Here is a 542,309-nt window from a genome sequence, read left to right on the forward strand (position 1 = left end):
ACCACGGCAGAGGCAGTCATTAAGGTTCTACGGCGACTTTTCGCCACCCATGGCCTGCCCGACCTCCTGGTCTCCAATAACGGGCCCCAGTTCACGGTCATGCAATTTGAGACATATCTAGCAGGTCAGGGAATTCGGCACGCCCTGGTCGCGCCATTCCATCCGGCATCAAATGGACAGGCGGAGAGAATGGTGCGATTCGCAAAAGAGGCCCTCGCTAGGATGGGTCCAGGTGATTGGCAAACACGCATTGACCATTACCTCTTAATTCAGCATATTACCCCTAGTGCAACGACGGGTAGGAGCCCCGCTGAACTACTCATGGGCCGCCGTTTACGGTCTCACCTGGACCGTCTTCACCCAAATTACTCTGCCACAGCTCCCCCAGACTCCACAAGCAAAATTCGGTCTTTTAGCATAGGGGATTCCGTATACGCCCACAACTATGCAGGGGGAACATTGTGGATGCCGGCAAAGATCATTGGCATCACGGGTCCACGATCGTATCTGCTGGAGCTGGAAGATGGGCGGAACTGGAAAAGGCACATCGATCAACTTCGGGGTCGCCTAGCGCACTCAGACCTTCGAAACGAAGACGAGATTTTCCTGCCTACAGAAAGTCAGCCACGCGAGAGCCCCATCATAGAAAACTACGACACCTGCGAACCAAGCTCGGAACAAGAAAGCAAGCACGAAGCAAAGCAACCCCCAGACAACGCAACCGAGCAGACTCCGGAACGCCCCAGCTACGAGGGCACGAAACCTTCAGAACGTGGAACAGGAAAAGCATCCGATCCTGCAACCATTTCTGACCAACCAGAACTACGACGCTCCTCCCGAGTAAGGCAACCCCCAACATACCTAAAAGACTATGTTACCTACCGCAACGTTCCGTCTAGGAGGGGAGGGGTGTTAGATATTAGCATATATCGAGGCAAGTCTCCTCTCTGGTCCGCTGCTACAGCGGGAAACAGGTATCGTTCTGATTGGTCGAGGGGCGTACCCGATCCCTATAAAAGGGGAACCCTCCGACCACAGAGCAAGCTGGATCACTACTACTATTAATAAAGAGCTGATAAGTCACTCCGTGTCCGTAGTCTGTTCTCTCGTTGCCCCGATCTAACAGTGTTCACTAAAATCCACTACACTTAGAACCGCTTTAGTTTGGGCTGCAAAAAATAAGTATTTGATTAAACACTTAGATGTAGAAACAGCTTATCTACATGCACCTTTACAACACACAAATCTATATGAAAAAACCAGCAGGAATCAAAGACAATGACACATCTGAATGTTGGCTTCTGAAGAAGAGTCTTTATGGGTTAAAACAGTCTGGTTATGAGTGGAACCAGTGTGTAGTCAACGCTTTAACTAGCATTGGATTTAAAGCTGGTTTAGCTGATCCATGTCTGTTTAGGATGGAAAGGGATGGAGAAGTTTCATTACTTCTTTTATTTACCGACAATATAGCATTGTTAACTAAGACAGAACAAGAGACTATTCATATAATTGAACAGTTAAAGAAACATTTCACTATAAAAGATCTGGCTGAAATATGTCAGTATTTAGGATTAAGGATTGATATTAAGGATTGATAAAACCAGGGGAGGGTTTAAAATATCCCAGACAGATAAAATAAACAATTTACTGAAACAATTCAAGATGGAACTATGTAAACCCTCAAATACTCCTATGAGTCAGGATTTCAACAATAGCAATGAACAGAGTGCTATGTTTGATAAGGGGTTGTACCAATCACTAATCGGAAGTCTGTCATATTTAAGCAACTGGTCAAGGCCTGATATTGCATGCAGCACAAACCAATTAGCTAGGTATAATTCAGACCCAACTGGGAGGCATTGGCAGGCTGTAAAAAGGATTTTAAGGTATTTGAAGCAAACGATGCACTATGCGTTGTACCTTGAACCTAATGAGGAGCTAAAGCTGACCAAATTTTGCAACAGATATAGACACAAGAAAGTCAATGTCTGGAATAGCTGTATTTTGGGTAAGGCATTGATTGGATGGAGATCCATTAGGCAGAAACATCTGACTCTGTCTACTATGGAAGCAGAATTGTCATGTCTATCACTACTATGTACTAATATAATATGTTACAAACAGTTACTGATAGATCTAGGAATAGAAGTAAATGATTCTATTACCGTGTACGAGCACAACCAGGCAGCTATTCAAATAGCTACTAATTTGGCCGTTAAAACTAGAATGAAACATACAGATCTGCGTTATTTGAATGTACGGGAGAGTATTAAAAATAAGCTAGTAGAATTAACATACTGTATGTCAGAAGATAATATAGCCGACCATTTCGCAAAGGCTCAGGGTGCTATTAAACATAAAGAAAATTGTGAATGATATGGACTGAAATTGTGAATATATATTGGCTACCCAAAGGGGAGAATGTTGGGAGTATACTCCTAATGTTGGGTAGGCAACATATATCTATATACAATAACAAATGGTCGTTGTTGCTTTAAATGGGTGAATGTACATATCAGCTGTAATTAACTTTATAATAAGAGGGAGTCAGAAGAGCTCTCTCTGCTTGTCCTATGTTCTATAACTACTTGCTCGCTTGATGACTGGAACGTGAACTGCGACTGTAAGCAATTGTTTGTTCTTTGAATTGTGTTTGGACATATATCTACTATCACTGCTTGTGAAGCAATTATTAGTAGTAAAGCTACTTGTTTTTTACTAGCAGTGTCTGAAACTCTATTCGTGTGTTTTTCTACTAGCAACATTCTTTCTCTCTAGCTGTACATTCTGCTGCGCTGTTTTCTGTCTCCCAATGGAGATACCCCTAACAAACCCAATGTTTTTTGGTTTTCCTTCTCACAGCTGAACTTTAAAAAAAAATATTACTCAGGTCATTAATTTGTCTATTTTGGTTCATGCAACCAAAACATTTCTTATTGTATTGACTAAATCCAATAGCACTTTCCACTGGGGCCACTTTTACCATGTGAAAAGCAGGGCTTGATCCATTGTGCCTCACCAGACAGCAGCTAATCTGCAGGAATGTAGAGTGAGTTGGTTCAAATCAGGAAAACAAGTGATGGATAGGGTTGCCTGTTAGATACTTGCATTAACTACAGTTGTTTCCACCAAGGTCCTCTGTTCTGGCGGGAACAGAGGTTTAATCATATTGGTCAAAGGGTCTGACCGCTCCCTATAAAAGGACCTTCGCTGGATTGTTCTCACTTGTTGTACTTAATAAAGAGCTGTCGTTACCGTTAAGCCTGTGTGTGCCTATCCATTACCCAATCTAACATTGCCCACATAGGATACTGGAGTACTATGCGGTCTTAAGCCAATCTGTTCGGTAAGGTTTATGCACATCTACTCCTGTATAATTCCTGATCTTCAAAGGCACAGGTAAATGGACTCTGTCTAGTAAAGCTAGAGCTTTTGTTCATTTACAGAGAAGCCACCAAACATTTTAAAGATCAGATGGTTAAATCCCCTGTATATGAGCTTCCTTACATTTTACCTGATATCATCTTCTTCTTTGTCCTACCAACTTCTCAGGTTTTTTTTCCCCTGTATAGAAATATGCTTTCTAGCCCGGTGACTGAACCACAACCACTAAACCAAACTGGCTAGTGAGTGAATAATTTGTTTTCATTCATGCTAGCCATCTCAATGATGACTATATCATTCTTTATTCCAGTGATGAAATTCAAAAAAATTTACTACCGGTTCTGTGGGCGTGGCTTGGGGCACGCAGGGGAAGGGGAAGGATAGTGCAAAATCCCCATTCCAACCCCACTCTGGGGCCAGCCAGAGGTGGTATTTGCTGGTTCCCCAAACTATTCAAAATTTCCACTACCGGTTCTCCAGAACTTGTCAGAACCTGCTGAATTTCACCCCTGCTTTATTCTTTCCATCCTTGGTTATCAAAGAGGCTTCTCAGAATAATGCTGTCTTCTTTCATTTTTATGCTGTTGCTTCTTCTGTAGTTTAGAAACTTCTGAAATACAAAAAGCTTGCTTTGAACTTTTTTATCTTTTTGTCACATTTCTTTAATCCCTCTCATTGGTCCCTATTAATTCCAAAGCTCTTTTTCTTAGCCATAGATCTAAATTTAGCAAAACTTTAAAAAAAAACCTGATAAAGGAAAACACCACCTATCTGAAATAGAAAAAGCTGTTTGTAAGCATGGTTTGCATAAATGAAGCATTTAAATCTTTCAGGGAAATGCTTAGAAAATACTTTGTGGCAAAGCAATTATTTCAGGATCATAAATATCTGTTGATGTCTCTAGAAGAAAAATCCTTTTGGGGATAGAGATACTTCAAAGTGTATCTGACACATGCATACAGGCATGAAATAACACAGCATGCGTCCAAGATGATAACATTTTGTGCATTTCAAAAAGCTAAACCTTTTCTAAAGGGTATAAATTTCTAAAGCTAACAACTAAGAAATTTGTGAATGTTGAAAGAAATGTCTCTTGGGGTTTTTTTTTTTTAACCTATAATTAACCACATAAAGCTGCTAGGACAAGATCATACCAGTCTTTCAGCTTGAATGTAATCAATATGCTCCTGGCACCAGGCTCCATGTTTTCACAATTACAAGCAAGAGTCTAGGCACTGCAGCTCATATTAGCTATCCAGACCATCATGAAATCAATAGAAAGAGAGAAAGTAATGGGGAAGAGGTAACTTGATTTGAGAAACATGAAGGCAGTCTATTGATATTGGTGGGAATATAGATTGATTCGGATTCTAGACTAAAAGCATAATAAAATGTCAATAGAGGATCCTACTCCGAGACAGTCTTTCACATCGTAATAGTCACTAGTTATAAAGCTTGTTATTTTCTAGGAACTCTTTCCATCAAATTGTGTCTGTAAAGGCACAGTGTGAATATCTGCAACAGAATCTTTACATGCATATTGTTGAAGATATTGTGACATCTTATAGAATGCAACAGGACATTGGATCCCTTCTCCAAACTTCCCCCAAATACATCATACTCTTCGAGGGCTACCCATATTTCCTAAGCACTCCATTTCATGCTTTACTTAATCCCAAATCATTCTTATTACATTCTGCAAGCAATCATTGATACCATGTTTGCACTAAACAGTCCATAGTTAAAACATCACAGGTTTCCTCCAAATCAACAAATGTACTATGAACCGACTTTCTCATAACCGTACCTTGCTCAATCAATTGCTAAAGCCCTAAAACCGGTCTGAATACACTCTGACTATAAATGCTCTACAACGTCCCCATTTTTGTTCATCGTCACTTCACACGTGTTCATCCAGAATTCTGTCATGCAGAATTCTTCCCAGGCACACTTAACAAAGGAATCCACCCATGCTTTTTGTATCCCCTGTTGCAATCTTTCATTTAGTACAGGAGAGCATTCACACGAGATCCTTCCAATTCTCAGGCACAGATGCTTTACATGACACCCACACCCTGAACCACAAAATACCTCTCCCTTTTAGAGTAATCAGGAATGATTTAGGTTAAACTAGCACAATCCAGACTTGGTACTAATCTTTAAAGACTGAAATGGCTTTGGGTCAAGTGTATACATTTATTGCTACCAGTTGAGATTTGCTTCTAAAACATGAAGATTTTATCTAGTTCTCAGTGATGATTAGAGTGACAAGAGACATGACTGGACACTTCACATTACTCTTTTCAGTGTATTTTTTAAAAACTCTTTTCATTTAACTTCATTCCTCTGACTTCCTGTCCCCCCTTCTACCTTCTGCTATTTGCCAATTCTCATTATTCTTCAGATATTGGCAGTTAATTTTATTTTGCTTGATTAATTATGTTAATTAACATTTTTTGATTTCCTGTGCAATGGCGTGGAGTTGTTTAGCCAAAAACAATGTATAATAAAGCATACTGTTTCATTTTCTGAGTCTTCGGATATTATCATACCGTTGTTTGCTTTCTTTTGTTAATGCTGTACTTGGGGGGGGGGGTTGGACCCCTTTTAAGATGACTGCTGTGAATGCAATTATAACTTATGTCAAATTGTGCTGGTTCAAAACCCAGCAATTTCTTAAATTAATCATGTTTCTATATATTAAGCTATGCTTTCACCAGTGGTATCTTCTTCATCAGTGTTGGGTTTCAGGCTATGCAGACCGCAGACAGTTAACTGAACAGGTACTGACTTTGCTCCTGCTTTTATAGTTAGGTTCCTGCCTTTTGATTGGTCTTCAGTCAAACTGGCTTTGGTGCAGGATGGTGATACCACCTTGCTTCTGAAGATGCCAGCCACAATTGCTATGAAACATCACAAAATCTGTTGTCTTGGCCACATTCTCTAAACACCCAAAGTCCAACCCTGCACTCTTCTTTTCAAGAATTTATTTTTACCTGACGATATTTTTTAATAAGTACATTTCCACCTATTCACTATTTTTCCAGTCACTTGAGATAGAGGGGTTTCCCATTGTTATCAATATTTTAGATATACTTTCAGCAAAATTGAAACCAGCAGGGTTTTATTGGATGCAGAAAGGGCTTTTGTTATAAATTTTTAGAACTTTGGTCAGATATGACATTTTAAAACTAATCTGATTTTATGTGGCTCTCTAATCCTTTTCCCAGGATTATTATAAATGAAATTACTTCTTCATCTTTAAAAATACCTCCCGGGACTCATCAAGACTATTTTTTATCTTCTCTTATTCTTAGTTTGGTACTGGAGCTATCAGCCGGCTTATTAGAATAACTCCACTGCCTGAAATTGAACATACATATTGTATGTGCTACACTAAATTATATTGCTTTTGTGCAAGAGCTTAATAAATTATTAATTATATATGGTTTCTATATTATATGAAATTAATAATTTACAAACTGTTGCAAAATATATTTTATTATTGAAAATATAACATAAAATAATTTCTATTAAAATTTTGAATATTGAAATTATTTGAATGAAACTTCCTTTCTGACACGCATACACACACATATTTGCTTATCATGTGTTTAAATGTTGTAAAAATAAATATCACATCAAGATTGATATATTTATTCAGAGACATTCAGGTCTTTTAGCTGAAAAATAAAACATTATTATTTTGGTCTGTTGCACAGTCAGCCAGATGTTTAGACTGGACTTGGCATTTTTATGCAGCTGTTGAGTATTTCCCAAGGCAGTAATTGCTTGATGGTATTAAATATAATGTCACAGCATATAAGCTGTTCCAAGTAAAGCTGCCTTTTGCAATTGACTGATGGTGATCTTTTTTTCAGCTCCTTCAGGGAATACAAAGCATAAATAATAATGATGATGATTAAGGAGAAAATCAAAAAGGATTCTGTGATTTCTCTGATGTTGTGGCATGGGATTTGACTCCATTGATAGTAACAATTCTATTGCATTTCTCACATTAAGAATTTCAAAGCATAATTAAAAGTTGTTTGAGCCTGAGTATGAAAACCTTCCCAATTCTAAGAGAATATGCAGCCTCCTGTCCCAAAATTCCTCAAGATAGTCATTGCTGAGAATTCTGGGAATGTATGACCAGAACTGGAGAACATAAAGATTGAGAGAGGCTGCTCTTGTTCATGTTTCCACTTGTGATCATTTGGAAGCATCTTGGAAGCTCATCAAAAGCATCATTCTCATCTGTTTTGGCTCCAGTATTCAGCATTTAGAAGTATGCTGCTTTGGAAAGTAAGCATGGTTTGGAAAGTAAGTATTGATATGATTGGCTCAATTACTGAAATTAATTCTTTTTGATCTTAGGGAATGTTACACTATGTGTTGAATGAGGAAGTGCTTTAGTTTGACTTTAACAGAATCTATGCCAAATAGAAATTGAAAACCAGTGCTGGCAATATTTTAATTTAATATTTTAATACATGCTTTAGTATTTGCAGTTTAAGTTGTTGTAGTTTCCGAATGGTGAACCCTATGAAATGATCAACCTTCAAATCACATTGGAACCAAAGGACCTCCTTTTTATATCAAAGAGCTTGCTTATTGATCTCAAATTACACTATTGCAATTTCATTCCCATTATTGTCTTGATTGCAAAACAAGTTCCCCCTATGATTGTGTAAGATCAAAACCTTGGAGAGACTGGATGCAATCTCTGAACAGTTGATTTCAATGCTCATTTTTCCCAGTCTCTCATCCTTCTGTTGATTAAACACGGACATTTCTTTCACAACACAAACATTATCCTTTTGCTGCTGGTCGCCAGAAATCCAAACTTCTCCATTCAGTACAATTCATAAGACTGATCTGTAATAGACTCCCTTGAATGAAGCTTATTCATGCTTATTCTTGCATGTTTTTTCAACTTTCTGGTTTACTATACATCTGGGATCTCCTAGTGCAGTGATGGTGAACCTATGGCACGCATGCCAGAGGTGGCACGCAGAGCCCTCTTTGTGGGCATATGTGCCATCACCCCAGCTCTGCTTCGGGTCGCTGCTGCGCATGCACGGGGTACATGCACCTATACCTTTCCATTTGGGTGGGGTGTAGGCACATGCATGGGGTGCACACGCATGTGTGGGGTGGGTGCATGCATGCACCCGTACTTTGCAGTTTGCACACGCGCACTTTGGGCATGGTGCCTAAATGTCTTGCCATCACTGTTCTATAGTATATGGAAGATTCTGTGATTGCACCATGGTAAATGTTAATTACTCTCCCATTCTACCAAGTCATGAGATGTCTCTGGGTTGCATCATAGGAATTTGAAAACTGCGTAAGGTTTAAGGCAGTAAATCTGAAGGATATTTTAAAGCCTAATATTTTATTAATAGTATGAAACAAAGAACATCATATTGATTCAAACCACTGATTTTCTATATGTGGAAAATAATATCTTAGGAAATAATGAAATTAAAAAGATGCCTTGGTGGAAGAAAATATGTTATACAAAAGATTTATCTTTAAGATGTTGCAGCAGGGATGGGTTCCTGCCAGTTATAACCTCTTCTATAGAAGAGGTTCCACAAATCTACAGTGCCATTTAGAACCAGTTCCAGCTCCCTCCCCCCGCCCATCCGCACATCATCAAGATGAAGAGTGATAGGAGGAATTCTAGGAGTTGAAGTCCACAAGTCTTAAAGCTGTCAAGTTTGAACACCCCTGGAGTTTTTTTTTTCTAAAGGGATAGGGGTGCAAAGGTCTTGTAACTTGACAGCTTTAAGACTTGCGTGCTTCAAATGCCAGAGTTTCTGAGACAACATTTTGGTTGCTAAGCAAGAGCGTTGTTAAGTGAGTTTCACAAAGTTGGCCACGCCCACCAGGTCACATGGCTGGCAAGCCACTCCCACCCAGTCACATGGTCGGCAAGCCACTCCCATAAAGCAGACCACACCTACCGAAGAGGTTCTAAAAAAATTTGAAATCCACCACTGTGTTAGAGGATCTTAGATAGCAAATCTGGAAGGTGAATAGCCTGCATGAGATCCTGAAGGGCTGCTGCCAATCAGATTAGAAAGCCCACATTTGTAAATGGGCCAAAGGCAGGGTTGGCCCTATCATAGAGTAGAATGTGGCTGCCTCAGACAACATATGCAAAGGTAGAGGAGCCATAGCAAGATGCTGAGAACAAAATTATATGTGCCCAAACCACCTGCCATGGGTCTCTTTGCTCAGCCTAAATGTCTATGGATATTCTCAGTCATCCACGTGATGTTTCGCTTCTTCAGCTCTGAAGAAATATCTGGGATGAAAAGAGAAACATCTTTTTTTTTAAATCAGAAAGTCAAGTTGGCTCTTGAAAAAGGACCTTTGGGGCTTTGCTCAGCCTGTTGCCCTAGAATTGCAATTACAGCATTTGATTTGTATTTACAGTAAGATAGTAAATACGATGTGTGTGTGTGTGTGTGTGTGTGTTTGTTTGTGTGTGTTTTATTATCAGCCTCAATGAATCAACAGCAGAATTGAGGCATTTTCATTGAAGATTATGGACCATAATATATCATATTGGCCTAGATTAGTACATAGATGTTTTTCAACATAGTATAGGTATGAAAGAAAATGACTGACCCAAAATCATCCAGCCGACTTCTCTGTCCAAGGGAGGACTAAAATCATTGAAGGATGGGATTCTTACTTTAAGCATTCTACTTCTACTGGAAAAAATAACTTTACAAAATTTTAGGAGATTATCAGGCATTACCATTTTTAAAAAAAGAATCATTGTAATTCTGCTTTTCAAATGCACTTTTGATCATTAGAAAACTCAGAATTTAGCTTTGTGTCAGAAAACTACCTAGAAGGAATGTACTTATTAATAAACGGTATAAATGTCCATTCCACCCCAGCCAATAGCTCTGGATGGCTTACAAGAAGAAAGATAAAATTAGAAAATCATTTGCAGTCCTAAAACAACATTAAGACTAACACCAACAACTTAAAACCTGAAAAAATCCTGGATAGTGAGGAGAGATAAGCTTTAAGCTGCCTCCTAAATTGTTATTTGAAGGACTTCAGACTCAATGCTACTTTGTCCCTTGGTATGAGCTCAACCACAGAAAAAGCAGATTTACATGTTAATGTAAAATGTATATGGGGAGACCTTTAAAGCTGCTCTATGGAAGACCTAATTTATGTTGAAGAAATGGGAACAGGGATGCAAGAAAAGGAATGATCATTTCAGTGCACTAATCTAAATCTCCAAACTGTGTCACAGTGATTGGGTCAGGGACAGTAAGTTTCTAATTGCAGGGAGTTCAAAGTTGGTTTTATTCAGGGACTTCTCCCTGGAGAACTATATCTTATCCTCTGATTTTATGAACAGGCTGCTTCAAAGCCTATAATTCTTTTTGCTCTCTGATGTAAAAGAAGATCTTTTCCAAGGCTTACACTGAATAAGGTCATGAACAGCCTCACAAGAAAATAGAACTTATGGACATTTAAGTTACAAGACATTCAGAATACACGGGCTTTTAAAATCAAATCAAGGAAGAAGCAAAAAACACATTCAACCTATGCCAGAGTACATTGCATTTTTTTGGAGGCCAAGGCTGACAAATCGTGCTCAGGCTATTTTTGTGTCCTCGGTTTCAAGGAAAATAAAACGTTAAGGAACAAAACAATAAGGAGCAAAACAAAATCCGGTCAATTTGGGGAGCTGCTTTCCTTTGTTTTAGCTCTTTCTTTCCTAATATTATTATTGTGAGGTTTGGAGCTTGCCTTGAAATTATAGTGATTTTATTTTTAGATCTACGTATATGCAAACATTGTATCTTATAGAATAATAATACAAAGAAAAGCCATTCAACTCCTCAATTTGGTTTAAATACCAGAATTATTGGGGTCACACAAGAAGCCAGGCTCATTTTTCCCCTCAAGCTTTCCTCCATTTCAGTAATGTGCTGTAGAGAATGGGGGAAATTGTTATACTGCCTGTGTTAAATCCCTGACAATCAGAACTTCTTTGTGATGTGCAGCAAAACTACTAGTAAATCCTTAACTATTTTTTTGCCCAGCTGTGAAATAGAAGGGAGTTCCAGGCAAGGCATGTTTGTTCTTGCAATACCCAATTAAGAAATATTGTTATTCTTACTCATTTGCAGCTGGGTAAGAGAGTGGTCTTCACTGGCATAAATTTAGAGAAAGAATACAGAACACATAATAACAGAGTTGGAAGTGGTCTTCTAATCCAACCCCTTGCTGAAGCAGGAAACTCCATTCTATTCTGGACTGACGGCTGTCCAATCTTTTCTTTAAAACTTCCAGTGTTGGAGCTCCACACAACTTCTGGAAGCAAGTCATTTTATTGATTGGTTATTCTCACTGTCAGGAAATTTCTTCTTAGTTCTAGATTGGATGTCTCCTTGATAAGTTTCCAACCATTACTTCTTGTTTTGCTTTAAAGAATAGGTTGTCCCAAAACAATTGATTCCAGAGATGCAGTGGCCCTTCCCAAACCCCTTTGCCATTTATTATTTTCTCCATGCATTCAACAAATGGGATAGGGTCATCAGACAAAGACTGCAGACCTCTGAACAAATGCTAGATGGCAACAAAGAGGATGTTCTATCTATATAACTATGGCTAGTGGTCATCCAGATTTTTGCAGCCCAGATATTGGTGCCCAAAGGCAGGATTCCATGGCAGTTTTGCTGGCAGGGAGCTGTGAAACACTATCTTGTGCTCTACTGCCATTTTTCTGCTAGTCATTGTTCAAGCAGCAACCCTGGATACGGAGCTTTTAGAGGCTCTCTCAGCAACAATTGTTGTTTCCTTTGCTTCAACTTTCTATTGTGAAGGGATCAGGAAAGGGAACAGGCATACTGAATCAAGGCTGCAAAAAACCAGACCAGATGGTAACAAAGAAGGGCAGAAAACTGCATGTGTAATTGTTCAGCGGTAAAACCCTGCTCATGAGATCCCCATAGTCTTCCAGAAACTTGAACTGGAAATTCTGATGAGCTGCAAGTCAGTCTGCATGAGCCATTCTCAAATGGATGAGTCTCCATAAGTGCTAGAAATCATGAAAGGAGTTGTAAACTAACTCATCTAAAGAGCACCAGATTGCAGAATATTAGTCTAGAAACTAGTATAGATTTTATCAAAACTGCTTTTCATGACTTGAACAAATGTCTCAGTGCCTCTAGCCTGTCTCTTAACAACAGAAAACCACAGATGCAGATATTCCTGTTTGCCAGTATGACATATTTCAAAATGTTCACTATCTGTATGACAAAATGTGAGCTGGGACAAGAGAGTCTCTAATCATGGATGTGCCAAGATTTTAAAAAATGTAACTAAACTCTTTCTCCTTTTTCATAATAATTTAATGAACTCTGTGATATATATAAAGGCTATTGAGCACCACAGCCATAATTAGTTTTAAATCAGAGATAGGCAATGACTCTACTCTATGAAGGATTTTGAGATGACACATAGATCACATTGTACTGTGAAAGTATTCTCAGAGAAATTGCCATGACTTGTGCATCAAAAAGCTGCCTCATGCTCTGCATTAAAACTGTGATACAGCAGAAAATACTTTCTGACTTGTATTGAATTGTAGCTCGTTTTTGTTCTCTGAATGATTTGGGAGGATACAATGAAGGAGAACAGGGGACCATATGATATTTAGAGTGACATTAATGTATGATTTAATATTATTTTACAATTGCCATTTCTTCTTTGTCTACTTATGCTTTTCCTATGAAGCTCCTAGTAGGCTGGAGAAGGAACAGTACCTTGGGTGCTGATACATTTATTCATAATAGAGGGATTTGGATCGGAATGTCAGTGTCCCATCCATGTCCTTATTTCATGTTTTGTGCATTTGTTCATATTTTTAAAAAAAATCTGATCAGTTGAACAGTTCAGCTGCAAAATTATCCAGCTACCCTTTTCTTTCAAGGACTTGTTAGAATGGAGAGAGTTCTGTACAGGAGTCAAGAAATGAGGAGAGACAGATGGTCTCACCAACTGTGAACAGGACCATGGTTAGCTCCATTGCTTTGAACTTCAATGTGGCATAGCTTTGCTGTGGCTTCAATCTTGCATGATAGTTGAGCCAGAAACAAATAAGCTGTTTTCAAACTGGCACAAAGAGCTTGTGCATACAGGGCCAACAAGTAATATCTCCTTATCCATATTCTACTATTACCTTGATGTACAGCTGATTTCTATGGGGGAAAAGAGATATGGAAATACCAATCGTAGAACTTCATAGAATACCTTGTTTGGTCATAGTTTAGAAATAAAGACGAGTTGGTCAAGATTGCTGTTAATTTTTTTTACAAAAATATCTGGAATTATAAGAAGTGGAGGCCCTGAGCCACTATTAATAGAAATATTAAACTGTGTTACCAGTCCTCTTCCTTCTATACAAGTAGGGAAATGAATGAGATAAATGAGAAAATGGCATGGAGACCACCATGAACTGAATTCAGAACTTGAGGCATGCTGATGACTTCTCAGAGTTGCCAAGAACATCAAAGAAATTATTGGTGCAAAATTTATTTAGAAATTTTATTTATTTATTTAGAAAATGTATATAGTTGTCTACTCACTCACAGCGACAAGCAGCTTAACAATGTTTTACAGATAGTATACAACTCTATCAATAATTTCCACAAAGCTAACAGCATAAATCCATATTAAAAGTTAACCAAATAGAAACAACACAAAACAGCAAGGCAAACATGTATATATGGCTTTTAAGGGAGTCTATCTAAAAATGTTTATAAACACTAAAAATAACCTGGAAACTAATTTATGATGAGAATAATGAAAGACTTTGTTAAGTTCTTGGCTAATTGTCTGAAGCAAAAGAAATATAGGACAATGATTCCAAATATCAGAGATGAAATGAATGAAATGTATAAAACCTCAAAGGATATAATTTTTTAAAAAATTATTCAGAGTTATACAGCACATTAGAGAATATATCAAGTCAAGATATAAAGGCCTTTTTAAATAAAGCAAACCTACTGAAGTTAGATGATAGAGGTAGTCCTCAACTTATGACCACAATTGAGCCCAACATTTCTGTTGCTAAGCAACTCATTTGTTAAGTTAGCTTTGCCCAATGGTGGGATACGACCGGTATACCCCGGTACGGACATAACGGTACCTGCTGGGAGCACCAGGTACCGTTCTGGTACAGTGCTCTGGAGGTCCCATCCCCCCGCCCATCCTCCTTACCTGCATTTGAGCCGATCGGGGCTTTTGCGCATGCACACGGAGTGTATGGCGCCTATGCGATGCTCCAAGCAGCTGGAACGTCACAGGCGATAAGAACGCATGCGCACACTGCGTGTGAACTGTGTGCCTGCACGCCCGCCCCCATTGCAGCGTACTGGTTTTGCCCCATTTTATGATATTTCTTGCCACAGTTGTTAATGAATCACTGCTGTTGTTAATTTAATAATACAGTTGTTAGGTGAATCTGATTATTAAAAATGACTAAGCAGGGTTTATACAAACTAGGCAAGCATTGGACAATTTAGTTGTAGATGTAATAGATTTGAATAAAGATCAATTTATAATGTTATCATTAGATGCTGAAAAGGACTTTGAGTCACCTATAGCTAAAATAAAGGTCAATGCATGCCTTCTTCTACTTTTCCACTATTCAGAGGAATAAGACAAATATGTCCATTTTCACCTTTGCTTTTTAATATTTGAATGGAACCCTTGGCATGTGTTATTGGACAACGTACAGAGATTTATGCAGTAGTACACAAGTTGGTTGAATTCAAATTGTTTGGAACTGCAGCATTTTAACTTCTGAGACAGCCGAGATATTGGGATTAGGACTGTTAAATCTTTTAAAATTAAAAAGACTTGCTATTAGTTTTTATAGATATTTGTTATCAAGAAATCAATTTGATATGCTAAGAAATAAATGAAATAAAGAATCAGAGGTTCCTATATTGCCTACAGTAGACAATGGGAGAATGATTTAGCTTCTATAGCAAGAGTGCTAATACTGTAGATCTAAAAATTATGATTTACATAACAAAATATTTAGAAGTCATTAAAGTCTGTTATATTTGTATAGAAAAGGACTGTCTAAAACAGAATTTTGTTGGACATGTAATAAAGATTATGCTTCTTTAAAACACAATTTTATAATGTTTTATACTTAATAGGTTTTTGGGGAAAGTGCTGAATTACATAAATGTAATTGTGTGACAAAAGCTAAATTTTTCAGACAATATTCTCTTGAACCACATACCTAGTTCTTGGAATTTAACAACTGAACAATGTAAATAGTTTCTCAGCTTTATTATGGCCAAATATGCCAATATTGCAGCATTGGAAAGATAAATTCCTTTCACTCAATGGATTGAACACCAGATTGCCCTTGCCACCTATGAGAGGATTGCTTGAAGACATAGGCTTCATATGGACAAATATAATGAATATTAAAAATGAGTGCTATACAAAACAGGCTAAAACATAATTATATAAATGTATGTATCAATTTATTAGATAATTGTGCAAGATAACTATTTACTGCTAAAATCAAATCTTTCAAGGTTTATTTAAATGTGTTAACAATTTCTAGTTTTCTTTGTATAAATACCATTGTATTCAACCATTTGTATCTAGAATGCATTATTTGCATGTTATAAAGTCAAAGAACCACCAATTTGAAAAACATACGCTTCTGAAATGTTTTTCAAAATAGAAGCCACTGATGACAACTGAAGTAATGGAGGAGATGTCTACAGAGGAAAGATAAGAAATATTTCAAAACAAATATTTCCATCTGAAGGATGGTTAGAAGTATCAATACCATCTGCCACAGACCAATGATTGGTAAAATACATTCTATGCCTTTGTGGATAAAAATCTTGCTCTTCATTGTTGTCACTGTCTTGTTTCTGGCTTTCTTGTTTTATATAAAAAGTTATATTAAAAATATTTTTACATTTTAAGCAATCTAGTTTTCCTTCAAAGTTGCTCTTGCAAATTGGGCAGCTATATGACAGGGAGGGGAGGGGAGGGAGGAAAGAAGGAAATGCCCACCACTGTTACAATTCTCAATATATTTTTTATTACTGAATATATTTCTCTCCTTTTTTCTTTTTTGGTAGTGTGGGGGATGGAGGAGGAGATAAAGGGTGCACAAAAGGACTAGGCCAAAGTCACCTTCCATTTTACTTTCCCAAAAAACCCAACCCATGGCACTGCTTAAGGTCTTGAGAAGCATTCTTGCCCTTGATGCAAAAGGTTGGCAATTTCTTCTGCAGCATGCCTTCCTCCACTCCATTAAAAAAATCTCTTTAAAAATAGGCAGGGGTTTTGGCAGGGATCCAAGTTTAGACAATGCAGTATTCTACTTTAATTCGTCGGTTATTTCTGGCACTCTCAAAGAACAACATGACACGTGCAGGAGAAGTCCGTGTGCCGCGCTGGAAAGCGACTCGAGTCAAAAGAAGCCGCCACAGTAATCCCGTGGCTCGAAGGACGCCATCTCTTGTCAAACGTAACTAAATCTCGGCTCTTCCGATTGGCACCTTGAATCTTCGGACGGGTGCGATGAGCCTCACGGCATACTTCGGGCCGTCTTATTAAAATGAATTCCATTTATCCTGGGCGGGAGGTGTGTCAAAAGATGTCTCCTTAGATGTCTTCGCACAGAAACTGAGAGAAACTGCCAAGCGGGCGTTAGGAAAGTGAGGGAAGGAAGAGAGCCGGCGACTTTCCAGGCGGGAGTTAGGAAAAGAGCGCGCGCTAGAGTAGTTGCGACGGTTACCATGGCGATAACACACAACACACCACTATTCATCCCCCATCCTCCACTCGCACGCAACTCCCCGTTGCTATGACAGCAGCACCGCCAATGGAAAGTCTCATTAGAAGGCCGCCTTGCGGGCCCACGAGCTGACAAGGGAAGGGTTTCCCTGTGCACTAGAGACGGAAGTGGGTCCCGTTGAGCTTGGGCCGCGCCCGGAAGTGAGGGTGGGAAGGTAGAAAAAGGAGGCATCGACTGAGAGGCTCGCCGGCTGGTAGTCAAGCACCTGCCTGCCTGGCTCCACGCGAGTCAGGGGAGGCGACAGCCACCTTCAACGTGGAGGCGGGGCAGGTCGCCCGGCTCTCGCGAGAATTCCTTTCCCCCAGTCAGGAGGCGGAGAGCGGAACTGTTCCTCCTCCCCTCGCTGCTACCTCTTCCCCCTCCTCCCGCCTCCCGCCTCCTCCCTCTCCAGGAAGAGCCTGGGCCCGACACGGGAAGATGGCGGCGGCCGGAGGCGGCAGCAGCAGCAGCGGCGGCTGCGGCTTCCAGGCTGCAGAAGGGCCCGAGCTGTAGACCCCGACGCGGGGCCGGCGTGGACTGGCGGGCAGCGAGAGGCGGCGGCGGAGGATGAGCCTGCTTTGCGCTCAGTATCTCCGGTGAGGAGGATGGGGGAATCCTATTGAGGATGGGGAGCACGTTAAAGAGAGAAAGGGGGGGAGAGAAAGTGTGTGTGTGTGTGTGTGTGTGTGTGTGTGTGTGTTGGGGAGGCGGGAGTGCGGATAGATTAAATACCATTTGGGAAAGCTGTGTGGACTGGAGGAGCCGCTAACCCAACAGGAAACCAGGAATGATCAAAACTCAACTGTACAAAATCTGGAAGAGACTCCAGTGTGTGTGAGTGGGATGGTGTGCTGCTTTTTGGAAAGGAAGGTTTCCTGGTGAAGAAGATGAAGGAGAGAGAGTGACAGGAGGAAGAGAAACATATGTTTTTTTTTAAAAAACACCCCTCAATTCTAGCATTCATAGTATTAGTTACCTGACGCTTATTCAGCAACTGTGTATCCTGAGCATGTATGTGTATGAGAAAATCTATCTCCCCCACCCAATTGGTCTTTTATTTAACGTAAGACATTACAATAATATCGGTCTGGGATTTGTCTGATGTGTGTTGATGATTGGTTTATTTCGAGCAACACCATTGCACCTGAAAAAAGTAAGTGAATAGACTAAGGGGATAAAATGGAACATGGATTCCTCACCATCTCATCAGCCTTTCCGTGCTCCGTACACACCTTCTGAAATAGAGTAGCATTGCAAGGAGCGCAAGCAATTTTAAGGCTGGGTGTAGGTGATACAAATAAAGCGACATGTGTGTGCACACGCAAGAGATGATAAAGAAGGCAAAATTAGAGGGTTGTTCTACAGAGGAGGGGTTGCTCTAGTGCTGTACCGAGAGGGAGATATAGTGGAAAATGTGCAGAAGGGCAGTGACGTTTCATGGCTGATGGGTGAGACAATGGTTGGCTGAGCAAATGAGAAGACTGCATGGCAGAGAGGAACAGGCTATTAGGGAACTGAAGTGATGAGCTCTTGTTCATTTAAAGATGCAAGCGCTGCCCTAGATATACCATGTTAATTCACTTATCTCTCAGCCTGAATTGTAGTTGCAGTAATTGAAAGCTGTTCTATAAATTCACCTATGCAGTTATGATTTGCGTTGTTAAATAGTACAAGAATTTACCCCCGTTTAAAGTTAATCAGTAACTCCTGTAAAATATTTCTGGGAGTTCTATCTTTAAGGTGCTTTATAATTAATTTCCAAATTATGATAACTTGGTTATTGCAAGTCTCTTCTTCTAAGCCTGCAGTGTCAACTAATTCTAAATCAAATTATTTGTCTGGAAAGAAAAGACAAGTGGTTAAAGCACCAGGCTAGAAAGTGGGAGACTCTGAGTTCTATTCCCTCTTTAACCATGGAAGCCAGCTGAATGACCTTGGGCCAGTAAATTGTTCTTAGCCCAACTTGCCTCACAGGGTTGTTGTTCTGGGGAAAATAAAAAAGTGTGTTGGATATGTTTGTCACTTTGAGTTATTTGTAAAAAAAAAAGTGGGTTAGAAAGAAGATTAAAAATGAAAAGATGTTTGTTGTTGGATGATGCCTTTACTGCACATAGTTTTTGGCCATATAATATATCATGAATAAGGAAATAACACATTTCAATTTTAGCATGTTATACCCCAGATATTTCTGTGCATTATTCTATAATTTTAAATAAGACTATTATAAATTATGTTTCTAGATTATTTCAGTGCTATAAAGTTGTATATATGTCATTGTTATTATTTACGCAGTTCATAGAATAATATAGATAGCATACCCATGGAGTTATTTTTGTTTTATCAACATAAATTTAAGTCTTAGTAAAATGATTTTTAAAATTTTTTGATGTATGACCCAGGAGCTCATACTGACAACTGTAAAGTGTTAAGCTATATGAAAATGCAAAAAAAGAATAATAATTCCTACCTTTTAAAGCAATATGTCAAAATAAAGATTTAGCCAGTTTTAGGCTTTCCCAGTGAAAAACCGCCATGTGTTCTTGGATAATGGACTTTCTCAATTTGTAAATGTATGTATATATGTATACTTGGAAGCTCTAAAGACTTGCAATTGGATATAAATTTGGGAAACACAACACCTGATTATTTTGGGGAGGCTGTCTTAAACCTCAGTGATTATTCTCTGTCACCTTTAGTTGTTTTAGCTTGCTCTTTGGTGCCTTCATTTCTTTCTGTCAAAGCATAAATTTAGTTTTATGGGAACTGAAATGTTCTACAATACTCTTACTGTATACTTTATTCTGCAGTTTTGAATTCAGGTATCATCACTACACCAAAGATGTTCAATCCTGTATCCTATGTTCTCCTTTTTCTATTTTCAAAAGAGAAAAGAGTTTGGAAGGATAACATTAAATAAAACGATCCTGTAATCCCTTAAATTCAGCGTAGAATCGGGGATTGGATGAATCTGGGCATTATTTACTGGTTATCAGATACTCTTCCTGATGCCACAGGAGTCCACATCAGATATTTTTTCTTTGCATCCTACTATGCTGCTACCTAGGATTGAACTCTCAACATTTGGAGGGAGAGGGAGAGGGTCTTCAACACTAGGCCACCACACCACTCTTGGAAGGATAAAGTTAAATAAATATATTAAATGTAGATAAAGAAAGGTGATACTGGTGAAAAATATTTATGCTTTTAGGGCATTCAATAGTTTGGCAGTAGATTGGGTATGATTACAATGTTAATGCAAGTTTTCCACATTGAGCTAGACTGACTTCTGAATTTAAGATACTAACTAATTTGAAAAGTTACACTTTTGAACTAACTTTCATTAGGATCATGCTTTGTTTTTAGATCAACTTCTACCACCACCTTTACTAAATTAGGCATGCCTTAGGTTTCACCTATTCCAGTAAAATGAATAACTTCTGCTGGTAGCAGTGTCTCTGTAGTTGTAGACCTAGCTTCTATTTCTTCATCGAATGTAGCAGTTTCTTTTCTTCATTTTTGTTCCAGAGAAGCTGTGACATTTTTGTTTTATCAGTTAGTGCCTTTTGAACTGAAATTAGAAGTGAGGAAAGAAAGGTAAAGGTTCCCCTTGCACATATGTGCTAATTGTTCCCAACTTTAGGGGGTGGTGCTCATCTCTGTTTCAAAACCGAAGAGCCAACACTGCCCGATAACGTCTCTGTGGTCATGTGGCTGGCATGACTAAACACCAAATGCACATGGAACACTGTTACCTTCCCACCAAAGGTGGTCCCTATTTTTCCATGCTTTCAAACTGCTAGGTTGGCAGAAGCTGGGGCAAGTAACAGGAGCTCACTCCGTTATGCGGCACTAGGGATTCGAACCTCCGAACTGCCAATGTTTCTGATTGACAAGCTTAGCATCTTAGCCACTGAGCCACCCCGTCCCATGTAGGTAGACTAATTCAGCTTATTGTGCTCTTACACTATTAGAAAATGAAATAAATAGTTCTATATTTGTACATGTTCCGAACAATCATTAATGGTAGAGTGTAATGAAATTATATATAAAAAAATTTTCATTAACAGTCTATATTTTCTGCCTTTACATTTGCTTACTTTTCTTTTATCAGAATAACTATGTAATTTGATTGCTCTTGAAATAATAATTCTATTGCGACCATACTGACAAATCTTGGATTTGTTTATGTAACCCTTTCCCAAAGCTTTGGTTTTATAACTAACTAGGTAACTTGTGTTCTGTTAGGTCATTGTTTCAGATATTTCTTACAAGATTCTTCAATCTTTTCTACAATGATAGAACCTCTAATGCAGCGGTTCTCAACCTGTGGGTCGCAACCCCTTTGGGGGTCGAACAACCTTTTCACAGGGGTCGCTAAGACCATTGGAACTCTAAACTTTAAACTTCACCTTGCGTTCCTCGAAACCCGCCGTGTATGGGTTCCGGAGTCATCGCCAGCCACACAGAGCGTCGCCTCGGCTCCATGCCATAGAAAACATAGGTGCGCGCGCACACCACGTACAGTTACAGCCTTGGAGACTTCGTAATGGCAGGAAAGTGTTCTCTGACAAAGCGCTGCCTTGTCTTTCACAGCCACTTTGTTTCCAATTGGGAGGGGGGAGAAATCCTCTGCATGGATCCCCCCAATTGGAAATGAGGTGGCTGTGAAAGATGTGTGGGGTCTGGAGCCCATCCGTGCTGCCGAGGACGGGCACTGGATGGGATGTTGGTGGTCTGGGAGCTGGGCTGCGCGTGGAGGAACCGGCGGCCGGGGCACCCTGAAGCAGCGCCAGCCAGCATGTCCCGCAAGAAGAGCCCCAGAGGCAAGGACGGCAATGCCGTGCCCTCCTCTGTCCTGCCCATTGCCCAGCAATGTGTTGCCACCACCATTTCATCAGGCAGGCCTGGCAGGGGGCCGGCGCGGCCTTGTTTCCAATTGGGGGGGAGAAATCCTCTGCATGGATCCCCCCAATTGGAAACGAGACAGCTGTGAAAGATGTGTGGGGTCCAGAGTCCATCCGCAGGGGGAGGACTCCCCCTCACGCTCCTCATCTTCCCAGATGGGCTCCGGAGTCATCCCCAGCCGCGCAGAGCCTTGCCGTGGCTCCACACCATTGAAAACATAGGCCGTAAATTACAGCCTTGGAGACTTTCCCCCAGGGAAAAACGCCGCTGCTAGGTACTTTTAACTTGTGATTAAAGGTGACCACCGTATGTATGTCTGTGTGTGTGAGTGAGAGAGAGACACACACACAGATTGACAGAGATAGGGGAAGGAGGGAGAGACAGAAAGACAGAGAGACACACACATACACACACACAGTGATTAAGTGAGTGAGAGACAGACAGACACACATACACAGTGATAGAGATGGGGGAGGGAGGGGAGAGACAGAGATACAGAGAGAATGACAGAGAGACAGAGGGGGGGGAGGGGGACAAAGAGCCACACACACAGAGACAGACAGACAGACAGACACACAGAGACAGAGAGACAGCAAGAGAGAGAAAGAGAAAGATATATTCTCTTAATATATAGATATATTAAGAAATATTACACAATATATAATTACATATTGTTTTTGTGATTTATCACTATGCTTTAATTATGTTCAATTTATAACAATAAAAATACATCCTGCATATCAGATATTTACATTACGATTCATAACAGTAGCAAAATTACAGTTATAAAGTAGCAATGAAAATATTTTTTTGGTTGGGGGTCACCACAACATGAGGAACTATATTAAAGGATCACAGCATTAGGAAGGTTGAGAACCACTGCTCTAATGCATTGCCTTACTGGAACGCGGCCTTCTTTTGAGGCCATTTTTTGCCTTCCGGAGGTGGAGGTTGAAAAACCGGCCCTAGGGGCAAACCGGAAGTTTAGGAATGTACTTCTGGTTTGTTCGTAGGGCCGATTTTAGCCCTCCGGAGCCTTCAGGGAAGCCCCCTGAAGGCCCCAGAAGGCTTCGTAGGCTAAAACTGGCCCTAAGAGCAAACTGGAAGTCCATTCTTGAACTTCCAGTTTGCCCGTAGGACCGGTTTTTCGTGCTTCGGAGGTTTCAGGGAAGCTCCTGAAGTTTCCAGGGGGGGCAGGGGAGGCTGTTTTCACCCTCCCCAGGCTCCTATAAAGCCTCTGGAGGCTGGGGAGGTTGAAAAAAGCACCCCCAAAATGGGGGGGAGCGCTGGTCGTGCGCATAGCATGGGTGTGGCACGCCCATGCATGACCCCGCTGTGCTCCCTCCGCTTTTGGCATGCGAGCTAAAAAAGTTCGCTATCACTGTGGTAGTGCAATTAGGTATAACTTTAAGGTATAACAGCAAATTTGGTGGTGGTGGGGTTTTCCTTAAAGTATTAATTATGCTGTGCTTAGCACAAAATTGTGGCAGTTTTTTTTTTTTAGTGATTGAGATGTAAAAAAGAGCATAGGTTTGACATATTCTTAAACCAAATCCTTGCAGATATATTGTGTTTACAGTTATTCACAAACTTACTATCACATTAGGGAGGGAGGGTGTATTAGTATTTTAGCATACAGATTTTTAAAGTAATTCATTTTGACTCTGTTCCACTTTGATATTTTTTTTCTGGTATATCCGCTATTTATTTTTATATCACAAATTGGATATAAGCACACTCTTATAGACAGCCCTTTCATGTATTGTGGTAAATATTAATTCTTTGCAGCGTATCATGTTGCCTACCGTCCGTTACCAGATTCAACCAGTATGTGCAGTCATTGACATTCTCTATTTTTTTGTCATTTATATAAAACTTGCAGTTGTTCATGTCTTCTTTCTCATCAAACATAACTATCTGGATTTTTGCAACATTAAGATCCATACTACTTGATGCATCCTAGAATCTATCCAGATTTCTCAGCAAACTATTCATGTTCTCAGACAATAACGTGGCATTATATGCCTAGAATAATACACACATATCCTTATTTTTCATCAATATAACTTTTGCTGTCACCACAGTATTTTTTATGTGTTTATCTATTAATATATTAATCATCTTACAGTATTACAGTGTAATAAATATTCTCTCAACATTTCAATTTTTTCATGTGTTCTTTTCTATCATCATAGACTGTTTATCACATTTAGTAACGAACCTTCAGCTCTATATTTATGGAAACCTTTTAATAATTGAAGCCTACTTGTTATATCTTACGTTTTTTGTAAACTACAACCTTGAATAAACTCCCCCCCCCCACATTCGTATATTTTCAATGACTTGCTAAAGAGCAAAAATCTGCATTTATATGCCATACCCAGCATTTTCACAGACTTGATATATTCTTTATTTTGTTTATTAATGTTTTTTACCATTTGCTCCTTATAGACTCCAACTTGCCGTTAATCTTATCCATGCCACATGTAATGTCCCCTACTAATGGTAACAGCAGTTCTGATTTGTCAGTATGCCACAGGTGTATGCCAATTTTTATCCCAAATATTCTCACACTATTCTATACAGTCTTAATTTCTCTTATTTACAAACTTGTTATGTGCATTTCACCAATTGAATGTGAACCATGCAATAACTTCCTATCATTCTGAGACTATGTTTCACGTCTCTTTCTTTGTAATGTTCTATATTCTTAAAATATTTTCTAGAACATTAGGAGTTAATCTTGTTAAACTCTATGAAAAACTCTATGCATAAAATTAGCTATGCAAATGTTAGAAAAAGCATATTTGGGACAGGAAATCACTTGCAGCAATGCTAACTTTTTTTTAAAGAGTTGTAAGTAATATAGAATAGTGAGCTGTCACCTGTTTATAGTTTTTCCATTAACAGTTCATGAAAGTTTCTGCTATGATAAAGATGATTAGTGCTAAAGTCATTGTTTTGTTGCCACATGTTAATATGGCTCTTCCCATAATCTTTATTATGAAGAGATTTCCAAATTTCTATCTATAGGGAAGTCATTCTACATTACAGAGAATGACTATATGTTGTATAGGCAACAGTCCCCAACCTTTGCAGCTTGGTGGCCCATCTAGGGGAAGAGAGGGGAACTAGGCCGTGTGAGCGGTGGGTTGGTGCACATGCAGGTGTGCACAGCTTGACACGTGTGTGGCAGACGGGTGCTCATGCACATGCAAACACAGCTCAACTACAAGTGGAGCTGTGCGTGCATGTGCGCCAGCCTGCTGTGCATGTGTATGTGTGCACCAGTTCACGCGAGCTGGCCTGGTTGCGAATAAGTCATGGCCTGGTAGTGGACACAGCCTGGGGGTTGGGAACCATGATAGAGAGGCTTATTCTGGGCCACTAATAGTTTGACTTTTTGAATTATTGAGGTGTGGTGGACTTCACAATTTCCTGTACAAACTGAAAGAACATTTAGAATTTCAGTATCCCATAAATGATATTTTGATTTATTTTGAATGCCTTACATGCTGCAATGAAAAAGTTGCTTATAGCTTGTGTGTGTGTGTCTCTGTGTGTGTGTGTGTTTGCTTGTTTGTTTGTTATCTGTGTTTATTAAGTTTTTAATATAAGTCATCTTGAATTGAGTTTTTCCAATCTGGCAAACCATGTGAGTTGTAGTATATGTATGTAATCTACAATTAAATTCAGTCTAAGACTGATGGAAACTTAACAATTCAAGTCCTAACCAAGCACCTAAGAATTATTAAGGTAGCATCTAAGAATATAGGCAGTTCTATGTAGGTTGGGGTATTTGTTTGATAAAACTAGGTATTAAGGTCTGATAAATTAAATATTTCCAGATATTGAGGAGCTCCTGTTTGGTATCATTCAAGTGCCCCAAACACATTGGTATAACAACAGATTTCTTTTTCTATAAGCATTCAACGTGCAAGTCCCAGTGTTTTGTAATGTTTCCAATTGTTTTTCCTCAAGCATCATGGATGCTATAGCAACATCCGTGAAGCAGACTCCCCCCCCCCCTGCCAATAATTGTTAAATTGGGTATATTATGAACAATATGTTATGAACAGCTGTAATATATGCATGTCCATTTGATTTTCTAAAAATCTTCTCAACTTGCTGATCAATTTTTTTGCATTCAAAAACCAAACCTCTCGCAAAATTTCCAATGAATAATTCTGGCACTCCTAACACTCCTTGTAGTCGGTTTGTAAAATTTTGCTTTAGGCACTGGTCAATTATCTCATCCTTTTACTACAGAGGCAACATCTGCTTTTGTTTGTTACATGTTGAATTGGTAAAGCTTCTTCTTGAGCCACTAAAATAAATCCTTCAATTTCTTTAACTCTCCTAATATTAATCAACTTCATGTGGAGTTTTTAATCAGCTTTTTCTTCTATATCCTTCAAGTATTGACCATACATTGGCTTGTTCTTCCAATTAGCAAACCATTTTCAATTGTCTATTTAGCATTCATCTGTGGGGTTGTTTTTTTCAAGCGCTTTCCTTCTTTGAGTTCCTTCAGGATTTTCCTTATTGGTTTTTTAAAAATGTAATCATTCAGGCCATGCTTTTCTTCCTTCATAATTTGTTTCACCTGTAGGAGTCCTCCAACACCTTCAGCTCTTAGCAAATACAGCCACTCAGTATCATTTTTGGGGTACAAAACATGGTACATTGTCATTAGTTTTCTTGTCTTCTGATCCAAGTTATTAAGTTTTATCCAGTCAGTTGTTTCTGCTGTACATCAAATAATAGGGACTGCCAAGGTATATGATATTTCCATCACTTAGCTTTGATTTCAAAATTTTACAAACTCATTTGATATGTTTAGTAGAAGTATGATTCTGTAATAAATCAGAAGTATCCAAATTTCCCACATATTTGTAGCCTTTTTCTGGTGCTACTGCCTTTATTAAATCTTCATTGTTAAGCTGTATCCATCAGATTCAACTTTTTAGCTATCTTTATGCCAACAATATACAATTGTCAATGCCAAATCATATTTCAATATATTTACTGAATTATTTTGTATTTTTGAAGTAAGGAATCTAGTTTGGCTTTTTTTCAAATGATTTAAAATCGTCCAAATGGAGTAAATGCAAAAAAAATATTCTTTTTTTGGTCAGTTCATATTCCACAGTTTGTCTTGTTCAAAATGTTGTCAGAGGGGCCATAAATAACTAGGTGATATTGAGTCACCTTGGAAAATTCTACGTTTAATTTGCACTTCTTCCCCATTAGCCATCAGCTTTAATCACCCAAACTTCATTAAAGTATTCATAAATTGCTGAATGTTTCTGCTGATTCCAAAAATGTTGTGACATTTCTCAATCTAGCTATGTGAAAGATGGAGCCGCTCAGATGGAGCTCATCTGATATAGGAGCACTCAAATTTTTATCATTCTCTGATTGCTTTTGTACTATTTCCTTAGTTAATCTAATTTCTTCCATACCAAGTACTTTCATTATGTTTTCAACTTGCTTGATTCATGTTGCATGCCTATTGTGACTCCAGTTATTTTCCCACAAACTTTTCCAAAATTTTAGGATCTTTCTTTGCCAGGCTTTACATTATTTGTGACCAGTTCTTTCATATTTTCAAGCGTTTTGTAAAATTGGTGCTGATTTGCTCTCAAGTGCAAGTTTTGCTGGAGCCGATTTTCGCACCATTTTTGAGCTTGGCGAAAGCACCAGCCTAATTTGACCAATCTCAGGCAGGTCGGCTTCTTCTGAGTCTACAGTCTGCTGCTGCAGTTTCAACTTGGTCATCGACGGGATCGTCCTTCAAAGAACCCAGCACCAAGGTTAAAAGGTTCCTGCTTATCATGAGAGTGCTTGCAAACTGTGTTGCCGGTTTTGCCCCATTTTTTATTGTTTCAGTGGCTGGCTTGCACTGTAAATATTTCTCTGCAGTCCCTTCATGGCATGAAGGTGCAAGTAGAATGGAATTTTGCTTATTGGCTATAGCTGCATTAGAGGAATTCCTTCTCAGGCTTGGGATTTGCCCCAATTTGGAGTGGCCATTAGTGTGGGAGTAAGGATTCAAACCTCTAATGGTCCTTCTTCAAAATGGTGGACCCCTCCCTGCCTGCAAGCAGCAGCCCGACAGAACCTTCCCCCAGACAGAAGACTTCTAGAGGCACCTCACACAAGTCCCAGGCCCCAGAATCAAGGAAGGTCTCATCAGCTGCTGACAAAGCTGCAAAAAGGCTACAAAAGGCACTTTAAAAACAGTTTTCCAAGACCCAGAAACAGGCAGAAGCAGAAAGGGCTTCCAGGATTCCAGTGAGCAGGCCTGAGATTTCTCACCCTTTGGAAACAGAACTGCCATCACAGATTCTGGAAGAGTCAACTAGAATAGTCACCCAATACCAGTGAGATGCATCCCTTTCAGGCAGTGCCTTATGAGGAGGATTTTGTTCCTCTCTCTTGTCTGTCACGTACATCCTTCGGATCTGCTGTGGCAGATACCAGGCTCTCTGTTCCCTCAGCTACCTTTACTCCCGCAGCATCGGGCCTCCACTCTGGGGAGGATCCAGTCCCTAGTCTTTCTCAGGAATGGTGTGCCATTATCACTGAGACATTTACACAGGGCATAGAATCAGCTCTGATCCAGAGGGATATCTCGTTCCATCCTCTGACAGGGCTTCCTAGCTTATCTAGTCTGCAATTGCAACCTCCAATTGGTTTACCTCTTAGGCAGGATGCTCATTCCCTTTCTCCTTCCATTTGTAGTGAGGTCTCGATCATGGGTGATGAGGAACCAGTGGAGCAGGATTTATCGGAGGATGAGGGTCTCATCCCCGAAAGGCCTTCTTTTACAGGGCTGGTTTCGTCCCTCCCTATTTAAGACCCTATTCTTTAAGGCCAAAACAACAGCCAATGTGGGGGTAGTAGATAGACCCACAGATTCGGCTCCAGTTCCGCATGATCCCAATACCCTCCTATTCACAGACCGGTGATGGAACAAGAGGTCATTCCTTCCCCTAAGTTATTTATAGATGTTATCCAGTGACAGTGGCACCAGTCAGGTGCCATTGCTGCCCCTAGTGGGATCAATAGAAAGATGTATGGAGTAGATCAGGAACTCAAGGAGCTCCTTAAAGTTCCAACTGTGGATGCTCTTATTGCTACCTTAGCCTCCTTGTCCAGCCTGCCTTCTGACACAGCAGAAGACTTGAAGGCAGAGGATAAGGCGGAGTTGTCTTCTCACAAGACACACCAGGCGGCCGCCTGGGCAATTAGATCAGCTACGTCAGCTTCCTTCTTTACTAGAGCTTCATTATTCTGGCTCCATCAAATGCGGGCCAGGGCCTATCGACACAACACCAGGTTACAGCAGGACATCCACAAGTTGATAGCAGTCGCTGAGTATTCAGCAGATGCCACCCTCAATGCAGCCAAGTTCGCTTCCAGGGCCATGGCATCTAACGTGACCTCTCATCACCTCCTGTGGCTCTGCCACTGGCAGGCAGACATGAAGTCTAAGTGGAAGCTAGCTTCCGCCCCCTTTAAGGATGATAATCTCTTTGAGGAGGCACTAGACCCTATTTTAATAGAGGGTAAGGATAAGAGAAAGACTCTTCCACATGTACAGGAGGGCGAAATGAAGACCCATTTGGATACTCTTGTCACGTTCCGGTGTTCACGTTGAAAATAAACAGAGAGTTTGGTGAAAAACTTTATCTCTATCTAAGAAACTACATGACAACCAGCACTAAATGACTATGATACAAAGGTAAGCAAATCCAAGTCAGTTCTAACAAAGTTAATCCTATCACCGTATATATATACCATTACCCCGCCCAGTTCCACTCACAAATCCACCCAATTACCCAAATGATACCCCTAATCACCAGCACCAATCACTGTGACCCTCAGCCACCCCCCTACTCAGTGTCATCATTGCCTCCTTCCATATCGGCTGCATCCAAGTAGAAGAGTTACTTCAAAGTAGCAGCGACACCCGAGTAGAAGAGTTGCTTCAGAGTACGCTCTGAAGTGCAGCTGCTGTCCAGGAGGTTCTAACAGGCTCCGCCGACATCAGAGAGATGAGGGGAAGGGCTTCGGCAGCAGCCGCAATGGTGTTAGTGACAGCATTGGCGTTGATGGTGTGTAAGCATGGCCGAGCGGCAGCGTTGGCAGTGTGTAAGCATGGCTGAGTGGGTGTGGCATTGGTGGCGTTGGTGATGGCACCATGGAAGCCCTCACCGAGGTCGGGAGGTAGCGCTGCCGTGGAAAAGCTGCTACCCCGTGAATGTCAGCACAAGGGCAGGACAGGATCTCCCTCATCCAGGGGGCTCTGGAGCACCCAGAGCCTCAGTGGCTTCAGTTGACCATCTGACACTTGAGAGGGAGATCCTGAGAGCAGATCATCTATCCAACAGGGTGATCTGAATTATACTAGCCTCCAGACGATCTATACTATATGATCATCAGGCCAAGCCCTTATGGCTCATTCAACCAGAAGTGCTGCCACCACCAGGCATCAATCGAGGAGATTTGCAGGGTGGTGACCTGGGCCTTTCCGACGCCCTTTGTCAGGAATTACAGACTATACATGTTTGCTTCAGCTGAGGCTTCCTTTGGGAGATGAGTGCTACAATGGGTTCATATTAATGAAAGGACCCTGGACCAACCTGTTTCCCTCCCTTGAGACATTGCTTGGGTAAGTCCCATGCTTGGACTCTCCAAGCAGGGAACAGGAGAAAGACCATTGTCTTGTTTGAACGGTTGTTTTATGTGTGCTGCAGGAGAGTCCAACTCCACCCCAGGGCGTTCTGGTCCAGCGTCAGGAAATGGCCAATTCATCGGAGACGACGTTTCTTCTAGATCCACGCCTTTGTCAAAAAACCCGAAGATTGATCCAAAGGAAGAGGCATTGTGAAAGCTTTTAACTTCTCAGTCTCTGGCCAAACAGAAAGAAGATAACCCAGTGCTTGGACTCTCCCGCAGCGCACCTAGAATGACCGTTCAGCTAAGACAATGGTCTCTTTCCTCTATTTTTTCCTTTTGTTTCTGGAAATGTAGTTATTTGATTCTTATGAAGACCTTTCCAAGGACTAGCAATAAATGAGGGGTCCTTGGTGCTCTCTGGCTTGCTTGTTTTCTTGTATATGTTTCGTTACCCAAATTAGGTAACATTATCAGTGCTAGTTTGGGTAATGAAATGTCTGCAAGAAAACAACCAAGTCAGAGAGCACAAAGGACCCACATTTCAACTCTTGAGTTACAAATATTCTCCTTTCTTGGTGCTGACATTAAAACGTACGGCCCAGTTGTTTTTGAATTGCTGTCATCTTTTTTCAAAGTAAAGATTATAATATTTTGTTTCCATATCGTGGAGACTTTCTGTGAATGCCAAATTAACTATAAATGTAGTCACTTAATGAAATGGTCACTAGCTCTGGCTCCATCCATCTGTTCTACCATTTTTGTTACCTTTACGCTTCTGTTGTGGGCACAGTGTTTCACTCCTGATTTTTGGGGGGCATTTGGATAAGTACAGTAGTGGATCTGCTAGTGACATCTGTGGCTCTTCATGGTTGTAGAGTTGTTGGAAAAGTTCCCTCCATCTCCAAAGCTCTTCATTTGAAGATGCTACAAATGTTCCATTAGTTTTGTAGACATTACTGTTTGTTGATTTAATCCTTCTTATTAGGTGTCAGAGCAGTTTAAAAAAGAGTGTAATACTTACATTTTGCAGAGCCTCTTCCAATTTCAGGACCATGGTATTCCAGTGGATCTCATGCTCCACTTTGCAGAGGAATTGTGGCTAAAAAAACCCCTCTCACAGAATGACGGGGGCATTAATGCAAGTAAATAGTTCCCTATTGCAGCAGAAAAGTAATAGATCTTTTAGAGTTATCATGGCCAAACATGGGTATTCCATTGGACCAAGATGTGTGAAAGTCTGTGTACACCTGCTACTTTGCTCTTTGTTAGTGTTTGCTTGCCTACTCACAGGTATTGGATATGTATAATGATGAAAAGTAGTATGATGGTGAATTGTTACAAGAAAAAGAAGCCCATTAATGTACAGCAATTGTGAAAAATGTGTTAAAACTGTGTTCTGCACTATCAGAATTAAATACCTGTATTTTTACGAGCAAATAAAATATATTATAAAACACTGAATCAGTAATAATGATACGGTGAATTTGTTGAACCTTGTTCTTTGTATTCTCATCTGCACAGTTGCTGTTAATTTGTTTGTATACCACCTGTATTATTTTTACAAGTAACTCAAGGCAACAAACGTATCTAGTGTCAAACTCAATTTCATTGAGGGCCACATCATGGTTGTGTCTGATCTTTTGGGGATGGGGTGGGCGTGGCCAACTCAACATCATGTGTTGGGGGCGCCTGAGGTGGCCTGAGCACTCTGCCAGCAAAAACAGCTCCTCCAACACACTGCCAGTGAAAACAGAGCTCGGAAGGACTGCATACAGCCCTCCTGAACTCCATTTTCGCTGCCAGAGGCACCTTGGGCTGGTCCTTTGCTGTTTCCAGGCTGGTCCCGCGGGCCAGATCTAAGCACCCTGTGGGCTGGATCCAGTGGTGGGTTTCAAAAATGTTTGGAACCTACTCTGCGGGTGTGGCCTGCTTTGTGGGAGTGGCTTGCCGGCCATATGACTGGGTGGGAGTGACTTGCTGGCCATGTGACTGGGTGGGACTGGCTTGCCAGCCATGTGACTGGATGGGAGTGGCCAAGATGATGTCAGCATTCCCAGTCAAGATAGAGGTATAAATTACACAGAAAAGAAAGAGGCATCCATACACCTGAATTTAACTTCAAAGCAGTGGCAACAACTTAAATTCATTAAATAATGTTTGTTAGGGCTATGCACTGTTTTTGAATATATAGGAATGTAAAGCCCACAGCATTTACTTGGTACTTTTTAAAACAGCGGCACCTTTTTCCTGGATTCATGAAATATCTACTTTAAAGAGTTGTGGGTGGGGTACTATATTTACAGTCTTGTATTCTCTTCAGTACTTTGTTTGGAACAGAATCCAAAGTACCATTTATTTATTTTATTTATTTATTTATTAGATTTATAGACCGCCCCCTCTCCCCGAAGGGACTCGGGGCGGTGTACAGACAACGATAAAAACAGTATATAAAATTAGATAGTCTTAAATACCCCTAAAATCAAATTAAATATTAGGCTGTGCAGTATAATAAAAATTAAAAACAACTAAAAAACCTACCCCTAAAAATTTTAAATGCAGGCTAGAAGGATTAAAACTACATGCAGTCCTAGCATTTGTACTAAAGCTAGGCAAGTTATTTTACAGGACTCTTGAGAACACCTCCAGATCTGGTCAATGAAGCAGATGTTCCAAAGTACTCCCACAACTTTCCATTGCTTTGAAATCCCACCAAATGATTTATACAGGCCTATTTCATACATTCTTCTATATGGCAATCAGGGTGGTTTTACATATGGTTCACAGGTGGTCTATTTTCCAAGTACTTAGAGGACCAAGAACTGCCTTTCCTAGATTTCAGCTTTAGTTTCCTTGAATGTTAACACACCTTCAGGCCATTCAAATATAGACTAGCTCTGATCCTGAAACCATATCACATGCTTTATATATTGATATCATATTCAATGTAATCATTATTGCTAAAAAAACAGGCAGCAGTTAGAGTAGTTTGTAACAAAACATGGGCAATAAACAAGAAATTGATTCACCACCACCACCCCTATTTTAGCTTGTTTCTGTCTTATCTAATATTTTCCTGCAATTCTTCCATAATCCAGACTACTAAAAAGAGTTCTACATAATGATACTTTTAAAATAAGTTTGATGTCCAACAGATTTCCTACTTATTAATATAAACAGGTTCTGGCCTGTTGCTTAAAAAAATAAATTCATAAATATATCCCCAATAAAAAAGAATAGTATGTTGGAGTACTGAAAAAGTCAGCCACATGGGAAAATCCAAAGAAAAAAATATTGGACTTTCTGCTAAGAAGTAACAATTTATATATAGTATGCACAATCCACGCTCTTCTTGGCTCCTCACGACTGCAATAGATGTCCAGAATCAACTTTTGGGGCTAGGGTTTCTAGCCCACGCCACTTCTGGATGTCTATTGCCGTCGCGAGGAGCCGAGGAGAGCGTGGAGAAGAGTGCGAAGGTTCTTGGCGCTCCGGGAAGCCGCGAAAGTGGCTGGGAGAGGCGCGCGGCTTGGTTTAGCCTTCCTGGACATCAAAGCAGCAGCCCCAAGTGCGCCGATCTCGCCATTTTTTGCATCAAGGCATGCTGCAAGAGGGGGGGAGCAATAGATGTCCAGAATTGACTTTTGGGACTAGGGTTTCCAGCCCCCAGCGCTTCTGGACGTCTATTGCCTTTGCGAGGAACCGAGGAGAGTGTGGAGAAGAGCGTGAAAGTTCTTGGTGCTCCGGGAAGCCGTGAAAGTGGCTGAGAGAGGCGCGCGGCTTGGTTTAGCCTCCCTGGACATCGCAGCAGCAGCCCCAAGTGCTCCGATCTCGCCATTTTTTGCATCGGGGCATGCTGCAAGAGGGGGGGAGTGAAGACCTTTTCTAGCTGGCGCAAACGACTTCCCTGGACTTGCTTTAGTGAGCATGGGCCCACACCTCCACCGCCAACAATCCGGAAAAGGTCTTTACTCCCTCTCTCTTACAGCACGGCCCAATGCAAAAAACGCAGAGGCCTTGCAAGGTCCCGGAACTTGGGCCAGCCGCACAGCGCAAGCTCCCACCGCCATTCCCACCCCCGCACTTTGTGGCGGCCCTGCGCTATAAGTGAGCCAGGGATCCTTGCAAGGCCGCAAAAGGTCACCGGACTCACTTATAGTTCAGGGCCACAGCACCCTGCCCCATGCTCAGTTGTAGCTTACTTATCTCCCCGGAGTCGGCAGGCAGCAATAGAGAGCCAAATAGGAAAAAAGATAAGTGGGTTTAGATAGGGTTCTTAGAGGCAGGCGGAGCGATTGGTGAGGTAGCCAATCAGTGAGTGGTAGGCAGGGCTAGGATAGTGCAGGCGGGTGGGGGAGCGAGCAATGGAGCGGCTTCTGGATGGACGGGGGCAAGTGAGCAACAGGGCTGGGGGGCAGGAACCTACTTCCGGGTCCATTGACCAACCGGTTCGCCTGATCCGGTGCGAACCGGCTGAAACTCACCACTGGCCGGATCCAACTCCGGGCCTTGAGTTTGACACCCCGGTAGTATACCTTCCTCTTCCTGTTTTCCTATAAGAACAGTCCTCTGAGGTGGGCTGGGCTGAGAGAGAGTGACAAGTGTACTGCTCTTGTTATAGTGCTAAATAAAAGTGGTTGATTTCATATGGCAAATGTAGTTAAATAGGTTAGGCTTTAACTCTGGTCAGTTCCTTGTTTCAGCTTGTTTTTTTGTATATACTAAAATAGATATTAATGGAAACAGACAAACAATACACACACACACACACACACACACACACACCCCTATAGGCCATATCAATGTGCAGGTTCAAACACATATTACCAATAAAATTCTAAACAATTTAAAATGAGAGTAGGGGAAAATACAATACTTATAGGAAAAAATACAATAATTTGACACATAAATATATAAAATAGAATAAAATGACATAAAATTATATTTCTTTATCACCCCTTTTTTATATACCAGCAGAATGCCAATGTTTATGAGTGCAAATGACAGACCTCTGGGAAAGGGAATAATGTGCCTTTACTACAACTGAAATATTGCATCATAGAATCATGAGGACATATTCTCTTTTCAATCCTGTGTGTCTTATTCTTTTGGGAAATACTGGTAGTTCTTTCAAAATAATATTAATGTGGAAATAAAAGAGCTAAATGAAACATCAGGATTTGGAAGATATATTTTGAGACTGAAAATACCAGCTGACAGGAAATTGGTGTGGAACTTTGATAGCAGGTCCTCAGTTTCAGGGTTAAGTCTGTTTTTAGAGGAAAATGAACAAACATAGCAGTGAGTGTGTGTATTGTATTTGCACAAGGCATAGGCAAAGGAAATACAGCATATATTGAGACATTTTAAAAAAATAATTCTTCCAGCTAAAATATTTTATGTTCTCATAAATAATTAGAAAAAATGATTATATTTGAATAAAATTACTCTGGAACACAAGCATTTAGGACTTCAGTGTTTAGGATTTCTACAATTGAAATTACTTTATTTTTAACATTTTGGAAATACGTTTTTAATTTTTTAGCTGTTGAAGGAAACATGAAAAATCAGGTTTTATATCTTATTATTGCTTTTAAAAAAACAAATTATTAATATTTCTAAAGAGGGATGTGGGTAGATGACTAAATTGAAAGAAACTGAAATAGGAAACAAAATTTTAGTGTTTGTGTGTCAGATAGATGATGATAGATAGATGATAGATAGATAGATAGATAGATAGATGATAGATAGATAGATAGATAGATAGATAGATAGATAGATAGATAGATGATAGATAGATGATAGATAGATAGATAGATAGATAGATAGATAGATAATAATAATAATAATAATAATAATAATAATAATAATAATAATAATAATAATAATAAATTTGGATTTATTAGCCGCTCCCTTTCCAAGTAGGACTCGGGGCGGCGTACAATGGAGCATATAACATAAAATACATAACACCAAACGTACATACATACACAACACATATACATATACACGGAGGAGGAAACAAATTACATCAATAGACAGTTAAAAATCTACTTTAAAATACCCCAATTGTAAAAACCCAATAAAATTAATATTTAAGAACAATTTAAAAAACAGTTTGGAGGAATGGGAAAATTACGATTGCGATTGAGCCAGGCCGGATAATTGAAAGAGGTGGGTCTTCAGCTGTACACGGAAGGAGCGGAGATCGGAAGTAATCCTGATGTCACGGGGGAGGTCATTCCATAGGGCTGGGCCCATCACAGAGAAGGCTCTGCTCCTGGGTGTCGCCCCCCGACACTGTTTGGCGGACGGCACCCGGAGAAGTCCCTCTCCGTGTGAGCGAATTGGTCGTAGGGATGTGTGGGGCAGGATGCGATCCTGCATATAACTAGGCCCTGTGCCATGGAGCGCTTTAAAGATCATAATCAAAACCTTGAAACGCACTCGGTAGACCACAGGCAGCCAGTGCAGCTCGCGCAGGAGAGGTGTTACAGGGGAGTATCTGGTCCTCCCCATAATCACCCGCGCGGCCGCGTTCTGGACCAACTGTAGTCTCCGAGTGCATCTCAAGGGAAGCCCCATGTAGAGAGCATTGCAGTAATCCAGGCGAGACGTCACTAGCGCATGGGTGACTGTGCGTAGGGCATCCCGGTCCAATAAGGGGCGCAATTGGCGCATCAGGCGAACCTGATGGAACGCCCCCCTTGCCACGGCTGTTACATGGTTATCCATGGACAGCCGGGTATCCAGGAGGACGCCCAAATTGCGCACCTGTTCCATGGGGGCTAGTTGGACGCCCCCGATGGCCAGAGATGGAAGCACCTGGTTGAACCGGGAGGCCGGAAGCCACAGCCACTCCGTCTTGGAAGGGTTGAGTTTTAGTCGGTTGCCATCCATCCAGACCCGTACGGCCTCCAGGCACCGGGACATCATTTCGACGGCCTCATTGGGGTGGTTCGGAGTGGAAATGTATAGCTGAGTATCATCAGCATACAGATGATATCCCACTCCAAAACCACGGATGATCTCGCCCAGCGGTTTCATATATGTGTTGAACAGGAGGGGCGAGAGCACCGATCCCTGTGGCACTCCACATGTGAGTGGCCTCCGGGTCGAACTCTGCTCCCCTGTCAACACACGTTGCGTCCGACCAGAGAGGTAGGAGCCAAACCACCGTAAAACGGTGCCTCTGACTCCCAGCCCCTCTAGCCGGTGCAACAGGATACCATGGTCGATGGTATCGAACGCCGCCGAGAGATCTAATAGGACCAGGATAGAGGAACAACCCCTATCTCTGGCCCTCCAGAGATCATCGACCAATGCGACCAAGGCCGTCTCCGTGCTGTGCCCGGGTCGGAAGCCGGACTGGCGCGGGTCTAGATAATCATTTTCCTCCAGGTGACGTGGGAACTGCTGTGCTACCACACTCTCTACAACCTTCGCTAAAAAAGGAAGGTTGGAGACTGGACGATAATTGACTAGGTCCGTTGGGTCCAGGGAAGGCTTCTTGAGCAGGGGCCTCACCACCGCCTCTTTCAAGGCGGCCGGTAGAGACCCCTCACCCAACGAGGCGTTCACCAGGCCCAGGAGCCAGTCGCGCGTAACCTCCCAGGATGCCAGTACAAGCCAGGAGGGACACGGGTCCAATAAACATGTGGTGGGTCGCAGACGTCCACGCAACCTGTCCAAATCCTCGATGGCAACCGAGTCAAACTCCTCCCAAAGCGGTCCCTCAAGACTCGCAACGGGCGTCTCTACTGAACCACTGAAAGGGGTCCATCCCATCCGGATTTGAGCGACTTTGTCCTGTAGATAATTCCCAAACTCCTCTGCTCTGCCCTGTAGAGGGGCTTCCCGTGGTCTCTCAAACAAGAGGGAACGGGTCACCCGAAACAGGGCGGCAGGGCGGTTATCTGCAGACGCAATAAGAGCGGCGCAATGTTGACGTTTGGCCGCTCTTAGTGCCACAAGGTACGTCTTCAAATAGGCTCGTGCCTGTGCTCGGTCAAATTCGGAACGGGAGGATCTCCAACGACTCTCTAGGCGTCTCTTGTGGCGTTTCATCACCCTTAGCTCCTCGGTAAACCAAGGTGCCAGGGTGGTTCTTCGCCGCAGGAGAGGCCGCAAAGGCGCCACCCGGTCTAGGGCCCCGGTAGCCGCACTATTCCATGCGACTACCAGGTCCTCTACTCGGGGGCGGGTCAGGTCCACAGGAGGTGGCCCAAGTTCCGTCTGGAACCTATCCGGTTCCATCAGGCGCTTGGGGCGGAACCATCTAATACCTTCCAGTTCCGCCTCCTCGCGGCGGGGGGTAGCACCAGGGAAGTCCAGCCGGAGAAGTGAGTGATCCGACCATGACAGGGGAATAGTGTCTAGATCCCCTATTCCCAGATCACTCGTCCACTGGCCAGAGACAAAAACAAGGTCCAGGGTGTGGCCTCCCTCATGAGTAGGGCCCTGAATTAACTGGGTCAGGTCCATGGCTGTCATGGAAGCCATGAACTCCCGAACCCCCTCAGGCGCTTCTCCCATCGACGGCAGATTAAAATCCCCCATCACTAAAAGTTTGGGGGTCTCAACCGCCACCGATGAGATCAGCTCAAGGAGTTCGGGCAGGGCCGCTGAAGTATAGCGAGGAGCCAGGTATACTATCAGCAGCCCAACTGCCTCCCTGGGCCCCATCTCACGACGAGGGACTCACACCCGGATGTCTGCGGCACAGTGAACTCTCTCGGCAGATGATAGATAGATAGATAGATAGATAGATGATAGATAGATGATGGATGGATGGATGGATGGATGATAGGTATTTTTCAGACATCTAAGATCTAAGTTTATTATTAAATACTTGAAATATGTTTAGTTATTTAATATGTTCATATACTGTTTCTTATTTTGCAAACCAATCTCAAAATGGTTTACAAAACTACAGTAAAATGCATATTAAGCATTACATTAAAATAATATTCAATAAGCAATAAAGCAATAGCTATTATCCAAGTACTTTTACACTTAATCCCTTGATAAAGTGATATATTGGTATTATCCTGTCCAGTTATGTGGAAAAAAACCACTCTCATTTTCTTAGGTTTCGGACTTTATGCAAAAGTGTGATAAGACTTTAGGTAGGAAGAGCTGTTAATCTGGCAAGTGGCTGAATGTGAAAAAGCTCCACTTAATACATGGTTGATTATATATATGAGGGTAACAGATGTTCCCTAAATGAGATTTTAATGTCAGAAACTAATCCAGTAATTATTGTGCTTAAATATCTTGCTACATATTTAAGTTTTAACTAGTGTATCTGTGTTCCATTTTAAAGATTGCCTATTATTTGGTGTTTATACACATCATCACCATTGCCATGCTAGCTAAAAGTGTCAGCCCTGGAGGCCATTTTTTTTCTTTGGATCTTCAGGGCTACCACATTTGGTGGATGGGCATGCTGTGGAAACAGGGAGGGGGGTTGGATCAGGGACGTGAGGTCAAGGGGAGGCAGAGCCTCACGGCTCTCATCATGAAAAAAAGGGGAAAGGGAAAAGGTGCTGAGGAGCCTCAGGGTATGGGACTGCGCGAGCCGCAGTCCCCTTCATGTTGACTCAGGAAGGCGGGGAATGGGACCACGTGGGCAGGACAGAGGGAGGTGCAGGAGGCTCCTCTAGCCTCAGCCTCCCTCCTGCACACGTCCCATTCCCCACCTTCTGTTGGGTTCTGATGCCAGAGCTCAGGTTCCAGGGCAAATGTGCATGCGCGAGCGGCTCCCTTCCTTGCACTGAGCAATGGCAGGTTTACGGGAAGTTGCTTGCGAAAGCAGAAAGTGCGATGGACTTTTTGGACCGTCGGCTACCGTTTCGCTGCCAGCTCGCTCGCGAAAGGACCCTGGAAACCGAGTTGTGGCCGGCGTCTTGTTAAGAATTCCCCGCCTTCCTGATGACGTCACTAGCCTCACCAGCCATAAACCTCACCGCACGTCCCTGGGTTGGATGGCAACAGGATGAGGTAGTATAGCCATAACAACATTCTTTCACTGGGAGTCAAGGACATTCAGCCTGTACCTGGAGAGACGTGACTGGAAAACTACTCCATTTAGGATGCTGACCTGATTGGACCATGTGATGGACATGTGGGTGCAGGGGAAGGGATTTTAACTTTCCTTTGGGTGGGGAAAACGTGGGAGACTTCAGATTCGGGTTTTCCCAGATGTGCCAATATGACATCTCTAATAAAATGGAACTTTGAGGAAATGCTTGCCTTACTTTGTTGGGGGTGTTACTTGGAACCCTGACACTAAGATTTATAAATAAGCTATAATACTCCTTCCTATAAAATGCTGTTGAATTCCCCTTGTGGTAATTGTCTTCTACATAACAACTGTTTAGTACATACATTTAAATTTTAAATTCCTAAAAATCCCAGTGTTGGACATATTCCAAATAGGTTCTTATGATACCTTGAATATGAAAAATGATCTTGTAAAAACAAGTGAGCTATACATAAAACTGCTACAAGTGTGCATATTTATGAATACCTTACTCCATATCAGAGCTGTGTGACTGTGCTATAGCAATTTTTTCTTTGAACAAAGTTATATGAAGCAGTTGTCTTAGTAGTTGCATCTAAATTTACTCTCTTCTGTTCTTAATAGTCAGTTAAGTAAAGGAATAAGTTGGGGTGGTAGAAAGCATTCTTGAATTGGAACTGAAACAAAAGATACTTCAAAAGAAAAATTTCAAACAATGTCAAGATCTGGACACTTAAGTTCAGAGCAAGTTATTTTTCTTCTAATTTTTCCAATTTTCTTCTAGAAATGAATATTTTATGATGTTGCAGCCGTTCTGTGCAATAGCCAAATCCATACATTTCAACAATGGCTCTAAAATGACCTAAACACATGCATGGAATAGTTTTGTTAATGTGTTATGTAACAACTACAACTTAAAGTACCAATTGAAGTTGCTGAGAAGGATGGCATTTATGTATAATAACAGTAAAATATGTTAGTAGCTATACCTCAGAGAAATTGAAAACAAAAATATCTGCTAATCTAATGCATTGGGTACAAATTCATATATCAATTCCTAAATTTGATGCAATCCCCAGTATCCCACTTTTTTATTCCTTTCTTCCGCTGTGTGAAAAATATATAACTTAGCAATCTGTTTTTGCTTTATATTTTGGCAGCACATCTATATATATTGCGAACTGGGTAAAAATGTTATTCTTAATATATTATAATGAAAGCTAAAGCTTAGAACATGAGCTGAGATTGTATTGCAGATTGCATTTTAGATAAATTGCACAAACCCATAAGACCTGAATATTCTTGCATTTTAATTTATTTAAAATATTGATATTTATTGATTATCTTAACAAGTATTATATATATTTTATATACAGGCAGGCAGAAGTCCTGAAGGCTGACATGACAGGTAATGTTTTCATCATCTAAATCTGCCAAATTTAGGGGTTTTCATTGAAAGTTGTTATTGCAATTCACAAACAGGCTTTAATTAATTTTGGGGTCTAGTGAGTGAGTTACTAAAATCAATAGATGTGATTGAGGAGCCATCCTTCCTACTAGCTTGGAGTAAGAAGATACAAAGTATCAACCTCAAATACAGGGTGGCAGCAGGAATGAGGAAAGGGGAGGACCAGCATTACTACCCCAAGATTTTAGATACTTTGGGGTCAATAGGATCACAACTAGTCTTCAGTACTCTTCCAGAGCAGATGATAATCTTGTTCTTTCCACTAACTTCCATGTGTCACTGTTCCAAATTTCTTGTTTTGAATCCTGCAAAAACAAAAGAGAAATTAACTATGTGCATGCTAGTTCAGAGCTAAGACAGTGCTATATCAGTGGTGGGTTGTAGGCAGTATGCCCCAGTACAGGCGTACCGGAGCACCAGATACAGTTCCGGTATGGGATGGCGCGTACAGTGCCTGCGCGATGCTCCGCTGAGCAGATGGAGCATCGCGGAGGCTCGAGGTGGTAAGTTGTGCGTGCGCGCGCTGAAGCGTCCATGTGGATGCCACTGGGCCCGTTCCAACCGTACCGGTTGGAATGGGATCCGGAACCCACCATTGGTCCACATGGCTGTTTACACTTATGATTATAATGCAATTGTAAAATATCCGTGCCTTTGTTTTGTTTAAAGGAGAGAAATCTATGCCAAGGTATTATATAAAACATTTGTTAATGGGATCCATACATTTTTTCACACTGAGAAATGTTTTCCAGATAACTCAAAAGTTTGAGGACATTGGTCTAGGGGAAGTGTACATAGAGGCAGACACATACATATAGACAGATATGCAAACACATACACACACACACACACACACACACACACACATATCTATGTATTTTTCAGATTCGAAGCTGGGACCAGCCGAAGCCTGGACATCTCGACAAGCTTTACAGGACTTATACCAGAAAATGTTAGTAACAGATTTGGAGTATGCATTGGATAAAAAAGTGGAACAGGATCTGTAAGTATAACTTAGTTTGGCCTACATTAATTTGTAAAAGATGCTACTAGTCCTTGACTTAACAACCATTCACTTAACAAAGTTACAATGGCCTGGGATTTATAATCTCTATTATCACACCAACCCCACAGTCCTATGGTTGCGATTCAGGCGCCTAACAGCTGGCTTGCATTTATGACCAGTTTCAGCATCCTGTAGTCATGTAATCACAATTTGTAATCTTTTTTGCCAGTTTCATAATTTGTGTTCGGAATTCTCTATTGGCCTATATTGATTCCCAATTAAAAAAGAGTTAAGTTTTGTCATTAAACTTTTAAAAAGAAACATTCAAGGAAAGAGGAGAAGAAGAAGAAAAAGTTGGGAAACCATTCATTCAAACCAAAGCTTGGATGAATTTATATCCAATTCAACCTTGGCTGATTGGCATTTCCTATGGGTACTAAATATTAGCTGGCAGTTCTTGATATCCCTCTCTGGTCCCCATGTCCAGAATGCATAGCCTTTCAATTCCAAGGCATTTGCTGCATCACAAGCAATAGTGTTCTACTTTTCAGAGAAGGGTGAAAGAAACTCCCTGCAGCTGCTCTATCACTGCTTGTTGTAGACAGCCAGCTTCATCTCCCCCCCCCCCCCTTGTTGCAATGTGCTCTTTGAGAGAGAACTCATCCTTCCACTGGGCCTTTTTATACTGAACAATCTGGGGGACGTGGTGGTGGTGGTGGTGGTGGTGGTTGGTCCATACTGTAAAGAGAAAAAAGGGTAATACACACTCCCAATTCTTACTATAGGCAGGCTTTCTGACAATCCTCATTGCCATGAATCTTTTTGTTCAATACTGATGTTTGATAAAGTGTCAACAAGTGAAGAGAAGGGTTAGGTAGATATGTGATCATAACATGAAGATAATATTTGTGGTACTCTAGAAGCTTCATTGAAACAGCACTCCACTATATTTCCTTCTCCTTCAAGCAGGTATATTCGGTATATCAGCTTTTTTGTGTAACAGAACGATGAAAGCTTCTCCTGCTTTTTAGGTGGAATCATGCCTTTAAGAATCAGATCACAACTCTACAGGGTCAAGCAAAAAACAGAGGAAATCCAAACCGGAGTGAAGTTCAAGCAAACCTCTCTCTATTTCTAGAAGCAGCTAGTGGCTTCTATACGCAGGTGAGTCAAGGGATAGCATTATGACCATGGTGTGGAAATTGCATTGTTGCTCAAGGATATGAAATTTTATTTATTTAAATGTATTGGCTGCTCAATTACTGTGGACTGGGCTGTGCACAAAACTAAAAATGAGATTAAAAAACAGCTAAAGGTGTTAAATGAACAGGCAGCCTGAATTAAAATATTCTAATAACAAAATCCACAAAACAAGACAGAGGTCATTAAACAAATAACAGACATCAACTCCAGGCCTGGAGGACTCTAGGAGAAAGGGCACAATACGTATTGCAAATTTATTTTCCCACTAGAAAAGGCAAGAGATGTCTCCATGACATTTAACCATAAAGACTTTCAGAAAGTATATGGATATTGCAGATAACTATTCTGTCTTCCCCTCCTTTCCCCTTTGTCTAATTCTAATTTACATTCTATAACAGCTTAGCCATTGCAGCTGATGAAGTGAGCTGTAGCTTGCAAAAACTTTAAGTAAAATGTGTTAGTTGGAAAACGAGTGTTGATTTGGAATATTTAAACTGTAGAGTAGTATTTAGAAGAGAAGAGTTTTCATAATATATCTCTCATATTTTCTTTATTCCTGTTTGCTTGCACCTATGTTAATATTGATGAAATTGTCTTCCCCCAAAACCACCAAAAATTGTAGGGATTCTGAAATAACAAAGAATTGCAAATCAGTTAGAAATATACTTAGTTTTGATTTTTTTAAAAAGTATAAGATAACAGTTATAACATTATAGAAACATGTTCTTAAGGTCACATAATGGACTCAATCATTCTTTAGTCTGAAGAATCTGATTTTACATATTATGTTTTTGCAGCTTCATACAAGAGGCTTAAATAGAGTAATAAACAATGCAATCATTAGGCTGGTTCAAATAATGTAATAAACCACAATGCAATCTGTTTGAGTTGTGTAGAACCCAGCTATGCATTTCAGGCTCATCTATAAAATTCTTATCTCTCTCTATTCATTTTCAAACAGAATCAAAAAGGTTAGATAGTTTTATGAAGAAGTTCTATATATAGCAGCATGTAGGAAATCTGCCATATGTCAGTCTCATAGTTCCAAGCTTGAATGTCTCTCCATATTTTCAGTTACCAGATTTTGGGTTGTGCTTTTCTTGGTCTCAGAGTTCTTTGCTATCTTTTTATGATAGCTTTTTCTGTATGAGAATCAGGCTGTCATTCATCCACGCTTAAAATGTGATGTGTAAGCCATGAATGGTTTTTCTTCTTAGTGTTCCATGCTAACCAGGCCTTTAAGGTTTAATTAAAAAAAATATTAAAATAAGAATGGCCAGAAATGATAGATAGATAGATAGATAGATAGATAGATAGATAGATAGATAGATGATAGATAGATAGATAGATAGATAGATAGATAGATAGATAGATAGATAGATGATAGATGATAGATAGATAGATAGATAGATGATAGATAGATAGATAGATAGATAGATAGATAGATAGATAGATAGATAGATGATAGATAGATAGATGATAGATAGATAGATAGATAGATGATAGATAGATAGATGATAGAAGCAACAGCGAAAACCCAACATGGTGGCTGTATGTCAAGATAAGATTATGTGTCTGAAATAAGAATATGTGTGTCTGAAATACTAATTATTAGAAAATTATAAAAAGGAGATAGCAATTCTGTTTTGAGATTTTTCTTTGGTATTAATTTGCTGCTTTGGAAAAAGGAATGCTGAACTCGAACTATCTACCTACTTATCTACCAAAACTAGTTTGGTATAGTGGTTATAGACACCAGGTTAGAAACCTAGGGAATCATGAATCCTAGTCCTGCTTTTGTCCTGAAGCCAGCTTGGACTAATCACTCTCGTCTATGTTATAATGTTTTTATGACCATTGAATATTGTGATTTTTTTTTAACCAATGAGTTCAAGACTTCCAATCTTAAGAAGAAATAAAGCAAGAATGGTGAAAAGATTTATTGTTCTATCAAATCTTCTTGAATAACTTCAAGACAAAGTGATTATGATGGAGAATAACAAAGAGAAATGTTTAACTAAGCTTCAGTAGAGAATCTGAGATTTAGATATAACTGATCATTTCTAATTTCAGCTACTGCAGGAGCTGTGCACAGTATTTAATGTGGATTTGCCCTGCCGTGTGAAGTCCTCTCAGTTGGGAATTATCAGCAATAAACAGACGCACACCAGCGCCATAGTGAAACCACAATCTAGCTCCTGCTCATATATATGCCAGCACTGCCTTGTCCACCTTGGAGACATCGGTAAGTATAAGAAGTAGGAAAAGTTCTTTTTTAAGCTTATCTTCAGAGGGCAAAAATATATATATAAATGGTAGAGTTCGAAGGAGGGGTTTAAAAAGTAGACAAATCAATTTATGAAGACAGTACAAGATTGAATATTCTATAGTGTCTTGAAGATGCTACATTTAAGTGACATCGTAGTCTTGTGAAATTGCAGTACAAACAGAACATTTGGATTGTAGATTGTAGAAATCTTTAAAGTGATGCACTTGATCCCCTGTGCAGTTTTGTAACTCTGGTTACTAATTAGTTTTTCAGTCTCTCTGAGACAACCAAATATTTAGACTTCCCCTCCAGCATCTAACAGAGGGACATGTCAAAGGGTAGCTATGTCATGAGGATGAAGAATGAGAACATGAACAAGACTTAAGTGCAGACCAAAGACAACAGTGTGTCCCTTACTGTAGCCAGCCAGATTCCTTTTGCTACTCTTAAGCAGGGGAAAGTAATAATAATCCAGGTTCGGGCCGTGATCGATATTTGTCCTATCTTATCAATTTTGTCACAGTCAAAACTCAAAACCATATATTTGGAAGGTCACAAATCTTACATGAACCGCTAGGTATTATGCACAAAACAAGTTATTTTAGAAATTGGGTATATGTAAACTAGTATTGTGTTTAAAATGAAATCATCTCTTCCCAGCTCGCTACAGAAATCAGACCAGCCAGGCTGAATCCTATTATAGGCATGCAGCTCAGCTTGTCCCCTCCAATGGTGAGTGTTGAAAGTGTAATACACATGGTTGAATAACTTCTGTAACAGCAGTTAAGGCTTATTTGTATTTAAGATACCAGTTTTAAGTACTTATATTTCACAGTCTTGCAAGGAAAAAAGGAAGACAGGGCAGTCTTTCTAAGACCAACTTAATCACTCCTGAGGATTTTATATCAAGTAGCCCTGTTTTAACAGAACCTCATAGCAGGAATCTCCAATCTTTGGGTTGAAAATGGGCTGCATGTGGACCTTAAGTTGTGTGAGCGGTAGGCCAGCATATGCATACATGTGTACATGCTCACGCAACTCAACTTGCACAAATTTAGCCATATGTGTGTGTGCGCTGGTCCGCCACTTCGGAAGTCAAGCTGCGCACACATGCGCATGCAAGCCGGCCTGCTGCTCATGTGGCCGGTTTCCCTCCCCCCAGGCGGGCCGCCAAGCTGCAAAGGTTGGGGACCACTGCCTTACAGGATGCTTACTAAGCATTACCCTGAAATGTTTTTTTCTATTGCATATCTGATTGGAACAGCTTTTTCATACCTATCTTGTATTTTTTAAATGTACATACTTTTTGACTTATAAAAGGAATTCTGTAAATGAATGATTATGCTGTAAATTGAAGTCATTCATATTTTTCAGCATTTAATTCAGAAAATTCTTCACCTTCACATCAGGCCACATATCGATAGTGGTCCGTGGACTGGGGATTCAGATCCCTGGTTTAGAATATAACAAGGACATTGGATTGTGCTTACAAAACAAAACAGAAACTCAGTAACAAACCTTTTATTTATCCTATTTAGGTCAGCCTTATAATCAGCTGGCTATTTTAGCATCCTCCAAAGGAGATCACCTGACCACAATTTTCTACTACTGCAGAAGCATTGCTGTGAAATTCCCTTTCCCAGCTGCTTCTACTAACCTACAAAAAGCACTTTCTAAAGCACTGGAAAGGTAAGGCTGATTGGATGAATTTCAGAAGTGAATGTATTGATGTATCATTGAATGTCTCTGTACAAATACCATTTTAGTTCAGTAACATCTGGGAATCATAAGTTCATGGGTGCAAAGTATTAACCATGTGTAAGGTTTAAAGTGTGTATAAAGTCACATTATAGATTGTTTGTCCAAACTGCAGCATCAGTATGTTCTCAAAAAAGTTGCAAGCAAATAATTTTCTTTCCCATGTCTTTTTGTCCAGTATTGATCTGGTTGTAAATGAATTCTTAATTGTAAATACTGCATATAAATTAGATTATAATTTTATTTATGAGATGGAGCATCCTTGAATCAGTGGCTGGATGGATAAGTTGATTTTCCTAACAGCTGGCTATATCAAAACTGTACATGAGTGCAGTCTTAAGCTTCTATTATTAACATGGGTCTTTGGTTTGTTTTGGTTAATTGCTTTTTAGTGGAGGATATGGTTTCCAAAGCAATTCTGTCTAGCTTCTGATTCTTTTACTAAATATTATTTCTCCAGATCAACCCGTAATAATTTCCTTAAATAAAGTCCAGTAATAAATATTCATTTTATTCAGTAAATGTTTACAAAGTGCATGTATAATATAGAAGTTTAATATGTGTGCTTCCAAGATTGAAATACAATTTTTGTCTTATAATTGCAGTCGTGATGAGGTGAAAACTCAGTGGGGAATATCTGATTTCATTAAGGCATTTATAAAATTCCATGGCCATGTATATCTGAGTAAGAATTTGGAGAAATTGAATCCTCTTCGTGAGAAATTAGAAGAGCAATTCAAGGTTAGTTTATGGAATACTCCCAGCTTTTCCTGCTGAACTAACGTCTATATAAAATTGATTTAATTGATTTATAGATGTAAAAATTCTTGGAAGCGTCTTCTAATCCCTTTAAACATGTACAGGTAGTTCTTGACTTACAACAGTTCATTTAGTGACCATTTGAAGTTACAGCGGCACTTAAAAAAGTGATTTATGACCATTTTTCACGCTTATAGCCGTTGCAGCAACCCCATGGTCATGTGATTTACATTTGGATGCTTGCCCACTGGTTCATATTTATGATGGTTACAGAGTCCTGGGGTCATATGATCCTCTTTTGCGACCTGACAAATCAATGGGGAAGCTAGATTCACTTAACAAATGTGTCACTAATTTAACTGCAGAGATTTAACTGCAGTGATAACAAGTGCACTTAACAAATGTGGCAAGAAAAGTTGTATGGGGGCAAAACTCACTTAACAAATTTCTCAGCAACATAAATTCTGGGTTCAGTTGTGATCGTAAATTGAGGACTACCTGTAGTAGGAATGCTGCTTTTCTGTTCTTTATTGGCTTAAGAAAGAAGACAACCATTATATCATGCATCTTACAAAAAGATCCTTTTCTTGCCAGACGCCCCAATAATAATGTGGTGTAGTACTTGCATCCTTACACATCTGCATTAAAATCATTATGTTTCCATCTATAACCCCTACTTGAAATCCTGGGTCTTAAAAGGCATAGTTGCAATTCATTTTGCTGCTTTATGATTTCTGCTCTTTACACTTCAAGCAGCAGGCTAATAGCACGGTGATCTTAATATGGAGGAAGAGATTAAATGTATATAGATTGATGGGGTGTGTGTGAGGGACAGATAGACAGAATTGTTTTTGCAAAGAATTTTTGTTGAAAAGTTCTTTGAGTCTGTCATTTGATTCTCTACCTAGACTGCTTAGATACGTGTAGTACTCTTTGTGTATTCCTATCAGTGATTCTGTGTATTCCTATCCAGCAACAATTGATAGACAGAAGGCATTAATGCAATGGTTTCTCCAGCCATAGCACTTTCACCTACATACGTGAATTGTCTTTCAGCGATAAAATAAAGAATTAAAAGAATTGAAGAATCTGTATATACCGGTGTAATATAATAGTGTATGTATATATGTATGTATGAGGATATGTGTGTTAGTTTAGTACTTATTGAGTTTAGGAATTTCTTTTTACTTATTGATTTATTGAAATGTATTCTGTGTTCTTGGGTGGGCTGCACCAAGGGAGGGAGGCTCAATCAATTTCATTGTACACATGCTGTGCATTGACAATAAAGGTTTGATTGATTGATTGATTGATTGATTGATTGATTAAGGGGGATTTAACTAAATCTGAGACAATATCTATTTGTATATGCACAGTTTCATATGATTCTATATACATTGCTACGCTGGAGGTAATTGAGTATTAAATGGTCTACAGCAGTATATTAGATGCTCTGTAATAGCTGCCAGTCAGATTGAGCAATTTGACATAATATATTTTTGAAAGGTTAGATTATGTGTTTTTTATTATTGCAGAGGTTGCTGTTCCAAAAAATCTTCAATTCTCAACAGCTTGTCCATATTACTGTCATCAACCTGTTTCAGTTGCACCATTTACGGGACTTTAGCAATGAGACTGAACAGCATAGTTACAGTCAGGATGAACAGCTATGCTGGACACAATTACTGGCACTCTTCAGTAAGTTATACAGTTGAGAGAGTATTTTTGCACAGCTATTCGCTATCTTGCTTTTTAACCAAGTGTCTTGGATCCTGGAATGACATTATAAGGCTGGAGTGGGTTCACCATTGCACAGACTGATTGTGCAGTGAGAAGAAATAGTTGCTTGTGATGCTAATGCTGTTCTTGAATTGCATTACTCTGGCGTGATCTTATAGCTAAATGTCATAGTTACTGTTTTTAGAGGAGAAATTGTGACTCAACTGAGTTCTTATAGATTGTGAATAAATTATTTAAGTTTGCTAAACCTTATGAGTCCTTATTTCCATTTAATCATTGATTTACTCCCTGCTTTCCTATTATATCCACATATTTCTTTTGGCATATTGGAAAGGGAATATCTGCATTTGGGAATCTGTTTTAAGGTGTAGGCTGTCTGTACCACATAGAATCCTGACATTAAAAGAGCCTAAACTATATAATTTTCTCCTATATTTTTTTTAGCACATAAAAAGATTGTAAGGTTGTGGTAGAGCCACGGTGACCATATTCACATATTACTATTTCATTTTTTGCACAGGTTTAAATGCTAAAACAGAGATAATATAGATAGGCCCTGACTTAGAATTGGTTGCTTAATGACCATTCAAAGTTACATTGCACTCAAAGTCATAATCTGTCTTCAAAGTTATGACTACTCTACTGCACTATCATGATTACGTTTTGGGCGCTTGGCAACTACCTTGCATTTACAACTGGTTGCAGCATCCCATGATCACTTGGAGGCATATTGTGGTTCGTTTGGTTTTTTTGCTGTTTGCCATTAAAAAAACACCTTTTGGATTAGCTGGATTCAGACTTATGACCACGTGGTTTGCTTAACAACAATGGTGACTTGCTTAACGACCGTTATAAAATTGAGTCTGGTTACTTTCTGACTTGACTTAAAACACCAATGACATACTACCAAAATTCTGGGCTCAGTTGTGGTCTATTACTCGAATATCACAGTTTGCTGTGTTGATAAGATTCTGTGCTCAACCTTTGCAATCATATAAACAACTTTAGCATTTTTTAAGACTCAGTAAAGAATAAACTTTGTAAAACAAGTTATTTCTCATGTTTTATAGCAATAGACTTACTGTATTTTTTGGAATATAAGATGCACCTTTTTCCCTCCAAAAAGAGACTGAAAATCTGGGTGCGTCTTATACACTGAATGCAGCATTTTTTGCCTCCTGAAACCCCGCCCCTTCACCAAAATGGCCGTGCAGAGCCTGTAGAAGGCTTTCAGACAGCTCCTGGGACTGAGGAGGACAGAAATGAGTGAAAAACGGACTGTTTTTTGCTCCGTTTTGCCCCCCCCCAACCCCCAGGAGCACTCTATAAGCCTCCTACAGGCTATGCATGCAATTTTTTTGACAAAAACGGGCCCGTTTTCTGCTCATTTTTTGGGGGGGGCAACCCCACAGGAGCACTCTGCAAACCGCCTAAAGGCTATTCATGCCTTTTTTGGGGAGGGGGAATGGGCCGTTTTTTGCAAAAAAACGGACCATTTTTGGAAGGTCTGCAGAGTACAAAAACTTTTTTTTCAATTTGCGTCTTCGAAACCTTGGTGCGTCTTGTACTCCGGTGCGTCTTATACTCTGAAAAATACGGTATATACCACTTTACAGTGCTTTACAGCCCTCTCTAAGTGGTTTACAGAGTCAGCATATTGCCCCCAACAATTTGGGTCCTCATTTTATCCACCTCATAAGGATGGAAGGATTTTATATTAATAATTTTATAAAAATATTAGATATTGTGAATATCTGTTACATACACTTTTTTCTTTTTTCCCTTTTATCCAATATTGTTAGTTTATTGTTTATAGTTTTTTGTTATTTTTTGTTCCTGTTTTTTAACACCGATGATCAGCAAGAATTTTTTGTTTGAATTGTTAACCATTCTTATATGAGTATAGTGCTCAAAGTAATTGACTGAAAAACACACACTGCACTTTTGTTTTTCTCAGTGTCTTTTCTTGGAATTTTGTGCAAGTGCCCACTTCAGAATGATTACCAAGAAGAATCTTGGGGTTCTTATCCCCTTCCTGCACTCAAAGTCTCAATGGACTGGCTGAAACTCAGACCCAGTGTTTTTCAGGAGGCTGTGGTTGATGAAAGGCAATAGTAAGTCTTGTCTGTCTCTATTTTTTTTTCATTTTTCCGTAATTTAGATGAAGTACATTTGTAATGAATAATATAAATTTATCCTGATATAAATGTAATGAACTTGATTGTGGTTCAAATCTTTATTAGTTTATCCAGGTGTAAAATGCTACCGGTTTGGACCGGTTCACCCGAACCGGTAGTAAAAAATGCTACCGGGCGAACCAGTATTTCCGATGATCAACTGGGCGACGATCAGCTGTGATACATGATTTATATTAGCTAGAATCATTGGATTTCCTGCTTTCTAGCCAATTTGAATTGTGTGGCACAGCGGATCCCTCCCCCCCACCCCGGCTATTCTATTTACCTTTGCGGACTCTGAAGGCTTCAAAATGTTCCTTATTTAGCGCTGCGTGGGTGCTCCTCAGGCACACATGCGCGCACTTGGTAGCAGACTCACCCAACTGGTAGCAGACTTCACCATTGAATTTATCAGAATATAACATACAAAGGAAAATGAAAATAATGGGAAATTAGAGGAGGCGAAAAGGATAAAGAGAAAGTGTGGGATTGAAGGATAAAAATAAAAAATAGCATTGACTTCTAATTCTTTTTAGCACAGTAGAAGGTAAGAACATTACAGACTCAACTTTTTTACTTTTACACAGTAGCATATACTGTATAAAAGTATTTCTATAATATTTCTATAATAACAAATCAGCAAAACAAAATCAAATTTCATTTTTTCCCATCACAAGCACAAAATTCAGAAGCGGTTTCCAAATAGGAACAAAATTAGAATATATTCTTTTCTTTAAATAAAGCAATCAATTTAAACATCTCTGCTTTTTCTTTTCTTTCCTACAATGACTTTGAACTGAAAATCCCTAGATTTAATCTTGTTTTTTCTATGAATTCTCTAGTGGTAGTCAATCAAGTAAATGAAATGTGTTATGCTATTTGCACTCCATCTTCGGTAGCCACTTGTTTCTTCTCTAACTTTGTTCACAATTTGAAAAGGAAGAAATTGCTAACTTTCTGAAAGTCCTATTAGCAATTCCTTGGTTTGACCCCAGATTGGAAAATGAATAGCTTCAAACTAAATTAACATAATTATCAGTCACAAATGTGTTATGATTTAATGAATGAAATATGTTGTCACTTTTGCGCAAACGTTTATTTTCTTTCATTTATATCCCAGTTTTCCATGTTAATAGGATTCCAAGTTTTATAAATGGAATTTCTTAGCAATTTTCCATTCAGGCATTTAGCAATCCCACATCTATTAAGAGGTATCTAGAGGGGATGGCACCAGATTGTTCTGCAAACCTATATATGATGAGGAAGCAGGATAAATCTTGTGAATGCCCTATTTACAAGCTCAGGCAAAGAACATGGTTCTTTGAGAAAGAACATGGTTTATACCTATTAAATTAGCTCCAGTAGATGCAAAGACAAATATTTACAATGAGAGGGGCACCAATGAGGTAGGTAATATGGCCTTCCCTGTACTTGATTATAATGATAGTTTATATAAATCATATGACAGTATGGGAGACCTGCCTTCATTAATACTAATGTGTCACTTTGCTTACAACGATTCCAAGGGAGGCATGACAAACATAAATATAATACTGCTACATCCAATCATAAAGTTAAAACAAAAAGACACATATAACACTCAAAGTTTCAAATGATAGAAGTCGATAATCAGGTTCCATTTGATGAGGTTGATAGTGATGATGATGAATAAATGTTTTTACTTGAAATCTAAACTCTTCTCTCATTTGAGCTAACTGCATTTCCCCAGGGAGCAAACTCCACAGTCAGAATTCCATCATATAAAAAATTGTGGATAGTTATGCTATCAGCTATTTCCACTTGTGAAATCAGTTATTTCCATGGCTTATCTTTAAAGCATATATCAGTCCTAAGTATACATGTGTTTGTATTGTAATAATGTCATTGTAGCTGGATTTCAATTACTTAGCCTCTCAAAGCTATCTAGTCTGGCTGTACCTCATGACCTATTGCCAGATACTGAAATAGATACAAATAAAGCAAATTAATAAAGATCAGATGATAGTACTCAGTCATAATTACCATTTAATTCTAAAACTTGAGCTGAAGATGATGCATCCCTCTAAGTGGCATTTTGCAGTAGAGTTAAGTTGAGATCTACATAGAGCACAAATTCCATGCTTTGATTATTCAGTGAATGTTTCCTAATACATGATTCAACAATTATAATGTGGACAGCTGGAAGCTATAATTATTTCTAAAGTAATCTCTCCTTTCCTTTGAATAAATATACTTTCTAAGTATTTAGTCTGTCAATGCTAAATGTTACAGAGGACTGGATTTGTGGAGAAAAATAACTTCAAATTAAAATAGAAAGATAATGGACGGATGGCACTGCTTTTCAAGCATGGGTTGGCTGTTTATGCCACTTCAGACACTACATTTAAAGTACTGGGGTATTATAGTATATCATATCATATATATTGAATCATTTTTAATGTTTTTGAATCTTGTTCGTTTGGGTTCTCTATCTAGTTTGAAAAACTGGAGCTGATCTCGTTTTAGCTTATATTTATGCAAAAATAATCAAAATTCAAATGAGTTCATAAATGTTTAAGTACCACTGTAGATGGCTGCATTATCCTCAGATAAAACAAGAATGAATTCCCTTGTTGACCCATCAAAAGGTTATTTTAATTTCAAGGTCAAGAATAGATCCTTGATCTCCTATACATAATCTCCTTCATCGTTTTCCTGTAATTCCTGTACTCAAACCTCTTGATACTGAAACTGCTTCCAATGCTAATTTAGGTGTAATTTGCAAACAGGTATCTTTTGATATAAAAATTCAATTACCTTCCAGAAGAGTCAGAAAATCTTTCTATTTTAAGATTCTTTGCCACCTACTTATGCAAGTTGGCAGTAATTGCTGTCAACTCTGTGGGAGTCTGCTTCAGACTAGAAGCAGTGGTATTCCTTTTCAATTTCAGAAAAGTAGCATTTCCCCTACTCCAGATTGCACACAAGGGCCTTTTTAGTTTTTTGACAGTGTTTCCACTTCAGTGTTACCTTCAAATACATGAAGTTTTGTTTTTAGAACAGCTGAATAAAACAAGAGACACAGAGATTTGCATAAGGTATTCCTTGTGTCTACTAAGTGAATCCCTGACTTTTTCACCAGTCACTCAGTTGCACTGCTCTGCTTTTGAACTCCCTGACATTTGGATCGTCTAGCTTGAATAAGCAAGGTTTTTAAATTAGAAACTGAATGTGAGTTCTTGTTAGCAGATATCATATTATGATATATTATATGATATTATACTATAATATTTTTCACTCAATAGTTGTTCAAATTGTTTTGCAATATAGTCTGTAAATCTGAGAAATCTAGGGTCTAAATCTAAGAATCTACTTAAAACAAATACCTAGCCAACAGCAAAATCTGTGAAAAGGGTGGCCCAGCTTATCTATCTATCTATCTATCTATCTATCTATCTATCTATCTATCTATCTATCTATCTATCTATCTATCATCTATCTATCTTCTATCTATCTATCTATCTATCTATCTATCTATCTATCTATCTATCTATATCCTTATCTATCAAATATTTGCTGGAATAAAATGGCGTTCATAGCCTTCCAGAAACTAAAGAGTTGGAGATTCTGAATACCTTGGGGCATATTCTTCTTCAGAATGGGGCAGCCACCAAGAAATTTTACCTTTTTGTTCCACTCTCTTCATTTAACATGGAATGGGGAGTCTCCGCATCCACATTTGAAAAAGTGCACAAGGCTGGTTGAATCAAAACAAGAGAGAAAATGGGAGCTAAAGCCATGTAAGACTAGCCTAGATGTGTTAGGTTAGTTAAAGGTAATGGAAAAAATGATGTGAAAGGTAAAAGCCTCCCCTGGATCATAAATATATTGCAGCATGCTGTGTCCACAAAGATGGACCAAATATTTGTGAGAAAGCTTTGGGTTAGACATGAAGTCAAGAACTGTGCATCTGAGCTTTCTAGGTCTGAATGATAGTGCCCAGTAGTGAAAAAGTCAGAGCTTCTGTCAGTATTCCTTAGAAACTGACTTAAAAGAGTCTAGAGAAAGGATCAACTAAGAAATTTCCCCAAATGGGATGCACAAGCATCCTCCAATTCTTCATCCATTTGTGTTGTATAGAGGAAAAACCAAATAGCTACTTCAGGATTGAAATAAAATACGATTATAAGACATTGTTTTATTAAGCAATGCCTGTGTGTTTGAACCAATGGGATAATGTGTGGCTGCGTTGTTTAAATGATACTGTAGACATACTAGTTGAAAATTGTTCTGACGTACAGCAAGACAGTTACTGGAATTTTCAGAAAAGGATCGGATAGAAATATTTTTTATAGATTATATCAGAAGAGATCTGATAAGAAATGGGCATTTGATGCAGTAAGGACAAGATATGCAACGGAACAGGCAATAGTGAGTGTGCAGTGTGTTATGTAAGTAAAACTCTTCTTGCTTTGCAGTGTTTGGCCTTGGCTGATTTCTCTTCTAAACAGTTTTCAGCCTCATGAAGAAGACCTCTCCTGCCCTAATGGTAAGAACACTCCCTTATGACATAGTCCAAGGAAGGCAAGAGCAGAGTGAAATCAAGAACAATGTAGTAGGAAGACACTGATGAACTTGTGTATAAGTTTAAGTTGAATAAGGACTATTTAGCTCATCTTGACATCATTGATTCTGAGAAGCATCTTCCAATGACCCATTAAATTATGTAGATACTATTCTATGCCCTCAGCCTGCATCATTTTATTTGCCCAAGCTCCTCTTCGGTGCCATTAATGTTAGTTTGTTTATAGTTTTATATTTGCCCTTCACTACTATCATCACTTGTAAAAATCATATGGGTTTCAACAGTCAATCAAATTATTGGTAAGTGCATAGAAATAAGACACCTCCCCCCAAAAAAAATTAGCAGATGAAAATAATGATAATATGAATATTTATAGATGTGAAAATATAGAATTTCTCAGAATGGTTATTGAAGCTGGAGAATATTCTATGCAATCTTAATTACAATTTTTCCTTATTTGCTTTTAGGCAGAATTACCATACATCCATTGTCTTTTGGATTAAAATTTTAATACATTTTAACTACAGGTAGTTCTCGATTTATGACTGGCCATTTTGCACCATTCAAAATTAAAATGGCCTTGGGACAGAGTCTGCACAGGCACCATGTAATGTCACAGTTACCTGTAGTCACCTGGCTGCCATTCGGGCTCTTAGCTACTGGCTCATCTTTATGACTGACTACAGCAGGCACATGGTTGTAATTTGCAATGTTTTATGTTCTAGCAAACCCTGCCCATTCGGAAGAATGGTTTTGCTTAACAATTTCGTGATTTGCTTTAACCACTATGGTGATTCATTTAATGATCACTGCAAAAAATTTTTAAAAAATGGCCCCTACCCTATGGGTTCCTTGACTTACAATCACACCAACTTATGACTGGATTTCTAGTTCCAGTTTTTAGTTATTAGTTGAGGACTACTTTACCACCACAGCTGGGACAGGAACATCTAGTGCTAAGTTATTCAGTTGTAAAGGTCAAGGTGATATGACTGCTTCACTTAGCAAGGGCATTCCCTGTTGTCATCATTAAACAAATTCCACCAGTTGTTAGCCAAGGGCCTACCCTAAGCTATGCCATTCCAGGCTTGGTCCCTCCCAGCCCAGAGCAGTAAGGGATTCTTCAATTCCCCCTTCCTTCCTATCCCTACCCCTATCTCTTCTCTTTTGCCAGTGCTGCACTCTGACTGGCGAGGTGGCAAGCAACCCTACATGACTCTGGGTCTGCTTTCCTCTATAAGAAGCCCTTCAAAAATCCCCAGGAAGCCCCATCAGCATAGTGTGCAGTCTCAGTGTGGCACAAAGCTACAACTGTCCTGGGAAGCTCCAGCTGCCCATGGAAGCTCTAAAAGCATGGCATTGCAGTTGAATAGCATGGCATGAAGCCACAGTCCAGTTGCATGGTGCAAAGCCTTAATCGCCCCATGAAGTTCCAGATGCCTCAGTCCAGCCACATTCACTGCTCTGTATACTCCCAGACCTATGTTGCCCTCAACATGGTCAACCATCCCAGTTGATCTTCACTGCCATCTTGCTCCCATTGCTATGAGGTGTGCCCATCCTAGCCTTTTGCAAGGCAGCTGCTGACCACGTGAGGCCATCATCTTTTGATGAATCTTCCATGTGCAATCTGAGGAAAAACGTTTTACACAGCCATCATTTGCCTCAAGAGCCATGTTAGGCATGTTTGATCAGCACCGGGAGCAAGAAGATGACAGTCAACTAAGGCCACAGGAACCACAGAGTACAGGGTGTCTAAAAGGCGTGTATAAGGGGAAAATAAATAAAGGGAGAGTTGAAACATTCCTGCAGTCGTAAGTGTGGGCAGACTGCCAAGTGCCCAGATTTTGATTATGAGAGAGGACTGCAATGGCTGTAACTTCAGAGACAAGTTGTAATCCATTCAGTACTACTGTAACTTCACATAGTAACTGCACATATGAATATAAATTCAGGACTACCTGTAACTTAAAAAGCACTTGATATTTATTGGATCAGATCCTTGCTTACTAATGAGAAGTAGACTTGAATACAGATGTGCATATTCCTTTGTTTCATTCACTAGCCACCCCTCTTCCAGAAGAATTTGAGCTGCAGGGATTCTTAGCTCTGAGACCCTCGTTCAGGTGAGTGATTATTATAGATAGATAATACTCATCAGTTATTCAAACAATATTAATATCCACCGTTTTCTAAGCTCTTTGTAATTATCGCCACACTACAAAATTTTGTACCTCTTCATTATTTTCTGTCGTACATTGTTACAGAATTATTGGGATTAAAATTCTAATTCTGGTTTCTTTAAATTTCAGTTTAATTTTTGTATATTTAAAGTTTAATCTCATTGGAAACCTTTAGGGGAATTGGTGTTAGTGAAAAAATGGATAATCTATTCTTATTTTCACTGAAAAGGATTTCTGCTTTTTAACCTGATAGATCTTTTGGTCTAATACTGACTGGTTATTTTAAATTGGGGTATTTTAATTTGGTTTTAATCATTAATTAATCTAGGCATTATTGTACAGACTTATGTTTAATTTGTTTTTATGGGGTTTTGTAATTTGCTGTATATAATGTTTTTATAATGTTTTTATTCTGTCTGTACACCGCCCCGAGTCCCCTAGGGGAGAGGGAGCAGTTAACAAATCTAATTAAAGTTTAAAAAGTTAATACTGTACAAGATACCTGTTACTGCTATAAATTAACTTCCTTAGGTAAATCGGGGGGGAGGGGGGACCTTGGCAGATTGGAGCCTATAAACATATGCACAGTACTTTTCTACTGGGAAATTGATTCTGCTACTATTTGCTTTTATATTTGAGTGTTAAGGTAGAAAATTACTTGAAGAACAATTGCAGCAAGGATGATAAAGCTTGATACAAAATACATAAACATTGTGCAAGTATTTATCTGAAACAGAATATTAAAACTATCTTAAAATGGGACTCTTTCTATCCCTATCATCTGCAAATTCTGTGTAATTACTTTCTCACTTAAAGGGAAACTTTAGATAACTAATCAGACCACTACATGTTAGACCTGCATGTACCCCTCTTGTTTCTGATTCATAATCCGAATGTCCGATTTTTATTTTTGTCACAATCAGGAACTTGGATTTCTCTAAAGGCCATCAGGGGATTACTGGAGACAAAGAAGGGCAGCATCGCCGTATACGGCAACAACGCCTGGTCTTCACAGGAAAATGGATTGCTGACAATCAGCCAAGGTATCTGTATAGCTGCTACTGTCATCCTATACCTTTCACCCATGATGGTACTCTTAATGACAGGTGTTAAAACTTGAAATGAAGGTATAATTGTGGACACTAATAATTTCATTTAACACTTAACACAAGGCGGTAATACGGGAATGGTAGATGCTTAAAATGTGCATAATAAGTATGTGTTTTTCAGGGCTTAGAGACCTTTTTTAGGAACTTAAAGCTATAATTTAGTTTAATATAACAGGTAGTCCTCATTTAATTTAAGTTCCTTAATTCCCATAATAAGGACCAACAAATTCATTCCTAATCAAAGCAATGTTTCATAACTGCCCCACAGTAGTTTTGGCAGTTCCTTTGGCTATAAATCCTGCTTGGTCATTCCATAAGGACTCAACACTATCCGAGCTGTTCCTGGCACTGTCCTTCCCATTCCTGAGCCTCGGTCCTTCCAAGGCAGGGAACTATTTCAGTTCCCCCCATCTTCCTATCTCCCTCTCATTTCTGCCCTTTTGGCCACCTGCTACCCACTGCCACTTCTGTCCACCATGCACCACTCCCAGCTAGGGATAGTCCTTCATGCTGCGCCTGACTGAATGCCCCTTCTGGTTGGGACAATCCTTAGTATGAAAGATCAACAAAGAAGGATCACTGAGAGACAATCCATAATTTGAAGGCTCATCCCCACTGACAAGGGCATGCAGCAAGGCACACATTTTCCCACCTGCATACCCTAACTCACACCTGCAGCACTTGCTTGCCTGCCCCTACTTCCTGGCACGTGCCTGGAGCACCTGCTGCCCCAACTAACCTTTACTGTCATTTTGCCTCCCACCTTTCTACTGGGCCACACAGGAAAGTATTATGGGAAGGTGGATATGTGCCGCTAACCTTCTGACTAAGCCAAACTTTCATGCTACGACTTGCCATAACACACCACTGCCAAACCGGGATGATCCTTAGTGCAAAGGGTAAAGATTGCTGCAGGACAATATGCAACGCAACCCTTTAGGATTATCTTGGTCCACAGGGGAACATGGCACAATTTGGCGCAGGACATAAAAGGTCATCCTGGCCAGACCAGAATATTTTTCCAGCATGATTTGAAAATGATGGGACTTAAAAGCCTATGCATAACTGCTTTAAGAATGACATTTGTAGTTCATTGGAGAGAAACCCAGATTTAAAATCCTTCTTCAGACATGAAGCTGGCTGGGTAAATGTGTGCAGACCGCTTCCTTTCTTATTATAATCTAATCCTTCCAGGATTCATCAGAATAAATTGGTGTGTCAGTGTAGTAACCCAGTGAATTGAGCTCTGCTGAGGATATCTGTATAACTTTAAAAGAAGCAGCCATCCTTTTGCTTGGACATGTACTCCTTTTTTTAAAGAAGCAGAAAACCACAACTGTAAGTTGAGAACTAGTTGCAACTCCATTTTTTCAGCACTGTTGTAACTTTGAATAATTGCAAAACAAATGGATGTTAAGTACAGACTAGCTGTAGCAACATACTGTATTTTTCGAAGACGCACCAAGATTTTGAAGAGGCAATTTAAAAAAAAAATTGCACTTTGCAGACCTCCCCAAAATGGTGCGTTTTTCACAAAAACGGGCCTGTTTTTTGTCAAAAAAAGGCAATGAATAGCTTTTAGGAGGCTTGTAGAGTGTTCCTGGGAGCTGTGGGCCCCCAAAACGAGCAAAGAATGGACTGTTTTTCGTTCATTTTTGCCCTCCCCAGCCCCCAGGAGGACTCTGGAAGCCTTCTAAAGGCTATGCATGGCCATTTTTTGCAAACGGGGCGGGGTTTCGGGAGGCCAAAAATGCTGTATTTGGTTTATAAGACACACCCAGATTTTCACCCTCTTTTTTGAGGGAAAAAGGTGTGTCTTACACTCTGAAAAATATGGTAATTTGTAAGGCTACACACCAGATTGAGTGGTATAAAAGTGTCCAGCGTATTGGGGGTGGGGGTAAATAAATGCTTTACCTGCAACCCTAGAAAAAGGAGCAGCTGCTTTAAGAAGTTGCAGATAGGCGCCACGTTTGCATCTCCTCTATGCCAAAGCATCTTTTTGACTTTGAATTTGAAACATTGCCTAACCCTAATAGTAGACTGGCTAGACAGATTGAAAGAAATTAGTTGTCTTTTGGTAAATCTGATCACTGACCTAGTTTGATTGCAGTTTTGTAATAACTCAGGCTCCCAGCCCCGACCGCTTCACAGCTTTAAATAGGAGCTGCTGCAGACTGAATCGGAACCTTGTGCACTTAAAGCATATGAATGAATGTAGTGGGGTTTGCTGCAGAACTCTCTATATCAAAAATGTTTTCCTGCAGTGTTTCAATTACCTCAGCATGTAAAAGTTGTGTTGCATGCAATGCATGGGGCCAGAGCTAGGAATATGTAGGGCTGCCCGTTCTCTGTCCCCTTTCTCTCTTTTACTTTCTGAAGCTCTTTTTCTTCCAAGACAGCAGAAAGAGAGATTTTTCTAGAGATCTGAGGTGATCACTTGCATTGGCCTTTTGAAATTAGATTGGAGATCTTGGGTATCGAAAGCTGCACGTAATCACTCCCTACCTAGCTTAATCTACTGGAGTTGGTGGGAGGGGGAGAATGAAGTCCTTGCTGAGGGAGAATGAAAAACAATTGCTTTGGTAAATGCAAGGTTATTATTTGCACTTTAGTATTCTCGTTATCTCTGTAATCAAATTCTCAAACATTGATCCCAGGTTTTAGTCAAAGTAACTTAAAATACGGTTGTGGTGTCCATTCTTAGTGAGATATTATGGCAAAGATGGCTTTACTGTCAGTTGTAATGGCCCGCTATATAAGCTCTAGCATTGTGCAGCATGTTCCAATCAACTGAGTTATGATAGTGTGGTGCAATTTTCTTAGCAGACTCTTCAGCTGCTGGTTTGAAAGAAGCATGGTGAGTTTTTAGGTCAAATGCTACTACCCAACCAAAGAAGTTACAGAATCTTTTTATCTTAAAAAGCCTTTGCCTATTAAAGCATCAGAGGAGAGCAGATGATAATCCCTGATTGCTTTAAAACTTCATCAGGATTACCCATTCTCAATTGGCATAAGGCAGGGCTGTCCAAACTTGGGAACTTTTAAGACTTGTGGACTTCAACTCCCAGAATTCCCCAGCCAGCCATGCTGGCTGGGGAATTCTGGGAGTTGAAGTCCACAAGTCTTAAAGTTCCCAAGTTTGGACACCCCTGGCATAAGTAAAGGTTGCTTTCTCTTTGATCCCTTCTATATCAGTTTTACTTTACTTTCAATTTTGTGGACTTTAAAAAAAAAACAATGTATCCCCCCCCCCACCCCCACTCAAGGTTTATGATTTTGATTATCCTTGAAAATGTATTGGTAACATACAGTTAATTGTTTTTTTTTTTTTGTTAAAGGTTGATCCAATGTGAAAATGAGGTTGGAAAGCTCATGTTTTTGACAGAGATCCCAGAACTGTTACTGGAGGAACATCATGAATCCAGACAGAGTCATGTTCTGCAGGAAGCATCAGAGCCACAGTTTGTAGATGGGAGCCCAGGACTTAAGTCCGTGCTATCTACAAGTCGAAACCTGAGCAGCAACTCTGATACAGGAGATAAGCCAATGGTGACATTCAAAGAAAACATTAAACCGCGAGAAATAAACAGAGAGCAAGGCCGAAACTATCTGACCAAGGAAATAGGAAGGGAAAGAAGAGATTATAACAAAGGGCTAACAGCCAATAAAAATGATGGAAAGAAGGACATCAACAACAAAAGGAAGAATGAGATTAAGAAATGTGGCATGGACAAGAGTCAAGAAACAGGGAAGCAGAATGTAGCAGTACAGGTATAATTCTTTATATGTTATCATACCTCTGAATGTTTTTATGCCGCCACCTAATTTAGTTGCAATGTTATAAAGTTGCCTGAAGCTACCTTTAAGCTTTTAGAATGATGCAGCATAGTGAGACAGCTATGACAGACAAATGCAGCTGGAGCTTCCATGTCTTCACTTCACTCCTTCTTCCATACCTTCGTTTTTCTTACTAGTGGCGTATGTTTCTCTATTTCATTGCATATGTATGGTCTTATTTTCCTTTCCCTCCTTTGTCCACCTGCTAGTTCTGTTCTTCTTGGGTACCTCTCTTTGGGATCTTATGACTCACCTTCCTAATCAGAGTATGTCCAGTTTACTCTTTACTTACCATAGTAGAGTGGGACTCACTCACTCACTCACTCACTCACTCACTCATCCATTCAATTGATTTGTGGCTGCCTTCTCATTCAGGTGTTCAGGATGCCATACATAACATTCTCCCTCTTAGCAACAGCCCTGTGATATAGATAGACTGAGAGAGAGTGACTCACCTAGGTCACACTTTGAAGCTTCAGACTGGACTTGAACCTCAAACCTCCCCAATGCTAGTGCCACCTCTTAATGACTACATGACACTATCAATTAATCACAGGGTTTAAATAAGCTTAATAATACCATTATGTTTTCTGAAATTAAGCATTCTAATGTTTTTTTAAAGTGCAAGAGTTATTTGCTAGCATTTGATGTAATATGGCAAATGTTTGCCAATTTCTAGTAATTGGGAACTGCTCTAAGTGAATCTGATTTGGGATACAGGCTGTTCTAGCATAACATGAATTCAGTACAAAGATCTTCTTGATTAGATTCTTAAGTTGAAAAATGTTCTGTATTAATATACAATTCAGTGGGGACAGATTGTACCTGATAAATTTTCAAAACAGACTATTTTGCTATTTGTTCACATTTAGGGGTTCATACTTTTTTGGGGTTGAACTACGGTTCTTTTGAGAGCTTTCCCTTATAAGCTGTTGCTTCTAAATAAAGTATAAAATTATCTCACAATGGGTATTATTTATTGTGCTTTCTTTTTCTCTAAATTTCAGCTTTTTTCATTATATAGGTTTATTAACATATTCATTTTTTCTGGAATAAGTGTGTTAGTGTATTAGCACATCTATGGTATATGAATTGCTGGAACTTTGAAGTTGCAACTGAAATTGAATAAAATAAAGCTGACATTGATACAAAGAAATAAGGACCAGGCTTAATTTCATTAAAACCTACATCTTATACTCTTGTGCCTGTAAAAGCTGTGGGAGTTTTGGAAACAAGGTTTCTAGACAGAGATATCTAGTATCATAAGTCCGGTAGCCCGGATAAGTATTAAAAAATCTCAAGTAATTTGTTTATCAATGTTTATATTTTAATATTCCAATGTGCATTTCAGAATCCTTGGCCCAACTGCTGGGAGTTCTTACCAGTCTCTCTATTAGGTTTCTTTTGAAGCTATGACTTTGAGTTCCACCTAGAAATTGTGAAGCCAAAGACAGGTTTGAGCTACCTCCTCTAGTCCACTGTGGAGATAATGGCTCTCCTAAATTCCAAACATGATCTTCAGTCTGAGCTCTTTTCTGAAAAAGCTAGTAGTATTTGTTTTTAACCTTGTGGGTCAGAGGAAAATAGTACATGATCAGTCTAAAATGTTCTGAGAACTGCAAATGTGGAGCTGGCCAAGGCCAAGGCCACATTCTTTGTTCCTGTAGAACAAATCCCTGGAAAGAATTGATATGTCTTATACTAACTTTTTAATTTTTACATTCTAAAAAAGGCATGGACAAGTGAATAAGGGCAAATATTTAGAATTATTGCTTTTACTGGCTTATCCCTTTAGGTAAAATCCCAGACCGAGTTGAGGAAGACTCCGGTGTCTGAAGTCAGAAAAACACCAGTAACTCAATCTCCAAACCAGGCCAGCAACTCCCAGTTCATCCCCATCCATCACCCAGGAGCTTTCCCTCCTCTTCCTAGCCGGCCAGGTAAAAACGCTGTTTCTCTAAATTAACCTTGGTATAAACTGATGGAACAGACAATTAGTGTCTTCCACATACTTCCCTCTCTTAATTCGAAGGAGAAAGGGGCAAAAGGCAGAGGATGGACGTATGTGTGTGTATGTGATTAAGTACTGTAAGTGCATTGTTAAATGGAATGTTCGCATTATTTCTAGAAAGTAGGCATAATCATTCAATGTGTTTACATTAAAAACTTTAGATGGCATTTACCAGGCATCAGTCTTTCCCCATTGTCTTCTTTGTCAAGATGCAGCATGAGAAGGCTTCTTGCTTATATTTCATAGTTTATATATGTGTGTGCGTGTGTGTGCGTACACACCCACATCCATACACAGGGTATGCGACAAAGAAGAAAATGTACCGATCTTTTCAAACATAAAGGTAGATTTTGAAGTAGAAAACATAATAAATGCAAAGCATCCCTGTATTGCTAGAACTAATTTACTTGGGTATAACATTTTTTTAAAGAAGCCTAAAGTCCTCTGAAAGTCACAGTGAAGCATCCCCTAGGATGTTAGAGCTTTCCTAGAATTTTCTTCCAGCAAAGTGAGGGTGTACACTTGCAGGCTTATGGCACAAACTTCTTCCTGGAAATATTTCTTCAGCACAGACAAATAGACTGAATTAATCCATTCCTATAATTGAATGCTGACAGATAGGAGAGCTTTGCTTTACAAAGATTCTCTTTAGCTAGTAGGATCTGCAAGGTAAAGAAATGACCGGTCATAATCTGTCTCAGTGGTTAATCTTGAAGAGGGGGCAGGCAGCATTATCCGATGTTTCCGTTATTAAAATGTGTGTTTTCTTTCTTTCAAGGCTTCCCACCTCCTGCCTACGTTATTCCTCCTCCTGTGGCTTTCTCTATGAGCTCAGGATATACTTTCCCAGGTGGTGTTTCTGTCCCAGGAACCTTTCTTCAGCCTGCAGCTCATTCACCTGCAGGAAATCAGGTGCAAGCTGGGAAGCAATCCCACATTCCTTACAGCCAGCAGCGGCCCTCTGGACCAGGCCCAATGAACCAGGGACCTCAACAGACTCTCTCCCCTTCTCAGCAGCCCCTTGCATCCATACCAGCTCAGGCAACAACCCCGTCTGCAAGCCAGCTACAGGTCCAGGCTCTCGCACAGCAGCAGCAGCAGCAGCAGCAGCAACAGTCCCCAACAAAAGCTGTGCAGTCATTAGGGAAGAGTCCTCCACATCACTCTGGGTTCCAGCAGGTGAGACTCTGCTAACTTTGAGAGACGAGAGTGTGTTAGAGCTCCAAACCTTTATACGTTTTGTACTCACATAATACAATACAAATAATACAAAGACTCCAACTTAGATTGCAATATTGGTCTTCCTTTAAATGTTATAAAGACAAATACAATCACTAAAGGAGAAAAGGAATCCACAAGGTAATGGGAAAGAGACAGACAAAATATGCTGCTAGGAAACAAACTAGGAATGTAGTTGAAGGTTAAGAACAGAGGAATATCAAAATGGACATTTATTAATGTCTCTTTTCTAGGCGAGAGGAATCAGAATGGTTCAGATTATATATTTTAAAACCTTTCCTACTGCTTCTTCTCAAATATAGCCTGCCCAGCCTTATAAATGATGAATTGGTATTATTGAAAGATTGATTAAACATATTTGAAGGATTACAACTTAATAGGCACTGTTGTACTTGCAGAGCTGCAGCATTGGGTCTTGATTGAAAGATGAGAAAATATTAACGGGTGAATCTTAATGTCAAAATGCTAGTCTTGTAGTCTGTCTCTGCTAAAAGTTTCTTTAGCTTTTCCCTGCTTGTGAGGTCTGAAAACTTTAATCTCAAAACCGTAAACTCTGGAAGTTCGCTTTGTAGAATTAAACGTGCAGTTCTGCCTAACATGCTGGCATTGAACATATTTTTATAATAAGGTAAATACAGTGTGCAGGGTATGCGCAAAGAGAAAAGGGTTGTTGTTGTTTTTTTTCCTATAATGCTTGAGATATCCAACCCTGTTATTTAATTGTGAGTCAGAGCATACTTGGCATCCATATCACATTCAGTTTATTCTATGGTTATTTGCTGGATCCTAAAATCAATCTCTTACCCAGAGGATCTGTATTACTGATAATGCTGAATGCTGGCATATTTATTCTTAGTATCCCCAGGGTGACTCCTCCAAGCAGCTCTGGAACCCTTCTCAGGTTCAAGGCCCATTGGGGAAGATCATGCCTATGAAGCAGCCGTACTATCTTCAGGGCCAGGATCCCGTGAAACTCTTCGAACACTCCTTGCAGCCTCCCCTTCTGCAACAACAGCAGCCTCTGGAGAAGAAAATGAAGCCTTTCCCTATGGAGCCATATAACCAGAATCCCTCAGAGGTCAAGATGCCAGAATTTTACTGGGACTCCTATGGTATGGCTGATAACCGTGTTGTGATGGCACAACAACAAGCCAACCTGGACCGCAGAGGGAAACGTCAGCAAGGAGTCTTCCGCCCAGAGCAGGACCCAATGCCGAGGATGGGTTTTGAGGTAAAGTAAGAGTTGACCATATAATATAGGCAGTAGTTTCCTTTATGCCACAAACGGACAGTTTCTGATGACTTACCAGACTGGATGTGTAGGCCAGTCATGTCTTCCTACAGTGTTTGCTTGGCATTCATTGTATGAATCTGTGATTCTGGCTCAATGGTTCCACAGTCCTACTGTTCTTATGAAGAGTTAACTGGCAGAGTGTTCGTGAAACCAGAATAAACCCTGGTTGTTTTGTTTTAAGCTCAAAACAAAACAATCTCACTTAGAATACTTCTCTGGAATATTTCAGGCATACCGTGTTCCAGTCAAGCAAACATAATGTTTCTTGTATTCTGTTGTTCATAATTATTCCCCTGCATGAAGAAACAGCACATAACAAAAAAACAAACCCATCAGGATAACTTCAGAACAATAAAATCAGTTCGGAACACAAACAAATATTTATATTAAAATGATTTAGGATAGGATATATATGTAATGGTATGTGGGAATAATTTTGGGAGACAGGGTGAAGAGACACAGTCAAGGGAACAATCAGAAGAAAGGCAACTTAGCTTCCTGTAGAAATGTGGGTGGTTCCAGTGGCTCAGAAGAGACCCTCCCTAGTTTCTTGGCTGTAAAGCAATAGGGGGTGAAATGTACTTTCAGACATGCAAGATTCTGTTTACTTAACTTACAATAAAGTAGAATTACCAGGGATGTAGTGGCTAAGACGCTGAGCTTGTCGATCAAAAGGTCGACACTTCAAATCCCTAATGCCACGTAATGGAGTGAGCTCCCATTACTTGTCTCAGCTTCTGCCAACCTAGCAGTTCAAAAGCACATAAAAAATGCTTGTAGAAAAATAGGGACCACCTTTGGTGGGAAGGTAACAGTGTTCTGTGCGTCTTTGGCGTTTAGTCATGCCAGCCACATGACCACAGAGATGTCTTTGGACAGCGCTGGCTCTTTGGCTTTGAAACGGAGATAAGCACCAGCCCCTGGAGTTGGGAACGACTAGCACATGTGTGCGAGGGGAACTTTTACCTTTTAAAGTAGAATTAGTTTATCTGTCCAATGTTCCCTGTCTGGTCTGCCTCACCCGGCTGACAATATACTATACTTCCATGATAATTTAAAATACAGGTAACCTCGACTAACGACCACAATTGAGCCCAAAATTTCTGTTGTTAAGTGACACATTTGTTAAGTGAGTTTTGCCCCATTTTATGACCTTTCTTGCCACAGCCATTAAGTGAATCACTGCAATTGATTAGTGAGTCACGCAGTTGAATCCAGCTGCCCCATTGACTTTGCTTGTCAAAAGGTTGCAGAAGCGGGTCACATGACCTTAGGACACAGCCATGGTCATAAGTATGAACCAGTTGATCACACGAGCATGGGTGCGCTACAAAGGTCATAAGTATGAAAAACGATCATAATTCACTTTGAACAATCACTAAATGAACTGCTGTAAATCGAGGACTACCCGTATATGTTAACTAAATAAAAGTGGAATGGAACAATCGGACTCTATAGTCGTAATCAAATGATATATAATGATGTAAAAAGCTGTGTGGTTTCCACAAAGATAAAGGGAGTTGAATGGAATCCTTTAGACACACAAACTTGGAGATTATAATCCTGCACTGAATATCCAAAATAAGGTTTTGCTCAAAGAATGTCAAGAGCAGTCAGGATTGTATTAAGAAATAAGGCCAGGCAGATATTGAGGGGTTTGTGATGAAAGGATCCTAAATAGGGGCACCAGTAGTTTGTTCTGGACTCTGGTTTAGGTGCCCAGAGGAGCTTACTAATTATCAAGTCAGCAAACAGGAAATATCAATAGGTTTACTTCTACACGGTCTACCAGCAACAGCAATAATACACTTTTGTGCTGTTTGTGAGTTTTCCTAAATACACATGCATGTGTTTATACATTTGGCAACACTCCTCTAAAAGTCATACATACCTAAGTATCTAGCTGTTACACAGTTCCCTTTTAGTTAGCAACATTATGCAAAGAAGAGAAAGTAAAGTAACCACAAATACACACTATTTTTACCACTCTCTTTTGTTCTTTAAACTTAACTTGCTTTTGAGGATCTTATCCATTCTATCCAGCCACAAACTCTTGGTTTTTCCCTTCCTTTTGACCTATTCACTTTTCATATATTTGTTCTGCAACTCCGTCCTCATTCATTCTCATTGTCACCAAGCCAGTTCAATTTGCTTCTTTCTACTGGTCTTTTACTTTTATACTCATCACTCATTAATTTAGCATCCATTCAGACAACACTCACCCACACTGTGCCTACTACATTCAGTGCTGATGTTCCTGCTGACATACCCAACTCTTACTTTCATAGAAAAAAGTGGACAAAAGAAGCACTCTGAACCATTTCTGCTGCTTTTCGACAAATATTAATTGCTTTTGACAGAAACCTGCTGAGATGGGTAGCTATAGAAATCAAATTAATAAATATTTAGTAGCTGTCTACTTGCATTTACATACCTTGACATTTCTTCATCCATTCTCACCTCTCACATGTATTCAGTAGTACCCATAAATCAGTTTGTTTGCTCTAGTTTTTTTTTGCCATTTAAGTAAACGACATTTTTCACTCATGTTTTTCCTGTGAGATTTGAATATTTGGCACATTAACATTCAGATCTATACTCCTCAATTCTCAGCAAGTCATTAGTGTTCTCTTCTAAAGCATTGCATTCTCTGCATACAAAAGTACTTAAGTAGCCACATCCTTAATCCACATACCTCTGATGGCGCATTTCTTATACATTTACATCCATAACTATGTTAAATAAGCAAGGGGATGCCACACATTTTTCTTCTTACTCCCTGTTCAGTGTTGAACCGTTCTCATGAATGCTTTACTTTAATCCTACACAGCTCGTATCACATTCAGCATCCAATCTGCAACTTTACACTTGTGCCAGACATTTCATAACTCAAGACTTCTTCACTTCATGATACACGCTTTGCAAGTCAAAATGCAGAAAAGAATCTTTCTTATATTTTTCCCGGAGAAATGCACTACAAAGCTAAACAAATAAAAGGATAAATCCTGAAAATTCAACTTTGCAGGGTTGTATGCAGTGTACAGGCACATTAAACATCTATCTGTCTTTCTGTCCATCTATCTAACAACTTGCCTGAAATAGATAAACAACAGTGAAGTGATGATATAGATATGGAGGAAGCAAGATGGTTTGCAAAGATTGTAATATATAAAGAGATAGGGTGGTATAAAGTAGTTTTAGCTATATTTTCTCCTCTTACAATTCTTTCACTTTTTCCAGCTTATGATTTTTTGCTACTTTTTTGGTACTCTGGGTAATATTGAATATGCCACAAGGGAATTGTGTGATAGCTATATATGTGTGGAAGAAAATGTGTAACATATCCTGTTTCCCCCAAAATAAGACCTCCCCGGATAATAAGCCTAATCGGGCTTTTGAGTGCATGCACTAAAATAAGCCCTCCCCAAAATATTGCAACACAGCAGCAGCCATGAGGTGACCATGCTCGCCGCCTCCTGCACCTCAAAAATAATAAGACCTCCCCAAAAATAAGGCCAAGCGCTTATTTTGGGGATCAAAAGAAAATAAGACCCTGTCTTATTTTCGGGGGGAAATGGTATTGCATTGTATAACCCATTGATCTAATTTTCCCATAGCAAAGATTTTAAGAAATGATGACCAACCTTTCTGCCAAACAGCAGCAGCATATAGACTTTCCCCTCCCTCCCCTTCATTAGGACCAGCCAATAGCTGCAGGGATGGTACTTTGCCTCTTGTCTTAGTGGCTGATGGAGAATACTTCCTGCCAGTTCCAATAATTCTGGGAGAAGGCAGGCAGAACAAAAGCTCTCTTCATTGTATTGAACAGAATAATAAATCTAAGAGTTGGAAAGCAACGTACTGTAGTTACCAGAATAAGGGATAGTTGGTCAGTACAGTAGCTTAGAGAGGCTTTGCTTCATTTCCCACTCTCTCCAGCATCTTTTGCCAGGGTGTAATAAATACATATGTATACATTACAATATATAAAGAAATAATTAGCAACATCATAAGATACTGCTTGCTTGTAGTGTAATGTTGATGTCCAACATAAGATTTTTAAAACGTAAAATGTCACAAGAGGAGAGGAATGGATCATTATCTGGTGGCAAATTCTAAAGTCCAAGCTGGGCATGGATTTTTCTCCCCAAAACTTTCCGGTTAAAACTTAATTTATTTATTCCCAAGCTTTATCATTGTTAAGATTGTATAAATCAATTGTATAAACCAATATAGGGGACACAAACACAAACCTCCTTTCTGTCAGTTGTTTCTCGACTTTGTCAGAGAAATTTTAAATAGAACTCCCCAAATGAAACTAAATATGAGTTGGCACTCTGATAGTGTAGTAGATGTAAAACTCTAAAAAATAGATTATAACCAGTTAAGAGTATTTTGAAAACTTTGGATAAAAGTTCGTACCTGCTTGTCCACACCTCCACATTAATGATTCATTGCAGGTTAAACTTGCTTAAAACCAAGGAAACAAGGTCGGCTAATTCCCCCTGCCTGTATAATTATTTATTTATCTATCAGTCGGTCAATGAATCAAATCCGACATTAGAATAACCACCGATCTCCGCTCCTTCCGCAAGAAACTTAAGACCCACCTGTTCAATTCAGCTGGCCTGGCCTAACCGCAGTTTTAATTCTTCTAGCCTGCATTTTAAATTTTTAGGGGTAGGTTTTTTAGGTTGTTTTTAATTTTTATTCTACTGTACAGCCTAATATTTAATTTGATTTTAGGGGTATTTAAGATTATTTAATTCTATATACTGTTTTTATCTTGTTGTCTGTACACCGCCCCGAGTCCCTTCGGGGACAGGGGGCGGTCTATAAATCAAATAATTAATTAATTAATTAATTAATAAATAAATAAATAAATAAATAAATTTATAGATTGGCAAAAGCAACTCTGGATAGTTCACAACAACCAGATAATAAATAAATAAATAAATAAATACGTTCATATATACATACATACATACATACATACATACATACATACATACACTTTATTATCATGAAAGTGAAAAATGCAAACATGAGAGAAAGATAAAAATGGCCACCTCTAGAAAGGAGCCATCTGAGCAAGGCTTTGGGAGCCCAGGCCTGGCAACATAGCCTTGTCTTGAGGACTTATCAAAAGGGATGGAGCTAACCTAATTTCAGAGGGATATTATTGAGAACAGTGTGTGCAGGAAAATAATCAAGGCACATAATCACTTCTAAAAAAGTAATTAACTGCAGCAGTCCATCAAAGTCATATTAAGACAACATTCCTAAGTATATAACTATGTTTTTCCTGACAGAGATAGCCACACATGCCTACAGGTGGTAGCCCTGATAAGAGATAAACTTAATACTGTTAAAGCTCCTTATTCCTATATAATATCACCTTTTTAAAAATAAAAGCAAGGAGCAAATTGCTTCCTGTTAGTAGTTGCAAATATGTTAAAGTTTTATATTTTTTCTACATTCCTGTGAGAGTGTGCTAGAATTATTATTAAAAGAATATCATAAAGATCTATAATTTATGTTTCAGATTTACTTCTGTCTACTTAGATTAATTTCAATAACCTTAAGACTTGATTTTATCCCAGCTGTAACAGTTTTGAAGTATTTGTCCTAGGATACTATATATTTCAGGCATGAACTACCTTGTTGTTGGCAATAGGTGAAAAAGACAGATCATGTTTTCTAGACCAAGAGGGAAGCTGTGATATTCAAGATCAAAAAAGGGCTTTGTTTTGCTCACAAGTAGCATTCTGAAAACTTTCTACCAATTTCCAGTGGTTTTTTTAAAAGTCCAATTTCTATGTTATAGAAGGTTCTGAAAATATGAGTTTTATCCCTTAGGAATTTGCAAGCAACATAGAGGGAACCACAAATATTTTAGAAGTGCATGCAAAGTAGGAATATTCTAAATCTTGTTCCAGCTTTTCCTGGGCAAGCCTAAGATGGATTTGCCTAGAAAAAACAGGGAAAAACTTGCCCCAAGCTTTGAGAGTGTTTCTACTTTGCATGTGGCAATCATAAGGACACTCAAAACTTCCTCCCACTTTGATCTGCAACAAAATAAGGAAGACGGAAGGAATAATAAAGCTAAGGGTATCTTTTTATTTTTGAGAGATAGTTAAATCTTAGATTTAGTCATCTGCAAAATACATCAGTTTTATATATCATTTGTTTATTTTGCATTATTCATGACATGGACTGCAAAAATTCATTTATTATTTGGGGGGATCACAGTATTGCCTTATTTGAGAATTCTGCCATATTGTATATATGCCTATATCTTCCAGTTTTGATCAATAAGGTGGTATAAATATATCTTGCATTAAGGGCAAAATTACTGTCTACGCTTTACAGAACTACTAAGATACTGGATAAATAACACACATATATATACTTTGCACACATTTGCTAAGTCAGGCAGTAGGGACTACATTTTCCTCAAATGTCAGTCCCAATGTTTGGTTTATCTATACATTCAAACATGAAGGGAAGGGAAGAGATTCCTCCTAAAGCTCCATACAGTGACAGAAGATTATATTACCACTGCTTTTCTCCCTTGAATCTTGTCATCTTCTCTTCTTTAGCTCTTTGACTAGCTTTTGCATGCTGGCTTAGATATCTTCGCATTCTCTCCCCTTTCTCCTTGCCTTGCGCCTCTTTGAGCCTTTAAACTTTTTGCTTGTCTGCTGCTATTCTTGCTTCCTTGTCTTTCCATGCTGCATCTCACTGTGCTCCTTTCTGTCACTAGGACCCCAAGAGCTCCCCTCTGCTTCCTCCGGACCTGTTAAAGAGTTTGGCTGCCTTGGAGGAGGAGGAAGAGCTGATTTTCTCTAATCCTCCTGATCTTTACCCAGCACTGCTGGGGCCTCTCGCCTCTCTTCCTGGACGAAGCCTCTTTGTATGTATTTGACTTAATTCTGCTGCTTCTTGCTCTAATTTTGCCCTCTTTTTTGTTTGTTTGTTTTCACTGCAAGTCAGTTGGAGGTTTGAAATCTATATTCCTTGCTGAAATTGTCTTTATGGGGGAAATAAAGATCTTATAGGAGAAAGCATCTGTTAAACAGATGTAATGTTCTATCAGGGTTGCTCCTTTCTGGCCCAAGGCACAATATATTTGTAAATACAGGAAAGGGGGCCCATTTTGAACTGTACCCCACCCAATTCTGTTTTTTACAAAAATGGATCACCTTGGCTTTCCCAAGTCTATTCAATTGGGGGTAATGAAAGTGTGCTTGCCTACTACAACCTGCTAAAGGTGGTGTTCTACCTGACCGCATTATTGCTCCAGAATTCTTATTCAAGCAGTGTAAGAAAGCTGCAATCTTACATGATCCAAATTCTGGTTTCTTCTTGACTTGCGGGGAACTTTCTGGTTAGGTTTTCCATCTGTGTTAGTACAAAAATATACTTTTACATTCTGTAATGTGAATAAAATAGGTATTAAGTGACTAAAACTATGAACTTAAGACCCAGCAAGCACGCCTCAGCCATTTAATTAATTTTAATGAAATGAGACATTCTACTTTAAAGAAGTGTAGAAAATATACTACTGTCAGCATGTGGTCCGTTGATCTCCTTTTTTAAGGGCTATCCAATCTGTTTTGACATTTATCAGGCAGAGAAATACGGTCCTTCAAGTAAGATTGAGATGAAAAATATTCATATTTGTTAATATAACCAATAAGGACTGGTTTAGGCCATGCAAATTTCATTAGTCAACCAGATGTGGAACATGAAAATAGCAGCTTTCCCTCTTATTGTTCACAGCTTTTGCTGATAGAAATATTGTTCTCTAGTATTGGAAAAGGAATAACCCTTGATAGATTCATCTTTCTAAAATCTAGTTTGAGGCTATCATAGATTAGCATAAAGGCCATATGTATTTCAAGTATATGTGACATTTATGTACCTGTATCCTGTCATGAGTGCAGAAGAGCCTTAATTAAGGAGATGCTATGTATTTTACCACAAAAAGGTAGAGAAATCCTGTATCTTAATACATGTTCAACCTAGTGAAAATTCAAAGCCTTTCTAATTAAATTCTAATTTCTAATTAAAATGCTACCATTGAGAAAGAGAGATTCTATTGTCATAAAATCACTAGGATTGCTTTCTTCCTGTTAATTGTATATTTGCCTAGGATGCTTGATGGAAAGGTAAGAAAAATGAAGACCTGTACATTTTAGATCCTAGACCTGGAGGTTGAATTTCTATATGGTCATTTCACATATATACATATGAAATATACCTTTATTTATATACTATAGTTCCCATGTGGAGTTGGCTAAAAATTACTTCTCTTAAAATGATGGCCCAACTCCATGGAACTGTTTATGTCAACATCAGTGATGCATGGTTAGATGAGCAGTTGCAAAGAACTCAAGAGCACCAGTCTCTTACACAAAGCATAGTTAATAAGAAGTGTTATACTTCAGCTTTGTAGGGTCTTGATTATCTTTTATAAATTTACTTTCAGTGATAGGTTTTTAGAAATGTCACTATTTCTCAAACAGTTCCTACTTTGTAAACACAGTAACTTGGCATATTTATTGAATGGAAGGTTATTAAAGGTCTAAATATTTAGAAATATGTCTTGGATTCATTGACAAATGAAGGAATTCCTTTCATTATCATGGGAAGCTTGGTTCCCTGAGAACCCCTTTGCTGAAGGGGAGAATAGGAATGGGAAGGAAGAGATGCCGTTTCTTATTTTCCTTTGCAAATCCCAATAATGTAGTATGTGATAAAATTTTCCAGTATTCCAGAACAGATTCTTTTTGATATAGGAGGCTGCAAAGAGAAGGAAATTGGTTAAAATTTCAGGAAAGTCATTGAGTTTATGGAGTTGCAGTTCTGGATTGAGCTTGTTGATTGCGTGCGTGCATGCGTGTATGTGTGTTAATTTTTAAGTTCAGTCAAAGAAAATGCTTGATTTGTATTAAAACGTAGTAGGATTATGCATTCATAATCCTTCTGGGATTTTTATTCCAGTGAAATTGTGAAAGACGTTGGTCTTCAGTTATCAGACATAATAAAATTCCCGCAAGGTTTTTTGTTTTTGTTTTACCTTAGCAGAATATTTTTGACTCCATATAATTTTGAGTTGATTTTTATGTAACTTCTGACAGTTACCCTTCAACTATCTTTCCAGTTCTATAAAGCAATTTAAAGTAATTATTTCCATCAACCCAAAATAATATCTTTTTCTGAAGAAAGAGATGGAGGAAGAATATGAAATCTTTAGAAAAAACACATGAAATGTATTAGTCATTAGCTAGTCATTCTTTAGACTGAATGCTACTCTTGCTCATCTCCCCAGTATCATTTGAGTTTAATGATTTGAATTATGCAGCTGTCATTGATTGCATCCCTTCCAATCAAATCTTAATGACATGTCAGGTCAGGGCCTCCATTATAAGAGAGTTGAAAGTATGTCACTTTTTATCTACAGATATGTGTCCATTTGACATCAATTAATGCCAAAATATGATACTAACCCTGAGCTTATCTGATCACCTTTTTTAAAAAAATTGCTTTAAACATAAATTGTCGCACCAACCAATCAGAAATTTTAATCCCCCCCAAGATTATGCAAATTGAACAGTTTTGCATAATTGTTATACAATGTTGTGCAATTTATTCTGATTTTCTTTTCACAGAGAAATCCAGCAACTCTATAGGATTGATCTCATACTTCCATGCTTTCCTCTGGAGATAAATTATATAGGACCTTGTTTCTGCTGTATGAAATTGGAGTTTCTAATGAAACTGTAGTCTTCATTCAAATGATAATCCTCTTTTTTTTCTACATTCAAGAACAGGCTTGCAAAGCAAATATAGCTCTGCATATTAGTCAGTTTTAATTATTTTAATCAGAGTGTATTTAACACGATATCTTCATTTTGGCTAATGTTACTCTATTAATTGCATTAACAAGTTATTTGCAACATCAATATTTTTCTTTTAAATAAAACCCTAAATACTACTAGGTTTGTGGTTATGGAAATACTAATTCAGATATTAAGCCTTCATATTTCAGCAGAAACCAATTACTTTGTTTACATCATACATTCATACCTAATGAATATTTTGATGAACTGCAATTTTATGGCTCCGCAACCATATAAGGTGTAGCCTATTGTTTTAATATGAAATTTCCCAAATGAATTGTTATTTTTTGAGAGCTACATATGCAACTGACTGCACTGTTTGCTATCATTTGCAATTTCATCAAATTATTCATATTTATTTTAAGCGCCTCTATCATATAGTTAAAGAAGTAATACAATACAAGGATCTTTAATATGATTCTTGTACTCATGCATGCTATATGAACCCCCAGGATACTTTCCACTCTGTTATTTTTATATTAGCTGACTTGTAAGTCAATAACAAGCTTTATTACTCTCTTTCCCTTATCCTGAAGAAATCACTGTTGGAGAAACCATCAGATCTGATGTCACAGTCACCATCTTTCCTATCGCTCACAGGCTTCTCTCTTAATCAGGTAACTAATAACTTTCTCGGTTTTCCTTCTAGACAGCTTTGGGCACATGTGTTGCTTTGAAGAAATTGCTTAGCAGAGCTTTGAACAAAGCACCATGTCCAAGCTGCTTTGAAAACAATAGAGATCTTCTCGCTTCTAAGACCAGGAGCTGGGATAGCCAGCACCAGAGAGATGCAGTCAGGCAGCACGATCAGTTCCCTTCTTCAGGATGCATTGCCCACAATCTTTACTCAGGCAGGTGGCAAGTGATACCTAGGCTGATTCTACACCCATATGCTGGAAGGCATCCAGATTGGCTGGCTGGCTTCAACAATTACCATACAGTTGTCTAATAGAAAATGTGGCAAAGTTAGCCAGTCTCTTCAATAAGTGGGCTTCCAGGCTGGCTTCCTGCTGTGGACAATCCTGTGGTGCTTACTAAAGCTACCCAGGTTGAAAGACCTTGAGAGCAGGCACAGGTAAGCTACATGCTGCTAGAGTTCAGCCAGTGCTATGGGAATGGACCTATAGAGTAAGTGAGTATGTGTACTTATTGATGCCACTTACCCTACAACTTTATCTTGTGTTACTTAGCTATTTATTTATTTATTTATACATACGTACATACTTATGTACGGAGCTTATACCTCCTAACAATAAACCTTTTTTTAAAAAAAGAAAAATATTACAGCATGCATTCAGACTAAATCTGTATGTCCCATGAGCAATTGCCTATAATTAAGTAACATCTTTACCCCAAAGTCTCTTGATTGTGATCAAAAGAGCCATCATAGCCTCATGGGGTAGGCCATTCCAGAGCAGAAGGGCTACTGCAAACAACTTCCCCTTGGACACCCTTTATATTAAGTTTCGGGTAGGAATTCTTATCCTGTCTTCTCAACCAAGCAGAGGACTCTCCCTGAATCAGCTGGCCCGGCAGATAACAAGGACATGCGCCATAAATTATTGCAAATTGTTTATAGTGATAGCAGTTAACTCCATTAGTCTGAACCATTTTGGATGAAAGGAAGCTCTCATGTTGGAATATTCCTCCGTACAGTATATTAATACCATAAAGTGCAAGTAATTTTAGGCTGTAACTTTCCTTGTAGCATGCAAGTTCTCTGTGGCTGGAGTTTCATGGCATGTTCATAATACAGAACATTTTATAGCACAGAACATTTTATCCTGGCAAGTTGTACATCCTACCTGGTGACCAGACTCCTAAAACAGCTTGAAGGTGCCCTACCAATACAAACTTATGTAAAAACTAGGCACAATGCCATGGCATCATAGTGGTGTGTTCAGTTGCCAGATCTAAACAATTCAATACAATATGTGTTGTCAGTCAAACAGAACTAAATATATACTATCCTAGCACATTTCATTCTATTTACTTACTTACTAACTAACTAATACCAAAAGAACTGACTGTTTCCCTCACAGTTTTAATATATGTTAGGAATAAATGTTTACCTATTGATTGTATGACAATCTGATTTTTTTTAGTTTCAACCTAGTATATAGAATAGTACTGTTACATGGTTCTATTTCTTACTTTTTATTTTTCATTTAAGAGCCAAGAATAGTGCATAGCAGTAAAAGCAGTAATCCTTCTTATAGCTAGGTTATATCTAATCCCTCATATCATATCATTTAAAAGAGATAAACGCAATACACAAAAAGACCCCTGGGTTTTAATATTAATTACTGTCATTCTTAAGCTAAATTATTTTGGACACCTTTTACTATGAACTCTGCAGGGATCTGAAGTAAACCTTTTATACTTCAGAAATATTGGATAAAGGCAACATTGACATACCTCACTAATACTACTGTACTGTACTAATGTGTTGAATTGGTCTGGTGTGATCCCTTTCTTATCCCTGTGCTCTTTCAATTTTATAGGAAAGATATCCAAACAGCATGTTCAATGAAGTTTATGGGAAAAACCTCAATGCCAGCTCAAAAGCCGAGGTTACACCATCAGTAACTCACCAGGAGACTTCACTTTATTCTCTTTTTGAAGGTACTCCATGGTCTCCATCTCTTCCAGCCAGCTCAGGTGAGGCTCCAACATTCCCTTCATCACCTATAGCATACAACCTGAGGATAATGTGTGTACCACTTGCTAAGCAACTCCCTTCCATCACTATTGTAGGAACATCATAGAACATCAAGTTTCCTTTGAATTATTCAGCAAATACTATACTACTTCCTTTCCTTTTCTAAGTACATTTCCTTTCAATGTCTGCACACACCTGCTCGTTATATTTCTACATCTGTCTGTATATACGTATATGGCAGTGGTGGGTTGCAAATATTTTTACTACCGATTTGGGTGCACTCCCGCATGCGCGCGCAAAGCTTCTGCATGCTTTCCCACTGTCGCTACTACTGGTTCAGCCGAACCGGGAGCAACCCACCACTGGTATATGGGCTCTTTGTATATACATGAGAAAGAAAGAGAGCGAGAGCTGAAAACTGATTTGCAGTCTTCGTGATATTCTTAGAACAAAGAAAACTTAGTAACTATAATGCTCATAAAGTCCAAAACCATGTATGTTTTTGTTTATTAATGAATAAAAGTTATTAATAGAATAAATAAAAATTAATGATTTTTTTCTAAATTCCATAGATCATTCAACACCAGCCAGCCAGTCTCCTCACTCCTCCAACCCAAGCAGCTTGCCAAGCTCTCCTCCAACTCACAACCATAATTCGGTTCCATTCTCCAACTTTGGGCCCATTGGGACTCCAGACAACAGGGATCGAAGGATAACAGATCGGTGGAAGACAGATAAGCCAGGTGAATAGAAGGTCTTAGCATCAATTTAATTTCAGTGGTTTTCAGGGACATTTACCTGTTACTCTTGCTCTCGTTTAGCAATGGGAGGCTTTGGCCTGGACTATCTCCCAGCAACATCATCCTCTTCAGAGAGTAGCTGGCACCCAACCAGCACCCACAGCGGTCCCTGGTCAGCCCATGGCCCATCCATAGAGGATTCGTCAGCTGTGCTTATGGAAAGTCTAAAGGTGGGTTGCACATTGATTCTGTACTTTATTGTCAAGTTATGCATTAGATAATAGATATGGCAAAATTCTGAAAGGATAATGATGTGTCCTTTGTGATATTTTTCTGATTCTTGCTATTTGGCAATGATATTGTGAACCATTTGTCTGTGACGTATGTACAATTAAGATGTATCTATAGGTAGTCCTTTCGTTACAGCCCCAGTTATGACCGCAACTTCCATCGCTAAGCAGCATGAGTCACCACATGGCCATGCTTGATTTCACCACCTTTTGTTTCTATAATTGTTCAGCAAATCAGGATTCCCCCATTGACTTGGCTTGTCAGAAGCCAACTTAGAAGGTCACAAATGGTGATCACATGGACCTAGCATGCTGCAACTATCATAAATACATGGCTGTTCTGACCACCACCACCACCACCCCACCTGTGAATAAACCAGAACACAGGCTTGGCTGTTTGCCACTGTTTAATTGCTGAGATAACATATCCTTTGGCTGAGGGCCCACGTTCAATAGAGCAACCCAGATAATTCAAATGAACAGACACGGCTAGAATACACAGATAGATTTTCTTAACTACTAATTTGAACGGTTGTTTCCTGCAAATGTCCTCTCCCAACGCCTCACCTATAATCTCTCGTGGGAGGGGCCAATCCACAACCACCTGTGCTTAATCGTCTTCTGTGAGTCTGCCTACGGAGTTGCTGCTTCCGTTTCTCAGCTCTTCTCAATCTAGCATCAGGGACAAACTGCCTTTGATCCTCCCCACTGTTCCATGCCTCAGGCGCCTCCTGGTGGCCAACCAGCCTCTCTGGTCCCTGCTCTGAGTCTGAACCCTGCACAGGGTCCTCCACATCGTCCAGAGCAGACTCTCATGGTTCCTCGCTATCCGAGTCCATCAGCAGCTCAACCGGATCCTGCTGGGCCACAACATATGGCCAAGTGTTTGAATTGTGCTAATGTGACTGTGGGGATGCCGCTATGGTCATAAGTGTGAACAAGCCATAAGTCACTTTTTCCAGCACAGACATAAATTCCAGTAGTTGTGAAACAGATAAGTCAAGGAGCACCTTATAAGAGTACCTTCAATACCCAACATGTTTATTGCATTTATCACTTGTGTATGGGTAAACTCTGGTGGCAAAGCATTTAAATTCTTACTGATGTATTTTACAGTGCTTCAAAGGTAGGTTCAGCCATACTGTGCCAGGAAGAACAGCAAGTCAGAGATAGGAAAAGCTAGAGAATTTAGTGAGGAACTAAGCGGTGCCTTGAGATGTTTTTAGCATGCTCATTTTATGCATCAGATTCTAACTTCCATCTTATGGGATGTTTGTTTCTTTGCTTAGTCTATCTGGTCCAGTTCTATGATGCATCCTGGACCTTCCGCTCTGGAGCAACTGTTGATGCAGCAGAAGCAAAAGCAGCAACGTGGGCAAGGTGCCATGAATCCACCACACTGAGAACAAAAGAGCTGGCAACCTTTGCAATCGAAAGCTCCATACATCATGGCATGTTGGGTTTACAGGACTGTCCCACACAGTTCTGTGCGCGTGGCAGCCTCTCTTCTGTTCCTTGATGTCAGGAGGGCGTAAGTGCTCCACCAACCCACTGAGTATGCACGAAAATGAATGCAGTGCAATGGAAAACCAACACCAGGAACTCTCCCATCCCACCAGGGCCTTCTGGAGGGAGAGAGGGACTGCTGTTTATCTTCACGGTAACCTGATATCACCGCCTCTCACCTTCTCCATCGTGCATGTGCCCAGCCATGTGGGAAAATAAAGAGATGGGAAAGAAGAGCAGATGGGAGAAGCCACTGAGAACTTCTCGATCCTCTTCCTCAGTATTGGGGAGCCTAATAGGAATCTATTACCTATAGCTTTGCTGACTGAGAATGTAGTTGAAATTTATTCCTCAACGTCTAAATTTCGAATTATTGCTGTCTCAGTAGTAAGATCACACTGAATTCTTCCATACACAAATGTGCTTTGTAGTCAGTGTGTAGCACCCCTCGAGTCACTGGTCCACCCAGCCAGAGTTGGGTAAGTGGTAAATTGACGGGAAGGGCGAGTGTCTGGTCTCCTGGGTTAGGTAAGGCGTTTCATGAAGGAGAATTTGGTCCCTCCGGCGTCATTTCCACCTCTTCTTCAAAGGTTGAGTCTGGACGATTGTGAATGGGTTAAGGATTCCAGCAGTACTAAAGTGCAGTGGCCACTGCCAGCCCTCAGTTCAGGGCAGCGCACTGCTGCTATGGGGTTTTTAAGTTAAATGGTTCAGATTCCTGTACATTTTATGATAGCGTAGTGACCAGTCTGATGAAATGGCAAAGCTGGCCTGTGCATTCACAGCCTGACTCCTTTATGTAGGTAGGTAGAAGCTTTCTGTGGCTTTCTTTCCCCCCCCCCCCCAGCCCCTCCCAGCCCCCTTTTCTAGTCTCCCACGCCCCCAACCCTGCTTGGTTGCTTGTAGTTCTGTTCTTCATATGCAGCATCCCACCAAATTCTAGCAGGATAACAGGGAGCAAAGGAATTAGACAGGACAATATAGGCAGTCTCCCCTGCCAGTAAGTATATGTCCGCAGGTTCGCACACAGCGCAGAGTTCCAGTTTCAGAATGGAAGTTCAAGCAACAAGATCCCTATGAGGGGACCCATGCGGAGAAGCTGTCAGTCCCACTTGCTCCTATAAGGATGCCGAAAGGGGGAAAAGGTTGAACTTGATATTTATTGAGCAGATGGAAGGCTGCAACTCTACATAGGAAACAAGGACACTTCTTTCTTCTCCCCCCCCTTCCCTTTTTTTAAACAAGAAAAATTGTTTCCCAGGGTATCTATGGAAACAGTCTAAATGTTTTAAACCGTTGCAAATGCAGGAGTATGTATGTGTACGTGTATCAGTTCAGGATCTGTGAGCCACAAAAAAACAGCTGCAGAGCAAAGCACATCCGGGGTCCACGAGTGACACTGGAGTCGGGGAACAGCCCCATATAGACTATATATGAAAAAGAAGCTGAATGAGGTGATGTTCTCTCTAGGATAGGAATTGAACTCCCTGTGCAAGCAGTGTTGCTGCTCTGGGTTATATTGCTTAAAAACACTTTCTTTAGAAAACTTAAAAAAAAAAAACCCTAAGCCCTCATGGATGAAGTTCTTGCCCTAGTTGTGCTTCTTTGGCCCCCCCTGCCCCCTCCCAAGCCGGCTTCTGTCCCTTTCCCTAAGTTTGCGTACTTGAGCTGTGCACCCCAGCAGCTGCAACATTCCAGTGTTTGAACAGCCACTGATTCTTGCACTCTAGACAACCTAACCAGACTCATGATCTCACACTCTCCACTGTGCCAGAATCCTGACCCATAGGTTCCCATTTCTGCATGAGAAATCTGGCGTTTGGAATGTTCTCTCTCTCTCTTTTTTTCTGAATCTTTAAGGCAGGGCTCCCTTCCCCATCCACCCTTTACACACACACACGCCCTGCCGTGGCTAGAACCTCAAGGGAAGGGGGGAACCCTCCCCCAGCAGAGAAAACTGGTTTGTGTCGTAAGCTTCTTTTGTGTTTTCGTCTGTCTGTGCGAGACCTGCAGCTGCTGAATTCAGCTTTGCCTTTAATTAAACCATGTTCTCTACAGCCAGTCTCGTGTAGTAACATTTTCTTTAACCAATTATTTCTTGTTAATGAAACTCCATTGATTTTGTTTGGTGGCAGAGGATATCTCTATTAACAAGTAGAAGGGATTTATACAGTGATGCATACGGCAAGTGAAGTTGAATATGACAAAGCACAGTTAACAAGGTTGCATCTTCTACACCAAGAAAAAAGCTATTTGCAAGCTGTGTTGTATCATTTCAATTACTGAGAGTGACAGAAGAGTTGGCAATGTTTGAGAGAGACACACACAAAGTACTAAATGGATTTCTAGAGTTACATAGCCAAGGTTTGACAGACTAAACTTTGGAATTGCCCTACCGGTAAGTTTTTTTAATTAAAGAGTTGGTTTTTGTGTTAATAGTAGTTGGAAAAAACACACTAGTTGCGTTTTATAGAGAAAATAACAAAACTACAGCTTTTGAAGAAGTACTGGCAAAAATCAAACACTTGAACATGGTACTGCTTTTCAACAACTTATTTTTTTATTGCAGTAAAACACTATACAGAAGCAATTGAGCTAATTAGCGAATTATTATCACTTGCTAGAGATGGAATTACCTTCAGATTATGTTTTTCCGCCATGCCAGCCTCTCATCTAAGATTCAGAGGTTCAATTTTAGATTTGCACATGTGCCTTTGAAAGTTTCTACAGTAGGAATTGAAACAGCTGTAGCTTCTGCCCATTTTTTCTTCACGGCCCATTATTTGCTTCTGCTATGCAGGACTTAACATTATTTGCCCTAACAAGGTAGCAAAACATTTTGAGATCTGAAAGATACATTTTTCCTGTGTTTGGACATGATAACTCTACTGAAAGCAAATAACGTTGCCAGAGATGGAAACTAAAATACTGCTATTAAACATGAATCCAGTTGCAAATAGCTGGCACTTTAGGTAACGTATAATATGGGAAAGTTATAAATGATAAGCATTTAAGCAGAATACATTGAACCACAATAATAGCAAGAAAAAAATAAGGGCTTCAATTAGCAAAGGCAACCTTTGATATAATGAATGAGTTGCTTTGGGAAAAAAATCAATGATTTATTCAATTCTTTGTGGGCTTTCAACTTATCCTTCAGAGTTATTTTCCAGATCTTGGCTGTATTCAATGAATGCTTTGGGGAAAATGCCCACTTTCCCATTGCACATGCCTTCTAACCACTCTTCATTCACTGTAAGATAAAATAAGATTGAATCATAAGCATCAGTGATTAAGGGTGAATGGGGAAATGAAATTGAAAGATGGGTGCCTCACAGAGAATTCTGCAAAAAGTTATGTGAGAAGTGTTTGGGATTTGGTAATGTTACAAATGGCTTAGTTATGGAACCCTCTGCTTGAAGTTTTCTGTGAGGGAGAATATGGCTATTAAAGGATGGGGGTGTGAGCTTGAATAAGATTACGGTCAGAAGTTAGAAGCCTAATTTGCTAAACAATACTGTATTTGGTAAAAAATATGAATGCATTTGGTGGTAGAGTGAGTGAATGCTTGATTGCAAAATGCAGATGAATTGGGAAATGGGGGGTGGGATGTAAATTCTCCAATAGAAGCATGCAGTTGTAGGATTGCAAGACATTTGATACCGGAGCTGTGCAGTGTTTTGTATTGAAAGAGGAAAAAAAATTGATTCAGAGCACATGAAGCTGCTCACGTTGTACCTATTTGCATTTTTTTTAGCAGCTGCATCTTTCCCTGGGGTTGCGTTGCACACTTGCCTAATGTAGATGCAAAACAATCCTGAGAAAAAGTTGTGTTTGGTTTTAGTAGTCGTATATTTATGCTATTTGTGTGCCCCAGTGTGTTCCAGGGCATCTTTTTGCCTTCCAATACAAAGTCTAAGCCATACTCAGTATGATTTTGAGCCAAGAAGCTTCTCAGTTGAGTTGCCATGCTACTGTCTAGCTATCTATCCTGTCCATCCCTTTTAATAGAACTGAGCATGAACTTCACATTGCCACTGAAGTATGTAAGGGAGATGACGAGGAAGTTGAAAAAGGCAACAGAAATCAGGAACTGCATTAGGCCCAGAGCCAATATTTCAAGGCAATTAACACTGAGGAAGAGAACTGGTTGGAAAATGAACCTGTAAATCTGGTAAGTCATAAGAAAAGAGATCAATACCACAGCACTGTATTTATTTTCCAAGAAAGAAGAGTTGCATCTGAGCTCCAAAAAGAATGTCTGTGTATGCTGCTAAAACTTGGAAACTTTTATCACACTAGTATGATCTACCAACACTTAATTAACACATTCCGAATGAAATTCATTGAACTTAAAAAAAAAAGTGGGTTGAAGTAAATGTGTACACTTCAGCTTCCTGTAGGTGGAGCTATTTAGTTCATGCAATTAATGATTGCTATGATGAAAAATTGGAGTTAAGGTTTAAGATAGAGGAACTACAGAAGGAGAAAGATAATGTCTCAAATGACTTTTAAGTTTCTATAGTTAGATAAATTTACCTTTGGCCAGAACAACAATTGTGTCCCCTTTCTGAAACTCCAGGTCTTCTTCCTGAGTGGCTTCATAAGTATAACGTGCTATAACTCGATTTGATTCAGTCTCTGTTAGTATTTTCTGCTGTGCCTCCTCACCGTTTTCCATTCTTAAATTATCTTTGCTGATCTAATGTGAGAAAAATTACCTTTAAGTATCTTTCGATGCTTTCATAATTAGCAGTTTGATTTTTTTTTCTCAAAAGCACATTCGTTATAGCTGCCCGAATTGCTGTTACTTATGCACAGGTGTGTACTAAGCTTTTCAAAAAACAAAATGCAAAACTTGCCAGAAAAAAATGAAAAATAAGTAATTAATAGAAGCCCTGTTTAGCTATCTAAATGCTGATACAGCATTCTTCCAGTTGTATTTTTCATATTGGTAAATGCTAAACATCTACTCCTATTCCTAAACATCTTACATTGCTGGGATGGGGGGAGGGGAGTGTGGAAAAATTATAAATGCCATTTCAGAATAATATCAGTAGCATTTTTCACTTTTACAATTAAAAGGTTTATGTGGTTTAGATGAAATATTCAGAGATTATTGATCTAATTTTTAAAAAAAATATCATCATGCAATTCAATGTGGTGCTCCCCAACAAGGTATGTTGCCTAATCTAGTCTGTTTTACCTCTTTAACGGTGCACCACAATGTCAAGCAGTTGTCCTTTGCATGGTTCCATAAGGTGGTCATTCCATCTTCATTCAGGACCTGATCCTTGCCATCTATTGTCTGGTAGCTAAGCAACAAAAGACTTGGTGAGGACCAAAAAAGGCTTCATCCCACTCATTAGGAGCGAAGTGCTGCTGAGTGGTCTTGCTTACCTCAGTGTTGTATGTTCAGGAGAGAGTTCCAGTTTCTTACACACCTTCTCTAAAAGGCTGCTGTAAGACACGTTGGGATTCACAAGCAGGGCTATTGTGAATTTGTAATGCACTTTGATGATATAGGGTGTTGGAGATGCATCAAACTGTTAAGAGAAAATACAAGTCCCCGATCAGTTCGTTATTTCAGTGCATGAAAAGGCATGCTAAAGCTCTGCTGTGTGCTTCAGGCATTACAGCGGTTAAAATTGGTGAAAAATAGCCGGTAAAGCTGTGATGCTGTGACCAATATTTTTTAGTTCTGCTTTTTGAACAGAATTAAAATGAAAGGTATAAGGTATGCAGAGGCAGCAGTATGTTCTTTATTTTTTTATTTGCATGCTGTCCAATAAATATTTCTTGAATGGTTTGTTAAAACATTTAAAAAATGTGTTATAATAGTACAAAACATTTCAGGTTCCAAGGACCAAACACCAGACTGTGGGCAGACTTAGCCTGCAATACTGCATTCTAACCAGTGCACCATCAGGGCTGTAAAATGGTTCATGTCACGACAGCCTCCATCAGTAACCAAGAAAGAAAACACTTAACTCCATGTTTCAGAATTAAGAGTACTTTTACTGGTTATGAAAAGATAGCAGCTAAGCAAAGCAAGATCTGAGGCAAAAGTGCGCGTAATCATATATATCAATATGTAACCCAACCCGCTCCCCCTGGTAACCCCATCCCCTGTCCAAGGTGTAAATCCCTCAGGTGCCATGTGGGATCCATCTTCAAAAGACATCATCAGGTTGGTACGCAGGACAGTTGGCCTTGGCGGGCTCGTCCACTATCTCCAGCATGCGCAGAAGATGGTGAGAACAAAACTCCCTCCTGTACTTAAAACTTCCCTTCCCAAATGCCATGTCCCCCGTCCCCCCCCCTTTTCAATGGCAGCCGAAAGCAATAGCGATACAGAGGATGACAGGTTCGTATTGAGCAAGGAGTTAATATTTTTGTGAGAGGCATAATTTGAGGTGACGGCCCTGTTTATATTATTATTTTTAAATATAAGATGATGTGTCCTCTCTGGAAGTAGGAACTCTATTAGCTCTTTAATTAATAGCAATTAGTATTGCAGTTTTGCCTGTCCAAAAGCTCACAATGAAAGGAAATCATGTACCTTCAATTCTCTTCTGTGACCTGCAGAAAACAGAACAATTGTTACATAAACAATATTTCTTTAAAAATAGCACAGTCCTTAGACTATGCATTTGCTTGATTTAAATCATGATTTGCTAAATGACTCCTATGGTCTCTTCGTAAATTGGTATTCATAAATATGATATAACATGAAACTGAGCATTATAATGCTGAAGAGAGTTTGTTATCATTAATCAGAAATACATTTTATGCCTCTGTTAATATTTCCTGCTCATAATTCGTAAAGACAGACAATTTAGACAGAACAGGTACCTGCTTCAGCTTGGGTGGTGGTGGTTGGAATAAATTTGCCGGTAGCTTTTGTAATAGCCCGAAACATTAGGATTATTTGCTGTATGTGGTTTTTTACTCACTTGAAGGAAGGTTGGGAAATTCTGGAGCAGCAATGCTTGGTGGAGCAGGGATATCCCTATCTTCATTGTTTTCTTCCTGGAGAGAATGGAAATAGCTTGTCAGAGTCCTGAGGGTAGTATATGCAATGACTGAACTGTTCTAAGTTGCAAAACATACAACACAAAACAGGTAAGGTGATCTCAGCCCGGGAGTAGTAGTCCAGGCTTGAATTTATCATATACAGCTCCATAAAAATAGATGCACTCCTTGAAAAGAGCATTGTCTCGGTCTGATGTGGACCTTTCCCACTTTCCCACTAGCTAATCTTTCCAGAAGTTGTCATTAACTCCTCCCTATTAGGCTTTGCAGAAACGAATTCTATGGATAAGACACAATTTGTATTCAAACCATCCCTTTAAAATGTATGTCAGCATATGACAGGTTCATAGGGTCCTATCGGCGGGGAGGAGGCTTGAACAATACTTTATTCCCCAACCTTAATTTTGTATCTAAGAAATGAAAGTAGTTTTATAAATCTCCAGGCTACCATGAGCTAACCAGGGATGGACTGGTGATAAATCAATAGGTAACTAGTTGAATAAAAACTTACTGGAATAAATCTTAACTCCTAATAAACCTGGAATGATTATTTTATTGATATAGTGTGTGTTCTCCTAAAGAAGCCCAACTGAAGGAAGCAGGGAAATTCAAATTTCTTTCCAAGTGACTCACCTTGTGACCAATCTAATTGTTGACTGACAGGGTAATGTTTCCCATTTCCAGGTATCGTTTTACTGTTTACTGCTGGCTAGCTAGAAAGAGGTAGTTGAACTGAGAAATCCTAAATAATATGGAAGGGAAACATGGAGATACTATGCAGCTTCATTTTTTGGTAGGCAAATCCAGTCCATTTTTTTTACGTTTAGTTCTTACCAACAAAATCACCGGGGTCTCACCTGAAATGTAGGCTGGCTGTGCAGTTCCATTGGCTGCAAGTAGTTACAAGGCACAATCCCTTTCTACACAGAAGTCAAAGCAAGAATTTTTTACGTGTTAGAATGCATCCAGATTTTTATGAGAATGAAAAAAATAACCATTCTTTATTTCTAATCTCTGTATGACAACACTTTTATTTGGCTGGTTACTTCTTCTTTCTTTTTTTTTGAGCCATGTAGTTCCTCTACATCAGGGGTGTCAAACTCGCAGCCTGTGGACTGGGTGCTTCATGCGCTGGTCACCTCCACCCCATTTTAGCGAAAGGGGGGGAGAATTGCGATACGTCACGTAACGCCAATGTGACGCCATGAGTTTGACACCCCTGCTCTACATGAAAAACTGAAAGTTCAAAATCACAAAACAGCTTCCTTACATTCACGCATGGGTTCCATTTATCTTTCACTTGTGTTTCATCACCAATGTCAGAAAGAATACTGCATTTTACTACCCGGATGGTTATGGTGTTCACCATGGGGAAAAAAGAACAAATTCTAATTGTTTTTAATATCAACTTAGGTATAAACAAAACAAAACAAAACCTGACTGCTTTAACTTGATAATCTTGTCTCTAGAGGCATGTTTCCTTTGCAAAGGGACTTAGAGCATAATTAGAGAAGCAAAGTTATTGCCCTAAGGAGCATGTATTGCTTTTTAGGTAAACAGTAATTCCAGGGCACAGGACATCCTGAATGAAAAAAAGAGCTTGAACTCGGGAGGTCAACAGAAATCTTCAGCAGCACAGCAAGGGAAGGGGTTATCGTGTAATATTAGATGTGCGTATGAAAGTTTTGAAGCCAAGTTGCTAAACAGTAAATGAACTGACCTACAGCTGAATGACTATAGGGGGTGCTGCTATGAAAGCACCAGTGCAGCATTTGTGTGACTGGAAGTTGAATTTCTCAAAAGAGTGGGCTTCTATTGAAATAATATATTGGTTTATTTATTTACTTATTTATGTTATTAGGTTTATATGGCAAATTTATATGGCTGCCTATATGATACACTCAATAATTCTAGGACACTTTACAACAAAACATATAAAACAGCAAACCAAACAATTGTATCTCCCTTACAAAAGTTCACACTTCCTTACCGTGGTGCTGTAGCATCCCATCTACTTTATATCCACTGACTCATCTCCATTTTGGCCTATGGCTTCAGCGAAGATCCAGGTCTTCATGGCCTTCCAGAACGCTAAAAGATATCTAAGCTAAACTACTGGCATGAGGTGGGAGTCTGTTCCAAAGGCCAGAGCAGCTATGGGGAAGGCATGATTCAGAAGAGCCAGTGAATGACAATATGTATGGGAAGGGGCTTGGAGCATGCCCACCTTGGCTGACCTGGTGATGGACATGCCCTCAAGGAGAGGTGGTTCGGCAACTAACCTGGCTGCCTGTTATTTAGATCTTTAATCAGTTGTACCCAAAAGGGGATTAGGAGACAGTACAGCTCATACAACTGCGGTGTGGCATGGGAAACAGCAGGGTGCCAGAACTAAATACACCACTGCATTCTGGACCATTCATAGATTCCAAGTGGTCTTCAATGGCAGCCCCATGTAGAGCACATTGCAGTAGTCCAGTCAGGAAATGATTTAAGGTGTGAGTGACTGTGACCAAAGCCTCCCAGTTCAAGAATGGGCAAAGCTGGGAAACATAATGAGTTTGTGCAAAGGATCCCTTTGCCACAGCTGACACTTGTTCCTTGAGCAGGAACAACAAAACCAAAAGGACCCTCAAATTTTGTCTTGAGAAGTAGTATCCAATCAAAGTCAAAGATGATCACTTACCAGACTAGGGACAAGGGAGGAGGTGGTGGCAAACCACTCTGCCTTGCTAGGGTGGCTCACATTTTGTCCTCCCTATTCAGGCTCTCACAACTTCCAGGAACTGAGTAAAAATCACCTGCCCAGCATAGAGCAGGGTTGCATAGCTCAGTATCATCCTAATACTAATGATACCATGCTCCATACTGCCAAATGACCTCACTCAGTGGTTCCATGTAGGTATTAAATCATATTAAGAGACCCAGGCCCTGAGGTTCCCCATATAGATCTCCCCCTTTCCCCCAACAAACACTGATTGCAACTGGCCATAGAAGAAGGAAGACAAGCACTATGAGACAGTGCCTCCATTCTCAATTCTAAAATTTTAAAGGGACGCCATCCCTTTCCCAAGCCCTTCAAAGATCATAAATACAAGTGATGCTGTCTTCGTACTATAACCCAGCCTGAACTACAACTGAAAATGGTCTAGGTAACCTGCTTTGCATCCACAGCTGGTTTCCTAGTCTCAACAGTCTTACCAAAAAAGATAAAGTTGGAGACTGGACAAAAGTTATCCAATTTTCTCCAATATCATGGAATCCAAGGATGGCTTCCTGAGAATGGAGTGAAACACTACCACCTCCTTCACAGATAGACAGACAAGAGATTTACTTTTCCAAATCTGTGACCCCTGGCACAAATTGGAGTCTGATAGAAATTACTAATTTCCTGGGAATGAACTAAGGATTACCAGTAATTAATGAATACCATTGGCTTTAATGGAAAAATCGTAAAGCAGCCTTCCCAAGCTAGTACCTTCTATGTATTGGAATTTCCCTAATTCTAGTGACTACCAAATCTGGGCTGCAAAAATCCAAACAATTACAACATGCCAGCAAAAAAAATATATCTGTTTTTAATGCATCAGGTAGATAGTTGGAGGCAGATTTCTGGTGCTTAATCATTGCCAAATAGGAAAGCCAGTATATCCATACTAATGGAATCAACATTTATAAAATACATAAATAAAAATAAATAAATTTGTGTGGCACCAAGATAGAAAAGCTATTGAGCATTTTATTTACTGTATACTTCATCACCAAGCTTCAAGTGTTGCAATGTTGGGTAAATCCCTCATTCATTTCTCTCAACCTAAAAAGTTCATTTTTGTGGTGAGATGATATAGGCTCATCCTTCGCAACATGACTCTCAGTTCTTTGAGTTGAGATACTAATGTGATAATGAATTACAGGAAATAATACAGACTGGTAACCTACAACTGATAATCAGTTCAGTGCACTTAGAATGAAGGTCCAAAATGACACCAATAGTTAATGTAAATAAGGCAGCAGTGGTTGGAAGTGGTTCTCAGACTTTTTATAGAGGAGACCCCTTTATCTTTTGTGCTATTAATCAAAGCTCAAAGGGCCACTTTGAAAATATTTTTCATTGGTATCATTGTCTAAACCACACCATATTATGAAAATTGTTTGTCCACAATATTAGTTTCACAGTCAGATAATCTGGCCCAAGCCAAATGTCTCATGAGTTTTGAAAAATCCATGACAGACAAATTCAATTATTTCACACTCTTTCTGTAGCCCACTTGTAAATTACAGCTTTTATTACCTTTCCATTAAACACAACAGTTGCCCAGTTGTCTCTCTCCTTTTTCAAAACAAAAACAATGTTTCCGGGAACGACTTGAAGCTCTTCTGAAGTTTCAGGAATTAATTCATACAAGACTCTGTGAGGTTCTCCTTGCAGTGCCCTACATAGGTAAGCAAGAATATACATTATTAGATCATCCTCTGATTCCTTCTCTGTATATTCCAATTTCCTAGGTAGAAAAAAAATCAACCAGAAGAATGGAAATGAGACTTCTAAACAAGGAATTGGTCATCAATAGCATTTCATTCAGTGCATAATATTTTCCATAATGTTTAATTCTTAAGATGCAAAAAGTGGGAGCTTCATGACGAAAAGACCTCAAATAGATCATTCTGCATTTTACAATATCTACACATTTATGTGTTTGGAATGTTTTTTTCTGTTTTGTTTAGAAAATAATGCTCCTGCCTATTATAACAAGCTTTTATTTTACATTAATTAGATATAGCTAATGATGCATGTGCATATATGTTGTGTATCTACATGAATTCTGAATTTATTGTAACTATGTAGTCTTGGGAGAGATTGGCTGGAGAAACAACTAATGAATGTTTGTATTCTCTGGACTTTATTGATCTTACCTGAGGACTTCTGGTGTTTTAGGTCTGGAAGGTGGATCTGATGTCTGTAAGCACATCATAGATATTAGCTTATTCCTATCCATCAATAGCAGACATTTAATCTTTTCCAATAGAAAGCCTGAATTCACTTGGGCTGAAGGGAAAGTAGTTTTCTTTTTCCTTCCCATATCCCATCTAGGAAGCAAATTGGTAACTCTCTTTGTTTTTCAAGTGTAAGGAAAGGTTAACCCATATTTATAAAGGTAAGATTCCCCTTACCTTTATACATCACCTTACCAGTGATGTCCGATTCTAGGGGGCAGTGCTCATTTCTGTTTCCTAGCCGAGGGAGCCAACATTGTCTGAAGATACTTCCCTGGTCATGTGGCCGACATGACTATACACCAAGGTGCATGGAACACTGTTACCTTCCCATTGAAAGTGGTACCTGTTTATCTACCTACATTTGCCATGCTTTTGAATTGCTAGATTGGCAGGAGTTGGGGCAAGAACAGGAGCTCCCCCTTTCATGCAGTACTTGAATTTCAAACTGCCAACTTTTCGGTCGACAAACCAGCATGCTAGCTGCTAGGCCACTCTGTCCCCTTAACCCAGTGGTTCTCAACCTTCCCCATTCCGCGACTCTTTAATACTGTTCCTCATGTTGTGGTGACTCCCAACCATAAAATTGGTGCCTCAGTTCCTAAGACCATCGAAAATATGTGTTTTCCGATGGTCTTAGGCAACCCCTGTGAAAGGGTCGTTCGACCCCAAAAGGGGCCCCCGACCCACAGGTTGAGAACCACTGCCTTAACCCATGTTTAGTTTCTGAAATAGAAAACTATAGGAAAAGGTTTCTAATCTCCCAGCTCCCTTAAAAAAAATCCTCCATATAAAAATCAATGTCTTGGGCAATTAAATATGTTGGTAAGTATGTACTTGTTACCAAAAAGTTTATTTTAAACTTCCATCTTATCATCATAAGAACAAAATATTTCTGTTGCCTCTTGCACAGGATGGAATACCCTGTGCCCTGCATGCTTACAAGTTTTGGAACGTCTTGTGTTCTACCAAAAATGAAAATAATTACTCAATTTAATTAAATTGAATTATATATGGCTAAAATTAAGAGCTCAAAGCGTTAATTATTGCAAATGATGCTGTCATAGTCAGACAGGGTTCTAGAGGACCCACTCTAAACCTCACTTCTTTAAAACAGGAGGCATCTTGATAAGTGACTTATCACTTCAATTTTATTCATCTTGTGAAATAATTTAAATTTTCAGCCGTTGGACGTAGTAGCAGATAAGACTTTGAAAGTGTGATGGCTAGAACAGCAAACAGCAAACACAAAAGTAAAAATTAACAAAAAAAGCTTCTTCCAACATGTTAAAAACAAGAAAAAAGTTAAGGAAACAATTGGTCCATTGCTAGGAGAAAGTGGCAAGAAGGTGACAAGCAACAGGGAGAAAGCAGAACTATTTAACTCATGTTTTGCATCTGTCTTTACACAAAGGGATAAAACAGTCCAACCTATCAAAAGCAGCACCACAAAATTAGGAACACAAATTGAAATAGGGAAGAAAATGGTAAGTGAGCACCTGTCTACCCTAGACGAGTTCAAATCACCAGGACCGGATGGATTACACCCCAGAGTTCTGAAGGAACTAGCAGACGAGATCTCAGAACCACTGAATTATATCTTTCAGAGATCCTGGAACACCGGGGAACTACCAGAGGACTGGAAAAGAGCTGATGTGGTTCCCATCTTCAAAAAAGGGAAAAAATTAGATCCAGGAAACTACAGACCTATCAGCCTAACCTCAATACCAGGAAAGATTCTGGAAAAAATAATCAAGCAACGAATTTGCGAACACCTAGAAGCAAACAAAGTAATAGCCAAAAGCCAACATGGATTTGTCAAAAACAGATCATGCCAGACTAATCTTATTGCATTCTTTGATAATGTGACAAAATTAGTGGACCAGAGGAATGCCGTTGATATAGTTTACTTGGACTTCAGTAAGGCTTTTGATAAGGTAGACCATAACCTACTACTAGATAAAGTAGAAGAATGTGGGTTAGACAGCATCACCACCAGATGGATTGGTAACTGGCTGACCAACCGCACTCAACGTGTAGTTCTCAATGGAACTGCATCTACATGGAGGGAAGTATGCAGTGGAGTACCCCAAGGCTCTGTTTTAGGCCCAGTACTCTTCAACTTCTTCATCAATGATTTGGATGAGGGAATAAATGGGGAACTCATCAAATTTGCAGATGATACCAAGCTGGCAGGAATAGCCAACACTCCAGAAGATAGGCTTAAGATACAGAAGGATCTTGACAAACTTGAACATTGGGCACTATCTAATAAAATGAAATTCAATGGTGAAAAGAGTAAGGTTCTACATTTAGGCAACAAAAACGGAATGCACAGGTACAGTATAGGTGATACCTTACTCAGTAGTAGTAACTGTGAAAGGGATCTTGGAGTCCTAGTGGACAACCATTTAAATATGAGCCAGCAGTGTGCAGCAGCTGCCAAAAAAGCCAACACAGTTCTAGGCTGCATCAACAGAGGGATAGAATCAAGATCACGTGAAGTGTTAATACCACTTTATAATGCCTTGGTAAGGCCACACTTGGAATACTGCATTCAGTTCTGGTCGCCACGATGTAAAAAAGATGTGGAGACTCTAGAAAGAGTGCAGAGAAGAGCAACAAAGATGATTAGGGGACTGGAGACTAAAACATGTGAAGAACGGTTGCAGGAACTGGGTATGTTTAGCTTAAGAGAAAGAAGGACTAGGGGAGACATGATAGCATTATTCCAATATCTCAGAGGTTGCCACAAAGAAGAGGGAGTCAAACTATTCTCCAAAGCACCTGAGGGTAGAACAAGAAGCAATGGGTGGAAACTAATCAAGGAGAGAAGCAACTTAGAACTGAGGAGAAATTTCCTGACAGTGAGAACAATTAATCAGTGGAACAGCTTGCCTCCAGAAGTTGTGAATGCCCCAACACTGGAAGTCTTTAAGAAGATGTTGGATAGCTATTTGTCTGAAACGGTATAGGGTTTCCTGCCTAGGCAGGGGGTTGGACTAGAAGACCTCCAAGGTCCCTTCCAACTCTACTATTGTATTGTATTGTATTGCATTGTAAATTGAGGCAGATCATATTCTGAGACTATGGCTGCAAATGGAGCCCAAGGGAAAAACCAAATCATGATTCATGATCAAAGCAGGAGAACATGGGACTCAGCAAAATAATGATCCTGTCTTACCTGAGGCTGAAGAGGAGCAAAACCTGAAAAGTCATCATTGTCAATCACAGATGCCACAACCTAGAATGGGAAGCAAGGCTTGTTTTTAACCTATTTTATTCACCCCCAAAAGTCAGAACTTTTAAGCATTCTAACTGTCATTTCCCCATCCTGTCCACTTAGCATCCTGAAATTAAAACACTAGCATGGGATAAAAATAGTTATTTGCATTTGAAGACAGTCACCTGTTCTATGCAGTGGCGGGATTCAATTTTTTTTACTGGTTCTGTGGGTGTGGCTTGGTGGGCGTGGCAGAGGAAGGATACTGTAAAATCTCCATTCCCTGCCCACTCCAGGGGAAAGTTATTACATGAGGAAATCCTCATTTTCCTCCTGATCAGCTGGGACTCGGGAGGCAGAGAATAGATGGGGGAGGGGCCAGTCAGAGGGGGTATTTACCAGTTCTCTGAACTACTCAAAATTTCTGCTACCGATTTTCCAGAACTGATCAGAACCTGTTGAATACCACCTCTGGTTCTATGCCTCTTCTTTCGATCCTTGAAAATAAGCTGAATTGAGTTATAGATTCTCTGTTTCAGCATTGATGAAGAATAAACCTGCATTTCTTACCTAATTCTAACTCTAATGTTGGGAAATCCTGAACAATCTTACAAGAATACCTACAAAACACAGGACATTCTATTGGGTTTACAGAAATGCCTGCATGATATGGGACATTTGAAAACTATTTAAAAATTATATTGAAATGAAATGCGTTTTTTTAATTAAAAAGACCTGTTTAAGTGTATTTAAGACTCCCCCCCCCCAAAGAGTATCAAGGACAGGTAGTCTCAAAAGGAACAACAATTTGATGCAGAATATGGGCCCTGCCATGGGAAAAAAGAATTTGCTCATGACTTTAAAAGTATTCATGGTGTGATACCATGTCTTAAGACTTCCTTCAGCTAAGACATCCTTCTAGAGCTCTCACCATTATTAAAACGTTTCCCAGGGTTATGGGCTCTGGGTACTGGCTTAGAATATGAGGGGTACAATTATAAGGGAAGCTCCACCATATGAATGGAGGGACAATGAAGGATTGATTCCATAATATACTAGTAGGATGGTTCATATTTTCATTTATCATTTTCATTTTCTTTTTGGTTATTCGTTGCTAGATGGATGGTGGAACATTGCCTTGTCTGCAAATGTTAAGGCCTCGATGATAAAATGGTGTGTTTCAATGAACTCTTCAATGAACAAATTAATCTTTCATGTGGTACAGAGTTAAAACATAAGCATCTTTGACTGCATGTTTACTATTTATACTCAATGATTTACAGAGCCAAACTAAAATAATGGCATTTGAAAATAGCATTTACATTTTTTTTCACTTAAGGAACTATAGAAACATATAATTCAATCAGGGTACAATATAAATGTAATAGCAACCCTTGTCTGCAAGTGTTTTATCATTCCTTTTACTTGGCTTTTTTGTACCCTTTAAATTGTGTACTTTATTTGCAATGCTAATCTTTACCCTAACCATGAAAGGAAATTATCATTGATTCTAGGCACATTCTCTTTCCACTTAATTCTTCACTCTGTTTGCTTTATGTATGTATTTATTTATTTACTTACTTGTTTGTTTGTTTGTTTATAAATATTGATATCAGTTTTTGACCAGCAGATGAGAATGATAAAAACTCTGTGCTACACAAAGTATCACTTTCTGCTTACTAGATTTAGAAATGTTAGTGATGCAATGGCAATTGAGGACAGTGATTTCCAATCATCTGGTAGAACTATTATAATATGACCTGAATAGCCTTTCCAGAAAAACACCAGGAACAAAATTATCTGAATAGTTCTATATTTGTGACAGATTAAATTCATACCATGGCTTTCCCTAAATAATCTTTCTTCTCCAGCTGTGCCACTTGCTTTTCATTTGGTCGAAATAGCTTTCCTTGAGGGATCACTATGGGTTCAAACAATCTTTGCTTCTGCACATATAAAAAACAAAAATAAAGAACAAAAATCAGCCAGTTTTCTTGACCCAATGAGTGAAAACATAGTTTCTTCCAACATCCTTTATTCCATGCTTTTAATAATAAATCAGGTAAGGAGAATCTGCAGTGCACCACCTAAATTTCATAATGAGATAGCAGACACAGAAGTGGAGAGAAGGCCAGAGAATCCAGCAAGGCAGCGGCATCAAAGACCCCCTTCTTTTGTATTGCATCAATGTCACATACATGTACAAAAGGTCATGGTTGCCAAGGTGACCATCTTGATTTTTTTAAACTCTCCCTGAAGACCACTAGTACACCCCCATAATAGGTTACTCCTGATAGAATCTGATTTTCCACACAAAAAATAAAAAAACAATTCTGTCATCTTGCTCCAAATTCTTAATTGAGAACTTCATAACAGACAGCTCTACGACCTCCTCCTCCCTCTCTTCCTCCCTCTCCCTCCCTCTCTCTCTCTCTCTCCTGCACACACCACCTGGACATTAAACATCTATATATTTTTAATGTTTATATTAAACATCTGGCCATCTAGACATTTTTCTCTTTTAAGTTGAAAGAACTTCCTTATTCTTAGTAACAAAGTCTCTTAATTAGACTGTGGAGTAAATTAGGTCCTAAAAACTATGCCACTGCTGAGATTCCTCATGTTAAACCTAGAGAGAATCCTGGTTTCTCTTGAAATAAGCTTGACAGTATTGAATTCTAGCAACCAGAAGCAGTGAAACTGAAGTCTCCGAGTGTACACTAAAGATTGCATGGCAAAGAGAACAACAAAATGCACCCTTGGCTGCTCAGCTCTTGATAGAACTATTTATTGGACTCTTCAGAGCAAAGAGTTGGAGTCAAAGAAAGAGAACATTTTGTTTTTTATATGATCTATTCAAGCTGCTGCTCCTCAGTGCCAAGTTTTGAAGAGACATTTCTCATCTTTTGTTAGAGTTTTAATCCTCTGTGCAGGTAAGTCACGTACTATAAATCTGCAAGAATTCATGATGATACCAAATTTGCAACTATGAGGGTAGCACCCAGCATGCATAATATTTTCTTACCAAGATGGATTCCATAGCTCTATCTATCTTGTTGTGCCTGGAGCCCATCCTCTGTTTTATTGCTCTTGTCAAATGCTCCTCAGCCTTTTTCCAGTCTTTCAGCCTAGCGTAGGCAAGAGCAATGTTGTATAATAGCTGCAAGTAAAGAGTAGGGATGTCAGAAATATGCCTGGATCTAATTCTAATTATTTAGACGTCTCATGGATTTGGAGTATCAGGATAAGATAATGTAGCCTTTCCCAACTTGATGCCTTCCAGGGGCACTGGATTACAATGCAGCCTTGAATTCTCGGAATTTTAGTCCAATATCAAATGAAGGAAAACTGAACTGCATTGTCCACCCCAACCTTGTTAAAACAGATGTCTTCTGTTCCTCTCTGCCCCAATTTGCAGCCCTTCTCTTGAGGTTATTTCAGATCTCTTCCCTGGTTTTTCTCTTTCTAGGTGCTTTTCTTTCTGGAGGGCACCTGATATAATCTATCAGGATGATAGATTTTTTAAGGTGCCTGTCATCAATGTGTGAGTTGGGTGGCTATATAAATTTGTTTAATAAATAAAATAACTAATAAGCAGATCTGCAGCAAACAGACACCCCCCTCCCCGATTCAATGCTGATTGTGGGTTCAACTTGCTCCTTTAGCTTACCTACTTCACAGAACTGTTGTAAGAGCAAATTTTATTTATTTATCATATGCATCTACACCGATCATGCCAGTGACGTGCGGTGAGGTTTATGGCTGGTGAGGCTGGTGACGTCATCAGGAAGGCGGGGAATGGGACCACGTGTGCAGGAGGCTGAGGCAGCCTCAGCCTTCTGCACACCTGGTCCCATTCCCCGCCTTCCTGAGTCAACATGAAGGGGACCGCGGAGCGCGAGCCACGGGACCGCGGAGCGCACTCCTCCTGAACACGTCTCATTCCCCGCCTTCCTGAGTCAACATGAAGGGGACCGCGAAGTGCAAGCCGGCGGAGCGTGCTCTGCGGTCCCCTTCATGTTGACTCAGGAAGGCAGGGAATCGGACCACGTGTGCCTTTTCCATTTCCCCCTTTTTTTCTTTTCATGATGAGAGCAGTGAGGCTCTGCCTCCCCTGACCGCACATCCCTGGATCATGCAATAACTGATACACAAATATAAGTTTAAATAAAGCATCAAATAGCAGCAATTAGATTGCAACAGTAAGAGAAAATGGGACAGTTCTGTATGTCACTTTGAGTTCATTGAAATAAATCAATTAGAGCTGGAAGGGACCTTGGAGGACTTCTATGATGAACTTCAAATACAAAAGGGAACCATAAACACAGTAAGGATTGAAGAGTGCAGTTAAACATGTGGAATGTTTGCAGAGTGTCCAGTTATACCTCTTTGGAAATATTGTCTGCCTGCCTGATTTTTAGATTTTTTTTAAAAAATGAACTTGGCATACTAGAAAGCAAATTCTGAACAAGTGATTGCATCTCCACCAGACTGCTGCCCTCCTTCTACCTCCTTCTGACACCAAAAGCATGCTTACACAGAAGGAGATAATGGGTGTTTTCCAGTGTTCCTTGAAAGTTTGGCTCCGACTCAGAAAAAAAAGCTGAGCTAAAATTTTGGAGGAGTTGAGATGGTAGTCCTGAGATAAGTCTCCACCCATTCCTTACTTTTTTTGCCATATGGAGCGCTCCGCTGAGGAAACATCTCCGTTCCCAGCCGAGCTGGTGGAGCGCAGGCAGGCGTCGTTGCTTCGCCAGGGGCGGGGCAAGACTGTACTTCCGGTTTCAGCGCCGGAAGGGAGCGCGAGAGCCAGGTGGAGCACTGAAAGGGAGCGCGCAAGCCAGGTGGAGCGCTGAAAGGGAGCGCGCAAGCCAGGTGGAGCGCTGAAAGGGAGCGCGCAAGCCAGGTGGAGCGCTGAAAGGGAGCGCGCGCGATCCGGTGCGATCCAGCAGGAACCCACCACTGCATATACCAAATGGAGACTTTTGGCAACCATTTTATGTATAAGCAAGTCCTCTCCTGTTGCCCTTATTTAATGAGAATACAGTATGTCCTCAAAAATCCAAATCTCTAATAGTTCCCCAAAACATGGTTTCTCCCTGGTATAACGGAGTACAGTATTATGCATTGAACTGAATCCCTGTCCAATACTCCATTCCTGAAACAACTATCTTGAATTTAAACGTCAATCTTCCTAGTAGGCTGCAATTGCCAATAAAGACTTACCTCACAAGCAAGCAACTTAAACTGCAGGCCTAGAATCTTGTAATCTATAAGGTCGTTCCCCCGTAGTTGAGCCAAAGCCTCTTTTAAGTCAGTAATAGCTAATTCATAACTTAAAGCAAAAAAGGGGGGAAAAAGAATGGTTAATATGTGATTCTGGAACCAGGGAAATGTGAAAATGCCAGATTTCCTCAAGCTGATTCCCTCCAGGTAGAGATGTTGGCTGGACATTGCAGGTATAATAATCTAACATATCTAAAGAGGTAGCAGGTTAGGGAAACACTGAGAACTGGATTGGCAAGCCTATCAATCCCCAAAGTCCGACTGGGAAATAAATTTCACAGGAAGACTAAAATTACTTTTATTGGGACTGGCTATAATAACAGAATTTTATATATCTGATTGTGCTGCATTTTTACTTAGAGTTCAGTGAATTAGGGAGTCATCTCCCTCAATCATTTTCAAATATTATCTCATTCTGGATTTACAAAATGATTCAGCCCCTTTCGCCAAGGCAATGGATTCTGCATAATATTTCCATCCAGATTATCTTCCTTACTCCTTACAAGTTGCGAGATGAGCCTCCATTCATTCACAAGAATCTACAGAACATTGATTTCCCTGAATAGCATACCAACATTGATTCCTTTTTATTAGCCAGCTTCCCGGATTAAAAAGAGAAATGCTATGCATTTTCAACATGATAATTTTACATGATGGCAGCTTGTGGTTCATCAATGTTATTTAAAAACCAGGCGTTTAATCTGCATGCTGCTGGATACTAAATGCTACAGAATCTGATCAAACAAGTTTTATTATTTGGGTTCCATATTATCCTATTTACAGGGCATGGATTAAAATTGTTTTATTCTGGTGTAAGTGTGTGTATATACACACATACTAACACAATTACACCACTATAAAGCAATATAAATTCAAGTCCTATAAATATGGTCATATATTTGCATAGACTTCTCTTCCTCAGAACTATTTAGAGAACAGATTCTATCTGAGCATATCTGTTTTAGGGGTTGTAGCAAGCATCTCTACAGAAGAACAGGCAGGACTTTGAAGAGGCAGAGGAACTGGAAATCAAATTGTCAACATAAGCTGGATCATGGAGAAAGCTAGGGAGTTCCAGAAAAACATCTACTTCTGCTTCATTGACTATGCTAAAGCTTTTGATTGTGTTGATCACAACAAATTGTGGTGAGTTCTTAAAGAGATAAGAGTACTAGACCATCTTATTTGTCTCTTGAGAAACCTGTATGTGGGTCAAGAAGCAACAGTGAGAACAGGACATGGACCCACTGATTGGTTCAAAATTGGGAAAGGAATCCAACAAGGCTGTATACTGTCGCCCTGCCTATTTAACTTATATGCAGAGCACATCATGAGAAAGGCAGGGCTAGATGAATCAAAAGTTGGAATTAAGATTGCCGGGAGAAATATCAACAACCTCAGATATGCAGATGATACCACTCTAATGGCAGAAAGTGAAGAGGAACTTAAGAACCTCTTGATGCAAGTGAAGAAGGACAATGCAGAAGTTGGCTTGAAACTCAACATTAAGAAAACTAAGATCGTGGCATCCGGTCCTCTCAATTCCTGGCAAATACATAGGGAAGAAATGGAGATATTGACAGTTTTTATTTTCCTGGGCTCCAAGATCACTGCAGATGGGGACTGCAGCCAGGAAATTAAAAGAAACTTGCTCCTGGGGAGGAAAGCTATGCAAATCTAAACAGCATACTAAAAAGCAGAGACATCACCCTGCCAGCAAAAGTGCATATAGTCAAGGCTGTGGTTTTCTCAGTTGCAATGTATGGCTGTAAAAGTTGGACCATAAGAAAGGCTGAGTGCCAAAGAATTGAGGCCTTTGAACTATGGTGCTGGAGAACCCTCCTGCAAGTCTCTTGGACTGCAAGGCGATCAAACCGGTCAGTCCTAGAGGATATCAAACCTGACTGCTCTTCAGAAGGCCAGATCCTGAAGATGAAACTCAAATACTTTGGCCACCTAATCAGAAGGAAGGACTCACTGGAGAAGAGCCTAATGCTGGGAAAGACTGAGGGCAAAAGAAGAATGGAAAGACAGAGAATGAGGTGGCTGGATGAGGTCACTGAAGCAGTCGGCGTGAGCTTAAATGGGCTCCAGAGGTTGGTAGAGGACAGGAAGGCCTGGAGGAACATTGTCCATGGGGTCACGATGGGTCGGAAACGACTTTGCAACTAACAACAACAAAGCAAGCATCTTTAAGGACAGACGGAGGCCCTATCCAATTTTTTCCCTTTGCTAGAGGAGAAATAGCATATTTCAGGGACCTGTCCTGTAGTCCTTGACCTTGGCTGCTGCTTTCACTGACAAAAAGTAGAAGCTGATCATGAATGATGACCAGAGATTCAACTATCTGTGTGGCTAGCATGGGAAGAAATTGCTGACTTGGTATTTTCTCTTGGGAAACAAAGTATATTCTGTTGATTTTGCTCAAGCCACCCACAGAAAGCGGCAGCCTTGCTGGAACTATTTGCAGGAAGGGGATATAGTGAAACCTCATGGAAATAAGGATTGTTATCCTCCTTCTGGGCAACTGCGAAAAACCAGATATTGGATGAAGATGGGCCTTGGCCAGAACCAGCTGGATTTTAAAATAATATTACTTTTTAAAAACCCAACAAGTTTTTGGTTCCCACAAATAAAAAGATAAGTTGGATGTGCCTAAGCCAGATTTCATCTCCCACAATTCCCCAACCAGCAGGCAGGTGAGGTCCACACATCTCAAGCTGCCCAGATTGAGAAACTCCGGTCTAAGCAATATCCTTTGAATTTATTGTAACTAAATTACCGTATTAAACATTGAAAGCATTTCTTCTTCTTTGTACCCTTGTTTCTATCTCTTGCATCCTTCCTTTGTGAATTGCTAGGTCCTCCAATTGTTAGGTCTTAAACATTTCCTGTGTAATTTTTTTCACTAATGCAAAATAACTAAGTGCCATGTGATTATCACTGCTGTTATTATAATTAGGGGCAGGAGAGGAAATTCCATTGTCTACTTTTTCTTTCTACTGGCGCATTATTCCAAGACCTCTTTTCACTTTTAAACTAAAAATGAATTTGTATGCCCAAATCACACAAAGATTGGGCAAGCAGGAAACTGCAGAACTGATTACTGTAATAAACCAGCTAACAGCCCATCATTTTTAGAAGATACCATAATGCTCTAGCTCACTTTTCCATCTGGTAAGCCACAGCTCCTCGCTGAAAATAGGCCACCGCTAAGTGCTTGTCATGGTCTGTGCTTCTGATAAAGGCCTGGAGGAGACAAACATAATACATAGACATAATTGCTGTCATGTAAGTGCATCCAGAACATCTATTATACATTTTTAGCTTATGCTTTCTGGACTGCAAATTTATTATCAACATATTTACGAGGCAACCAACAAGTCTTGTCATATATTTAGTTCAGGCCTGCGCCACACAATGTATAAATTTATTATTTTGACTCCTCTTACACTTGGTTGCCCAACAAAGATTCACCTACCCTGTTTTCCCCAAAATAAGACCTCCACAGATAATAAGCCCAATCGGGCTTTTGAGCGCATGGGCTAAAATAAGCCCTCCCTGAAAATAAGACCTCCCTGAAAATATTGCAACACAGCCGCAGCCATGAGGTGGCCACTCTCACCACCTCCTGCACTTCAAAAATAATAAGACCTTCTCGAAAATAAGGCCGAGGGCTTATTTCGGGGGTCAAAAGAAAATGAGACCCTTTCTTATTTTGGGGAAAACATGGTCATTTTTTTAATGTTTGTCTGGAGTTATCAAATAATGGAAAAAGGATTCAGAGATACCTGGTAGTTCTTAATACTGGGCTGCCAACTTATTATTTTACATGACTGGTTTTTTTTTTAAGTGATCAGTTGTGCAACCAGTATTGGGAGTGGCAAAGTTAGTACTTTCCAACTTCTGGAAGACAATATTTCCAATTTTCTGAGTTTTCTTTTTGTTCCCCTCCCCCTTGGATAATCAGATTTCATCTGACATCCACTAGAAGAGGGACGGTATTTTTGAAAACAGAAGTTGGCAATTTTATCTGATGGGTAGCCAAGATTGCTTCATTCAGTCACGGACACTGACCACTTTACAATCCAGCAACTCACCTTTTGTGCCTCTTCCAAATTCCTCATGATCAGGTGGATGCAGCCAATGTTAAAGCAGATTTTGGAAGAAGGATTCTGAACAGTCATGAAGGCTTCAAGGGCTGCCTCCCAGTCCTTGCGATCGGCAGCAGATACACCTTCACTCCAAAGCCGGATGGTCTCTACAAGCGACATGGCAAGACAGAAATCCCGAGGTGATTCAGGACAGCCTTGGCTTTATCACGCTTCTCCCCTTCACTCCTCACTTAGTCAGTCTTTTTCAGATTCAACCGGAACAGTCACTATGCCTCCAGTTTTGATATTTTTTCAGAAAGCTTTACATGTCGCAAACATATCAGGAAGTGTCTTCAGTCCTCACTGAAATAGCAACTGCAGCAGGCGAGCTCTTAGGGGGAAGTAAAATCACCAAAAATGATTCAAGTGAAACTGTTTTCTAAACAGTAGATTCTTTGTCTAATTGTTTCAAACAGGATACTATATCTGTAGGTAACGCCCCTTTATGCAGGTACAGTTATTTCTTTCTTTTCTAAAAAAAAAACCTGACTTAGCAGAATTATTCATGTTCTGGGTAATATTAAATCCGTGGTTGTTGATTTTGAAAATGGATGGACAAGACAATTTAAAAATTGCCTTCTGGAAAATAACTGTCAAGATTAGAAAGCTGCATTGACTGACTGACTATATCTTGATCCTGTCTAATTTGTTAATCTATTTTAATAATTAAAATAAAAAGGTAAAGGTTTCCCCTGTCCACTCATGTGTGACTCAAGGCCCGTGGGCCGGATCCAACCAGTGGGGTGCTTAGATCTGGCGGGGTTGCCCTGGAAACAGTGAAGGACTGGGTCACAGTGCCTCTGCCAGCAAAAACGGGACTCCGCTGAGCCATAGGTACCCCCAACATGAGTGTTATCAAGCTGGCCATGCCCATCCTGGCTATGCCCACCCTGGCCCCCTGAGGTCAAACAAAATCCTGATGCGTCCCTCAAAGGAATCAAGTTTGACACCCCTGCATTTTTTTAGCCAAGGAAGGCAGCATTTTCCAAAGACATTTCCATGGTCATGTCATGTGGCCAGCATGACTATGTACCAAGGAACATGAAGCATTGTTACCTTCCCACCAAAGTGGTACCTAATTATCTATTTTCATTGGCATGTTTTCAAGCTGCTAGGTTGGCAGGAGCTGGGGGGAGAATGGAAACTCCCCTGTCATGCAGTGCTCAGGTCTCTAATTGCTGACCTTCTGATTGACAAGCCCAACATTTTAACTGCGAGGCCATCCTGCTCCATCCTCAATAGTTACCTCCTAGCAAATAGAATTCCTTAATTGTTATTGGTTTTCCTCTGGAAGATTAAGGACCAGAAATGTCTTCCTCTGATCCTTAGCACTGATGTCATCGTAAATCTATTTTGTAATGGGTGGATGGGTGTATTTCCTTTTTTAAAAAACAGGAAAAAATGAATCAAGGGTGGAGAATGGAGAATGATAAAATTATTTTGGGGAAAATGTAGACTCCTCCACAACAGACTGGATTTAAAAGAAAGCTGTGTATCTGATACACAGCCTTTAAAAAGTATTGCTCTGTCATGGACAGGCTAGTGAAATACTGCCATTTCAGCAATCTGGTAAGGTATATTGCATATTTTTGAAAGCATTTGTTCTATTCATTGTCTGGAAAAACTCCAAGAGCTGTAGAGACTTACTCATCTGTAAGAATGACTTACAGATCAATTAAAGATGAGACAGTCCTTCCCTTTAGATTTTCACAAATAGGCAAATGGGGGCAATAACATTAAAGAAAACCCATGCAATATTCCTACATTCAGGAAATTCTTACACAGTAATGAGTATTGGGGTGGAAAGAAGTCCCATGATGTGCTGGATTTATTATTGCCATCATGCCAAAAAGTATCTTTTCTGTGCCCTTCCTAGTTCTTCTAACTAGAACCATTTGCTATTCAGCTCCAGCAAGAAGAAGCATTGAGCAGGGATGTACTGTCGAAGGTCTCGCCTATTCAATACTTGACTACTATTGGGGGAGGGGATATTATGTGGTGTCACTTTGGAGCAAATTGTTCTGTAAATCTTCTATTTAATGAACATGTGGCAATGCTTTCTGAACAGGTGTCAGCCCCACTAGATAGACTAGTCCAGTAGTCCTTCCAACTCTACTGGAAGGCTAACACTAATTTTATTGATGTTGGCTATAATAATAAAAACTTGCAAGTTCTGTACTTCCTCGTCCTTCTTATACAGATAGACTTCAACTTACAACTATTCATTTAGTGACCTTTCAAAGTTACAGCAACGCTGAATAACATTATTTATCCTCACACTTAAAATTTTTGCAGCATCCCCATTGTCCATCGTCAAAATTTGATCTCTTGGCAACCAGCATATACTTAGGATGGTTGCAGAATCCCAGGGTCATATGATTGCTGTTTGCAATTTTCCCCATTGGCTTCTGATAAGCAAAGTTGATGAGGGAAGGCAGATTAATTTAATGAACACATAATTCATTTAACAATCATGGCAAAAAAAGGATTCTACTTCCTGTTTGTGTGGACGACGGACATACTGTCCGCCGCTCGCCGTCCCGGTGGCCCCCCCTGGTCAAGGGGGGGCACAAGATGCCCTGTAGGAGCGTCTTGCCGAGGGGGCGGCTTGCTGGAGCCCCCTGGAGCAGCGGCGGTTGCAGGGGGGCTGCTGGCTTTGCCCTAGGCACTGGGAGGCTTTTGGGTGGGTGTGCTTGCCAAGCGCACTTTCGTCCGGAGGAGATCGGAAGAAAATGCTTTATTTGAAGGCAACAGCAGAAATGCGGTGAGGAGGGACCCCCCCCCCCGGGTCTTTTTTTACTCCCTTTGAACAATTAGCTAAATGGATTAGCAGTATTCTTAAGACTCTTTGATCTCCACGAAGTGCTAAGATTGGAGAGGGGGGGTTCTCCCCCCCTTCTTGGAAAAGTGGCTTTAAAATATCTCTTACAAAGAGAGAATTGGGGGGGGGGAAACCCTTTGATATTCACTTCTTTCAAGCAATGGGTTAATGATCTTTTCTAACAATTGCGGAAAAAAGAAAGTGTGTCGACCTTAAAAGTTACGAATAAACTTTCTAAATGACTGTTCTCCGTTCCCTGGGGAAGGCTGAGCCAAAATGGCGTTTCATCCCGCGCTCATATTGTTGTTACAAATGAACTGCCATCATTGAAAAATCTTTTGGGCTGGAATTATAAAACCTGGGTGAATCCTAGAGGAATCTCTTTATACAATCCCTTGGATTGGGGAAAATTGAATATAATCAGAGGGGGCTGTTTTGAAGATCGATATTCCACACTAGACTTTGCCTGTCTCCTGGTCCCACCCGGCGGTGCATCCCTATAGACGCCATTTTTTTCCTGCCTTGAATTACAACTTTTCCTGAATTTTGAAATGCCCCCAAAAAAGCCCCCACCCAAGCCAGCGTCGGCTCCATCGTCTGCCGCTTCAAGTCCGGTTCTCCCACAAACGCAATTAACTTCCTTTTTGCAACCAAAAGCCCCTGAGAAGGAACAACCGTCTCAAGATATATTTCACCAAATGTTTCAGACACTCTTAAAGGGACAGGACGAAATAAAAAAGCAGCTGGCGGACTTAAAGGAAGAACTCAGACAAAATCAACAACAGACTGTACAAAATAGTTAAAAAATAAATGCTTTGGAGGAGAATGCTGTAGGGATGGGAGAAGAGATGAAGGCTTTACAAAAAAAAGTGTTGGGTTTGAGAGCTATTTGGAAAAAATGGAATTTGAAAGGATGTCTCTTTTTCTTAGGTTTCAAAATATATCTGAAACAGAGGGTGAGGACCTAAGAGAGATTATGATAACAATGTTAGCAGACTATACCAAAAGGGATAGGCAACAGCTGGGGCGGGATATTGACCTGATATATAGAATCAATTCAGCATATGCCAGAATACACAATGTCCCAAGGGAGGTTCATGTTAAATTTTTCAGAAAAACTACAAGAGATGAGATTCTAGGAGTTCAAAGGGGGGAACCTCTAAGATATAAGGACAAAGAAATAACCATTCTGAAACAGATACCAAAAAGAATAAGAGATAAGAGGAAGAAATTCCTCTTTATAACTAAAAAGCTATATGAAAAAAATATATGGTTTCAGTGGTTAATTCCAGAAGGCCTGTTGATCTTTTGGGAGGGGGCCAGAGTGAGAATTAATACAGTGGTGGAGGCAGAAGCCTTCATGGAAAAACACAAAGACCTCCTAGGTGAAACAAGAGACGGCGCACAAGACACGAAAGGGGGGGGGAACCTTGGCTCAGCCAACAGACAGGGGAGAGGAGACAGTAATGAAACTTAGGTCACAGAAATGAATTAAAAACATATTGCAATTGCTAATATAATGAAATGTAGAAGTGATATAAAATATGGTTGAAGATGTTAAATAATTGAGTAAAATAACTGCTAATATAAATGTAACAATGATATTATGATATATATAAAATATGAAAGAGATGTAAGATTCCGGGGAAGTACCACCTTCTGTATGATGTAGCTGTCAAAAAATTTTCTCCCACATTTATGTACCCTTTTCCCCAAAATACTTGAAAAAAACCCAATAAAACTTTTGTTTGAAAAAAAAAAACAATCATGGCAAAAAAAGGTGGTGAAACTGGGTATGGCTAACTTTACAAGTGCCTTGCTTAACAATGGAAATTCTGGTCCCAGTTGTGGTCATAAGGCAAGGACTACTTGTTGATCAATGAATTAAGGAGGCATCTGTCTGATCCACTTCTGAATATTACCTCTTTTGGGACTTTAACAATATTTCAGCCCCTTTTGCCAAGGCAATGAATCATGCATATCTCTATCAAGCTCATCTTCCTTATTCTCTACAACAGGCAATATTCTGAGTTCTGAGGCCACAATATTTGGTTTGTGGTGTGTGCCTGTGTCTGTGCAAGTGTGAATGAGAAAACAAATATTAATTCTCTACGTACAAATGAAGAGAAGGACGCTGATAGCATTCCCACTGTGGCAGGAAAGAACTGAGATTTAATTTTGCACGTGGAACAGAGTTTCCATTTGGCAGTTAGTTATGAATAAAATAAGCATCCACAAATGTCCACTATATTTCAGCCAAAATAAAACTAAAATCTATAGCTTCTCACTTCTCTGGGAAATAATGAATTTTTCTAACTTAAAGGTACTTTCATATGGAAATAAAGTCACTTTACAAGAGTCTAACTAGATTGCAAATAAAGTCTTTGGTAGATTTGGGCTGATAAACCTAGTCTTTTCAGTTCGTAGGTAATACTTCATGGCTTCAGACAAAAATATCCTTCAGAAAATAACCAGAATAATAAAGGAACTCAAGCACCCTGCAGTGGAAAAAAATGATTTCCATCCCTGATAATTGGATCCTGGTCACCTTTTCAACTAACTTGAGGCTGAATTGAAGCTAGGTTACCAACAGTGGCTTCCATATTTATCACAGTTCCTGCAGCTCTGTATACTCTGATTCCCTCACCTACTCCAAAATTATGTTTGTACCACAGCTTTCATCTAAGAAGCACAATATGTCTTTCAAAGTTTGGTCCCTTCTTTTTTTTTTGCCTCAAATCAACTAAGTGAGATAGGGTAAGTCAGACAAGTGAGCTTTAGATCAGAGAAGGAATATGAACCTAATCTACTTTACAGCATCATGCTGTCTCTTAAATTACCTTACCTCATTAATCCTTAAACAACCCTTTCATGCAGGCCAATATTGCCATCCTAGTGAGTTCACAGCAAATTTGAATTGGGTGGGGGGATGGGCTTCTCTATTTACAGCTTAAATTCATCGCCTCTGTTCTATATCAATACAAACATATCTACAACTTGTGGTTTTGACAGTAAGGACTGAAACATGCACTAAATGCAGAACTCTAAAGCTGCTCAATTTCAAGCAATCTTTTCTCATAAAGTAATAATTCTGCGTTCTCTTTTCTTCCTTTATTGATTGCTTCTATAAGCAGCACAAAACCCGTGTGACTGATGCCAGCTAAGTGACACATTTCCCTCCCAAAAGCTGTGGGCTACTGAAAAGAGGGAAATCTGTCATGGAATTATCAAAGGAGGTTTCCATGCCGAAGCTACTTAGGGAGGATCCAACTGTTCATTTTCAATTTAGAAAGATGAAACTAAATGAAATTAGTATGTATTAATATAGTTAGGACTTTGTCTCTTCTGTGAAGCAAAGTTTCTGACATTTTAGTTGCGTAAACCTCCAACACATTTAAGAAATAGTGGGTCGTCTCCCTATATAGCATGGTTGCAAAGCAGAGATATTTTGAGGTGGATGTTATTGCCACTCTATTTGAAAAAAATAAGGCCATGCTAGTATTCAGATAATAAGAGATAAAGGCCAACATCTGTCATTACCTGCATGGAATAGAAATGCCAAACATCTTGTCCTTCAGATGTTAAAATTCTACAAAATAGCCATGCAGGTAGTCCTTGACCTACGACCACAACTGAGCCCAGCAAAGTAGGGTTGTATGTAGATTCAGTTGTACTACCCATCAAATCTACCTATACAAACTCATGTAGAACTTTGAGAAGCATAATTGCTAGAACACCGTTGACAAAATTACATCAGTGAATTGTAAAATTCTTGGAACTGCTTACATCCTGTGACAATACAGGTAATCCTCAACGTAGGACCATAATTGAGTCCAAAATTTATATTGCTAGGTGACAAATGTGTTAAGTGAGCTTTGTCCCATTTTACAACTTTTCTTGCCACAATTGTTAAGTGAATCACTGCAGTTGTTAAGTTAGTAACCTGGTTGTTAAGTGAATCTGGCGACCCCGTTGACCTTGCTTGTCAGAAGGTTGCAAAAGGGGATCACGTGACCCTGGGTTACCGCAACCTTCATAACTATGACTCAGTTGTCAAACATCTGAATGTAAATCATATGACCATGAGGATGCTGCAACGGTCATAAGTGTGAGAAATGGTCATAAGTCACTTTGTTCAGTGCCGTTGAAACTTCGAATGGTCACTAAGTGAACTGTTGTAAGTCAAGGAGTACCTGTACCTTTAACATGACGAAACATTTGCCCATCCCAGGTCCTTGAGAAGAACTTGCTAGGTGGATAAGAATGCCAAATCCAGTCTAAACATCTGGCTAATTTTATCACCAACCATAATAATTCTGTGATGATATCTTTAACACCATGGAACAACAATATCCCAGGTATTGGGAAGGACTCAATAAGTAGATAAAAATGCCAAATCCAGTCTAAACATCTGGCTGACTGTGCCACCACCAATAATAATAGTCCTTGGGAAGGGCTCAATAGTCGGATAAAAATCAAAATCCAGAACTAAAGACCTGGGTGATTGTGCAATTAACCATACATAAGCCAGACATGACTGTAGAAAAAATAAATGTGGATAACTGATACTGGAAAGTGAGAAAGAACATACAGAACCTCAAATAAAGATAGAGTGAATGTGCAAAAAGAAAGTAACAGTAGTGCAAATAGTGGAAGATGCATTTGGTGCCATACCAAAATGTTTAAAAAAGCATTTGACCGCTATAGGAATTGGTAGAATCTCAACTCATCAATTACAAAATGTTGCATTACTTAGAATAGCACATAAGATGATGAGATCTTTAGCCATCCTAGATCTTTAGGAAGGAACCAATAATTAAAGTTCCCTTTAGAAGTAGCTGATGGTGATAACAACGATACTTCCATCTTCCTTTTCTCTCTGACTAAAGTAAGGCTAGTCCTTCTGGGAGAATGAATATTCCTATTTTAAAAACAGAAATTTTTGGAAGACACCATAAACTAAACATATTATTTTATGGATGGTTCAAGGGTGGGCAAATCCTTAACCATCGTTCTCTCACTTTATTTTTCAAGAAAAAAGGATGGTAACCTCTTGCCCACAAGACACATACATCCTTACGACCCCCCCTCCCTCCCCCAAACCAGAAGTTCTTTATTTAGAAAAATACTGGATCTGTATAGTGTTTTTTTCTCTGCAATGGAGAAGATGAAGAATTATGACTCATATTCCGCTGAACAGAGACAAATGCTCTTTTATCTGTGCAGAGAAAACCTAAAATGAAGCAATGATTTCTTCCTTCCTTCCTCATTCTGAGTTATGTAGGGTCACAGGGTAAAGCTTTTGGCTAGAGTAAGGAACTTTGGCTTAAAGTACAGACAACTCCGATGTACAAACCCCTTTTTTTTCCTGTGATGCAAAGCTTTTTTTTTCTTTACGAAAAAGCGTAATGCATCATTACCACCACCACCTTCCCAGCAAGATGCAATTTCCCATGCGTTCTGTCAGTCTCTCGTTATAAACAATCGGTTCTGAGTCTATCTAGCAAATGAGTCAGAGGCTTTCTTCTCCAAGATTGCTACAGCAGCTTTGAGCAACTCAAAGGGAACTGCAGGTTTGCACACTCATGTGGTTGTTGCAAATGCAACACTGAGTATGAATGGAGCAACTGAAGGAAGAGGGGCACTAAAGGAAAATCATATGAATATGACCATTGATTCACAGAGCTCTGCTGTCATGTGTATGGTACAAATATACGGATAGTCCTCAAATTATGGCCAGTCGTTTAGTGACCATTCAAAGTTACAAGGCCCACCCTAATAGTAATTACAACTCAATTCCAGTGGTTGGACTCCTGCACAACAGTCATGTGACCACATTTCAGGTGCTCAGCAGCTGATCTGTATTTATATTCATTTGCTGCATCCTTCAGTTAATGACTGTATTTTATGATGTTTTTACTGAAAACTGGAGTTTGCTTTCAATTTTTGGCAAAAGTGCCCTGTAGCAAGCAATGGGTTCTCTTGTTAACTGTGCCATTCTCTTAACAACCATGAATTCACTTAATCACCATGGGAATCCGCTTAACAACCATGCAAAAAGAGTCTTAAAATCAGTCACATGATAATGCACTTTAGGACTGTCACGGCTTATCACCATATTGGGCAGGCACCATTACATTCATTAAGTTGAGGACTTCCTGTATATGTTCTTGTTACTTCACTATAAAATTTGAAAGTTAATCCTTTCCAATTTCAAATCTAGAATGCTTCAAGACATTTGTTTTGCTACTATGTTCTCTCTTTCTGCCCAGCATATCAATAATAGTAATAGTAATAATAACAACAACAACCCAAACAACTCAAGCACCACTTGAACACCATTGGCATTGACAAATTCACCATCAGTCAATTGCGAAATGTAGCTTTACTTAGAACAGCTTACATCCTGCAATGATACCTATTACACTATTAAACATCCACATCTACCTATCCCAGGTCATTGGGAAGGACTCGATAGCTGGACAAAATAGCCAAATCCAGTCTTAACATCTGGCTGACTATGCGATGACCCATAAAATGTTATAATCTCCCACTGATTAAGCTGTGCAATGTTTCTCTCCTTGTCTTCTGTAGGTATGAAGCAAAAGCACTAAGGACCCTTACATCCTACTGTAACGAGGAACACTTAATTATTAACTATGCTAAATCCAAAGTTTTATCATATCATATCATCAGTTTTCCAACAAATGACAAAGGCACAAGTGGAAAATTGATTCCTGTGAAACAGAGCAAATCCAATGATTTAAATCTTGGCTATCATTATTTCAGGTTTGGGGGAATTAACAGCCCATAAATTATGTCACTTCTACTTCCCAAAAGAGTACACTAGCAATAACTAAATTTTATAGGCAACTTAGTTTAGAAGAACACCTGATGGCTGTGACCAGGGAGGCCTTTTACCAGGTTTGCCTGGTACGCCAGTTGCGCCCCTTCCTGGATCGGGATGCCCTGTGCACAGTCACTCACGCCCTCGTCCTTTCTCACCTGGACTACGGTAACACTCTCTACATGGGGCTGCCCTTGAAGAGCACTCGGAGGCTTCAGCTGGTCCAGAATGCGGCTGCGCGGGTTGTCATGGGGGTATCTAGGTGCTCCCATGTTACACCCCTTTTAGGCGGCCTGCACTGGTTACTGGTTGTTTTCCGGGTGCGATTCAAGGTGTTAATTATGATTTTTAAAGCACTCCATGGCTTAGGCCCAGGGTACTTGCAAGACCACCTACTGCCACCAGTAGCCTCCCACCATCCAGTACCATCCCACAGAGTTGGCCTCCTCAGGGTGCCGTCGACCAGGCAGTGTCGGCTGGCGACCCCCAGGGGGAGAGCCTTCTCTGTGGGATCGCCTTCCCTCTGGAATGAGCTGCCCATGGAGCTTCGCATAATTCCCGACCTCCAGTCCTTCCAGTGCGCTCTAAAAAGTTGGCTTTTCCAGCAAGCCAGCCTGGCCTGAATAAAATTTATTTTATTTATTTTATTTATTTTATTAGATTTGTAAAACCTCTCCCTCTCCCCTAAGGGACTCGGGACGGTGTACAATCAAAAATCAAAACGTAGACATATTACATGTTACAGGGAGGAGATATAAAAACTTACAAACCAATTGCATAAAATCAACATAATAGAATTAAAATAACATTAAAAACCCTAAAATTTAAAATAATTGCCAGGAGGATTAGAAGATAGAACTATAATTGAGCCAGGCCGGCTAGTTGGAACAGGTGGGTCTTGAGTTTCTTGCGGAAGGAGCAGAGATCAGTGGTGGTCCTAATATCGGGGGGGAGGTCATTCCAGAGGGCTGGGCCCATCACAGAGAAGGCCCTACTCCTGGGCGCTGCCCGCTGGCATTGCTTAGTGGACGGCACCCGGAGAAGTCCCTCTCTGTGAGAGCGAATTGGTCGCAGGGATGTATGGGGCAGGATGCGATCCCGCAGGTAGCTAGGTCCTGTGCCATGGAGCGCTTTAAAGATGGTAATCAACACCTTGAAACGCACCCGGTAGACCACAGGGAGCCAGTGCAGCTCGCGCAGGAGAGGTGTTATATGGGAGTATCTAGTACTCCCCATAATTGCCCGCGCGGCCGCATTCTGGACTAGCTGTAGTCTCCGGGTGCATCTCAAGGGGAGCCCCATGTAGAGAGCGTTGCAGTAGTCCAGACGGGACGTCACCAGCGCATGAGTGACTGTGCGAAGGGCATCCCGGTCCAATAGGGGGCGCAATTGGCGCACCAGGCGAACCTGGTGGAACGCCCCCCTCGCCACGGCTGCCACATGGTCATCCATCGACAGCCGGGCATCTAGGAGGACGCCCAAATTGCACGCCCGCTCCACGGGGGGCAGTTGCTCGCCCCCAATGGCCAGTGATGGAGTCCACTGGTTGAACCGGGGTGCCGGTAGCCACAGCCACTCCGTCTTGGAGGGGTTGAGTTTGAGTCTGTTGCCTCCCATCCAGACCCGTACGGCCTCCAAGCACCGGGACATCATTTCGACGGCCTCGTTGGGGTGGTTTGGGGTGGAGATGTACAGCTGGGTATCGTCAGCGTACAGATGGTATCCAACCCCAAAACCACGAATGATCTCACCCAGCGGCTTCATATATGTGTTGAACAGGAGAGGCGAGAGGACCGACCCCTGCGGCACCCAAGTGAGCGGCCTCAGGGTCGACCTCTGCTCCCCTGCCAACACGCATTGCGTCCGGTCGGAGAGGTAGGAGCAGAACCACCGCAAAACGGTGCCTCTCACCCCCAACCCCTCCAGCCAGCGCAATAGGATACCATGGTCGATGGTATCAAAAGCCGCTGAGAGATCTAATAGGACCAGGATAGAGGAACAACCCCTATCTCTGGCCCTCCAGAGATCATCCACCAACGCGACCAAGGCCGTCTCTGTGCTGTGACCGGGCCAGAAGCCGGACTGGCGCGGGTCTAGATAATCGATTTCCTCCAGGTGACGTGGGAACTGTTGCGCCACCACACTCTCAACAACCTTCGCTAAAAAGGGAAGGTTGGAGACGGGACGATAGTTAGCTAGCTCAGTTGGGTCCAGGGAAGGCTTCTTGAGTAAGGGCCTCACAACCGCCTCTTTCAAGGCAGCTGGTAAGGACCCCTCACTCAATGAAGCATTCATTAGCCCCAGGAGCCAGCCTCGTGTGACCTCCCAGGATGCCAGTATAAGCCAGGAGGGACACGGGTCCAATAAACATCTAGTGGCTCGCAGTCGCCCACGTAACCTGTCCATATCCTCGGCGGCAACAGAGTCAAACTCCTCCCAGAATGGTCCCTCAAGACTCGCCTCCGACGTCCCCCCTAGCCCACTGAGGGGGACCCATTCACTCCGGATTTGAGCGATTTTGTCCTGCAGATATTCCCCTAATTCCTCTGCCCTGCCCTGTAAGGGGGCTTCCCGCGGCCTCTGTGACAAGAGGGAGTGGGTCACCCGAAACAGGGTGGCAGGGCGGTTGTCTGCGGATGCAATAAGAGTGGCACAATGTCGGTGCTTGGCCACTCTTAATGCCACAAGGTAGGTCCATAAATAGGCTCTTACCTGTGTTCGGTCAAATTCGGAGCGTGTGGATCTCCATCTGCTCTCTAGGTGTCTCTTGTGGCGTTTCATCACCCTTAGCTCCTCGGTAAACCAAGGGGCCAGGGTGTTTTGTTGCCGCAGGAGAGGCCGCAAAGGCGCAACCCGGTCTAAGGCCCTGGCAGCCGCACTATTCCATGCAGCCACCAGGTCCTCCATCCGGGAGCGGGTCAGGGCTACAGGAAGTGGCCCAAGCTCCGTCTGGAACCTATCCGGTTCCATCAGGCGCCTGGGGCGGAACCATCTAGGACGTTCTGGTTCCGCCTCCCCGCGGTGGGGGGTAGCGCCAGGGAAGTCAAGCCGGAGAGATGAGTGATCTGACGATGACAGGGGTGTTATAACTAAGTCCCCTATTCCCAGATCACTCGTCCACTGGCCAGAGACGAAAACAAGGTCCAGCGTGCGACCTCCCTCATGTGTGGGGCCTTGAATTATTTGAGTCAGGTCCATGTCTGTCATGGAAGCCATGAACTCCCGAGCTACCTCGGATGCTTCACCCATCAACGGCAGGTTGAAATCCCCCATGACCAAAAGTTTGGGGGTCTCAACCGCTATCTCTGCGATCAGCTCGAGGAGTTCGGGCAGGGCTGCTGATGCATAGCAAGGAGCCAAGTATACAATCAGCAGGCCCAACTGTCTCCCTGAGCCCCATCTCACGCCAAGAGACTCGCACCCGGATATCTGTGGCACAGTGAACTCTCTCGGTTCCAGACCCTCCCGTATAATTACCGCTACCCCACCACCCCTACCCAGGGCCCGCGGCTGATGGAATGCTCGGTAGCCTGGTGGGCATATTAATAAATTAATAAATTATTAATTTTAATTGTTAAAATTAAATTAAATTAAAATTAAATTAAATTAAATTAAAATTAAATTAAATTAAATTAAAATTAAATTAATAAATTATTAATTTTAATTGTTAATTTTAATTTAATTTCTAAATCTCATTGTAAATGTCTATTGGGTATTTTTAGATATTATATTTAATCTTTCTTTTAACTTTTGCAATATGTGTTTTTATGTTGTACGCCGCCCTGAGTCCTTTGGGAGAAGGGCGGCATATAAGTCCAATAAACCTAAACCTAAACATGGGGTTAATTACATTCCAGTGGCAATCAAGTAGTTTATGACTAAAACAGTTGTCCAACTATTATAAGGATGCCATACTTGGACCATACAAAAGGCTAAGGGCTTAGGAAATCATTTTCTTAGGACTTTATTTAGCATCCTAAATTGCACCTCTAATACAATCTTGAGGTTTGAAGTGAGTGTGCCAAGCATTAAGGCTCAGGCCTGAACCAGGATGCTAATCTCAGGATGCAGAATCATTTCTGACACGACTGGTCTCTGCTGTTGTCAGACAGCTTCCAATCTCCCTGGTACCATACCTACGAAAAGAGTTTTGCAGTCTTGGCCTTTCTCCAGAATATTTAAGACAGGTTAATTCTTGGGAGAGCCAAATCAATAGCATAGAAAGAATGAGGGGCATTTATTGCCAAAAGTTATCACTAGTGTTCCTGAACTCTATTGCCAAAGGTTAGAGAGCTGTAAACTCTCTTCTGCAGGGTCACTATACAATCTAAGCAAATATAGATGGGCCTTTTTCAGAGTCCACTTTGATGGAGTGCACTGCTGGCAGGAAGCTTTCATGGGATTCCTTATATACAGGGACTTTGCCCATGAGGATCCAGGGAGATAGAAGAACCACTTGACCATATATGGTGTCCTTTTTATGATGCCCCAAGAAGTGCTCTGATCTCAGTCATCTTTACATTTTATATATAATCATTTATGTTCCTTACTTCTTAACCGCCCATCTCCCTCAGAGAGGAGCTCCGATCATACTGATATTCATACTGATAAATTGTCTATTATTTTTTAAGGGATGTTAGTTCTATACTCACATGCTTACAAATATGTTTGTAAGCTCATGCAACTGATTGCATATGATGTATGATTGATTGTCTTATTGTTTTCCTTCCTCCCAGCCTGATAATGAATTCCTGTGCCAAATCTTTTCCTATCATAAAGGCTGCTCAAAGTCCATAATAAAAATATTTGGCTTGATTTGAAAGTTGCAATACCAGAAAAGGGCTGTTATGCCATTTTAATATGAAACTTTAGACCAAACATCAGCAATCCAGGTAGTCCTAGACTTATCGCCACAACGTAGCCTAAAATTTATGCTGCTAAGCGAGACATTTGTTAAGTGAGTTTTGCCCCATTTTGTGACTTTTTTTGCCACCGTTATTAAGTGAACGACTGCAGTTGCTAAATCAGTAACATGGTTGTTAAATGAAAGTGGCTTCCCCATTGATTTTGCTTGTCAGAATGTTGCAAAATATGATCACATGACCCTAGGTCTAGGACATTGCAATCATCATAAATACAACCAGTGGACAAGCGTCTGAATTTGGATCACATGACCATGTGGATGCTGCAACAGTCGTGTGAAAAATGGTCACAAGTTACTTTTTCAGTGCCGTTGTAACTTTTAATGGTTCCTAAATAAATGATTGTAAGTCAAGGACTACCAGTACTGTCTGAAAGCTACATGTAGAAACACAAGAAGCATGCATTTATTTTCAGGCTTCTTCGTTGGATCCCAGTATACCTCTACGCCCAATTCAAGGTGTAGATTTCAATCTTTAAAGCTCTGCATAGTTTGGCACTCATGTACCTCTGTGATCATCTCTCCCAACTAAAATCACCTATGCAGCAGATTCATCCCATGAAGAGTTCTTGAGGGCCTCCACTGCCCAGGGAGACTCAAGGAAGCCCTTTCTCACTGTTGGCCCTATGCTATGGAGGGCAACCCTATCTTATTTGCCTTTTGACAAAGCTGTGAAAACCACCCTATTGTAGCAGTTTCAATGTGAGGGGTGGATTTGGCTAGTTTGTGATTTCTTGGGGTATCTATGGTGGAGTGATTGATGGATTATTGTAATGGTCTGTGAGAATAAACTTGAGATAGAGGAGGAAGAACCACAGTCTAGACAATGGACCGAAAAGAGGAATCTGAATCTAAATAAGAATGGAGGTGGAGAAAGCATCTCAGAAAGGAACCCTCCTAATTCTTCAGACTTGCAAGATTCTGTTACTGTAAACTTACAAGAAAAGTAGTAGTGTTGGTATTCATGGTTCTGGTTTCCTGTCTGCGTTATCTCAAGGAGCTAACATTAATCTGGTTGAAATATAGTGGCGTTGAGATGTTGTAATAAATACACATATACATACTGTACATGTGTTGTCAGTTCACATAAAAAATAGTATCAACATCTGCTAGTCATAATCTGGAGCACATAAATGAGTTTTTCCCCGAATACCATCACTCTGCTAAATAACTAATTTCCATAACACTGTCATATTACCTACTAAGACTGCATTACTATTATTCTTCTCTTCCTTTCTAGTACCTATCTCTTCCCACTTATGACTATAACCATGTTGCTTGTATCTTTAAAATTTATGTTTTGTTTCCTAGTATAATTTGATTGCTTATTAGTAACCTATGACTATCTCTAAGTGTTGTGCCTTATGATTCTTGATGAATGTATTCTATTTTATTTTTCTTTATGTACATTGAGAGCATATGCGCCAAAGGCAAATTCCTTGTGGTTCCAATCACACTTGGCCAATAAAGAATTCTATTCTATTCTATTCTATTCTATTCTATTCTATGCTACACTATTTTACTTCGGCATCAGAGGTTCCAATTAGCTATTATGGTAAATAATACTGCTGGATATTTAACTTTAATATTAAAGTTAAAATCAGATTGTAAAATCAGTGGTAATTTATCCATACAACCGTAGGGAAGTTAGACAACAAATCCGTTCTTTTAAAAAATCCAAAATTCAAAGTTTATTATATGTTAAAAGAAATATTAAAACTGAAAGCTTACTTGTAAAGTTGTGCTTTTTTATCTAACAAGGTGCTTTCCATATAGGCTTCTTTATCCTTGCATAAGTTATTGACTGTTATATGTAAAATCGTATTAATACAATTTGGATGTTGTTCATCTTTCTGCTTTCTCATGAAGAAAAAAAATATCCATGGGTAACAGGTGTAGTATAGAGTGACAAGATCTTGTCTCTGTTCTGAAAAAGGTAGCATGGAGTAGAAATAACTCTTTGATATTTGTAGACCTTATGAAACTGAATATACAGTTGCTCTTTCTTGACAGAAAGAAAATGTAGGTTTTCCCAGATAAATATATTGACTAAGAAAAGGGGAAAGGTAAACCTTGCCTTTATCTTTTTATAAAGCTATTTCATATTTGCAAGACTGTTCATCTGTTGATGGCAAAGATATATAGCTTTGTGACATTTTCCAATAGCTATTTCAACCCACCAACCTCATGGGGTAGGCCATTCCCCATAAGAGTCGTGGTGGCGCAGTGGTTAGAATACAGTACTGCAAACTACTCCTGCTGCCTGCCTGTAATTTGGCAGATCGAATCTCACGAGGCTAAAGGTTGACTCAGACTTCCATCTGAGGTCAGTAAAATGAGGACCCAGATTGTCGGGGACAATATGCTGACTCTGTAAACCGCTTAGAGGGCTGTAAAAGCACTGTGAAGCAGTATATAATTTAAGTGCTATTGCTATTGCTATCTCATCCTCTGCCGTCCCCTTCTCCTTTTGTCTTCAGTCGTTTCCAACATCGGGGTCTTTTCCAGTGAGTCCTCTCTTCTCGTTTGGTGGCCAAAGTATTTTTACATACATTGTTACTATTTACAGTAATTTTGAATGATGTAATTTCACTGACTTACTTTTATCTCAGATAGACTATTTCCAAGTCTAACCTGTGGTCCAGTGTATGCACATCACTTAGAATGATTGTATTTTACATTAATTTCTTCCATACCATAAAATTAGGGATCAACTTGCCAATTTGTCATTGCTGCCAAATCCCCTCCCAAAGTTGCACTGATATTGTAATTTTTAACATGTAAGAAGAAAAAAGTTGTTAACACCTGGGAAATAATTGTACGAACAGTACTAATTACATTTAATTTAAATGTAAATTAAATGTAGAGATTGTGATAGGTTCATCCACCTTTGGGAATGAAAGGCAAAGTGCAGTCTCCCACCTGCCAAACGAAGCATATTAAGCACAATGAAGCCTAATCAGTCTTTCAAATTAGAACTTCTACTTCAACAAGTATTTTAAGCCAATGGACGCAACCTATTTGGATGCCAGAATAATACATCCATATTATATCCAACTTGTAATCTGCCATGATTTATACATTCTGCATATTCTCCTCTTTCAAAGCAGTGATAAAATAATACCAGAATTACATAGTGGTACTTTTCTCATACAGACCACTATTAAATCTTGTCATTTTTTTAGAGTTGCTGAAAAGTGCTTTGTGAAGATTAGAAGGGCTGTTTCCCAGGGATGTAAAAAACTTGTCTCAATTCTGTAGGAATTCTATAGGAGAAAGAAGCATCTATTAACAAGTCAGGACGTAACAGACTTCAGCTTACAAGAGTTCCTGACAATAAAAATCATCACAACTTAAGAAAGAATTCTGTGGCAGGTCATTCAATAGTTTAGGGTCACCACAGAAGGGACAGAACTGTTAAAAGAAAAACTTACCCGTGGCATTTTAAAAAAATATTCAAAAGAATTCAAAATTCTGAGAAACGGAGTATGTTCAATTTGTTTAAATCTTATTTTGTAAAGCAATAGAATAGGTTTTTCTCATTACACAAAGCTGTATAACTGCAGCATGGTATTCATGGGAATCAATATTCTTCCAGATACTTTGACTAATGCATATCTGGCTCTGCGTTCTACTTCTGTTGGACAATTTGATTTAAACATTTTTAATGGGAATCTAGCATAGTGCAAAGTATCAGCATCCATCCTTATTTTTAGTTCCTAAAATACAACTGGACCCTCAAATGCCTTAAAAGCATTATTAGAAAATAAAGAATAGTTAAGTGGTGCAGCAGCCTAATACTTTCTTCAGATACGGCACCTCAAGGGAACTCTCTGATAAAGTTCTGAAGATTGCAGACAATATAACAATTACAGGCCTCATTTGAGACATTGATGAGTCTGCATAGAGATGGGAGGTTAAACAAAACTGGCCCTACGGTACATACATAATAGTCTGGAGCTGACTATGCTTAAAACTGTAGAGGAGAGTGGACTTTAGAAGACCACCTTCTATTTTACTGCCGCTTACTATATTTGACAGCAACAGTATCAGAGTTTTTGCATTGTATAATCTCCCAGGACTTGAAATAGATGGTCAACATTAGAACCTTAATTTAAAAGGTACAATAATGTTCTTCCTGCAGGAAGTTCAGAGTGCCCCAGGATCTATTTACAGAGGAATTATTGAGCCTGTTATTTGTACTTCTATAACTGTCTGGTTTGGTACAGGTATAGACACCAACAGTTAATGACGGCAGAAACAAATGCAACCAGGCTGTCTTCCATAGAAGACCTGTACATTGTGCGAGTTGGAAGGAGAGCTGAGTAGATATCCACAGTGTAAACTTTATTGAAGACAGTTGGACAAACACACATTTGACCAACGTGCTCAGACTTGTCTGCAATGGCAGATTTTTCATTCATATCTGCACAAGGAAAACCTTCTCCTTTTGTGGTTTACACTTTGAAAGACCTTTACTGTCTTTCCTTGAAAGTTCATTGAATAGAGCTTTGCAGCAATCTGTATTCACGCAGCATACAGATATACAAATACAATATTTGATCTGCAGGGTACGTGAGCAGACACCAAGCATATGTGGAGAACATTTTAAAACATTGGCATTTTCTGACTCTGTCCCTGGAAGGAAGCATGTTAAGGTGTCCCTTATAAGTGCCAGACATTGACAACCCACACTGAATCTTATTTTGCTCTCTGAATCTGGATTACTGCATGTTCCTATCACTTATTAGTTTTTCATGATTCGTATTACTCTCTTCATTACCCCCTCTCTCTTTCTCTTAAGTATACATTAGTAACAGGCAACAAAACCACACTTTGAAAATTAATATTTAACAGTGACCATTTTATTATTTTTCATTTTACAAAAAAAGCAGATATAAAAATGAGCAAAATCTTCCTAATTCCATTAAATGTAAATGGAATACACTAGCAAGCTTTGCTCCAAAGTCACATTCAAGCTGCTTTCATTCTGGAATGCTCTACATCTTTTAGGAAACTCATGCCTTACTGTGTTATAGGTGATTTTTTTTCCTACTTGATCAACATCATCTTACTTAATACAATTTGGAACAGAACCAACCATAAGAGCAAAATTCAAGATCCTCTAGGCCACAGTACCTGAATACTGATCAAGGAATACCTGCATTTTCAGATACTATACATTAAATTGCTAGGGGGACAATGCCAACTTAGCATCCCTGTGTGACATTTCTCTCGTTGCTCCAGTATAATGTATAGAATCTGTGGTCCCACATTCTGGTATCATGACTAATTTTTATGTTAATTGCACATTTTATGAGTTATGTACACAGGAAAACAGTATCAGAGAGTGGTGCAAGAGGTAACTGGAAGTTAGAAATTAAGGAAAAATGTCATCCCAAAGAAAGGTTCTTTGCCAGCAGCCCCAGTCAAATGCAATGTGTAGTTTTTGCCCTAATCCTTCTTAACACATATTACATTATCAAGAAGCAACTGTTAAACTGAATTCCCCCAAATGATTTGTTCCTTTCCTTAAATAATTCATTGCAACAGAAAGCGATTGTAATGAATTCATTACAAATAGTTGCATTCAATTGTTATAAAAACATTTACACCACAATGCATAAACCTTTCCATAAACCTTTGCCAGGTGGCATAGGTTTTACCGTTTGATTTTTAAAAAATGCATCCTGCCCCCCCCCCCCATTTTAAAAAGCGATCCCACCTGCGACAGATTACATAGAATGCTGCCTGACTAGCTAAAGGAATTTAAAATATTGATGTCAATCCCTGCTTCAGGAGATCTATCTGAAGAGGGAAAGGCAGTGTCTTGTCATGATTTTCTGAAAATGTAGCTCCAATGCAAAAATTTGCATTTGTTATTAAAATCCTCTGTAGGTATCTTCTTAAAAACAAATTTTCATTTTTTTTTACGTTTTTCCAACATTTCACAAAAAGTTTGATATGTCTATTAAGCCACAGATTATGAAAAAGCAAAAAGGCAAGCTGAGACAGAGAGATGCTACCCACAGGGCAGTGATGGCAATTGGCTTTTTTGGTCTTGTAACCAGCATTTCCCACACCATGGCAGAAGGGATTTTTTGCTGGACTTAAACTGTTTTCCTGGCAGTTAAGACGCGAACAATGGAACCTACACCTCCAGCAGCAAGAGCCTGCAAGAGAGAAAAACAACCATACAGACAGAATGAACTTAATTATGGACGTTTAAAACAAAGAGGTTTAGTAAATTAGAAATACCAGAATTCCACACAAGAAATTTATTATCATATTGGGGTGGAGGTGGGGGATATGGCTACACAAACAGCTTGCATTACAATACAAATCACTGGCAGAATTATGTTCCCTTTGTTTATATTTGCAGCTAAATCTCTTGCTGTAATGTATACTGCCTTTGTTCACTGCATAAATTGCTAGTTGGAAATATGCCAGCAAAATTTAAAGAGCACAGAATATACTCTATGGCTTAATTGAAAAGTTTATTTTACTTTCTTTAGATAACAGTTCCTGTCACTTTTATTTAAAACAGTCTTAATGTCTTACAAATGAACATGATAATATTTAACAACCGGGGGAAGCATTTCCATTCTCCTTGAATTCCCCCTCTCCTTCATTTTCTAAAAGCTGAAAATTAATTATCTGTAATAAATGTACATTATTTTACATTTCTTTTCATTGGTAATCTAGGACTGTTCCTGATTGGACATTATTTTCCAGCCTATTTATTTTTTACAGCTCTCTAAATCTTACATGTATTTTCTTTTTGAAGTTCTGGGCACCTGTCTTTCTAGTTCTTCTATGTGACTTGTGTGTGTATGTGCGCGCGCGCATATGTGTGTGTGCATGTGTGTGTGTAGGGGATGGCAGCTCCGATCATGCTTTAAGCCCAAAACCCAGCCTGAAGATAGTGAGTGGGACCTCGCCGAAACGTTGCCAAGACAATCTCAATCTTACACGGGAAAAGACCTGAATACCACAAGACCAGCATATATCTATCTATCTATCTTTCTATCTATCTATCTATCATCTATCTATCTATCTATCATCTATCTATCTATCATCTATCTATCTATCTATCTATCATCTATCTATCTATCTATCATCTATCTATCATCTATCATCTTTTGCTTAACATTGGAAAAAATAGAATTTGAATATGTGAGTTTGGAAATGAGGTTTTCATCTCATTGTTGTCATGTCTTAGTTCTGTTGCTTCAGATTTCCCTAAAGAGTGTGTGTGTGTGTGCAATGTCCGTTTATCCAATGTTGAGCAGAAGTCTTTCTGAATACGAAGAAGCTGAAAATGTATATTACACTTACCAACTAAAAAGAGCAGTTTAGGGAGCTTATTAATAATAATAAAGAAATCTGTCATGTGTGTTAACATACCTTTTCATGCCACTGCAGCAAGACAGCGCTGCTGTTGTCAGAGGGATTCTCAAAACCTTTGTAGATATATTTCATTAATAGATCAACTCCATTTTTATCCAAAGATTGCACAGCTTTTTCAATATCATTGGCTTTGAAAGAGATGAGTACTTTCAGGACAATGCTCTCTGCACGATCCTGGAGACAGACAGAAAGAGTTATATAGAAGATATCAAAAACCAAAACTGACTCTGTCTGGAGATGTAGATTACAAACCAGTACACATTTATTTTAAATTAAGATATACTGAGCTCAAACACAGAAATCCATTAAGATATACTATTAATGTTTATCCTAAAATGTGAAATGTATTCAATAAGCAACAAGCAAAAATATGGTTTATTAGTGCAGAAATAATTAATATTTAGGAATCATTCAAGAACATATATTGCTAGATTTCTGATTATGATATGTGGATGGCAGAAAAAGAAATAGGGGAATTCCATGGTCTATTAAACCACAACCCAAATTAGACCATTGCAATAATTTAATATAAAAATATGATTAATATTCTCTTTCTGTCTTTCAAGCAACACTTTGTACTAGGTATTACTTTTGTGTTAGATATCATTATTTAATTTTATGTACTAATTTCATTTTTAGTGCCATTCTGGCGGAATATGTCCTTGAATCTGTCATTTGCTCTGATTTAGGAGTATGGCCTATAAGTCCCATTGAAATCAATAATACAGACTTTAACTAAGTACATATAGGATTGCAGAATGAAATATCATATTCATAGATTGCATACAGGCCAGAGAGGCCCTTCCTTTTTTAAGATAGGCCCTGCAGCAAGAATTGGAAAGCAGTTATTTCCTACTTCCTGAGAAGAAAAGGCAATGAATAGTGCAATAACATTTATATTTCCAAACTGGAAGCATATATTTATCATGCAACACATTCACTGCACTTAGTTATGGCACTTTTATTTTTAATGTGCTATTAGTATAAATTAATTATAATGCTAAAAACGTTCACATCCCCACTGAAAGTATTGACAGCATCATCACCCTTTCTTGTGTAATTCAATTCAAAATTCATATCAGTGCCATTTATATCAGCAAGACATATCAGTATCAACTCACAAAGCTGAAAGATATTTTTATATCTTTCAAAGCAAAACAAGCTTAGATTATCTAAAGAATACAGACTAATTTAAAGCTATTTAAATATATTTGAATTTAATAAAGATATTTAAAGATAAAAATACAGAACCTCAACACACAATTAAGGAACAGACAAATGAGAAACTATACTTGTTCTCTGCTCATGCTAAAATATTTTTTTAAATGTTCATGTAAGATTAAGTCAGATTCAAGTAGACTTAATACAAGTGGTCCACTTACAATCATTCTTTTAGCAACCATTTAGAGTTACAACGGTGCCAAAAGGGACTTACAACTGGTCCTCACACTTACAACTGCAACAGCATCCCTGCAGTCCGTATGGTTTATATTTTATATAAAACTATGATCTGCATATTCAGCAACCATTGTGAATTTACAAAAGTTGCAAGCATCCCACGATCGCCATTCCCAACCTTCCCAGCCAGCTTCTAACAAGCAAAGTCAATGGGGAAGGTGGAAAGGAAGACTGCAACCTCAAGGTGTGGGTTGCATGATGTCTCATTAATGTAAAAGGTCATATAATTGGCTGTGGTAATGTGATGCTTCACTTAATGATCATACTGTTCAACAACTCATTTTCTAGTTACTATTGTGCTTTTAAATCAAGGATTACTTCATTAAATCTGCTTGTTATTCGGTTTCTTCTTAAAATTCAGGCTGTAAAACCACAAGTCAACCATGTTTTCTTTAAATGCTTTATGAAAAATATTCTGAACTGCAGAATTTGTTTGCCAATGGCTATTTTTGTAGTTTGAAAAATATCCAGTTGCCATACCTTTACAGCTTGACTCTTTGTATTAATTGGAGGATTCTTCAGAGCTGCCTGTAAGGCTGCCATCATATTTCCTGTGAAGAGCAGTTAAGGCAAACTTGCCAGTCTTTAGAAACAACGTTATTGCTAATAATATATCATATTTCAAGTATTAGAAGTGCTTCAGACATATTAATTGGAATTTTTGTAAGAACCATGTCAGGTGAGTGATTACAAGTGTTTTCTAGAAAATGTAAATCCTGTTCCAATTCCTGCACAAATTATATTAATTTTCTAAAAAATATTATCATTTCACATTAAAGTCAAGCCAATATTACTTGTCAGCAATCATTAATTGCATTTTTCTTTATTGGAAAGGCAGAAGATAAATATAATACATTATCTTATATTTATTATTTAAAAACTTCATGCTACAGAAGAAACAAAAATTAATAGAAAAGCATCTTGCCAAATGCTTTTTTGTGAATTTGTGGCTTCTGGTTCAAATCTCAAGTTGATATATTTTGAAAAATGTCCCAATATCCATTCTAAAAGCAACATTAATTTACCATCATACCTTTAGGCAAGTGTCTCTGAACAATTAAACAATCAACAGTATATTACTGAGATGTCAAAACAAAATTTGACAACTTATCAGTTTTCAACTGAAAATCCACAGTGCAACAAGATCCATAGATCTGAACTAGCAAAATACCACTAAACTGCAACTCAGCTATTAAACAATAAAACATGATGATACAAGAATACATTTTTCCAATACCTTTTGTTACCTAGACTTGTGAAACCATATAATATGTACAAACATAATAAGTTACTAGTATGATTAAAAACTAGCCTTAATGAGCAAAGAAAATAGCAGAACAAGAGACACAAAATGAGAACCATTCATTTCAAATAACATGTCAATGGGTTCTATTCCTACATATACTTGTAACTTTTCTTATAAAGTAGCACTGTAAATGTAACTGTTTCTATGTTTTAAAAAAAAAACCTGCAGAAGCCATATACTTCCTTTTCTGAGAAGAGGAAATGGGAAGACTATAATCAAGACTCCTCTCAATTTTATTACCTTAAATCTATTAAATGTGTGCAAAAGCAACCTCCAAAAAACCCAAAGGTAATAATTTGAGATCAGATTTGAAAATTCATGTCATATTAAGCAATTAATTTTTTCTCAAGCAGTAGTGAAACTTATTAGAAAACGGAAAGCAAAATTCCACACGAATATTTATGCAAACATCTACATTATTTAAAAATGGTGATACTTCCAAATAACAGCATGGTTTTTCATTTTAAAAAGTCAAGAATCAGAAATTACTTCAGTATTTCTTGGGAGAATATTAGAAACAACCCACATCTATTTTGAATTACTGTAACCTTATTTACACTAAACCTGTAGTTAAAATTATATGGTGTAGTAGTATAAAACACAGTTAACAGCTTTTTTGACTTTCTAATCATAGCTTTCTTTTCTTCTTTGAAAAACCTATGATGATGAACCAAAACATTTGCAGGCGATTGAAGTTGGGTTAAATAACGCACTGCTCTAACCCAGGGGCAGCATCTCCAGAGCAATAATAGGCAGAGTATCCAAAAGATTTTGCACTCCAAGCGTCAATCCTTGCTCGGTTAATTCATAGGCCCCGTTCACATTACAATTCAGATGGGGCGAGGCAAGGACTGAAAGAACTTTTCAAGTCCGTTTTGAGAGTTCGGACTTCAGAAACAAAACCGAAATATATTAAATAAGGAACTCTTTAAAAAAAACCACTCCAACTATCATAGTGACACTATTGGGACCTCAACCGGGCTGCAAAAATCCGGACGATCCCTGGAGTGCAGCAAAGACCCATTTCTGCGCTTCTTTGCTGCTCTCCGGAGGTCCTCCACATGGGTCGGTAGATGTGGTCGCCGTAACCCAAGACGCTATTGCCCATGTTGGGGAGGGTCTGCACTCGCAGTCCGTGATCGCCCTCCTGCTCCTTCGCGGGGACCCCGCCGAGAACGACGTGCCCCGCCTGCCCGCCCAGGCAGCAGAAGGATATTGCCTTAGGCACGAGTCCACTTCGCCCTCGTCCGGCCCCACCTGCCCATCCCCGCCGTCCTCCTCATCCACGAACTTGTTCTCGTCGTACTCGTCCACATCGACGCGGCGGAAGCGCGCGGAGGAGACCGTGTGCTTCGCCATCGCCGTGTCCACCTCCGTCCGGCAAAGAAGCGGCACCAGCACCCTCCCACCCAAAGCGGAAAAAGGAAGTAGTGGAACCGCGGAGGCCGGTAACGCGCATGCGCAACGCCCGCCTGGGCCCTTCTTGCCTTGTACGGCAAGCGGAGGACGCGATTTAAGGAGGGTTGGTTTTTATTTTTTTGGGCCGTCTTATTGGTTACTCCATTTTTTTTGCTTCGTTTACTATTTTTTTCCTTTGTTAGGATAGCAGTTGCGCACGCGTAGTACCGCTTTGGGTTGTGGCGGAGGGAACAGTACTGGGCGCGCCTTGAGAGCAGCCATTTCAACCCCGCCCTGATAGGGTCCCCGTGGCTCATGCGCAAAGCTCTTGGGCGAGGTCGTGGGCGCGCGTGTCTTCGTACCGTGGCGCGATGGAAGGGGTGGGAGGAAGTTGGTCGGTTTCCATAGAAACTGGGTCCGAGGGTGGGGAACGATTCAGGCCCGCCGTGGTTAAATGGAGTAGAATTGTAGCTGGGGGATGTTCTTGTCGGTACTTGAAGAAATGTCAAAAAGAGGAAAAACCTTCCCCCTCCCACTTCTGACGAAATTTGAAGTGAGTGGTCCAGCTACAGGGCCTGCTATAAAGATAGACTTTTTAGATATCATCGCTCTTCAATGCAAACCTCAGATTATAATTCCTGGAATATCTCCCCCCCCCCCCCCAATATTCGTAAAGAACTATAGCTCTTCCTATTGCTAGGGTACACATGCTACCTGTCATAGTTATAGTTCAGTGAAAGATGGTGAAAATCTAATTTTATTATAAGGACAACAAGGCTGCCACAGTTGTAATAGGAAAACTAACAGCCTCCTTGAGTGATGAAAGTTTGCAGCATGTCTTATTTCTTTTGTAACAGCATCCTTTCATGTTATAAATGGGGGGGGGAGAAGTTACCCCCCCTTACTTGTCAAATGTATACTGCTGTCTCAAAGATGCATAATTATCAATACTGGTTACAAAAATTAAAATATTACATATTTTTAAAAGCTGTACTGTTGCACAAGTGAAAAACAATCCTACAGTCCTCAATTTACATCATTGGCAGCAGTTGGTGGATGATCTCTGGAGGGCCAGAGATAGGGGTTGTTCCTCTATCCTGGTCCTATTAGACCTCTCGGCGGCTTTTGATACCATCGACCATGGTATCCTGTTGCACCGACTGGAGGGGTTGGGGGTCCGGGGCACCGTTTTGCGGTGGTTTGGCTCCTACCTCTCTGGCCGGACGCAACATGTGTTGGCAGGGGAGCAGACCCTAAGCCCTCTTACTTGTGGGGTGCCACAGGGGTCGGTCCTCTCGCCACTCCTGTTCAACACATACATGAAGCCGCTGGGTGAGATCATCCGTGGTTTCGGGGTGGGATATCATCTGTACGCTGATGATACTCAGCTGTACATTTCCACCCCGAACCACCCCAACGAGGCCGTCGAAGTGATGTCCCGGTGTGTGGAAGCCGTACGGGTCTGGATGGATGACAACCGACTCAAGCTCAACCCTTCCAAGACGGAGTGGCTGTGGGTTCCGGCCCCCCGCCTCAACCAGTTAATCCCATCTCTAGCCATTGGGGGCATTCAACTCGCCCCCGTGGAGCGGGCGCGCAATTTGGGCGTCCTCCTGGATGCCAGGCTGTCCATGGATGACCATGTGACAGCCGTGGCCAGGGGGGCGTTCCACCAGGTTCGCCTGGTGCGCCAATTGCGCCCCCTATTGGACCAGGACGCCCTACGCACAGTCACCCATGCGCTGGTGACGTCTCGCCTGGACTACTGTAACGCTCTCTACATGGGGCTTCCCTTGAAATGCACTCGGAGACTGCAGTTGGTCCAGAATGCGGCCGCGCGGGTGATTATGGGGAGTACTAAGTACTCCCATGTGACACCTCTCCTGCGCGAGCTGCACTGGCTTCCTGTGGTCTATCGGGTGCGTTTCAAGGTCTTGATTACGATCTTTAAAGCGCTCCATGGCTCAGGACCTAGTTACCTGCGGGATCGTATTCTGCCCCATACATCCCTACGACCCATCCGCTCGCACAGAGAGGGACTTCTCCAGGTGCCGTCCACCAGACAGTGCCATGGGGCGGCGCCTAGGAGCAGAGCCTTCTCTGTGGCGGGCCCAGCCCTGTGGAATGACCTCCCCCCGGATATTAGGACCACTACTGACCTCCGCTCCTTCCGTGTAAAGCTCAAGACCCACCTATTCCAAATAGCCGGCCTGGCTCAATCATAACTACATAACTATAATCATAACTACATAACCCATCATAGCTCCTGATGGGTTTTTAATTCAGTAATTTTATTTAATGGGATTTTAAATTGTGTTTTTTAATTGTCTTTCACTTATGAGTCTACCTCCTCCATGCACATGTATATGTCTTTGTTCTTTATGTATGTATGTGTGTCTTTATCTGTATTTTATCTGTTTTGATTGTACGCCGCCCCGAGTCCTTCGGGAGAGGGTTGCGGCTAATCAAATAAAATTATTAATTATTAATTAATTAATTTGAAGTTATAATGGCACTGAAAAAAGTGATTTGTAACTAGTCCTTACACTTCTAATCGCCACAGCATCCCCAATGTCACATATTCAGAATTCAGGCACTTAGCAACCAACATTTATTAACAATGGTTGTAGCATCCCAGGTTTGTTATTTGCCACCTTCCTAGCCGCCTTCCGAGAAGCAAAATCAATGAGATAAATCAGATTTGCTTAACAACTGCATTATTCATTTTAACAGGTGTAGTGTGAGTAGCTTAACAACCTTGGCAAAAAAGATAATAAAATAGGGCATGATTTACTTAACTGCCCTGCTTAGCAATGGAAATTCTGGTACCAATTATGTTTGTATGTCAAGGATTACCTGTTTTCTGGGAACTGAGGACTCTTCCCTCAGTAAAACCTGGGTTGTATCTGAGGGAAGCAGCAGATCTTTGCTTGCCACAAAAGTTTTCCTTGGCATAGATTAACTACTTGGCCACATCTTTCCTAAGCATCTAGTGACCTGTATCCTAGGAAGCTGGGGAACAAGCCAGTTTTTTCACAAGTCTTCAACAAAAACATTGAAGTCATCCAAACTCTGCAGGAGGTCATTCACCAATGTTCAGTGTGGGGAAAATCCTAAAGAAATACTGTTGAATCTCTTGAGCTGTAATAATAGGTTTTTTCACATATTTTTCATGGTTGGCCATCTTAGTTCAATGGCAGAGGATCCTGATGAAGTGTTCCTTCACGACGGTTTGTTATTGCTATTAAAAATGTACACATGTATGTCTTTTTCACCAAATCATTCTGGTTGTAATCTGCCATTTAAAAAAGAAAAGCAAAAATATATAGTGATTTAAGGGGATAACAAACGAATTAAATTTAAGTGAACATATAAATAAATAGAGGGTGTAGTATTTTGTATGATTTAAGAGCAGAGACATTCCCTCTATTTAAATTATGGTTCATCCCTTCCTAAATTAAGATAATTTGAATGATTTAGCAAATTAAAAATATTGTAACATCTTAAAAAGATAATTTTCCTCCAACTGTTTGTTGGAGTAGAGGTTTTTATGTATTGGATTAAACTTAACTAAACTTAAATTGGCCTATTTTCTAAAGTTCAATGCATTTATGAAAAGACACTAATTTAAGACAAGCCTGATTGCTAGCTTCACTGAAATTTTATTTAATCCATTTGTCAGTTGTCTTTCATTATGATCAAGATTAGTTCACAGCACAATGATGGAACAGTCTACCAGAGCAAAGAATAACTTATAAAAATGAAAAGGGAAAAGAAAAGCTATCATTATGCTTTAATTCATATGGTTTGTGGATCAGTCTCATGAAACTTGATGGGCTTTTCTGCTGCTTGCAGAGCAGCCATCTCTTCTGTTGCCAAAATTTGTTTCAAGCAGGACCTTCCCCTCATTTTGTTTATTTCTGACCTAGAGCATTTGTATGGATTTCAGTTTTACAGGAACTTTCACAAGCCATTTTATAAGTTAACACTGATTAACAGAAGCTAGAAAGCCATTTTACTGTAGCATTCTTGATCATCCAAAAATGCATTTTGAAAAATAATTACTGTATATACTTGAGTATAAGCCAACTCGAGTATAAGCCGAGACCCCTAATTTTACCCCAAAAAACTGGAAAAAGTTATTGACTCGAGTATAAGCCGAGGCTGGGAAATGCAGCAGCTCACGGTAAATTTCAAAAATAAAAATACAGGTAGATAACAATAAAATTGCTAAAAGTGTGTGTGTGTGTGAGTGAGACAGACAGACAGAGGAACAGAGAGAGGGAGAGAGAGAGGGAATCAGAGAGAGACTGACAGAGACGAATCAGAGACGTACTTTTAACTACCTGGCAGCGGCGTTTTGCCTTGGGGGGCTCCTCAGAACATCCCAAGACTTCGGAGGGAAGTTTACAGCCCTCCCTCGGAACGCTTCGGAGGGAAGCTTCTGCAAAGGCGAGTGACAACAAGTATCCCAGGCTTTAATTTGCCGAGCTGTGCGCACGCGCCTGTTTTCCACGGCGTGGAGCAGCGGCGAGATTCTGCGCGGTGAGCGATGATTCCAGGGGCCATCCGGGAAGATGAGGAACGCGAGGGGGGACCCTGCCCCCCCACTGATGGCCCCCGGAATCATCGCTCGCCACCCAGAATCTCGCTGCTGCTCCACGCCGTGGAAAACAGGCGAGCGCGTACAGCTAGGCAAATTACAGCCTGGGAGACTTGTCACTCGCCGGGGTTATGCAGAAGCTTCCCTCCGAAGCCCGAGAGGAGGGAGGGAAGCGGGCGCCCGGCACACAGAAGAGCCGCATTAAAATGTTTAAAGAGCCACATTTTTTTTTTTTTGTTCACTGGAGTATAAGCCGAAGTGGATTTTTCAGCCCAAAAAGTGGGCTGAAAAATTCGGCTTATACTCAAGTATATACGGTATGTGAGTTTATGTAGGAATATGCCATGCACAATGTTTTTCCACAAAGATGTTTAGTTTTGAATTGTTTCTTTATTGCAGTCATGCCAGAAAACAAAAAGCAATGGAATTTTTTTTACTCAGTTCATAATCAATTATAGCAGTGCTACAAAGATGACAAATTTACAACACATATTAAAAAAAAACACTTGAGCCATATTATTTTTTTCCTGTCTTATCCCCCTTTTTTGAGAGTTGCCCTCACCTCATCTATGTTTTTGTCCTAATTCTGGCCATTTTATTTTAATGCATCCACCCTGAACCAAAAGTAAAAGCTTTTTCCAAGCAGAATTCTCATAGGCAAACTTAATGAAAGTAAGAATGTTACAAGATTGCACCACATTAACTCTTCTCTTTAGAATAAAAATAAATATTTGTACAATAGGAACTTCTGATTCATTTTTTCATAGCTTTGTTACGGTATGGTAAGGTTGATTTCTCAGATTTGGGGGGGGGGGAATCTATAATCTGATTTTAGGTAAATAGTCACTTAAACATTCTTATCAGTTTGAGAAACAACCTTCATAGTTGCCTATTGCTTTGCTGCTGTTACTGAAATGAATCCGATGGAAAAACCAAAAGATTGCTTTGTCATCTTCAATTAAGCTGCTGGTAGTTGATACTCCATGCCTTTGTCCAATATACAAATTACATATGGGGGGGGGGATGTTCATGTTCTTCTCCATACGCTTAACATAATGCTGTATCTATTCCTTCCTATGAATTGCCCAGTCCTGCATTCCAAGTTTATATGAGGTGAATGTAATCCTTTTTCTTTCTATAGCCGTCGAGCTCTGCAAAAATGTTTGAAAATTGTTCAGGAATGTTTTCTCCCCTGTGAAGAGATCTTTCGTTTGGTATTAATTTGCTTAATGACTCATTTTGCATGTTTACATGCCTGACAATGTTTCTAGGTTTTTTGTATAAAGGTGGCAAAGTATGAATAGGAGGTGTGAAATGAAATGGTGGCATTCCCATTGGAGGCAATCTGCTACTTGTCATTTCTGCTGGGTAGTTTGAAGTTGGTAAGTAATAGTTTTGCAAACTTGGTGCATCACTTGAAGGTCCGTAAATTGGCCGAGACAAGGTGTTAACAAAAGGCAATTTCATTCCTGTTATACTACGAATTTGTGTTGCGTTTTTTTGATCAGCCAAGGTTCTTATAGGCAGAATTGGGTGGTAGAATCTTGCTTGTGGCATAGAACTCACAAAATTAGAGAGGAGGGAATGCCAAAGTCCACCACAGAGGGGATTCAGTGTCACCTGAGGCCACATGCTAGCAAGGCTCTGCAAGGCTTCACAATTCCAGGTGGACACGGGGAAATCCTCCTCTGTGTGATACAGCTGTGAGAAATACATGCAGAGTGTGATGTCTTGATGCTTCATTAAAAAACTATAAATTTTGCTTACGCAGCCATGCTCTGCCTCATTACAAGGAGAATAATTTGAGTAAAGAATTATATATGCAATGTTCCCCCAATTGTGTGCAACTGAGTCTAGATAACCATCCATTTCAAATAGCATTGATTCTGGATGGATGTTGTATTCTTCACAGTTTGTAACTTGGCCCTTTTGAATTAATTTACCTGATACGTGTCTCAACTCATAAAAGAGAAGGTGTTTATTTTGGTAATCCATTGGCCCATATGGGAATCCAAACGCCTTTTGAAATTCTGCGTAGGGAACTCGTGCTTCTTCCCCTGTTTGTATGTGATAAGGACATTTAGTACAGTTTTGGCTCATTGTTAGCCAGTAATATGGTTTCACTATTGTACCTCTTTGTGCTAGGTATTCTTGGCAAAATGGTATTGTTTCTAGGTCCATTACGTATGAGAACCTTGAAAGCTGACAGTCCTGAAACACAGAGAAGAAATTTCTTAGTAGTTATTTCCCTGTTTATTTTGAAGTTTTGAAATTAAAATCATGTCTACATTACAAATTCAAACCAAACATATATTGAACTCTATATGAGAAGGAGCTAAGAATAGTTTCTGTTTTTATATTAATGAAGGGGTTGTTAGAGAACCCTAGACTCTTTATGTAATTGACCATTTCTATGGAACTTAAGAAATATAAATTACTATATTTTGTATTTTAACATATATCCTGGAGCTACAAGGCATTTCACATTTGTGTACAAAACATTGGTTTGGACCATGTGGCAAAAGCATAGCAGCCACTTGAAAGTCTTTAAATCAGCTGTGTACTTATGCAGCATAGTACACCTGTCCAAATATATCTATCCCAATAAACTCCAAAAAAATCACCTTGAATTTTATCAGCCTATCCTGGCTATAATGTTATTCTTTAAAATGGTTAGATTTGGGTTTGAATGTGAGACTGACAATAGAAAAGGAAGGATTTTCCCCCCCAATCTTTCACAAGCTGTGGCCTTTAAGAGGCATTTATATTCTGTATAAAGTGTGTGGGTGTTTCTGCTCCCTCGTTGTGTTACACCTTTGGGTACACATGCAAACTGGAAAGCACAGGATGGATTATATATTGTGGAATCCTTGGTGCCCTCTGAGATTGGTTTTTTGCTTGCAGATACCGGTATTTCATTACCAACTAGGTTAAATCATCACTGTTAGTGAGTCTGGGGTTTCCTCCCTGTTTATATTCAGCAGATTGCCCTAGCAGTATTGGTAGGGATGTGATTTTTCTTCCTGGTGGTTCCTTGATTATGGTATTGGTTCCTGCTTGATTGTTTTTCTGGTGTTAATCCCTGCTTATCTAGATATTGGCTGCTGGAGAGGATGTGTTCAAGTCTTGTTTCCATCTTAGTTTTTTTAGCTTAGTCTTGAATGGTGTGTAAATGTGATTTATTTCTATGTGACTATTGATGGCTGACAAACTATTCTGGAATGTCAAACTTCCAGGAATTCCCTAGCATTTTTGTATTTAGTTTGGTCTAAAACACTTACACTTTCCCAGCTGAAACTATAGTTTAATTTGTCCTTGTGTTGTGAGATTAAGAATGTTTTTTTTTTTATCATGTCTTATGACTGCCATGGATGCAGTCTGCTAGTCTTCTGCCTGTCTATCCTGCATGGTAGCCTAACGTTATAGTCTTTATACTGTACAGTGTTTCTTTTTGAACAATTGGGTCCTTTGGCTTATTTAAGATGTTTTGGAGGGATTTATTTGATTTGCTATGGTGATACCATGTAATGGTATGTAGGAAAGATCCTGTGAGATAGGGCAAAGAGCTAGGGAACAATCAGATAGAGAGAACATAGCCCACAACTAGATATAGTGGATGGGGCAAGAGCTCAAAAGAGACACTACGGTAGTTTCTTGAACTATAAAGGAGATGGCGAGAGAATTGTATTTTTGGATTTATAAGATTTTGTTAATGTATGTTTACAATAGAATTAGGTTATCTATTCAGATTTTCTGTCTGGTCAATTTACTAAGGCTGACATAACATATGGTTGTAATACTTTGTTATCAGCATAGCACTAACATGTCTCCAGATAATAGGTTAAGATTTCCATCTCCACCTCAACCCACAGAGGATATATAAAACAGTGTATCATCAGCAAACTGATTGTATCAGAACCCAGTCTGATGAATTATCTTTTCTAGCATTTTCGTGCAGATGTTGAATAGCAGGTATCAAGCCATCATGGTGACTCTCAAACAAAGTTAGATTCCTAGTCTTGTTGTCAGGTTTACTGCTAGGAAAAAGAATCCTAGAAACAGAATATGTATATGTATATGCTTTATCCCCATTTATTGATGAGTATATTAAAGTGGGGGCTCTTTAATGCCTTTGATCCTATTCCTGTTCCTTGATACATAAGAGATGTTGCTAACTATTTGCACTAGAAGCTGAGGGAACTCCAAAACCAGCAAAAATGTCCAAAGTTCACGAATGGATCCTACTAGGCAGCAGTGTGGCCATCACATAAGCAAGATCCAAAGCTTGCCCCCGGTGCCAACTTCACATACATTCTATCACTCCAGAAATAGTGATCATAATCATAGGTGCAATTTTTCTCTTATAATTATTTCTACCTTTCCTCTACATCCCCAGAATCAAGGCTGTTGAAGAATTCAAGTCTCCTGGATCCAGAATTGAGACATCTAGGCTAAAAGAGAAATCCAACATCAACATTTTGGTTGCCTTTTTCCCTATCACTGCTAGACCTACATTTTCTGCAAGATGCATTCATTGAAACTGCATAAATTTGGGGGAGGTGGGTGGGTTGTGGTGTGGTGGATGGTGGTTTCTCCATCTAGATCACCTCCCATCTCCTTTTTACTACAGTAATTACAGAAGCACTTTCACCCTAAATAAATTTGCTGAAAAGAAACAAGAATTTTTGGTACCAATTAAGAAATACAATCTTCACGAAAAAGACATTTTATATACTTTTTGAGACATTTTGCCATTTAGGTATTCTCTGAAGAATAAGAAAGAAAGGAACTCTACTTTCAATGCTCAAAATTTTACTTTTTGTTTTGTTTTCAGCCAATTAAGGTTTTGGGAGAGCATGCTGCTCTTTTAGATACACTGCTGCTTCTGGGATTCGTTATGCTATTTTCTCAGCAATAGTTCTGGCTCCATCAAGAGATTCGGGGGTTTCCTTATTCTCTCAGATATATGGTATATTTATTAGATGGTGATGGTGGGAAAGGAACTATGACCTCTCTGCCCCACCTGGACTTCTTTAGTAACTCACTATGTAAGTCACTTCACTGTAACATCAACATCTTGATAAGTTGCATTTGTATATTTTTCATTTGGTGGAAAAATATTAGACACTTACAACTTTTCCTTCATGGACAGTTAAATTGAGCAGATAAAAGGCTGGCAAAAAGATTAAGTACCCCCTTCTTCCACCTCTGAATCCAATTAAATGGGAAGTTACCTATGAACCTTCTCCCCTCACCCCCATACATTATTGTAACAATTTGAAAGATTTTTAACCCTGAACTCACTTGTATTCTTAAAGAACGCAGAATGACAAACTGTATAATAAAATCAAAGCTTACTTCCGAGAAATAAGATATGCTTTGTTGTTCAGAAACTAAGCACAGCCAATTATATATGTAATATTGAGCTTTACTTACCGTCAAAATTTCTTAGAGGCCAGAATAGCAGTAACAGTTAACCTCAGCCACAACCTTACTTGAATTACTGAATCCTATTTTCAGTGTTCTGAGAAAGAGAGAAAATACCCTTCCAACTACTTATTTTAGAAGACTTTAACTTGTTTCTAATACATTTTCTTGTAGCTTGACAACTTACATGTGCAGTGAATGAATGTGTTGTATTGACAATTTCAAGTGCTAGGTTACCTAGATAGAAACAGGAGGCCTGTTCTTGTTTTTTGCTTGAAAGACTTGTTAGATCAGTTCCTGTGGCTGTTAGAAACATGATCACTATTGCCAAATGTACGCACCTGAACCTTGTTATCTGAGAGGAGTTTGAGCCAGTTGCTCTTGAGAAAGTGGTCCTTGAGGCTGTGAACTTGGCCACCTGTGTTCCAGATCAATGGCCCACTTGGCTGGTTAAGACCTCCTGAGAGTTGGTTGTGATTAATGCCTCTTTGCGGAAAGGGGTGATACTAACTACCCTGAAGGAAGCTTTGATGCCCCCCCCCCGCCTTCTCAAGAGGCCATCCTTGGTCCACAGTATTGGACAACTTTTATCTAGTGAAAGTTCCATTTTGTGAAAGTTCCATCTTTCCATTTTTGATACTTATCCTTTTTGTCTTTCAGTTTATCAGAATGTTCTTTATGTAGCCATGGTGCTTTATTCTTGGATTTCTTATTTTTCTTTTACATCAGCATTATGGTGGACTGGGTTTTATAACCACATTTTTCAGAGTTTTCCAAGTTTCTTGAATTGTTTTCCATTTTAAGTTTTTCATCCATGGAATCCTTCTCTCTGAATTTGTTGAAGTTAGCTCTTTTACAAGCTAAGATACTACAGGTAGTCCTTGACTTACAACAGTTCATTTAGTGATCATTCAAAGTTACAGCAACATTGAAAGAAGTGACATGATATTTTTTTTTTACTTATGACAATTGCAACATCCTCATAGTCATGTGATTTACCTTTGGATGGTTGATAGCTGGTTCATATTTATGATGGTTGCAGAGTCCTGGGGTCATGTGATCCCCTTTTGTGATCTTCTGTCAAGCAAAGTCAATGGGGAAGCCAGATTCCCCACTGTAGTATCTTAACAACATTGTTACTAATTTAACAAAGTCAGTGATTCACTTAACAAATGTGGCAAGAAAAGTTGTAAAATGGGGCAAAACTCACTTTAAAAAATTATCACTTAACAACAAATTTTGGGCTCAATTGTGGTTGCACGTTGAGGACTACCTGCAGTTTGATTTTGTTCTTTTCCTTGTTTCTGTATTATATTGAACTAGCTGTACATGGCCACGCGTTGCTGTGGCCCAGTCTGGTTAAATGGAAAAGAAAGAAAAGAGAAAGCGCAAGTTTCTAATATGTTTAATTTCACAATGCTTGTGGATATGCAATATTTTTTGTTGTTCCATTGTGTGTGCAGATATAGAGATTATCTGGTTTGCCGACTCTAGAACACGCAACATATAATTGTCCATGTGAGAAACAATCCGTGTCTAGATCTAAACCGCACAATTCTAAAGATTGGCCCTGAGCTTTATTGATGGTGATTGCAAACGCCAATCGAATTGGGAATTGCAATCTCTTAAATTGAAATGGCATATCCGTTGGAATCATAGGAATGCAAGGAATGAGGACATCTTCACTTCAATTGACAATTTTCAATTGCTGGAAAGACGTTGGACCAGGCACATTTACCAACAGCATATGAAGAAAGAAACATTCATCTTGATTGGGATGCACGATGTACAGTCTGCCTGTCGTAGTTTCTTTGAATATGCCAGGTTGCCCGTTGACTCGCTCTCCTCGTTTGCATCGTTGAAATGAATCGTGAAATATTTAGTATAGCGTGTGTTGCTTTTACGTCCAGCAGATGGCACTGTTTTTTTCAAAAAAGCATGTTTTTACAAAAAGCATGTTTTTATCTGTCACAGGTGTGACATCTATATAATATACATATATAAAAACATGCGCGTATTTGAATGCAACGTTGTGTCAAAATTTCAAAGCAATCAGTGAAGAACTTTTGGGGATTTGAGATTTTGAACAAACAAACATTACATTTTTATTTATATAGATTACATTGAATGAGGAATGGGAGCAATCATAAAATTCTCTGACAGGCCTTTGGAGACTATTTTTGTCAGGTTTTAAGGACAGAAAAGTGGGGGTGGGGGTTCTTGTTTTTGTCCAAATTATTTCCATGTCAATCCTTAACATAACCCCAAACTTCAACAAATAACAATTTCAGGATTTTGGGAATCTGCATGTGAGACGTAGGTTGCCCACCTGTGTTCTCTTACATGATCTAACAATGGAGGGTTGAATATTTTGAAACCAGATAGGTTCAGTTTTAATACACCAAATCAAAGTCAAACACATCATGTCATGGTTCACCACCATACATAAATGCAGTCTGTTATTGTTTTTCAACATTCTCTTGGCTCTTGCCAATTACCTACTTTCAGCTTAATGTATTTTACAGGATTATTGCAATGGAGCCATATAGATTATCTTAAAGTTCCTTGGTATATGGATTGGATTAAAATGTCTGCAAAATTTTATACATTACTGAAATGGGATAGTACTGAAATATGATAGCATTCCTATTTTCAGAACAAGTTGTAAACTACATAAATACCAGGAAATTTCACTATTTTAATTCAATCCATCATTAAAGCCTTTAGAGCAGCATAATTGAGAAGTATGCTTACAAAATTATCTTCTGACCATCCAGTGAAATGATATGACTATATAAATTTTCCAAGCAAAATCTGTACATGATTTGTTATTTAAAAACCTCCACATTTAATATAGAAATCACTTCCTCTGCAGTCCCAAAGGTGCTTTTTTTCTAGAGGCAACTGGACTTTCTGGTTTTTCTTTGAAGTCATTTCGCTTTTCATCCAAGAAGCTTCTTCAGCTCTAAGTGGATGGTGGTAGTGGGGGGGGAGCACCTTTGGGACAACCATGACCTGGATGACTGAGAATCTCAATAGATTTCCTCTGCAGTTTCTTAGAAAGATCAGTTTACACTTAACATACAGGTAGTCCTCGCTTAACGATTTAAAAATTATGATGGCAATGAACGAAAGCCTCCTTGGCAGCAGCATTTTTGCTGTCAAAAAGGCTGGATGAAAACGTTCCCTCATGAAGGGACTTCTTTAGCAGCCTATTTGAGAGCAAAAGCATTGTCTGACGATTTGAGACTCTTTTCTCAACATTGCAGTTCCCTTCTGTGTAGAGAGGGGGCTCTGCCTTTCCCCTTCAGCAGGTAGGGTTTTTTTTTTATTCAGAAGATTAAAATACAAGAGAGAAAAAACAGACAAAACAAAACTAGACCAAAAGTACTTTTAAAATGTGAATTTAAAAAAAAAAAAATTTATAAGCTTCTACATATATTTGCAACCCAATTGATCTGTCATACATTACATATATGAAAAAATAGTTAACAAGTTAAATAACAGTGAAATTAATTCAAAGCTCACTGTCAACAGTCTGGTTTTTTTTAAATTTACTCAGGGAAAGTGTACACACTTTCTTATTTACCACAAATCACTCTGATGATTATCTGTGATCAGTTTAGGATCAAATACTCTCCTTTGGTTCTTAATGACACCTTTCAGCAGGCAGTTTCTCTCTGTCCACTTAATAACCTGCATGGTTGCTTAATGATCATCCCTGGGAAAGCCAGGGTGCTATCATAAAGTCTAGTCAGGTCATGTGGTGATCAGCTTAATGACTGCTATGATTTAAGACTTAAATTCTGGGCTGAATTGTGTATTGATTATGTGCCATCAAATTGATGTTAACTAATAGTGATGACATAAGGGGATTTTTTTTCCTTCAGAATCATCTGTCTCCAAGATGGTCCTTTTGGTTTTTCTAATGGTGTACCTATTGCCACTGTAATCAAGTCTACTGTTAGATATTAGCATATATCGCTGTAAGTCTCCTCTCAGGTCCGCCGCTAGGGCGGGAACTAGGGATCATTATGATTGGTCGAGAGGCGTACCCGATCCCTATAAAAGGGGAACCCTCAGACCACACACCAAGCTGGATCACTACTACTATTAATAAAGAGCTGTTAAGTCACTACTTGTCCGGAGTCTGTTCTCTCGTTGCCCGAATCCAACACTGGCGACGAAGGTGGGATCGAGAGACAGATAGGACGAAGACGCTACCTCCAGAATCCAAGGATTCGATCCAGCCTAGGAATTCGGCGGGAATTCCGGCAGCCATCTCAGCGCGGCAAATTCAAACGCAGACAAGATGGCGATGCACACTCCTCCAGCTCCGTTCGACCCGATGAACGATCATTGGGAGTCCTACATGATCAGATTCGAGTGCTTTCTCGAAGCAAACGAATACACGGGAGTATCTGACTCTCGTAAGAAGAACATATTCCTGAGCTACTGTGGGCGAGAAGTCTTCGAGACGGCCAGAGACCTCTCTGAGCCAACACCTATACAAGCGGTATCATGGGCGGCGCTACAACAGACTTTACAAACGCACTACGCACCAAAACCTTCCCGCCACGTTCGCCGCCAGGAATTCAACACGAGGAACCAGAAGGCGGGAGAATCAATCAACCAATATGTTGCAGCGCTACGGAAAGCGGCCACACATTGCGAGTTCAGGGATCTGTACGAGCAAATCCTGGCAAGACTTATATGCGGTTTGAGAGACATCTCTCTACAGAAACGATTGTTGGCCAAGTCAAATTTAAGCCTACAGATTGCACTCGATGAAGCAAGGGTGTCCAAATCAGCAGACAGATCATCCGAGACCATACAACGCGGATACAGCGCGATCCAGACCGGCACCAGACACGCCAGAGTTCACTATGAGGACACCGATCAAGAAATCGAGGAGTCCGAGTTCGAGGACAGTTACCGTATGCGGAGCAGTCACATGAGACCGGTGGGTAAACCCGAATTCCGTTTGCCACCATGTGCAAGTTGCGGAGGGAACCACCCCCGGTCTACCTGTCGGTTCAGAAACGTTGTTTGCTCGCATTGCGACAAACTGGGGCACATCGCAAGGGTGTGCCGGAGCGAAGTCCCTGCCTCACAACGGCAGCCTCCAACGTACCGCCAACAGAAGCCCAACCCAGGGGCTTGGCAAAAAAACAAAGGGAGCCCAGAGAGAAATCCAAGGGAGTTTGCCGAGAGAGAATACACACAAAGAGCTGAAAGAGCATATTACCAGAGAACCGAGAGAGAGTATTCCCAGGATACCGATGCCGAGAGAGAGTTGACCCAGAGAGAACCATTGTGAACCTATCTCACAACGATAGGTCAGGTGTCACGATGTTAAAAAGTTTGCTAGGCCTGAACTGCCTAAACTGACATTCAAGAGTTAAACTAAGAAAGCTTTATTGCGCAGGTCATAAAACAAAATGTTATCTGAAAGTGATTTATTGCGCATGCGTTTACACATTCCAGAACTAAATTCTTTTCTTCTTTGTTCGGCAGCCAACTTGGCAGACGTAGCTTTCATTATCAAAATGTAACCATTAGTTATTTCTGTTTCATTTACTTTTTATTTTATTATTAAAGTTTGTTTATTAATTAGAATACTTTTAAAGACTTTTATTTTTCTCAATATCTCAAAAGATATGCGGAAGGGAATCAGCCACGATCCATTGATCTCAGATTTTCCCCAGGGCATTTTTTCCCCTGACATCAGGTCCGCACCAAGCGGCCTAAAAAGCTGAAAATCACTGTCCTCCTGGAGGACTCCCCTTGCGAGCTGGAAGTTGACACTGGATCGTCCCTGACGATCATTTCATGGTCTGCCATGAAAAAGGCAATCCCTAGCCTTAAAAAGTGCCAACTGCATACACCAGACATCCTGCTACGAGACTACCAGGGGAACAGGGTCCCCATCGTGGGTCAAGGCACGTTTCGGGTGCAGTTCAAGGACATCGTAGCCCAGCTGCCTGTGACCGTCGCCAGCACGCCATTACAGAGCCTCCTGGGATTGGATTGGTTTGAAGCCCTAGGCCTAGAAGTCACCGGAATCAACGCCGTGGAGAACAGCAGCGCTGAACAGATTTTTAAGGAGTTCGAGGATGTGTTCAGCCCTGGTCTTGGTAAGTATGTGGGTAAACCTATATCATTCAATCTAGACCCCAACATGGCGCCAATCCGACTCAAACCAAGGAGAGTGCCTTTCGCACTCCGCCCCAAAATTGATAAGGAGATAGATAAACTAGTAGAACAGGGGATCCTCGAACCAGTGGATCACGCGCGCTGGGAAACACCCATCGTGACCCCAGTTAAACCAGATGGGTCAGTCCGCATCTCTGCGCACTATAAATGCACAATTAATGTCGCCCTACAACAAAGTGCATATCCTGTGCCAGTAGTCCAACACCTATTGCACTCGTTGGGGCCAGGAAAAATATTTGCTAAATTAGACATGGCACAAGCTTACCAGCAACTGCCAGTGGATAGCGCCACAGCGGAGGCCCAGACTATAGTGACGCATAGGGGTGCATTCAAATGCAACCGGTTGCAATTCGGTGTAAGCATCGTTCCCGGTCTGTTCCAGAGCGTCATGGAACGGCTTTTGCAGGGAATACCAGGGGTCGTCCCGTATTTTGACGACATCTTGGTGTCAGCTGCAAACGAGGAGCAACTAGTAAAAAGAGTTAGAACTGTTTTGGCCAGAATTAGAGAGAAGGGTCTCTGCCTTAAAAAAGAAAAATGCCAAATTAACGTGCCTAGCGTAGAATTCCTGGGATATAGAATCGATGGTTTGGGCATACATCCAACATCGAAGAAAATTAAGGCGATCCAGGACGCCCCCACACCACGTAACCAGACTGAGTTGCAGGCATTCCTCGGACTACTTAACTTCTACAGCGTTTTTCTGAGACAGAAAGCGACCGTTGCTGAGCCGCTACACCGACTCCTCGCCAAGAACGCAAAATGGACATGGGGACGTTCCGAGGCAGCAGCTTTCACCGCAGTCAAGCGCCTCCTCACCACCGATTCGCTACTCGTTCAATACAGCCAGACGCTACCACTGGTATTGACCTGCGATGCATCACCTTTCGGCGTCGGCGCAGTTCTCAGCCACAGGATGCCAAATGGGAACGAAGCGCCCATAGCATTCAATTCAAGGACTCTTTCATCGGCCGAAAGAAACTACAGCCAAATGGACAGGGAAGCGTTAGCCGCTGTGGCAGGAGTCAAACGTTTCCACGAGTATCTCTACGGCCGCGATTTCGAGCTCATCACAGACCACAAACCACTGCTGGGCCTTTTGGCGGGAAACCGCCCCACACCAGTCTCACTCTCCCCGCGCATGACCAGGTGGACTGTTTTCCTGGCTGCGTACTCCTATAAACTGATACATCGACCGGGTTCCACCCTAGGGCATGCAGACACACTCAGCCGTTGCCCACTTCCTGAACTATTAACAGACCCCACTCCCGAGGTACCGGTTTTATTAATTGACTGTTTGGACTCAGGACCTGTTTCTTCTTTGGACGTTGCTAAATTCTCGGCTAAAGACAATGTAATCAGACAAGTACAAACTTGGGTATGGAGGGGGTGGCCAAAGGGAAATGTGGGACTCGAATTCAAACTGTTTTGGTCAAAGCGTCGGTTTTACAAGGTTGTTTATTATGGGGGGATCGGGTTGTTGTTCTGTACGCACTGCGGAGAAATGTATTAGAAGCGTTACATGTTGGGCATCCGGGGATCGTAAGGATGAAAGCGTTAGCTAGGAGTTATGTTTGGTGGCCAAACATGGACAAAGAGATAGAGGAATGGGTAGCCACTTGCGATCCGTGCCAAGAGTCTAGATCAGCACCCCCTGAAGCGCCCGCCACAGAATGGGACAAACCGAAAGCACCCTGGTCGCGAATACACATTGATTTCGCAGGGCCAGTCCAGGGACAAACGTTTCTCATAGTTGTGGATGCATACTCAAAATGGTTGGAAGTAGTCCTAATGACTTCAATCACGGCAGAGGCAGTCATTAAGGTACTACGGTGACTTTTCGCCACTCATGGCCTGCCCGACCTCCTGGTCTCCGATAACGGGCCCCAATTCACGGCCATGCAATTCGAAACATATCTGGCAAGTCAGGGAATTAGGCATGCCCTTGTCGCGCCATTCCATCCGGCCTCGAACGGACAGGCGGAGAGAATGGTGCGATCTGCAAAAGAGGCCCTCGCTAGGATGGGCCCAGGTGATTGGCAAACACGCATTGATCATTACCTTCTAATTCAACATATTACCCCCAGCGCCACGACGGGAAGGAGCCCCGCTGAACTCCTCATGGGCCGCCGTCTACGGTCTCACCTGGACCGACTTCACCCAAATTACTCTGCCACATCGCCCCCAGACTCTACAAGCAAAATTCGGAGTTTTAGCATAGGGGATTCAGTATACACCCACAACTATGCAGGGGGAACACTGTGGATGCCGGCAAGGGTAATTGGTATCACGGGTCCACGATCTTACTTGCTGGAACTAGAGGACGGTAGGAATTGGAAAAGGCACATAGACCAACTCCGGGGTCCCCTGGCACACTCGAATCTGCGATCCGCTAACGAGGACTATATCCCGTCGGAAAGTCAGCAACCCGAGAGCCCAAACACAGAGGATTACAGCACCCCGGAGCCAAGAGAGGAACCGGAGATCAACGACAGAGTGGAACAGCGTCCGAGCGAGGAAAGCCTTCCAACCATCCGAACAAGCCGATATCACACCCACTCCAACTCAACCCGAACTCCGACGATCCACCCGCGTAAGACAGAAACCGACGTACTTAAAGGACTTTATCACTAACAGGAACACTCCGTCTAAGAAGGGAGGGGTGTTAGATATTATCATATATCGCTGTAAGTCTCCTCTCAGGTCCGCCGCTAGGGCGGGAACTAGGGATCATTATGATTGGTCGAGAGGCATACCCGATCCCTATAAAAGGGAAACCCTCAGACCACACACCAAGCTGGATCACTACTACTATTAATAAAGAGCTGTTAAGTCACTACTTGTCTGGAGTCTGTTCTCTCGTTGCCCGAATCCAACATCTACCTGTCTTGATTGTCCTCTTTTAACTTTCCTTCCACTTTACTTAGCAGTATCACCTTCTCTAGAGAGCTAGACACTGGGCCTAATCTATCCCTTTAGCACCTCACCCTAAGCAATAAAATATATGAAATAAGGAGCAAACAGGGAATGTGTCTGCAGCAGGAACCAGTCCCCAATCCAGTTTAGCCAACCAGATTAACGGACATTGATGCCCTTTTGTTACAGAAGTGCTCCACCACTCATTTGTGGTATAGTCTCATTCAAACCATCATCCAGCAACAGAATGAGCTCTTGACCCCCGAAGTCCCCAGAGCAGTCTTATTCACACATTAACTCTCCCCAAACTGTCACTAGGCAGCAGATTACCAGGAGGCACATGATGGAAAGAGCTTCCCACTGGGTAAGTGTCCTCTTTGCTTCTCATTAAAGGATCATGTTAAAGGCAGCACACAGTGGCAATATGTATTTTTTTTTACTTATTTTGAAATGTGATAAGCCAGTCCTGCAATATTTGTGGACACCCTGTCTATTTTGCCCAGTGATGCTCTAGACATCTGTTCAAAGTTATGCCCTCGTGGGCAATGTTAAGAGGACCCACTTTTACAGACCAACAGCCCTTCAAATGATGTCATTAAGACCCTAATGGCACCCTCCTCCCCAATTAAAGCCAGAAAATCTCAACTTTCATTGCAGCTGCAACAGCCTTAGACAGTCTCTTGAGGGTTAGGGCTAGATAAAGAAGATAAAAACACCCACTTATTGATGACAGTCAGGAGTTATCTTTCTTCATGCAGATACTATGAGCAACCTGAAGGGCTTGAGAATTTAATGGTGACATCAGTAAAATTATATTGCTTATATTTAAATATAGAAATATAGAACTTTGATTTATCTGCCTCAGGGAAGCATTCCATTGTACCATGGGGAAACTCATTCAGTTTGCTCATAATTAATATTAGTTTTAGGGGAAACATATTACTAAGGAAAGAGCAATCAGATTTTTAATATGTTGACCAAGAGGAAAGAATTCTTAGTTTTTCTGTTTAAAAAATGGGGTGCCAGCTTCTCTTGAGAAATAATCATCTTTGATGTTGATCAGCCCAATCCTAGAACAAGATAGAGAAAATAGAGAAATTGCTTTTCATTTATTAATATTTTGACATTTATTATATTTCATTTTATTTGTTAGACTATATTCCACCTTTTGTTCCAGAGATCAAAGCACATAGAGATTACTTCGGTCTCTATATTTTCAGTTGAGAAATTGTAAACTGGATTGGCTGAGAGAAAGTGACTTTTCCAACTCATCTGGTGAACATCAGTGCCTAGAGTGAACTAACTGGCATCTCCCTGGTGCCAGTGACTCACCTGGCTCACAGGTATGATGAATTTGCATGCAATGCTTTTCCCAGTTCTCATATTCTGGGAGTCTATTAATGTTTGAATGTTCTGGCACGTCCATGAACTTCAGTGGTACCCAGCTTTCTGGCATCAGGGACTGGTTTGTGGAAGATGATTTTTCTATGGACCGGGCTAGTGGTGGTTTCACAACCTATATATATATTCTGTGCATGAAGTTTTGCTTGCTTGCCTGCCTGGTTCCTAACAGGTCACAGATCGGTAGTGGTCTGTGGACCAGTGTTTCGGGACGTCTGACGTATATAACTCCTGCTTGTAGAGATCCTATAGGCTCAATGAAGGTAAAATATTCAAAAATTTAAAGTGAAAGATTTATCCAGTGAAGATCAGTACATCCAAGTTAGTGCTGATCTAACATCTGCCTCTTTTTTTCCCCTGTGGTGAAAATTACCAGCACTTCTTATATCACTTGTACTGGTCTTGAGATTATCCCACTGATACATTCAGGGTCAGTTGGGATGCCATAGTCACCACCAATTTCATCTAAGGTCTACAACTTAACCTTTGGCAAAATGTAAACAGGTTGGTCAATAAATCTCAGTCCTTCCTGTGGTAATTCTTCATCAAACCATAAGTGCATCTCCACTCTTAAATCAAAATTATACCAGTAGGGGTAATCCTGGTGCTGGACCATCCCCAATTAAGACCTCTCCATACAATCAGAAGCAGGTTGTGAACAATACAGCCAATGTCAACAGACTGTATCTTGTGGGTATTGAGTCCACTGTCTATGTCCAGAAAATGAAAATATTCTAGTTACAGTACATGGACGCATCTGTTTGTGGCAAATATCAATGCTATCCTCTCCAATGTATACTATATACACAAAACTATGCAAAAAAAAAATTCTGTAAATAAGCAAGCAGTTTTGGGTGGCAGAGAAAATGAATATGGTGTGCACTGCCCTCAGATCTCTACATTTAAGAACCAATCTTAAAATGTTCTTGAATGCCACTTTGTTGGGGATGTTTTTGGAGCTGCTTTTAACAGATTCGTAATTTTATCTGTACTTTTTTAAAAATATGACTACCTTAAACTAAAAGGAAGTGTCATGTTTTCCTTTTATTTTATTTTCAATAAAATTGATTTGAATTATGGATTGTGCTCTGTATGTAATTTCTAAAGGGAAAGGAGGTTGATTTCCCTAGTCTTCTGTATATTACTAACTCTCATTAGCATGACCTTTTAAGTGGACAAAACAGTGCATTATAAGGCAAGAATGTTTGAATCTGAGTATTTCAAATGGGCTAACTTACAGAAAGTGTCCAAAATCTGGAACCGATGACTCCTGAGGGAACGAAATCTGGGAATATTGTGGCTGCTTCAGTGTTACTGGCTGCTGCTGTGCTCCTGCTGCAATTACATGATCTTCCTTTTTGACAATCTCTGACAATTTTCTGTTTAGATAAAGAAATATCTCTGAAATAATGACCCAATGAGGTATAGGTTGTCTAGTAAGCTCTAAAAGTTGCAGGGCCAGGAGGCTGCAGAGATTATGACATGACAATTTTTTTAATGCATTTAAAATATTTATGTGGCCACCCATCTTAAGCAATTTTGGGTGGCTCACAACAACAATAACAACAACAATAATAACTGTAAGACAATCATCACTATCATCACTACAGATACAGGGGAAAACTGAAAACAAAAGTTTGAACATACAGGCTGAAATTTTAAATTCAGTATGTCAGGGAATTAAGACAGTATGAACGCTGATCTCTTGATGAAGGGCTGGAAAATCTGCAGGCTGTATGTGGATCCTTTTCTATCAGGATCAAGCCACCATTACTTTTTAATCAAGCATCTTTTTATGGGTCAGTGAGGGATTTTTTTTCCTGTCACTAGTGTGCAGATCTAGTGTCTTAGATATTTTTCTACGTTTTCAAATTAAATATTGGACATACCTCAGCTGCTCTATATTTAGCCTGCATGACTGCAGTTGAAACCCATCAGTGAGGAACTGCAGTAGATGCTCACTCTTTTGACATTGGTTCCGTGGTAGAAAACATTAAGAAATCTTTGACGTGTCAGCATTCTCCTTGGCTATTTTCATCATGGCGTTCTTTGGAAGAGAGCTGACCAACTGACAAGCTTCATTTTATACACAACGTATATCTTTTATTGTGCCCTGAATTGCTTGTCTAGATGGTCACCAATTGCACTGCTATTTAAGCGATGCATTTTGCATTTTTTAGTTTTACCTTATTAAAAAAAAAAAGCAGCGTTGTGCTCAATAGCTTTCTAAATTTGTCTGAAATGAGCTACAGGGTATTTTATTGGGCTTCTTTATGAAAATATACAAGGGGGCATTATTTAAAAAAAGAATAATGTGCTCTTGTTGGAATGATAAGTAATTTGCTACATGGTTTGATATTGTTCTACTTCCAAGCCCAGTGTGATAATTGTACAGAGCAAAGGCAGGAGAGAAGTTAGCAAATGCCTGGATCTATAATGGTATGTTCTTGTAGTGTCCTTGATGCTCTCTGAACTGGGTTGTTTTCTTGCAGATGTTTCATTTGCCAACTAGGTAACATCAACACTGCTAGAAAGGAGTGGGGGTTTGCTCTTTGTTTATATGCATGCAAGTAGCTTGCCCATTCAATGTTGGTGGGAGTGTTCTTAGTCATTCTTGATTAGGCTTTTGTTTATACTGTGGGATTGTTTGTCTAAGTTGGTAGTTGCTTGACTGGTCTATGCTTACTGCTTGTTTGTTGGTCTAGTATTAATCTTGGAGTTAATCTCTGTTTATCTAGGTGCCTTTTCTATTTGCACGTTCTTGATCATGTCATTTATAAAGGATTCTTAGATTCTTTCTTATTTAATTTAGTATTTCCATGTTGATTTCTCAATAACAGTTATTTCACAGTGGCTTACAAAAACAAAAAGGCATAAAGAAAATGTGTACCATTTTAGTCAACATACTACTTTTTATTGACATAATTACAAAAAAAGAGAAGAGAATTTAAAAACCTATGACATAATTTTAAAAAAAATATTTTTAAAAATTATTATTATATTATAAAATTATAACAATAATTGAGTTAATAGTACATTTAAATGCTCCACCCCCAAAATTGTGCATTTTGTGTATCATGGGATTTAAATTGTTTCTCCTTTGCTGCTGTTCATGATGAAATGGATTAAATTGGAATATGTTTTTGATAAATTCTGTTTCAGAAATTTATGCTTCCCAGCTCTTAATGAAAACTTGTACCCATTTTCAACTCCGTCTGTTCAGCTGACCCAAATAACAGCTCAGCTTTCATTTCTATTTCCAGGCCACCATGATCAATCGTATCATCTTACTTTCAGTCAGCTTTCTATCAATTTGCCTTTAGGCAATGTGCGCATAAGCTAAAATGGTTACCATGAAAAAAAAATCTTTTTTTTTTCAGTATAGAAAACATTATTATTGGCTCATCCATGTATACAGAACTTGCACAGAGGTCTAAGATTATTATTGTATAAGCCTGGAGATGCATTTATTGTTTGATGAAGAATACCACAGGGAGAACAAATTTATGACTACCCTGTTTACATTTTGCCAAAGGTTAAGTTGTAGACCTTAGATGACAATGGTGGTGGCTGTAGCAAGGTATACCTTTGTATTATTATGTTTGGTAAGCCACCTCTTCCCCTTCCTGAAATGGAATTTGGTTATCATAATCCAGGGGTAGGTTCATGCCAGTTCTAACCTCTTTTATAGAAGAGGTTCCACAAATCTACTGTGCCATTTAGAACCGATTCCAGCTCCCTCCCCCCGCCCGTCCACACCACGCTTGCCCCGCGTGCCACTCACTGATTGGCTGGCTCACCAAGCGCCCCACCTGCCTCTAAGAGTCCTATCTAAACCTTAAAGTCTTAAAGCTGTCAAGTTTGAACACCCCATTTTTTTCTAAAGGGTTAGGGGTGCAAGGGTCTTGTAACTTGACAGCTTTAAGACTTGCAAACTTGAATGCCAGAGTTCCTGAGCCAACATGACTGGAGGAGGAATTCTGGGAGTTGAAGTCCACAAGTCTTAAAGCTGTTAAGTTTGAACACCCCTGGGGGTTTTTTTCTAAAGGGTTAGGAGTGCAAGGGTCTTGTAACTTGATAGCTTTAAGACTTGCACACTTGAACGCCAGAGTTCCAGAGCCAACATGACTGGAGGAGGAATTCTGGGAGTTGAAGTCCACAAGTCTTAAAGCTGTCAAGTTTGAACACCCCTGGGTTTTTTTTCTAAAGGGATAGGGGTGCAAGGGTCTTGTAACTTGACAGCTTTAAGACTTGCATGCTTCAAATGCCAGAGTTTCTAAGCCAACATTTAGGTTGCTAAGCAAGAGCGTTGCTAAGTGAGTTTCACCACATTTTACAAGTTGGCCATGCCCACCCAGTCACATGATTGCCAAGTCACTCCCACAAAGCAGGCCACACCTACAGAAGAGGTTCTAAAAAATTTGAAATCCACCACTGTCATAATCCAAAGTTTACTTTTATCATACCTTGATCATTATAATGTCCTCCATGCAAAGCCGCTAATGAAAGGGCTGCTAATATTATAGGACACTGAATTTTTATGATACCTCTACTGAAATATTTGCACTAGTTTGTTTGTTTTTAAAGTGTTGGCATTGATGTTTAAATAAATACAATTCACTATGGAAATAGAAGCAAACAACCAACTTCCCTTTCTGGACGTCCTAATCTACAAAAAACTCAATGGCTCCCTAGGACACACCATCTACCGGAAAAAAACACACACCAACCACTACTTAAACGCACAATCCCATCACCACCCTGCACAGATCAACTCTGTAGCCAAGACCCTCATCTCCAGAATCAAACGCCTAGCCGACAAAGACCACCTGAAAACTGAATTACACATTCTCACAAACGTATTAATCTCCAACGGATTTCAAAGAAAAACAATTACCAACCTAATCCAAAGGGATACTCCCCCCAAAAACTGAGACACAGAACAAGACAACGGCATCGCCCTCCTCCCTTACATCAAAGGCACCACAGATAAAATCAGCAAAATTCTCCACAAGCACAATATCAAGGCAGCCTTCAGCTCTGACCAAAAAATAGCCAACATCTTAAGAAACCCCAAAGACAAGGTCCAGCTAGAAAACCAAGGAATCTATGAAATACCATGCAAAATCTGTCCTGCCACATACATTGGACAAACTAATAGAAGAATAAATATAGGCATCGCAGAACACAAGAACGCAGTCAGAAAAAAAGAAAAAACTTCTTCCCTTTTCCAGCACCTTAAAGCAACAGGACATGAAATTGATTTTGAAGGAACCAAATTAATCTCCAAAACAGAACACTTCAACAAGAGAATAATTATGGAAGCCATCGAAATAGAGAGACACCCCCACAACATGAATAAACGTGACGATACCTCCCACCTACCAGACATCTGGAAACCAGCCCTAGTCAACATATCTAAGCCAGAGTTTGTGTTTGTGTTCAGATTTATCTAAGGTGTTAGTTTCAAAATGTTCCATGTATACATTTGCAATGATGGATGAAAGGGGTGATCCCATGGGTGCTCCTTCTATCTGTTTGTATCTTTGTCCATTATGGATGAAGTATGTGTTTGTTAGGCAGTGGTTGGTCAGGTCCAAGATGTGTTTAGGGGGGTTGTGTTTGTTCGTGATATCTGTCAAGGCTTTTTTTATAGGCACTTGGGTGAAGAGGGATCTGACATCGAAACTCACGAGTAGGTCGCTGGGTTGTAGGTTTTGTTTCTTTATTGTTTCTATGAAGTGGAGTGAGTTTTGTACGTGTGAAGTGATGAATTCTGCGTAGGGTTGGAGTTGTTTGGCAAGGAATTTGGCAAGATTCTGTAGAGGTGAGCCTATGGAGCTGACTATGGGTCTGAGTGGTGTTCCTTCTTTGTGTATCTTGGGAAGGTCATAGAGTTTGGGGCATCTGGAAGATTTCTCTCCGGGGATGATTCTTTGCTGGATCTCTTCACTGATGGGAGAGGCTTTTATTTTGGATTTGGTGGTTTTTTTCCAGGTAGGTGGTGGGGTCTGTGTTTAGAGGTTTGTAAGCAGGGTCTTGGAGTAGGTTGGATAGTTTGGCTTGGTAGTCAGACGTATTCATCACCACTGTGGCATTACCTTTGTCTGCTGGGAGAATGATTATGTTGTTGCCTTCCTCAGGTTAGTGAGTGCTATTTCTTCTTGTTGCTGTAAGTTGCTTCTGGGTGGATTACTGGAGCAAAGAAGGTTGCTGACTGCAAGTCTGATTTTATTGGCTTCATCTGGGTTGATTTTGGTGAGTGTAGCTTCAACTCCGCATATGATGTCTTCAGTGGGGATGCATTTAGGGGCGACTGCAAAGTTGAATCCTCTGGAAAGGACATTGGTTTCAGCTGTGGTGAGGGTTCTGTCTGATATGTTGTGTACTGTATGTGTGTGTTTGTGTGTGTGTGTATGTGTGTATGTATGTATGTATGTATGTATGTATGTATGTATGTATGTATTGTGTCATGTATCACAAGCCCTGGTATGCCCAAATATGGGAGGGAGCATATTGCTTCCCTTTTCTGTCTTTCGGCTCACCCTACATATCACCCATCATCGCAAACTTATACGTGGAACATTTTGAAACTAACGCTTTAGATAAATCTGAACACAAACCCAAACTCTGGCTTAGATATGTTGCTGACACTTTTGTGATTTGGTCACATGGGAAAGAAAAACTGGACAACTTCCTCACACATCTCAACAGCCTACACCCTAAAATACAATTCACCATGGAAATAGAAGCAAACAACCAACTTCCCTTTCTGGATGTCCTAATCTACAAAAAACCCAGTGGCTCCCTAGGACACACCATCTACCCGAAAAAACCACACACCAACCGCTACTTAAATGCACAATCCCATCACCACCCTGCACAGATCAACTCTGTAGCCAAGACCCTCATCTCCAGAACCAAACGCCTAGCCAAAGACCACCTGAAAACTGAATTACACACTCTCACAAATGTATTAATCTCCAACGGATTCCAAAGAAAAACAATTACCAACCTAATCCAAAGGGATACTCCCCCAAAAAACTGAGACACAGAACAGGACAACGGCATCGCCCTCTTCCCTTACATCAAAGGCATCACAGATAAAATCAGCAAATTTCTCCACAAACACAACATCAAGACAGCTTTCAACACTGACCAAAAATAGTGAACATTTTAAGAAACCCCAAAGACAAAATCCAGCTAGAAAACCAAGGAGTCTATGAAATACCATGCAAAATCTGTCCTGCAACATACATAGGACAAACGAACAGGAGAATAAATGCATGCACCACAGAACACAAGAACGCAGTAAGAAAAAAAAGAAAAAACTTCCTCCCTTTTCCAGCACCTTAAAGCTACAGGACATGAAATTAATTTTGAAGGAACCAGGTTAATCTCTAAAACAGAACACTTCAACAAGAGAATAATTATGGAAGCTATCAAAATAGAGAAACACCCCCACAACATGAATAAACTTGATGATACCTCCCGCCTACCAGACATCTGGAAACCAGCCCTAGTCAACAAATGAGCCCCACCCACCACCCCGGCCGTTACAACATGAAACAACAATGGACATACAGCCAGCACCAATCAGCACCAATCTACCAATCATGATACAACCACACAACCAATCATTCCACTTACTGAAACAAAGATTGCTATATATGATTTTTTTAAAACTGGACTGGCTCTAAATTTCTCATTGGCTGTAAGTACTTTAGATGATTCACAGAAGCATTTTCAAAGGCAGCTCAGCATACTTTGTGCATGTCTGCTCTCTAGCTGTGTTTGATCCGTGGTGAAAAAATTGACAGATGTGTACATGGACAGAAAGAGAATTAGCAAGAATGTCTCCACAGCTGTATTGCTATGAAAGGCAACATTTCGGAAAAGCAAACAGCCAGGAAGTGCCTCTTAAGTGTTTAATCTCTTGCTCAACCAATGCTTTCTCAGCACTATGGACAGAATACTGAGGTATCTGGCAGTCACCAGAAGGATTTTGGAAATAATGCATACGTGTTATTTGCTTTCAAATATTTCCTTGCTGTTTTAAAACTTAATTTAGGACTAATGCTGCAGTTTGCTGCTTTAATGTGTGGGAAATAGCACTCTTGGTTGTAGCAGATGAGTCCCAGGGATTGCATGTGGATTAAGGAGAAAGATTAGCTCGGTAGCTCTGATTGAATGGGATGGTGAATATGCCTCTAAGAACATAATAAATAAATGGAATTCATCTTCTATGAACCTAGTTATTATTAGCTGTGTCAGACATTCCCACCAGACATTAAACTGTTGAGTTGTTATTATCTTGAATATTTCATGTACTAGACAAGAACAAAGTGGGGAGAGGGGGATGTGCATCACATAAAAAGTGAGTCTAATAGCTTGTCTCAAACCACAGTATCATGATTTCAGATCCAGATCTCCTGTGGTAAAAAATTAACCATTAAGCAAAATAAGCATGTGCTCATTTGCCATCAAGGTTTTTTTTTCCCCTCTAGCTATCATGCCCATACCTCTTTCACTACCACATTCAACTTTTCTTTGAATTTGTTTTATCATTGTCCTTTCTGCCACGTTCAACTTTAATAGCATTGAATAAAAATGTTTTCTTTGGCTTGGTGAATGGCTAAAGTTTAAAACTTGGGTTTAAACATGTCATGCAGACATCATATTTATTTCCATTTCATGGCACCGGAGTTTTAATTCTGCTATGGGCCACCATGGTTGGATTGTGTTTAGGGCACTTGCAGGCCTTAATCTGTCCCTATGTCTATTCAGTGCAACGATGTTTAAAATGCTGACTCCACCAGGTTCATTTGATCATGTTTCTTTACACACAATTTAAAAAATACAGTTTTGGAAAATGTATTTCTAGTCAAAGAGGTACTATTTCCAGGATCTCTTCTCCCTAAGGCAGACAGGGAATTTATGACCCCCAGGCCACATATGGGCCTTTGCTTGTCTCTGTCTGGCTCATTTAAATTCAATCAGAAATTAGAATTAAAATGTAAATAAGCTCACCAAAGGGGGCAGGAGAAGAAGCTGAGTGGAGACTGGCTCTGTGCAGTTGTCATTTGCTCCAGTCAGCTGGCAACTGTGGAAGGCAAGGAGAGAAAGTGCTTTTATACACCTGTGCAGTGCTCAATCCTCTCCTGGAGCAGCCAGAGGAGGTGATGGTGGCAGTCATGAGGGGACTTGGGCTTCACCACCCACCACTGTCTTGGTTGAAGTATAGCCTTCAAGGCGAGTGAGTAGACTGTTGGTTTAGCCCTCCACGACAGTCCCAGATTCTCATGTGGCCCCTTGAGAAAATTAATTGCTCCCTCCTGCCCTAAGTACACCTGCACATCCTACCAAATCAGATAGCGTAGGCATACTCCTAGTCCCTTCCCTTAAATGTTGCCACCCTATGGGAGCTAGAAAATGTGCCTTTTCTGTATCAGCTCTTGCCCTATGGGGCATCTTGCTCCCTCTGAAGTTCAGAAAGCCTCTATCCCTTTAGCCTACTGTAAGACTTTTCCCCCAAGCATTGAGAGAAGATTACATGCACCACCGGAACCGATGGACACCAGGTTTTTTGTTCTTTTTAATGTTCTAATTGGCTGAGTTTTATAGTTTTAAAATGATTGTGTATGTTTTTAAATTTTTGATTGGGACTTACTGTAAGTGCCATAAGCAGGCTGAAATCCTGCCACTAGTGGGACATTTATGAAGAAAATCTCAGCTGGATGTTAAATTCTCTTTGGAAAAAGGAGAGACCATTCAAATGACTCGTATACATTCCAGAAATCCACTCCTTTTGATTAGAGATCAAAAGCACTAAAGTATGGTTTTGGGGTCACTTTAGAGTTGGATGGATGGGGAGTCAATGAGTATAATCTAAGCTCACACTTATAATGCACCCTTTTAACAACAAAAAGCTTGACAATCTCATTTTGTAATTTCTTTTTGGATTATATTTTTATTGCTTTGGAAATAGTAAGATTCTTCAGATCGGGTAAGAAGTTTTAAATATGATTGGAAAGATATTATTTTTTGGATTACAGCAAAAGGGCGCTCCAAAATGTTGAGAATGGAAAGTTAGAAAAAGATTAAGTATCCAGAAGGATTTGGAATAAAAATTGGAAATCTATATAAATAAAAATGTAATGTTTGTTTGTTCAAAATCTCAAATCTCCGAAAGTTCTTCACTGATTGCTTTGAAATTTTGACACAACGTTGCATTCGAATACGCGCATGTTTCTATATATGTATATTATATAGATGTCACACCTGTGACAGGTAAAACATGCTTTTCTCCTCTCTCCTCCCGCTGGGCCTTTGCTATCTGAGGCAAGGTGGCGCCTGCGCCATCACTCGGCTGCCTCCCCCTGCCCTTAAGCCAACCTCCCCCCACCCAGCCCAGCAGAGCTCCAGAGGAGGTGGAGGCGGAGCATCTCCTCAGCCCGGCCGGCCGCACGCGCTCTCCACCACCCCCTCCCCCTGCCCTTAAGCCAACCTCCCCCCATCCAGCCCAGCAGAGCTCCAGAGGAGGTGGAGGCGGAGCATCTCCTCAGCCCGGCCGGCCGCGCGCGCTCTCCACCACCCCCTCACAGTGAGCCAGCTACGGCCTCACCAAGGCGGCTCTGACAGGGGGCGGTGACGGCGGTATCAGCCTGAAGCGCAGTAGGGCTGGGGCACCCGCTGGGTGCTCTATGAGGCAGCAGCTGCAGCAGCGGCAACATCTCTGGATGGGGCCGTGGCTGGTGGGGGCTGCCTTGCGTCCTTCCTCCTCTTCCTCCTGCTCCTCAGGGGACGCCGGCTGCCTCCTCTTGCTGTTGCCACTGAGGGAAGCTGGGTTGAGGGCAGCGGCCACCTTCTCCTCCTCTGTTCCTCAGCCCAGTTGGGCTGGTGCCTGAGGGAGGTGTCGTCATCATCGGTGGCGCCATTGGGCCTTCCGCTGGCCCCAATGCAGCAGCAGCCACAGCAACCTGACTCAGCAGCGGAGGCGTGGGAAGGGAAGAAGATGGCGCAGCCCATGAGGCTGCCTCAGCGGGACGGCAGCAGCAGCACCGGCTTGGAGGACTTTCTGCCCGAACTGCTGGCCCAGCCGACACCGCCTCCCCCGGCCTCCGATGCCGCCTCCATCTCGGTCTCCTCCTGCCCTCCTGGGGCATCTCTGCCGCAGAGCCTAGCACTGCTCTCGCAGGGAGGAGGAGGCATTGGGGGTCCGGCAGACGCCCAGTTGAAGAAGAGCAGCTTCCAGATCACCAGCGTGACCCCAGTGCAGATCTCGGCCAGCCTCAGCTCCAACAACAGCATCGCCGAAGACACGGAGAGCTACGATGACCTGGACAAGTCGCACACCGAGGTCTTCTCCTCCTCCGAGATCCTGGACGTCTCACTCTCCCGGGCCACCGACTTGGGGGAGCCCAAGCACAGCTCCTCCGAGGAGATGCTCAACAACTTCTACGAGGCCGACAGCCCTGACGCCATCTCCCCCAACCAGCCTTGCCTGGCCCAGCAGCCCCGAGGCCTGACCAACAGCAGCACCCACCTGCCACCCCACTACACCCACGAGAGATACCCCCAGCCTCCCTCCCACACTGGGGTCTGGAGGGGTCCCATCCAGCCCATCGTTCTGGAGGCTGCCCATCGCGGGGAGCTTGGAGGGCGCCAGGCCAGGGCCTGCGGGAGCGTCCTCCATGGCGGCTCTTGCAGGGGCCACCGTGGCTCACTTCCATGCCTCTGCTGGGGGAGCCGTGGCCGGTGCAGCGAGTGGCAGGGCCCGCCAGGTGGGCACGACCCTCATGAACCTTGCCGCTGCTGGTAACGGCATGGCCCTGCCCAGAGGGAACCACCCTGGAATGTTTCTTTCTTCGCATGCTTTTGGTAAATGTGCCCAGTCCAACATCTTTCCAGCAATTGAAAATTGTTTCTCACATGGATAATTATATGTTGCATGTTTTAGAGTCAGCAAACCAGACAATCTCTATATCTGCACAGTCAATGGAACAACAAAAAATATTGTATACCCACAAGCATTGTGAAATTAAACATATTAGAAACTTGCACTTTCTTTTCTCTTTCTTTTCCATTTAACCAGACTGGGCCACAGCAACGCATGGCCGGGTACAGCTAGTTCAATATAAAATCCTTCCCATGGGAAACTATGGACATTTACATTTTTGGGTGGGTGGGTGGGGTTTTTTTTTCAAGGTTTGACACTACAGAGCACAAGTAACAAAATAATGGATTCATTGGGAGATAAGTATGAAAAAATGATTTCAGAAGATCTTTTAAAGATTTCTGCTATTATTGAAAGATAAGATGATTTTGTGGAAGAGAAACAAGCTTCCCTGGACAAGAATTAAAAGCCAGGTTTTAAATGATAGATTATAAGGATATAGAAACGCTGTTTTCTATTTTTAGTGGGTTTTTTAGGAAGGCAATTTTTCGTGGGTCTTTTATGGCAAGGATTGGAAGATTATGCTTTAAGGTTTTAGTTTTATGAATGAGAGTTCTATTTCTGGCAACTTTTAATCTTTTTCTGATTTTGCAAGATGATATTTTGTTGATATTTTAATCAAAGAGTTATACGATTAGTAAGATTAATAATAAATTGATTTATTATTAATTATATTAATAACTAATAATTAATTATCATTAATTATTAGTATTATTAATAATTAATAATAAGGTTATTTCTTATTAGATTAAGTTTAATCCAGGTATGGTTATAACTGGTAACTTTAATGGACTTTTGTTGATTTGGATGGGAGATGAGGGTTTATAGATATGTTTATAGAGAATGAAGTGAGGTATAGGCTAAAAAGATTGATCTATTTTATTTGTTCTGTTTAAAACCTGGCTCAAATAACTGTGAGAGTTGGAGTCCTGGTGGACGATCACTTAAACATGAGCCAGCAGTGTGCAGCAGCAGCTCAAAAAGTGAATACAATCCTTGGTTGTGTAAACAGAGACATGGAATCAAAATCACATGAAGTATTAGTACCGCTTTATAAATCCTTAATAAGGCCACACTTGGAATATTTTCATCCAGTTTTGGTCACCACATTATAAAAAAGGATTTGAGACTTTGGAAAAAGTGCAAAGAAAAGCAACTAAGACGATTAAGGGCCTGGAGACAAAAACATATAAATAATGGTTGCAGGAATTGGAGGTACTTAAGAACAGACTGGACAGACTTCCGGTTCCGGCTGCGGATCCTGACGGGCAGGCATTGCTCGCCCTGCGCACTCCTGGTGGGCTCCCCACTGATCCGGGGGGCACAGGACGCCCTGGAGGGGCTCCTGCCGAGGGGGCGGCGAAGCAGGGAATCCCCCATGTTGGCGGTGGCCGGGGGGGCTCCCCGCATCGCCCTAGGCACCGGGAGGCAAGAGGGGAGGCGCCGCAGCGTCTTCGGGATGAGGCAGCTGGAAGAAAGCACGATTTGAAGGACACAGCTGCCGTGTGGTGAGGTGGAAACTTTCCCCCGCTCCCTTACTTGGCTGAAAGGAAAAAAAAATTGCCAGCTTTTTAAAACTGACTTTCAACTTGTTTTGGAGAAGCATGACTGGAGGGAGGGAGATTTCCCCCCCCCCCCTTGGACAAGCAGCTTTAAACGGTTTTGCTCTCTGCCCCCAGAGGAGGAGGAGGGGGGGAGCCATGCAACGAAATCACGCTCATAGCAAAGGCAGATTTTGGACTGCAATTGTGTAAATGAGGTGATGATCTGAAAACTTTGAAAACTTTTGGTCTTTGCCTTCTGATCCCGGAGCTGGCAGGGCAAGATGGCACACTTCCGTTGTCTTCATAGACACTGAAACGTGACTCCACCCATAGTAACTTCAGGCATCTTGTCTTTGTCTCCGTGGCACTCAGACAAATCTCTTGTTACATTGGACTCTGGGCTTGGAACAAAGGACTTTATTACTTTATTGCCAGGAGTTGAATACAGAAAAGGTTCCTATCTGCTTGGACTCTCTGCCTCATAACCTCCTTGGCGGTTTTCCTCCCTAATTGTTTCCTCTCTGCATTGACATTGTTATCTCTTTGCTCATTATAATGCCACCCAAAAGACCACCCCCGGGGAAGCCGGGCTTTGCAGTCTCCGCCCCAACATCTTCAGCGTCCAGCCCCAGCGGACAACAGACCTTAACCTCCCTGCTTCAGCCCAAGCCTTCTGAGGTGGACTTTCAGCAGATGTTTCAACAGATTTTAAAGGGACAGGAGGATTTAAAAAATCAGTTTAAGGAGATGAATGAGCAGCTTAGAGGGAACCAAGACCGGGCGATTAATAATTCACAGAGACTGGATCTTTTGGAGGAGGAGACGGCTGAGATGAGGGGGGAGGTGGGGGGAGTGCAGAAAGGGAACCAAGAGCTAGAGAACCACCGGATAAAAATGGAATTTGAAAGAATGTTCTTTTTTCTTAGGTTTCAAAATGTGATTGAGGCAGATGATGAAGATTTAAGGGACATTATGAAAACCTTTGGGCTGAATACATTAAAAAAGACAAACAACAGATGGGGTGGGATATGGACCTGGTTTATAGAGTAAACTCAGCATATGCTAGAACACACAATGTTCCAAGGGAGGTACACATTAAATTCCTTAGAAAGACTACAAGAGATGAGATTCTGAGTGCACAAAGGGGGCAAGCACTAAAATACAAGGATAGAGAAATAGCCATTCTGAAACAGATCCCTAAGAAAGTGAAAGAGAGAAGAAGAAACTACTCACTACTAGCGAAGAAATTATACCAGAAAGGGGTGTGGTTCAGATGGCTGATGCCTGAAGGTATGCTAATTTTCTGGGAGGACACAAGAGTCAGAATTAATACAACTATAGAGGCTCAGGCCTTTATGGAAAAAATAGAGCCCTCCTAGATAAGCCTGATTACACTACACCAGACACACAAGACACGGGAGGGGCCAGAGCTCTGCTGGCGGGGGGAGAAGGGGCAACATCGAGAAAACTCAGATCACAAAAATGAACAAGAAAATCTGTTTGATGTAAAGTGATTGAAATTATTAGAAGATAAAAGTTTATATGCTGACAAAATACCATCAATTTGTAATAATCTAATGCATTAATAAATGAAATGTATGAGTACGGGGGGGAAGGACCACCTCCTGCATTGTAACTGCCAAAATTTGTAACTTATTCCACTACCCCTTTCCTTGTTTATTTTTTTAAAAAAATCAATAAAAATTTTGTTTAAAAAAAAAAGGAACAGACTGGACAGCCATCTGTCTGAAATGGTATAGGGTTTCCTGCTTGAGCAGGGGGTTGGACTTGAAGACTGCCAAGGTCCCTTCCAGCTCTGTTCTGATTGTAAGGGATGGTGATAAGCTCTTAAAATTGTAAGTACTTGCTCGCAAGAAGGGAGATCTTTTTTCTTTTTTTTTTCTTTTCTATTTTTTCCACTTTTTTCTTTTCCTTTTTAATCTTTTGTAGTTTGTAGTGGTTTTATCTATATAATGTATTTTTTAATAAAATTATTATACAAAGGACAAAGTAGTTTGTATTTTCTCTTGCCTCTTCTTTTTGAATTCACTATTGTATTTTATAAAATAACATTTCATGAAGGCTTCCCTTGCATCCCAAACTATTCTTACGTTTGTACCTTTATTAAGACTATTTTTTTTAAACAAAACCTTTTTTTTAATAGCCCTCCACTATTAATTCGTTCTGTAACAACATTTCATTTAATCTTCATCTGAAATAACAGGGTTTCTCTTTAGAAACCAGATGTAGGTTATGTAACTCTCATAGACCACAATCCATTGCTGCCTGTGATCCCCCCTGCACCTACCTTCTCTTGATGTTTCAGGTCCAAATCCGTAAAAGTTGTCCTTGCTCTGTGTTGCCCTACTGAAGCATCTGAGCCATTGATTGAGATTGCTCAACATCATGAACATTTACAGGGCATATCTGTCAAAACCTTAACTTTATGGTCCAGTTCCCAGCATTTGTGAAACTTCAGATTGTGTTAACTTTTGGTCTTGACTTTAAAAAAAAAAACTGACTACAAATTCAGAATAAAAGCCAAGTTGGTTGAGACACTGAGAGATTTGTGAAGAAATCTGATGTGACCTTTTTAAAGGAAACTAGAAGAACCTTCCAATTTCATTGCAGCAGCATTGTAAATGCAATGTTTTCCCCCCCAAAACTCCATTACCCTACCCCCAGTATTACCTCCCTCTTCCATCCCACTTGTCTTTTATTCACACTGCCCTGCTGTGCACAATTGTTGAAACAGAAGTTGCTATTTCTCCTATTGGGGTAAAAACAAAACAGCGGTTTGACACTCTTAACAGAATCACTAGGACCAAATGGCAAATAGGCAGTTACTGTAGTTGTTTTCTTTGTCCTGTAGCTCAATGTACAGTTGGAATGGCTCAGCAGTGGATATAAACCCCCAAAAGATTCAATAGAGCACTGTACAATATGTTTCTATTCTTTAAATTTAATTCCAGTAACAACAGATGAGTGATGAAATACATGAAATCTCAGGAGAAGAATCTATCTTAGACAGCCATGGAATGGAAGATTCCTCTCATCCCACACTCCAATGTTTAAGTATTTAATTGCAAAGTCAGTAAAAGGTATGTACGTGCATGTACAAAGCAGATTTTTTTTGCACTGACTTTTATTTCTCAGTAGAGACCAAGTTGGAGAAGAAGCAAGCAACACATGGTTTTGGAACAGCTGGTGGAACAAAACCCTAAGCAGAATTCCGTCTCTAAAAATGTTGCCAAACTGTTGATTTTATTATCAGGCCAAGCTTTGTTTTATTTGAAACTATTCCCCAAAGTCACTACTCCAGTGTATATCATCAGTCAGGCTGGTGCCGTTCCAACGTCTTAGCAGCATTAACTATTTTGCTGTGCATTCAGAATAATACAATAATACAATACAATAGTAGAGTTGGAAGGGACCTTGGAGGTCTTCTAGTCCAACCCCCTGCCTAGGCAGGAAACCCTATACCGTTTCAGACAAATAGCTATCCAACATCTTCTTAAAGACTTCCAGTGTTGGGGCATTCACAACTTCTGGAGGCAAGCTGTTCCACTGATTAATTGTTCTCACTGTCAGGAAATTTCTCCTCAGTTCTAAGTTGCTTCTCTCCTTGATTAGTTTCCACCCATTGCTTCTTGTTCTACCCTCAGGTGCTTTGGAGAATAGTTTGACTCCCTCTTCTTTGTGGCAACCTCTGAGATATTGGAACAATGCTATCATGTCTCCCCTAGTCCTTCTTTCTCTTAAGCTAAACATACCCAGTTCCTGCAACCGTTCTTCATATGTTTTAGTCTCCAGTCCCCTAATCATCTTTGTTGCTCTTCTCTGCACTCTTTCTAGAGTCTCCACATCTTTTTTACATCGTGGCGACCAGAACTGAATGCAGTATTCCAAGTGTGGCCTTACCAAGGCAGTATAAAGTGGTATTAACACTTCACGTGATCTTGATTCTATCCCTCTGTTGATGCAGCCTAGAACTGTGTTGGCTTTTTTGGCAGCTGCTGCACACTGCTGGCTCATATTTAAATGGTTGTCCACTAGGACTCCAAGATCCCTTTCACAGTTACTACTACTGAGCAAGGTATCACCTATACTGTACCTGTGCATTCCGTTTTTGTTGCCTAAATGTAGAACCTTACTCTTTTCACCATTGAATTTCATTTTATTAGATCGTGCCCAATGTTCAAGTTTGTCAAGATCCTTCTGTATCTTAAGCCTGTCTTCTGGTGTGTTGGCTATTCCTGCCAGCTTGGTGTCATTTGCAAATTTGATGAGTTCCCCATTTATTCCCTCATCCAAATCATTGATGAAGATGTTGAAGAGTACTGGGCCTAAAACAGAGCCTTGGGGTACTCCACTGCATACTTCCCTCCATGTAGATGCAGTTCCATTGAGGACTACACGTTGAGTGCGGTTGGTCAGCCAGTTACGAATCCATCTGGTGGTGATGCTGTCTAACCCACATTCTTCTACTTTATCTAGTAGTAGGTTATGGTCTACCTTATCAAAAGCCTTACTGAAGTCCAAGTAAACTATATCAATGGCATTCCTCTGGTCCACTAATTTTGTCACTTTATCAAAGAATGCAATAAGATTAGTCTGGCAAGATCTGTTTTTGACAAATCCATGTTGGCTTTTGGCTATTACTTTGTTTGCTTCTAGGTGTTCAAATAATAGTTTGTGGGGTTTTTATTCCTCTCAGTCCACACATGGAACCACTCCCAATAAATGAACTGGGGAACTGGAACAACGGATGATTTACAAGTTCAAAGATTTTTGCTTCCTTCATATATATGTCAAAGATAACCCTCCAAATGGGTGTAAACATAGAGTTGCAAACTGTTTTGACTGACAATGTACTTTTTTTCACACAGTGCTCAACAGTGGCTGAAGAGCAGTGTCTTCTTCAATGTATGTCTTTTAGCTTCTCTATCTATATTCCTGCCCAGAAAAAAATCTACTCAAATATGAGATTGCCTTCCTTCTCCAGTGTTAGTTAACTTTCCAGTGGGCAAAAAATATATATGTTAAACTGCTAGTATGAAATGAGTGGTGTCATTAGGAATGGAATGGAACGGCATAGTATAGAACAGAATATATTTAGGTATAGTTTATGTGTTCTCATTTGCATTGTAATCAGAAATCAGAGCTACTGTGGGATCAGTTCTGGAGAGGTTATATGTGATATTCTGAAGTTCTTTTTGCACATCTGTCTTGGATGCATAGAATGGAAACTATTCAGATAATAAAAATTACCATCCAAAAGTATAACTGTTATGTATAACAATATAAAATAAAATTACCCATTGATTTATTCTGAAAAAAATCACTTTTCTATTGAAATTTTATAAATACTATTTATGAATAATCTGTTATGTACAGTTATGAAAAATCTTTCCATTTTTTGGTCTTTCTTTGTGGCCTCCAACAGATATGAAACTGGCATCCAATTAGGAATTAGGTTTTTTCCACCAATTTTTCCCTATCCATTATAATTTTCCTACCACTTTCCCTTCTGTATTTAATCATGGCTTGGCTTTTAACACATGCACAGCTACCAATGTATTGCTAATTCTGAATTTTGCAATGTGGTGTTACAGCAATATTAAGGAATGTTTTTGTCTTGAAAAGCATATATCACAATTAACAATGAGGTCATGGGTTTTATTTCTCAACTGTATGGATGCTGGCAACTACACAGATACACTGCCTGTATCTGATGATGAATGTTGTAGCTGAGCATTATCTAAACAGCTACAAATTCTCTACCCTCAGTGTAAAGAATTAACTCAGCACTCCTACTAGGTAAATAATCAATGAAATAACACCATCCTTCCATGATCTGTTCAACTTTTGAATTGTTGCATTACAGATTAGCTTTTTCCATGTGTTTGTTCTTGAATATAAACTCAACATTTAATCTTCATTCCAAATATCATAGCAAAATAGTACATGGCCTGCTGCCATTAAAGCCTTTTCTTTAGTGGCCTCCTTGTTGTAGGATATATTTCAAAAGATGTTTTAAAGTCTTTTTATTCTGTTAGAGCTCCTCTTCTTTGACCAAGTATAGTTGACCTGTAAACACAACCCACATGCAGCCACATGTCCCCATTTTTTACTCTTTAGAATCCCAAAAGTATGATAGCAAACTTTTCTATTCTCTTAAGGGTTTGGGGGGGCATGAACCTGGAGGGAGGGGGAAAAATCCTTAACTCTCCCCCCGAATTAACTCAGTGTGAGACTGCATTACCCATTTTTATGAGTTCATTCTTTCCCACAAATAATGGTAAGGGCAGCTGTTGCATGCTGAAAGTTTGCCTTCTTCTGAGTTAGCTATGAATTGGGCAAAACAGGACAACACTCACCCCAGCCAACACGTCACACTGGGACGACTTGCTGGAGCCAACTCACCATGGGACAACTGACTGTGGGATAATTCAGCTACGGCATAACTCAAGAGAGGGTCAAGTAGAATTGCAACTCAGTCTCAAGTATTTCCAATTTGAGATGGTTCAAATTAGAGGTGGCATTCTGCCAGTTTGCCCCGGCTTGGGCGAATCGGTAGGGGCAGCAGTGGGAGGCTCTGCCCACCCACCCAGACATCATCACGGACATTCTGCACATGCGCAGAAGGTTCTCTGTATGCACAGAAGCTCTGCATGCGTGCTCCCAGTTCCGAACCGGTAGCGAAGATAAGAAGAAACCATTACTGGTTCAAATCTAAAGCAAGACAAGGCCCGCTACAATTCACTTGTCCCTCCCTCTCTTTGCTTATTCTGCTCTGAATTGTCCCGTGGCAAGTTTTTCCTTGGTGAGTTGGTTACAGCGAGCTGGCCGGGGTGAATCAGCTGGGGTGAGTCAGTCAGGGCAAGTTGTCCTAGACCCTGAATTGATGCTACTATTTCCATAGTAGATCTTTAATGTCACTTTGTTTGGTTTTTTTAAATTTATATTGAACAGATTTTTAAATTAATTGACTATTATTTTTTTTTAGAATCTGCTTTGGTTTCACCTTGTGAAAAATGTGGGTTCTATTAATTTTATATATCTGATCCAGTTCAAAAAATGTAAACACACCTTACAAATAGGGTGTTTCATAAGAACCTAATTGAGGTTCAGCATGTTTTTATGTTGATAGACTTGATGCATGTATTTACAAATCTTTTCAGTGAGGACCACCGTGATTTCTTCAAGGATTGTCTGAGCCAATTACTAACAAAGAACTATGATTACTTTCTTCTGTTCCTGAGATTGTTTGAAGAACGCCTCCGACAAAAGCCAAACATTGCATCAGAACTGTTCTTGTGAAGCAAGATTTCTGTCTATTCAAAAACTGGAAGACTGCCCTATTTTAATTTCATAGTGAGTGTTTTTATTAACTCATCCTCTAAAAGCAAAAAAAGTTAAACCTCTAGTCGTTGTTTTATAAACATAATTTCTGTTAAATTCTTCCCTAAGATAATAGTAAATAGAAATGTGGAAGATAGTATACAGACATCAGTTTTACAAAGTCAGGAATATCATTGGATTTCAGAATAGGTTTGAGAGTTAAATTAAGGTTCTGTCTTGACTGTGCCAATGTGTTTATGACTGTAGCAGACGGTAGACCCATTTGATTTGAAAATGGATCCTTGAGATTTTAGGGACTGGATTGTTACTTTTTCAAAACAAATGCTTGAATTTATCCCTTGCCAGCTTTATCTATGTTTTAGAATGGCTTGCACTGGGAATGTTGCCTGTCTAGAATTGTTAGATCTGATCACAATTGACTTCATAGATAAAACTGTCCATTGGCCTGTTAGCGAGAAAACCTAGGGCTTTATTATATGATGCATTAATAATTCCAAAATGGAGATAATATATTTGGCAGGTGGTGACAACTACTGTAATCCTGGTTCTAGCAATACTATGTGTGGTGGAGGAGTAGAGTTGGCCTCACCAGAAGCAGTAGGTGTGGCATTTGTACATTGGTCTTCAGAAGCACATCACATTTTAAATCCACTGTCCGCTGATGCTTAAAAGCCCACTCTCAGGATACTGGATGAGGCAAGAACTGCACAATGATGTCATAGATCTAGCCTATGTATATATAGATTCAGGGGGACCCTCAGGCTGCCATCCAGGGGGACCCTGTCCATCACCATGCCCACCATGCAACGCTACCACGTTGATGTTGCCTCTCTGATGTCGATTGAGCCTGTGGCTCTTCTACCCGGGTGCAACTGCCTACTCTGATGTAACTCTTTTGCTTGGATGCGACTAATCAGGAAAGAGGCTATGATGACACTGAGTGGGGGTGTGGCTGGAGGTGTGGGTCATGGTGATTGGTGATGGTGGGTGGGTGTCATCTGGATGGAGTTGTGGGTGGAGCTGGGTGGGGTAATGGTATATATATGGGTGATGGTGTTAACCTGGTTAGAACTGACTTGGATTTGATTACCTTTGTATCATTGTCATTTAGTGCTGGTTATCACATAGTTTGTTAGATAGAGATAAAAGTTTTTCACCAAACAAACTGAATCTCTGTTTGTATGCAACATGAACGCCGGAACGTGACATGTACAGGCTAGTTTATTTCCATTTTTTTCGATTTTGCCTTTTCAAGACATTTTAGTTGCTGTTTTGAGTCTACCACTTAGTGGTTGCTCAGGGAATTATAAAGAGTCACCCAATTAAATCCCACAGAGGTTTTCCAGTGAGAGTCTCACTAAGAGTCTGAAAGAGAAAGGAAATTTATTGATCACCATGCAAGCATCTTGTGAATGAACTTCACTAAGCTGAAGCTCAAGGATTGAATCTTCTAATGTTAGGGGACTGAACATCATCACCATCCTGCATGTGTGTATGCTGTGAAAGCGGGTGGTCTTGAGAGCAGTTCCCCTAATTTTCCTCACTTGGGCCAGGGACTGTACCAGCAAAAGCATCATTGGCCACATGAAAGGTGTGAAGGAAGGAGGCAGGGGAGGCAAATGGATGCTGTTCCAGTGAGACCCTATGGAGTAGCTCTTCAGGATTGGAAGAGGTGGAAGCTGAAAACCTTCTATCTCATCCAGTCCAATTCTCCTTCAATGGTTGCCCAGGGACAGAGAGAATCATTCACTGGAATCTGGTACAGGTTTCCCAGTATGAGATTAATGGACAAGAAGTTCAGGGATTGAAAAAGGTAGCAATCACTATGCTGAACATGCTTATCCAATATAACTTTCATCTAATGGAAGCTCTTTGTGTCTGGGGGCCTGAGCATCGCCCCTTTCCTCCACTCAAGTTGTGTGTGCCACAAATCTTAGAAATAGTGAGTCCTTCCTTACCCAACTGCAGCTGGAAAAGTCATCACTGGCCATGCAAATTATTCCTCACTTATTGTCACTCTGCTTCCTTACAACACCAACTGAGGCTCTCCACCTGACATGCTCATCAGCTGAAAAATTTGCATTTTGGGTTAGAGATATTGCTTCATCTATGATTGGAGATTTATGTGGGGAACAAATTAACACCTCTTCCCTTGAGGTATCAGCCTGCCTGCAATTCTTGAGAGTTTACTGCCTCACATGGAATGACACACAACACGCAAAGAATGCCTTGTTCACCTCTCACTGTTATTAGTTACAATAAAAGAAACATTGGTTCCATACTACAAAACTGAGATAATTTAAAATATTTATGTAGTCACTAATCCTATAAATATACCCCTGGGCAGCTAACAATAATCAGCCTATATAAAACAGAGGTTGCCACAAAGAAGAGGGAGTCAAACTATTCTCCAAAGCACCTGAGGGTAGAACAAGAAGCAATGGGTGGAAACTAATCAAGGAGAGAAGCAACTTAGAAATGAGGAGAAATTTCCTGACAGTGAGAACAATTAATCAGTGGAACAGCTTGCCTCCAGAAGTTGTGAATGCCCCAACACTGGAAGTCTTTAAGAAGATGTTGGATAGCTATTTGTCTGAAACGGTATAGGGTTTCCTGCCTAGGCAGGGGGTTGGACTAGAAGACCTCCAAGGTCCCTTCCAACTCTACTATTGTATTGTATTGTATATATTTAAAGCTGCACATGCACAGTGTAATTATGGTGCTAAAGAATTTTAAAAACAATACAAAAGAGCAGAAATGAATACATTTAAATATAAGAATTAATATGCCTTTCTAGTGGAAATTAGATAGGACAGGTAGTTCCTGCCATAAGAGGAACATACAAAGATGATAAAACTCAAATATTAGATGATTTAGATAAATATTTAGGTAAGATAAAGATTCCCCTTGCACATATGTGCTAGTTGTTTCTGCCTCTAGGGGGCGGTGTTCATCTCTGTTTCAAAGCTGAAGAACCAGTGCTTTCCGAAAACGTCTCTGTGGTCATGTGGTCAAGTAACAGGACCACACTCTGATGTGGCGCTAAGGATTCAAACTGCCAAACTGACAACCTTTGTCATCGACAAGCTCAGCGTCTTAGTCACGCTAAATAAATATTTAGATATCATTTTGAAATATGCCTTCAAAATAATTTTATGTTACAGACCCAGAACCCCCCCCTTCCTACAAGTATTATATTGGGAGAAAGATGATCAGTGCACATGAGAAGAATTGCTATATATATAATTGTCTTCTGCTGGACCTTACCTGGAGCAATGCCTCAAAACTTGGAAAAGGAACCACTCATCAGATCAGGTCCTAGGCAGTAGACTAATCATTTGAGGCACAACGAAAAACAATCAGACCATCAGCCAAGTACCTACTGTTGCAAAAGTGAGATTTGCACAGGGAATGATGGCAGCCAATCTGTGTTCCACCATCCTGATTTGTCCTAACCAGGAGTCATTACTGTTTAGCAGCCGCAAGTTCAAAATTGCAACAATGTCCTATTGAACAATTTGCAATAATAAAATAATAATAAATTAGTAGCAATAAAGCTGGTGAATTGCCAGTTAATGGGAGGAAATTCTGGACTAATGGAAAAAAGTGCTGAATTAAATTAAAAGCTTTTATGGTAAATGATCTGACTATAATATTGAAATTCTTAGGAAAAAAATAATAACATATTTTAGACCTTGTTAGCTGTACCTGTTTCAAATTTAAAAGCAATGAGAGAAAAAATGAAGATCCTGTCTTATCCAGGCTAATTACTGAAGGCAAAAGTAGAGTTGACTTATGTTGGTCCTTTTTTAAAATCATCTATGGCTGGTTCCTTTTTCAGCTCTTTGCATTTGCATAGATAATATTTATATAATTGCATAGAAAGTGCAAACAAACCTTCCTCTCTATAAAAGTCTAGCATGGACCTCATATAGCAATAAAAGTTAATTTCCATATAGATGTTTTTGACATTGAAAGGAAAATGGATTGATGAACAAAACTATCCATGCTAAAAGTATCCAAACAAATAGCAAAGTTTAATTCAAAGTTAGCTTGGGTATATGACTTTCTCCTATTTCCTCCCCCCCAAAATCCCAGTCAGTGGGAAAAATGCTTAGTTAGTGAACTTGATGATTTGAGACCACTGGTCACCGAACACAAACTTTACTGTTTTTCCAAGTATTTTTTTAGTAATTTGGTTTAAGTTAATAATGTGGGTTCAGTTTACTTGGATTAAGAACTGTCTCTTATTTCCTTCAATTATCTTTAATAACTTGCTGCAGATGTCCCAGTTCCGTGGGATTAGATGGTTCTGTGGAAACTTGCCCTGTTTGTCCATAGGTTTCCAACCACCAGTTCAGATCAAAAGTGTCCAGGGCCATGAAGAAGACTCCACAACTCACATGCTCAGGCCACTCTTGGGAGGGCAAAATATCCAGGATCTGAGGAATCATCTAAAAAATGTTACAAAAGACAGTCAACTTCTTCAAACATTTTAAAATTTGTTTTTCTAAGTAGGTTGATATTACACCATCCCAAAATAATTAGCACTATAGAATAGTCAACACAGTTCTATTAAATTAATTTCTAGTCTATTAAATTCAAATGAACACTAATATTTATCATTATTTTCTATCACTATAATCTCCCAAATATGGATTTTGGACTTTCATCGTTAGAGAGATACAGACAGGTTTCAGCATTAGATACCCAACGCAAACATTTTGTACCAGTTTTACAGCAAGCCTGGTTTTGTACTCTCACAATACTCCCTTTTCATACTGACTATAAATCTACTTTATAAAGCAGAGGTATGTCAGCTTTATGAATCTTACTGTGCTATTTTTTCCCCAGTGGCCATGTTTATACACGGTCTATTATAAAAAGAATTCTCTGAAAGTCCTTACGTACAAATGGGATTTGAAAATAACAATTTTCTCCCTTTTAAAAAAAAGAAAAAGTAACATTCACTCATGTGAAATAAATGTGACTAAACTAAGTAAGATCTTCTGCAGAGTGAAAATCCCAGGATTCCATTTTAATAATCGGTTCTTTCCAAATTTTCTGGTTACATCAGTTTAAATTGTTCTAATAGAGTCAGAGATATGATATGTTTTAAACATATATTTTGGTAAATCCCATACTGAAAAGCTCTTGAACTATATACTTCATTCATATGGGGATATAGTTACTCCTCTTAACTATAATTATATAATTATAGTTAAGAAGAGTAATTATATCTTCATAATTATGGAGGTATCCTTAACTGTGGGAAGACAAAACCAAGGATTGTATAAATGCCAATGTAAAAGGAAACTACCTGAAGAAACTAATTTTTGGTGTTAGTAACCAACACAGCTCTAGAATACAGTATTGTTCATTCAAGACTGTTAATAATTTATTGTTCTATTGTAACTGTGATAATTTTCATAGAAAAGATGAGGACTACAAATATATATATATATTAATACTGTATGTTACTTAGGAACAGAATTCTCTCAGTGGTGCAAACAAATAAAATATTAGAATCCAGTGGTACCAAAACCATTTTTAAAAAATCATCTGAAACCTTGCAAACGTCACAGCCCCCATTTTGCAGATGAGTGCATCTTTCGGTTTTGGTTCATTCCTGAACTTTGGAGGGAGCAGAAAAGGCAATAAGATAAGTGTCCAGATTATACCTACATATAGTGCTCCTATCCCAGGGGTCGTCAATCCCTGGTCCACAGTGCAATGCCAGGCCACTGCCCATTCGGAACCAGGCTGCAGAACCAGGCATGCTTGAAGGTGAATTTCTGAAAGCAGCGCATGTGCAAAACCATCCCCTCTCCCCCTCGTCACTTCCAGCAGTCTGCCAAGCCAGAATGGTTGGAGACTGCTCTCCTACCCCATAGTGTTTCTAGTAAGGTGACCAACCGTCCTCCTTTAGGGAGGACAGTCCTTCTTTTGTAAGTTCTGTCCTCCCTCGAAAAGTGTCCTCCTACATGTCCTCCTTTTTGATATTTGAAGGCTAATCTGTTGCGCGTTATGTGACGTATTTTATTAAACAGTTTTTAATGGTGTTTTTTTACTTCATCGCAAGTATATTGAACAGATATTGAATCTTGTGTTGAATTTTTATCTAAAGAAATGCTAGACATTAAAATAGACGGCAATTGTCTCTTTGAAGAAATTAGAAGACTGAATGTATATTTAAATTCTGAAAAATTAATTCAATGGGAAAATCAACATGTTGAAATTGATAAAAGATGGGTGGATATTTTCAGCCATTTCAAAAATGAACATATTCCATGTGAACATTTATTTATACTTGTTCAATTTATGTTGTGCTGCCCTGGAACTAATGCAGCAGTTGAAAGAGTTTTTTTCAATTGCCAATGATTTTTGGACAAGTGAGAAATCCGAGATTGAATGTTGATACTCTAGCTGCAGCACTTGCCGTAAAATTCAATATGAAGGATATTTCTTGTTCAGATATTTCCAATATATTGTTAGAAGATGATACATTGACAAAAAATATTAATTCAATGGAAAAGTACTCATTTAATAATAATAACAGGCATGTAAGCATAATTACAATATAAAATGTTGCAAATGTTTTTATTATGCATATATCATATTTTAGTGTATTATTGTTGCAATGAATAAAATATTTCTTTTATTTACGATATATTTTTTCCAATTTATTTGTCCTCCTTTTTATTGTAAAAAAGTTGGTCACCTTAGCATTTTGGACAATAGAACGTGTTTTGTCCTCCTTTTCAGTGTAAAAAAGTTGGTCACCTTATTTCTAGGCCAATCACGGCCATCAGGAAGTTTCAAATGAAACCCAGGAATTGCTTCAGTTACTCAAGAAAGGGAAAGCTATCTTGAAAGAGATCTCCAGACTGCAATGCCCACTTGTAATTTGTCATGGAATAGTTAATTCAGCTAAAACATTTCACAATGAAACTTGATGTTGGTTTATTCTCCACTTTTAATACATTTATCAGTGTGTAGCATAAGAAACAGATTAAGTTTCTATTGTTAGTTGCTGGGTTATCATTTTAAAACATGAGAGCATCTTTAATCAGATCAGTAATATTTGAAATCCTGGGAAAGAGTGTTAGAACTGAAAAATTAATACTAAAAGATTGGGAAAACGTCATGTTTGGAAGGGATCAACTTTAGTCACTGTTTTTCAAGTATATGAACAAAATATTTTGTAACAGATTTCTTTTGTCCATCCAAATGTTGCTGTGAATTGAAATATTGCAATAAAATCATGTAAATTGCTTAGAACTGTTTGGATAGTGCAGGGTACAATTTATTTGATACAGTGTTTTTCTTTACAGTCATATATGAATTTATTAATATATCTGTGTTTGTGTGTGTTCACTCTTGTATACATACACCACATATTTCTTTCTCTTCTCTTTACTTTGCTTTTTAAAATTTGATTCATATTCCTTGTCAACTCTTGAGTGTTTTGGTTTTGATTAATAAAAATAAAGAAAAGTAAATGAAATGAAATTGTCTTTTAGTTGCTAGTCCCAGAACTATTTTTGTAAAGTGGTCTCTGGAAAGTCATTTAAAAGTTGGGCACTGCTCGCATAAAGAAGATAAGTTTAAACACTTAAAAATCTGTTTTTCAGACCAGCCTGGGAAAGTCAAGAGAGTTGACTCAATGTGTATAGAAAGCAAGTAATATTTGCACAATTTCATTTTTTCCCCTTAGGAATTTAAGCATTAACAGCTGAATAGGGCTACCAGAATACAGAATAACAAGAGTTGAGACTTGTTTCAATGTGTGTAATCTTATATGTGTGAATTTTCATAACGATTAAATATCTTTTTAATTATGAGGAAATGTGACAATCCTAGACCAGGCCAAGTCCAAAAAATGCCAGAGAATTTCTAGAAGCCTGGTACTCTGACAAATCAGCCATCAATACACACATAGACATTTAATAACATTTTTAGACTATGCAAAAGAGACAATCAACTGGCCCAAAAGAGAAAAAAAAGACTTTGGGACCTCCCTACCAGTTATCAGCACCCAGATCAGCATAGATCAGGGGTGTCCAAACTTGGGAACTTTAAGACTTGTGGACTTCAACTCCCAGAATTCTGGGAGTTGAAGTCCACAAGTCTTAAAGTTCCCAATTTGGACACCCCTGGCATAGATTAACTTCAGGTTAACTTCGGACCAACAATCAGTAAACTGCAAAGAGCCATCAGTAGACAAGCCCAGCCAAAGAGTCCTTAAGACCGCTCTCACTCACATAGACAAGCAAATCAGCAGAATGTAAACTGACAGCAAACTGCACTTTTTACTAGCACTGATGATGTCACCTAATTAGGCTAATGAAGCGCCTGCAAGAAAACAAGCAAGCTCAGAGAGCACCAAGGACCCCTCACCTTTTTAAATTAATTGAATTAATTAATTTTTGTGATTTTTGGTCACTTAATGATTCTGTTGAATGGAATCTTCCATTGAAAAATCCGTTTTTTGTCTGTTTAGTTTTGGTTTTATCTATGATACGTAAATGTTGACTATGAGAGAAGGGAGCTTCATTTGGCTTAATGCTCATATAATTCATTCACATGGCCCTCTCAAAACACACTTTGTTCAATTTTGTAATGTAGTAATACAAAGAATTCTACAACAATGTCCATATTATTTGTTATTAAAGAAAATTGCAAAAGGGCACACATTAAGAAAACACACACAAATATTCAGATACAAGCTTGCTGAAATTATACAAAAAGGCGAAGAAATCAATAGCACTGCAATTTTCTTCTTGCAAGGCATAAACCTTGATTCTACAGAAAAAGAGAAATACCTTTATAAAACGATACTATATGAAATTGATGCATATAGTTCTGCCTAACATAGGCATGTACTTATGTTAAAAAAAGACAGTGGAATTTTGCAATTAAATGAATAAATATAGAATTGGGGCATTCCATTAGTTAAAAGGTACTTGAACCAACTGATCAATTGATGAAGTGTTCCTTTATGTTTAAAAACATAATGTGTGTAGTTGTGTCAAGATCAAACATTATTCATACTACTCACTCTATTCTGCCAAGAGGTTGAAGTACAATTCATGTTTCCTCTAAACCAAGGAAGCAAATTCACAATTGTCATGTAACTTTTATTGTTATCCCTCCGCTGCATGCGGCCCGCCAAAGTCATTAATCCAGCCCATGCAGGGCCACAAAGCTGCCCCACCCACCCTTCGGCTGAGTGCAGGATTTACCTTCGCAAGCCCTGCGGGCTGGAACTGACAGGTAAGGCCAACAATTTTGGCCTGCAGGGACATTCTGAAGGTGGAGAGTGGTGAAATGCAGGGTGCACAGCACCCCAGGAGGTCAAAAGACAACTGAAAACGGCCTATTTTTGCCCCCAAAATGGGCCGTTTTGGCCTGGTTTTGGCCTGCAGTATGCTTCTGGAATAGGGGAGGGGTGAAAAATGGGGTGCGCAGATGTCCCAGGAGGACAAAAAATGAGCAAAAATGGCCTTTTTTCACCTTCCTGCTTCCAGAAGATAGATAAAGAGAGATGGAGAGACAGAGAGAGACAGAGGGAGAGAGAGGGGGGGGAAGAGTGAGAAAGAAAGAGAGAGACAGAGACACAGAGAGATTTCTCAAGCTCCTTGAGGCTGAGAAAAATTGCTGCAAAACTGAGTTGTCTGAAGTGGACCACTAGACTCCTAAACAACTGACAAAACGATCTAGTAAAAAGAAAAGGCAACTAAAAGAGCAACATGCAAACAAAAGCAAATAAAACACCCCCAGGAGCAAAACAAATTAAAATTTAATTTCTGTGCATTGTTCAATGGACTGTTAAATTGGCCCTGCCCACCTAGCCACACCCACTCAGTCGCATCACCACCTAGCCACGCCCACCCATCCAGTCCCCAACACTGAGGGACCGTGAATTGTGAACCCTGTTTAAAAAGTTTGAGGATCCCTGCCCAAGACTATATCACTTCACTTTAATCAACCTTGATAACATAAATCAGCTACAACAGAGCACAAAATTAGGTATTAAAGTAGTACCATCAGTTCCTTCCAAGCAAAAACAACAACTGATGAATCCAAATAAGAAACAGTAGCCCAGACATATTCTACAATTCTAGGATAAAAATAAAATGAAATATCATAATGCAAATGTCTGTTTAAATAAAATAGTTAGCAAGGCAGTATTTCACAGCTTTTCCTTGATCTCATGCCTGGTTAGGACCTTGACATCCCTTCTCAACATACTCACACAAATTGGTTTGAACAAGATGGCTGCTATGAAACCATGGAACTATAAGGTCTCCACAGATTAAAGTTAAAGCATTGAATTGGACTTTAAAACTTACTGGCAATCAATATTGCCTTATATTGCAATAGCAACTCCCTTTTTCTAGCAACCAGGTTACTGCATTTTATACTACCTGCATTTCAAGTTGCCTTCAAAGGCAGTCCTATGTAGAACATATTTCAGCAGTCTAAACATGGTGATGGGGGGTATAACTACCTAACAATCATTGGAAGCGACACAGAGCCAATGTGTTTCTGGACAAATACTACCCCTGTCTTGCTAGGATTTAAGCTTGTTTCATCTCTTTCCAGTCTTTCATAGCTGCCAAACACTGACCGAGAAGTTTCACAGCATCTCTGACCCAGCCTGGAGCAGCATTGGATAACTTTTTATGCTCAGCATACTAATGATATTTTACCCTAAATATTTGGTAACATCTCCCAGTGCTTTGCATAGAAGTTAAAACTGCAAAGGCATGAAGGTTACTCTAGCAAGCTTGGGCCCAATTCTTCCTCCCTTGTAATGTGATACCCTAATTCTCTTGACAGTCCGGCAAGACACTGTGATTAATGCTATTAAAATCTATTGAGAGGTCTAAGAGACCAGGAGGGCCGTCCAAGTCCTATGATCCACCAAAGTGACCCATGGCATATTTACCCATTAACAAGATCTGAAATCAGATTGGTAGGTATCCAATCTGCTCGCAACTTCTATTGCTCATTCCCTACACATTCATCAAAACTTTCCTTCCTCTGAAGGGAAGTTTGGAGACTTGGAGGAAGTTGTCTAATACAGCAAGAAGGAAAGAGAACTTCTTAAAGGGGTGGTGCAATCTCCTTCAGGGTTTGTGGCACCTTGTCTTCCCTCAGAGACATGAATCATGTTTCAGCAATAGAATACAGGTAGTCCTTGACCTATGACAACAATTGAGCCCAAAATTTTCATTGCTACGGTAAACAAGTTAAATGATTCTTCCGATCTTTTTGCGACAGTTGTTAAGTGAATCACTCCAATTGTTAAATAAATCATGCGGCCCTCAAGTGACCGTGGATTTCCCCATGAACTTTGCTTGTTGGGAGCCAGCTGGGAAAGTTAAAATAGTGATCACATGACTGTGCAGCTGTCATAAATACATGCCAGTTGCCAAGTCCCTGGATTTTGGTCACATGACTATGGGGATGCTGCCGTGGATGTGAGTGTGAAAACTGGTCATAAGTCACTTTTTTCAGTGTCGCTGTAACTTTGAACAGCCGTTAAATGAATGGTTGTAAATTGAGGACTACCTATATGGAGTATAATATATAATCCTATTGCATAATGGTTTAAATGCATGATAAGAGGGGTAAGTTAATTGAGCACCATTGACTTTTAATGTGTTAATTTAAACTAACAAGTTTTCATCATTTGGGATACCAGCAACACATGTGCAGGATGGTTTAATATAATTCATAGTCACATTCCTTGTTTCTGCATTCTTTTCTGGCTTTAATTTCATCCAGTAGGGTTGGAGATCATGCCTAAATCTTCCCCTGAAAAATACTATTTCATAAACAGCATTTTCTCTAATAATAAGAATGGCAATTATTCTGTGTTATTCTAAGTACACTCTATTCTAAATACACTTTTAATTTTCAGTGCAAGGGTATTACTATATGCTCCATATAGTATGAGTAAATATTTATGCAAAATTGAAATAGCACCAAAAGTTGTGAAAGGGTTTCCCTCTTTTGTGCCTGCTTGTATGTATCAGCATAAATGATAGGCCACAGTTATTGATGATTCCATCAATAAAGTAATAATATTATTTGCATTTAATGCTTTAATAAAATATCCAGGATAGTTTATTATGACACTAGTGAATAATACTAAACTACACATACTCTTTATTTATGGCATTTCTATTTCAACCAATAATTTTTGTAGGCCATTGTATTAACTTCAGCCAAAATCATAAATACATTAATAAAATGAAACCATGAAAATCTTAGCCAAATGAAACCATAGTGAAACCATAAAAACAAACTAGCATTAAAGGATACAGCTATATTAAAATAAAGCAGGAAGTGTCAAGCTACTGCCCTTGTTCTGACCCCCCCCCCCCCAACACACACACACTCCGAGCCACAGATAAGTTACCGGATTTATTTACAGACAGAACAGGTCCTTGGCAGCAATCCAACACAAATAAGCCTTCATAACAACTCGGCACTGATAAGCACTGGCAGCAATCCAGCCTGCCATGCTCACAAGACTGTTCTCCCACATTAGTTCATGCGTTGACTTCTGCAAAAGGGCGTGTGCACAAGCAGTCCTTTTATAGTCTGGAGAGGAGTCTAATTATCATCAGCTGAGCGCAATTACCTCCTGTAACTGCGCAATTGCTCCTGACGCTTATTAGCGTGCCGGTAATGAGCATCCAACAACTCACTGCTAATGTCTGACTCACTGTCTCTTGTCTCCTCCCCACTGCTCCAAGGCATGACATCAGGAGCACCCTCCCTTTGGCTTTCACCACTGCTCCATGCCTCAGGTGCCTCCTGGTGGCCAACCAGCCTCTCTGATCCCTACTCAGAGTCAGAACAGGGTCCTCCACATCCTCCAGAGCGGACCCATAGGGACCCTCACTGTCGGAGTCTGGTGGCAGCTCCAACGGCTCCTGCTGGGCCACAACAGCCCTATACCCAAGTCCCTTTTTATAGCCCCATAGCCTTGCACTGACAAATTAATTAATTAATGCAATTGCCAATATCATGAATGTGATTTCCTACCTTGTGGCTGCAATTCCCATTGTGTTGTCTTTAAAAAAATCAGAAGCCATAGATTAACAAAGTGTCTCAAACTTTGGATCTAGTGGTCTGGACCCACCACTAAATTTGGGGATTGTTATAGGAGACTTTTTGGTTCCCCCACCTACCCTAACTCTAGTGGGATAATGCGGATTTATAATGGTCTGAAGCAGGGGTGAGTTCTGGCTGACTTTACTGCTGGTTCACTCATGCATTCGCTTTGTGCAGTTCAATTAAAATTGTTCTGCACATGCGCAGAACTCAAAAACAAGATGGTGGTGGCGGCGACCGGGGAACCAGCTCAGGGGCGTTGCAGGCCTGGGTAGCTGCCAGTTCCAGCGACCAAGGCCGCCATATCACTACCAGTTCGGCCAAATCAGGCCGAACTGGTAGAAACCCACCTCTAGCCTGAAGACACTTTCAAAAATTTAGAAAAACATCATTTTTTAAACTACTAATAATAGATGTTTTTTTCCCTTTTAAATTAAATGCTTTCATAATGTAACTCAGATTATGTTTCTTTTGGGGATCATTATTCTGTGTTCTGGCTCTATCTGCAGCAGTTACCGTATATTGTGAAGAATTGGTAAATCTTTCACCAGCTCTATCTATCCCATTTACGCAATTCTTTTTTTCAAAGCTGGATGGTAGATCACAAGTTAGTCTGTTCCTGGTAATGGGACTGATGATTATCTGTAAGTCTGAAAAGCTTTGTGACTCCGAATCTTTGAAAAGTGCTCTACAAAAGTATATTAAAAGAGCTTTTACACTAGTTTAACTAGCAAACTAGGATGTTATTTTGAAATAGACAATAATAGTGTGAACACTTTAAATAACCAAAAATTGTCTTCCAATAGCAATTGAATTGTGTAGCACTTATTTTTTTTACTTCACCATCTTCACCATCTTCAAAAGGTACAACTGCCCTAGAAGTAGTTCAGTCTAGTTTTGAGGACCATTCTGTTTGCCTGAAATATGCTATTTGGAGATTTATTTGAGTTTTTTAAAAAAAATCTGCTTACATAAGAATTTGTCACCAAAAATAGGATACAAAAATAAAATAAAAGATAAAGGGTTTCCTTGTGCAGTCGTGTTTAACTCTAGGGGACAGTGCTCATCTCTGATTCACAGCCAAAGAGCCAGCATTGTCCAAAGACACTTCCATAGTCATGTTGTCACGTCAGCATGACTATATGCTAGAGGAGCACAGAATGCTGTTATCTTCCCACCAAAATAGTACCTATTTATCTACTTGCATTTGCATACTTTCAAACTAAGTTGGCAGGAGCTGGGACAAGTATCTGAAGCTCTCTCTCTGTCACATGATAATTGGTCTCAAACTGCTGACCTTCTGGTGAACATGCCCAGCATCTTAGAAACTGTAGAGCATTTATTTAATTTAACTTGGTCCTCTAAACAAATATCTAATATACCTCAAGAGCACTGACTTGGGGAAGGTTTCTGTAGATTGTGAATGACATGTATTAGTTCAGAATGTAAAAATGGAAACTTGGTACTCCTTTATGAATGTGGGTTAGTTTCATCTTCTCAACAGTACTGTAAATAAATATGTTCGTGTAGTATGGTAAGCCACAATTTTAACCAATGTTTTCTTGATTAAAGTATGGTGAGTAAGCCAGAGTTTGCAGTTGCTCAATTGGTTTACTATGCTAATAATAATATAATAGTATAGCGTACCTGTTGGTGATCCAGTGCACTAAGAGAATTTTGATCATTATTCTTTGCAAAGCATACTGAATCAAAAAAAAAAAGCAAATCGCATTTTAGCTTAATGGGCTGTAAGACTAGCCCCAAAATGTAGCTAGTTTACAGTTCAGACTGTCATGGACTCCTTCCCACATTGGACTTAATTAAGTGGGTAAATTTGATGTATAAACATAATGTCACTGCAAGTTTTAATTTTGGTTTCCTAATTGAGGATGGAAACATTAATTTCAGAATTTAAATTATGAATCTGTTATATAATTTGGAAAAGCCATCTTAACATATTACAGCATCATAAAACTAACCTTTTGGACAAGCTAAACTTTTTGGAAGGAATAACACCCATATAGCTAAAATAGCTCCTTTAAAATCCGTGATTACTGGGATGGAATGAGTAAAAATTAAGCCAAGTGATTGTATTTGGAGGAAGGGACAAAGTCCTATCCTCTGAGCTAGGCTAAATATAAGGAACTTAGAAGTAGGGAAGGGAAATTCATTCTTAAACAGAGAGGGCAAGACAGAAGAGTTGCTAAAAATTAACTTTCCTTTGTGTTTGCAAGTGTGAGCAAAAATATAGTCAATGTAAGAATATAGTACATATGTTAGCTTTTTGCATCTGTGGTTTGCTGTGTTAAAAGATAAATAGTAGGCTTTGGCTTACTTCAGGAATGGGTGGTGAGGCCAGAAACTGTCTTCTATGAGTTTTGAAGCTGGAGGCCAGCCTTTTTTATAAAAAAAAATGGATAGATAACTATGCCGAGCTATCACTGTTTGTATATACAGTCACTTCTTATGTCCTATTATCATCTATAGTCAAACAGGTTTTACAAGGATCTGTAAATGAATCACAACCCAATAGTGGCTTATCATACCAGCTTTAGTTCTGGGAAAAACAACTGTCTTTTTTCTAATCTCAAAACTGTATTAAGTGTATTCAGAGAATGCCTGTTGCATAAGAGCAAAGCCTGATTTAATCCAGGATTCTTCCTATCATGTCCAAGCAATGCTTTCAGAAAGTGCATATGCAGCACATGAACATAGTAGCATTCATGCTCCTTACCAACTGATATTTGGAAGCATGCTGGAATTGGAGATAATGTAAATATGTCCTCAGTAGAAGCTTCAGTAACATTGTCCTGCCATGATTTTCTTTAATTGGCCACTTCTGTAACGTGCATTGCTTGTCCCACTTAAGCTAGCTATAGCTATAATAGGTCAGACATTCAAATAGTGAAAAATGTAATAACCAAATGAGTCACAGAGGCACATCCAACTCCATGCATATTGTATAAATGTAGAAACAGATACACTTAAGAATATGTATTAATGCAAGCAAGAGGTAACATTCCCTTGGACAACTTCTATAGTTTTCTTGGCAACAGAAGGGAAGGGATTTGCCCACTTGTAAATAATTCAGTCTTGGGTAATGCATTCCTGAAAATATGTTGTTTAGTTGATAAGTGGCAGAATCACCCAATCTTCTTCTTACTATTTTTATTTCTGGCCTGGATCCCATATCTTCAAGAGTTCCACTGACATGAGGAAAGTAAGTTATTTAACTTTTCTTATTCTTTCATCTCTCAGCTAAATTCCTGGGATCCATTTGCTCATCAAAGCCCAGGAATGGGGCAAGAACAAAGCTATCTGTTCTTGCTTTCAGAATCACCTAAAAGCATCTGCTTTTCAGGACAAAATCCTATTGAGCAATTGTGCAATACACACTTGTGGTCCTGCAACTCAGTTAACTAAATATTGGTTTTATTAAGTCTTTATAAATCTTGCCGATTTCTCTGGCGAGTTTGGAATGGAAATTCCTCCATCCCATTGCAAGTGCAAAGAATGAAATAAGCTTGGCTATCTGGAGATGGTACATTTTAGCCCAATGAGTTCCCTAAATGTTCTGTTTCTAAGTGGGTCCCATGAAACAGTAGCCAGTTTATATAACTGTAATAGCAATAGCAATAGCACTTAGACTTACATACTTCTCTATAGTGCTTTACACACTCTCTGAGCAGTTTAAAAATGCCCCCCAATAATCTTATTCCTCTTTTTACTGACCTCTATAGATCTGTGTTTCCCAACCTAGTCATCTTTGGGGATGTGTTCCCAGAATCCCCAGCCAGGATGTGCAGGATGGGAAACATCACATATCATTTTTTCCCCGACCTCAATATTGTTATTATACAAAGAGAAAAAAAGGTTTGCCAATGACTCAAATATTATTCACATAATAGCTATTAGTTAAAATATAATTAATTGCATATCTATGATTTAGGCCAAAATAATAATGAATTTGAATGTAAATGTCATAATTAAGTCTCCCATGCCTGAACACAGCTTAGAATCAAAGCAAGTAAGTGACAGGTGCTATGCGGGCTGAGAAGAAATATGAACAGAGATGTTAAAGTTGAAGATTAGCAGAGAAGACTATGATAGTGATATGGTTGTCTTGTTCTAAATGCAGCAGTTTCTCTGCAACGCTGTAACTATTATAGCAGATACTAAACTCTTTCTCCAGGTCAATGTGGGCATTTTCTTGATGACTAAATAACTGCAAGCATTTGGAAGCAAAGACACAAATGTTCTGTCCCATATTTCTGTTTATATGCTTGAATGCGGAAGTTGCCTAGAAAACCATTAGGTGAAAAATGCTTACTAGAAGCATATGTAAATATATTAAGCGTATATTTATTAAGGATCATACATAATTATAATCAATGTATTATGTGGATATGGAAATTCATCTGGAATTAGGACAAGTCTATTAGCTGTTCAAAATATTAAACAGCAATAGCGATAAATATTTAACACGTGTGATGTGTAATTTACTTGAAACCAGGGAAAACAGTAAAATAAAATATGTAGTTTCTGTACCTTTGATTAATACCACAAATTTCCATCTGGTCAATTAACAGACTTCATAATGTCATTATAGTAATATCTAAATTATCATACACTTGAAACAAAATATATTGCTTAATCTAGGAAAACATGGTCTTCCCAATTACGTATGTTGGACTATAGTTGCCTAGCAAAGTAGTTAGTTTTATTGGAAGCTGTAATCAAATAACTGAAGGCTGTATGTTTTGGGAGAAAATAGTCTATTTCAAGAATAGGTATTAGGCAATCTTTTCAGATTTCAGATTCTAACTGCATGATTTCACGTAGTATGACTATCAACTTTCTATGAAAACTCAACCATCTTGCAAGATTTTGCCATTTTGCCATTTTTCATTTTAAACAAATTATTTAAGTTTTGGATTTCTCCAGACTAACTCTGTATAAGATTAAAATTTCTATTGACAGGTAAAATTAAGTATAACAGGAGTTCCCAAGTTTCGGAGGAGCCGAAGTCGCAACGACACAACGTGCAATCTCAATGCTCTGAGATCGCAGTCGACACTTTTGCCACTGGGTGGTCCAAACGGACCTAAACCATCCCGCAGAGATGGTGAACAGGAAGAATACGTCTTGCTGATCTCAGGGACATCGCAAAGTCCCTGATTGATCCAAGAGAAGTTCTTCAAGCTGGTGACAAAAAATCCAGCCATTTGGCTGATGAAGTCGGGGCGGCTCCAAAATGGAAGGATATGGAAAGAGAAAGTGTTTCCAGCTGGTGAGGAATTTTTACTGTTTTAAAAGTGACTGCCTATAAAAAAACTTAAAATTAATTTAAATAGGAGAACAGAAGAAATAAGCGGCAGAATTAAATTTGGACTGGTTTTGGACAGTGGTTTATCTTACTTTTTAAACGCTATCTTCACGGATGGAATTCATGCAAGCCTTTTAAAATGAATGAATTAAGTTTCCATCTTCTATTTTTTTTCTTTTACTATTCTCTGTAATCTATGGACTAAAACTCTCCTCTTTCATTACTATGGGTGTTTTTCTAACTCATTTAAGAATCGGACTTTTTAAAAAATTTGAAATACAAAAAAGATACAAAAAGAATCAAAGAAAATGTAACATTGTAACACTGCTACACGGAGGCTGGAGGTTTGTGTATTGGAAATGAAACACTTTTTTTCCCACTGATTATCCTGGCTTGGCACTTCAAAGTCTCACAGCTTGTTTATAGAGAGTGATAAGAAAAAAGCACACAGATGTTCCTATGAAGTATATTTTCAACCAGAGAAAGGTGAAATGTTATTGTGAATCTGTGCTTAATCCTGTTAAAACCTTCTAAGCTAGAGCAGCAGTGTTTGTTAGCTGGAGATAATGGCACAATTTCAACAGCAGAAAGAAATTTTAAGTCTGCAAAAGATATTCTCAGAAATACAGTAAATATCAGATACACATGAGAGGATAGAGAAGAAGTTGGAAGACTTAGTTCATCTAACAGCAAAATATGATGAAGAATTTGAAGATGCTAATCAAATGGAAAAAGTGGCGGTTAAAATCCTAAAAACCGAAGAGGAAAATGAATATAAAGAAATTAAAATTGCTGATATTGATGGTGATTGGTTTGTCTCTGAAAAGAGAAAGAGTGGAATATTGAAAGAGAATCAAATAGAGGGGAAATCTACCCCAGATGGCAAGATACAGAAGAAGAGAAACAAAAGAATGTATGGATTTAAAGAGAGAAATTTTATTAGCAATATCATTGATAACACTACGGACAATCAAGGATAAACTGATTAAGGAAACAAAAGAAGGGCATCGAAATTACATGAGAGATTTTATAAGCAAAGAGTTGCTAAGAGGAGTCCATACAAAGTTGATTAAGGAGGTGATTAGAGGACTGACACCACAAATGGCAGAAGATATGAGACTGTTTTGCTACTAGAAAGATACAGGTTGATAGATGGAAGAGTATAAGTTAAAACTAGCTAAACTTAGTGAAATTTAGTGACAATAGATATAGTTAAATAAATAAATAAATAATTGATAATGATAATAATGTATACAATGTGTAGTGTTATGATAAGTAATAACTGGATATGAATATTGAATGGTACCCATGAAAGGAAGATTAGAAACCCTTTTGGATTATAAATAGAGGTTAATAAAAAAAAGAATTAAGTTAGATTCTGTTAAGTCTTGATTATTAGGGGGAAAATGATATGATGCAGGATATAGTCAAATAAAGGAGGGATAATGATAATAACGTGTATATATGTATGGGTACAACATAAGGAAATGGTATGTAAATTGTAAACAGTGATTTGGAAAGAAGGATTAGAAAACTTTGTTATTAAATATTATGAATGTTTAGCTAGAATAGGACATAAGGATTCAGTGTCATTGGAGGATTTTAGAAATAGTAAATGAAATGCCAGTATGTGATTATATATTAAATCTTGGTATATTTTATGATGAAGGACGTTTAAACAATTTTAGTCAAATGAAAATGGAGGTATGATGATGGTAACATGTATAAATATCTGAGTTAAAATACTTGAGTTGATATGAATTATGCTTGATGACTGTGGAAGAGATGCACAGAAGTCTTTTGTAACCAAATGATACACTTTCTACAGTATGTAAAGAAGGAAGATTTTATGTGTTGTGTTTGTTTTGAAAATAAAAAATAACTTTTAGGGAAAAAAAAGAAGTTCCCAAGTTAATATAGAAGTATTACTGTTTGGAATTGTTCAGATTCAAGAATTTAGACTTTAAAAGGTCTAACAGATTGAGCCTGTTAACAAAATAATAGCTACCAGTAATCATGTACAGCAGAATCAATCAATGTGACCTCTAATATTCTCACTGTGATATTCTAGATCAATTGGCATTTCTAAACATTCTTTAAATGTAGCCTCATGAACAAGGCATTAGAGCAAGGGTGTCAAACTCGCCATGTCACGTTGCCATCATGTGACATTTCACGATGTTTTTCCCTTTGCAGAGCTGGGTTGGTGTGGTCTGTGCATGATGCATCCAACCCGCAGGATGCCAGTTTGACACCCCTGCATTAGAGCATGCACTGTTTCTCAATCTCAGCAACTTTAAGATGTGTAGACTTCAACTCCCAGAATTCCCCAGCCAGCATATTGCACATCTTAAAGTTACTGAGGTTGACAAACAGTGCATTAGACTAAAAGAATCTCAGTGCTGGTTTGATCTTATAGTACTAGATGCAATCAATTCAATTGAGCTATCTGCCTGGGCTGCACAAAGTCAGGTGAAGAACATACAGTGTGAACCTAGCTGCAACCTTCCCTCTTCAACTCTGCTACTGTTGCATTTCATTTTATAAAGAACTGGATTTGGGAAAATGCTAAGCAGCCTGTCTCCTCCTATAAATTCTTCAAAATTGGTCTTTCTGAATGCAGCCTCTAATGGCTTTAAATCTTCCACGTTTTCTTGCTTCATCAGCTATTTTGCCTGACAATTAGTAACATGCCAGAGAGAAAGTAACATGCCTCCTCGAATGGCTTTTTGGACTAAAGATGCACAAACTCTCATTATTCTTTTCCTTAATCCAGAATGTTTCTGTAACATTTTATAACTACTGTTTGGTTATAAGACAGAAAGTTCAAATAAATAAATAAAGGGTAGACAACATTTTTAGGCCAAAGGGCATTTTATGGGTTGACATAATTGCTGCCATGGGAGAATTTCCTGTCCTTAAAATGACCATCATCCTGGATATCAGCAGTTGCAAAATATTCATTTATTAAAAGGGAATTTGCTGAAGAAACACCCCTCAATTTACTTTTCCTCTCCCCTAAGATGCTAATCATTGCCTTTCAATTTACTTGAAACTGGTATTATGTGTTGATGTAGACATCTTGTTCTCACTTCTAGTAAAGTTGCTACTGCTGCTACTGATGAAAGGGTATACAGATAGACCTCAACGTATGACCACAATTGAGCCCAAAATTTATGTTGCTAAGTGAGAAATTTCTTAAGTGAGTTTTGCCCCATTTTATGACTTTTCTTGACACATTTGTTAAGTGAATCACTGCAGTTGTTAATGACATGGTTGTTAAGTGGATCTGGTTTCCCCATTGACCTTGCATGTCAGAAGATCGCAAAAGGCGATTTACATGACTCATGGACACTGCAACGATAATAAATGTGAATCAGTTGTCAAACATCAGAATGTAAATCATGTGACCATGGGGATGCTACAACAGTTGTAAATGTGAAAAACAGTCCTAAGTCACTTTTTTCGGTGATGTTGTAACTTTGAACAGTCACTAAATGAATTGTTTAAGTCGAGGACTACCTGCGGAAGATTCTGTGGCATGCAAGTTAAAAAGATATAATTCAGGATAGGTCTGAAGCAGGGGTGGGTTCCTGCCAGTTCTAACCTCTTCCATAGAAGAGGTTCCACAAATCTACAGTGCCGTTTAGAACTGGTTCCAGTTCCCTCCCCCCCACCCCTCCGCACATCATCAAGATGAATTTGAATTTGAATTTATTATATTTGTTAGCCGCTCCCTCTCCACAAAGGGACTCGGGCGGCGTACAATAAATAAAAACACATATTATACAATTAAAACATTTCACGGAGGAGGTGTCAAAATCACATAGTACAATACATAGTTAATAGTCTTAATAAAATTAAAATTTAAAATACCCCAATATAAAATTACAAATTTAAAAGATTGCCAGGAGGATAAAGATGGAACTATCATTGAGCCAGGCCGGCTAGTTGAAAAAGGTGGGTCTTGAGTTTTGAACGGAAGGAGCGGAGGTCGGTAGTAATCCTAATGTCGGGGGGGAGGTCATTCCAGAGGGCTGGGCCCATCACAGAGAAGGCCCTGCTCCTGGGCGCCGCCCTCTGGCACTGCTTAGTGGACGGCACCCGGAGAAGTCCCTCTCTGTGAGAGCGAATTGGTCTTAGGGATGTATGGGGCAGGATGCGATCCCGCAGGTAGCTAGGTCCTGTGCCATGGAGCGCTTTGAAGATGGTAATCAACACCTTGAAACGCACTTGATAGACCACAGGGAGCCAGTGCAGCTCGCGCAGGAGAGGTGTTATATGGGAGTATCTAGTACTCCCCATAATCACCCACGCGGCCGCATTCTGGACCAACTGTAGTCTTCGGGTGCATCTCAAGGGGAGCCCCATGTAGAGAGCATTAGCAAGATGAAGAGTGAGAGGAGGAATTCTGGGAGTTGAAGTCCACAGGTCTTAAAGCTGTCAAGTTTGAACACCCCTGGTTTTTTTTTCTAAAGGGTTAGGGGTGCAAGGGTCTTGTAACTTGACACCTTTAAGACTTGCAAACTTCAATGCCAGAGTTCCTGAGCCAACATGACTGGAGGAGGAATTCTGGGAGTTGAAGTCCACAAGTCTTAAAGCTGTCAAGTTTGAACACCCATGGGGTTTTTTTCCCTAAAGGGTTAGGGGTGCAAAGGTCTTGTAACTTGACAGCTTTAAGACTTGTGTGCTTCAAATGCCAGAGTTTCTAAGCCAACATTTTGATTGCTAAGCAAGAGCGTTGTTAAGTGTGTTTCACCACATTTTACAAGTTGGCCACGGCCACCCAGTCACATGACTGCCAAGCCACTCCCACCCAGTCACATGGCTGGCAAGCCACTCCCACACAGGCCACACCTACAGAAGAGGTTCTAAAAATTTTTGAAACCCACAACTGGTCTGGCGCCTTATGGAGCTGCACCATAATGAAGTAGGTAATGCAAGTAAAACTATTGTAAAGTATAATCTTCTATCGCTGGACAATGTGACTTTGCAAAGATCATTACAAATTTGTAATAAAAGCATCCAAGTTGCTATTCTATTAATTTCATAGGTAATGCATCATCTAAAATTAATCACCAGTTTTATTAATCTCCTCCCTCATTTTTCCGTCCTTTTCAAAAGCCTCCCTCCCCCCTATTTCTACAGGAGGATCATTCGCTCCTATTTCTCACTTTAACCAGCTATTTATTCCACGTTTGTATAATTCCTTTGCATTCCATAGAGTGCAAACCATAAGCTTTCATCAGGGTCAGTGACACCCTCTGCCTCTTAAGTTACTTTTTATTTTCTGGGTGGAGATGAAGTTACCCCCCAGTTGGATTGAGAGGAAGAGATCCACAGAACTCAAAAGCCTACTTGTAAGTTGTAATGTTGCCTACACCTTGAGTAAACTAATAAGAGTAGGCTAAAAACAGGTGAAAGTTTTTCGGATGGCAGAATTCATCTTCCAGGCTGACAGGCGAATTTCATTAACTCTCCTGCATCAACATTTCCTATTCTGGTATTTAGGACTTCGATAATCCATGCAGATTGAGCCATTGAAAAGGCTTCTGCCTTGAGAGCCCTACTTAGCTATGCCTCGTGGGGAGGAGCCTTCTGTCCCCATTGTCAATTTCTACTCTGGGTCACTCCGTGCAAACTTCTTCGGAGAGGACTCCAGCTAGCTTCAGACAATGGCAGTTTATTTAAGCCTCATCTTTCACCCCCGGGCTCCCTGCGTCGCTTTTGGTTAAGGAAAAAGTAGAGGCGGAAAGGAAAGAGATGCCTACTTCGAAGGGACCGGATTTCAGAAAGTTTGCCCAGCCAGGGAGGGTTCGCCGAGCTCATTGGAGGATGCTGGCTTCATTTGAAGCCTAGAAAGAGTTCACAAGCATAAACAGGAAAGCCTTACATCACTCTTGTGTCTGTGTGTGTGTAGGGGAGGAGCCCTGCCTGCTCTCCACTCGCCACTCTTTGTGACCATGAATTGAGCGGAGAGCGCAAGTAAGAGAGAGAGAGAGAGACCTTCGCCTTTCAAGCCAGGCGGAGAAGCGCCTGCGAGAGGATTGATTACGACTCACCATGCCCCTTCGGAGCGCTGAGGAGAAACCCAAGGATGAAACTGCTTTGGAGAGCTAAAATGGTAACCCCACCACACACACACACGCGCGCGCGTACACAAAAGCTCCTTTGCTTTTTTAAAAAGGCTTCTCTGCCCAGCCAGAGGGATTCCTCCTTTCGGGACTCCGAGGTTTTACTTTTTGAGAAGGGAAACCGCTCGGGCGAAGATCTGGTGCTTCCCAGTTGCTGACTTCCATTGGGGGGGGAGGGGGGGAGAGAGATTTTGAAGTCTTTTTTTTTTAAAGGGAAAAAAAACCCTGCGACTTAATACGAATTCGAGTTTGGAAACGACGCCGCCTGCAATCTAATTCTCCCTCTTAAGTGTGGGGAAGAACGGCGGAGGGTGGGAAGAGAAAGGAGGGAAATGAACGGGCTCATAAGCTTCTGTACACATCTCAGAAGCTTTAGTAGTCCTTCGTCAATCAAAAAGAGTTATTTTCCCATATGTATATCTGTGTGTGTGTGTTGTAGAATGGTTTATTGCAGTGATTAAACTGACGGTACAGCAAGTATACTTCTGCTACAGTTTCCCGAATTTATCCCTTCAACTTTCTGACATGCGTAATTTTAAAAAAAATTTTTTTAATGGAGTTCTGTTAAACCTTATCTGATTTTTTTCTCAAGTCCTATTTTTTTAAAAAAAGTCTGAAATAAACTCCGCTAATTGTTCCGTAGTGCCTGCAATCCAAAATGCCTGTGTAGCTTTTAAAGGTTGCAGCTATTGGTGCAGTTTAAATGCTGACGATGATAGTTATTGGAGATATTATGTGTGTATGGGGGGTGGGGGTGGTATTTCCTTATGATACCATAGAACTATTTGAAATATGTATAAATCCTGGGTAGGGTGCCAGAGAAGCTAAATGGAAATGCAATTATCTTGCTATGTATTCTAGCTTTTTCTCCACTGAATAGCTTGCAGTTGGGGGGGGGGATTTGGAGTATTTTTTGTATGCCGGTTGTCCTTTGGAAGGTCTCCTTTGAAACAAATTGTGCAGCGGCTGGCCCAAACAAGAGGCAAATGACTTTGTTTCTACTATTATTACTAAGAAATCCAAGCATTTCCTTTTTTCTTCCTGTGGCAGAGCTCAATCCAAGACTGGGGTGAAGAGATAGAGGAAGGAGCAGTTTACCATGTCACCCTCAAAAGAGTACAGATTCAACAAGCCGCCAACAAAGGAGCAAGATGGCTAGGGGTGAGTGAAAATGCCACTTTGGCATCTTGTAAAAGTGCTTAGTGGACTTTGGAGTCCCAGCTGAGAGCTGCATTCCAGGCTTCTGCCTGCCGATATTCTATGTGTTGTGCTAAAGCTGGGTTTTCACATTAAAATACTTTCTTCATGCTGTGTGGGGGAAGTGTAAAATAAGGATCAGTGATACTTTGGGCCATATAATGCATTACCACAGTTTCATGACAAATGGATGTTTGTTTTTTAAGAAGATGAGGGAGTCCTCAGTAGTAGCTGAAAGCCTTTCTTCAGGATGTTCCAAAGTTTGTGCGGGTGTGGGAAAACACTTGTGAATTACTGCCCTTCAAAGTTAGTAATTCTGAGCTAGGTGGACCAATTTTCATTTGCTTTGTTCCATATTATCTTCTTTTAGATAATCACAGAGGACACTTTGGTAAAAAGCTGGTTTTAGTTTGGCAGTGCCTAGCTGGGAAACTTTCTGTGGGAGTTCTAAACTTCTCTGAACAAATAGTGGATACATATAGTCTTTGACTTTCAACCACAATTGAGTCTAAAATTTCTGTTGCTATGTGAAACAGTTCAGTGGCGGGTTGCAGGCGGTACCCCCACTGTACGGGCGTACCATTGCCCGTCTGGAGCACCGGGTACTGTTCCGGTACGCTGCTCCGGAGGATCCACCCACCCGAGCTCCTTACCTGTATTTGAGCTCCTTGGCATTTCCGCATATGTGCACAGAGCACACGGCATCTGCGTGACACTCCGCCAAGCAGCTGGAGCATCGCAGAGGCTTGCGGAGGCATCGCAAGAGGTAAGTACGCATGCACACATTGTGCACAGTTGTCAAGTGAACTTTGCTCCATTAATATGACCTCTCTTACTACAGTTGTTAAGTGGATCACTGCAGTTAAGTTAATAACATGGTTTCTAAGCGAATCTGGCTTCCCCATTGACTTTGCTTGTTAGAAGATTACAACAGGTGATCATGTGACCTGTGACATTGCCATAAATATGAGCAAATAGACAATTGTCAGAATTTTGATCATGTGATGATGGGGATGTTGCAACAGTCATAAGTGTGAAAAATTATAAGTCACTTTTGTAAGTGCCGCAGCTTCAAACAGTTACTAAATGAATAGTTGTAATTTGAGGATTACCTGTATGTATGTGTCTTCCTTTGATTTTGTATCTGCAGTTATGTTTGTTTGTCACTAATATGGTTTAAAATGGCAAAGTTATACTTTTCTGATAAATTAAATCCAAATGTGTATGTTTAGTATCAAGCTGTGCTTTACAGAGTGAATCCAGAGTTGGGATTAAATGGCAACAATTCCATTGGAGCAATGAGATACAATTTAGTTAGATATGGAATATATTTTATAGTTGGGCCAATTTTCTTTCAGTAGAGTAGATCAGAAGTATTCAGAATTTACTTCCAGCCAATGTGGTATATAAATTTGAATGTGGGATCTGTGACTTGAGAAAAACAAAAACCATGCAAATACTTAGCTATAAAGCTCCCTAGGTGAATTTGATTTTTCATTAACTTTCAATCTAACCTACTTGGCAAGATTGCTTTAAGGAGGACATGGAGACAACTGTGTATGTTGTCTTGGCCTCATGGAAGAAAGGGAAAATATAGGTGTAAGATACATTGTTAGTGACTCAGAACTCTGATTAATTCAAGACTGATGGGAAATTGTTTACAAGATTATCAGGATTAACAAAGTATCCAGCATGGACAAAAACAGTTGTCAGATGAAATGTTTCATCTTTTTTTTTTAAATTAATTTTTATTGAATGTTTTAATCTTTAAAAACAGTAAAGAAGACACAACAAGGAAAAAAAACACAATAAAACAAAACAAAACACGGAACATACATAACAATATAGAGTAATTTTACAGCTTTCAATATCGGCTTTCCTGCTTAGATTTTATAATTCTCCCTTCTGCATTGCCTTCCTATCACTATAACCTTGTCCTATGATGTAGCAAGCATAATATTAACACTTATAATAATATTGATTATTTGTATCTCCATCTATTTGTATTCTCTATTTCCTGTTTTGGCTTCGGATTTCATCTTGCTTTCTTGCTGACTCCAACAAATTGGGATTAAGAAAACAATATCTTTACCTGTCTGCATTTTAGCGACACTGCTAATTTAGAGAAACTGATTGTTTTTGAATTATTACAATACTGCACCCTACTTGAATCATGACTCTCAGGAAAAATGGCCTGTACCAGGGAGAGCCGGCCTGGTGGACACATTTGAGATTTTAAGAATATGTGTATACTCTCACAAAATAACTTCAGAGGAGGCGTGTCCATTCACAAAATGGCCACCAGACCTAGGTTTAATACATACAGGAAACAAATTGCTGTCGGTCATTCCCTCTTCCCACTTGACATTATTGTTGCTTGGGTCCAGCTGTATTTTTTTCCCCCATAACAAAGCTTGTAAACCATTGAGATAAGAGCTTGGCATTTTACTTGCAGTATACCATTTCCCACTGTTTAAAAAAAATCAAGGAGGAAGCCTGATATGAATGCAAGTTGCATGCACAATAATGGAGATTATCTTGGTGTCCTAGATGCAGGGTATAAAAACTATGGCGGAATGAGATCACGCCTTGCTCCTGCGATCCCATGCCAACTCTGAAACTATGGGATGCATAGATGTCAAACTTAAATAGTACTATGCAGGCTTTTATCCTTCTTTTGGCCCATATATATTGGAGGTTTATGCATTCTGAGAGTTACTATGAAAAAGGGGCGAATATGGGTATCTCAACAAAGTAGCTATAGAATGAGCATTTGATTTTATACACAGCCATCTCTGAGTATGTCTTACATGGTACTTGTGGGATTTATATTAATTTTATCCCACAATGCACACATACACAAATAAGTTTGTGGATAAAAAAAACAAAACCTTGGGATTTTTATTATTTTATATTGAAAAGAATTGTAGGTTTTGTTTTGACTAAGGACAGACTAGGTAAGAGTAGGCAAATGGTTTAAGTTACTGAACACACTTGAAATCTTTTGTGGACATTCTCACTAACGATTTGTGGTTGAAGAACTTATACATTTGTAAAATGGAAGCTATTGGTAGATTTGACCACTCACAAAAGCCTCAGGCTTGCTTTCTGAGACTTTCTCATTTGGATAGGCATTATTGAAAATAAGATATAAGCTAGTTAATTTATTTCAATACATACTTGTCAATTCATTACTGACACACTTGAAATATAATTTAAACAACAACTTAGATTTTGTATTATGATACAACCAAGTAGGATCAGCGAATTTTGCAAAATTTATAGACTGTATTGCTAGTTTCTTCTTTTTCATATTCCAAAGGAGTACAAAGTGTTCTTAGCAGAACGGATGAATTCAAATCTGCTTCCTTTGGTGGCAGATTTCCCATCAATGCCTTCTGTTTATAGAAAAAAACTAGTTTTTTAAAAATACAATATTTGCACACAGATGGCGGTTTTTCCTAGGGCTCAAGGCCACCAAGAATGCTTGTATGTCCACTAGGTGAGATTCTTTATTTTTTGTATGAAGTTGCAGGAGAAAATTCGACCCATTATGGCTGATTTGGGATATGAAGAATGCCAAAATATTTAGCTAGTTTAGCATTAACAATTTTAGAGGGGCATCGTGATTTTATTGAAGGCAATTCAGTCCAATCATGTCATTCTGAACCCAAAATACTTGGAAGAGCAATCTTCTCCTCTTTTAGGAGCAACTTCATTTGACTCTTCTGATTTTCTCATTCTGGGCTGGAGGAACAAACTGTCCAGTGAGAATGCATATCTGCAGCCATATTAACTTGTATCAGCTTGTAAAATATGTGTACAACATGCCAAATCCCACTGATTCCTGGTGAGATAGAATAGTGAGAAAATAGCACATTGATATGAGACCCTGAAGTAATTGGTGTGAGAGACAGGGAGATAAAAGCAACAGAGGGAATTAAGAGGAGAACTGCATGTCAAGTATGGAATGACAGTGGGGACCATAGTTAAAAGTTTATTTCTAGAAGAAAATTCTCCATTTAGGGCAGTTTTCTTTATATTAGGGTCACCTCTGCTTTCTACCGTAATACATTATTCTTTCTCATACTTAGCTTTAATAGAAGCAACATAATTTCAAGAGAATAACTAGTTCTGAGATCAGCAATCCATAGTTCCTGCCCTAAATCCTTTAAATTTTTCGTTTTTTCTTGCCACCAATCCAGAAGCAAGAAAGATGGCTTAAGTTGGCTTAAACCTGCTGGAATTCATTTTGGAGAGCAATAAAAAAGATCAGGCCCAAACTTTTGCACACAATTCTTAAAAGCAGCCCACCATAAAACTAATCACACTTTGTAGTGATGGTACAAGGATTTTGTTATTCATTTAGTAAGTTGATTTAATTCACTGTCAGCAATACTTAAAACTGGGAACTGCTAGTTTCTGCATGGGTCAGCAAAGGATTTTTTTTAGTATAGTTTGAAATTTAGTCTTGTTTCTTTGAAAGGTTTCATTTCCTAGTCCTCCATAATCTTCTGTTCCAGGAAAATAACTGCTTTTATCTTTTTGAAACTAGACATTTCCCTCTCTTTCTCAAGTTATATGCAAAATACTCAAGTATGTGACAACTATATCAATATAGCTATACTTTAGGTACACAAAACTCCTGAGGGAAAAATACCAACTTTTCAGTTGTGCAGAAGATAAAATAAATCATTATAGATAGATTGATAGCTTTAGAATATTTAGAAGTTGGTAATGCCTCAATAATTCTTTGTTGTAGAATAAATTATCACTGTAGTTATTTTTCACAGTGTGGAATGAAGAGTTATAATTTGAGAGCCTGTAGAATCTTGTATACGAGTTGATCCACTAATAGTTGGATTCTGTATGCTGTTTATCACAGGCAGATGCCAACAACACAAATGCTCTCTTTCTAATGGACGTATTGTTCCTATTGTTAAGAACTTCAAAGGAAAAGTGTATGGGTGGTCTATCTTCATACACTCCAACTTATCTCTCCCCCCCCCAGATATGTTCATGAAATCTTTGTTCCATAAGGTCTATCTGCTTTTCAAGAGGAGGTCTTGTGACTGTCCTCTCCCTCTGATATACATAAACATGACTGCTTCAGGTTTCACTTCCCAGTTGACCAGAAATCTCTCAATGACCCATTGACATATTTATTCTAGATGAATAAATCAGTCCGTGCAGATTACAGCAAAAAATGTCAGTGTTCTCTCTTGCCTACTTAGATGCTTCATTTGATTGTAAAAATATATTTGCTTAGTCTCACTAGATTGCAAAACCCACAAAACGTATTAGTGCATTATTTTACAGTTAAGGAAAAACTATCAATGCATGATAATATATACATACTATGGACAGCTCAATTATTCAGATCCTGAGCCATCCTTTTCCTAACCTGTGAAGCTGCTCACACAAAGGTAGCAGAAATACATTTGTTGGATAGAATTTAAAATCGCTACTGTATTTGGGTTCTTTGATATACTGAGCTTAAATGTGGTTGAGCTGAAAGTATTCAACAATATAATCAGTTCTGTTATGATTTTAAATAGTTTCATACAAAGGAAGGTGTTGTCACCTTGCTAATACTGCCTTGCTTTTGAAACTTTGATAATTTGTTGTAGAGTAAATAAATTCAAGGAACAGAAAAAGAGAAGTTTGTAATGTAGAGCTTATTGTGAGGACAAAGAAGTTTATAAACGGACATGAGGGTTCTTGTTTTCAGCTTTGAAACTGTATTTAAGGGTGTGCTTCCCACCACCGTCTCTCTTGGGTCAGATATGTTTATTAGTGTGTGTGTATTTTTCAAGATTTCCTGGGCATACCAGTTTAATCGCGAATTGCATTTCTCAGTTTCACACTGACAGTCTGAACTTTTCATAGGCATTGAGGAAAATTTCCTTTATGAAGAGCATATAAGTAGATTATTTTTGCCACACTTATTGCCACAACATTTTAATTCTCTGAAACAAAATTTCACATAGGGAGAATCAGTGAAAAGCCAGCCACCACATGAATGAAAGCAAAGGTTTCATCTTCCTTGTTCCATTCATTTACAGCCTTTCTTTCCTATGTCTTTTAGCTTTTTTACCCCATATCCCTTAAGAAAACTGAAAGTGTTTCCTGGTTCCAAAGCGTTACTCTTTCAGTTGTTTCAAATAGATGAGAGCTGGTTGTTGGCATTAAGGTATTGGACTAGGACTGGTGAGAACCAGAGTAAAGCTTTCACTTAACCAAGAAAGATCCCTGGATGAGTTCAGCCCAGTGATTTTCTCTTAGCCCATTCTACCTCATTAGGATGCTAAATTAGGGATATATCAGAGGAGGGAGTGTTGTGCCTTGACTGCTGGAGAGAGGTAGAATATCAATGGAGGAAATAGTTACCTTAAAGCAGTACCTGTAATTTTGTTTCTCACCTCCTTCAATAGTGTTCTGATGGTACTTATTCTTGACAGTCTAATATCATTTCAACCCTCACCAAAGTTCCCTATATACAAGCTTTTTAGTCCCCAATACCAGATGTGGTAATCAGCCGGTTCTCTCTGGTTCGGGTGAACCAGTAGCGGTGACTGCGGGAGGCTCCGCCCATCCCCCCCAATGTAATGTGCGACCTTATGCTCATGCGCAGAACATTTGCATGCACTCACATTTGCGAACCAGTAAGGAAGGTAAGTGAATCCCACCACTCCCCTATATGCACCCCTTTTTCATTCTCTTTGGAAAAAAATAAGGAGAGTTATTCGGGCAAAATTACAGTGAGGAAGATCTGGTCTTCATTTTAGTAAACTCAGGAGTTAAGATTCAAGTTCTACTATATGCAGAACTGTACCCTCTGTTCTGTTTCTTGGGCCTGCTAGCAACCAGATATTTTGAAGCTAGTTTTTAGAGCACCACAGTACAGTTAATCATAATAGGATACTTCCCTTAAATAGCAAAGCTTGTAATTGAGAGATGTTTGGTCCCTAGAGTGAGAAAAATGCATATTTGTAGCATAATGGCCATGTATGAATTTGAAGCTGTTGGTGCATGTGCTCTTGGATGCTTTCTTTGTTCAAAATAGTTCCCTGTCTTCAGAAAACCTTGAAAGAGAGCTGTCCCGATGGTCTTGTTATAGCCAAAAGGTCTGTGAAAAGTTCACAGAGAACTGTGTTAAGCCACTTTTTCTTCCATAGAGTGGAAGCTCAGCTTTCCATCCCCTTTGTGCCTTCTAAGATGGTTCCTTAGCTGAGGTCATGTAACTAGAAAGCCTGCCAAGAGCAAAAATGTTTGCAAGTTATAGCAGTTTTCCTCTTCCAATAAATAAGTTGATACATAAATGTTGAATTCCTGAGCTGCTGTTTTAACCATAATATTTCTGGTTTTATACTTGTAAACTCTTCCCATCACGTTTTGTTGTACAATATCTTTACATGTACAATTATAGAAAACTTTTGTCATCTCTTTGGATATTTAGCTTGGATTAGAAATAACTTTTTCCCATTCTAGAATGCTTTTCAAGAGCAAAATATCCAGAAATTTATTGCAGAGAAATGAAACTTCTAATGCTTGCCTTTTTAGGAGGATAAAAGTTTCATTCCACCCCACTGTCCCCTGCTTTTAGTAGCAATGGGCTTGTGTTTCTTTAGAGAGGTGGATGTGGGACATAGATCACCCTTTCCCTGACTGGGCTGGGAAGTACATAATGTGCATTTTGCAAGGTCATTTAGTACTTTTTTAAAAAGTGGAAGAGAAATAGGGATATCCATTAATTTAATACCAGGTCACAGTTCTGCAATTCATTCCTGACATTGTGTGGGAAAGAAGTAAGAATTCCAGAAATTAATGGGCCACAATTTCATGCATTCACTAACTTTTGCATTCTTGCTGTATCAAGGAATTGTGATGAATCTGGGTCTCTTTCACATCTGTCATACTTGCCAGAAGGCATTCCCAACTATGTTATATTTAGGCCTGCAATATATCCCTTCCTTTGCCATGCTCTACCCCTAGCTTGGTTCTACCAAAATCTTTGGTAGAGTTCCAGCAGAAACATCTGACTCACCATTGGAAAGTGTAGAATATGATAGGTAGGCATTGTTGCATTGTCATAGATTGGGTGCCCAACACATCTGTTTCCTACTGGAGGGAAGCCTTAGCATCATTTCTGATTAAGTCAACAGTGCTATTTATTCATTGTGCGGTGTATTTAATTTCTATGGTTTCCATGCCCTACTTTTAGACATGTGCAACAATTTGTTTATTAGGAAAATTTATATTGCTGCCTACTCACTCACGACGATTCAAGGTAGCTTACAGAAAATAAAAACACAAAATGAAAGAAATAAAATAATAATAAAATAATAACACACACACACATAGAGCAACAACACACACTCATACCAGCCATTTAATGGACTCCATCCCGCTCTGGGTTCCTCAGGCCCGCATGTCTTCAGGGCCTTCCAAAAGAGTATTAGAGTGGGGGCCAGTCTAATTTCTAGAGGGATGATGTTCCAGAGAGAGGGAGCCACCATGGAGAAGGGCAGCCCCATTACTATTGCAATGCACATGTAAGTGTGTAATAGTGCACAAAATCTATTTAACTGCATAACTATGTTGCTTGTCTAGCAGCTAAAAAGTTTTATATATAATTACGGGAACTGTGTATATATGTTTACTTCTCTTATTTCTCATCATACGCTAAATAATAACAATAGTTTTTCTAAATAAAATATAATAAAAGATCTTTGCTTGCTTAGACCTGGTATCAGTTCCAGAATTTCAGAAAGTCTTAGGCAAGGCAACCCGAATGAAAATTAGATGTGTGGAAATGCAGGATTCTGTCACTTTTTGTGGTGCCTTAGTTGCCCTGCAGAAATGGAGAATAATAGTTTTGTTGCAATCACACGTCATTAATTAATTTTAGAAACATCCAGCAATTGCCAGTCTACCCACACTTAGGATAAACGGATGAATACCAAATGTTTCTGATTTATTCCTCCATTTCCACCCCATATTCTCCATTTTCTAATTCATCATCACCCTTCTCCCTTTTATTTCGGTTTATAATTCAACCAATATTCTTTGCTGCTCTTGCATTTCACACTTCAATCTGCAGTGCTAGGATGGCATCAAAGAGCAAAATCAAATTACATTAAAAGAAGTGCAGGTTTTTGCCCAAAGATTTCTACTACTCAATCATAATTATATTTGGTTTGTTTCTTTTCTGTGTCTTAAATAGCCCTTCCCTCCATTCAGGGCTGTGTGTAATTGTCAACATATCAACATACACGTTGATTCTGGTTTTCAGTTGGACAGTTTTGTTGGCATAACATGAGAAAATATGGGAGACCTTTTAAAAATATTACATTATAATATTCCATAGCCTATTCACATTCCTTGGAAGCAATATGCTCCTTAATGTTATAGCAAAAGCCTACCCTGAGATGAACTTGACTCCTAGATGAAGTTGCTAATTTTTTTATCTGATTGACGTCTTTGAAGTGGATCAGGATTAAAACCCAGCAGCACAGTCCTATAGGTGTCTATTCAGTTATAAATCTGATTGGTGGTGGTATAGTATTATTGATTACTTCAATCAAATACTTCATAAAATAAGTATCCAAGATAGTAAGAATAATGCAAAGAGAAAAAGTGGGTAGATAATAAATCTGTCTAACCTTTCTTACTGTAGGAGTGTTTTGTTTTGAGAATGTTTGCCCAGCAAACATCTAGTGGAAACATATTCCTTTCATTTAGATTTATAATCGGCTTACAAATACATTTTCCCATGGTTGAAATGAAAACTGGCCAAGGCAGTTACCATATTTTTCGGAGTATAAGAAGCACCTCCCCCCTCCTAAAATAGTGTGGAAATGTTGGTGTGTCTTATAGACCAAATGCAGCCATTTTTTTGGCTTCCAAAAGTCTCACCCCCGATTCCATTTTTGCAAAAAATGGACTGTTTTTCGCAAAAATGGAAGCATTTTTGCCTTCCCTCAGTCCCCAGAAGCATTCTGCAGGCTTCAGCAGGACTGGAAGAAGACAAAAATGCCCCCATTTTTGTGAAAAACAGCCCATTTTCTGTCTATTTTTCACAAAAATGGGGGCATTTTTGCCTTACCCCAGTCCTGCCGAAGCCTGCAGAGTGCTCCTGAGGGCCGTGGAGAACAAAACCTTTTTCTCCATAGTGAGGGGGGAGGAGTATCCAGGATGGTTGACCTTATCCTCCAGCTGATTGGACTGAGTCAGATAAGCTCTTGGGACACGCCCCTGGCCCACCAGGCACTGTCCAGTTATCGACTCAGTCCTCAACTGGACGGTTGCCATCCTGGATCTCCAAGAACAATTTTAAAGAAAGTTGGAAAAAGCAGGAAAAATCAGTGAAGCAGCCGCAATTGAGCTGGAAAGCTCCCAGAGCAGCAGAAAATTTTTGCCAAAAGCCCCCTTGGGGGCGGCAAGCTGCCCAGGCGTCTGAGTGAGACGAGGATCACTCAGGGATCGAATTCTGCCGGGCAAGCAGCAAACAGGGCACAAGCCCTCCAAGGGCAAGCCCTGCCACGAAGGAATCAGAGGCATGGGAGCGCGAGCTGCAGATCACCGGCAGGCGAGGACGGCCTCTGGATTCCCGCTCAGGAGGTGAGCCTCGCCACTAGGGTCTCTGCCGGGCGCCGGAGCGCTCCGCTGCTCCCCACCGGGTTGAGCAGCGATCCGCAGCTTCCCTAACACAGCAGAGCGCCGGTGCCATCATCCCCGTGGCTCACCTCATTGGAGGGAATCCATGGGCAGAGTCTAGTCCCCCCAGTGCCAGAGAGAGGCAGAGGGGAGCGAAGAGACTGGCGTGGGAGATGCGTGGCAGCTCCTAGGAGCACAAGCCGCCAGAGGGAAAGTTTTAAAAAGCACGCCTTTTCCACTGCTGGCACGGGCGCCATCTTGAAGCTGGCAGGGACCACGTGTTCTAAGATGGCGGCGCCCAGCAACCAGGAGGAGACCGGCAGGAGTCCAGCACCTGCAGCGACAGACAGCAGCCCCGCCAGAAGCGCAGAGGACCAGCCAGGTTTAGTGACCACCCCAAGGGCTGCCGGGGGGGGGGGGAGAAAGGCTAAGGAAAACAGAAGGCACCTTTCCCACACGGCAAAGCTGGAAGAGGGTGGTCACAAGCCTGCCAAAGCCTCCAAGTATGAAACACTAAGGCACAAGAGGCTGGAGCAGCTCTACAGGAAGGCAAGTGGGCACAAATCCACCCCAGGCCTGGGACAGAAGGGGAAGGCCCCTGAAGCCCCCTCCTCAAACGGAGCCACAGGGGAGGAACCCCCATTGCAAGCAAGGATCCCAATTGACACATCAGGTCTTTGGGGGCTCACTCAAGGGTGGCATTCCCCTCCACATACAGCCTCCCTGGGCTCAGCCCTGCCCATGGGAATTCCACCGCTGGGTTCCCCTCCTGCATAGGTGGGCATGGCGCCCAGCCAATAACTCCCATCAGGGGTCCCCAACTTCCAGGACCTAATGATGTGGGCTTTCCACAATGCATGACAGCAGCCTTTCAGCAGCCACAAGCGCAGCCCCAGGTGGTGCTATCCCCTATGGCACCAGAAGGCCTGGTAGACGAGGAGGATGACATCTCCAGTTCCTCAGTCTCATCGCAGGAGGACAGCGACCTGGGGGGAGGGGGAAGTCAGGGAAGATAAACTTTCCGAGGACGAAGGTATGCCCCCTCCTAAGCCGGCCTTCACCGGGTTGTTCCAGCCTTCATTGTACAAGTCACTTCTGTTCAAGGCCAAGGCAGCAGCCAAGCTTGGAAACAGAATGGCAGAAGCACCACCTCAGCTTCAGGGGTTCTTGGCAGAAACCATCTTTGATGAGAAGGCCATTGAGACCAACACAGTGCCAACCCCCAAGGCCTTCCTGGAGTCAATCAAGCACCAGTGGGCAGCCCCCACAGCGGGTCCTACGCCCACATCCACAGATAAGATCTTTTTCAATGTGGATAAGGATATGGCTGGGGCTTTATCTCAGCCCTCCATCGATGATCCGGTACGGGCACTGCACACCCCAACTAACCTCCCAGGGGAACCAGAAGAGGCTCTGAAGTTGGAGGACAGGAAGGCGGATCTCACCCTCCAAAAGGGGCAACAAGCAGCGGCCTGAGAACCTGCATAGCTATGGCCTACCATTCTCAGTGCATTCAGCCACCGAGTCCCATCACAGCACACTCCACACGAAGTGCGGCCACCATTGCGGCCTGGGCTACCCAGGCATCATGGACAGAGATATGTAGGGCAGCCACATGGTCTTCCCCCTCACCTTTCGTGAGGAACTACAAGTTAGATACCTTTGCCTTGGTGGAGGCTTCATTTGGGCTCAAGGTGTTACAGACGGTTCATAGGGCAGGGGACACACTCCACCAGGCTTAGTTGGCCAGTGCCCTCAGTATGTGACCCTCCCTAGGGACGCGTGAGCTTTGGTATGTCCCATCTTGGATACTCCTCCCTCCTCACTATGGAGAAAGGGCGTTGGTACTTACCTGATACGCCTCTTCTCATAGTGGGGGGAGGAGGATCCAGACCCCCCCTGACATGGTTATGTAACATGTGTTTGTTGAATGTTGCACTGGTATATTAAGTTATTCTTCAATAAAAGGTTTGAAACCATACTAAAGTCTGGAGTGGATGGCATAACGAGTCGGATAGAGTTCTTTGCTGATAACTGGGCGGTGTCTGGTGGGCAAGGGGCGTGTCCCAAGAGCTTATCTGACTCAGTCCAATCAGCTGGAGGATAAGGTCAACCCATCCTGGATACTCCTCCCCCCACTATGAGAAGAGGCGTATCAGGTAAGTACCAACGCCCTTTTTCTTACTTACCTCTTTGAAATCTTGATGCATCTTATACACTGGTGTATCTTATAATCTGAAAAATACGGTAAGCAGAAATTGGAGCGTCAGCTTTATAGTACTATTTATTCATTTGTTTCTTTGTTTGTTTCACTGTGAAGGGCGCCATAGAATATGTAAAGCTTAAAAGAGCAAAAGACTAAACAATACTATGTTAAAATCATAAACAAGATGTAGAAAAATACTGGGCTTGTGGGAAAATAAAACATTTGTTTGCTCCTAATTTTTGTAAACTTTTCTTCAAACCTGATCCATAAGCTATCTAAGGTTTGAGACTGGGATAGACTTCTCTTGCCTGATGCTCTCCAGATATATCAGCAAGGGATTCTGGCATTGTAGCCACAAACATCTGAAAGAATCAGATTGCGAAAAACTGGGTTCAGGTTTAATTAAATATATACTGTAAAGTTTAATGAAGATGGTTCTGCTAAAGTTTAAACAAGACTAATGTAAAACAGGATTCAAGGGCAGTACACATTAGCAGGAAGGGAACTGGCTTTCTATAACAGGCATAGTTGGTGTTTGCAGAACCTAGGAGAGTTCCTAAGGAAGACACCTTGACAATGGTTAGATCTTAACCATGAAGCTAGCTGCTGAGTGCCCAAGCTCCTCTTATCAGTCAAAGGTAGTTAGATAGCTAGTTAAAGGTAAAGGTAAATGTTCCCCTTGCACACATGTGCTAGTCATTCCCGACTCTAGGGGGCGGTGCTCATCTCCGTTTCAAAGCCAAAGAGCCAGCACTGTCCGAAGACGTCTCCGTGGTCATGATGGCATGACTAAACGCTGAAGACACGTGGAACGCTGTTACCTTCCCACCAAAGGTGTTTCCTATTTTTCTACTTGAATTTTACATGCTTTCAAACTGCTAGGTCGGCAGAAACGTGATAGCTAATTTGCTGATAGTTAAAGATCAATATCTGCAGGACTCCAAAGTGAGGACAGTTTAGTTCTGGCCTTACCCCCACATTAAAAAAAACTTCATTGTTATAACTTTTACCCTATGTTTTATGTTTTGAAAGATTATGTAAGATACAGTTCTGAAAAATATAAATATGATTAGTTTGCAAGCTATTTCTTACAATCATCACACGTTAAATAAATAATTTAGAAGCAGCAGCTGGAATTGAGTGCACAATCCCTGTCCCCATATGACTTAATGAAACCCTTGTGCTACCAAGGGATTTTCTTCTTTTTGGTCCATGCAGTGACTTCCTTTTATAAGTCATGGGATGGTGTGCTGCAATGAAACATTGTATTTTTTCAGCCTTCTGTGGGTAATACATTATTTTTAGACAATATTCCCTGATCTTTTGATTTCTCAGTTTTTAATTAGGAAACTCATGCCCTTTTTGCCAGTTTATCAGAATGTGACAACTATTTCAACTTGAATAGGAATGTTTGAAAGAAACTAAACCAATGAAGTAAAACTTGATTACAAGGTGTTGCCATAAAGGGGTAAATTTAGTGTAAGGCTAAGGAGCAAACTACATCCTTTTCAGTGCAGTGATGAATCTTGAATCGTTCCACTAAATGTATGTCTATGGCGATTCTCAGTCATCCAGATGTCTCAAATGTGTTTATTTTTCCCCCAAAAGGCAGCTGAACTGTTTTTTTTTTCTTGAGGAAGAAGATGAAGACGTTTTTCTTCTTGTCCAAGAAGTTTCATTGGTTCTGGATGGTGGGAGATGAAAGGAAGGACTGTCAGAACTATCCTTCCTTCCCTCCACCATCCAGTCAGAACTGATGAAGCTTCTTGGATGAGAAGCTAAAGTCTTCTTTCTCAAGAAAAAAAAAAGAGTTCAGTTGCCTTTTGGGGGGGATGCAGGGGGAAAGGCTCATTTGAGTCTGCTAAATGTAGCATTTAAAAAACAATTGATAAATGAAGCAAAACATTTATATTGAGTCCTGTCTCAATTAGAAAAAGTCCAATTTAACTGTCTTTTGAGTTTATTATCTTTTCAATTTGACAAATATCTTCTGGACAAAGGAAAATAATTTATCTCCTATATATAGATGCTTATTTAGGTTTGACCAGAAATTATTATAAACAATGCGTGCAGAGATTACATTACCCAGAGAAGTTAATGCTCCTTCTGAATATTATCTGCTGGAGGGGATTTGCAAATTGCTTGCACTTTCAGCTTTCTTTGATGGAAACTATTACATGCATACATGGAGCATGTCTCAATTTATGAACCATATTTCCTCTCTGGCTCTGTTGGTTACCAAATTGTAGTTGGTTATTTGTATGATTATTGATATACATGCATCTAGTATATTTATAATCATTGTTATTTGTTTTCTAGAAAGCCCCTTAATAATGCAGAAATCTACCAACTGCAAAGTAATTATTTTAATATTTTAAGTTAGTACCATTGCTTTTCACAAAATTCTTATAGTTACAGTATCATATAATTTATTTTCCTTTATTCTATAGTTTTATTCAAATTATATAAATTTCTAATACATTTACTTTTATCTCAAAAGACTTTAAATATACAGTCTTAGCAGTATTGATATCATGACTTTATGGTGTGTTCTAAAATATGAATTTATAGTATTTATTTTAGACTATTAACACAATGGGATGGATATAATTTTATCTTTTAATGATATGTTATGCTGGTCAATTACGAAAATAAAAAGACTACTACTATTACTACTACTGCTGTTGCTGTTGCTGATTGACTATGAGGGAAGGATATGAATAAATAGAACAAGCATTCTATATATAATCACAGAAACTAAACTTTAAATTTGCATGCTGGTAGCTACAGTTTAATATGCACTACTTTTGTTCCTTCTTAGAGCAGCAATCAAGTGTATGAAATAAAAAAAAACTAGTGTCTATTGACAAAGAAAGTTCTAAATGTACTGTATTTCATGCATAATCAAAGTAGATGCTGAGGAATTTTGAAGGCATTTCAGTCGGTCATCGTTTTTATCCCACATTCCCGTCCTATCCCCACCCACAATTTTCAAAGCCAGGTGTAACATCAACTTCATTTCTTATGATCTCAGAACTATTATTGTCAATAGTCTGGGTTTGACAGCTTTGGCTCCAGTGGAGCTTCAGGTCATTTTAGGCTGGATTTGGAGCCAAAAGAGGCCCATAGCTTCAGCTGCTGGCTGAGGAAGCCCTGCTCCAAATCCAGAGCTGTTCTGAGCAGCTTCAAACTGCTGTTCCAGCTTTGGCTGCTTTTGCTAGGTTCAGCTCTATTGGGGAGGGGGATGATAACTATTGTTGTAAGCTTAATAACATTTTCTAAACAATGTTATTGAATAATAAATGCACCAAGAGATAATCTATTCTTGTGAAATCAGTTACGTCCTTAGTTTGTTACTTTTAGCAAACTTCGACAGATTCTAAGGTAGCATGACATAAAATAATCCAGCTAAATATCAGTGTTTTTATTTGCTTATACCATATAGACAAAACCTTGCCAGACTAAAGTAATACAGGTACTAAACTAATACATCATCCTCATGGTCATGTGATCAAAACTTAGACACTTGGCAACTGACTCGTATTTATGACATTTGAAGTGTCCCAGGGTTATGTGATCACCTTTTGTGACCTTCTGACAAGCAAAATCAATGGGGAAGCCAAAATCACTTACAACCATGTTACTAACTTCACAATTGCAGTGATTCACTTAACCACTGTGGTAAGAAAGATGGTAAAATGGAGCAAAACTCACTTAACCCTCTTTCGCTTAGCCATAGAAATTTTGGACTCAATTATGGTTGTAAATTGAGGACTATCTGTACTACTCTTACCTTAACAGCTATACTCTGGTAGATTTTAGGGATTGGCAGCCTAAATCTCTTTCCCTTTCTCCAGTCTAGCTCCAGTCTAGCTCCAGTCTTGCCTCTTGTCTCATCCACTTCCTTGGTGGGGAGCAATCACTCACTTCTTCCTGGGAAACTGCTGTTTCAATATAGTTCATCACACCTTCTCCTTCTTTGTAGACACAATCTAGCAGAAGAGCCCTAGTACCTACTTCCAAACTCTGTTTCAGCTCCAGCATTCCCAACTCCAGTTCCACTTCAGTTCTGGAACACAACAATCCCCTCCCTCCATGACTTATGTTCTTGATCCAAAGCTTAGAGCTATAATTGCACCTATATCTATTCAGAATTGTATGACTATCAAGGAATACTTTGAACCAATTGTTCAATTAGTGCTTTGTAGAATTAGAGCAGCGCTCAAGTTAAGCAGAGCCATGAGAATTCAAAATTAGATATGTTGTAGGGAAAGGCATGGACTTTCTCAAAAAAATAAGAACTGCAGAGCTAAGGAATCTAAACCGGAAGCAACTCGTGATCAATTAAAGTGAGAATTTTATCTCATAGTCAAATTATGGACATCACGCCTTGGCGATGTAGGTTAGGGGTGTCAAACTCATGATGACATGTTGTCGTCATATGACAAATCACAACTTTTTCTCCCTTCGCTAAAACCGGGGTGGGTGTGGCCAGCTTGTGATGCATCTGGCCTGTGGCCTGTGAATTTGACATCCCTGATGAAGGTAGAACTTCCTTTATGGGTGATTACTTTGGATTTAAGGAAACTTTCATTAAGTCCCCCCTTGAAGGAAATGGGTGGTATACAAACACGAAATATAAATAATTAAAAGTCTGATCAATTGATTTAAATTAATCCTCATACATCGGCAATTTACTCAAGACACAGGTTTTATTTAATTAATTGATATTAACAGGCTGCTAGCAATTACAGGTAGCCCTTGACTTACAACAGTTCATTTAGTGACTGTTCAAAGATACAATGGCACTGAAAATAGTGACAGGACCATATTTCACATTTACAAATGTTGCAACCTCTCTATGCTCATGTGATCAAAATTCAGATGCTTGTCAACAGACTCATATTTATGACGGTCGCAGTGTCCCGGGGTCATGCAATCCCCTTTTACAACCTCCTGGCAAGCAAAGTCAGTAGAAAAGCCAGATTCGCTTAACAACTGTGTCCTTAACAACTGCAGGGATTCATTTAACAATTTGGGCAAGAAAAATCGTAAAATGGGGCAAAATTCACTTAACAAACACCTCACTTAACAACAATAAATTTGGGCTCAATTATGGTCGTAAGTCGAGAACTACCTGTACTGATTTAGATTGCTCATGTAAACAGACCATTTGTAAAATATTGGACCCCCAAAAATCAGTGATCAGGGACTCTCCATGGTAATAATGATAGATATAGGTCCTGTAATACAGTTTATGAACTATTCAGTGTGTAGATGGCTGTAGGATGGAGCAGAAGGTATTAGTTATTCACCTGTGTTTATCTTTCTGGTGGAGCATTAGGCTAAGGATGGGGAGGAATCACTCAGTTGGAACAGGTACTTGATATTGCTTTTGCTAGCCTAGCTCTCCCCCTCCCCCAAATGACATTTTGTGGTTGAAATGCACTGATTTATTTGAAACTGGTAGCTTTATTTTTTGAATTAGGACCAAGCCAAAGTTATTTAGTGGTCTGATGTTCGGCCATGGAATGTTAACAACAACTGTAGTAAGCAAGGAATTGGTAATTCAAGGCAGTCATTTGCATAGTACAACTGTAAATGAGTGTGTTGCATCTTCTATAGCAGACATGTTTTATAATAATTTCATCCATTTCTGGACGACTTCTGTTATATGAGAAGGAAAGTAATTGTCCCATAATAATCGCCTTCATGTTATTTATGATTACAGAAGTATCTCCAAGTGTATAATAACACATTTCACTGAATCTACCATGAATTTCTTACATAAAGACAAAGTGTAAAGCAAGCTAGACATTAAACTGCCTATTGTGAATAAAGCTCAGCTCATCCTGAATGTTTCAGAAATTTGTCATGATGATAAGCTGAAGTTATCTCCACGTTTATTAACTTAAACTAACATTGACATCAGATAGGGAGTTAATGAAAAAAATAAAATCCTTTTTCTTCAGAAATGTCCTTAATAGTCAAGATCTATTAAGTGAATTATTGCAGTATACTTTACTCACTGAGATCAAGGGAAAATGTGAAGTTAATGAAACACAAAGCTTTTTTTCTTCTGAAATAACCCTGAGGAATTCAAGATTTAGTGAATTGCAGCAATGTATTTCTCATCTATCTAATTTTTTTAATTATCCATTTCTCCTGCATCCACTTATTTTCACAAGTAAAATATAAAGTACTTTTGGACTTTGTGGCACCATTTCCTACGTGCCATCCTTCTCCAAGGCCCAGAATAGCAATTCATGGAAAAGCACATTTTCTGAGAAATAGGAACTGTCGAGTCAGCAGCTGGGATGAAATCAAGGGGGCTGGCAGAGAATTTGAACCCACAGCTTTGTAGTCCAGAGCTAAAACTGCTATCATAATGGCAGTTATGCTAATTAAATGTGGGTATTCCAAGTACTTCCTTAGAATAATATTATTACTTCTGATCCTTCTATTTTTCTTGAGCAGATTTAGTGCTGGTCTGCTTTCTTCATGAACTGACTGCAGATGTTTTCAATTGCTCCTTAATTTTTGTTTCATGTTCTTATACATACAGTAGCTTCTCTTGTAATTCCATTCTATATTACTCTTATGGTGGTTATCGAGCAGATAGCTGTTTCTATCAAAAGCACTGCCGGATGTTCAGGTACAAATCATTAATGGAAAAGTAGAGGAATAAGAAATATATAAGGTGTATGTTTTGGTCCTATAACTAGTTTTTAGTTTTGAAAAGCACCGCTATTAGTGGCTTTAGAGTAAGTGGACCAAGTTCATCTGAACTATTTTCAGGCCTGGAGTTAATGTATGCTTAAAATGTGATTAACTCCTTGAAGAATGTTAAAAGTACATGTATATAATCAAATGAGGCAAATAAAAATAAGTCTTACCTTTTGCTTTCACTGAGTAGTCCATCAAAGACACAAGCCACCTGTTGTTTTGTATATGAAGTCTGTTTAGACAGACAGAGTAGTGTGGCACCTAATTGAGTATGAAGTGTTTAGACAGAGGTAATTATGTGGCACCTAATTGCGTTCTTGGAAGCACAGACATGTTTCAAATTGCGCTGCAGAATCCACCCATAACGCCATATTGAGTGTTTCAGCCTGCTGCTAGTTTGGCCATGTTCTATTTGGCTCATCTGTATATATAATCAAACAATGAGACTTCCATCTTTCTGCAGACCAAAACAGCTTTCTATTTTGAAAAACAGCATCTGGAAAGAAAGAGAGAGCTGAGAAACCATATTCATGTTGCTAAATCCTGCATCTTCATTGATGATGAAATTTACTCAAGTTTATGTATTTGTGTCAAATACACATGTTTTATGTCAGGAGGAATGAATAATATCCTTGAGGGAATGGACTTTTATTTTGTTACAAAGTCTATTCAAGCTACTCCTCCCTTTCTGCACCTTCTAAATTCAGAGGAACTCTCTTATCTTTCACAGGTTAAACAAATTGTTTCTGAATTTCCTGAGTAAATCTTTTCCCTTGCTTTACTCTTTTTAAAAGTTTTTCTGCTTTCTTGTTACAGTGCTTTCTACGGTTAAAATACACTCTCTAATCTCAAACCAGAGTCACTTTTTCCAATCTGGTTGACCAACACTGCAGTAGATTTGAATAATACAAATTTTGTGCTCTTGTAATGTAGTGTAATTAATAGGGGCAGAAACTTTTAAGATCTATCTTGGACTCAAGAGATGTATTTACTCACCTGGAATTGCTCTGTTTCTACGGATTTTAGTAGGAGAGCAGTTCAGCAGCCATAATGCATTCCTTGAAGGCAGAAAAGAAATGTGGCAATTTTCAGAGAGAATGGAACTGAACTTTTATAACTCGAATATAAATACGTTGACATATTGAAAAGTTTTTCATAAATGTCACAAGGCTACTCATGTGTCTCATAGGAGCGGCACTGCAATAACAAAGTAATTCGAGCATCTATGAAAAATATAAATCTTTACTTTCAATTGTGACTTCATTTTACAAAAATTCTTTGTGTCCTGTATTTTATTGTTCCAGAAAGAGGCAGGAGTAACATTGGGTTTGCTACCAGCATCTGTTATTTTAAAGCTTATGACCTGAGCTTCTTATTTAATTTCTCTTTGATATATCTACATCTTGATATATCTTCAGTGAAATTTCAAATAAAACAGCCAATCAGTTTACAAGAATAATTTAAACAAGTAGTTAGTCTAAAACCTTCATACTGTAGCAAATACTATCAACTTCTGAAGTGACCGCTACTCAAGATAAAGAAACAGATTTTTCCCCACTCTCCATGGATTCTCTCTTTGATGTAGAGGAAACATAGTAGGTTTATGAAGATCTTCAGAAGACCCCTGCTTTTGATGACTATAGCACTGGAACAGAGATATGGTTGGAAGCTAGAGAACGGCACTTACCATTGAAAATATGATTATTAAAAGATCATTGGTTTACATTCCTATATCAATCTACACAACATATTTGTGATAGGTTATACAGAGTCCTGAATCATATGCAACCAACTCTTAGCTAAGCATTCATTATTATCTTTGATTTAGTCAAGGTTCACAGAAGATATTCCTTTACCCTTTATTATAAGGTTGATTATCCTATTGTGGATTTGTGATCAAAACTCTGAGGCCGTGAAATTCCAATTAGGTGTGAACAACCCTGCAAAAAAAATTAATATTCTGTATCCTCTGAAATTTCCTTTGTCTATCCTGATGTTGCTACATCTTCCTTTCAGCTTTTCAAGGTAGGCCAAATCAGGAAACTCACAGGAAGGCTATATTCATTGAGATAGGCCAGTGGTGGGCAACCTTTTTTTTCAACTGAGCCAAATCTCGCCAAAACCACGATTGAAATTTATTTTGAGAGCCACATTTTTAAAACCGAAAATACGTAGGATGGTACACTGTTTTTAGTTTCAATAAGTTTTTATTGAGAATATTCTGCATGCAAGTATCCACATAGGTCGGGAGGATACAAATAACACAACTAATAAAACAAAAACTTTAGAACGATATTATTTATCGATAACGTTAAATTCCGTAAAATTTGCCTTACAATGTAGAGAAAATTACATCCTGACAATGACTGACAAAGTCACAACCACTAATGTGAACATTGGCCTTGCATTTCCTTGGATAGTTTGAGTAAGTCAGGTTTGTATGTTGTTTTTAATTTCATCTCTCCTATTTTCTTTCTTTTTTTCTTTTTCTTTCTCTCTCTCTCTCTGGCTCTTTATCTCTCTCTCTCCCTCCCTCCCTCTCTGTCTCCCTCTGTCATTTTCTCTGGGTGTCTATCTGTCTCTCTCTCTCTCTGTATCTCTGTCTCTCTCTCCTCCTTCCCCCATCTGTCACTCTGTGTGTGTGTGTGTGTGTGTGTCTGTCTCTCACTCACTCACTCTGTGTGTGTGTGTGTGTCTCTCTCTCTCTGTCTCTCCCTCTGTCTCTCTCCCCTCCCTTCCTCTCTCTCTGTCACTCTGTGTATGTGGGTGTGTCTGTCTCTCACTCATTCACTTAATCACTCACTCTGTGTGTGTGTCTCTGTCTGTCTATCTTTCTCTCCCTCCCTCCCCCTCTCTGTCTCTGTGTGTGTGTGTGTGTGTGTCTGTCAGTCTCTCTCTGATTCCCTCTCTCACCCCCTCTCTCTGTTCCTCTCTCTGTCTTTCTGTCTCACTCACACACACACACACACACACACACACACACACACTGTGGTCACCTTGTTGAGTGTTCCAATCACATTTGAAAGACTCACCAACTGGCCTGCATTTATGGTATTTTGCAGCATTCTGCAATCATGGTCCTATGACTGCAGAATGCTGCAAAATACCATAAATGCAGGCCGGTTGTTGAGTGTTTCAAATGTGATTGGAACACTCAACAAGGTGACCACAGTGTGTGTGTGTGTGTGTGTGTGTGTGTGTGTGAGTGAGACAGACAGACAGAGAGAGGAACAGAGAGAGGGGGTGAGAGAGGGAATCAGAGAGAGACTGACAGAGTCTGACAGAATCAGAGAGGTACTTTTAACTACCTGGCAGCTGCGTTTTTCCTTGGGGGGCTCCTCAGAACATCCCAAGACTCCGGAGGGAAGCTTACAGCCCAGAGCAGGAGCAAAGCCCCTTTCCCAACTGGCCCTTCCTCCCTTGGAACGCTTCGGAGGGAAGCTTCTGCAAAAGCCCGGGCGAGTGACAACAAGTTCCCGCCGTTACGAAGTCTCCGAGGCTGTAATTTTCTGAGCTGTGTGCGCGGGCCTGTTTTCCACGGCGTGGAGCAGCAGCGAGGCTCTGCGAGGCGAGTGATGATTGCGGAGGCCGTCAACGGTCCCCCCTCGCGTTCCTCGTCTTCCCGGATGGCATCCTGAGTCATTGCCGGCCACGCAGAATCTCGCCACTGCTCCACGCCGTGGAAAACAGGCGCGCGCGCACAGCTCAGAAAATTACAGCCTCGGAGACTTCGTAACGACGGGAACTTGTTGTCACTCGCCCGGGCTTTTGCAGAAGCTTCCCTCCGAAGCCCGAGAGGAGGGAGGGGAGCGGGCGCCCGGCACACAGAAGAGCCGCATTAAAGGGTGTAAAGAGCCGCATGTGGCTTGCGAGCCGCGGCTTGCCGACCACTGAGATAGGCTATAATAACAGAATCTTGAAAGTCTGATTGTGGTTCTCCTTCCCTCCCTGTTATACCTCAGTGAGTCATGGTGGAGCTAGTCTCCCTCTCTTCTTAATACTAGCTTCCTTTCCAGGACTTAAGGAATGTTTCTGTCCTCTTGATTTACATAATGATTTGCTTTCTGATTCTGTACACTTCCTTGGTTCAGTCGAATAGAAAATGAAACTCTGCTACCTTCACTGAGTTTGGTCTCAGAGAGAGCCTTCCCATTTCTTAATTGGCAGCTCTCTCTTACCTCTGTCACCATCCAAAACAGATTTTGAGTGGGGAACTGCAAGATTAAAGGGACTTTCCATTATACCTGCAGACTTCTGATTATGACAGTGAAATAGATACCTTTTGTATTGCCACATACCTCTTAAAACAAAACTTTTGTAGATATAAGTTTCTATACACATATGAACAAAGGTATGGGTGATAGATTTGTTAACTGATTCTAAAGGATGGCTAGTTTGTCTCAAGTTCTGACAATTGCAGATTCAATTGGTTGGTGATTTTGTTTAGAGTTATTAGTAACATAGTTCTGACACTTTTCTAATTATTTGTAAAATTTCTAGTCTATTTCAAAATTGGGTATTCTGAAGGTAATGGTGTTACTGCTCTTTCTTACAACGTTATGTCTGACTCTGATGTACAAATATGTCAGCATTATTGTTATTATTATTTATTAAACTTATTTGTCATCCATCTCTTTTCAAAGCATCTCTTCATTTATCCTCTCTTAATTGTTAAAAAACTTGTCTGGTGAAATCTAAGTAGTCTGTATTTATATAGTAGATGCTGTTGAGATCAGCATGCCCTGTTCTATACGTGTCGTGCTTTAGCTAATCAGATTAGTGTGAAGGATCTAAATACTAAATGAACTATGGTGTTTTCTTCAAACTCACGGTTGTTTTCAAAAATGGTTAAAACTACAGTACTGTGTTTAAAGAACTGAAAATACTATCTTGTCAAAAGACAAAAAGAAGCCATGCTAGCCAACTAAAAACTTTACCCCTTGCAATCACTTTTAAAAAGCAGCCAGGTTTGGGAGAGATACATCTCTGAAGAAAATCTTATAGCTTTATCTAAGATAGCATTTTACACTGCTTTAAGTAATTAGCAGTCTCCCCTTTTCCTTAAGGGAAACAGAGAGACAGAGAAGAAATTCTATCCCATTGTTTTTTGGAGGAAAGCTTTATAGTAATTGTTTCATGAAACAATTTGGCACCGATTACAGTTATCACTGTGGTTTTACCTTACACATCTTTAATATCAAGATACATATAGTCCAGGGACGTGCGGTCAGGGGAGGCAGGGGAGGCAGAGCCGCACCGTTCTCATCATGAAAAAATTTTTTAAAAGGGGAAAGGGAAAAGGCGCTGAGGAGCCTTCTGCACACGTGGTCGGGAATGGGAGCGCTCCGTGGTCCCCTTCATGTTGACTCAGGAGTCAAGAAGGAGGGGAATGGGACCACGTGTGCAGGAGGCTCCTCTAGCTGTTTGCTTAATAACTATTTCAATTAATAACAGCCTCAGCGAAGGTTGCTTTGTGGCCTGTAAAGCACTTCTGATTTTTGCAAAACATTTCACACAGGCACACATACACATCACATGTGATCATGTGCTTGTGATCTGCAACATGTTTGCACTTGCAAGTAGTTGGCAAGTGCCACATAATCATCATCTTGTTGTTTTCAATCTTCTTTGCTGGCTTCCCCAGAAGCTTAATGGGGAAGCCAGCAGGAAAACTTTCAAGGAGTTGCTGCTGCCTCTTGAGAGAACTCCCTCTCTTCTTTGATGGCTGGGGTGAAAGAGCTGCCTGCTGAAGGATTTCAGTTCCAGGCCAATCCAAACAGTTATAGAGCTAAAATCTCTTGGCAGGCAGCTTGTTCAGCCAATCCCCAAAGTGAAAAACTGCCCACCAAAGAATTTCAAATCCATATGTGCTTGGATTGGCCTAAAGCTGAAATCTTTCAGAAGGCAACTCTTTCAGTCAGACCCCATTGATTAGAGGGAGCTAAAATCCAAGCAGGATTTTCAGCTCCTACATGGTGAGGCACCATAGTAAGCTAAAGAATGTGACATACCTCCTGGGAGTTGAGGGCTGCCACAGGCCACGTATGAATATGTCTCTGTTCAGGGGTTAAAAATATTTTCTTGGCGGGGGGAATTTTCAGCTTCTGAGTAGAGACACACTCATATGCAGCCTGCCTCAAACCTCCTATGGTCTCCCCTACATCCTTGGGGCACTCTGTGCTCCTTACCTGAGACTTAATGACAGGGAAGGCTGGAATTGCAGTCATTGACCAAAGCAGTCAGAGACTGTCTTGCTTAATGACTTCTCTGCTCAACAGCTGACATTCCAGTCCCAATTGTGGATGTAACTCAAGGATTACCTGCAACTATATATCTTTCTTATAATTATATAGACTTAGAGCTGGCAACTTTTTTACTGCTAAGGACCACATTCTCATGGGAAGTTATATATTGGGACAGACCACATGAGAGTTATAGTGGGACTGAGATCAGAATGGAAACAGAAAAGATTGCCTGATCTTTTATAATACGCTTCTTTCTTTCCCCTTCTCTTTCTGATATACCCCTCTGCTGTCTACCTCCCAACACATTAGATTGTCAGAAAAGTTAGGAAAGGGTAAAAAGTGGCATTTGGGGGTGGGGGGAAGCTTAGCTCTAAGCTGTCAGTCCTGATACATTCTAGGAGAATGAGTAGCCTATATATTCCTGTCACATTATTTTAAGAAAAAAATGCTGCAAGAGAGTTGTAGTTACTCTTAAAAAAAAGCATGCTAAATGCTTACCAGATATTTTATTTGGAAAAGTTAAGTCAATTTGTTGTAGTGGTTAAAGCATCAAACTAGAAACAAGGAGACAAGTCCCACATTAGGGATAAAGTCAGTTCGGTGAACTTGGGCCAGTCTCTCCCTCTCAGCCCTAAGAAGGAGGCAAATCATTGCCAAGAAAACTCCAGTGGCTTCTGCAGGCAGTTGCCAGGAGTCAAGACTGACTTGAAGGCACTGAAAGAACACACATTCTAGATACTGATTTGGAATAGTAGAAACTCATAACAGGTGAAGAGCATCTCTGTGGAACTTTGAGCTAAATAACCCTGAAATGTGAAAGTAAGAAGATAATCCTTTAAAAACAACATGACTTTTATTGACCTTCAAAGAGGCCTCATATGTTCTTCATTCTTAAGTCCTGCTGATGGAAAATTGCCCTTCAGCTATAGAAGTGCCCTTTGAAAAGCAATCAATGTGGTTTACTTGTAGGTGGACAGCTGGCCAAGAAGCAAACCCAAAAATCCCTTCTTGTTTTCAGGAATCATGTCAGAAAAGAGACAGTCTCTGATTGAATCCAGATTGAGCTGTTTCCTGTTAGCGTGCTAACTCAGCCTGCCGTGTCTTATTCCACAAGTCAGTGTTATTGAACGGTTGCCTGCCAAGACTCTCTTAAAAATTTGGGGGCAGAACTGCTTTAATAACGCAGACCAAAATTATGCCTTAGATGTTCCTTCAAATGACTTCAAGGATATTGTTGTTGGTAGCTGATAAAATGTACTTTTATTTTTTTAAGCACACAAATGCAAGGAAACATTTTTAATGTCTCCCCCACAATGTAGCATTCCTTTCCTCTAGAGAACCATCAAAGCCCAAGTCTGAATACTTTCGGGAAGAGCTTTACTCAAGTTTCTGTTTGACCCTGAATTAAATAACCAGGTGTGGTAACTAGAATTCTGATTGGCATTTTGGGGTGCTAACTACCAAGCATTATTGGGCAAAGTTATAAACTGAACTAATGAATTAAATGGGAGTGTAGGATGAAGTATATCAAAAGCTTATTGGAATGCTTTTATTTTATTGATTGATTTATTTAGAAGATTTATATGGCCACCCACTCACTCTCAGTGACTCTGGGCGTCAGCATTAAAGCCACATTCTGATTTTTATTTCTACAAAGAGAAGAAATACAGTAAGAAAATAGGGATAAGATACAGAAGAAGAAGAAAAATCCCACAGGGTAGTTGCATACACATATAATCACAGACCCAATGGCTTGATAAATTTTATGCAGATTGTGGCATGTGAAGAAGGAATCTTAATTCCTGTCTCTTCTGCAGTAATCATGACTGTCTGCAGTAAAAATTACCACTGAGAAGTTGGGAAAAAACACTTTTTCAGACTAATACATTTTACTAAAAGGCATTCATTAGATGCATGGGATGGCTGGGTTGTTGTGGGATTCAAATTAGGATGAGGTGGGAAGAAGGGAGGGGAAGACAGGTTATGGAGACACAGGTTACATGTGTAAGAGAGTACAAGTATCTTATAAATTCACAATTGCAATGTGTTACACACCCATTGTATTCGTTGAGAGGTTCTGAAATTGCCTGAAAACCTTTGAGGTATGTGAGTGAATCTCATTTGATGGTGTTAATATTTTCCAGAATGGTTACTTCTGAAGTCTACAATAAAAAGTCCTCTTGTAGGAAGCTGAAATGCTCTGATATTATGTTGTCCTTGTTTCTGAGCCCTAATGTCAAACTTGTGTCTTTTAATTCTTTTGTACAAAGTTTTCTTGTTTGTCCTACATAGAATCCAGAGGGGGATTATTGGCAGTTGGTGGCATACAGTATATCACATTGGAGGAAAAGCATGTAAAGGCATCTTTAATTTTTTATATGAAATTGTTGAGGCAGTTGTGAGTGCTGTTGGTGTAGATGTGGAGGCAAATAGACATCTGGATTTGCTGCAGGGATCAACCCCCAAGTTAGCACCATTGTCCTATTTCTAATTGCTTGTTAGAATCTGCTTTAGGTTGGATGCCTGCCTGTTGACTGGAGCCAAGTTCTTTTTCCCCTCAACTTTGACAGAATAAAAACTAATAATACATGCAAATTCACACAACTGCATACAATAGTGACTGTATTTCACAGGAATGGAAAAGGCCCTTTCAACTTCCATACTGCCTTGATGCTGTAGCAGAAATTGGAGAATAAAAAAAGAGTGAGGTCTTTGAGCTTTTCTCAGTTGGATTTCTCTCTTATAACATATGCATGGATGCTTTTCATAATCTTAAGTGCTAGTGATGGGTCTTCTCTTGAGAGATTGCTTGTGTCTTCTAGATCTTGCTGCCTTAAAATATTGCCTGATAATGTTTCTTTTCCGGACTCTCTTACTACTAAAGGGATGGACATATGTGTCCCATTTCTTGTAATAAAATTTATAACATAATTTGATGAAAAAATTGTGGGGAAAAAATTAAATGCCTCACCCCCTAGATATTGCCTAACTACTTATCTACTCCCTTTTTCTTCCTTTCTTTCCTCTTTTGTTCTCAGTCCCCATCTCCTCAGACTGGTTTATTCATTATCTTTGTGGAAACTACATTGCTGGAAAACAAATCTGCACACAAAGTTAGCCACATGGTTAGCTGTTTATATGAACAGCTGCCCATGTGGTTTGGCTCAGCAATACATATGCCAGGTCAGCTTCTTTATGGTTTCATCTTTATGCATACATTTAATCACTGTGTCTGACACACACAGTCATCTCTGCCAGATGATACAGATCTATTGAAATATATATTTCACTAAGATATACAAACAGAATCTTTGTTTCACAAACAAAAATTGTGGCTTTTTAAAAAAGTAAAGACAGATGAAGGATACCACTCCAGATTGCCAGCTCTGCCTCCTAATGTTTGGTGAAGTATTGACTTCTTCATTTCCCTATATTTATGAAGTTATGCCATCACACTACTGGGGTTGGACTAGAACACCTCCAAGGATCCTTCCAACTCTGCTATTTTGTTATTCTGTTACTAGTTTCCAGTTTTGAGCTCATTTTGCTAGATGCTTAAATGTGGAAGACTGTCTTCTGCAGACTTAGAATGACTGATCTATTTATCTGCAAACATTTTATTTATTTGGAATAGGAGGTTTTTGAAAGTCTTTCGTGCCTGATCCTCTGAGTTATCTTTGATTCCTGTAGAAAAATAATATAACTTTTTTGCACATATTCAAATTAGTTATGACTATGGAATAATTGCTTTTATCCTGTTTATTAATGGACTGGGGTTCTCTGTACTTTTTTCTTTCATAATTCATTGCAATGCAGAATCCTTATCCATCTACTTTTTTGAAATGCGATCTTACCATGCTGAACTACTGGAGGAAATATGCCTGCTAATGATTTAACAAGAATGAACCTAGAAAGTACAGTATAGTGTCTGATCCCTGAAATACAAACAAGGGAGGAATGTAACATTGCAACCATAGGTTTATTTGGATTATCTCGGATTTGGGGGTGAAACCTGGGCTGCCTGGAATCATGGTAAAAGAATAAACTCCTAGATTTATTTTAAAAAGAAGAAAGAAAGCTTGGGAAAAACCTAACTCTTCAAGAAAATAAAAATCAGGATTAAAATGTTTCTGCCTGGTTTCAAGCCAGCGACCTGTGCTAGGTTGAGCAAAGTTCTTTATCATTCTGAGATGGAAAATATATATGTGGTTGGAATTAAGCAGCTCAGGTAGGAATGTTGCTAAATGGTAAGGAAGTTAATGTAATTGCTACAAACCCATCTGTTCTCTTGAGCTGAGCTTCAATCACAGGGCCTCACAGCTGATTAGGGAGGGTATACAGCCCTTGAAAGCTGTTGACCCTTTCTTGGTCAACTGTTATCCTACATCCTCTGACCCACAAAATCTGCAGAGTCCAATTAGATCTCTCAGAATTCAAAATGATCAAAATATGTTTCAGTTAGTCTGTTTGTTTCATTATTTATTGTTTGCTTCACTGTATGAACCCAGCTGCTCTGTGGTTTCACTTCTCCAGGTGTTTTCAAGCACTAGCTCTATTTTGTATAGTTGTAAATCTTCAGACCATTTCATCACCCCTGAAAAGATATTGTATGGCAGTGTTATTTCTACCAATAAGAGTGTATTAATCCCCCCCTTTTCCCCTCTTAATTTGTCTATTAACACAGGTTGAAGGGGACCAACTTCCTCTAGGACACACTGTCAGCCAATATGAAACCTGTAAGATCAGGACAATAAAGGCAGGTACTCTAGAGAAGCTTGTGGAGAACCTATTGACAGCATTTGGGGACAATGACTTCACCTACATCAGCATATTTCTGTCAACATATCGAGGATTTGCATCTACAAAGGAAGTTCTGGAATTGCTCCTTGATAGGTAAGAAGTTCTATAGAAAGGATATATATTTAATAAATAAATTGTGCTCATCTGTCCAAGCACGGGCCTTTATATACCTTTTATGTGATGCAAATTGGTGAATGTTGTTGTTTGGAACAAACAACATTCACCAATTGGCATCACATAAAAAGGTATTTAAAGGCCCGTGTTCGGACAGAGGAGCGCAATTCAAAGCACACCGACAATGTCTTCTCGAATGATGATGAAACATTTGCAACCAAATTGCAAAGCGTGGAGCTCAAACCAAAAGCTCAGCTACCTACCTGAGCTACTAATATTCAAGTACATTTCAACCATTTAATAAATTAATATAAAAGTTGTTTAAAACAATGATGGATTTCAAGAGATTGTGCTGAACTGCAATGTTGGTAGATTAGGGTTTGGTTCTGAACGTTCATTTTAAAAGTAAAGGTCTGTCATTTGCTATTCCAGTTTCGTAATCAAGTCTGTGTTTTATTCTGCTCCCAGTATGAATTCACTGTGGGAATTTAACACTATGCAATATTTAGTATCTCAAGTATCTCAGTGTGTATTCCTCAAAGAAATGACAGGGTTCTTGTTCTTTGAGTAGTAAGAAGAAATAAATTATCTCATGCCATTTTTAGTCATCAGTCTTTATTCTATGTCCTTATTTTTTAAAAATGTCTGAAACTTCATGCCAATGAATTCAATAGATCGTTGCAGACAGATTTGCAAACATAATCCAAATTTCTGGTTTCAATAAATGTAACATGTTTAAGTACTGTGTTTTCCCCGAAAATAAGACAGGGTCTTATTTTCTTTTTACTTACAAAATATGGCTTGGGCCTTATTATGAGGGGAGGGTTTATTGTTTTGGGGTTGCCGGGCGGCTGCTCTCTTGCAAACAGGCTGCCAAAGAGCTGGGCACAGCCTCATGGGCGAATGGCTGGGTTGTCGAATGGCTGGGGGTTGTCCAGGGGGCTTATTTGTGGGGGAAGGCTTATATTTTTGCCCACCAGAAAAATGTGGCATCGCCTTATTATGAGGACATGTCGTATTTTCGGGGAAACATGGTATCATTAATTAAATAGTGAGTTAGGCAAAGGTCCTCAAACTTTCTTGATTCATTATGCCCATTCCCCCCCCCCAAATAATTAGAAGTAAATTGATTATTTTCACTTATTCTCTGCACTGCATTCAGAATGTACCTCAAGCTTCTGGTTCATGGCAATGTTATCACAGTACAAGAGTATAAGAGTGAATGGCACCTTTATTTTGCAAATCATCCTCTTTCATATAAATCAGTGGGGACTTTACCTTATTCTAGGGGTCTGGGGCCTGGAAGCCTCACATGCTGGCCACTCCCACCCTCATTTAGGGAAGGGGGGAAAAGTCACGATATGTCAGGTGACAACAACATGATGTCGCGAGTTTGACACTCGTGCCTTATTTCATGTGAGGATGCTGATAGCTCCATCCATTAGGCAAATCTACACAGAAATCAACCCTGTGAAGGAGTCCTTAATTCCTGGGGATGTGTCATCCCAACACACCTGGAAGGCATTACGCTAGGAAAGGCTGGAATGTACCATTGATTGCTAAAGTATTGTTGTCTGATTTCAATTAGAAGATGCAATGAGTTCTTAAAAGCTAAGTCCAGCAAAGCCATCAGTGTGATAAAGTAAGTTTTTTCACCCTTAACACTAAAAAAATGAAATCATTGGACACCAGCACATTTTATTCTTTGTCTTTTCCCAAGGAATTGTGGTAATGGAAGAGTGGGTGAGTGAGTCAGTGTGTGTGTGTGTGTGTGCGTGTGTGTATATGAGAGAGAGAGAAATAACTTTTCATTTTCATAATGATTTCAGCATACTTATTTTTTTTAAAAAAGTTAATATGAAGCTGAAATCATGTTATATTTAGGGTAGAATTTCTGTCTCCTGTTTTACTTTCTACCAGGATTGTTTTGAAAATCAGTGTCTTCTAAACAATGGAAGAAAAGATAACTGTATTGTCTTACAATATTCACTTTGTCCTTGCAAGGAAATAACTTTTTTATGGCCAAGGTAACTAAAGTAACTTCTTCCTATCGCCTGCTTTGCTTTTTTTTTCATAACTCATGTGATTTCCCATGGTTTGTATTGTAAAACAAGAACTGAAAGTTACTTTAAAAGCAAAACAAGTATCTGCAAGCATACGGATATTATCAGAGTTCCTGGTAAGGATGGCTCCTCTTTGGAAACTTTCTGTTTTCCTGACAGTGCATTGCAGAGCAACAGAAGCTGTCTCTATGTTGTCCTGATAAGGCTTGAACTTCCTGTGGGAAAATTTGCCTTACTCAGGCTGATTGACTGAGGCACAGGATCGGGGGTGGCAGAAGGCAGCTTGTTCTTCAGCTGTGCATTGTTGTTCTTGCTTTGTAGTTTAACAAAGAACATCAGTTTGCAGACTATCAATCCAGCACTTTCATAAAACACAAAGCTATATATAGTAGTATGTTCACTCCCTTCAGATGGGAGCTTAAGGAGTGTCAATGGAAACATGAAAAGAGAAGCACTTTTCCAGTAATGGGACAGGAACCTATCTACCAGCTGTGATTTGGAATACTTTGGGGACAAACTAGAGGGCTTAGAATGAGCTTCAGGATGGAGGTTGTTTGCAATTAAGAAATGCAGTGAAGCAGTGTTTTAAGATTGGAAAATACATTCCACGAATAAAACTAAATTCTAGTTCTCATTACAGTTGAGGTTATTCCTATCAATAGACAAATCTATAAAAGATTCATTACAGGTAGTAGAAATATTGCTCAGGGAAGAAACTAATTTAGGCAGATTTCTAAGAAGCTAATTCATCCTAAGGCTGAACTGTAACCGGTCAGTTGTCTAGTGCGGTATATAAGGGCTCAGGCTAGAAACCGAGAGACTGAGTTCTTGGCCCACGTTAGGCATGAAAGCTGACTAGATGTCTTTGAACTAGTCATTCTCTGTCACCTTACTGGTTTGTTGTTGTGGCAAAAATAGAAGGAAGAGTATTGAGTATGTTTGCTGCCCTGTGCTTTTTATATAAAATAATTACAAACATAAAATTAAAAAATTAAAAACCTGATACTTTGGAAACATTGGAGGTGTGTCCTGTGTTAGATTCTTTTTCCCTGATCATTATGTACCTTGCTATTATTTAAAATCCCCGTAATTTATTCAGCCATTTTTATAATATATATTCCCTAATCTGATAATTGAACATAACTGCAGAAGCAATGCCCCTTTAAATAATTCCTCTGTAATGCTCAAATATTTATGGAGAAATTAAGTCTCAAATTGAATAAATCTGGGGGTCCCAAACACAAGCAGCCCACAACAATATCCTCTAACTCTGAGTGCCATGTAGACTGAGCCTTGGGAAACATTCTGGCAGGAGGAACAGCCAATCTTGGAATGACAGGTGAGTCCCTTAGCAACAGTGGAACCTCAATGGCTGACCTCATTGCTCTGGGCAAGGCTACCATCTAGGAACTCATGTCTGTTCTTGCACTCCATGGCAGATGCCATTTCTCAGCAGTGGCGTAGCGTGGGGGGTGCAGGGGGTGCCGGCCACACCGGGCGCAACATCTGGGGGGGCGCCCTGACTCGCCCCGCGCCGCCCTTTGCCGGACTGTGGCCGCCTCTTTCCGCGCCCGGCTTGGCCCGCGAACTAAGCTTCCCGGCCCTGGCACGCCCAGGCCCCTCCTGCGCACCGCCTACCTCCCAGCGGAGCTGCCAAGACCCGCCGCGCCGCCCCCGCGGGAGCGCTCCGTCTGCCTGCGGCTGCAACGCCACCGCGTCCTCCCGCTCCGCCTGGAGCGCCCCGGGGAGCCGGCGCCTTCCCGAAGCCCCCGGTGCGCCTCCCACCCCCGCGGCACCTGCTTCCCTTCAGTCGAACCTTTTCCCACTGCCCTGTCGAGCTCCTCCTCGGGAGGAAGGCAGGAGGCCAGCATGGAGAGCCTCACTTGACTGATGCCGACCCAGGGGCAGCTGCAGTCGGGCCGCCCTCGGGTTAGGGGGCGCAAATTACTTGCCCCGGGTGCTGACAACCCACGCTACGCCACTGTTTCTCAGGTGGAATGAGGCTCTTAAGGCAAGGATTGGCCAGGGAAGCAAGCTAGAAGGCTGGTGTTACTTAAGGGAGAAAAGAGCAGTGGCATTGACTGATGAAGCTTGCCAGCTCTGACTACCTCACCAGAAGAGGCTCTGCTACAGAAGGTCTCTCTCCTAAGCAAAGAAGAAAACTGCTTGATGAAGAGAGTGAAGCAGACAGAAAGCCAGTGAGAAAAAGGGGAAATGTCCTCTGCAAGCAGAGCAGAAAAATCAAAACAAGATTTTGACACCTATAGGATGGCATTCATAGGTTATGTTATCTTAGATAGATGCTGAACAAAATATTATATATCAACCCAATAAATCCAAGCATTCTTTTCTGGTTCAAGAAAAGTGCTGCCAGTTAACCGCTGAAGTGAAATGAGTCCCTTTAAGAGCTGTTTCATAGTACGTGGTTTTATTTAATAGATGCATGTTTAGTAATATATTATGATACTCATCACTTTCTCATTTTTGATGCCAGGCTTTTGTATCACTGTGTGAAAAGGCTCCTCTGTTGTAGACATCAACTAAGGAATGTCTCATCATATACTTTTTTGATGATCTCAGTCTGAGGCTATGTGCACTAACTTGGAAATAACTTCAATTAAACTCACTGGTCCTTCTGCATAATTACACAAAGGAGACAAATATCCCTGAGAAGCTTAGAGAGGCTCAGTTATATCAAGAGTGTGTGTTACAGATTTTTATAGGTTCTGCAGTCTGTATTAGGGTTGAACCAATGCCACAGTGATTTACAAGCCTAGTACTTTGGTTTCAAATACAGCATTTATATACATTATATTAGCCCATACTCAGTCGATGAAATCTATATTATGGATAAAATGTTGTATTATTCATCTTTTCTTGGAATCGATCCCAAGTCATTCTTTAACATGCTAATCAAATGGCCAAATGTAGGCATGCTGGAGTCTTATTGATGGTTGTCAGTCTTTCTCGCTCTGTGTGTTTTCTGCACAAGAACAACAAATGCAGAAATATGTGAACAGATAGTAATTTGTAGAGGCCTTGGTACTCTCTGAGCTTGGTTGTCTGCTTGCAGATGTTTCATTACTCATCTAAATAACATCAATGTGACTAGTGCAGCACTGGTGATTTTAACTAGATGTGTAATGAAACTCCAAGCAAACAACCATGCTCAGAGAGCATCAGAGACTCCGCAGTTCAGCCATGTGCTACGCCTATTTTCTCGTATTGGAGACAGTAAATTAAAAATGCATTTCTTTCCTGCTTTATGATTTCATGAATTTCAATCTTATTCTTTAGTTAGGAAAGCTACACCGGTAGCTTACAAATAGTACTATTACAGGTCGTCCTGGTTTAATAACCACAGTTGGAACCAGCAACTCAGTTGTTAAGTGAAGTGATCACTAAGGGAAATCTCAACTGTGCTTATGATATTATTTCCTTTGCTTGACAGACTTGCAAAGGTTGTAAATAGGAGGATTGGTTATAAAGTTATTTTTTTTAATCCCCATGGTAAGGTCGCTAAATAAGGATTAACTGCATTTATAAAATAGCGAAGACATGAAATACCAGAATAAGTGATAGAGATTGTTATTATTATTCTTGTTATTATGTGGATAGAATCCTCAGCAATCTTTGGCCCTGTGTTGTGGATGAGATAGATAACTTAGTTTGGCCTTGACTTCAACAAACACATCATATGTCAAGTAATTTTGGAGAGAGATTTCTTTGCTCTGCCATTTATAAGTTGCTCCTCAAAAGCTTTCTGAGTTTTAGTTCTTGCTCTATTTTGTTTTTTGTGATGTTGATATATGGTATTTAATTATCTTTTTTCCCCTGCCCCATCCCCCCAAAGTAATAATCAACTTCAAGAGCCACTTTGGGGGTGGGGGGAATTTGGCTGAAAAAAATACAGATTTATGAAGCAAGCTTCTGTTCCCTCCATTAAATTCTGAAATACAGTTTGGATGCTACAGTTGCAATGCATACATGATGAAATCAGCATGGGAAATGCACAGGAGGCCTCATTTTTTTTGCTCCTTCCCCCCAAATTTCTAATTAATCTTATCATTTTGAAGTAGGATACATATGAAAATGCTTTTAAAAAGAACCCCAAAAACAAACAGAAAAGGCTGGCTTAAATTATTTTGCATCCTTGCCATCCCTACTGCAACACTCTATATGAGAAATAAGAATTTAAAAACGTTAAATGTAGACTTTTTCTTATTTTATTATTTTGGTGGTTGTGGATGGGTGGGACATTTTCATTAAAGTTGCACTGAAATCATGTGTGCTTATGTTTGACATAGCAACTGAAGTGAAATCAAGATAAATGAGATTTCTGTGACTAATAAAGTTGAATTTGATTGATATGACTTGACTTAGCTTTCAACAACTGCCAAAGTGATATAGATCTAAGATTATTTCTAGAAATATAGTAGTAGTAATAACTGAGTACATTATTTCTACACTATCTTCAAATAGTGTACTTTGCCTTATTTTTCACAGTATTCTTTTTACAATTTTAAAAAAGCTTACTTTTTTTTAAAGGCGAAAGATGCAAAAAAATAATAATAGAGAATTCTCGTAACGGGTAGCAACCAGGGAGAACAAACATTTCTTCTAGTGGAATTTAAACACCAGAATTTGATGAGGTTTTGATCTCAGGAAGCAGGGGATTTCAGCAGTAAGGAACATGAAGATACAAGCACAAACAAAAACCCACTGGGATTTAGAGAGAGAGAGAAGCATAATAAAGGCAGCAAATATAAAATAACTACAACCAGACATTATGTGGAAGTTTTATTTCCTGCTGGAAAATAAGAACCACTACAAAGCAAGAAAAAAATGGGGGGGGGAGAAAAGATGGGCAATAAAAGGATCCAGAGATATGTAACATTTAAAGTAAGCAACAGCAAATGAAGAGATTTATATGCAGGCTATCCAGTAATTGGAGAAAGAAAATATATGAAAATCAGGTAAACATTGAAATCTAATTGAATGGGTTTTTTTTAATGGCATTCTGTGTTCAGCAGAACAGAGATGGGAATGGTGGGCTTTCAAGCAAAAGAAAATGGGGATGTCTGCAGTTGGGAAAAGGGGAAGGGGATGGTCTTTTCAGTCAAAATTTGCTTATTTGTTATAAGTCTGTTTTTACTCCAGCTGCTGTTTCTGTGTGTGTTGATTTTCTGCCGTTTCCCCCTCCCCCGTGTTTTTTATGTTTTAAAACATTTACTGTCCCGTCATGAATTTGAGGTGAGGAGAGGAAAGGAGAAAGGAAAGGAAAGGGAAAGGAAAGAAAAGGAAAGGAAAGGAAAAAGTTTTCAGTTATCCATTGTTAGAATCTGTTCTCAGCATATTTCTTATTCATAATGTTTCCTTTTCTAGATTTATTTAATTAAATTTGTATTCACTTGTTTTGGCTGATGTATATCCATGAAAGGTTTTTTGGGGGAAGATGAGTAGCCTTTGAGTCCTGGCAATTGCCTGAACATATCACTTTTCCGGAGCGAGGGACAGGAGGCTCTAGTACCGTGATGGCGAACCTATGGCACAAGTGGCACGCGGAGCCATTTGTCAGGGCACGTGAGGCGCTGCCCTGTCAGCTGGCCAGCGCGCATGTGCGCGCTGGCCAGCTGAGTTCACCTTTTTAAAAGCTATTTTTCGCCTTCCCCAGGCTCCAGAGGCTTTATAGGAGCCTGGGGAGGGCGAAAAGAGCCTCCCCCGCCCCCCGGAGGCTTCAGGGACCGTCCCTGAAGCCTTCGGAGCGCTTAAAACCACCCTCCGAGCAACCCGGAAGTCACTTCCGGTTTGCTCGGAGGGTGGTTTTAAGCGCTCCGAAGGCTTCAGGGACTGTCCGAGGCTTCCCTGATGCCTTCGGAGCGCTTAAAACGACCCTCCGAGCAACCCGGAAGTCACTTCCGGTTTGCTCGGAGGGTGGTTTTAAGCGCTCCGAAGGCTTCAGGGAAGCCTCCGGACAGTCCCTGAAGCCTCCGGAGGGCCTCCGGGGGGGTCGGGGGAGGCTCTTTTTGCCCTCCCCAGGCTCCTATAAAGCCCCTGGAGCCTGGGGAGGGCAAAAAAATGTAAAAAGGGGGGGGGTCGCACGTTGTGCGCGCATGCGCACTGGGGGGGTCGTACGTTACATTATGGGTGCGGCACACCCACACTCGACCCCCCTGCGCTCCCCCCACTTGTGGCACGTGAGCCAAAAAAGGTTCGCCATCACTGCTCTAGTAGATGGTATTAACATGCCCAATTGGCCACGAGACTGGGGTGAAGCTGAAGCCACGCCTCTGTGCTCCACCCTTTACTTCCAGTTTCATCTCAGTCTGGCCAAAAAGTGAGACCTTTTATTTTTCTCTCCTGTGATTTTACCATTACTGGGCCCTCCTCTGTAATTGCAGCCTCCCTTGGAATTGCTCTCTGCTTCTACCAATAAGCTGCCTGGCTGGGGCTTTCCTTTACTGGTCTCCAAGGACTGTATATTGCCTTCTGAGGGCTGGGAAGGTTCAGGCGCCATTGCAGCTGCTGTTAGGAGCCACGCCAGCCACATGGCTGCAGCTTTTGTCCCTGGCGATCGGGAGGCTTGCGGGCTCAGGATTTCCAGCCCCACGGCCTCTCGTCGCTGAACTCTCCTCGAAGATTGCTCCGGAGGCTGGGGTTGAGCTGCGGCGGCGCTAGGAAGAGTGCGAAGGCTTTGTGAGGCTGCGAGGTGAACTGCGGAGCAGCAAATTGGCGTGTGGGTGCCTCAAGCCGGGAAAAGGTTCAGCGGCAGTCCCTGGAGTCCGCCGAGCTCGGCGCTGGTGTCTGGGCTGCCTGGGAAGTAAAAGAACGGCATTTCTTTTTACTGTTCCCTTTCTTTGCCTTTGCCTTGCCAAGAGAGCATCAAGGAGGCTGCCCTTGGAGGGCCATGAGTATTGCCACATGGCAATGGCGGAGGAGGCATGTAGGTCCCCTTCTCCCCCACCCTCCCCTGGGGAGGGCCCCTCTTCCAGGCAGCACCGTACAGCCTCGGCTAGGGCTGAAAGGGTGGCTGCTGCCTCTCGTCCCACACCTGCAACACAGAGGGATGAGCTCAGGAGGCACAAGGCCCTTTCTATGACCTTTTCCAGGCAGAAAAGTTAAGGGCCCAGCAGGGCAGGCTAAGTGCCTCTCCTCCTCATTCCAGGTCTCCTGTGGGGGGTGCACCACAGGAGAGCCAGTTTCCCCCTGGGTTCTCCAGATTCTCTTGGGAGGTTTTTTTGGGAGGCTTTCCCTTCGCCACCTCTTTCTCTGGAAGACCAGGACCTGGATTTGGAGGATTCCTGCATGCAGGTGGATCCCAGTGGGTATCAGGCCTTGCCCAGGCCTACCCTGGCTCTCCAGGCTGGGGCAGCTCAGGATCCAGTGAATCCCAGCTGGGATTCATTGGATGTGGATGCCCTTCCCAGGGGGTTGCAGAATCTTATTGAGAGGGCCATTTCCTGTGGCATTGCTGCTGGCCTACAGCAGCAGGCCTCCCGGTCCTTAGCATCGGACCAGGGGAAAGTCCCCAGGCCCAGCTCCTCTCAGGCACGTCCTTCCTCTGCTCCAGTGAGCTGTCCTGTGTCTCCCTCCATAGTTAGCGAATGATCATTGTCAGGGGATAAGGCTTAGCAGGACCCCGATTTATCTGAGGATGAGGATGATTCGAAGCCCGATCCTCCAGCCTTCATTGGCCTTTTCCCGCCAAATTTATTCTGATCCTTCCTGCACAAGGCGCGTGCCACTACACAGATTGAGGAGGGCGAAGGATCTAAGGAAGGAGCTAAGGATGGAACTACAGAGGGGACCAAGGAGGGGGGTGCAGCAAAGAAGTCTAGAGGACCAGTCTTCTCTGAACCCAAGATGGTTAAGGAGGAGATCCCTGCCCCTCACCTATTTCTGGAGGTGAAGAAACAATGGGAGAAGACTACTGCCTTTCCCAATCCTGGCAGTAATGATAGGCGCTTTTATAATATTCAGCCAGATTTCTCCCAGGCATTGCAGCTAACCACCGTGGACCAACCTGTGGTCGCCTTAGCATCGTCTACCCCTCTGGTGCAAAAGATGTGGCTGACAACATTAAGGCGGATGACAGGAAAGTGGAGATGACACCTGCGGTCGATCCGGGTGGAGCACATCACGGGGATTGACAACCATCAGGCCAACTGGTTGAGTCGAGAGACAGTGGACAATGGAGAGTGCAGCCTCTCTCTGGAGCTGTTTCAGAGCATTTGCCAGAGGTTTGGACAACCGGTGGTGGACCTCTTTGCCACTCCGGTCAACGCCCAGCTTCCCCAGTTCTTTTCTCGGTACCCAACTCAGGGAAAGGAGGGGGTTGATTCCCTTCACACAAGGTGGCCAGGTGGGCTACTGTATGCTTTTCCTCCTCTCCCCCTCATTCCCAGAGTAGTTCAGAAGCTAGTCATGGAGCAGGCAGAGCTGATCCTGGTGGCACCTCACTGGCCGAGGAGGGTCTGGTTTGTGGATCTCATGACTCTGTCGGTCCGGCCTGCATGGCAGATTCCGGAGGGGAAGATAGAGTTGAATCAGGGGAAGCTAGTGCACCTGGAGCCACACTGGCTGCAACTAGCCATGTGGAGATTGAACAGGAGCGCCTGAGGGAGGATCACTTGTTGCTGCGAGTGATTACAACCATAGAGGCCTCGCGCAGACAATCTACTACAAGGATCTATGACTCTACCTGGGTTTCCTTTGTGGCCTGGTGTCGGGCGAACCAGGTGGTGCCCACCTTGGCCTCAATTCCACAAGTCCTGGACTTTGTCCAAGACGGGTTGGATAAGGGGCTCTCCCGGGGAACCGTGCGTAGGCAGCTGGCTGCCCTTGCTACAGTTCTCCCAGGCGAGGGCTCAGTTTCCCTCACCCAATTATCCATTGTTAAGAGGTTTCTTCGGGGGGGGGGTCTCCAACTTGGGCCCTCCAGTGGTCCATAGGTTTCTCACATGGAATCTCCCTGCTGTGTTGCGGGCTCTCATGGCTGAATCCTTTGAGCCGTTGAGGACAGTTAGCCTGAAGCTCCTAACCCTTAAGGTGGTGTTTTTAGTGGCTATCACATCTGCTAGAAGAGTGTCAGAGTTGGGAGCACTTTCCTCCAGGGAGGATTTGTGCGTGTTCCACAGCAACAGGGTTGTGTTGAGGTTAGACCTGGACTTTATGCCAAAGGTGAATTCCATTTTCCATCATTCCCAGGAGGTTGTGCTTCCGGATTTTGTCCGGATCCGGTTAGGGAACGTGAACAGTAGTGGCACTGATTGGACGTCTGATGGGCCCTGAATATTTATTTGAAGCGGACAGCCTCCTTCCAGAGGTCGGAGGCGCTATTCTTATCTTTCCAACCTTCGTCACTGGGTTAGAGGGTTATGTCTTCCACCATTAGCCAGTGGATCCGCTTAGCTATTGCCCCGGCATATGAGTCCCAGAAGTTGCCTGTGCTGGCCAGTATTATGGCACATTCGACGAGGAGCGCTGCCACCTCAGCAGCTCCCAGGCCTCAATAGGCAACATTTGCAGAGCGGCTACATGAGCTTCACCATCGCCATTATTCGGCATTACAGGTTGGACGCGTTCACATCGGCTGATGCGGCGTTTGGGCACAGGGTGCTACAGCAGGCCATTGCTGATCGTTAGTTTCCCACCCATGGGACTTAGCTTTGATAGGTCCCATCTACTGGAGCTTCCTGTCCCTCGCTCTGGAAAATTGCAGTTGGCCTTACCTGAACTGCTATTTTTGGTGCTGGGACAGGAGGCTCCAGTTCCCGCCCTAGATAGTTAGTCTAGCTGGGGTGGAGGGAGTTCTCCTTTGTGCCTTGTTTTCAGGTCTCGTGGGAGCTTGCTTCAGTGAATTGGAAGTCAAGGGTGGAGCACAGAGGTGTAGCTTCAGCTTCATCCCAGTCTCATGGCCAATTGGGCATGTTAATACCCTTAACCTAACGACGGCAGCAAGATTGTTGGTGGCACAATACTGGAAGAAGGAAGAGTTGCCTACTATCCAAGAATGGATGTTAAAAGTAGCATACTTAGCAGAGATGGCCAAAATTTCAGCGTATTTGAAAGATCATTCGGATGAGAAGTACAAACTGGATTGGACAAGATGGATTGACTATATTCAAAATAAATACCGGACTAAAAATTTTCAGTTAGCTTATGAATGAAGGCATAAAGAACACTACAATTTATTTAAAGTTAGTTTAATAAAGGGTGAGTTAAAGCATAAGAATAGTAATATGTTAAAATTAGTTAGCTTATGTTAGCATATGGTTGTTAAATGTTTATACCCTGTATTTTGCTCTGGGAGGTCAGGGGGAGGGAGGGCGGGAAGAGGGAAGGGTAAGGGGGTTGATAATTGTAAAATTTATTTAAAATTTTAATAAAAAAATGCCCTTTTCTCTACTGGAGCCTCCTGTCCCAGTCCTGAAAATGGCAGTTCAAGTAAGACCAACTGCTATTCTCTTGACAAGATTTTGGAAGTGGTTTGTTATTGCATGATTCCTAGGGCTGAAGGTGACTGGCCCAAGGCCACATAGCTAGTTTTGTGCCCAAACTGGGACTAGAATTCATATTCTCCCAGTTTCTAGCCTGATGCCTCAACAAATACACCAAATGGGCTCTCATATAAAACTTATAAACATATTTTCAGTTTTAAATATTGCAAGTTCTTGTAGTTATTTCAGTTCGTAAGTTACAGGATTCTTGTCAAAAGTTAAACTTTACTACAGTATTCATCTTCCTTTTGAAAAAAAACTCTCATAAATAGAAAAAGATATATGAAAAATCAGGTTGAAGAGATTGTTGTCTGATGATACCACATGGATGAAATGTATACAGGTAGACATCAGTTAACAAACACAATTGAACCCGGACTTTTGGTTGCTGTAGTCACCACATAACTGGACTTAATTTTACAACCATTTTTTAAAAATAAAATTTTATTTTTTTTCTTTAAAAAAGACAAAACAACACATACAGAACAAGAGCAAGGAGAGAAGAAAAAAAACCAATTTCATCAAGCATGTCGTTTGGTTACAAGTTTTTGTGCAACGGTTTTTACAATTAAGAATAAAGTCACTGATTATCCATTAAACATAATTAAATATTTCATTGAGCATTGTGTGTTCAAGTTACCATTAATATTCTTTCATTTGTGACAACCCTTGTTTCCTTACATCCATAATCATCTACTAGGTAATACTAAGTCTTTATAAAATTGTATCACCAATCTCTAAGAGATAAGAATAAGGATTAAATCAAAGAATTCCCATTAATTCATATTACACATTTCTACTTTCCGTTAACCATAAAATTTCCGGTTATCCACAACTCCAAATATAATTTTCCATTATTAATTGTCAATCCATGTGGTATTTCAATCTATATTTATATCCATTATTCATTATATCATCATTTTACAACCATTTTTATGACAGTTGCTAAGTGAGTCACCGTGGTTGTTAAGTGAGTAGTAGGCCATAAGTCCAAATCAAGTTCGATAAATTGGCATTTTCATCAGAAAATGGCAAAACATGATCACATGACTGCAGGACTCTGCAGCCAGGAAATAAGTGTGAGCAAGTTTCCTAGAGTCCATTTGGGGGATGCATCTTTCAAGGATGTGTCCATCTAGATCCTGAGTGTGGTATCATCTGAGACTCTAGGACAGGGTGGCGGTATATAGTGGGTCAATTATTTTCCAAAGCACCAGAGATTAGGACAAGAAACATTGGATGAAAACTAACCAAGGACAAAGCAACCTGGAGTTAAGGAGAAACTTCCTAAGAGTGAGGACAAATAACCCATGGAACAACTTGTCATCAGAAATTGTGGGGCTTCATTACTGGAGGTTTTAAAAAAGAGACTGGACTGGACAGTCACTTGTCTGAAATGGTACAGGATCTTCTGCTTGAGCAGGGAGTCTCCAAGGTCCCTTCCAGCTCTATTCTGATTGATTGATTGATAGTATTGTCTGAGTCTTAATTGCTTTTGGGGTTGCTTTTCCACAAATAGCTAGACGTGAGATCTTGCTTGTGAAACCATTATAATTAGATGGCATTGCTACTTATGTGCCACTTATGTGCCACCTTCAATACTACACACTCAAGATGGTAGACTTCTCTAATCCTGCCCCATACATCCCTTCGGCTGATCCGCTCTCACAGAGAGGGACTCCTCCGGGTGCCGTCCACTAGGTAGTGCCAGCGGGCGACACCCAGGAGTAGGGCCTTCTCTGTGATGGGCCCGACCCTCTGGAATGACCTCCCCCCTGATATCAGAACCACCACCAATCTCCGCTCCTTCCGTAAGAAGCTTAAAACCCACCTGTTCAATTCAGCCGGCCTGGCCTAATTCCAGTTTTAGTCCCTCCAGTCCATATTTTTAAATGTTTAGGGGTGAGTTTTAGGTTGACTTTTAACTTTTATCATCTTGTACAGCTGTTAGGTTTAATTCAATTTTAAGGGTATTTAAGGGTATTTATCTTTTGCATTTGGTTTTTAATGAGATGCCTGTACACCGCCCCGAGTCCCTTCGGGGAGAGGGGGCGGTCTATAAATCTTGAAATAAATAAATAAATAAATAAAAATTTTCCCTTCTCCTATTTTCCCCGCAACAGCAACTCTGTGAGGTAAGCTGGGGTGAGAAAGAATGACACTCAGCCACACCTTGTAGTCTCCTTGAAACTACTCTCTTAGATTTTAGTCTGATTCCTTAACTACTAAACTGAACTGGTCCTCTTCTACCGTAGGAAGAAAACAGAATAAGGTTATTTCATCCGTCCCATTTTTACTGAGGCTTTTTGGTTGCTTATTAATTAGCTGTATTAAGCATTATTGCAGCACTTATGAAGTTTATAGTTTTACATTTCTGGAATGCAAAACAACTTTAGGTGGATAAGCATCACTTCTGAGTAGTCATAATAGGTCTAGGATTTTGAGCGGCATTTAGGCGTCTGGCATTTATAATCTCATTAAATTTTAACAAATAGAAGGTTACAGTCTTACATTCATTAATCTGTAAATGAATTTTGTTGCATCTCATTCAAGACTTAATGGATTTATTTCAGAGTAGACATTTATATGAATTTGTGTGTTTTGTTAAACATATCAGACTTACCTATAATGGGTTTTTTATATTGACCTACATATTGATCACCCTTTCCACCAGCAAAAATGTCCTGATACAGGCCTGCTTTTTTCCCTCTATATATAAAACTGAAACTGCTCTTAAAAAATCTTTCAAAAATCAGGTTTATTGGATGCAATAGGCATTAGAGGAAAATATGAATTTACAGTGTTCATGTGTAAATATTAATATTAATGTTTTGGATTGCTCTACAGAGTTTTTTTATTATTTAAAAGAGTTATGTGGCCACTCATCCTACAAGTATATCACAGAAGTGAGTATACCAGGGGTGTCCAAACTTGGGACCTTTAAGACTTGTGGACTTCAACTCCCAGAATTCCCCAGCCAGCATGGCTGGCTGGGGAATTCTGAGAGTTGAAGTCCACAAGTCTTAAAGTTCCCAAGTTTGGACACCCCTGGAGTATACCCTCTCACATTTTGTAAATATTTAAATATATCTTGCTAGCAGTTTAGGTATTAATGGCTGTATGTTGCGTTATTTCGAGGGGACAGCATATTTACACTGTTATACAGGCTGTATACTCACTACATTACATTGTAGCCAAGTGTCATTTCTTCATTGTTATCACATGAAAAGATATACTTAAATATTTACAAAAATGTGAGGGGGTGTACTCACTTCTGGGATATACTGCTACATTCCATAGCCTTGAGTGTTCTCAAAAACACAGACTAATTTACAGTGACATTGATAGAGACTGAAATACTAATCCAGTTAGCAGTCCTTTCTCCCCAGTGCTTCAGACCAAGCTCTCCATTTTCTAAAAGGTATTTCCAAAAGGATCATAAGCCATCTGCACATTTATAAAGATTTGAAACTTATGTATTCCTGAAAACAAAATTGCTCCATTAAGGGGTAGCAATTCTGTTCCTACTACTAGAGAAGCCAGCCATTAAATGCTGTGTAAAGCTGATTTATGCTTCTGAAATTGACCTGGACTAAATTTAAATGTTGAAATAGACACTGATGGATATGCATCCAAAATTGCACTACTTCTCAAGTACTATCTCTTTTCACTTTATTCTGAAGTAATTTGGATGCATCTTTTTCATCACAAGCCTTTTATTAAGTATTCACCCACCATGTAGCAGACTTGGTATTTTATTGAGTATATCAGTGATGATGAACCTTTTTTGGCTCGCGTGCCAAAAGCGGGGAGAACGTGTGCGGCTGTGCCATACCCATAATGCTATGCGCACGACCCCAGCTTGCATGTGCGCACAGCCAGCACTCCCCCTTGTTTTTAGCGTGCTTTTTTTGCTCTACCCAGGCTCCAGACGCTTTATAGGAGTCTGAGGAGGGTGAAAAGAGCCTCCCCCACCCTCCCGGAAGCCCTCCGGAGGCTTCAGGAGCTTCCCTGAAGCCTCCGGAGTGCAAAAACCTAGCCCTACGGGCAAACAGGAAGTTTGGGAATGGACTTCCAGTTTGCTTGTAGGGCTGTTTTTCTCCAGAGCCTTTAGGGGCCTTCAGGAGCGTTCTCCTGAACGCTCCGGAGGGCTAAAACCGGCCATATGAGTGAACCAGAAGTACGTTCCTGAACTTCCGGTTGCCCGTAGGGCTGGTTTTTTGTGCTGGAGGAGGTGAAAAATGGCCTTAAAAGAAGGCTGAAGGCCGAAGTCAGTGGACCAGCTCACCCATGCATGCTGGCTTGCTGACAGAGCAACGCCTCACATGCCCTGACAAATCGCTCCGCATGCCACCTGTGGCAGGAGTGCCATAGATTCGCCATCACAGGAGCATATCCTTGGCAAAGACTAGCTAACAGGACTCTACAGTCAGATCCAATGATGGGTGGCAGGCGGTTCGCCCCAGTACGGGCATATCGGTACCTGCCAGGAGCACCAGGTACCATTCTGGTATGGTGTTCCGGAGGGCCCACCCACCTGCCCGCAATCCTTACCTGTATTTGAGCTCTTTGATGCTTCCATGCATGCGCATGGAGCGCACGGCATCTGCACAATGCTTCGCCAAGCAGTGGGAGCATCACGGAGCATTGCAGGAGGTAAGGATGCATGCGAGTGCTGTGCGTGTTCATGTGTTGGATGTCAGGCCCCGTTGCACCGTACCCGTTGCACTGGGACCCGGAACCAACCGCTGGTCAGATCCCAGTATCTGAAGCAATCCTTCATAAAATCAATGTTCTGTATATTTTCATTGTTCAGTTTTGAAAGCAGTACATTTCTGGCTGCATTTTCCATTCTCTGTGCCATGTACCGAAGTGGTGAAACATGATATTCTCACCATGTCTAAGTGGTAAAAGCAAAGTATATCATTTTCTTTTTTTAAGTCTTCTTTGTACTACAAGCAAAATGTAGATCACATCGTCTGGAGAGGATATGCTAAAATCAAATTCATAGGGACACTGCACATGGATAAATAGTGTAAGGACAATAAAATACCATTTACTGTGAAAAACATTAATATTATTGGTACTTTGTTCAAATTCAGCATTGGTGGAAACAGACAGCAAGTTTAACACTCCTCAATCATGTAATTTCAAATACATTATATGTGAGAATGGATTTATTAAGTTTTCAACCTTTTTTCTTACCATGGTGAATCACTTGGCTTTTAAAAGTTCATTCTGAATCAGGATTTTACTTTGTACATATTTCTATTGGATTTTATTTTGCTTTAAAACTGATATATGCCTGTATCCTTTGGAATAAAGAAGGTTTAGCTGCATAAATAAATGCTGTATGGATGTATGATTCTCTCTCCCCTCCCCAAGAATCTATTTCTGCCATTCTCTTTATTTTCTAATATTTGATCATAAGAAAAATAATGACTATATAAATGGGACATAAGATAGGTTCATTATTGTATTATCAAAATCCTAACATTTGAACTCTATTAACATTTTCTTTTCTGACTTATATCAGGAGAGAATTTTATCTGTTATCTAATATTTCAGTTGCTCTGGAAATAAAATTGTTCAATGTTTTCAATCTGTTCTTACAATTAAAAACTTACACAAGCCTAGAAGACAGTATATGAGTTTGGGTGAGGATAGAGATGTGGTAATGGGAAAAGTTAAGGCCAAGTATAAAGAGAAAAAGACTTTTCCTGGAATGAACTTCTAGACTGGGAACCAGGATTTTAAGAAGGAAATCTTTGAGAAAAAATGGGAAATATCTAAGAGCTTAATAAAAAAGGAGTTACAAGAAAAAGGCGGACAAACTTGGGTAGGTTGTTTGTTTATGCCAAGGGGTGGGAGACAGGAGAGTTAAGCTGATTCGGGCATTGGCCATGTTGAACAAGGCTTGAAGACAAATTATATTTTGGATGCACACTGAGAAAAGGAACTGTGGCAAAATCTCCTTTAGCTTCTTAGGCCAACCTTCTTTATTAAACAGAAGAAGTCTGGCTTAAGAAGCTAAAAAAAAAGACTAACTAATAGATAGTTAATAGCTGTGCTCACTGGGTATTCCAAGAGTTGTTTTTAAAACATTTAGAGGGTACCGGGTAGAGGAAGACTGACATAAGGATTAGATGTTCACTACTGGAAGAAAGTGGAAAGGAAGAAGAAGTTTGTAGGATTGACAGATAAGAGCCATATTTCCCTGCTAAGTGTGGGTAATGTGGTTGGAATCCAATACATCTGGAAATTGTCAGATCAAGAAAGGCTGCTGTATCCTTAAGAGCTGTATATCAATTGAATGCTGTTTCTCCTATTCCTTAAATCCAAGGAAGTAATGAGGCCCAGGGAGCATATGGTGTGGGATGGACAAGGAGAAAAGAACAAATTCCAGGAAGTTGTGTTAACTTCTCTGCTACAAATTAAGTACTGACTTCAAAGCACTTCCTAATATCTAAATCCTTAGACATAGCTTTCCCCATTTTATTTTTACTCACTGCCTGATATTCCTATAATTATTTTGCCTTTAGATATGGAACCCTGGAGATCTCAAACTGTGAAGAAGATGGGAGCCAGAACAATACGGAGACCAAAACAGTACTCAGGAAGTAAGTGTTGCATTTCTCTGAACAGCAAGAATCACAGCCAAGGTTGAATACCGAGAAAAGGATGTGGTCAATATTCATCTGGAAATTATACACAAATCAGTTTATTACATAAAGGAATGTAGGAACTTTGTCACAACTCTATGAAAGATCAACATTTTAGGAATATATTTTGATAAGTTAACTATCAAAATAAAGCCAAACATAGAAACTAGAATTAGTAGATAAAATACCTGTGGGCATTATCCAACCGAATTAATTCCAATAAGTAGGTTAGGAAATACATGCTTCAGGATCTCCCATTGAAACGAAGGACTCAAATATGCCTGGATTGGTATTACTTTTGCCTGTTACAATAGCCATAACTTTATTCTATTCCGTACATTTACGTAACTAAAAATTATAGCATTATGCTTGAAGGATTTTAGTCATCTCAATTTCACTGAAGCACAGTTATTGCATTTATGACAAAATCAAGCTAGAAGTTGTTTTTAACTATCAGCCTTATAAAAAGGATATCATATTGAAATAGAGAACATTTTTAGTTTCAAAATGTACAAGAACTCTTTAACTTGGGTGTGCTGCACAAGCAATCATCAAGATGACAAGCATAATTTCAGAGTCACTGTTACTAAAAGCGTTCCATATTCACTGATCTGTTAAATATAACACATGGTATGGGTCATCATGCATGCAAACAACTAGCTTTTCCTCTTCCTCCCAAATATGCATGTTTCAATGTATGAGTGATTACTTCTGTGAAATAGGGACAATCTGTAAGCCTGACAAGATGTGAAATGCTAATGATGGTCTGAACATATACAAAATGTAAGTTGCCTTGATGTTCTGCTTTCTCTGCAATACTGTAATTTCTAACATCACTCAGTGTGTATAATGCTCCTTTCTTGTCCCTCATATTATGCTTCAGTCAATTTTGTAAACTTCACAGGTTAATAGTGTAAGATAAGTGGCACATATGGTATATCTCCTAGCACTCCAGCCCACATTCATCCATCTGATAAAACAGATTGTTATTTTCAAAAGTTCATCCCAGAGTAAGCCACTCTCTTTCTTTAAGAAAATCAAGGGAAAAGACTTGTGCTTGTTCAATTTTCATTTATAACCCTATGATTTTAGTATGATTGAGGGAGAAATAATTCAGTGAGTTTCATTTCTGAGAATACTTTTCAACCAGCCCAAGTTTCCGAGCACCAATCTCAGAACAACAGTGTACTGCCTATAAAACTTAAACTTCTTACAATAAACAGAAACTCGAGGTTCCTGCTCCAGCATCTGAAAAGGCCCATAGTCTGATTCTTTGTCCCTTCAGAAAAAGTAGCATGACTCTGAGCTAATTTATTAACCTTTCAGGTCTTGAGAAATGTCCTGAGTTGGCATTGACACAATGTCTTTTTTGGGTTAGACTTTCTGATTTTTCAATGCCTGGCAGAAAATAGTCCCTGCATTATTCTCTCCCTCTGCCCTTTTGTCATGAAGTACTCATTGTAGCTCACAAGATAATTTAAGCTATCTCAGATATGCCAAGGGGACTTTGGCATAATATGGTGGAGAGATAAACTGGCTTGGCTCCAGCCTATGCCATTGATTTCCTTCTGGTATTGGGCAAGCCTCTTCATCATTGTATAATTTTTAAAATCCAGCTATAAAATTGAACTGGATTATTGTAGATACCTATTTTGCCTTCTCTGAGACATAGTGGATATTGAATTCCCTCCTCTTTGTCTTCTACAATTGCCCTCCTTTTGGGAAATGATTTAAAATTTAACTGTGAAAATATACGGTATGTTATCTTTTTGCCCTTCTATGGCCACCAGTTATGGTATACAAACATCAACATAAATAGCTTTTTTTAAAAAAAAAAAGACCCAGAATTATGTAGGCAAATGATAGTATAAATAAGTAATTAAAAAAAAAGAGAGACATAGGAAATTGACCTTTAGATGAGGTAATTAGTTTATCAAATACTAGAATCTTTGATGGTAAAATTGCAGAATCATTCTGGTTTTTTTGAAGTATCATAGCTTTTGGTTTTGCTTTTAATGATGCACTTTCCAGTTAGTACTTCTTTGTGGTCAGGATTTGGTTGCCTTTGTCTCCTGTTAATTATTCCTCCGGTAAAGCAAGGTGTCTTCTTTCACTGTTATATAAATAATTGCATCAAAAGAATGAAGTTAGTTGAAGCAACCACTGAATGAATGTGAAAGACTTCTTTTACCGCCTGGGAAATCCACAGTGAGAGCTGTTTTAAGTTGTATTTGTGTTGAGTACAATCAACGTTCATTCTAGTAAAGGGTAAAATAACAAAAAGAAACCACTGCGGCTGACCTAAGGAGAAAAAAGGCCAAATAGTGACAATTAAGAGAACTGGAAAATTGGGGAAGGTTCCAAAACAAGCCAAATTACTTGCACAATGGGAAAAGAGAGGAGTGAGATCATAAGTGGTTTAGTACAGTCCACATAAATGCCAATATCATGAAATTATAGAGACCTATTATAACATGCATCCTTTCATCTCAAGACTCTAAGTGTGTTTTCAATTTTATTTTTTGTGTGTGCTTGAGGCCACATTTCGGGCTAGCTCCTTGCAGAATATTTATTATTGTAGGGAGTGGATGAATGTAGGATTCACTTTAGTAACTTTTTATATATTCTGCAAAATTGCAATGAGTAAGATGATGTGATGGTTTTTAGTTTTATTCAGTGAGTGCCATTATGTGCAGCTTTTAATATGCTTGACCATGTTTTCATTGACCAATTTAGCCCTGATAAACATGGCTGCCAAAGGATGATTGTATTTTTGGGGGGTCTCATTTAAACCCAACAAAATTTAGGTTGTTAATAATTGAGCTCCAAGCTTTTAAATTTTTGGGGTTTTCTCTCCTGGCCTGGATTGTTATGTTTATATCTGTATAGACCTGGATTACAGAGGAGCTGGTGAAATATTTTAGATTTCCACTTTAAAAGCACAGTTTTTCGAAAGTATGACCGTAATTCCACATCATTTTTTTCAAGAAATAGAAGGTTAAAGCGTTAAGAAAAATTAAAAAGTTCTCACCAAGATTTCATTTGGTCAATTTTCTGTTTAAGATCTTGGAAACTAGCTCTGTCTGTGTTTTCAGCTGGCAGAAACAGGGAGTTACTTTTCAGGGATATAAACATTGAGGCTGCTACAAGGTTCAGCCTTCGATCCAGCCTTTTTCCGGAAAGCTTTCCTCCCTAATGTGCTGATTAAACAGTCAGTTGATGGGAGGCCAGTAAGTTATAAGGGCAGTCTGCATAGCTTGTTTTATTGCCTCTGTGTTGATTGACATGAGTTTGTAGGGAAACTCAGAGCTTACTGTAACTTTGAACTCTACTAAGAGTGCAGCCATGTGTCTTATCCTTAATAACACCCACATTCTGAGTGGAATACAAAAGGAGAAACTTCACACCTTCCAAACAATAAAGTATATTGTTTGCTCCAGGCTGCCGTGCTTGTACTGTCCATGGAACTGATAACATGCCTACTCCACTGAGTTAGCTGCAATCTTATCTCCTGGAGAAAGACTAACACTTTCTGAGTAGTGTGGTCACTTACACGTTTCTGGGGGAAAAGTTCACATACATTTTTGTTACAGTGATTTCTATGATTACTTTACATGCAAATAATTGCTTGCAAATTTAGACATGGAAAGTTTACCTATATAGACTCAGTGTACCATGAGAAAAATGACTAGAGGATCATTGTAAATGCCGAGCTTTTGCTTTGTTAACTGTTGATAGATAACATCTAAACTCCCGTTGCCCATTTTTATGGCTTTTCTGCCTTTAAATACAACTTAGATGAGACAGCTGTTCCAGCTAACAGCACCTTTAAAAAGGAAATCCTGCTCTATAAAGGATACAGCCATATTGATTTAAAGAGTTGTCAGGAAAGAGTACAGAAATTCAATTTCATGTAACATACATACCGTGCCCCAAAATAGGTTTTGCAGATTTTTGAGACAGGATTAAATTTACTTAATACTGTAAGTATTAAATTCAAGGCTATAAATAGTTATGTAAGTAAGACACTCATTCCCTTCAGACTGGCCTATTGCAGTGTGCTTTACATGGGACTGCCCTTGAAGAGTATTCTGAAGCTTCAGTTGGTACAAAATGCAGGAGAGCGAGCTACATTAGCTGCCAGTTTGCTTCCAGGTCCAATTCAAGGTGCTGGTTTTAACCTTTCAGTCCTTCTTGCATGGTACTGGTTATGTGAGGGACTGCCTCTCCCTGGTTACATCAGCGCATCCCACTAGATCTGCAAGGTGGCCATCTTGCAGGAACTTCAGGTACATCAGGTTGGCCATGTTGCAGGTGCGTTCATTAGGTGGGTCCTAGGAAATGTGCCTTTGTTGTGGCACCCCATTATAGAACATTCTTACACCAAAATTAGATTAGGTTCCTTTAAATATTCCGTGAAGCCTTAAGTCAAGGCTATTTTGTCAGGCAACAGGAGACCTCCATCGTTGAGATGGCTATTTTTATTCTCCCTTTGCTATGGTTTGTATTTTTACTTTTATGATATTTATTAATAAGGTTTTTTTAATTTTTCTTTTTATTGTTCTCATCTTATTGTTGTTCACCATTCAGAGTCACTTTTGGTGAGATGGGCGGCTATATAAATTTGATTAATAAAATAAATAAATAAAATAAACTTCTGTTGGTGAAAATGTTTACATTACGAATCAAGTTCCTTTCTCCAAAAGTTTCATCAATGCTTTTTTAAAGGCTATAATCTTTTTTTCCCAGTTCTGCACATTCCTTTCACTAATGCTAAGCCCAATTATTGTTATTTGGGCTGTCAGAGGCTGTCAGAATTGCTTGTTACCAAAACCTTTTGAAGCACGTTGAGGCAATGCTTCCCGATTATGGAACTTCCAGATATGTGGATTTCAGCTTCTAGAATTCAGAGCAGTAACTGCTGGCTGTTGAATTTTGTCTGATGAATCCCACATTTGGAAGCACCCCATAGTGGAAAATGCTGCATTCACAAATGAGAATTAGGGCGCAGAATTAAGATCCTTATTCACATCCTTGGGCAATGTTCTTCAGCCTTGCAGCATCCAAATGGACAAGAGTACGGTTCCCAGTATTCCCAGCAGCATGGGAATTTGTCTGGGATGCCCAAAATGGATAGGTGCTATTCTTTAATGTATCAGGAGGTTGCTATATAAAGGCTTTGCTAAAGCACAATGGTCTGAGCTTGGAATGTGCACACTGTAGAGAAAGAGAGCATGACTGAAGTGTTTCCCATCCGCATGTCAGTAACAATTTGTTGATGGGACGCTTGTTTGAGTAGTGCTTTTCTGCTGTCCTTTGCAGTGTGCATTTCGTCACAGTGAGGGCTGCTGAGCTTAAAACAGTTAATACTACAGGATTTATATCGTTTTTGTTTTCATTCGGCATTTCTTTTTCAGAGAATAACAAGAACAGTCAGTCTTTCAACTTCAGTTGTACTTGCTTGCTAGTATGCATAAGAGACCTTAGTTACAGATGGAAATCTAGGGCAAGCCTCCACTTGATACTGAGAATGTGATTCAGCCCTGAAATTCTGCAAGATTATTTTAGCCCAGTGTATTGGAACAGAATGCTGCAAAATGTGATGTTTAAAAGTTAGTTTTGTTATGTGAAAGGAGGAATGGAGATTTTTAAGAGCCTTCCTTATTCCTTTGGATAGCAATTTTGGGGGACTTGTTTATATAGCTGATTTGTATTAGTTTCACGGTGCAGCTGACCTGGCTTTCCTAAGTACATCTCATTCTTTATTTATTTAGTTTGAAATATTTATATCCTGCCTGAATCCTGACAGGATTATGGGTAGGTAAGAAAACATATGATCCAAAACCCAAATCAGAAAAAGCCAAAAATCAGGACAAGTCACCATGAAGTAAGGGCTGAAAGCATGTTCAAACAAGTAAGTTTTAACTGGTTTGAGAAATGCAAGCGAGGTTGTGGTAATATGTAGTTCTGGGTAGATGGTATTCCAGGAATTGGGGGTGGGGTGGGGTCACAGGTTTCAATCTGAGTTTGTTTGATCCTATCCAGATCCTCAATGCCTCCAGATACCATTCAGGATTTCCAGCCCGGCTTGGGCTGGCAGTATATAATTGTGCTGTGGCTGTGGCATGTCAGCCGCTGGCCCCTCCAGCAGCCGAATGAGATGAGGCAGCGTGAGAGACAGGTCCAGCATCAAGGCAATTTGAGAGCTCCAAGGGGGAAGAGGGAGATAGAGCCTGAGTCTTCCATCAGCCCTCAGATGGAGAATCAACAGCCCCCAAGTTTGGAGGTGGCTGATGAAGAAGAGGAGGAACAGCTGGGTCCAGTGCCTGATGTGTGGATGTGCAGAAGGCAGAGGAGAGGAGAGCAGTGGAAATCTATGGGCCAATCCTTGGGATAGAAAAGCCATCGCTGCTAGTGAAGCCCCACCCTAAATTAAAAAAAGGAGAGGGCAGAGATGAATAGGTTCGGTATTCGTCTCCCTGCCGAACAGACTTGTTAGCCTGCTGTGAGAGAGAGACTTTTTGCCGGGGCTGCTGGCGCTCCTAATAAAGGAATCATTGCTTCAACTACAGAGGGTTTGTCGGAGTGGGGAGCCGGGTCAGAACAAATTGACTGTCATTACATAGTGCTAACATCTCACCCCTTAATAATGGATGCTCTCCCACATCCATTCCATGATCATCAATTGCTCTTTGGTAGTTGACTGGCACTCAGTGCCATACAGTGCTACTGAGCAGATCATCACTTTATATACCTTTGGTTTTAGGTGAATTGGTGAATTTATCGGAGAGCACTCCAGTAATCTCCTTCCGCCACAGCCACAGCCATAGTATTTTCACCTTTTCATGTTCCACCCTTTTGCTTTTCAACTGGGATCCTAAGCAATTGAAGGAGTTTGGCTTCACTAGATCTTTGCTACTGACTTGAATGGTGGAGGTGCTTGGGCTAGTGTTTAGATACTCATTCTTCTTGATATTGAGGTGCAAATCAAATTGGCTAAGAAGCTTATTCCCTGTCTGGATACAATGGAGTAGTTCTTCCCTGATGGTAAACTGTGAGCTGGACATTGTCAGCATGAAGCAAGGCCCAGGGAGGGCCCAGGGATGCAGGTCTTACATGATGATACCCATGTTGAGAATGAGCAACGGTGGCAATAAATACCAATACCAATACAGTACAAACTGTATTTCACAAGAAAACTGTCAGAAAGGCTGGAGGTACATAATACTTGGCTGTACCTGGACCCATTTTATGAGTGATTTGGGCCTAAATGTGTACTATACCATATCAGTTGATGCGAAATGTGATCAAAAGCTTTTTTAAGATTGGGAAAAGCAGGTGTCATGACTTTTGTTTGCTATGCTTCTGCATGAATATATGAGCCACCAAAAGGGCATTGGTGGGTCTCAAGCCTTTGACCAAACCCAACTGATTGATTCTGATTTCGACAAGGCCATGGAGGTCCTGGTTGAACCCAGCATATACTGTAGTTACCTTTTAGAATGATCACAGAATTATAGCACCATTGATTTTAGCCTATTTGGGGTTTTTTAGGTTTTGTTGCACGACCTGGAGTATAATGATACCAATGTAGCTGATGATATATGATGCATTTCTGTTTTGCAGTGCCATAGCCTCAATACTGAGAGCCTGGTTAGACCAATGCTCGGAAGATTTCCAAGAACCACCTCATTTCCTTTGTTTGCAGAAACTGCTGGATTATCTGACCAGGATCATGCCAGGCTCAGACCCTGAAAGAAGGGCACAGCAACTCTTGGAGCAGTTTCAGAAGCAAGAAGTCGTAAACAACAGTAAGGATATTCTGCAAATATTCTAACAACTACTTTTTATAACGAAGCAATCATTGGACTGTTTCGGCATTTATTATGCTGTGATATTGGTTGGAATACAGTAGGGTGAGTTGTAAACTTTTAATTTAGTGTGCTTGGTGAATCAGTTTTCTGGTTTTCCTCTGTAGGAATAATAATAATAATAATAATAATAATAATAATAATAATAATAATAATAATAATAATAATAACAACAACAACAACAACAACAACAACAACAACAATAATAATAATAATAATAATAATAATAATAATAAATTTATTTCTTAGCCGCACCCTCTCCCGAAGGACTCGGGGCGGCGTACAATAAAACACATAAAAAACAATATGGACAATACACACACAGAATAAACGAACACGCGTACATGGAGGAGGTATGAAGATAAGAAAAGACAGTTAAAACATAGTTTAAAATCCCCTAATAAAAGTCTAAAAGTCACAAAAAATTAAAAAAAAAACCGTCAGGAGCAGTGTGAACGAAGGTGAATGCTTCTGCCAAATTCCCTAGCATTTAAAATGCTGCTTTGAGATGATTATCAGTTTAAGTGCAGCTTGCAAGTTTTCAAAATAAATTCACCATTGCTCTGATTTTTCACTTTTAAAATTGGTCTCTTCTGTGATCCAGCAGGGATTTTTTTTTTTATTACTTTCCTTTGCTTCTTTCATGACAAAGGAAGTGTCTGTGACTGTTTTTTCCTATCTGAATGGTCTGGTGCTGACATCCGAGGACAAAAGGAAAATTTACGTTAGCAGGTCAAAATGCCACTGGAACAATTGTGAACAGTAGTGACACTGGAATGCTGCTTGCAGTGTCAGGACTGATAAATAGCCTTTTCCCCTTCCCCCAAGACAGAAGGTTTCCTATGGGCATAATTAGCATATCTAGAAAGCCGCTGGAACTTGCCTAATGAACACAACCAAATGAATGTCCAGTTTTCACAGAGAAGCAGTAGGAAATGGATAGGAAATGATAGCACACAGTAAGGAATGAATGCAATAAACTTCAGAAATTCTTTCCTTTGAATATTATCTATGTGAATGTTGCAAAATGTACAAGTTATGTACAATTAGTCATCCTTGGCACCAACTAAATGTACTTTTTTTCTCTGAAAGGAAAAACCTAAATGGTTCTTCTCATCCGAAATTTCAAAATCTCCTAGGATTGTTAATTTGTACCTAATGAACACATATATCAAACAAAGGAAGTCTAAATGCTGAGAACTATAATTAGCTGTTTACAGAATAAAAAGTTCCCACAGAACTTCCTAGACACAGCAGATACTCTAGGTACAGAAGTCTTGCCTCTTGATTTCTTATTGGGGGGAAAATGGAAGATTATTTCAGCCAAATCTAAGATGTTTTCAGTGAGAATCTTCAACCCAGATCTTCATCACATTAAAAAAAATTAAACATTGATGCACATTTTACAAGAAAAAAAACAGGAATAAAATAGATTAACAGAGTTGGAAGGGACCTTGGAGGTCTTCTAGTCCAACCCCCTGCCTAGGCAGGAAACCCTATACCATTTCAGACAAATGGTTATCCAACATCTTCTTAAAAACTTCTAGTGTTGGAGCATTCACAAACTCTGGAGGCAAGCTGTTCCACTGATTAATTGTTCTAACTGTCAGGAAATTTCTCCTCAGTTCTAAGTTGCTCCTCTCCTTGATTAGTTTTCACCCTTTGCTTCTTGTCCTACCCTCAGGTGCCTTGGAGAATAGTTTGACTCCCTCTTCTTTGTGGCAACCTCTGAATTGCTATAGCTTGTATAATATCTAACAGCGATGGTCATCTCAGAAACCAGATGCTGTAGAACAAGTACAGTTTGTTTCCCCATTAATAATGCTTTGTAAAACTTCAGAAATGTTTACCAGTTTAGGTAATATGAATAAAATAGAGTCCGCACTTTAAATGAAATTAATTCATTTAAGATGAGATGAAGGAATTCTCCACAGTTTTGCACTTTGAATAGGCCACTCTCACCTATTGCCACAAGTGGAGAGGTTCTGAGATTCTGTACCAGAGGTAGCTATTGATACAACATGCATATCAGCTGTTTAGAGGAAGAAAGAAATTAATTTCCCCTGGGCCGGAGGAGACTTCTTGCAGAAGCCCGAATAATTTGTTGGAACTTAGCTACCCTTTGACATTTCACTTGGTTGAACTGGTTAAGGATCTATTCACCATGTCCCACAAGTAAGTTACTTCCCTCAGTGCTCTACTTAAAAAAATGTTTCTGTAACACTGAGTCATAATTGAAGCATAGGATAAATCTAAAAGAGAAGTCTGTGGAAGTTTAAAAAGAAAAAAAACGAATTGTATGTATATATTTGGGACAAATATAAAAAGATGGGGCTGGATTCAGGAAGGAGAAAAGGATGGGTGAGAAATATGTATTGATTGATCCTGCTGTAGAGAATTAACTAAAGCGCATTTTGTTCCATTTAAGTTTTCTTTTACTTGGCAAAATTAAAGATCCATAGAGGTTCTCTATGAACTGTAAAAGAGAGGAATCTAGGGACTGTATGATATTATGGAATGTGGATGTAATATTGTAATATATGGTTTCCTGCTGTTACTACATTCATCTGCTGTATTTTCCACAGTTTAAAATCAAACGGAGAGATATCCAAATTCTGGCTCAGCATGAGGTTTATTGACAGGTTTTGAGTAAGTTACTGTCACTGTTCTTAAGGTATCTCATAAGGTTTGGGAAAAATTAGTAGGACAATCTCTTGTTCATGCCATGAAATTTTCTAAAGTCAGGTATGGATGCAAGAATAATATGCTTGGTTCTTTACCACTGGTTTGCAATATCCTGTGTTTACATGACTGCAATTTGACTGATGACCATAATGATTTATGACAGAAAATCTGGTCCCAATAGTGATCGTAAGTCAAGGACTATTTGAATTCATTATCTCCCCTTCAACTTACCTAGATCTAAAAACTCTATTCTATATAAAATGGAAATCAGCATCATATTTACTAAGACACACTACTAATCTACTCATCAAGATCTACTTTATGCAAGCTCCTTTTTTGTGTTTTGAGCTTTCATGGATTATTTCCCCTCATGTGTTTTTCTGCCAAATTCAGGAAGTTTCAGTAGAATTACAAAGCTACCAGTTATCTACTGCCAGAGATGAATGTTCTAAAATAAATTGATTAGTTCTACAACCTAAAGGCCCTAACTTTAGAATCTAAGGCAGTTTGTGTTAGGGATGTAACCCTAGGCTTGGCTTGGCAATGTATATAAGCTATGATTACTTTACTGTTACTTTAAATGGTTAACAGATGTAATTGGCTTGTTACCTCAAGCAGCCATAAGAGGCAGCCAGAGTGGCTGTTAGCTCTCTGTTTTTTTAGAAGCTGGTTGGGGTATACTGAGGTATTGTGGTTTGCTACTGTTTAGCTATACTTTGTGTGTTAGACTGACTATTTTGATAACTGAATTACTGAACCGTGTATGACTTGGACTGTTAACCGGACTCGAAAATCGAAATCGAAATAAATCGAAAAATCGAAATAAATCGAAATCGAAATCTGAATACCTCTATATTTCTACATAGTAAACTACTATATTTTTATACTATTCAGTGTCTCTGTATGCTGGTTTGTGCATGTTATTCCATATCAGTCTCATTAAGCTTCTCTGCATACTCGCTCTTCTAACGGGAGCTTAATTACTTAACAGTTTGTTTCTCAACAATTTTACCTGGAAGAATCAACTGCTGGAATAGCAAATAAAGGAGAAAGCAAAACAAAAAACAACAATCCTATCTGTAGATTCTTTATTTTAAATCAGCCTTTGTAGCTGATTTAACTTTCTCTTCGTTTGTCTGCTCTTGATAGAAGAGCTGACACTTTGATTCGAGTAAAGATGTGCTTAGGAAGTCCTACATAGATTCCAAGCCATTGGTTTGTTATCCCCATTATGAAAAGTTAAATATAAGGGGAGGAGAAATAAAATGACTTCTTAAGTAGAGTAATGCTCTGTGGTGATCTACATGCATGTCATTGACTTAATTGTTTCGCTGTATCTCTTCTTCAACCCCTTTAATTTTCTTTTTGGCTATAACCTCTTTGGATGCTTTGAGCATTCTCATGTAAAATACTGTATATAAATAGTATAAAGGTCTTTGCTACCATAAACTCATAGCACTCACAGGTTTTCCTTCTAATACCTCTTAGCTACTCCCCACCATCTATTACTGGATGTGGCTGTCTCACTCACCAGCCTCCTCAGCACATTATGTACAAGTGCTTCATGAGTAGTGCCTTTTGGTCTTTAGAGTCCTTGCTTCACTTAAGCAGAGTTCTCATGTTTCTTGAAGTGGGTCAGTGCAAGATGAAAGAAGTCTCCTAAAATATATTCCTTGTTTCATCAATGTATGCTTCTTGTTTTCACTAAGCAACATTTAAAATGGTGTGCTTTGTTTGATCATGCCAACAGTTTCCTCATTTGCCCATGCCCTCTCTTTCCCTTTCTACCCTTTTTGTGATTAAAAGCATAATCCTGTTTTTTGTCTCAAAGTAGTCTTCAGCACAAGATCTAACTTCAATTAGACTTACATGAAGTAGGATGAGAGGACACATTTAGTAAATGTTCACAATGCATTATATCCTGACAGGTGAGATTCATGATATATTTGCAACTGAAGAAGAAACAAAGATTAGTGGATCAGAAGAATTTTCTTCTTTCCCAGAAGACCTGGTAGCAGAACAGTTAACTTACATGGACGCAGTAAGTATAAACAGATGTATACTTTTTGTAAGCATAAATACAGATTATGATTCTGAAGTGTTTGTTTTATTTATTCCTTAAATTTTTATTTAGCTTTCCAACCATATAGTATCCAAGATACTGAACACTTAAATATAAACCAACAATCAAAATATAAAAACAAGTTGATGAAACATCAGAAAACTATTGTATACAATTTTAGTTGATGCAAACAGCTAATTAACCACATGTGACATTTTGATACCTCTTTAGAAAATATGTAGGGTTATTACTATTGTTTTTCCTAGCTGAGGTAAAATTGCCCTTTATTCACCCTGATTGCATGATAAAGAGGGTTGTTAAATTGCATCATCAATTTCCCTGGCATGCTCACTGAATGAAGAAATTGTTAATTATTAATCAGATTTATATCACCCATCTCATCAAAAGCAACTCTGGGAGGTGCACAGCAATCAAAGAAAACCAACAAATGTAAACACTGCAAATACAAAACATAGAAATCTGTATTAATGCATAACATAAAAGCAAACATAGGCAAATGGAGGATAAAAATCACTTCAATAATGGAGCCATCTAAATATGTCTCTAGTTTAATTTTCTTTCATTTGGGAAATTTGCACATCCAAATTCTGTAACTTTTCTTAATAGTTTTCTCTAAGATTGTGCAGTTATGTCCCTTTTTAAAAACTTGGAATCAGTTTATGAAAAAAACAAACAACATTTGGTTGCAACTATTGATTAAAATACATAATATTTTTAAAAGGATACTTAAATGATACTTTCTTAAAAGATAGTTTTATAACAGCATTTGATAAAAAAACAACAGCTAAGTTACAGTAGAAGACTGCTGATTTTTTTAATGTTGCAAAATTATTGCAAAGCTTAGGGCAAATTGTGAAACAGTTAAATGGCTCCTTAAACATAGATCATTATTTGTAAAGATTGTTTAAAGCAAGTTTGTTTATGTGATATGTTTACCTGTATTGTCACTTGTTACTTGTTGCTGATTGCTCACTGGTCCATTTTGTTGTACTAGATGATTTTCCGCAATTAGAAACTGATAAAAATGTTCAAAAGAATTGCAGAACTTTGCATGAAAATTTAAGTGGATAGGGTTGGATTCATTCCAAGGCAGTACATGGACTGAATTTTCAAATACATAGGCAAGCCATCAGTGGTGGGCTCCGGATCCCGTTGCAACCGGTACGGTGCAACGGAGCCCAGCGGCCACCACATAAACGTGCACGTGTGCATCCTTGCTTCCTGCGATGCTCCACTTGCTTGGCAGAGCATCGTGCAGGTGCCGTATGCTGTGTGCGCGGGAACGCCGAAGAGCTCAAATATAGGTAAGAACAGCGGGTGGGCGGGTGGGTCCTCCGGAGCACCGTACAGGAATGGTACCCAGTGCTCCCGGCAGGCCCCGGTACACCTGTACCAGGGTGTATCGCCTGCAACCCACCACTGCAAGCCATGTTCTAAATCTATTTTGTTTTGCTTTTTTTCCTCATTTGACTTTTTTGTTACAGTGACATTTAGATGTGGAATGATAGCCTTAATGATGTTTTGTTAGTTCAGACTTTGTGACAGGCCACAATTAGTGCAAGTCTTGGACAACCATTTGAAATCCTTTTATTACTCTGATTATTTGATTAACTGTAAGACAGTCTGTTAATTACAGTAAATTCACAGACTAATTATGTTTTACAGTCTGTAAAACATAATTAAGCTTATATAACTATAATCTAGAAGAGCATTCAAATCAAGTGAATATATTTTGTTTCCAAATATTATATTTCAAGGAACATTCTGTTTTCAAATAATGTAGAGCAAGCAGTATTTGCTCATTATTCATGATTAAAAAGCCTCATGTCTCAAATACAGTATATCATTGACCTGTCTAAATCATGTTAAACATTGTTAAGTGAAATAATATTTTAGGTATGCACATGTTTAACACTTTGCAGGTAAATCAGAATTCAAGAGTTTCAAAAAAAATCTTTTTTTTCAACAGCAAAATATATATCTCATAAATTGGATATTGTCAGTCTTAGCTATCAGTGATTTATCTCAGGTTATATACAAGCCAGCTAAAATGTTACCGTATTTATGAAATCAGAATATTTCTTTATGAAAATTGATTGACAAAACTTTAGTGAAACAGGCTGAATTCTCACGATTTGTCTGATACTTTTTGAAGCAGTTTGAACCATTTTTCTGTAGGGCTAATAGATGGAATGAAATAATAAAAGGTATCTAACTGTTAAATTATTCCTAAAACTAATTGCCTAATATTGAACTTGGCTATTTAATTTCAGGCATGCAATTATAATTATTGTAGAATAATTAAAAAACATTGACAATTATAATTATTGTAGAATATTAAAAAGCATTGACTCATCACCCAGTCCTCATACAGCCTTATAAATTTTAATAAAATTAAACAAACAACAAATATTTCCTCAGCAATATAATAGTCCAGATGAAATTAGCTAAAGGAATACGTACATACGTACAAAATATTTGAAGTAATGCTTTAAATCCATGGTTTTAAAGTTGTTCATTGATAGTTGGTCATATCACTCTATAATGCACATGCGTGCTGTCTTTGCATTTTATGCAATGCAGGAAAACACATTAACGTTGCAGGAAGAGCTGTGTCACATAAAGTAGCATATGGGTTGCAAATGAACAGACCATGGATTTCCACTGGGGGATTTATGTCCCTGACTGTTGCTTTTTGCTGGCTTTGCTGTCCAATTCCCAAGCAGTGCCCTTTGTGGACGTTATGAGCTACAAAAAATAAAGGACTGAGTAACCACCAATGCTGACCTCTGTGTTTTTAGACTCATTTCCCTTTCAAACTACCCTCTTGCTCTGCTCTATTTGCTGTTTTTTGATATTTGATTATTCACAAACTAGAACCATGGCAGATTTATACTGTTTCAAATACGTTTTTGTTGCATCTCTACCTGAGTCATTCCTCAGAGGCTGTATGTTGAAAAATGGAGAGGGAGAACTCTTCCTTGTGAACACTGTAAAAGTAAATATTAGATAAGTTTAAATTGATTCTTGTATTGTGTTATCTCATGATACTTTTGTTTGCTTAGACTATTCTTGAATATAAATGCATGCCCAATAAATATTACTGCTACGACTACTTGTGTTATTACTACTACTAAAAACGACTATTGCTGTCTACGAAATTCAAAGGAAAAAAAGATGTGCCTATTGTCAGAAAGGTTGGAATGACCACCATATTGTGTATTTCAACACTACATCTAGGAGAAATAAAGAAAACTGGTCTTATAGCCTTGACATGATGTTTTATATGTTGTTCCAGACATTGTTTAAAAGAGTGGTGCCACACCACTGTTTGGGCTGCATCTGGTCTCAGAGAGATAAGAAAGAAAACAAACACTTGGCTCCCACCATCAGAGCTACCATTGCACAGTTCAATGCAGTCACCAAATGCGTCATCAGGACCATTTTGAATGGCAAGGAGCTGAAAACGCATCAGCGTGCCAAGATCATAGAGAAGTGGATCAATATTGCCCATGTAAAGACTCATTTTGTTCTATTTGTCTTCTTGCTATTTATATCAATGCTGGAGTGTGTGTGTGTGTGCGCGTGTGTGCGTGTGTGTGTCCATGTCCATTATAGCCTGTATAAATATCAAGGTTCATCTAATCCCGATCTTTGAGTGTTTTCTTCTTCTCCCAATAATATGGACAACAGGTAGACTATCTTTGGCCATAGCATATTAGATGTCCTTAGAAGTTCAATAGAACAGTCAATTTCCCCAATTTTCAATGGTAGAAAAGCCTTGATATTTGTAGATCAATTTAGTTTGGGAAGTAATTCCAATCCTTTCCAGTCCCAATACTTTCTGATTGCATTTGTTTGTTTATTCACTCTTTTATTTTATATGCTGATCATCCAAAGTGCTCTGGGCGGCTTATAAGGTGTTCTATAATCTGAATAATGACAATTCATAAGATAACAATGTTTTGCATAGATTGCATTTAGTTACTTTCACTCTCTATACATGTTTCAGTTGTAATTGTTGGAAACTATAATATTAAAGATCAAAAGGTAAAGAAAGCAAGAATACAGTAACCCAAACACCAGAAAGTACTTTCAAGTCCAAAAAAAGCAATATATTTTTTTAAAAAGAATTGGTCAATGTTTATGTAGTTGACAGGTTCCTTTTTAAAAAAATAAGAATTTAGAGAAACAATGCTTCTAGGAGTGTAACTGATGAATGTGTAACCCTTCTTTGTTCCATTTTCACTCCCTTTATAGGAATGTAGGATTCTTAAGAATTTCTCGTCTTTGAGAGCCATCGTTTCAGCACTTCAGTCCAACTCCATCTATCGGTTAAAGAAAAGCTGGGCATGTGTTGCAAAGTAAGATCAATATCCAATCCATTCTTGGGCAGCTGATAGTTATACCCCCCTATAAGCTTCTGTAGCTTTGGGGATTTGGAAATCTATCATTTACAGTTCCTGTAGAGTTGTTGATGGGCTGTTGCAGATGGGAGGAAAACTAAAGGGAGTCAATAATGAGCAAAAATGAGACTTTTAATTTATAACTAGCAGTTATAAATTGGCTCAGAAGCCTCTCTAAGAATGCCTAATTTAGCTGCTGATATTACTATTTTTCTACAGTTCCTCAAATACAGAACTATCTGAAGTCTCTCCAACTTAAGGTCTGTGACTAAGATGGAGGGGCTTCATCCTCAGCAAGGAATCTCTTTGGATGATTTTGCCAGTCATATTCTCTCAGCTTAGTCTGCTGTGAGGAAAAGAAGCAGTTACTCTGTTTTAAACTACAGAACAAAAAGTGGAGTATAAATGCCTGTATTTCAGAGAACCTAGAAGCCTGGGGGGATGGATTGGACTGTTGCATCAGAAAAAATACTGAGAGACTGTAATGAGCTGCTTGTTGTTTAACATTATGGTTAGAATCATATTCTTCTTGCTTAGACAGTGGCCTAAAAGAAGAGATGTAATTGGGGATTTGCCTCGGTCCTAAATCTGAAAAATCTCCTTACAAGATGATACCATCATCACCATGAAATTTTAAATTAATGGAGCAAATTGGCATTTAGCTTCAGGAAAACTGAAAATCTTAAAATCATTCCATTTTCTTTTGGACAGAGATAGAACGTTGATGTTTGAAGAACTATCAGAAATTTTCTCAGATCATGACAACTATTTGACAAGTCGGGAGCTGCTAATGAGGGTGAGAAGCAACAGATACTTCATTGACAGTGTAATACTTTACAACTACAGTGCTCAGTTTTGGCTAAATAACTACCAATATATACTACTAACCTGTGAATAGGTATGCTGGTAGAAGTGCCAAAGTTTATCTTGAGTAAGCAGTTCTCTATATGTGAACATATGTACATGTTTAATTCAGTGGTCTAATTTATGAATGGAAAATAAAAGTTTCATGTGTTAGCAGAAATATCAAAACAGGCAACAGCTGATATAAGATGCAGGAAGTCCTATTTTGGTTTTACTGAATGGCCAGTTCTGAAAATTACCCGACTTGGCTTATGAAATCTAATAGGAAGAGGCTGCCCATTTCAATAGCAATAGCAATAACCTGTAGACTTATATATCGCTTAGCAGTGCTTTTACAGAACACCTAAATGGTTTACAGAGTCAGCATATTGTCCCCAACAATTTGGGTCTTCATTTTACCCACCTCGGAAGGATGGAAGGCTGAGTCAACCGTGAGCCTAGTGAGATTCGAACTGCCAAATTGCAGGCATTCAGCAGAAGTAGCTGGCAGTACTTCACTCTAACCACTAAGCCACCACACCTCATCATTGAATCTCATTGATAGAGAGAAAAAGGAAATGGTTTCAGTCTCTTGGAAAGAAGTGGTGATCAGGCTGCTTCTAAAGATGCCAATTTTGAATTTGGAAGATAAAAACAACTATAAACTAGATGACAAAATATTCCCTTCCTAGGCAAGGGCCTTGCATGGGTGGTAGATGATCAACTGCAGACTTTCTTGTATAAAACTGATTTTCCAGATCTATTTCAATCCACTCGGATTTGGCTGTGAACTATCTTGGTCATTAGATCTGCCTATAGGATGACCTGGCTAGGAAAAAGACAGGAAAAATGTGGCTCTATTGTTCCTCAAGGACCTCTTAGAGGCTTTTGATACCATTAAGCATGTCATTCCCCTGGGTAAGCTATCAGAATTGAGGGATAAGGGCACTATGCCTCTACTCTGACTTGGATGTTTTTTTCCAGAAAGGATTGCTGGGGATAACTTTCCTGCATCATGATGGTTGGGTTATGGAGTTTTATTTCCTATGTTCTTCAAAACCTACATAAAACCATAGTAGAAACCACCCATGGACAAATTTAAGCTGCAATGTGGGAATATCTAGGATTTCTATTAAACTGTTTTCGGGAGACTTAAAAGCAGATGGCTTTTGGTGTGCATGGATTAAAAAAATTAAATCAGACTAGCTATGCAAAGTGCAATATTTTGAGAGAAGATTCCTTTTGATTTGAAATTGAGGTCATTTGAGTGATTTTTTAAAAATGTTTTGTTACAGAAAGCTGGCAAGGATTGAGATGCATCTGGTATGAGATAACTCATCCCAAAGGAAATTATCTGAATATTCTGTGCTGTTTCAGTGAGACAGAAATAAAAGATGATAACTCTGAAAAGTCATTAAACTGTTCAGAGGTAGTTTCAGAGGGGGAAATGACATGCAAAATGACACAAAAAGTGGTACAAATGTGCAGTATACACGTCTCTATAATCTATTCCTTGAAAAGCCAAAGGCAATGTGAACTGAATTATTAATCAGAAAAAGTATGCCAACTGTGGGAAAATAATTGAAATGATTGCAAATAGGGTATTTTATTTATTTATTTTGTTTATGACTGTATAGATCTCTTTAGTCAACTGTATTTAAATGCAACCATCAAAGCCAATGTAACAATAATGATGTACAACAAGAACTAATTCAACGTATAATTAAGGTCAAGTATTGTAGTTGATCATAATAAAAATAATAGTAATGCTCTTGGTATCCAGAGCTTAACAATAATCAAGTCTTGAAGGCCTCCTGGAACGGCCTTTTAAGAGGCTGCAAGGCCAGGGAAGTTGTGGTTATTCTTGTCTTGAGAGGAATGGAGCCCATACAGAGAAAGTTCACTTTTGGACACTTTCAGTTGTTCCTCCTGAATGGTTGGGATTTGATCAGACATTCTCTGTCCCCACTGACTGTATGGGCAAAATCTATATGGGATGGATAATCTTGAAGATGCCCAGGACTTTTGATTATATTCAGAATGTATAAATAGCTAATACTGCACCTGCAGAAACTGTGTTACTAGCAATATTGAGTCTCACTGATGACTGTATAGGCCACTATACTTTGCCCCAATTGAAGTTAGCTAGTGGTTTTCAAAGATAGTCCCATGTATATTGAACTACTACACATAGTCCATACAGGAGATGTCAATGGTGTGAATGACAAATGTCAGCACTTTTCAGATAAATAAAGCTACAATGGGTGTACCAGCCAAAGCTGAGCAGATCCCCATGGTCATGGCCTGGAACTATAATTCCAGGAAGTGTGGCCTGTTCACCTCAGCAAAGCATAGAGATTTAAAATTCCAAAATCAGCAAGCTTCTGTAAAAATTATCATTCCAACTTTCTAGGGTTGAAACTGTGCATGTTTCTTCCCATCCACATCTTGATAGTCTCCACAGCTCCACAGAAATGCTTGTTTGCATCCTCTATTCAGCCCATGATGGAGATGTACAGTTGAATATCATCCACAAACTGACATTGCATGATAATATTAATCTACCTGTGTTGTAGATCATTAAGTGTAGAGCTGATAAAAGGGGTAAATCTTCTATGAATTAGTACTGAGTTCTATCTGAGATTTTGAGTTATAGAAATTATTGAAGTACTTGGAGCAGTAATCACAGGACAATGTTAAGTTCTATCTGCATACAGTATTTATAGAAAATTACCCTGATAGTCCAGAAAAGTCATCTTTAATTTTAGAAAATGCCATTTCTAAAAATACAATTATTTATTGTCTTGTAAGAGAGGGTCAGAAGGCTATCTAATTTTCTAAGGAAGTTTGGAGATTATTTAAATGTATACAATTGATTGGAAAGGATATGAAATTTTTAGGAGGATGACAGCATCATTAAGTTGAAAAGCAATGTAAAGGAAGCCCATAAAAAACGAGGACATTTTTAAAACATTCTTATTAAAGAAAAAAGGAAAGATAAAAACAGAAAATCAAGATAACAAGGCAATATCTTTTTTTTAAAAAGAAAAAATACGGACTTATTTTTTTATCATCATGCACTTGAGAAGACATATCCCTCTGTAGTTATACAGAAAAACAAGTTAAAACATGGCAGTAAGTTAATTTTAATCTGTTTCAAAGGACCAGGTCATATTGTGAAATACGGCTCCTGAAATCATAGTGTTACTGGCAAAGTGATCCCTAAGGCCTAAGTTGTTGGAACGCAGAAACATTTTCATTTTTCCTTGTTAGTCAGCAAAGCAAAAATATTAGTCACATCATAATGTAAGTGTATAAGGAAAAAAAACCAGAGCATTATATAATGGAAAGGAAAATGATATTAATAACACATAGGTTGAACTGTTTAAGAATAAAAACATATTAACTGTCCAGAAGGAAGAAGGTTGTGATCCATATGTACCCAATTCAGAGAAAATTGGAAGTGAACAAATACTTGACTTGGCTCAAAGGTATTTTGCATGTCAAGTTTGACTTGCATTTTGAACCAAGCATTCCTCACCTTCAGGAAACTCTTGAAACATTTTTTGTGTGAGCCCTTTTATTAATTTATCTCTTTGGTTGTAAGATGAGTCACATGTCTTTTCAACTTTTGAAAGAAGGACGTAGCATTCAGTTAGCATGGGAAATGTTTGTAAGCCTGTTCTATGGCCTTTTGCATTCATTTCCCTTTTATTTTCATCACAGGAAGGAACATCTAAATTTGCAAATTTGGACAGCAGTGTAAAAGAGAACCAGAAGAGAACCCAGAGGCGGCTTCAACTGCAAAAAGATATGGTAACTTTTTCTTTTACATTTTTATCATGAGATGCTCCGGAAATCCAAGATGACATTATTCTTCTCTTTGAAAAAATACAACAAACAGCTATAAGAAAGATAAGTGTTTTAGGATTTACCCAAATACAAACAAAATGGGTTAGATTCAAATTAAATCAAGTTCAAATAAAATTAGGAAATCACAATTTCTCACTCTGAACCAGTATATTCAACCAAGTCTTGAACATTCACTTACCTTTTTTTCATAGCTTCATGAAAAAAAATACAATCAAAAGGTAATAGTGAACAAATTCCTTAAGTTACTAATGGTGAATGAGTTCCTTTGAGCATAATTTTTGAGACACACACTTGTAACTTCTCATTGAACAATAGTTGATCAATTATGTTTGAATAATGCCTTAGATAGTTCAACAATCAGGTTTGTGTGGAGAAAATTTGAAGTTAAAATTGCAGCTAAACTAAACTACTTCTTCCCTTGAGTTCCATTCTTTAAATTTAACAATAAAACTTTTTTATTTAAAACAATAAAAGATTTTATAAGATTTTCCCCTCTGTTCTTCAGGGACTATTAAATGACATATTTAAATCTAATTTGTGTATTGTTTTTCACTTCCAAAAATTTTGTTTCTTTTCCTGTATTCTATAAACATTCTAAAAGCAATATAGAACAAGAAGATTTTATTACGCTTGCAATAATACATTACCAATTTGATCATCACTTTTTCTTCCCCTGTAAAAATAAGGTGACATAATTTTACAAGTGGCAAGTCATTTTATTTGTATGAATATACTATTTCCCCAAAGCAAATTGCTTACAATGGCAAACAACGTACTGTATAAAGCAATAAATATGTTGGTGTAAAGCATAAGGGGAAAGAAGCAAAGAAGATAAATACAAACATAAAAGTTTCTTAATGAAATAGTGAGTAGCCTCAACAAATCTCTCAGGACAGGCCATTCCACAATATTGTGTTCTATTGAAATAGCTTCATTCATTTCCTGTCGGATCACATTTGATGTATGACTGGTTCTTACAGCTTAGCTCAACCAGCCAGAAAAGCAGCCACTGCTAGGCCGGAATCCCAATTGCTCCTTCACAAATGGCCATATCAACATGGAAAAGATCATGAGGAAGTAAATATATGTAGGAAAGAACTTAGTATAGATATTTGAACTATGGAGGGCTAAAGATCCCTAAACCACATAGGAGTTTGAACTGGATCCAAAGTCAAAAACCACTTAATGAATCAGAGCTAGGTTGGTTAATCTCTTTATGCTTTCATTTTGCTCAGGGTGTAATGCAAGGCACTGTTCCTTACCTTGGTACTTTCTTAACGGATTTGACAATGCTTGATACGGCTCTCCAGGACTATGTAGAGGTAAGATTGTAACACTAACTCATCATACTGTAATAGTTTTGCCTTCAGCATGTATTTGTAAAGCATCATCTCACTAGGCACAGACCAAACACAGAACTTTAATTAGGAAATGGAACAATTGCTAACAGTTATAAAACCTAGTTTATATTATTGGAATCCTCCCAATTTAAATCCCATGCCTTGAATTAAAACAAATTCAAGGTTTGCACAGGTTTGTTTCCCTGGTTAAAACCATATCTATATGTACAGGATAACAGATACCAGTTGTTGTTTGTTGTTTAGACTAACATTAGCAGAATTTCTTCACAAATTCCACCTTTTCTTTGGAATAAGTTATATATTCATTGTAATGTATGGAAGCACATAAAATATTAAATATTAAATAAGTATTGAGGAAGGAAGGAAAAAAGTCATCTGCCACATGAGGGGTTTTGTGTAAAGTTTTATGTTTATAGTATCTCAAGACTTTATAGATTACAAAGATATGCAATAATGTTGTAATGCATTAGGTTAGAGCTGTAGTCAGCTCTACAGCTCTACTATGCCACTATGTTGGTGTGTAAAAATTTTCTGTTGATAATTGTGAATATAGTACGTAAGTGATGGACTGATTGGTTTGATTAGTAAGTGGGGTTTACTAGGAGTTATAACCAATAAATGAATTATAAATTGTGATGATAGAAGAGGACCCAAAAGGGTAACTACATGAATATTTGGAAACATTCAACTTACGCTTTTTCAAAGAACTGGCCTCTGGTTCTGTTCAGTTTTTAATTCAGTTCTAGATCTTAGCTGCAGCCTTTCCCAATCAGATACCATTCAACATTGTGTCCTGTTTTGTATCTCCTGGAGAGTGAAAATGTGTATATAGGTTATGGTTGTTCCATGAGGTTTGGATAAATTATATTGTTTTTAGTTATGCTTTTAGTTTTTTATTTCATTCCTGTCTGGAGGTCAGAGTACAAGCTTTGAATCAGATATAATTGACTAAGGAATTCTTGAGGACACCAAATTATGGAAGGCTCACTTAGTGCTTATCTACAAGCCCAGAATACTGTAGCTTATCCCTTATCTTTCTTCAGAAACATTCACTTATGAATCAGTCCACCCTAATGCTGTGGCTATTCTTCCTTTGGAACAATTCCAAGAGTTTTACCGGGTACTTATGCTGCCAGCTTTGGGACAACAGTAGAATTAGTTGATACTGTTCCAGGCTTTGAAAAAGCATAGTAGCTCTTGCTTTATTCATGTCTTTAACTATGTCTTATGTGTTGGTTGTATTGTCTGTTGGCACCACACAAGACCTTCCCCTCTACTTAATGAATTCAGTAAAAAATGGCTCTATGCAAAGAAGTTCTGGATCCAGCTTTTATGACAATCCCCAAAGGATTGCAGCAGGATTGCTGAATGCTCATTACTTAGATTCTTTGATGGGGAAATACATATACAAATGTATTATTATTATTGTACAAATAAATGTACAAATGCATTTGTTTCAATAGATCAGGAATAGAGACCTAGATAGAACATTTTGGGAGGCCAAGTAGATTAATTTTAATCACACATGTGATTAAGAATTTTTGTTGCTCCTGGAATTTATATTTTGGAGGTACAGTAATTCCTCCTCCCCCTCCTCCTATGTTAAATTGTTTATGGATTTCCCACTACAGTTTTCATGTGCTTCCCATCTCAGTAGGTGGTGAAACAATGCTTTTTAATAGTTCTAGACAAGAAAGGGCCTTGAGCCTGTAGAAAAGTATTTGTAACCTCATGATTCAAGGTTCTTGCACTTCAGCAAGCTCTACAACGTGCATACATTTATAACCTGTGTAAATTGTGCCACATAAGAGACTACAAACCCAAAGTTAACTAATGTCTTAAATTTGTTCCCTGAAAGTCCCAAATCATCTGTGGGAAGGGACGGACACCCTGCAGCTGTAAAGAAAGCAGCTGATTGAGCCTAATAGGCATGTACATCAGTATTAGCATAATTACATCATGGTAAAGGGTGGGGAATATATACATATATGTGTGTGTGTGTGTGTGCTGTATTTGTGCTGATAAATAAAGGGCATACCAGGGGTTGTAACACAAATACACACACACACACATATGTGTGTGTGTGTGTGTGTGTGTGTTGTATTTGTACTGATAAATAAATAAAGGGAGACTAGTATAGATCTATTTCGAGCTAATTAGCTCTCATCAGCTAGCCATACCCTTACTTGGATTTGAACCTGGGCTGTATATATCTTAGGCAGGAGTGTTAGCCACTAAGCCACGGGCTCACTTCCTTATCAGTTGAGCCAGGGAAATAGGTATGTATTAGTGTTACAACCCCTGGTATGCCTAAATATGGGAGGAAGGTCACTACTCCCTCTTTCTGTCCTTCGGCTTATCACAGAAGACCATGCAGGCAGAAAACCATATTTTTATTTTTAATGTTGCCTTTTTATATTTGTGTTGTATTTGTACTGATAAATAAATAAAGGGAGACTAGTATAGATCTATTTCGGGTTGTAACACTAATACATATTAGTATACTAATACTAATACTAATACATATACTAATACTAATACATTGTTTTTGCAACGTTTCGGCAGGATCTCACCTGCCATCTTCAAGCTTGGGCTTAAAAGACGGCAGCTCCATTCCCATTTTAAGCCCAAACTTGAAGATGGCAGGTGAGATCCTGCCGAAACGTTGCAAAGACAATCTCAATATTACACGGGAAAAGACCCGAATACAACAAAACCAGCATACCTACACCCGTGAAAATCTACGAAAACATGTGTGTGTGTGTGTGTGTTTTCAAATTATTGAAGGAAGTTTGGCAGAGAGGCCATGATTGATTGCAGAGTGAGATTTAAAAGCATCTTTATGGTACCAGTCTTGAAAGTTTTGCCCTTTTGGAAAATGTATTCCTTTGTAGCCATTATTATCTCCATTAAAAATGCAGCTTTTGTAACTATACCATCCATTTCTTTGCAGGGAGGGCTGATAAATTTTGAGAAGAGAAGGCGGGTAAGCTTGCATTTTGTTTCCACCATTCAGTCACAATTTAATGGTCCACAGAAATCTGAGGATTTATGTATTGTTTTTAGAGAGAAACAGGAGAACAATGTAACTATAGAGCAGTGTTTCTCAAACTTGGCGACTTTAAGTCCTGTGGACTTCAACTCCCAGAATCCCCCAGCCAGCATAGCTGGCTGGGGGATTCTGGGAGTTGAAGTCCACAGGACTTAAAGTCGCCAAGTTTGAGAAACACTGCTATAGAGCTTAACATTTTCAACCAGAATTGGACTATCAAACGCAGTTCCTCTCAAGTACAATTTGACTAGTTTATCTTTTTCTTCACCTGGTTGGCTGTACAATATGCCTCCACATAATACTGTATGTTAAGCACATCAACATAGATGTAGGAATGTCTCAAGATTATAACTTTTTGTGATAAAAGCTCTTCATAGCTTTTTCTCAGAATATTGTGCTGTTACCTGACATCTTATAAAACTTTCACATTCTCTCTGAAATCTCACAAAATCTTTAGCAAGAAATTCAAATCTTGCAAAACAAAAAAAAATCACTGTTCCATGAGATTTCACCCATATTTTTTTTTAATGAAGAAGATAGATACCATCTAGGACAACAATGGCGAACCTTTTTTGGCTCGCCTGTCACAAGTGCCATAATGCAATGCGCGTGCCCCCCAGTGCGCATGCGTGCACAACCCCCCCCCCCATTTTTACATGCTTTTTTCATCCTCCCCAGGCTCCAGAGGCTTTATAGGAGCCTGGAGAGGGCGAAAAGAGCCTCCCCCGCCCCCCTGGAGGCCTTCCGGAGGCTTCAGGGACCGTCTAGAGGCTTCCCTGAAGCCTTCGGAACACTTAAAACCACCCTCCGAGCAAACTGGAAGTTGCTCGGAGGGTTGTTTTAAGCACTCTGAAGGTGTCAGGGAAGCCTCCGGACGGTCCCTGAAGCCTTCGGAACACTTAAAACGACCCTCCGAGCAAACCAGAAGTCACTTCCGGTTTGCTCGGAGGGTCGTTTTAAACGTTCTGAAGGCTTCAGGGAAGCCTCCGGACGGTCCCTGAAGCCCCCGGAGGCCCTCTGGGAGGGCGGGGGAGGCTCTTTTCGCCCTCCCCAGGCTCCTATAAAGCCTCTGGAGCCTGGGGAGGGCGAAAAATGGCTTTTAAAAAGGTGAACTCAGCTGGTCAGCGCGTGCATGCACGCTGGCCAGCTGACAGTGCAGCGCCTCTCGTGCCCTGACAAATGGCTCCACATGCCATATGTGGCACGCATGCCATAGGTTCGCCATCACTGATCTAGGAAATGGCATGTTGTCATCACTGTAATTACGGTAGCCAATGAAAAGATGTTTTCAATCAACCTATCTAGGAGATATATCATTCATTTAAAATACTGGTTTTAGAAAAACAAACTCAGTGTATCATGAAAGTATTATGGGCAGCCACATGGATTCAAGTTATTGTATTTTTCTTTTAAAAAAGATCATTGCAAGGTCAGCACATTTTGAAGGTTTTAGTAGTCAATGGAAAATGTCTCAGAGTCAGAACATGTTTTTATTCTTGTGAAACCTCTCTAAAATGCAGCAGGGCATTGCCTCTGCTACATCTTGCTGGCCTACAGCAGATGAAGGGAAGCACAAGTTCTTAGGGTTTCTGTGGCTGGATTGGCATTGGGCACAAGCTGTCCTGCAAATCCAGAGACCAGCTATTGTTGTGCAGAGCTAGTAAAGAGAAGAGGAGGCAAACAGAGTTTCTTTGCCTCTGGTAGGTAGAGATGAGGGCTCTTTTTACATCCAGCCAGTACATAGATAAAATCAATGACTTCTACCCATGTTGAAGATCATATCTCTCTCTCTTTAACACAAGTATTAAGAGGGAGCTACAGGCTTAATACACTTGAAAAAGTTTGGTGGGTCTCCTCTCATGGTATATGGGCCAGTCAGTTTTGAACCCCATGTGCACCACCATTCACCCAAATTTCCAGATCATCAAGCAAGGAACATTCTTTAGGCTCCTAGAGGCTTTGCAGTTAGATTATTACATGCATAAAAATGGAAAGATTTGAGACTACCCACCATAGAAGTATGGATGAAGATGATGGAACTTGCTGAGATGGCCAAATTGACTTCTTTGATAAGAGAAAAGACATCATCTATGATTGTTGACTGGAAAGCCCTTATATATATATATTTATAGAATAACAGAATTTATAGTTTGATGATTAGGAAAAAAAGATTATAGAAAAAATTAGAGTCATGTGGTAACCACTGATTAAGAGGTAAATTTATACTTGTTAAAAAAAACAGCCACTATTTTTTAATACTTTTTGTCTTCTTTTTGCACTGTTGTCTTTGCTTTCTTTTTTCCCCTTTTCTTTATTCTGTATTAGTTATGTTAGTTTTTTTAATTTTTAATCAATTTTTTTAAAAACAAAACAAAGAATAGATGCTTAGTACCATTCAGAGCCAGATTATCTTGTCAGTGAACTTGTCATGAGTTGTTCAACATCACTAATTATCCCACATCCTTCTGCTGCTCTTGACTATGAGACAGTCTGTATTGGGCTTCCTTTTTCCTTATTCAGATTGCCTCTCTTGTTCCATTTTTTCAGGAATTTGAAGTAATTGCTCAGATTAAACTCCTACAGTCTTCCTGTAATAGTTATTGCATGACTTCGGACAAAAAATTCATCCAGTGGTTCCAGAAACAACGACAATTAACAGAGGAAGAAAGGTGAGATAACATTTTCATTTGTAACAGGCAGATTTTTTTTTTTTGCATAATCCAGCTCTTTCCTTATCTCCTTTATCATCTGAGATAAAATAACAAAACCGTATTTTAAAATTGTTGTGGAATGCACAAGACATTGAATCACCTTTGAAATGTCAACAAGAAACACACATGCTGCTTTCACAGAGAGGGATAAGTATGACCCTGTGCTTTTGTGCATTGCATACAAATACACACACACAGACACACAGACACACACACACACAGCAAAGCTTGTTTAGGTCTGCCACCTTGATTTTTTTGAACCAGCCCTGGAGAAGTATAGAGCTCTTCACACCATTAAGCAGTGAAGAATTCCAAGTACAGTCCTAGAGAGGTCTAGGGAAATTCTCAGTCATCCAGATCATGATTGTCCAAAAGGTGCTTTTTCTCAAGAAGCAAATGGAGTCAGAGCTGAAGAAGCTTTTTGGATGAGAAGTTAAACGTCTTCAAAGAAAAACCAGAAAGTCCAGTTGCCTCTTGAAAAAAGCACCTTTGGGACAGTCCTAGAGAGGCTAAAGTGATGCTACCTGGGAGCCTTGTAGCAATTTGTTATTATGAATTCAATATACAAACCAGTGATTGGTTTCAAAAAAATTTAGAAATTTTCTTCTGTAGGCATGGCCTGTTTTGTGGGAGTGGCTCGGTGGTCATGTGACCGGGTGGGAGTGACTCAGTGGCCATGTGCCCGGCTGGGAGTGGCTTGGCGGTCATGTGACCGGTTGGGATGGCCAACTTGGAAAATGTGGTAAAACTCACTTAACGACGCTCTTGCTTAGCAACCAAAATTTTGGGCTCAATTATGGTCATGAGTTCTCTTTCTTTCTCTTTCTTTCTTTCTTTTTTTTTTCTTTCTTTCTTTCTTTCTTTCTTTCTCTTTCTTTTTCTTTCTTTCTCTTTCTTTCTTTCTCTTTCTTTCTCTTTATTTGTCTTTCCTTCTTTCTCTTTCTCTCTTTCTCTCTGTCTCTCTCTTTTTTTCTCTCCCTCTCCCTCCCTCCATTCCTTCCTTCCTTTCTTGTGTGTATCTCTCCCACTTTCTTTCTTTCTCTCTTCTCTTCTCTCCCTCCTTCCTTCCTTCTTTCTTTCTCTCTCTTTCTTTCTCTCTTTCTCTGTCTCTTTCTTTCTTTCCCTCTTTCTCTTTCTTTCTCTCTTCTCTTCTCTCCCTCCTTCCTTCCTTCTTTCTTTCTCTCTCTTTCTTTCTCTCTTTCTCTGTCTCTTTCTTTCTTTCCCTCTTTCTCTTTCTTTCTCTCTTTCTTTCTAAATCACTCTAAGGTTTGATGAAAGCAGTCACAAGTTTAGGGTGAAATAAGTCTTTCTCCAAAATCTAAACCAGGATTTCAACAAAAACCTCTAGGTCAGCATCAAGCTCAGGTTTTGACTTTTATCCAGAGCCTACCAGCTTCAAAAGTTTGGGACAGACCAGGTCTCTCCAGCTTAGATTTCCCATAGCCCTGGCAATGAGGAAACCATGGGTGTGTGCCACCTCTGAACCATCAGCCACCCTTGATACTACAAGAGGACGTATTGATGCTCAACTTGCGTGCTTTGGGAGAGTGGCCACCGCAAGGCATGGAAGGCAAGCAAGGTTAGGAGGCATCAGAAAGGAAGGCTAGGATGAGGGATGTCTATGGGGATACTTGGTCATCCAAATGTCCCAAAGATGTTTTTTTTCCCAAGAGGCAGCTGGACTTTTTGCTTTTTCTTTGAAGATCTTTCACTTCTCCTCCAAGAAGCTTCTTCAGCTCCTCCAGAAGCTTCCTCAGAGCTGAAGAAGCTTCCTGGAGGAGAAGCAAAACATCTTCAAAGAAAAACCAGAAAGTTCAGTTGCCTCTTGGAGGAAGAAAAGCACCTTTAGGAGAAACAGATGAGGGCATCTGGTCCTAGCTTGTGCCCCTCGTGTATGGGCATCCATCCCAAGGAAGGACTCAACCCAGCTTCAAAAAGGGCCCATACTCCACAGACAGCCAATCTGCAAAAGCGCGGTGGTGGGCGGGGGACACACATTCATGTCCTGCGTTCAAGACCAATCACACCCAAGTTCCCCCAACGTAGTGCTTGGACATGTGGGGGAGGGGTAGGTGGGTGGCCAAGGGATAAAAGTTGCAGGTATGGCATCCTCCCTCCCCCGCAAAAAGTGTCCATGCCTTTGCATCGGTTGGTTTCTTCAACCCTCGACTGTGCTGCGCTTTTGCAAAACAAGCCTGTCCCTAACCGAAAGCAGTGTGTGGGCAGCCGCCATTCCTACTCACATTGTTGCTGAGCTCCTAAAGAGCCATACTCATGCTAGCGATCCGGAGGGCAGGGGGAAGAAGTTTCTCTTCTGCCTTTGACCTCCTTTCCTCCTCCTTTACCCAAAGCAAGATGCAGCTAGCGGAGAAAACTTCATGGTGGCCCAGGGCCAAGGTGCCCCATTTTAAAGTTGAGCCCCTTTTCTGTGCCAAGCGGGAAGGGAGCGTAAGCAAAGGAGGAGGTAGAGAGCCGGGCGGAGGAAGGGGGAAATCCTAGAGAGGGCTGCCTGCCGCCAACTATGAGCCAGTTGATGAGGGTGGCATGCTGCTGCCCCTTGTACCATGCTTTGCAGGCACCATAGCCCCACGTGGACCTCTTATGGGGTGTTGGGCAACCTGGTTCTGGGAATCCCCCCCCCCCAAAAAAAAGACCAACCACCTGTTGCTCCGGTTCTTGCGGCTTTTGGGGAGTTTCTTTTAAAAAACTCCTCTCCAGATGATCTTGAAAACCTGTGAGATTGCTTTGGGAGGGGAACAGATGGGCAGCATCATTCAAGATCGTCTGGAGAGGTGTTTTTTAAAAGAAACGCCCGAAAAAGCCGCAAGATCTGGAGAGATGGTCGGGCGGTAGTTTTCTCCTTCCTCCGCCCAGTTCTCTTCTGTTTTCAAATTTAATTTAGCTTTAATTTTTTTGGGGGTAGTCTCTTTTATAATAATAAGATTTCCTCACCAGATGGACACACTTTCTCTTTCTGTTTTCCTCCCGTTCTGGAGCTGTCCCAACTTCAGCAGCCTCAATGGCTGCGCTTCTGTCGCCGGCAAAAAGAGATTCTCCTGGATAAATCAGGGACTTTGTGGTGTCCCTGAGATCAGCAAGACCTACTCTTCCCTATCACCATCTCTTCAGGATGGTTTAGGTCCAAAAAGACCGTCCAGCAGCAAAAGTATTGACTGCGATCTTGGAGCCGTTGTGACATCAGCTCCTCCTCTCCACGCAAGTTTTCAAGATCCTCTGGAGAGGCTTTTTTTTAAAAAAAGAAACCCCCGAAAAAGCCACAAGATCTGGAAAGACGGGCAGGCAGTCTTTTTTTGGGGGGGGGGAATTCCCAGAACCAGGTTGCCCAGTACCATGAAGTGGTCCGTGTGGGGCTCCGGCGGCTTCAAAGTGTGGCATGAGGGGGCAGAAGCCCCCAAACCCAGCAGGGAGCCTAAGCAAAGGAGGCGGAGAGCTGGGTGGAGGAAGGGAGAAACTACTGCTCCTGGTGGAGCTGCGTTGCCCCGCTGGGTTCAGGGACTTCTTCCCCGGTTGCAAAGTGCAGCATGAGGGGCAGAAGTCCCTGAACCCAGAGGCACAATGCAGCTCCAGCAGTAGCAGTAGTTTCCCCCTTCCTCCGCCCAGCTCTCTGCCTCCTCCTCTGGAGAGGTTTTTTTTTTTAAGAAACCCCTGAAAAAGCTGCAAGATCTGGAGAAACGGGCAGGTGGTTGCGGCGCTCCACCAGCTTGGGTGCAGCCGTACCGAAGCCCTTTCTCTTCTCAGAAATATTTTCTCAGGGGAGTTGTGGCAGCCTGCCTGTCCCTTTCAGGTACTTTGACCCCCGGGAGGGAGGGAGACAGCCAGGTGGGGCATAAAGTAGCTCCTCTGTGAATGGAGGGGGAAAAGTTTGGCTTCTCTCTGCCATTTAAAGGTTACAGCAGGGAGAATCCCAACTTTTTTCCTCTCCCTCCATTCAGAGTGGAACTGCTCCAGCCTCCCCCACACACACGTTGCCCAGTAACCCTAACCTTCGCGCTCTTCTCCGCACTGTCCTTGGCTCCTCACGACTGCAATAGATGTCCAGAAGCGGCTTTTGGGGCTAATGGGGCTTGGGTTTTCAGCCTGAAGGCCCCCACCACTTCTGGATGTCTATTGCAGTTGCGAGGAGCTGAGGAGAGTGTGGAGGAGAGTGCAAAGGTTCTTGGCGTTCTGGAAAGGCGCGAAAGAGACTGGGAGAGGCGCGCACCTTGGTTTAGCCTCCCTGAATGTCGCAGCAGCAGCCCCAAGCGCGCCGATCTCAGTGTTTTTCGCATCGGGGCGTGCTGCAAGAGGGAGTGAGTGAAGACCTTTTTGGATTGCTTGTGGTGGAGGTGCAGGCCCCTTGCCCCCTGCTCAGCAAAGCAAGTCCGGGGAAGTCCTTTGCGCCATCCGGAAAAGGTCTTCACTCCCTCCCTCTTGCAGCACACCCCGATGCGAAAAACGCTGAGATCGGTGCACTTGGGGCTGCTCTTGCGACGTCCAGGGAGGCTAAACCAAGCCGCGCACCTCTCCAACCGCTTTCGCGGCTTCCTGGAGCTCCAAGAATCTTCACGCTCTTCTTTGCGTTCTCCTCGGCTCCTCGCAACTGCAATAGAAGTCCAGAAGCAGCAGGGGCTATCAGGCTGGAAACCCAAGCTCCATTAGCCCCCAAAGCACTGCGCCAGCAAAGAGCTTACTTACCTCCTCGGCAGGCAGCAATAGAGAGCCAAGGGCTCTCTATAGGGCTCTTAGAGGCGTGGTGCGGATGGGGGGGAGCAAGCAGACTAGCGGCGACCGGATGGGCGGGGCCCAGTGGGAGCAAGCGAGAGGGCATTCCACCGCTGGAACCAGTTCTAAACGGCATGCTAGATTTGTGGAACCTATTCTAGCGAACCTGTTAGAACCGGCAGAAATCCACCCCTGATACAAACATACTAAAAACAGTGCCTCAGGAACCAGGAAACCAATCACCTGCAAGATGGTATCCTTTGTACCCTGTAAGATGCTATTCTTAACTTTATCTTTCTCCTAAATGCTTTTTCCTCTCACCCAAGATCTGATAATTTTTAGATCTCTGAGAACCTCTACATAAAAATGATTATTTTGACAGCTATTTCTTTTGCAAAGAAATGTAAACATGTCACAAGACAATGAACTTTTAGCCCACCCAACCCATGTTCTGCAATATTTACCACAATAGCAAAGTGATTGGCCAACATTTGAGTCCTGGCACATATAGATTCCTACCACAGCAAGTGCTAATATTGCATAGTGCATAAAAATTTTAAAATGCTATTTTTTTTCAATCATGATCTCACACAGAACCCTAGCTGAGAAAGGCTGAGCTCAGGGTTTATTTTAAGCCTTCCAAACTCTTCAACATTCTTTTGTTAAAGCTGAAATGATCGATCAAGGTAGTATCTGTTAATAAATTCTGACTTTTGGCTTCTCTAAAAATAGCCAGCCAGCATTTATAGCAATATGCAGCTATATATAACACATGAAGTTGTCTTTTTATATCAACTTCCTTTTCCCGTGACATTTTGAGTTCCACTAAACAGGTGCAGAGAATGTTTTTTGCCCTCTTTCTTTGATGTTGCCATGGTTGAATTTTAATTGTGAGCCCAAAAGGTTAGATTTCAGTATGCAGAGTAGCAATTGCATTTTATGGATTTTATTTACAGAATTAACTCATTACAGAAAAGCCTACTGTGTACATGTCTATGCTTCTATACACTGTTGGCTCTCCTCTCTACTTAGTGCATGTTTGGAATATAAGGCCAGGAGTGCATTTTACTTGAATATTTATTTGTTCCTACTCAGTTCTGGTGCTCATAATTTCATATGCTCGTGGAGTTAGAATGCATTATATTAGAATATAGAATATATTGCATGTACGTTGAAAATGACCCATCTTGGGTCATACAGAAATAGGAGCCAAGGAAGAAGAATAAACCCAAGAAGTATCCTAGTTTCTATATAACACAAAATATATCTTCAAAAGGAGGGGAAAAACCACACTCTTCGGTTATATTTAAAACTTGTTGAATAACAGAGTTTCTCAGTCTTGACAATTTTAATACATGCTTGCTGGGGAATTCTGGGAGTTGAACATGTGTTCAAGCTGCCAGGCTTGAGAAAAACTGGAATAACTCATAGTAACATAGCTACTTAATTTGAAGTAATGTCTACATAGGTATAAAACCTTCTTCCAAACTAAAAAAAATAAAACAAAATACCTTGTTTTGGATTTAATTTTATGGTAGCAGTATTTTATGCAGTTCTAATCAGAAGGTGATCTCTAATCTTCCAGCTATGCCCTTTCCTGTGAGGTTGAAGCAATGATTGACACAACCACCACGTCCCCTAAACCGCGGAAAAGCATGGTGAAACGATTGAGCCTGTGAGTTTGCATGGGGAATGAAGGTTGGGAGTCTGAAGAACTGAGGGTTGGTCTCTGGAGAGAACATCTGCTCTCCTTCGTGAGAAAAGACTGAAATCATGTGCTAAATCACACTTATACCTGTGCAAATGAACTCCTGTGTTATTACTGCAGATCCTTGCTGAAAGGAAAGGTATTTGGAAGCATAGACGTTTCAAAAGCTTCCTCCCTTGTTTTAGAGGCAGGTAAAGAATTCATAGGGGAAGCAGTGGCTAAGATGCTGAGCTTGTCGATCAGAAAGGTTAACAGTTGGGCAGTTCGAATTCCTAGTGCCGCGTAACGGAGTGAGCTCCCGTTACTTGTCCCAGCTTCTGCCAATCTAGCAGTTCGAAACCATGAAAAAATGCAATTAGAAAAATAGGGACCACTTTAATGGGAAGGTAACAGCGTTCCATGTACCTTCGGCATTTAGTCATGCTGGCCACATGACCACCAAGAGGTCTTCAGACAGCGCTGGCTCTTTGGCTTCGAAACAGAGATGAGCACCACCCCCTGGGGTCAGGAACGACTAGCACATATGTGCGAGGGGAACCTTTATCTTTTAAAACAATTCATCCTATTTAAAATATAGGATGTCTCTCTAAGCCTCAGGAGGGTTTATAGTATTTACCTTATATCATGATACCCAACTGAAATTTGCAAGTTAACGCTATTCTAATCAGCTTCATTCTTCCATATCCAAGGGAATTAATAGTGTAACTTCAAGATTCATTAACTGAAGCAAACTGTTTTTCACAGATTTAAACAAAGAAAAGTTGAGTGTGAATAATCAAGCACTCTACTGGAGTTTCCCTCACCTGTACTAAGACTTGAAAAGCAAAATAAATAATTCTTCCCTGACTATCTATATCTACACTATATCTGCACAAATCTACTATATACACAACTCCATGTGATAGTTGTTCAAGCCAGCATATATTTTTATTTAAAGGAATATATCCCAATCTCATTTCACTGTCATGGTTAGATGTTGAAGCAAAATGCCTTTTTTCTATTCCGACCCCATCCTATATTAACAATAAACAATCCCCCCCCCCGAAAATTTAAATCAAAACGTTGCAAATGAGGAAGAATTGATTGAAGCCTCAATGCTATTTAGAATAATAAAGAGAATCTATATTAGAAAATTGATATTAGGTGTATGTACTTTTGATGAATTGCTATATATAAATATAGTATATAAATACATACATAAATAAACATGGAAAAAAACTCCCAACTTCAACCACTGCCCATGTTTATTCATAATTCCCAATGAAATTGATACAGCTGTATAGCTTTCATCAACTAGGCCTGCAATAATATATAAAACTTCCCTGAACAAAATTAGATACCGTATTTTTCAGAGTATAAGACACACCGGGAGTATAAGACACACCAAGGTTTTGAAGAGGCAATTTTTTTAAAAAAGTAGGTATGTAGATAGAGGGATAGAGAGGGAGAGAAAGAGAGAGAAATACAGTAGACAGGGAGAGAGAGTAGTTAGGTAGGTAGGTAGGTAGATAAAGGGAGAGAGGGAGAGGGAGAGAGAGAGAGAGAGAGAGAGAGAGATAGTAGGTAGGTAGGGAGAGAGAGAGGATGTAGGTAGGTAGGTAGGTAGGTAGGTAGGTAGGTAGGTAGGTAGGTAGGTAGGTAGAGGGATAGAGAGAGAGAAATAGAAAGAGAGAGAGAAATACAGTAGATAGGTAGAGGGAGAGAGAGTAGGTAGGTTGCTAGGTAGAGGGAGAGAGAGTAGGTAGGTAGGTAGGTAGGTAGGTAGAGGGAGAGAGAGTAGGTAGGTTGGTAGGTAAATAGAGGGGGGGAGGGAGAAATACAGTAGATAGGTAGGGAGAGAGAGAGAGAAAGTAGGTAGGTAGATGTTTCCAGGTGTATCTATTCATGTGCTGGAGAAGGAAATAGCTGTCAATCTGCAGCACCTAAGTCTTTCTGCTGGCACAGCACCTGGTCAATGTAATTCTCATCAATCAGTTAAAGAGCTTTCCAAAAGGGAAAAAAAGTTTTTGCACTCTGCAAACCTCCCCAAAACAGCCCATTTTTTGCGAAAATGGGCCTGTTTTTTTTTTAAAAGGCATGAATAGCCTTGGGGGGCTTGCAGAGTGCTCCTGTGGGGGGAGGGGCGAGCAAAAAACAGCCTCTTTTTTGCGAAAACAGGCCCATTTTTTGTCAAAAAAATTGCATACCTAGCCTTATGGAGGCTTATAGAGTGCTGCTGAAAGAGAGGATATGCACGGCCATTTTGGTGAAGGGGGCGGGGCTTCGGGAGGCAAAAAATGCTGTGTTCGATGTATAAGATGCACCCAGATTTTCAGCCTCTTTTTTTGAGGCAAAAAGGTGCGTCTTATACTCCAAAAAATACGGTACCCACCCACCTGCTTTTTATTTTCTCAAGAATGCAGAATAGGCATGCATTCCTTATGACCCACCAAGATGTCCACTTTCTTTTAAGAGCACAGTAAAACTCCTACATTTTCTACCTGCTGGGAAACTATAAATAAAGAAGTGGGTTGCCTAGCACTTTGATAAGCCTCAGGCAGAGTGTATCTTATGCAATAAGTTGACTGGTTGGATACATGCCTTCAATTCATATCTGTTACAACTGTTCCTTGATTTTTGTATCACTTGCCTGTCTCCTCTGAAGTTACCAAGAATGTGGTTACAGGGAATAATATTGCAGGCTTGTGCACTTCAGATCCAGTTGTCTTGCTTTCTGTTCATTTTCTCTACTCTTCACCAACACTTTGCCTTCTTTCATTTGTCACTTTGTTGTGTTGAGACAGCTTATTTCTGGGACCTGATGTGATTGCTAATAGCACGCCTACCAAAGAGCAGCCCAAGTCCGTACCAAGCGGGAGCTCTGGGGAAAGCATGGATTCAGTCAGTGTATCATCCTGCGAATCAAACCATTCCGAATCGGAGGACATCTGCATCACTCCTACGGATACCCCTGATGAGGCCCAAAAGAAAGTATGAGCCAGAAAGACCACTCTTTATTTCCAGGAGGAGATATTGGGATTAAAGCAGGGATCTTAAAATCTTTGCTATCACACCTCCCTTTCGTGCAATCTCAATGGAGGCAGCTCCCTTAAAAATCCAAATGCCAAAATGAAACCAATATAATGAACCTTTGGGAAAGGTGGATTTATTGTAATAACATACAACTAAAAAGTTCTTCACCCCTTCCATGCATGCTGTCTGCCTCTCCCCAAGGGGAGGGGTTATATCTTCCGGTTTGAAAAAATCCTGGGTTAGAGTCTACCTGAAAACACTGGCTGTGATGCAGAAACTTTTCTACCCAACTTTCTTCCTGGTGTAAACATGGGATTCGTAACTGGCTGACCAACTGCACTCAACGTGTAGTCCTCAATGGAACTGCATCTTCATGGAGGGAAGTATGCAGTGGAGTACCCCAAGGCTCTGTTTTGGGCCCAGTACTCTTCAACATCTTCATCAATGATTTGGATGAGGGGATAAATGGGGAACTCATCAAATTTGCAGATGACACCAAGCTGGCAGGAATAGCCAACATTCCAGAAGATAGACATTACAGAAGGATCTTGACAAACTTGAACATTGGGCACTATCTAACAAAATGAAATTCAATGCTGAAAAGAATAAGATTCTACTTTTAGGCAACAAAAACGAAATGCACACATACAGTATAGGTGATACCTTGCTCAACAGTAGTAACTGTGAAAGGGATCTTGGAGTCCTAATGGACAACCACTTAAATATGGGCCAGCAGTGTGCACCAGCTGCCAAAAAAGCCAACACAGTTCTAGGCTGCATAAACAGAGGGATAGAATCAAGATCACATGAAGTGTTAATACACTTTATAATGCCTTGGTAAGGCCACACTTGGAATACTGCATTCAGTTTTGGTCACCACGATGTAGAAAAGATGTGGAGACTCTAGAAAGTGCAGAGAAGAGCAACAAAGATGATTAGGGGACTGGAGACTAAAACATATGAAGAACGGTTGCAGGAACTGGGTATGTCTAGTTTAATAGAAAGAAGGACTAGGGGAGACATGATAGCAGTGTTCCAATATCTCAGGGGTTGCCACAAAGAGAAGAGGGAGTCAAACTATTTTCCAAGGCACCTGAGAGTAGAACAAAAAGCAATGGGTGGAAACTAATCATTGGATTGGATTTAGATTGGATTTATTGGATTTATATGCCACCCTTCTCCCAAAGGACTCAGGGCGGCGTACAACATTAAAAAACACATATCACAAAAGTTAAAAGGAAATTAGTTAAGTATCCAAAAAACAAATCCAATTAATATAACAATAACATTTTAAAAATGAGATAAAATTAACAGGCCAGGCCGGCTTGCTGGAAAAGCCAACTTTTTAGGACGTGTTGGAAGGACCGGAGGTCAGGGATTATGCGAAGCTCCGGGGGCAGCTCATTCCAGAGGAAAGGCGCTCCCACAGAGAAGGCTTTCCCCCTGCTAGCCGACACTGTCTGGCCGACGACACCCTGAAGAGGCCAACCCTGTGGGATCACACTGGATGGTGGTAGGCTACTGGTGGCAGTAGGTGGTTTCGCAGGTACCCTGGGCCTAAGCCATGGAGCGCTTTAAAGGTCATAATTAGTACCTTGAATCGCACCTGGAAAACAACCGGCAACCAGTGCAGGCCGCCTAAAAGGGGTGTAACATGGGAGCACCTAGGTACCCCCATGATAACCCGCAGGGTCGCATTCTGGACCAGCTGAAGCCTCTGGGTGCTCTTCAAGGGCAACCCCATGTAATCAAGGATAGAAGCAACTTAGAACTGAGGAGAAATTTCCTGACAGGTAGAACAATTAATCAGTGGAACAGCTTGTCTCCAGAAGTTGTGAATGCCCCAACACTGGAAGTCTTTAAGAAGATGTTGGATAGCCATTTGTCTGAAACGGTATAGGGGTTTCCTGCCTAGGCAGGGGGTTGGACTAGAAGACCTCCAAGGTCTCTTCCAACTCTGCTATTGTATTGTATTGTATTGATATTCGTCTGAAACTCATTTCCAATTTTTAACTCTTGGTTAAAGAGTTGGCATTATGAGAAGGGATTTCGGATCCTCATGGGAAATGAATGGAGCACCCCCACTGCACTAGCAATCACACCCTATGGGTTGATAGCCTTGTTGGAGGGTTTTGATTTGCTGCAGTGGTGATACTTTCTGCAGTAGGAGAAAGCCAGATTCTGGTACAATGAATGTGCTCAGTGACTTTGTCAACTGCTTTACAACCCAGTTTAGCCATAATACGAACCTGAAATCATTTTGTCTCCATCCATCTCATCTCTCTATAGCAGTGTTTCTCAAACTTGGCGACTTTAAGTCCTGTGGACTTCAACTCCCAGAATCCCCCAGCCAGCATAGCTGGCTGGGGAATTCTGGGAGTTGAAGTCCACAGGACTTAAAGTCGCCAAGTTTGAGAAACACTGCTCTATAGGATCAAAGTGAGCAACCTGTGAACCTCCAGATATTGCTGAATTATAATGCACAGTACCTCTCATCATTAGGAGTTTATTTTAGTAATCATATAGCTGGTCAAAAGTTTCTGCATCCCTGAATCAGGTTATCAGCTTCCTGAGACAAGAACAACAATGGAGTCCTTGGTGATCTCAGGACTTGGTTGTTTGTTTGTCCAACTAGATAACGTCTTACCTACTAGGGGGTGTGGGGGTTTGCTGCCTGTTTGTATATATAGTAGTTAGCCCAGTCAGTATTCTTAGGAATGTGTGGTTTTCTCCTTGATAGTTCCTTGAGTAAGCCATTGTTTTCTGCTAGATTGTTCGTCAGGTGTTAATCCTTGTTTATCTGGGTGTTGATTGCTGGAGAGTTCTGGTCTTTTTGTTTCCTTCTTAGCCTTTTCATTGTCTCTTTTGAATGCTTTGTAAATATAATTTATATCTCAATGTCTATTGATGTTTGATTCATGTCTACGAACAAACAACCAAGCTCAGAGAGCATCAAGGACTCCATAGATCAAATCCGAGATTTATATATATTCTTTGACTGAAACAAAATGAACAAAAAGGTGATCTTGGAAGAAAAGTAATGTTTCTGTGTTGAATATAATCCTTAAAAACTTTATAAAAGGCCCTCCTACTCTACAGGGGAAAGAACGTCATTAAAAAAATATCAAAAGGAAGGATTATCTAAGATTGTAGATACAGCTGTAGAATGAGCTAACCAAATAAAATTGTAGGTTCTGCCATCTGCTGGTCAGTTCTAAATTCAGGAAATATGATTTTTTTGAAGGCATGTTATGTTACATATACTTCTTCTCCCTCAGAGTATTTAGTACTAGTATGCAAAGAAATAAAAAGCTCAAAAGAGCACGTCTGTCTTAACTTGGACTATTTCAGTTCTTCCAGTGATGCAATTTAATATAAGCTGCTTCAATGGAACTTGCTTTAAATATATGTATATAGAATAGAATAGAATAGAATAGAATAGAATAGAATAGAATAGAATAGAATAGAATAGAATAGAATAGAATAGAATAGAATAGAATAGAATTCTTTATTGGCCAAGTGTGATTGGACACACAAGGAATCTGTCTTTGGTACAGATGCTCTCAGTGTCCATAAAAGAAAAAAAAACATTAATCAAGAGTCATAAGATACAACACAGTGATAGTCATAGGTTACTACGGTAATCAGCAATCAGCAACATGGTTATAGTCATAAGTGGGAGGAGATAGGTAATAGGAAGGATGAGAAGAAGACTAGCAATGCTGTCTTAGTAAATAATTTGACAGTGTTGTGGGAATTATTGTTTAGCAGAGTGATGGCATTCGGGAAAAAACTGTCCTTGTGTCTAATTGTTCTGGTGTGCAGTGCTCTATAACATCGTTTTAAAATTAGAAGTTGAACCAATTACCGTATTTTTTGCCCTATAAGACGCACTTTTTTACTCCAAAAAAGAGGGTGAAAATCTGGTTGCGTCTTATAGGCCGAATGTAGCCACCTGGGCAGTGGTGGGTTTCTGCTGGTTGGTCAATGAACCTGGAAGCCCCGCCCCTGTAACTCACTCGCAAGTCCATGGCATTTTTTTGCATAGGGGCTAGTCCTTCTTTTTAAGCAGGCAGAGAGAATCTCTCCCTTAAAGATCCCCTGCTTAAAGATCGCCTGCTTAAAAAGAAGCCTCGTCCTTCTTTTTAAGCAGGCAGCTATCAGAGAGAAAAAGGCAGCGAGGCTTCTTTTTAAGCAGGATCTTTAAGCAGGGGATCTTTAAGGGAGAGATTCTCTCTCTTCCTCCCCCCCCTGTTTCTCTCCCCCCTTTCCTTCCTCCTCCTTTTCCTCTTTCCCAGTTTTTCACGCTGAGCCATTGGGGGACATCAGAGGGAGAGAGAGACGGATTGAAGGGTGCAAAGAGATGGGGGCCTCCCATTTTGAGAAGCCTCCCTTAGCAAAAGATCGATGAGAGGAGGAACTGGTGGATTCCCCACCCCACTCAGTGCTGTTTTCAATGGGAGGATTCCCCACCTCACTTTTTCCTTCCCAAAAGATCCCTGAGAGGAGGAAAGCAAGGATTCCCCACCCACTCAGTGCTGTTTTCAATGGGAGGATTCCCCACCCCACTTTTTCCTTCCCAAAAGATCCCTGAGAGGAGGAAAGCAAGGATTCCCCACCCCACTTTTTCCTTCCCAAAAGATCCCTGAGAGGAGGAAACAAGGATTCCCCACCCCACTCAGTGCTGTTTTCAATGGGAGGATTCCCCACCCCACTTTTTCCTTCCCAAAAGATCCCTGAGAGGAGGAAAGCAAGGATTCCCCACCCCACTCAGTGCTGTTTTCAATGGGAGGATTCCCCACCTCACTTTTTCCTTTCCAAAAGATCCCTGAGAGGAGGAAAGCAAGGATTCCCCACCCCACTCAGTGCTGTTTTCAATGGGAGGATTCCCCACCTCACTTTTTCCTTCCCAAAAGATCCCTGAGAGGAGGAAAGCAAGGATTCCCCACCCCACTCAGTGCTGTTTTCAATGGGAGGCTTTCCCCTCTCTCAGCTCTTTCACTTCCCAAAAGATCTCTGAGAGGGGGAAAGGGAGGATTCCCCACCCCACTCTGGCTTGGAGCCCATCTGCGGGGGGGGGAGTGATCCCCCTCGCGTTCCTCATCTTCCCGGATGGGCTGGTAAGGGGACAGAAAAGGTTGTTCTCCAGTTGGGACGGAGAGAGGAACAGACAGACAGAGACACAGAGAGACACACACACACACACACACACACACACACACACAGAGTGAGTGATTGAGTGAGTGACAGACAGACAGACACACACACACACGTACACACAGAGTGACAGACAGAGAGGAAGGGAGGAGAGAAACACAGAGAGAGAGAGAGAGGGAGGGAGGGAGAGTGAGAGACAGACAGACACACACATACAGAGTGACAGATGGAGGAGGGAGGAGAGAGAGAGACAGAGATACAGAGACAGACAGACAGACACACAGAAAGAATGACAGAGAGAGACAGAGAGGGGGAGGGAGAGAGAGACAAAGAGCTACACACACAGAGAGAGACAGACAGACAGACAGACACACAGAGAAACAGAAAGAGAGAGAAAGAGAAAGAAAGGTAGAAAGAATGAAAAAAGAAAAGAAAAAAAAAGAAAGTGGGAGAGAGAGATGAAAGAAACAAACAAAGAAAGAAAACTTATGACCACAATTGAGCCCAAAATTGAGTGGCAATTGAGCCCAAAAATCTTTTTTTTCTAGATTTTCCTCCTTTAAAATTGGGTGCGTCTTATATTCCGGAGCGTCTTATAGGGCGAAAAATACGGTAATGTCCAGGATGTGAGGGATCTGTAGATATTTTCACAGCCCTCTTTTTGACTTGTGCAGTATAGGTCCTCAATGGAAGGCAGGTTGGTAGCAATTGTTTTTTCTGCAGTTTAAATTATCCATTGAAGTCTGTGTCTGTCTTGTTTGGTTGCAGAGCCAAACCAGACAGTTATAGAGGTGCAGATGACAGGCTCAATAATTCCTCTGTAGAAGTGAATCGGCAGTTTGAGCTTTCTGAATTGGTGCAGAAAGAACATTCTTTGCTGTGTTTTTTTGATGACGTTTTTGATGTTACGTGTCCATTTTAAGTCTTGAGATATGATAGAACATAGATTTTGGACGTAGCAATCTGATGTAGCAAAAGAGTTTAAAAATCTAATTACATCTACAAAGGATTGGCAGGATAACAATTTTTAGTGGAGGCAAAGTTGAACTGACCAAAATATTGGAACCTTTTTATCTCCAGGTGATGGCCCTAAATTCTAGAGTTTAGCTACCAGATTTGAATGGTAGCTAGTGGTGGGTTGTTGTTGTTTTTTAAACCCTCACTTTAGAAACTAGTGTAAATCAAATAAATATTTTGATTTTTCTTTTATGACTTCACTCCTTAGCTTACAGAGTCCTCCTCCTCTTGTTCCTCCATCCACTCCATGGACACATCTTCATCAGGAGTATCATCCTTCACCAATATCCTTGTGTCTCCTCCTTCACTGGCCAGCAATCCCAGAATCCACAAACGCTCCATCTCTGTCACCTCCATTACCTCAACAGTCTCCTCTCCTGTTTACAACCAACAGAACGAAGACACCTGTATCATCCGTATCAGTGTTGAAGACAATAATGGCAACATGTATAAGAGCATTATGGTATGTCATGAGAACTGTGGTTATTTATAAGGGGCCTGTATCACTGAGATACCACAATGTGAAAGATGAACTCAGATCCTGAATCGTTCATGCAAAAATTCACAAATTCACTTCCTATTATCTCCTGCAGAGGACTCCTGTCAAAAACCCTAAAGCTCTTCTACCAATCACTGTAACAATTTCTGACATGCTGAATAACTTTGCTTTTTTAACATGCATTTCTTCCAGGGCTCTTCAGAGCAAATTGTAGGGCATTTTAAAAAGTATTTTTTTCTACCTTTTTGGTCCATTGCTTAAGCATACAATTGCAAGTCCCTAAAAAAGAAAAGATATTTTGTGTAAGACTTGTTGGAAGAGACTACAGTTTTTTAATCCAATAACCAACCAATCAACTCTAGATAATCTACTACATGGAACTTGATAATAAAAAGTCAGACACTGACATTTCAGTTTTGTTCACCACGATGTAGAAAAGATGTGGAGACTCTAGAAAGAGTGCAGAGAAGAGCAACAAAGATGATTAGGGGACTGGAGGCTAAAACATATGAAGAACGGTTGCAGGAACTGGGTATGTCTAGTTTAAGAGAAAGAAGGACTAGGGGAGACATGATCGCAGTGTTCCAATATCTCAGGGGTTGCCACAAAGAAGAGGGAGTCAAACTATTCTCCAAGGCACCTGAGGGTAGAACAAGAAGCAATGGGTGGAAACTAATCAAGGAAATAAGCAATTTAGAACTGAGGAGAAATTTCCTGACATTTAGAATAATTAATCAGTGGAACAGCTTGCCTCCAGAAGTTGTGAATGCCCCAACACTGGAAGTCTTTAAGAAGATGTTGGATAGCCATTTGTCTGAAATGGTATAGGGTTTCCTGCCTAGCCAGGGAGTTGGACTAGAAGACCTCCAAGGTCCCTTCCAATTCTGCTATTGTATTGTATTGTACTGAGAAATATAGAACCGGAAATAGCTAATTTAGTGTGTGTGTCCCCTATAGTCTGATCTCTTTATTAACCTCACTATCTGAGAATTCTGGGAATTATAATCTCAACATATCTGAAGAACATCAGATTGGGAAAATTGATCATGTTGGATATTAACAGAGTTGGAAAGGACCTTGTAGGTCATCTAATCCAATCAATTAGTTATGCATCTCTCTACGTTTTATGTATCTCTGTGTATATAAACTATGTATTACATTACAAATGGCAAAACATATCAGTTAAAAGAAAAAATGTTATTTCCCCTTATTCATCTTCAGATTACTGCACCATCAATTTTTTTGCACCACTTCTTTGCAAGATGATTGTACCAGCTATCCAAATCACCATTCTGCAGATTTATGTGTATGCCTAGAAGTAATTTGTACTGAATTAACACAGGGAGATGGGAAGACAAAGGAGTCTTGTATGCTGTATTGATTTACAGTTCTGCTCTGCCTTTTTTCAAGCAAGGTTCTGATTTACATGGATTTGCTGTTGAATCAAGAACATACAGTGTATAAGACCGACTGGAATTTCTCTTTTTTTAAATATTTGCCTCTATAGGAAATTTGTTTTTAATATCAAATCTCTCTAAAACAATAATGGGAGCATTCTAATTAGGGGCTATTGATCAAAATACAGAGTCATCGCTCCTGGTTGTAAAAGCAATATAGCAGTGCTTTTGTATTTCCCTTTTTTTGTTGCAATCTCCACTGGTTTGTGCAAATAGTTTTTCTACTGGTGCAGAATGCAGATATACCAAGACAACCCAAAGTGTAAGATAGGATCTCTCTTTCTTTTAGACTGAGTGAAAGTGCAGATCATTTTTTTTCGGGGGGGGGGGGGAACACATATTGCATTTCTTTTTTTCAAGCTGTTTGAACCGGCACACCCCAGATTGAACTGTTTGTAGCTAATTTAAGAAAGAGACTTCTCCAGTGTCTGTAAAAGACAGCTTCCCCTCAGGGCATCAATACCAATTTCTCAGGCTACAAAGCAACATATTGATTACACGTATTGTACTTCACATCCCTAGAAAAGTACATAAATAAGCCAAATAATTCAAACATTTAATTAAAACTAGTTAATTGTTGCTCTCAGAGCAACAAAGGCAAGCCTTCCCCAGATTTTAGATGTGTTTTTCTTTCTTTCTTTTTTCCCTGGATTAAAATTGGAGCCATATATTTTTCCCAGAACAAGGATCAGACGAACTTCTTCCCTCCATCAGTTGTCCCCTTTCATACAGTGGAAACCCCTAAGTAATACTTCTGGGAGATCCTGAAATTCTTCCCTCCTTCCCCTCTTCAATATCAGGTCCCATAATAATGTTAAAGAGCCCTAACAGGGAGCCATAAAATGGCTTAATTTTATCATAGCTACTTTGGTTCCTCTTACATCACACATATAACTCACAGCAAAATTAAGATCTACTGTAAATACTAACTCAAGGGAGAGATAAAAAAAACTCCTTTAACAAATAAGCTCAGCTGCAAAAATAAATGTTTCTCTCAGCCAGCTGTTTATGTAGCATTCTTATTTGACGAGTCCATTCAACTGATATTTCTTTCTAAAAAAAGACAGCTCGGTGCACTAAGACTTAGGCAATCAAAACATAAAGCCTGCCTGGAATGCAGATGTGGAGAAGAGGAAGGCCTCATTGAAATCTGTTCTTTCTTTCCAGTTAACTAGCCAAGACAAAACTCCTGCTGTCATCCAGCGAGCAATGTTGAAACACAACCTGGAATCCTATCCTGCTGAGGATTATGAACTCGTGCAGGTCATTTCTGAGGACAAAGGTAAGAAAAACAAGACTTGTTTGCTGCTTAGGAAACCAGTTATTTTTTTTTTCCTGAAGGCATAGGGCTCTAAGCCATGTCTCTTGGGTGTTTTAAGTTGCAAGTGTAGCTGAAATTAATCCATTCTATCAGATCTGAACTTTAATATCTTAAAAGAAATAGGCAGTTGTGGGGGAGGGTTGCACACAGAGTGAAATCAAGGGCACATACAGAATGCCCCACCTGTACAAGTAGTCCTTGACTTACGACCACAATTTTGTCCAAAATTTATGTTGCTAAGTGAGACTCACTTACGTTTAAGTGAGTTTTGCCTCGTTTTACGACTTTTCTTGCCACAGTTGTTAAGTGAATCCCAGCAGTTGTTAAGTTAGGAACACGGTTGTTCAGTGAATCTGCTCCCATTGACTTTGCTTGTCAGAAGGTTTCCAAGGGTGATCACATGACCCCAGGACACTGCAACCATCATAAATAGGAACTAGTTGCCATGTATCCGAATGTTTTATCGCATGACCATGGGAATACCGCAACGGCATTAAGTGTGAAAAATAGTCATAAATCACTTTTTTTCAGTGCTGTTGAGGAACTCTGAACAATCACTAAATGAATTTTAAGTCGAGGACTACCTGTATTAACAACTCTTAGTCCTCTCCATCTTGGAACCCGCCTTTTTTTGCAATTTTACAATCTTGTTTTTATATTTTAATCTTAAATTATTCAGTTTCTAATGTTTTATACACACAAACACACGCACACACACACACACACACACAGAGTTCAGTGCTGGGGCCCGGTAACATCATATTGGACTCTGTGCAGATGGACCACAGGATTAGCGTCGTTAAGAATCACATTTTTCATGCCTTCCAGTTATCTTTGGATTATCCAGCTTTCTTCAGCATTCATTCTCAATCAAGAATGACCGTCTGTCACATAGACATCATTGTAGCAAATGGCTTACCAGACGGTTTCTTACAAGTGTTTAGGTTTACATAAAACTATGGCTGCTGCAGTCACAAACCACCCCTTCTATCCCTAATTGGGAAAAAAGCCACTAGTCTGGCAATAACTTTGGGCCAACATTGAAGAATAGCTGAGCCTTTTATGCTGGAAATTGTGCACCAGTTTTGCTTACAACGGTGTAATAGTATTTTTTTAAAAAATTACCTTTAACTTTACCTTTTTGAAATGAACCAGGTGGCTGGCACTGTCCATATTAAAGTAATGAAGGACTTTATCAGCATTCTTGAGCTCAGTAGAATGGAATGTGGCTGGAGAGACCAAGCTAATATGAGAACTGCAGTCAATTGCCATCCCCATCTCATGATCAAGGTGTGCACTGTTAGTAACAGTCAGTGCACTTCCTGTAGTTCAAGGGGGCCCTTTGGTTTGTACAAAAAAAAACTTGAGAGAAGTCAAGGTAATATCCTGTGCAAACTGTGTTTCATTTTGCCTTGATAATTATGATGTGATAATTCTCTTCTCTTCTCAGACCTTCTATATTTCCATTACGATCCCTTTGAAAACGAAAGGAAATCTTTGGAGCTGTGCTGCTTTGCTTCCTGCTGTTTCTTTAGCTTTTGCTTATATGCAAAATTTTAGCTTATTAGTATTGCTAATTGGAGTCATTATTTCCAATTTTTCCTAGGTGACTTTTCTCCCCATTTTTCTTTTTAATTCATCAGAACAGTAGAATTTGTGCTGATCTGCAGTCATATTCAGTCAACCATACTTTATGGCTTTTAGCTAACTGTATCCCAGTCAATGTAGTCAATAAATCATAGTTAAACACATCGTGGCTTAGTTTAACAAGGGAACCCTGCCATTGGGTCATTTTTGTTGAGCATAGCTAAAATGACTGAAAAAACACAAAGTAGGCATATGTGTGGCCATGGGGAGATCTAAGGTGGATGTGGATGAAAAGGGAATGGCTATGGTAGAAATGCTTCAGGGCAGCTCCTGGCAATATGCCAAAGTCATTCAACAGAAGAGACAGCACAAATCTTTGATTCATCCTATCACACAGTGGTACGTGTGATTTCTGCAACCCTCCATCTTTACGCTGTCTTTGCCAACTGAGACTCACACTCTGCTCCTTACAGAATTGCAAAGCTATTACTCCTTATGAACCTCTTTTCAGAAAACTCACCTGAGAAATCAATGGCTGTTAAGTGTATAATATTGCATGTTCTCACTGCTTATTTTGGCTGTTGGTTTTTGTTGTGTCTCCCCCCCCCCCCATACACACACTTCAGCCTCACCACCCTTTTTGTATGTTGAAGATTCACATATTCCTTAGCAATTCAGAGAATGAGGGTAGTCAAAAATTAGGATCAAATAAAATAAAAGATAGGAGAAACTCACTAAATATCTTTGGAAAGGAACAGTATGTCTGGGCCAATGTGATAGCAATTCTCCAAGATTGCTGTATATTGTGATGTATATTGAGTTGATGATAGATAGATAGATGGTAGATAGATAGATAGATAGATGATAGATAGATAGATAGATAGATAGATAGATAGATGATAGATAGATAGATAGATGATAGATAGATAGATAGATAGATAGATAGATAGATAGATAGATAGATAGATAGATAGATGACAGATAGATAGATAGATAGATAGATGATAGATAGATAGATAGATAGATAGATGATAGATAGATAGATGATAGATAGATAGATAGATAGATAGATAGATAGATGATAGATAGATAGATAGATAGATAGATAGATAGATAGATAGATAGATCGATAGATAGATGATAGATAAATAGATAGATAGATAGATAGATAGATAGATGACAGATAGATAGATAGATAGATAGATGATAGATAGATAGATAGATAGATAGATGATAGATAGATAGATGATAGATAGATAGATAGATAGATAGATAGATAGATAGATAGATAGATAGATAGATAGATAGATACAGGCAAACAGACAGTTATTTCTGTTAATAACTTATACTCTTGATGAAATTAATTGTTCTGTCTTGCGGAGAACATAGGTTCCCGTTTATGTGTACTGAAAAGATTTGGAGAAAGTAACTTTGTTAAGTTTAGAGGAAACCTGCAGAACAGGCCTTTCTATAGTCTTCTATGAAGGGATCTAAAGAAACAGGTATGAGATAGAAGACTTGTAAATAAGAGTACCTTAAGAAGTTGGTCCTGTCATTATATACACATTAATCTATGGTAGCCAAAAATCAGGTGGCTAGTAGCATCTTTTCCTACTAATATATTTTATTAAAAGGCATAAGCCAGGGGTGTCCAAACTTGGCAACTTTAAGACTTGTGGACTTCAACTCCCAGAATTCTGGGAGTTGAAGTCCACAAGTCTTAAAGTTGCCAAGTTTGGACACCCCTGGCATAAGCTTTTGTGAACTGAATCTGATGAAGTGATGCATCTGATGACATGAGCTGCAGCTCACAGAAACACATACCTTCAAATTTTTAACAATCTAGCTGCTGTCACACTTGCTACCTCATAAATAGGTGCTACTTTGACTACTGTGATAGGCTGAGAAGATTGTGAAAAAGAAAAAAAGTTACAAATTGGGACCACTGCTCATTTTTCCCCTTTCCATAGTCTCAGCTCAACAACCTCACAAGGTTGTTGTTGCTGAGAAAAAAAATAGAGGAAAGCATGGTTCCTTCCTGGGAAGGGAAAGCTGGGATATATCTCTAACAAAGAAAGAAAATGACTCTGGTAACATCACCATGCTGCTGCATAGCATAACCTTCAAAGGCCACCGTAATAATGATGGTGAAGCTATGAAGCCAGCCACCACAAAAAAATGTTGCCAACTCTATGGTAGAAAATGATGGAAGGGAGATGAATAACCAGTAGCTGAGCTTCTGTTCCCTGGTGGCTCTTCTCAGGTTTGGAATAAAATGAGTGGGGTGAATGTTGGGGGAGAGCAGAAGCTCACGCCACCCCACAGAAATGTATCACCAGGTCCATTCCAATGTATCACCAGCTCCATAAGCAGAAGTCTTTGGGTAGATTAATTTTAGAGCTGATGGATAAAGGTCCTTTCCAAAGTGTGTTGATGAAAGCGAGCCCTCCCCCAAACACACGTCAAAGAATTAGTCGAAGTTGCAGTCTCTGGAAGAGTTGGTGAGGCTATATGAAAGGACTTCTGTGACTGAATGCATATGTTTGTGCACATAAAAGAAGTATAGCTCACGTAGACCTTCTCCTGCAGGCAGATGAGGAGCCCACAAAACAGCTACAGTATGCCAAACTTTCAGAAGATGTGGCTGTTTCAATGCTCAGAGGATGGGTGGGCTGGGGTGCTTTGCTCGTTTGCATGTTTTGGAGCATGGTCTGGTGGAAAATTTTGGACAGCTCTATTGGTTTTGTGTCCTTCAAAGAAAAAGAAAACCTCTGAAGAGCTGCATCCTTAACGGTTGCCCAAACTATCCTGATGACATGAATATGAGGTAGAAGGAGCCTGTCCACCATTTGTCACAATTTTTTTCTGCTCTTTCCAGAACTGGTCATCCCAGATACCGCAAACGTCTTTTATGCCATGAACAGCCAGGTGAACTTTGACTTTGTCCTGCGGAAGAAAAACTCCCTCGATGGGCAAGTGAAACTGAGAAACCGCTCCAGTTTGACCCTACCCAGGACCAACAGGAGGGGCTGCTGGAGCAACAGAAACAGCAAAATTACCCTTTGAGGGTGGATCAGCCCAACACCCAAGAGGTGGGCTTGAAAGACCATTGCAGAGACTACTTACGTGAAGATGAATGTGTCAGTATTCAGCTTTAGAGAGTACAAAGCTAACACTTGCTATAAATAAGCACACATTTAGTTAATTACGGAGAACAGACAAAAAGGTCCTGAATGGATTTGCACCCGTAGGCACTTCCCCTCCTCCCTTTTGCACCCAATCTATGAATTCAAAACCACTTTCTATCAGGAAGACAAAGAATATGCATATGACGCTCCAGCCATACCACAGACTCTTCGCCTCTTCTCAGTTTTGACAGTATTAATTTGGAATGTTTTAGATGCGTTTTTATAAATGGAAGAAGGCATTTTAATCCCTTGTGTTCTTACCAGAGGTGGAAGAGCATCAGACTAACCACTGGCTGATGACAGTCCTGGGAGATGACTGGTAGAGCCGGGCTGCTTTGGTAGAGGCAGCCCAGCTTCTGAAACACAGGGAATTAGCCTTACTTAGAATTCTCCCCCTGCCAGTCCTTTTAGGCATGCTGGAAGAATCCATTTCCTGCTCCAGGAGTCTCAGCTGTTCACCAATGACTATATGAATGCACACCACTTGCTCTTAATGCCACTATGTTCTTTTCTTTTATGTTTTGCTATTTTTTTAAAAAAATGGGTGAGTGTACGTGTGCAGGTATGTGTGTGTTTGTGTGTATATATATAAATATATAAATATATAAAAAGTCAAAATATATTTCCTTGGAGTGTGCAGTTTTACTCCCATTTCAGCTGTGGAGCTGTTTTCCTGTATTCAGCCATATTGGCATTCTGGTAAACTATAACAGTTATGTTTTATACCGTACTCAGTCTGAGAGAGCAAAACAAAAATAATAATAAAATAAACCTGCTTAATAGCCATCGTTTGAAAAGGGCCCAGATATTTTTTGTGATTAAAAAAAAACATTTAAAGAATCCCCCTATATTTTTTTAGAATTCAGCCATATATATGAATATATATATACGTTGTGCTGATAAATAAATAAAGGGAGACTAGTATAGATCTATTTCAAGCTATTTAGCTCTCATCAGCTAGCCATACCCTTACTGGGATTTATATGATTTTCTGCCTGCATGGTCTCCTGGAGTGAGCCGAAAGACAGACAAAGGGAAACAGTGTGTTCCCTCCCATATTTGGGCATACCAGGAGTTGTGACACAATACACACGCACACACACACACACACACACATATATGTATATGTATATATATATACACACACACACAAGGACAGGCACATGCATACACACACAAACACACACACCTCACGAGCCTGATTTGTTGGAATGAGGAACGGTGGTCAAGTTTTTAGTGATTATATTAATCCTTCAGAGCCTGCACAACAGTAGTACAATCAGTGAAATGATGAAATTAGAGTAATAATGTTGGTACCAATTATAAATATTCCAAACATGGGTGGTAAGCAAGCTTCTTCCTGATAGCTTTGTTCTGATTTTCGGCTTTAGTGATCAACAGTGATCTCCCACCGTCTTCCCACCTCCACCTGGCCTTCTGCTGCTGTATCAGCTGTTTCCTTTTGAAGGCTAGGTAGCATTCGTCACGTGCATTCAACTCTTTCTGCAGGTCTTTTGTAAAGACCAAACAGAGCTACAACTTTCACCCAATTACCATAAAGCAGACTGTAATCAATAGAACTCACTCATTTGTAATAATATTTATGACTGTAAATTTACAAATTTTTTCTCACTTCATTTGCAACCTCAACTTGAATGTATTACCAGGTTTAATTGGGTTCACGGAAAGTCTGTCATACTCCAATTCAAAGTTCTTCGCATTCTCAACTGTACTACTGTAAAGAAGGTAATGCATAATCACACTCAGGGCAGTTTGTTGGTTATTAGTTGCACCATCATAGAAAAAATAAATAGAGAATTGACACCGTAAGTAACACCTCCTAAATACTTCAACAAAGCATGCTTAGTCCATGTAGGAAAAGGAATGGCTGGTTGAAGCACAGTGACATCTAGAAGCCAGAGAGTCAGTAGTAAGAAATAAGCCAGCAAAGTAGATTTGTTTTTCTTTGAAGTAGAAGGGCATAAGGGTCTCCTGAAATTCCCACTGATACGTTTGTACATGTGCTAGACCAGTGGTGGGATTCAAATAATTTAACAACCGTTTCTCTGCCCTAATGATTTCTTCCAACAGCCAGTTCACCAAACTGCTCAGAAAGTTACCAACCGGTTCTCCCGAAATGGTGCGAACTGGCTGAATCCCACCACTGATGTGCACATATATCAGTGGTGGGTTCCTGCCGGATCGCACCGGATCGCGCGCGCTCCCTTTCAGCGCTCCACCTGGCTCGCGCGCTCCCTTTCAGCGCTCCACCTGGCTCGCGCGCTCCCTTCCGGCGCTAAAACCGGAAGTACAGTCTTGCCCCGCCCCTGGCAAAGCAACGACGCCTGCCTGCGCTCCACCAGCTCGGCTGGGAACGGAGATGTTTCCTCAGCGGAGCGGAGCGCCTCAGGGGCGGGGCAAGACTGTACTTCCGGTTTTAGCGCCGGAAGGGAGCGCGCGAGCCAGGTGGAGCGCTGAAAGGGAGCGCGCGAGCCAGGTGGAGCGCTGAAAGGGAGCGCGCGCGATCCGGTGCGATCCAGCAGGAACCCACCACTGACATATATGTACATGGGGATGAGAGTGTGGTTGGAATTAAGATTGCTACATAGCAGAATGAATATATCAAAGCTTTGTTGAAAACTGTTCACCAATTTCGGCTTTGTAAAGCTAATTTTGCTGTAATTATCCAGGCGTTTAACCTGGATAATTATAGCTTAAAAACAGGTATGTTTTTAAATGAACACTTATGAGATTGTGATATATTTGCACTATATAAAATCTTCCATTTCAAATTCTTTATATGTTGAGCAACTTACTTAATTTCTCCATGTTATTGTCTACAAGAGATTGTGAGTGTTTCAGTATACTGCATGTGCCTCACTCTTTGTTAGTCAGATGCAGGCAGCAATAGGTTACTTTGCAAGGTAGTCTCTAGATTAGGGGCCCTAGCCTGCATGCAAGAGCATGAGTTTGCTTGAGCTCTGAGATTCTGGAATACCATTGTTACTTGTGGCGTTAATGGTGATTAGAAAAGCTAACTTTTCTAATATACACCTTCTCTGTCTTAATTGACCAACAATATGATAAGCAAAAAGTTTAATACATGTAGGCCTTTCTGATGTTGGTTGTGGCAAATTGAAATAAAAATGTGTAGGTGGGAAGAACATGAATTAGTAAGTGAAAGAAATCCAAGTATGTTGGGCATTTGTGAAACTAGGAATGGGGAAGATAGATGTCATAGTTTGCAACGGAGGTACTATAATCAGATTTTTGGAGGTAATACTGAAGAATCCATGCAGGGAAAGAAAAGAGCTAAAATGTATGTCAGGAAGTATGAATTGGTATCAGGTTACATTGTGGATACAGATGAAAATAAGAATCCATACACTATGTCATACTCCAGTGTACAATAGTAACAAAAGAAGTAGCAATGAGTTTTGCAGTCTATGGGCAGGGATGGGTGGGTAGTATGATACAATGGATGGGAATAAGACATGATGGTACAGAACAAAGTTGCTGGATTGTTTTGAAATGTAAAACTGAACGAGAAAGGTAATTGATATCTGCTTAGGAAATATCCATTTTGAGTATATGATTGAAGCACAGGTCTGTACGTGCACATGGCAAAGGAATGATGAAAAATGTAAAGTTATGATTGATTACTACAATTAAACTTGGGGGGAAATTAGATCAGGAACAAAAGAATGAAAGAAAGAAGAGAAAGAAAAGGAAGGAAGATAACACAATGACTGAAAAGCAGACATAAGAGGATGTGGAACCCGCTCAGAAAAGTATTACCAGTATTACAAGGTGATATCACTTTTGCAGAGTTGGAAGGTACCTTGGAGGTCTTCTAGTCCAACCCCCTGCCTAGGCAGGAAACCCTATACTGTTTCAGACAAATGGCTATCCAACATCTTCCTAAAGACTTCCAGTGTTGGAGCATTCGCAACTTCTGGAGGCAAGCTGTTCCACTGATTAATTGTTCTAACTGTCAGGAAATTTCTCCTCAGTTCTAAGTTGCTTCTCTCCTTGATTAGTTTCCACCCATTGCTTCTTGTTCTACCCTCAGGTGCCTTGGAAAATAGTTTGACTCCCTCTTCTTTGTGGCAACCCCTGAGATATTGGAACACTGCTATCATGTCTCCCCTAGTCCTTCTTTCTATTAAACTAGACATACCCAGTTCCTGCAACCGTTCTTCATATGTTTTAGCCTCCAGTCCCCTAATCATCTTGGTTGCTCTTCTCTGTACTCTTTCTAAAGTCTCCACATCTTTTCTACATCGTGGTGACCAAAACTGAATGCAGTATTCCAAGTGTGGCCTTACCAAGGCATTATAAAGTGATGTTAACACTTCACGCGATCTTGATTCTATCCCTCTGTTTATGTAGCCTAGAATTGTGTTGGCTTTTTTGGCAGCTGCTGCACACTGCTGGCTCATATTTAAATGGTTGTCCACTAGGGCTCCAAGATCCCTCTCACAGTTACTACTGTTGAGTAAGGTACCATCTACTGTATACTGTACCTGTGCATTTCGTTTTTCTTGCCTAAATGTAGAACCTTACTCTTTTCACCATTGAATTTCATTTTATTAGATAGTGCCCAATGATCAAGTTTGTCAAGATCCGTTTCTTAAGCCTATCTTCTGGAGTGTTGGCTACTCCTGCCAGCTTGGTGTCATCTGCAAATTTGATGACTTCCCCATTTATCCCCTCATCCAGATCATTGATGAAGATGTTGAAGAGTACTGGGCCTAAAACAGAGCCTTGGGGTACTCCACTGCATACTTCCCTCCATGTAGATGCCGTTCCATTGAGGACTACACATTGAGTGCGGTTGGTCAGCCCGTTACACCACCAGAATCCATCTGATGGTGATGCTGTCTTACCACATTCTTCTACTTTATCTAGTAGTAGGTTATGGTCTACCTTAGCAAATGCCTTACTGAAGTCCAAGTAAACTATATTGACAGCATTCCTCTGGTCCACTAATTTTGTCACTGTCAAAAATGCAATAAGATTAGTCTGGCATGATCTGTTTTTGACAAACTTGTGTTGGCTTTTGGCTATTACTTTGTTTACTTATAGGTATTTGAGGTGTTGGAACAGGTATGTTGATTTGAGACCTAAACATAGATCCGATTTCATATGCAGTTATTGTCACATTATTGGGTGAAAAATTATATGGTGCAACGAGGAGCATGAAGCTAAACACTGATCTGGCAATAAAGTAAATGTACTCACAGGGGAAATGGAGTTAATAATTGCAAGTTTTGTATAAATGGTGAAAAAAATCTACATTGAGTGGATGAGTTTGTCTACCTTGGTAGAAAATTTACTATAGAGTGGGAAATGGAAGGGAAAATGTTAGGAAGTACAAATGTTGGTAGTGAAGAATGAAAAAAAAGAAAAATAAGATTTATTTTTTGTATGGGAATGGGAGAGGTCAAGAGAAAAATGAAGTTGAATGATAGAGAAAAATTTACTTAGCAATGCAGCTAGGGTCAATAATGAAGCTAGGGTCAATGCAGCACAATGCAGCTAGGGTCAAGAATGAAGGTTAATCAAATATAAAATGAATATAAGATTGAATGACCAGTATGAAAACAGTATTTTGAAGTTGTCATGTACAGAATATGAATGAAGATCGCAAAACAAGTATGTGAAGGATGTATGACTCAAGGGAAGGGGAAGATTAAAAAATGTTGTAGTTGGGTCAAGTTGATGATGATCTTAAAAGGGAGAAGTTAAGTTTAAAGACCATTGGGTTCTTCGGTTCCATTTGATTGATGGGTTAGGTAACTTCTTCAGAGATGACAAGCTCAGAGAAACCCTGGTACCCAGCAGTTCAACCCTAAGTTACATACAGTATATATTTTTCACTGTTGGGAAGAAAAGTTTTAACAACAAAAGGCAATGTGTAAAGCAAGGGGGAATATGGGGGAAGCAAGAATGGTTTCTGAAGATAGGATACTATGAGATATAGTGGTGGTAGGGTAATCTATTTTTATCTATTTCTTATTCCATACATTTTACTTATTTATCTTACTATTTCTTACTTGTTTTGTGTTTGGCATAAGGTTGCTCACTCTGAGATAGAAGAGCTTGGGATGTATGTATGAATGAATGTATGTATGTATGTATGTATGTATGTATGTATGTATGTATGTATGTATGTATGTATGTTTGTATTTATTAACAGTAAGCTTTAAAAGTATCCAGATCCTGGATGAATATTCAGAAAACCAAGACCTATTCTCTAGGTTTTCTGGTGAAAAATAAGCAATACACATAAGAGTTAAGTGGGTAAGTATATGCACATATTCACACTTTGTATTTATCTGTAGAACTAGCTAGATTTTTATATTGTTATGCTTGTTCTTACCATTTTTTCTAAACAAAAACAAGAATGATTAACAATTGTTGTATAAAATAGTATTTTATTTATCCCTATGATTTAACCTATTCATTGAATCTTTGTTAAAAGATTTATTTAAAAAAAACTATCATAAAAATAAAACATTCAATTCACTTTCACTATCTTAACTTTTGATATAGAATTTTAGATCTAACACAGATTAGAACAATAATCATCTCATTAATTCCAGTGTTTCAGGATTTTACCTCTTGATTTGGTAGTGCTTTGAATAATGAATTCAGCTGGGTTGTGAATACTAAATAGCCCTGAACTACAGAATTAGAAGCTTCCAGTCCTATGTGGTGAGTATAAAATAGGATCCATCACGCACAGCTTACAAAGCCTTTTTAAGCTCCTGGTTGCTAGGATAGGAGGAACATTTGGTACCAGACTCTTTTTCTCTCCTCAGTTCATTCTCTCCTTCCCAATTCCAATTAGTATGAGAGGAAAGTTAGAAACATGAGCTGCAATCCAGTTTAGAGGATTAATCCATTTCTGGAACTTATTTAATGGATGAAAGGTCTTGGGAACATGCGATCCGAGGCTGCCTTTGTTCCATTCCCCCCACCTCCCAACATTTTCACACCTCCCTACTGCTGGCATTAGAGTTCTACCACCTGTGTTGGGGTCTCCCAAATATGCTGAAACTAACTCAGATAAAACATAAAAACTAATTTTTATCCAGTCTCGCTAGGAGCTGTAGTTACAGTACATCTAGAAATCTGAAGCAGATTTACAAGTGTTTGCCATAATAAACATATATAACTTTACTTCTGACTGATGAGAGGATTTTGAGTTTGTTCAAATCCCCCAACAAATTTTCATTGTATCACACAGGTGGTTTTTAAAAAATGCCCTCTATTATTTCAATGTTTTTTGCTAGCAGAGCAATCTTCTCTACTTGCCCATCACCCTTCCTCTTAAGAAACTGGCTATCCATTTCCTGGTATCAAACATATGGTGCTAAAATGGTAGGGACATGGTTCGCATAGAAAACAGAACTGCTTCTTTAAAAAAAACAAAAGGATCAAAGAGGTATGATATAACACACATCCTTTCTGCTAATTATTCCTGATGGCAGCAGATTATATATTCTTTCTTCCCTCATTTGATTTCTATAGTCCTGTGCTACTTTAGTGTAATGTAAACCATTTCTGAAAATGTATTTTGACCCATCACATTCCCCTCCCCCCATTGTTTTAATGAATTGTAATAGAAGAGGAAAAACAATGGCACAGCATACATCAGAGGTGTCAAACTCACACTGTCACATCGTCGTCGTCATGTGACATATCGGGACTTTCCCCCCGCTTTGCTAAAACGGGCATGGATGTGGCCAGAGGGTGATGCATCCAGGCCATAGGCCAGGAGTTTGACAGCTCTGGCATACATGAAATATACCCAAAGCCTATTTTGCCAAGAAATATATAAATCATCAGGTACAGATTTGGAAATTCAGATTTTTTTAAAAAAATCACTCTGCCTCTCATTAATTTTTTCTGTTGCAATTCCACCGACCTGGTCCTAAATTATATGCCCCATTATTTCTGTGAGAATTGGAATTTTGTTTTTAAAATTATATAAAGTATAACAAAAAAAAAAGACCATGTGGGCTTTTCTTAATTTAGGGCATGGTAAGGAAACATTGGAAAGTAGTAGAGTCAGGCTGTTATTGTTGGATATAATGTAATATAGTACAATAAAAGTGTTACAGGGCAGCAAGATATGTTGAAGAGTCAATCACCTACAATGTAGGTTCAGGATTCAAAGCATTTTATATTTCTTTAGATAGATAAAGCTTCAAACCAGTTTTCTATTCCCACAGATCACTCCAGACTACGATGCTAAAATCATAAATAAATGACCAAGACACCAAATCATTGCACTCATTGCTATATATATTATCAGACCAGCTGATAAGCTGCACATGTGGTTTTTAGAAAAAAACATACAATTGTACTTTATTTCTTCTAAGAACAGCAATTATTCCTGGCTAGAATATCTGCAGATCCTTTTGATTGTCTTTTTAAACATTTTGGTTCAGAATGTTTTTCCCTATCAGGCTCAGAAGTCTACATTAGCAAAAGAAAAAAAAACCTTGAAGTAAATGAACATGGACAACTTTTATGGGGGAGGGAGGTGGTTCTAAAAATGCCAACCTTGCATACGGAGATGTTGTTCAGTGGAGCGAATATTACAGCTCATTTCAAAAATGCCAAAGTCTGAGCATCATATAAAGAAAAAACGGGCCACGTGTCCTTCAGTATAGTTCACATGCAAATGACATCAAAGAGACAAAATGATTACTTCAAAATGCTTAATACCATCAGATTTTTCAGGGGTTGGAAAAGGAAATTACTTTGAAATCCCTTATTCATTGTTTATCTCCATACACTCAGCCTAAATTTACAGATGTGGTCTGGAATTCCTCCTCTGCCATTAAAGCATAAATTACTGAGAGCTTTACTTCATGCAACAGTACCATTTGTGACTGAAAGTGTATCTCAAAATTATCAATGAGCACCCTGTTTAAAAGGATATTCAATTTTTACCCTTCAAATCCAGTTTGTAATGGAACCTATCCATGTGCTATGGAGTCCTTGATGCTCTCAGAGTTTGGTTGTTTGCAGACATTTCATTACCCAACTAGGTAACATCATCTGATTATGACACCGAGGAATCCACAGTTCAGCCCTGAGCTACATATATTCTTTTCTATCAGGATGCACATCATTCCCAGCTGTTGGCTGAGGTGTGGTCTATTTACAGGCTGCTCAATTCTTAGTTTTCAGTTCAGTATAGATCTTCACTAAATTTCATGAAGGTATGAAGGATAAAGATGGAAAACTATTGATAAATATTAAAAATTGTGAACTCCAGAAATTCTCATGACAAAAAAGTTGTTGTTCATAGCTTATGATTAAAAATGAAACCAAATAATAACAGTGGGGATTCATATGGTGAACATAAAGGAAATCTTGTCTATCATCTGATAATTTCAAGACATAAGATACTATTTAGCATTCTAACATTTCTGCTTCAGAATATGCTTCTCAAAATCAAAACCAGCAAGAATTCAGGCAATGCAGCAGACAATAGACTAATAATCAACGTGGAAAAACTTGGTAGACCCTTCCTAATTCTTGTATATATTACTTTTTATAAATACAATAATTCTACACCAAGAATTGTAGAAAGATATCGCTTAAGGAATATTTGTCCTGAGTATAACCTCATTTCCTTCTAGAGTTATCCAGCAGCTCCATAGAATTTCCTTTAGTACAAGCCAATCAGCAAAAACCAGGGCTCCTTTCAATAATTTTTTTTAAAAATATACTACCCTTGATTCAGTCAGGTTCATCCACGCACCCTGAAAAAATGAGACAAGCGCCTGCTTAGTTCAAGGAAGTTCATATCAAACTATTTTGCCAAGCAAGATAGCGTATCAATATCTCTGGAAGTTCTAGAAGTCCCACTGATGTTTCCAGTAACTTGAAGCTGATCCAGTTAACAATCATAGCTCATCTCTCATGGATGACACATCAAGGGAAGGTCCAGGTGGCAAGGCATTCTTGTTCTGGGCATCTTTATGGATCTGGCCCTGTTGCCGTGATTTCCGGGACAGTGTCCTGTCCCAATCAGTGGCCACAGTCTCATTGTCCCAGATTGTGGATGTCTCTGTGTCACTGAGGTAACCTGGTTGACCAGTGTAGTGTGTTGGATAAATCAGCAATGGCTCAGCAGAGAAAGCTTTCAGATCTCTAGGTTCATAATGTTCCATGTATTTGGCACTTTAAAAAAGGAAAGGAAAGAAGTCACTAAGAAGAAAGGGGTTACCTCATTTCCAATTTATGTCTTTTTGATATCTTTTATATATCACAGCAGGACAAACTTATAATGATTATAAATTTAAACATTCTCCTATCAATGTTGTAAATCTATATTCCCACCCCTCAACTTAAACATCTAGGGCAGGGGTGTCCAAACTTGGGAACTTTAAGACTTGTGGACTTCAACTCCCAGAATTCCCCAGCCAGCCATGCTAGCTGGGGAATTCTGGGAGTTGAAGTCCACAAGTCTTAAAGTTCCCAAGTTTGGACACCCCTGATCTAGGGATAATATATTGACGTACTTTAAGTGTTGGGAGGACTGGTATATTTTCTACAATTATAAGCCATTTTTCAACATAAAGGCTTTAAAGATCAGCACTGTAAAAATAAACATGCCATACATGGTCAATAATTTTAAAAAACCGAGGAACAAGAAGCAAGTTCAACAATAACTGCCAGAATTTGATTCACAACTAATTATTAAGCAAAGGGGTAACATACATTAGTGCACAACTAGCAAGAAAACCTCTTCCAATATGATTTCCCTTATTTCAAATTTTGATTGAAAGAAATGCAATCAAGCTTCAAGATGAAATACATTCACCAACTAAAGATATCAAAAGATATCTGAGGTTAGCATTGCTCTCCTCATAAGATTACTTGGCCTTATTAAAGCTGTTCGATATCCCTTGAAGCTTTAACTGTATATGGAGATGCAATGATTTGAGCTTCCAGCTGGAATATGGCAGCAAGATCATTTTGGTCATCTTAACAGACGACTTACGGTATATGGGAAACCCAAGGGAATAAATGCAGTCCTTGATTCTCTTGGAGGCTTTCAGTATTCTCAACTAAGGTTTCTCTTTAAGACTTGGTGGGGGACTAGACCTTGTGAAGGACTACTCTGCAGCAACTGCAATTTTCCATACCAAGTCTAGAAGGAGATGTTGGAGAACAACAGCTCATGATTCAGTTACTGACTATGGTGTCTCAGATAATTAAATCTTGACCAGAATTTAGTACTCTTGTATGTACCCTTCATTCAACAATTGGATGGATGATTAAGAATAAGCTGAAATTAAATCCACAAAAGACAATGTGCTGTTGCTCTACTGTTGCTGGACTTTGAAAGGAATTATACAACTGAAAAAAATAGTTTTGCGTTCTGGGATTGCTCACTGATCCTCACTGGCTAAGCAGGTGTAAAGAAATGTTTTATGCAATTTCACTTAGGGTAACAATTGCAAACTTCCCCAAGCTGGTTACATTTAGCAATAGTTAGCCATGCCTTGGCTTTTCCTAATCTTTACAAACATTCAACATAATCTTCATAAAACATTCCACATACAGCTGCCCATGAAAAGTGCCTGGAAGTGACAACTGGTGCAAAGTAAAGCAACAAGGCTGCTAACCTAATTGCCAGGAATAGGGATCAAAGATCCACAATGCTTGTTGTTTGCTTAACAGGAACAACTAATCTGTAAAGCCATAAACAGCCCTCTATCTTTAAGATTGGCGGGAAAAGCCTTCTGAAAATATTCTGATGTCAGAAGCTCAGCCACCTGCCATTCTCCCAGGTTGTGGAACACTTTTCTTAGCCTTTCAAAAATTGTGCCAATGCCATCACTTTTGTCATACTTTAAATTACTAGATTAGAATGAATATGATATTTAATTACATTCCAAACTTTTTGTAGAAGTGTTAATTTTGTCAACTGCCATGAGGTTGTGCATAAAAGAAAATAGATACGCAATTATTAAATCTAAAACAATGTGACTTGGGTTTCATATTCCCAGAAGCAATGTGCCCCATACAGATGGGCTCTGCCCACAAAGCATTCCCATTTATATCATGGCCAATCATTTCCAACACACATAAAACAGCAGTTTGTAGAAGGACTGCTGAAGAGATAATAGAATCAACACCAGCTGTAGGAGGAGTGATGTTCAATCCCCACCGAAAAGTATTACATAAACCTGAAGCGCCAAAACGACTACAGGAAGCAACTATTTACTGCTAAGAAGATAAATATTGCTGCTGAATGTGTCACAGTATAAAGCTAACGTATATCTAATGAAAGCTATCCCGTACAGTAATCACAGCCAATAACCTACACTGGGTGCTTGTTGTACATGACCGGCAAGAATTCATCTACAGGGAGCATCTTGCTGAAAGGTTGAGCTCCAATTAGCTTCTGAGCTCCTTGCAAGGAGATCGCATAGCCCAGTGTCCAGTAAGAGTAATCAGCTTCCACAAGATTCATCACATTGGGTACAGCCTTTTCTGGACGTTCCACCTGCATCCGTTTCCGACCTATATATCTACATAGAGAGAGAAAGTTGACTCATTGAACCCATATGCCATTTGCTGATGTGATGTGTAGAAACATCTACGTTTAGCACCTTGGTGCCAGTTTCTCTGGCCAGAAAATTACCAGGAGTTTCATGTAAACCATCTTTTTTAAACAACTAGTAAGAATTAACAATATAAAAACAACAGACAGACAGATGTGTAGTTAACATAAAAGCTTCCCAATTCCTGCACTGGATCAAAGGCCACTTGGCCCAGCGTTCACTACCTACGATGGGATCCTGCATGTAGACAATGGATGAAAAACACTGTCCTACTTGTATACCCCAACAACTGGGATTGAAAAGACGATTAGATACAATATACAGATATTGTGACTAGCAGCCATTGGCAGTTTTATCCTCCATGAACCTGTGCCATGCATCTTCACGTCGATGGCTATCATTACATCTTATGGTAATTAATTCAGAAAGTTATACTAAAACACTCAGCAAAGAAATCTCCTTTTTTAGTTTTAAATTTCCTGGCATCCTCAATAGTAGTAGTCCTCAGCTTAAGACCACTATTGAACCTAAACTTTCTGTTGTTAAGTAAGAAATTTGTTAAGTGGGTTTTTCCCCCTTTTACGAATGTTCTTGCCACAGTTGTTAAGTGAATCACTGCAGTTGTTAAGTTAGTAACATGGTTGTTAAGTGACTCTAGCTTTCTCATTGATTCTTGTTTTTGTCAAAAGGTCGGAAAGATGATCACACAACCTTGGGACACTGCAATCGTCAAAAACATGACCCAAGCGCCTGGATTTTGATCATGTGACCGTAGGGATGTTGCAATGGCTGTAAGAGTGAAAAATAGTCATAAGTCACGTCTTTCAGTGCACTTTAAACAAACTGTTATAAATCGAGGACTACCTGCATTATGAGACAAAAACGCCTCCCTATCTAATTTCTCTCACTCTGCAACTTTTAGATCCCACTTTCATATTTCTCCTTATTCACTTTTATTTCAAAGCTAAAATGCACCCAGATGTGTGGCCTTTCCTTAACAGGAAGCACTCAATTCCACTGAAGTGAAGATGCTCAGAAGCAAGATTAGTGGATTATTACTTACATAAGATCCCAGTCAAGCTGTCCTCTCTCAATGTCATCCATTAATTTTGTGAGCTTCTTTTTGAACTGATGCTCAAAGCGTACATCATCTTCAATGACTAGGCACTTCTCCATCTCCCTGCTTACTATCTTAAAATAACAATTTGAAATAATTCAAATTAAATTCAGACAATCACTCATGCCCTGATCCCCTCATGGCTTGCCTGCTGGAATATGCTACATGTGGGGCTGCCCTTAACATGCACTGAGGAGCTTTGGTTGGTCCAGAATGTGGTCATAGTCCCAAGTGACACCTTTGCTTTGTGAGCTGCACTGGTTGCCAGTATTTTTCCAGGTGCAGGTTATATCCTATTAGTTCCCTATATTACATAAGGCCTGGTAACTTGAGGGATTGCTTATTACGTCCCATAGCAGCCTTGCCAGTTTGATGCAACATGAGTAGGCATGCTCAGGGTCCCTTCAATTAATTAATCTCATCTGTCAACATCCAAGAAGCAATAAGGTTCCCCCCCCAAACCTCCAAAATCTATGTGAGTGAAAAAGTGTTAAAGACCTATCTGTTCTGCTGGGCCTTGGATTAGGGTCCTTGGGATTCCTGTTGGATTCAGTGGTTAGCCAGATTCCTCTTCAGTTCTTGGTTTTTTTGTACCTCTTTAATTTATTTCATAATTATTGCACCATATTTTCATTCGGTTTGGTTTTGTATACTTTCTAGAGTTGGGTTAGAGCTGGGCAGTGTCTAAACTGAATACGTTTATATTCATTAACCACCATATTGGAAAAAGCTATAAAAATTATCCCATGAGTTGTTTTTCTGTGGTAACCTTCTCTGGAAGAATGCAAGTGGACTGGTGGAAATTCCTGTCTTCCAAGAGATCCATCAGCATGAGTCTATCTTCAAGATTTTCAAAAAGGAGGGAACAGGAGGGGAGAGGGGAGGGGATGAAGATAAGCAAATTTTGGTTACCTCCTTCCATATATAATAGTGGCTAAGGAAACAGCCAATTTCTCCTCTGGTCAGCACTCTAGAAGAGTATGGATCTTGGTAACCAGGAAGCATATCTATATTTAGAGCTTTCAGCTGGCTTGTATTCAACATCCTGAAAGAGACAACGATTAAATTACTTAGCCACACATTTTCAAGATGGAAAGAAAAGCTACAACCTATTAAGAAAAACCCAGAAGGCGGTGTATCTGTACAATGTGTAGCAAAAAAACCTAACCCCAAACCTCCCTATAGATAGAAATCAATGCAGTGTGGTAAAATAGGAATTGTTACTCTTTTTTCTAACATAGCTTTCAGCTTTTAAAGTAATGTTTTCATAAACTAATGTTTTAAAATAATTTTTACTTGCAGTCAGAAGTGGTACTGTGAATCCTCACAACATATTTTACAAGATCTCATTTGTAACACTTTGGGCACTCAATAAAAATGTGGATTTTGCCTTGCAGAATAGTATGAAATGTACATGATTTAACCACTGAAGGAGAATTCAGCTGGATTTGTAGAATTCAGCAGAGAAAATGTTTCTTAGGCGAACAACAGTATAATGAACAAGAAAACATGGTTAAATTTGATTCCAAGATACTAAAAATTTCCCAGTTTCACAAATGAGGAGGAAACTGTTGATTATTTAAAGACAATGTGAGAATCTTTTGTGTACAAAATGCTATTTTAAATAGCTAGTGGTGAGAGACAAATATTTTTGCTCTTTAAGCAGATTAAAGAAGATGCTCAATTGAGAATTATCTATCCTCTGACAAATATATACCACCATATATCTGCACACAAAAAAACTTCTGAGCAGTGTCTCAGGGAGAGAGACAGCATGCAATTATTTTGCAGGGCAAGAATGTTGTTGAATCAAGCTTGATTTAATGCTCTAGTCTTCCCAAGCGTAGAGCTACACAGCATGGCTCACATTTGGCAAAGCAAGTCACTGGTAGCAGCAAGGCTGGAGCAGAATCAATGTGACAAAGATAACTAGGAGTTGCCTTTATCAATAGGTGCATCTCACACCTACTGATGCTCCCAGGAGAATAATTGAGAAATAGTTGATAAATGTATCCCTAATCACATACAGTACTTTATTTCTTGCAGTCTTTAAACTAGGTGGTCCCAACACCCCTCCCCCACCTCAAATTTTACAACTCCATGCCAGGCAACTCAACTCACTTTCCATCCACAGCTTCCATTAGCTTGACTTCAATTTCCTGCTCATATAAAGTCCGCAACATTCGATCCCGTCTGTCTTTCCGACGCTTCAGATTGATCATGAAAATCTAGAAAGGAAGAGACCAGAAGCGTGGAGGAATACCATAAGAATAACGTGCTGTTCCCCACCCCCACTCCCTTTATGTTTTATTGACAACCAATGCTAAAATATAACTTGCCATCTTGGAGGGGGAGAGAATTGCTAATTCAATTTCAAGGAAAGGGACATCACCCTATTTGGGAATGGGGATCTGTAGCCAGATTTGGTGACTTTGATAACTAAATCTGAGATTGTCTATATGAGGGTCGCATTCTCTGCCTTGAGTTCTTGTTTGTGTATGAAAAAGGAAGCGTATGTCTTTTTAATTATTCTGCCAGACTTACTAACAACTGTCCTGTCTTAACTCTGACTTCATTTTATGATGAAAAAAGAAGAGTGCATGAGCAGAAGATAGTAAGGTCTGAGCTGCTCCCTCACAAATGTAGTTTTCTGAGGCAAGATTATTTGCCTCAATATGATTTGCCCCTTATATTGCAAGCAGGCAGGCAAGCAAAAAAGAGCAGCCTTGACATGGAAGGAGTGGAAGTGAGTGAATATCAGCCTCTGCTCCCTTCTAATTGAATGAATTTTGATTGTGTGGGAAATAAGACAAAGGCAGGCTATCTCAGCAAAGATATTACTGGTGGAACAGGGTGGACTGAAGAATTCCACAGCACAATATGGTTCAGAAAAGATTGACTAGCTTCTAATAAATACATTCTCAGTAGAATTGTACCTGGAATTTGGAGTTGAACAGCAGACCCTTATGGCTAAATGTGGGGGCAGACTGACAAACCCATATAAATGATGGATATCAGAGAAGGGATTCCAGGAGGATTAAACCAACCAGCAGAATTATGGTACGAATATGCAGAAGAAAATAAGTATGAAGATGCAACTCAAGCTCAATTAAGCAGAATATAACTTCCTTCAAAGAAGGCTGGAAAATAAAGTGTGATCACAAATAAGGTAAAATAAAAAATAAGATTAAGATAAAAAAGTAAGACAGACAGGCTAGGTCCCACATATGGTACAGCTATCACACAACCAAACACATCCCTACATTTTAACCATGGAAATCAGATCAATGGAGACCTCTCAGAAATCCAGATGCTTCAGGTTAAACGCAAGTTGCCATATTTGGGTTTTATCATGCTTGTCCTCTATTACCTTCCCCAACTGAAATGCTTTGGATGACATAGGTTATATTCCGCAAATAAAGAGTCATGCAGAGTACAGGTAATCCTTCATTTACAACCATTTGTTCAGTGACTGAACAATTTGTTCAAAGTAGCAACGGCACTGAAAAAAATGACTTATGGCCGATCATTGTAGCATCCCTTGGTCATGTAATCAAAATTCAAACATTTTTTTAACTGACTCAAATTTATGATGGTTGCAGTGTCCAGGATCATGTGATCACTTTTTGCAACCTTCTGACAAACAAAGTCAATGGAGAGGCTAGAATCATTTTACCGTGTTACTAACTTAACCAATACAGTGATGTGGCAAATGTGGCAAGAAATGCCAAAAAAAGGGGGGAAATGGAAATTTTGGGCTCAATTATGATTGCAGATCTATAGGACTACCTGTACTTCTTCATCTAATTATGTGGTGAATCCCTATATCAACAGTTTTCAAATTAGTGGTAATCCTCAAACTGGAATATTTGTGGGGTCCAGGAAATGTAATTCAAAATCAATGATGCAATATTTGCAATGAGGAATTGCCGGAAAGGCATAGATTAAGTATCAACATACAATCAATTTCCCCCTAAGATCTTTTTCCATAGCACAGTTAAGAGAAAAACAAATTTAGAAAATTGATTTTTTGTGGCATATAATGCTGCTGTACGGTAGATACTAAATCCCTGCTTATTCTAGAAAAAAACCCAGCCTTTTGTATAGCAATAATACTTAGACTTATAATACTGATTCATAGTGCTTTACAGCAGTAAGTGGTTTACAGATTCAGTCTATTGCCCCCAACGACCTGGGAAGGATGAAAAGCTGAATCATATTACATTCACTGTATTTTCATGGACCGCCACTGAGTTCTACATATGGGTTGTGTTGGCTTTTACTTCCCATCATCTCCAACTAACGTATTTGGCCACATTTTCTAGGAAGCTCAACCATATGGGGATCCCTAATTTAGGGAAGGCTGTGTGAGCCATTCAGTATTGGAAATTATTGAGGTCTGTGTTAAACTCCTACTGGAGTTCGCCTCAGCCTTTTCCACTCTTGTAAAAATCGGCATGCTGAGTGAGATATCCTCCTTTCTTGCATTACCTCGTCAAATCCCATCTTCTCAGGGTGTTTTGGAGGAACTGTGACAAACTTGGAGGGTTCGATTGGAGGATGGTCAACTGGAAAAGATTAAGAACATTCATCCTAGTACATTACAATAATGCTGACAGTTTTTAAATGTATTCATGCTTTGAGTAAAACAGACTTGAGCTCTGTGTATTGCTGAGCAACATAGCTGTGAGGCACTAGTCAGTAGCACATAGCAAGAAGAATTCTCCCTCAGTTTTAAACATACTCCTTTTTAAGTGTAGTTAGGATATTGCTACAGCAAAGGAATAAACGCTTATGAATAAAGTAGACCATGCAACTCTTTTCCAAATGATGGACTATTCTTGATTTTGAAAGGCTGCACTTCCAAATGTATAACTTTCCAAAGCCAGAGCTGGCACAGACTGCATCAGTGCAGTTCTTGGGTCCCAAGGAAGGTCCATGTAACACCCCTACTTCCCAAATTGCACCGGGCGTGGGTTTGCTTCCAGGTGCAATTCAAGGTGTTGAATATTTAAAGCCGTTCATGACATGAGTCCAGGCTACTTGAAGGACTGTCTCATCCCTACTGGGATTGGCCCACCCACCATTGGTGGCAGAGGAGGCATGCTTAGGGTCCTATCAGCCAAGTATTCTGGCTAGTGGGGTCCAGATGAAGAGACTTCTCTGCCGTTGCACCTGCCTTTTGGACTATCTTGTCCCCCAGAGCGAGGTCAGTTCCCACCCTCCTGATCTTCCACAAGAGCTTAAAAACCTAGCTCTGCCATTTGGTGAGGTTTCACATTGTGGGTGGTTGATAGATCAACAACAGATTCCTCTCCTTCTCATCCTATTGCCTCCCTCCTCATCTTTTAGCTAGCTTGATTATCTGGATTTTTATAGCACTGTTTTTATATCAGTAGGTTTTGTAGTTTCATCTTTTAATATTGTAAGCCACGCAGAGTTAACTTGTGGCTAATAAAGTTTACAAATAAATAAATAAAACATGGTTCAGTGGATTAATTTGATTTAATTAGCATTAATTAAAATTTATTACTCTTCCCATACAGTTGTTATCACTAAATCATAATTTGCAAATAATTATTGAAGGAGTTCTAAAAAGTTGCTTGTTAAGTTCTGGGTTCTATATTACTGAGTACACTTCCTTCCTTACAATAAAAACAATTGTATTATTAAACTTAACTTACATCAGTGGGCAGGTTCACAAATGGTTGCATTTGAGGAAAGATTTCAGGAATTTACTATTTAACCTGCCACAGTGTAATTTAGCACTTTGATTGTTTAAGAGAAACGAGACAGCTGTGTCATTAATATCTACTCAATTCAACCCAACTCAAGACTATATTCAAATTATAGCATGAGCTCCCATTAGGGTTAATCATAGTTTAGGAGTCTATAAGATTTGGTGTATGTGTCTGTACCTGTGTAACATCTGTCAATGCCTTTAGCCAAATGCATCTTTTTCAAGGATTGCAAGGCAGCTGTGCAATTCCACAAAAAGACACAGCTGCTTAAAGAGTTGCCAGTATGTGCTTCACGGATTCTTGTATAGTCCAAACTGCCTTTTCCCCTTTAAATCTGAAGAGCTGCACATCCCGTCTATGGTTAGCAGTGGTGGAGACTGATAACTCTGTAAGCATTTTGGGCCAAGCCATGATTGTTTTGACCATGGCATGCAAAACATAGTCTCAGGGTGCTAAGTCTGTCACTGCGTTAATTGGTTTGTCAACTTGTGCTTATATTCTGAGTTATACAGTAGACTGAACTATTTCTTATCTGACAATGATTAGTGCGCATGTCAGACATAATACGTCACACATTCTTTACTTTCCTTCTGATCTTCTGTTCGCCAAGAAGGTGGGCAACATAACTCTGCAGAGATGTAGTTAATTGAGTTAGCAAGATTTGTATTTTATTTTATTTTATATTAAAGTATTTTTAATTAGAATGTGCTCCGGGTTTTATTTCTGCTTATTCGGAAATATGATGCTTGGAAAGCCAAAGGTCCACACCTCATTAATTTAGGGTGGAACTTCCCCTGACAAAGTCAATATCAAATTATAGTGTGGTGTAACATGGGTCTACTTAGCCTCTGATTTGCCACCATTACAAAAGTGCTTCAAAGCAAGGGTAGAAATTAAGCCAGACAAGGGGACCCTGCGAGCCAATGGCTGTAGGCTCATTATAACATGCTTTGTATGTTTCTGGCCCAATAATAGATGATGCAATATTGAAATATTTATGTCTGTCATGATCAAAATCAATGTGGTATACAAGTAATAGGGCTATTATATGTAGGTGGCAAAACACCATAGACTTATAGTTTGCTGCCATCTAATGGCTGACCACTTTTATTAGCTATTTTTAGAATCTATCTAAAAATGAATTAGCAGTTTACACAGAAATATTTTTTAAAAGTTCTTCAGATAATCAATGTGCATTATTTTCTATTTTTTGGACCCGTGAAGTCTTAACCTATTATCTAAGGAATTGATATCATAATGGGACAGGGGTGGGAATGTTTGTTTCCAAAATTTATTTACTGCCCAATAGTTACCGTAATTAGAATATAATAAAAACACAAAATCCATATCATTGGAAACCAAAATAGGGAACTTACTCATCGCTTCACTCAGCATGTGAACAATATTGTCCCCTTCATCTTCTAGCGTCTGGTGTGGCTTCAGTGGCACAGGAAGGTAACCATAATGTTCTCTGTTGCAAATGTACATCTGAACATCTGGAAAGAGAAGGAACACTGGAGATGTAGGAGAAAAACTGTGCTCATGAAGAAAAGATGTTCCCATGGGGTTCTCGTCTGTCTTTTTGGGTGAGTCCTGAACTCCACCTTCTTCAAGATTCTTCTAAAGGATCAAAGGCTGCATAGTCTCTACAACATGGTTGAACCATCCCGTTATTCATATGCATTAAACATGACACTGAACACAATGAACAGATCTCTCTGCCTTCTGCCTCATAGATGCAGACAAAAGAAAAAGGCAGCAGGAGGAAAGAAGTTACAGTTCAGCAAGCCTATGAGCAATTACTCTATTGTTAGATGTGTTGTGGTTTTTATTCTGTATTTCGAGGTTTGTAAGCAGCTCAGAGTCAATCAGACTGGAGCAGGACAAAATTAATTAAAAGAAGAGCCTCCCCAACAGAGCAGTAAAAGAAAGTGGAGGGGATAAACATAAAGATGGTTGAGTTTTTGATAATCTCTTGGAAAGAGGTCAAGGACAACCGCAATGGCTTTAACTCTGAAAAAACACAAATTAAGAAGAGAACAAGCAATGGAGCTGCCAAAAGAGCATGTCTGAAAATGGTCCTGTCTATTTTAGGAGGCTTGCTGAAAAAAATAAAATCTATGCAAGAATCTTGAAACACTGGAGGTTTTAAAGAAGAGACTTGAACAAACACTTGTCTGAAATTATATAGGGTTTCTGCTTGAGCAGGGGGTTGGACTAGAAGACCTCCAAAGTCCCTTCCTACTCTGCTATTCTGTTCTACTATCTTATCCCATTTCTTTTACACAGCATGACTGCCACGGTCACTAATGCAGCCACACCACGGCTGAGGAAAAGGGGTTTTAGATTTCCCCCAATGACTTCATTTAACAAATGATGCCTTAAGGCCTTGGTTCATAACAGAAAAGTTCATAACTTTTAATATTAGGCATATTGATTTACATGGGCAAACAATCCATTTGGCTTTCCTATTGGCTTTACATGTGCCAGATTAACAGCTTGCTTCTAATGCCTAATCAAGAATTACAACTATATTCTACAACTAGAATAACTACCCTCTGTGAGGAGTAATTGTCTATCCTCACTTCCTAATGAACCTGAATGCATTGGCCATGTTTGTATAATGTAGTTGTCCTTGGCTTGTTCAGGCTTTACACTGTCAACCGGCGGTGCTAAAATATAACTCCTTGCGAAGCTCATGAGCTACCAAAACATTGGGCACAGGTCTCATCCCAGCATCATCATCTCCAACCCAGAATGCATGTGCCTTTGGAAACACTGGGCCCTTGATGGGGAGGGCTGGGTCAAAGAACCAGCTGCAGCTTGACATGCTATTTTTGTCCCAAGGGCATGCAAGATGTGCTCCAATACACACCTGTCCTTTCTTTGCTTCTTGGGGCTTGGCAGGGGAACTAGAAACCACTGAAACCAACAAGTGAAAAATAAAACGTGTCCTAGTTACTGCAGTGGGCTGAAAAATCAAAGCAGCAGTTAAAATTTCCAGAAGACGCAAGTTAAGAAGTTGCAGACAAAACAAAGTGCATTCCCAGTATGAAGCTGAAAATAAATTATAGCTTTTTTAAAAGTTCTGTCTTTTTTTAACCAGCAGGGAAAAGAGAGGAATTCAAGCTTGGTCATCTGGTTTAGTTGTGGCCTAGTTTATTAATAACAGAAGCGTTTTCTGACATTTTAATATCACAGGGTTGTTTGTGAAGAGAATTATTGTATATGTCTGCTCCTTTACAATCTCCATACTCTAAACCAAGCAGCTGACTACAATTCTTGTCAGTTCTCAGTTCATCTGTTAAATGCCATAATGGAGAAGAAGTGAAAATATTTTTCAGGTATCTGGTGTCCTCATTTTCAGCTTTACATGTACTTTCTCTTGTAAAATCATCATCATCAATCATGATAGTATGTTTTAATTTACCAAGATTCCATCTATACTTGAGGAACAATAGGTATTCTATCACTATTCAAATAGTGCTAAAATTTATTTATGTTTTTTTTAAAATTGAAGCTCTCTTTATGTATGATAATGTTACAAGATATCCAAAACTCTCCTGAACTCACAATTTTTAAATGTGGTTAGTCAATGGCTCCTTACCAGCTTGGCGACTTGAGAAAGCAAGAACAATGATATCATCAAAAGTCCAGGTATAATCTTGGTGTGGGGGATAAAATGCCAGCTTATCTGATGCCTCTTTTCTCAGATCAATCAAGAAAGTGGAATGTATCATTGGGACTGCAAAGCAACCAGTTCTCTTCCATTCCCTGATCAGAGGATAATCTGGTGTCCTCTTGTAATAGCCCTAAAAAAAAGAGTATATAGTATTAAGCTCTTCTTTTAAGTCTCTTGCCTATAACAAATGGCCTTGATCCTGCTTCCGATGTATTTATTCAAAAATCTGGCCATAAGATGAAAGCTATCTAAGAGATTGTTACATTCAACACAGAGTATTTGTCAGGCTCCCCCAAACGAAGAAAGACAGGTTGTGATTCTTCCAAGTAGATTTCTTTACTGTTTCTCACCTATAGACAGAATCTTGCCAAAGTAAAGCATGCTACCCTTCCCATAAAGCACATATTCTGGGGACTATTAGGCATAAGCGTCTTCACTGTCTTTATCTCATGCAAACTCTCCGAATTGAGTTGTCCCTTGCTCCTCTGGAATACACTCCTTCCTTCCTGAAAATTTGGATAACGTTAATGATGGGATTCTCCTTTGGTTAGTGCAAAGATTTATAACATGTCCAATAAATGTTATCCCACTCTAGGTAGCTCTACTTGACACGAACTGGCAATTATTTTGCACTCGTTATGTGACTAGCTCTTTTAAGTTATGTAAACAGCTGTCTAACAATACATTCTAGAAACACAACTTTCCAACATTGTTCCAAGATGCAAAGGTATCACGACAAAAACAGGGAGATCTGAAGACTATTCCAAAATATGACTCACAAAAATAGTTGAGCTGAAGCAGAATTCTGGTGAAGAATCAAGGTGTTTTCTCTCTTTATTGATCTGTCTTTGTTATCTCTCAACAATGTACTGGGACTTAATGGGGCTGTTCCTAGTTCGTAGGAATATAAATCCAAAAATATACACAAGCCAACTAGCTAACATCATGCCAAACGTAAGAAGGTTGGGCTTCCTGTTCCATAAAACAGTTGGCACATCCTATTCCAACTGAACATCTGAACTAAATATGTAAATCAGCAGTTAATTCCCAGAAGAGAAAGTCATAAAATAAGAGTGAAAGTACAGTATAAAGTACAGTATAAAAACTGGAGAAGGAGAAAAAAATGATCCCCAAGTTGCTACTGTATTTTAAGAGTCTTCCCTTAATGGCTTAATTTACTGCACAACACTATTTGCATAAGATACAGTTAAATGGCTTCAAAAGAATGTTAACATAAACTTGTAGATGAGACTCTCCAGGCCTGGGGTACCCACACATATGGGCCTTCCCTCTGATTCATCAGACTTATCTTTTATTCATATGATTTGTATCTTATTCATATGTTAATCACATTGGTTTCCCCCCTGAGATTTGAAAAAGAAATCCAAATTCTCTTGGATTCCATCTATTTTCCTTTGCTCGTATACCTTGTTTAAGTAAATAAAACAGTAACAATACTTGCCTGAGGTGTCATCCCACACCAGAAGTTAGAGTAGAGAGTTCGGGATTCAAGCATTGGGGCCAAAAGAGTTTTATTCTCTGCTATCATTAGATTCAATACTTCTGGGTTGGTCAAAAAATTGTCAGTATCGATGAACTAGACAAATGGGAAGGAAAAAACATTAAATTTTATCCAACTAAATTCCACTGAAAGTAAAGCAGTTTTGATGTTCTTTTAATCACAAACTAGAGCTACAACTCTTTGAATTCTTGTGAAGCAGCAAAAAGAACACAATGAAGATATTTCCATCAGAAATCTACCATCACAGGGCTTTTACAAAATGGGTAAAATCAATTTACATTTCACAAAAGGCACACATAACGGGGAATGGGAATTAAGAAAACCTGCGAGATGCAAGAAGGGACCAGTCAAAGATGTCCTGTGTCACCATTATTATTTCCGTTAGCTTTGGAAATATTGAAGAGAGATATAGGGAGAGGTGGGAGAATTGTTGGAGTGAGCATTAAAAGAGAAACTTATAAATAACTGGCATGTATGGATGACCTGGTGATAATCTTGGAATATACTCTGGATGAAATATAAGTATTCCTTACAGCAACAATTAAACTGGAATTTCTATCACTATGCGAAGAGGTCATAAAATATTGGGTTTCTGCCTCATGTAGTGACTGCAATCCTGGTATTCCTAGTTACAGTGAACTGAGATTAGCACTTAGCAATAGCAATAGCACTTAGACTTATATACCACTTCACAGTGCTTTTACAGCCCTCTGCTAAGCAGTTTACATAGTCTGCCTATTGCCCCCAACAATCTGGGTCCTCATTTTACCCACCTCGGAAGGATGGAAGGCTGAGTCAACTTTGAGCCTGGTGAGATTTGAACTGCCAAATTGCAGGCAGCCGGCAGGCAGCAGAAGTAGTCTGCAATTCTGTACTCTAACCACTGCGCCACCATGGCTCAAATTGTGGGAAAGGAAAGGGAAGGGAAGGGAAGGGAAGGAAGGAAGGGAGGGAGGGAGGGAGGGAGGGAGGGAGGGAGGGAAGGAGGGAGGGAGGGAGGGAGGGAGGGAGGGAGGGAGGGAGGAAGGAAGGAAGGAAGGAAGGAAGGAAGGAAGGAAGGAAGGAAGGAAGGAAGGAAGAGAAGGAAGGAAGGGTTTTTAACTTACCATGATGTAGTCAGACCATTTTTCCCTTGCAGTTCTCAGAGCAGCCTGCCTTAGTTTCATCACATGAGTGAATCTGGAGTTTGGCCAGTGCTTCGGTCCCATTTCCTCTGGATAAAACCTAACAAATGAAGAAAGTAAAAGAAATCTGTGTTTCCTGCCAGGCTGAGTATGGTTTTTTTTTTCCTTAGTTCAGTATTTTAATTTATAAATAAATAAATAAATCAGGTGGAACAAATATAGTCAGTCACCTCAAATGCTCCCAAAAGGTTTAGAGCAGAAAATGTGAATGATGCTTCTGAGCAAACACTTCCAAATTTATTCCTGGAGTGTGTACTTACTGGAACATACAGCTTCACTGCACTGCTTGTCCTATACGAGTGCTTGTGAATGACAGAGAACTGTACATAAATATGTTTTTTTTAAAAAAATTCCATAGGCCTGGCACTCTAGATCGGTACAGCATACATAAGTCTGCGTGCAGAATTCCATCCAGGGGTTTACAGCATAAACAGCTTGATAAAGGATTAGGAAAAGTCATAGACAAAAGATTGTTATCAAACTGCTCATGAAGAGAGAAAACTCCATATAGAAATACCACCAGGTGCACAATAAATGCTGAGATAACCATTGTTTTGGTTGGGAATGCTGTGCATTCCCAGAAACCACTGGCTGACCAAGAAGCAGAATGCGGCCTACTTCTTTTCTAGTCTGATCCAGCAGGATAAAAGCAACATTTTAGACCTCTTTTCAGCTGACACAAGCTTTGCTGGTGTTTTCTTTACCAGGGTATCTATTAACACCAAAAAGCTAACCACACTACTGAGCTGTAGTGGCGTAGTGGTTAGAATGCAGTATTGCAGGCTATAACTCTGCCCACAGCCACCAGTTCAATCCTGACTGCCTCAAGGTTGGCTTGCCCTTCCATCCTTATGATATCGGTAAAATGAGGACCCAAATTATTGGGGGCAATATGCTGACATTATAAACTGTTCAGAGAATGCTGCTTTGATCTGCAACCCCTACATCTGAAAATAATTCTACTTGCTGCCTGTAAAAGGGGCCTGTGCAACAGTTTTCTTTTTACGTTTCAGGCTCCGTCTCTCAGCTATCAGAAATAATAAAACTTGAGAACTTTTTAAAGATATTCTTAAGCTACAATTCTCTCTGTATTTATCTAGGAGTTTGTGGCACTGAGTGAAATGAGCAGAGCAGAGCAGAGAACAGAATTCTTTATTGGCCAAGTGTGGTTGGACACACAAGGAATTTGTCTTTGGTGCATAAGCTCTCGGTATGACTAGCTATTGTACAGCTAGTTGTTTTATATCAGGGCTTCCCATCCCCCAATCCATGGACTGACACCGGTCCGTTGCATGCCAGAAACTGGGCTGCGCAAACAAGTGAAGGCCCATCTGCAGGATGCAGGCAGCATACAAAACCACATCCCCTCCGTTCTATGTAAAAACGTCTCTCCAAAATCTTTTGGTGCCTAAAAGGTTGGGGGCCACTGCCATATATTATTCCATTACCTGCAAATTGCAACAGTGGTTAACAAAACAGATTCTACACACCCAGCTAAAGTTTATCTGGTCTAGGTGGTCCTGTTTGTTTACTACTACTTTCCAGGAGAGACAGAAAATTACTGTGAGGCAAACCTCAAAAACAAAATCATGCACACTTTCAATATCCTGCTTAGCATTTTGAACAGAAGATGTGTTCTGTAGTAATGCCAAAATTTGGCACGGAAGCCTAGCACGGCAAATTTTCCTGGCAAATTTCTGCTCTAGATTGAAAGAAGTTAAGAATATAATATGAGTCATGCAAGATCAAAGCAGAGGCCTTTCAGATTGAAATTTGGTTCCTCGAATGTCATCTGGGATTTCCGAAGCAAAGATTTGTGGCTCCCAATGCGGGTGGCAAAATATAATCAGTTGATTAATAGCTATTGGTAGCCTTAATTATTTAAGACAATAGCTTTATCCTTCAGTTAAATAATTATTAGAATAAAGTTGTGTGTGGATTTTGTTTAAAAATTCAGTAGAAATTCAGAATATAATGACACAACAGAGAATTGCCAATTGCAGCAGCATCCATAGGAGGTAAACAGGAGACCAGAGAGATACAAGGAGTATTGTAGATTCACAAAGTAAGCCTCATTCCTTTCTCTATACCTGTTGCAATGTTACACTGTTTGCCCCAAATGGATAGCTCTTGAGACCTCCCTGCCTTTGCCATTTTGATGAAAGCTACAACATGTCATGTTTTTCAGCTGGTCTTTTCTACACTGGGGCATCCATTAATACCAAAAAGCTAACCTCACTACTGAGCTCTGGCACATATAATGCCAGTGGAGCTGTGGTGGCATAGTGGTTAAAATGGAGTATTGCAGGCTAACTCTGCTCACAGCCAGGAGTTCGATCCTGACTGCCTCAAGATTGCCTTGCCCTTTCATCCTTCTGATATTGATAAAATGAGGACCCAGATTATATGCTGACATTATAAACCGTTCAGAGAGTGCTGTAAAGCACTACGGAGCAGTATATAAGTCAAAGTGCTACTCCTATTACTATTGATGTAGTAGCGGGAATCCATAATCCAGGAACATCTTACTCTACATAAATAACTCTCCAATGTCATGTGCCGAATTAGACCAATTTTCTTAGAACTCCAGGGCCAAAGGAGAGGTATAGTTTAGAGGGCTATATACTGTTCTTTCCACTTTCCTGCCCCAGCAGGCCAAACAAGAACCTCAAAGTTGAGCTACAGCTGAATCAAAGCTCCAAAAGCCATATTTTCCTCCAAATAGCCAATCAAACTTATCCTTGGAGTTGTCCAGAACTCCCCCACTGCTGTAGCCAGATTTGGAAAAGACCATTTGCACATCTGATTGGACTTCATGGAGGAAACATGATATCATACACCATTTCTGGAGGCAACTCTGTGTTGAATGAAATAGCTAATGGGGAAGAGAGCAGGCAAAGAGATGATTATGGAATCCCCTATTTTTCCATGCCCAAGGAAAATGCCTACTTGGCAACCCAATAAAACCTCTGTTATGTGTTATCTGTTAAGCAAGCATCAGGAGGATTCTAAGGAGAGGAAAACCCACCTATTTTCAAAATATGTAAGGTCAGCCAAGAATTTTAATCCCAACCTGCATTCCCAAGATTAATGGGCTGACACCTGTTCCACCAAGTAATTTAGAAATTGCATTTCTTTGCTGCAATACTTACTGAGGGTCATCCATTGGTCTCCATTCAACATAGTGGTAGAGTTTTTGTACGTTCTTCAGCCATTCTCTCAGCATGGCGGTTGTGTTGTCAATGTTATGATCAGTGGCCACCCTAAAGAAAAAAAATAGGCATAAAAAACAATTACTTGCATTTATGTCCATTTTATCACCTCTTTGAAAAGGCAACTGCTGGCTGCTAGCAGCTACGCTATTAAACCTTTCCTAAAAAAGAAGATATACTAGACAGCAGCTTCTCTAGGGCACTAACCTCTATAGCAGCATTTCAAAAGGATATTGACAAGAATCAGAGAATCCTAGAATTGGAAAAAGCCATCACGTCTACCTCCCTGTTCAACACAATAATCCAAATTAAAACATTCCAGACAGATGACTGTCTAGTTTCTGCCTGAAAATAACCAAATCAAGGGGAGCCATTCCGGGTCATTAGTTCCAGTGTTGAACTCTTCATAGTTCACTGGGTAAGTTTTAGTTTTGAACAACTGCATACTAATAAAGGTCAGGATAATTCATCAGTTGGAACGAAGTAATTACGGTAGGTTTTCTCTGAACACAATACTGTTAACATTTTTAACGGACACATGCTCGTATTCATATATTGTTTATGCTTGTAAATACTGGGCGAATTAAACTAATAACCCAAAGGAAGGGCAGAGAGAGGGGCAACTTTGGAGCAATAACATTATCTTAGAAGATCAGAGAGATTACTTATGAATAGTATCTTTCTATTCAATTCAAATTACAAAAGGGACATTTCTCACCAATCCACTCTGATGAGGGCACCCAGTCCAGAAAATCATCTGTCTTTCTATTCTGCTTGAGGACGCATTCCATATTATCTACCTACATAGTTCTACAAGATCAGACTAGACCAGAAATGTCAAACTCAATTTCATTGAGGACTGCATCAGGGTTATGTTTCACCTCAGAGGGCCGTGGTGGGGATGGCCAGCTCGATGTTACTCATATTGGGGGCGCCTGTGGCAGCATGAGTGAAAATGGGCTCTTGAGTTCTGTTTTCTCCTGCAATCTTCTACCAGAGAAAATGGAGCTCAGGAGAGCCGCCCACAGCCCTTACGAACTCTGTTTTTGCTGGCAGAGGCATCACAGGTCAACTATAGAATGAATAACTTGTCCAAGAGGAGATAAATACATTCACTGCAAACATCAAGAAATTTAGAGCAGAATACAAAAAAGACTGTTGCCAATTTGGATTTTGCATCTTCTTTATTTAAAAGAAATAACAAATGGGATCGCATTTTCAGTTCTCCTTCACGCTTGTTTCATATTTCATATTTAGGATACTTGATTAATGGCTCATTGGTAGCCTTAAGATATTTGCCTCCTAAAGCTGCAAGTAATTAGGTATAAGATTTCAGACCTAAACTTTTGAGAGGTCATTTTTCTAAAAGTCATGACTTTAGTCCTTGTGTTAGAAAATATACACCTAAACATTTCTAGAAGCCAAACTGTTGTGAAATATTTTTATTTAAAAGCAGTGAGCATATTATCATGTATGCAAATGCTTATATTCCCTTTATATCAAATCTATATACACACACATACAAACTCTTCTACATTTAAAATTAGTCTTTTTTTCTTTATGGCACACAATCCAGTTTTACTATTTATTCTTGTAGCCATCATCTCTTGCTTCCTAGTCAGTACTCTCTGAAAAGAAATAAGGGAGGGAGGGTGGGAGGAAGGAGGGAAGGAAGGCGGGTAGGTAGGGTTTTAGAACAAGTCATTTATAGGTAGAGACTGACAACTTAAAAGCATGATATCCAATCAGATATTTATTTTACTGAAATGTAACTAAAAGAAGAGGAAAATTCTTATTTGCCAATAAAATGGCCGACAGTAGCAATTTTGTACTTAGCAAATAGAGCGTTATGACATCTAGATAATATTCAGCAAATCGGTTGGAGAATTAATGAAAAAATTCCATCTTTCTTCCGTGTGGGCATCCCTATTTGGAGCCTCTGCTTATTTGCTTTGTGACTCCTGTCAGGGAGCAGAGAACAGCCTATTTCGCTTTTTTTTTTTTTTTAATCCTGCTAGGAAAACTACCTTAATTTCTACCAAAAGAAACACTTTGTGCTTCCCGGTTTCCAAGATTAAGTACCACATTGTGGTTTATGCAGAACAGGGGGAGAAAACACACCCCTAATGCAAACATACATGTTTATTACCCTATTTCCCCAGCATAATGTGAAAAGCAATGTACTCATTAGTTTGGGTAGGATATGGGATACACAAAAAATGTGCCCCACTAACTATTGTGGGCAGAGAAACATTACAGAAAAAAATAAATTCCAGTACACTTGCACGTCACAACGATACCAAAGAAAATTGTGAAGGTTTCAGTGATACAAACAAAGCAGTCATTATGACATTTGTATACAAGGTGAGCAAAAGATACGTTTTCAATATTTTGTTGCACTTTCAAAATTCTATATTTTTCCTCATTGGGGAGAGGGAGAGAAAATCAAGATTCAGGATTCACCTTCTGTTCATAGCAGGAAAAGTTTCAGTTAGATATTTTTTAAAAGTCAAAAAAATGCTATGTTTCCCCTAGAGCAGTGATGGCTAGTCTTTTCCAGACTGGGTGCGCAAATGTGCATGCACGGGCCCAAGCCCACAAAATGCAATGTGCATGCGCCCTGGCCCCGTCCATGTGCACGCACCCCATGTGCCCTGCTCCCTCGTCCATATGTGCACAGCTCCCCCTGCATGTAGCCCTACAGCCAAGCATGTATGTGCAGGGATCCCTCGCATGCAGCCTGCCGTCTGCACATATGCATGCGGGGAGGCTCACCACCCCACGAATGCACGACAGAGACCCGACAACCAGCTGGCCAGCAGGAGGCACACACACATGCGTGGTGGAGCTGAACTGGGGTGACAGCTCATGTGCCCACAGAGAGGGTGCTGCGTGACATCTGTGGCACACGTGCCATAGGTTCGCCATCACAGCAATAGAGGATCTCTTTAGATTTGCTCCAGAGAATAACACATGGGCTACTCTGGTTATTTATAAAGGATACTCTATACAATTATTTGCTGCATGTTTTACCTTGCTTTAAAGATGCTTACAAACAAAATGACCATTGGCTTACCTGAAGGGTCCTTTTCTGTACACCGCGGGAGAGTCCAAGCAATGGGTTAATTCAGTCTGCTTGCCCTTAGGACTGAGGAACTATTTTTCCTTAAGCCACACCTCCTCCTGGTGTGCTCAATCCCCCAGAATTCTTTGAAGGAGTCAGTTCGTGCGGACGGAGCGAAGCGTCCAAGATGATGTACTGTTGACACGAGGAACCCGAATCCCGGCCTTGAGAGCCAGGGTGGGTTGGACTCTCCCGCGGTGTACAGAAAAGGACCCTTCAGGTAAGCCAATGGTCATTTTCCTGTACACCGCTTGGAGAGTCCAAGCAATGGGACATACCAAAGTTATTGTCCATCTGGGTGGGCAGAAGAAGGCTCCCGGGATTCGGTCTCTGACACAACCGCCTGGAGCACACGCCTGCCGAAAGACGCCTCAGCCGAGGCGAAAATGTCCAGTTTATAGTGTCGCACAAATGGAGAAGGAGAGGACCACGTAGCGGCCCTGCAGATGTCCAGGATCGAGGCCTGGGTGGCCCAGGCCGCTGAGGTAGCAGCACTTCGTGTGGAGTGTGCAGTGATGCCGCGCGGAACGGCCTTGGATTGACTTTCATAGGCAGTCGCAATGCAAGCGCGAAGCCACCTGCCAATTGTGGAGGAAGTGACCTTCTTCCCTAGGGAACCGGGCTGGAAGGAGAGAAAAAGAGCCTCTGACTTCCTGGATTCCGCAGTACGAGCGATGTAGACCTTCAGGGCCCTCCTGACATCAAGATTGTGCCAGGATCGCTCTCTGGGATGCGACGGATGAGGACAAAAATTTGGCAACACAATGTCTTGCGCTCTATGGAACCATGAGTTTACTTTGGGGGTAAAGGTCGGGTCCAGCCTCAAAATGACCCTGTCAGGGTGGATGACGCACAGATCCTGGCGAACAGAGAGAGCCGCCAGCTCCGAAATCCGGCGAGCTGACGTGATGGCAATCAAGAAGGCCGTCTTCAGCGTCAGGAATCGAAGAGAAGTAGTGCGTAAAGGCTCGAATGGGGGGCCAGAGAGGGCCCGCAGGACCACGGACAGCTGCCAAGTAGGGTAGCGATGAACGGTGGGAGGGCGAAGGTTAGAAGCGCCCTTGAGGAAAAGACGCACCTTCGGGATTTTGCTGAGAGGCAAAAGGTGGTCGCCCGACCAGACAGTAGACAAAGCCGCCACTTGACGTCGAAGGGTGTTCGGGGCCAGGCCCCTGTTGAGTCCCGCTTGAAGGAAGTCAAGCACTCTGGGAACAGGCGCGGTCGTCGGCTCGATGAGCAGCTCCTCACACCACTTGGCGAAGGCGGCCCAGGACGCATCATAAATCCTAGTGGTTGAAGGGCGTCTAGCCGCCTGAATGGTGTTCACTACCTCCTCCGACAGGCCTTGGCCTTTCAGTTGGTCCCCCTCAAGTGCCAGACGGCCAACTGGAGCCACTGGGGCTCTGGGTGAATCACGGCCCCCTGGCTGAGGGAGATCTGGTCCGGAGGAATGCGCCACGGAGGAGACACCGACAGGTGGACAAGGTCGGCAAACCACGACCTGCGGGGCCAATGCGGGGCCACGAGAAGGACCTCTGCTCCCTCTGCGATGACTTTGGAGATGAATTGAGGAAGGAGAGGCAGGGGAGGGAAGGCATACAGTAGCTCGCGGGGCCACTTGCAACGCAGTGCGTCTGTCCCCTCCGCCCCCGGGGTGAAGAACCGGGAGTAGAAGCGGGCGAGCTGCTTGTTGTCCCTTGACGCAAACAGGTCTACGGCCGGAGTCCCGAATCTGTCGGACATCTGGTGGAACAGGCGAGGGTCCAGTTTCCACTCCGCAGGATCTATGGTCGTCCTGCTCAGCCAGTCGGCCTGTGTGTTGTCCACTCCGGAGATATGGTCGGAGCGAAGGGATTCCAGATGGCGCTCCGCCCAGCGTCCCAGGGACTCCGCCTCTCTCATCAGTGCTCTGGATCTGGTGCCGCCCTGGCGGTTGATGTGGGCCTTGGTGGCCACATTGTCCGTCATCAGAAGCACATGTTGGCGATGGATGGGCCGGCTGAAATGGCGCAGGGCCAGGCGAGCAGCTCTCAGTTCCAGCAGGTTGATGCTGTATCTGGATTCCACTTGGGACCACTTGCCCTGAACAACCAGGGACCCCATGTGGGCTCCCCAGCCGGAGAGGCTGGCGTCTGTGGTGATGATCAACCTCTCGGGTTCCTTGAATAGGTGGCCCTTGAGGATGGCCTGAGACACCCACCAGCGGAGAGACCTCTTCACGTCCGGGGGAACTCGAATCGGCCTGGTAGAGTTGCTCCTGGATGCCCTCTGGTGCGGCAGCAGCAGCCACTGGAGAGACCTGGAATGCAGGCGGGCCCACGGCACGATGGAAATGCAGGAGATCATTTTTCCCAGCAGCTGCGACAGAAGGACCACTGGAGCCTGCCTCAAGCTCAACACCTTGTGGGTCATGGACCTTAGACCGGTCAACCTGTCTCGGGAAAGGAAAACCCTGCACAAGTTGGTATCTATCACCGCCCCCAGGTGTACAAGTCTGTTGGTTGGGGTGAGATGGCTCTTCTCTATATTTAGAGAGAAGCCGTGGTTTCTGAGGGATCTCATAGTGGTTTGGAGATCCCGAAGGGCCTGCTGCCTGGACGACGACTGGATCAGGATGTCGTCCAGGTAGCACTGGAGCCTTATGGGCCTGCGTCTTAGCTGAGCCGCCACTACCGCCAGCACTTTGGTAAACGTCCGAGGAGCGGACGAGAGGCCGAATGGAAGAGCTTTGTACTGGAAGTGGCGACCCGCATAATAGAAGCGCAGGAACTTCCTGTGCTGAGGACGGATGGGGATGTGGAGGTATGCCTCTTTGAGATCTATAGATGTGAGAAGATCTCCCTGTCGAATCCCCGCCAGAATGGACTGCAGAGACTGCATCTTGAACCTCCGGTAGGCGATATGCCTGTTGAGGTTCTTGAGGTCCAAGATGGCTCTCCACCCCCCCGAGTTCTTTGGTACCAGGAAGAGGATGGAGTAAAACCCCTTCCCCTCTTCGCCTTGGGGAACTGGTTCCACGGCCCTGATGTCCAGGAGATGACGGACTTCCTGGTCCATACGCTGCCTCTTTTGGGGGCAGGACGGGACAGGGCACCGGATGAAGGTCCGGGGGGGAAGGGACAGGAATTCTAGGGAGAGGCCTTCCCTGACTGTCTGCAGAACCCAAGCATCCTCGGTGTTCTGGGCCCAATGAGAGGCGAACAGCTGGAGGCGACCCCCGATGGGCGCCAAGCCCTGGCAGTCACTTTGACTTACGGAACGGCCTGTTGGAGGCCCCACCGCGGTTATACTTGCGGAAGCCGAACTGCTGCCTGCCTCTGTCCCGAAAAGGCGCTCTGTCTTGGGACCTGTCGCCCTGCTGGCCGAAGGACCTATTAGAGGGAGAGAAGGAAGAGGCAGAGGTGGAAGGCTCGGAGGCACGAAAGGACTGCCTCCTAGAGTAGGGAGCGGCCTTACGTTCCTGCTTTTTATTTAAAGAAGGTAGGATCTTCCTCTTGTCCTTGGACTCAATGAGGAGAGGATCCAGGGACTCGCCAAACAATTTGGACCCCTTAAAGGGGGCGGAAGCCAGTTTCCATTTGTTTTTCTGGTCCGCTTGCCAATGTCGGAGCCAGATCAGTCGACGGGAAGTTATGTTAGAACCGAGGGCCCTGGAGGCAAATTTGGTGGCATTGAGGGACGCGTCAGCGGCATACTGGGAGGCCGCGATTATTTTTGACACGTCCTGGTGGAGACGGATGTCTCCCGCCGGGAGCTTGTTTAGGAGCTCGCGCAGCCAGATCACAGAGGCCCTATTAAAAAAGGAAGCGGAAGAAGAGGCCCTGATGGCCCAGGCAGCCGCCAGATGGGTCTTGTGACACGCCTTTTCCGCCTTCTTGTCCTCCGCCTTAAGGCCTTCCAGGAGGTCGGCCGGTAGCGAGGAGTTGGAAGTGAGCGCAGCGATGGGCGGGTCGACAGTGGGAAGGGCCAGAAGGTCCTCCAACACTGGCTCCATAGTATAAAGCTTCCTATCTACCCCACTGGGAGAGGATTGCGTGGCTGGCTGAGCCCACTGGCGCTGGATTAAGTCGAGGAACAGCCCCGGGACCGGAACCAGCTCTTGCTGGGGCGCTGGCACATCAAACATGACCGCATTGGGATTAGCCGGAGGGGCATCATCCGCCGGCGCGGTCGGCTTGGGCTTGATCCCCACCCTGGTGGCAGCCTTGACCTTGTGAAGGACCGATTTAAAAAGGCTGGGCTTAAAGAGACCCGCAAAGGCGGGCGCTTCGGGGGGAAGGTCCTCGTCGTCCGAGAGGCCTAGCACCTCCGGGTCAGGGTCCTCAATGGCAGAGGCCTCGCTGACCACCGAGGATTCCAGGGAAGGATGGCGAGCACGCTTGCTTGGGGGCGGAGCTGCCTGATCGGGTTTGGGACCCCTAGGGGCCGCTGCGGTAGGACTTTTAAATTTCATGGCCTCCGTGATGCCCTTGGCAATGGCACGGGCCATTAGCTCCTGCATGCGGGGCGATAACTCCTCAGAGTCAGAATCGGGATCCAAGCCCTCTACTAGGGGGGGTGAAGCCTCACCCTGCATATCGTCTATGCTAGCATCCCCAGGGGGAGGAACCTGTTCACAGGCCCAGGAAGGGACCGGGGAAGCCGGCTCTGCAAATGACCTATTAGGGGATAGGTCCTGGGATTCCACCTCCTCGGCGAGGACCGACTGGAGATCTTCCCGGGAGGGAGGGGCTCCTGAAAGGGACTGCACCCTGTCTGCCTGGCGTCTGGCCTTCTCGAATTGCTTGTCAAGGGCCCGCTGGCGCCTTTCAGCATCCTTGGCCTCAGCTACCGAAGGGGTTCTGGAACGCTGTTTCCCAGAGCTACCCCCACCACTCTTGCCCGCACCCCCACTCCCCGAAGAGGAGGAACCCTTGCTAGGGGCCTGCGAGAGGCTGGGCCTAGCGTCTTGGGAATCGGGAGGACTGGGCAGGTCCATAGTCAATGACCACACAAGATGGAGCAAGGCTATGATAAGGCAGAAGGATAGATATAGACTGGGTGCTGTAATGGGAAACAAAACGAAATGATCGTTAAAATTGCCATATATACAATTAATCGAATCAATACTGTGAAATCATCCCATGTTTCACACCAGTCGGAGGCCCAGGGGTAGGATTGGGGCCTGCACCGGGGTGCAAGGCTCCGCAGGAGAAGCAGGGAGGAGAATGACTATAGAAAAATTCTTTAGGCCTGCTCTTACTTAAGGCCTCCTCCCTGAGCCGGTATGATGACCGTTGGAATGGCACAGGAACCAGCGCCGCTCGCAAAAATAGACAAAAGGCGAAGGTGGCGATCCTAGCCCGAGAAACCCTTGCTAGGCCCTGCCACCTCCAGCGGCCTCCTGAACAACGAGGCTGATGCAAAATGGCGGCCATGGCTGGGCGCGCTATTTTCGCGCCTAAAAATGGCCGCCGCAACAGCGTGGGGCTAAGGGAGAGCGAGGGGCGAACGCGCCTCGCAATGGCGACGATCGCCCACTCCTCCCTGCGGCAGAGGTCCTCTAGCAGGCCGGGGAGCGAAAAAACTTCGACGAAAATAACAAACGAGGGGCCTGGGGAGTTAGGAACCTCGCCGCTGCAGCCGCGCCGTTTTAAACGACAAGCGGCAGGCCTCCGAAGCCGTCCCAAGAGGATCGGCTGAGGGGCACCCCCCACCACCTTCCAGCTTACCTCCTGGCCTTCAAGTGCAGATTGTACTGAAGAAAGTCGCAGAATTTAAGAGAGAAACGTCTCACGATGTTGGAGGAATAGTAGAGAAAAACTTTAAACGTAATTTGAGAGTCCAAGCCAAAAAAAAAAGGATCAATTTAGCTCAGAGCTCTAACTAAATACGTCCAAACGGGCTGACTGAGGAAGAATTCTGGGGGATTGAGCACACCAGGAGGAGGTGTGGCTTAAGGAAAAATAGTTCCTCAGTCCTAAGGGCAAGCAGACTGAATTAACCCATTGCTTGGACTCTCCAAGCGGTGTACAGGAAAAGCCTCTTAGAATTAACAATCAAAAGGTATTACGCAGCAACTATTTTTCATCCTCCTTAGCAATGGAAGGAGAAATGAAAAGTACAGCAGAAGCTGAAGTGGGAAAATATAGAAAGCTTGCCAATGGAATACAACTTTGTTTGACCAGCTCACACAAACCATAAGATTCCAGTAACTACACAGTGATTGCGCAAAAGAAGATTTATGGGGAGGCGCATCTGGACAACAGTAGTCAGATTTCTAATTCTAAATGAATAAATATGTAAGATCACAGATGCCATAAAGAAAAAAAATTAATAACAGGATCAAAACTCAATCTTCACTCAGAACTTCCAACAGTTTGCTTCAGCAAAGAAAAATAATGCTTTTTCAGAATTAGAAATTTGTTATGGCTAGTTTTCTAATGCAGCCAAGGAAGCACCAATCTAGTCTTTGCTACTGGACAACTTCCAGATGTGTTGCAACAACATCACCCAGAATTCCCAATCAATATAATATCATTGGAAGTTTGGAGTTTATTAACTAAGGATATTGCCACCATCTTGGACCACGTGGTTTCAAAATAGCTCCCAGCTCCAAATTCTAAAAGCTCCTCTTTGCTGAAGCACGTGGAAGCAGCTTGTGCCTTTGCAGGCTGCCGCATGGCTGCTGCTGCCACTGGGAGCTCTCTCTCGCCTCTCCCTGCCTCCCGCCACTCTTTCTGAGCCTCACTGGCTCTCACCTTGTTCTCTGGAGATCGCTGCCAGCGTGGGCGCTCCGGGGCGTTTTAAAACACCACAGTTCGTTGCTCAACCTGAGGGGAGCGATGGAGCGCTCCAGTGCCCTTAGAGCCTCCTTGGGCGTCGCGCTTGCGGCAGAGGCCTCTGCGGAGCTCACTTGCCTGTCTTCGGTGAGTCCTCACTTAGTGCCCTGGGTCTCGCTCTGTGACCTGGGCTGTGCACCACCTTAGCAGTTGCTGCGTGGGCTTTCTACCCCCACTGGGGGTTCCCTCAGCCTCTAGTGATTGATCAAGCAGCATGGAGGCAATTTTGATAGCTTTTGCAGCAATTTAAAATTTTTCCTTTAAGTTTCTTCAGGATCTCAGGATGAACACAGCCACCTGGTGATGGACTGAGTCGATAACTGGGTGGAGCCTGGTGACCAAGGCATGGCTAAAAGAGTTTATCTGACTCAGTCCAATCAAGAGAGGACAAGGTCAACCCATCCTGGATACTCCTCCCTTCACTATGGAGAAAGAGTGGGTGTTCAATTGTGCAGACCCAAACTGCACAATTGAAGCCCCACCTTTTTTAATTCTGACCTGTAGCACACAAGCAGGGATAGATTTCAACCATGCAATTGCAATCACTATTTTCTCTTTGATTAATTTATTTTTATCCCTTTCACGGATGTCTCCAATCATAACATCTCAGAACTGTTATCTGCACCGGCATTTTCTATAAGTCACGTAATTTGTCCAGGATTCTGCAGAAACCCAAGGGTAAAAATTGGCAGTTGATTTTAGGAATAACAAAACTTTATTAAAATTTTTACAGAGAAAGATAAAAACAGAAACTAATATATAGAATAAAAAAAGAAGAGAGGGAAAAGTGGGAACAAAGCTAAAAGTGCACAAAAGGGGGGAAAAAAGAAAGTCTAGTTTCCAATTTTTATAGCTATTTTAAATGTACACATAAATTTACCTCTTACTCTTATGATTCATCATAATTTTTATTTCTTCTATAATCTATTTTTAAATCATCAAAACCATAAGTCATAGGTTCATCTTTTTGTTTCATCAAAAAAGTTTATAAAGGTATCCAGTCAACCATAAAATTAGTTAATGTCTTTTTCTCTTATCAAAGACACCAATTTGGCCATCTTTGCAAGTTCCACTCATCTTCAGGACCCATCCCTCTATTTTGGGTAATGCCATCTCCCTGCAATTAACCTAATTTTATGAAACTCTTAAGGCAGATATGGGGGGTGGGGGTGGAAATCCTGCACTGAATCTGATGTGCATAGATTGTACTTAATTTACTTTCAACGCCCGTTTAGTCTGCTTGTCAATGCGCCTACTTTCAGACTAGATAGGAGAAAGCTACCTTTTCTCTAAGGAGAAACTAACAGTTTACTTACAAACCTCACCGTATGTTAATGTTGACTTTACTTTAAAGCAAGTCTTCCTTCATTTCATAGTTCTCAAGGTGACAAATTTCTTTAGACACTCTGCTCTTAATCTTACTTTCCTCTTGAAGATCTATTCTGACAAGGATAATGGTTCTCAGAAGCGAGCTACAGGGGAAAAATGCTTTAAAAACTCATAATTGCAGCCTCAAGTACCAGCCTGTCACTATTAGCCTTCCTATCCTAAATGATGTATGTAAAGTACATTTTTCCTCTTTCACTTTTCCTCATCAGGCATTTTCCAGTCTGACAGCATAGCTTCAGGTAATTGAAGTAATCAGGTAAATCACTATCAGTAAATATTTTCAGGAATACCAGTCACCGGAGCTTTTGAAAAATCAAACTATTTGTTTTGTTTCAAAAAACAAAACAAAGGCAGACACTCTTTTTCTGAACCAATAATAGACCCTGAGTGATTGAACAAAGCAGAATAAAGACACCAGCCAGACATCTGGACCAATGCAACAATGCACAAATTATATAATTGAGCTGGTACCACCAGCCAAGTTTCAAAAGGGAATGTAAAAGAATAGTGTTTTACCTTAGAACAGTTTTACCTTGGAGCAGTGTTTCTCAACCTTGGCAGCTTTAAAATGTTTGGACCTCAACTCCCAGAATTCCCCAAACAGCATGCTGGCTAGGGAATTGTGGGAGTTGAATGCCACACATCTGAAAGCTGCCAAGGTTCGAGAAACCTGGCCTTAAGAATTTGGCCAGTGAGAAACCCGGGGATGTCATGCCAATCACAATGCATCTACATGAACTAATCTTGAAATCCTGCCAGGTAGTGAAACTTTGCAAAAACATGCCATTCTTGCACAAAATCTCACGAAGGTTTGGCCATGTATATGTATATTATTATTATTTGATATCTATACAATGCATATTTAATTATTTACAAAAACTAATTCAACATATTGGCTGGGGAAACTCTGGGAGCTGACATTATAAAGGCAGAGATACACTGCATTAAGGTTTTAGCATCTTATGCAGATATTTTTTTTAAAAAGATACCAGGAAAGATAAACAAGCATAAAATACTTTACAACCAATATATGTACCCAAGCTTAACTCTCTCTCCCCCCTTCCCAACTCATGATCAATATTGCAGTTTTCCTGAGACAGATCAGACTTATACTCAGGGGCATCAGAATGGATGCTTTGTCCTAATGATCACAGCACAACCCCTAGTGCACTGCAAGCTCACTTCCTTTTGCATATGCATCATATGCATGCAGCATTACACCGTATATACAAAAGGGCAGAGTTTGTTAACACCTGTTTTAGGTTCCTAGGTCAAAGAATGGAGACCAAAATATCACCTCTTCCATCAGCTCCTCAGTGCCCTTCCTCTACAGCTCATCACAAAAAAGTGCAATAAATTTACACAAAGGTGAACATTCTGCTTTAAAATATATCTGCACAGATTCAGTGTACAATTAAGTTCACCCAGCTTAGTGCTACATAAGCATAGTTCCAACAGATAGAATATGTCTATTGTTTATCTAAGACTGCAAGCGAGTAGATCTTGGTGATCTAATCAGAATCAGGGATTTGCTAGCACAGCAAGAGAAACATTGCCAAAATCAGTCCATTTTAATTCTGACGTCAGTTATATTCCTGTGGTGCAGCTTCTTGGAAAATTACCTTAAGAAGCAGACAAGGCATAGTTAGTTCTTTAGCCCTCTGCATTTCTAAACATGACTCTGCATTTTCCTCTCTTGAAAGGTACCCCTGTCTGATGAATAAAAAGGCAGAGACAAATGGAGTCTACCCTAACTAAAAGCATAGATAGAGGAGCAAAAAGCTGAATATTATGTTACTGGAAGTGGAGGATACTATGACTACAAAACATTGTACCTAATGGGCTTATCTACCTAAGGCATGGTGCTTTTGATAGTAGGAGGATATTTCACAAGAAGCACATCCAAAATTGCTATCTAGAATCCTTTTACTCTCCTCAAAGATCATCCCTTAATGGTCTGAAGGACTTCAGGACTTTGCTTCATAATAGCTTGCTTTCTTTTTTTCCTCATTCTTTGTTACATCTTGTCTGTCAAAGAAACCTGGGGGCTGAATTCTGTGCAATTTTGTTTTCCGTTAAAGCAGCCCTTTCCTATGGATTGTACAATGTTAGTAATTCATGAAAAGTAGCAACAGCTTTTTTTTTCATGTTCAATTTTTTTTGGAGGGGGGGGGAGATTTTTGAGGGAGTTACGGGTGGGAATAAAATGCCTCAACTCTGCCCTTAAAGCCTTTCCTGAATGACCTTTAACACCAAAAGCTATTGAAATTGAATGGCAAAGCACCTGGTACAATTTTGGTTCTTGCAGTTGATTATTTATTATTAAAAGTGGAAGTGGAAGTGACTTATCTCCTAGCCTCAAGCTTCCATTTCTGGTCTTATTTTAAAAATAAATCAATTAAGTATCATGCTGTTAAAATCAGCCATTTTGCCAGCAAACATTGTCAATCTATCTTGGGTTTGCTTGAGGACCAAAAATGGTGTATCGGGAGGGGGGGACTGCAGAGAGTCGGTGAGCTACAAAGCAGCTGTCTACCTTTGCATCAAGCTACGAACCACAGTTTACAAACCACAATGGTGGGTTCATACAGCACTGTCGAACAAGCTTAATGGCGTGTGACTGATTAGACTTTTAATAGATAGGCCAGTCTTCTTTAACCGTGTGCCTTCTAGCAGTGTTGCAGTACAATTGATATAAACATCTTTCTTTATATGCTAAACTGAAGCACCAAATTCTGAATCTTAGACGTTCACATATATCAATGAAGGACATAAGAGATACTTTATACAGGGCTTTGCAGTAGGAAACATAAGTCAGTTTCAGATCCATCTCCACTTACTATATTATCTTCCAGTGTTTAACAACCCATTCTTTAATCCTGAATCTAACTCTTGATTCGCCGGCCTCATTCTTGACTTTGTGCAAGAATGTTTACTGAGGTCAAGTATCTCTAGCAAGATTCCAGAGATTAAAAAGAAGGACTAATTAAATTCGCTAAGCAGCAGAGATTTCATTCTCTGAAATAACATCTACTAGAAGGAAGCATATATACTAGGGCTATTGTACCCTCCGAAAGACGTGGCATGGCTGCTCCAAAGGGCCCTGCCCAAGGTCCTCTCCACATGTACATCGGCTGGCATTCCCAAGCTTTCAGCAAAAATATGGTATGTGCGGACACATGCATCTTCAAAACAGTGTGCTAAGCCTGTAATCCTGTGTCAATGCTTCAAAGAGAAAATGGTTTGCACGGCCCTAACATTTTCCACAATTTCCCCCAAACTCTGTACAATATAATTTCCACAACATGTGCCTTTTTGCATGTTTACAACAAAACTATTTACCACTGAAACAATGAAAACAATGAAATCCAAACTCACCCCCCCCCCCCCGGATATACAGTATATGAACTGACTTGGCCAGTGGGGAGAAATTCACACTATTAATTAATCACATCCTATTTTTTGGTCAAATAATGAGGCAATCTTCGAGAAATTGGTGGCAATGTTCCATTTTTCTGTTCTTGCTAAGATTCATGTTTCGGACATGGAAAACTATCACAGATTACAGTTGTCTTCAGGGGTGGTCAAGGACCTCGTGTCCATTAATTGCCAGACCATTTGGTAAGATGGACTATTTTACAATTGAGTCACAAATATTATGGGATATGTCGACTACTACCAAGATCAGCAATTCCTGAATACTTTGGCCTCTGAATACCTTTACATTCTTAAAAATTACTGAGGATCTCGAATACCTTTGGCTTATGTGGGTTATGTCTATCAATATTTACTGTATTAGAAATTAAAACAGACATTTTAAACGTATTTATTTATTTGACTGAAAAGGTGTTAGGGATTGAGAACTACTGCCCTGGATTGTTAAGTAAATCCAGAAAGGAATAGAGAGGATATTCTTATTTTCAGTGGCAAGTAGATTCCATGATTAATGTCATGAAACCAAGGAACCTTAAGAATGAATAAACACTGTTTTTTACCATTCAGCTGCACAGGGAGCTGGTTGCACAGATGATTAGGCGGTTCTCCAGATTAAACAGAAGAGAAAAATTGTTTCTTAATGTTACACAAAAGAACAGCTTTGTTCAAGAAATGAGTGTCATTTCATCTCTTTTGGGTTGAAATGCTGTACAAGTGCTTCTTAACAATAATGGACTAACTTGCACCTGCTTTCAGCAAAGCTGAGTTTGCCAATATCCCTTTCCTTCTCCTCTACCAAGTCTGCTGAACGAATCCCTTTATCTGTTTCTATCCAGATATTTATTTATTTTAAAATACTCTATCCATCTTTAAAGTGGCTAAGACACTGAGCTTGTCGATCAGAAAGGTCGGCAGTTTTGTGGTTCGAATCCCTAGCGCTGCGTAATAGAGTGAGCTCCCGTTACTTGTCCCAGCTTCTGCCAATCTAGCAGTTTGAAAGCATGGAAAAATTCAAGTAGAAAAATAAGGACCACCTTTGGTGGGAAGGTAACAGCATTCCATGTGCCTTTGGTGTTTAGTCATGCCGGCCACATGACCACAGAGATGTCTTTGGACAGCGCTGGCTCTTTGGCTTTAAAACGAAGATGAGCACCACCCCCTAGAGTCTGGAATGACTAGCACGTATGTGTGAGGGGAACCTTTACCTTTACCTGACCCATCTTTAAACTAGAACTCTGAATTTTGATTTGTGTATTTAACACATTGACATGACTCTGGGCGGCATACAGTTAAAACAATGTACCGTAACAAGTATCAAAACACTTTAAAAACAATGCTTATATACAAGCAACCAAGCCATAAATTAGCCAATAATATTTTAGTCTAATGAGTGTGTGAACTGACCTATATAGTTAGTCTATAATTTAGTGTAATGAATACAACCATAAAATTGGTCTGAGTAAATTACAAGTTCAGAGGTATATCAGTCACGTAAACAGTAAGATGCCTTCTTCCACCAGCAAGTCAACTTAGGGGAAAAGGAATAAAATGGGAACAGATGAATGGGGGCAAATAAGCCCAATAAGGATATCTATAAGATCTTGGCAGGGGCATTTGTTGGCTTGTGCTCACAGTCTTAGCAAGCCTTCTCTTGAGTGCTGTAAACAGCAAATTTGAACTCCAGCGGATCATAGCAATTTTTTCAGCATGATCCCTGTGAAGTAACACTTTTAGGGAACTGAAAGTGTTTTTTTTCAGTTTTTGACTCACTTGCAAAAGTTTCTTCCATAAGAAAAGAAGGATGTTACTCCTGATATGAATAGAAATGTAAAAGGTACAGTAAATTGTCAGTTCTCTAATGCTAATAAAATATATACGTATACCTAAAGCCTTTAGCCAATAAAGGTAAAACTCTAACAAGGATCACTCTTTTTTTTTACATCGAATATTTAGAGACGCAGCTCTGCAAAATTCCAATTCCATGCTCTGCAGTGCTATTAGGCAATCTCATTATTTCATCAGCCACTGCCCATGGATTCTAAATATATATTTGCAACCTCTGCATGTAGTTTCACTTCTTCATTCCACAGTCCTGGAGGGCCCATACTGTATGTATTATGATGTGTTCGTGCCTAGTGTATACGTACTTATTGCATTGCAAAAATTCCCAATAAAGTGCTTAAGCTCTCAAAAACAGGTATGCCACAGAGAAAAGCAAAGGCCTCCAACTATAGACCATCTTTGCCAAACCAGAATTTGCTTGAGATCACAATAACTGAGCACCATTCGTTAGGATATTAGTATTAATGGATGACTGGATGCTCAAACTTTTCCTGCCATGAGCCCAAGTATATCAAATTCAAAGAAAAGAGGCAACAGTTATGCCATTTGAGTTAAGAAATTAAAAGTTTCAGGAATAGGAGGGAATAAAAAAAAGGACCAGGAAGCAGCAGAAAATCTGGGCAGAGAAACATCTTGGGGGTTGAGAAGATGCAGGGATATGTTTGTGTAAGGAGCATTTTGGATGCACATTTTGTGTGATGGTGAAACAGTGAATAAAATATAAGTTAAGGTTGTTCTAGACAGAATTGAAATGTAATTTTGGAAGGGTGAGTGTGTATGTGAGAGACAGCATGTGGTTTCTCTGCAATATGAAGGATTCAATAGAGAGGTTGTGTTTTTCAGATGAGAACCTGTCTTGTATGCAGGTTCTAGGGAATGTTATTTATCTTTCAACCTTAACAGTAAGCCTTTCTTTGAACTTGATGTTATTAGACTGGCTGTGTACTCCATTTGGTAAACATTTATTCTCTTATGACAAGTCATTTTGTGGTCACAGCCGTGACAAACCTTCAACATGTTCAAATGTGTTCCACAACCCAAAAATGTTCTAAAGAAGTTAGGAAAAGCTATCCTCTGCTCTAGGTTGAATATTCTCTGCCCCCATTCAATGTGTTGAATTCAATACAACTTGACAAAAAAGACCTATTGTAGTGGTAGGGAGGAATAAGATACTAATCTCCAGGGCTAAGCATACCTGAAAATGATTTAGAATTATTCTGGATTTCATGGGAGCACTGTGCCTCTTTCTTATTCACTGAAGCAACCTGATATTTTCAGACTTTTTCATAAGTAAAAAAAAAATGCTACAAATTTTAAAAAAATACAGTTGATGAAACTTCTAAATCAGTAACATATTTTCTTAGAGACTTGCAGAAACTTGGTAAAAGTCAACCTGCCCAAAGTCCAATTAGCTAGGGCCAAAGCCATGCCGAAAAACTTCAAACTATGAGCCCTACTCATCTCAGTCAACAACAATATTCTTTTGATCCTGTTCAGTGCACTTTTATCTCTGGTAATTACTATTTTATTCATTTATTTATCTATATCCTGTCTTTTAATATTTTTACAAATAATTCCAGGCATTGAGCATATCTAACACACCTTCCTCCTCCTATATTCCCCACAACAACAATCCCGTTGTGAGGTGGGTTGGGCAGAGAGAGAGAGTGACTGGCCCAAGGTCACCCAGCTGCCTTTCATGGCAGGGCTTGAACTCACGGTCTCTAGCTTTCTAACCTGGTGCCTTAACCACTAAACCAAACTGGCTTTCTTTTACTGCCACTTTCCCATCTTGGCTCTACGAATTCGATTCATTTATCCTCCAGAATCCACTAACTGAAATGGCAGATATAACTGAGAGAAATCATGTGTGGTTTTATGTGCATTTTCCATTAACATAAGCATTTTTGTGCACACCGTCTTTTAAAACACATTTGTGTATGAATTGGGTTTTCCTTTTCCTTTTCGTTAATGAACGCCATCACAGAATTCTGAAAAGAATGAACTTCAGAGCCTGAGTATATTGTAAGTAGCACGTACATTTAGGAAAAACAAATATGGCTAATCCTTATAAATCCTGGCCCACACAAAGTTCTATTCCATTCCCCATTGTTATTATTAGAAATTTGGATTTAATGGAATGATTCTTGGACAACTGAGACAAAGAACAAAAAGGCAAAATTAAATATGGCATTAGCAATAGTATTAATCAACAAAATGGGGAAAATAAATGTTATTCTAAGATTTTTAGATTCAAACCTGTGCTCTTTCTTTTCCCCACATTTACAATTGTAGAAACATATTTTTTCAAATTTCTTTTTGGCATTCCCTGTTACTTTAAATTGACTTTTCAAGGACCAGAAACATTTTGCATTTGATAGTTGAAGGGGAAAAATACTTGTAAAGGATTAAATGTACTATTCACACAGATCAAAGATAATACTTTACATACGGAGCAAGATTACCCACTGATCCAAATTAATTAACAGCTTTAATTTATAGGTTTTTTTTTAAAGTGTCACCTATTTTCTGATAGCTGGACTCTACAATTTCACTTTAACACAATAGCTACATTGTGTGTTTACTATTCAATGTTATTCATACCTTTAGGATGTTTTGAACTGATAGGAAAAGGACCATGTTAATGCCACACAAGGAATTGGTAAGGTAACATGGAAACGGGCCCCAATATCAACCTCTGTACTATACTATGTGCAAGAAAGAAATATCCTGGGTAACTTGCACATAGAATATGCTTACCTAAAACTAGATTCTTTGGAGGGAAGTATGCAGAAGTAAATTCTCAGTTTAACAGACTGCAAATATTCATTAAATCCAAATGGGATTCTATACATAGCAATACTTATGAATGGGATTTTATACATGCATATTTTACCTACTTACAGATGCATATACCATATAGATATATTTTGTCCATGGCATCAGAAATCTGTTAAACCATGATCTGCTAAATAGAAAGATTGGCTTGTATGTACTGAAATGTAATTCAACCAGTAATGGGATCAAAAAAATATGCATTCATTTTACAAATTCACGGGAGATCTGCATTTGACCAAGAATAGTCATGAAATAAACATGCTAGAACATAGAGCATAGAATACAAGGGTTGGAAGGGACTTTGGAAGTCTTCTAACCCAACTCCCTGTTCAAGCAGGAGACCCTATATATCTTTCCAGAAAAATGATTGTCCAATTTCTTCTTGAGAATCTTTAGTGATGGAGCACCCACAACTTCCAGAGGTATTCCACTAGTTAAGTGGACAGTTTCACTGTCAGGAAATTTCTCCTCAATTCGAGATTGGATTTCTCTTTGATAAGTTTTCATCCATTACTTCTTCTCCTGTCCTCAAGTGCTCTGGTGGATAGATCAACCCACTCTTCTCTCTGATACCCGTCAGCCCTGGAAGAACGGCTATCATATCACTTCTATCAGTCCTTCTGGTCATTAGACTAGGCATACCTAGTTCCCTTAATCTATGCCAGAACAACGGAAGTCATGCTGGGTTAAAAGAACAGTGTAAAGACATAACATAAACATAATAAACAACAAGCAAAAAAATAAAATAAATGGAACTATGATTCTCCTCAGTATTCAGTTCTGATGGACACTCATTTGTAGATGGGGAACAAAGGAGATGGGTAGGATTCCCAACATCTTTCTATAAAGTGCGTTTCCAACAAATCCTGGGGTTGCAACCAAACCAAACACATCCAATGTGCAGAGGGTGGAAATACAATCAGAACTGGCCATCCATCTTACATTTATCACCTACTAAGGCTAAAGGCCCTAGATGGGCTTCAGAGAAGTAGTAATTTCTTTGCAAAAAGAACTGTGATCAGAGAAGACAGGGTTTCAGCAAGTCAAGAGGAAAAAAAGAACAGACATTTAAAAGTAACCTAACTTCTTTCCCCAATCCTAATCCTCAACAGGGATCACCAATACAAATATATATCTTGTTCTTTAAACACTTGCACTCAGCAGAGATTCATATTAGGAAAATTTTCATTACAAAACCATTATCAACCGTCTTTTGACCTCTTCAAGCTCTCCTTCAAGTCTCAGGTATACGAGATGAATTCTGGCAATAAACCTTTTTGGAAGCAGCTCCTAGAAGCTGGAGGCTGCCAAGCAGACAGCTATGATCTCACCAAGCTAAAATAACAACTCCTTGGGAGAGTCAGTCTGTTTTATTGGTCAAGCAACCAACCTCTTCAGTGCCAGAAAGGAACCTCTCTATCCTACCATCCCTTCCATCCCATTTTACTGTTTACATTAATTTTCAGATGAGACCCAAAATAATATGTAAATAAATACCATATCTGAAGAAAAAAGGAAGGAAGAAGGAAAGAAGGGGACTCAGAGGTGTGTTGTGTTCAGAGGCACTTGCCGAGTTTGTTGTATTTGATTTTGTTTTTAATGTTTAAATGTTACATTTTAGTTGGGATTTGTTATATTTATTTACCCATTTATTTGCTCATCTGTAACTGCATGTGCCAGTAGCTCCTTGCAGAAAGGTGGCCATTCTTGGAGCCATTTGAGTAACTGCTGGGCTCCCACTGGCAAGAGGGACAATGGATCACTGCAGTGGCAAGATAGCAAGAGCCATTTGAGTAACTGCTGGGCTCCCACTGGCAAGAGGGACAATGGATCACTGCAGTGGCAAGATAGCAAGAAGAGGCTGACGGTGCCAGATAAGAGGTCATTGGCATCATCTCAATGCCAGGGAAGGACAGACTTGGAGGACCAGCATGTGGGGTCCTGGGCCTGTGTGGAGATATATGCAGTTGAGATTTGTATTGTTGGTGGTTGTTCAGTGTGGGTAGAGAGTTTGTTGCGGGGGGGAGCCTAGGACAGAGTAGCCCAGGGGGAGCATGGACTGGGGAGGGATGTGAGAGTGAGAGGTATTATTGACACTGTGATGGGCAGTAGGATACATGGTAGGGATCTGGATCTGGGGCAAACTCAGAGATGCCAGGAACACCGTTTGAGAGTTATCCTGACATCTATCTCACCTGAGACCAGGTAGACAGATCCTTGATAGCCTGAGCTCCGGCTGCTGCTTTTGAATGCCAGCTTGGTGCATAATAAATCTGCCCTCATCCACAATTTGTTAATGAGGATGCCAACCTGGCATACATAACTGAGACTTGGGTAGGCCTGGGGGTGGGGGAGGTCTTCTCTAGGAAATATGCCCATCTGGGTTTCAGGTTTGACATCAGCTACAACCTCAGCAAAGAGGTAGGGCTGGGTGGCTTTTGCCATCCACAAGTCACTAAATGTTCTTAAATGTTCCACTCAGAGTTAACTGGATGATCTCCTATCTACTGTTCAAAGAGCAGGTGGGAGGCATGGCCAAGAGAACCTTTGCTCAGGTTCATCATATGCACCTGTTATGCCTTTTCCTCAACTGGAAGGCTCTTCAGTCATTCATTCATGCCCTGGTCCCCTCATGATTGGATTACTGCAATGTACTGTACATTGGGCTGCTCTTGAAGACTAACTGGAAACTACAGCTAGTTCAAAATTAGTGGCACAAGCCGTAATGGGTGCCTTACAGTATGCCCATGTGTCACCACGGTTCCAAAAGTGCATTGGCTTCAGTTGGCTTCCAAGTGCATTTCAAGGTGCTGGTTATTACCAGTCAAACCCTGGATGTCATAGAGGGCCTGGATATCTGACAGATTGCTTGTTTCCAATCAGTTCTTGCTGCCCCCACCGTCTAGAACAGCATCTCTCCAGACATATGGATGGTGTCCTCTTAAAAGATCCCAGAAAGCTTTGGTCCCAGGCCTGGGGTTGATGTTCATACTTATTCAATGGCCCTTTTTGTTTGGATGTTTTTGTGGTCTATTAGATTATTTTAGCATGCCTCTCTGATTCGATGTTTTCAGTTGTTTTTATGTTTTCCCTAGTTTTGTAAACCACCCAGAGTCCACTGGAGTTGTGCAACCAATACATTTAAATAAATAAAAATAAAAATGAGAGGCACGACTTTTTTATGCTCAGACTAATCTTTGTTCTCTTCAGGTTTTGTACTTGTATATCAGATATTCAAATGGCCCTCATTTTAGTGAATTACCTTTGAGTACCATAAGGATGGTTGTGCTACAGAAAGAAATCTTAGTCAGGTTGTTCCAGAAATCTGATAACTACTTATGAAAGGCATAAAGGATCATTCTGACCAAAGCAATTTTCTGTTCACGGTTTGTGTGATTCACAAAACAACAGAAGCCGCTTTGGTTAGGAGGCCAACAAGCTTCCTGGGAAAACAGTAAAATTCTGCTTCCCTAATAAATCTCAGTTTTACACTTAATTTTACAGTTGCATGCGGAGGTTATCTGACCCATGTCTACATGATTAATTATGTTACTCTTCATATCTCCAGCTCAGTCTACAAGAAAAATTCTGGCACATTTCTGAACTATTCTTTTTTTTCATCTGAAGTTCAGCATTAAAGCAATTCCAGAAGCCCTTGTTCTGGACTCTTTTCTTTCTTTTCTTTCAATTAGGTTGCACATATTACTCCAACAGACTTGTAGCTTCCTTTGTAGCTACCTAGATGGATACTTGTAAATTTCAAAAGAGAGTTATTTCAAGTGAAGGGAGAATTTTGTCTCTGGATGTAATTAAAAATATGCAGAATAGCAAAAATATGCAGAGTAGCAAACTAGGTACCAGAATTTGGGGAATCTACCTAATATCACAAACAAAAGAAATCTGCAGGTCAAGCAGATTTTGCTGAGGGCAATGCATTGAGTGAGGTCATGTGTCACTCTACAAGCATGCTACTAAAAAGATGAGAGGACATCACTAGTCAGTGAAATTCCACAAATGATTTCCTGGGTAGCTCAAAGGTTTTGGACACTTATCCATAATGAATGAACCTATACAACCAAGGAGTCTTTTTGACCTCTCGAGGCTCTGGAATCAATGCAACTATTTTTAGACACGTAGAAGCCCTTAGCATAATTCCAGGTCAAAAGATAAGTGACGAGCCCAATTTTGACTAATTAAAACACATGGACCCCTGCAGAAAAGTATAACATGAGCTACAGTATAACATAGAACTGTAAAATGTCTTAAGGAATAGAATCACTTAAATCTGGGGAAATTCTGACAGTGAGAATAAATAACCAGTGGAATGAGCTGCCTCCAGAAATTGTGGATGCTCTGTCACTAGAGGTTTTTAAGATATTGGACAGTCATTTGTCTGAAATGATATAGGGTCTCCTGGACTAGAAGACCTCCAAGGTCCCTTCCGATTCTGTTATATTAAGGGTAAATGGCAAGAAATCTTTACAAATAGAAACGACAAGCTCCTGTTAAATTTGGTTCTTTTGGATGGTTCTTCTTTTTTCTAAAAGCAGAAAATTTTATAATGTAAAAAACCCAGCATCACTGGGAATGGAGGGAGGGAGGACAAAATAGTTGATTTAAAGCTTAAACAAGAAGTAGCCAATGAAAGTATTTAGCCAAATACAATTTTTCATAGCCCAGAGATTGCACTACATCAGAAGGAGTGGAAACAGAATTTAGAAAATACCCAATGCTATAATGAACAAGAGCAACTTTGGCGAATATGACAATGCAGGATCTGATGTTCTACTTCATCCCACAAAATGTCTCACACTGCCCCAGCAGGTAACGGCAATAGGACTTAGACTTATATACCACTTCACAATGCTTTACAGCCCTCTCTAAGCGGTTTATAGAGTCAGCATATTGCCCCCAACAATCTGGGTCCTCATTAAATCTCATAAAAATAAATTAGGAGGAGCACAGACGAAACAAATATAAAAACTGGAATAGCAGATAACTGTAGCTGAATACATGTTCAGTAAACACAAATACTGTATATGCACTCCACCTGCTACTTTCCTTTCCATATATATATATATATATATATATATGGAAAGGAAAGCTGATGAAAGCTAAATAGCTTGAAATAGATCTATACTAGTCTCCCTTTATTTATTTATCAGCATAAATACAAATATAAAAAGGCAACATTAAAAATAAAAATATGGTTTTCTGCCTGGATGGTCTTCTGTAATGAGCCGAAGGACAGAAAGGGGGAGTAGTGAGCTCCCTCCCATATTTGGGCATACCAGGGGTTGTAACACACACACATACATACATACATACATACATACATACATACATACATACATACATCATACATATAAAATCCGGGGTGGGTTCCTGCCAGTTCTAACCTCTTCTATAGAATATGCTAGACTAGAGAATGGAGAGACTAGCCAGAGCCTCTGCATGGTATTGAATTTGGACTCCAACTAATTGGACCTTATGAAAATGAAATCCATAGATGAAGGTCACTGGGTAAGATCACATCGGGAAGGAACAGAGATGCAGAGGACGAAAAAAAGAAAAGAATGTAGGCAGGTCTCATTCTTTTGCTATAACAGTTATAACAACACTGTCCTATTCTACAGAATGAAGGGATACTTTAAGAATATGCTTTGTTATTTTACATACGCAGATTGGAAGGAAGCATATCAAGAGCTAAATCCAATAAACTGGATGTTTCGTTATTAAAATTTTCCTAACCACTGCAAAAAGTCTGACATACCAAGCAGATACATGGTTCTGCCTGACAGAATCCTAGCTTCAGACACAGGAAATTAAAGCTCTACTTTCCAGGTTGCTTGTAAGATTCTCCTGCATTGATTTCCAGGAACAAAAGTAACATGTTTTAGCTCTTGCTGCACTTATATTCAACTCCTTCCATCAAGCCCAATTTATGCCTTTTCCAATTATGAAAGCAATCCACCTCTTCATGGTTGTTGTGAGACTGGAGGAGTTTCACTATCAATAATCCATGAAATCAAATGCCTAGCGGGGAGAAGCATCATGCAAAAACAATGTATCTATTTTTTGGAAGAATATTAAGCCCTTCTTTAAATAATAAATGACTGATAATTTGATGTAGAACTTTTAAAAACTGTTTCAAGCTAAAGTCAATATGATTAATATGATTAACTTCTGCCCAATTTATTGCTTCCAGAAATCTGCCTTCCACAAGCAATTTTCTTTCGGAAACATACATGAAAAAAATGAAGCAACAAAACTAAGGCTTAAAGGTGCCAAATTTCCACTTTAAAAACTGATCCTCCTCATGTACCCATGTTTTTTGTTTTGCAATTGTTTAGTGAAAACCCAAGTTCTTTCCTCAGTGGGTCATTTTGCTCTTAATCTACAGTACACCACAAATAGATATTTCTCAACTTCACTTCCCTAACACTAACCCTAATCCTGTTTTCTATTTTGTAAGCAGCTACTGTGCAACCAGGGGACACGGTGGATCAGTGGCTAAGACGCTGAGCTTGTCGATCAGAAAGGTCAGCAGTTCGGCAGTTTGAATCACCTACCGCCGCGTAACGGACTGAGCTCCTGTTACTTATCCCAGCTTCTGCCAACCTAGCAGTTTGAAAGCATGTAAAAATACAAGTAGAAAAATAGAAAGCACCTTTGTTGGGAAAGTAACAGCGTTCTGTGAGCCTTCGGCGTTCAGTCATGCTGGCCACATGAACACGGAGACATCTTCGGACATCTCTGGCTTTGAAATGGAGATGAGCACTTAGCCCTAGAGTCGGGAACGACTAGCACAGTGATGGCGAACCTATGGCACACGTGCCACAGGTGGCACGTGGAGCCATTTGTCAGGGCACACAAGGCGCTGCCCTGTCAGCTGGTCAGCGCGCATGCGCGCGCTAGCCAGCTGAGTTCACCTTTTTAAAAGCCATTTTTCGCCCTCCCCAGGCTCCAGAGGCTTTATAGGAGCCTGGGGAGGGCGAAAAGAGCCTCCCCCGCCCTCCCAGAGGACCTCCGGGGGCTTCAGGGACCGTCCAGACACTTCCCTGAAGCCTTCGGAACACTTAAAACAACACTCCGAGCAAACCAGAAGTGACTTCCGGTTTGCTCGGAGGGTGGTTTTAAGCGTTCCGAAGGCTTCAGGGACCGTCCGGAGGCTTCCCTGATGCCTTCGGAGTGCATAAAACCACCCACCGAGCAACCCGGAAGTCACTTCAGGTTTGTTCAGAGGATCCTTTTGAGCGCTCCTAAGGCTTCAGGGAAGCCTCTGGACAGTCCCTGAAGCCTCCGGAGGGCCTCCGGGGGGGTGGGGGAATCTGTTTTCTGCCTACCCAGGCTCCTATAAAGCCTCTGGAGCCTGGGGAGGGTGAAAAAAGCATGTAAAAATGGGGGTGTTGCGCGTTGTGCGCGCATGCGCATTGGGGTGTCGCGCATTACATTATGGATCCGGCACGCCTGCACACGACCCCCCAGCGCTCCCCCCGCTTGTGGCACGCGAGCCAAAAAAGGTTCACCATCGCTGGACTAGCACATATGTGCAAGGGGAACCTTTACCTTTTACCTTTACTGTGCAACCCAAAACAGCATAAAGTTTGATCCTATGCATGAAGAGTGATCATCTGCTAGCCACAGCTCATAGCAGCCTTCCATAGGTTTCAGAATTGCAAGCTACAATTTGGTCATTCTGCAATGAATTAAGAACAGGTTTCAGCCACCAGCAACCTCTGTCTGCTGGAGAATCAATGAAAACATGGGCGGAGAGGGAAGAATAAAAAAATCATAGTTTTAGCAGAGGGGAAAGTAACACGTGTCTGGTTTATTACTACATTAAAGAAAACCCAAATATCTATCATTTATTTGCATTTGCAGCCGTGGAAAATAAACCTTTCCTATACTTAAGGACAGCTGTCTGGGTATTTGGCTACAATTATAATTCCCACATGGCCTTTTAGCACTTTCCACAGATTTTGAACCAGAAGGAAAAGGCTGCTTAGAAGGAGAATGCCAGACTAGGATTAGAACTGCTTTATTTATTTATTTCTTATAAACTCTGTCTGGAGAATTTAAAACTCACATGAAAATGCAGACATTCACCAAGATTCTCTGGTTTAATTTCAAGAAGGCAATTTGGACAAAATTACTGGGCCTTGAAATAAGACTGCAGTATGGATAATTGGATTCCACTTAAGTAATTTTTAAAAAGGTCAAAAACTCCAGGACAACTGGAAATCCATATGTAACTACACACACAAAAGACGCTAAAGAGTGACATACATTTAATGATGGAAATGCAATATAATTAGTTTTTATTGACCTTTGAGTTCTATTAAAAGCATACTTAATGTACATAGTTACATTTAGTTTTTGTTTTAATTATGTCACAAACATTATTACAAAGGTAGGAAATACAAAATATTGCTTCAACTTCAAATCTATTCTGAGTTCCCACTAATGTTTTGGAAGACTTAAAAAGATTGTTCAGAAGGGCACACAAGTTAGAGTTACAGTGAGGGGGGGGGGGGGGAATGTCTCATCTCCGGTTTCTTCACATCACTCATAAATTCCTCTATTGTACTTCACTCCACTATACGAGCCTGACATTTTATACAACATCAATTATAGAGGAAGCTCCATTGAATATTGGTAGTCTTGACTTATGACCATAGTTGGGACAAGAATTTCCATGGCTAAGCAAAATTGTTGTTAAGTGAGTCGCTCCCAATTTTACCTTTTTTTGCAATGATTGTTAAGTGAATCATGAGGATATTTAGTGAATCATGAGGATGTTAAGTGAACCCAGCTTCTGCCATTGATTTTGCTGGTTGGAAACCAACTGAGAAAGTCACAAAGGGTGATCACATGCCCTCAAGATGCTGCAACCATCATAAATACATGCTGGGTGCCAAGTGTTCAAATTTTGATCACTTGACTTGTAGGGATGCTGCTACGGTTATAAGAATGAGGACTGGCTGTAAGTCGCTTTTTTCATTGTTCTTGAAACTTCAAAGAGTCACTCAAGGGTCATAAGGCAAGGACTACCTTACAGTGGAATTATTTGTAGTTTTAATTCAGAAAATAAAAGAGTCATGCAGGATGTCACTTTTATTTGTGAAGGCAAAAAAAAATCGGATTGATTTAAATCTTTCCACCCAGGAAAAAAATGCCTTGGTCTATGGTCTTTTGAATTAATCCTTTTGATTTGTCTACCATTGGAATGTACTCAGGCATTGCAGTCTTGTCATCTTTCAAAATCTATACACAAACTACTATTTTCAACAATTAAAAATGTGTCATTTGATATGGAAACCTGCAACAAAGCAAGGTAACTCAATTAAATTCTGCTTTCTTGTATATTAGAACTATAGGTGTGCGGTAATAGCCAAAGTTTGAAAGGAATTTATTTTTTCCCCTTGATAATTTCCAGAATTACAACCTGGATGTCTCTCAGCACAATCTTTTAAATTCCATTAGTTCAAAGTGTATCTAAAGAGTACAGAATATTGTTACAAGCGATTTAATGGAAAGAAAGCTGATGTCAGTGGATAATTATAGCATGTCATTGGTGATTTTCTGACATACTCACAAGTCCTTAGAGAAGAGTTTTTAGATTTTTAAAGTGTTGCTCATACTTTTAGCAAAAGAATGTGATTATATTTGGAAAGCGACTTAAAAAAAACTTGCTTTTTCTTCCCAAATCTTCAGTACAAACATTTGTTAAAGTTAATAAGCATCTTTCCATCTTAAAACAGGGGCACAAATGTTTTTAAAAAGCAGAAAGCCCATAAACATTTCTTTTTTCCCCAGTTTGGATTCTATCAACCTTCAACCATTATTGTAGTCACATATCAATCATATTAAATTGAGAAAATATGTATTCAGTGTCCTCTGTAACAAAAGGCTACTCAGGGTAGATATTCATTTCCCTTACTTGAATTCAACTACAAGTGATGTTTCTGAAGAGCCAATTTGATGCAATGGTTAAACACCAGGCTAGAAACTAGGAGACTGTGAGTTCTAGTCCTGCCTTAGCCATGAAAACTGGCTGGATTACTTTGGACCACTTACTCTCTCTAGACCATGACATTCAGGTCTGTCAGTCAATTCTTGTCACCACCAAATGGTTCAACCTTTGGTTGATCTGAAAAAAGCAGACCCTTCATTTGTGGGAAAATGCTACCCTGTTCCCCCAAAAATAAGACCTCCCGGATAATAAGCCCAATTGGCTTTTGAGCTCATGTTCTAAAATAAGCTCTCCCCTGAAAATAAGCCCTCCCCGAAAATATTGCAACAAAGCAGCAGCCATGAGGTGACCACTCTCACCACCTTCTGTGCCTCAAAAATAATAAGACCTCCCTGAAAATAAGGCCAAGTGCTTATTTCGAGGGTTAAAAGAAAATAACACCCTGTCTTATTTTTGAAGAAACATGGTAGGAAGAAAAAAAGTGCTGCACATATCTGTTATACAATATATAAAATCCTGGACATATAAAATGTAAATTAAATCCTGATTAGAGACTTCTGCCAAGGAGGGACAAGCCACATGCTCTACCCTAGCCAATAGCCAACTTTGGCACTATAAATGCTGTTTAGCCAGCCCATCTCAGCTTCTCATGCTATGTGTTGACCTCCTCTCAGAATTCCTTATCCAATAATGGCCATGTTGACAATTATGAGAATTCAAAATTCGCATATTTAAAGAGGCCAGGCTGGGAAAGTTTAATTTTAAGGAATAGGTTTATTACAAGGGCCAACAACTGCTGAATCTTGTCTGGTTAGTGGTTTGCTGAAGTCTAAAATATTCTAGGCTGTACCTATGTTGCCATCACCTGTAGTTATATTTTCTGAACCAGCACATACTAAGTTATACTTAACTGAACTCATTGCTTAGAAATGATTTGCAGTTATCTAAAAAAGCTAGCAAAGCAGTTCTTTCACAAAAACATGGGGAAGTGTTTTATAATAAGTTAAAACACTGCTGCACCTACACTGGTTAAGGTTAAGAGGTTAAGAGTTTTCCAGGGTGCCTTTCTCACATTAGTCTTTGCTAATCGGAATCCAAACTACCTGGGATTTAACAAATTTCCTTTGTATCTAAGCTTTACTCTATCATTGAGTAAAGCTGCCTTCTCAATGGCATGTAGCAGTGGCGAAAAAGGATTGTCATTTTCATCTACAAAAGCCTTCTGAGTGCATAATGTCTTTTTCTGAATATGTAAAGCAAAAAATAAAAACTGAACCATAATGGAGCATATGCAACGTGACTCTTGGTTTGGAAGGCAAAAGCGCGCAGTACATTCTCTTCTGATTGGAAACCAACTTGATACGCTAAGGAAAACAACATGGACATGCACTGCAGTCTGTTAAAAATGGCGGTTGGTTCATACACAAGAGGAGAGAAGCCATCTGCTTGACAGAGTGCATGATTCAGAATGGCCTTCTGAACAAATGCTTTTCCCTACAACTGGAGACCTAAAATGTTATAGCTAGCTGCATGCATGGGGCATTTAGTCCTGTACTAAACCATCGTTGTCAGAATGGGCAAATTACTGACAACCAGACTACAAAGCTTCACAATCTGTTCCTATTCGCCATACTTCCCATATAGACTGCTTTCCCCACTAAGCACTGCTTATCTTTTGCATTTTCCAGTTCAAAGAATAAAATATTAAATGGGACTCAAGGTACTGGCTATTTTACAGGCTCGGAGAACTTTTTTTTCCAAGACTGGAAAACATTTTTAATTTTTAAAAAATTGAGCCTATTTTATTGCTTTCTACTTTTTTTTTCTTTTTGAGGTATAAAGTGAGGAGCCCTTAATCACAGGAATCCTCTCCATATGTTAAATCATTAAAACCTGCAATTATCATGCTAAAAGAGATGTCCACTTTGACTTGAATCATGTGCCCTAGCAAATACAAATATAGTGGTGCACCACTGAACTCTACAGTGGTCTGCAGTGGGCACATGTTTGGCTTCGTTCAACAGTCACAGGGTTAAGGATTTATACCTCTGGTTCATAACAAGGAGACAGAGGAAGAGCAGAGTAAATAAAAACAGTTTGCTTCTCAGAAAGGAGAGGATCAATTAAACCGTTTCTGACTTTCTTCTCTCTGCTGGAAAGAATTCTATTCCATTCATATATTTGGACTTGGGACCCCTGAAGTCAAGGGGAAGGTTATTCCGCTAACCCAAGTGTGGTTAGATGATGAAGCAAATGAGAAAAGAGGTTTGGTTTGCATTACTGCAGCCTCTCAGTTGAAGGTAGAATAGACAATTTCAATATATTGTTCCTAATGTTCCAGCTCAGGGCTTGTCATGTGTTCTTCCCCCAAGGATTTCTGGTCTGGCCATAGACCAGTAAAGCACCAGTCACATGTCTTAAACCTACATCACCAAGAAGGTATCCTTCGTATTAGCATATAAACCTATACCGTATTTGGAGCTGACAAAGTAGAAGGTTTAAAGGCATCTACGTTTCTTTTTGTAGTGTATATGCATGTACACTTTTAAATTGAATCCTAGAAATCTGGGAAAGCCTAAAACTTAAGAGCAGACCCAGACAGGTACTCCCCCAAGGGAGTAATTCTCTATATTGTTATTCCTGAGTAGCTGGATTCAGCAGCAACTTTTTTATCCACAGGCTGCCAAACTGCCTTTCAGCAGCCCCCAGAAGCTCCTCCAGCCTTCCTTCACAAATACCTTTCCTGGAGAATTTCAAATGCAGGCAGCCATAACATGTTTGGAAAGTGAGGTGGAGGTTGACGTCATACAAAAGACATTCCCATCTGGTTTCTTTAAATCAGGTATAAACTGACATTACAGTCCTCCTGAAATATATATATATACATACATACATACATACATACATACATACATACATACATACATACATACATACATATATAGCCACTGGCTGTCCCCCTACAATATTCTCTAAAATTAGATGATAGATAGATGATAGATAGATAGATAGATAGATAGATAGATAGATAGATAGATAGATAGATAGATAGATGATAGATAGATAATAGATAATAGATAGATAGATGATAGATAGACAGACAGACAGACAGACACACTATTGTAGGAGAACAGCCACTATATACAAAGCAGGAGTCTAACAAAATTAGCAGATTATATTAAAAGGTGCTTGCTTCATAAATCTGCCTTATCTCCTCCCTTTATTTACACAACCTATTATCTTTTACATTTATTTTATTCAAACCATGTTCCCTTATCCTTTTTGCCACCATACTACCAGAGATCATTGTTATCTCATTGTAACTCCGTGCCCTTAAAAACTTAATTTGAAGATTCTGAGCAAGAGGTAGACTAAGTCTACTTCTACTTTAAAGTAGTAGAGTTAAGTCTCTTCCTTCCCACCTCCCACCCCATCAGTTAGCAACCTTACCTGACACACGCGGCATCAGTTCCTGGCCATCGCTCAGTCTCCCTTGCACCTTTTGACCAAGTACCTGGAAATAACTTGGGGGAAGAATTCCCCTGCGAGGTTTACAAACCTGCCCCCACCCCGCTCGCCCCTGATCTCCACCGAATCCCTATCCGATTCTTCTCCGGCGGCGCTTTTAGGCAACCTTACCAGATGGCGATCCGGTTCTTCGGGTAGCGCAGCCTCTCCAGACAGCCGAGGAAATGGGGCAAGGAGCGGGCAGCGTTCCTGGCGAGGATGGCCAAGAAGACGGTGGGCTTCTGCAAGGCGGATTCCGGCAGGGGGGACGAGGTGGGCATCGCCGCCGCTTCCTCCGGTGTGCCGGCGACACAGCCGTTCCCCTTCAGCCAGAGCGCGAAAAGGAAATGAAGCAGAAGCAAGAGCGGGAGCCGCCGGCGCAACGAGGCGGCGGCGGAGAAAGCCCGGATCGCAGCCATTTTTCGCGGGGATCGCAACTTCGGATAGGGCTAGAGAAGCCTCTTCTTGCGGACCGGCTGCTACGGCGACAGGAGAAGCGAAGAGCTCCCGGCGTACCTGCAGGTCCGGCTGCACGGAAAAGAGAGGAGAGCGAGCGGGAGAGCAGCTGCTCCAACTAAGACGCGCTTCTTCCCCCCTCCCTCTTTTCTTTTAATTATTTGCTCTAGGGGAAGGTGGGGGGGGGGAGTTCTGCTTTTGCCAAAGGCGGATTGGTGGCGGCGGCAAACCCGCAGCCAATCCTGAGCTCCTCGCTAACTCTTGGTGCAGATCAAAACAAACAATGCGTGCTTTCTCATTCTTCCTTTCCTTTCTCTCCGCAGTCGCCCCGAGGTCCCGGGAATAATGCTAAACGGAACCGACCAATAACAAACAAGAAATGGACCATCCCAAGCATCTGGCTAGCAGATTGGTGCAAAAATCATGTTGGAAGTCCTGAAGAGTTTTCTTGTATTCATTTATGTATATTTCATTCCATACAGCGGTCGTCTTGAATTATAATGCTTTTTTATAATGGGGTTTTTGGGGGGAGGGGAAACCATCTCCAACTTTCTGGTGTTCTGCCTGAAAGGCGTCCCACTGATATGGTTCTAATCCCACTGATATATTTCTAATGCAGCAGTGTTAGTATTTAATACAAATGTATAAAGAGAGAAAATAAAATATTCACAACTTTCCCCTTTCTTTGCCAAGGATTTACATCTGATACAATTTTGTCTGAAGTGAGAAAGGGAAAGAGAAGTGTTTGTGCACTTCTGCAAGTAGTCCCTCATCATCTTCTCAGCCTGGAAACCATCTGTGATCTGATTCACGGGAAATTGAATCCCAGACAAATTTATTTCCCAAGCTTCTCATTACTCAGTAGTATGCAACACAGGTATGACTGTGCTCACCTAGGAATAACGCTATTCCACTTGATGGACGTCTTCTCAGAATTTAGAAACTCATTTAACCATCTATCAATCACATGCATCCACTAGAACTGATCACTCACAAAATCTCCAGGATACAGTTCCAGGATGTACATTTTGACAGCCTATGAAATTCAATTGGACTCAAGTGCACATTGACATTGACGGAAGCAGAAATCACCCAATTCAGTTATGTTAGCAGCAACTGGACAACATCTACCTTTGCAAGTGAACCAAGAACAGCAAACAAACAAAAAAAGGTTCTTTTCCTGAAATTATCTAAAATAGATAAATAGGGGTCGTTAAATGAAGATGATGATCTAGAATAGCTAAATAAATCAAAGAAAAAAATCATTCATATAATATAGTATGACAACTGATGCAATATTAAAAATCCATACAGTCCTCCGGAGGAAGAATAGAATAGGAACCAAAGACATATCCAGGCAGTTTTAAGTCAATATCCTCAGTTTATGTTTAATATGAGGATTTTTTTCTAATTTATATAGAAAGTTTTTAAAAAATTACATGACAATATGATCTCTTCTATTCCTCACCAGTTAAGACTAACAAGAAGTAGTTCCAGAAAACGTTTTGTATTGGGGCCAGTTACCAATGTTACAGCAGCATAGGTAGTGTAGATTTTATTATATTGTACCCAGCTATTCTTTTATCCTCAAATATCCAGTTTGAAGCACAGTCGTGATGATCGTGGTTATATCACATCCGGGGTTAGAATGCCATTCTAAAGGCTACATTGCTCACTCCAGGAGTTCAGTGCTGACTGGGTCAAGGTTGACTCAGCCTTCCATCTTTCCAAGGTGGGTAAAATGAGGACTCAGATTGTTGGGGGCAATGCTGACTCTGTTAACTGCTTAGAGAGAGATGTAAAGCACAGTGAAGCAGTATAAAAATCTAAGCGCTACTGCTATTGTTCAGTGGTGGGTTGCTCCTGGTAATAGTGGCGGCAGGAGGGCCTGCCCACCCGCTTGGATGCTTCTGCGCATGTGCACGAGCACACGTGGGAGCGAGCACGAACCGGTAGTAAAAACATTTGCAACTTACCACTGCTATTGTTGTTATTAAAATTAGGGCCCACTGACAGGGCCCAAAGTTCAGCACTGCCATTAAGCCTGAGTGGTTCTCAAGCAGAGGTGGTATTCAGCAGGTTCTGACCAGTTCTGGAGAACCAGTAGCAGAAATTTTGAGAAGTTCGGAGAACCGGTAAATACCCCGTCTGACTGGCCCCGCCCCCATTTATTCTCTGCCTCCTGAGTCCCAGCTGATCGGGAGGAAATGGGGATTTGCAGTAACCTTCCCCTGCAGTGGGGGAGGGAATAGAGATTTTACAGTATCCTTTCCTTGCTACTCCCACCAAACATCTCCCATCAAGCCACAGAACCAGTAGTAACGAATTTGAATCCCACCACTGTTCTCAAGTAAATATAATTTAAAATACAGTACCCACGGTATTGCAAATAGAGAGAGCTCACAAAAAATCTTAAGTCATAGTTCACTTAATCATAATATATTGACTAAGGCATAAATGGCTTGATTTCTGTGTGTTAAATCATAAAATCATGGCTTATACAGAATACCTGTATCCACATTACGTATTAAATTAAAATTAATCTTATCATAGCTTAGCAAGGTCCAGCCAAATTGTTAAGACACTGAGATTCAAATAACTAAACATCTCACATATAATAGTTCCTGCAAGTAGCAGTGCATTTAAATATATGAAGGACCCATTTTTCATTGTAGAATGTGATTTTATTAAATCTGTAAGATGCTGTCTTTCTCAAACTATATTTTCAATTAATATTCTCTGGAAGCACAACAGTCTTTTCAGTATTTCCATTGATAGGAGTAATTTTAGGAAACACTTAATAAGATTATACTTCTAGAATTTCATACTTGTAACACAAAATCGAAATAACTGAACACTCAGTTTCCATTCTTGTAAAAGAAGTAATGAAAGAATGAACAGATGTTCTTTATTTATTACTTTTTTCCTCCAGTTGAACTCAGAAAAGATCCCAAATTGTTTCCAGACAGATTTAATCTTCCAACTTCTATTGAAGAAAAATACAATTTATATTCTATGATAGAAATGTTATAAGGATAATAATAGCAAAAGATCTGCAACACTGAGAGTTTTTAAAAAATATATGTTCTGTTAGATTTTTGCATTGATGTTCTTTAGTTTACGTAAATAAATCGATGATGTATAAACAGATAAACCTTACATTCAGTTTTACAATTGTAATGCATTTGATTTGATTTAGTATTAACAGCATTAATAAATATGTTCCCAGACAGATCAGTGTAAAAAGCTGTAAAGAAGGAATGTGTGCAAAGAACAGAAAACAGAATTTAAAAACCCAGAAGTTTAAGAAAAACTCTAAAATATCATGGCTGCTTTTATCTGTTAATATACAACTATCCTCCTCATTCACTGTTTATTACTGGGGGAAGGGAATCTTCATTATATGGGTTTCCATTTGTAACTCACCCATGTTTTGTCACTCACTGTCTATAGAGGAAAATAGAATAGCTACATGAGATCTCCTGATTTTTGGTGCTAAAATCCAATTGTATGGAAATATCTCACCTATTAAAACATAAATTTATGGGTGCTTACCTATTTTCAAATCTTTTCATGGGTTTAATCTGCAAACATTCAAAATTGATAATCCATATTTCAATGGTCATTCCAGTGGGGAAAGGACATTCAGAACACCTATTGCTTACTTATATATAAAATTCTAGAATCCTTAGAATTCTAGAATCTTTACAGAAATAACCCTTTCTTCTCCACATTATCCAAGTCATTTTTTAAAACTGTTTTTCTTGTGCAGCTTTCAGAGATGCTCTGTTCTGTTATTTTGTTTCACATTCTACTGCCCTTGTCTTGATGTCTGAGAGTCACATGACAAGTTAAAATTTATGCACAATGATAAAATTGAAAATCATAAAAGTTAAATTTTTTCTCATCATATGATAACCATTATTTAGATGAAGAATATCTGTGAAATTTTCCTTTCCATAAAATCCTTCCCAGCAGTCCAACTATTCATTTGAAATACCTGCAGGGGTGGGTTCCTGCCAGTTCTAATCTCTTCTATAGAAGAGGTTCCACAAATCTACAGTGCCGTTTAGAACCAGTTCCAGCTCCCTCCCCCCCTCCTGTCCGCACATCATCAGGATGAAGAGCGAGAGGAGGAATTCTGGGAGTTGAAGTCCACAAGTTTTAAAGCTGTCAAGTTTGAACACCCCTGGGTTTTTTTTTTTAAAGGTTAGGGATGCAAGGGTCTTGTAACTTGACAGCTTTAAGACTTGCACACTTCAATGCCAGAGTTTCTGAGCCAACATTTTGGTTGCTAAGCAAGAGCGTTGTTAAGTGAGTTTCATCACATTGTGCAAGTTGGCCACACCCACTCAGTCACATGGCTGGCAAGCCACGCCCACCCAGTCACATGGCTGGTAAGCCACTCCCACAAAGCAGGCCACACCTACAGAAGAGGTTCTAAAACATTTTGAAACCCACCACTGAATACCTCTATCAATCTTGAAACAATATCAATATTGCCCCCTGTAAATTTATGGGATTTAAATTATGTTTTTATATTAGTAGTAGTCTCAAGTAAACAGTTAGAAATATTTACATCTACCAATAAGGATACTTAAATTTAGTTGCTTGAGAAGTCACATCATGCTGCTCAATATTCTGTATAACCAGCACAGTAATTTAATGAATTGTAAAATAATTTACATTTATCTCATTCTCTGTTGTCTCAAAAAAATGTCTTTCAAATCAAGAGCTGCTAAAGGAGGTTTTTTTTTAAAAAATCGGCATCTGCAAGAAGACATTTTAAAAATGAGAAAGAGATAAGAAAGCAAATATTGTTAGGAATGAAACGTTTGCTTGCTGAAAAGCGGAACCATAGAGCTCGTTTAAAAGTTTGGCGGACGAACTATTTCGTTGAAACACCAACCGGAACGAAGCTGAATGACACTCGAATTGGGAATGGAAAAATCGGAGAGCGACTGCGGAGACAGAGCAAATGAGGAGGGAGGTTCGGTCGCTGGATGCTCCGGGTTTTTTGGCCAGGAGGAGGAAGCCTCAAAGTCCGAGAAATGGGCCCTTCGAGAGGATTGGCTGTCTACTCATCCTACGGTTAGTGCAAAAAGAACCGGGGGAACAGAAAATCTCCCTTCTGATACTTGGCTTGCTCATCTACCGGTATCTGTAGCAAAGTAGGGATCTCGTTAACATTCCTAGGAAATGCATCATTCGTTTATGCAGAGTTGCAGCCCGACAGCTCCAAGGATGCTAAAACAAAATGTAGAAATATAGTGCTGAAAACAGTGAGCTTTTATGAGTAATAATTTCTTAAACCACCTTAAAGAAGTTGAAGTACAAGGTATAACATTAACATACTGTCTTAGGACGAGGAATGGTGTGTATGTAAGTAGAATCCTGCATGAAAGTTTAAAATGAAAAATAACCTGTTTTACGTTGAACTCTTGATCAACGCAAACTTGGAATGTTCATTCGATGTTTCTCAGTCTTCAGCGAAAAAGGAAAATAAAAGAATAAATGTGCAGAGATGGATTTTAGAGCTGGAGGATATTGACCGTACCACACATTATACCTGAGGACAAATGTTATTCTTTAAAGACTGTAACCTTTGTCCAGCAATGTTATAACTCCTGAAGTGATAGCACATACCTTAAGCAAAGAGGAAAACAGGTCCCCAGAATTGGTACTTGACCATATGTTAAATGTGACCAAGCCTGGAGGGAGAGGGAAAGGGACTGATGTGCTTTATCAGGGCCATGTGCCAATAAACTTACCTGTAATTTATTGTCATGAAGATGATGCATACGAATTAAGGAAGAATTTATTAAAAGGGGAGAAAAGGATTCTGCAGCATTTTTTTTAAAATAAAGGAACTTTTACCAATTGCCAGTCTAAAAAAAAAAAACAGAATGCTTTTTTGTTGTGAAAATCGGTTGTTCCATAAGAAGAAATCAATGGAATTGGCTGACAGAGGGATTGCATTTCAGGTGGATATAAGAATGAAGGAGAAGAAATGCTGATCTCAAGCAAAGGCTTTAATAGGACAAAAAACGTGAAAGTATTCTCATCACTTTATTGATATGATATGGATCTCTTCTAGAAGGCCCTCTTTTTCAAGTAGCCCATTCAGTCCAGGTCAAAGGGGATTGTTTTCATTACTTCTCAAGGGCATCTTTAGGAGATGAGTTTGTTGGCGTCCCTGCCTTCTAGAATGGTCTCCTCCCCATTTGGCTAACTCCCATCCTTATGATCTTCAGGAAATTAATGAAGTCCAGGTTGTTTTCCCAGATCTTGGTGACATAGTGACTATGGATGTGTTTCCCTACATTTTGTGTTGCTTTGGTCTGGTTTGTTTTGGTTTTCTTCTGATATTTTGTTTCTGGTCAGTTATATTCTTTCATATAATGGATTTTTAAAGGGGTTTTTTTAGTTGTAAGCTGCCAGGGTTATTTGAGGGCTTCAAGTTTAGTTTCAATAAGTTTGTAAATTAAAAAAAAACCAATTATTTTTTGACAATTTGAACAGGACTTTCTTGCTTAAAATTTTGGAGGATATGGACTTTGATGATAATTTTCTCAAATGGATAAAATCAATTTACATTTCACAAAAGACACAGATAATTGTGAATAGGAAATTAACAAAGCTAGTGAGATACAAAAGGGAACACTGATGGAACAGTGGAAAAATATGTGGAGAACACATACCTTGGATAGAAAGGTGACAAACAAGCAAGTACAGAAGCATATAAGACCAAACATACTCTATCACTAGAAGGCAAAATCTCAAAATTCTGCCTTACTTATTCTGGCCATGACATGTGCTCAAACTCACTGGAAAAGGCAGTTATTTTCAGAATGATCAAGAGTAAAAGGAAATAATGCCACCCAAAAATACAGTGGCTAGATACTGTATTTAGTATCTGTAGTGGAAACCAGCCAGAGCATAAATTGAAACAAGCCATTCAGGATCAGAAAATGTGGAGAGAGCTGGTCCGTAGAATCCCCAAAAATTGGACACAATGGAATAGATAATATCATCATCATCTAAAAGAGAATTTTTATAAAACAATGTACTTGCAGAAGATGACCAGGTTGAGCCCAAGGGAAGGATCAAGCGCATCCTCAGTTTAATATCCTTTTGCACCCACAAGAGATCTAAATTCAGCCCTCCTTGAAGTCTGGTGGCTTAACTACTGTCAATTTGCCTTGACCATTAGTAGTTCCGATAGTTGTTTAGGGGAAGCATGAAACAAACTTGTATTCATTTTAGATCTAACCCCGACTGCCAATTTATTGTTCCTTACTGTACTGTTGGTACAGTGGAACCTCGGGTGCCGACCGTAATCTGTTCCAGGACTTCGGTCGGCCCCTGATTTGGTCGTGGCTAGAAGCAAAACTGACTGCACATGCGCACACAGACAAAAAATGGTGCAGAAGGGGAAATAGCCACGGCAGGGAAAATGAATAGCTTGTTTGATCAACACCCAAGGATGTATTCGTGATCTGAGTGGAACATTTAGCGGATTTTTTTGGTCGGCACCTGATTTGGTCATGGTCTGAGCCGTTCGTGACCCAAGGTCTCACTGTATGCGACTCCAGAAAAATTGTCTACAATGTACAAAGATACTTCAAATTTGTGTTGGAAATGTGGACAACATGAAAAGTCATTTTGTCATGCCTGCTCTACTTGTAAAAATAGCCAGAAATTTCTGGGTTCAAATCAGAAGGGGGTTGCTCCGGTTCAGCTCAGATCGGGCGAACCGGTAGTAGCGGTGGTGGGAGGCTCCGTCCACTCGCCCAGACGCTTCTGCACATGACACACGAGAGCGAGAGAGCGAACCGGTAGTAAAACATTTGAAAACCCACCACTGGTTCAAATATATTTAGTGATACAAAGAATTTTAAAAACAAAACATTCGATTCAAACCTGAGCTTTTCGTGCTGGGATTAATGGACAGTAAATGTAAAAAGAGCCACAGAAGATTATGTTTATATAGTATATGATACTGATGCAATATATGCAAATAAGGTGACCAACTTTTTTACAATGAAAAGGAGGACAAAACACGTTATATTGTCCAAAATGCTAAGGTGACCAACTTTTTTACAATGAAAAGGACAAATAAATTGGAAAAAATATATCGTAAATAAAAGAAATATTTTATTCATTGCAACAATCATACACTAAAATATGATATATGCATAATAAAAACATTTGCAACATTTTATATTGTAATTATGCTTACATGCCTGTTAATTATTATTTAAATGAGTACTTTTCCATTGAATTAATATTTTTTGTCAATGTATCATCTTCTAACAATATATTGGAAATATCTGAACAAGAAATATCCTTCATATTGAATTTTACGGCAAGTGCTGCAGCTAGAGTATCAACATTCAATCTCGATTTCTCATTTGTCGAAAAATCATTGGCAATTGAAAAAAACTCAACTGCTGCATTAGTTCCAGGGCAGCACAACGTAAATTGAACAAGTATAAATAAATTTTCACATGGAATATGTTCATTTTTGAAATAGCTGAAAATATCCACCCATCTTTTATCAATTTCAACGTGTTGATTTTCCCATTGTATTAATTTTTCAGAATTTAAATATACATTCAGTCTTCTAATTTCTTCAAAGAGACAATTGTCGTCTATTTTAATGTCTAGCATTTCTTTAGATAAAAATTCAACACAAGATTCAATATCTGCTCAATATACTTGCGATGAAGTAAAAAAAACACCATTAAAAACTGTTTAATAAAACGTGAATTGTACTTACCTCTATATAATTGAATATTCACTGAGAAAGAAATAATTACCGTGAGTCATTCAATTGCCGACGTGCCGTGAGTCTACTGCGTGCGTATGTGCCGTGTTGTGTTTCGGTAAGAAGTAAACAAAGCCACTTGCACATGGCGCTCTCTCTCAAGGTCTCCCGTGCGGAGCGCATGCGTCTCATAATCACGTCTTATACCGCACTATACCGAGTCTTGACGAATTGTCATGTCAAATGCAAATACGTCACATAACGCGCAACAGATTAGTCTTCAAATATCGAAAAGGAGGTCATGTAGGAGGACACTTTTTGAGAGAGGACAGAACTTACAAAAGAAGGATTGTCTTCCCTAAAGGAGGACGGTTGGTCACCTTACAAAATTGGAAAGTCTCTGAAATACCCAGAATGGAGAATGGTTGGTGAAGATGACATAGCTAGCAGAGATGGCAAAATTAACTTGTTTGAATTAATTTATTAGTGACTGCAAATGCTTTATGGGCTTTTTGCTGAAAAAAGAAAATGAATTTGAGATTTATGATCTGAAGATTAGAAAGTGTAGCTTATTGAAAGAAGGAAATTTTGATGTAATTTTAGAGAGGGGGGATATATAAATGCATTTATAGCTGTCAGGAAGATCAGAAGCTGCTTCCTTGTAATTTCTTTTCTTTTTTCTGACTTTTTTCCTTTATTTTCTTTTGTGGTTTTTACTGTTAAAAATTCTTCAATGAAATTATAAATTGAAAAAACATTTATTTCTAACAAGTGTTTTTAACATTATGCATATGTAAGTTCAGAACCCTTGAGAATACTTCTGTTTATGAATTTAGATTAACAAACAGATTTTTTTGAGGTTAGGTATATGTAAGTTCAGAGCCCTTGACAATACTTCTGTTTATGAATTTAGATTAACAAGCAGATTTTTGACAGAATGCAGAACTCCCATGATCTATATCCCTTCTAAAGCCTTTCCTCTGTTGAAAGGGCGCTTACTTTGCTGTTTTTATAACGCAAATAATCTGAGGGGTAGGAATGCGTTAGTCTGTTCAAGTTTATAAAATAAAAGCTTTACAATTGAATTTCTTTTAGACTTTAAATTTTTAAGACAGGGAAGATTTTTTTTTCTTTAAAAATTGGCTGAAGCTTTTAAACTGTGCCAGATGTGGGTAAAATTTGCCCTAGCACCTTAGCAAGGCTGTTGTTAGATATTCATATAAATCAGGATAGGCTGTGTTTGAATCTGGCAATTTATTTTGAATTATGCATGCATGTCAAAAGAAAGTAAGATTTGACAATCTTGGCCCCTCTGAGGAGCAGCTGGTGGGAAATCTCTGGATGTCATCATGAAATCAACAGCTGTAATAAAATGCTCATTCCTCTATTCCCTATTGGCATGTGGAACAAGAAAAGTATGATGGTATTACTAATTTAAGTACTTCAATATTGAACATTTATTAGATTTTTAGTCCGCCTTTGTTACTCAGCGGAAAATACAGGTAGTTTTTGACTAACAACGGTTCACTTAGTGACTGTTCAAAGTTACAGGGGCACTGAAAAAAAGGACACAACCATTTTTCACACTTACAACTTGCAGCATCCCCATGATCACATGATTTACATCCGGCTGCTTGACAACACATTTATGACCTTTGCAGTGTCCTGGGGTCATGTGACCCCATTTTGCAACCTTCTAAAGCAAAGTGAATGGGGAAACCAAACTCACTTAACAACCATGTTACTAATTTAACAACTGCAGTGATTCGCTAAACAACTGTGGCAAGAAAAGTCGTAAAATGGGGCAAAACTCGCTTAACAAATTTCTCACTTAGCAACATAAATGTTGGGCTCAGTTTTGGCCCTAAGTTGAGGACTACCTATATACATAAATACTCCTTCCTTCTAACAATAATATGCTGACTTTATACTTTTGTCTTGGTTTTCTGCTCCAGATTTTGAGCTCAAGATGTTGCTTAGGTTCCAGTAACGGCCCACATCCCCAGTTAACAAGAGACACACACTCACCTTGGGCCCAATCCTTCCATGTCTGGATTCTGGCACAATCGTCTATAACTTCTTCTTGCGCCAGGTGCTAAGCACAACACAGAAATAAATCAGTTCCAGACCAGAAGCTTAAGACAGAACTAGATCTATTTTATGAACCATTCGTGCTGCTACAGTAAATTATTCCCTGTGGCCACAGTTTTTGGAGGATAGTTTTATTGGCATTTAAAACACAACCTGCAAGTCTTTTAACAGACTTTATCTAGTGTTAAATATTTTCACTGGCCTTTCCTCCCGCCCCCATTTTTTTTAAAGAAAATGTGTGTTGTGTTTTTTTCTTGGAGTTCTGCCAAAAGAAACCCCTCTGCAGTTGATGGGAAAATACTTTCAGGGATTGCAGATTCTGCTTGGGTTTTGTTGCATAGAATATCATTTTCGAGAACTCTGTTAATAGCTTTTACATCTATTGCTCTCCATTGTCTGTTTCAGTTCGCAAAAATGATGTCATTGGAAGTGGCTGACAGCAGAGGGGTATATGCCGCTTTCTTAGTTTACTTGGACCTTCTAGAAGGTAAGTTAGTGGAGATACCTTAAAGGGATTTAAGGTGCGTGTGTGTGTGTGTGCGTAAGTGCTGTGGTTTGCACAGTATTTACAAACGCCAAGAATAGTTTTCATGTGATTCATGAAATCCCTAGATTTCTACAGCTACTGCTTAAAGCTGTGTCCTATTGAAGACTGGGATTCCAGTTATGTGAAATGACTACAAGTCCTCCCAACTTTAGATTCCCTGGGCAAATCTTAACACTGCATATACAAGTGAACCTACATGCACGTACACCCAAACTACATTCCTGTGAAGTTTGCTTCCCTGTATTAAAAGTAGGGGAGATACTGGAAATTGGAGTGTCCACTCACTTTAAGTGCCTTTGCTTGTGAGTTGGAGAAAAAGTATTAGTATGTGCTTCCCTGCTTATATGAGATGGTGCAGTGGCTCAGCGGTTGAGACGCTGGGCTTGGCAGCTGGGAAGCTGGCAGCCCAGGTTCGAGACCTGAGTGCCATGTGACGGGTGAGAGCCTGTCCTTGCATCAGCTCCTGCTAACGTAGCAGTTTGAAAGCATGCAAAGGCGAGTAGATAAATAGGTACCGTTCCAGTGGGATGGTAACAGTGCTTTGTGTTGTCATGCTGGCCACATGACTACGGAAATGAGTAAAATCTGCAGGGATTCTTTACCTTGTCCTGCTTGTATTGCTCTTAAAGGAGTCTGTTAGGCTCTAGGACTGCCTCTGAAGAATTGCCCACCACCATTATATGTTAATGCCATGGGCAATATGATGTCAAGCATACATACATAGTGCCCACCCATTCACTATGCACCCAATGGGTGGAACACAATATGCTCTATGGCCACTGACTGATGTCCTATTGATGTATTGGGATTACCACTCTTGCAATCACACTCTAGCACACGCACAGTTCGGATTACTTGAATAGGCAATAGCATGCCATGCACTTTTAAGGGCACCCCTACACATTCCCCGACATCAACATACTCATGATAAAGGGATTCTCTGGCTTCCAGATGTTGCTAAACTATTTCTAGTACCTGTAGCCCACATAGCAAATTGGGAAGGGTGCTAGGAGAGGTCAATTACCAGTATTTGAAGGGCCACAGGTTCCTATTCTCTAGGTATAGTCAGCAAAAACTCCTGCCAAACTTCTGTATTTGGATTGATTTAGTTTACTAAATCGGATTATCTTTTTCCAAAAGTTGTTGTGAAATTAAAGAGAAAGAGAACAAATGCAGTTGAGAAAGGAGGGCAAGGCAGATGTAATTAATCCATATCTTGAGGCATGTAAGACCATGATAACTAATTGCATAAATGCTGGCTAGAACATTGAGATCCTTCAATGGAAAAGTTATCATCACTGTTTCATAGTTCCTTCTGGTTTTTGTTATTCTCTGCTATACCCTTTCAGTTAGGAACTGGCACAAGGTATCCTTCATTGGACTAGCAGAGTTCCAGCTGGTGTGTCTCCATGGACATGAGAAAGAAAACGAGCCTTTGCAGGTAGTGGTGCCAACTCCTGCCCAGGTATCATTCAGCCATGAGAGGTGTGTGTCTGCAGAGGGCTGGCGTTGTATTATTTGTTTATTTTTGCGGTTGTACCACACTTTATCTAAATGGGAGGTCTCTGAGAACTCCCATTGATATGAATGTGTCTCAGGAGATATTTTCTTATTTCATTCTGGAGTAGTAATGCTATCATTGGGTAACCCCATAGCTGAAAAGGAAATTTATTCTGGATCTTCTTGGTTCGGACACAGTACCTTCACTACTACACTGAATTAACTGGTTTCTAAGCAAAACATAGTTTAGCCGTGCTCAAGATGGTTTATATATTACAATTTTGCTTTGTGTGGCTTCAGAAGACCTTACAGCAGCCTTTCCCAAACTGGTCTCTGCTGGTTGTGGTGGGGTGCAGTTTCCTGAAAAGCCAGTCAGCCTGGCCTTCTGTCTTGCCAAATATTTTCCTTCCTCATTTGTTAGCTGCGTCTAGCTTTTAAGCAGCTTTTCTCAATATATTGCCTTCCTTCCTTCCTTCCTTCCTTCCTTCCTTCCTTCCTTCCTTCCTTCCTTCCTTCCTTCCTTCCTTCCTTCCTTCCTTCCTTCCTATCCTCTCCCCTCACCAAGTACAGATAACAAAGAAGGGGAGTTCATTCATACTGGTACTACCTTTTCTTTCTAGGGGTTGGAGAGAAAAAGGAAAAGCAACAAATCTATCAGATTTGCTAAATATACTCATTGAGTATCCAGCGTACAGAACACCTTTACAGCGTGTGCAGGTGGAAAAGTTATCCCTGCAAAACAGAGATTTATAAATTTTAATGTGGTTCTTGATCCTTCTAGTAATTGAGAGGTGATATGTGGGAGGATGAGTAGAAAGGTTCTAGTTGGCTTTATTTTCAAAATTAAGTAATAAATGTTGCCTTTTAATAGGCTTTTTCATTCCTGCTCTCTCCTTTGCAGTTAGTAAAATTGCTACATCCAAAGCAATTAGGGCTAATCTTCAGATGAATGTGAGATGGTGCAGGTATTTTTTTTTAAAAATAATTTATTAGTTTTTTTAAAAATACAAAACATATCTCCAACTAACTAAAAGATATTTGCAACCAAACTGTAAATAAAAGTAAAGAACATAATTACTATAATTATAAACAGAAAACAAGGAAAACAGAAGAAACGGGGAGGGGGGGGAATGAATAATCTAAACATGCCACGTAAAACTAGTGTTAAAGAAGATACAAATATTTCAGAGTAAAACGAAATAAACACCGTTGTAAAATACCATGAAACCTGTGCCAAAGAGAAACAATCATTTGTTATTTTTTTAAAAAAATGCCTTTTCAAAAATGGGAAGCATTTGTACTTAATTTGTACGTCCTGTACTTAATACCTGGAATGATAGTGCTTTTCCCATTTCACAAAATTATTCTCTTAATAATTTTCCATATTTAATACAACCAACGTTCCCTAAAAGCAATCACATTTTGGAGTTTTAGAACATAATTCAACATAACGTTATTCTAATATATATATATAAGTAGTTTGATAGCAACATCTCTTAACGTTAACAATGTGAACACTTTCAAGTAAATCTGCTAATGATGTTCATTTGATAATAAACTCATAAAATAATGAAGGGGCAGGTAATGTGGAAATACGTATCCCATTTCCCTCTTTTCCACTGGGACGTTCATTTTTGGCCCGACAGGGCTTTTCAAGTAGAATATCAGCTTGCCCATCTGCATTGTTCTGCTGGTTCACCGCAGAGCTTGTCAAAATCCCCATTCATGGCAGATGCTCCATACAATGCTTTCAGTGTATTTACAGATAAAGAGTTTCACAGTCTGATTCCTTTCTATGTTCCTTTCACAAATAACCTTTGTAGAATGAATTCCGCCCCAGCAGTGATGCCTGAGGGCGTCAAAAATGCTGACTTCCTTAGTGCCAGAGATAACTTCCCTTATAGGATATTCACATAAATCATAACCAGCAGAGAGTAGCATTGTAGACAGTCACCTCACACATTCCTGTTTCAGGTGAAATAACAACGACATCTTTGCTACTGACTGCCTGCTTTGGGTTTTGGATTTTTTTTTTTAACTTGGTCCCAGTTAAAAAGAAGAATATGACTGCATTTAAATAACTGCGGTGGGGCATAAAATGGGGCATTGAAGTTAAGAATTCAAAGGGAACGCTCATGAACGCAGCTGGCTCGTGTGCATAAGACTTGGTGGAAATGAGAAAGGATGGAAAATACATCACAATGGAGCCAACATTTCTGTTGCTAAGGGAGACATTTGTTAAGTGAGCTTTGCCCTGTTTTATGACCTATCTTGCCACGGTTGTTAAATGAATCACTGCAATTGTTAGTAACACCGTTGTAAAGTGAATGAGACTTCCTCGTTGACTTTGCTTGTCGGAAGTTCTCAAAAGGGGATCACATGACCCTGGGGCACTGAAACCGTCATAAATATGAGCCAGTTGACAAGTGTCTGAATTTTGATCACGTGTCGTATCGCGTGACCTGTGACCATTTTGATCATCGGGATGCTGCAATGGTTGCAAGTGTGAAAAATGGTCATAAGTCACCTCTTTCAGTGCCATTATAACTTTGAACAGTTACTATAAGTCGAAGGTTATCTGTATAACTGATTGGCTGATTCTTGCCACTTTGGGGATCGAATGATAGATTTGATTTCTGATACTGACACTGGACACCGGGGGGTATGGCCAATAGTGAAGGACATTTGACTACCACAGTTCTATTGGTATTCATACTATTGGTATGGCCAATAGTGAAGGACATTTGACTACCACAGTTCTATTGGTATTCATACTATTGGTATGGCCAATAGTGAAGGACATTTGACTACCACAGTTCAGCAAAAATGCAGAGGTTTGCAGGTTTCCCACCCCTAAATTAAAAGCTTTGCAGAATTTGGTGGGAACGTCCAAGGGGGAATTGACTTGGTGACCTCATGGTCACAATCAAGCAGCTTCTTTGGGTAGCATGTAAGTGGTTTGCCATTGCTGCCTATTCATCCCTTTCCAAATACCCATCTCAGCTTTTGAGATCTGCAGTGTACAAGTTTACTGGAATAACTAAGAAGAACAAATAATCGATATGAAGTGAAAGAGGTTAATATAACACTGTTATGCATGAATGTATGGGTTAAAATAGCACCTTATATTAAGACCAGAGCTTGTTTTTTTTTTCATTTCTTACAATGTTTGAAGAAAGTTTTTGTCACTCTGGATTAGAAACACTGTGCACCCCAAAAAATAAAAAAATAAACCCTCCCAATTAATTAAATGTCTATGAAGATTCTCAGTCATTCAGGTCATGGTTGTCCCAAAGGTGCTTCCTCAAGAGGCAACTGGACTTTCTGGTTTTTCTTTGAAAACGTTTCACTTCTCATCCAAGAGAAGCGAAACGTCTTCAAAGAAAAAACAGAAAGTCCAGTTGCCTCTTGAAAAAGCACCTGTGAGACTCCCAATTAATTGCTTTCCAGAGGACCTTTCCATCATTTAGGCTTTTTCATGACTTTTTAATTACTTTAAGCAGAAGAGATTTAGATGATGAACAACAGGGACAGGAAGAGGAAAGATTTAAACTTTAATTTCCTACACACTGGGCTTCTGATTTGAATGAGACTGTACAGTACTTGCTCGTGTTCGTTCAAAACACGAAGAGATGGTGTTAGGGATCTAAAGCTGAACACCCACTGTTAATGGTAGCAGGAAAGAGCTCTTTGTACTCAATTGTGGGGTTTGGGGTTGCTGGGGAGAGGATGGGTTAGACCTCTCCCGAGTTTTCATTGGGCCTACCAAATTTTGCTACTTCATGGTAATGTCATTTAGGCTTCTAATGGTTCTGCAATGGAGTGTGCTGATGTTCCATCGGCTACCTGTTACTGGCTTAGTAGACTGAAGCAAAATAATATATGAAAAGCACTGTTATCTCAGATAAAGAAACTTGTCCAGCTTCTTTGGACTGAAAACTCAACCAGTTCTTTTCAGAAAACCAAACATACAGATACACCTTCCACATTGTTCATTACCTGCTATTGGCGTTTAGAGAGACCATTTCATGGTCTTGGCTCATAGCTGGCTTCTTATCTTCAGAGCTGTCATTAGCCAATGGCCACTGACAATGCAACTGTATGAAGAAGTATTGACACATGTTTTTACAGGAGGGAGCCAAATGATGACCTACCGTATCTGACAATGTCATCAGGCAAACTGCACAACCTATACACTTGCATCAGGTTTCAGGATGCCAGTATGTAGTGGCAGCATTCACATTATTATACCATTTTAGCACCATGATGATTTGTTGGAGATACAGTTGGGTGATGTGGAACCCCTTAATACACAGGCGTTAAACTCGCTGCGTCACATTGCTGTCACATGACGTATCATGACATCCCCCTTTGCAGAGCTGGGGTGGGCATGGCCTGTGCATGACGTATCCGGCCTGCAGGCCACCAGTTTGACACCTCTGCCATAATATCTCTAAAATTGGGATACATAAGTATTGTCAACTTTCCTTTCTGGCAGGTCTTCATTATAATAGTTATAGCGCTTGGGGGGGGGGGAATCACAAAAGGTTTTAGAAGCAAACGGTGGAAATTATTAATTCAGGGCACAAGCTGGATAGTCTTCAGGTGAAATTTAAATGAAACGGGCATCAGTGATGACTTTTCTACCTTCCTTCCATTTTTTTCCAGGTTAAGACAGATCATGAAGAGCTCAGGCGCAGTGCAGGCGGAACCGGATTCCCCACTTTCTATCACACTGGCAATAGTTGAAACAGACTCTACAATTGTCTACTATAAATTGACGGACGGTTTCGTAATGCCAGATCCTCCGGACAGTCCTTCAGATGCAGACAGCAAACAAGGGAGGAAGAAGAGAAAGAGGCTGTTGAGATGAAGGGGAAGCGGATAAGGATTCTCCGGATTCTTCTCATGTAAATGAGCCTGATATTAAAAGGGGCAGCTGGGAGTTGGAACTTTTGTTTGAAAATCCCCACTAAAGCTTGAAGATTGGCAAGATATTCAAGTCTGCCTCTTGTAACAAAGTCAGGCATCAAAGATGTCACAGGCCAAAACAAATGGAATTCGTATAAAGTATACCTTTAAAAGAAAATGTTTGTTAAGATGTAATGGTATACTTTGGATTATATTATATGTATGTTAAAAAAAAAACTTTTGGCAAAAAATAAAAGATGTCACCGACCAGTTCTAGACTCTGTCTTCTATTCACGAGTAGTGTACTTGTGTACATAATTCAACATAATTCAATGTACTGTAATTCAACAGTATAGCTGTATTTCAGTAAACCATCATTTTTGGAATGAACAGGAATTCTACCTTTTATTCCTGAGGCAATAGTTTGCCTTAATAAAGGAACAAATTTTATAAAACATCACCTTATCCCAATGAATTCATTTTTGTGTATTACATTAAAGTACTCACAGTCTCTGCTGTATTCACTCGCATAATTGCAGAATAAAGAATTGTGCAATCAAGTTTGTTATCTTTCACACTCGTATAAGGTGGAGGGGGGGATCCCCCCCTTTTTTTGTCTGGTCAGATGTAGCGTAGCTGGAAAAGATGACTTAATGGTACTGACAGGTCCCAGTATTCCCAATACCATGATCTTGTTTGGAGATGATGCTTCAGAAACCATAAGAAATATTATATAGCACAATCCAATATGTGTACTATGTCTTCTACCTTTTTAAGATTTATTGCAAGAATCCCTTCATTGCGCAGTGGTTAGAATGCACTACTGCAGGCTTCTTCAGCTGACTGCTAGCTGCAGTTCGGCAGTTCAAATCTCAGCAGCTCAAGGTTGACTCAGCCTTCCATCCTTCCGAGGTGGGCAAAATGAGGACCCAGATTGTAGGGGGAAATATGCTGACTCTGTAAACCGCTTAGAGAGGGCTGTAAAATACTATGAAGCTATATATAAGTCTAAGTGCTATTGCTATAAGAGGAATGGAATTATCTCCTGATAAATCAATTAAGATCAGGTTGTGATGGTAAGGAATACATGTAACCTGGGTTGAATATGTTGCATAATGACAATTCTCCAAGTTAGGATTGTAGACATTTGCTGTCCCAGCTAGGTTACATAATCAATGGACTAGTTTTGAAGTATAGTCTGAGACTACTACAAAAGTAGGGGGAGACTATTCTTTTTTTGGTCCTCCTTATGTTGCTGGTGTGGTGTTCTTAGAGATAGGAAATGTCTTTTGTTCATCTAGGTCAGTGGTGGGCAACCTTTTTTTTCAACTGAGCCAAATCTCGCCAAAACCACGATTGAAGTTTACTTTGAGAGCCACATTTTTAAAACCGAAAATACATAGGATGGTACACTGTTTTTAGTTTCAATAAGTTTTTATTGAGAATATTCTGCATGCAAGTATCCACATAGGTCGGGAGGATACAAATAACACAACTAATAAAACAAAAACTTTAGAACGATATTATTTATCGATAACGTTAAATTCCGTAAAATTTGCCTTACAATGTAGAGAAAATTACATCCTGACATTGACTGACAAAGTCACAACCACTAATGTGAACATTGGCCTTGCATTTCCTTGGATAGTTTGAGTAAGTCAGGTTTGTATGTTGTTGTTTTTAATTTCATCTCTCTCTCCCACTTTCTTTCTTTTTTTCTTTTTCTTTCTCTCTCTCTCTCTGGCTCTTTGTCTCTCTCTCCCTCCCTCCCCCATCTCTGTCACTCTGTGTGTGTGTGTGTCTGTCTGTCTCTCACTCACTCTGTGTGTGTGTGTGTCTGTCTCTGTCTCTCCCTCTGTCTCTCTCCCCTCCCTTCCTCTCTCTCTGTCACTCTGTGTATGTGGGTGTGTCTGTCTCTCACTCATTCACTTAATCACTCACTCTGTGTGTGTCTCTCTGTCTGTCTATCTTTCTCTCCCTCCCACCCCCTCTCTGTCTCTCTGTGTGTGTGTGTGTGTGTCTGTCAGTCTCTCTCTGATTCCCTCCCTCACTCCCTCTCTCTGTTCCTCTCTCTGTCTGTCTTTCTCACTCACACACACACACACTGTGGTCACCTTGTTGAGTGTTCCAATCACATTTGAAACACTCAACAACTGGCCTGCATTTATGGTATTTTGCAGCATTCTGCAGTCATAGGACCAAAATTGGTTGTCACTCGCCCGGGCTTTTGCAGAAGCTTCCCTCCGAAGCCCGAGAGGAGGGAGGGGAGCGGGCACCCGGCACACAGAAGAGCCGCATTAAAGGGTGTAAAGAGCCACATGTGGCTCCCGAGCCGCGGGTTGCCCACCACTGATCTAGGTGATAGTTGAGTGCTGTGTGTGGGGGATAATTTGCTGCGACTTGAGGTCTTGTAAAATCTCCCCTGCTATGCAAGTACAGAATACAGAATAACAAGAGTTAGAAGGAACCTTGGATGTCTTCTAGTCCAATCCCTGCTCAAGCCAGAAACCCTATACCATTACAGATATATGGTTGTCCAATCTCTTCTTAAAAACTCCAATGTTGGAGCACTCACAATTTCTGGAGGCAAGTCGTTCCACTGATTAATTGTTCTCACTTTCAGGGAATTTTTCCTTATTCTATGTTGGATCTCTCTTTGTTTAGTTTCCATCCATTGATTCTTGTCCTGTCTTTAGCTGCTTTGGAGAATAGGTTGCCCCCCCTTCTTTGGGGCAGCCACATAGATATTGGAATACTACTATCATGTCACCTCTAGTCCTTCTTTTCAGTAAACTAAACATATCCAATTCCTGCAACAGTTCATCATATGTTTTAGTCTCCCGACTCCTAATCATCTTTGTTGCTCTTCTTTGCACTCTTTCTGGAGTGTCTATACATTTTTTCTATTGCTTTAGCTTTACTAAACTTTACACCAATACTTCTTAATTGTCTGGGTAAATACAAAATTCCCAGAAGAGATGCACATCGTTTCTCTGAAGTAATCAGTATAAGTCAGAGTTGCTTACAATGCCCCTTCCTCTCCAGTAGAGGGCGCTAACTCCCATGGCCCTTATTTCTCAAAAACTGGTCAAAGAGCTCCTCACACAGGTTGGGACAGATTAATCATCTGTCAAATTAACTTTGAACACTACATGAAAATCTAGTCTCTGGAGAAGGCTTTCATGTTGGGAAAGGTGGAAGGAAACGTAAGAAGAGGACAACCATAAAAGGCAAGAAGAGGACAACCACAACCACAAGAGGTGATACACTAGTGCTGGGTATTTGTTTATATCTTTTCATAGGTCTATAGATGGGCATCATCGTGGCTCAATGGTTAAGATGCTGGGCTTGTCAGCTGGAAAGCCGGCGGCCCAGATTCGAGACCCAAGCAAGCACTGCCCTCTATAGTCGACAACGACTAGAGGAGTAAAACCTGCAGGGTCTCCTTTACTTATCTAGGTCCCAAATATATCTTTTCTGTTGGTACGCTACATAGGATTTATATCTCTTGATTGCAGCTTGCTGAGAATACTATACTTTCAGCAGTTTGGCTTATTCCCGTGTGTCTTACTTGAAGATTTTCATTTTTTTAAATTGAAAATGGTTATAATCAGTATATACCAGGGGTGTCCAAACTTGGGAACTTTAAGACTTGTGGACTTCAACTCCCAGAATTCCCCAGCTGGCTGGGGAATTCTGGGAGTTGAAGTCCACAAGTCTTAAAGTTCCCAAGTTTGGACACCCCTGGTATATACTGTATGTAGTCCTCAACTTACAACCATTTGTTTAGTGACCATTCAAAGTTATAACAGCCCTGAAAAAAGTGACTTGTGACAGTTTTTTACACTTATGAGCATTGCAGCTCCCCATGGTCACATGATCAAAATTCGGACAGTTGGCAACTGGCAGGTATTTATGATGGTTGCAGTATTACTTGGTCATATGATCCCCTTTTTAGAAATAGAATAGAATAGAATAGAATAGAATTCTTTATTGGCCAAGTATGATTGGACACACAAGGAATTTGTCTTTGGTGCATATGCTCTCAGTGTACATAAAAGGACAAGATACATTCGGCAAGAATCATATGGTACAACACACTTAATGATAGTCATAGGGTACAAATAATCAATCGGGAAACAATCAATATCAGTATAAATCGTAAGGATGCAAGCAACAAAGTTACAGTCCTGCAGTCATAAGCGGGAGGAGATGGGTGATAGGAACGATGAGAAGACTAATAGCAATAGTAATGCAGACTTAGTGAATGGTTTGACAGTGGTGAGGGAATTATTTGCTTACCAGAGTGATGGCGTTTGGGAAAACACTGTTCTTGTGTCTAGTTGTCCTGGTGTGCAGAGCTCTATAATGTCGTTTTGAGGGTAGGAGTTGAAACAATTTATGTCTAGGATGCGAGGGGTCTGTAAATATTTTCACGGACCTCTTTTTGACCCATCAGTGTATTTGCCATCCTCTGATGCACAGTCAATGGGGAAGCCAGAGTCACTTAACAACCTGGTTACTAAATTAAGTGATTCACTTAACAATTGTGGCAAGAAAGGTTGTATAATCACTTTACAACTGTCTTGATTAGCAACAGGAATTTTGGGCTCAATTGTGATCATAAGTCAAGGATTACCTGTAGTTATTGTGTAGCTCAGGGGTGTCCAAACTTGGCAACTTTAAGACTTGTGGACTTCAACTCCCAGAATTCCCCAGCCAGCTCTGCTGGCTGGGGAATTCTGGGAGTTGAAGTCCACAAGTCTTAAAGTTGCCAAGTTTGGACACCCCTGGTGTAGCTTATAGAGCCAGTTTGGTCTAGTGGTTAAGGAATCAAATTAGAATCGAGGAGATTGTGAGTTCTAGTGGCGCCTTAGATATGAAAGCCAACTGTGTGACTTTGGGGTAGTCACTGTCTCAGCCCAACCTACCTCACAGGGTAGTTGTAGGGGAAAAATAGGAGGAGGAAGGGCCATTAGGTATGTTCACTGCCTTGAGTTACTTATAAAAATAATAATGCCTAGAAATAAATAATAAAAAATCTAAATAATTAGAATGTTAATGTATTCCAAGATGTCTTTTTTTTAAAGATTGTTTTAGATTTTTTTTTCTTTTCAAGCTTCGCTTTAGAAAACAGATGTGTGTTTGTTCGTAAAACCTATTAAATATGTTCAGGTGTTTAAATACCCACACAAATTAATTTTCAAGCACAAAGATTTCTTATTATTTCAAAAGCAGCAGGAGAGCCAAAGGCAAAGGGCTAGGGGACTTGATTCATTTTATTAACTTTATGTATTCTGTCCCTGCAAAAATCCAAGGAACTGCTAGATGCAGCAAAGAGTTAAAATTTTTCTTTATTTCGCTGTTGTCATTTAGCACTTAATGGATATTTGCAGTCCTGATCCAGTAGCCTTAGACTATATAATTAAAATCTGAGTCTAGAGAGCTCGTGCAAGTCCGTTGTTTTTCTGTGTTCTAGACTGATATTTGAAATCAGAGTTAATTGTGGCAATAAAATACATTATTTTGAAGAATGCTTGTAAGATGTATTTTACTGCAAGACTCATTTGACTTAAGTGGGACAACCTTAGCACTGTGCGAATGTGGTTCTGATGAATCTTGCACATGTTCTAATAAATTTTCCAAGCTAACTTTTCCGATTTTTCCTCCTTTTCTGTAAAGCAGAAAATTTAGCTCTAAAATAACAATCTCTGTGTGTGCCCAGTGACCTCCCCACATCTCAACGAAGTTCTGAAGCTGTTATGTAATAAAAAACAGCTATGCTCAATTTGACAACAGTCCCTGTATTTATTCTGGACTCTGCTATTAGATAGATTTTGCCTTCCACTTGGCCGTAGAACAGTAGCTAAGCAATCTCTGAGAAAATATGGGGCAGGAAGGAGGAAGAGGGGGAAATGCAAAGACTTTAACGGTATGAGTCTGTGCTAGCCTACTTAAAAATAAAACCTATTGACTCCAATAGAATCCAGGCATTTACTGTATACATTGGCTCAGTTTCTTTTAATGGAAGGTCGATGCACAGTGTTAAATAATGTAAAGTTTTAAATTTTATTATCACCCAGTGGCAGGAGGCTCTTTTGCTTTGAGGAACACTTGCATTCTGGGCATGGCTAGTCTAGTGAAGAGAAGGACAGGGAGAGACATGATAGCAGGGTTCCAATATTTGAGGGATTGCCACAGAGAGGAAGAGGTCAAGCTATTTTCCAAAGCACCTGAAGGCCAGACAAGGAATAATAGATGGAAACTGATCAAGAAGAGATTCAACCTGGAAATAAGGAAAAGTTTTCTGACACTGAGAGCAATCAACCAATGGAACAGAAGTTGCCTTTGGAAGTTGTAGGAGCTTCATCACTGGAAACTTTATAGAAGAGGCTGGACTGCCATCTGTCAAAATGTTGTAGGGTCTCCTGCTTGGGCAGAGGGGTTGGACTAGATGACCTACAAGGTCCCTTCCAACTCTGTTAATCTGTCAAACATTCTGCTCTTAATGACAAAACCTGCATAATTCATAATTCCATACCCATAGTCCTATAGTTTGAAAATGTGATGGTGGTGCTCATTAAACATGGCTGCTTCTTAAAACTCATTGGAGCAGCTGCTCTAAATTGCAAAAGTGGTGTGTTAGGTTTTACTTACCAATTAGTCACACTCCATACCTGAATTTCATTTTTCCACAGTCAGGTTTTTGCATCATTTTTGTCTGCTGTTTTTTCCAGTGCAGTCAAAAATTGTTAATAAATTCCCAGGCATCAGCTACACTGGTTGTGAATTCTTGTGCTGTATTCCCACAATATCTAGACTCTAGAGCAACTAGTCTGAGGAAAGAAAGATTCACTGACTTAGGTACAGGTTTATGCTGCTGTAATTATAACATTTTTTTCTAACAGACTATCTGCTATGGGTCACCAAAATCTTTTGTCCAAAGATGTGTTATCTACATACCACTGGCAAAAAAAAATATTCATCATCTTGTCACCTAGCTAATGCTGAAATTAAAGTAAAACTGACTGAATGTTGGTGAGAAAGACCCAAAAGTTAAATTTCTTTGCTATAAGCCTTCCTTGGTAGGTTTCAAAGTAGTTTTTCTTTCATTCCAAAAGAACTATCCACTTTTCTCCACACTTTGCTCCACCAAATCTGTCCATACTTTGAGTTGAATGGCATTGGTGCTTAATATGGTGCATTGGTTAAAATGCAGTATTGGAAACAAACTCTGCCGACTGCCAGCAATCTGATTCTCATTGGCTCAAGTTTGATTCAGCCCTCCATCCTTCTGAGGTTGGTAAAATGAAACCCAGATTGTTGGAGGCAATACTTAAAGAGGGCTGTAAAGCACTATGAAGCGGTATATGTCTAATTGCTATTGCTAGTACAGTATTAATGTCTATCCAGCTACAGATTCAAAGGATAAACGGCCAAGCAAAACAGGTTCTTTATTAATGAATGTTTGAGTTCATGTAAATGGCTTCTCAATTTCTGAAGAACTCAAAATTGTCCTCTCCTGCCTTGTAGTAACAATGGCATGACCAAAAGTAGGGAGATGATATATAAGTAGAAAGAAGGGAAATTCGGGGTAACAAGGAGATCAGAAGCACTGGTGATTACTGTTAAGCAACGCATGTAGCAACATTAAACTAAAAAGGTATCGTTTAAATATGTTCTTGACACACTACTGCAACCTCTCATTTTGCAATGGGAGATTTTATCCAATTTTCGCTTTAACTGCATCTGCAAAGCTTTTCAACTTGAAAGATGTAGAATAACAAAATTGAAAGTGTTCCAGAGCACGTCTTTTAGAATATACTTGGTTCACCACTTGTCTTTTCCCACTACAAGTAGGAAGAATAGCTTTTTAACGCAAAGTGTTATATCTGAATAAAGTCAAATTCACATACTTCTTTCTTTCAGAAAAATTAAACATGTGGTTCTTTGTATAACACCAGAGGGCGCTTTTACACAAGAATTTCAAATCACAATGCTATACTTTTAATAGTTATCATAGTGAAATCATTCAATGTAAATAAACTGGATGTTTTCAGTTCATAAACAAGCAATAACAAAATACCAAAACCCATGAAAGTGAACCAAAGCAACAATGGATTGTGAATATTTGAAGTGTTTCGGTTCATATAATAAATACTTTTTATACCAATTGTTTTGCATAATGTCTTCCGCTGTAATATCAGTAAATCTAAAATAACTAGATCTGAGCTGCAGAAATTAGAGAGTACCAAACACTAACTCTTTGCAACTGTCTAATGGTCATTCAGATTTTTGCATACCAGATCTGGTACCTTTAGAAAACTGCCATACAGGTCTGGGAAAGAGAATTAATTTAATTTTTAATTTTAAAAAATGTTCTCTGACTTTATTAAAATGTAGAGGTTTTTTTCCCCCAAATTCAAGACAAACACTAACAAAATTAAAACAATCCAAAATCATTATAAAAATAAAAGAATCTGAAAAGAATAAAATTTGGGAGATGGGTTCCTTCTCTCTCTCTCTCTCTCTCTCTCTCTCTCTCTCTCTCTCTCTCACACACACACACACACACACACACACACACACACACACGGGGGGGGGATACATATGTGATCCATGAAAAATATAAGAAACTTCAAACAGAAAAGTTTCTTGACGGAATTGAGGATAGAATAACACATGTGTTGTAATATGTTTGTTTCTTGTATTATACAGCATTGGGCCATATCAGTTGCTATTGTTATTAAAACACCGCCAAAGCTGTGTGATCAAAAAGGAAAACTGAAGATTTTTTTTTTTTGCAAAAGAAGGCAAAACTGAATGATACACACCAGAAGCAAGAACATTCCTTATGCAGGGTTGGGAAAAACCAAAGTCTGAATTATAGCTCCAAACTTTCTTAACAACTTCAGTGCTAGCTGGTAACATGTGGTCTGGCTGGGGATAATTCAGATACTTTCTCAAGTATCTCCATTACATTTATGTCAGTTCTAAAATGTAGACCAGACCAAGAAACAAAAGCCACATTGGTTTAAAACTCCTTTTATTGGAAGAGCTAGAAGAATAGAATCTTCCAACTCTGAATGTGCTCCCATTGTCACACACACACACACACACACACACACACACACACACACACCGTTTATTTTAATCTTTGTGCGAATTAGGGAGAGCTGTCTGAAGCATTTTCTTAAGTTTGTCTCTTGGAATGAGCTCAAGTCTGATTGTTGCCTTGGTAACAAATCTTCCTTCTGTCCTTTAAGGCCATTCTCGATGCCCTCCACATCTTGGCTCCACAACCTGGCAACCAAAGACAGAAATCTACCAGATTGGGCTTAGAAGCCTCCTTAGAAAAGCAAAACACGAGCAGCTGCAGCAGAGTGGGATTTCCCCCCTACCCCTTTTTTTTTCCAGAGGGAAAGGATGCTTGCTTCTTGTGAAAAAAGAACAAAGGTATGCAGGGCCGGGAGATAATTTCCTGTGAGACTGAGGGCCAGAAGGATGGCAAGGAACATTCTGGTGAATAGGATCTTTGTAACTAATTAAATGCCTCATGGCTACAGTTCAGTGGATGGGAAAACTCATCTCTCGTTCCCACCATTTTGCAAAAATACCTGCAACATATTTTTAAAGGGCCACCAGTCCCAAAAGAACTTTCTCACAAACTCCCCTTTTCCTCCTGAATATTGGGGTGCTGAATTTCTTATTGTCTTCATTCCTGTCCTTTTCGCTGTTGCCTTCTTTATTATAGTTCGTGTGATTCCAATAGGTAACATCATAATCAAACGATCTGTTTCTTGACAACCTGCTTTGGAAGGCTTTAGTCCATCTGTTTTCATGCCCTTCTGGTTGTGACTTAGGGAGGGGATTTATAGCCCCATAATATTAAAAAAGAAGAAGAAAAAGAAGCAGCAGCAAGAAAAAGAGGAATATGTGGAGATGTACCTTATTCCAAAGCTCCTTGCATGCTTTGAGGATTTTTCCTCAATTGTGTTGCAGTGGAGACTTATGGAATGAAGTACAGGTAGTCCTCAACTTCCAACAGATCATTTAATGACCATTCAAAGCTACAAATGCACAGAAAAAAAAAGACTTATGACAATGTTTCACACTGTGTAGCATCCCCATGGTCAGACTCTTGGCAACTGATTCATATTTATGACCGTTGCAGTGTCCTGGGGTCACTTGATCACTTTTGCGACCTTCTGACAAGCAAAGTCAATGGGAAAGCCAGATTCGCTTCACCTCTGTGTTATTCATTTCACAAGCGCAGTGATTCACTTAACAACTGGGGCAAGGAAGGTCGTAATAGGGCAAGGCTCCCTTAACAAATGTCACACTTAGCAATGGAAATTTGGGGCTCAATTGTGATCATGCATCGAGGACTACCTGTAGCACATTTTTTCCTTTTTCTTCTTTTTGGTCCGGAGACTCTTTCCTATTGGCCTCATAAGAGCAAGCATCCATTTCAATGGGCTTCAGATGCCCTAAACACTATCTGAATATTTTGTTATGAATTGGCGTGAACAATTTGAGTTCTGTTCTGTGTTCTTCATTTCCTACCGAGCTCCTGAATTACTGCTTTCAAAGCAGAGTCATGGTGGTCTCTTTCTGAAACACCCATCCTGTAGTTCCCTTCGCAGTCTTCTTATCCTGCTGTCATGCAGCGTAGACATTTTTTATATACCTTGGTGTCTCATGGTAATATCTTCTGCCTAGTTCATAGGAGATGTCAAAGAAAACAAATTTCTCTAAAGTTTACTTTCCTATAAAGTATTGGATCCTGAGTTCATGTTCCTAAGTGCTTATGTCCACACTCACTAGCTTCCAGTGGTGAGAGTGAAATTGTTTGATTGTGTACATTAATTTCATATAGGGGTACAATGCAGTTGGACCTTAATCAAGGAAACAGAATAACAGAGTTGGAAGGGACCTTATAGGTGAAGTGCACAGGGGCTGGAGAGATTGTTCAGGTGGGGAAGTCTTGGCTTTTGGGAAGCTGTCAGAGAATGCCTGCAAAGACACAATTGAGTTTACACTTCTTGTTGGTGTCAGCCTCTATATCACTTGCTTGCTATCGGCTTCCAAAATAACGGGGAGGGAGGGGGTTCATGGTATTTGGGAGGGGAATTGTACTGGTGGAGACATCTTGAAAGAGAGAGTTTTGTTCTCACCATCGTCTGCACATGCTGAAGCTCGTGTTTGAGTTTGGTCAAGGTCAACCGTCTCTACATACCAGCTGGATGAGGCCACCTGAAGATGCACCCCACATGACAATCTTGGGGGTTGGAGATTGGACATTTGTCGGGATTTGGATAAACGTTTGATATGTACAAGCCTTTTTGCCTCAGATCTTGCTTCACTTTCACTGTTTTCATTTCATATCCAATAAAAGTACCTTTTTTCTAGTACAATGGAGTTGGGGGTTTCCTTTCTTGGATTTTGAAAGAGGCACGCCTGATAGTTGGCTTCCAAAATAACTTGCCAAGGAGCATTGAAAATAGCGATTGTGACTGACTACAGTGGAATGGTGCACTAAAGCAGCCACAACTTCCCCAAATTTCAGGAATAGTGGGTTCTGGGCTGGCTTTCTATAAGTTAGCCCATTTGAGGTACCTTGGTTTAAAAATCATTGCTTTAATTTTATTATTCAACAATTGATGCACCGTTTTGCCCAATTGAAGATTATAAGTAGACAAAAAGAGATCAGAGTTTTAGTAACATATAGATTTAGAGCTATCCTATCTGGGCTGCAAAAATGCAAAAATAAAACCCCACCATTAGAAGGGATTTATCATACTTAACTGGAAGACAATTTCATCTGGATTCTTTTGGGAAGACAAAAAAACTTTGAAGAATGGACTTATTATATTTAACCAGACAATAATTGATAAGAGATGGTATTAAGAAGCAAACATGGATATTTGATCCAGGACAAATCGGTTTTAACCATTGGCACTTGCTTCTTCTTTTTAATTATTATTCTACTTGTGAACTATTTTGTCATTAATATAGTAGATAGATCACAGGTTAATAATCTGCAAATAAAATTAGTATTCTAAAATTGGGAGGGGCTGTTTCACAAGGTGTGGTAAACAAATATCATTGTAATATATTTATCACTATTCAACTAGAGGGAATAATATGTGTATATGTGCTATTGTTTCTTAATGCACCTTTTTAAAAAAATGTCTTATTTGTTTTGTTTCTTCTGTTTGTTTCTGTTAAAACATTTTGGAGTTTTGTGTTGTAACTTTTTTTTGAGTAAAATAAAAATCCACATCTGAAGAAATGTAGTTTACATACTCTATGATATGATAATATAACCAGACTATATATTAATTATTGCACATAGTTATATTTACTGTTTGAAATTGTGCAGAAGTTTCCTCCAATCTTCTATCTTCCAGATTTGTTGGACTTCAATCACTGAATACCACAGTCACATGTTCAACACTTCTGGAGATTCCCAGGAGGTTGAAAGCTGTTTTTTATGATTATGTAACACTTAAGGCTGCCCCTGTAAAGACAAATACCAGAACTCAAGGTCAATGTAACCTTCCAAAATAATACTTGGAATGTGTTTGAGGAAACACAGGGAAGGATGATCCCATGCAACACACACACACACACACTACAAATTGCACAATTTGAATACAGTATGATTTTTCAGATGCTTCAGCTTGCTGGTTTGGGCAGACGGAGGGCGGGAATCTTCTAAAAATAACTCACAACACAATCCCTAAAGGCTTAAAGCACCATCTGGAGACATTTAGAAAAGAACCAACCGACTGACGTAGGAGGCACTGAAAGATCAGAGTCTACATCAAAGAAAATGCCATTTATAATAGTGCAAAGATGGAATTTTAAAATGTGTTATATGGATTGTGAGCTTTCTTAAAGTAATCATCTAGAACATCTTCATTGCTGAGGTTTACATACCAGGATCTGGAATGCATATAGGATGCAAAATAAGTGAAGATACCACACTATGTATATTGTAAGTCAGAGAGGTGCAGACCATAAGCAGAATGATTTGCATCCAAACATCAACGTGTTAATAATAGTAGCAACAAAAAAATCCTCCCCCGCCACCTCCCAGTTCTAATGTTGAACTGAGGAAGTTGTCAGGGGGGAAACTAAGATAAGGTTTTTCTGTGGAATAATTACACTTTTTTTTTTAGTAAGGCTATCCATCCTCAGTCCCTGAGCTCAGAACACTGCATCTCTAAACATGTTTTTACCTGTCTGTATTAGAACTCAGGACTCTGCTAAAAAACAAAATAGATTCATGCAGTATAAAATCTCTTCAACCTAGTCTATGTTATATGCTCTGGAACTCATCCATTTACTGTATATAGGAGCTTTAGGTATCCATTATCTTCCCGAGTCACTGATGTCTAAATAACATTCATCAAGTCATCCACTGAAGTCAATGGGACAAAATGTGGAAACACAGAGAAGCCTCACCTGTAGACAAGCAGCTTTCCAAATGCTTAGCTGTGGTTATTGCTTTTTATAGAGTTACTGATTACATTTGTATATTATAACAAAGAGTCTTTACTTGTTTGTTCATTATTGTCTGTTTAACATGCTTATTGTAAGCCATTCTAATAAACAACAACAGACAGAGATCTAAGGGATTAGTTAATTACACAGAATTGCTTGGCAGAATTAGACAATTTGAGGCTAAAGTTGTGCAGACACTTAGCTGGCATCAATCCTACCAACTACAATGGGATTTACCTACTTCCAAACATATATTGTTTAAAAATTGCACTATTAAAGAAACCTCCTCAGAGGGTTGTCCCCCCCCCCGGCTAATTTCAGATAGGTTGATGTCCAGTCTTTTCTTAAAAACATCCAGTGATGGCGTGCCCACAATTTCTGCAGGCAAGCTGTTCAACTTCGCTGGTAGGAAATTTCTCCCAAATTCTAGGTTGTTTCTTTCTTTGATTGGTTTCCAACCATTGTTTCTTGTCCTGCCCTCTGGTGCTTTGGTAAATAATTTGATCCTCTCTTCTTTGTGGCAGCCCCTCAAATACTGCTATCATGTTGTAGGAAGTTACCACCCAGCCCACCCAGAAAAATGAAATATCCTAGGAAATATTGAAAAGGCAGAATATTATATTTTCCTGGATGTGAAAAAGGGAGAAACACATTTTAAACACAAAGTAAATTCCTGCAGTTTCCTGTCCATCCCCACTTTGTCAATGGGCCATTAAGAAGGCCAAGCTAGTCCACTTTACATAATAAAGAGTTCTCCCCTTCAGCCCCAGGGTAATGGGATTAAGGCATGATTAGCCTTTACCCAACTCACCACATGGCATCTGAGAACTCAACCAAACCTGGATTCAAAACTCAGCCTAGAGGGTTGCCCTTGCACGGGCCCATTGGAGTCTGGCAACCAATCAGAATACATTTCTTACACAGGAACAGGAAACAGATAGGTGGGGCTGAACAGATTATAAAAAGCCCTGCAAGCCCTTCTTCAGCGCTTCTCTTCTCTGCTCTTCTCTTCCCTTCTCTTCTTCTCCACCAACATTGAAGCATGTGATCACCTTTTTTGTTCAGGACTCAAGCCATGTGGTCCTGTCCACCATTAAAACCATCTTTCCAAGCAGCCTCCATGTCTCCAATGTCTTTTTCCCCACTTGGAGCCGAACCCAGAAGGACATTTCTTCCAACAATGTCACCGCTAATTCTTCTTTTATTTAGACTAGCCGAACCTAAATCCTGCAGCCATTCTTCGTATGTTTTAGTATGTTTTAGATTATTATTATTATTATTATTTATTAGCGTTTATATACCGCCCCCTCTCCCGAAAGGGACTCGGGGCGATGTACAGTCCGTATCAAAATACAACAGATTAAAACATAGTAATAACTACATAAATACATGTATGAGAGGAGGATAAAATATGCCAAACTGTACAGCTAAATAAATAAATCGATACAAAAGTTTAAAATCCCAATGTCATATCAGGTTAAGTTTAAAACACTATCCCTCTAAAAACCAGTAAGAATGTGTATGCCAGGAGGTAGACGTTATAAATTATGCCAAACCAGCCAGTCGGAACAGGTGTGTCTTCAGTTTCTGTCGGAAGGAGCGGAGGTCAGTAGTGGTTCTAATGTCGGGGGGGAGGTCATTCCAGAGGGTTGGGCCCATCACAGAGAAGGCCCTACTCCTCGGTGTCGCCCGTTGGCATTGCCTCGTGGACGGCACCAGGAGAAGGCCCTCCCTGTGAGAGCGAATTGGCCGCAGGGATGTATGTGGGAGGATGCGATCCCGCAGGTAACTAGGCCCTATGCCATGGAGCGCTTTAAAGATGGTGATCAGAACCTTGAAACGCACCTGAAAGACCACAGGCAGCCAGTGCAGCTCGCGCAGGAGAGGTGTTACGTGGGAGTACCTAGTACTCCCCATGATTACCCGCGCGGCTGCGTTCTGGACTAGCTGCAGTCCTCGGGCGCGTCCCAAGGGAAGCCCCATGTAGAGAGCGTTACAGTAGTCCAGGCGAGACGTCACCAGTGCATGAGTGACTGTGCGTAAGGCATCACGGTCCAGAAGGGGGCGCAATTGGCGCACCAGGCGAACCTGGTGGAACGCCCCCCTTGCCACGGCTGCCACATGATCATCCATTGACAGCCGGGCATCTAGGAGGACGCCCAAATTGCGCTCCCGTTCCACAGGGGGCAATTGTTCGCCCCCTATGGCCAGTGATGGAATCAGCTGGCTGAACCGAGGTGCCGGTAGCCACAGCCACTCAGTCTTGGAGGGGTTGAGTTTGAGTCTGTTGTCCCCCATCCAGACCCCGACGGCTTCCAAACACCGGGACATCACTTTGACAGCCTCGTTGGGGTGGCTTGGGGTTGAGATGTACAACTGAGTATCATCAGCGTACAGATGGTACTCAACCCCCAAACCACGGATAATCTCACCCAGCGGCTTCACATATGCATTGAACAAAAGGGGCGAGAGGACCGACCCTTGCGGCACCCCACAAGAGAGTGGCCTCGGGGTCGACCTCTGCCCCCCAGTCAACACATATTGCATCCGACCGGAGAGGTAGGAGCCGAACCACCATAAAACGGTGCCTCCGACTCCCATCCCCTCCAGCCGGCGCAGTAGGATACCATGGTTAGATTAGAAAAACGGTTTCTGAAATAATAATAATAATAATAATAATAATAATAATAATAATAATAATAATAATAATAATTTTATTTGATTAACCGCAACCCTCTCCCGAAGGACTCGGGGCGGCGTACAATCAAAACGGATAAAAATACACATAAGACAAACATATATACAAAAAGAACAGAGACATATACATATGTGCATGGAGGAGAGTTGACTTATAAGTGTAAGACAATTAAAAACACAATTTAAAATCCCCTTAAATAAAATTACTAAATTAAAAAACCCATCAGGAGCGTTACGAAGTTATGGTTGAGCCAGGCCAGCTATTTGGAAAAGGTGGGTCTTGAGTTTGACACGGAAGGAGCGGAGGTCAGTAGTGGTCCTAATATCCGGGGGGAGGTCATTCCACAGGGCTGGGCCCGCCACAGAGAAGGCTCTGCTCCTAGGCGCCGCCCCATGGCACTGTCTGGTGGACGGCACCTGGAGAAGTCCCTCTCTGTGCGAGCGGATGGGTCGTAGGGATGTATGGGGCAGAATACGATCCCGCAGGTAACTAGGTCCTGAGCCATGGAGCACTTTAAAGATCGTAATCAAGACCTTGAAACGCACTCGATAGACCACAGGAAGCCAGTGCAGCTCGCGCAGGAGAGGTGTCACATGGGAGTACTTAGTACTCCCCATAATCACCCGCGCGGCCGCATTCTGGACCAACTGCAGTCTCCAAGTGCATTTCAAGGGAAGCCCCATGTAGAGAGCGTTACAGTAGTCCAGGCGAGACGTCACCAGCGCATGGGTGACTGTGCGTAGGGCGTCCCGGTCCAATAGGGGGCGCAATTGGCGCACCAGGCGAACCTGGTGGAACGCCCCCCTGGCCACGGCTGTCACATGTTCATCCATGGACAGCCTGGCATCCAGGAGGACGCCCAAATTGCGCGCCCGCTCCACGGGGGCGAGTTGAATGCCCCCAATGGCCAGAGATGGAATTATCTGGTTGAACCGGGGAGCCGGAACCCACAGCCACTCCGTCTTGGAAGGGTTGAGCCTGAGTCGGTTGTCATCCATCCAGACCCGTACGGCTTCCACACACCGGGACATCACTTCGACGGCCTCGTTGGGGTGGTTCGGGGTGGAAATGTACAGCTGAGTATCATCAGCTAAATAATTAGCTTAGATAAAGGAACTTTAGAAAAATAAATGCAAAAGGATAAATAGACTTGCTTATAGTCTTTTTCAAATGTCATTGATAAAAATTGCTGGCCTAATGAGTAATTGGATACATTTTTGTTAATTTATCAATTAAATAAAATAAGCTGACAATCCTAGAGAGTAGACCTTATTAAAATCAATCTTGCTTCTAAATAAACCAGCTATGGTTCTGCTGAAAAAAATTAGACTTTAATTATACAGATTAAGGCTGCTAGTTCTGAGATGCAGAAATTCACAATGAGTGCTAGGTGGGAACAATGGAATACAGACAATGTTTAATTATTTGGTGTATCTAATGGTCCTCTGTTTTTGGGGGGAGGGTTGCAGTTGGTAGACTAAGAATACATACAGCTGAGAAAATGAATTCCAGTCCCTTAGCTCTGGGTAGTTCTTCTCATCCTTCTTCTGAACTCAAAAGTAATCTTTGTGCTTGGAAATGTGCTTGTGTGGTCCTTAACCACATTAACATATTTAACAAATTTTGAACACAGAAAGAACTTCTTAAGCAGTACTTGTAAAAGAACAGCTAGAAATCCCAAGAGATCTGTAAAATGCGTTGAATAACATCATCCTATAATTAAATGGGGAAACTCTCTGAAAACTTTAGTCGTAAATAATGAGCTGACAACTTCCATTCCATTTTGCCTTGTGTAACATAAGGATAGTACAGGTTTATAACCATAATTGTGTCTCCAATTGCGGTCACAAGTCCTGTTGGTTGTTAAGCGGGTCATTAGGTGTGACTGCTCCTAATGCATGAGCTTTTTTTTGCTGCAGTCATTAAGCGAACTGCCAGTTTCCAATAGAAAACATTGTAAATCATGATCACATGACTTTGAGATGCTGCAAAAAAATGTGGGCTGATTGCTGAGCATCCAAACCCAGGATGGACGACCATTAGAATCTGGATTGTAAGTAGCTTTTGGGGGGCTGTAATAAGCTGAGAACTACCTGTAATGTGAGACATTTGAAAGTGTATAATATTTCTTATGGTTGTTCCTGGAGATTCATCTTGAAACAAGATCGTGGTATTGGGAATACTGGAAGCAGTAGGTGCCATTAAGTGAAGTTATATTTTCCTGGTGAATAAACTTTGTTGCACAGTTTTTTCTTCTGCAAGGGACCCACAATTAAGCAATTTAATACAGCAGGGGCTGTGAATAATTTATTGTAATTCTTGTAAAGAAATTCATTGGAAAAAGCAGGTATTTTATAAAATTAAAGAAATTTTCATTCATTGCCTCATAAGGCAATTGTTTTATCAGAAATAAAAGACAGAATTCTCTTTTATTCCAGAGCCTGGCTTTTTGAAATACAGCTACAATTTTGATGTTACTCATGAAGAGAGGACAGAGTCTAGAATTTGTCTATGACGTTATAGAATTACAAGAGGCAGACTTGAATATTTTGCCAATTTTCAAGCTTTAGTGGGGATTTTTAAACAAATGTTCCAACTCCCAGCTGCCCTTGTTAATGCCAAACTGATTTACATTAGAAGAGTCCAGAGAATCCTTATCCTCTTCCCTTTCATCTCAACAGCTTCTTTCTCTCCCTCCCCTCCCCCCCTTTGCTGTCTGCAACTTCAGGATTGTCCCAACGATCTGGCATTACGCAACCATCCATCAATTTATAGTAGACAGTTGTAGAGTCTCTTTCAACTATTGCCAGGGTGATGGGAATTCAGGTTTAGTCATCAGATCACACACCCTTTCATGATCTTTCTTACCAAGAAAAAAAAAATCATCAATTTTGCCGATTTCTTCATTTCAACTTCATCTGAAATCGAACAATTGTGTCCCCAAAATCAATTGTGTTCCCAAAAGCCAACTTGGCATAGGGATCAAGGCCCCAGGCTAGAAAGTGGGAGTCTGTGAGTAATGCCTTATGGCACAAAGGCAGCTGGGAACTTTGGACAAGTCACTCTCTTAGCTATAGAAAGCAGCAGTGGTAAACAGTTTCCCAAAAGTTTGCCCAGAAAACTGCAGGGGCTTGTCCAGGCAGTTGCCAGGAGTCAAGACTGATTTGAATCCCTCACCCCAACCATACCCTCATTCTGTTTTTAAAAGTTGCATGACTTTTTCCAAGACAGCATATAATCTCTTATAGTGAAGACCTGCCAGAAAACAAAGTTGACAACAGTGACTTGGTTTAATCATCCCCTGGAGATCTAAAAATCACAACAAGCCCAGCTGTGCTTCTTCATCTGTTTTGCTGCCTGCGCAGCTATTAAGAAAGTAGCAGGTGAAGTATTCTAAGGACTGAGATTCACTTGCTAACAGCAAACCTGCCAGAAAGTAAAGTTAGCAACACTAACCTGCCACAGTTCTAACAAAATGAGATTGTGTCACAATTTCCCTTAATACAGGCAGAATATAGAACATATCCAGCTTCTATCCTCCTATAATTAAAAAAAATTCTTCTCCACCATGAAAAAATTACCAATCTGATTTTTGACCTAATAATTTGGACTTATCAGCAATTTCTATCTATTACCTTACAGAGAACAATTTTGTCTTTTTTTTCTGAAAGAATTTTATTGGTTTTTAAAAATTTTTTGGGGAAAGGGTAGGTGGATATACAAAAAGAAATTTTTGGGCAACTCCATCGTGCTAGAGGTAGAAATCTCTCCAATTCTCACAACTTTTACAGAAAAAAAACAAAAGATAAAAGATAAGCAGAAACAGCGTCTTGTTATACATTGTATCAACCATGTGTTCAATCATCTCTTTTGCCACTTTCTAATATATCAACAATTAAAATGATATTCCAGATATATTTATTTTTGTGACTTGAGTCTTTCTGTTATTGTTCCCTCCCCCCTGTCCCCAGGCAGAGCTGCAGTACCTCCCTCCTTCATGTCTTGTGGTTTGTCGCCTTTTTCACTACTTCTTATATTTCCGTCCTCTAGGAGGGCACTATGTTTTTTAACGAAGGTCTCTGCCTCCACGACTGTGTTAATTCTAATTCTGTTTCCCTCCCAGAAGATCAGCATTCCTTCTGGCAATAACCATCTAAACCAAATTCCCTTATTATATAATTTCTTTGATAAGGAGGAATACTTCCTCCTCTTATCTCTTATTTTTTTTGGAATTTGCTTAAGAATGGCAATTTCTTTATATTTATATTTTAGTGGTCCCCCCCTCTGAGCCCCTCGAATCTCATCCCTCATGGTCTTCCTAAGAAATTTAACATGTACTTCCCTTGGAACATTATGTGTTCTGGCATATGATGAATTAATCCTATAAACCAGATCCATATCCCACCACAACTGTTCTTTATCTCTTTTAGTATATTCTGCTAAAATTGTACTCATAATATCCTTAAGATCTTCATCTTCTGTCTCCGGTAGGTTTTGAAATCTGAGAAAGAAGAACATTCTTTCAAGTTCTATCTTTGCCATAAAATTTTCCAATTCTATATTCCCCTTATGGACTGCCTTAACCTCCTCACCCAGCCCAGCCATGCCCTCCTCTAGCACACCAATTCTCTGTTTATTTTCTGTTATTTGTTGCTGCACACTTTTAAGCTCATCTCTAAAATCTGCTACCTCCTTTTTCAACTCATTTTGTCCCTGCATAATAGCTTGAAACATTTGAGTAACAGATAAATCCTTTGAACTTTCTCCAGTCTTTTCTTGTAAAAATGATGAAATTTTTGTCTGTTGAATTGTTGGACTGGATACAGTAGAAGTTGGTGCCGAGGCTGCTTTGCCTGTAGGTGGTTCTCTGGGCCCCATTGTCTAAGTTCAGAAAGAGTAAAGATCTTTTGCAAAAGAAATGGCATCTGTGAAGCGCACAGCTGAGCGAGTCCGAGAAGGCAGGCAAATCCAAAAGTGAAAATTAACCCTCTGTCACAGTTCCAAGCCAAGAAGTCACTCAAAAAAAATGGAAATCAAATAGTCCAAATCCAGAAAGACCACGTAATAGGAGAGGCTCCAAGAGTCCTTCAGGGGGGATAATATAAAGCCAGACTTTCTTCAAAGGTAGTTTCAAAAGGCAGACTTCATTTATAAGTGCGAAGAAGAAGAAGGAAGAAGGCCATCTTGGCTCCTCCTCGGGATCAGGAGCAGAACATTAAAAACTTCCATAAAACTTTCAAAATAACTCGGCAATCAGCTCTTGCAGTTATGATATAAATCTTTTCACATAGTTAGTTCAAGTGGCTAATTCAATTTTTTGCTCTCAGAGAACAATTTTGTCTGATGTCCTCCTTAAACATTCCTCAGATATTTATAGACTGCTGGCTTCTGGTTCCGGCGGCTGACGGCGACGGGCAGAGACTGCTCACCCCGCGCATCCCCGGGGGGCTCCCCACTCCTTGGGGGGCACAGGACGCCCCGGAGAGGCATTCTGCCGGAGGAGCGGCGTGGCGGGAGGACCCCTGCATTGGCGGCAGCCGTCAGGGGGCTCCCGCTTTGCTCCAGGCACCGAGGAGCGCGAAGGGGAGGCGCGCTGAAGCGTCTTCGCTGTGAGGCTGTCCGGAAGAAAAAAAGACAGTTGAAGGATGCAGCGGCGGTGCGGTGAGGTGTAGACTCCCTTCATACCTATTACCAACTCTAAAACTTGTCAGTTGTGTTAATTGGAACTTTTGGCTAACTTGGAGAAGTGCGGCTGGAGGGGAGGGGGATTTCCCCCCCCCCTTGGACAAGCGGCTAGAAACAAACATGCTTGTAGCCCCAGGGAAGGAGGAGGGGGAGAGCCAAACCAAAGAGGTCACACTCCAACTAAATGGATCTTCAGATTTAAACCTTTAGGTTTTAAGACAATGCGATCTGGAAGCCTTGGGAACTTTGAATTTTGAAAACTTTATTTGTTGCCTCAGTACCCGAAGTTGGCAGGGCAAGATGGCACACTTCCGTTGTCTTCATGAAAGGTGAACTTGACTCCACCTCTTAGCTTCAGGCTTCCGGTCTTTGTCTCCGTGTTATTTGGATAATTCTCTTGTGGATTGTTTGCTTTTGAACTTTTTGGAGTGAAAAACGTCTGTTCCCTGCCAGGGTGATTAGAGAGTTCCCTTGTGCCTGGTCTCTCTACCACCACCACCCCCGGACTCTCTTGGCTGCTCTACCACTCTGACTGATTCTTCTCTATACTGACTGGACTCTTTATTACTAACAATGACATCTAAAAGACCACCTCCTGGAAAGTCTGGCTTTGCTGCCTCTGCCCCGACATCTGCAACCTCAAGTCCAAGCACACAATCAACATTGACAGCCTTTAAACAAGTTAAAACTACAGACTTGGAGTTTCACCAAATGTTTCAGCAAATTCTACAGGGACAAGAGGAACTAAAGAAACAATTGAAGGACATGAAAGAAGAAATTAGAGGGAACCAGGAAAAAATTAATAAGAACTCACAGAGACTGGATCTCTTGGAGCAGGGGGCGGCTGAGATGAAGGGGGGGGTGGAGGACGTGCAAAAGGGAAACAAAGAGCTTGACACCCAACAAATGAAAATAGAGTTTGAGAGAATGTCCTTTTATCTTAGGTTTCAGAATGTGATGGAGACAGATGATGAAAACATTAGGGACATCATGACAACTATCTTGGCTGAGTATACTCAGAAAGAAAAACAACAGATGGGGTGGGAAATAGACCTGGTTTATAGAGTGAACTCCGCATATGCTAGAACACACAATGTCCCCAGGGAGGTACACATTAAATTTATTAGGAAAAGCACAAGAGATGAAATTCTGAATACACAAAGGGGACAAGCCCTGATATAAAAAGATAAGGAGATAACCATACTGAAACAGATCCCCAAGAAAGTGAGGGAGAAAAGAAAATATAATTCGCAATTGGCGAATAAATTATACCAGAAGGGGGTGTGGTTTCGTTGGTTGCTGCCTGAAGGTATGTTAATATTCTGGGAGGAGACAAGGGTCAGAATTAATACACCCATAGAGGCGCAGGCCTTTATGGAAAAAAATAAATTACTCCTAGAAAAACCAGAAGACATCCCAGTAGATGCACAAGACACGGGAGGGGCCGGAGCACTGCCAACAGGGGGAGATGGGGCGACATCAAGAAAGCTCAGATCACACAAATAAGTAAGAAAATCCACATGACATAAATTGATTGAAATTACTAATGAATTTACCACACTGACTATATGTTATTATATAATATTTGAATGCTATGCAAATGTACACCATGAGTCTGGAGGGGGGGTATACCTACTGCAGTTTGCGGCTGCCACAATTTGTAACTTTCCCCATACCTTTTCCTTTTGTAAAACACCAAAAAACCAATAAAACTTTGTTTTAAAAAAAAGATATTTATAGACTGCCATCCTTTTTATATTTGCTTTTCTAGACTATATATTGGAGTCTTCAAACACTACAATTTTTGTAATTTCCTTTGAACGATATAAAGAAAGCACAATCTATTTTTTCAATACAATAACATCTACCATTATCTGGATGTAACACACATTCATAGTGAACAGTTTTTAACTGATACATACTGTAAGTCAGGGGTGTCAAACTCACCCGCCCGCAGTCCGGATGCGTCACATGCTGGCCCCACCGCCACCCAGTTTAGAGAAGGGGGAAAAATTCCTGATACATCACGAGATGCTGCCATGATGCTGCGTGTTTGACACCCCTGCTTTAAGTAGTGTCCATATGCTTCCCTTGTTAATTTGATCAACTCCCCTGCATTTGTTAAAATTTACTTTTATTTTTACCACAAGAATTTCAGAGTCAAAATATTCAATCCATTTTAGAAACTCATACTTGTTTTGACATCTTTGAGAGTGGCTTCATTTTTCATAGTGGGAAACACTTTGTCATCATGGCAGAATAATGTTGTATATTAATGTGTCATCTTAAAGGGGTGAATTTGGAGAGAAGCACTGCAGTCACAGGGATTATTGTGTGACAAAAGTTGAATGAGCCAACAAAAACAGTTGGCTGATTTTGCATCATTCAACATTTAGCACTTTTTAGAAAATCTGCTTTTCAGTTTAAAAAACATTTGCTCTCTAAAATTTACTTATTTCCTCAAAGTATCCCCCTTTGTCCTTTTTAAAATTTTTGTAAGTGTACCACTTAAGAATGTTTAGCTTTTCTTTTCACTTTTCAGCAGCCTCCTTATATTGAAGAACTCATTATGTAAGATTGTACTTAGTCAAAATCAAGCATCTTTCTTAACCTATTCCTCCAGATCATTAAAACAATAAAATATGCCATCATTGCTTTCAAGAAGTTTCCACTGGCAATGCTATAGGTAATACTCAATTTACAACTGCAATAGAGACCAGAAAATTTGTTGTTAAGCCGTGAGGTCGTTATCAACAACACTTGATTTTTACAAACTTTTTTGCCATAGTCATTAAGCAAATCACCCACAGTCATTAAATGAGACATGACGTAATCACAAGATAGCTTGCAGTTGCCTCCTTCCCCATTGACTGCTGCCAAACGCCGGCTGGGTAATTTGCAAATGGTGATCACATGACTGCAGGATGCTGCAACTGTCATAAATGTGAGCAGGTTGCCCAGCACCCAAATTGTGATCATGGGGACACTACAATGTTTATAAGTATCAGGACTCTTTTCCCAATGCCATTGTAACTTTGATCACAAAACAAATGATTGTTAACAGATTGTTAAACTGTAGCCTGATTAGATGGACCTTGACTTTTAATGACAAATCTCATTTTGTTCAAAGAGAAATATAAACATAACAGCAAGGTCTGGCCCAATTCTTATTTGGTGCAATGTACACGTTCAACTCAGTTTCACTAAAATTATTATTCAGACAATTTTAAATGGCCTAAGCCTCATGCCTAGCTGGACTTAGTAGTGATTCGCTTAAGCTTTCTGTCATGTGACTCCACCCTTTCAAATGAGGCAAAATGCCTGGCAACTTAGCAGATGTCATTCATTCCTTTGGTTAGAATATAAACTGCCTAACAAGGAAATTGGATCAAATAAAAAGCCAAAAATACATGTGTGTATGTATGTAGGTATGCATGCATGTATTCATTTATGATTCAATCACTTTAGCCACCCATCTCAAACACATGACTCTGGGCAGCAAACAATGAATAAAAACAAGATTAAAAACTTTATAATAAAATGGTAAACAAGGTAAACAATGTGCACTACAACTAACAATAATTAGCACATCCAGGGCCCCAGGTTCAACAACAAGACCAGATCTTCAAGACCTTACCAAAGGCCAGCAGATAGGAGCAAGTCTGGGATCTGGGTAAATGATATTTTAGAGAGGAAGTGTCACTTCCTGGGTCCTATCAGATGACACTCCCTGACAGACAATCCCCACCGTATACCTCTCGGGATAAGTAGATTTTAGCTGGAGAAAAAGTGATCAAGTGTGAGAGAGGGTGGGGGATAGCTAGTAATTAGTAAAAGCAATATATTAAATGTTTAAAGACTTATTAGAAGTGTAATTTTCATGAAGTCCTTATGGGAGATTGTGGGGAACCTGGAAAAAAGAAAGATAGGTGAATTAGTTGAATTCAGGCGAGATGGGGAAAGATCTGGGGAAAAGCATTTCAAAGTACTGAAAGAAACTTCTTAATTAATTAACTTTAAAGGAGATTATATTAGGTTTAAGGTTTAAGGTTTATTTAATTTCTAAACCGCCCCCTCTCCCCGTAGGGACTCGGGGCGGTGTACAGACCGTTCAAAATCAAAACAACAAAAAACATAACCTAAGACATTGAACAAAACAACACACACATACTGTCTGTATATAAGACCCCAAAACCAATTTAAATAATTAAAAACAATTTTAAAACCAGTTTAAAACCCCAGTATATAAAATTTAAAAAGCCATCCAGGAAAGTTAGTGATAGATGTTCCCTTTGTAAATAGAGTTACGATTATAATTAGGCCAGACCAGCTGCTCGAAACAGGTGGGTCTTGAGTTTCTTGCGGAAGGAGCGGAGATCAGAGGTGGTTCTAATATCGGGGGGAGGTCGTTCCAGAGGGTTGGGCCCATCACAGAGAAGGCCCTACTCCTAGGCACCGCCCGCCCACACTGTTTAGCGGAAGGAACCCGGAGGAGGCCCTCTCTGTGAGAGCGGATTGGTCGCAGGGATGTATGGGGTAGAATGCGATCCCGCAGATAACTAGGTCCCGAGCCATGGAGTGCTTTGAAGATGACTATCAACACCTTGAAACGCACCCGAAAAGCCATATTATGGATAAATCAATAGAAAACAGTTTGGCATATTATTTCTTTACATGGTGAGTGCTGCAAGGTTTATGTGAAGTATTGGAAAGAAAAAGGGACCTCAACTGTTGAAGAATGGACTTTAAAATTGCCTGAACTGCCAGAGATGTTGAAAATAACCACATTGATTAGAGACAATGGATTAGGCGTGCTAATGTTAATGATATATTTGTCATGTGTCATTTTTAGTAAACATGGCTTTTTTATTACTATTGCTTGGTTGCTGTTTGTAATTCATATTTGTTTTTTTCTTTCTTTCTTCTTTTTTCTTTATTCTGTATTTTAACTTTGGAGATAAACAAAAACATTGGGGGGGAAATTTAAAGGAGGTTGTGACAGTCAAGATTCTACCCAGACCTTCCTGAAATCTCTGAAGTTTTTGCTTGCTAGTGTTATCAGCTCCAAAAGGCTCAAAGCTCTTGTTATTGGTTGGCACACCAACAATTGTGACAATGTTAAACTACCAGTAATCTTTCTCAGATTACTATTCACCCCTTGAATTCAGGAGCACTATTTGCAATCATGGTGGCTTAGTGTAGTATATTGTCTCCTAACAGGTTTGTCTGGATTTATTTAGTTGGCTGTTTGGATATCAGTGAACATTTTTTTGTATTTTTGCCAGGCTTAACTATATTAATCCTTGGAATTAGCATGGTTGCATGTCAAGGTTGTTTTTATTTGGTTTTAACTTACGGCATATTTTACAGTTTTAGCTTTTATCCTATGAACTTTTTGTTAAGGCGTGACAAAATGTAGTGAATAAGCTCTTTCCACAGAATCCTGCCTTTATACATAGACCACCAAAAAAAAAGGTTTTCTTGTTTAAACTACTGATTTACAGCATCAGCAGAGCGGTCTGACAGCTTCACTTTTATCTGTCTCCATGAAGCGGACTTGTCTTGTCTCCAGGCAAGGTTTATACAGGCCTCAGCCCTCTATTTTTCACGCTACAAAACATTGGTAAAAGAATCAGGACAAGATGTTTTTATGTCAGCTACAATCACTACCCTGGCCATCAGGACTGTGTTCCATGAAGATCAAAAATGGGGAAAGTCTGAGCAATGCAGTGATCAATAGACTACTAAAACTCTTGTTCCCATAATCCCCAAGTGGGCAAATGGTGCATCATAGGGGGACAGCTTTTCAACCAAGGTGCCTCAGATGAGCTAATTTATAGAATGTGTCCAAAATCAGGGATCCATGACTCCTGTGGAATTGAAATCTGGCAAATTTTATAAAGTATTTTAAGACATAAGCATAGCCATAGAACATTTTATGACATCATACCAAATGTCATAAAACGTTTCCTGGAATCAACTTCGAATGTTTGACTGTACTATACAATTCGATGTGGGCTACATTTAAGGAAGATACTTCTCTGAACATCTCCCTGAATTTAAAAACAAAAACCTTTTCAAATACAACAAAGCTCTACCATTGTTGAAGGCATTCAATAATCTGGTAAAGAAATATTTCTGAAATGATGACCTAACAGGTTATCTAATATACAAGTAGTCCTCGACTTACAACGGTTCATTTAGTGACCGTTCAAAGTTACAATGGCACTGAAAAATATGACTTATGACCATTTTTTCACACTTATGACTTTTGCAGCATCCCCATGGTCACCTGATCAAAATTCAGATGATTTGCAAATGCTTCATATTTATGACTGTTGCTGTGTCCCAAGGTCATGTGATCCCCCTTTGCGACCTTCTCACAAGCAAAGTCAATAGGGAAGCCAGATTCACTTAACAGCTGTGCTACTAATCACAATAGCACTTAGACTCATATACTGCTTCATGATGCTTTACAGCTCTCTTTCGAAGCAGTTTACAAAGTCAGCCTATTAGCCCCAACAATCTGGTTCCTCATTTTACCAACCTCAGAAGGATGGAAGGCTGAGTCAACCTTGAGCCTGGTGAGATTTGAACTGCCAAATTGCAGGCAGCCAGCAGTTAGCAGAAGTAGCCTGCAGTACTGCACTTTAACCACTGTGCCACCGAGGTTCCGTGAGAATCCATGACTCCCATGGAATTGAAATTTGGCAAATTTTATAAAACATTTTATGACATAAACATAACCATAATCAGGGCCGGATTTAGATGCAAAGAGGCCCTAGGCTATTCCACTTATGGGGCCCTTTCACCTCCCATTTTTAAGTTTGTAAATTACATGAGAGATAATAAAATACATCATTACTGTGATATATATCAATATATTAAATGAAACATGCTGTAATTGATACTAACCTTTATAAAAAATGTGGCATGGATAATAAATAAAAATAAAAGGCCCCTCTTGATCTTGAGGCCCTAGGCTGAAGCCTAGTTAGCCTATAGGAAAATCCGGCCCTGACCATAATACAGTTTATGAAATAATACAATGCCATAAAATATTTCCTGTGCTGATGTTTGACTGTACTATACAGTTCAGCTTCAAGGCAGACAGAACTCTGAATGGATCCCAGCTTGTCCAGTGAAGGCAATGCATTAGAATCTCGGTGGCTGTGTGGAAGACATTGAGGGATCTGGTAAGGGGATATCTCTGAAAGGATGAGTCAAAGGGTCACGGGTTGTCTAATAAATGTATATAATTGGACTAACCCACCCATCTGCATTTGTGATAAACTTATTGTGAAAGGCATTTTTTGAGGAAAAGGGGGAAGTTTATAATACTAAATGAAAAAGAAAATGAAAGATTTGATACTCTGTGTTTCTTATCACTTGCCAACTATTGATACTGAATTGGTTCAAGAGATGGCACCCTTGTTCCTTAGATCTGACAAGAGAAGGAAAGAGCGTTTTGTTCTTGCTTCTCATGCAAACCAAACTGTAAAAAAATTGCTCTAACCAGAAAGGCAACCAGACATCATTATATCCCCTTCCCCCTCCCCCCCCCATCCCCAAATATGTATTACAGCGTTACAGGAGCAATCTGTCTCTTTGTTATATTTAACTTGATTTGCTGAAAACAATACTTTTGTCTGTTTTTAAATTGGCATTTCATGCTAATTGAGAGAGTACTAAATTCAGTTTTTAACAATATAATATGCACCACACCACAAAGTCTGCCAAACTTCAAATACTGATGTTGTTCATACAAATGAATTATTGAGAATGTTTGGAATGACGTATAAAGGCACAAAAATTCATATTCATGCCTTAGAGCAGACAAGAACTTGGAAGGGCAAAGGATCTAATAGCGTAAGGAATCCACCACTCTTTGCCTGAAGGGTTGAAGAGGTTCCGTGACTTCCATCTCACAGCAAGGGAAGGAGGCCTGAAAAAGATTTCAATAATGGGTTAATGAATCTAAGAAGATATGAACTTCCATGTCAGATAAGCATACCAGTAGCTAACTATGGTAATGGTTCCGTGTAACCAGAATGGGAAACAGATGAGGAAGGAGAATTGAGAGGAGGAGGAGGAGGAGGAGAAAGATCAGTTTTGGTATGAAAAGCATATAAATTTAGTTTAAAAACAGAATCAGCCCACTACTACTGCAACCCAGGAGAAAAGTAGCAATAAAATAGAATAATCTGAACTCAATATCTAGGAGGGAATCAAGAATCTGAAGTGGTAGTAATGAGAGCAATGGTAGTTCCAGCCATGAAGAAAACATTATACTGTATTTGAAGTAATGTAATGCAGAATTATATGGAGAGGCAAGAAGCCTCTGAAAGCATCCATTGAGCCTGCAGAGGTATTTGAATGGGCTTGGAATGAAGAGTCCTATCATAGCTTCACATAATGAAGTGTGTGCAGTGGCAGATTAAGGCTCACTGGTGCCCTAAGCACTGACAAATCTTGGTGCTCCCCTCCTTTGTACATACTGTACAAATCTTCATTGGGTTTTTTTCTTTCTTTCTCAACTTTGTGTTGCCCCATTGGGTCTGGTGCCTCAAGCACATGCTTAGTCTGCTTAATAGTTAATACACCACTGGGTGTGTGAATGCTCACATCCATTTAGTATCTCCCCAACTATGATCAAATTGGGAGAACATATATCAGGAGCCAAAGAATATATGAAAAGATCCACACAGAAGATCTCTGTTAATTAATATGGATTGGTCTTCATGTCTTATTGTGGATGAGGACACCAGCATGGCATATTTTGTTAAGTTCTGGCTGTGATCAGAGGGGAATATGTCCCTCTCAGAATTGTGCCCACTGAGATTTTCAGGGTTTTGCCCCAGGGACCCCAGGAAAGGGAGAAAGAGTGCTTGACAATACCCATGCATCATTACAAGTTTTCAGAAGCTCTGCTCCTCAGGTAACCAGATGTGGGGGCACTCTGGTTGAAATTGGGCTTAAGGAGACAATTGGGTATATAATACGTGTGAATGAGATCTGCCATCTGATTATTACTATGTTTTTAATCTAGAACGTATATTTGATGTTCTGATTTTATGCTGTCAGCTAAACTGAGTTAGTTGGAGTTGGGCAGTGTCTAAGTCCAAATAAATGAACAATTAGGCTATAATGGTTAATAACATCAGAGAGTAGAGGGAAAGAGAATACAAGATAAGAATGGCTAGGTTCATACTTTGGACTAAGCCCAAAAAACAGTTTCTCAGGGGATGTGCTTAGCACAGAGATAGCTATTTTCTGTTATATGCTGGAAGCCTTGTTGAGATTGACATTTGTTTTTCACCTTTTATTGCATTAAAATACTAAAAAAAAAACCACCACTGAAAATTGGAAGTGTTAGTGCTCAAAAATGATTTTGAAGTACAGTTGGGGACCCAAAAATGGGATTCCCACATTATAGTATGTGAACCTTGTTCTTGCTGTTAAGATTATGCTTACAGCTCAGGGAGTTCAGCCAACCCAGGCATATGTGATTTAATCACTAACCCATAATTAATCTAGACAGAATTTTCATGATACTTAATTTAGCCAGTTGATTGGCAAAATGTGTAGAAAGCGAGATAACCAGAAAATGATCTAAAAATCCATTTATTTAATTTACAAAATGTCCTGAACATTACCCCTTTCATTTACAATTCACTAAATAAAATGCTTCCAATCAGCATATACCAGCATTTTCATATAGTCATAATCCGAATCATATTTTTCATGCACCACTGATTAACTATAATTCTCTAGTCTTAAGACTTGTCTAACTTTCTGTTTCACCTTCTTGCTCCTATCAATAGTCTCTTCTGTTCTTCTTTAATAATATAACCCTTGAGTTTCAGGACTGATATATAATTTGGCAGACTTCTCTTGTTTTTATGATTATGTAAGTCTTTTTGGTGGTACAATAAGGGAGAGCTCCCTAACACACAGACACACACACACACACACACACACACTTACTTCTTGGAAAGAGTACCAGACAGATTATGCTTCTGTATTTAAAATGATTAGATCCATCAAAGTACCAATATTTGATTTTCATTCAAGTGAATTAAACAATAATTATAAGTTATATAATTAAACAATAATTATAAGTTATATAATTATAATACCACTTTATAATGCCTTGGTAAGGCCACACTTGGAATACTGCATTCAGTTCTGGTCGCCACGATGTAAAAAAGATGTGGAGACTCTAGAAAGAGTGCAGAGAAGAGCAACAAAGATGATTAGGGGACTGGAGACTAAAACATATGAAGAACGGTTGCAGGAACTGGGTATGTCTAGCTTAAGAGAAAGAAGGACTAGGGGAGACATGATAGCATTATTCCAATATCTCAGAGGTTGCCACAAAGAAGAGGGAGTCAAACTATTCTCCAAGGCACCTGTGGACAGAACAAGAAGCAATGGGTGGAAACTAATCAAGGAGAGAAGCAAATTAGAACTGAGAAGAAATTTCCTGACAGTGAGAACAATTAATCAGTGGAACAGCTTGCCTCCAGAAGTTGTGAATGCCCCAACACTGGAAGTCTTTAAGAAGATGTTGGATAGCTATTTGTCTGAAACGGTATAGGGTTTCCTGCCTAGGCAGGGGGTTGGACTAGAAGACCTCCAAGGTCCCTTCCAACTCTACTATTGTATTGTATTGTAAGTTATTTGAATAGTTTGAGTTTCCTATTCAGACAGCCCTTGTTAAGCAACCACAACTAAGACTGGCAATTCAATAGTTAAACAAATCAGACTAAGTGAAACTACAACTGTGCTTATTATCTTCAGCTTTCTTTTGCTTTACAAACTTGCAGTCATAAATGTGAAAATTGGTCATAAAGTTACTTTTTCATCAGTAGTAACTATGAACAGTTGCTAAATTAGAACTACCTGTACATTGTAATTTATTTGTCTTTTGTCTTCAATGGACAGAAATCAAGGCAAAACAATTACTAATATAAGATGCAGTGAGTAAAAATTCAGGGATGTGTCTCAGACAAACATACTTCCCCCAAGATTCCTCAACCTTGTTTTATATTATAATATTGGGTAAGCTTAGATGAATGTAGACCATAAATATGTTTTTTAAACCTGCAGAAACCACACATTGTAGGCAATTTCATATAACATATGAATCATATGAATCATATATCGCATTGTATCACATTGTGTTACTGCTTTACCTGTTGCAACATTTTCTCCCAACTTAAAAAAAAAACACATTCTTTGGTGCCAAAAAAATGCCTACTTGTGTTAGAACAATCAATGTACCATCATATGTTCCAAAAGAGCGTTAAATTTACCATTTATGAAGTGAATAATATTTTAAATTGTGTTTTAAATTGTAGCAAAAAGTGGAAGACATTGCCTTTTTCTCCATGCCTACAAAATATCATTACTTAGATACTTAAAAAATAATGTAGGGACATTTCTCATCCTGAGTGGACCAAACTTCCTCCTTCCCCCTCTGATCATTGTGATTCTGTGAGGTTTTGAATATAGTGTGATATTCCTTATTACTATTGTGTGATACTCATTTTTTTGCCATTAGCAAGTGAAGGAGAAGGAGATTGTATTATTCATGTTCCATCTTTTAGGACTCATGATCTAATATTCCATAAATGCATTTTTTATTACTACTTTCACATATATTTTAATTTTTTATCAGGAGTTTCATGTATAGTATAATGAAACAGTTTAAGTCTCCCATGTGAACTTCTTAGATCACCTCATCAGAATTTTGATCACCTCAATAGTTCCTTCCATTTTTGCATTCTTAAAAGGGGTTGTGTCTTCTTTGTTTTGCTCTTTCATTATAAGCTGGATATTAGCTTCAGTAATGAAACTGAACTGTTTGGATCCCATCTCAAAGCATTAGTCTATGACAAGACTCTGAAAGGGAAGGGAGAACTATTGCTGAACCTCTTTTTTCCTTCTCCAATTTGTCCCCAGTGCCTGTCCTCCCACACTTTCCAATATTGAGACGTCTTTAATGATGGGAGGACAAGAAGAATGTTAAGAATCCAAATGACATATTGGCATGCTTCTTGAGGAGCCACTTTACTAACGAACAAACTTTCAATATGTCCAATGACAGTCCCAGTATTTGTCGCATTTGTTGAATAGAATAGACTGCCAGTCCCATCATTATTTTCTGGGAAATATAAGAATGGTTATAATGGAGGCGCTAGCTATTCTTGGACCAAAATACCAACATGAAAGCAAAGCTAGATTCTTAGCTAAGAAGGTAAGAAACAATAGAACATGAAAAACTGACACTGAATACTTTCATTTGCTACTTAATAGGACTTAATAGATATTCCACAATTACAATGCCATTATAAACGATGAAAAATATTATTCCTTAGGATCCTCTACAAAACAAGATGAAAACTTTAATTAATGCTTGGATTCTTTCAAAACACCCTGGGCTCATTTTAGGAATAGGAAACATTAATACAGTAAAAGGATTTTTGTCCATGCGCACAATTAAATCAATAGTGTAATTTGCAAAACCTGTCCTGGAATGCAACAATAGGTTTCTGTGTAGCCTCAGAGAATGTTCTCACTGTGCCCCAAAGCCTATTTTGCATTTGACAGGCCGTTTTTCTTTCAGAGCAGTAGCCATGACAACACAGTGTATATGTAGTGAAAAGGAAAAGGGATCCCCCCCCTTAAAATGCATAAATTGATACAATTAGGGCTGCTTTCAATCTGATCTAACTTTTGCTAAAGCTATATAAGAAACAAAGTTGGTTTGGGGAAAAAAATTCACATAATAGAATTCACTCTGCAATTTTCTGTAGCTTCCTTAGGCCTCTGCCCAAAAATGTGGAGTCTGATTACGGTATTGCTTTTTGTATTTTTAATTATTTTTAAGATGATGTCATCTATGACCAAGCGAGAAACCCTTATTGGCATGAAAAACATGTTAACTCTTTGTAATACTTCTGGGAAAAATGATGTGTGATTATTTCAATGGGTGTATTGCTGCATCCTCCCTATTTCTAAAATCCTATTCCTAAGTGTGAAAGCTTTTTATGCTCTTCCGTGTAAGCGCTATGTGGCATATCAAAGATATGAATACAAATAGACATATACTTATGACTAGTGAATTTATTACACAATTCTAGCCTATGTATCTGTGAATAAATCTCATTATCTTCTTCTTTTGCATTAAATACACTTTAAGAAAAGTAAAATAAGATTCAAGATTGACTTGGCTCGTCTTCAAAAGTTAAACAGAGCCAGTTCCGGTTAAGGAACTTGAGAAAAAACACCACTAGGAAATCCTGCAGCTAGAGATTAGCGAAGAAGTCAAAGAGACATTCTATAGATGTGCCTGATTATTATATAGAATAGCAGTACACATCTGGAAAAAGAAAAAAAACCCTGTGAGGAATTCTGATTTGATTTTGAATATGATTTTTTTTGGGGGGGGGAAAGCGGGTGATCTGATAAGGCTCAGAAAATCCTACTACTGGCAGGAGTTGTTTGGCACTAGATATCCTCGGTGCATCATATGGCTTTCCACACATTATTTTTTACAAATAGAGCAAATGCCAGGAAAGGGTAAAGGACTAATGTCCTTAGTCATGTCATTCCTTTTACCTCTGTTATTTTTGATGTCTGTGTTTTGAACTTAATGCCTGAATCTGAATGTCTCTCACAGAATGGTAAACTATGAAGTGGGTTCCAGAAGCAATGTGGGTGGAGATGAGGAAAACGATGAAATTTGGAGATGTGAATAACAGTGTAATTTTGGAGTGGGGCTCAACACGAAGCCTCAATGCTTTTTAAAACTAATGTCTGTATTTGCATGAGCAACACGAATGGAGCCCTGGAATTTAATTGATCGATGAGGATTCTAAAAGTGGGGAGCAGATCTGAACAATAGGTTTATATCTGAATTCCCTTTCAGTATAAAAGCCAACTTCGCGCAGGGTTAGATAAAGAGAAATCAAAGTCTGTTCAACTCTTCCACTCAGGCTAGCAAGATTCAGTATTGAGAGATCAGGAATATTTTTGGAGATTCCATATGTACTATTATCCCAATCCCACTCTTAGCCCTCAGATGAGCAGGCTAAATATCCCTGCATAGGGATTATACTTAATCTAATCTTGGAAACGGACATGCTGGCTGATAATTCTGGGATTTGCAGCCCCCACTCATCTTGAAATGCTAAGCATGGGGTGGTTAGAGTAATCATGATGTAAAAGTCATCTTGAGCTGTAGCACTGGTATAAATCACTGGGACAACTGTCACCCTCAACAGACGTTTCATCATCAGCTGAGCCTGCCTGGGGGTGGATACAAACTGGGGAAGTTTCAGGAAGCAGGAAAAACCGCAGCCAGGAGAATATAGACAAATGTAAATATAAAAGACAATATTGGTATCTCATTTCAAGATGAAACAAGATGCATCTTAAACCTATTGCGTGTCCCAGACTATGCCTGTTTAATCTGAGCTGAAATATTTCCCCGAGAGAACAATAAACCTATGGAATTACTCAGTAAGTGAAAAACCATTGAAGCAAGTAGTGTAAACGATGAAATTTCAAAGACAGCAAAGGCTGTTTATAGTGAGACAAATGAATTGGATTGACAAAAAAAAAGGAGTTGAATCGAAAGGGCAAAGTGCCCTTTTCTGTCAAAACATACTCATTCTTGAGGCCTTGTTGCTGTTGTTCTTGTTTTGTTTTTTCTGTTAAAAGAGTTGTTGGAGTTGATCTGAAATGCTGCCTTTGTAGATAGTTAATCACGAAAGCCAAACTGCATTTGGAGATGAGTGAGCACCACAAATGTTTTTCTTCTTTTCAACATGTTCCTTGAAATCCTTCTCAATGGATACCTATCTTTTAGTTACATTTAAGATTCTATTTTTCATCTTCAAGCTTCTTTGCAGCAGAAAACACATTCACCCTGCATCCAGTTTCTTCCTTTGGCATATTCCAGACCATCCTTAAATTGGCTAAATGGGTAATGATGCTTGTTTATTCACCAAACTATTGCGCTGTGGAAGTGGAAAGTCTGATTTGTTTATAAGAATTACAAGAATTAAACCATTTCTATGCCCTGCCTATTGTGTCTCATTGGGCTCCCAATATTTTAGAGTTTAAATGTTTAACCTACAAGGCCCAATATTTGTTTCTCTATCAATGTACTTTTTAGTATCCAAACTGACCTAGCTTCTCTGTCTTGTCCCCACTCAGGGTCTGCTGAAGTGAGCTGCCATAACAAACTTAAAATAATAATTCCATAATCATGATAAATAATCACCAGTCAGGACCCTCTAGATGAGGGTTTCTCAATCTCAGCTATTTTAAGATGGGTGGTTCTCAACTTCCCAAACCACAAAAACTCCGAGATTGAGAAACACTGCTCTAAACCATGGATTGCTCTGAACCATGGCTTGGTCCCAATGCCTCTTTTGTAGCTCACACGGTATTCTAGAATTGGAACCAAAATATCTAGACTTTTTGTTTTTAAAGTAACAAAATAGGTGGCTTTTATCCCAAATCTGCCCCAAAATTGAGGAGATTTTTCCCCTCTATTTTGGGAAGAAGGGAATTAAGGGCCTGCCCTAAACCTCTACCAAAAGAAATCTGTTTAACCTAATAGTCCACAACGTTTTGGTGCATAATTTCCTAGACAGAATAACCTACTCTGTTTGTGTCTGATTCCCAATTTCTGGCCAGATTATTTGCATAGCCTTTATAGCTTGTTTCCCTGTTATGGAGTTTATTCTACAAAATTTCCAAGATTGGCCGAAGCTTGACAACAGCTTGTTCTTTTGTCACTCTGTTCCCTGCTTTATACATAAACTGTGTAGACATGTGAATAAAAAATGTGTCTGCTGCTGTCACTTTTCATTTAATACCTACGCACATCTCTCCAGCCAGGCTGTTCTTGATTGATTCCTCCCCCACTTCCTTGCTAATATGACACGTATTTAATTAGATTATAAGCTTACGAGGTCAGGACCTGTCTGTTTTCTTTTTCATCTTTGTGTAGACCCAATACTTTTATGCACATCATAAATAAACAATAAACATAATGGAATTGTTCCCATGATGCCTAGTTGCGACAAGCTGACTCAGCGTTCTGAGTGACTATTGCTTTAAAAGAAGTTATATGCCTGGTTTATTAAATTTGCACACTTAAGGCAATAATCTTTTTTTTGAAAAAAAATATAATTGAAGAGCATAATTATTATTTTTGGATACTGTATAAAAGAGAAATCAACTGTAACCAATATACTGAAAAACATGGCTTTTTAAATATTTAATTAAGAATGGGCCTATAGAATTTAATTAATTTTACCCTTTCCTCCAAATACCTTGTAATTCTTTGCCTGCCTTTCTACTGATATTTGTAACTCAGAAATTTTACCCACCCTTTGGATATTTTTCTAACATTTCTTGCCTGGCTTAATCCTTTACTAGATGCTATTTTCCATAAATATTCCAGTATTTCCAATCAGCTATTCTGCCCACTTGTTGCATAATTCTTGACAGAATACAATGATTCAATGCTGTCACTTCTGATAGAACAAAATTCTTGTTTGTTCTAAATCCTCTAACTAAATCCTCTAACTAGGGTATCTGTATAAGAAAATTAAATTAGTCCATATCCCCAGACATTTCATTGTGTGGATTTTCCACGCCACTTGTTTTATGTCATGTTCATATTTTTCCTGGCATTTATATCATACTGTTTTAAAGACCCTATATTAATTTCTCTCTTTCAATCACCCCCAGAAAAATATACTATCCTATGTTCCTCTATTCCAATCATTCTTTGACTTCATCCTATTGTTTCTTTGGAAGAGAACATTTGTAGCGAGATCCCCTTGGTACCCACCAATTATTTTTTCAATGCATTACAAAGGGGGAAAAATGTAGGAAAACCAGCAACTTTACATTCTAATTGTTTTTCTGTCTACTTAGGTATGACATATCTGAGGTACAAAAATCTGGATAGCCACTAGATGTCAGTAAAGCAACACCGGAGACCTAATCTTCACTTCTTTGTCACTCAGTCCACTGAAACCAGAACATGAACTGGCATCAACAAATATTGATGTTCCAAATTTAAAAATATACAATATTTATTTATATTTGTGAAACTCATCCTAACTACCTGAAACTAACACCAGCTTATAGAATTTATAAAATATAAACAGGATATAAAGTTAGAACAAAATTGATTAAAATAGGAACTAAAAGTAAGACACTAAAATTATAGAGTTATAAAAATGGCATGACTATACATAATTCACACCCAAAGATCCTACGGAAAAGCCACGTTTTCATCAGCTTCTGGAAGGCCATGAATAAGGGACATCTACACCTCAGAGAACAAGCTATTTCAGAAAAACAGAGCACTACATAGAAGGCATCTTACACTACACCTCCTCCTATGTGGAGACCTGTCGCAAGCATTCCCTAATGGTTTGGACAAGATTGGCAGGCACTACTGTGGAATAACTAAGATATCCAGATTCTAAGCTATATAGGGTTTTACAGGTAGCAATGAGTACCTTGAATTGTATTTGGAAACCTACGGCAAGCAGTTCAGCTAGTGCAATAGCACTTAGACTTAAATACTGCTTCAGAGTGCTTTACAACCCTCTCTAAGTGGTTTACAGAGTCAGCATATTGTCCCCAACAACAATCTGAGTTCTCATTTTACTGGTCTTGGAAGGATGGAAGGCAGGGTCAACCTAGTGCAGCAGAGCTATAATACGGCAATACTGTGACTGACCACGTGTGTGCTGCTGTATTCTAGACCAGCTGAAATTTGTGGGAGGTCTTCAAAGGCAGAATCAGGTACAGCACATTACGGTAATCTAATAAAAAAAATAACATCATGAATGTAGAGCAGGGGTGTCAAACTGGCGGCCCATGGGCTGGATGTGTCATGCACTGGCCACGCCCACCCCCAGTTTCGCAAAGAGGGAAAAGTCGTGATATGTTAGATGACGAAAATGTGACGTTGCGAGTTTGACAACCCTGATGTAGAGAGTAAGGAAGGTGACGTTGATGGAGATATGCCAAAGCAATGAGGGGGAAATCATATCTTAAGTCCACAACAAATATAGAATGTGCAGAAGAGACTGAGACAGGCACCTCTCTAATTCACCTGAGTATAAGAAGGCGAAAACAGGTGAAGTACAATCAGGCTTGCAAACGTCTGTTATCATACAGTAGCCATTCCCAATGAAAGAAGAATTAGCCTTTTTATGGAGTTGATTTCCTGGTTTGATGTACCTGGTGAGGGTGCCATCAGCCTTGCAAATCTAACTGTGTTATACCGCCTCTCCTTAGTTAATATGGACAAATTTCATTAACAATGTATTTATTATGATGATCTGATTTCTCAAGATAAATATAAACTATTGTTTTACATTGCTATATTTGTTTTTATTGGCAGGTTGTAGCATGACAGATGTCTCTCTTTGTTTTAATTCATATCCTATTAGTTCCACCGACACAGTGGTACTTTGTTTCAAGTTCCACATCTGATTATAAATGGACCTTATTATGTAGAAGTCAGACCAGTCTTGCAACTTATTCTGAACACATCACAAAAGTTCAGACTGGGGAAATCACTTGTGCAATTTATTTAAACATGTTTGACGTATAGCTTGTGTGATTTATATTTTGCTGCTTTTGCTTAAAGTTGTGTCTAGGGAATCTATGGGTCTGAAATGTTGTAAATTTGGATAGGAAATTTATTTCTAATGACACAAAGCCCACAAAGATGGCTAGTATAAGGAAAAGACCAAGTGTTCAAATGCTGATTATTTTGAATAAGCAATAACAAAAAGCAAAAGGATCTGCAGCAAGAGAAAATAGGTTGAATCTGAGCCAAAGGTTTATCTATTTATTATGTGGATTAGAAGGATTCAGTAAGTTCTCTGCTTACAGATCAATGTTTACGGAATAGATTTCTTTCTAGCAAATGGTTGACAGCTCTTCTTTTCATTTTTCCTTGATTGTAACATTCCCATTAGGAATTCCGCTTGACCAGAAAGTAACTATTCCAGTGTTTTCTTATCCTCTGCTCCAGATACATGGCTTATTTGGATGAGAAGAAGGATGGAAGTTAGCAACAATATTTATTTTCAAACACTGCACATTATGAATGCACTACCCAGCCAGATAGCTGAGCTCAGACGCAGCTCATCAATTCACATGCTGCTTTGTGAGTAATTAACAGTGTTTCCCTGTAGAACCCCACCCACTGGCCATGTTGAGCAGAGGAAGAAAAAGTCAATAATGAGTCATAGTGAGACAAATAAGGCTTCCCTATCACACAAGAAGTTTAATTTTATGCTTGAAATCCAGTTCTCCAAAGCCAAGCAGCTGCAGAGGAAAATAGATTGATGGTCAGGAACTAACCCGGCCAAAAATCAACAGACTAAAGGAAAGAATATAATGAAAAATAATGACTGGACCGGGAAGAAAAACCGTTAGAAGTCTGCTGTTGCTACAGAATTGGCAGGATGACAGACTGAGAAGCTGGCTCGATAAGACCCAATTTGTCTTTGTATGTTTGGGAGGTCAGTTGACTATTTTTAGACTGTGAGCAGCATTCAAGGTATTATAAGAACCTAGAGGACACACTTGACTTACAAAGCATGGTGTGTCTGAATGTCATGCATTCCAATGGTCTAGGTCTAGATCTGAGATTTTCTTTCCTGTCTGCTGCATCCCTGCTTACAGCAGTGTCAGTCTTGCAAATCCAGCTCAGATAACAGTTACCTACTAGTCATTACCTCCACTTCCATCTGAGTTTTCCAGTGATTACACTCAGCTCTACTCATTATACAGTAGAACCTCTGGTCATGAACGCTTCTGACCACAAGCAAATCGGGTTCCGACCCCCAAAAATGCACAATTTTTTTTCATGGCCGGTTTTCTCTTCCACACTATTTTTTTTGTAAGCGCCAAATTACCAAAATTAGGTTTGGGTCACGAGCAAAATTAGGGAATGAATTATGGTCGTGTCCAGAGGTTCTACTGCAATTTGAACATTCTAACCCGGTACCATTCAACCCGTATCCTCCAAATAAGAGGAGGCTGTACGTTCCCTAAAATCTGCAGCCACTCGATCACGATTCATGCTGGATCACTTTCTGTAATATTTGTAAATCACTGTTTAAAGTGACCTGGGGAATGTGGAGTCGGAGATAGGCAGCTGCCAAATGAAGTTGCTCAGATCTGCCTTAAGTTGCGTTCTAGCTTCAAGGCAAATTCCCATGGAAGTAACTGTTTGATTCTCTTTAGGGATTCATGGGAGTAGACCGGATTTTTGAATTGTAAGCTCAGCTACCTTGGGATCCAATCTGGGTCGGTCACAGGGACTAACGGTCTTCCCTTCTGAGCTTTTGGACTCATACTGGATTCCATCTTCTCTCTAGAAGTTCCCTGAAGATGTACTTCAGTATGAGCCCAAAATTCAGAAGACAAAACTGCTGGTCCCTTTCACTGACCCAGATTGGATCCTGCACTATTATCCTGGGACATATATATTCACCTTCATTCATCAGCTACCTTCATATAGGTTCCATGTCCTTCCTGGCTAACCAAGGTTTCCCTGGAAGTGACATGCAGTCGGATCCTGGCGGTAATGAATTCTTTTCTAAAAAGGGGTAATTTGTTTATTCAATTTCTATAGTTACCCAACTCAACCAAGTGGCTGCGGGTGGTATGTCCACCACCTTGAGTTATTTATAAAAATAATAAATGTGAGATTAAAAAAAACTTTTTTAAAAAGTGGAGACGTATTCATGTCTCCTTGTAATCCTCCACAGCTGCTATTTTAATGGATTCTACACAGAGAAGTTTACACAAGAGTCTGTGGTAAGGAACTTTGCCAAAAGCTTTTGGAAAATCCAAGACTAGAGATTGACGAGGTCAATTCTATCCATATTCTTGTCAATACTCTCTAATAACTACAAGGCTGGTAAGTCAAAAATTTATCCTGCAGAAGCCATGTGCTCTGTATGTTCAATTTGTCTTTCTTTCTCCATTTCACCAATTTGGGCAGAACAGAGTTAGGATTTCCTCCCTGAAAAATGCCAGTGCAAACGTATTTCTCTTATTATTTGTAACAACATTTCCACTGCCACAAATACCAAATTAGCAAATGCTGAAATCTCACTTTGATATGTGTGATCGGTGGATTCCAATATCTTGCCACTCTAGTGTGAAAGGACCACAGCCAGGTTCTGTTTTTGGGGCTACACAACCATTTTTGCAAATTTGCAAGTACAGAACCCATGAATAATGTGGTGATATCATGGTTATTGTTTCCTATCTGCTCCTTAATACTTATGTTTTATATTGGATTACTATTATTTCCCAGGGCTAAATTGGGCTGTCTGGTTGGTCTGGTTGGTCTGGTTAGAAGATCACTCTTCTAAAAGACAGTCCATCAGAACTCTGGTTTCTTTGTTGTGATCTAAGCATGAAAGAACCTAGTCTCACAGAGGATAATTGAAATCCCTGATAAGAGCCTTTTGTCTGCATATCTCCATGATTTACCTCAAGATCACCTTGATCATGCAAGTGATAGCACATTCCAAGATTTGACTCCATTTTAAAATTAGATATTGCCACCCATGGTGATTCTATTTGTCTGAAATGCTATAGGGCAGTGTTGGCGAATATTTTCGGCACCGAATACTGAAATGGGAGCACACATGCGCGTGGCAGAAACCAGAAGACCAGGTGGCGAGTGGACATGCACATGTCAAAAACCTGAAGATCATCTTCCTAGCATGCAGATGTGCACCTGGCGGCTTGACTTCTGGTTTGCGGTGCTCCCGCACACGTGGACCAGCTGGCTGGTGCGCCAGAACCTGGAAGAGCAATGGGTGATGGCTTGTGTGCCTGGAGAGATGGCTCTGCATTCCACTTCCGGGATGCGTGCAATAGGTTCGCCATCATGGCTATAGGGTTTCCTGCTTGAGCAGGGAATCTTCAAGGTCCCTTCTAACTCTATTATTCTGTTATTCCGGGACAAGCCATCCTAGGCTTTCAAGTACATCTGCTACCCTGTTTGATATAAAGATCATTGATGTTCCCTTCCTGCCTTTTGTTTGAAGTTGGAATCCAAGAAGGACCATATTCCTTTCATTCTCTTCATCCCATTATGTTTTATTCTATGCACTATACTTATGGTCTTATCTGCAACAAGGCATTCTTAATCCTCCATATTTTATAAGTGATTTCTAACATTGGACTGGAATTGTCATGTCTTTTTTCAAATGATGGCTCTCCAATCTTGGCAACTTTAAGATTTGTGGACTTCAACTCCCAGAATTCCCTAGCCACTATTTTGGTGATCTATGGAATAAACAATTTATAACCTTTAAAAAAAAAAACCCGATAGTGATATCCATCTTTTGAGCTTTTCTACTAGTTGCTTTCATGCTTTGCATTTATAGCATTTCTAGGAATATCACCTTGGCCATCATGAACTTCAGCCTGTTTCATAGCAGCCAGAGTGAATTTCCAGGGGGAGGGGTGTCTATATTTTCTGAATGGTAGCCACTGCCTCTTCCCTAACACCATCTAGTAATTTATCCAAAGAAGTGTTTGATGTCTACAACCAGGTAAGCAAAACAGTGTATGGCAGTGGTGTCAAACTTGCATTATCATGGTGTTATCACGTGACGTATCTGGACTTTTTCCCTCTTCATTAAATTGGGGGTAGGCATGGCCAGCATGTGATGTATCTGGCTCTTGGGCTGCATGTTTGACAGCCCTGGTGTATGGTGTCTACAACAAGAAAAATAACCCATCATGAGACCTACAGACAAGTCGCAAACTCACATCCCTGTGTTTCTAATGCCTGAAATGTGCATAACAAAAATCTGTCACTCAAATAGGAATGCCAAGGATTAGGTTCCTTCTAGGAATCTAATCCTCAAAATAATGTTCTCCACCCCAAGACGTCTGTTCTTCAGACAGACAGGGAGCTATCACTGCATGAATGGAATGAAGTTATTACATGCAAGAACATCATGTCTGCATATCTCTCTAGTACTTTAAAGCATCTCTCATTCCAACAACTTGCTTTCTCAAAGCCAAGAGCTAATTGAGTGTGAATCTTGACTAATGCCCAATATATATTGATATTCTTTACAATAAACTAAAAAGCACCTTGCCTCTTGCTGGCTTTCTACCTTCATTCTAGGTATTATTTGGAATATGGTTTTCTTATTCTTTTTTAACAATTGTCATATATTATAAAGCCATATATTACATTTTTACAGCACTTGAGGGCATTGAGTCCCACAAGTATCTAGTCACTTTAATGCTTACTCTCTGGAGGTAGGGAGTCAGTGTTCTTTCTCCCACTATCTCACAAAACTTTCCTGTTTGCTTTTCTAATTGCTTGCTTTGATTGCAAGCTCTCAAGTGTCTCTTCTTCTTCTTAAGAGTGCTGACATGTTGACAGAGAATGCACAACAACCTACCAGCCATTCACTTCATCAGTGAGTCAACTCAAGCTATAGCCCCCCTGTTGCTTATACTATGTGTTGGGCAAAAGAGCAAACAAATAGCTCATTCAGCCCCCCCCCCAAAAAAACCTCACCACAACTTCATCCAATTATCCCAACAATTTATTAAAAACGTAACAAACTCCACAAATACAACAATTCCCTTGCAAAACTCTGTGTTCCTATTTGCTTTCTTGCTCATTAGTTCCCAACTGCCTCACTGCTTTCAAAGACTTGCTCCTTTTTGTCAATATGGAAAAAATAGTTCTTTTGCTCTTTTAAAACAGGTTTAAAACAGATTGCATGCCGGTGGCCATATTCAATGCTTATTAATGTAATAGCTGCTATTATTCCTATGCCTAAAGTAGGAAAATATTTTCAAATGAAATTATATTTATAGAACCGTGTGTCAAATAGTCTGCATTAAAGTTAGCCATAGTTCAGGATAATATAAAGAACCAATATGTTGAGGATCAATGTCCTTAAATAAGTTATATGACACGTTGAGGAAAGATGACTTATACAGCAGCTGTGAAGAAATCTAAATACACTTTTTACTTATGATACAAATGCAAAATTCTTGACAGTTCACCAGCTAGTAGAAAAGCTCCCATTTGTCTTCAATTTTGGAGCTACACCTGTGTGAAAAAGTCCTGCACGCTTTACGCTTTATGGCATTTTTTGGATAGGCCATTGATTTTATGATATTTTATGCTGACTGCTATGCAAATATTGTTATATTTAAATAAATACTGGTGGTTTTAAAGTGAAAAGCTTAAGATTTTTGCAATTTGGTGCTGTTTGGATGGGGATTCTGAATTTTCTTGCATGCTTACAATGACTATGAAAACAGATTAACTGATGCATACCCAGTGGCATACATGTTGCAATTACTAAGGCCGATGCTAGTGTTTTGTTAACACTTTTATTGTTTGTGGCCCTGAAAAGGACCGTTTAGGTAACTAAACATGGTTACTAATATGAAATTGGCCAGCCCTTATTGCTTATCACCAGGCAGCATCGCTTCGGCATAGACTATATAAGCATTTGCACATGAACTTTGGTGATAATGTGGTGTCAGGCTGCAATAATGGATTCAATCAACTCCTGCTTGGTCTTTGAATGATTCTTGCTTATTTTGTAACCAATCTTGGCCCACAAATTCTCAATTGAGTTCAAATCCAGGCTCTGAGCTGGCCAATCCAAGAGTCGAACACCATGCTTCTTCATCCACTGCTGGACGGACTTGGTTCGATGACAAGGAGTGTTGTCATCCTGGAAGTAAAAGTCCTTCCCTACAAGTTGCTGAGCTGAAGGAAGCAAGGTCTTTTCCGAGACTTCAACATACTGCATGGAATTCATGATTCCCTGCATGATTTGTATCCTACCAATCCCAGAAGCAATGATACAGCCCCAGATCATCACATGCAATGGATGCTTCACAGATAGATTTAGGTAGTACGGCCTAAATTCTTCAGCTGGAAATCTTCTGATGTATTTATTGCACTGATTCCCAGTCAAGTAGAAATTGCTCTCGTCACTGAAGATGACCTTGGCCCAGTGTTTGTTGATCCACTTGGCATACTTCTTGGCCCATGCATGTCAACGAGAGCAATGAGCATCTGTGAGCAAAGGTTTACTTCAAGCCCTGCAGCCTTTGAGTCCTCTGGCAAGCAGTCTGTGGCACACTGTGCTTGTGCACACTTTTACATCACATGTTTCACCCCAAATTCTTGTAATCTGAGGTGAGGTGAGCTTCCTGTCAGCCATTGAAATGCGTTGCAGAGCCTGATCTTGCCATTTTGTTGACTTTCTTGGTCTTCCAGAGCGGAGCCTGTCATCAACTGAACCAGTTACTCTGCTCACTGTGGTGCGATGGCATTTCACTCTCTTGGCTATTTCTGTACAGGACTAACCCTCTTCATGAAGCACAATGATGCAATGCCGCTGCTCAATACTGGTAAAAGCAAAGGTCTCCATCCTTGCCCGCAGCCAGAGCTAAATTAAATTTTTCGATGCTTTTCATGCCTATTTATAGTCAGAGAGTATGACAACATTGATTGGCTCATAGATTTAGCCTCTGTGCATTTTGATTGGTCAGCCAAAGCTCACTGCTGATTGGCTACTTTCGATCCTAACATTCTCCAAAATTCAAATTGTGTTTGTTTTAGCACATAAACTCACTCAAAACCTTAAAAAGACTTTGGTTATATTAATAAAATTATGCATCTCAATCCGACTACTGAAATTAAGTATTAATTTTGCGTGGTTTCTATGAATGAAAAGTTGATTAAACATGTAAATACAGCTTAAAACTGAAAGCGTGCAGGACTTTTTCACACAGCTGTAAACATTTTCAGCCCTAAACATTTTGTATTTGATAAATAAAATATTTGTTTTGTAATATCTTCAAGGTCTAGGGCTATCAGATTTGCGGCATCGTGTCATCACGTGACATATTATGACTCCCCCCCCTTTGCTAAACTGGGGGTGGGGGTGGCCAGTGTGTGATACATCTGGCCCCTGGGCCGTGAGTTTGACACCCCTGGTCTAGGACAACTCAGCACGACCATCTCGCTGCAGCCAATAACATGCCTTACGTGGTTATATACTTTGAAAAAGTATAGTAAGCTGAGAAGTGCCTCCTTGCAGAATCATCTTTAAATGCTGTTGGGCCTAAAACAGATTCAATAAACTTTCATGAGAAACAAAAATGTCAGGGGTGATTTGAACTCTGCAGTTCATTCAATAAGACGACTACTTGCCCAGAAAAAGAAAAGGAAATAAGGATGACAGGAAGTGTACTGAAGGAGGTAAATCAAGAGACAGGAATGGCAGGAAACATTCAAGTAGGCTGGTACTACTGATATCTCTCATGGTGGCCATTTTGGGAAGAGTTCCCCAAATTTGTTCTCAAAATTCCTAGGATGTTCACTAGCCTTAAAAAGGTAGGTACAGATGCTGATCTAAGATGCTGAAATATAGTTTTAGAATCCTCTTTGCGTTGGTTCAAAATCTTCTGTTTTAACACCATAGCAATATTCGTTCACTTAAAATTTGGAATCATAATCCGTAGGCAAGCTAATTTGGGCTGTAAAAATAAAATAAAAGCTGTTTGGTAACCTGAATTTGAGTTACAATTTATCAGAGGGAAATGTACTTTTGTATCTACACTCAGCAAATTCAAGTAACAGTATTTCAGAGAGTTAATGGACCTTGGAATAGATAGAATTTAAGGGACTTAACTATATAGCACTGCATTTTGTTGACTGCCTGGATTTACTTGTATTTTCAGTTCAGCTAAATAGGCTGGGGAAATTCCAGTTTGCAGTTTCAAATCAAATAATGTTATCTCTCTTTGATCACAAATGGATATTGTTGTATTATTGCAGACTCTGATGTAATGCACATTTCATAATGTTGCCCATTATCCTACACAGATTATTGTTGTCCTATCTGGAATCAGAATTTATTTCTAGAATAATATTTTGGAGGATTTTTTAAAAAAACAATGATTACACTGTAGTTGTTTTAAACAAAACAGAAATATATATAATCACCATTATCAATTTATGTCATAGGGAAAAATAACCCTCCCCCCCCCACCTCAAATGATGATCTAATTTTGGCATGTTAGAGATTAGAGTGGTAATTTTTGTGAAATATATTTGCATCCATTTAAATGTCTATATTACCACATTTAGAATCTACAGACATAAAAAATAAATTTAATAAATGTACAATGCTACCACTCCCATCCCCTCCCCCCCCCCTCACACACACACTCTCACTCCAGTAACACACACTCTCACTCCAGTAACACACACTCTCACTCCAGTAACCAATTCCTGGGATAGGGGAAATGCAACTCAGGATTTTTTTTCTGCATAAGAGCTCTAGTTTTAGTCACATTTCCAGTATTAAATGCATCTTACCCCATATTCACATCAGTTTTCAGACTTTAAATAAAAAAGCAGCATAAACAGTCTTAAACATTTTTACATGCACATGTCTGTAATGTTTGCATTACTGCATTATTGTACAGTTTTTCAATGGTTCTAAACTTTTCATGTAAGCAGTTTTACCTGCTGTTTTATTAACTTATTTTTCTCTATGTTTTTTCTATTATGCATATTTACCAAGTATTATTCAAGTGGTTAAAGTGCATTATAATTTACAGGAAACGGCAGCTCCATTTTTCTTTCTTTCTTTCTTTCTTTCTTTCTTTCTTTCTTTCTTTCTTTCTTTCTTTCTTTCTTTCTTGTTAGGTAGCTAGCTAGCTAACTTTCTATTTTCTTTCTTTCTTTCTTTCTTTCTTTCTTTTTTCATGGGAATTGTGTTTTAGTAAAATTGGCCTACAAACAATGGAATTTCTCCTTCCCTCATTACTTCTTATGCCTGATTGATAGGGATATATGAACCACTCTGGCATGTAAATTTATCAGAGAAGGGAACTCTTCTTGTATCAGGAACTGTCTCCAGAATTACACATGGGGTGTTGAGCTACTTTGCATTATCATAGTAACTATAAGTTGCAGCTGCCTAGACTGCATTTAAATATAAGGAAAAACTTCCTGAAGATACAATCTATACAGCAGTGAAATCTATACAGTAGTGAAATGTTCTATATTTGGTTTGTCCAAATCTGGAGTCAGACAATCAGCTCCCAATAATGGTTTAAGTGTTGTTGTTTGTTGCATACTGCAGAAAAACAGTCTAGAAAATCCTCATAGTCCTTTTCCAACTCCGCAGTTCTATAATACGTACATACACTTCTGAATATTAACAACCAGAATCTCATATAGAATGTTGTATCATCCTACTTTCACTTTTGTCTTTTGTTCACTAAAGAGCAGTATATTCATCTACTCTTAATCATCCCAAACATATTTCAGGACTGTCAGCATTATTATGTACATAATAAGAGCTACCAGATTTTGGATATATAGTATATTGTACGCAAAGCAATCCTATTAATCAACCTTTGGTCCTGAAAGATTCACTGTTGTTTGTCTGTTGAACTATATGGTTTGGAGATCAAGACAGAACAGTTTAAATTGATGTTGCATACTTTTATGGTTGTAGCCTTTTCAGGTGGAATGGCCTCATTTATTGGCACTGAAAATATAATTCAGCATTTGAAATGTTCAGATTTATGTTTTCTCTTCAAGTAACTAATGAGCCATTGGTTACATTGTTCAACTTGTAATTTACTCAACTTGCAACCCAAGCTTTTCCTAGCTTGGTCTAATTAAATCAATCTTGGTTAAAGTTCTGGATAGTCAGCATTGCTAATGTGGTACGTTCCCCTCCTTTCCTCACCTTTTAAAATCTCATTAACTTGAATTTCTAAAGCTTTTGAACAAGGAAGAAAGAAATCTCAAACCTGTTTTCTCCGTGGAGAAATAATGCCACTAAGCACATCTTGGGAATTGAGACTGCAAGGGCGCTAATCTCAATCAGACTTCATGTTCTGGAATAGGAATCAGCATTTGAGCCACAAAAGTTACTTCTCTCTACACCAATCCTAAGGAAATGAAATCAATTACTCCAATAATTTATCAACAAAAATAGCTGCTTTTACAGGAAGTCCTCAACTTACAACAGTTCCATTTTGTGATCATTCAAAGTTACAACTTCACTGAAAAAAAATGGCATGACCATTTTTCACACTTATGGCCGTTGCAGCATCCCCATGGTCACATGATCAAAATTCAGCTGCTTGGCAGCGGGTTCATCTTTAGGACAGCTGCCGTGTCCCAAAGTCATGTGATCCTCCTTTGCAACTTTGTGACAAGCAAAGTCAATGAGGATGCCAAATTCACTTAACCATCATATTTCTAACTTAACAACTGCTTAGCAACCTAACAACTGTCGTAAAATGGGTCAAAATTCACTTAACAACTGTTTCACTTAGCAACACAAACTTTGGGCTCTGAGGTGTAAAATAGCCTGGCTGGAGTACTTGAAGGATTATAATTCTGAATTATTTTCTGCCTTATGGAAGCTATTAGTTATTGCTGATTAATTCAGTTCTAGATAAAAATGGGCTTTAGTTCTTGAACCAAATAGCTGTCAATTCTCTGCTGCACTTGAATGCAACACAACTACCCCTTTGAAAGATCATGATTGGCATCTAGCTGACTAGCAACTGTTTCTGGCTTATTGATTTGTCCACCAGAACAAGCCAGCATTCCTCCAAAGATGAAACATGTAAAATCAATACTCAGAAAGGTTAGACTCTTTTGGATCCATTGGCCTTCTATAATTATCTTACTGTAGGGATGATTATTGGAGTTTTATGTTGTTATTATGCAGCAGGGATATTAACTTCTCATTTTTTAAAAAAATTAACATCTGCAAAACTGAAATCCAGATTGTCATTGTTTGATCTCTATAGAATTTGATGATGATGATCCCAATGATATGTTTGAAGTTGCTGACGTGAAATGTTAGAAAAATAAGACAAATTTTAAAATTTAGTAACCTGAATCAAACAAAACTTGAGCAATATTTTTCTAGGACATGGTATACCTCAGAAAAATATGCAGATCTTCTGGAATTCTATTAATGTCCAATTTGTGCAATACTTAATAAGACAGAACTGAGGCTTAATGTCAAACAAGTTTTGTTTGTGTCTAGTCATTTATGAAAATTGAAAAAGATGAGAATTGGCAATAGGACTACACTTTGTACATGAAAGGAATTGGCATATATGATTATTTTAATGGTAAGGTACGAACTGTGATTATACTATTCTGTTAATTCTGTGATCAGCATGATTTCTGGCTCTTTTTTTTTTTTTAAGGAATGATAGGTGCATGTTACATTTTTTTCAACCTGAATAAAAAAGATTACATCGGCCCAGATGCAATGAGTAAACAGGAACTTCAAGTGAACCCTTTTGTCCCTGGATCCTTGAAGTTTTCTTTAAAGCCCTGTTGTACGGAGAATGATGCTGCAGAGATTGGAAGAATACTCCTTCTTAATCCATTGCACAACAACCTTTCTATAATCGAACAAGTGTTCTAATTCTGTGAAATTTCAATAAGGTGCTACAAATAATCTTTGACTTACAATAGTTCATTTAGTGATTGTTCGACGTTACAACAGCACTGGAAAAAGTGATTTATGACCAATTTTCACATTTATTACCATTGCAGCATCCCTATCGTCATGTGATAAAATTTTATACACTCGGCAAGTGATTCATATTAATAACAGTTGCAGTGTCCTGGGGTCATGGGATCCCGTTCTGCGACCTTCCACCAAGCAAAGTCAACGGGGAAGCCAGATTAATCATCATGTTACTAACTTAACAACGGCAATGAATCACTTAACAACAGTGGCAATGAAGGATGGTAAACCTCATTTAACAAATGTTTTGCTTAGCAACAGAAATTTGGGGCTCAATTGTGGTCATAAGTCAAGGACCAGATGTATTCCAAAATGTGAATTCCATTTCCTGTTTTTCCTAGGAAATGAAATCTAAGGAAACTAAGGAATTAAGGAAACCAATTCCAATGTTAACAGATGAATTGCATGATGTAAATATATATATCTGGGGATTGTTTGGTTTTGCACAGAAGAGATTATGCTTTCGCAGGCTTTTCATTCACATTTGCTTGCTTACTTCTCTGTTCTTTGCATACAATTTTTTTAAAAAAAACCTTTAAAAGCCCTCTTTGGAATGCACTGCCATAGCCATTCCTGGCCAGGAGATGTTGCTGTATGCTTTCAGCTAAACACCTGCAGAATGGCAAGAAAAGCATTAATGAGCCAACCATCTTCAGCTCCAGACCGTCTCTGCATGAAAAGCATTCTATTAGGAAATTGCATCAGCAGCTACATCGGCTGGTTATTATGCAGGTGTCTCTCAACAGCTTCTGCAGCGCCACAGAGAAACGAAGCTGCATCCATTCTAAAGCCCCCCTGTCCTCTTTACAGCCATACTATGAAGATTGAAGACCCAGCTGTAAACTTTCAGCTCCTTGTTGTTGGCTAATGAGAGCAAGATACAGCGTGGGCAACACATGAAATTGGCACCAAAGGTACATTAACCACAGAGGTGGTATTCAGCAGGTTCTGACCAGTTCTGGAGAACCAGTAGCAGAAATTTTGAGTAGTTTGGAGAACTACTTAGAGTAAATACCACCTCTGACTGGCCCCACCTCCATCTATTCTCTGCCTCCCAAGTCCCAGCTAATCGGAAGGAAATGGGTATTTTGCAGTAACCTTCCCCTGGAGTGGGGTGGGAATGGAGCTTTTACAGCATCCTTCCCCTGGAGCCCTACTAAAATAGTCGAAGGCGTCTGTAGAAGCATTCAGAATTTGACACTTTCTACAGCAAATAGGCATCCATGAGCTCATTTGCTTAGACACTTACCAAAGACGTAATCCGTGGATAACCCATCTTTTGTATTCTTAATGCTATATTCTAACATTAGCTCAGCTTTCAAGGAATATTACATTCAACCAATGACATTAGAATACAGATGTGGAAACATATGCCATTTAGAATTGTACATGATTATAATGGTTAACTGAGTTCGGCAACAAAGTTGCTTATGTTTCAGGGTTCCTCATTTAGGAATTCAAACCATCCATTCCATTCCTTTCTACGCATTTCCCCTTCCCGTTCATAATCTTGTTGCCCTACGTAACAACTCTGCATACTTCTTCCTCTGATTTATAGAGGACGTCTCCCTTATATTGTTTGGTTCGAGGGCAAACATTGGGATTCCACCCAGCCTTTTGATACCTTCCTTTTATGCCCTTCACTACAAACAGGGCATGACTATTTCCAACAAAGAATATAACATTGCTGAAATAATGTGACAGGAGGAAGCATTATTGTTGTTGTTGGACTTGCCCAGGGTGTTGAAATCATGGCATTGCATCATTAACCTTTGTAGATTTGACTCGCATCGATACAAACTGGTAATTCCACCCAACTTCTGGAAGATAAATCAAGCTGATTTTTGATTTTGAAGATAACTAAAGTCTGGTTAATGAAGTCAGAGGCCCTGGGGTGATTATCCAAAGCAGCTGAGTGCTCATTTTCAGGATGGTTATGTTACATAATTGATTATTTAATAACCCCTTATAGAAACGTGTTGAACTATTCATGTTTGGGATTTTGTGCATTGATTGGCACAAGTTATCACATTGATCAGAATGACCTATTTCTTGGCCAAATGATTCTATAGCATCAGATATTTCCATTGGTTTCCCTTTCCAATTTCTGGCTGTGGCCTTAATCATAAACATTCATCTTGATAAGTTCCTCAACTAGACAAGGATAAAGTACTCAATTTGCTAAATCCTTAAAAAGTGAGGGAGGCTCACTTTTTAAGGATTTGCATGTTGATAAATTAGCCTCCAATTATAAAACCTTGTTTATTTTCCTGAAATCATTATATTTTCCAACAGTTTAGATTGATGTACAGATAGTTCTCAACTTACAATCGCAATTGAACCCAAAATTTGTATTGCTCAGTAAAACAGTTGTTAAGTGAATTTTGCTCCATTTGTGACCTTTGTTTCCATGTTTTTAAGTAAATCACTGAAGTTGTTAAGTTAGTAACATGGATGTGAAGTGAAACTGGCTTCCCTATTGACTTCTGCTTGTCAGAAGGTTGCAAAAGGTGATCACATGACACTGAGTGAATTTTGATCACATGATCATGGGAATGGTTGTAAGTGTTCAAAACAGTCATAACTCACTTTTTCAGTGCTCAATTCAAGGACTACCTGTATCAACTCCATGTTTCTCCCAACAATACAAAATGGACAAATCCCCCAAGCAAAGGATGGTTAAAGCAGAAGAAATTGTTGAGAAAGGAATGCATTTTTCTAGAAGGACAAACAAAATCTGACTGGTGACTATTTTCTTTTGTTGAGCCACAGTAAGTGCTGTTCCAAACAGAATTACTGAACAGTTGGCTTTATGTAAAAGCAGTTGAAGTAGAAAAGCAATCTCACCTGAATCTTGCTATGGTGTCTCATTGTGGTGGAGGTGGGGATGTTCCTGGGAAGAATGAGCGAAGGATTCTGGAAGTATAAACCAAGGGTCTATAATCCCAGCAGTATGATGCAAGGCACAAAGGGTCATCCTAGCTGCCAAGCCAAATCAAGGAGGCACGCATGCAATATCTATATATCTCTATCTCTATCTCTATCTCTATCTCTATCTCTATATCTATATCTATATATCTATATCTATACCTATACCTATATCTATATCTATATCGCCCCGAGTCCCTTTGGGGAGAGGGGGTGGTCTAGAAATCAAATAAATTAAATTGAAATTGAATATATCTATGTATGTGCGTGCGTGCACGCGCACACACACACACACACACACACATATATATGGGCCACCCAGGCAGAAAGCCATTTTTTTATGTTGCCTTGTTACATTTGTGTTGCATTTGTGCTGCTAAATAAATAAAGGGAGACTAGTATAGATCTATTTCAAGCTATTTAGCTCTCATCAGCTAGCCATACCCTTACTGGGAATTGAACCCTTTATTTATTTATCTGGGAATTGAACTCCCTATATTTATTTATCAGCACAAATGCAACACACACACACACACACATGCACACACGCACACACACACACATGGCAGCAGCAATGTAGAAAAATTCTGGAGGCAGGTGATCACTATAGTAACCATAGTAAAATCATCATTCCATACTTCAAGAGAAAAAGCAGTGGTAAACCTTTTCTGCCTGTTACAAAAAACATACATGGATAGACTGTATAAAGTGATTGATGGTATAGTGCCGTACGATCAGCCTCTCAAGTTGAGTAACATACAACATATACCAGAAGAAGAGGTGGGCATCTTTGAGACTACTAATTATGTTATGATGTGGCTAGATTAAACCCTTTGGGGCATGTAGTTGCTGATGTTGCTATGCAGAAAAAGAAAACCCCAAACTGCAAAGCCAGACTTACGCTGGGAACAGGGGATGTAAAAAGCATGAATATGGCGAATGCTCAACACAGTTGAAGATGAAACAAACTGAATACAATCTTAGGCATCAGAGAACTCAGAATTAAACACTTTCGGTCAGGAAATCATGCTGTTTACTATGCAGGACACACACACACACACACACACACACACACACACACACATTCAAAGAAAGAATGGTGTTGCTTCCGAAGCAAGAAAAGATATAGTAGAATAGAATAGAGAATAATAGAGTTGGAAGGGACCATGGAGATCTTGTCATCCAACCGACTGCTCAAGCAGGAGACCCTACACAAGGGGTGTCCAAACTTGGGAACTTTAAGACTTGTGGACTTCAACTCCCAGAATTCCCCAGCCAGCAATTCTGGAAGTTGAAGTCCACAAGTCTTAAAGTTCCCAAGTTTGGACACCCCTGCCCTACACCATTTCAGACAAGTAGCTGTCCACCAGGCTCTTCTTAAAAGCCTCCAATGATGAAGCACCCACAACTTCAGAAGGCATTTCACTGGTTAATTCTTCTCACTGTCAGGAAATTTCTCCTTGGTTCTAGGTTGCTTCTCTCCTTGATTAGTTTCCATCCATTGCTTCCTGTCTTGCTTCTGGTGCTTTGAAGAATAGATTGACCCCCTCTTCTTTGTGGCAGCCTTCTCAAATATTGGAACACTACTATCATGTCACCCGTAGTCCTTCTTTGCTCTAGATTAGCCATATCTAATTCCACCAACCGTTCTTCATATATTTTAGTCTCCAGGTCCTTAATCATGTTAATTGCAAGGGGAGTTCTTGGGTGTAGTGCAATGAATGACTAACTACTATCAATTAGACTTTACAGAAACCTCAGGAATATGATCATCCCAAAGTGCTTTTTCAAGAGACAACTGGACTTTCTTATTTTTCTTTGAAGACATTTCATTTCTCATCCAAGGATGAGAAGCGAAATGTCTTCAACTAAAAACAAGGAAGTCCAGTTGCCTCTTGAAAAAGCACCTTTGGGACAGCCATGACCACCTGGATGAATGAGAATCTCTGTAGACATCTGGCAATATGATGTTTGTTCAAATTTATGCTCCAACATGGGTGTGGGAAAAGAAATTTTGTGGTCAAATTTAATATGAAACCAAAAGATCATGAAAGCATGACATGACACTTGTGTTTGGAAAATAGAATGCTGAAGTTGAGACATTAAGAAGGAAAATGGTTCCTATGTCATGAAATTGGATTGTATGAGCTAGTAAATGAAAATGAAGCAGGGGAATGACTTATTAATTACCAACCCTCCAATGATTTCTTCATTCTTACCACCATTTTCATACAACCCAAACAATGCCAGATATATCACTAGATTCAGTACACATAAATAGAATTGATTGCACTGTTAGCACAAAGAGCTAGAAGGAGGTCTAGTTATAGCAGCAAAAATGTGACCAGGGTCTAACTGTGGGAACAGATCACAAACTGCTTATGAGCTAATTTTGAGTCACGCTAAAGCAGGAGAAGAAAACCACTCAGTTTCTGCACTATGATTGTACAGATCAGGAACCTATAGTACATGCAGAGCATGGTGAAACAGACTGGCTCCTGGTCAGCAAAGGAGCATGCAAGGCTGCATATTCTTCCTTTGTTTACTCAACCTATTGTACTGGAGGCTAAAACTTACCATGAATGGTTGCAGGAACTGGGCATTCTAGTGAAGAGAAGGACGAGGGGAGACACGATAGCAGGGTTCCAATATTTGAGGTGCTGCCACAGAGAGGAGGGGGTGAAGCTATTTTATAAAGCACTCAAAGGCCAGATGAGGAATAATGAATGGAAACTGGACAAGTTGAGATTCAACCTGGAAATAAGGAGAAATTTTCTGACAGTGAGAGCCATCAAACCAAGGGAACAGTTTGTCTTCAGAAGTTGTGGGAGCTTTATCACTGGAGCCAGAGTTTGGGTTAGATATGTTGATGACACTTTCATGATTTGGCCACATGGGAAAGAAAAACTGGACAACTTCCTCACACATCTCGACAGCCTACACCCCAAAATACAATTCACCATGGAAATAGAAGCAAACAACTACCGTGTTTCCCCGAAAATGCAACATGTCCCGAAACTAAACCCTTGCCACATTTTTCGCGTGGGCAAAAATATAAGCCCACCCCCGAAAATAAACCCCCCTCCGGCCAGGCAGAGCACCGCTCACTGACCTAGCGTTATTCCAAAAGCGCCAAGTCCAGGAGCCGGGGGGAGCGCTCACGTTGCTTGCCGCCTTTGGGATACCGCTAGGTTGGGGAGTGGCGTTCTGCCTGGCCGAAGGGGAGAGTTGCCGGGCGGCTGCTCCCTTGTGAACTGGCTCCCGAAGAGCCGGGCACAGCCTCAGGGGCGAAGCAGCCATGAGGTAACCATGCCCACGAGCAGCCGCCCGGCAAATCCCCTCTCCAGCCGGGAAGAGCACCATTCACTGACCTAGGGGGTAATCCCTAAGGTGCCAAGCCATGTGGCGCTCTGCCTGACAGATAGTCCAGCAGCCGGCCCACCATAGAGAGCACTCCTAGAGCGGCCGATGCTGGAAGACTCTGTCCCGGGTTTTGGAGTTTGAAAGTTATGCGCGGAGCGGAGCGGGGCGGCGGCGGGTGGCGGCGGGCAGCAGCAGCCAGCGGCGGTGGCCTGGGAGAGCTGTGCAAGGGCTTGGTGAGGCTGCGTCCGGAACAGGCACTCACGCAACCCCCTTCTCCAGCCAGGCAGAGCTCCATGCACTGACCTAGGGGGCATCCCGAATGTGCCAAGCCGCAGGAGCTGGGGGGCGGGCAGAGCGCCACATGGCTTGGCACCTTAGGGATTACCCCCTAGGTCAGTGAATGGCGCTCTTCCTGGCTGGAGAGGGGATTTGCCGGGCGGCTGCTCGTGGGCATGGTTACCTCATGGCTGCTTCGCCCCTGAAGCTGTGCCCGGCTTTTCGGGAGCCAGTTCACAAGGGAGCAGCCGCCCGGCAGCCCCAAAACAATAAGCCCTCCCTGATAATAAGCCGAAGGGCATATTTCGTGGGGCAAAAGAAAATAAGCCCCTGTCGTATTTTCGGGGAAACACGGTAACTTCCCTTTTTGGACATCCTAATCTACAAAAAAACCAAAGACCGCCTAGGACACACCACCTACCGGAAAAAAATACACACCAACCGCTACTTAAATGCACAATCCCATCACCATCCTGCACAGATCAACTCTGTAGCCAAGAGCCTCATCTCCAGAACCAAATGCCTAGCCGACAAAGACCACCTGAAAACTGAATTACACACTCTCACAAACATATTAATCTCCAACGGATTCCAAAGAAAAACAATTACCAACCTAATCCAAAGGGAGACTCCCCCCAAAAACCGAGACATAGATCAGGACAATGGCATCGCCCTCCTCCCTTACATCAAAGGCACCACAGATAAAATCAGCAAAATTCTCCACAAGCACAATATCAAGACAGCCTTCAACACTGACCAAAAAATAGCCAACATCTTAAGAAACCCCAAAGACAAGTTCCAGCTAGAAAACCAAGGAGTCTACGAAATACCATGCAAAATCTGTCCTGCAATATACATACGACAAACGAACAGGATAATAAATGCACGCATCGCAGAACACAAGAACACAGTAGGAAAAAAAGAAAAAACTTCCTCCCTTTTCCAGCACCTTAAAGCTACAGAACATGAAATTAATTTTGAAGGAACCAGGTTAATCTCCAAAACTGAACACTTCACCAAGAGAATAATTATGGAAGCTATCGAAATAGAGAAACACCCCCACAACATGAATAAACATGATGATGCCTCCTGCCTACCAGACATTTGGAAACCAGCCCTGGTAAACAAATGAGGCCCACCCACCACCCAGGCTGTTACAATACAAAACAACAATGGACCCACAGCCAGCACCAATCAGCACCAATATATCAATCATGATACAGCCACACATCCAATCAATCCACTTGCTGAAATGGGGCCAGCACTCCACCCCCCCCACCAAGGTTTGTAATGGGATGGCAACTCTGATCACGCTTTAAACCCAAAACACCAGCCTGAAGATGGAGAGTGAGACCTCGCTTCTTACATGGGAAAAGACCTGAATACAACAAGACCTCTGTGTGTGTGTGCGCGTGCGTGCGTGCGTGCGTGCATGCATGCATGCATGCATGCATGTATGCTGGTCTTGTTGTATTTGAGTCTTTTCCCATCATGATACCAATCATGAGACAACCACACAACCAGTCATTCTACTTACTGAAACAAAGCTAGCACTCCACCCCCCCACCAAGATTTATAGAAAGACAGCAGCTCCAACCATGCTTTAAGCCCAAAACCCAGCCTGAAGATGGCAAGTGAGACCTTTAGACAATCTCAATCTTAATGGGAAAAGACCCGAATACAACAAAACCAGCATACCTACACCCGTGAAAATCTATGAAAACAAATATATGTGTGTGTGTGTGTGTGTGTGTGTGTGTGTGTGTTGTAATTGTACTGATAAATAAATAAAGGGAGACTAGGATAGATCTATTTCGAGCTAATTAGCTCTCATCAGCTAGCCATACCCTTACTGGGATATATATATATATATATATATATATATATATATATATATATATATATATGTGTGTGTGTGTGTGTGTGTGTGTGTGTGTGTGTGTGTGTGTGTGTGTGTGTGTGTGTGTGTGTGTGTGTGTTATATTTGTACTGATAAATAAATAAAGGGAGACTAGTATAGATCTATTTCGAGCTAATTAGCTCTCATTAGCTAGCCATACCCTTACTGGGATTTGAACCCGGGCTGTATATATCTTAGGCAGGAGTGTTAGCCACTAAGCCACGGGCTCACTTCCTTATCAGTTGAGCCAGGGAAATAGGTATGTATTGTAACACTAATATATATATATATATATATATATATATATATATATATATATATATATATATATATATATATATATATATATATATATATATATATATATATATATATATATATATATATATATATATATATATATATATATATATATATATATATATATATATATATATATATATATATATATATATATATATATATATATATATATATATATATATATTTGTGTTACAACCCCTGGTATATATATATACCCCTGGTATATATATAAGTATATAACCCTGGCTCAACTGATAAGGAGGCGATCCTGTGGCTTAGTGGCTAAGACTCCTGCCTGAGATATATAACAGCACAGGTTCAAATCCCAGTAAGGGTATGGCTAGCTGATGAGAGCTAATTAGCTCGAAATAGATCTATACTAGTCTCCCTTTATTTATTTATCAGCACAAATACAACACATACACACACACACACACGTGTGTGAGTGTGTGTCAATAAAGACATTTCTAATAAAAGATGATGCATAAGTTGCTGACTTGGAGCTCTCGACATTGGCCTGGCGTCCAACCCCTTCCCAGCTGCCCTCATTTGGTAAGAAATTAAAATGAAATAGTTTTAGATTAGAAAAGATTGGAAGAAAGTAGGTTGAGATAAACTAATGGAAGATCTTGAAGAAAAATTGGGTTTTATTCTAGACACAGCTGTTTTATACTTTGTTCTGCTCAAATACGGTTCCTAGCACATTCCACAATACTGACATAGTACAATATCAGTATACTATTATCTTTTAAGAGGCAAACGCCTACGTAGTAATTCTGCATATAGTTCAGAGGGTGAGTCTTTTTGACTTTAAGATAATCTAATATGTAGATGATTATATATTGGCATGCGTGTAGAACCTGTATGTTGCTTATATGCATTTCTTTGTGTACAGTATATGTGCACTGGTTGGCCAGATACACTTCTCTCTGTGTTAGGCAAGTGGGAAGAAGTGGGGTTTAGTAAAGGTGCAGCAACAGCTACATTGGCAACTAGCTGCTGGGAAACGTCTCCCGTCAAGCTAGGTTTCTTTCTATGCTTTCCCTCTCTCTTGCTTTCTGTCATAAGCTGAGGCAAATAAAACGTTTTTTTTAAACAAATCAGTCATGAATGAGAGAAGTTACAAGAAGCATATTTATTTAGGATTTCATATATAGAGAAAGAGACAGACAGACAGATAAACAGATGATAAGAAATAGATGATAAGAGATAGATGATAGAGAGACATACCAACAGACAGACCTCCTCTTCCTATTTCAGTCTAGTGCTCCACCACAAATGCTTATAAAGTTAAAGCATTTAGGACAGCCCATTTAGCAGTCTAGGATGATTACACATTTCTATAGGCCAACATTACAGTCATTGGTAGACACCATCTCCAGGTCTTTGGGGCAGCAGAATAGCAGCAGCTGAGGATGGCTAGGTAGGGGCCGTGCATGTATCAGTGAGCCTGAAATTATCAATAAGCACCATTCTGATCCCACTCACTATGGGCCACATGTCTTAGCTTCTGCCACAATGGGCAGTCAAGGGTGCAATACCCATTGACTAAAGGGAACGCACTGGTTTAATATCAATACAGATAATTTAAAGCTTTTTGGGGCTGAGAACAAGATGAAAACAATTTTATGGGCAAAGAGAAGAAAAAAGAGACATTTATAAGCCCATTTATAAGACATTTATAAGGGAAAGGCTCCAAGACGGTACTGAGGTATCTTCTGAAGTGTTATTGTCATAGGATTCACAGTGTTCTGAAAGGAAAAATCACCATCATTCAAGAAAACACCGGGGAACTACCAGAGGACTGGAAAAGAGCTGATATGGTTCCCATCTTCAAAAAGGGAAAAAAACAGATCCAGGAAACTACAGACCTATCAGCCTGACCTCAATACCAGGAAAGATTCTGGAAAAAATAATCAAGCAACGAATTTGCGAACACCTAGAAGCAAACAAAGTAATAGCCAAAAGCCAACATGGATTTGTCAAAAACAGATCATGCCAGACTAATCTTATTGCATTCTTTGATAATGTGACAAAATTAGTGGACCAGAGGAATGCCGTCGATATAGTTTACTTGGACTTCAGTAAGGCTTTTGATAAGGTAGACCATAACCTACTACTAGATAAAGTAGAAGAATGTGGGTTAGACAGCATCACCACCGGATGGATTCGTAACTGGCTGACCAACCGCACTCAACGTGTAGTTCTCAATGGAACTGCATCTACATGGAGGGAAGTATGCAGTGGAGTACCCCAAGGCTCTGTTTTAGGCCCAGTACTCTTCAACATCTTCATCAATGATTTGGATGAGGGAATAAATGGGGAACTCATCAAATTTGCAGATGACACTAAGATGGCAGGAATAGTCAACACTCCAGAAGATAGGCTAAAGATACAGAAGGACCTTGACAAACTTGAACATTGGGCACTATCTAACAAAATGAAATTCAATGGTGAAAAGAGTAAGGTTCTACATTTAGGCAAGAAAAACAAAATGCACAGGTACAGTATAGGTGGTACTTTGCTCAACAGTAGTAATTGTGAAAGGGATCTTGGAGTCCTATTGGACAACCATTTAAATATGAGCCAGCAGTGTGCAGCAGCTGCCAAAAAAGCCAACACAGTCCTAGGCTGCATCAACAGAGGGATAGAATCAAGAGCATGTGAAGTGTTAATACCACTTTATAATGCCTTGGTAAGGCCACACTTGGAATACTGCATTCAGTTCTGGTCGCCACGATGTAAAAAAGATGTGGAGACTCTAGAAAGAGTGCAGAGAAGAGCAACAAAGATGATTAGGGGACTGGAGACTAAAACATATGAAGAACAGTTGCAGGAACTGGGTATGTTTAGCTTAAGAGAAAGAAGGACTAGGGGAGACATGATAGCAGTGTTCCAATATCTCAGAGGTTGCCACAAAGAAGAGGGAGTCAAACTACCTGAGCACCAGTGCCTGAGGTTCCAAAGCACCTGAGGGTAGAACAAGAAGCAATGGGTGGAAACTAATCAAGGAGAGAAGCAACTTAGAACTGAGGAGAAATTTCCTGACAGTTAGAACAATTAATCAGTGAAACAGCTTGCCTCCAGAAGTTGTGAATGCCCCAACACTGGAAGTCTTTAAGAAGATGTTGGATCGCTATTTGTCTGAAACGGGTTTCCTGCCTAGGCAGGGGGTTGGACTAGAAGACCTCCAAGGTCCCTTCCAACTCTACTATTGTATTGCAAAACACTGCTCATTGTGTATACATAGATTCCATATTGATATTGAACTGAATAACACATCTAGAATTATTATTTTTTTGTTCTACTTAGATATGGAATGAGAACTTCACCAGTTTAATTCTGACTACATTGCTGACCTGTTTTTAGATGTTTGGACAGGATGGATGCAAATAATATTTTGAACTGAGAGCATAAATAGAAAACAAGGGAATTTTTTTCTTATTCAGTCATTTTTCTTTCCCTCTGGTGTTTAATGAGCGCTGATGATATTAACTAGCTTGGGTAATAAAACATCTTCAGGAAAACAACCAAGCTCAGAGAGTATCAAGGACCCTCATTTCAACCCTGAGCCGCAAATATTCGCCTTTAATATTATGTCATTATGAAAATTGATTGCAAGATAAGTAGAATAAGGTATTTACAAATTAAAAAGTGATGAATCCAAATTCAATTTTCCCCTTAAACTGCTAGTGTACACATCTTAAATAGCCCGTTAATAATGGGTTTGAGTAGGAACAGCATTATTTTAGGATCTTATTTGTCCTCTATCCAAAATTGGATCTAAATTGCATAGTGGGATCCTAGATAACTGTTTAGTGGATGGATGACAGTGTGAATAAAGCACAGTTTTATCTTATGCAAGAAATCCTTTTGGGGAGAAATGATGGTTTTTGAATTAACAAAGAGAAAATGATGGACTATGGTGGCCTATCTAAAATTAGCCAGAATTGCTCCATGATTGGAGCAAAATTTGAAACAGTATATTTCTGATCAGAAATAAATGTATCATCTTTCCTCTACAGTGTGAGTAGAATTCAAAAACCACACAGTGGATGAAAACCCAAACAGGTTCAGCTTTCCCTTTCTGTAAAAATGTTGCTTTTGGGAATTTCTCCTTCTTGTGCATCTCTTAAATGCACTGAAACTTTGCTAGGAAAAAAGCAACTCTACCTGGAATCTTAAATGACCTCCTATATTGGGCTATCAGTAAAAATGCTTCCGTTAACGTCTCTTTTTTGCTTGTTATAAATAGCATACGTACCAGAAGGCGTTTTGCCAACTAGCTGCTAAAAGGCTCTTTTCTTCTGCATCTCCTAATTATGCTGTTAGCAGAAACCCTGGTAATGAATTGTTCCTGCATGAGCTGTCCATGGAGCAAGACAGGGAGATATATTTATATTTACTTTCTTGACCCTGGAAAGATGAAGCTGATAGAGTAGGCAATATTCAACAGCTATGCAATGGGAGAAGAGGCCAAGCTTAACTACTGTTGGGTAGTTCCAATAGAAATTAATGGTTCTGATCACTGTGTGATTGCAGAGGCTGAGTTTCAGGAGTATCAGATGAAGTACAATTTAATTTACAGGCAAAAGTAAAGATTATGCCCAATTCAGTCCAACCCCTTCTGAGTACAGCATGCTGGAAACTTGGCTTAGCTTTTTCCTTACAGTTGAAAGCATGGCATCTTTCACCCTTGATAGTGTCTTGTTTTTACAACAGTGGCTATAAACCACTTCCATTCCAACAATGAGACTGTTGAAAGAACAGAGTGTTTACCAACTAACCACAAGCATGTCATGTTCATCCTAGTAGCATATTGCCACATATAATGACAGTGTTTACTGAATTGGTTGTGCTCATCAAAGACAAATAGGAGAAAAATATCTGCCTGGATCTCCAACATGTAGAGATATTGTTTTTCTTGGCTATTTGTCTTTGATGAGCACAACAAAGACCCTAAACACTATCATGCTACCAAGGTGTGTGTAGGGGGAAGACTCCTGGCATTTTCCAGACCTTGAATGCATACATCAAAGGTTAGAACTTTAAGAACTATTTTATGGATTTGTTCTGCCCCAATAGTGTCTCTTCTTCCTAGAACCATTTCTTCAAGGTCTCCAGAAGATGTCTTTTTAGGTCAACTATCCATCATTCCTTTTGTCAATCTCCCCCAAGCAGATGCCTTCCACATATATTTTAACAAAACCTTCCCATGTTCAGCAAATTATAATCCCAACACAAGTAGAGAATCCTGAGTTGAGGAAACAATTTTAACTAGAGTTGTTCATGATACAGAAACTGAAAATTGTTTATAAGCAAAGCATCCGTTTTTTCCCTTTGTTGAACAAGGGGGATCAGTCGTGCATTATGAGTATTAACTTGCATAATGAAGAAATAAATTCACCTTGAGCAAATACATGTCTACTCTGGAACATGCCTTCTATGAATATGTTTTCCAGTTTCACATATAATTGTGGTACATTCAAATGAGCACCAGAGGCATAAATTATCTATGAAGTAGGGGGCAGGCAACTTTTTCAGGGCTCAGAGACTTCATCAGTTTTGGAGAAGCCAAAAAGCCACAAAGGAAAACCTTAAATATGATGCATTGGCTGTATCCCCCTTATGGTTATGGCCAGAAATTTCTCATTGCTCCTGTTTTATGTTGGGAAAGTGTTTCAAAAATTGATATAGTTATTCTATTTTTCAGTTATTTCCTTATATGAATAAGCCATCCTGTTACCTATATTTCATTGAAGCATTTAAAACACAATGGATTTCCCACCACTTCAGGACAGCAACTCTTCTGGCAAGAAGCCAATAGAACAATCCCTGTTCACAGTTGGTAACATTTATATATGTATTTATTATGTATATTTACAAGACCACCCAAATCAATAGCGACTCGATTAATGGCTCTCTATTGCTGCTCTACCTCTGCTGTGTTCTTTCAGCTCAGGCTTTCAATTCTACTCCTTTGCCCCTGTACTACTCCATACCATCCTCAGTGGCTCCATCTCCACTCTGTTGTCCACGTGGCTAGTCATGTCCAAGCTTTCAGATGTTGCTCACAAGGGGAGGACATCTTCCACACTTCCTCCTTGCCCTTCTACTGTCAATATTCATTTGTTTTCAGAGAGCAGTAGGAAAACAGAGGAACGGAAAGCACTCCTCAGTTGTTGGTCTGAGCAAGTATCCAGAGTTTGCTGACCTCCAATATAAGCCTGTTTTCTAACGTATATATTAAATAAATGTGGGCATAATCCTGTCAGTATCTGGGTGGGATTGAAGGAGGGGGCTGTAGTCAAGTAATACATATCCCAAATCCTTCACAAAGCAGGTGGAAATACAGAATCAGAGAAAAGGAGTTTCAGTCTCTTTCACTTGTATATGGAAAGTTCAAAATTTGGAGACTTTCTGAATGAAACCAAAAGTGTTTCAACCATACAGAATGTGCTGGGTGAAATGAGTGCATGTAGGAGTCTGACAACATCAATTGGCTTGGCAATAAAGCCCAGAATAGGGATTTGGTATGTGCAAGTTTGTACCTCCCTCCCCCTCTGTTAGATATTTGCATAAACTGCTGTAGTCTCCACTCAGGTCCGCCACTAGGGCGGGAACAAGGGGTTGTTCTGATTGGACGGGAGGCCTGCCAGCTCCCCATAAAAGGGGAGCTGCACGACCCCGGATTCAGCTGGATCACTACTACCTAACTAATAAAGAGCTGTTGTCACAATCGTCTGGAGTCTGTCCTCTCGTTGCCCGAATCTAACACTGGCGACGAAGGTGGGATCGAGAGGCAGATAGGACGAAGATCTACTAGCAAGAATCTACGGAATCGATCCAGCCCCGGGTTTCGGCTGGAAATCCCGGCAGCCATCTCAGCGCGGCAAATTCAAACGCAAGACAAGATGGCGATGCACGCTCCACCAACCCCGTACTGCCCAGTAGCCGAACATTGGGAATCCTACATGTTGAGATTCGAATGCTTCCTCGAGGCAAACGATCTCATGGGAGTACCAGACTCCCGGAAAAAGAATATGTTCCTGGGCTACTGTGGTCGAGAGGTCTTCGAGACGGCCAGGGATCTATCGGAGCCAACCCCCATCCAGGCGGTAACATGAACGGCGCTACAGCAGACGCTACAGACGCACTACCGTCCCGCCACGTTCGCCACCACGAATTCCACATGAGGAACCAGAAAGCCGACGAATGTTGCAGCGCTCCAAAAGGCAGCAACGTATTGCGAATTCAGGAATCTGGATGAGCACATCCTAGAACGCCTCATTTGCGGAGTGCGGGACATTTCTTTGCAGAAACGGTTGTTGGCTAAACCCAACTTAACCCTGCAAATCGCACTTGATGAGGCAAGAGCTTCAGAATCGGCGGATAGATCAACAGAGACACTGCAATGTGGGTACAGCGCACCCCAATCTGGAACCAGACAGACCTGGGTGCATCACGAGGCCACCGACCAGGAGACCGAGGACAGCGAGTGCGAAGACAGCCATCGCATGCACAGTAGCCACACAAAACTGGCGCGAAAATTCGAATCTTGTTTGCCGCCCTGCGCAAGCTGCGGAGGGAAACATCCCCGATCTACCTGCCATTTTAGAGATGTTGTTTGCCAGCGTTGCGACAAAGTAGGACACATTGCAAAAGTGTGTCGGAGCGAAGTCCCGGCTACAACATGGCAACCGCCATCTTATCGCCAACAGAAGCCCACCCCAGGGGCTTGGCGAAAAAACAAAGGGCGCCCAGAGAGAGAACCAAGGGAGTCAGCCAAGAGAGAGTATCCCCAGAGAGAACCACTAAGAACCTATCTCACAATGATAGGACAGGTCCGCACAAAGCGACCTAAAAAGCTGAAACTCACTGTCCTCCTTGAGGACTCCCCATGTGAGCTTGAAGTCGACACGGGATCATCGCTGACGATCATCTCGTGGTCAGCGATGAAGAAGGCGATTCCCAACCTGAAGAAGCACCAACTGCGGAAACCAGACATCCTGCTTCGTGATTACCAGGGGAACAGGGTCCCCATCGTGGGTCAAGGCATGTTCCGAGTCCAGTTCAAAGACATCATGGCCCAACTGCCCGTAACCGTAGCCAGCGTGCCACTGCAGAGCCTCCTGGGATTGGATTGGTTTGAAGCCCTGGGGCTGGAAGTCACCGGCATCAACGCCGTGGGTAACAGCAGCGCCGAAGGAATTTTTAAGGAGTTCGAGGATGTGTTCAGCCCCGGCCTTGGTAAGTATGTGGGGACACCAATCTCATTCAATTTGGATCCAAATGTGGCGCCTATCAGACTCAAACCCAGGAGAGTGCCTTTTGCGCTCCGACCCAAAATTGATAAGGAAATTGATAAGCTGGTCGAGCAAGGAATCCTCGAACCAGTGGACCACACTCGCTGGGAAACCCCAATCGTGACCCCAGTTAAGCCAGATGGGTCAGGACTATAAATGCACAATTAATGTCGCTCTCCAACAGAGCGCATATCCTGTGCCCGTAGTACAGCAGCTATTGCACTCGTTGGGGCCAGGAAATTTTTTTTTGCAAAATTAGACATGGCACAAGCTTATCAGCAGCTGCCAGTGGATAGCGCCATGGTGGAGGCCCAAACTATAGTGATGCACAGGGGTGCTTTTAAATGCAACCATTTACAATTCGGCGTAAGCATTGCTCTGGGATTGTTCCAAAGCGTCATGGAACGGCTTTTGCAGGGCATACCAGGAGTCGTCCCTTATTTCGACGACATCTTAGTATCGGCTGCAAACGAGGAGCAACTATTAAAGCGTGTTAGAATTGTTTTGGCCAGAATTCGAGAAAAGGGTCTCCGCCTGAAAAAGGAAAAATGCCAAATTAACGTGCCCAGCGTAGAATTCCTCTCGTCCTCTCATTGCCCGAATCTAACACCCTCCCCCCTCCCTCTCTCCCCCTCCCTCTCTCTCTCTTTCTCTCTCTGTCTCTCTCATACACACACACAATCTCACACAGAGACAAAGAGATGTTTATATGCTGTCATACTCTATCAGGCTAAGGCAAGCTACACTAATTAAAAAGATTCCCAATTAAATTCCCAATAAAGATGGAGAATCATTTGGTTGTTTTGTCAAAATTTAAATTTTAGGGAGCGAAGCAAAAGCCACATTGTGTATAAAGCTGGATTTCTTCTCCCCACCTTCTGCAGCTTTTAGGGAAGAGTTTGTACGCTTCTTTTTCTTTTTAAGTCCATAATTTCTATTGCAGGGTTTTATTGCCATTTTATATGTTCCTGAACTCAAAATGGTAGGAAATTGTGTGACTTTCCTTTTTGGAGGAAACTGAAGAGGGTCATAGCAACCCTAAATGTTGTCCACTCTTAACAGAACAAGTTGTTAAAGCTATTATGACATCAACAGTCATTTCACCAATCCCCACTCTCATTTCAAGCCTATTTGCAAGCCTAGCAACAAAAGAAAAAAAAGGCTATAATTCTCTGCAGGTTTAAAAGCAAAAAAAAAAAAAGTTAAAAATGAACGTGAGCAGGCAATGTCAAGAGACAACTGTAGTTACTTTTTGCAGCTCAGCTACGGTCTATTTAAACACAAACTCTGCAAATTACTTCAGGGGTCTGCCCTATTGTGTTAAACACAATTTGGGATTACAGTCGGAGTGTCTTTTGTGGAAAAGCAAAGTAAAGGCAGTGTTTGAAATGAATTTGATAGAGTATAACAATGCCGACAATGATAATAGGAATGATGGGGTTAAACAGTAATAACAAGCTGAAGGTGACTATATTTACTTCCCATTGAGTCTTATTAGTGTCACGATGGATGAAATAAGTTGTTAGTTATTAAATCAAAATACTTTTCCCACTTACCAGGAATGGATAAAGCAGTCAGCATAATCCACATCATCACTGATTAATTTACATAAATGAGAGTGGTGGATTAGTTTCTTGGTTTCACTGTATCTTAGGGGGCCTTTCCAGATGACAGTCCTATTTCTAGATGACAACAGATGTGCATGTCCACCAGAAAAATAAACATTGAGTTGACATTTCATCTAATAAAATTGTTATGCTTTTATATCCTGTTTCATTATCACATTAGTAAGGGCCCTAGATGAATTCTGTTTGAAATGGGTGATTTCTCACAGGAATGCTGTCACTTGATGGATGCTATAGACCACAATTTATAAGCAGGTTTATGTGACTTGCCTGGGGATTGACAAAGATGGAGTGAAAATCATTGAAGGAAGTAACAATGTGGCTAGAAAGTTAATGAATGAGTAGCCATTCAGTAGACACCATTTTATGCAGTATTACAGCCTGAGTAAACCTGTAGTTTTCAAGAAAAGATATACAATGAATTCTTCTAATCTCTCTTTTTTAATTAAAAAGTGCAAGCCAAATTTGGATAGTTTAACTCAGAACTCAACAACATGTTAAACAGAAAGAGAATTCTAGACTTTGACACTTCAGAGTCCCTGATAAGGGAGTAGCATATTTTAGAAAAATATTTTGTAATGTGGAATAGCATATTTTGGAATGTGGAGAGGAGCAGCATATTTTAGAATGATACCCCACATTTAAAAAAAGAAAATGTCCATCTATACATCAAAAAACACATTTAGCATAGAATGTCATCCATATCATATTAGATCAGGCAGGAATTTCCCCCAAAACTTTCCTAAATGCAACCCTATATTAAGAACTTCAAACCTAAATTGTATCTTCTAATGTTCCACCTATCATAGCTTCCCATCTTGCTGTAGCGATATGATTTCTTCCCAGGCTGTTGAGGCCAGATAGGGAGATCTGCTTTGGCTCCTTCTCTTACAGCAGTGTGAAAACTATGCACATGCTAAAGCAAGTTGGAAATGATTTGAAGAAACCCATATTGTATGTCTTGAACATGGCTTTTTAGAGACCCTCAGTCTATTGATATAAGGGTTCATGTAAAAACCTTCCTTTTGCCCTAGAACTTTGCCTGCTGAATGAGAATGAATGGAGAAAATGCTGCTGTACAGAGGTTCACTTCTTAGAAAGGCTGAGCAGCACTTAAGGTGGCAAGATAAAGAACTGTTTCATTTATTTACAATATTTTCCTCATTCTTCTTTTATGCAAGATACCATGCATAGCATTCTTGTCTCCAGTTTTTCCCCAAGCATGCAGAAGTTTGGAGTGACAGGTAGCTAAGAATGGAGCTGAAACTTGGTGTAAAGTATGTGCTTTTGGAGGACAGAATGTGTGATTCTTTTCCCCACATGAAAGGCATCCTAACACATATAGCAACTGATTTGTGGAATTTGACTTCTCCAATTTGACCCAGATTTTAGACAGAACCCATTCTTGGTAGAAATTGCAAATGCAGTGTGAGAAAGATTCTTATTTTGTAAAATGTCTTCTCAATATTCATCCGGTGTAAACAACTTTTGGACTCCTATCCAATTTGATTACTTTTTCACTGGAGCTCTCACTTGCCATATATAATAAACACCTGGACACAGAGATAAACACCCCATGTTCCATTTGGCAATGAAAAACTATTTGGTAGTACTAACAATACATCTTTATGGAAGACCCATCATTTTCTCCTTCTTGTGGAACACTTGTCCAAACTGTTCACAAATGGTAAGCACTGTAATTGAATTAGAGAGGTCACTGAAAAAGGTCACATCTTAAAAGCTGTAATTCTACTGATGTTGTACTAAACATAAACAAGAGCAGCTACATTGCCTAGTTACCTGTCAACATTCCTACTACACAATCTGTCAAATGTTGGAACTCATTCACTCTCATTACTTCTTTATGAATGTAGATTGTTGTTACCTACCCACTAGCATAGTATTTCTATGCCTTTAAGAGAGGAAAACAAAACTTGCTGTCTCATGTGGCTCACATTATTAAATATACAGTGGGAAATTAATGGATTCATTTAAAATCCATTTAGAGGCACGTGTGTTTTATAAAATCAAATTTATTTTTTCTCCTAGCTCTGCACACTTTTTGCAATGTGGCTTCTGGGGCACTCGGTGTGCCCCTCAACTTGAGAAACTTAACAAACTTTAAAAAGCTTGCACAACAATGAGAAGCTGCAGAGATCTGGCTTTCTCAAGACTGTAGAGTAGTTATCCAAATGTATCTTCAGTCCCTCCCCAGGCAAGGCTGCATCAGTTACACAAACAAATCTAAACCACCCTCTGAAGTAGCAGCTTTTTCAGGACTGCTAAGGAAAAGCAGCAGGCTTCTACAGGTTGAAGTTCAAACCTCTTTGCCACATAAAAAAGGGTGGTTTGATTGGATCTAAAGTGACCAAGTCAAGGATGCAATGGCTCCATGGCTAAGATGTTGAGCTTGTTGATCAGAAGGTTGGCAGTTCAGCAGTTTGAATCCCTAGCCCCGCTTAATGGAGTGAGCTCCCATTACTTGTCCCAGCTTCTGCCAACCTAGCAGTTTCAAAGCATGTAAAAATGTAAGTAGAAAAACAGGAACCACCTTTGGTGGGAAGACAGCAGCGTTCTGTGTGCCTTTGGCCTTTAGTCATGCCGGCCACATGACCACAGAGACGTCTTTGGACAGTGCTGGCTCTTCAGCTTAGAAACGGAGATGAGCACCGCCCCTAGAGACAGAAACAACTAGCACGCATGTGCAAGGGAACTTTTATCTTTACCTAAAGTGACCAAACATGTCCTACCACCATTTTTGGTGACATGGAAGACTTTGCTGCAGCTATGAGAGACAGGCATGAGTCATTCAGTACTGTGGTCTCACCAAGGCAGCACGGAGTATATTTATTAATTTTAAATATTTATGCTGGAAGGGGCAATCTGTGGTCCTGTGTAGCTATCAGCCTATTTTTCTATGGCTTCTAGCATGATTTTAAATCCCTCTACAATTCATCAGAACATATTTCTGGCAGGCAAGATAACATGTCAAGATAATATGTCACTTTCCCAGCAGTTTGGGAAAGAGATAAGAGGGTTTCAGGGAGACAGCAAGAGAAAAAGAGAGACAAGCGAGAAGCAGGCACATTTAGGTTTGGTTTTTTTTGTTTCATTCTACCCACCATTTATTTTAACCTCCCCCACCCCCTTAATTGGCATATGACCCCCAAGAGCTTATCATCCCAGGCCTGCAGCTCCCAACAGAGATACAATTATCCATCTGTATTCGTATTCTGCCTTTCAATTTAATTATTGCAATAATACAAAAGCCAACAGTTATATAGGCAAACAGTACCATTTAGACTTTGACCAATGCATGGGGTCCTTCCTTCCTTCCTTCCTTCCTTCCTTCCTTCCTTCCTTCCTTCCTTCCTTTCTTTCTTTTTTCTGATGGAGAATAGATCTCTAAACTAGCGTTTAAAATTTGTACAAAAGTTATACAAAATTTTGTACAAAAGTTATACAAAAATTTGTACAAAAGTTATCTTGCATTTTTTCTTGCCATTTTTCATTTCATTTGATTAAAAACACAAAGGTTTTAAAAAAAAATCAGGGGAGAATAGAATTTTGAAAAAAAAATAATTTTGAAGGATGGAAGGTGTATTTTCACACTTATTTAGCATTACATTGGCCATGTGCAAATGTTCTGCCTTTCATTATACAATCATCAATCTAGTATCCAGCAACCTCCTTATCTTCAGTTGAATTCTGTTCTGATCTCTAAACTAGTGTTTAAAATTTGTACAAAAGTTATACAAAAATTTGTACAAAAGTTATCTTGCATTTTTTCTTGCCATTTTTCATTTCATTTGATTAAAAACACAAAGCTTTTTTAAAAAAAAATTCAGGGGAGAATAGAATTTTGGAAAAAAATAATAATTTTGAAGGATGGAAGGTGTATTCTCACACTTATTTAGCGTTACATTGGCCATGCGCAAATGTGCTGCCTTTCATTATACAACCATCTCTCTAGTAGACAGCAACCTCCTTATCTTCAGTTCAATTCTGTTCAGTCCAATTCCGAGGCAAGACATGATATAATGACATCATGATATAATGAGCTGTTTCAGCTGGGAAGTGTGCAGGCATGAAATGCTGCAATTCGCTACTGGTTCAGAAGCGGGAGCTCGCGTACCACTTCTGTGCATGCGCAGAACCTTTTGTGCATACGCAGAGCATCTTTGATGATGTCTGAATGGGTGGGCAGAGCCACCCACCACCGCCACAACTGGTTCGACCGAACCGGGGAGAACCCACAGAATACCACCTCTGGAAGTGTGTATCTCAGCATGATGGAAAATGCACAACAGACAACATCATCCCTGAGTAGCAGATCTCCTCCTGTAACAATACATTTAAAAAAAAACCTCAAATTCTCTAACAATTAAGGTAGAACAACTGGGATATTTCTCATGGATGACCAGTTTTGAGAAATTGCAGGTCAGGTTTTGGCTCAGCTTTACGAGAAGCTGTCCCTCACTGGACCAAGACTAGAGCCAGGCAGGATACCTATGACTAGCTATTCTTCCAGAAGATAAGGGAAGCGGAGTCTCTGATAGAATCACAGGATGGTTGAAGGGATCACAGTATGCTTCCCTTTTATAGTTTCCAGTTCCTGATCATCTTCCATGAACTCATTCCAGTCTGTCTAAATTTCACCTGATGTTTGGCAGCCAGAATCGAACACAGTTCTCAAAGTGAAGTTTAACCAGTGCTGCTTCTGCACCTTGGCTTGAAGTTAGCCTTGTTTTGCTGATACAATCTCATATGTGCTTAAGAGCAAATTTAAGCAATAAGCTTTAAGTACATAAGTTACAATTAAGCCAAAAGGTGCTGGCACCCTATTCTCAAGGGATCTGGCTTGCCTTCTATGGTGTCTACAAAGCAGACCACTTGAAGATTGTAAGATGATGAAAATCATTTTGCTTATCAGCAAAATATCTCAGCAAAAAATCAGCCAAGCTAACAATTCCTTATTTAAAAGGTCATCCGTTAGATGGCAGCTAGTTAAGACAATGATGCAAAACGGTCATTGAAGGACTGAAAGAATATTTACTTAAAGGCACATAAATCCTTCTGCAAAGTAGCATTCAACCTTGGAAGAAAATCTCTCCAGCTGCTTTTAAGTTTTGAAAACAAACTGGATCTTTCAATACATCAAGAATTTCAACACAATGGAGACTAAATGTCTCTGGGAAGAACCTAAAAGTTGTACTATAGCCCAGTTTCGCTTCAAAACTCTTAACAAAACAACATATCTGTGAGGTAGGAAAGGCTGAGAAATCCAGTTGATAATCATCAAGGGTTTCATGACCAACTGGAAATTGGAACTCAGAAAAGTATATGTTAATTTTATAGAACAAAAGCTCTGCTTGTACTAACAAAACATTCATTATTGTGAAATTTAAGGTAGTCTGGAATATGCAGAAATCACGGAATTTATTTTATTTATTTATTTATTATTTTGACTTCTTAGTCGCCCCCTCTCCCCCAAGGGACTCGGGGCGACGTACACCAGAAGCGGTTACAACGATACAATATGGAGGAGGTGGAACAATAAATAAATAAATTACAATAATTTAAAACAATTAAAAACCCCAATGATAGTTAAAGTTAAAAATTAACAATTAGAAATGCCCAAGAGGTGGAGAAGCTCTAAATTTAAGCCAGGCCGGCTAGTCGGAACAGGTGGGTCTTAAGTTTCGTGCGGAAGGAGCGGAGGTCAGTCGTTGTCCTAATGTCTGGGGGGAGGTCATTCCAAAGGGTAGGGCCCATCACAGAGAAGGCCCTACTCCTGGGCGCCACTCTCTGACACTCTCTGGAGGACGGCACCCGGAGAAGTCCCTCCCTGTGCGAGTGAATAGGTCGCAGGGATGTGTGGGGCAGAACGCGATCCCGCAGGTAGCTAGGCCCTGTGCCATGGAGCGCCTATCTGTATACAGAAACAAGAACTACACATCCTACTAGAATGATTCTCGGTTACTAACCAAATCTAACTCTAGTTATTTCTTCTGTTATTAGAAAAAGTGAGTCCCCCCCTCCCCCAACAAACTTCCAAATATAGCTCATTATCTTTATCCCATGGAATTTAAAAAATCTGCTTCAACTGAGTTTAGCCTCTGGTGGCTTCACAGACAACTCCTTTGCACTTTTATTAGCAATAGTTTCTTAACAATATAATGTAGATTGTTACCAACAATATAGATTGTTTTCTACCAGGATCTTATTTTTTAACTTCCTGGTCTAGCTTAAAGCCCTGGGATTTCTTGGTGGTCTCCCATCCAGGCACCATGAAATTTAGTGGAAATCTATTACACTCCCTCCTTAATGCATGCCATCTGTGAAGTATCACTTCTTGGCCACTAGGCCGCAGAAACACATAACATATTAGGCTTTTTGTTCTATGTAAAGGCAAGTTCTTGTGTCTCTTGTAAAGAAAACAGCTGAAAGGAAAATGTCATTTTGCTACATTGCAAAATCAAAGTGTCTTAAGTATCTGACAAGAGAATTCTGTGTTTGTAGTCAGCTTCAGAAGCCACCGAGATACCATCAAGCCCCCAAATAATTTTTATTTGAAGTGCTGTGACTTTCCAGGGCTTTCAGCAGCTTATCTTGAAATAAAATCAATTTTATTTACAATATTTGATTCCAAACTTAGACAACACAGGCAGTCATTGGTTTCTCTCTGATCCATTGATTAGGTCATTATATTCTGTTTTCTATAGATATGCTGAATCAAGTCTCATAATCCATTATAGGAATTCAGATCAGAAACCCCTGGAGAAAACCAAGCTGGGAAGAGCTATGACTCTGAATTATAGTTAACCTCAATGTCAACCTCTGTTTAGGCATCTTATTTAATCTGTAGCTGCAAAAGAGGGATAGGAGACAGAAAAATTATTAAACTCTGTTTTAATATTTCTGTTTTTCATTTTTACAGATTTTCTAAAAATTAACACATCTTGAATCAACCAAGAGGAGTCACACTGGCAGTAACAGAATCTAAAAATGTACATATAGAGTTATTACCCCAAAAGTGTTTTTTTCAGAAGGCAAGTGGACTTTCTTGTTTTTTCTTTTGAACACATTTTGCTATTCATCCAAGAAATGTCTTCAGCTCTGACAGGATGGTGGGGAATGGAAGGATTTATATTCATTGCAGATAGTTGATAATTGAAATGTGTGAGTTCATGAGCATGATCGAAGAATCCCAATGGACATCACTATCTTTAGAATGCTAGTAGACAACCTGTGTCCCATTGGATCATCATTTCAGAGATATATTTTTTACCTAAACAGAAATACTGACCAAAGGTGGGCAAAAAAGCAGTGGGAGCAGGAGACTTCTGACTTCCTGCTGGCATTCCCTATTGAGCTGTCTTGTGGAAATCTGGTAGGAAGCATTGCAAGTTTTCCTTCCTTCCTTCCTTCCTTCCTTCCTTCCTTCCTTCCTTCCTTCCTTCCTTCCTTCCTTCCTTCCTTCCTTCCTTCCCTAATCAGCAGGAAAGTAAATGGCTGCTGTTGAGTGGGAAATGGAGCAAGATTGACTGGGAAACTGTCATATATATGTTTGAAAATGAAGATCACGTGACCGCAGCTGCAGCCAACAATGCAGTAGTAGCCAAAATTTCCAAAATTTCATTCTGTAAGTTAACTCATTTGAGGTACCTTAGTTCAAAAAGTATTGCCCTATGACACACAGTTTCACTCAGTTAAAGGTCAAGCTAATGAGAGTTCTCTCTCTCTCCCTCTCTCTCTCTCTCTCTCTATCTCCCCTCTCCCACCCTCTCTCTCCCCCTCAAACACACAATCCACCTTTCTTTGATTTATACTCTCAAACCAGAGGTGGGTTGCCAATTTTTTTACTACTGGATTGGGCACGCTCCCGGGCATGCTCCTGCACATGTGCAGAAGCGTCTGGGCAGGTGGGTGGAGCCTCCCACCACCACTACTACCGGTTCAGCCAATCTGTCTCAAACAAGGGACATATAGATTCTATATATGTCACGCCTTCATGGATTAGGTTTTATATTATTTTCAGTTTCTTTATATGTGTATTGTATGTAGAATTCTGCTTATACTGGTTAGCAAGAGGCAGTGACCAGGTTTTTCCCCCTCTGTTTTTGGACTATGCTGACACCGTAGCTGCAGTTCTTTCTATGGATCACAACCTTCTAGTGGGAATTGACCTCAAGGGCCATTGTACTAAATACAGAACATTAATTTTACAAGCTATTCAAGCTCTAGTACTCAAATGGAAATTCTTATCTGCAGTGCTGCAAGAAGGAATACACAGAATCTATCTTTAGCATGGTATGTACAGCCCACTTTTCTTTTCCTTAAGCTCTCAGATGCGAGATATACTGCATAGATGTACATATAACACTAAACCTCATGTGCAAAACGTTACATGACTTCCATGCTCATCTTTAACTCACTCATTCTCCCAACCAGCATTACATCCAACACAGAGGCTCCAGTAGAACCCAAAGCATTGTTTCTGAACTTAGCAACTTTAAGACTTCAAGTGGAGGTCCACATGTCTTAATGTTGCTAAGGTTGCAAAACACTGCCATAGAGAGCATGCTTTGCCTTTGCAAAATCATTTACTGATTAAAAGAAACACTTATAAGGTTTAAGGGTGTCTAGTTTTTGCCTGATGTATTGAGAGCCAATGCAGGCCCCCAATGCAGGCCAGGCAAACCTGATGGGGGAAATTCAAAACATTGGAAGGACGTCTTCTGCCTTTCTGTCCTAAATGGAAAAATGATGCCAGATTTTGACCTCACCCGTTCTGGAGGAGTCCCTAAAGCTGAAAAGTATATATGTTCTGCAGAGGACATTTTTTACATTACTGCCCTATATGAATAATTACTGTTAATTCCTAGGAAAAAATGTTACAGTATTGCAACTGATCAGAGGTATCCAAATGTTAATTCAGTGAATGGTTAGAGATTTTGGGAATAAAAAAGGTCAAAAGTTCTATGTCCTTCTCCCCCCCCCCATTTTTAGCCATGAAACTTGCTTCCTTTTATTTTTTATTTTGTTTTTAAATAACCAACTACATTTCCTTTGTTATTCATGTTAGCATTCCTTTGTTATTCATGTTAGCTGGGTTTTCTATTATGTGCACAGAAGGGATTTTGTGTCTGGCAGTGTTAAGCTTAATATGATGCATTTTATCAGCAATAGGTTTTTTTTCTGTGATCTGAAAGGAATAGGTAAATAATGTGAGGTTTTGACTGAAGAGTAGGAAGAGAGAGAAAAAGACCTTGGGAGTAATCAAGACTGTAAAGGTGGCTTGCCACATGAAAAGGATGGATTTAAAAACTCTCTAAAGGCATTAAAAGACTTTATTGGAGTCTTGGGAATTATCTGGTCAGAAATAATTAGGAGGTGTTATTTGCCTTAGCAGAGCTGCACCTCCTCTCTATTGCAATCAGTTAGAACAATTAATCAGTGGAATTGCCTTGCCTTCAGAAGTTGTGGGCACTCCATCACTGAATGTTTTTAAGAAGAGATTGCACAGCCATTTGTCTGAAATGGTATGAGTGTTTCCTGACTAGAAGTTCTCCAAAGTTCCTTCCAATTCTGCTATTCTGTTATTGCAATGTGGCCTTAGAGAAGACAAGAAGAAAGTCCTTCTCATTCAGTCTATGAGTTTGTCCATTCTTAGGAGGGATAGCATTACAAAACAAAACAAAAAGTTGGGGGCAGAAAAGAAAAGTAATTTGGCAACATTAAATAGCAAACTTGATTTAATTATCAGTATAGTTAAATTTAAATGCATTTAATTAATTTAATATGTGTTTAATTATGATCACAAAACCGTAGATTTTCACCAGTCACCACCTTAATCTCAATGGTAATTTTGGGAAGCTATCTAGCTTCATAAAATCCCAGCGCTCCAGATTAACTTTTTCAAACATTAATTTTATCGCTGTCCACTTTGGAACACCTCAAGCAGCCGCCAAATGATAAATTATCATCTATAATTTCAGAGCTTTGGAACAGGATGAAAAACTGTTCTGTACTCGCTTAGTTTCTCACTTGAATAGGTCATGGAGCTGTAATGCTTCTCCCAGACAATACAGAGGTTCTTTTCATTGCAAGGCAGACCAAGAAGTGATTTTTGTCCTAGAATGACAAACAGTAACAGTTGCCTCTGATGCAGATTAGGTGTGATGATAAAAGGACTGCTGAGCTAGGCTGGACAAAATGTTTCCAGTGAAAACTGAAACCCCAGCAAAACCCACCAGCTTTTCAGTTATACGTCAACTAAGGAACAATTCAGATTTATAAGGTTAAGTAACAGTTGTTACTTTTCTTGACAAAGGATGAAAACAGCTTATTGTTTCATATATTATCTTTCCCCAGAGGTACAAATATATAAGAAGTTACATGTATCCAGTACAGAGAAACACAGTATAAATATCAATTTTGCCACACATTCTCTCATTGGGAGAAAAATTACTAATAAGCTTCTAGCTGGGTAATTGGACAATCAAACATATAAGGTTCCTAGCTTAGGAATTCAAAGAGGCACCCAAAAAGCAAAAGAAAACAAAGAGGCATTATCTGGTTTTTTTTAAAAAAAAAACCAAACAATTCTATGTGAAAGAGAAATTTGGGAAGACTCCAAATCTAGACTCCAACTATACTATGTCGGGATTTTTTGTAAAAGAAATCAGTGAAATATACACTTACAAAGAAAAACCTTATAGCATACTCTCTTGCTGCAGATGATCAGCCATTTTGCATGTTACATAGCTCCCAAAACTTGGGGTCTTTCAAACTCAGGAAAGAACAGCAAAAGTCACGGAGAATTTTAAAATACAGCGCACTGTTAATACATCTATGAATAACTCAGTTGGGGGAGAACTAAAAGGGAGAAACCCTATAAAGTTAACCTTGCGTAGCATGGGCCTTATAAGCTAGAACTATAAATAAACATTTCGTTATTGCCTTTGAAAATCTGGGTCTATTTCAGGAATTCTTCTAAAGTGCCCACTGCACACCTACTGGTATTTAGAGCTAATACACTCACTTATTAGTTTGTTTAACTCCACTCATGATGAGATTTAGATTTTCTTAGATGTCCTGAATAGAAGAAATGAAGCTAGTTAAGATTAAGGAAATTGAGCAAGGAACCTCCTATCTCCCATAGTCTGGCTGAGATGAGATCCAATATAGTTGTTTGCTAGGTTCCTTCGATCAAGCAATGCAATTTATTAGGGACTGCAGAAGTGTACCTTCTCTATCATCAGGTGCCTGTTCTCTGGAATAAGTGGCTTGTACCATGATAGCATTCTAGAAAGCCCTAAAGATCTGAAATATTCTCCTTGGCCTTGGTCAGTGGTGGGTTGTAGGCGGTACGCCCCGGTACAGGCGTACTGGAGCCTGCCCAGAGCACCAGGTACCATTCCGTTACGGTGCTCCAAAGGGCCCACCCACCCGCCTGAGCTCCTTACCTGTCCTTTAAGCCTTTGGTGCTTCTGTGCACATGCATGGCATGTATGGCGCCTGTGTGACTCTCCGCTGAGCAGCTGGAGCATCCCGGAGGCTTGTGGAAGCGTCACAAACAAGTACGAATCCAGAACCCACCACTGGCCTTGGGTTAGAGTGGTTGGAGACCTTGCCAGATTTGTTTCAGGGCGCAGGTGCTCTTACCTACTCTTGCAATTGGTTCTTGTTGTCTTTCATTATTTTATTATAGTTTAGTTTCTATTTTCTTTGGTTTTACGATCTACTGTCCAAAGTTGAAAGGCACCTAAATTTTATTCTGAAGTATTTGAAATCCAGACCTTTGCAATATAACTGGTCCATTTACATTATTAATACAGCTTTTACATGATGACCAGGTTTGAGTAAAGTTACCATTCACTGTAGAGGTTTTAATACATACATTTGTTACATATTTATTTCTGCCAATGTAACTTTTCATATTTTAATACATTTACTTTTCTAAAGTTTTGCAAAAACAAACCTGACTAAATTAATATTCTATTCTATTTTCCCAGAGTTAATTCTTGATGAACTGTTGACATGGATTTAAAAATAATTGTATGCTATGTTATCACACCACTCTTTTGGAGTTTTGGGAAAGATTCTTAAGAGTCTCTTGCTTAATTTAAGATTTCCATGCAATATTGATTAGATTATCTTACTCTTCAACGATAAATGAAATCACTGTTTCAAGGTTGCTAATGGCCTTAACTAGTGAGATCAAGATAAATTACATAGAAATTAATCTGACTTGCTTGAAACCAAATTGGAATTTGGGATTCATTATGTTGAAAAACATATATAGAGCTGTAACAAGGTTTCCATTAATTTCCAGTGCTCTGTTCAATGAACATTTTTTCAATTTTTGTGAATGTATGCATAATGCAGACCTATTACGCTATGTGTTTTTGGGGTAAACACCATTACGTAAACTACAGAAAAATAATAAGAAATAGTAAGACAGAACAATTAAGACGTGATTAGAAAAAGAAATTTAGCTAAATGATCTTATGTCTGCTTCCATTCTGCCCATTGATTATTCCTTTATATATTGTTTCACAATTCTATTTTCTTAACCGTCTTTATACCTACTCTAGTCTTTAATTCATTAATTTTCAGATCCTTGCTCCTTCTTGCATTATAGCAGTGCTTCCCAAGCCAGGATAAATTACACAAAATTGGATGAAAGGGGATTTTCTTTACATAACTTCCCACAGCTTCATTACCCAATCACAACAGGGACATTTAAATTGACTTAAAGTGCCTCACCTACACTGTGTAGAAAGGGCTTTCCTTGTGGAAGGTAATGGAAGAAAAAGTTTGTGAAGCACTATATTACACAATCTAGCTAATATTTACTGCAAAGCATATAGGTCAGAGGTGTCAAACGCAAGGCCCATGAGCTGGATGCAACCCGTGGGGTGTTTACATCTGGCCTGCGGGGCCAACCTGGAAATAACAAAGGACCAGCCCACGGTGCCTCTGGCAGCCAAAATGGGGTATGGGGTGTGTGCACTATCCCCATGTGACCTGTTTTTGGCCTAGACAGCTTCTTGCAGCACTTTGCTGGCTGAAATGGGGCGTGGGGGGCACATGAGGCTCCCGGGCAGTCCGTTTTTGGCCTGAACAGCCTCCTGCAACACTTTGCCAGCCAAAACGGGCCCAGGGGGCTGCATGTGGACTCCCCACACCCTGTTTTGGCTAGCAGGATGCTGCAGAAGGCGTCTGTCCCATCTCTCCCCACCCCCAGTGGCTGGTTCATACAATGCTGATCCAGCCCTCAAAGAAATCCAGTTTGATATCCCTGATGTAGGTTGGCGGCCAACAGCACATCATCCCACCATGTAAAAATATCTCTGTATACACATCCCCACAGCTAACTTTACTATAAGCTTTCTTTAAACTTTAAATAAAAAAGATGATATAATCTAGTTTTGTTAAACTACCTACAATTCTTTTTATGCATGCTTTACTTGCATTTTGAACCAGTCAATCAATCAAATTTTATTGATGGTCATTGATCAAAATTCTATATAAAACACCAAACGTAACACAATACATCTACACAATACATCTAAGAAAAGTTTTAACACATAGTTAAATGTTTTTATATAGAAACCACCAGAATTTAATTATACCCAACTGCTCCTTACTGCAATCATGACTGAATATTTTGCTATTTTTTGAGGTTTCTAAAGACTTAGCAGCTAATAAGAAAAATATATTCTGTTCCACAGACTAATTACTCTGATTTATAATGCAGAATGATATTAATTCAGAGCTCCATCATTGGTACAGTGGAGAATTTAGGAAAACATATGATGTTAATTCAACCTTCCACATGGGAACAAATGTGATCCATCAGCTTTCATCCCCACAGTCATGCCAAACGTTCCATAATTCAAGCCTATTCATATTCTCTTTTAAATTGACAAAAGTAAAGTAACTTTCTTTTTCTCATCCATGTATTTCTCAATTAACTAACAAGAAGCAAAAATCCAATCTGTACAATCTGCTTCATATAAAGCCGTACTGTATTTCTCAAGTTTCGCTTTTTATCACCTCGTATAACTTTTCCAGGATAATTCTTCCAAATACCTTCCCGGCCATACTTTTCAAACGAGTGGCTTCTGCAATCCCTCTAATTAAATATCTCTTTGGCTAGGGGAACAATAATGACACGTTTCCAATCATGAGCCTCAGATATTGTTTTCATATACACATTAAACAAGTTGCTTAGGTTCTTCATAAGGAAACTACAGCCATACTTTAACTTTTTTCATGTTCTCCCATCATCTCTGCAGCCTTATCATTCTTTAAAACATTCTTACAGCATGATTTGTCCCCTTTCATCATTTCATCCTGGGTGCTAAAACTTCAAATATTGTTTTCATTCTACTGTTATAGCTCAGTAATTTCCATGCAATTCTCTAAAATTTTCTTTTTGGTATTTCTTCACAATTCCTTGCTCCCTTTGACTACAAACCTAACAACTTTTATTCACCATACTCTTCTTTTTCTCAATCTCATTTTTGAAACAATCGTTTTCTTATGCAGCATGCATTTTTTCTACTCGGAGCCTTTTTGACTTCATCATTCATGAGGCACTTTTTCATATTTCTCATTAATGTAATCCCATAGTTCTCAGTCATTTTTCATTCTCTTGCAAGCAGCTTTAATATCCTGTTTTATTACATGTATTTCCATGAATTCTGCCAAGAAATGTATCAATCTTCCAATACTTTTTTGTATAGGACTCATATTTTCCTCTTTCTATCTTCATTTTATTATGTAAGTTTACACCTCTTTCCTTTTCTCTTATACCCATTTATTCCCGTGATTTAGAGACAGTCCGATAATGGTTCATCCCACCATTCCTAACCCTTGCATTTTTCATTATAGTTTTTGAATCCAACATGATTTTAACTCATTCCTTTTCTACTTTTATCTGCATTTGACTGTACACCGCCCCGAGTCCCTTTTTGGGAGAGGGGGCGGTTTAGAAATCCAAGAAATAAAATAAAAATAAATAAAATACTGAATCTGTCTCCAAGAAGTTTTTAAATATGGATTTCATGTAGTAAATATTTAGATTTTAGCAATAGAAATAGAAATAGCCCTTAAACTTATATACCACTTCATAGTGCTTTACATGACACTCTAAATGATTTACAAATGTCAGCATATTGCCCCCAACAATCTGGGTCCTCATTTTACCAACCTCGGAACGATAGAAAGTTGAGTCAACTTGAGCCCATCAGGATCAAACCCCTAACAGTGGGCATCTGCATGACTCATTTTTTAATTTTGATGTCAAGTACTGACCTGCTTGGGGAGCAAGGGTCAAAATGAGCAACATGGCAGATGCAACATTACCTGCGGGATCGCATCCTGCCCCATACATCCCTACGACCAATTCGCTTGCACAGAGAGGGACTTCTCTGGGTGTCATCCACTAAGCAGTGCCAGAGGGTGGCGCCCAGGAGTAGGGCCTTCTCTGTGATGGGCCCAGCCCTCTGGAATGACCTCCCCCCGGATATTAGGATTAACACCAACCTCCGCTCCTTCCGTTCAAAACTCAAGACCCACCTTTTTCAACTAGCAGGCCTGGCTCAACCATAGTTTCATTTTATTCATCCTGGCAATTTTTAAACTTGTAATCTCCATGGGGGTATCTAATTTTAACTTATTTTAATATTTCTATGTTATAATAATGATGTACTGTGTTTTTATACCTCCTCCGCACAATGTGTAATTTTATATTATGTGTTTTATTTATTGTACACCGCCCCGAGTCCCTTTGTGGAGAGGGAGTGGCTAACAAATTTAATAAATAAATAAATAAATAAATAAATAAATAAATAAATAAATAAATAAATAAATAAATAAATAAATAAATAATAAACATTGTGATCAAACCTGGAGCCATTTTATATATTCTTCAATATCACACTTCTGTATGAAAGGGGAAAGACTCAGATGCTTCATGTTTTCCCATTTCTTCATTTTGAGCCTTGCTAGTTAATAAGGAGTCAAATGCTAGTAGTGTGAGGCCTGCAGCAGTTCCTTTAAGAATCTTTGGCCTGCCACACACTCTCTCTATTTCTTTATTATGCTGTTTCATTAGTGGGGAATTGGGAGGGGGAATAGTAAGGAGTAGAATTGTAGAATGTGTTGTTGTCAAAATAGAACATTCCTTTCTAGAAGCCCAAGGTCATCTTTTGTCTCCGCACCTCTGCACCTGACCGGAACTAGATGGGTGGAGGTGCCAGCGTGGCAGAGGAAGATTGGACCATGTGATGAACTTGTGGGTGTGGGGACAAGATCATGAACTTTCAACTGGGTGGAAACCCCAGGAAGTTCAGATTCGGGTTTGCAATAGATGTACCAACACGTCTGTCTTATTAAATTGGAACTTTGATGAAAGTTATGTCTTGAACTCTGATTTAATTTAATTCTGGATGATAGTTGGAATGCTGACAAGTACAACTTGTAGCCTGTTACATGAATTCCTAGTTAACTGGAATAATTTAATTGCAAAGGAACAAAATAATGTTTCAGGTTTTGCCTAAATAACAGAATAACAGAGTTGGAAAGGACCTTGGAAGTCTTCTGGTCCAACCTTCTGCTCAAGCAGGGAATCCTATACCATTTCAGACAAGTGACTGTCCGGTCTCTTCTTTAAAGCTTCCAGTGATGGAGCACCCACAACTTCTGAAGGAAAGCTGTTCCACTGGTTAATTGTTCCAACTGATTGCAATACAGAGGATGTGCAGCTCTGCTAAAGCAAATTACACTTCCTAATTATTTCTGACCAGATAATTCCCAAGATTCCAATAAAAGGAAATTTCTCCTTAGTTCTAGGTTGCTTCTCGCCTTGTTTCGGTTCCATCCATTGTTTATTGTCTTGCCTTCTGATGCTTTGAAAAATAGGTTGGACCCCTCTTCTTTGTGGCAGCCTTCTCAAATATTGGAACACTGCTATATTTGAGGGGCTGCCACCAAAGGCTGTTTAAATCACTAGAGGCAGTTTATATTAAATAGGTTTTTTTTGCCTAAACACTTCATAACTGAATAGAAAAGCTACCTTTTTGTTTGAAATAACCTGCAAATTGATGTGCCTTTCAGTGTTTGAAGATAAATAGATGTAAATACCAAAGCTTTATTACTATATCACAGTTATTCTTTCCTATACATATATATTTTGTCTTAAATTTGTCTTAAACAAGCCTCTCATTCTCCAGGTTACTTTCCAGTCTGGTAGTTCTTACAGATACCATGTTTCCTGGTTCACACACCGAAAGCTACTTGAAGGGTATCTTTTTTATGAGTAAATGGTGAGTTAATAACTGTCTAGACATTGCTGACCTACAATCTTTGGTAGACCTATGGAAGAATATAAGTAAAGAGGGATGATAGGAAGCATAATTTAACAAAAAATTAGGGCTATAGTCCACCTATATTTCAATCATCAATACTATCAGTTTCTGAACAAAAAGTAGAAAGTCCTGAAAGACAAAAGAAATTAAAGTTTATTTTTGGGATTTGGTGATTAGAACTGTTTATGATTATAGAAATATTGTATGCCATTGAACTTTAGAGCAAAAAGTTAATGTATTTTATATTTGTAACTGTATCAAAGAAAGTTGCTCTTTTTGTTTTTGTTTTTCTTCTTATTCTTTGCAGTTCCTCCCTTTAGTTTTTTCCTTTTCAATTTTGTTTTTTCTGTTTTTATATTTTATCTTTTCTAAAAATTTAATACACTAGGTATAGAAAAAGAAAAAAGAAAAATTCCATCAACATCAACAAAACAAACCACTCACTCAACCAAATGATATTTTAATCCAGATTTTAAAGACAATGTTGGCAAATTCACATTTAGGATTCCAAAAGTGGAATCTTCCAAAACTTTTAAAAAATGTATAAATCAGACAAATATTATTTTGAAAGTATTGACAGTTTCCCTGACGCTTTAATTAAAAAGTCCATTAATTGAAGCCTTCATTAAGTTTTAAACAGACTCCCTGTAGATTATAAGATCAAAGAATCAATTGAAACCTTTCAACAAAGTAAGACTTCTGGGATAAATGAATATAGTGAAAAAATCCATAGAACTCAGGGTGCAGATCTCATTCTTCATATTAATTGCCTTTTGAATAATATTTTAGAAGGTGGGATTCCAGAAATGTAGAAGCAGGCTAGACTGACCTCAGAAATATCCTTGCTTTCTAGGGCCAATTTGTTAATCACAATCCTTGCCAAATGTTTCATTCAGTTTACTATCAATGCAATTCTAGTGATCAGATTGGGTAAATGCCAAATTGCCAAATGCCCGATACAAAGCTCTTTAGAAGATGGCTCTATTTGCTCATGCTGCTGAACAAATTGTGATATGAAAAAAAATTATGAACATAATAAGGCAATTATATCACAGATCCAATGTAACAGCCTATAAATGTGATGACTCGTCTCCAATCCAATTTTACAAAGGCATAAAATGAAGTGCCTCCAGGAAACCTTATTGTTTAACATAAAAACTGAAGTTTAATGGAATTAACTAGCAGCTTCCAAGCTTAAGGGAGTTTGCATTAATGAAAAAATTCATAAGAACAATTTACTTACTGATTACATTCTTTTAGTTGGGTGTTAGTCAAAGAGAGTTACAGCCCCATTTGCTAAAATACTGAAAAACTTTCAAATTAATAATAGGTTTAAGAGTCAATTATCATCATCTGGGACTTCTTTGCTTTAACTTTTATTTTCAGTACACAAAGAACTTCATTACATTAACAGTAAAATATTCTGTTACATTATTTGATCATTGTTTTATTCATATTTCCTACAAAAGATAATAATTCTGATATTAAGATGGGCCCTTGCAACAAAGAAACATTTGTCAGGAAGAAGAAAGTTCTGCTTTCTGAGCTAAGATGACCCTAAGATATCCCATTTTAAAAATAAAAGTATTTATGGAGGGGGGAAAAACCTCAGTGACTAAATTCTTAAAACAACTACAAATGAGAAATAAGGAAATGGTTGGTTACTTTAAAAAAAACACCCATAAAATTACTGATGGTAGATAAAAATAGGAATAATGATGATTATGACATTTGCAAATTCCACTTTTCAATCTAGTTATTATCAATATAATTTATGCATTTTATTCATTATGCATAATTTGCCCAGTAACTGAAACTCTTTGGCAGATTACAACATTATTTAAAACACTAGAGGTTTCATAAAACATAAACACATTAATGAAAATGGGCAAAAATGTTTTAAGACTTCATTAAGTGTGACTAATAGCATGTTGTCTAGAGAATGTATAAAAAAGTTGGACAAGATCTTAAATTTAAGATGATGTTATTGTTGCAGAAAAGGACAGGCTTAGACTTCTCAGGATACAGGAAAAATGTACTTGGCAGCCAGGTTCAGAAAGCTAACACGTAGCTAGCATTGGAAATTCTGAACAACCTTCATTATCGAAGCACGCGTTCTTATACATTCTCAAAAGCAGCGCAACACGGAAATACTTAACACATTTTTTATTAGTTATTTTGGGGAAAAAGCCTTATAAGTAGATGGGGGTCTTACTTTTCTTTTTGTTCTTGGGACACAGGTATGGACTACGTGTCTTTAGCAAACTTTATTTGAACCTTGTGGTTTGGACTTTTGACATAGGGACGTTGGCTGGAACATCTTGTGGTTAGAGGCTGATGACATTTCCCTGTCCCTTTAAGCAAGCTTCTAACTGTCCCTTTTATGGCACGTCTTCATTCTTATATTTTAATTCATATTTTGTTCAACTTTATCATCTCATAAGCAACTCAGCATGTTTCTATTGAATTACCTGGTAGTCATGAACCATTACTTACTAAATTGAAAATTATTAGATGGAAACCCTAATCATTCCGATTTCAAATTTGCACCCTATATTACATTATCCATTCTTCAGTCATTCTAGCATCTCATCATTCAAGAAATGGAGATCAGAAAGCACTTTGAGCAAAAGCAGGCACTTCTAATCGTGGCTATTTCTTAGTTTTAGTCAAGTTAGTAGCAGAAAACTCTCAATCAGTTATTTGATAATGCCTACTGAACTATGCTAATATTGCGTACAAACTTGCATGATTGGGAATGAATGGACTATGGTTATTTTAAAACTTCACTGTGCAAAAAATGGAGATATCTGTAAATTCATTTGCTATGTGGCATTATTTATTTATTTAAAATATTTTCTACCCTCCCATTTTAAAAACCAAACTCTGGGTGGCCTACAACCCTGCCATAAAACTATGCTTGGCTAAAATGTGCCATATGGATAAGACCGTCTTGCTCAAATATTGCAGAGGCAGTGGTGAAATGTAAGTTGCTTTGCCACTGGTTCTCTGGGCGTGGCTTGGTAGTGGTGGGGTTATGTGACTGGGTGGGCATGGCCAACTTTTTTTTAATTTTTAAAGCATTTTTTTACTACCTATTTGCCCGAACCAGTAGTAAAAAAAGCTTTAAGAAGTGAAAAAAAGGTTCAGCTGTGCCATGCGAGCGTGGGAACTGTTTTTTTCACTTTTTAAAGCATTTTTTTACTACTGGTACAGGCAAATAGGTAGTAAAAAAATTCTTTAGAAAGTGGGAAAAAAGGTTCCCATGATCGCACAGCACAGCTGATTGTCATGGAACCTTTTTTTTTCACTTTTTAAAGCATTTTTTTCCTACCTATTCGCCTAAACTGGCAGGAAAAACCTGTTTTAAAAAGTAGGGGGGGAAAGCTTCAGACGATCACGCTGATCAGCTGTGAGCCCCATGATAGTCAGAAGCTCTTTTTTCTCATTTTTAAAGCACTTTTTCCCTTCCTATTCGCCCAAACCGGCAGGAAAAAATGCTTTAAAAAGCAAAAAAAGCACTTCCGATGATCACACAGATCAGCTGTGAGCCACGTGATCATCCGAAGCTTTTTTTTTCATTTTTTTCCTGCTGATTCTGGTGAATAGGTAGGGGACAATTGTCCCTACTGGTTCAGCCAAACCCGGCTGAACCGGGAGGACTTCACCCCTGTGCAGAGGCTGACCAAAATTAAGTTTTTGAAATTCAGTTATAGGGTGAAATGGGAAGGTTTAGTCTGTTTTTGCAATGGAACATCCTACCTATTGTTGTACCGTACTGAGGTGGTATTCAGCCAGTTCTGATCAGTTCTGAAGAACCAGTAGCAGAAATTTTGAGTAGTTCGGAAAACTGGCAAATAGGCTGGACCCACTCCCGCTGCCTCCCAGCTGATTTTCTTTTGTTGCCCTGAACAGGAGAACAGAGTTGGAAAGTATCCTTCCCATGCCCCGCCCACCAAGCCATGCCCACCAAGTCACACCACACCACGCCCACCAAGCCACACCCACAGAACTGGTAATGAAGAAATTTGAATCCTACCACTGTATCTTCTTTGAACTGCTGCAGCCGCTAAACTGAAGGAAATAACAAGAAATATATAAATAAATGAGGTTAATATTCATGTTTTTGCACAAGAAAGCAGGTACATGAAATGTTGCTTTCAGCAACATTTAGCCATTTGGCAGCTATTAAGCAAGGATACCAGATTCAAAGAAGAAACAATATAATTATACATTAAAAACAAAACAAAAATACACCCTAGATGACAGGTGCTGATCCACACTGACTTACAATTCTTGGATCCTGTATTGCAATATATTCATTTCAGCATTTTTAAATTGTGCCAGACCTTGGATCCTATAATTAAATCAGTCCCAGGTTTTGCTCAATTGCTTCTTTCCCAATCCCTCTCTATCTATACTTTTCGTCTCACTGGGACAGCCCAAACTTTCAGAAATTTCTAAGAAATCTGGAATTTCATCTATGGAGTAGTTATTCCAGAAAATTATATATATATATATATATAATTTGAGTGTAGGCAATTACATCATCCTGGGTTAATTAACTGTAGGCATGCCGGATTTCTTTTCTGTTCTGATTAAAGGCTTGTAAAATAGTATGGGGTACAATAATAAATTATAAACTGTCCGCTTCAGCCAAATGAAAAGACAATAAAGAGATTGAACCAAGAGTCTATGGTGTTTGGCTCATGCTGTGTCATCCAGATACATTGGAGAAATTCATAAACAGAAAGACAATACCTTTCTATTATTCTTCCATACTAACTGGTCTTTATAACACATCCCCTGATTCTGGAAGTAAAATGCAGCTATCAAGGTGAATAACCACTGATAATGCAATCTTCCATGAGGTCTGAAAGTATTACACATTCGCTTAAGATAGTAGAAGGCAACATTAGTCTATTAAAAAGACTGGGAAAGTATAATTTTATTTTTATGGGAGCCATATAAACATAGAGATAATACTTGCTCCAGTCTTTTTAATGACCTATATAAAAGGGTCCCCTTGCACATATGTGCTAGTTGTTCCTGACTCTAGGGGGCAGTGCTCATCTCCATTTCAAAGCCAAAGAACCAGCGCTGTCCGAAGACTTCTCTGTGGTCATGTGGCCGGCACGATTAAACGCCGAAGGCGCATGTAGCATTGTTACCTTCCCATCAAAGGTAGTTCCTATTTTTCAACGCATTTTTACATGCTTTCAAACTGCTAGGTTGGCAGAAGCTGGGACAAGTAATGGGAGCTCACTCCTTTATGCGGTGCTAGAGATTCGAACCGCTGAACTGCCAACCTTTTTGATCAACAAGCTCAGTGTCTTAGCCACTGAGCCACCCCATCCCACTAATAATTTATATGCAATGTAGCATATCCACATGCAAAACAAACTTGTTCATTGCTTCTTTTAAAAAATGATTATATGCCAGGAGAACAAAAGGTAGGCTCTGTATGGAGTTGGTGGGCCCAAGAGTTTATGCTGCTGGAGACAACAGTGATACCCTTGCCTAATGCGTAACAATATCCAAATTATTATCACAACCGAAATATAAATATATATTTTGCTCTTCTAGGCAATTTAAATACACTAGAAACACATTCAATGACAGTTTCATGATACCTAATATCAACTACTGGAAGCAACTTCAGGATCACAGCAGTGATGCCTGACCGAGAACTTGTTGGTTGCTAGATCCCTTAAATGAGATTATAAAGGATTCTCAAGAGACTGGAGACATTTGTGTTGTAACACCCTATGTGGCAACCATAACTAATCAGGTGTTATTCAAATTGCTGCGCTACAACCTCCAACCTCACACTCATGCTACGTAGGGGTAATCACAATACTAGTCCTCCAGATTTGGTGGTAACACATTGGAAAAGTATTATAAGCGTGGGGTAGGGGTTCAATGTAACGGCCATAAGATTTTGCTCCTTTCCCTTATCCTTTGAACATTGAGTGCCAAAGTCATGCTCAGGAATGCCTACACATGTGATTACTCATTCATTTAGGATTGGATTGTAAGAAGATGAATCAAGGAACTGTTTTCTTCAGTGGGCGTCTCCACTGTTGTTTTTACTCCTCTCTGTTTTAGCATCTGTTTTCCCCCTCCAGCTATATTTGTATAGTGTTGCTGTTTTTATATTCATTTTACTTGGCCTCTGACCAAGGGAAGGTGGGATGAAAAGCCTTTTCTCTTAAAATAAATGCCAAAGAAGCAGAACAGCCAATTTTGTAGCAGTGCGAGGGGGGGGGAATGAGTCCTGCTCAAATAAGAATTGATATTCTCAATAAGTCTATTGTTGATCTAACAGCTCGTTTTTAGGAAGGGAATTTTGTAGTGGTACAAATTTTGGATGAAAGAGATCTGTTCTTCTGTTGAAAAGAAGGCACTTTGCCCTCCTCACTGTAAAATTCTATAACCTGTCAGCACAAGATATCATAATTCATTTACTTGCATTCCCTCCTTCTTCGTTTTTTAAGCCAGGCAGCTTAGCTACACATCCTGTAGTTTTCATCATCTGCCATTTTTAGATATGATGTGCTCTGACATTTGACAGATATCTCAGAATAACTACCTGATCAGTCACTGGAGGTTTCTGGAGCTATTAATATACTTTGACCAATTGACAACATTCAATTTCTCTTCTTCCTGTATCATTATTAAATACATCAATTCTTTATTACAGTCAATGATCCACACATTGCAGTAACATCTCTCTCTCTCTCTCTCTCTCTCTCTCTCCCTCTCTCTCTCTCTCTCTCTCTGTATGTATATATATATATATATATATATATATATATATATATATATATATATGTATGTATGTATGTATGTATGTATGTATGTACGTACATACATACATACATATATATATATATATATATATATATATAGAGAGAGAGAGAGAGAGAGAGAGAGAGAGAGAGGTAAATAGATAGATGATAGATAGATAGATGATAGATAGATAGATAGATAGATAGATAGATAGATAGATAGATAGATAGATAAATACCAGGAATACATTATTTGATGACATGTCTTGATTGCTGCTGTGGAAAATTTGGCCACAGTTTAGTGATGTTGGCTTTACAGTTAGTAAGTAGAAGCTTTACATACCAAAAATCTGTTTGCAATATTATTGCAAAATAGGTTGAATAAATATGTTCCACAGATCCCTGTAATACAACAGTATATGAATGACACTTTCCATTTTTCTTGAACTGCTTGGGCAAGCTGTTTCAAAGAGGGGGAATTGAAAATCTACTCAGCAGGATAATAGATATCAAAGTATTATACCATATACAGTCAAAGACCAGAGTCAATGTTTATTACAGTACGCCATATACAAAACAAGCCCTAGGGAATTACTAGATACCAAAATACAGTGTATTATTTCCCTTTTTATGTTCACACCACACATCTGATTACTTAATATGAATGAAGGTATTCATATCCTAATGTGATGAATAGCAACATCTCTGCTACAAGCACTACAGAAAACTGGAAATATAAACTGGCATTTTAAGACAGTCATCCTAACTGGTAATGATGGGAACCATAGTCTAACGTATCAGCCAGATATTAGTTTGGATAAAGCAGCTCTATAATATGAAGCTAAGACACATCCAACACGAGCAAGATTAGGTGTCTAGCCATTTGGCAAATCTTTAGAATACTAAGCATTACTATTAAAATGTTGTCAGAAGTATGACTTCAAAACACTGGGCTGCATAATTTAGGAAATTATCTTCAAGAAATATTTTCCTTTTTTTTTTCTGGGACAAGTAGACAGTTTCCATCTAATTAAAAAAATAGATTTTTGTTTTAGTGACACTCTTGGTATGTGAATACTGAAAACCATCAGGAAGAAGGGGTGGGGAAGATCTCAAAATGCCAAGGGTTTTATAAAGTTCATTAGAGAAAAAGTAATGAAACCAGGAAATGAGTCAGAATCCTCTAGAAACCAATGTTGTCATGTTTCCAGGATGCCTAATTTGGCACCATGTGAATTCTTTGTCATGCACTCTATAATTTGTGTCACCTGCAGTGGGAATTATTTAGACCATCAAGTATTTTTACAATATTTTACAATAATGTCTTCAAGGGTTCTGCAGAGGATATTCTTCTAATATTTTTATTTATTCAATTTGTCAGTTTACCTCCAACCCAAAGGTTGTGTTGCTATTTTAAAAGCTGGAGCTCATTTTGGTCTACTTAGATTGGCTCAGTGTATACCAGCGTTGGATTCTTACAAGGCAGAGCAAAAACTTACTTTGATTATGGATTTGCTATGCTCTAATGCACCCACACATTAACCTGTAATTAGTAACAAAACCCACACCATTAAAATATTGAGAAATTTGATTTTGATGCCCATATTGGATCCTGAGATGTCTTGGTTCTGATTCAAAGAGATTTCCCAAAGTCAATCTGAGGCCATCCTGGTGGCAATGCTTTAATTCAGCTCCCGAGAATCTACATTAGCTTTTCAAATTTTAAATCCAAGCCTATTGTAGCAATGCTTAGCAATAGCCCAAAGCCCTTTGCCTTTATAAGCATTTATTTAGTAAGCATATTTAGTAAGCCACTTTACTTCGTATATAACTTTATTTAGTAAGCATATGTGGGGCTTTTTGAAGTGGAACTGATGGTATTGATTGATTCATACTGTTTGACAATGGATGCAATAGTGCTACTTTGAACATTTGCAAGTTTGTGATCCTTTATCGTTATGACACTGCATATATGATGCCTGTTGGGAGAAAAACACTTGAGAGCTGCCTGGAAGCCAAAGCCATCTGCAACGGAATCCTGCAGTAAAATTCATATTTGGATAGATAGTTTAAAATATGGGAGAGTGGGGGAGTGGGGGAGGGGGGGGAGAGAGAGAGAGAGAGAGAGAGAGAGAGAGAGAGAGAGAGAGAGAGAGAGAGAGAGATGGTTCAGAGTGATGTAGAAGTCAAGATACTAAAGAAGGAGCAGCAAGACCCAGTTCCTATATAGTGCAATGCTCCTTTAGTCATGGATAAGGGAGGTGATGATTAGGTAATTTTTAGATAAGCCACTATTTCTCAGCCTTATCCTGGGAAATCAAAATATATCTGCTTACCAGCCTGCAATGGACCAGTATGGAATATTATGGTCCATAACTTTCAAGAAGAGACATTTTTTCTTGAAATGGATCGATTGGGGATGATTATGATGATCACACACACACACACACACACACACACACACACACTATATTCACGCATACAAACATTACAGGCTAAAAATTTTTAGCTGTCAGCCAACATATTTTTTTATACAGCTCTGAGTTTTCCATCTCTCTAAGGAAAGTGCATTCGGCAAACTGATTTTAAGCTATCAAAATACTTTTTGGTCCACCTGTTCATTGTCCAATATAAAGTGCATGTAGATCTTCTTCCAGGTTCAAAAAATTGAAAATATATCGAATTTTTGAGTTTTGTAAAAAAAAAATCATACATATACTATCTAAGCCATTTTCAGTACTTGGGGCATCCTGGGTCAGTGGAAAAACCCCACAAGTACAATTCATGCCTCTCACTGAACTTTTTAAGGCTTGAAATAGAAATGGAAACACTATGCAAGTCCCTGAGGAATGTTAGAGAGATGGACTCCCCTTCAAAGTCTCTCTGAGTTAAAGGGGAACTGAGGACGACCACAAACCATTCACCAAATTGCTTTTTTCTTTGCATTTTGCACATGACCTGATAGTTTTGCCTTATCTATACTGAGTGTATACTCTGATTTGCTTTCTATAAGAAGTTACAGTGTTTTAAAAGATCTAATCCTAACAATATCTGTGTTTCTAGAGAAAAGTCATACATTTTACAGTTCAAGATGAAATATACTGGAAGAATTTTGTTTTCACAGCATTCTGCCCTGTTGTAAATAACTATGGAGCAGAAGGTCACATATTCTGAACATAACTTCAGCATTTCAACAACCTGGTTCCCTTTCTACCATTCTCTGGGATATTCTGTATCTTCATTTCAGGATTCGTTCTTGCTTTCACGGATTCATGGAATAGGACTTCAGAGGTCTAAAGTTCTCTTATTTTTAAACACAGCTTACTAATTGCCATAGTTTTCTTATTGATTACTCATACTTACAGTTCATTTAATTATATATCCCTATATTAGTCATCCCAAAGATGCCCATGCCACTTGGGGAACATGGAAGCTTGATGTAATAAATGTAAATGACGTTGGAGATTGGAGAAAACTGGGTACTAGGGCTAACAATGGCTCTGAGATTTTCCCCAGCTTTGTGTGTGTGTGTGTGTGTGTGTGTGTGTGTGTGTGTGTGTGTTCGTAGATTTTCACGGGTATAGGTATGCAGGTCTTGGCGTATTCGGGTCTTTTCTGGTGTAAGATTGACAGTATCTTGGTGATGTTTCGCCGAGGTCACACTCGTCATCTTCAGGCTGGTGCCTTTGGCTTCGTGCTTGTGCGAGCAAAGTGTGATCGGAGCTGCCGTTTTTCTATAAATATAGGTGGGTGGGTGTGGAATTTGGCTTTGTTGCTTTAAACGGATTGGTTGGCTGTGTTGTCACATCTTGATTGGTTCAGGGAATTGATGTTTGGTGAGGGTGATTGGTGATGGTGTCCTGTGTTGTATACATACATACATACATGCATGCATGCATACATACATGAATTCCCCCACCCTCCGACACATAGTTTATAGCACACACAAACACACCCAATGTAGGCAAATCCATAATTATGTTAATAGATTATATTCTTAAAATGCTATTAACAATTAGAAGTCTGTAGGTTATCCCCAATGACTTGCTAGGCATGAACCTGAGAACCTCAGTAATTACATTAAGAGGATCTAAACAGAGTTTGGAACAATCTTGAGCCGAAAAAATTGCAGGGCAAACTCATTTTTTCCTGCCCTAGTTCTAAAGTGGCTTCCTCCAACTTCCTCTGGCACAAGCTGTGCCATCCAGTCCATTGAAAGTGCATCATACCATGAGTGACCTGCCTATTAGGCACAAAAGACCAGAGCCAGCTCCAGTTAAACAGGTTTATTTATTCACAGGAATCTAGTCAACTAATGGTTAACATTATTTTGGCACCAGATAAAATTTAACAGAATTCAAGAGGATTTGGACTTACCATATTTTTCAGAGCATAAGACGCACCCCCCCCCAAAAAAAGAGGGTGAAAATACTGAATACAGCATTTTTGGCCTCCCGAAACACCGTGCGCTTCACAAAAATGGATGTGCAGAGTGTTTGGGAGGCCTACTAAATGCTTCTGGGGGCTGGGGAGGGCAAAAACGAGGGAAAAATGGGCCATTTTTTGCTCCCCCCCAATCTCCCAGGAGCACTTTGCAGGCCTCTCAAACACTCTGCATGGCCCATTTTTCACAAAGAACAAGCATGCAGAGGGTTTGGGAAGTATGCGGAGTGCAAAAACATTTTTTTAAAAAATTACCTCTTCAAAATCCTGGTGCGTCTTATAGTCCGATGTGTCTTATACTCCGAAAAATATGGTAGCCATTTGTAACTATGTAACAACTGTAGGCTGATTCCTCTTTTGACTCCATCCTCAGTTTCTGTCACTCCTTCTTTTCACCTTTTGGCAATGGGAGACTCAGAGCTTTCCCATTATTCCAAAAACTATAATGTCTTTCACTTCTATCAGCAAAGTATGATGAAAAGAGAAGATGGGGAGACAACCTGAAAGTGGGTCTTTGAGGTGCCATTTTTTCATTTTTTCCATTTTTACGATGTAGTGGCTGAACAACTACATTCTATTACTGTAACCCTATAATATATGTAGTTTTTGTACTCATGACTTTGATGTTCACATCTGGTCTACCTTGAAGGCTTTAGCCTGCCTTTACCCCACAGAGAGAGTGTCCAGTCTGAAATACTTTTCTCAAATTCCATTCTTACTTGCGCTGAGATTTCTCTTGTCCGATCACTGACCAGGGTGCAGCTTTTCTTCCTCTTTGCTGGCTTCTACAATGACTGATAGCATTTTACCGCCAGATGTGCAAAGCAGCATTTATCACCAAACCTAACTCCTTACCTCTATTTTAAAATGTCTGCAGGACACATCACTCCTTTTGGCTATTACATTTATTGAAGGTTTAGGCAAGCTACTGGTTATGTTCATAGATTAGGCTTTCTTATCAATTTAAACATATTTTGTTCAGCAAACTGTAAAGAAGATTTTTCAAGCCACAAGGGTTGGGTTAATGCATTGCACTTAATCAAAATTAGGCAAATCCACTTTTTAGTTTTGTGCAGTATACAGACGCTGCTATTTGCTCTGTATAAAATGGTCTGAGACTCTAGTTAAACAAACATAGCTGTTGTGGCCCAACCGGTGCCGCTGTCACCAGACTCCGAGAGTGATACTCCATACGAGTCAGCTCCAGAGGAGATGGGCGATCCTGGACAGGATTCGGAGGCTGAGCAGGAATCCGAGAGTCTGGTCGGCCACCAGGTGGCGCCAGAGGCATGGAGCAGCAGTGAGAGCCAGAGGAGGAGGACTCCCGATGCCCTGCCTTGGAGCAGCGGAGAGGACAGTGACTCAGGACTTAGTAGGGCGTTTCTAGATGCCCGTTTCCAGCGCACCCACAGATGCAAGGAGCGTGGGCGTAATTATAGGCAGTAAAGAGCTCTCAGGTGCTGTTTGGGAGACGCCCTTTTTAGGTTATAAAAGGGTTGACTCTGGAGAGGCTCTGCGTAGCAATCAACAAAGGACTTAAGCCAGCAACTCTAGTCTGGGATCCTGGCAAGCTGGATAGCTGCTTTTGTGTGTTCTGTCTCTGTGAGTTCTGTCTTGGTGGCTTCCTGCCACAAAACCTCTTGTCTGTTGGTGTAATAAACCTTGTTCCCTTGTACTGTTCCGGAGTGTGTGTGCTGTGAGGGCAACGGAGGAAGGGGGGTCAGAACAGATTGATTGCTACCCCAAACGTATCTCCATTCAGCTATGATGGAGCAACTTCAGGCGGAGAATGCTCTCTTCGCACAGCAACTTGCCTTGCTAACAGCGCAAGTTGCACAGCTGTCTGCTCCTGCCAACCCCCCACCCCCCCAGCAGCAACGAAGGAAATGCCCAGTGGCCATGCCGGATAAGTTTGATGGCAGTCCGAAACTTTTCTCGGCGTTCCTGGGCCAATGCCGGTTGTTCATTGCCTTGAGAGCGGAGGACTTTCCCACCGACCAGACGAAGGTGGGCTTTGTGATAAGCTTGCTCTCAGGCACAGCAGCACGGTGGGCTATGCCTTTGCTGACTCAGCCGAGCCCCCTGCTGGATGACTTCCAGGGTTTTTGCACTCATCTTCGGCTGACGTTCGAGGACCCCATCAAAGGAGAAACAGCCACTAGACTCCTGAAAGAGTTGCACCAAGGGCGTGGTTCTTTACTGGACTATGTTACCGAGTTCCGGCTGCTCAGTCAGGACTCTGAGTGGAATGAGCCAGCCCTTATGGATGCTTTTCAGGATGGCCTGTCAGAGGACCTGCAGGATGAGCTGGTGAGAGTGGACAGGCCTCCAACGTTTGACGCGTTGGTTCATCTATGCCTCCGGATTGACGGCCGGCTGCAGAGGCGGAGGCCTCGCCGAGCGTCCCGGGAGGTTCTGAGAATGCCAGTTCCACGAGAGACTCCTGTCCCACGGGAGGAGCCCATGGAGTTGGGTGCAGCCAGACCCCGCTTGTCACGCACGGAGATGGAGAGACGGCGTGCAGGGGGGTTGTGTTTTTACTGTGGGGATCCGGGACATCTGGCTACGGGTTGCCCCAAGAAGGGAGGTAGAGGGGGTGCACGGTCTACGGCCTCCCCTCAACGACGGACCTCCGTCTTGGGAAACGGGGAAAGCCCGATCTGAGGGAGACTTCGGGTCGGGCACAGGCCGGAACAGAGGCGGAGGGGCCTCCACGACATCTGATTCTTGCAGCGCACATTCTCTTGTCGGGTAGTCTGCAGGGAATTCCAGTCCATGCCTTGGTCGATTCTGGGGCTACCACGAATTTTATGGATGCAGCGTTTGTCACGAAATATCATGTCCCTCTGTGCCCGGTAGACCCTCCGATGCGAGTGGAGACCATTGACGGCCAGGTGCTTCTGTCTGGGCCCATCAAGAATGCCACGCAGCCTTTGTGCCTGATCCTTGGGGAGCATGAGGAGGCCATTCAATTTTACGTGGCTTCGGGTCTGCATTTCCCCGTGGTGTTGGGCTTGGCTTGGCTGCGGGCGCACCATCCCCAGATCCACTGGTCGCAGAACCACATCTCGTTCCCGTCCTTGCAATGCGTGGACCACACCCGTCATGTTTGCGCGGCTCAGGTGCCCAGTTCGGCCGAGGTGACAGTGCCGCCGGATTTAACGGAGTTCGCAGACGTGTTTAGCGAGCAGGAGGCGGATCAACTGCCACCGCACCGGCCTTATGACTGTCCCATTGACCTGGTACCTGATGCGAAACTCCCGACGGGCCGCCTATACTCCATGTCTGAACCGGAGTTGGCCGCATTGCGGGACTTCCTTGACAAGGACCTTGCCCGGGGTTTTATCCGGCCTTCGTCTTCACCCTTGTCTGCCCCGGTTTTGTTCATCAAAAAGAAGACCGGGGATCTAAGACTTTGTTGCGATTACCGGCGCTTGAACGCCATCACGATCCGTAATCGCTACCCGTTGCCTCTGATTCCCGAGTTGTTGGAGCGGCTCCGGTTTTACAAAACTGGACTTACGTGGAGCTTACAATCTGGTCCGGGTCAGGGCGGGGGACGAATGGAAGACAGCCTTTGGAACCCGATACGGACATTTTGAGTATACGGTCATGCCGTTCGGGTTGACCAATGCCCCAGCTGTCTTCCAACATTTTATGAATGATATCTTTCGGGACCTTTTGGATCAGTTTGTCATCATCTACCTGGACGACATCTTGATCTACTCTATGTCTCGGAAGGATCATCAACAGCACTTGCGTCAGGTCTTGCAGCGCCTTCGAACGCGTCGCTTATTTGCCAAGCTGGAGAAGTGTCAGTTCTGGCAGACCACCATCGAGTTCCTGGGGCACCGTATATCCCCTGAAGGAATTGCGATGGAGCCAGGCAAGGTGGAGGCATTACGAAGTTGGCAATCTCCTCAACGGATGAAAGACGTTCAGAGACTCCTCGGGTTTGCCAACTACTACCGGTCCTTCATCCCTGGCTTTGCTTTCTTGACCGCGCCCCTCTCTCGGCTCCTGCAAAAGAAAGTGCCGTTTCACTGGGGGTCCACGGAACAACAAGCGTTCGTGGCCTTGAAGCGCGCTTTTACAAAGGAGCCGATCTTGAAACACCCTGATCCCCATCGCCCCTTTGTAGTCGAGGCGGATGCGTCTGACATCGCGGTGGGGGCGGTGTTATTGCAGGCTCACGCCCCTGATGGCACCCTTTTCCCTTGCGCCTATTACTCTCGGAAACTCAATCCTTCCAAGCGCAATTATACCATCTGGGAGAAGGAGTTGCTGGCTATCAAGGCGGCGTTCGAAGCCTGGCGACATCACCTGGAGGGGGCCAGGCATCAGGTCGAAGTCTGGACAGACCATCGGAATCTGGAGTTTTTGACAACAGCGCAGAAGCTCAATCCGCGCCAGATCCGGTGGTCTCTGTTTTTTGCCCGGTTCCACTTCAAGGTCACGTATATCCCCAGTACCTTGAACCAGAGGGCGGATGCCCTATCTAGAAAGCCGGAGTACTCAGACCCTGCTGACTCACTGCCCCCCCGGACGGTCCTACCCGTCGAGTCCTTCGCTGCAATCCAGGAACCCGTGGATTTACGGTCGTTGATACGGAATGCGCAGCGAAACGACGAGTGGGTGGAACAACGGCGGGCAGAGGTAGGGCCGACATTCCCGTGGACCTTTGATGAGGACCTTTTGAGGTATCGGGATCGGCTCTACGTGCCTGCAGGACCGCTCCGTTGATTGGTTCTCTCCCAATGTCATGACACTCCGGCAGCGGGACACTTTGGCCTGTTCAAAACTTTGCACCTGGTTTCCCGTACGTTTTGGTGGCCTCGCCTGCGACACGATGTGCAGACATACGTCACGTCATGTGTGCAGTGTCGACAGGCCAAATCAGCGACGGGAGCTCCTCCAGGCTTGCTACAGCCATTGCCGACCCCGGACAGACCCTGGGGAGCTGTGTCCATGGACTTCTTGACGGAACTGCCTCCGTCGTCCGGTTTCACTACGGTCCTAGTGGTGGTGGCCATGCTCACCAAGATGGCGCATTTCATCCCCTGCCGGAGATTGCCGACAGCCCGCGCCACCGCCCGCATGTTCATCCAGCACGTGTTCCGGCTGCACGGCCTACCTGACCGGGTCGTCTCCGATCGTGGTACACAATTCACGGCCCAGTTCTGGAAAGGGCTGATGGCCGCTCTTGACGTTCAAGTTTGTCTGTCCTCGGCGCACCATCCCGAAACCGATGGAGGGACGGAGAAGGTGATTGGGATTCTGGAACAATATCTGCGCTGCTTCGTGAACCAGCAGCAGAACAATTGGGCGGAGTACCTCGCCGTGGTGGAGTTTGCGTTCAACAATTCGCAGCACTCCTCCACACGGACGACGCCTTGGCGAACGTCGGATACCACCCTCGTTTTTTCCCTCTCACCCCCGTGGACTCTCCGGTCCCCGCAGCACAGGATTTCCTCTCTGAGCTTCAGCCGGTTCACCAGATGGTGCGCCGCTACTTGAATCACGCGAAGGAGGATTACAAGCGGGTGGCGGACAGGTCTCGCCGTGCGGTGCCGGAATTGGCAGTGGGTGATCGCGTGTGGTTGTACACGCGGCATCTTCCGTCCCACCGGCCTACGAGGAAGTTGGACCACCGGTATCTGGGGCCGTTCCCTGTGGAGGCCGTTATCAATCTGGTGGCCTATCGCCTGACCCTCCCGCGCTCGATGCGAGTACACCCGGTGTTCCATCGCTCGCTCCTGATCCCTGAGCGGTCGGATTGTCCTCTCTGACGTCCCTCTTCGCCCCTGCCATCGTCGCCTGAGGTGCACGCACGGCCATCGCACAGAGTGACCTGGATCCGTGACTCGAGATGGCTCAAGGGTCGGTTCCAGTATTTGGTCGACTGGGCAGACGAGGACTCGGACAGGGGGACCTGGACCGATGTGACGGCTGTGCATGCTCCAGCTTTGGTGCGGGCCTATCATGGACGATTTCCCTCCCGACCGCATCCCGAGCGCCAGGCCCGGGGGAAGGGCCCTGCGGTGAGGGATAGTGTTGTGGCCCAGCCGGTGCCGCTGTCAGCAGACTCCGAGAGTGATACTCCATACGCGTCAGCTCCAGAGGAGATGGGTGATCCTGGACAGGATTCGGAGGCTGAGCAGGAATCCGAGAGTCTGGTCGGCCACCAGGTGGCGCCAGAGGCATGGAGCAGCAGTGAGAGCCAGAGGAGGAGGACTCCCGATGCCCTGCCTTGGAGCAGCGGAGAGGACAGTGACTCAGGACTTAGTAGGGCGTTTCTAGATGCCCGTTTCCGGCGCGCCCACAGACGCATGGAGCGTGGGCGTAATTATAGGCAGTAAAGAGCTCTCAGGTGCTGTTTGGGAGACGCCCTTTTTAGGTTATAAAAGGGTTGACTCTGGAGAGGCTCTGCGTAGCAATCAACAAAGGACTTAAGCCAGCAACTCTAGTCTGGGATCCTGGCAAGCTGGATAGCTGCTTTTGTGTGTTCTGTCTCTGTGAGTTCTGTCTTGGTGGCTTGCTGCCACAAAACCTCTTGTCTGTTGGTGTAATAAACCTTGTTCCCTTGTACTGTTCCGGAGTGTGTGTGCTGTGTGGGCAACGGAGGAAGGGGGGTCAGAACACATAGCCTAGTTTATTTACAACAGCTAAATTTATCAGTGTCATCAACCCCTAATCTATTTTTCCTAGAAGTAAATTCAATCTTCATCTAATCTTTCTAAACTCTTTTTCATAAGATATTGGCTCTTCCTTCTCCTGGTCACTGATTAAACTTGCAATATGCTTCATTTCTCTGAATCATAAATTCACAAATACACAGTAAACAAACTTTTTACTCTCCTGATTCTGAGATGCTGAGTAGTTCATCAGTCATCTTGAACAGCACCTAGAAATTATTCTGCTCAATTATGATTGCTATGTCTACTTGCACAATCTAGTCTTTATCTTATAACCTTATTTAATGTTATAGTTCTAGCTATCTCTCAGCTAGAATAACAATTGTCTCATAAAGAAATTAATCTTTTTGGAGATCACTTCCAGTTTCCAAAGGCGACAGACGTTGGTCCGCTGTTCGCTTCTCTGGTGGGCTCCTTTTAGAAGCACAGGGGGTCTTGGAGGGACCACCTGCCGTAGGGCGGCTTGCTGGAACCCCCCGGATAGGCGGCAGCCATGTGGGGGTCTCCAGTTTCGCCTTAGGGAGCGTAGGGGGTGCATAACAGCACCTTCGCTGAATGGATTCTGGAAGGAAAGAGTTAACTACATGCAGCGGCTGAAATGCTGGAGGTGAGAAATTCACTCCAATCTGCTTAATTGCTTTTAACTGACGAGTAGCGACTTTTTTACAAGTTGTGGATTCAATCTGTTTGAAGTAGGAAGATTGGAGGGGGGTTGTTTTTCTTCTTCTACCTCTCTCAGGCAAAGCGGCATTTGGACTGTCTCTCAATCTTGGAATGGAGATAGAGAGCAAAAAATTGAATTAGCCGCTTGAACTAACTATGTGAAAAGATTTATATCATAACTGCAAGAGCTGATTGCTGAGTTATTTTGAAGGTTTTATGGAAGTTTTTAATGTTCTGCTCCTGATCCCGAGGAGGAGCCAAGATGGCCTCCTTCCTTCTTCCACTTCGCACTTATAAATGAAGTCTGCCTTTTGAAACTACCTTTGAAGAAAGTCTGGCTTTATTTTATCCCTCCTGAAGGACTCTTGGAGCCTCTCCTATTACGTGGTCTTTCTGGATTTGGACTATTTGATTTCCTTTTTTTTCTGAGTGACTTCTTGGCTTGAAACTGTGACAGAGGGTTAATTTTCACTTTTGGATTTGCCTGTCTTCTTGGACTCGCTTGGCTGCGCGCTTCACAGATGCCATTTCTTTTGCAAAAGATCTTTACTCTTTCTGAACTTAGACAATGGGGCCCAGAAAACCACCTACAAGCAAAGCAGCCTCGGCACCAACTTCTACTGTCCAGTCCAACGATTCAACAGACAAAAATTTCATCATTTTTACAAGAAAAGACTGGAGAAAGTTCAAAGGATTTATCTGTTACTCAAATGTTTCAAGCTATTATGCAGGGACAAAATGAGTTGAAAAAGGAGGTAGCAGATTTTAGAGATGAGCTTAAAAGTGTGCAGCAACAAATAACAGAAAATAAACAAAGAATTGGTGTGCTAGAGGAGGGCGCGGCTGGGCTGGGAGAGGAGGTTAAGGCAGTCCAGAAGGGGAATATAGAATTGGAAAATTTTATGGCAAAGATAGAACTTGAAAGAATGTCCTTCTTTCTCAGATTCCAGAACCTACCGGAGACAGAAGATGAAGATCTTAATGTTAGCGTTCTAAATACCATGTATGAAATAAATCATTGTCCAAGGCAGAATCATCCTTAAAGTTCCCATTTATTCATACAGGCAAGTTAGCACGTCTATGGAATTTTCACTCTAATGTTCTTCCTGGAATTCCACCCAGTTGAAAGTTCGTGATCTAACCCCACACCCACAAATCCATCACATGTTCCAATCATCATCTTCCACGCTGGCATCTACACCCCTCTGCTTCCGGTCAGGTGTCGAGGTGCGGAGACAAAAGATGACCTTGGCTTCTATAAAAGAATGTCAACACAATACATTCCACAATCCTACTCCTTTCTATTCCCCACTCCCAACTACTACACTAATGAAACAGCATAGGAAATTAATAAAAAGTGTGGCAGGCCAAAGATCCTAAAAAGAAACATAACTACAGGCCTGACACTTAAGGATATTATGAGTCACAATTTTAGCAGAATATATTAAAAGAGATAAAGAACAGTTGTGGTGGGATATGGATCTGGTTTATAGGATTAGGGATCAGCATATGCCAGAACACATAATGTTCCAAGAGAAGTACATGTTAAATTTCTTAGGAAGATCACGAGGGATGAGATTCTAGGGGCTCAGAGAGGGGGACCACTAAAATATAAAGATAAAGAAATTGCCATTCTTAAGCAAATTCCGAAAAAAATAAGAGATAAGAGGAGGAAGTATTCCTCCTTATCAAAGAAATTATATAATAAGGGAATTTGGTTTAGATGGTTATTGCCAGAAGGAATGCTGATCTTCTAGGAGGGAAACAGAATTAGAATTAACACAGTTGTGGAGGCAGAGGCCTTCATTAAAAAACATATTGCCCTCCTAGAGGACGGAAATATAAGAAGTAGTGAAAAAGGTGACAAAACACAAGACATGAAGGAAGGAGGGGCTGCGGCTCCGCCTGGGGACAGGGGGGAGGGAACAATAATGGAAAGACTCAGGTCACAAAAATAAATATATCTGGAATATCATTTTAATTTTTGATATATTAGAAAGTGGCAAAAGAGATGATTGAACACATGGTTGATGCAATGTATAATAAAATGCTGTTTCTGCTTATCTTTTATCTTTTGTTTTTTTTTTCTGTAAAAAATTGTGAGAATTGGAGAGATTCCTACCTCTAGCACGATGCCCCCCCCAAAAAAATTTTGTATATCCAACTACCCTTTTCCCCCAATTTTTTTAAAAAAACCAATAAAATTCTTTCAGAAAAAAAAAGAAATTAATCCTTTTGGATATTCACTGCAAAAAAAATGGTTTGGGTGTGGTAGGTAAGCTACAGGCATACACTAGCTAACCATTTGGTATAATGTTCAGTACTGTATTGTTCATAGTTCAGATTCAGAAACCTATTATGGGTTCTATGCTGGTGAAATCAATCAGAAATTAATTAATGAAATATTGAGTTTTATTTCTTTCTAAAAGTTAATTTGGAGTATTTCAGCAAGTATTGGACAAGTACATTGTCTACAAGTGTTTGGGTAGGAAACACTTCATCATCAGGGTTATATCCCATTGGTATTTGAACTTTAATCTTTGAACTTTATTGAAGAAGCAATGCCTCAAAGTGTTATTAATTCAACTCTTGGTTCTTTTTTATTTTTAATAAAAAAAACTGGGTTCACTCTAAATTCAATTATGAGCTGTCCAGGGTAAATGAGTTCTTCAGGAATAGAAGCCTTTCCTTTTATTCGGTTTCAGATCAGTGGTCATTAGTGTTGCTAAAACTTTAAATGAATTCGGGTGAGGTTAATTCTCAAGGAGACTTTGCACAAGGAGTGCCCATGTATACTGAAACATCTTTCCAGTATTTGCACAAATATTGCTCTGGAGAATAACTTATTTTATTTGTGCTTTGACTTGACAAGGTCGCTTAAATTGATCTGAATGATATATAAGTACAGGTAGTCCTTGACTTACAACAGTTCACTTAATGACCATTCAAAGTTACAATGGCAATTATATAATAAAGGAGTTTGGTTTAGATGGTTATTGCCAGAACGAATGTTGATCTTCTGGGAGGGAAATAGAATTAGAATCAATTCAGTTGTGGAGGCAGAGGCCTTCATGAAAAAACACAGTCCCCTCCTAGAGGACAAAACCATAAGAGGTAGTGAAAAATGTGATAATACACAAGATATGAGGGAGGGAGGGGCTGCGGCTCCACCAGAGGACCAGGGGGAGGGAGCAATATTGAAAAGACTCAGGTCACAAAAATAAATGTATTTGAAATATTATTGTAATTGTTGATATATTAGAAAGTGGTAAAAGAGATGATTGAACATGTGGTTGATACAATGTATAACAAGATGCTGTTTCTGCTTATCTTTTATCTTTTGTTTTCCTTTCTGTAAAAGTTGTGAGATTTGGAGAGATTTCTACTTTCAGCACGATGTAGCTGCCAAAAAAAATTGTATATCCACCTACCCTTCCCTATAAATGTTTAAAAACCAATAAAATTCTTTTTAAAAAAAGAAGTTACAATGGCACTGAAAAAAGTGACTTGTGACCATTTTTCACACTTATGACCATTACAGCATCCCCATGGTCACATGATTTATATTCAGATGCTTGACAACTGACTCACATTTATGACGGTTGTAGTGATTCACTTAATAAATGTGGCAAGAAAAGTTGTTAAATGGGGCAAAACTCACTTAACAAATTTCTCATGTAGCAGCATAAATTTCGGGTTCAATTGTCATCGTAAGTTGAAGACTACCTGTAGACATAAGCAAATGAACTGAAGTAATTTTTTCAAAAGAAATCTAATTTAGGATAATTTGGGTCTTGGCTGGATCTGCCAAAACTCCCCAACAGCTATTAGGATACTTTATGCTAGGAATAAGAAATAATAGAAATAGAAATAATGTCATCTATAATAGATGATAGGGATAGATAATAGGGAGGACATATTTCTCTCCTTCTGTAGCTTTGTTCAGTTGTTTCAGGTTCTCACAGATGTTAACCATGCCATCACTCTGCAGCAATCCACTGCTTCAATGAATCATTCCAAAGGCCAATTACTTTCATTATAGAGAAGAATGAGTCTCATTATGTCCTGGCAGGTTGGACTGCATAAGGAATAGCCCTTTCTTTAAGTTTTGTCTTTATCAGAGGAAGCTTTAGATGTCATAATTGTAGCTTCAAGTTAGCCTCTGTGGAGAGTTCTTAAACCAGCCATACGAAATCCACTCCAACTGTGACTCTTAACCTAGAATCATACATATAAACATATATAACATGTTTATGCACACATAAATCACATCCACTGCCTTTGCGCAGGGTATCCCAGCAGAGTCATGTTGCTAGAGTCCGGAAAGACTATAGTAATGTGTTGGACATGAAAAATCTGGATAATTATTTTTTTTTTTACAACTTTGAAATCACTTCCCTCATTCCTGTTTCACTTTCCGAGCACATTACAACAGCCTTTGCTTTGCAAGGACATTTCCTTTGATCTGGCAGAATCATTGGGACATGCAAGCAACTGACTCCAAAGAGAAATGCTCATGAATAACTGCGTTTTTCAAGTTTTCTCACTTCTCAAGCATGATAGACAGTCGCAAAGGAAGCTGTTTTGTAACCTGACCCAATTAGTGCAGGGCCCCACTCACGAAGGGGGCCACACACTGGATCTCATTTTTGTATCTGAACAGTGGACGAGTGATCTGGGAATAGGGGATTTAGTCATCACGCCCCTGTCATGGTCAGACCACTCATCCCTCTGGCTGGACTTCCCTGGCGCTATCCCCCACCGCGAGGAGGCGGAACCAGACTCTATAAACTGGTACCGCCCCAGGCACCTGATGGAATCTGATAGATTCCAGACGGAGCTTGGGCCAATACCTGTAGCCTTGTCCCGCTCCCGCTCCGAGGACCTAGTGACTGCCTGGAATAGGGCGACGACTGGGGCCTTGGACCGGGTTGCGCCTTTGCGACCTCTCCTGCGGCATCGACCCACCCGGGCTCCTTGGTTTACTGAGGAGCTTAGGGTGATGAAGCGCCACAGGAGACGTCTAGAGAGCAGGTGGAGGTCCTCACGCTCCGAATCTGACCGAACACAGGTAAGAGCCTATTTGCGGACTTACCTTGTGGCAATAAGAGCGGCCAAACGTAGACATTGTGCTGCTCTTATTGCGTCCGCGGATAACCGCCCTGCCACCCTGTTTAGGGTGACCCGCTCCCTTTTATCGCAGGGGGCGCGGGAGACACCCTTACAGGGTAGAGCAGAGGAGTTTGGGGAATATCTTCAGGACAAAATCGATCAGATCCGGAGCGGGTGGACCTCCGTCAGTGGACCAGACGAGCCGCCAACAGCGAGCCTTGAGAGACCATTCTGGGAGGAGTTTGACTCTGTTGCCCCCGAGGATTTGGACAGGTTGCATGGACGGCTGCGACCCACCACATGTTTAATGGACCCGTGCCCCTCCTGGCTGGTACTGGCAGCCTGGGAGGTGACACGAGGCTGGCTCCTGGGCCTGGTGAACGCCTCATTGGGTGAGGGATACTTACCAACCGCCTTGAAAGAGGCGGTGGTGAGACCCTTGCTCAAGAGACCTTCGCTCGACCCAATGGAGCTAGCTAATTATCGTCCAGTCTCCAACCTCCCCTTTTTGGCGAAGGTTGTTGAGAATGTGGTGGCGCAGCAATTTCCACGACACCTAGACGAATCCAACTATCTAGACCCACGCCAGTCCGGCTTCCGACCCGGGCACAGCACTGAGACAGCCTTGGTCGCGTTGGTCGATGATCTCTGGAGGGCCAGAGATAGGGGTTGTTCCTCTATCCTGGTCCTATTAGACCTCTCGGCGGCTTTTGATACCATCGACCATGGTATCCTATTGCGCCGGTTGGAGGGGATGGGAGTCGGAGGCACCGTTTTGCGGTGGTTCGGCTCCTACCTCTCCGACCGGAAGCAATGTGTGTTGACAGGGGGGCAGAGGTCGTCCCTGAGGCCACTCACTTGTGGGGTGCCACAGGGGTCGGTCCTCTCGCCTCTCCTGTTCAACGCATATGTGAAGCCGCTGGGTGAGATCATCCGTGGTTTTGGGGTTGAGTACCATCTTTACGCTGATGATACTCAGCTGTACATTTCAACCCCAAACCACCCCAACGAGGCTGTCGAAGTGATGTCCCGGTGTTTGGAAGCCGTCGGGGTCTGGATGGGGGACAACAGACTCAAACTCAACCCCTCCAAGACCGAGTGGCTGTGGGTACCGGCATCTCGGTTCAGCCAGCTGACTCCATCGCTGGCCATAGGGGGCGAACAACTGTCCCCCGTGGAGCGGGCGCGCAACTTGGGCGTCCTCCTCGATGCCCGGCTGTCAATGGAGGACCATGTGGCAGCCGTGGCAAGGGGGGCGTTCCACCAGGTCCGCCTGGTGCGCCAATTGCGCCCCCTACTGGACCGGAGTGCCCTGCGCACGGTCACTCATGCGCTGGTGACGTCTCGCCTGGACTACTGCAATGCCCTCTACATGGGGCTTCCCTTGAGACGCATCCGGAGACTGCAGCTAGTTCAGAACGCAGCCGCGCGGGTTATTATGGGAAGTACACGTTACTCCCACGTAACACCTCTCCTGCGCGAGCTGCACTGGCTACCTGTGGCCTTTCGGGTGCGTTTCAAGGTATTGATCACCATCTTTAAAGCGCTCCATGGCATAGGACCTAGTTATCTGCAGGATCGCATCCTACCACAAACGTCCCTGCGACCTATCCGCTCACACAGGGAGGGGCTCCTCCTGGTGCCGTCTGCTAGGCAATGCCAGCGGGCGACGCCTAGGAGTAGATCCTTCTCTGTGATGGGCCCAACCCTCTGGAATGACCTCCACCCAGACATTCGAACTACCACCGACCTCCGTTCCTTCCGGCAAAAGTTAAAGACTCACCTATTTCAATCAGCTGGCCTGGCACTTTCTTAGTTTTACCTCCCGGGGATTCATTTTATTTTAATTGGGTTTGGGGTTTTAATTGTGATGTTTTTAGGATTAGAATATATTTATTTCTTAGTACAGCCTATCTCCCCCTCCAAATGTATCTTAAATGTATTTTATTATTATGACCGATTTTATTTGTATTGACTGTACACCGCCCCGAGTCGCTTTCTGGGAGAGGGGCGGTCTAAAAATCTAAGAAATAAATAAATAAAATAAATAACTCACTGCTTGCTCCAGGAATTCGATTCTAAGCGGCTCAAGGTTGACTCAGCCTTCCATCCTTCCAAGGTCAGTAAAATGAGGATGCAGATTGTTGGGGGGCAATATGCTGACTATTTAAACTGCTTAGAGAGAGCTGTAAAGCACTGTGAAACAGTATACAAGTCTAAGTGCTTTTGCTAGTGCTATTTATCTAGCCAATTTGATTTAATTCATGAGAAACGTTCATTCTAGAACCAGGCACTTTTTGCCTCAGCTTTGTTTGAACTCTCAACTGCTTAAAGGGAGCACAGCAAAGCTCCCTTGAGTGTGCCTGACAATGGCAACTGGCAACTAAGTATGTGGTGGGGCCCTGCTTCTCCTTGTTCAGAAACCAGGAAACTGCCTCTAAAAGTATGAATTCAGTTGGCCCCAGTTCGTATTGCGCCTAAAAAAGTTTTTGCCTGATTTAGATAACACCCTAGTTTTTTCCACAGTATAATGCAACCGCAGCATTTTAGTGACATTGCTCTGATAGTGTGGCAATACTTGTCTAGCTTGGCTCATTGTTTCCCAACTGGAAGCTTGTTTCACTTGTCTGGGGCCTTTAAACAAGCTTCTCCCAGCCCATTAAGGAAGACTATCCTATATGGAGTGCAAAAGTGCAATGAACTAGACAGCAGTGAAGAGTTTTCTGTATCTCTTTGCTCTTTTCTATATTTATTTGGAGCCCAGATTTGGTAACCCTACAATAAAGATTCCTTGCTCCTGACCCAGGATTAGTTCAAGTCAGGTCATTCTAATATTAAAGCTGCATCCATCTGTAGTTTGAGGGAGAAAGTCATGCCCAAATTTCCCTCCACCTGTCAATCCATGATAATTTCTTTTCTGATACCTTTAAGCTCTTACCCATCTGCTTTCTCAAGGAGCTATCTCAAATTAAGCCTAGCAGATTCTTCAAACTTAAAAGTTCTTTCATTGGACATCTGTTGAACACAAAATATTCATTATCTTGACCAAAGCAATAGCTGTTAGAGCAGCAGCAGGGCAAGTAAAATTTAAAGGTTTGTAATTGTGGCAAAATAGGGGCATGTATATCTTAGAGTCCTTTTTCTACCATTCCTAACAGCCATTTCTGTAGTTTCTTTTTTGTAATAAAATTTTATTGGTTTTTCAAAATTTATAGGGAAAAGGGTAAATGGACAGGTATACAAATTTTGGCAGTTGCAAAGTGTGTGAGGCCCCCCTCCCTCCATACCCATAGCGTACATTTATATATAATGCATTAGTATATAATTGATTATAATCAGCATATTAGTTCTATTATTAAATTCAATCAAATTAAACATTACAATATAAAATCCAAATATAATTCCATTTTCACTTTCGGTCAATTTATAATAATATGATTTTCATATTTATTTCTGTGATCTGAGTCTTCTTGCTATTGCCCCATCTCCCTCCACTGGCAGAGCTCTGGCCCCTCCCGTGTCCTGCATGTCCGTTGTAGTGTCTGGTGGTTTCTCTAGGAGTGTTTTATTTTTTTCCATAAAGGCCTGCGCCTCTATGGGTGAATTAATTCTGATTCTTGTCTCCTCCCAGAATATCAGCATACCTTCAGGCATCAACCATCTAAACCACACCCCTTTCTGGTATAATTTATTCGCTAATTGCGAATAATTTTTTCTTTTTTCTCTAATCTTCTTAGGGATCTGCTTCAGAATGGTTATCTCCATATCATGATATGTCAATGCTTGCCCCCTTTGTACACCCAGAATTTCATCTCTTGTGGTTTTTCTAAGGAATTTAATGTGAACCTCCCTGGGTACATTGTGTGTTCTAGCATAAGCTGAGTTCACTCTATAAACCAGATCTATATCCCACCCCATCTGTTGTTTTTCTTTGTGTGTATAGTCAGCCAGAATGTTTGTCATGATGTCCCTTATATTTTCCCCATCTTCTTCTATAACATTTTGAAATCTAAGATAATAGGACATTCTCTCAAATTCTAATTTCATCTGTTGGATGTCAAGATCTTTGTTCCCTTTCTGCACAGCTTCCACCCCCCCCCTCACCTCCTCCACCCCCCCTTCCACAAGATTCAGTCTTTGTGAGTTCTTATATATTTGGGCTTGATTTTCTTTAATTTCATCTTTCATTTCCCTTAACTGTTTCTTGATTTCCTCCTGGCCCTGTAGAATTTGTTGAAGCATTTGTTGAAAGTCCATCTCTGTAGTCTTATGTTGCATCAGTTCTGTTATCTTTGACTGTGTGGCTGGACTGGATGTTGCGGATGTTGGAGCAGAGGTGGCAAAGCCAGGTTTTCCAGGAGGGGGTCTTTTAGATGCCATCCTTTATACCGTTAAAAGTTCAGTCCAAATATGAAGTAAGCAGTTAGAAAAGAAGGGTAGCCAGGTGAATCCGGGAGCAGAATAACCAGGCAGAAGAGAATCTCTCCAATAAGTCTGGCAATAGATAGAAAATTTCCCCTAGAAGGTTAAAAAAATACCAATCCACAAGAGGTTCCTCTGGGAGACACGGAGACAAAGACCGGAAGCCTGAATTTTAAAGGTGGAGTCAGGTTTCAGAGTTCATAAAGACAACGGAAGTGTGCCATCTTGCCCTGCCAGTTTTGGGCACAGAGGCGTAACAAAGTTTTAAAAAATTCCAAAAGTCCTCAAATCATTGTAATATGTAAAATTAAATTGAAAAGAAAATCATCTCAGCCTAAGTGAGGCTTCATTCGTTGGCTCTCCCCCCTCCTCCTTCCCCGGGGGCTGAGAGCAAAATTGTTTCTTGCCGCTTGTCCAAGGGGGGGGGGAAAACCCCCCTCCCTCCAGCCGCACCTCCAAAATGCTCCGAAAGTTATTTTAAAGTTTTAAAAGCTGAATCAAATCTTCATGCAAAGTAAGGGATGAAGAGAGAGGCAACCTCACCGCACCGCAGCTGCTTCCTTCAATTGTAGCATTCTCCAGTCGGCTTGTAGCGAGGCGCGAGGCGTGGAAACGCGATGCGCCCTCCGAGCTTGCTCCCCGGTGCCTTGGGCGCGCGAGAGAGCTCCCGCCGGCTGCCGCCGCTGCAGGAGACCTCCGCGATGCCGCCCCTCCGGCAGGACCCCTCTGCGGGGTGTCCTGTGCCCCCCAAGGAGTGGGGAAGCCCACCGGGGAGCCGGAGCGGGCAAAGAGCTGCCCGTCGCCGCCGCCGCCGGAACCGGAACTCCTGTAGTTTCTTATCTCCAGTTTCTGTCCTTTCAGGTTTTTGGCTTGCTATACTGACGTTTGATGCCTCTTTACTGATTAAGCCTGGATTTCACTACAGCAGCCACTATCTCTCAGATCCAATCTATTCTCAGAATAGTGATGATAAAAGAAAACAAGATAACCCCACTATGGTCTCTTGAGTTCCTTGGAGAACACACAAATATACTATAAGCAAATAATTGACTATCACACAGGCAAAGTCTCTCAAACAGCATTGGTCTGTCTGAAACAAAGCTATATCTGGACTACTCAGTGTAAGCCATTGTAGTCTGTCAGTTGAACTGCATTTTGTTCAAACCAAAATTGATTTTTGATCTTTCCTTACTCCAGGCATCGCTGAATAATTCAGCACAATATCCTCCATTTCTCTCTTCCTGCCTGTCAATATTGAGCAGCATTCTTGATGAAACATGTTTCATTTTCAGTCTATTGCCTAGGACATGTTTGCTTCAAACCATCACTTAGCAAACAGGATAGGTCTACTTTTTATGCAGTCTTAAGCCAAATAATATTGCTTAATTCAGCCATGAATTGTAGCCAGTATTGTAGTGATATTCCAATAGCATTATGTTTTTCTGACAAACGCTGTTCCAAACAAATGAATTACTAGCACCAAAAACTTAAGTATTTCCAGCTTTTGTGGACCATCCTGTCAACATCCAATTGCAACCAAATTCTTGGAACATTTCCTTTAGGATGGCAATTTGGTGCTTTTGTGCATGACTCACACCCACACACCTGGCATCTCAAGACTCTTCATAGCTCTTCTGGTCCATTGCTCCTCAAATGTTTTGAACCATTTTAAGGGCACATTTATTCTCACAGTTGCAAAACTATTGCCCTGTTGTTGGCAAACAGCACAGGAAACAAAAGAGGAAAAATTCCAGTTTGCAATTTTAAAAGGGATCTACTAAAAATTGCTTAGGAAAATGTATTGAGATGATTCACCCTTCTCTGGATATAGGTGGATATAGGCATATTGAAAAGGCCATGTTGGGCATTTGATATTCTATTTCATGGTGACACGTGATAATGTCAGATGATTCTGTAGTGATTAATGCAGAAAATTTTTGCAGACCACTTAACGAATGCTACCAATTTTATAAGTCTCCTCTGCATTAATAATCTAATTCTTAGAATCCATGCAAGTGGTAATATAAGCTGATTTCTTCCTGATTTTATTATCCATGTAAAGAGAAATAGTTCAGTAAATAGAGCTCTCTCTTAATCTTAATTCACACTTAGACATTGTGTCGTTTGTTTGGTTTTGGCTTAATGTGTTGCTTAAATCCAATCAAATGCAAGATAGTCAACAAACCATGACTTGGTGTGGTATGAAGCCAGTCTGAGGACAAATATTTTTTCCCATACTGTATTACAGAAGATGTGAGAAATTACAACCATTTCCTGTTGCAAAAACTGGATTATTAACCCAAGGTTAGTCATCGGTGGAAATTTTAGGTTGTAGAAACCTGAAGTGGTAGTTATTCTTGGTTCATACAACAATAGACAGTTGTATGAGAAGGCAGAGCTTAGTTTTCTGCTAATACTGATGTAGTCAAAATAGTGCAACCTAGGCATGAAAAGATGTATTGGCAAGTTTACATGACTCCCAAGATTTAAAAGCGTAATCCAAATTACATCATAAAGTAGAGTAACTGGAAGTTTGGTTGGCAGACATACAATGTTGAGTGATTTGTGGGATGAGAACACAAAATCAGAAATATAATGGAATATCCTAGCAAAGAGTTAGCTTGAACATGAATGCTGCTTCCAGCATTCTTACAGATTCAGTCATAAGAAGTATAATAGCAATAGGCACTTAGATATAAATACCACTTCACAGTGCTTTTACAGCCCTTTCTCAGAAGTTTACGGAGTCAGTATATTGCCCCCAACAACCTGTGTCCTCATTTTACTGACCTTGGAATGATGGAAGGCTGAATCAATCTTGAGCCTGGTGAGATTCGAACTGCCAAACTGCAGGCAGGCAGCAGGCAGCAGAAGTAGCCTGCACTGTACCACCGCAGCTATAACCACCAATATTATTACATACTCTGCAGCAAGGGCTCCATTTTCCAAGACTGTAGGCACTCTGTAAGCAGAGACAAAGAGAGACATCCCTACAATCAGATTCTTCATCAGAAATTTTTCTTAGCTTAGCTTTAGAATGCAAGAACATTTATAAATTTAAAGAAAAAAATGCATATTCTTTTTATTCTCAAAAAAAAACATTTTTAACTTGGCTTGCATATTAAAAACCCAACCTAACAAACTTTATAAATCAATTTTCGAAACTCAAAGTCAGTAGAAATATTCACTCCAGAGAAATCTTAATATATGTCACAGTGAAAAATCCATTCAGATAAAATACAGATTGAAAGATTCCCCCAATTCCACTTCTATTTTTAAAAGTATTTTATTAAATATTTTTTAAAATTTAATATAAATTTTAAAAAGAAAGAAAGCAAAGTGATAAGAAGGAAAGGAAAGGAAGGAAGGAAGGAAGGAAGGAAGGAAGGAAGGAAGGAAGGAAGGAAGGAAAAGAAAAATGATATACAGTAGTGGTCTTCAATCTTCTTTACAGTTATATTTTATCCTCTGTAAGTGTTATATCATGGCTCTCTTTCTATAATCTACTTTTCTAATAATCAAAACCCACTTATCACAAATTCATTTTTTCATTTAAGCAAAAATATAAAAAGGATTTCAAGTCACTAACAAATGTAGTTATTGTTTTGCCAATAAAAGAGAATATTTGAAGCTCAGGGTTGAAACCTGGAGTCCTTGGTGCTCTCTGAGCTTGGTTGTTTTCTTGCAGATGTTTCATTACCCAAACATCATCCGTGTTAGATGATGTTACCTAGTTTGGGTAATGAAATGACTTCAAGAAAACAACCAAATTCAGAGAGCATTTAAGGACTCCTCATTTATTGTATTTTCTCTAATTAAACATGTCAATTTTGTCATATCTGAAAATTGTCCTCTTCACCAACCATCCCCATTGTAGATATTTCAGAGTCTTTCCAAGGTAGATAAATTTCCAGAGCTTTCTAAAATCCTGTAGTCCTGAGTCCATGGCATCTTAATAACAATACATTTCAGAGCTTAGGAGGCGTTACACTAAAAGGCCTCACTTGTGGCTCCATAACCTGCCAACAATAAGTGATAAATGAAGTAGAAAGTGGAGCTGTATAGATGGAGCTCCCAAATTTTCAGGAAGTGAAAATAGTCTTGGACTTTCATCTGTACTTTAGATCTGACAAAAGTACTATAAGAAGCTTTTATGTCCAACAAGGATATCACAATTATGAAATAGTACAAAAAATAATCTTCAGATCGTAAAACTATTGCTGGCTGAGCATCTGAGCTATAGGTAACAATGAGTCTATTGTACTACTTTCAGCTGGGGGTGGGGGTGGGAAATTGTGTCTCCGACCTACGATTCACAACCAAATGTGGAGTGTGCTAAATTTAGTTTATTTCTCTGAGGAGATGTGCTTGAAAAAGAATAAAACACACAGAGAGAGGAGATGAGCAACTGTAGAAACAATCTGTTATGCTTCCTGATTCAAAACCTTATTATGCTCTGCTTAAAAGCTTGCTCAGGGAAGTAGGGAATAGAGATATACATTATACAACTGACAGAAGTGTGGCTGGTGCTGGTTGTAGTGGGATTTAAAAAAAAACAATTTTGTAAAATGGTCTGAATTATTGCAGCCCTTACAAGAGCCGTAAGGTGTTGAATCCCATCCATCAGGCGAATTAATATATTTTTATGACTTCTATATAAGTTTATTAATGGAATGTCAGCATCGCTTTCAAAAAGAAGGTGAATTGAAATAGAATCTGACAGCTTCCTAATAATGTTTTTGGAGGATTTTAATAGCAATGCATATTGCTTTGGTGGATGAAAATACAGCATTATTTTGTTGTAATCTAAAGTTAGCCAGTATTTTCGTATATGTTTCAAAGCTGGAGAACAGGGTTAAAGTTGATATGTTTTCCTTAAGGTTATCTGGTGACTGGCTCAAAACTTCCTCCAAATATTCTGAAAGATTTTATGCAACCACATGTACTGTAAGATTTAAGTTGTGTGTCATAAAATGTGTTGCAGTGTAATAAGCAGATTCAACTTGCATATGAGTCTTTCCTGTCACTGAGAATTATTTTGCTTCAAAGGAGCAAATGTAAAAAAAGAAAAGAAAAACTAACAAGATAGCAGGGAGAACGAAGAAATATAGGAAATCTCACATAAGCAGAATAAGGATAACCAAAAGAAGGCAGAGCCCTCAATGGATTTCATAGCAGGTTTGTTTAAAAGGAGCTAGATCAGTTAATATTTCATTTGTTTTATGAATCTGGCTATTTGGGCAGAGTCCAGTTTCCCTGTAATGGAAAGTCCGAGAACATCCCATGATAATCAGTGTGTGATCTCACCGTGACAAGGGAGAGATTCTGAGAGCTCCCCCAATTTTAGATTAAATAACTACTACTCCGACAGGAACATCGGATCAGATGTGTGACTACTGTCCCATGTTGAGCTCTGGATGATCTGTTCTAGTGTAAACCTACCAGTGGAATAACAGAACTAGTAGATTGCTTGGTCAAATTTTCCACTTCAGATGGTGCATTCATGCTACTCTTTACCGAAATAGCTGATATTATTTTATCCCTGGAAATTTTAAAATACCAAATTACTATATAGTACGGTCTCAGTCTTTCTGTTGGCAAACTGCCTCTGGCAGGGGTGAAGATAAGTTCAGATTTCTCAGGGAGTAAAGTTCCATGAACAGCATTGCTCTTGTTTAAATTAGCCTGGATTCATGAAGTCTCTACCAGATTTGGTTGCTCAGACTGCTTATTTCCTCTGATGCTGTTTAAGTATAAATGAGGAACTCAATATGTGTCCAAAGTAAATAAAGTCTTATAAAAAGAAATGGTTATGGGGAAAAATTGCAGACATTTTTAAAAGCACTATACATCAACTGAATTCAATCAACTGAAATGGCATAAAAGCACCTGTAATAAAATAAATAGACCCCATTTAGAAGCGCTACTGGACACTTGAGAGAGAATACAAAGAAAAAATCTTCTTTAGTAATTATTTGGAAGGCATTTCTATGTTTTCAGGATGTCCCAGAGATGTAACCTCTTGAGCTGTGTGTACAAGAATTATATCAGAGTACCTATTAAATTTAAACATTGAGTAATTCCCTCTGAGCCAAATTGTCTGGCCATCTAAGATGGAATGGGAGTTGTAGTCATAAGGGAAATGAAGGGGGACAGATGAAAAAACATGTATCATGTCATGAACCAAATGATTTACATCCCTGCATCCAACATCAAAAGAAAAGATGGAAATCTGCGTTTTGCTTCATGATGCTTTCATGAATATTTTTTTTTCATCCTCATGAACTGTACTTAATGCCTGTGGTTGCAACCCAAAATAACTGGTGGGTACTAGATTCAAGAAGGCTGGGCTAGAAGTTCAGTGACAGCACAGTTGGATGTTCATAACTTAATGCTTTATTTTTTAAGTTAACTGATTATATATGACATTTTAAAACAAAAGTTCTCCAACTATTTCCCAAGGAATCTTCTTGCATCAAGTTCCTTCCCGTTCTTGCTCAGATCTGTATTCTCGATAGTTAATCAGCAGAATTATGAGTATACTGTGGGGGCTGTCACAAAATCACACAAGGGATGCATTTGCTAAAAAGTTTCTTGTCACCTGCTGGTCATCAACCTGGCATTTCTCCAGCTTTTCTATCTGTTCTTCAAAGGAAGCACCATCCATTCTTCTGATTTTTAAAGAAGGCGATGGGACTTGGACATTCTTGTAAGAAAAAATGATTGGTGTTTTGCTCTGAGGCATGGCCATTTCTTCTTACATAAGTTTCAAAAGCCAGGAAAACATTAAGACAGGGCAGTAATGTCCACAAGTACCACGTTCCTTATTCTGCAAAACAATGTTAGCCCTGGCTCTGCTTACTTGGCTTCTGTTTGGGGCATGCTTGTGGCATTGTGTGCTGAGGCCATTTTTTAAATATATATTCCAAATGAAGACTTTAGGAAAGTGTGTTCCAAACTAGAGGAAAAAATGTAGGCTTTAAGATAAAAGGTAAAGATTCCCCTCGCACATACTGTATGTACTACTCATTCCTGACTCTAGGGGGCGGTGCATATCTCCATTTCAAAGTTGAAGACATCTCCAAAGACATCTCTATGGTCATGTGGCAGGCATGACTAAACGCCGAATGTGCACGGAACGCTGTTACTTTCCCACCAAAGTAGTCCCTATTTTTCTTTCTGCATTTTTACATGCTTTCGAACAGCTAGGTTGCCAGAAGCTGGGACAAGTAACAGGAGCTCACTCCATTATGAGGCACTAAGGATTTGAACTGCCAACCTCTCTGATTGACAAGTTCAGTGTCTTAGTCACTAAGGCACCATGTCCCTAAGAAAATGTATAGATACAGTACAAAAAAGCTACATTAACAGGTTATTGAGTTTATTGTATTCTTTCCTCCCCGACTTACGACCGGGGAATTCCCCCTGTTGTCAGCCAGCAACAGCCATGCTGCGCCTTAGCCAATCAGGCGCGGCATGGCTGAAGGCGGGCTGATCTGATCTCTTGATTGGTTCCTCGGCCTGACAGCTTTCCCTTAAATAGCTGTCAGGCTAAGGAACGTGGATTCTCTCCTGTATTACTTGACATTGCTTCTTGTTAATAAAACAGAGTTGGACGTTCCTCTTTGTGTCAAGCCTCGTCTTTTCCCCACACTTCTTCACTGGCGACGAAGGTGGGATTTTTCTGAGGCGACGACCCTGACGGAACCTGACCTCTTTACACAGCCGCTTGAGTTTAGCTCCCCGAGCCGCACAACTTCAAGCCGCAATGTCTTCGCTTCCACCGTTCGCTCCCTTCGGAACCGAGGGAGAGGGATGGACGGGATTTTTGGAGCGATTTGAGTGCTTCCTACGAGCCAACGGGAAACGGGGTATCCCGATGGAGGAGAAGTGCAGCTTCTTCCTCAGTAGCTGCGGAACCCCGATGTTCAACGCCGCCCGGGCGTTGGCAGCCCCAGTGCCAGTCCACGACCTCGACTGGGACACGCTGATGGCCAAGCTGAAGGGACATTACGCCCCGACCCCATCGAAAATCACCAGGCGGTACGCTTTCCGCCAGTGCGTCCAGAAGCCGCACGAAGACGTCAGCCAGTTCCTCCAGTCCTTGCGGACCACAGCCATACCCTGCGAGTTCCCAGACTTGGAGGACAACCTGGTGGAACAATTCGTGAGCGGCATCAGGGACCGCCGGCTGAGGAGGCGTCTCCTGGCTCGGCCAGAAATCACCCTGTCAGAGGCGGTCGCTGAGGCACGGGCGGCGGAGCTGTCGGAGCAATCCGTCGCTGAGATGGACCGCCACCCGTTTCAATCTTCCCCAGCGCAGACCTGCCTCATTGATCAGCTGGTGCCCATTCCGAGCCCGGCTGAGGAAGAGGAAGAACTTGTGGCTCGCCTGGCAGAACTACAGAGACGCCGCAATCCGCGACCTCCGCGCCAGATTGTGACAGCCTGCCTGGGCTGCGGGGGCAGCCACGACCGGTCAGCCTGCCCATTCCGGGCATCCATCTGCCGCCGGTGCTCGAAAAAAGGGCACCTGGCCCAAGTTTGCCGAGCTACGCTACCACCGCCGCCATCCCAGGGAGCCACAGGCCAGCAGATGACAGCCGGACCGCAGCAGCAGCCCCGCCGCCAGCCGCGCTCGAAGGCCAGCTGTTACACCGTGGAGCCAGGACCTGCAGCAGCCGCCCCTGCAGAGGCGATCTACCAGGCCTCCGCAGGTGCGGACAGAATCAAGGCGTCAGTCCTCATTGAGGGCACGCCTTGTGTAATGGAGGTGGACTCCGGCTCGTCCCGCTCCTTAATCGCCTGGGCTGACTTTCAGAAACTGTGCCCCGGCGTCCTGAAACGCCAGCTGTCTGCTAGCCCCGTGGCCTTAAGGGACTATCAGGGGTCACTTATCCCAACCCTGGGCTGCCACACAGTCAGGGTTGAATACGGGGGGTTTTCGGGGTGCCTGCCAATCCTAGTGGTTGAAAAGCCCCTTCCCGCTCTATTGGGGCTAGATTGGTTCCCCGCCCTTGGTCTCTCCGTACAGGGGGTGCACTCCATCTCAGACACGCCCCCTGACGTAGCTGCTGTCATCTCCGCCTACGCGGACGTCTTTGACGGCCAGCTGGGACTTTACAAGGGCACCCCCATCTCTCTTAATTTAGATCCCCAGGTTGCTCCCATTAGGCTGAAGGCCCGCAGGGTGCCTTTTGCCTTAAGGGCCAAAGTTGATGAGGAGATTGACCGCTTGTTGGCGCAGGGTGTATTGGAGCCTGTTGACTACTCGCGTTGGGAGACCCCAATAGTGGTCCCTGTGAAGGCCGACGGTTCCATACGCCTCTGCGCCGATTTTAAGTCAACCATCAATTTGGCCCTTCAGGCAAACCCCTATCCAGTCCCTGTAGTACAGCACCTGCTCCACTCCCTGGGGCAGGGCTGTATTTTTGCGAAACTGGACATGGCGCAGGCCTACCAGCAGCTCCCGGTGGATGACGAAGCGGCGGCTGCGCAGACTATCGTCACCCACCGTGGGGCTTTCCGTTGCCGCCGCCTCCAATTCGGCGTTTCCGTGGCCCCGGGGATCTTCCAGAGCCTCATGGAGCGTTTGCTCCATGGGCTCCCTGGCGTTGTACCCTATTTCGACGATGTCCTGATCGCTGCATCCAGCCGCTCAGGACTCCTCGAAGTACTGGGGAAGGTCCTCGACCGTTTTAGGGGCGCGGGTCTCAAATTAAAGCGCAGCAAATGTTCATTTGCTGTGCCTAAAGTGGATTTCCTCGGCTTCTCCATTGATGCCCACGGAATCCACCCCACCCCTACTAAAGTCGCAGCCATCAAGAACGCCCCCACCCCCGCCTCTAAGGCGGAGCTGCAGTCGTTCTTGGGGCTTTTAAATTTCTACGCGCCATTTTTGCCGCACAAGGCGTCACTAGCCGAGCCGCTGCATCGGTTGCTCGACCGATCGGCAGCCTGGCGCTGGGGCAGCCGCGAAGCGCATGCGTTCGCGGCTGTCAAAGGCATGCTGACGTCAGAGGCAGTCCTAGTCCAATATAGTGACAGGATGCCCCTGACTCTGGCGTGTGACGCCTCCCCCGTGGGTTTGGGGGCGGTCCTGAGCCACGTCCTCCCCAACGGCTCGGAAGCCCCCATAGCTTTTTATTCCCGGACACTCTCTCCAGCGGAGAGAAATTACAGCCAGATCGACAAGGAGGCTCTGGCTGCCGTGTCCGGGGTTAAAAAGTTCCACGAATACCTCTACGGACGGCATTTCACGCTCTTCACTGACCACAAGCCGCTCCTTGGGCTTCTGGCCGGTGACCGTCCGACCCCTCCCATTCTGTCCCCCCGGATGACACGCTGGGTAGAGTTCCTAGCGGCATACTCGTATGCCCTAGTCTACCGCCCAGGCAAGCAGCTGGGGCACGCTGATGCCCTCAGCCGCTGCCCCTTGCCCGTCTCCGATCCTCAGACAGTGCCTTGCCTGTCTGTTTTGGCCATTGCAGACCTGGCCTTGCCGCTCTCTGCGGGCGATGTGGCAGCAGCGTCTCTGGCCGACCCCACCCTCTCCCAGGTGATGACCTGGGTTCTGCGGGGGTGGCCTGGGGGGCCGGTGCCCGACGGCCACCGCCCCTACAAGGCCAGGCAGTTAGAGCTGTCCCTTCACAGTGGGTGCCTCCTGTGGGGGGACAGGGTGATCATTCCACCCACTCTGCGTGACCAGGTGCTGTCTCGCCTCCATGAGGGCCACCCTGGCATAGCGCGCATGAAGGCATTGGCGCGCAGCTATGTCTGGTGGCCCCGTCTGGACGACGAGATAGCTACCTGGGTTGCCAGGTGCTCGACCTGCCAGGTCTCCCGTCCAGCGCCTCCGGCGGCCCCGCCGCGGGAGTGGGAGATTCCCCGCGGCCCGTGGTCACGCCTCCACCTGGACTTCGCCGGGCCTTTCCGAGGTCAGGTTTTCCTGGTTGTGGTGGACGCTTACTCGCGCTGGGTGGAGCTCATCATCATGACCTCCACCACAGCCGAGGCCACTGTCCGAGCACTGACGCGACTGTTTGCCACCCACGGCTTGCCGGACGTCGTTGTGTCGGACAATGGTCCTCAGTTTGCGTCCACCGTGTTCCAGGGCTTCCTGGCCACCCAAGGCATCAGGCATGCCCTCGTCGCTCCCTATCATCCGGCCAGCAATGGCCGGGCGGAACGCGCTGTCCGCTCGGCCAAAGACGCCCTTGGCCGAATGGACAAGGGCGACTGGCCCACGAGGGTGGCTGCTTACCTCCTGGTTCAGCATTCCACCCCGTGTCCCTTGTCCGGCAAAACCCCAGCTGAGCTGCTGATGGGCCGGCGCCTGCGGACCACCTTAGATAGGTTGCACCCAACCTATTCTGAGGCACAGCCGAGCAACCTGGGACCCCCTCCTCGTTCCTTCCGTGAGGGCGATCCAGTATGGGCAAGGGCTTTCTCCGGGGATTTTAAGTGGGTGCCTGCCACCGTCACTTTTGTAACCGGCCCCTGCTCTTACAGGGTCCGGACCGCCGACGGTGCAGACTGGCGCCGCCACGTGGATCAATTAAGGCGTCGCGAACCTTTGGATCCACCCAACAACCCCGCAGGGTCGGCCTCGCCAATTCATCCCGAGGCCCCGGGGTTGGCGCCGCACCCGATTCCCCCGCCGTGGCAGTTGCCCAGGCCGCAAGAAGTTTCGCCAGAGACTGTTCCAGGCGCCTTCCGCCTTCCACAGCCCTCCATCGTTTCAGCCCCCGTTGGGCTACCAGCTCCGCCATTGCAACCGACTTTGGCCTTCCCTCAATCAGGCCAGCCTGTCCCTCGCAACAATTCAAACTTCCCTGACTCAAACCCGCCAGCGGCCGCGCCACCCCGGCCCTGCCTACCTGTTCCTGAGTCTCCGCCTCCTCCTCCGGCTGGGGTAGGCCTTCAAGATGGCGCCCGGAGCTCCACTCCCTTCAGGGAGGAGCTCCCACGGACACCACCTCCTTCTCCGACGGTCTGCCCAGTTCTGAGGCGTTCTGGGCGTGTCCGTCGCCGCCCAGCCTATCTTAGCGACTACGCATGCTCCACTGCTACGCATGCGTACTCGCTGGGGGGGAAGGAGTATTGTATTCTTTCCTCCCCGACTTACGACCGGGGAATTCCCCCTGTTGTCAGCCAGCAACAGCCATGCTGCGCCTTAGCCAATCAGGCGCGGCATGGCTGAAGGCGGGCTGATCTGATCTCTTGATTGGTTCCTCGGCCTGACAGCTTTCCCTTAAATAGCTGTCAGGCTAAGGAACGTGGATTCTCTCCTGTATTACTTGACATTGCTTCTTGTTAATAAAACAGAGTTGGACGTTCCTCTTTGTGTCAAGCCTCGTCTTTTCCCCACACTTCTTCAGAGTTAAGTGGAGCAAAAGGCTACCTTAGATACCTTTGCTCTAATTCAGTATTGCCTAATGAAAGAGTGCAGAATTCAGAATGAAAACCTAACATACATTACAGTATTAAACAATGGCATGGTGTTAAAGTTATAATTTCCCACAGCTGTTCTGAGGACTGAAATGCTGCCACCTCTTTCCCCTTATTAATGACAACTCCTATCATTGTCAGTAACACATCTAGAACAGTAGTGATTATGATTACCTTTCAAAGGACACTGTGTTTTCATTCTCAGCTTCTACAGGGTATCTGGGCCGGGGACAAAACAAGACAAATTCTTAGCAGCAACTCAGGAACTTCAACTGATTTGGGGGAAGGGAATGCCCAACAACTTATTTTATGTCCCTAAAAGCAGTCTGTTACTCTAAGAATAATAAAGGAAAATAGCTATTATGATTGGGAGCAGAATCAACCAGATGTTTAGACTGGGTTTAGCATTTTTGTCCACCTATCGACTCCTTCCCACCTAGTTATCATTGTCTACTTGGGATAAGCACACATTGTTTTAATTTAATTTTAAAGCTATTATCGCAGGAGGTAAGCAGTTCTCTCTTTAGTCACATAGTCAGCTAGATATTTAGATAGGATTTGGCAGATGCAGCTTGGTGTTTTTAAAATATTGACGCAGAATGTAAGCTGTTTCAAGCAAATCTGCCTTCTGCAATTGACTGGTGGTGAGTTTGTCAATACGGATAGTGTTCTAGTGGTGGGCTAGTTGTTTTGGGATTGCACCCAAGTTGCCAATCACTCTTGGTATTATTTTTGCTTTCTTCTGCCACAGTCATTCCATTTGCAATTCATTGTATTTTGTGGTTTTGTCCCATTCTTTTTCTTCTATTCTGATGTCTCTGGGTACTGAAAACTGAAATAGGAGCACACTGCCTATGGTGTACAATTTGTCCTTTGTATCTGCAGATCTTCCTGGCTATAAGAATTATTTGCTGCTTTATTATTTCCAGTGATTTCTTAATTTTTCTTGTTTCTAGGTGATATTTCTTGATCAGGTATTCTTTAGCCTTCTTGTTCTTCAGATTTTTTTTTCATCTGTTCTAGCTTGCTTGCATCTGTTTTCAACATGCTGATTATATTTACCAGCCTAATCTTCCATTTGGTTGTGAACTGTTTGGCTTTTTTCTTGATTGTTGATTTTGCACCCAAGGTATTCAGTGATAACTGCATCTGTGCTGTCCATTAGGTGGTTTGTTTCTTGCAGTGTGCTGGTGCTTATATTTGATATTACAGTATTAGCATCTTTTAATAATTGTATTAGCTATTTTTTGGAACAAGCTTCAATGCAGCCAACATTATTCTGTTGTTTTTGTGTTCTTCTACAAGCCCATGTATTATTTGTTTAAATTCTATTTCTTTTTGTCAGAGGGCTTTGCTCTTTCTTAGGAAAAGGCAGAAAACGGGATGCCTGATTTTGTAAATAAAACAATTCAGTATCTATGCTGGCTTCCTCTATTGCCACCTACCCCTGGTTTGCCTGTACAGTCTGATCTACTTCTGTCAAGGCTTTGATTTCTTTGCCCTGATAGATAATTGTAGTTCTTCCAATTCTGCTTCTGTGATATTTTATTTTGTATTATAAATCAACATTGATCTGCTATCCTTTGTTCTGTTATTTCTGATGCTGGATGATCTTTCCAGGATTGGTACATTCTTTTCAGAGATTATTTTCTTATTGGACTTGATCTGTACTACTAAATCATTATTTCTTTGTTTTCAATCTCTATATGTTGGGATGGCTTTTTCTTCCAATAGTTCTATAGCTGCTGACTATGATTGCTCAGCCAATAGCCCTGAGCCCTACAACTCATATTGGTATCTGGAATGTGGATTACCATTATTGTATTTGTACAATAAAGAGCACAAATAATGAAAGCCTGTAAACTACCATTTATTACTGTTGCACACATTGTTTTAGCCAAGTGTTATCATCTATATTGTCCATATGATCACACTTAACACAAGGCACCACTCCAAAACTATTATAGAACACATTTATCAAACTACTAGAAACATACACCAAGCTTGAATTCCATACACGCCAAGATTTAAATTCAAGCCCCTTTCTGTCTGCCTTTTCAATGGAATCAATAGACTTTGGGCTGCTTTTTCTTGCTCTTGAGAATCAAAGATGTTGGCTTAATGTTTCCATAATGGTTGGAATGCTGGCTTGAAAATTTCTGACTTTACACAAAGTAGTTTCTAGATACTAAGACTCATACCCAGGGGTGGGTTTCGGCAGTTACTAGTGCGGGTTTGCTCATGGCTGTGCTGCGCATGCACGTGTGTGTTGATGTACACTGCATGCGCATGCGCAATGCAATAAAAATTGTTCTGCGCATGCACAGAAGCAAAAATAAAATGGTGGCACCTATGGCACCGCCTGGAGAACTAGTTCTGGGGCATTGGCAGGCCTGGATCCCTGCCGGTTCCAGTGACCCAGGCCGCCAAACCATTACCAGTTTGCCCAAACTGCTCCGAACTGGTAGGAACTCATCACTGCTCATACCAAATGTAAGGGCATCACAAGAAGTGATATAACTGGTTCAACATCTCACATTTTCCACCAGCATTTTCTTTTCATCAGAGCTAGAACCCATGCTCTCCAAGGGCAAAATCCCAGATTCAATATCCTTGGGAAATGTCTCTGTCTCTGTCCCTGTCCCTGTCCCTGTCCCTCTATCTGTTCATCCATCCATCCATCCATCCATCCATCCATCCATCCACCCACCACCCACCCACCCACCCACCCACCCACCCACCCACCCATCCATCCATCCATCCATCTATCTATCTATCTATCTATCTATCTATCTATCTATCTATCTATCTGAGATAAATAAGACTCTGGAGATCCCCTGCTAACCAGAGTTAGCTGTACAAACACACTGCCTGTTTTACACGTTATAATGAATGATTAGGATTTGTTTGCTTTGCAAGTCCCAATTAGCTGGGTTAGAAATAAAGAAACAATTTCTTTGTCAGTAAATATAAATTCAACACAAAAAATAGTTTGTCATTAATAGCTACTGCTTGCGAAGTCCTTTGGATTGGGTCTGAAAGGCAAAAGCAGAACCAGTATGTTCCATCCTAAATTTGGGTAGACCAGGCTGCCCTGATAGAAAAAAAAACCATTTAATTTACATCATGATTTATACGTGAATCCAATCGGTCTGATCAAGTAGAGGTAGCTTTCTGCAATTGGGAAAAGAAGAAGCTGCATTGTGCTGAAAGCTTCATGAGTCACATCAAGTGCAATGCAAACTCAAAAGACAGGACCAATCAACATGGTGAGCTATTTCTGAGCTCCAGAAGGTCCTCAACCTTTTCTGACTCTGACTTTATTAGCTATATTGCAAAAAGTGGGATGGGAGAGCAGGTTACCCATTGCATACAAAATGAAAACACTCCCATCCTTGTTTTTTTGTAATTTAGATAGGAACACTCAAATTCCCCCTAGGAAGCCCATTTAAAATCACTGGTGAAGCTGCAGACAGCATTAATGTGCTGATACAATTTTCAGTCTACAAGAGTTTGTGTAGTACAGGAATGATTTTTTTTTAATGGGAACATGTTTGAAATCCTTGTAGAGCAGCTACACTTTCCATTGATAATATACATGAAATCAATTTGTTCTGTTCCCAATTAGATATGTTTGAAAAACAAAGCATCTTTATCACCACTGTTTGTTTCAAGCACATAATTTATGGTGTCTTTCCTTTTTTAAAACAATGGGGTTGGACAGGAAAGGGCAGGAGATTATGTTATGAGCTTGGTTTCCGTAGGCATTAAGTAAATGGTTATGAATTGCTATGCTTGTTCTTAATTTACTGCAAGAACCCAAGAGCTCTGATGGATGAGACTACTGCTTGCATTGTTGAATGCATTATTTCTTACCAGAGCCAAACATATGTATCAGGGAAGCAGAGGACAACAGCAAAGCAAAACCATCTTCAGGATTTACAGCCATAATACCCATTTCAAAAACTCAGCAACACTATTTTATATTTATTGAAAAATGGGGCATACTGTTGATCTAATTGAGTCTTGGTATAAAAATCAAGAGTGTTTTGTTGTACTTAATGTTATCGCGTAGGTCTCCCTGCAACTGAGCTATCCTGCTCATATGGACATCCTGACTCTGGAGACATTGTAGGAGGAGATCTGTGCTAGTCTATGGTAGCAAAAGTAGCCTTTGTTAGTTTGACTTGTTAGGAGGAGGAGGAGCTTCCGGCAATGGCAGTCACCTCTTGAGCTCCGGGAGACGCTGCGGAGCGCCAATGGGGTAAAGGGTGCTATTCCCGGCCCTCGTTCCATCTGAGGGCCGAGAGTCGGACTGTTGCACCACCCTGGCTGGCTTTGGACCTATTTTGGTCTGCCAGGGTGGTCGGGGTGGTCGGAGGGAGATCGAGGAAGAGTGGAAGAGCGGAAGAGGCTGGGCGTGAGAGCAGGCGAGGAATGGCGGCGGCACAGCAGCGTCTGGCGTTTTGGCATCTGGTACGTGCGCGCTGGCAGAGGGAGAGACAAGTGGAGCGACAGAGCGGCCGGCAGGGAGGCGAGGTGGAGGCGGCCGGCAAGGAGGCGAGGTGGCCGGCAAGGCCGAAGAAGACCGAAGGGCCATGTGGAGTAGAGACAGCGGCGGTGGCAATGTGAAGACGCCGCTGCCAAGGGCCTTGCCGAGGCTTTTTGCTGAGGTTTATGTCATCTTCTGGCGGCTCCCGGCGACTCCTTCGGGCCTCCGCTGATAGAAGACACCGAAAGATCAACGCCAGGAATATCGGAGCGCTGGGTGAGCGCTGGGTGAGAGCCTGGACTATTGGGCCCTTTGGGAGGGAGCCAGGACAGAGCTTTAGGACAGGACGGTGGCTGACGGTGGCTGGGGGGGGCCTGAATCATCAGAGGCCACTGGAAGATCTGGCCTAGGGCCATGGACTTGGCCTAGGACCATGGAGAGGCTGGAGTGGCGCCTGGATCACGGATACCTGGATACCTGGGCCAAGAATGCCTCCCCCCAACCCACCGAGGACCCTGGATCTCTGTCCCTGAGCTCATGCCCATCTAGGACCATCTAGGGCTATCACCCATTTTTTACTATTTACCATCCAGGGCTATCACCCATTTTCTACTATCTTCGCCACCTCTGTCTAGTCCTTACCATCTGGACACCTACTCCCCCCCCTCATCGAAGGACGAACCAGGACAATGCCTCTTACCCCCCCACATTGACTTATTTTCACCATCTATAGCACCTTAACCCCCATTGGAATTTTAATAATAACTTATTCGAGGTTAGACTTGCTCCGCCTGCGGGAGGCCCCTCTCTCGCAGGTATGGCCCTTGGCTCTCTCAAGGGCCTGCTCGATGACGGGTTCGTGAACCCCGAGAGGTGCAGGAGACGGAAGTTAAGGGGATTTTTAATAAAATGTTTTTTATCTTTTTTAGGGGGTTCCAGGGTGGGGGGGAGGGCCAATCAGACCGGGAGGAGAGCCAGTGCCAGGCAAACAGGTGAGTCCAGGAAGGACGGGAGTGAGATGGAGGGGGAGAAAGCAAAGGTCACTTCAACAGAGGGTTGTTCTATTACAACGGTCGTGGGGAGGGGGGGAATGTGAGGACAGGAGAAGATCTCAAGGTCGGTTGGGAGACCGTGGCTGTTGGTTACGCCCGGTCGCTTGTACCAACCCCTGCAGTCTAGGTGGACAGGAACTACAGAGCCAGGGCCTGCGGCTGATGCTTTGCAATGCAAGGTCTGTTACTAACAAGGCCCCCCTCATCAATGAGTTGATCTCAGAGGGGGAGCTAGACCTTGCAGGGATAACGGAGACCTGGTTGGGCCACAAGGGTGGTTTACCCCTCGTGGAAATGTGCCCACCAGGTTTCCGGGCATTCCATCAGCCCCGGGCCCTGGGCAAGGGTGGTGGGGTGGCGGTGGTTATTCGGGAATGTTTAGAGCCGAGGGAGTTCACTGTCCCTCAGATACCCGGGTGTGAGTCCCTTGGTGTGAACTGGGGCCCAGGGAGGCAGTGGGGCTTGCTGATTGTATTCTTGGCTCCTCGCTATGCATCAGCAGCCCTGCCCGAGCTCCTCGAGCTAATCTCAGAGATGGCAGTTGAGACCCCCAAACTCTTGGTCACGGGGGACTTCAACTTGCCGTCGACGGGAGCGGCCTCTGAGGTGGCTCGGGAGTTCATGGCTTCCATGACGGCCATGGACCTGACCCAATTAGTTCAGGGCCCCACTCACGAAGGGGGCCACACACTGGACCTTATTTTTGTATCTGAACAGTGGACGAGTGATCTGGGAATAGGGGACTTAGTCATCACGCCCCTGTCATGGTCAGATCACTCATCCCTCCGGCTGGACTTCCCTGGCGCTATCCCCCACCGCGAGGAGGCGGAACCAGACTCTCCAAGCTGGTACCTCCCCAGGCTCCTGATGGAACCGGATAGATTCCAGACGGAGCTTGGGCCAATACCTGTAGCCCTGTCCCGCTCCCGGTCAGAGGACCTAGTGACTGCCTGGAATAGGGCGACGGCTGGGGCCTTGGACCGGGTTGCGCCTTTGCGACCTCTCCGGCGGCATCAATCCACCCGGGCTCCTTGGTTCACTGAGGAGCTAAGGGTGATGAAGCGCCACAGGAGACGTCTAGAGAGCAGGTGGAGGTCCTCACGCTCCGAATCTGACCGAACAAAGGTAAGAGCCTATTTGCGGACTTACCTTGTGGCAATGAGAGCGGCCAAGCGTAGATATTGTGCCGCCCTTATTGCATCCGCGGATAACCGCCCTGCCGCCCTGTTTCGGGTGACCCGCTCCCTTTTATTGCAGGGGACGCGGGGGGCACCCTTACAGGGAAGAGCAGAGGAGTTTGGAGAATATCTGCAGGACAAAATCGCTCAGATCCGGAGTGGATGGACCTCCGTCAGTGGACCGGACGGGCCGTCAGCAGCGAATCTTGAGAGACCATTCTGGGAGGAGTTTGACTCTGTTGCCCCCGAGGATTTGGACAGGTTGTGTGGAAGGCTGCGACCCACTACATGTTCAATGGACCCGTGTCCCTCCTGGCTGGTACTGGCAGCCTGGGAGGTGACACGAGGCTGGCTTCTGGGCCTGGTGAACGCCTCATTGGGTGAGGGATACTTACCAACTGCCTTGAAAGAGGCGGTGGTGAGACCCTTGCTCAAGAGGCCTTCGCTCGACCCAACGGAGCTAGCTAATTATCGTCCAGTCTCCAACCTTCCCTTTTTGGCGAAGGTTGTTGAGAATGTGGTGGCGCAGCAGTTTCCGTGACACCTGGACGAATCCGATTATCTAGACTCACGCCAGTCCGGCTTCCGACCCGGGCACAGCACAGAGACAGCCTTGGTCGTGTTGGTCGATGATCTCTGGAGGGCCAGAGATAGAGGTTGTTCCTCTATCCTGGTCCTATTAGACCTCTCGGCGGCTTTTGATACCATCGACCATGGTATCCTATTGCGCCGGTTGGAGGGGATGGGAGTCGGAGGTACCGTCTTGCGGTGGTTCGGCTCCTACCTCTCCGACCGGAAGCAATGTGTGTTGACAGGGGGGCAGAGGTTGACCCTGAGGCCACTCACTTGTGGGGTGCCACAGGGGTCGGTCCTCTCGCCTCTCCTGTTCAATGCATATGTGAAGCCGCTGGGTGAGATCATCCGTGGCTTTGGGGTTGAGTACCATCTGTACGCTGATGATACTCAGCTGTACATTTCAACCCCAAACCACCCCAACGAGGCTGTCGAAGTGATGTCCCGGTGTTTGGAAGCCGTCGGGGTCTGGATGGGGGACAACAGACTCAAACTCAACCCCTCCAAGACTGAGTGGCTGTGGCTACCGGCACCTCGGTTCAGCCAGCTGATACCATCGCTGGCCATAGGGGGCGAACAACTGTCCCCTGTGGAACGGGCGCGCAATTTGGGCGTCCTCCTTGATGCCCGGCTGTCAATGGATGACCATGTGGCAGCCGTGGCAAGGGGGGCGTTCCACCAGGTTCACCTGGTGCGCCAATTGCGCCCCCTACTGGAACGGAGTGCCCTACGCACGGTCACTCACGCGCTGGTGACGTCTCGCCTGGACTACTGCAATGCCCTCTACATGGGGCTCCCCTTGGGACGCATCTGGAGACTACAGCTAGTCCAGAACGCAGCCGCGCGGGCCATCATGGGGAGTGCACGATACTCCCACGTAACACCTCTCCTGCGCGAGCTGCACTGGCTGCCTGTGGCCTTTCGGATGCGTTTCAAGGTATTGATTACCATCTTTAAAGCACTCCATGGCATAGGACCTAGTTATCTGCAGGATCGCATCCTACCACACACGTCCCTACGACCAATCCGCTCTCACAGGGAGGGACTCCTCCTGGTGCCGTCCACCAGGCAATGCCAGCGGGCGACACCTAGGAGTAGGTCCTTCTCTGTGATGGGCCCAACCCTCTGGAATGACCTCCCCCCCGACATCAGAACCACCACTGACCTCCGTTCCTTCCGTCAAAAACTAAAGACTCACCTGTTTCAATTAGCTGGCCTGGCACACTCTTAGTCTTACCTCCCGGGGATATATTTTAATTGGGTTTGGTTATTTTAATTGGGATGTTTTAGGGCTTTTATACTATATTTATTTCTTTGTACAGTCTCACCTCCTCCACTCAAATGCTCAAGTATTTAATTGTTTATATATTATTTATATTGTTATTTATGTATTTTATCTGTGTTTCATTGACTGTACACCGCCCCGAGTCCCTTTTTGGGAGAGGGGGCGGTTTATAAATCCAAATAAATAAATAACGATAGAGTAGCATGGCTCTCCTCTTAGAATCAGAACTGACTTCTTTTGATTTTCTGACTGTGCAGAAATCACTGTAAGCATAGATTTAATCCATGATACATGGATGTTTACCAACACAGCTGATAACATGGCCCTATTCACTGATAAACACATAATCCTCCTTCAAAGGATTCATGTGTGAATGAAATAGCTACTGCTAAACTGTGAGATCCTATGCAGATCATAGCTGATAGCACTTGTCCAGGAAGCTTGTCCTCCATTCATGATCAGGTTTGGAGTTAAATCTGTTTTGAATAGAGATAGCCCTTGTTTAGCAATCATCTTATTTAGCAACCATTCTCAGTTACAAAGGTGATGAAAAAATAACTTTGTGACTAATCTTTCCTTGCTTTTACAATTTCCACAGGTCTGTAAAGCAAAGGAAAATTGAAATAAGATCATAAATACAGTCGCAGTTTCACTTAGCAACCACTTTGCTCAATGATCATGTTGTCAGTACCAATTAGTCACCTGATCAGTACCTGATCATTTTCAGATATGCTTCATTGTAAAAGTGGAAGGGAGATAGAGACTCAAGCTCTAGCTCCACATTAACTAAACTCCAACCTCCTTGTGTTGAGGTGAATGTTCTGAGCAGAGTTGTAACCTGTATGCAGGTCACTTTCTCAATTTGGGTTTGCTGATCATGTGCAGGCAAGTAGCCAGAGTCTACAGAATGAATTTTATGCTTCCAATTCTAAGGAGGAATATCTGTAGAGCACAAAGCAGTATGCACATTTATGCTTCTTCCCCATAATTAGAATGATGTGCCTAAATAAAGTATTGGTAACTATCCTCATATTTTGTGCCAACGAATTCTATACGCTAATTATCCATTATCCTTGGAAAGATACTTCTGTAGTCTATAGTCTGATCTAAAAGTGGTCATACATTTCATGGGGAAAATGAATTAGAACAGAGTTCTAATGCCATGAAAAGAAGATTAAAAAAAGATCCCTCTGCTTATATTTCTCATATCGCTGGTTTCATGCATTGGGCAAACCATAATGGGGTTTGTTTGTTTTTGACTTAATCTGTTGGGTGACGTTAACCACTGTGGTTTGTAAGTCATAGTTTATAACTTACATTTGAACAAGGCTGTCATGGCATATTTAATAAACAGGAATTAAAGACACAGAGATTTACTGACATATGTAAGGCATGTCACTGAAGGCTCTGTTATCACATTCTATATTTGTTATCTTATTTTACACTCAGAAATCTCCCATAATTTGTATTTTCAATTTGGATAGTGTTCCAGTCCTGTAATTGGTTTGATTGATGCTTTCTTTACCTTTCTCGGTCCATTACAATAGAGAGATACAGTGTATTTTCTGAATTAGAACTCCTTGCAATAGTCTAAATATAACTTTAGACGTCTCCTACCTGCTGCCTTTTAGCTGTGCTAGATAGTCCATGGAATTAAAGGACTTGTCCAAGACACGTAGAAGGAAATGGGAAGTCCACTTTATATAATGAAAGAGTAAAATGAAGTTGCATTTTGAATATTGAAAACACTTTATTCCATAAATTTAAACAATAACCACCTGGTCTCTCCATCCTCATTGAAAGAGAACAGCAAAAGATTTAAATATATTGTGATACTGGCTATATTTGTTCTCAAATGCATTTTTACAAGTTTCTGTAATAACGAAGCCAGACATAGTTTGCTTTAAACTCTTCACTCTGAATCTCTTTACATCCATTATATCTTTTTACCATTTTTATGAATATCCCATAAACCTGGCTGGACTATTTATATATTATCTGAGTAAAGAACAGAGAAAACACCCCGTGGAGAGAAGCTGCTTGCTGGCTTCATGTCGGCACAGCTGCTGTGCTATACATAACATCTGCCCCCCAAAATGTTTTTAGTTGCCACCAGGTCTTTTGTTTTTAAATTACAGTGGAATCATCCAATGGTCTTGGCAACATACAATTTCCCCACCATGTGAAACAGAGAGAGGGAGAGAGAGAGAGGGAGAGAGAGAGAGAGAGGGAGGGAGGGAGAGAGGGAGAGAGAGAGAGAGGGAGAGAGGGGGAGGAGGAAGGGAGGAGTGTTAAACAATGGGAGGGATGTTTGTCAATATTTAATTTGGCTTGTACTTTCTGAAATTCTTACAGCAGGCATTATCACAAGGACTTTCTTTGACATTCTTTTTCAGCCTGGTATTGAAGAAGGTATTGCCATAGCCAGTCCTAAATATCTCCTCCCAGGGTTAGAAATTGTCCCTCAGCTGCTAGAACTCCTAGAGCAGGGGTGTCAAACTCACATTGTCATGGCGTTGTCACGTGATGTATCATGACTTTTTCCTACTTCGCTAAACTGGGCAAGGGCGTGGCCAGCACGTGATGCATCCAACCTGCAGGCCACGAGTTTGATACCCCTGTACCTTGAGGAAGGTCCACACCTTCTTATTATCCCTTTGTAATGATCATCCATAGAACTTTGTTTTATCCCATGTTTCTCTCAGCAGAAGCTCCATTACTCTTTGAAATCAAGAGTCCCTTCAATGAGGTTGGAAGAGGAGCAAGATGGCACCTAAGTCAAGTAACTAAATGAAACGTTATCTCATATTCGGGAGCTGATAAAAACTAAAGCAAACGGGGGAACCAGTTCGGACATGTGTCCAGCCTGGGTCGCTGCTGGTTCTGCGACCCAGGCTGGCATACCACTACTGGTTCAGCCAAACCGAGGTAAACCGATAGGAACTCACCTTTGGTATGCAAACTTTGATAGCAGTTGATAAGAGCTGACCATTCTGCGAGAACCTTTTCTTATGGTTTTTATCATTCCATCTTTCTTAGTAGGAAGTGTAGGGATTCTCATTATCTGTGGTTCTATGGGTTTGTGTGATCTTTCCACCCTCATCTCCCTCCCACCCCGAATAAAAGTAATGACTTTATAATAGATTAGCACTGGACATGACTAAATATGCCATTTCCTTTTTGTAACATAATTTTAATCTAGATATAAAATGTAATAATAATGGTGCCACACTTCATAAATTAAAACCATCTGCATTGGAAATAAACTATGAAACATTCAAATCAAAAAGCATATTCATCAATGGGAGGAATGAACTTTTTTTTTTTTTTTTTGCAATTTGTCAAACATGTTTAGCATAGTCTTTTGATTTGGGATTTTAATTTTGAGATAGCCAGCCTTCCTGTTCACATGTCTTTTGAATGCAGGTAGTCCTCAACTTACAACTACAATTGACCCCAAAATTTCTGTTTGCTAAGCAAGACAGTTGTTAAGTGAGTTTTGCCCTATTTTATGACCTTCGTTGCCACAGCTGTTCAGTGAATCACTGCAGTTGTTAAATTAGTAACGTGGTTGTTAAGTGAATATGGATTCCCCGTTGACCTTGCTTGCCAGAAAGTCATAAAAGGTGATCACATGACCCTGGGACACTGCTTCTCACTCCCTATGCTATTTAAAATTGACATGGAATTCCCCGTACTGTTTAACTTTAATGTAATCATTCAGAGATTTAGGAAGCCTGGCCATCTCAAATGTTGATGCAATGCAGCTCTACTTTGTTAATCAGATCCTGGTTCTCAAATATCCAATTTTTTTATCACGTGACTACAGGGTAAGTGTGAAAAATGGTCACAAGTCACTTTTTCAGTGCTTTTGTAACTTCAACCAGTCACTAAACAGATGGTTATAAGTCGAGGTTTACCTGTACATATGAATTTTTAAAAGAATATATATGGGGGGAAAAACTCTGATTTATCGATGACTTCTCCAAGCAAAATTTGAGAGAACAGGAGAGAATTCTGACAGTGATTCAGCTTTGGATACATATGACCTAAGTCTTGCATACACATCCTATAAGACCATACTCTGGATTGACCTTTCTGCTTTACTTGTCAAATCAGCAAGTGGTTTCTGCAGACAGAATGGGATTGCCTGCACAAACTATTTGTGCAATTTTGTGTGTGCAAGCCCTGGAAGCCTGGACGGATGGTGATCCTGTTTTGGATGTGCACACCATCAGGAACAAGAAGTGAGTGAAAAGCCATCACAGAAACCTTAACAATGTCCTGCTTCCAAGGTAATACAATAGTAGAGTTGGAAGGGACCTTGGAGGTCTTCTAGTCCAACCCCCTGCCTAGGCAGGAAACTCTATACCATTTCAGTCAAATAGCTATCCAACATCTTCTTAAAGACTTCCAGTGTTGGGGCATTCACAACTTCTGGAGGCAAGCTGTTCCACTGATTAATTGTTCTAACTGTCAGGAAATTTCTCCTTACTTCTAAGTTGCTTCTCTCCTTGATTAGTTTCCACCCATTGCTTCTTGTTCTACCCTCAGGTGCCTTGGAGAATAGTTTGACTCCCTCTTCTTTGTGGCAACCCCTGAGATATTGGAACACTGCTATCATGTCTCCCCTAGTCCTTCTTTCTCTTAAGCTAAACATACCCAGTTCCTGCAACCGTTCTTCATATGTTTTAGTCTCCAGTCCCCTAATCATCTTTGTTGCTCTTCTCTGCACTCTTTCTAGAGTCTCAAGGTGGCTTGTTCTATATTGGGAATGTGAGCCTGTCGATTATCCTTCTGATGGCATTGTGCCTTGTGGATTATGCAGAATGTTGACTCTGCGGTGATGTTGCTTAATTCTTGATAGCTGTTTACAGAAGATAGCAGAATATCTGCTTGATTCCTTAGCTTTTACATTTGGGGTTTTACAGGCTTCTCACTCCCTATGCTATTTAAAATTGACATGGAATTCCCCGTACCGTTTAACTTTAATGTAATCATTCAGAGATTTAGGAAGCCTGGCCATCTCAAATGTTGATGCAATGCAGCTCTACTTTGTTAATCAGATCCTGCTGATGCAGTGAATAATAATAAATAATAATAATAAATTTTATTTGTTAGCCGCACCCTCTCCAGAAGGACTCGGGGCGGCGTACAATAAAAACGCATAAAATATACAAATATAAACAGTACATATACATATACATATGCATGTACCTATGCATGGAGGAGGTAAACAGATGAATAAAATAGAATTAAAATTTCAATTTAAAATCCCCTCAATTAAAATACAAAATACACAATTAAAAACCCGTCAGGAGCGATATGGTAAAACTATGGTTGAGCCAGAATATGCTTAATCAATTGATTATTGTTGATTGATTCATTTATTTGATCAAATTTATATAGCACCTATCTTACTAAAGGTTTTACAAATGAGCAAAAGCATGTATTAAAAAACCTACAGATATATAACAAAATATAAGAATCACCTTAGCGGCAGAGAACCCATATCATTGCTAGTTGATGATATGCACACCTTCTCTGGCAGATCTCATAGGGCTTCTTGATTGTGGTAGTCAGTGACTGAAGTTCAGTCCAATTTTGTGGTTATTCTAACTGCAGGAGCAAATTTTGCTGCTCCTTAAAGCTCAGTTTTGTAACTTGTAGGTAGAATAACAGAATAGCAGTATTGGAAGGGACACTGGAGGTCGTCTAGTCCAACTCCCTGCTCAAGCAGGAAACCCTATGCCATTTCAGACAAATGATTGTCCAATCTCTTCTTAAAAACCACAAGTATTGGAGCATCCACAATTTTTGCAGGCAAATCTTTCCATTGATCAATTGTTCCAACTATCAGGAAATTTCGCTTTAGTTCTAGGTTGATTTTCTACTTGCTTAGATTCTATCTATTGCTTCTTGTCCTCCCTTCAGGTGCTTTGGAGAATAGATTGACCCCCTCTTCTTTGGCCCCTTAGATATTAGAACACTGCAAATTATGTCACCCCATATCCTTCTTTTCATTAAATTAGACATATCCAATTCCTGCAACCGTTCTTCATATGTTTTAGCCTTCAGTCCCGTAATCATCTTTGTCGTTCTGCTCTGTACCCTTTCTAGCCACTCAACATCTTTGTTATATCTTAGTGATCAAAACTGGATGCAATATTCAAGGCATTATAAAATGGTATTAACACTTCCTTGATTCTTCCCCTCTGTTAATGCATCCTAAGACCCTAAGACTGGCTTTTTTGATAGAACGAAAATAGCCTCTGAAACACTGAGTACATTTAAAAGGTACTATCCATGAGCTTATTTGGCTAGAGATAGCCTGATAAATGCATTTTTAAAAAATCTTATATTGTTGGAGAGGTCAGCTTTTCTCTGAGCACTTTCCAGAAATGTTAGAGGCAACTATGGTGCCTCAGGGATAGTGGCTGGAACTGGGTGTTCCGATTGCATTGTTTTAGTACTGGATCATCTTCATGGGATGTCAGTCCACCACTGTAATAGAATGCATGAATTATTTTGAGAGACAAGAGAAGGAGATGCTACTACAAGAAACCATCAGTCAAGAGAAGGTGGAGCCCTCAAGGGCTTAAAAGTTAGAGGAAGAAACTTAGGAAGCACCTGCCCTGGTTCATCAGATGGTTAAAAGCGGCAGTGGGACATTTCTACCTTCAGACTTGAAAGATTCTGCTAACGTAGCTGAAGCAGAATTAACTCATCTAAGTCGTGTTTTCTGTCTAGTTTACCCTGGAGGGCTGACAAACCCAGTGCAGCATGCTGGTGTTGCGCAATAAAGCCTTAAGGAATATCTGAGGCTCAAAGATGGTCATTGGAGACCTTGCTCTAACAATGGCAATTCAGGAATGGACTTTGTTGGTCATAGCTTCATAATTACAATCTGTTCAGATTTGCCTGTTGCCTGGTTTAACTTTTTGACCCAAGGTGAAACCCTTTTCATTTTTCTTTGCCTTCTAATGTCGGTGCAATTTCTCTGTTCTACAAAGATTTGTTCTTTCTTTGGTTTTACCTGCTTATTTTATTTTATGGCAGTTTCTTTTCTTTTGACGGTACAATTTTACCTTTTTATATGCATTTCTACATGTGTTGAGGGAGTAATAATAGCAACACATGGCCATGTGCTACATTTGTCTCAGTGAGTCACAAATTGGCAGGCCCAGTTTATCTTCTTTTTAATGCTAAGTCATGAGGACAATGGAACTGTTTCCTGCATTCCAAATATATTGCTAATTCATTTCCATTAACTAAAATAAAGAAATCCTTATTTCAATTACCCAGTTTGGCCTTTAACTTCATTTTAAGCATTTGGTAGTCTCATTTGCAGCTAGGTCAGTTAGTAATTTTAGGGAAGGAAAAGACCTTAATAATGTTTTTATGGGTCGATATAATGCGAGGAACACTTCAGTGGTGGGATTCAATTTTTTTTACTACTGGTTCTGTGAGCCCGATTGAGCCTGTGAGCCTGTGGCTGTGGCTTGGTGGGTGTGGTAGGGGAAGGTTACTGCAAAATTTCCTCCCAATCAGCTGGGACTCGGGAGGCAGAGAATAGATGGGGGTGGGGCCAGTCAGTGGTGGTATTTACCGGTTCTCCAAACTACTCAAAATTTCCACTAACCAGTTCTGCAGAATTGGTCAGAACCTGCTGAATACCACCTCTGGAACACTTCCATTAGATAATTGAAAATCGCAGATCAGAAATATTTTAATATTTATAATTATCTGGAAAGTAAAACAAAGTCAAGCTGTACAAAACAAACACCCACCCACAACATTCACATCATTTAAACTTTAGAATGGTAGGCCTTCATATATGCAACACCCATGTTTCTAAGAAATGAATACATAAACTACTCCGTAGTTGAGAGACACTCAGAGTAGCAGCAAAGGTATCCACATAGGTGTGATGATGATCTAGGAATGAAGAGACTTAAGGTTAAATCAGGCTTCAGTAATGGAAACCCACTGACTTACCTTTTTAAGCCCAGCCTACAGCATGGGATGGTTACTGTAGGAATAAAATGGAAATGCCCCTTAGGGTTAACCACCTTGAGCTCCTAGAAAAAGCCTACAATACAAATCTAGCCATTTGTTGTTATAAAAATAAGTGAACATGGCATCCTTAATTAAAGTTACTCAGAGACAAATATGCAACACCAACGCTCAGTTAAGAAATGTGTACCTATGGGGCTGATCATTGTGTTTCAGAAATGACAGATCTACAGTGGTTTTGTTCATTATCAAAAGCAGCATCTGTTTGCTTCAAAGAGTCCTATCCTTTACTTTAACAGGGATCAGAGGAACAAAATTAGTAATCAGAACCCTTAGACAGCTGACGTATTTTGCTCCCTGAGAGATGTGCCTTAGATGAAAGGTAGCAAGAGAAGAGTTTTTAAATTTTCTCTTTCATCGAAAATGGTTAGGGTCTACATTTGAGTGAGGAGAGCATGGTGATGTCAGCAAGATAGATTAAATACAAGCCTCCTCCCCTATATTTTGAATAAATGGTACAACTAGAGATGATAGAATATCAATTATGTGGATGTGATTATGTTTTCTACCAATGCAAATAATAACCACAGGACCGCTGGGAGAGAAAATACAATCCTTTCCTAGTGTCATCCAGACAGAAACTGCTGTCTCTTTTTCAAACTGCTTCGTACATTCGTCTCTCTGAAGCTGCTGTACATTTCAAGAATTTCCAATGGCTTCCTTGAAATGCAAACAGAATGGGATACAGAAAGGGTTATGCCTCATTAGGCTGTTCAGCCAGCCCTGGCGATGCTGTTTACATAACAGAAAATGATGCATATTAATTGCCTTCACATAATTAATCCAATTTCAAGCTTTACTCTGAGTCACTCTTCACAGGAGCAAAGATCCTATGCTAGTGAAAAGGCATTTAATGAGGAAATTGACCTCTGGGGGACACATCCTAAAGTGCAGGTAGTCCTTGATTTACAACAATTCATTTAGTGACTGTTCAAAATTACAACGGCACTGAAAAGAGTTACTTACGACTGTTTTTCCACACTGAAGACCATTGCATCGTTCCCCGTGGCCATGTAGTCAAAATTCAGACACTTGGCAACTGGTTCATATTTATGACGGTTGTAGCCTTCTGAGATCACGTGACTCCCTTTTGCAACATTCTGACAAGCAAAGTCAATGGGGAAGCCAGATTTACTTAACAACCAAGTTACTAACTTAACAGCTGCAGTGATTCACTTAATAACTGTGGCAAGAAATGGGGCAAAACCCACTTAACAAATGTCTCACTTAGCAATGGAAATTTTAGGCTCAATTGTTTTCATAAGTTGAGGACTACCTATACGTGTCCTTGAATATCAGGGTGGAGATCTGAAAACCTTCCCAACATTATTGAACTTCCAGTGGTGAGGGACACTGTACTTCAATGTCAGGAGACCCACAGTTTTCCCATTCCTAGAGAAGACAATTAGATCCCATGCAGTGGTGGGATTCAAAAAATTTTAGTACTGATTCTGTGGGCTTGGCAGGCGTGGCATGACTTGGTGGGCGTGACAGGGGAAGGATACTGTAAAATCTCCATTCCCACCCCACTCCAGAAGAAGAATACTGTAAAATCTCATTTTCCTCCTGATCAGCTGGGACTCGGGAGGCAGAGAATAGATGGGGGGTGGAGCCAGTCAGAGGTGGTATTTACCAGTTCTCCGAACTACTCAAAATTTCTGCTACCGGTTCTCCAGAACTGGTCAGAGCCTGCTGAATATCACCTCTGAGCTCATGTCTAAAAAACAAAACCTGGAGAAAAGAGAGAATTTGTATTAGGATTGCATTAATGCATGCCCATACTTCAAGAACATGCATAAGCTGGTCTCCCACTTCTGATTCTTTTGACATAAATAATACTTAACTGAAAGCAAAATCGTACAGGAAGAACATTGAGATATACAGAATATGCCTTACTGTATAGCATGTATTTCTTCTTTCCTAATAACTCTTTAGTAGCCAGCAGGGCCTGATTCACTCTTTCTGCCAAAACAATTTCCAAGAGGAAGATGAAGTGAACTCTATGGCTAAGCTCCATTTAGCTGTTGTTAAGGGCATTATTACAAAACCTAAGATTAATTTAACCATTTGAGATTACTTCTGCACAAAACAACGCACTACACAGCATCCAGCCTTTAAGATAGTTGTTGTTGTTGTTTAATAGAGATTTAGTGAAAATTTTCATGAACGATATGTTTGTAATTGAATTCTTTTCCAGCATTCTGATTAATATGCTTTCCCCCCAAAAGTTTTTACAAGGACAATGTGTGCATGATTCCTACTATATGCCTTTAAAAGAGTAAAGGGGGGTTTGGAAAATATAATAATAATAATAATTCATTATTTTCATACAATCAAGCCACTCCAGTGATGTCTGGATGCGATTCCTAGAGCTATGGACAGAATAAATAAACTGCCACAATATATTTAGCAAATGCTAATGTGCAAGATAGCATGCAACAAAAACAGGTCAGGCAATATATCTCCCCTGGGGACCTATGGCTGGATAGCAGATAATTTATAAGAATGGAAAAGGGCTTCTTTGTCTCCTCATTTTGAAACCAAACAATAAATTGCTAGTTTAATTCCAATTTTGGATGAAAATAAACTCATATTCTCAACCAGCCACTTTCTGTGCCTTTTGCCAGTGCTCAGTGGCAGTGCTCAGTGGCAGGTTTTTTGTCTCTTGTTCTCCATCTCTAGGTGGTTCATTTATTTGAAAATGGAGGCAGCCCTATTTGCAAAGCCTGGGTGATGGCCAGAGGCAACTCCGCAAGACAGCTGCGCCTTTCCTGCCTATGATTCCGGTCAAGGCTGGTTCACCATTTAAAGAGTCAGCTGTGTCTCATCGCTATTCCATCATGCTCTGTGGTGATGGAATTGGAATTTCTGCCTTTCAGAGAACAATGCAATACCTCTTGTGGAAGAAGCAACTAAGGAATCTTTCTTTTTTAAGAAATAAATCCCACATACACAAGGATGCATAAGGAGGAAAATATTTCTCTTAGTTGATTCCGCAACTATTTTGCTCACTAGCTGTATTTGTCTGGCACACCGAATCATTGACCAGACACTGGATTTTTAGCTTGTATGGCGAGTTTATGGTTCAGTGTGTCATGCAAGCTTCAAAAAAACAGGTTAATTGAGTAAACCATGCATGGTTTAATTGGTTATGGATAATTATGGCAATATTTTCTTTCACTCCTTTATTTAGGCATTATTAACGAATTGAGCCTCATAGGGATGGATATGATGCTATATAATAGACAGCTTGCATTTAGTTATTTATTTAACTACCAGTCTTGGATTAAGTAGTAGCTTGCCTCCTGTAGGGCTTCTAGATTTTTTTTAAAAAAAGAACTGCAATAGCCTTATCCTTTTCTCTAGTTTCTTTGACAGTAATATATTTATTATTTATTTATATTTCATAGTTATAAACCACTCATCTCCCTTAAAAATGGGCTCTGGGTGGTGTACAATATAATATATAGTAGAATGGAACTGAACTGAACCGAATAAAATAAAATAGAACACTTTATTGACCAAGTGTGATTTGACACATGAGGAATTTGTCTCCGATGCATACACTCCCAATGTACATCTAAACACCAAGTAATAGGTCATAGGTCATAATCATAGTTACAATAATTAATCGTAAGTTACAAACAACAATTGATAAATCATAAGAAACCCTTAGGAGAAGATAGTAAGAAAGACGAGAAGATGAGAAAAGATGACAAATAAGACAGTGCTGTGGGAATTCAGCAGAGTAATGGCATGGGGGAATGTCTTTATGTCTGGTTGTTTTGGGATGCAATGCTCTATAGCAGCATCCTGAGGGGTGAAGTTGAAATAGATTATGTCCAGGATGTGACGGGACTGTAAATATTTTCTCATCCCTCTTTCTGGTTTGTACAGTATATAGATCCTCACTGGCAGGCAGGCTGGTTGCAATTGTAACCAATACATAAAACAATATATAAAAATTCACATTAAAATTAAAAATTAAATTAGAGTTAACAATTAGGGTTAATAATTAAACATCAAAAGTTGGGGGGGGGCAGGATGGCCACATACACTGTGTTGCTTCTTTTCAAATATAGCAATAGGACTTAGACTTACTATATATATCACTTAATAGTGATTTACAGACCTATCTAAGTGGTTTACAAGTCAGCATATTATTGCAACAATCTGGGTCCTCATTTTACCAACCTTGGAAGGATGGAAGGCTGAGTCAACCCTGAGCTGGTCATGATCGAACTGCTTGCTGCGGACAAAATTAGCCTGCAATACTGCATTCTAATCACTGCACCACCACAACTCCCAGTCAGTAAACACTTCTTCAAATAGTAAATGAGATAGTGTACAATTAAGTGCATCCATATTGGAACTAATTTATAGTAAATGTAACCATAAACTTTAGTATTCTAGCTAATGATTTTTTCAAAGCTTAAGAAATCAGTAGTTGTACTGAGCATGAAACTGGGGTGGGGGGGATCTCAAATCCATATTAATATGTTTATTAGAAGAACTGACATTCAGAGAGTCAGATATATTTAAAATTCCCAGGAATTCTTATCAGGTTTATATAATACGTACCTGTATTGCTATTTAGTTTTAGAGCAACCAGTACTGTGCAAAGTGCAACAAAAACAATAAGCAAAAGAAATTACAGGCAAAAGAGAAAGAAAAAGAAACATCAATGGCTCTAGCTTACACCCATACCATTCTTTAGATACTATCATGCCTTCACTGCCTTACAAGCCATCTTCTATGCACTGTGTATGCCTCAATTCATTTAGTTTGCTCCTCAGTTGACCCCTCTCTTTCTAGAAGATTTCATTAATTCCATCTAGTCATAAATTTTCTGACTTCACCTTTTCAGCCCATTCACTCTTCCTTTATATATTTGCTTCCTAATACAATTTTATATATTATTTTATTTCTTTACTAAATTTATATTGCTATCCAATTCACCTAGGTGGCATACAACTTTAAAAATACACAATTAAAGGGCCACAACCTAACCCTCCACCTCTCAAAGTGAACTTTAATTCATCTACTTATCAAATTACTTGTTTCTTTTTTTATTGATCCATCCTGTTTATATTCAGTTCACATTCATTCATCACTCATCCATTCTTCTGATTTAGCCATATATATTTCCTAGAAACTTATTCCCCTGCATTCAACTTTTTTATTTCTCCTGATACACCAAATTTTCACTTCAATTTAACACAATGGACAGAAGACTCTTTAGTTTAGACACCTCTGGTCTTCTCCCTCCTATTTTCCCACAGCAGTCCTGGGAGGTGAGTAGGACTGAGAGTGACTGAACCAAAGTCACCCAGCTGGCATTCATGCTTATGGCAGGAATAGAACTCACAGTCCCTGTTTCCTAACCTGGTGCCTTAACCGCTGGACCAAGCTTGGCTCTCATTTGACCTTCTTTTAACAAAAGTTCATAACTCACAATAGAACATATAGTACTTAGTATCTTGTTACCAGTATCTTCATGTCTTAACATTTCTCTATCAATTTTTCCATCTCCAGTAAACATTATATCAAGATAAAAAAGAATAATCTCTTGTTTTAGTATTTTACCACTTATATTTTAATTTGGAACTATTCTCTCTACCTTGGTATTTGATGTCAAAGATCAATACAGTCTTCACATGTGCTTCTGAGAGTGGGAATCTAATCTGAGCAAGAGTTCTAAAAGCAGGTTTATAACAATAATAAAAAATAAGGTGTTACTTTTTTCAGGAAATACATTATAGGACTAGACAAAGCCCGACCCATACAGTATGTGCAGAATCCAGCATATATTTTATGCATGTGTGCTTGGAAAGAAAGGCAGAAGGAAGTAAATTCAAATTAGAAATCTCTTAGACAAAGAGCAGACAGAGTTATAGGCAAAGGAAAGACATAGAGTAATGCCTTAGCTTTGCCTTTCACCCTAAAGCCCTCATAGTCAGTGATGAACAGTCACAGCTAGATTTGATACATTAGTTTGCAGATCCATACTCTTTGTTGTGTCATGCAAACTTATAATTCTTATAAATCCTTCAGCCTTTCAGCTAACAACACGGCAACGTCTGCATGCAAAAGTACTCATGCCTCCAATCTCTAACACCATCACAAAGCATTTCTTATATATTTATCCATAAAAATCTCCTTGCCTGACTCTGCTCAGTATTAAACCATTTGCTAAACGTTCCATTTATTCTCATGCATTCTTACATTGTGTACTTTTGCTACATTTAGCAACCAACCTTCAACTCCATCAAAGCAACAAATGTTTGCCTTTCAAGCCAATTGATTTATCATTATTTGTTTCTAAACAGACCTACATACAATAATGTTTTTCTCATGTTCATATACTGTGTTTCTTAATGACCTGCTAAAGAGCAAAGGACTACCATATGTTAACATTTCTTAGGTTACCTATTATTTGTCCCAACTTTTTTACACCCTTCAACAATCATACCAACATAATTCCCATAAAAATCTCTGAAATGTTCTTTTCAACATTCTGTCAGTTCAGTTTTATTCTAACTATTTCAATTTTGATTCTTTGTTTGCTAGTTTTATACTCTTCCTCTCCTCCAGCAGCTCCAGCAGCTGAGAGAACACTCCCTTCTCCAACCTCAGTTGATTGAACTGAGAAAAGGTGAATGGATCAAAGTGACATACTAGGCTTTTATAGGTAAGAATATGCCTGAACCTGTGTCTCCCTAGTCTTAAGCAAATGTTTTAACCATTATACCACACAGGTTCTCTGTTCATTCTGCTACAGCAGGGGTGTCAAACTGGCGGCATGTAGGCGCAGGTCACACCCACCCCAACTTTGTGAAGGGAAAAAATGCTGTGATATGTCATGTGACAGCAACATGATACGATGAGTTTTGCACCCATGTGTTAGAGCCTTCTTGTTTAGCCTTTTTCACCCCTTTGCAAAACCTTTTAAAAAAATCGTCAAAAGTCCTTTAGCTTTTTCTTTGCTTCTTTTACCCTCTCTAGGTTCTATGGCAAAAAAAATTCTACATTGTTTTTCTACCCCTATACTCATTCTGCAACATTTTATCTTCATTTTTTGTAACACGAATTCTCTTACACACATTTTTTATCTCCACATTTTTCTCACTTTATCATTCCAAACACACTTTTCCATATTCTCTGTTAACATAACCACACGTTCTTTTGTGGCGCTTGTAATATGATATTTTCACTTTGTTCCAGGGGGCTTCTACATCCTCTTTCCTTGTTGTCACTCAATTCTTTTGGGAAATTAATCTTTTACACAGGACATGTTTCTCTTCCTACAACTTCCTTGTAGTTGTTCTCGTTTACCACTAGTTTCTTTTACTTTTTTATTTTTCATTTTATTTTTCTCAAAGATCCACTTCTGACACTATTTAACAATGGTCTGTCTTACATTCAGAACATCACCTTGATAAAAGCACCTTGTATCTCTCATTAATTCTTTTTTTTTTTCATCACAAAGAATAAACATAATCATTCCTTTGCTATGTGTGTGCATAAATAGACTTATACTTAAAACACACAGTCAAAACAGGTATTTCTTCCTAAGCAGATTCAATTTTTCATCAGGCAAATTAAATGTCAAAGAAGAAATGTGAATGTTATTTAAGCCTACACCAGATTACTCTTCATCTTCCTGTAGCACATAGACATGTGGGTAAGTGCCTAGCAGTAAGTATTTACTTATTTCTTTTTCTCTGGAAGTTTTGAGGAAGTTCTTTGTCCAGCCTGACACCATCTTTGCATCAAGTACATTCTAATGTGCACTAGTGATTATTATAGGCTTACCCGGAGTGACAGATTAATCTAACGAAGGCACAGTTTAAACAAGCAACCACATTTTTTCCTGCCTCCTACTTTACTGGACTTTTAATCATTATGTCTGTGGAAGAGTTCTTGCCCATTATTTTGCAAGCTTTTAGGTGACTTAATAAAGTCATTATCTTAATATAGGTGTAGTTTTAAGAGAAAATATTCTGGTAATTTGACCAACATATCCTCCTTTAAAAGAAAAACAATTAGTTGGCTTGATTCACACATCTTGAATGGTTCATTTGGCTTAGTCATTTTTGTTTATTCAACAGAACAAACAATGTGTACCATGACTGGACTCATAAAATAGTCAACAATATGCCATGGCTAATATACTCCAATGATCGTTATCACGCACCAAACTAAAGAAACTGTGTTATGACTTTAGATGGTAAGTGAACACGTTTATCAAAGCAATATCCAAATAAAGAAAATAATTTATTTCAAAGTTTAGAGATAGACATGATTCACTGTGAAAGAATAAATGATATAAATAAAAACATTAAATTGTGTGCTTTATGTCATTTTCAGCAACAGCCAACCCCGTCATTAATTCACACTTCTTGTTATCCATAAAAAAACTAATAGAAATCTCAGAAACAATTATTGATATATCTTGGAGACAACTATTGGCTCAGTGAAGTTTTGAAATAAAAAGTATTAAGGTGAAAATCCAAGATACTTCAAAGAACCACTAAACTGGTAGTTGCAGAGGATTTGGATACCTAGACTGGTATGCATCTCAAATTTGACAACTATAAGATGCATGGATTTCAACTCCCAGAATTCCCCAGCCAGCATGTTGGCTGCAAAATTCTGGGAGTTGAAGTCTACATGTAGAGTTTCCAAGGTTAAGAACAGTGATTCCTAGACTAATACAAACCCCCCTCCCCTCTTTCTCTTTTAAACCCAGTAAGGATGATGTGCGTTGAAATCTTTCTTGCCAAGTTGTCAGCTGAACATTTTTGTTTCCTTTTGGATTCCATGTAACATGTTCCCACACTTCAGAAGAAAGCAGGTGGATGCGGATAAAACTTCAGTTTATTTCTGGTTACTCCGTTGAGAATGTAAAAATAAATCTGTGGCATCATACTAAGGCCCATCTGAGTTCACTGGTTTAGATGGTGGTTCTGGAATGGTTGTAAGCAGGAAGTGGAGGTACAATCCTTTCCTATTGCTTTTCCACTCAAGTGGAGACATAATAGCTACAACTGGAAGTAGCACAAGCTTTTCAAAACAAAAAGCATATGCTAGCTAGACCTATCCAATTATTTCTCTATTACAGGTTGACTTTCTCAACTTTATAATATAGAGAAAAATATCATTTGCTTAAATTTATCATGAAGAGATTAATTAAATGCTTCTGTGATGGACATATTATGCTTGAATATAAGATGCTTATTTCTATTTATATCATACTAAGCAAAGGAATTTTCTAACTTAACTTTCTGAAGTTAAATCCAGCTTATACTGTAGTTCTAAAATTTTAATTATACTTCTTCATGAAATATGAAATGTACCTATGTCATATTTTTTATTCTGTTATGATTTTGCTCTGAATTATTTTTCAACGAAATCCAGCACTTCCTATTTCAGATTTCAGATGAAAGCACGTGTTAGCTTTTGCTTGTTAAGAATTGGACTACTTTTAGTCAATGAAGCAACATTTCAAGATATGTAGAGATTAATAATATCTCTTCCTACTCAGGAAACTATTTTTTGTACCTTCTCAAATTTCTTTATTTTGTAGAAACTTTTTTTCAAATACAGTACAATTTTAATATTACATTTAATTAAAATAAGGTAATATAGCCAATTTTATACACCCTGTGCAGAAATAAAGTCAATATCCTTCAGTTGTTTCGCACCTGTTTTTGGACAGATGATATGCTGCTAAGGAATGTACCAACTATTCTGCTCTGGAGGAATAATTTGTCTTTGTTGAAATGCCAATATTTTATATACTGTTTTCTTCTTTGCCTAATGCTTTGCACTGTGTGAACTGATCTGGGCCTTTTTTAAAAGAGGGGTGTGTGTGTTGTTGTTGTTGAAACTGCTTTGGGTCTCAAACATCAAAAGATGAATATGGTTCTGTATTTTAAATGATCAGATGGATCAACATTTTCCATACAAGATGGCAAAATTAATCAGTTAAAGTATAATTTGAAGAGTTATTTCAATACTTTTAGGCAATTTCACTCTTTGGTTTATTGATCTGTTGACCACAATAGATAACAACACCAACCATAGCTAAAGATATTATACCACATAGGATGCAATGAGAAGAAAGAGTGTAGAAGAGAGGGGCTCAAATGAATCTTTTACAGAATCAATTTTCTTGATGTCTGAAGACCTAAAACTGACTCAAGACTTATGTATATTCAATAATGCATTCCAATATGGACAATTTTGTAGCCAACAAATTATTAGCCAACAAGGAAGCTAGAGTAGATATCCATCACATCTGGGGATTTGAAAATGGGGATTATGATTTTTGGCATTATGAAAAAAGCCATTGTAATGTAGTGATTGGCACCAGAGACTTCCAGACTTCTGGCAAGCCATTCTTGCTCAGTGCAATCTACTATACAGGTTTGCTATGAGACACTTTGTGTGAGAGAAAGAGAAAACTTTACAGGTTATTCTGCTCTCCCTGAAGTTAGAGTAAGATAAAATGCAATAAATAGAACTGCAAAGTGATGCCACACACCTGGGTTCTCCCTTGAGGTCAATAGATTTGTATCTTTCCAGGAGCACCAGAAGGGCTTGTGCCAAAGTGGAAAACATTAGACCACATCTTTACATGTAGCAGACTACAATGCTTAACAAATTTTACCAAGTCAGAGTACAGATGAGTTATACCATTTCTGAATAGCACTAGTTTTAAAAAGATCCCTGGAAGTAAAACACTTGAAGAGGAGAAAGAACCTTCTCCCCTGTGATCCTACTGTTTTATCTGCAGAAAGCTGAATATAGAGGGGTTGAGAGGCAGGAAGGCATATGGACCACTGTCTAAATTATAGCACCCAAATTTTGCTCAATGAATAGAGTCCAGATTTGGACAGGGTACCAAGAGGTGGGACAAGGCTGGATTGTACCATTCTAGAATGCAACGGGAATTACTGT

The 542,309-nt window shown here is 40.4% G+C and overlaps 7 protein-coding genes across 18 annotated transcripts; 3 read left to right on the forward strand and 4 right to left on the reverse strand.

The window, feature by feature from the left end:
* Positions 1–17,467: 17,467 nt before the first annotated feature.
* Positions 17,468–86,651, forward strand: SMG7 (SMG7 nonsense mediated mRNA decay factor). 2 transcript variants are annotated; one of them, XM_081949569.1, is made up of 23 exons: positions 17,468–17,850; positions 42,245–42,276; positions 43,222–43,339; positions 44,374–44,506; positions 46,619–46,790; positions 47,475–47,546; positions 48,353–48,503; positions 49,178–49,313; positions 50,867–51,029; positions 53,029–53,185; positions 57,706–57,776; positions 59,878–59,938; positions 60,919–61,038; positions 64,446–64,878; positions 66,740–66,884; positions 67,734–68,134; positions 69,051–69,425; positions 76,255–76,404; positions 79,933–80,013; positions 81,901–82,057; positions 82,631–82,801; positions 82,880–83,028; positions 84,378–86,651. In XM_081949569.1, exons 1-23 carry the CDS (start codon positions 17,822–17,824, stop codon positions 84,489–84,491), a joined length of 3,591 nt encoding a protein of 1,196 aa, XP_081805695.1. In that variant the 5' UTR covers positions 17,468–17,821; the 3' UTR covers positions 84,492–86,651. The 2 variants fall into 2 exon arrangements, with proteins under 2 accessions (XP_081805695.1, XP_081805696.1); XM_081949570.1 differs by lacking the exon at positions 76,255–76,404 and having other exon boundaries at positions 17,470–17,850.
* Positions 86,652–87,135: 484 nt separating this feature from the next.
* Positions 87,136–109,619, reverse strand: NCF2 (neutrophil cytosolic factor 2). The gene is made up of 15 exons (XM_081946849.1): positions 109,234–109,619; positions 108,300–108,382; positions 105,074–105,182; positions 102,873–103,007; positions 101,686–101,793; positions 99,809–99,868; positions 96,544–96,587; positions 95,921–96,062; positions 92,487–92,549; positions 91,551–91,626; positions 91,157–91,176; positions 89,995–90,140; positions 89,801–89,909; positions 89,134–89,296; positions 87,136–87,847 (listed from the first exon to the last, which is right to left on the reverse strand). Exons 1-15 carry the CDS (start codon positions 109,405–109,407, stop codon positions 87,744–87,746), a joined length of 1,536 nt encoding a protein of 511 aa, XP_081802975.1. The 5' UTR covers positions 109,408–109,619; the 3' UTR covers positions 87,136–87,743.
* Positions 109,620–128,719: 19,100 nt separating this feature from the next.
* Positions 128,720–135,488, reverse strand: ARPC5 (actin related protein 2/3 complex subunit 5). Its single transcript, XM_081947704.1, has 4 exons — positions 135,266–135,488; positions 133,225–133,296; positions 131,284–131,460; positions 128,720–130,049 (listed from the first exon to the last, which is right to left on the reverse strand). The coding sequence occupies exons 1-4, from the start codon at positions 135,407–135,409 to the stop codon at positions 129,987–129,989; spliced, it is 456 nt and encodes a 151-aa protein (XP_081803830.1). The 5' UTR covers positions 135,410–135,488; the 3' UTR covers positions 128,720–129,986.
* Positions 135,489–140,435: 4,947 nt separating this feature from the next.
* On the reverse strand, positions 140,436–201,170 carry APOBEC4 (apolipoprotein B mRNA editing enzyme catalytic polypeptide like 4). 9 transcript variants are annotated; one of them, XM_081948473.1, is made up of 4 exons: positions 187,831–187,851; positions 186,122–186,595; positions 144,429–144,502; positions 140,436–142,262 (listed from the first exon to the last, which is right to left on the reverse strand). In XM_081948473.1, the coding sequence occupies exon 4, from the start codon at positions 142,230–142,232 to the stop codon at positions 141,156–141,158; it is 1,077 nt and encodes a 358-aa protein (XP_081804599.1). In that variant the 5' UTR covers positions 142,233–142,262; positions 144,429–144,502; positions 186,122–186,595; positions 187,831–187,851; the 3' UTR covers positions 140,436–141,155. The 9 variants fall into 9 exon arrangements, with proteins under 9 accessions (XP_081804599.1, XP_081804594.1, XP_081804593.1 ...); XM_081948468.1 differs by lacking the exons at positions 186,122–186,595; positions 187,831–187,851 and adding exons at positions 145,488–145,575; positions 145,716–145,812; XM_081948467.1 differs by lacking the exons at positions 186,122–186,595; positions 187,831–187,851 and adding exons at positions 145,488–145,575; positions 145,666–145,798.
* A 66-nt stretch (positions 201,171–201,236) lies between these two features.
* On the forward strand, positions 201,237–305,816 carry RGL1 (ral guanine nucleotide dissociation stimulator like 1). 3 transcript variants are annotated; one of them, XM_081948456.1, is made up of 18 exons: positions 201,237–201,460; positions 202,521–202,631; positions 233,188–233,396; positions 252,522–252,599; positions 260,268–260,452; positions 265,126–265,238; positions 268,579–268,794; positions 269,541–269,644; positions 270,398–270,482; positions 274,256–274,345; positions 275,638–275,724; positions 278,717–278,749; positions 281,363–281,484; positions 287,834–287,923; positions 290,740–290,926; positions 297,351–297,605; positions 300,266–300,380; positions 304,885–305,816. In XM_081948456.1, exons 1-18 carry the CDS (start codon positions 201,434–201,436, stop codon positions 305,070–305,072), a joined length of 2,295 nt encoding a protein of 764 aa, XP_081804582.1. In that variant the 5' UTR covers positions 201,237–201,433; the 3' UTR covers positions 305,073–305,816. The 3 variants fall into 3 exon arrangements, with proteins under 3 accessions (XP_081804582.1, XP_081804583.1, XP_081804581.1); XM_081948457.1 differs by lacking the exon at positions 201,237–201,460 and adding an exon at positions 201,768–201,892 and having other exon boundaries at positions 297,537–297,605; XM_081948455.1 differs by lacking the exon at positions 201,237–201,460 and adding an exon at positions 201,770–201,892.
* A 7,605-nt stretch (positions 305,817–313,421) lies between these two features.
* COLGALT2 (collagen beta(1-O)galactosyltransferase 2) lies at positions 313,422–367,758 on the reverse strand. Its single transcript, XM_081948466.1, has 12 exons — positions 367,319–367,758; positions 334,195–334,305; positions 330,965–331,082; positions 329,799–329,933; positions 328,262–328,466; positions 326,031–326,150; positions 323,405–323,481; positions 321,035–321,141; positions 319,826–319,958; positions 318,860–318,987; positions 317,557–317,763; positions 313,422–315,403 (listed from the first exon to the last, which is right to left on the reverse strand). Exons 1-12 carry the CDS (start codon positions 367,603–367,605, stop codon positions 315,127–315,129), a joined length of 1,905 nt encoding a protein of 634 aa, XP_081804592.1. The 5' UTR covers positions 367,606–367,758; the 3' UTR covers positions 313,422–315,126.
* Positions 367,759–372,518: 4,760 nt separating this feature from the next.
* Positions 372,519–385,731, forward strand: TSEN15 (tRNA splicing endonuclease subunit 15). Its single transcript, XM_081949374.1, has 4 exons — positions 372,519–372,733; positions 378,909–378,990; positions 380,400–380,535; positions 385,219–385,731. The coding sequence occupies exons 1-4, from the start codon at positions 372,566–372,568 to the stop codon at positions 385,421–385,423; spliced, it is 591 nt and encodes a 196-aa protein (XP_081805500.1). The 5' UTR covers positions 372,519–372,565; the 3' UTR covers positions 385,424–385,731.
* Positions 385,732–542,309: the final 156,578 nt, after the last annotated feature.

This window comes from Natrix helvetica, assembly GCF_964273705.1.
Source record: "Natrix helvetica genome assembly, chromosome: 3".
NCBI classification, from domain to species: domain Eukaryota; kingdom Metazoa; phylum Chordata; class Lepidosauria; order Squamata; family Natricidae; genus Natrix; species Natrix helvetica.

Coding starts and splice junctions, on each gene's coding strand:
- SMG7 (XM_081949569.1), top strand. CDS start 17,822: ATGAGCCTGCTTTGCGCTCAGTATCTCCG. Junction 48,504..49,177: donor CTTTCTAAAGCACTGGAAAG/GTAAGGCTGATT, acceptor TTATAATTGCAG/TCGTGATGAGGTGAAAACTC. Junction 66,885..67,733: donor TCCTCTTCCTAGCCGGCCAG/GTAAAAACGCTG, acceptor CTTTCTTTCAAG/GCTTCCCACCTCCTGCCTAC.
- NCF2 (XM_081946849.1), bottom strand. CDS start 109,407: ATGTCGCTTGTAGAGACCATCCGGCTTTGGAGTGAAGGTGTATCTGCT. Junction 99,869..101,685: donor ATTATTTAGGGAAAGCCATG/GTATGAATTTAA, acceptor TTCCCATTCTAG/GTTGTGGCATCTGTGATTGA. Junction 96,063..96,543: donor AAAACACCAGAAGTCCTCAG/GTAAGATCAATA, acceptor TTACCTATGTAG/GGCACTGCAAGGAGAACCTC.
- ARPC5 (XM_081947704.1), bottom strand. CDS start 135,409: ATGGCGAAGCACACGGTCTCCTCCGCGCGCTTCCGCCGCGTCGATGTG. Junction 133,297..135,265: donor TGGACTCGTGCCTAAGGCAA/TATCCTTCTGCT, acceptor CTGCTCTTCACA/GGAAATATGATGGCAGCCTT. Junction 130,050..131,283: donor TGCTGCAGTGGCATGAAAAG/GTATGTTAACAC, acceptor TCTCTCTTGCAG/GCTCTTGCTGCTGGAGGTGT.
- APOBEC4 (XM_081948472.1), bottom strand. CDS start 142,232: ATGGACCTAGAAACAATACCATTTTGCCAAGAATACCTAGCACAAAGA.
- RGL1 (XM_081948455.1), top strand. CDS start 201,803: ATGAACGGGCTCATAAGCTTCTGTACACATCTCAGAAGCTTTAGTAGT. Junction 274,346..275,637: donor TTCAACTGCAAAAAGATATG/GTAACTTTTTCT, acceptor CATTTTGCTCAG/GGTGTAATGCAAGGCACTGT. Junction 281,485..287,833: donor CAATTAACAGAGGAAGAAAG/GTGAGATAACAT, acceptor CTAATCTTCCAG/CTATGCCCTTTCCTGTGAGG.
- COLGALT2 (XM_081948466.1), bottom strand. CDS start 367,605: ATGGCTGCGATCCGGGCTTTCTCCGCCGCCGCCTCGTTGCGCCGGCGG. Junction 331,083..334,194: donor AGACCAATGGATGACCCTCA/GTAAGTATTGCA, acceptor TTCATTTGTTAG/GTTTTATCCAGAGGAAATGG. Junction 321,142..323,404: donor AGAAGATGGGATTTGACGAG/GTAATGCAAGAA, acceptor CTTCCTTTCTAG/ATTTTCATGATCAATCTGAA.
- TSEN15 (XM_081949374.1), top strand. CDS start 372,566: ATGACACTCGAATTGGGAATGGAAAAATCGGAGAGCGACTGCGGAGAC. Junction 372,734..378,908: donor GGCTGTCTACTCATCCTACG/GTTAGTGCAAAA, acceptor TGTCTGTTTCAG/TTCGCAAAAATGATGTCATT. Junction 378,991..380,399: donor TTACTTGGACCTTCTAGAAG/GTAAGTTAGTGG, acceptor ATACCCTTTCAG/TTAGGAACTGGCACAAGGTA.